This window comes from Rhinoderma darwinii, chromosome 12, assembly GCF_050947455.1.
Source record: "Rhinoderma darwinii isolate aRhiDar2 chromosome 12, aRhiDar2.hap1, whole genome shotgun sequence".
In the NCBI taxonomy this organism is placed as follows: domain Eukaryota; kingdom Metazoa; phylum Chordata; class Amphibia; order Anura; family Rhinodermatidae; genus Rhinoderma; species Rhinoderma darwinii.
Genome location: NC_134698.1, coordinates 76,878,274 through 77,364,972, shown reverse-complemented (window position 1 = coordinate 77,364,972; position 486,699 = coordinate 76,878,274). Strand labels below are relative to the sequence as shown.

Genomic DNA, 486,699 nt, shown 5'->3' with positions numbered 1-486,699 from the left:
GGGGTAATAATTGGGGTTAGTGTTAGCTTCTGAGCCTGCTAACATTAAGGCGGTAATAATAAAGTTTAAAAAAATACAAGGACATAGAAAAAATATTTTATTGAAATAAAAAAACACACACAACCCTCATTAACCATTTTATTGAGAATTAAAAAATCCTGTCATTGAAGTAGTCCTCAAATCCGACGTAGTCCAACGATCGAACCTGTAAAAAAAACACACAAAAGCAAAACAATTATTATTCTTACCTTTCCTGGGTCCAGCGCTGGAGCCGCAATGTCCGCGAGCTGGGACCTATATCTAATCCTATCATGTGTGATACTGTCTGCGGAGCTGTGTATCTAATCCAATCATGTGTGATAATGTCTGCTATAGATATACGATGCTGTCTCCTATACACACACACACACACACACACACACACACACACACACACACACACACACACACACACACACACACACACACACACATACATACACACATTTTTTAGTGGGTATATGCATTGGGGCTATTTCCCCTGACATTTTATGTCCTTAGTGACGCCCCTGGCTGCTAGTGCTGCATTGTTGGGTCACTTAGGAGACCCAGTGATGCAGCTGAAAGCTGCAGGTCGTCGGCCATGAGAAGTTTGCAGTGGGTGCCCAATAAGAACTTTTGCATCGGGGGCCCATGAGCCTTTAGCTACGATCCTGCTGACAATCATGATCTACAGACATCGATGTTAAACACGTTCATGGTTCATAAAATCCTATAGCCACATGTAAACAATCTGGCGGTGGGTGACACGCCAACTGATGGAACATCACAGCCAGTGGTCATGTGATCTTGTCCAGTTACTACAGAGCTATTGGGTTATGTGGACACGTTCTGTTTTATTTACTTACTGAGATATTGTCATTTTTCTGTTTTGTTGCGGCGACCATTTTTGCAAAAGTCACAAGGGGGCCATGGAGGGAATGGATTCTACATACAGCATTGAAGAATATCGGTAGATAATAAAATTATAATAACTTTATACATTTACTGTAGTTTTAAAGAAACTTAACAGTAGATAAAAATGAAGCAGCATGTAGACATTATAATTTGCTTAAACTGGATGTGAGCTCTGGGTGGTTGGGGGAAGAAGGGGGGATTCACTTTCCTGGAAAAGGGATCACTGTTTTAGAACGCAGACTGACTAAAATAGGCTTTGTGACCTTAATAGACTTTACTTACTTACTTGAGGAAGCCTTGAATTCTAATTCCACAGCAAACCGATTAGAACACAATGCTGGGACTCCCTTGAGGGTTTAACGGCAGAAGTAAAAGTTAAGAAAGATACATTTGCTATCCACTTTATATTTCAGGAATACACCATGGGGTTGCTAAATAATCTGTCTGCTGTGTGATAGCACAACGAATGTTTCATGCAAACTCCAGATGAAAATGTACTAAACGAATACGTGGGGAGTATTTTCCCCGGCCATATTGAGAAATCCTGACAAGGTATCTACCAACCAGAGCAGATACAGAACATTGTAATTAAGAAATGTGAACCAGAATGGTGCAGTCAGAGAATGGTCTGGCATGAAAGCTTAAAACAATACATGCAAGATCTTCTGGTAATGACTTCCATCTTAAGAACGCACAGAAAACACCATAGTGCCCAACCCCTTGGAGAGAGTATGTGAAGCAGCTGGATATTGTCTGCAAAACCTATCCAGCCCGCTTCAAGAATACATGTAGTGATCTTACAAGAGGCCCATTGACAAATACCTTGGAACGGGAACAAAATGTAGAAGAAAAAAAAGCCCCTTTGCGGCTCTGCTGCAATTTGTAGGGAGACGCTTGCATATTTCTAAAAGAGGGTGACTAGAGGGTAACTAAATCAGCATGAGGAATGAAGCTTGTCAGGGTTAGTCAGAAATATGAGTAAAGATTAGTCCTAACACCCACTCAGGTATCCAATAACCTTTTTACACCATCCATTGCTGTATGACCCACATCTGTGACCTGCTGAGTAATACTGCAAATGTTCAGTGGGATGTTATTTAAAGAAATATTGATAGTATCTTCAGGTTACTAGTTTGTTGGCATTTATGAAACTTGGAACCAAGACATTATGTCTAGTATTGTGCTACATATATTACTATATACTCACATTACCACAGATCAGGCTCCACTGCCAATCTTTTGGCACTGTATGGACCTCAATTCAGAAACCAGCTTACAGATCAACAAAAGCAATAAACTTTTCACCAAGGCTTTATTTACACTGCACATTATAGGGGTTTTTCTTTCTAAAACAGAATGTCCGTTAGATATACTATCAATTCCTGATCCATTGGGGTCCCAGCATTCACTTGAATGGGGCTGCGTTGCAAAGCCCAACACATCCGTAGATCAAGAAATTAAGCCAAAGCGAGCACAGATTCCTGAGCATTGGTGGGGGTCCAATTGCTGAGATTATAGTGCCAACAATGTATATGGTGGAGAAATTCTGAGGCTGGCCATCTCACAGATAATCTGTTTTGGAGGCAGGATATCCAGCAATATAAACAGGATGTAATAATTCACTAAAATCAAGTTGACGCTTCATAGGTATGAGTGCCTCCAGAGAGCCGGGTATGGATATTTCTGTCCAAACCACTTTTTCCGCAGACGTCTTTTGGGGCTGGGATTGGGAAAACCAGTTCTTGAAATACTCAAATGCTGGTACGTGAAAAATGGCAGTTTTTCACGTCCGAGTTGCATTTGTGCGGGTCCTGTTTCCACTGATTCCCATAGACTTGAGTCTATCGAGGGATCAATGAAAACAGAACAAAATAGGACATGTTCTATTTTTTCAACGAAACCCTTCGCACGGTCCGTAGAAACAAGTCATGTGAACGGCCCCATTGAAATAAATGTGTCGGTGTGACGGCCACACGGAGGTATACTACGGTCGTCTGAATTCGGTCTTCGGCTGTGTTCACGTCAGAGAAATAGGCCTGAGATAGATGTAAGGCTTCAAAAAAATGCCACTGTAGAGTCATATAGTGACATACGTCGCCCACTGGACACAAGGTTTAAAAAAAAAATTTAAAATTGTACCGCAAGGTATTTTTTTTTTTTTTTGCATTGGCTCACTGTAGAGGAAAGAGTAGTCTGCTTTGATTTCATATACAATAGAAATTAGTATGCCATACATACCATTCAGCGGGTGGCGAAAAACTATTTTGGCCTCCGTAGGGTGAATAGGGGCTATGGCTACTTTGGCATGTGCGCCTTGAGCTTCCCTTGCGCATACGCAAAAGTTTTCACTAGACGTGATGTGAACAGAGCCTTATCAGTACCCAAATAATGCCATGTGTTTTAAATGGCACCTGTTTTCTCATGGAACCAGCAGCAGTGGTCTACTAAAAAAAACAAGACAAAGCACATGAATTAGCTCATTATGGGTCATGTCCAAATATAGCCACTCTTTAATTACTGTCAGATTTTTTCCTTTGTGTTTATTCCTCATGGTAGACTATAAAATATTCCCCTGTACTCCCATATATTATAAGAAAATGGCATGCTGAGTTTAAATATTACAACAGATTGTATTCTCCATTCCCTTAGTGGCTGTAAAATAAGTGTCAGTTGTACACGCTGCTCCTATGTTGATTCATCCTCTTCTCTCGCAGCCTCTGCTATATACACTAGAACAATGTTAAAAAATATACTGACATTGCTTCCAAAGTGTTCAGCTGGGGGGAATGTTCTTTATATCAATTTTCAAATCTCCTGCTCGCAGGAAAGATTATCTCTCAGACAAAACAGTCTGTGAGTGACTTGTGTGGGCGAACACAGGTGGGTGTTCTGCTCCTTCTATGTTACAAAGGAATACACAACTTTATATTTGATTTCTCAAACTTCCATACGCGGCCCAAATTCTTCTTTCGAAGAAAGTGCCCAAAATATCTGCATGTAACCCACAATTGGAAAATGGACCATTTTTGTCTCGTTTCTCAGCCGTCTCCTTAGGTACCCCTAATGGTCTGTGTTTTAAGAACTAAAAATATTTTTGTAGATTTATGTCCTATACAGATAAATGAAGTCACATGATACATGATAATTCCTAATTTTGGAAAATAAATACTGAGCCAATCCTACTCTACTGCTTCCAGCAAGGATTGGGCACTTCTGCTGTCCTGCATTTTTGGCTACATGCACACGTTGCGTACTTTGATGAAGAAAATCTGCATCCAAACCGCAGGTAATTCTGCAGGTAAAATCCACACTTAATGGTGCTTTTTTTACGCGTTTTTGGGTGCGGTTTTTACGTTTTTGATGCGGAAATATGTGCGGTTTTATGCGTGCATTCTTTTTTTTATAAACTAGTCAGCTACAATTCTGAGGCGGAAACGCAAGATAAATTGACATGCTGCGGATTTTCAAATATGCACCACACGTGAGTTTACATGTGGAAAAATTCCTCAAGTGTAGATGAGATAACTTCAAATCTCAGTTACTTTGCTGGTACTGTATTACGCTGCGGATTTGTCACAGGAAAATATGGGCAGCAAATCCGCACGTAATATGCATCTTGTGCATTTGCCCTTTAAAGGACAAGTGGTGTACATGTCTACAGGCAAACATACTTATTTGGCCACTTGGTTGTTTTTCATTTCAAATCCCAATGCCACAAAGGGATACTTACCATTATTAGGCTGCATTCACACAGGACAGAAAATCTGCAGCGGATAACAGTCCCAGCCATGTGGAGGAGATTTGAACAAATCTCGTCCACATGCGGCTTGAACATTTTCCAGACGAACATCAGAGAATGATGAACTAAACCAAAGATTGAATAAGAAGTAGAATGAGGTGTCCTTAATTGTTATGCTTGTGGAATAATTGTGTCCATACAACTCTTGGGGGCAGATTTATCAAAATTGTCTAAGGGTATGTTCAGACAGAGCGGATATGCTGCGTAAAACCACACAGCGTATCCGCCCTGGTTGCCCAAGGGCATTCTGTCCAGAAAACTGCACGAAATTCCGGTGAATTTTTTCGGCCGTAATGTCCGCTGCGAAAAACTACACGTAAGATTTTTAAACAAAATGTCATTCTTACCTGTATCTATGGCAACGTGACCCTCTGCCGTCCTGCAGCCCAGCCTCCTGGGATGACGTTTCATCCTATGTGACCGCTGCAGCAGTCACATGGGATGAAACGAGATCTCAGGAGGCCGGCCGGGACAAAGAAGTACAGAATTCTGGGTAAGTATAAGTCTTTTTCCGCTGCAAAACCCGGCTTAACAGTAAAATTGTCCTTGTTGCCCATAGCACAACTTTCAGTTTTGCAGAGTGGCTTAAAGAGGCTCTCTCACCAGTTTATAAATGCCCTATCCCCTACCTAATCTGTAATGTAGATAACAACAGTGGTTTTTAGTTTGAAAAACGATCATTTTTGAGCAAGTTATGAACAATTTTAGATTTATGCTAATTAGTTTCTTTATGCCCAACTGGGCGTTTTTTAACTTTTAGTCCAAGTGGGTGTTGTAAAGAGAAGTGTATGACGCTGGCCAATCCGCGTTATACACTTCTATCCATTCATGTCCATCTGTATTCACAGCACAGCGTGATCTCGCGAGATCACGGTGTGCTGTCACATACACCCACAGTAACTTTACCCAAGTGTCTTGAGAGTGAATAGACATTGCATCCAGCCAGGATGCGATGTCTATTCGCACTCCCGACACTTCTGTAAAGTTACTCTGGGACTTACTCACACAGCAAGATCAAACTGTGCTGTGTGAGTACAGATGGACATGAATGACAGCATAGCATGATCCCGCAAGATCACGCTGTGCTGTGGGATTAAGTCCCAGAGTAACTTTCCCAAAGTGTCGGGAGTGTGAATAGACATCGCATCCTGGCTGGAGGCAATGTCTATTCACTCTCCAGACACTTCGGGAAAGTTACTGTGGGTGTATGTGACAGCACAGCGTGATCTCATGAGATCATGCTGTGCTGTGAATACAGATGGACATAAATGGAGAAAAGTGTATGACGCTGATTGGTCGCTGATTGGTCAGCGTCATACACTTCTGTTTACAACGCCCCCTTGGTCAAAAGTAAAAAAACGCCCAGTTGGACATAAAGAAACTAATTGGCATAAATATAAAATTGTTCATAACTTGCTCAAAAATTATAATTTTTCAAAATAAAAACCACTGTTATCTACATTACAGCGCTGATCAGATTATGTGGGAGATAGGGCACTTATAATGTGGTGACAGAGCCCCTTAGTGACCAGCCGATTTTAGGCCCTAATGACCAAGCTATTTTATTCGTTTTTCTATAGTCTCATTCAAAGAGCTATATCTTTTTTTATTTTTTCGTCTACATAACTGTATGAGGACTTGTTTTTTGCGGGATTAGTTGTACTTTTTGATAGCACCATTTTAGGGTACATCTAATTTTTTTTATTAACTTTTTTTGGGGGGATTATAAAAAAAAACTGAAATTCCACCATTGTTCTATGCGTTTTATAAATAACATGTTACCTTTATTCTATGGGTCGGTACGATTACGGCGATACCACATATGTAGAGGTATTTTATGTTTTACGACTTTTGCCCAATAAAAACACTTTTGAACTAAAATTATTTGTTTTTGCATCGTTGCTTTCCAAGAGCCGTAACTTTTTTATTTTTCCATCAATGTAGTGATTTTTTTGGGCTTGTTTTCTGGGGGGCAATGGAAAAAAATTGCAATTTCGCCATTGTTTTTTGCGTTTTTTTTTACGGTGTTCACCTTGCGGTTTAAATTATATATTAACTTTATTAATGGAGTCATTACGGTCGCGGCGATACCATATATGTGTACTTCTATTTATTTTTTACACTTTTACTAAATAAAACCACTTTTTATGGAAAAAAATGGTTTTATTTATTTTTTTACTGTCATTTTTATTAATTTTTATTTCACATTTATGACTTATTTAATTAGTCCCACTAGGGGACTTTACTGTGCGATCTTCAGATCGCTGCTATAATGCTTTGGTATACTTCGTATACCAGAGCATTATTGCCTGTCAGTGTAAATCTGACAGGCAATCTATTAGGACGTGCCTCTGGCGCTTCCTAATAGGCATATGTCCAGGGCAGACCTGGGGGCTTTTATCAAGCCCCCGGCTGCCATGACACCCCATCGGAGACCCGCGATTGGATTTGCGGGCCGCCGATGGGTGACAGAGGGAGCTCCCTCCCTCTGTAAACAAGTTAAATGCCGCGGTCACTATTGACGGCGGCATTTAACAGGTTAAACGGCGAAGTTTACTTAGATCGCGGGTGTTGGAGCAGGAGCCCAGCTGTTATCAGACAACAGAGCCCCGGCTCCTGCCTGCACGGGACACCCGTGCAGGACTTACGACTAGGCTCACGTGAAAAGGTGTCAGCCTAGCCTAAGGCCCCTTAGTGACCAACGTGAAAAGGCGTATTGGTGGTCACTAAGGGGTTAAGTAATAAAAGCCAAGCTCTGATTGGTTGTTATGGGCAAGTAAGACTGTTTTACTGTCAGTCATTTTTTATAAATCTGCTCATTGGTTCTCTAGACATGCCACTGGAATATCACGGGCAGGAGCATGCAATTTGTAATACAGTTGGCAGGGATACTGGTCTCCAATGATCTCATGTATCGTCAGTATCCTAACTTATAATTATTCTTCTCCCACCTGACAAATGCATGTGACATTATTTTTACTACAGCCTGTGCCATATTTGGAGGACAGGCTGTCATTTTTATTCACATCCTTTTCCTGGATCTGTCTGTCCCACATAGAAGCAGCAATTTGTTTTCCCCAAAAAAATGTCTCACGCTTATTTATCTTGATTGTATAATACAAGTCTCATAAACAAGCACAGCAGAATATATACAAAGATATCCAATGTAAACACTATAAAAATATATTCCTACAACTTTACTATCCCAACTAATTAGCCCTTTACTTGATGGAAATCGGTTCAGTCACTGATCAGGAAATTACCAGTGTCCTGTCTAGAGCACTTACCAAAGGATTTTATATGAGTAGAATGAGTTACACAACTGCGTCAGGGTCCCATTCTGGCGTTCCGCCGTTTGCATCACGAATAATTTCAATGGTGACGGATCCGGTGCAAATGGTTTCCGTTTGACTCCATTGTAAAAGAGTTCCATTGTTTTGACGGAATGAATAGTTCATTCGACTACGGTATTCAGTCAAAAAAACTGAACCCTTTCACAGCACTAACAAACGGAAACCATTAGCAAAGTATCCGCCACCATTGAGATCAATGGTGATGCAAACGGAAGCTATGGTTTCCGTTTGCCTTTTTTGTTGAGGGGTTCCCGCGACGGAAAGCCTGAACGAAAAGACAACGCTGATGTGAACACAGCCTTCGGCACAAATGTACTCTATGCAGAGGCATCTGACCCAATTGTCAGGGTGTTTATAGTAATGAAATAATGTATTCTGGTCTGCGGCTCTTCTTTTCAGTCTCTGCAGCATATATAATATAGGCAGGTATAGTGCTATCATGTGGGTGCTCAATGTAAATCCACCGGCTGGTGGTAGATTGTAGTCCAATACAGCAGGATCCACCGGGCCAATAGCAGTTTGTGTAAGTTGAAACCATTGACCAACAACTAGGGGCATTTGCATAAGTTTCATGTATGCAGTGGGAAAAAGTTTGGGTAACGTTGTTTTTGCTGAACCAAAACCAGGAGGATCCTAAACAGAAGAAAAGTGTATTGAAAAGATACACAGACTCTATAAACAGACCCAATACTATAACTACTGTACTCCGTGTGCCTCAAATGAGTCTGTGAAAAAAACAATATCATGGCATGCTGTAAAGTATGCCGTATTACAGAAGTATTATTTCTATAGGAGAATTGTATGCCGTACAAAGACACCGTACAGCGGCACATAGAGTGCAGTGCCTACAGTTCTGCAAATATAATGGCGCAAAAAGGAAAAAAGAATAAACTGGACTGTGTGAACATGGCCAATGCTGCCATTACATATTTTGTAATGTCGGGGTAGGGAGACAGACAGGTGAGCCCTAATTTACCCGCCACTCAGTGCCTGCCTACTTGCACGGCCCGTCCTAGGCAACGGCGTACAACTGGGCGACGGTCCCTACCCTCAATAAGTGCATGACAGACAAACAGACAAGGGTACACAGAAGCTAAGGGAAATGGGGCACTTGCCCACGGCAACACCGTGAGCAACAAGAGTAGTGAACGAGCCGAGTCAAACCAGTAGTGTACGAGGTACCTAACGCATAGCAGGAGCGTAGTCCGTAAAGCCAGGGTCAATTTGAAGCAGAGGTCAATAGTACTAGCAGGAACAGCAGAGCCAGGAAACAAGACAGAATCACAGGCAAAGGAAGAGCAGGAAATGAAGGTATAAATAGACCGAGGGCGGGAGCTGGAACCATCTGGCCAGGCTGTGATAGGTTCTCCCACTCCTCTGCCTACCAGTCTGAGTGGTAGCACATCGAGTCACTCTATCAGACCTAGGAGCAGATGCAGACTGATTAACCACGGGCGTCGACACAGAAGCTGTGCCTGGCAGATCCTTTACAGTACCTCCCCCTTTTATGATGGGCCACTGGACCCTTCCTAGGTGGACCTGGCTTATTGGGGAACCGAAGATGGAACCTCCTGAGCAATACCCCAGTGTGAACATCCCGGGCGGGTACCCAAGTCCTCTCCTCAGGCCCGTATCCTCTCCAATGGACCAGGTACTGGAGGGAGCTTTGGACCATCCTGCTGTCCACAATCTTGGCAACCTCGAATTCTACCCCTTCAGGGGTGAGAACAGGGACCGGAGGTTTCCTTGAGGTAGCCAAGGACGGGGAACAGCGTTTCAGGAGGGAGGCATGAAACACGTCGCGTATTTGAAAAGACGGGGGTAACTCCAGCCGGAAGGAGACAGGGTTAAGGACCTCAATGACCTTGTACGGCCCTATATACCGGGGAGCAAATTTTTTGAAGACAGCCACTCCAGATCCTCGACCACAAACAAGGGGTTAGCAGAACGTCTTCTATCTGCCTGAGTCTTTTGTATACTCTGGGACGCCTCTAGGTTCTTCTGAACCTGGGCCCAGACTGTGCACAGTTCCCGATGAACTACATCTACCTCGGGATTGTTGGAACCACCAGGTGAAACGGAGAACCGTGGATTAAACCCAAAATTACAGAAAAAGGGGGAGACCCCTGATGAATTACTGACCCGGTTATTAAGGGAAAATTCGCCGAGGGGAATGAAGGAGACCCAATAATATTGACAGTCAGAGATAAAACACCTTAAATATTGTTCTAGAGACTGATTAGTCCTCTCATCAGTCTACCAGCCTGAGTGGTAGCAGATCGAGTCACTCTATCAGACCTAGGAGCAGATGCAGACTGATTAACCACGGGCGTCGACACAGAAGCTGTGTCTGACAGATCCTTTACAGTTATGTAATGTCGGGGTAGGGAGACAGACAGGTGAGCCCTAATCTACCCGCCACTCAGTCCCTGCCTACTTGCACGGCCCGTCCTAGGCGACGGCGTACAACTGGGCGACGGTCCCTACGCTCACTAAGTGCACGACAGACAAGGGTACACAGAAGCTAAGGGAAATGGGGCAGTTGCCCACGGCAACACCGTGAGCAACAAGAGTAGTGAACGAGCCGAGTCAAACCAGGAGTATACGAGGTACCGAACGCAGAGCAGGAGCGTAGTCAGTAAAGCCAGGGTCAATTTGAAGCAGAGGTCAATAGTACTAGCAGGAACAGCAGAGCCAGGAAACAAGACAGAATCACAGGCAAAGGAAGAGCAGGAAATAAAGGTATAAATAGACCGAGGGCGGGAGCTAGAACCATCTGGCCAGGCTGTGATAGGTTCTCCCATGTATACAGAGCAGCTGTATCTCGTGCGAAGACCTGAATCCGTCCGTTCCACGGAACTGACGTGTTCAGTGAAATTGGGTCCTGATCCACCTGTAAATGATAGCGTTATGAAATTAGATGTCATCGATAGCAGCTCGATCCTGCGTATCTGACCCACTTATACTGAACCCTTCAGTCCCGCGGACCTGACGGACACAGGTTTCAGCACCAGATACAGCTGCTCTGTATATAGTATGCAAAGCAGCTGTATCTCAAAAAGTAAAAATATTTTTCCATAAATTGTATTTTGAATGTTGCACCAAACACTATTTAAAAAGGATAAAACTATTTCAAAGGTGTAGACAGCCTTTAAGACCGACTCTTTTCTGCAGCCTGAATAAAGATGTAATTAATAGTTTTTACTTCTAATTCTTTTTCTCTGCTTTATATTCCTCTCTGTTTTCATTTACTTTTCCAGTGGCCTCTTTTCCTATCCACTTTATGCATTAATGATATTTCATGTTTCTAGGAAGACAGAAATATGAAAAAATCCTGTGTTATGCTTTCTGAACAGCTGGGGAATTTCTATGTGACTAAAAGTATTACATCAAGTACCAAGCAGGGTTTAGTTTGGTTGCCACTGTATTTGTTATTTTAACCTTAAACAATGTGCACTAGGTGCACCTTCATAATGTAGACATATAAATTATTCCACATGTTCGCATGGAAGATTGTCATTTATATAGGACTGGCAAAAGGAGAAGGAAAAAAAAATCTTAAATTAAGCCCTTGTGTTGCTGTAATGGCCAAAATAACAATGTTGAATTTATTAAACTCGCCACACACAGAAAATGGTCTAGCATGTATTCATGTTACACAAGAGACTTGTCTGAACAGTATTCGAAGCAGAGAAAATTGTAGTGAGCAATATAGCCGGTGTGAGATGAAATGTACAATGTTTGTATCTTTATCCCTTATATTTCTACAATTGTATAGTATTCCCTATCTGAAGAAGATGTATTAGTATCATTCAATAATGCTAGACTGGATTAAATTCTATTTATTCCTCAGCTGAGATCGAGACTAGTTATGTATGGGGCTTTGCAGCCTCTGAATGTAAACAAGAGTGTTCTCGTTAACTGACAATATCATGAAAATGCTGAGGAATTAAAGCAAAAAGTATTTTAGGAACTTGTTTAGGAATACCGACGTATATCTCCGATGGAAGGCAGCGACGTATCCCACTCTATAGGTATATAGTATGATACGTCGCCCAAACTCCCTGGGCACAGCGCTACTTTAACAACTGAGCCTGGGGAAGCCCCTGACATCACTATCCACATATGGACAGTAACGTTAGGGGCTTTGTAATGCTAGAATCCCCGGCCAGAACGTCGGCAACGCTCTGGCCGGGGATTCCACTCCTGGAGGACGCTCTGATGTCACTGTCCCTATATGGATAGTGATATTAGGGGCTTTGAGTTTACGGAACCCCTGGCCAGAGCGTCGGTAATGCTCTGGAAGGGGATTCTGCCCCTAGAAGGAGCCCGTGACATCACTGTCCATGTATGGACTGTAACGTCAGGGGCTTCTCCAATACTGGATTCCCCGGCAAGAGTGCTACCAATGCTCTGATTGGGGACTGCATAGTTGAAAGCCCGTCATCACTGTTGGAGTGACGTCACGGGCTTCCCAGGGGCCAGAATACCCGGGTCAAGCGATACCTGATGCACTTCCCGGGGATTCCGGCCCTGGGAAAGCTCCCCAAGGTATACTAATTTTTGCGGGATCCCTCAGGATAGAATAGCTTAGTATACTACATTTTTATCCTAAAAAAAAAAAATGTATACGAGCCCTATGGAGGCCACAGGGATACTCTTTTGGACTCCATCGAGCTAACGGAGCCCTATAGACACATTTAACGTGTGCGTAGCGAGATTTCCCAACGTTCACTCTAAACGTAGGGCCATACGTGATGTGAACAGGCCTTAAGAGAATGGAGCCATGCCACAATTCCCTGAACAACCTGTGGCTGGGAGCGCCGCTGTGCAGTGAGAAACTTTGAAGGGGACGCAGCATTAAAGCATGCATGACTGCTGCTTCATACAACTCCTCACCGCAGATGTGGCAGAGGGGAGGGACTGGGGGCTGGTTTCCCCCATTCTAGCTATTGCTGGGTATCTCAGTGGTTGACCCAAACGATTTAACATTTCTCACCTATCCCATTCATAGGTGATAAATCTTAGCAACTGGAATACCCCTTTAAGTAATGGATATGGATGGGCTAAGACAAAATGTGGTTGTTTTTTTCTGTCTACCTTAAATTCTTGAGACACGTTCTCATTCTGCCTTCATCTAAGAACTAAATACAAAAAAAAAATATTTGTAGTTTATGATTGAAATTCAAACTGCTTGCTGATCATGTGACATGTGAGTATGTTGGAAATATCTTTTAGCATGGATTTATAAGCTGGTTAAACCTCTTTCTCATAATGATTAAGGGTGAGTCACAGAATAAACCCAGGGTCACTGCTAAACATGTGTGTTGTGTGTTTGGGTGTCTTTAGAGTGAGAACAGGACTCTTGACAATCCATTACCTAATATTCATACTCTGAGTGAGGACACACAAACGACTGGGTGCAAGTAGAAACTTTTATTAAGTCAAGTGCCTAAGAGAAGGCAACAGGTCATCTCTGAAAATGAAGAACAGGTCATACAAAAGTTATAACATTTTTATGCAATGAATCAAACCCTGAGCCATGAGACGTTTTATTATTCAAATGTAAATTTGTTGATGTAAATAGCCAGAATCAAATGCATTTTTTCCTATTATAGTTTACCGCTCCTGCCACCCAGCAGCTTCCCTTTGTACTTCTGTCTGACACATGTTGCTGAGATATTTGAATACGTTTTCAGAAATGCCTAAACAATAAGATGGAGCGACATTCCTGCAGAGCACAGAACATACTAGACAGGAATGGGGCAATCTTACAATCTGTGTGTATGGGGGCAGCCAGACTGACCTTTGTTCCCCCATGAGGGACATGCTACCAGACACTTTTAGCAGGACTTCTCCTTCCCTACGGCAGTATGCATGTATGCTTAGCTGATCCTAGCGAGTATATTGGCTAGTAACAAAGCCACTATTAGACTATCCCTGTTAGATAAGGGTAAAGCTTTCTACATCTACAAATATAAACTTGAAACTGTGGGTCGATAGTAATACCATCGTTAAATAAGGTTTAACTTTTAGCTGTAAATAAAACTAAACGGCTGTAGCAGCTTGGAACTATACCGTAACATTAAAGCATACCTTCCAACAGTCCAATTTTTCATGGAAATGTCCCACAAACAGAACCAAAAAGAAGTAACGCTTTTGCCTATTTGCATAAGTGAGCAGGTTTTGGGTGTTCCTGTGGCAGAATGAGGTGTTGTTTAAAATCAGAATACATGTAAAATACTGTATTAGGGTAGATTTAAACTAAAGTATGTCTAAATGCATTTTTCATGGACCATACTCCAATGATGCTGTGCCCTGCGTGGGTCTTACACAGTTAGGGTATGTGCACAAGACCAATTTTCAGGCGTAATGGAGGCGTTTTACACCCCGAATTACGCCTGAAAAGACGGTTCCAATACGTCGGCAAACATCTGCCCATTGCTTGCAATGGGTCTTACGATGTTCTGTGCAGACGAGCTGTCATTTTACGCGTCGCTGTCAAAATACGGCGTGTAAAATTACAGCCTCATCAAAAGAAGTGCAGGACACTTCTTGGGACGTTTTTTGGAGCCATTTTTCATTGACTCCAATGTAAACCAGCTCCAATTACGTCCGTAAAAGATGCCACAAAAAACGCATGCACTTGTAAAAACGTCTGAAATTCAGGAGCTGTTTTCTCCTGAAAACAGCTCCGTAATTTCAGTCGTGTTTGGCGTTGTCGTGTGCACATACCCTTAAGACGAGACGATTACTTGCCTGAATGTTTATATTTCCACCATCCTCACTTACTTTTCATTTAGTTTCCTGGTGAAAAACCTCGTGGTTCAGATTATGCAGTATAAGATTCATGTCTAGGTTGGGAAACTTTTCACGTGAAGTTTTAATTTATACAGCTTTCTTCTGCCATTTAGCTGTTACACTGCCGTACATTTAAACAATATGTTTTTCATTAAAGGGGTTTTCCCACTTAGCACATGTATCACCTATCCAAAGAATTGGTGATAAATGTGTGATCGCTAGGACCTCTACCAATAACTAGAATGGGGGTCCCAACATTGCATGATCGCAGTGAAAAGGATTTTGAATAGAGCGGGTGTCGCGCATGTACACTGCCCTTCCATTCAATGTCTATGTGGCTGACAGGAGCAGCCGAGCACTGCACCCGACTGTCTCAGTCAGCCCCATAGACATTGAATGGAGAAGCAAAGCACATGTGCGACTACTGCTCCATTCAAAATCCTCCTCACTGTGATTGTGCAGTGATGAGGAACGGGGGTCAGAGACCCACATTCTAGAAATCAGTGGGGCCCTCAACAAATATACATTTATTACCTATCCTGGAGATAGGTGATAAATGTGGGGAAATCCCTTTAAATAGCTTTAACACCACATTTTCCAATCTTTCAATGCAGCTAATTAATGGACAGTTACACAAAGTATCACGGCCTTTTGTTAAAATGATTGCACTTTGAGAACATTTGGCCAGATGAACATATGTGATCTGGGCGGAGACACTTGGAAACTTTCCATTATTCCTGAACATCATTCAAAGTGTATGTTCCTCATAAACCTCTCCATACCGCTCCCTCCTCCTGATATACTGCCCCAAGATTCCCTGCAGAGTAAAAACAGATTAAACACAATTTATTTTTGATGCAAGCACAAGCAGACAGAATAATACTAATTTGATAGGGGTCAAAGCACACTTTTCAGAAGCCGCACAGGAGAAACTTGCAAAACTAAACAACTCCAAAATGCAGATAGTTGCCTGAGATTCCTGCTTTTGGAGATTGTTGCTCTTAAAACTCCACATCTGCTTATATTTAAAATTAAAATATATAGGCATTCATGTTTTCGTCCACTTACAATGTTTTATTGCTGTATTTTTCTTCTTAAGTATCCAAAACATTACATTATTTCATTTCACGTGTTGATTTTTATGTGTCAGTATATTACACATCGCCCTTTCACCTTTAAGCATTGGTTATAATCCAACTTAAAGCTGAGCAAATATAAAACATCTGAGAAATTGTAGTAGTTTAATATCATTGGACTGAGATTGACCAACAGGCTCCAGGCTTGATACGATGGGGCTATTTCTGCAGGGAAACGGATCAGAAACCAAAAAGTTTTTCTCACGCTTCATAATGATTAAGAAAACTCATTTTCTTTATCAACAGGTGCCTTCCAAGCTCACAAACATTACTTTATTCTTTCGCACATCTTCTCCAAGCTGGTTGTATGCAGTGTGTTGTATCAGACACAGTGGATGTCATTCACATTGCTATAGCTAAGCGGACAAGTGAAAAGCTATGGAAATGTGAGACTGTTCAAACTAGTGTCATGGCTTCTGTTTTTACAGAATACATGATGGATATGATGAGTGATTCCATTGACTTATTTATAGGTGCATCAGGTTTTTATTTTTGTACTGGATAGAATAAGGGAGCATGCTACACTGTTTTGCGTGGAAAAAACGAAGTCTATGTTCACTTCTCGTAATTTGAATATTTTCGGCGTATGAGCCAAGAAAGCTCCTGGCACATACGCCAAATGTATCCATAGGGCTCTCTTGGCGTACTCAATGCCACGCGTTTTTCTATAAAGAGGGATACAGTAAAAAAAAAGTTTACCGGGCGGGATATGGAGTTTTTTATTTAGCAATGGTAGTCAATGGGCGACGTATCTCACTGTATGCCTAAACGATCCATAATTCTGTAACTGGAAAAACAAAATGTGTTGAACATGGATGTTAATGACAGACACTGGAGAGATAGTGGATATCCTTTCCTGGGAATTAATCCTGATGTGACCCATCTTTAGTCTTTCTATGTCGCCATACCATTATCACCTAAGAGTGGGTCCTGTGTTTCATCTTTTCCATCTTCAAAGGAAAAGTCAATTCATTATTCTAATTTCAGGTTGATGACATATGCCTCTTGTGACAGATAGTCTCTAATTGCCGAGAATTATCCCCTGTGTTTAAGGAACGATGACTGATGAGTCTAAGCAACTTATTTAACGTGCTAAATCAATGGAAATCTTTCTTCTTGACTCTGAAGATTTAGTTTATTAATAAGAAAAATGAGTATAGAGATGTAGGGGGCCATTTCACACTGACACCTCATCAAATCCAAAATACTACTCCTCTTGTATTGTGGAGCTAAAAGATTAGGTTTTATAAAGCAAACAATCTACTAAAAGCTGATGTTTTAGTTGCAACATGTTTGTTTTATTGTGAGCAATTTCAATGTTTCCTTTGACCTATGTATTTTGGTTGGTTTTACATCTTTTTTTGGAATAGTATAGTATAACACATCTACCCATTGCTCTATTCAATAGGGTTGAGGATGGAGCTCTCTGCAGTGTTTCAACACCAAACTTTGCAAATAGTTTTTTATGGACCTTGACTTTGTTCACGGGGTATTGTCATGTTGAGTCCAGATTTGGCCTTTACAAAACTGTTGCCACAACCACACAAGATGGATGCAGACTATTGTTTAGAACATCACTGCATGCTGTAGCGTTGAAGAGGACCTATCATTACCAATGGCGTAGTCATTCTGCTAAAAAAAAGAAAAACGTTAGCCCCTTATAGAGGGGTTGGCCACTTACTAATGTAATTTCTAAAACGCCCTACGTTGCTGTGTCTTTACACAGGCAATTGGAAATAACCCTATCGCTTACCCTTGCGCTTCATACCAGGGCCCCATTGTTCACCTTAGAACAGCTTGGTAAACAGTGGACGGCGTGATTATCCTGTAGTTTTCAAGATGGCATCGATCAAGTGAATTTAACGTTTGGGAAAAGGACAAATACCTACAGCGCTGTCTGTTATGATTTATTACAATATACTCTCTGAACGTTAACCAAACTCATTATTTGGCTTTAAAATAAAAATCTTTTTACTAGCTTTGCTATATCAAAACTCGACTATGGACCCCTGTTCCCAATATTATATACTGCACAATGAAAAGAGCAGGTACTTTTGTCAGGTCTCCTAGAACATCACAAAGTGCTCTTGTCTGAATCATATTTCAGACTTTGCCAAATCTGCAACACATCTGTTCTTTGTGTTTATCCATGTGCTTTTCATCAGTACAATAATCCCAACCCTATGGGCATTTCTGAAATAAAAGAATGCAGCGACCAAACCTTATCAATTGTTTCTCTACGGCCTCTTCTTTAGTGGAGGTACAAAGAGCCTTCCTTGGAAAATTGATATGGAGAGGGAAGAGATTAATCATCACGTTGGTTTGATTGTCTGTGAGCTATGCTTACGTGTTTTCCTCTACACACAGAGATACTGTGCACTTGCCTCTTGTCACAGGAAACACTAGAACAGTGCAAGAAAACAGAGCGGGAGGGAACTTGGCCAATGTTGGTACTCCCCAAATAAGCTCCTAAAAGATGCTTGACATTTTTTAACTATTAGAACATTTTACATTTGACCTGAAAACAGTGTCATTGACTCCTTGGTTTATTTTTCTTAACCATTGCACTGTTTCTGCTGATCTGTTATAGACTTAATTATTTTCTGCTTGCTTATGTAGTGGAAATTATTTGAAAAATGCACAGTATAAGTGAATGAAGCATAGCGACATGTCTTCCTGGGCTCAGATGGCCTTCAAGCTGTGTTTATATGATAAACTATATTTCAAATAGGTATCGTATGCACAGTGGCGTAACTAGGAAAGACTGGGCCCCATAGCAAGCTTTCGACTGGGCCCCCCATCCCCTAGGTGCCACACGCAGAACCCCTTATAGAAAGTGCCCCTTGTAGATTGTGCCATACAGCCCCCCTGTAGACAGTGTAACACCCCACTTGTAGATAGCGCTCCCACCTCCCCCTTGTAGACCGTGCCATACAGCCCCCCTGTAGATATCGCAATGAAGCCCCCTGTATATAGTGTCACACAGCCCTCTCCATTGTATATAGTGCCACACAGCACCCCTTAGTATAGCGCCACACACAGATCCCTGTAGATAGCGCCACACACAGATCCCTGTAGATAGCGCCACACACAGATCCCTGTAGATAGCGCCACACACAGATCCCTGTAGATAGCGCCACACAGATCACTGTAGATTGCGCCACACACAGCCCCCTGCAGATTGCGCCACACATAGCCCCCTGTATGCTGCGCCACACACAGACCCGTGTAGATTGCGCCACACAGCCCTATCCCCTTGTAAATAGTGCCATACAGCCCCCTACTAGATAGTGCCACACAGGCCCCCCTTAGTAGTGCCGCACAGCCCCCTCTTAGTAGTGCCAAACAGCACCTCTTGTAATATAGTGCTACACCGCTCGCCCCTTGTATATATTGGCACACATCCCCCCTCGTATGAAGTGCCACACAGCGCCCCTCTCTTGTATATAGTGCCACACATCCCCCACTTGTATAAAGTGCCCCACACAGCCCCTCCCTCGTATATATAGTGCCACACAGCCCCCTCCTTTATATATAGTGCCAGCCTGCCCCCTTGTATATAGTGCTACACAGTAATCCCCCCCGTATATTGCCACACAGCCCCCCCCCCCCCAAAAAAATATATTGTACTTACCTTGCCCCATTTCCACGACAGACAGAGCTCTGCACATCCCGAGGGCGAGACACTTGTGCAGGCCAGCGGGATGCAGTGACGTCATCATGCTGGCCTGCGCTGCAGCCTATAGTAGTATTAGTGAAAGTAGTATATAGGGCATGAGGGGGGCCCGTGCCGTACAGCCCATAAATGTTAGGGGCCGGGCGGCGCGGTCCCCGTAGTGACGTCGCTACCGCTGTAGCAGCCGTAACGGCTAATATCGGCGCCACTGGGCATTGGGGGGGGGCCATGTCGGCAGGCGGCACGGGCCCCCTCATGCCGAAGGCCCGTAGCAGCCACTATGGCTGCTACAATGGTAGTTAGGCCACTGGCTATGCACCAGGTCAAGGTGTGATAACTCGCGGGTGGGTTCCAACTAGGTCCACAATAGAAATCCAATATGCAAGAAGGGTCCAAGGCGCCGCCAGTTAAATTTTTTAATGCTTCATTGTGGAGTACAAAGGAACATAACAGTGACGTGTCGCACACAGGCCTTCATCAATCTGTATAGCTGTATGCTTATATAGCTTGAGGAGGGTGTGTATGCTGAAATGTTGCTCGAGCCACCTGTCTATTTGCCAGAGAAAAGAGCAGCAACAGGTGACAAATGCGGCTCCTGCTTTGGAGAACTCAGAGAGACCATGTATTAGATGGCTGCCAATTCATTTGAATGAGCGCAGTGCAACATCCAGGGCTGCACCGTCCATGAGGCGAGATCATTATCTCACCTCAGGCGGCGGCTTGCTGTCTCTCTGAGGGGGTGATGGCGCCACTGAAACCACTCGCCGCCACCCCCTCCTGCACTAATTGTACCTGCGTCTATAGAACGCAGGATCAATTACAGGCATAAGCGCTGAATGGCTGGGCAAGTTCCATTTGCCGGACCATTCAGCGACTTACAATGACGCTGATTGGCAGGGCAGAATGACTGCCCAGATTGTGCCCAACATATAGCCCTCCCCTCCTGTAGATAATGCGATGCACACTTTTTAAAGAAAAAAACAACTTTACATACTAACCTTGATCCCGTTCCCGCTCCGTCCTGTGTCAATGCAGACCAGCTCTCTTCTGAGCAGGTCTGCTGGGCTGAACGATGCAAGCAACACGATGACGTCATTGTGCCGCTTCCATTGTTGAAAGGCGCTGATTGGCGGGCAAGTCATTCTGCCCTGCCAATCAGCGCCTTTCAATGGTGCAAGTGGCGCGATGATGTCATCATGTTGCTTGCATCATTCAGCCCAGCTGACCTGCTCAGTAGAGAGCAGGTCTGCATTGACAGGACGGCGCGGGAACGGGATCAAGGTGAGTATGTAAAGTTGATAATTTTTCTTTAAAAAGTGTGCGTCGCATTATCTACAGGAGAGGAGGGGAGGGCTATATGTTGGGCACAATCTATATGTAAGGAACTATATACAGGGGGGCTATGTGAGCCACTATATACAGAGTGGCTATATGTAGGGCACTATTTTCAGGGGGGCTATATGTGGGGCACTATCTACAGGGGGATCTATGTGGGGCACTATCTATGGGGGGGCACTCTCTACAGGGGATCTATGGTGGGCACTCTACAGGGGATCTATGGTGGGCACTCTACAGGGGATCTATGGTGGGCACTCTACAGGGGATCTATGGGGGCACTCTCTACAGGGGATCTATGGGGGGCACTGTCTACAGTGGATCTATGGGGGGCACTGTCTACAGTGGATCTATGGGGGGCACGGTCTACAGGGGATCTATGGGGGGCACTGTCTACAGGGGATCTATGGGGGGCACTGGCTACAGAGGATCTATGGGGGGGCACTGTCTACAGGGGATCTATGGGGGGCACTGTCTACAGGGGATCTATTGGGGGCACGATCTACAGGGGATCTATGGGGGGCACTGTCTACAGGGGCTCTATGGGGGGCACTGTCTACAGGGGATCTATGGGGGGCACTGTCTACAGGGGATCTATGGGGGGCACTGTCTACACGGAGAACTGTGTGTGTGGGACACAGTTTATGGTGCTATTATAATCAGGGACAGGGTTTGGTGCTATTATAATTAGAGGTGCAGTGTATGGTGATATATTTAGGGGCGTATTGTGTGGCATCATGAGAATTTTATCTTCGTTTATAGGTGCAGAAACGTTTGAAAAGTGGGAAGCTGAAGACATCTGAGCAGCAAACTGCAGAAATGGGCCGTAGCCGAGAGAAGTCGTCATAGAGGTCTGGACCGGATGGAGAAGAAAAGAGAAAAAGAACAACTAGAATCTGATGTCACCTGTGAGTCACTTAATGTAAATGTTTATTCTGCCTCTAATCAGCAGTGTAGTCACTGAATGATCTACAGCCAGATGATACTTGGAATGATTTTTTTTTTTTGTGTGAAACAGCAACTCCCAGCATATCCTTACCATTTTTCGGACCATGCTGGGAGCTGTAGTTTTACACCTTACAAACTGATACGGCAGGGGTTGTACTAAATTTAGCAGAATTTGTGTTGGTGTTGTATTCATGTACTGAGCTTGATTCTGGTGCAGTATATATATGTACTGAGCTTGGTTCTGATGCTGTATATCTGTACTGAGCTTGGTTCTGGTATTGTATATATGTACTGAGCTTTGTTCTGGTGTTGTATATATGTACTGAGCTTGGTTCTGATACTGTATATATGTATGAGCTTTGTTCTGATGCTGTATATATGTACTGAGCTTGGTTCTGGTGTTGTATTTATTTACTGAGCATGGTTCTGGTGTTGTATTATGTACTGAGCTTGGTTCTGGAGTTGTATATATGTAATGAGCTTTGTTCTGGAGTTGTATGTATGAACTGAACTTTGTTCTGGTGCTGTATATATGTACTGAGGTTGGTTCTGGGGCTGTGTAGATGTACTGAGCTTGGTTCTGGTGTTGTATTTATGTACTGAGCATGGTTCTGGTGTTTTATATAGTTTTTTTCAGATGCAGCAAAATCTATCAAATTAACTTTTAAAACGGCGAACACTATATGCTAATCACTAATTAAAGGATCATGGGGCGGTGCCACTATCCTGAAGAGTCATATAGTTCTGCCTCCAAACCCAACTTTTCATGTTTGATTGAGATCCCCCTGGCTGTTATACATCACTACCAGTCTCCTCTAACTTTCTCGGGTGCGCCACTGCTTTGTACTACTTGGGCATGCACCATGCAGCGAGGTGTATTCTGCCCGGCTGCACCGCGCATGCCAGGGGATTACAAGGCAACGGCGCATCCGCAAGAGTTGGAGGAGGCTGCTAGTGATGTAGAACAGCCAGGGGGATGTTAATCAAAATCTGGGGCACCATTTAAATTTTCACCTCAGGCAGCAGAAAAGCTGGAAAATGCACTGGCAACATCACATTTGGGTGGCCTACTGATTGCCAGCGAGTTCTCATTTAGAGTAGTGATTGTGCCGATGGGGCAATTCCTTTAAGAGTGAATTTATCTCTTGTGCTTGGTATTCAAGGACCCTTGACAAGGGACCTATAAAAACTGATGATTTGGGAAGGCGAGTGGAAGTTAATAATATTTTAATAACTTTACCCAAAATAGTTTTTTGCCTTTGTCTGGAGATGGCCATTATCCCTTTTGTGAAATCCAGTGTACATGTACATTGGATATGCGCTCTGTCAATATGGTGCAGGCCCAGGAACTGAGCGTGTACCACACCTTGCCGATGCCAGCTGTTATATACAGCGGACACCCGCCTGCAACGGCTGGGATTGGCGATAACTCCTGGTACTAGCTGTTTAACCCCTCAGATGCCGCAGTCAATAGCAACCACGGTATCTGAATGGTTAGACAGAGGGGGGGGGGCCTCCTCTGTCCTCCGTTCAACCTCATGGCAGCTGAAGACCTCCAGGTCTACTTTCTGAAATCCTAGAATCCAACCAAGGACAACATCTGCATGGGGTTTATTATGTTCTCCGTGTGTTTGCGGGTACTCCAGTTTCGTTCCATACAGATAGGGAAGTTAGTGCTATGTAAGTAATAAATAAAAATAATAAATAATGGCTTCTAGTGCAATTACATTTGTTAGGCCCCATGCACACGACAGCAAAAAACCTCCGTTTTTGCGGTCCGCAAAAACAGAGCCATTCACTTTCATTGAACACTGACACCTTTCCGTAGCACTACGGAAGGGTGTCAGTGCCGTGGAAATGTTCCGGGAATTATGGAACATGTCCGTTCTTTCGCATTTTGCGGGCCGTGCTCCCATACTTTGTATGGGAGCACGGCCCGAAAATGCGGCTGTGAGTCAGCGCCCGTCCGTGCCCGCAATCTCGGGCTGCGATTGCGGGCACGGTCGTGTGCATGGGGCCTTAAAATGTAACTCACCTCACTTGGCTCTACCACTACCTTCTCCCTGCCGTTTACTGTGTATCTGCCGCTCGCGTTGCTGCAGCAAACTATGCTTTCAAGCAACATCCCTCTGGCAGGACATTTTCATTTTGCATTTCCAGACAATGGAGTCTCTTTGTTCCTCTCTTTGTTCCTCTTTGTGTCTTTAGCCTGGTCGTTGTCATTCCAGGTTGTTCCTGGCCTTGACCATTGCACTGGTCTTCATAGAAAGAAGAATATAGATCCCCTACAAAAAGTCATTTGTCAGAATGTAAGGAAAGCAACTTATACGGATGATACATGTCAGGATGAAAATACAGTACCATCTAACAAAAACGAAGGGTATGTTCACACGAGGGCGTCCGTTACGGCTGAAATTACGGTGATGTTTCAGCCTGAAAACATCCCCGTAATTTCAGCCGTACCGGCATGTGCAGGCGCTTGAACGCCGCGTCGATTACGGGCGTAATTAGCGCTGCTATTCATTGGAGTCAATGAATAACGGCTCCAATTACGGGCAAAGAAGTGACAGGTCACTTCTTTGACGCGGGCGTCTATTTACGCGCCGTCATTTGACAGCGGCGCGTAAATATACGCCTCGTGTGAACAGACAAACGTCTGCCCATTGCTTTCAATGGGCAGATGTTTGTCAGCGCTATTGAGGCGCTATTTTCAGACGTAATTCAGGGCAAAAACGCCCGAATTACGTCCGTAAATAGGCCGTGTGAACATACCCTAACAATACTTTACCATGTCATAAAAATGAATTAGGGTATGTGCACACGTAGTGACCAAAAACGTCTGAAAATCCAGAGCTGTTTTCAAGGGAAAACAGACCCTGCTTTTCAGACGTTTTTTGACCAACTCGCATTTTTCGCGGCGTTTTTCGCGGCGTTTTTCGCGGCGTTTTTTACGTCCGTTTTTGGAGCTGTTTTCATTGGAGTCTATGAGAAAACAGCTCCAAAAACGTCCAAAGAAGTGTCCTGCACTTCTTTTGACGAGGCTGTATTTTTACGAGTCGTCGTTTGACAGCTGTCAAACGACGACGCGTAAATAACAGGTCGTCTGCACAATACGTCGGCAAACCCATGCAAATGAATGGGCAGATGTTTGCCGACGTATTGTAGCCCTATTTTCAGACATAAAACGAGGCATAATACGCCTCGTTTACGTCTGAAAATAGGTCGTGTGAACCCAGCCTAAGTTACAATGGTATTGTGTGATGTCAATGCAGTAACACACAGATCAGCAAGGAGGAAACACCTAGATAACATATCACTATGCTAAACAATCTACTTATCTGCTACTGATGTCCGATGGGTTAACGGGCACGCCATACTCAGGATGTGTTACTTTTACAGGCACGGCATGGTATTTCCCAAGTCAGGTTCTTACCTGGCAGATCTCCAAATGTTGGAGAGCAGACACATGGCGACGGGAATTATTGCTTTGCAGGGATCAAAATTTATTTTTGTTGGAATGGGTTAACTCTCAGAGGATCTGTGCACTGTTAAATCATTAAATAAACAGTCCCCCCTTCAAGGTTATTGAAGGGACAATAAAGCTGGAAACGGTGATCAAATAATTTTCTTCCCTTTCAGACTTTGTTTTTCAACAGGAACCTGCTCCAATTTTAGAATTTGATATAATGGTAGCTTCCCAGATAAATTGGTTTGACTACTGATATTCCAGGAACTAGATGCTTAGAGGGGTTAGCTAGTTTACAATATTTCAGCTAAAACATCATAAAATGTAAAGTTAGACAACTTACTAAATTATCTTGTGTTTCATTTTTCACGCAAATGACGTGCGCTAGATGAAAATAATAGAAGCCCATCGTCCATATGACAACAAATACGTTTGTCCACTGCTTCCTGTTCAAGTTTTGTTACTCATCTTGTCCAAAGTGTACATCATATACTGATCTTCACAAGTGTCTGCATATGTACATAGGCGGACGAGAGACTGTGGATAAAGCGTCATATGGTTATGTTGCGTCACTCCAAAGGGTTGTAACCTTATATGGAAGACCAGGCCATGGGTTTCCATTGTTTACATCTGGCGCACCTCTTCTGCGATCAGCCCAAAAACTAAAACACAGGGTGATTTAGTAAGTTGTCTAACTTTGCATTTTATGATGTTTTAGCTGAATTTTTTGGTAACCGGCCAACCCCTTTAATCCATTTGCGACTTCCAGCTGTGTTTTTACAGAGGGTCATAGCGGGTTCTACTTATTTAATCTATTTAATAGGTTTTGATGTAATCATTGGCCATCACTCTGCCGTTTCTTGCTGGCAGGCACAATTATTCATGATACTTGGCCACATGGTCACAGGTGTACATTGCAGTGATCAGTTAATCACTGTGTAGCACGTTAAAGGGGTCATGTACGATACTGATCAAAGCTCAACTCGTGAGTACAACTGCCCCCAGACCTGGCTCTTTTCAATGAATGAGAGGAGTCGCAGAGGAGAGTGATGTATGTGGCAATTTTTCAGAACCCTAATGGGCATTTTGCCCTGGTGATAAGCTGTGCTAAGACTGCTGTGCCATAGCCGTCACAAACCTATGATGTCGCCACAGTGCCTTCCTATTTTTCTGTATGAACTTCCCCATAGCAAACAATGGCAGATAACATACAACAATTGTCAGATTGAAAGGGCATGCCATTCATTGCTTCCTGAGGTTTTGTTTGTAGCTGTGACCAGCTAAAAACCTCCTGCATCCATAAGTATATACTTAATTCGGGCAAATGACCGTGATCGGCTGCAGGAAGCTAGAAGTTGTCAAATATCTAATATTACTATTCCGGTTTAGTTACTTCAATGCTGATCGACACTGGAACTGGCCCCACTCTTGGATATGGTTGGGATTCCAGCCACATGACCATAATAACCTAAAGAATGGATTAACAAGTTATTTATTGTGAACAATAAACCTTTTCTGTATCCGCCCCACAAAAAAATTGAGCAACATCAATGAAAATATTATATGGCTGCCGAAAAAGGGGGAGGTAAAAAACAAGATCATTTAGGCCCAAACAGGCTTGGTCATTGAGGAGTTAGAAAACGTGAGGCGTCAATACGCATAGTTTATTGGACATATAAATAACTTTACATTATACAAAGCATAAGCTCTATTTACTGAAACGAGAACACCTCTTTAATGTTGCTAAAACAGGAATCCAGTCCATGAACTTTTATTGCCTCTATTACTGTGATTTATTACTAGCTGGCATACGTTTAACCAAACTGGCCCAGCTCCAATTCATCAGAAGCTGATGAGGGGTGTCATTTTGTCAGCATGTTCGATTAATAACTAAGTGATGGATTTACCGTCCGTAGCTGAGAAGATACTTAAAAAATCACAACCAATATGGCTGTACTCCCTGTTGTCACTTTTGTAAAAACAGCCACAACAAATCAGAAAAATAATATGTCTGTATATAAAACATAATTACTAAGCTTTTGCTGCTGCTCTGACTTCTAATAAGACAATGTTTACATTTTGGATAGAATTGCTTTTTGAAGAGGTTGTCCAGATATGTCATCAATATGAGATCGGGAGGGGCCTGACTCCTGGTAACCCCGCAATCAGCTGCAGCCCCTTTAGTGTTTACCAGGCAAAGCGCCGTAGACATTGGTAGTGGCTGTGCATGGGATTGCATCTCAGTCCCATTCACTACAATGGGACTGGAACTGCAATACCAGTCAAAGCCGCTCCAGATGTGTAGAGCGCTCCGCCTATAAACTGGAAAAAAGGCTGCATCGATGACCTCCACGGCCCCTTCAGTCAGCTGATCAGCGGGGGTCCTGAGAGTTTGACCCCCACTGATCTCATATTGACTACCTATCCTAAGGATAGGCCATCAATTAAAAATGTCTGGACAACTCCTTTAAATTTTAAGTTCCGCTCTTATTTTATTTCTATCTCAGTTGAAGTTTGTCTTTAATCCTTGTATTTGGTTCCCAATTGTAAAGCTCTGTTCATGACGGAGCTATGACAGCTATACTGGATATATTTTTACGCGGATTCTGACAAACCTCATTCACTTATAATGGGGTAGCTCCACAGACTGCGCTATTCTTGCAGTCAATAATTTGTGACTGGGTGACTTGGCTAAACTCTTTGGTCCTAATCCTCATCTATGTTCACTCTAGTTTTCCCCTAATATTAGTCCTAAGAGACAGTAACATATTTGAACACCCATGAGAACAGTGCATGTACATCTAACTGAAAGACATAACATACACATCTGTCAATCTTTATTAGGATATCAGTCACTTGTGGGGTCTGGAGGAAAGCAAAAAGTAAAAAGAGAACGGTCAGTAGAATGATGCTTGTTGATCTAAATAAGTTGTGAAATACCCAATACATACATTACATACATCAATACACAAGTCAAGAGTTTGTTAGCAAATACATGAACCAAGTGGAAATGGACTCTTGGGGGGTCAAGCTAAAATCAGTGGCAAGTCAACAGTTTAAAAGCAGAGTGTCTGCCTAAAAACTTCCCAACGAGTTTCATGCCTTAGGCTGTGTTCACATCAGCGTTGCTTTCCGTTGGGAGGGTTTTGTCTGAGCTCTCCGTTGGGGGAACCCATCAATGGAAAGGCAAATGGAAACCTTAGCTTCTGTTTGCACCACCATTGTTCTCAATGGTGACGGATACTTTGCTAATGGTTTCCATTTGTCACCGTTTTTAAAGGGTTCCGTTTTTTTACGAAATCAATAGCACAGTTTACTGCGCTTTTGATTCCATCAAAAAAACTGAACCCTTTCACAACGGTAACAAACGGAAACCATTGGCAAAGTATCTGTCGCCATTGAGATGAATGGGGATGCAAACAGAAGCTAAGGTTTCTGTTTGCCTTTCCTTTGAGGAGTTCCCCCGACGGAAAGCTCTGACGTAACCTCACAACGGAAAGGAATGCTGATGTCACCTTTCCCTAACTGGGGTAGGGGAATATAACAACAGGTTTATGCCAGTTTTCTGGCGTAAAATAGGTTGCAAATTTTGGCACACACCATAGTTGCGCTAAAACTTGCAACTCTATTTTCGCCCTTAATGGAGAAGAAAAGAGGGTAAATTTTAAGCGAAGGGGGCACAGCCTCCATTGGAACAACAGATATATCATAATTTACACTAGAAACTGGCTGCTGCAAATCTACACTTGTTCTTAGCAGGTGTAGATTTGAATTTCTTTGCGCGGACAGCCAAAGCTGTGTCAAATATATTAAGAGGTGGGCACATCTTAATATATCTGGCGCATCTTATGCCAATGTAAATTTCTTTAAGGCCAGCCTCCCACGTAGCGTAAACGCTGCAGAATTTCCACAACGGAATTCTGTGTGGAAATTCCGCAGCATTTACAGTAGCATTTAAGTGGATGAGATTTTGAAAATCTCATTCCCACGCTGCAGAAAAATGCTGCCTTTCTGGGGATGCAAAACCCGCAACAAATAGCCAAGTGTTGTGACTTTTGTGGCGGATTCAACGCGATTCCGCCGCAAAAAACGCAACTTCAGAAAATTAAAAATTATACTTACCCAGAACTCCCTGCTTCTTCCTCCAGTCTGGCCTCCTGGGATGACGTTTTATATCATGCAGCATCCTCCAGAAAGGCCAGACAGGACGGCAGAGGAGGGACGCGTCACCATGACAACGGCCGGCGCAAGTATGAACTTTTTTTTTCTACAACTTGGTGCGTTTTCCGGACGGAATGTGCTGCGCTGCATAGTTTTACACAGTGCATCTGACCCATGGGCAACCGGCCTTAGTCTGGTGTTTGATACGCCAGTCTTAATATATTTCCCCCATTGTATACTTGGCTCTAGGTATTTATCAGCCTAGGTCCATGGTCATGTGTGGACGTCTCCCTTGGATACTAGACTAGGGTTGCACGATGCATCGAAATATTGATATTATTTCGATGCTGTGCACTCTCAAACGGTTCAATACCGTTAATTCGTGTATTTCAATACTAGGCTGTGCGGCCAGTAGCAGCAGCAGCAAGATGTGAAGCGGCCGACGTTGCACCTATGAGCGGCAGCACCAGCCCTGGCAACAGAGAACATGGCGGGCGCACTGCAAAACACCCCCATGTTCTGTCTTTAGTGCCGCTCATTAGTGCAGTGCCGGCCGCATCACATCATGCTGACCGCACGTGCACAACAAATCTAATGGTGGACATCAGAGAAACCTCTGATCTCCGTTGCGATTCCCTTGAATGTTGCGATCAAAGCTGACCGCATCATTCAAGGGAAAAATCAGGAGGGGGATACCTCTTTGATCACGTCAGGTGGAATCCCTGTGATGTGATCGAGGGACATACCACATATTGGCAGACCGTTCAAGGTCCATTGAAGGAACCCAGGGCTGTCAGACCATATTTCCTGTTAGGGCATAATTAGGTATGTCCTAACAACTGCCTGTGTACCATTCGTACACAGGATAATGTACTTGCATATACATATATGCCAGTACATAAAAGTTTAAAAATAGAAAAGTAAAAAAATAAATAAAGTAATGTTAAATTTAAAAAATTAAAAAAATATACATACATATTTTTTACAATAAACATTAAAATAAGTCTCAATACATAAAATATACACACGTCACAGCCGTAATAACCTGTACAACAAGTTTATAGCGTCATTTATGATGTGTACGCTGTAAAAAAAGAAACGAAAAACTGCTTTCTTTCACTTACTAATGTGAGGCCCAAGGTATTATGAATTTTGAACCTCTATGTGCCTCACATTAATAGTAATTAAGCCCCTCATGTACCTCACACATTAAACCAATGTTGTCCACTATGACACTGAGAAACATAATGGGGTTAATTACTATTAAAGTGAGGCACATTGAGGTTTAAAATTCCTCACACCACGTCAGATCAGATCAGAAAATGGAAGAATCGTTTTGGTATTGAGATTCGCAATACTACACGAAGTATCGGTATCGAAGTTCAAATTCTGGTATCGTGACAACCCTATACTAGACAACTAGTTCAGCCCCAGAGTAAAGAAAACAAGTGTGACAAAAATTAAAACTAGTCCAAGGGAGATGGAGGAGTTACCCATAGTAACCCCACCTCAGCTCTAATTTTTCAGAGGCTTTTTAGAAACTAAATCGGCAACCGAACTGGTTGCTATGGGCAAATCTTCGTTTTTCCAGTATTCTGATGAATCTCTCCCCCTGTGGAAATATTTTATCTTTATGATTGCTGTGTATAAGGCTTTATGTACTAGAACTTAGCCCTCCCCTTTTAATATCCTTGTCGGCTGGTGTTTCTTACCCCAGACATATTTTATTGTGCGTTTTGATTGCGGGTGTTCCAATGTCATCAAATTGCAATAAATGGAGATTCAGATAACAAATATACTGCACACCGTACTTAAGATGTTATATGAATATTCATTTCCTCTATTACAGACCTAAAGATTAAGAACTGGAAATATTCATTCAGTCAAAAACATAAAAACAGGGAAGGGGATTAAATGAAATCCTGCTTACATTGATCTATCTCGTATGATGACCCTTCGGCAATGAACTCTTTGTGCTGGAACCTAGAGTAGATGAAAAAGTAGACTTAAAAGTAGGTATTGTACTTGTCGAGATTATCATCAGTGGACAACGGCCAATACATCAAGTCAGTTAAGGAACACAAAGGGGGCCCAACATCGTGGCAATATATCAAGGATTAAGAATTAAGATCCAAGATCCATCACTAGATCTGTTAAAATTACATTTACTAATCTTCAACATGCTGGAGCAGCCCAGAGAGTCAGGCCGTCCCCAGGAGGAAAATAAAAACATTAACTATCCTATAAGATAAAATGATATACAATAGCAAATTTTGCAGTCAGATGGCAGATGTTTTAGGTCGTTCAAATGGACAAGATAAGCGAAAACATGCAGTAAAACAGCTCCTAAAATGAACAACTTTCTTGAGTGGATTCCTAGATCAGATATAAAAAATTAGGCAAAAAATAGATGCTACCCGGGGAATAATAATAGATGCTACCGGGAGAAACATAAGGAGCTAAAATAGAACAATAAGCAAAAATAATATAATAACCAAATACTCTTGAGAAACTAGTTAGAATTTGCAAAGGAAAATGTTTTTTCATCATTATCACCATTACGCGTTGCAGAACCATTGTTGCCATTTTGCAGCAGTTAAACAAAATCTATCACAAGGACACAAGGGAAACTCTCCACGGTATATAGTAAGAGTATATCTGGTGACAACCTGCATAAAGGATCATTGATCCATCCATTTCTCCAAAAACTGTAATATGAGAAGCTTCACTACGGCCCTTCCAGTACCTTACGCAGTTGGGCAGATCCTTTGCTCAGGGGTGTGACAATACCAGGCAAACGCCTCCGTTACGTCTGAAAATAGGTCGTGTGAACCCAGCCTAATATGTACAGACAGATCGACACAACTGTGCACTAATATTGTACTACGTGCAAACAATGTACACAGAATGTAATGGCAGGATTGGTTGTCTAGTGCCGCTCCCCCTATTTCCACCAATACTTCCTGGTCATGTGACTAGCTGAAAACACTGATGCACAAGTGTACGAATGCTAAAATTTGGATTATTTTAGAACATGACCCCTAGATTTCCTACATCAAACTGGCTATCACATTCCTTTACCCCCCAAATTGAGTGAACTGGCTTTTTAATCCGTTGTAAAGCGTCAAATCCAGAGACTCACTGCGTGCAGGGACTTGTTGCCCGACGAAGGCTGGAAAGGCACAAAAATCTACTCTGATGTTACACTATTCCACATAGAATTCCACGTATGGTAAATTCACAGTTTTGAGTTACTACCCTTGGCAGACATGTTTTAAGGATTGCTTAAATAAGCAGCACTGAAACCAGATGTCATTCGCTAAGAATATTTGAATGACCCAAAAATTTGCTGTCTGAGTATTTTTTTTCCTCTCTAACTTTATAAAAACATGAGATTCTTTGGATTTATATCATATTAAACAGCTGTGAAACAGTGCTAACATCTGTTTGTACCTATAGGGAACTGACCCAATGGTTTGTTCCCTCTTAATCACCCAGCAACAAGGCAGGCTCTCCTGGATATTTTATTGTTTTTCTTTGAATTTCTCCTGTACTTCAAAGCTTCTACAGTCTTGTAAGCTATTAGGGGATACAGAGCAAATAAGTCATTCATTACAACAGCAGATTATTGGAGTTTTTTTGTCAGTCCACGAACATAAAAATATTATCAAGTGCTGTGACACCCTGAGAAAAGTTCCCTTTCCGTGCCCAATGCTAAGAAAAGGGTCAAAATTGAAAAATGTTTTATTTTATTTTTTTTAAACAAAAAAAAAAAACAACTTCAAAGGTTTACTGTGGGGTTCATAGCGTAGGGAGTGAATGTGGACACAGGATTTTTATTTTCTCTTCTGAAAATAGATAACCATGTATCAATGCCTTGAAACAATAATAATGTGATTGGACAAAGCTGGAGGAACTAGGTGATTTATTGAGCAGAAAGGAGAAAATATATTCACACAACCGTCACAAGCGAAAAACCTCAGGGTAAGGGCTGACCCTTTTTGTCGTAAATCTTCTTGGTGAACTTGAAACATAAGGATATCTTATGTTTTCCAGCCGATAAGTGATGAGAAACTATCATAATAGTGGAAATTTTTATTTGGTGAATTAAGAAAACAGATAATTTTCTTCGAAAAATTAGCCAGTCTTTCCTACAGGCTCAATGACAAACTTTTTCAGAACCAACAGGTAGGTGAAATGTAAAAGTACATTAAAAAAACATAATTCAAACCTAAATCAACAAACTAAAGTAAAGTATACAGTTGATATGATTTATGAGATGCCTTCACATGACTTAAGACTTATGGGAACACATTCAATGAACCGTAGACACAATCTCATGTTGGCTCTGAACTTTTTAAATAAAACAAATTTTCAATCCCTTTGAACGTTATTACCTTGTACCTAGAACACTTTGTTATAGGCAGAAATGTGCAGAGTACAAATCACTTGTTCAACAATCTGGGTCTCAGAACTCGGCGCATTACTGCCACTTTGATTTGATTCTATATGTATCCAGCAGATGATGTAAGTAATTACATCATGCACAGTCCTGCTTGTAGATTACTTTAAAGGGCCCAGAGAGAATTCATGATGTTTCCCCTTTGGTGTTGGCTGTGCCAGAGATCACAAAACATGCAGCTGTGTGCTGGCCTTTAGGTGAGGCGATGGAAACTCTCTTGAGAGCCAAATGGTACCATGACTAAGAATCTTCCATTTATATGGGATGACATTGTTCTAACACCGTCATGAGCGTGAACCTTTAACTACAGAGAATATTCTTTCAAAAGTTAAAAACAAGAAAAGCGGCAGATTTTCTGAAACAATGTATTAATCTATATAATTTCCAACCGGAATTGCATTTGATACAGTACAATGTAGTTGTGGGTAGATGAGGACTCTACAGGGTACATTTATCAGTACTGCGGAGTCTCAAAGGAGTTTTAAGAATTTTTTTTTAATAACACTCATGAATTGCATAATGTAAAGTTCTGTAACTTTCTAATATAGTTTGTTTCACTTCTTTGCCGTTTTTAAGATCTATAGTTGCGGTCAGAGAATTAAAACTTTCTTGTTTACATTCAGAGGCTGAAAACCCATCCTATGGTACTCTTAAGTGGCTTCATGGGTCAACCGCTTTATCACACCCACAGCAAACAGATTTTTTTTTCCCGGCAGAACTTGCCATCGACTATACATTTTCCCTGGTTAAGCTGTGTAAAGTGAAGTATTACATTCAGCCATTCAAATTAATGGCCAAACATGTAATATATGGATGGTTTGAGTCCATAAGAGCAAGAACCAGCTTTTTGTAAGCGGGTGACGCATCTTCAGCAGGGGATCCCCGTGTATTATGTCCATATGCCCTAATAAGGCATAATAGACAGGGGTTTTCTTTGTCAGGTAAACCCCTTTAAACAAGCTATGCACTATTGCCATTTGGACATGATCAGCACAGATTTTCCGTCTCTGGAAGTTAAGAAAAAAGTTTCCATTCACTGACCGCAAGTAGAGATCTTGAAATGGTCAGTAATTTTGTCGTGGCCATAGAAGTTGACACTCCCACCCCAGGACTAGATCTAAACAGGAAAGCTTTATATTTCTCCCTTTTGCACCAATGTCACAAGGGAAAACTGACCATAAATTTCAATGTGTGAACGCGGCCTGTGGCTCGAATGAGAGAGGGGGTATTTGTTGAACACGGATATATTACAGGTGCAGCTGGAGACAAACACGCACTTCATAGAGATACAGTAGTATCTTTATTATGGAGCATGTTATACTGGTGAAATTACAAAACTTCTATGCCTCTTCCATAAAGGATCGCGCATAACATCATGCTCACGGTCAACCCTACAATCTGCTCATTTATATATTGATTTCATCCTGTAAACTAGAAAGCGGGTATTATGCCTTTTGTCTCATGTATTTTGTGAGAGACTACTGTCGAACTATGCTTTGTTTACGTTCTGTGCCGCGTGGTCCATCCTGATAAAGTGGCAACCACTCTATGCGCCATCTTGTGGTGCCCAGAGATCTTGTCGTTCAACTTTTTCCCCACACAGAAGAGATTGGGAAGGGGGATGTGTTCATTTGGAGCTTTTCCCAGTTGCATTACGAACCTAATTTAGGGAAATTTTTTTTTTTATTTCCCACTTCTATATTTGAACATGGATATAGATCTTTGGATGGAATTGCTCTATAATGCGAGTTTCGTATTTTGTCTTGAGGAAGGTCCACACTCGGCAGAGCTGCACAGGCTGGATGTGTTTGAAACACTTCATATACACGTTGAGAATTGCTCATTCACTCAAAAAACCATATGGCCCAGTGTAATAATACTTAATGAAACCATAACCCTCCAAGGATTGCTCTCATAGTCTCCCAAACCTCCCTGTTTTTAATGCAGTAACATTAAGCTTGAGTTGGTTTAGACCACTAAGTAATAACAACCCGGGAGGTGGTAATGGCATCATATCTGGTGTAGTCAAACAGCCCACAGGGTATAGAGTTTACTGTGTCACAGAGCTGCATTCCTGGCCTGGTCGTACTGTTTGCAGGTCTCTCTAGTAGCGACTAAAGTATTTCTATCAAAATGCGTTTATTTATTTAGAGGAATTGTTTGTTTTACTGCCAGGGAAAATGGCAAAGTGTGCAGGAGGTTTATTTTCACATGGTGTAAAACAGACTGAAATGTAGTCCATATAATCCCGTTAAAGTGAAGGTTGACCAGAACACCAGCTCTAAAGCGGGAAAGCTGAGAATATATTATTTATTTTACGTCTGCTTTTATTATGCCAGCTGCACTGAAATGACTGGCATATAAAGTTCTGTACAAATAATTTTATATATCATTGTAAACACTAGTGGGCAAGTAGCAGATAAGAAGCCGCTTTACTAAACATCTACTCTGTGTATCGTGCGTTCGTTTTAGGTTTACTCCATGAATAACATGCAGTGTAATATATTATTCCTATAGATAGGATACAGGTTTCTTTTTTTAATCCAAATGTTCTAAAATATATATATATATAGTTGTTGTTTTTTTGTTGTTTTTTACAGTATATGGTAAATACGGATACATGGACTGTGGATAAGTAACTTGTACTCAGACATCCCTAACATAGTTTGCCCTATGGCATTAGGTCATGAGGGAAGGAAGATTTGCTGTAAGAAGCCATAACGTCATGTAGGATCACAGCGCTCCAACTTTCCACTGTAATAAAGTTGCTACACCTTACTGTGCTAACACACCAGTCACATCAGAGATCTGTAATTATTTGAGCTATATTAACGCCTAAATTCCATGGGCATCTTGAGTCTTAAAGGGATTTTTCCCTTCAAAACAAAGCAGTCTTGCCAAACAGCTGATGGCGGGTCTGGCTACACAGTGACCAGTTACAATCAGCTGGGCTGGGTCTGCTAATGCTACATTCAGATAAGCATGTGCCATTTGCGTGTGCAAAAAAAACGCAGAGTTTTTCCTACATTTCTTGTCTTTGTGCTTTGCGTTTTTCACATCCGTGCAAGCATTTTTTTAAAATCGTGTTTTGCCATGGCATCAGGGGCCTAACAATGGCCCTCACATCTGCCATGCCCCATGCCATAATTGTACAACAGTTCGCAAAAACGACCAGCTTACTGTAGTATACTAATAGACTGTGCGTCTTTTTTAGTTCTAGTTGATGAACATCCATTGCAAAAAACACGGGAGTTTATCATGTGAATCCAGCCTGAAGTGGTAAAAAAATAAATCCTGTTTTATGCAGTAACACAAATGAATGCCTCTTTAGAAATAAAATGTCACTATTTACACCCTGCTGTGCACGTACCCATGATTGTATCTCACCTAGAGAGTAGGGTTATCCCCAGCAAGCATTGCCCTTGTTAGTGATGTCCAGCCTTTGGGTTGCTTCACATGCAGTATTTTTAGGAAAATTTTCACTTTTTTTGTGGCGCTTTCCTGGTGTTTTTGCATCAAAAATCGCTGTGGCCAGATGTTTGCTTGAAGTCAAGAGAATTGAACAAACAGTGTGTTGTTTTTTTTGTAGCGTTTCTTTTTATAAAGTTGCAGCATGCCCGGCTTGTTTTTTCCCCAGGATTTAGTGGTGTTTTCTCCCTCAGACTTTCATAAGGATTTTTGCCTCTTCAAAAAATGCATGTGTCAATGTGTGTCGGGTTGTTTTTTTAAAAGACGTGTTTAGTTGTGTTTTTCAGAATAAATCATGTGTTGCAAAGAGGAATCTTTGCATCACCTAAACTTTGAACCACATGATTCGCAATGTGAAAAAATTACCTAAAAAAAACGCCATAAATGCATCTACCATTTTACCTAAAAATGTAGACGGGGATTATTTGTATTTTCTAACCATAGGTATGTATAGGAGCTGTATGCACCAAACAGTAGCAGACTTGCTTGAACTTGATGGACATGTCTTTTTTCAACCGTACTATGGAACTTGAAAAATAGCTTATTTTTTTATTTTAGATACATTTGTATTATAAACTCTACATTACAAAACAGGGTTTTTTTTTTTGTTTTTTTTTACAGAATAACATTCCTATAGCAATGATATCTATATATTTTTTTAATCGGAATATTAGATTAGCTACGGTAGTAGTAGTATGTAAATGGTGGTTGTAAGGTGCTCCCCATTATAAGGACGGTCTATAATTTGCTGACATAAGAACAATTTTTCATGTTCCTTTCCAACCATAATATCTGTACATGAAAATGCGGAGATCAGACCGCCATCCCCACGGCAGTTCGGTGATTTGCAGTGTCTGCAGACAGGTAGTCCATATGCAAGGATTCTAACAGACGATGTTCAATATTTATCACCGCTCTGTAGAAAATAAATTCTGTGGACATCCGCACACATCACACAGATTCCAGTCCATGTTCTCTTACGTATGTATTATCTGAGGAATTACTGGGGCGATATATTCGACTGAAACTGAACTGACATGGAATGTTTGGTCAGGAAAAGTTTAAACCAACCAGCAAGAACATCGTGTTTTTCTGAACTGAACTTTGTGCCACATGGAAGTGTTTTTTATCCTTTAGGTATGTCATCACCCTTGAAAAATTACAAGTTCAATGCAGCTTTTGGTAGGAGTTCCTGTTATTTTATGAGTACATAGTGTTAGCTGCCATGTATTAGAAAGTTGCTAACGGAAGTTGAAGAGAACACTTGACAATATACAGATGACCTTTCCTGTGATCTTTGATGTTATTGAGAAAAAAAAGTTAATGGGATTATTTGAAAACAGAAATTTGGCTGCTCGGGTCTGCCAACACCTGACACAAGCACAATGCACAAAGACACATGTTTAGAGCAAATAAATCACTGAGGATTTCTTATACTTATCAGCCTCATGTCCTGTACACCTGCTCTACAGGGAGAGTTCATAAAGGAAACAATCTGCGCTATTACCTCATGTAAATAGCAATAATAACCATTTGTAAACCAAGTTTATGTCCTCCCTTGAACACCTTTTGTTTTAATCTATATAGGTCCAAAAATCTTAAAGAGGTTGGATCTCCGCTTGTCTGTTACAGAGCTCCAGACCCCCTTCATAGAATTAAAGGGGTTATCCGGGAAGTGAACATTTTTTAGTAGCGCTGCACATGAAATAAACCAAAAAAGCAATACTTACCTATCCTTTCCCCCGGCGATCCAGTGCCGAGGTTGCACCGGCGCTCCCGGTGGTTGTTTACATGCACATTGCATGTGACCGCTGCAGCTAATCAGAGGGCTCAGCGGCCATGTTGTATTTCTGGCATTATGCCAGAAATACGATTCATCATCACAAAGGCCCTGATGAGCCCTCTGGCTGTAGCAGTTACATGCTATGTGCATGTAAACAACCACCGAGGGTGCCGCTGGAGCCTCAGTGTTGGATCGCCAAGGGCAAGGATAGGTTAGTATTGCTTTCTTGGATTATTTCATTTGCAGCCCCTACTAAAAAAAATTTACTCCCCAGTTAACCCCTTTAAATAATAAAATTCTGTCTGCCTGCAGCCATCCTTGAGGTGAGATTACTGAATATGAGTTATACATTGCACTCCATAAATCTGTATGCCCTAAACTCCTAAAATACCCCGAAGGGTGGCTGCAGGCAGCCAGAATTTTAATGTTTAAAGCAGATCTGTCATATATTTATGCTGCCCTGTCTGAGGGCAGCATAAAGAAGTGACAGACACGCTGATTTCAGTGTTTTGCACGGCTTGAGTCCAGTGATATTCATAGATTCATACTCTTCCCCACCCGCAAGAGCCGCTGATTGACACATTTCTCCATATGTAAAGTTAGAATGCAGTCACACCATGCAGATTTTGTTGCAGAAGTTCCTTTAATCACCAGCCTGTGTGAACATACCCTTATAGTTCAAATATACTAGGTGTAGTTTCCCTGTAATGTGTAGCTCCGCTTTTAACAAATTACACATAATAATAATAACTTTTCAAATACTTAAAGGGTATGTCCATGTTTCCCACCAAATTATCTTTTGTACTATGCATCTAGAATAAAAGATACAACTTTGCAAAAGGGCTACATTAGCAAAAATACGTTCTACCGTTTTGTGTCTACTGCTCCTATGCAGACACGTGTCTCCATAGTCACAGACAACAAACAAACCCTGTGTGTATTCTGATCCTGTAGTCACATTGCATTCATCTGTCCCCTACTTCTTGGTAACATACATTCAGACGGTTAGTAAGAAGCATGGGTCAGATGAAAGGGAGAAATTCATGACTGCAGGATCAGACTACATAGGGGTTATTTGTAGTCTGTAACCATGAAGTCACATAGATTAACATAGGAGATGTATACAAAAAATGGTAGGAAAGTGTTTATCAAGACTATTTGCAAAGTTGTTGCATTTTTTATGTTTAATGCATTGGAGCAGCAAAAATGTTTGCCAAGGTGGACATACTCTTCTTTATTTTATACTTATGAATTTATCCGTTTTTTTTCTACCATGAACATCCAGAGCTGCATTCAAAATTCTACTGGTTGTCCTTGAAAAGAGACTGGGATTTATCTACACTTAGAGTTCAGCTGTATCACAGCCAAGTCATGAGTCCCACATCTGCATGATTCTGAACTGAGCTTTGTATGGGAATATCGATAAAGCTTTTTGCACCTAAAAAGCTGTACTAGAAAAGCAGGAAAATGACTGGCAAATGTTACCAAGTTTTGATATATTCTCTAGAAAATAAGTGCTATCGCTCGAGTTTATATAAATGCATCCAATGTCTCAGGAGATGCCTTAAACATCGGCAGACATGGAGAGAGGAGTAGACTATAGCTTTGTATGTGAAATACCTAAATTCAGACAATAATACTCAATGCTGCTCATTTACAATGACAAATTAAAAAGAAAATCCATGTGTCTGTCATCGAGTCATAAATAGTCAGACTGTGAAAGCACAAGAATCTCATTATAAACTGCCGCTGACCTTCTCGGTCCTCATACTTAGGAGATTTTTAATGCTGCTAATTAAAATTAGTTCACACACAGTTTGGAGGTCAGTGCCAACCAGACATACCTAGACATGACTCTGGTTTTATTAACTGGTCTGGACAAACAGCTTCCAAAGAGCCCCGGAAATCTCTGTATTTTAAGGAACACTGACTGATGTTAACTCTCCAGACAAGTTTCCTGTGTTAATTCTCAGCACTCGCTTGACCGTGTCCGGGTGGGTACAAGTATCGGGGACATTTAATATGATGAGAGTTACCAGTAGCAGTAATTTTAGTGTAGACAGACACACAGGAGACAAGGCGAAGTGACCCCCTTATCCAACAGTGCAGGAAGCGATCTCTCTGTCTTCTCACTATGGTTTATAGAATTCCGTTTTTCACAGGGACACATCATTGTGTACATAGGATCCATGTGAAAATTCCCTTTACTGAGAATTCAGACTCTCCTAAGGTGAATATATCCGAGAACAAGATGCCCCTGCATTAGAAATAATATAAAGCGAAACCATTGATCTTGCATATAATGCACAGCGCCATTAAGATGTCTGTATGTTCAGTTCTGCGGTCGTCCTAAATCCGTTCAAGCTGTATGATTCCATAGTTCATTATGCATTTATGTTTTACTAGTTGCTTCGGGTATTATCCTTTCCCAGATCTTCATAAGACCCTTTCATATATTTGCAACCTTTGATCTCTCCTAAATTACCTTCCCTTTCTTCCTCCTTATTGTCAAATCTGTTCCATGCCCTGGAGGGAAAAACGTAGAACTTTTTTTTAAAGGACTTTAAGGATCATCTTGTTCATCACGGTATTCATGTCCGTTCCAAGGAACCCAGTGGAGTTAGGAATCTTTCCAATTTTGGATCTTAAAAAGGTCATAGGGACATCAAGACAAGGGAGAGAAAAAAGGAGATTCGACTAAATATAGAAACTCTCCCACAACCTTTAACCTTGTCTTTGGTGTAAGAACACAGGTCCACCTGACTTTACACTGGAATTTTAATAAAGTAGAAAAAAACAAAACAAACCTTTCTTACATAAAACCAGTATGTCCAATTGAACTTAACTGCCTTAGTGCCAATACCCAGCTCAGCAGAGCAACGTATGGTGTTGCAGGCATGTTTATCATAAGTATTCGGGTATGTTCACACGCACTATTTACGGACGTAATTCAAGCGTTTTACGCCTGGAATTACGGCCGAAAATACTGCTAGAAAGCGTCGGCAAACATCTGCCCATTCATTTGAATGGGTTTTACGATGTACTGTGCCGACGGTCATTTTTTTTACGTGCCGCTGTCAAAAGACGGCGCGTAAAAAAGACGTCTGCGTCAAAGAAGTGCCTGTCACTTCTTGGGACGTAATTGGAGCCCATTCCATTGACTCCATAGAAAAACAGCTCCAATTACGTCCGTAATGGACACTGCGAAAAACGCCTGCACTTGCCATTACGTCTGAAATTCAGGAGCTGTTAAAAACAGCTCCGTAATTTCAGCCGTAACGGACGTGCACGTGTGAGCATACCCTTATTGTATAAGATCTATCAGGACAAGGACAGGGATTTCTCAGCTCCTATGAGCTATGGACAGTATAGTTATCAGTGAGCAATGGCTGTAAGGAGTCCTATTACACAACTCTGGTGCAACCATTCCCTGAAAATGACCATACGTACTGACACAAGGGTGGGTGAAAAATACCAGATGACCATAGCATGGTGCTCTACACGTAACCATGTGACTGGCACCTTATAAAAGCCTTATCAACTAGAATACTAAGCAGCCCCCCTCATACATGGTAGGAGTGTGAGTGGATATTGATCAATATTTTGCACCTCCCTCATGTACCAGTGCGACTTGTCTGCATCTTGCTGGTATTTTAATCCACCCTTGTATCAATAAGTATGGATTTTTTGAGTGATGTGTTGTAATTTTTCAGTGATTTGCAACCATTCTCTGCAGCAAAGAAAATGGAAAGTAACCACCAAGAAAACGACAGTACTGGTCGTGCTGAACAAAATTTCCCAGCATGGCCTGTGAGCCCAGGACATAGTGAGGAGAGCAATGAGCCAATGATTTCTCCTGTTCTGCTCCCTGCTGCTGGCAGTAGGAATGTAATTGTTCCTACTCCTTTGTTTTCCACAGCTACCCTTCCCCTTTTTAAATGCACAACCGAAGGCCGCATATGTAAGTCATAACTTAAAGGGACATTCCATTTTAAGCAAATAAAGATTATTTATTGTAAAATTTATATATATTTTTTAATATACTTTGTGTATCAATTTCCCAGTTTTCAAGATCTCTTCTTATAGTCATTGAATGCGAGACTTCATGGTTTACTTTCATAGGATGAAAATCATGTTCTAGTCATGTGGAACTGTAATCGGACATGCACCTGTGTGTTCATCACATGAGTATGACAGATTTCCAGCCTATGTAAGTAAACCATATTGATTCCTATTCAATGACTAGAAGCAGAGATAGAGCTTTTCATTATTCAAGCTTTATTTGCTTAAACCGGGAAACCCCATAATCCAGCTTGGATGTGCCATAGAGCAAAGTGCAATGAGGGGAAACAAATCTCTTTGCCTAAGCAGAAGACTTGCTCAATCAGGAGAATGTGGTACCTTGTAGTGAAGCATCAGGGGATTTCACTTTTGGGAAAGCATTACATGTGCCCCATCCTCAGGTTGCGTTAATACATACATTTTGACTGCTTAACATAAACTGTTCAGGGGAACTGCTCCTTGTCTGACTTTCCCCCAACCTTAGGGTAGTATCGCCTTCTTACATCTTACTGCACAGCAGTAGCATCGACCAAGAAGTCACCGATTACGTGCAGTTTCCAAATGTACCAGCCAGAATAAAAACCTCATGAAGTCTGAGTTATGTGAAAGAAAGCGAAAAAAAGCGCTGAATTCTTGAGATCATAAATGGGTAATTAATCACAAATTCCGTTTACGGGCCGCTGGATTGTACATTTCCTTAGCACTGAAAATCTGGATACAGAACAAATCAAATGCCAAAAGGAAAATGAATAGTTCCTGGACACTGCCAGCAGACCAGTATTTAAATGGGATTATCGATTTGAGGGCTGAGACACGCTGCTCTGCGTTAACGCTCTCTACTTGTAGGACAATGAGGTGGCAAATAGTGTTTGGAGGAGTCTGCTTCGTACATGTATAAATGTACATACCCATAGAGAGGTCTGTTATCCTGCATCACCTGTCAAACACAAGGACACACACTCATACAGAACATACACAGATCTTTTGCTTCAATCCTCCTGACGCTTCATTTAACAATGTTTTAATAAACTTTGTGAATCGTGTTTCAAGATCTCTGCTTGCTGTCATTTAAAAGAAACATTCAGTTGCTCAAGCCTGTCCTGAATGGTATCCAAGTGGCAAAGATGCACAGGTCATTACCAGAGAGAGCTCTGAGGTGGATGATCAGGACGGTTTCAGCTTCTGGATGTTTACAAGAAGGTTTCCATTCAATCACTGCATTGTCTGAAAAAGAGGTTGATTTCCGTAATGCGGAACAACCAGAGTTTTATTGAATTCCGTTTTATTGCCACAATTGATTTAGCTTTGGATCCTTTTGGATGCGCAGTCAGATATAAAACGGTGATTAAGACGTGATTTCCCGGTCGGTCGGTCGGCTGGCCACGGAGCGACAGCCGCGAGCCACCCGCAAATCGTGGGCTGTGCCCGGCCGTAATAAGGCTTGCCCGTTCTTTCTGCGGTCCGGGCTCCGGGGCCATGCATGGACCGTGAAAACCACGGTCGTGTGCATGGCCCCATAGGAATGAATGGGGCCGCAATTCTCCCGTGGATTTTTGGGGGAATTGCGGCCACAAAAGCACGTTCGTGTGCATGGGGCTTTATAAAGCTATTTCGTATTCGTTGGACATAAGATTCCCAATGGAGTCGTCTTGAACTTTAGAAGCACCCATATCAGCACAACCGAACAAGGAGAGCAGCTAAGCTGTTATGCTTCGTTTTCAGCCAACCTTTTTAGATCATACTACCCCATGAAGCGCTTTGTTTAATTTTTTTCCCCCTAGCTATTGTGTCCATTAAATTACACGAAGCAGGCAAAGATCTTAAAATAAGAAACAGATACATAGTTAAAAAGTTGCAGAACAATAATTCACCTGTATTTACATCAAATAAATCCTATTTATTTGTTTTGACATTCTGGGTGGTTGTTGTTGTTTGTTAAATGCTGCAATAAGTAGCAACAATAACTAATGGGCAAGAGAAATCTACCAATGGAATATTTATTGGCTGCAAATTAGCTAACTATGGCAGAATCAAATTTAATTTTATTATGTCCCACCCATTGTCATCACCACTGTCAAGGATGCATCCCCACAATTTCAGCACTAGACACCATTAACTTTAACCCCTTGCGTACCTTCGCCGTAATAGTACGTCGCTGGCCGCATATGCCAGCGTACCTTCGCCGTACTATTACGTCGAAGGATCAAACTGTCACTATGTGAAATCACAAAGTGATAGCGACATGGCGGCAGCTGTCAGTGATAGCTGACCGCCTCTGTTGCCGTGCTGGGGACAGATCTGCATGCCCCGATGTCGGCGATTGCTGTGATTGGTCAGTCTTTAGAGACTGACCAATGACAGCTATCTATGACGTAGGAAACCGGAGAAAGCTCCTGTCAACGTCTCTGATCTCCTCATTTCTGTGAGAACTGTGAGGAGATCGGAGAGTGACAGAAATACAGTTGAAAAACAGTGGAAAAACAGCGTTTTTAGTGCCCATCTGCCCTTTATAGTGCCCATCTGCCCTTTATAGTTCCCATCTGCCCTTTATAGTGCCCATCATCCCTCAGAATATAACTAATAATATTCTTTAGTGCCCATTAGGGCCCAGCAGCCCTCTCCAGTGCCCACCAGCCATCTTTAGTGCCCACCAGCCATTTTAGTGCCCACCAGCAATCTTTAGTGCCCACCAGCCCCCTTTGCTGCTCATTATAGTGCCCATCAGTCCTCCCTAGTAACAATCAAACCTATATAATACTTTTCTTTAGTGCCCATCAGTATATTAGCCCCCTTTAGTGCCCATCAGCCCTCTTTACTGCCCTATCCTTTAGTTCTTCATAAAAAAAATATAAAAAAACAAAAAAAAAATACAAAAAAAGTTTTAGTAATTTAGTAGTAATTTTGTGTGCTACTTTTGCACGTCACAGTTTCCTTGCCAATACTGTTCAGGAATTTAGTTTTGCCCGTCAGGGTTAGTGCAGTGTTATTACACACCCATAATGTCTTGTCTATTTAGCGTGGAGGAGGCATATGCCATTTTATGTTCAGATACAGATACAGAAAGCGCCAGTGAGGGTGGATCTGAGTTTGTATTATCCTCCTCCAGTGATGATGAGGAACCCCCTCAGAAACGAAGCAGGGCTAGTGATCCGAATGAGCCCAGCACAAGTGACCCCAGCACCAGTGACCCCATATAGCTACCGCCTACCTCTTACACACCTGAAATTCCTGCGTTTACCTCTGCCCCTGGCATAAAAATAAATCCAACTGACTTTCAGGAAATAGATTTTTTTTAATGTTTTTTTTCGGATACTTTAGTTGACCTAATGGTTGTGCAAACAAATTTATATGCACAACAATTCTTAGGCAAAAATCCGACATCCCATTATGCCAGAACCCAAGCTTGGCACCCAACCAATGCAAATGAAATTGCAACCTTCTGGGGGCTCTTGCGCCACATGGGGCTTGTAAAAAAGCCAACCATCAAATCGTATTGGTCCACAGATATTTTGTACGATACACCTGTATTCCGTGCTGTGATGCCGCGAAAACGTTTTGAGGCCCTTTTAAAGTTTTTGCACTTTGCTGACAATGAGCAGTGCCCCCCCCGGATCATCCAAATTTTGATAGGCTGTTCAAAATTAGGCCCATCATCACATATTTTAATTTGGTTTTTGCAGAAGTTTATGTTCCTGAAAAAAACATAGCCATTGATGAATCTTTAGTCAATTTCAAAGGACGGCTTCATTTCCGACAATACTTGCCAAACAAAAGAGCCAGATATGGCATAAAAATATATAAACTGTCCGAGAGCCAGTCTGGATACACACACTCCTTTCGTGTGTACAAGGGGAAAGACAAACAGATTAGTCCCCCAGAGTGCCCCCCAGTTCTTGGCACAAACGGTAAAATAGTGTGGGACCTGCTGCATCCTCTGATGGATAAGGGGTACCACCTATACCTCGACAACTTCTATACCAGCGTTCCGCTTTTTAAGTGCCTTGTTGAAAGGAAAACAATGGCCTGTGGCACTGCTCGCAGGAATCTAAAATACCTCCCAAAGCCTTTTCTTGCTGAGAAACTGTCAGTTGGCGAAACCAGGGCACGATATGATGAAAATGTGCTCCTGGTAAAATTCAGGGACAAAAAAGAGGTCCTCATGCTCTCCACCATGCATGGCAACACCACAAGCCCAGTTTCAGTGCGTGGAACAAGCACCACTGTTTCAAAGCCTGTATGCATACAGGCCTACAACAAGCATATGGGAGGGGTGGATTTGGGAGATCAACTAATGAAGCCATACTGTGCCATGCGAAAGACGAAAGTATGGTACAAAAAACTGTCCGTATATTTAATTGAAATGACCCTCCTCAATTCTTTTATTTTGTACCGAAGTGCTGGCAATCGTTCTAGGTACCTCGAGTACCTTGAAAAAGTAATTAAAAAATTAATTTTTAAAGACCAAGAGGAAGGAGCGAGTAGCAGGGCTTCAGGAAGTGAGGCAAATAGAATTGTCCCTGGCCAGCACTTCCCCAGTGAAGTCCCCCCAACGAAAAAAAAGAGCCATCCACAAAAACGATGTCGCGTGTGTGTGAAGAGGGGTATCCGAAAGGATACAATATATCAATGCAGCACTTGCCCCTCCAAACCAGGGCTTTGCATGAAAGAATGTTTCAGAATTTACCATTCTTCAGTGGACTACTAATTTTTTTCATGCCATTTTCAGGATGTCCATATAAACTTCATCTTAAATTTTATGTCACCTTCATTTAAAAATTGTCCACTTGTGCACCAATTGGATATATAAAACAAAACAAAAAATCATTATACCCCTAGATGAATACCACCATGGTGGCCCAAAATCACCCAAGCAAAAACTAGGCCTTGAAGAGCCTCATGGTACACCTTCACTTCCGGGCCTCACCGTGTGCCTCAATACAAAAAGGTCCTATATAGGGTATCAATGAACACAGGAAAAAAAAAAGAATGAATTGTGAGTTCTTTTTTTTCTCATTGGTGCTTGATACATCCCCAAAATGTTTCATCAAACCCACGCGTTTGTAAAATAAATAAAAATTAAAATTCTACCAATTTTGTTTTAATTCCTAATCTGAAAAGTAAAATTTCTCACTATACCACTAGATGAATACCTTGAGCGGTGTCGTTTTCTTAATTGGGTCACATCTTGTGAGTTTCCTCTATATTGGTACCTCATGGGCTCTGAAAACACAATATGATGCCTGAAAAATATTCCAGCAGAATCTGTGATCAAAAACCAATTGGTGCTCCCTCCTTTCTGACCCTTGCCATGTGCCCATATAGCAGTTTACAGCCACATATGGGGTATTGCTGTAATCAAGAGAAAATGGGTAACAAATTGAGCAGTGCTCTTTCTCCTATTGCCCCTTGTATAAATGAAAAGTTTGGGGCTTAATCAACTTTTTATTGGAAAAAATGCAATTTTTCACTTTCACTGCCCAATGTTTATGACTTCTATGAAACATCTGTGGAGTCCAAATGCTCACTACACCCCTAAAACAAAATCCTCAATGGGTGTAGTTTCCAAAATGGGGTCACTTCTTGGGGGTTTCCACTGTACTAATACCTCAGGGGCTCTTCAAATGCAACATGGCGCCTGAAAACCATTCCAGCAAAATCTGCGCTCCAAAATCCAAATGGTGCTCCTTCCCTTCTGAGCAGAAGTTTATGACCACATATGGGGTATTTCCGTAATCAGGAGAAATTGCTTTACAAATGTTGGGGTGCTTTTTCTCCCTTTTTCCTTGTAAAAATGTGAAAATTCTATGTTTTTTCAGAAAAAAAGTATATTTTCATCTTCACAGACTAATTTCAATAAATGCAGCGAAAAACCTGTGGGGTCAAAATGCTAACTATACCGCTAGAAAAATTCCTTGAGGGGTATAGTTTCCAAAATGGGGTCACTTTTGGGGGGTTTCCACTGTTTAGGTCCCTCCAGGGCATTGCAAACATAACACGGCACCGAAAACCATTCCAGTAAAATCAGCACTCCAAAATCCAAATGGCGTTCCTTCCCTTCTGAGCCCTGCTGTGGGTCCAAACAACAGTTTATTACCACATATGGGGTATTGCCGTAATCGGGAGAAATTGCTTTACAAATGTTGGGGTGCTTTTTGTCCTTTATTCCTTGCAAAAATTCGAAATTTCTACGTTTTTCCAGAAAAAAAGTAGATTTTCATTTTCACAGACTAACTCCAATAAACATAGCAAAATACCTGTGGGGTCAAAATGCTAACTATACCCCTAGATAAATTCCCTGAGGGGTGTAGTTTAAAAAATACGGTCACTTTTGGGTGTTTCCACTGTTTTGACACCACAAGACCTTTTCAAACCTGACATAGTGCCTAAAATATATTCTAAAAAAAGCAGGCCCCAAAATCCACTAGGTGCTCCTTTGCTTCTGAGGCCTGTGTTTCAGTCAATTATCACACTAGGGCCACATGTGGGATATTTCTAAAAATCTGGGCAATAAATATTGAGTTGCGTTTCTCAAGTAAAACCTTCTGTGGTACAGAAAAAAATGTATTACAAATGAATTTTGTAAAAAAAAATGAAATTTTAAAATTTCAGCTCTACTTTCCTTCAATTCCTGTAAGACGCCTAAAGGGTTGAAACACTTTCTGAATGCTGTTTTGAATACTTTGAGGGGTGCAGTTTTCAAAATGGGGTGTTTTATGGGGGTTTCTAATATATAGGGCACTCAAAACCACTTCAGAACTGAACTGGCCCCTGTAAAAATAGCCTTTTGAAATTTTCTTGAAAATTTGAGAAATTGCTGCTAAAGTTCTAAGCCTTGTAACGTCGTAGAAAAATAAAAGGATGTTCAAAAAACGATGCAAACATAAAGTAGACATATGGGAAATGTGAAATAGTAACTATTTTGTGTGGTATTACTATCTGTTTTACAAGCAGATAGATTTAAAATGTGAAAAATCATAATTTCTTCATATTTTCTCTAAATTTTGGTGTTTTTCACAAATAAGCAATAAATTTATCGACAAAATTTTTTCACTAACCTAAAGTACAATATGTCACGAGAAAACTATCTCAGAATCAATTGGATAGGTAAAAGCATTCCGAAGTTATTACCACATAAAGTGACACATGTCAGATTTGAAAAAATGGGTCTGGTCCTCAAGGCCAAAATGAGCTGGGTACTCAAGGGGTTAATTCTGGGCTAGGAGCAAAATAACGCATCTCCGTTTACAGGATAGTAAAATAGAAAATAACATCACAATGGCAGATGTCACTTTGCACAAGAGAACAGAAATGATTTCTACCTTGTGTGTATATAACATTTTTTCCTGGGAAAAATTACGGAATCTGTGAATAAGACGCAGATGTGAATAAAGCCTTAGACAGTAAAACAGCGGCCACAGGTGAGACTTAAGTAATAAGGAGCCAAAACTAATAAAATCTTAATTTTGTGTGTCTTCATTTTGTGTGAAGATTGAGAAGGTTGAAAAAAGATACATGTCCATCAAGTCTACAGTGTTAACCCAGAGGAAGACAAAAAACCCCTATGAAGCAGTTGCCAATTGCATTATATTATTCTCCCTTCACACTAACGTTACTATCCGTTAGCTCTCTTCCGTCAGAGCAAGAGATGGTTCCGTTAGAATTACCATTGATTTCAATAGTAATTCTTTTGATGCAGTTGCATTCCGTTTGTCTCCGTTAACTAGGTTTCCATTATTTTTTTTTTCACGGAAACAAAAGTTCTGCAGACTACACTTTTTGCTTCCGTGAAAAAAAAACGGAAACCTAGCGAACGGAGACAAATAGAATGGAACTGAAACAAACGGAATGCAGCCGAAACAAAAGAACTACCACTGAAACGAATAGTAATTCTAACGGAACCGTTGCTTTCCGTTTTAAGCTTTTGATCATCTCTTCCTAAGACTGAAGAGAGGTAAACATATACTAACGCTAGTGTGAACTTAGCCTTAATGGGAAAATACCTTCCTGACTCCAATTATGGCAATCAGAATAAATCCCTGGCTATATGGCCCAACTCCAGTAATCTTTTACATATAACTTGTGATATTATATCTTAAGAAAGGCATCCAGACCTCTCTCTCTGTGTGTGTTCATTCCCAGATATTATTCTCTATTGTAGAAAAGAAGTGCTTCTCATCACACTATTGTGTCTGGATATAATGTTGGAGTGCCTCTACTTCCCTGCAGTCATCCCCTACTAGCTCCTTTACAGAGTACTGATCTGTAGGTGGTTTTTACAGTCTGTTGGACTTTATAGTCAGGATACTTTGTCAACTGATACAGGCATTGATTTTTTTCTGTACGCTCACTGTGTTTATAGTAACATTTTCACTTCCCTATATTTTCACGAAGACTGATACAAACCTGTGCAAGATACATCCAAAGGAGACCAGGTGGTTCTCCTTATGGGAAGAAGCAGATGAAAGTTTACAACTCTTTTGACTAGTATTATAAAACATTATAATAGCACTTATTGTAACAAAAAAGGCAAGAAGGTTCCAGCATCAATATCTTGAACAAAATGCGCCTTTTATTGTATAAGGCATAGAAAGGGTTAATTGCTCTTCCAGGGGTGGAGACCATTTGAAACAACTCGGGAATAGAGGCTTTCTGGATGTTTCTACTTGGCACCTGTGCACCTAATGGGTTAAACCGCCGACTAGATCTCATCCTTTTCTATTAAGATTGTTCTCTCTTACACAGTCCCTCACACTTATTGTTAGTTCCCTATGAAATTTGTAACATTGATATGTGTCTTTTTCTCTAATCAACTGCTTTTAACACACACCTGATTTTAGAACATGTGATTATTTCTCTGTTCATGATTGGCTGCATGTATATATATATATATATATATATATATATATATTGTAGCAGTGCAGCTACTGGACAGAGCAGATACTCAGGTTTTAAGCAACCAGGGAGCATGTACAGCAGAGAGGGTTTTCTCTGCTGTTGCTTGGGTGTAAAGACAACCTAACCAAAAACCTCACACCAAAGAATTGGCATGTAGTGGGGTCCCCTATAGCAATAGAACCTAAAAACGAACCAAATGGGACATATCCCTAAAAAGAATATTGTACTCAATATAAAAAGCACAAAAAATATCTTTATTAAATATAATGACAAAATGACACAATAATAGAAAAAGAGAAATAATACAGCATATACGGAGACATATACAGCAGGGTCAGATAGAAAAGACCATGACCAACAGAATCAACCATATACTAATGATCACTCACACGCTCAAATGATATCCAATAATAACACAAGCCCAGGGGTGTGTGATATAAATCCCACATGTAGCAGTAGCAATGCAAAGGTGGCCTGTATAATATCAAAGCCTATACAAATAGGAAAGGGCAGAGTAACATGTGGCAGCATACAAATAATGATAATACGTCAGAGCCAACACAAAAAAGGTTCAGCTAAATGGATATGCATGAAATAATGCGTACAAGGACAGTGCAGTATAACTAAATAAATATACGTATACTGCTAAGTAGGAGTTAGCACAAGAAAAGAGTGTAGCTGTTGACGTATATCAAGAGATAGTGTAGCTCAAATAGCCATAGAGCAATGCAGCTGCCATAGTTAAACAAAAGTCAGTACAGATTTAGCAAATGCACATACCTTGAGACATGTTGAGAGAGCGTGGAGGGTCAAAAGATCTGGGTGAACAAACGCCTCGACGCGCGTTTCGCCCGATAGACCGGCTTCGTCAGGAGGCTAATTTAAAATGATACTCCAGGGTTATAAATAGAGAACATAAAGTTAGGCTCACCTGTGATGAGCGCAAATCGGCGCTCGGAACACACGCCCAGTGACGCCCACATCACGGGACGCGCCGCGCGTCAGACGGCGCATGATGAAAAATCACCATAGCGACGTAGGACGCTAAGCGGCACTCCCGGATGTAGGCCACACTGCGCATGCGCAGCCGAGCGTCTGTGCGGACACCACAGGGGAGACAACAGCTGACAGGACTAACACAATGGCAGTTTAGGAGTGGGAAGTAACTAAGAGAATGGAATACATCCACCGGGATCTAGTAATAGAGGATAAATGCAGATAGAGCAAGATGTTGATGACAAATAAAAATAATAAGATATAATGAAAAAAATGAAAAAAACGAGGGGAAGTGCACATATGACAAGACTGTGCACAAAAGGAAAAAGTGAAAAAAGTGAAATAATAAGTGGACTAAAATCCCGTAAGTATGTGAAACAGGTGAAAAAAAGGGGGGGGCATAATAAAATATGATAAATAATGTAAAAAATGATATACATTAATATGGATGGGCAATTCCCAAACACATAAATATATATAATACAAAAAGTAAATAATAAAGTTGTGACAAGTGAATGCATATATATATATACAGTGAAGGAAATAAGTATTTGATCCCTTGCTGATTTTGTAAGTTTGCCCACTGTCAAAGACATGACAAGTCTAGAATTTTTAGGCTAGGTTAATTTTACCAGTGAGAGATAGATTATATTAAAAAAAAAACAGAAAATCACATAGTCAAAATTATATATATTTATTTGCATTGTGCACAGAGAAATAAGTATTTGATCCCTTTGGCAAGCAAGACTTAATACTTGGTGGCAAAACCCTTGTTGGCAAGCACAGCAGTCAGACGTTTTTTTTGTAGTTGATGATGAGGTTTGCACACATGTTAGATGGAATTTTGGCCCACTCCTCTTTGCAGATCATCTGTAAATCATTAAGATTTCGAGGCTGTCGCTTGGCAACTCGGATCTTCAGCTCCCTCCATAAGTTTTCGATGGGATTAAGGTCTGTAGACTGGCTAGGCCACTCCATGACCTTAATGTGCTCCTTTTTGAGCCACTCCTTTGTTGCCTTGGGTGTATGTTTCGGGTCATTGTCGTGCTGGAAGACCCAGCCACGAGCCATTTTTAATGTCCTGGTGGAGGGAAGTAGGTTGTCACTCAGGATTTGACGGTACATGGCTCCATCCATTCTCCCATTGATGCGGTGAAGTAGTCCTGTGCCCTTAGCAGAGAAACACCCCCAAAACATAATGTTTCCACCTCCATGCTTGAAAGTGGGGACGGTGTTCTTTGGGTCATAGGCAGCATTTCTCTTCCTCCAAACACGGCGAGTTGAGTTAATGCCAAAGAGCTCAATTTTAGTCTCATCTGACCACAGCACCTTCTCCCAATTACTCTCAGAATCATCCAGATGTTCATTTGCAAACTTCAGACGGGCCTGTACATGTGCCTTCTTGAGCAGGGGGACCTTGCGGGCACTGCAGGATTTTAATCCATTACGGCGTAATGTGTTACCAATGGTTTTCTTGGTGACTGTGGTCCCAGCTGCCTTGAGATCATTAACAAGTTCCCCCCCGTGTAGTTTTCGGCTGAGCTCTCACCTTCCTCAGGATCAAGGATACCCCACGAGGTGAGATTTTGCATGGAGCCCCAGATCGATGTCGATTGGCAGTCATTTTGTATGTCTTCCATTTTCTTACTATTGCACCAACAGTTGTCTCCTTCTCACCCAGCGTCTTACTTATGGTTTTGTAGCCCATTCCAGCCTTGTGCAGGTCTATGATCTTGTCCCTGACATCCTTAGAAAGCTCTTTGGTCTTGCCCATGTTGTAGAGGTTAGAGTCAGACTGATTCATTGAGTCTGTGGACAGGAGTCTTTTATACAGGTGACCATGTAAGACAGCTGTCTTTAATGCAGGCACCAAGTTGATTTGGAGCGTGTAACTGGTCTGGAAGAGGCTAAACTCTTAATGGTTGGTAGGGGATCAAATACTTATTTCTCTGTGCATAATGCAAATAAATATATATAATTTTGACTATGTGATTTTCTTTTTTTTTTTTTATATAATCTATCTCTCACTGGTAAAATTAACCTAGCCTAAAAATTCTAGACTGTTCATGTCTTTGACAGTGGGCAAACTTACAAAATCAGCAAGGGATCAAATACTTATTTCCTCCACTGTATATAAATAAATATACATAAAACAAACAGTGCATCAGGATATATGTTTAAAAATAAATCAATATACTCCATCCCATATGTCCCATTGTATACAACAGATGGAAAGTCGATAATGTGACACCCAAAATATAATAATACAATGGAATCCACAATATCGGCAATAAATACACACATATAGATACATTGGTGGATGTATATAATGCTGCAACAACAAACATACAAGAAAAAATAAATAAATAAATATATATATAAATAGAAATATATTCCTATATAGTTAGTTGAAAAACGCAGCAATTGCTCCAAAAATTTAGAAAAATACACACATTGACAGAAATAATACAACAAATACACAGTACATCAGGATTACAATATGTGTATAACTTCTCCACTTCTGATTTGCAATAAAGGCCATATGTGATCCTCGTAGATATATGGAGAAGTAGACCCACTCACTGGACAAGATAAACTGCAATATACAAAAGTAGATATAAAACACAAGAAAAAAACCCTAGAGAAGATAAAATTCACGCAAGGTTAAAAATTTACAAGAAAGGCCTAAAATTAGTGGCTTCGTTTAAGCCAGATGGAGCTACAGTATTAAGTAACGTGATCCACTTCATCTCTTTTCTCAATAACGCCACACGTACATCCCCACCTCTACAGCCCAAAGAGATCTTGTCAATTCCACGTACCTCAAAACCCTTAGGATTACAGGAGTGGAACTCGCGAAAATGCCGTGCAACAGGCTGGAGTTTGTCAATATCCACGACATTAAGTGCCGATTTAATCTTACTCACGTGTTCCAACACCCGCACCTTCAATTGCCTGGTAGTCATGCCAACATAAATAAGCCCACACGGACAGGTAGCAAAGTACACCACAGCTACGGTATTACACGTGATGTGGTAGACAATTTTATAATCTTTCCTTCCGCTTGAGCTATGAAAGTTAGAGGTACGTAGAATATATTTACAGGCAGAACAATGACCGCAATTAAACGAGCCCCAAGGAGGGCCTCTACTCCCAAACGGATTCGGGGGAGCACTAGGAATATAGTGACTCGCAGTCAGAAGGTCCTTAAGATTTTTAGACCGCCTCCAGGTAATGGAGGGATAACTGGGTAAGACCCCTGCCAAGTCGCGATCAGTGAGAAGGACCCGCCAGTGCTTTTGCAAAATATCACGGATCTCAGTCCAATGAGGATTGAAAGTAGTGATAAATCTGACATTCTGATCTAATTTGTGTCTCTTGGGTCTACTCACCAGAAGTCCATCGCGAGTTGAGTTTTTGGCTCTTAGATAGCCTTTCTTAATGACCCTCTGACTATACCCACGACTCTTGAATCTTGCTGTAAGATCCAAAGCTTGACGCTCAAAGTTGCTGTCACTGGAGCAGATACGCTTTGCCCTCAAAAACTGGCCCACAGGTATGGATGTTGTAACCTTCGGGTAGTGGGCAGACGTAGCATGGAGGAGGGCATTTGTGGAAGTTTTTTTCCTGAAAATATCGGTAGAAATAAAACCGCTATTATCTCTGCAAATCCTGATATCCAGAAAGTCAACGCAAGTTAAGCTAAACTGCCACGTCAATTTGATGTTGATATCATTCCTATTAAGGGAATCGAGGAAAGATTCCAGGCTAGACGTGGAGCCCTGCCAGATGAATAGAATATCATCTATATACCGTGACCACAGGAGCACTGAATCATGACCCGGAGTCTGTTGCACAGTCTCCCACTCCCACAGCCCCAGGAACAAATTAGCATATGAGGGCGCACAAGTGGCCCCCATTGCTGTGCCCTGGAGCTGTAGGAAGAGACGGTCCTTAAATACAAAAAAATTGTGTGTTAGTGCAAAGTCGAGAAGGCATAGAATAAACTCAACAAGATCCGGGTCATGATTGGTCATCTGTAAAAAATGTCTAGATGCTCGGATCCCGTGGTCATGGCATATAGATGTATACAGGGACTCCACGTCACATGTAACAAGAAACATGTCATCCTCAAGATACAGCCCATCAAGACGTTGTAACATATCCGTGGTATCCCTGAGCAAAATGACACAGATGTATGAATGTGAGGCCTTTCGTCAACTAGATATGAGCCATTGTTACCGTAGGTTACCATCGGATCCCACGCTAGCCTTTAAAGCAGAACTAGATAGTTTATTGCAACGAGGTGTGGATTCAAATATTATCAATTCTAAACTCAGAGATGGTCTTTGCGTAGACTTTCCCATTAAGCCCACTTTTTACTTACTGCCTAAAGTGCATAAAAATGTCATCTGCCCTCCCGGGCGCCCAATAGTGTCAGGGATTGGAGGCTTATGTGAGAACATCTGCAGATTCGTGGATTTTTATCTACAGAAATGTGTGGAAACCCTGCCGTCATATATCAGGGATACCACGGATATGTTACAACGTCTTGATGGGCTGTATCTTGAGGATGACATGTTTCTTGTTACATGTGACGTGGAGTCCCTGTATACATCTATATGCCATGACCACGGGATCCGAGCATCTAGACATTTTTTACAGATGACCAATCATGACCCGGATCTTGTTGAGTTTATTCTATGCCTTCTCGACTTTGCACTAACACACAATTTTTTTGTATTTAAGGACCGTCTCTTCCTACAGCTCCAGGGCACAGCAATGGGGGCCACTTGTGCGCCCTCATATGCTAATTTGTTCCTGGGGCTGTGGGAGTGGGAGACTGTGCAACAGACTCCGGGTCATGATTCAGTGCTCCTGTGGTCACGGTATATAGATGATATTCTATTCATCTGGCAGGGCTCCACGTCTAGCCTGGAATCTTTCCTCGATTCCCTTAATAGGAATGATATCAACATCAAATTGACGTGGCAGTTTAGCTTAACTTGCGTTGACTTTCTGGATATCAGGATTTGCAGAGATAATAGCGGTTTTATTTCTACCGATATTTTCAGGAAAAAAACTTCCACAAATGCCCTCCTCCATGCTACGTCTGCCCACTACCCGAAGGTTACAACATCCATACCTGTGGGCCAGTTTTTGAGGGCAAAGCGTATCTGCTCCAGTGACAGCAACTTTGAGCGTCAAGCTTTGGATCTTACAGCAAGATTCAAGAGTCGTGGGTATAGTCAGAGGGTCATTAAGAAAGGCTATCTAAGAGCCAAAAACTCAACTCGCGATGGACTTCTGGTGAGTAGACCCAAGAGACACAAATTAGATCAGAATGTCAGATTTATCACTACTTTCAATCCTCATTGGACTGAGATCCGTGATATTTTGCAAAAGCACTGGCGGGTCCTTCTCACTGATCGCGACTTGGCAGGGGTCTTACCCAGTTATCCCTCCATTACCTGGAGGCGGTCTAAAAATCTTAAGGACCTTCTGACTGCGAGTCACTATATTCCTAGTGCTCCCCCGAATCCGTTTGGGAGTAGAGGCCCTCCTTGGGGCTCGTTTAATTGCGGTCATTGTTCTGCCTGTAAATATATTCTACGTACCTCTAACTTTCATAGCTCAAGCGGAAGGAAAGATTATAAAATTGTCTACCACATCACGTGTAATACCGTAGCTGTGGTGTACTTTGCTACCTGTCCGTGTGGGCTTATTTATGTTGGCATGACTACCAGGCAATTGAAGGTGCGGGTGTTGGAACACGTGAGTAAGATTAAATCGGCACTTAATGTCGTGGATATTGACAAACTCCAGCCTGTTGCACGGCATTTTCGCGAGTTCCACTCCTGTAATCCTAAGGGTTTTGAGGTACGTGGAATTGACAAGATCTCTTTGGGCTGTAGAGGTGGGGATGTACGTGTGGCGTTATTGAGAAAAGAGATGAAGTGGATCACGTTACTTAATACTGTAGCTCCATCTGGCTTAAACGAAGCCACTAGTTTTAGGCCTTTCTTGTAAATTTTTAACCTTGCGTGAATTTTATCTTCTCTAGGTTTTTTTTCTTGTGTTTTATATCTACTTTTGTATATTGCAGTTTATCTTGTCCAGTGAGTGGGTCTACTTCTCCATATATCTACGAGGATCACATATGGCCTTTATTGCAAATCAGAAGTGGAGAAGTTATACACATATTGTAATCCTGATGTACTGTGTATTTGTTGTATTATTTCTGTCAATGTGTGTATTTTTCTAAATTTTTGGAGCAATTGCTGCGTTTTTCAACTAACTATATAGGAATATATTTCTATTTATATATATATATTAAAAAAAAAATTTATTTTTTTTAATATACATTGTGTAGTACTTTATATCTATTTCTTGTATGTTTGTTGTTGCAGCATTATATACATCCACCAATGTATCTATATGTGTGTATTTATTGCCGATTTTGTGGATTCCATTGTATTATTATATTTTGGGTGTCACATTATCGACTTTCCATCTGTTGTATACAATGGGACATATGGGATGGAGTATATTGATTTATTTTTAAACATATATCCTGATGCACTGTTTGTTTTATGTATATTTATTTATATATATATATATATATATATGCATTCACTTGTCACAACTTTATTATTTACTTTTTGTATTATATATATTTATGTGTTTGGGAATTGCCCATCCATATTAATGTATATCATTTTTTACATTATTTATCATATTTTATTATGCCCCCCCCCCCTTTTTTTCACCTGTTTCACATACTTACTGGATTTTAGACCACTTATTATTTCACTTTTTTCACTTTTTCCTTTTGTGCACAGTCTTGTCATATGTGCACTTCCCCCCGTTTTTTTCGTTTTTTTCATTATATCTTATTATTTTTATTTGTCATCAACATCTTGCTCTATCTGCATTTATCCTCTATTACTAGATCCCGGTGGATGTATTCCATTCTCTTAGTTACTTCCCACTCCTAAACTGCCATTGTGTTAGTCCTGTCAGCTGTTGTCTCCCCTGTGGTGTCCGCACAGACGCTCGGCTGCGCATGCGCAGTGTGGCCTACATCCGGGAGTGCCGCTTAGCGTCCTACGTCGCTATGGTGATTTTTCATCATGCGCCGTCTGACGCGCGGCGCGTCCCGTGATGTGGGCGTCACTGGGCGTGTGTTCCGAGCGCCGATTTGCGCTCATCACAGGTGAGCCTAACTTTATGTTCTCTATTTATAACCCTGGAGTATCATTTTAAATTAGCCTCCTGACGAAGCCGGTCTATCGGGCGAAACGCACGTCGAGGCGTTTGTTCACCCAGATCTTTTGACCCTCCACGCTCTCTCAACATGTCTCAAGGTATGTGCATTTGCTAAATCTGTACTGACTTTTGTTTAACTATGGCAGCTGCATTGCTCTATGGCTATTTGAGCTACACTATCTCTTGATATACGTCAACAGCTACACTCTTTTCTTGTGCTAACTCCTACTTAGCAGTATACGTATATTTATTTAGTTATACTGCACTGTCCTTGTACGCATTATTTCATGCATATCCATTTAGCTGAACCTTTTTTGTGTTGGCTCTGACGTATTATCATTATTTGTATGCTGCCACATGTTACTCTGCCCTTTCCTATTTGTATAGGCTTTGATATTATACAGGCCACCTTTGCATTGCTACTGCTACATGTGGGATTTATATCACACACCCCTGGGCTTGTGTTATTATTGGATATCATTTGAGCGTGTGAGTGATCAGTAGTATATGGTTGATTCTGTTGGTCATGGTCTTTTCTATCTGACCCTGCTGTATATGTCTCCGTATATGCTGTATTATTTCTCTTTTTCTATTATTGTGTCATTTTGTCATTATATTTAATAAAGATATTTTTTGTGCTTTTTATATTGAGTACAATATTCTTTTTAGGGATATGTCCCATTTGGTTCGTTTTTAGGTTCTGTTGCTTGGGTGTAAAGCCTGGAATAGGGCCTGGTTTGCTGGAGTGTGAAGGAGAAGGGCGGGCTTCCACTCCATACAGACAGTCCATGTCTTGGGCTGTCTGATGAGCTTAGTTAGGCTTCACCTGAGACGGCTCTTTAATTCAGTGGTGTGCAGTTCACACAGGGCTCTCAGTCTGGGGAGGACAGGCATGCTAGCCTGTGAGAGTCACCACCGCGTGAGGTAAAACTGTGAAGGTTTTGAGGTGCTGGGCACAAGGCTCAGTGTCTCGTAGTGAGGGACACTGAATGTGTTAGTTAGAGGCTGGACGGCCTAGGGTTTATTTTGTATGTTTATTGTTGTAACACTGACTGCTGTGGTGAAGACAGTAAAGCTAGCTGCGGCTGGTTTAAACCTTTTATTCAAGGAGTTGGAGTGAACTTTTTATGTGTGCCAACCATCTCACTCGGGAGATGGCGATCCTGTGAGCCAAGTGGTCCCCAGGTTGTCACAATATATATATATATATATATATATATATATATATATATATATGTAGCTAGCTTCCTGTGTGATTTGTTTGCTATGCTATGACTAAGGGCCACTTGGACCTAAAAACAGTCAGCTTCTGTTCTATGTGTTGTCCCTGATTTTATAAAACCTCAATAAAAGCCGCATTTTGTTCAAGATATTGATGCTGGAACCTTCTTGCATTTTTGCTACAGTTTGGTGCAGTCCTACACCCTCCGCGCATCTACTTGGTTGGTGAGCTGGATAAAAATTAACTGTTTCTGTTTTGTCAGCACTTATTGTAGGTATACAAATCCCAGAATTGTCTAACCTTAGCATATTGAGAGATTTTTAGCCAGTATCATCACGACGGTAGAGGTTTTTCAATGAGCATTTCTTGCTTATGGATCCAATTTGCAGTGTGCATATCAATATGAAAATTGTAAGATTAAAAGGAAACTATGAAACAGAGAAATGGACACCCACTGTGAGTTCCAAAAATCAGATATCATCAAGCGTGGATATACATGTTCCAGCAGAATTGTAGCTTCACAACAGATAGATATGGGTTGCCCAAGCATTTTATAAACTAACTTGACATACTGTCTTCCATCTAGGGCTACAGAGCCAACTACAGGGCACTCCCTGTAAAATTAATATTAATGAGTGTGGAATTATCATTTATGTTGCAATGGATAGATCAGGTTATGAATTCCTGGAAGGTCACTATTTTTGGCACTTTTTCCATTAGAATCTCCGTTTCCTCAGCACAGCGGGAAGTCGTCCTGTAGAGCAATGACTTCCGAACCTAGTGCCCAATCGCCAGAGTGTCACTGTGTGTCCCTTTCCCTGAGAACATATACATCTGTCATAAGTGCTGAATCATACACCAATCTAAATGTGCGAGGGTAAGTTTATCCTTGAGACCAGGACTTCAGAAATCCTTTGGGAGGTGACTGTGTCCAAAATATTAATTACATAAATAACAGCTTTCTAAGGAGTGAGAAATCCTAGCAGCTGAACACAGCAAGAGTGCAAAGAAAATAACAAAATCTCAGGTTTCATATGCACAGACCTCAAACCAGGAATCTACATACAAAGCAGACAGAGTTGCAGTTCCAATAATGGGGGGGGGGAAACTATTTAGAAGGTTAATGTCTTTATGCAACTTCATTTGTTGCATCTGGTAAAGGTGGCATTCTGCTGGCACAGTCCACAGTTGTGGAGATCTGGCGCATACTGCAGGTGGCCACTTCCTAGAGTGGCTCACATTGGCATTTGTCAAAGGGTGAAATAATGACATTGCTCTGGGATATAGCGCTGAATTGACTGAGGTTTTACAATTTGCTAACCTTTTTAAAGATGCAACATGCAATACTTCAGGCCATGAACTTTTAGAGTTGCTTGCCATCATGAGTTGAAGTGGAACTTTATATGGTCACACTAAGGCCTTATTTACACGAGCGTAAATAAGACTGAAATGGTTTTCTGGTCTAAAAAAATATATATGTCCTTAAAATATGCACATTTAAATGAATTTACTCATCTTGGCACTGCTGCTGCCCACCACGGCTTGTTCCCTCTTGTACATGATCAACATGTTACCTGACTGAGGCAACCAATCAGGGATCTACCACAATGCCATGACTATGGTCAGTACAGGAGGAAACGGGCATAGCTGGAACAGAGATTTGCGAAGAAAAGCAGACTGATTTATTTTTTTTCTCGATCAATCCACTTTAGCTTTTTTTATGCAATAGGATAGGAGCCCTCAAACACTATTATACTCTACTGTGCATGAGGTCACAGCATCTTCATCTATAGTAATGGTGTTTACAAGCAATCTGTTTCTATCCTGTATGTCAGCACAAGAGTGTCCATTGGTAATCCACCCACCCTGATCAGATGGCCTTGTTCTGTAAAGTCGCAGTCCTAACCACAGAGCACCCCTATATTCTCTTTTCAATAAAATTAAAATATACAGAGCAATATCTCTACATTTTCTCAGGCCAATTTTACAGAAGAATAATGGGCAAGGGAAATCTAACCAATGGAATATTTATTGGCTGCAAATTATCTGACTAACTATGGTAGAATCAAATTTCATTTTATTATGTCCCACCTATTGTCATCACCACTGTCAAGGATGATGCAGCCCCACAATATCCGCACTAGACACATTTAAAGAGGCTCTGTCACCAGATTTTGCAACCCCTATCTGCTATTGCAGCAGATAGGCGCTGCAATGTAGATTACAGTAACGTTTTTATTTTTAAAAAACGAGCATTTTTGGCCAAGTTATGACCATTTTTGTAGTTATGCAAATGAGGCTTGCAAAAGTCCAAGTGGGTGTGTTTAAAAGTAAAAGTCCAAGTGGGCGTGTATTATGTGCGTACATCGTGGCGTTTTTAATACTTTTACTAGCTGGGCGCTCTGATGAGAAGTATCATCCACTTCTCTTCAGAACGCCCAGCTTCTGCCTGATCACTGCTGTGACGTCACTCACAGGTCCTGCATCGTGTCAGACGAGCGAGGACACATCGGCACCTGAGGCTACAGTTGATTCTGCAGCAGCATCAGCGTTTGCAGGTAAGTAGCTACATTGACTTACCTGCTAACGCCGAGGCTGCTGCAGAATCAACTGAAGCCTCTGGTGCCGATGTGTCCGACACGATGCAGGACCTGTGATTGACGTCACAGATCTGCACTGTCAGAAGCTGGGCGTTCTGAAGAGAAGTGGATGATACTTCTCATCAGAGCGCCCAGCTAGTAAAAGTATTAAAAACGCCCCGATGTACGCACATAATACACGCCCACTTGGACTTTTACTTTTAAACACACCCACTTGGACTTTTGCAAGCCTCATTTGCATAACTACAAAAATGGTCATAACTTGGCCAAAAATGCTCGTTTTTTAAAAATAAAAACGTTACTGTAATCAACATTGCAGCGCCTATCTGCTGCAATAGCAGATAGGGGTTGCAAAATCTGGTGACAGAGCCTCTTTAACTCTAATTCTGGGCTAGGAGTAAAATAACGCATCACAGTTTACAGAATAGTAAAACAGAAAATGACATCACAATGGTGATGTCACTCTGCACAAGAGAACATAAATGGTTTCTACCCTCTGTGTATATAACAATTTTTCGTGGGAAAAATTATGGAATCTGTGACGGAGGCTCTCCTACGCAGATGTGAATAGAGCCTTAAATAGTAAAACAGCGGCCACAGATGAGACTGTCTTTTAAAGGCTGTGTAACTTTCTAATTAGTTTATATTAAAAATTATTTTAACTTTTTGAGATACAGCTGCTTTGTATCCTGTATACAGAGCAGTTGTATCGTGCGCTGAGACCTGAATCCGTCAGGTCAGCCGGACGACGGGTTCAGTGACAGCGAGCCTGTGTGTCTCTAACACGCAAGATCCACCCGTTATCAATCACATCTAAGTTATGAACTTATATGTGATAAATAACAGCTCAATCCAGCGTGTCAGGGACCCGCTGTCACTGAACCCTTCTCGCTGACTGTCTTTTAAAGGCTATGTATATCTTCGAAAGCAATTTTTTTAATTTTAATTAAAAGTCATCATGTGATTGTGGCACAAAGATAATGTTGGCCTCTGACAACACTTGATGGACAGTTCAGTACCTATAAGAAATACAAATGCAATGAACACAGAAGAGTTTGACCCCTGGTTTTTTAGCGAGTCTAAGGCTCTACCATTAGTCCCTTTACACCAATGTAGTAACTGTAAATATTACATTTCCTTACATAAACTTGAGTTACAAAATGCTTTTAGCTGATCGGAAGATTATTTACATTATCTATCGTTAAGCCTTGAACATATATGTTTGACTCCTCAGTCATGACTCAGGTTCAGTCAATATAACTTCATACCATTATATAAGCCAGTTGGTGTAATCCATAAATGTTAAGTGTACTCAAGGATCTATTGCTTAATTTTCCTTTAAGTAAGTACAGCAATAAAACCTAAAACATTCTGTGTGTCCTGTACTTGTCGGCGTGCCGGAGGTGTTTCTAATAAAGTTTGAAGTACAAACATCTAGCGATGATTCAACATGGCAATTAAGACAGACTGGTCTAACATGAGACGTGGCACAGACCATCAGGCTCAATTCTGAAGGCTTGGATGTTATTAACTGTTACATTTCCTATATCTATACTATACAGTGAATCCACTCCAAAAGATCACCCCCTAATCCAGACTAGACTTGCTGTGACAGATTTTTAGTTCCAGCATATACTATGCATACTGCCCATCATCTTTGAGAAGACCACCTCCCTGGAAATGTCAAACAATGGAAAATCACAGCACCAGATATATGATTATATGGGTGCAAGCCTCAACAGAACCTGATCCAAAGTCCTTTGATGTAATCCAAATAGAGAGACGAGACAGCGCATCCAAAAAAATTAGACATTTATTCACCCAAATATGCAAAGTTTCAATCCAATAGGACCTTTCTCAAGCATGTGAACACACACAATGTGATGAGTATATAAGAACTCAGTCATTAACAATCAGCAAATATAATTACCGTAAGTGATACAGTACAAAAAATACAGGTAATATGGTCATGATTCTAAATAGCAAACACTACATGACATAAGTATAGCGTAGTGATCATTATAAAGTGTTTAAAAAAAGACTGTTCAATATACAAGTTCTATTTAGTGGGTGTACAATACTTAAGTACCTAATAAAACCAGGTGAAGAGATGATTTTAAAAAACACAAATTTTCACTGTAATCCTATTTTGGACTGTTTTATTCACTCATATAAAATCTTTGATTATTTGTCATGTTTGTACTAAAGTTTACTATTAGCAGAGATTGCGCAGGATTTCCATACTTTGAGTACATGCCAGTCATGTCTCACTCTACTGTCTAAGACCGCATGCACGCGACCGTGCCCGTAATCACGGTCCATGATTACAGGCACGGCCGGCCGTGGACAATCGTCCGCATTTGCGGACCGTGCTCCCATTATAATGTATGGGAGCACGGTCCGTAAAATAAAAAAATAGGACACGTCCTATTTTTTTATGGAAGGTTTCTATGGCATGGACACCTTCCACTAAATATACGGTAAAAAAATAAAGCAGCACAGCACCGTAAAAAAAACACAATGCCAGTATTGCTGTTTTTTTGTTTATACTACTTTACAAAAATGGCAATAAAACGTGATTAGAAAGTCGAATGTACCCCAAAATGGTACCAATATAAAATACAAGTTGGCCCACCAAAAGTAAACCCTCATACAGCTAGGTCGGTCGAAAAATAAAAAAGTTATGGCTTTTAGAATATGGCAATACAAAAACACATACTTTTTAAGAAAGTGTTTTTATTGTGCAAAAGTAATAAAACATAAAAATTTGGTATCGCTGTAATCGTAACAACCTGCAAAATAAAGTTATTATGTTATTCATACCACACAGTAAGGCTTCGTTCGCATCTGCGTTGGGGTCCCGTTCTGACGTTCCGTCGGAGCTTTCCATCAGAACGGGACCCTGAACAGACACAAACTGACCCGAACGGAAACCAGAGGTGACGGATCCGGTGCCCATGGTTTCCGTTTGTGTCTATTGTGCACCGGACCCATAGTTTTGCCGGAAGCAAATTGACCCCAACAGACATTTGAACGAAGCCTTAATGGCGTAAATTTAAGATGCAATATAGAATGGTAAAATTTCTGGGTATCTTTTCCATTACCCACCAAAAAAAGTTTAATAGAAGTTAATAAATAAATTATATGTACCCCAAAATGGGCTTTTGAAGTGCGACACTGAAAAAACGAAAAAAAGAAAAATGGTTCCGTCATTAAGGCCCCAAATAGGCTGGTTACTAAAGGGTTAATTAATTTTGCTGGTGTAGATGCATATACACATTAAAGAGTACATTTAGGGTAAGGCCACACGGTGCGGTCACGGTGCGTTTATGTTGCGTTTTTAAACCGCAGCAAGTTATTTTTCAATAGAAGTCAATGGTGAAATTTGTGTTATGGACAGACGGCTGCTTTTATATTACAATGTGTTTTTTTGTGCAATTAACTGCATCTTCATAATGTCCGCGCTGCCAAAGTTGTTGCTGAACTGCTTGTGTTTTTGCTAACAGTTCTGAAAACTATGTCCATCAATTATTTCCTTTAAAAACACAACAGAACTGCAGCATTACATTATATATATATATATATACAGTATATATATATATTCCCCAAAAAATTAAGAGGCAGCACTCCAAGGAAATTGGTGAAAAAAAGTGGTGTGTTTATTCACCCCAGGCAGGCTGCCCTAGCCTCAACCTATGAGGCCTGCACCCACTGCTGTCGCTGTGCTGCTTTATTCTTTTTCTCATTATATATATATATATCTGTGTGTGTGTATATAGATATACACATGTCCGCCATCCTGTCCAAATACGCTGTTTCCTTATTGAAGTACCACACCCGGATTTTGACTTGTGGCAAGCGCCGACGATGCCTACATGAATCATTGACTCACGGGCAGAAATCTTGGCCCATGGTCCCTCTAATGGGCAGCTCTGACATTTCAAAGCAATATTGTCCAAACTCCACAGGGCGGATACCCAGGGTCCTGTACTCCAATATCAACAGAGCAATTTGTACTCGTTCTCACACAGTGAACCCCTTCATCCTGACACAGGGCTGAACTCTCGTCGACATCCTGCTTGATATGTGTACTTACATAGAATTTACTCTATGGTCCACCAATGCAGACATGTCAGATTTCAGCTCTGATTTCAATAAATAACAGGCAAAATTACTATAATTCCTCCAGCAATTATGAAATAATTTACATATTATGAGAATCAATCGCTGCAGTCTGCAGGGTCCTTATCCAACCATTTCAACAGCTAAGAACAGAGAATTGCTTTAGCTATACACCAGATTTTGAACAAATTGTTCTAAATAAATTTAGGAAATGTTTGTGACCTTGTTTAACCCCTTTATATATTCATGCAGCACATTATTTGATTTTAACGTTTAGTAAGAATTGGAGATGGGATACTGTTTTGGATAATAAGCTTATAACAATCTCTCATGGGTACAAGTAACTGAGTTCTTCGCAATAGGATATCACTGGTCATTTGTAAAGATACAAGCTTACCGAACAAATGTTGAAGTCCTATTATTATTATACAATTGTATTTGTTCTGAGGCTATTCATGACATGCAGCTCATCAATGAATTCGGAACCAGATATTTCACTAAGACGCTGAAACATCAGCAAGAATTGGTGACCTCAATATGCCTAGTGTTATATACATACCTTTTTTTTTCCTTGAGAACAGTGAAAGAAATACATGAGATGAAAAAAGTCTAGCATTGTGCTCAGCCTAGACTTGATACAATTGTAAACCAAATTGTGAAAACCAGACTAGGTAAAGCTTCGTTCACATATTGTCAATTTATGCTGCGGAATCCCTGGTCTTCTGTTGCGGGTATTCCCTATTGTATTCAATGGGGAGTTAAAACCTGCAACAAATCTTGTGATTTTTTTTGGGGGGGGGGGGGGCGCTTTGATTCCGATGCAAAAATCACAAATTAGAATTTTTTTAATTCATTTATTAAAAAATAATAAAGTTCATACTTACCCCCGGCCGTTGTCATAGTGATCCTGTGTCCTGAGCGCATCCTAGCCTCCATCAATAACATTTTATATCATGTGACTGCTGCAGCGGTCACATGGACTGCAGCTATACCCAGAGCAGAGGGATGCGTCGCTATGACAACGGAGAACGGGGTAAGTATGAACTTTTTGTTCTGGTAGTATTTCTAATTTGGTGCGTTTTTTTGAGCAGAATTCCCTGGGGCTTCCAGGAGGGATAGGCAGTGTACTTTTACGCAGTGTATCCGCCTTGTGTGCCCTTACCCATAAAGCAGATCTGTCATATATACACAATGCATTTGGAAAGTCTTCAGACCCTTTCACTATTTTCAAATTTTGTTATGTTGCGGCCTTGTGCTAAAATAAAAAATATCAAGTTTTCCCCCATCATTCTGCACTCAATACCCCATAATGACAAAGTGAAACATGGGAAAGATGAATGGAGCAAAGTACAGAGCCATTCCTAATGAAAACCTGATCTAGAGTGTTGTGACCTCAGACTGGGCCGCAGGTTCACCTTCCAACAAGATAATGACCCTAAACACAAAGACGAGACCACACAGGAGTGGCTTAGGGAACAACTCTGTGAATGTCCTTGAGTGGCCCAGCCAGACCCCTCACTTGAACCCAATCAAACGTCTCTGGAGAGACCTAAAAATGGCCGTCCACAGACGTCACCATCCAACCTGACAGAGCTTGAGAGGATCTACAGAGAAGAACTGCAGAAAATCCCCTAATCCAGGTGTGCAAACCTTGTGGCATCATACCCAAGAAGACTGGAGGCTGTTATCGCTGGCAAAGGTGCTTCAACTAAGTCCTGAGTAAAGGGTCTGAATATTTAGGTCAATGCAATACTTTAGTTTTTCCTTTTCAATAAATTAGCAAAGATTACTAACGTTCTGTTTTCACTCTCTAAGGCCCCATGCACACGACCGTGCCCGCAATCACGGCCCGCGATTGCGGGCACGGCCGGCCGCTGACTGACAGCCGCATTTTCGGGCCGTGCTCCCATACAAAGTATGGGAGCACGGCCCGCAAAATGCGAAAGAACGGACATGTTCCATAATTCCCGGAACATTTCCACGGCACTGACACCCTTCCGTAGTGCTACGGAAAGGTGTCAGTGTTCAATGAAAGTGAATGGCTCCGTTTTTTGCTGTCGTGTGCATGGGGCCTCATTATGGGGTATTGAGTGCAGATTGAGGGACAAAATCTCAAATTTTTTTTATTTCCGTACAAGGCCTCAACATAACAAAATGTGAAAAAATTGAAAGGGTCTGAAGACTTTCTGAATGTATTGTATGCTGCCCTGTCTGAGGGCAGCATAAAGAAGTGACAGACACGCTGATTTTATCGCTCTGTCACTTAGTCAGTAATTCACCGTAGTTTAGCAGAATTTAGATGTTATACTTGCGGCGCACTGGACGTGCTGCAGGCTTAAGTCCAATGACATTCATATATTCATGCTCCCCATCCCTACAGCCACTGATTTCAAAATTTCTCCCTATTACTGTGCATTGGGAGAAATGTCAGTCAGCGGCTGGAGCGCGAATACATGAATATCATTGGACTCAAGCCTGCAGCACGTCCGGTGACCCTATTCTCCTAAACTACGGCCAATTAATGACTGACAGAATGCTGAAATGAGCATGCCTGCCATTTCTTTTATGCTGCCCTTAGACAGGGCAGCATACATATATGTCAGATCCATTTAAGGGATTAATTATAAACTTATATAGTTTATAATTAAAATCTACATGGAATAAAAAAATAACACTTTCTAATATATACAATGTTACATTTTTCTCTTACTGCTTGCTCTGGGATTTTCATGATAGACATCCTGTAAGCGTCGGGTTCCGTTTCGGGTTTCCATTTATCTTTTCTGTCAGAGAAACCGATAAACAGAAAGCCGAACGGAAACTATAGCTTCCGTTTGCATTACCACCGACCAGTGGTGATTATCATATGCCCGAACCGCACATCATTTAAAAAAACCGCTAATAGGGAGGAGGGGTAGGCTGAGAGGAAATAGGGCCGCACTGTCTGCCCTGCTGCCTCTCTGAGGGGGCGGCGGCGCAACTGAAACCAGCCGCCACCCCCTCCTGCACTAATTGTGCCTGCGTCTATAGAACGCAGGTACAATTACATGCATAAGCGCTGAATGGCCGGGTACGTTCCGTGCCCGACAAATCAGCGCCTTACAATGACGCTGATTGGCAGGGCAGAATTAATTGTCCTGCCAATCAGCGCCTTTCAACTTGTTGAAAGGCGCTGATTGGCAGGGAAGTCATTCTGCGCTGCCAACCGATAGTAGCGGCGCAATGACATCGCATCGCTTCTGTTGTTGAAGGGCGCTGATTGACAGGGCATGTTCTGCAATGCCAATCAGCGCCTATCAGCGTCGCAAACAGCGTGATGGCGACATTGCGACGCTCAGCCCTAGCAGACCTGCTCAGAAGAGTGCAGGCCTGCATTGACACAGGACGGCACGGGAACGGGATCACGGTGAGTATGTAAAGTTTGTTGTTTTCTACTAAAAAGTATGGGTGGCATTATCTACAGGGGGGGCTAAATGTGGGGCACAATCTACAGGGCACGCTTTATGTGGGACACAATATACAGGGGGACAATATGTAGGGCACTATATACAGGGGGCGCTATATGTAGAGTGCTATCTTCAAGGGGCTATATGTATAGCCATATCAACAGGGGGGCACTATCTATGGGACTGCAATCTACAGGGGGCTCTATGGGGGCACTATCTACAGGGGCTCTATGGGGCATTATCTACAGGTAGCAGTGTGTGTGTGTGTGTGTGTGGGACACAGTGTATGGTGCTATTATAATCAGGGACACAGTGTATGGCGTTATTATAATTAGAGGTGCAGTGTATGGTACTATTATATATAGGGACGTATTGTGCGGCACCATGATAACTTTATCTTTGTTTATAGATGCAGAAATGTTTGGGTCGTGGCCGGGAGAAGTCATAGAGGTCTGGACCGGATGGAGAAGAAAAGAGAAAAAGAAGAACTAGAATCTGAAATGGAGTCACCTGTAAGTCACTTAATGTAAATGTTTATTCTGCCTTTAATCAGTACTGTTGTCACTATATGATCTGCAGCGAGATGATGGGTGGTATGATATTTTTTGGGGGGAAACAGCAACTCCCAGCATATCCTTACCATTGCTCGGGCCATGCTGTGAGCTGTAGTTTTATCCATACAAACCTATATGTCAGAGGTTGCACTAAATTGAGCTGTATTTGTGCTGGTGCTGTATATATGTACTGATTTTTGTTCTGGTGCTGTATTTTTGTACTGAGCTTGGTTCTGGTGTTGTATTTATGTACTGAGCTTGGTTCTGGTGTTGTATTTATGTAATGAGCTTGGTTCTGGGGCTGTATTTATGTACCGAGCTCGGTTCTGGTGTTGTATATATGTAGTGAGCTTGGCTCTGGTGTGTGTATATGTAGTTATATATATATATATATATATATATATAGTTATATGTACTGAGTTTGGTTCTGTTGTTGTATAAATGTGTTGAGCTTGGTTCTGGAGCTGTAATTATATAGGATATAATAACAAAATTGCAGGGCAGATGGAATTGATTTCAGTTAATTTTATATTTCATGGGAACCTGTCAGGTAGTTTTTACCCCTTGAACCGCCGCCATGCGGTAATACATGACCTGACAATATCTCCAAACATTCCCTTGTATGTTTTTTTTCAGATGCAGCAAAATCTATAAAATCAACTTTTAAGACGGCGCACAATATATGCTAATCACTGATTAAAGGGTCATGGGGCGGTGCCGCTATCCCGAACAGTCAAATAGTCCTGCCTCCAAACCCACCTTTCCATGCTTGACTGACATCCCCTGGCTGTTATACATCACTACCAGTCTCCTCCAACTTTCTCGAATGCGCCATTGCCTTGTACTACTTGGGCACGCACCGTGCAGTGAGGTGTACTCTACCGGGCTGTACCGTGCATGCTAGTACAATCTGTTTTCCCAACAGGGACATTTATGACATATCCAGAGGATATGTCATAAATGTCAGATAGATGCAGGTCCCACCTCTTGGGCCCGCACCTATCTCTAGAACGGGGCCCCTAAACACCCGTTCTACCTTTTTCTGCTCTCGCTGCCTCACGGCTACTTTTTGACTTCATGGTCTGGAGTTACAAAAACAGCGGAGCACGCTGAGCTACGCTGTTTCCGTAAGTCCCATAGAACTGAATGGTAGTTACAGAAACAGCGTAGCTCGCATGCTACGCTGCTTCCGTAACTGCCATTTACTACTGAGAGTTACGGAAAGTCCATGGTCAGGAAGTGGCCAAGAGGCAGCGATAGCGGAAAGAGGTAGAACAGGGTTTAGGGGGCCCAGGTCTAGAGATAGGTGCGAGTCCCACCTCTGGGAACTGCACCTATCTCCCCGGATCCAAAGGATATGTCATAAATTTCACTCACGGGAAAACCCCTTTAAAGTGTAACTAAACTTCTAAAAAACTTCTGACATGTCATAGTGAAATGTCAGATATTTTGATCGGTGGGGGTCCGAGCACTGAGACTCCCGTGGATCGCTAAAACAAAGTGGCAGAATCGCTCAGGTGACCGCTGTGCCGCCTTGTTTCTGATCTGCTTTTCTCGGAAAGCCGAGCAAGCTGTGTACGGATGTACACCACTCCGAGGAATGCCGATCAGAAGTGAAGCGGCGCAGCATTCAATCGTGCGCTTCTGCTGCTTCACATTAGCGTTCGGTGGGGGTCTCAGTGCTCAAACCCCCCACCGTTTAAAAGTTCTGACATATCACTATAACATGTTTAAAGTTTAGTTACACTTTAAAGAGAGGTGTTATCATTTTTTTTTTATTATTATTATTATTATTATTTTTCTTTAATAAAACAGTGTATCAGTGTGTTTGGTGCAACTTTCCAAATATTTTTTATTAAAAATTATTTTTACTTTTTAAGATGCAGCTGCTTTGTATCCTGAACACAGAGCAGCTGTATCTAGTGCTGAAACCTGTATCCGTCAGGTCAGTGGCACTGACGGGTACAGTGTCAGTGGGTTGGGGGGGTTGAATTGCGTGTGAGGGGGATAGAGGGGGCCCAAGTTGTGTCAACAGCCCAGGGCCCATGGTACACTTAATCCACCACTACCATTGACTTCAATGGTAATGCTTCCGTTTCAGTTGGTTTCCGTTCCGTAAAGTTTCCGTTTTTTAACGGCAACAATAGCGTAGGAAACTATTGTTTCAAAAAATGGAAACTTTACGTAACGGAAACAAACGAAAACCAACTGAAACGTTCGCATTATCATTGAAACTAATGGTAATGCAAACGGAGGCTATAGTTTCCGTTCCTTTGACAGAATAGATGAACGAAACTCCAAACGGAACCTGATGCTGATGTCAACAGGCCCTTATGAATGTGTTGTTATAAGAAGAGGTCACATGACAGGATGTTAATCTGTTAATGTTACCATGACTACCCCAGAGCAAGCATGATATTTACATTATTGTAGCAGCTTGAAGGAGAGAAAAAAGAAAGAAGTATTAGGTATATTAATGTCATTATTAAGCTTCTTTTTTTTTTTTTTTAAAGTACAATATCACTTGAAATAAGTGGGAATTGAGTTGTGCAAACAATGTTTCTCTACCATATAAAATTTCCATATAAAGATTTCCAATGCTAAACAGAAGCTCATAGATAAAAGTTATTAAGATTGTATGGAAACTACAGAAAGGTTACTGCCCTTTCTATTAGAGGATTCACCACTATTGTTTTAATAAAGCTAGAAAAAAAAATACCTATCAGGACCTTTTATAACATAAGACTTCCATCTAGAAAAAAAAATTGCAAGTTGCACAAAAAAAGCTAATGTTCCGAGGTCACAGGTGTGGCTTCATTGTTGGAATACCTGTGAGAATTTTCCAATTCCCATAATGTAATGAGAGACAATCGATTCTGAGGTTACCCTATTTGCCTTTACTTTTAAGCACAGAAGAAGTAACCTCTTGTCTGTTTAGATAGTACGGGATACTCATGTCCTTGTGTTTGTCACACTACAGGAAAGGTTTTGTGACTTGCCCGGCTCAATGCAAGATCAAAGCCTTGAACCACTCACAATAAAACAGGAGGGCTAGTCCCAAAGAATCAAAGACACAAAGGAAACGTTTAAAAGATAAGCATCAGTCTGAGATATGACATTTCATTGAGATCAGATCCGGTGCAAAAGTTCAATTCAAAGTTCATAAGGCAAAAAAAAAATACAAAGAGATTGACTTTAAGGCTTTGTCAGTCAGTAGATCAACCAATCTCTGTAGTAACCACCTTCTTATTTTGCTTTAAAGGAACAGTGTCATCACAAATTATTTTTTTATATGTTAAAGATGTTAGTGCTTTATTAAAAACGTTTATATTCATTTGTGTGTTTGTGTTTTACTTTTTCTTATTTTTACACTTTTTCTTCCCTATGGGGGCTGCCATTTTTTGTTCCATTTCTGTGTGTGTCGATTAACGACACATACAGACATGGAATACGGCAGCCACAGTCGCATAGGGACTGCGAACGGCTCCCGTCCCATTGACTGCAGTGTACGGCGTCTGTGTGGGAACTGCGCATGCGCCGCTCCCACACAGTCCTATTCGAAATTGGCGCCATCCGGCGCCATTTTCCTGTGGACCGGAAGTCGCGGCCGGACAGTAATATTACTACTTCCGGTCGCGGCTTCCGGATTTGTGCACTTGCACCAGCGGCAGCAAACGGAGCGGACGGGCCGGAGGGAGCCGCGGCGGCAGGAGCAGGTAAGAGATTTCAATGTATGTTCGTGTTTGTGTGTGTTTACTACTGTATGTAAACCTACTACACTGTGGGTTAGCTCAAAAAATGGCGACACACAGTGTAGGAGGTTACATCGTTCAAACCCCTCGTTTATCCCGGCACTAGCCAGGATAAAGGAGGGGGGGATGCTGAGAGCTCACTAGAGCGAGGGCTTTTAACCCAATGCTGCAATTTTGGGAACAGCTCCATCTAGTGACCAAAAATGGGTAGTATTATAAATTAGAAATAATTTATAATATTACATGGACTCGTGCAAAAAAATAAAAAAAATTTGAACAATGTTTAATCACCCACACACTAAATGTTTAATTTTTTAAAAAAAAACATGTTTTTCTGGCAACACATTCCCTTTAAGATCTTGATGGAGAACGGAACCGGCTGTACTCCGATAACTGCTTTCTAAATAATTTAGTCTGTATGTAAATTATTAAAAAACGAAAACCTATAAAATGCTTAATGCAATAGGGGTATAGAGGGTGCAGAGGTAGCAGTCCTGTCCGGGACCTACTGCCTAAGGGGCCTCAAAGCAGTTGTGCCCCTTTTTGCTGTTAAAGTTTCTGCGCTGGGGCCCAGAAGCTTCAAGTTACACCTCTAGACATAATCAGTGCATCGAGGGTTAAAAAAGTAAACAATCATTCCTGCCACATGGGATCTGTATTGAACATACTCCATATTCCTTGTAACTGGTTATCTCTGCAATGAAAACATTTAATAAAAAAAATTGCTGAGATGTTCATATTTCTAAATAGGTTGAATGAGAAGTCGTAATTTTTTTGAATCCCATACATTTTTAATATGCAGCAACTAATCTATAATGTAAGGCCTCGTGCCCACTTCCGTTTTTTTCGTCAGGGTGCTATCCATTTATTTAACTGATAGCACCCTGACACATTCATTTCAATGGGGCCATGCACACTTCCTTTGTTCTAACGGAACCGTGCGGCCGTTCCGTCAAAAGTAGTGCAGGTCCTACTCCTGCCCGTTTTTGACGGAACAGTCTCAGCCTTTGCATTGATTTGGTCTGTGAAACAACGGGCTGCACACAGAAGACATCCGTGTGCGGTCCGTGATTTACGGAACAGTCATTAGCGGCCGTTCAATGGCACACGGAAGTGTGCATGAGGCCTTAAAGGGAACCTGTCACCAGCATTTCACCTATTAAACCAGCAATACCTGGTGGTAGCGATTTCTATATAACGTATAATTGTCTTCTTAGTCGGCTCTGTAGCTTTAGTATTCAGCTTTTTAGTGTTCCCACACCGTATGCTAATGAGCAGAAAAGAGTCAGATCTTCTCTTGAAAAGAGTCATATCTTCATTCCTCAAGTCTTTCCGGGTTTACCACGCCTCCTTACTTTTGATTGACAGTTCCTCGCCTTCCCCCAGCACACAAAATCCCGCGCTTGTGCATTGATGTCCTCTTCTGGTGTGCGCGCACAAAGGGACACCGGATTATTACAATAAAAGGCGCAAAATGTTTGCAGACCGTTATTTACAGTCGGAGGAGGAGTTTAGGAGCGGGGATAGCGGCAATGAACTTTTTATAGCAGCGGCCAGTGAGGGATAAGTAAAGTTCAATAGGTGAAATGCTGGTGACAGGTTCCCTTTAATCTACTGAATCCATAGCTTCCTGCTCCTGTCTTAGGCTTCGTTCACATGTCCGTTCGGGCTCTATTCTGACTATATGATTTCAATGGTGACAGATCCGTTGCCAATGGTTTCAGTTTGTCTCAGTTGTGCAAGGGTTCCGTCGTTTTGACGGAATCAATACCGTAGTCGAATACGGTATTGCGTCTGTCAAAATGACAGAACCCTTGCACAACTGAGACAAACGGTAACCATTGGCACCAGATCCGTCACCATTGAAATCAATGGTGATAGAAACAGAAACCTATGGTTTCCGTTTGTGTCAGTCAGGGCTCTATTCTGACGGAAACCTCAGACGGAACGTCAGAATAGAGCCCGAACGGATATGTGAACGAAGCATTAACTGGAACGTTTATTGTGAAAAAAAAAAACGAATTTTAGGCTACGTTTAGATACTAGGGATTTTCCATCTGCATTTGAAGGCAAAAAAAATTTCTGTGTATTACAGTAGCAGCAAAGTGGTTGAGATTTTAACAAATCTCATGCACGCTGCAGAAAATTTCAGCGCACAAATTAACCTGTGGTGCTTCTTTTTTAATGGTTGCATATTTGCTGCTAATTTTTCCCTATTGAGTACAATGGGAAAGTAAAATTCTGCAAGAAATACCAACTGGCAGGCTACAGATCTTACAAGGGACACAACGTCATCCAGGAGGCCAGCTGTACAGTGACCATCTGGGAAGCAGTGATGTTTTGCTATGGTACGCCAGGGTAGGTCTCTGCAGCAGCAAATCCGGACAGAATTCCCTGCAGTATCTGGGTTTGATTTGCTGCAGAGTTTTCCAAAGCATATCCAACCTGTGTGAACATACCCTAAAGCTTATTCAGCCAGGCATTTTTAGGGTGCCACAAAACAGACTTGCTTACAATATTTACTAAGCTTTGATTTGTAACTAGACCTTATAAAAAAAAATTAAAAAAAAATCTGTAATGCGTTAATATGTCTTACTGATCTGATCAAAAATAGAGCTTTCCACTAATCAGAATTCTGTACTGCAATAAAAAACTGGTACATTGGTTAAAAAGCAGAGTAGCGCCTGACTATACATCCTCCACTTCTAAGTGTGCTTATATACGTAGTAACAAGACATCAAAACCTAGCGACACATAATGGGTTACAGCCTTCTTCCCATGGGCAATGTTTCATTTCTTCAGTAACTAGTTACAAGCAAGTGGAGTTTATTAGTATTGATTGAGTTTATGAACATTTTTAACACTAACTTTCTCTGTGAACCTCTATTATGGGCCCTTATGGTCATTCTCTACTTGGTACAGGTCCTATTCTGAAGACAATAACATCTGAAGTTGGATCACATGGTGCTGGGGGTTCGGCATTATTAACCTATCCAGATATAAAAAGTCTGACGTTTATATAGTGACGTAGCTCCATACATGGACTTTGGCTTCATCCTTTTATAGGATCATGGATCTCCTTGGTAGATTATATTATTTTACAGGAGTAGATACAATATCACTATTATATTATCTAATTACAAATTGTAAGACTGTAAACTTTGATGTATAGATTACATTATTCTCATGATTACATTATATATAAAGACCCATGCATGCCCACTGCGACTGAGACTCCTTCAAGAAGTTATATGGTGACCTATAAGGGGGTGACATTCCTATACTATATACTCTCTTGTGGCCCGGTTAAAAGATCCTAAATATAAAAAAGTGCACTACAAGACCCCATGCTATCGAGTGTGGTATGTGTGTGATCTGTGTGTATTTGCATGACATATCCAATTGCATGGTGCAGAGCTTAGTGGTGGTTAAGTGATGATAAAATAGAGAAAAAGTAAACAGTTTGAAAGGAACAGATGTACCTCCTACTGGAAAGTTTTAATTTAACTTTATGAAATCAGCGATCATTATACAGCTTCCAGTAAAAATATATTAAATGTAATGTAAAACGAAGGAAAGCTTTAAGCCACTGTGGTCTGGTGAGTGTTCCCACAAAGTTCTACCGCTGAAAATCTGTGTTTACTTTAATGCTTTACTTAACCAATTCCATTTATGACATCAGTCGGTGAGGCACAGACAGCAAAGTGCAGGCTTAGAAAAGCAGGCAAAATTCATTTGTCCTCCCCAATACTACATTTCGCCCGTGGCTACATCTCTGTTCGACAATTAAGCACTGTGACCTAATGTCTCTATTTACTAAAGGGATGCTGCATCGTCTTGTACCCCTCTGGCCTGTATACTGGTGTTTGTTTATTGGTCAGCATGAGGCCTGAGGGTCTTAAAAAAAATGTACGAGTTTTATCTAACATCAAAATTATGGTTGGTTTCAAACTTTGGCAATAACCAGTCGTGTATAAATATATAAGGGGTAATTAAAAATCAAAATGCTTAAACATGTTGTCCCATTGAAGGCCTATTTTATCTAAGGACTCACAGATTTGATGTCTTTTCCAAAATATGGGGCCCATGGATGAGCCACTTTGTGGACTGCAGAGACCAATTACCTACTCCGGCCTGAATTCTCCCGCCCCCCCTTCCTGTCCTTCCTCTCCCCACCCCAAGTTACAAAAACTTGTTTGACACTTTTCATGCGACTTGCGGTACATTTCTTGGAAATTACTGTATTCGTTTTTTGTGCATTGTTTATGAATATTAATGTACTGTTTGAAGATGGAAAAAATTCAATAAACATTTATGTTTGAAAAAAAACCAAAACTCGTTGTCCCATTGTCTTCTAAGGGCAACCCCAGATCGTATGGGCATCATTGAGGAAAGAACCCACTCTATTAGCCAGAGCGGACTTGGGACGTGCATATATTACATGGATGGCCATTCATTCGGCAAAATTAGATGATAAGTGCTATGATGGGACATCCCCTTTTATGCATTTATAGGGTGTCTTGATAATGCAATTCAGCAAAGCATGATGTGTTCCAGAGCAGGGGTGATCACAAATCAGGAAATACAAGTAGATATGAAATTCTTAAAAGCTTCCAGCAGCCAATAACAGGGTAGAACTATACAGTGGCGGCCACAAGCCACTTTAAAATCTCTGGATTCATGGTCAGATTTGAAATGGTCGCAAGTTCGCTAGCAACGTAAATATTGAGGTTGTGTAACCGTAATCCCCTGGGCGATGATGTGCAGCCCTAGACGCAACAGACTGCTTTGTATACTAATGGCATTTGAATTCTCCATGAAATGTGTTTTTTTTAATTAATATATTAGGCAGTTAATCATAATTATAATTTCCCTAATATTTTATATACAAACCAGAGGTACACTTTTAGGTGTTGCCTAGTTCGGAAAGGCCATCTTTATATGCTCTGTCAGGGAGTTAATATAGGGGGGGGGGTCCCCTGTTCAAGATTCTCGTCTCTTGGCCAGAGTGGAGAGCGGTTATAAAGAGTGTTTCTCGCTCTGGAGGACCTGACCTGTCCTGTATTACACACACAACACATTGATATAATTGGACACTGTGTAATGCTTTATTTCCCCTGTGGTGGCGCTGGAAGGAAATGAAACACTTACTGCCAGGTTCCCCCACAGAGTACAGCTAATCACTTGGGGGTCCCAGCAGTGGGACCATTTCTGATCACCTTTTTTTTTAAGTAACCTGTCTAACAAGTAGGGATTGTCCAAAGCGGACAAACTCCTTTAAACATAAAGAATTAGCTTGATAGACACAATTATGTGATTTGTGCATAAGCTTTATTGACGTCAGTAGAGAGCCTCAAAATTAGAGAGTCCCAACGCCTGAAACCACATTGATGTCCTGAAATATCATTTATCTTAGTACCTTTTTTGTATCATCTGACATATCATAAACGTTAAATTATCAATCTTAGGATATAAAGCATTTGAGCATACTCTTGCTCAGTTGATTTAACTGTACTTATTTTGGGGTCCGCAATAGACAGGCCAGGGACCACTGTTGCAGACAGATCGACATATATATATATATATATATAATACTCATCTACTTAAAAGATTGAGAATGCAGATGATTATTATACTGGATAATGAATTAATTGTCTGCCCAGCGTCAACTATGAATCCAAATTGTGCATAACCTGCAGGGGGAGTATGGTTTTATGTATGTGTTACTGTATATACATTTCACATACTATAAAACTACAGTTAAGTAAATATCCAGAAGTCAAGATCTACTGGAAAAAAAAACTCTGCGTGATGTGACTTATATTTCACAGTGACAGTCCGGATGATAACAGATACAGGGATACATTTCTCTACAGCCCACTATTGTGTCATTGAGCACCAAGGAAACAATCCTGCCCTGTTTTTTGTTTTATAGTTAAAGGCTACGTACACCTTTGTAAGCAATTTTCTTTTTTTTAAATGAAAGTATTTAGTGTTTTTAAGAAACTTTCAAATTCACTTTTACTAGAAGTTGTGTCTTAAAAAGTAAAAACATTTATGTATGCTGTATACATAGAAGTTGTATCGATCTTTCTCAGCCGATTTAGTCAGAACAGCTGAACTGACTGCTCGGCCAAGAGCGGGTCCTGGATGTCTGACACACGGCATCCAGCTAATATCGATCACATCTTAGGGCCTGTTCACATCACCGTTGACTGCGCTATTAATTCCGTCAGAAAAACGGAAACTTGCTGGAACGGTGACAAACGGAAACCATTAGCAGTGTTTCCATCACCATTGATATCAATGGTGAAGCAAACGGAAGCTGTGGTTTCTGTTTGACTTTCCATTGCGGGGTTCCATGACGGAACCCCGGAACGGAAATCGAACAGTGATGTGAACAGGCCCTAAGTTATAAACAAACATGTGATTGATATAATCTGGATCCTGCGTGTCAGACACACAAGTCCCACTCTTCGCTGAGCCGTCAGTTCAGCTGAACTGACGGAATCGGCTGAGAGAGAACGATACAGCTTCTATGTATACAGCATACGTAGAAGTTGTATCGTAAAAGTAAAAACATTTTTTAATAAAAGTGAATTTGAAAGTTGCTTAAAAACACAAAATACATTCATTTAATAACAAATAAAAATAAACATTTGCTTACAAAGTTGCATATAGCATAACGAGATCAGGGGGCTTAACAGAAGCCTGTAAAAATGAGTATACACTCCAACACATTAGTAGTGCAGTGTATTGTACCAGAGATCCAATAATGACTGGTTCAAGTCCCCTGGGGGGTGGGGGGACTAATAAACTGTGTAACAAAAAGTGAAATTAAGTTCTTAATGAAAAAAAACATAATTAAATAATATTAAAAGTTCAAAACCCCCCTTTTCCCATTTTTCCTCTAAAGTAATGTAAAAAATAAAAAAGTAAACAAATTTGGTATCGCTGCATCCATAAAAGTCTGAACTATTACAATATAGCATTATTTAACGCGCTTGGTGAACATCGTTAAAAATAAAAATTGAAACCGCCAAAATCGCTGTTTTTTGGTCAACTTAACGCTCCAAATTTTTTTTTTATAAAAAGTGATCAAAAAGTTGTATGTACCAAAAAAAATGGTACCGATAAAACTATAGCTCAACCCACAAAGAAATAAGCCTTCAAGCTGCTCAATCTACAGAAAAATAAAAAAATCATGGCTCTCAGAATGTGGCGACACAAAACAATTTTTATTTTTTTTAACAAAAACTTTTTTCTTTAAAAGTAGTAAAATATAAAAAGTCTACACACCCCTGTTAAAATGCCATGTTTTTGTCATGTAAAAAAAACAGTACAAGATGAATCATTTAAGAACTTTTCCCACCTTTAATGTGACCCATAATCTGTACAATTCCATTGAAAAACAAACCGAAATCATTTAGAGGGGAAAAATAAAAATAACAAAACTACAATAATGTGGTTGCATAAGTGTTCACACCCTCTTATAATTGGGGATGTGGTTGTGTTCAGAATTAGCCAATCACATTTAAAATCATGTTAAATAGTAGTCAGTACACAGCTGCCATTATTTAAAGTGATTCTGAGTAACCCCATATTCAGCTGTTCTATTAGGATTTATGTGACAGCAAAAGCCATGGCCCGTAAAAAGCTTAAAAGAAATCAAAGGGATCTGATTGTTGAAAGGCATCAGTCAGGAGAAGGGTACCAAAGAATTTCCAAGGCATTAGATATACCATGGAACACAGTGAAGACGGTCATCAAGACGTGGATTACATTTGGCACAACAGTAACATTACCAAGAACTGGACATCCCTCAAAACTTGAAGAAAAAACAAGACGAAAATTTGTCCGGGAGGCTACCAAGAGGCCTACAGCAACATTAAACGAGCTGCAGGACTTTCTGGCAGGTACTGGTTGTGTAGTGCATGTGACAACAATCTCCTGTATTCTTCATATAACAACACATCAAAGGGATCTGATTGTTGAAAGGCATCAGTCAGGAGAAGGGTACCAAATAATTTCCAAGGCATCAGATATACTAACTAGTGAAGACGGTCATCAAGACGTGGATTACATTTGGCACAACAGTCACATTACCAAAAACTGGACGTCTCTCAAAACTTGATGAAAAGACAAGACGAAGGCTACCAAGATGCCTACAGCAACATTAAAGGCGCTGCAGGACTTTCTGGCAGGTACTTGTTGTGTAGTGCATGTGACAACAATCTCCAGTATTCTTCATATCTCTGGGCTGTGGGGTAGGGTGGCAAGACGGAAGCCTTTTCTAACAAAGAAAAACATCCAAGCCCGGCTATGTTTTGCAAAGACCTACATAAAGTCTGCCAAAAGCATGTGGGAAAACGTGTTATGGTCTGATGAGACCAAGGTTGAACTTTTTGGCCATAATTTCAAAGGGTATGTTTGTCGCAAAGCCAACACTGCACATCACCAAAAGAACACCATACCCACAGTGAAACATGATGGAGGCAGCATTATGCTTTGGGGCTGGTTTTTCTGCAGCGGGAACTGGAGCTTTAGTCAAGGTGGAGGGAATTATGAATAGTTCCAAATATCAGTCCATATTGGCACAAAACCTGCAGGCCTCTGCTAAAAAGCTGAAGATAAGAGGAATTTCACCTTCCAGCACGACAACAACCAAAAGCATACCTCCAAATCAACAGAAGAATGGCTACACCAGAAGATGATCAAAGTTTTGGAATGGCCCAGCCAGAGCCCAGACCTGAATCTCATTGAGAATCTGTGGGGTGACCTGAAGAGGCTGTACACAGGTGATGCCCTCGCAATCTGACAGATTTGGAGCTTTTAAAAGGATGAGTGGGCAACAATTGCCAAGTCAAGATGTGCCACGCTGATAGACTTCTACCCCAAAAAACTGAATGCTGTCAAAGTCAAAGGGTAATTCAACAAAATATTAGTTTAAGGGTGTGTATATTTATGCAACTACAAAGATTTCAGTTTGTTTTTCAATACAATTGTACAGAATATAGGTGACATTACAGGTGGAAAAAGTTCTGAGATTCATTCAATTGTATTGACGCGCAGAATAAAGTTAAGTTGTCGTTTTTCCAATTTCAGCACGCAAAGAATTTTTTCCCAGTTTCCCAGTAAATTATATGGTACTTTAAATGCTACCAATAGAAACTATAACTCCCGCAAAAAATAAGCCCTCACACCACTCTATTGGCGGAAAAATAAAAAAGTTATGGCTCTTGGGAGACGGGGAGTAAAAAAGGAAAATAAAAAAATGGCTTAGTCCCGAAGGGGTTAAGGTTGCCTTTCCTAAGCTTGTATTGCTGAGTTCACATAGTGCCGTTTTGGTGCATTTTTAGCCAAAACCAGGAGTGCATGAAAAGACAATGATCTGGATCGAGTTTTCTGTGAACGCTACTTTTCCCGATAATTGGCCTGTGCAAAAGGGGCTTTAAGATCTCTACCCCCGACAATAAGCTGATTACGCATTATACCAGCTGCTTGGAACCCCATCACTCAGCTGTAATCTATAGGGAAACTTGACAGAAAGTAAACCTGCAGCACCAAGAAATGAACAAATATATGGTGCCCATAGAAATTCATAAGCTTTCTGTGTGATGCCAGGTCCTACCGGAGAGGGAGACGCTCTAAATGGGGGACACCTTCTAATAACACAGGATTCCCTAAAAGGGTAGTTGAAAATGTTTTTTTTCTAAACTAAAAATTTTATCCCGACACTGTTGAAATAAAAAAAAATTAAAAATTGATGAAGCCAAAATAGAAAACCGATCAGTGGTAAAACACATAATCAGGGTTGTATTTTTTAGGATTCATGTTAACAAATTACTCAGAGCTGGAATCGTTGATGATATATATTCAAGCAGATACCAGAGAGTTTGGACTGTTTAAGAATGTTTGTTTTGAGACATAGATTTAGTAACATGGGACACTATTATAGCCCAAAGTGACAGATTTATTGGAATCTTTGTGAAGAAAAAACGGTGGGAGGTGAAAAGCAGAAAGTTGATATGATTTATGGGATCACTGCTTGTTAACATCTAGTTCTAACCATTTTTCCTCAATTGCATTTGGCAACAGGACACTTGAAATGTCTTGGCTGATATTTAATAGTATGTACTAATTGTTTGGAACATTTGTCTGCAATGGTTCTCCAGGACACTATTTGTACAATTATGAAGATGTCATAGTAACTGACAGAAGGAGCTCAGTTGGAATAGCTAGAATCCTGGTGATCATATTGACTCATGTTGCAATGACCTTCACCAAGTATGGCGAGTATTAAACAAATATGGATTTCAGCCAGTACTTGAATATACGAGGGATTTTTGTGTATAGGACCAATACTTTCCAAGTCAAACCCCGTGGTGTGAAGATGAAATTGTCATGAGCCAAAGATAGTTCACAAACACATAAATGGGTATCATCACAATCATTTAGATTATAAGGCTGATTTTTTTGTTTATAGGAAATTGCAGGTAAAAGAAAAATGGATCTTTTTGGAGGCGCTGCTGTGTGGTATAAATGATGTGGAACGAAGTCCCGAGATATTTAATAGTTCAATTTTATTGACAGTGGCTACGCGTTTCGACGATGGACAATCGTCTTCATCAGGCCATGTAAAATTCGAGAAAGACACAACTTATATAATCTGTAGATACAAATTAACATAATTGAAAAAACCGCCAAATCTGACGGGGTCAAGGTGCGATCATGACGTCACTCCCGGTTTTTTAAAAAATAAAAAAAGTTCACATCGCCTGAATATAGTTGCATAATGTGTTTCAACATACAAGTTAGGTGTTTATTCATAAAATGGGATACAGTTAAAACAAGAAAAAGAAATAAGTGAAAAATAAATAAAACCAAATTTGGAAGAAATATCTTAGTTAGAACTGAACGAAGCCGGGACGCGGCCTCGTTGCCAGGACAACCAAGCAGAAAATGCAGCAATTGACCGAATTGATGGAACACTGCTTGCTGTGTGTACGGCATTGAACTCATTTGAAGGCTGCCTGGAGGTGTGTGTTAATTACATAAAGGAGTGCACTTAAATGCCGTGTCGGGCATAAGTTTTATTACATAGCTACGCTGATAAAAAATTATTTATTCTTAGATGAATCCATTTAGCGTGGTTAGCAACTTAGTAACGTCCTGATTGTAGTTAAAGTATGCGGCATATTTTTAGTTACAGAAATTGGCATCTTTTTTAGAAGATGTAAATTAATATGAGTAAGTCCGTAGTAGACGATGCCGGGACGCGGCCTCGTTACCAGGACGACCAGAGGAATACAAAAAGGAAAGGAACAAATGATAGAACAATGTTTGCCGTGGGTAAGGTATTAAAATTATTATTATTAAAAGGCATATATTGTTTAAATAAGAGAAGGCCATATAAGACATTATGTTAATTTGTATCTACAGATTATATAAGTTGTGTCTTTCTCGAATTTTACATGGCCTGATGAAGACGATTGTCCATCGTCGAAACGCGTAGCCACTGTCAATAAAATTGAACTATTAAATATCTCGGGACTTCGTTCCACATCATTTATACCACACAGCAGCGCCTCCAAAAAGATCCATTTTTCTTTTACCTGCAATTTCCTACCCAAGCGGTCCCATCTTGGATACCGACCCGGATCTGGCAGCAGCACTGTGGATATTATACGCTTTAATACCTCCGTCTTTCTGGTGAGCATATTCCTTTGCACTGTGTTCTCACCTCGATCTACTGATCTACACAAGGTGGCGCCGTCTTTTTTCTCTTATTTCGTTTAGGTTGGACTGCAACAAAGTGCCCCATTCGGGATCAGCACTCCAACATCAGGAATCTTTCCTGCATCGGCAGCCGCGTGGGTGGATTTATCCTTTTCTATTGGAATATCGCTGTGGATTCTTGATCCCGTTTTATTCACTTCCCTACAATCAACACTCATAATGTTGGATTTTACAGAAGAAAGGAACATCCTACGGGAAAACATGATCATGGAATTGATCGGAACTGACACCACGATGGGGGCACTCCAGACAGTGAGTAATGATGTTTCCCCCGAACTGACCAAACTGATGACCGATCTGTATCTGTCACTAGAAGATGCCCTTAAAAAGGAAGCTCTGCAGAGCATTGACTGCCGTTTTTTACAAATTTATATCAATGAAAATATCGCCCCAAGGGGTTTAAGGTTTTGCATTAACAATCCTTATCCCACTGATTTGCCTTTCAGCACTGACTGGAAGACTTTTTTAGACCAATGCCATCTAGGTCTCTTGGAAAGGCTTCTTAAAAAGCGCAATACACTCAGTGTTTCGTATAAATTGGAAATCACAACAATCAAAGAGAAACTCCTTAAATTCACTGAACATCGTGACTTTTTGAAACTTGAAACCTCTACGGGGAATAGAATAAATGCATATGAAAAAGATATTATTTTAAAAAAAGTGAAGAAACTCAAAAGAGATCGCGATGATTATACCCTAAATGATATGGGAGATTGGAAATCATCTGCACCGCACATATCCAAAACAGATAATGTCGCAACCAAATATAATACCCCACATAGAACCTCTTTAACACCTTTTGATAAATCCTCAAGGTTCAGGGCCCCCTTCAAGCCTCGGGCACCCATTGCCGAGGGGAACACTTTTAGTAGGTCCTTCAAGAATAGTTTAAGACTACATCAGAGACCAATTAACGACAGTCCCTCGACAAGAGTATCAAACAGTATTCTTGCTGAAAAACATCCCATACTCATTCCACTAATGGCAAATAAATCCCTTCTCCAACACCCAGAACAGGATTGCATTCCTACACAACCTGGTCCCTTACCTAACAAAGGACTAATTACCAAAATCCCACTGAATGCCTTTAGGGCATCAGACTTGGATTATCACCTTTCCAAGTTTTTTTCTGTACCAGAACCGATGGAAGTCCTGACCCTTCCTGACTCCCCCTCCTCTTCACTCAATGAGACCATGGAAGATAACATACCTTCCTTACTTCAATTATCAGTGCACAGCACACCCCAGTCCTCCCCTCCGGGCACATTTATCAGCCCCCGTAGGTGTCTTTCCATATCTCCACCTCTCATAGACAACCCCTTCAGCACGGATTTAGCAACATCCTCACTTGACATCACCTATGCAGCGACTTCTTTTTTGGGCCTTCCTTCAGAACTCACCAGACCCCCATTAACTCCCACAGTTACCAGCAACGACATTCTCCTACCATATTTAACGAGCCCCAAAGCTCAAACCATTACCCGTTTTTTTCCGAAAATACAGAAGATCTCCATAAAAAGAAAATTAAACACAGACCCAGAGGTCGGAGAGGAGGCAGGAAACGCAGCAAACCTATGCCCGAGATTGAACCCAAAGAAAAATCGAACAAAACAGTAAAAATATTCAATTTATCATCTTATACACTAAACATCCATGAGACAAATCTGCTCAACAAAGGATTGTCCTTTTGCCCGACATCCTCAACCAATGATTTTGACTTATTTATGGACCTCAACCGTTTTGTTAGAAAACTCACTCTCATCAGACACTTTGCTTTACAAAAACCTAGTTCATTACCTATTACATTAGAGGATCCACAGACACCTCTCCAAAAAGTAAAAGCCATTCCCGTTGAAGTCTACCCCAAATCCGAATTTTATCCTATCTATCACCAGGGTCCCCTCATTGAAACTTTTTCAACACTAGTGAGTAATGATTTTAGGACGTTAGAGACTCCCCATCTCTATCAAGATAATCTAACCTCGTACGAAAGAAAGGCCATTAAATCCCTGCAAAATAATGAAGACTTAGTCATTCGTCCTGCCGACAAAGGAGGTGGAATAGTTATCCAGAACAGAACCGATTATCTTGAGGAAACGAGTAGGATTTTAAATGACAACACTTTTTATTGTAAACTAGCGTCCAATCCCCTTCCTGCTTATATATTTAAATATACGTCCATGATCGAGAAAGCATTCCAGGAGGGCTTACTCACGAAAAAAGAAAAAAGCTTTTTACATGTACCCTTCCCCAACATACCTTTTATTTATCATCTCCCCAAAATCCACAAAACACTCACAGACCCCCCCGGACACCCTATCATTTCAGGAATCGGCTCATTAACCAGTAACCTCTCTCACTTTGTAGACTTACACCTCCAACCATTTGTACTCATGTTACCATCTTATCTTAAAGACTCCACTCAATTAATCAGTGACCTATTTAATCTCAAAATTGACGTTTCCACATCTAGTTTACATTTTTTAACAGCAGACGTATCCTCCTTGTACAGTAATATCCCACATAATAAAGGCATGCAGGTAACCAAATCATTCCTATCATCAAATGTCCTAATTCCTGATAACCAAATTTCCTTCCTAACCAATTGTATTGATTTTATTCTTCATCATAACACATTCACTTTTAATAACAGTTTTTACAATCAAATCAGAGGTTGTGCGATGGGTACCAGATTCGCACCAGCCTACGCAAATCTGTACATGGGGGCCTTTGAAGAGGAATATATCTTAGGGGAACATTTTTTAAAAAAAAACATTCTTTTATATAGGCGTTATATCGACGATCTGTTCTTCGTGTGGACAGGATCAAAAAACGAAGCTTCAAGTTTTATAAAACTTTTAAACACTAACATTTATGAGATTTCTTTTACCCACACTTTTTCTGACACCTCAATCGATTTCCTGGACCTAACCATTAGTTATGACACCTTGACCAAACATTTTATCACAAAAACCCATTTTAAATCCGTCGATGTAAACAGCTATATCGACTTCAAAAGTGCCCATTACCGCCCGTGGTTAACCAATGTACCCTTCGGTCAATTTAGAAGAGTACGTAAAAATTGTAGTACCAACGAAAATTTTAGAACAGAGTGCAATACTTTAGAGGGGAGATTTAGAGAGAAACATTTCCCTCCACAACTTATTAAAGATGCAAGAAAAAAAGCTTCACTACTATCCCAGGATTCCTGCCTAATCCCTGTACAAAGAAAACCAGTAGCCAATAAATATAACACCAATTTCATCACAACGTTTAACCAAGGTAACAAAACAATAAGGTCAATATTGCAGAAACACTGGCACATCATAAAAAGTGACCCTTACCTGAAAGATGCGATACCAGTCCATCCAAGTATCACCTTTCGTCGTTCACTAACTCTTAAAAACATTCTGGCCCCCAGCAGAATCCGAAAACCCAAAACGACAGCAGCAACATTTCTTTCCAGACCAAATGGCTCCTACAAATGTGGTCATCCACGATGCCTATGCTGCAATAGCATCAATAACAAGAAATACTCATACACATCAATAGTGACTAAGGAGTCCTTTCTAATCAAATCATCCCTAAGCTGCAGTAGTTCATATGTTATTTATCTATTGGAATGTTCATGCCCACTCCAATATGTAGGGAGAACGACACAACAACTCAGGTCCAGAATAAACAAACACAGATCTAACGTGAACACAGGTTATTTGAAACATAGTGTATCTCGTCACTTCACCCACTTACATAAATGCCAATTCAACGAAATTACAGTCACACCCATTGAAGAGATACATCACGACGTCCCCAACAGATTTATTAAACTGAAACAGAGGGAAAATTTTTGGATTTTCAAATTACAGACGTTACATCCAAGAGGTTTGAACGATATCTCCGAATCATCTTTGGATTAACCTACACTCCAAACAATTAAGGAAACATTTAAGGTTTAACGATCTCCTAGTTAACCCACATCATGTTTTGTCTCCATAATTTACTTTCCCTTATTCATCGTCCTTAAATATAAGTATATATATATATATATATATGTTTTCTTTTCAAAGTAGCAAAATTCCTGCATGTCTTTTATGGGTGTGTATATATATTTTACGTGTGTATATTTTTCATATATATGTATTTTTTATGTGTATATATATATATATTTTTTATAGATATATACCTTTATACTTACAGCTTACGTCGTTTTTTCTACCCCCGGATCCCACTATACAACTACCACTCTATCCCCTCCATATACAGTAGTGTCAAGTATGGGGTCCTCATACTAATTTACATTGCTGTTTCAAACAATTTGCATACTCCGATTATATACTGGACCGAACAGTGTTGCTAACCATGTTAAGGGCCATTTAGCGCAACCCTAGATGAATACCTATGTCTTATATGGCCTTCTCTTATTTAAACAATATATGCCTTTTAATAATAATAATTTTAATACCTTACCCACGGCAAACATTGTTCTATCATTTGTTCCTTTCCTTTTTGTATTCCTCTGGTCGTCCTGGTAACGAGGCCGCGTCCCGGCATCGTCTACTACGGACTTACTCATATTAATTTACATCTTCTAAAAAAGATGCCAATTTCTGTAACTAAAAATATGCCGCATACTTTAACTACAATCAGGACGTTACTAAGTTGCTAACCACGCTAAATGGATTCATCTAAGAATAAATAATTTTTTATCAGCGTAGCTATGTAATAAAACTTATGCCCGACACGGCATTTAAGTGCACTCCTTTATGTAATTAACACACACCTCCAGGCAGCCTTCAAATGAGTTCAATGCCGTACACACAGCAAGCAGTGTTCCATCAATTCGGTCAATTGCTGCATTTTCTGCTTGGTTGTCCTGGCAACGAGGCCGCGTCCCGGCTTCGTTCAGTTCTAACTAAGATATTTCTTCCAAATTTGGTTTTATTTATTTTTCACTTATTTCTTTTTCTTGTTTTAACTGTATCCCATTTTATGAATAAACACCTAACTTGTATGTTGAAACACATTATGCAACTATATTCAGGCGATGTGAACTTTTTTTATTTTTTAAAAAACCGGGAGTGACGTCATGATCGCACCTTGACCCCGTCAGATTTGGCGGTTTTTTCAATTATGTTAATTTGTATCTACAGATTATATAAGTTGTGTCTTTCTCGAATTTTACATGGCCTGATGAAGACGATTGTCCATCGTCGAAACGCGTAGCCACTGTCAATAAAATTGAACTATTAAATATCTCGGGACTTCGTTCCACATCATTTATACCACACAGCAGCGCCTCCAAAAAGATCCATTTTTCTTTTACCTGCAATTTCCTACCCAAGCGGTCCCATCTTGGATACCGACCCGGATCTGGCAGCAGCACTGTGGATATTATACGCTTTAATACCTCCGTCTTTCTGGTGAGCATATTCCTTTGCACTGTGTTCTCACCTCGATCTACTGATCTACACAAGGTGGCGCCGTCTTTTTTCTCTTTTTTGTTTATAGTCTATAAATTATATGGGGTGGGGGGACCTATGGTTCTATAGGCTTCTCTGATTCCACTGTATAGCGTTGAGAAGCTCCTATTGTTTTAGGTGTTTACTTATTATAACTACAGCTAGAATACATTATGTGCCCAACTCAATCTCTCTTTGAACGGATCAACAGAAAGGTACAGTCATATATACAATGGGGTGTAAGGATGACATTTTACAAAGGAAGAGTGTGTGTGATTTATTGCAATAGGTGACCAATTTATTTAGTGCATAATACATTTGCTGCAACTCACTAGCAAATTCAACATACATCTATTCCTTACATTCCTTATTTCCCACATCAGGACTGTCAGATATGTATTCTGTGCCAAAATATTGGTGTGGACATTGTTGCTAATTATTTGCCCCTATTAGTAAAACAGGTTGGAAATAGATTCATTAACACACGTTACACCATTTATTTATTTTTGGAGTGTTTCACTTGAAAAATGTTCTGCACTTGTCATTATATTTCATTCCAGATATTGTGAAACATATTATCAACCACTCCACACCACCCCCAATTATTCTGGAACCAAGTTCTTCTTCTAGAACTCCGATAATTTGCTACCGTTCTAGAACTGTTAGTGTGACATGTTGTAGCACCACTGTGCTATGAAATGCCAACTGTCAGTAGCTCTATGTGACAATGATCTATTCTGCTTAGAACCTATATTAAAGGGGACCACCCCCTTTCATATTGCTGATATCTGTGTGTCTGTCTTCCGGCACCCATGGAAAGCTGGAAGAAGCCTTCTCTGGAGCGGTCGCTGAAGGGGAAATGCGGACATGGCGGCCAGGGCCCACTCGGCTGCCGATTGCTGACGCTGCCGTCATGGCTCCTCCAGGAGTGGAATCCCCGGACAGAGTCTTGCCGGGGATTATGCTTCTAGACGGAGCCCCTGTCTAGGAGGCGGCGTAACTACTACTGTAGCAGCCATAGTGGCTGCCACAGGGCTCGTGGCATGGGAGAACCCGTGCCGCCCACAGTCACAGCACCCCCCATGCCCTGCGGCCCCGCTAGCAGCCGCAATCCTTAGGACGCAGATACTATTGAACGCTATAGCAGAACATGGAGGTATCTCCCCGCTCTGCCATTCACTACGCTACAGACTCCCAGGTAGAGTGCTAGTAGCTAAAAGCGCTCTGCCTGGGACTCCGACTCTGGGGAAGCCCCAGACATCACTATCCATATATGGACAGTGATGTCGGGAGCATAGCAGGAGTACCAGGCAGAGTGCTAGTAGTGCTCTGCCCGGGACTATGGCTCTGGGGTTGCCCCTGACAACACTGTCTCATGAAGCGGAATCCCCAGCCACAGCAATACTCTGGCCCTACCAGGGAGGGGAGATATGTGGCACTACCAAGAAGGGGGACTGTGTGGCACTACCAAGGGGGCGGCTGTGTGGCACTACCTGGGAGGAGGGGGATGTGTGGCACTACCTGGGAGACGGGGGCTGTGTGGCACTACCTGGGAGGAGGGGGCTGTGTGGCACTACCAGGGAGGAGGGGGCTGTGTGGCACTACCTAGGAGGGGGAGCTGTGTGGCACTACCAGGGAGGGGAGCTGTATGGCACTACCTGAGAGGGGGCTGTGTGGTACGGTCTACAGAGGGCACTCTATTTAGGGGGGGTACAAACTAGGGCCTAACTTCTATATGGGGGCATAAACAGGGCCTAATGTCCATAAGGGGGCACAAAGTGATGTTTTCTGCCATTTTACTGCCGTGAGTTCCCCCACAAAGGGGCCTACTAAGTCTGTGTCGCCACATAAACCTGGAGCCGGCCCTAATGGCCGCTGTTTAGTTGAATTGCCGTCCATGTAATACATGGACATCTCGAGTCTGCCAGAACAGGAGCCACTCTTACAAAGTCTCTCTCCTTTCTGGGTCATAAAGGGGGATCCAAGGAGGGGGAACCCATTTATGACATCCATATGCCTTTAGAATGAGAACACACGAAGTAGACAATCCCATGTGGCCAAAAAACAAAGCCCACACGTGGTGACAAATAGCTGCACAATTTCACTGTTAATTGTGCAGTCATTCACCACCTCATGCAGGCATGGTTTGGGCCGCATGCGACTGCTGCTCTGTATATTCTCCCCCTAAAAGGTCCACACATTCAATAAAAAATTATTTGGTTAAAAAAATATAAAAACGGCCCACATTCACGAACTCCGCGTGTCACTGTCCTGGGACTCCCATGAGACCCCATTCCCAGAACAAAGAGTGTCACCTCAGGCACGGTTTGCAGATATTAGTTATGTTGGCAAAACCTAAACCCAACCATCAGAATGAACAAATCTCAAACACGTTCTCTTTTACCATGTTGGTGATTGCTTGTCCGAGGAACCAGGCATTTAAGACCAAGCCATGGCAAGTTGCAATATGTAGTGTTTTCAGAGATTCTTATTATTTATCCTCTTATCATACCTGTTTTTAACCACTCTAGTTCTGTGAAGTTGTACCATTCTCAGAAAACCCTTTAAATTCAGGGGGGTTATAAGTTATATAGAAAAAAATCAATGAGACTATATTACATGCATACCCATTAGATAACTTCTAATTTGACGATCTCATTTGCAATGTCTACCTAACTAAATTTTAAATGAGAAAATTCAATTTTTAAATTGTGCATCATGTGATAGTGGCATGTTTTTCTTTTTGACCATACCATTTGATAGGATACCTGGAATTTTGTTACTAATTGTCTAACTATTGAGTATAACTATGCAGGATGATGGGTACGGAGAGCAATTGTAGCGTGTATAAAGGTAAAACGGAATAATTACCAAACTTGTTAATGCACCCAGCTCACCTCTCCTTCTATCAGTACCAACAAGTCCGTCTTCCTAGAATTCCTAGTAAATTAATGTACTGGTTGATTGCCAGTAATTTTAAAGAACTGTAATTTCCTAAGAAAGAAAGCCTAGAACATCAAGATAAAATATAAATCAATTGAGGATGCATTCCCAACAAGAGGATGTGTGGTCAACCTAAATGCATGCAGACTTTTTACCATTTCACATACTATTACTATATTTTGATGTATCTCGGTAGCTGTTTAATCACTGACCTCAGACTGTGGGATGCGTGTTTTCGGTATTTCAGAGGAACAGGAATGCTATACTTCAGGAAACTTTCTTATTGAGTACAGCTGCACCAGAAATCTGGGATAAGGTTGAGGACTGCATTTAGATATTTGTTAAGGCTGAGGTCAGACCAAAGACAAGCATAGGTCTATGCTGGGGAAAACTCAGACATCACATACAAAGAGATTGGAAGGCCTTGCTCACACTGTGCAGTTTTTTTTTTTTTTTTTATAAACCAAAACAAAATTATTGAATGAAAGACTTCTCTTTTTTTTAGATATGATAACGGTTGTGGCAGAAAACAAAAATCTAAGCCATGTAAAAACTGAACAAAGACTGCACTATGTGAACAAAGCTTTACAGATTTAAAGGGGTTTCCCATTAGAGACATTTATGACACATCCACAGGATGTCAAACATCAGATAGATGCGGGTCCCACCCTTATCTCTAGAACGGGGCCCCCTAAACCCCGTTCTACTGCTCTGTGTTGTGGCTGAGTCATGTGATTTCCGAACATGAAATACGCAAACCGTGTAGCTCGTTTCCGTAATTCATGGTCGGAAATCACACTCTTCAGCCACTAGAGCAGTAGAACGGGGGTTCAGGGGGCGGATCTATCTGACATTTATGACATATCCTGTGGCTATGTCACAAATGTCTTCAATGGGAAAACCCCTTTAAAGACGTTGTACAGGATTAGAAAGACATTACTACTTTCTTCCAAACACAATGCCACACCTGTCCACAGGTTGTGTGTGGTATTGAAGTTCACCATCATTCACTTCAATGGAGCTGAGCTGCAATAACACAACCCACGGACATGTGTGGGACTGTTTTTGGAAGAAAGCAGCCATGTTTTTCTAATCCTGGACTAACCCTAAAATTGAAAATCTAATTGTTCATTTAACTAGTACTTTAGTCTGCCATCAGCACACATCAACTGATGGGGAGAGGAGGGCTTTTTTTTTTTTTTTTTTTATAAAAAGGGGATTGTCGTGATGTGACAGGTCCTGTAAGGCCTCGTTCACATAGTTTTTTTGCAGTAGGAAAATTCTGCCACAAAATTCCGTTTGGGATTTTGAGGCAGATTTTCTCCTTCCTGCATGTCGTTTGGTCAGAGGCGTAAACGCGCGAAGATAGGGCATGTCCCTTCTATCTCCCACGAGGTGGTTTTACCGCTCGCGGGAGAAAACCGCCTCCGCCTCCCATTGAAATCAACAGGAGGCATTTTCGGCCAGTTTTTGACGAGTTTTGCGGAGCGGTTTCCGCTCCAAAAAGCTCGTCAAAATACTCTGTGTGAACAGGGCCTAACAGGTATGTTCATTATTGCAATAATTGTTTTTAATGTCTCCGATACATTAAATAGAACAAAAATGAAGACTCTCTTCTATCTGCCTCCTTTTCTGCGGTCTATAGATAGCAAGAAGAAGGGGCAGAGAGAATGGAATGGAGTAACTCGATTCCATGGCTACAGACTACAAACAATCCATGTGTAGTCTGATCCTGCAGATACATAGTCTTGATTAAAAATCTCCTACCACAGAGCTATCTATACATTTGAGCAATAAGGTTATAAACATTCATATATCCTATGTGGGATACACGGCAAAAATATTTATATGTTGTGCATGTACTAAATATACTTATGTCTAAGTGCTAAGGGATGCTTGTACTGCAGCTGATTGAGTACCAGAAAGGCCGGTTTCAGACAGCTGTAATTTGGCCGCATTTTAGCAACTGACCTGCAGCAAAAACACCCCCACAGTTAGGGTATGTTCACACGGCCTATTTACGGACGTAAATCGGGCGTTTTTGCCCCGAATTACGCCCGAAAATAGCGCCTCAATAGCGCTGACAAACATCTGCCCATTGAAAGCAATGGGCAGACGTTTGTCTGTTCACGCGAGGCGTATATTTACGCGCCGCTGTCAAATGACGGCGCGTAAATAGACGCCCGCATAGAAGTGACCTGTCACTTCTTTGGCCGTAATTGGAGCCGCTATTCATTGACTCCAATGAATAGCAGCGCTAATTACGGCCGTAATTGACGCGGCGTTCAAGCGCCTGCACATGCCGGTACGGCTGAAATTACGGGGATGTTTTCAGGCTGAAACATCCCCGTAATTTCAGCCGTTACGGACCCCCGCCGTGTGAACATACCCTTTATACTAAACTGAAGTTAAAGAACTCTATAGTGATCTTAGTTTCAGTTTTGCCTTGGTACCAGCACGCCACCCATTTCCCCAGGTGTAATGGCCGGAAGGAGGTGAAGGGAAAGTGAGCCCTAATCTACCCACCGCCCTGTCCCTGCCTACTTGCAACGACTCGCCCTAGGCGACGAGGTACAACTGGGCGGCGGTCCCTACGCTGTCTAAGTGCACAGGAAAACAAACAGGGAACATGCAAGGGAAGGGGCAGTAGCCACGGAACGCCACGAGGAAACGGAGCGGCGAACGGACAGTCAGGACCAGGACGAAGTGAGTACACCCGAGCGGGCAAGGAGACAGAAGCAAGCCAGGGGCAAAGCAAAGCAGGTCAAGCAGAACTGCAGCAAGGCAGAAGCACGGCAGAAGCAGGCTGGAGCAAGCAGCAGTGGGGCCAGGAATCCAAAAGAATTACAAGCACTGAGGGAGAGAACAGGGCAGGTAATAAAGGACAGGGGGCGGAGCTAACTCCGACAGACCAGGCCGCGATAGGCTCTCCCACTCCTGAGCCTGCCACCCTGGTTGGTGGGAGATGGTGTCAGTCGAACAGGTCTGGCCTCAGGTGTGGATTGATTAATCCCAGGAGTATACCTAGATGAAGTACCTGGCAGATCCCTAACAGTACTCCCCCTTTTATGAGGGGCCACCGGACCCTTACTAAGGGGACCCGGTTTAGTGGGGAAGAGAAGGTGGAACCTCCTGATCAATACCCCAGCGTGAACATCACGGGCAGGTACCCAAGTCCTCTCCTCCGGCCCGTATCCTCTCCAATGGACCAGGTACTGGAGGGAGCCCTGGACCATCCTACTGTCCATAATCTTGGCCACCTCGAATTCCACCCCCTCAGGGGTGAGAACGGGAACAGGAGGTATCCTCGAGGGGGACCAGGACGGGGAGCAGCGTTTAAGGAGGGAGGCATGGAAGACGTCATGTATGCGAAATGATGGGGGGAGCTCCAGACGGAAGGATACAGGGTTGAGGACTTCAATGATCTTATAAGGTCCAATAAATCGGGGAGCAAACTTCCTGGACGGGACCTTAAGGCGCAAGTTCCTGGACGACAACCAGACCAAATCCCCGACGACAAACCGGGGGTTAGCAGAACGTCTACTATCCGCCTGAATCTTTTGTGCGCTCTGGGACGCCTCTAGGTTCTTCTGAACCTGGGCCCAGACGGTGCACAGTTCCCGATGAACATCCTCTACCTCAGGATTATTGGAACAACCAGGGGAGACGGAGGAGAATCTTGGGTTAAACCCGAAATTACAGAAAAACGGGGAGACCCCTGACGAGTTACTGACCCGGTTATTCAAGGAAAATTCAGCAAGGGGAAGGAATGAGACCCAATCGAATTGACAGTCGGAGATGAAACACCTTAAATATTGTTCCAGGGATTGGTTGGTCCTTTCCGTTTGGCCATTAGTTTCGGGATGGAAGGCGGAGGAGAAGGACAGATCAATCTCCAACTTTTTACAAAAAGCTCTCCAAAATAAGGAAACAAATTGTACCCCTCTGTCAGAAACGATATTGACTGGGGCCCCATGGAGACGCAGGATGTGTTTCACAAACAAAGAAGCTAACGTCTTGGCGTTAGGTAGCTTCTTAAGGGGCACAAAGTGGCACATCTTGCTGAAGCGGTCGACTACCACCCACACCACCGACTTGCCCTGAGATGGAGGCAAATCGGTGATAAAATCCATGGAGATATGGGTCCAAGGTCTCTGGGGAATGGGCAAGGAACGTAGTAGGCCCGCAGGTCGGGACCTAGGGGTTTTGGACCTAGCGCAAACCTCACAAGCGGCGACGTAAGCCCTAACGTCTTTAGGCAACCCAGGCCACCAATAGTTTCTGGTAATGAGGTGTTTGGTGCCCAAGATGCCAGGATGACCAGATAGAGCGGAGTCATGGTTTTCCCTGAGTACCCTCAGCCGGTATTGCAGGGGAACAAACAGTTTGTCCCCAGGGACGTTCCCGGGTGCTGCACCCTGATCAGCCGCGATATCAGAAGCTAAATCAGAATCCGTGGCAGAGACGATTATACCAGGGGGTAAAATACAAGCAGGATCCTTCTCAGAAGGAGGATTGGCCATGAAACTACGTGACAGAGCATCAGCCTTAATATTCTTGGACCCAGCCCTATAGGTAACCAAGAAATTAAATCTGGTAAAGAATAGTGCCCACCGAGCTTGTCTAGGATTAAGCCTCCGGGCCGATTCTAGGAAAACCAGATTCTTGTGATCCGTAAGGACCGTTACCTGGTGTCTGGCCCCCTCCAGGAAGTGCCGCCACTCCTCAAAAGCCCATTTAATGGCTAGAAGTTCGCGGTTGCCAATATCATAGTTACTCTCCGTGGGCGAAAACTTCCTAGAGAAGTAAGCACAGGGGCGGAGATGGGTGAGGGAGCTGGTACCCTGGGACAAGACGGCCCCCACTCCCACCTCGGAAGCGTCAACCTCCACAATAAATGGCTCCTCTTGGTTGGGCTGAATCAGCACGGGGGCCGAGATAAAGCACTTCTTGAGGGTCTCAAAGGCCTGGACGGCCTCAGGGGGCCAATGGAGGACATCAGCACCCTTGCGGGTAAGGTCCGTAAGAGGCTTAGCGACGACCGAGAAGTTGGCAATAAATCTCCTGTAATAGTTGGCGAACCCTAAAAAACACTGTAACGCCTTAAGGGAGGCAGGTTGGACCCATTCCGCCACAGCCTGAACCTTGGCAGGGTCCATGCGGAATTCATGAGGAGTGAGGATTTGCCCTAAAAATGGTATCTCCTGTACCCCAAAGACACATTTTTCAGTCTTAGCAAACAGATTATTCTCCCGAAGGACCTGGAGCACCTTCCTGACATGCTCCACGTGGGAGGACCAGTCCTTGGAAAACACCAGTATGTCATCAAGGTACACAACAAGAAAATTACCCAGGTACTCTCTCAGGATTTCATTAATAAAATTCTGGAAGACAGCAGGGGCATTACACAACCCAAAGGGCATGACCAGGTATTCGAAATGACCCTCGGGTGTGTTGAACGCAGTTTTCCACTCATCCCCCTCTTTGATGCGGATAAGGTTATATGCCCCCCGTAGATCGAACTTAGAAAACCATTGGGCTCCCTGAACCTGATTAAAAAGATCCGGAATCAAAGGAAGTGGGTACTGGTTCCTTACGGTGACCTTATTCAGGTTACGATAATCAATGCACGGCCTAAGACCACCATCCTTCTTCCCCACGAAGAAGAAGCCAGCACCTACAGGAGAAGTCGAGGGGCGAATGAAACCCTTGGCCAGGCATTCTTGGATATATTCCCTCATAGCTTTACGTTCAGGACATGAAAGATTAAATATCCTCCCCTTAGGAAGCTTGGCACCAGGCACCAAATCGATAGCGCAATCGTAATCTCTATGGGGGGGCAACACCTCGGAGGCCTCCTTAGAAAACACATCGGCGAAGTCCTGAACAAACTCAGGAAGCGTGTTTACCTCCTCCCGGGGAGAAATAGAGTTAACAGAAAGACATGACATAAGACATTCATTACCCCATTTGGTGAGATCCCCAGTATTCCAATCAAACGTGGGATTATGCAACTGCAACCAGGGAAGGCCTAAAACCAGATCAGACGATAATCCCTGCATCACCAGTACAGAGCACTGCTCCAAATGCATGGAGCCAACAAGGAGTTCAAAAACAGGAGTATGCTGAGTAAAATAACCATTAGCAAGGGGAGTTGAGTCGATTCCTACTACAGGGATAGGATAAGGTAAATCAATACAAGGCATCTTTAGAGACATAGCAAATTCCGCAGACATGATATTAGCAGATGACCCTGAATCCACGAAAGCACTGCCCGTGGCAGCCCGGCCAGCAAACGAGACCTGAAAGGGAAGCAAAATTTTATTGCGTTTCACATTAACGGGAAATACCTGTGCGCCCAAGTGACCTCCCCGATGATCACTTAGGCGCGGAAGTTTTCCGGCTTCTTATTCTTGCGCCTGGGACAGGTGTTCAGTAGATGCTTGTCGTCCCCACAGTAGAAGCAGAGACCATTCATTCTGCGAAACTCCCTACGTTGTCGAGGGGACATGGAGGCCCCGAGTTGCATAGGTACCTCCGAGTCCTCCGTGGAGGGGCGAGGAGACGGGACCTCGGGGGGGATTGCAGAAAAGTCAGAGGGGAGCACACTGAAGCGTTCTAGCTGACGTTCCCTGAGACGTCGGTCAAGTCGTACTGCTAGGGCCATAACCTGGTCAAGGGAGTCAGACGAGGGGTAGCTAACCAGCAGATCCTTCAGGGCGTCAGATAATCCTAACCTAAACTGGCACCTTAGGGCCGGATCGTTCCACTGAGAAGCTACGCACCACTTCCTAAAATCAGAACAGTATTCCTCAACCGGTCTCCTACCCTGACGTAAGGTCACCAGCTGACTCTCGGCTAAGGCAGTCCTGTCAGTCTCGTCGTAAATGAGTCCGAGGGCAGAGAAAAAACGATCAACAGAGGAAAGTTCAGGGGCGTCAAGAGCCAAGGAGAAGGCCCACTCTTGGGGCCCTTCCTGGAGTCGGGATATGATGATACCCACCCGCTGGTTCTCGGAACCTGAGGAGTGGGGCTTTAGGCGGAAATACAGTCTGCAACTCTCCCGGAAGGAGAGAAACGTCTTACGGTCCCCTGAGAACCGGTCAGGTAACTTGAGGTCGGGTTCTAGAGGTAAGGTGAGGGGTACTACTAAAGCAGCGTCACCCTGATTGACCCTTTGGGCCAGGGCCTGGACCTGTAGGGAGAGGCCCTGCATCTGCTGGGCCAGGGTCTCAAGGAGGTCCATGATAGCGTCAGCGTAGGAGAAATGGTAGACTAGGTAAGGGCTTGTAATTATGTAATGGCCGGAAGGAGGTGAAGGGAAAGTGAGCCCTAATCTACCCACCGCCCTGTCCCTGCCTACTTGCAACGACTCGCCCTAGGCGACGAGGTACAACTGGGCGGCGGTCCCTACGCTGTCTAAGTGCACAGGAAAACAAACAGGGAACATGCAAGGGAAGGGGCAGTAGCCACGGAACGCCACGAGGAAACGGAGCGGCGAACGGACAGTCAGGACCAGGACGAAGTGAGTACACCCGAGCGGGCAAGGAGACAGAAGCAAGCCAGGGGCAAAGCAAAGCAGGTCAAGCAGAACTGCAGCAAGGCAGAAGCACGGCAGAAGCAGGCTGGAGCAAGCAGCAGTGGGGCCAGGAATCCAAAAGAATTACAAGCACTGAGGGAGAGAACAGGGCAGGTAATAAAGGACAGGGGGCGGAGCTAACTCCGACAGACCAGGCCGCGATAGGCTCTCCCACTCCTGAGCCTGCCACCCTGGTTGGTGGGAGATGGTGTCAGTCGAACAGGTCTGGCCTCAGGTGTGGATTGATTAATCCCAGGAGTATACCTAGATGAAGTACCTGGCAGATCCCTAACACCAGGTGTTTTTAATTAGCAGGAGACTGCATAAGGCTGGGTTCACATTGTGTGTTTTCGAAATGCTTTGTAAAAATGCAAGGGTATTTTTACAAAGTGTTTTAGCTGTAATCTGTTTTTTAATTTACTGGTTTTAGGTTTACAGCTGAAACACTTTGTAAAACGCATGGGTATTTAAAAAAAAAAATGAACCCAGCCTTAAAGAGGCTCTGTCACCAGATTTTCAAACCCCTATCTCCTATTGCAGCAGATCGGCGCTGCAATGTAGATTACAGTAAAGTTTTTTTGTTTTTTTTTTTTAAACGAGCATTTTTGGCCAAGTTATGACCATTTTTATATTTATGCAAATGAGCCTTTCTTATGTACAACTGGGCGTGTTTAAAGTTATGTCCAACTGGGCGTGTATTGTGTGTGTACATCTGGGCGTTTTTACTTGTTTTACTAGCTGGGCGTTGTGAATAGAAGTGTATGTTGGTGACGAATCAGCATCATCCACTTCTCTTCGTTATTACCACCCAGCTTCTGGCAGTGCACAGACACACAGCGTGTTCTCGAGAGATCACGCTGTGACGTCACTCACTTCCTCCCACAGGAACTTCATCGCGTCGGATGAGCGAGGACACGCTGTGTGTCTGTGCACTGCCAGAAGCTGGGTGGTAACGAAGAGAAGTGGATGATGCTGATTCGTCACCATCATACACTTCTATTCACAAGGCCCAGCTAGTAAAACAAGTAAAAACGCCCAGATGTACACACACAATACACGCCCAGTTGGACATAACTTTAAACACGCCCAGTTGTACATAAGGCTCATTTGCATAAATATAAAAATGGTCATAACTTGGCCAAAAATGCTTGTTTTTGAAAAAAACAAAACGTTACTGTTATCTACATTGCAGCGCCGATCTGCTGCAATAGGAGATAGGGGTTTGAAAATCTGGTGACAGAGCCTCTTTAAGCCAGGATCACACACACACACACACCATTTAGATGCAGTTTTTTATTGCCATTTTTGGCTCAGTTTTTTTCTGGCCAAACACAGAAGTGAACACAAAAGAAAGGAAATGCATTGGTCTTTTCTTTTTGCCTTACCTTTCTTATCGACCCACTTTTGGCTTTAGCTTAAAAAAAAAAAACTGAACCAAAAACTGTATCAAAACTTTGTGTGATCCTGGCCTTAGGGGTTTTACTTATCTGCTCTCAGTTTCACCCCATAGAAAGGTGAGCTCTTTTGATCTGTTCGCTTGGTTGTGGTGTTGTGTGGTGTTCTTTGTTGCTGTGGAGCTGTGCCTGTGGGGGGACGTGACCCAGAGCCAAGGTGGCTTAGCCTGGCATCAGGGGTGCTGTTGGGTTTCTGGCTTCCTCCCTCTGCAGGTGCTACATTGGTTGCCATGCAATACCGCACATGTCGGAGAAGGAACCCACTTAAAAGAGGTCGCTGTGAAGTGGCAAGTGGGTTTATAACAGTTTGATTAAAATGTAAAGCAGGTCATTTCTACTGTCCACACATCCTGGTTGCAGCACATTTGCCACTCAACTTTTTCCCCTAAAATTAGGAATGGATGGAAGACCTGGATGTTAGATCTGGCCGCAGTTTCGTATATGGAAAAAAATAATAATAATAACAACAAAGCTGAAGCTAAATATTGTTTTCTGATGTTGCTTTACACAAGGGCCTCCCAATTTTTTTCTATTGGAGCCTCACCAACCCGAAAATGGTGATGTCTGGGTCTCATCATCAGTGGTCTGAGTTCATGTTAAGGTTAAAAATACTGCTCAATTTACCTTTCATACGTCTTATGAACCCAGTATAACATTAGAATTATATATTTTTTTTAAATAGTCTTGTTGCTAAACCAGAGACTGAGGAAGCCACAGAAGGGAATGCATATTATCACTTCTGTAAAAATTGCCGCCCTAGGTGCAACAACTGGAGGGCACCTCACTGTTCGGGATGCCTGATTAGTTAGGCCTGCCTTACAGTTTGAGAAGCACACAAAAGGCCTTTAGCATCAACTATATTTTATAGAGAAGTTTTACATAAACCGCACTGCTTATTTACCGTGTACCCAGTGGGTGGTGCTGTTGTATTAATATCAATGGATCCCATTTAATGCCCCCCCAGAAGAAAAAAAAAATCATCATGTAACAAGACTTATTTTCTCTATAGATAATATGTTAACAATTTATCCATCATACAAGATTACATTTCCATATTTCTAAGCCAATATATGAAAAGTATAAGCATTGATCCTCACTGAGCGCACAATCCAGTATCTTGCCTCCAATAATGATGGTACCGGTCCATATAATGAAATAAGTTTGACAAGTTGCACAGATAAGTACTGCTCTGTATGAATGAAGAAAAGTTACTGGTGGAAATAATGAACGCCATTTTTCAGAAAACCTCTCTGGCGCTTCCTACATGATCAGATTATCTTTCACTTTCCAGGATTTCAAAACTTATTTGATAAAGCAGGAAGAACTAGCCCAAATCACCCTGATACAATTATATTTTCACACTAGTTTGCCGTGAATAGCCGCTAACAATAAGCAACAAACTGTAAATCTTTTCTGAGGGGTATAGGAGTAACTTGAAGCACCTGGGCTTCAGTGCAAAATCTATAACAGAGCCCCCAACTATCATGTGCCACTTATACTAGTGTCTTATATGGCAGAAGGACCTTTGGGTCCACTCAAGCATCAGGGCCTGATTTTCGGCACTAAAATTTGAGCCGTGCATTAGATATTTATATTGTACTCCTCAAGCGCATTATTATCAATGTTTATTATTTCTCAACCTGCATGATGTTCGAAAATACATAAGTACTACATACAGTAAAATTCCACAAACCGGGCAAGTTGTGGATTAGGCATGATTATTGTTTTCCTGGATTGAAGTGCTACTGTATAAATATTAGAATAGAAAAAGACATTAATGGGGTTGTCCAGTCCCTAAAAATTGATGGCCTATCCTCAGGATAGGACATCGATTTTTGATCAGTTGGGGTCAGACTGCCGGGATCCCTGCCGATCAGCTGTTTTGAAGGTGCTACAGCGCTCTTATGACCGCTGCTCCCCCCCTTCATTTCCCTTACTGCTCATACTGTGAATCACCAACACAGCAGTAGCAGCAGTTCACAGTATTACAGCCTTATTCTATTCACTTCAATGGGGGAAGGTTGTAATACTGTGAACCGCCATTACTGCTGTGTCGGCGATTCACAGTGTGAGCAGTAACATGAATGAAGGGGAAGCAGCGCTCATTCGAGCGGTTCGGACCCTTCAAAACAGTTGATCAGCGGGGGTCCCAGCAGTTGGACTCGTTCAAATATTAATGGTCTATCCTTGAGGATAGGCCATGAATTTTTAGGGACTGGACAACCCCTTTAAGAGTGATCTGAAAGGTTTCCCATTCCAGACCCAACATATCTCACGCACCTAACCCAATAGCGACAAACATTATCCATCCATGTTTGGAATTTAAAGGGGTTGTCCAGTCTTACAAAAAAATTAAAAAAAAATCTGCTTTATTCAAAAAGCAGCGCCACTCTGGTCCATGGGATGTGTCCGATATTGCAGCTCATCCCCATTCAAGTGGCCACAGAACTACTGTTACCCCATGCTGGATTATCAGGAACTCGGGACTAAAACATGTTGGATTATGAGCAGCATGCTGGATTAAAGGAATTCTACAGTAAACCATTTTACAACAACAGGTTAAAGTTCACATTATTTGTTCCGTACATTGCGAACTGCTGTAAAATGCAACGCTTTACTTACTACTCCTATGTTATAATGTTGCCTGTCGCTTCTGAAAAACACATCAGGTAACATTATCTGAAACTATAAAGCCTGGGATATGAGAGTCCAGTCAGAGTATTAACACTATCAAGCTGCCCTCCTGTCTCAGCGTGATGCATCACCAAAACCTTCCCAGTGATGGAAAAGTAAACATACTTTGGCTGAAAGAAAGAGAGGATTCCTGTCAGCGCAACGTGCTAATGTAACATTACTGCCTCTCCCCTGTGAGATTAAACGCCTTCTGGAGTTACTTTTCTCGCTTTCTCGTAAAGGTGCTCGTACAACTTCCACATGGATACATTAGCCAGAAACACCAGACAAGTATACTTCCAGTCACATAAATCTTCCAGCAATTACTAGGCCAGGTTCCACCCCCTCCTGAGATAATACGTTACATTGCATCACTGAATAAAAATGCATTTTTTTTTCCCCCTCTACAATAAATCTTTTCCAACATGCCTAAATAATGACAAATGGATTTACATAGCTGCTTCTGGTAACAAAGGTGCTTCAGACAGTTAAAGGTACCAGTAAGTACCACAGGAGATTAAGGGATTATCTATGATTCTTTAAGTCCTTTTAAAGTTTTCAGGACATTAAAGCATCATTTAATGTTCAAAAGCGTGGGGTCGGTGGGGCGGGGGTGGATCTCCCCACCCTAAAACTAAACATGCCAGCCAGGAAGGATGATGCCAGGTTCCAAAAACGAAGTTCCCTCCTGTTCTCAAAGATGATCTGACTTGTTGATGGACTGTGGTCTATCTCTGCTATTCCTGTTTACATGTACATTCATTTTGTAAATATTTCCAGCCTTGCTCCACCTGCAGATTCCTGTGGGGTCCAGAGAGGATGTTTACTCTTTTGGGACGACCATGTAATATATATGTGGTAAAGGGAACGATCCAGAGTAGGTAATAAGCAGAGATGAAGTTCTGGAGGACTACGGGAAGCCATAACTACACTAAATAAAACCAGTGATCCACGATACAAGTGAAGGTCAGAGACAATTCTAGGTGTCAGGTACAACAGTGGAGCCATCTCACCAATGGGCTCTGAAGGTGATGGCCAGACTCTCTTTACAAACACTTAAAACAAAAGGTTACAGGAGTTTGTGTATTATCCATCTCACATATGGGCCACAACAAGATGCAATGCGTCACAGAACTTTCATGAGAAGTACCCAGCAGATGAATACACTAGACGTGTTATTGACCTCTGAAGGGTCGGGGACAATTTTGGCCTTGAGGAACAGAACAAATTCTTGATTTTTCCTATTTGCATCCCGGCTTATAACTTTTTATTTTTTGGTCAACGTAGCTGGATCTGTTTTTTTGTGGGACGAGTTATACTTTATGTAGGTGCCATTTTATTCGCCTATTTACATTCTTGTTTAGCTTTATATAAATGTTTATTTTGTCAAAAATGTCGGAAAAAAGCAGTTCCGCTACAGCTTTTCTTGAATTTTTTTTTACAGCAAACACCGATCAACATAATTGATGCTATATTATTGTGCAGGTTGTTACGGTCTTGACGATACTAAAATGTGTATATTATTCTATGCTTTGGGCTTATATTTAATAAAGTTTATTTATTGTAATGTGCATTTATGTGTATTTTTTTAATTGACATCACTTTTATTATTAATTTTAACTATTTTTTTTTATTTTTTTAATCCCATTGGAGGATTTTTAATTTAGATTTTTTAAATATGAAATATGGTCAGACAGCCCTGGGGCGCTTCAATGTTCAATGCACCCTGATCTGTCTACATAGAAGATATGTCCCTCGATCGTGTCACAGATATTCCCTGTGATGCAATCAATTGCCCCCCCCCCCCTCACGCTTTACCTTTGAATGCTTTTATCAGCATTGATCGCGGCATTCGAGGGGTTAATGGCACAGATCAGAGGTTTTGTGGCTGTGTATTACAGCCATTGCCCCTCTCCCGATCCTACGGGCGCACCTGCTGTGCCCATGTGATCAGAATGACAAGTATGCTCGTCATGAGTGGCAGAATGTTGCCGCATCATGCCGAGCATACATGTCGTGCGTCGGCAAGCAGTTAAAGGAACACGGATACGGCTTTACACCTGGTGCAGGGCCTGCGGGTAGGCGGTGTATGACTTATAGATTCAGGCCTGCACTAGACATAACACTGTGTGTGACCTTTACTGGAGTGTTCCTTTTCCAGAAATTCTGTTAATAGCTGTGTTTCTAGCATATAAAAATACCACATCATATGCAACAATCCTTTCTGCCTTCTAGCTCTAAAATCCAGCCTGTACCTAACAAAACTTTCCTCCAAACCATGTTATTCATTATGTTCTATAAGTAAACGTATAGGAGGTATATGGGCCTCTGTTTAAGGCCAAGTATATAGTGACATAGGAAGTGTCTTTTATTCTGGGATGTTTTATACACTATTTTTACCCATGTGTTTCATATTGAAGACATTCCTCCACTGCTTAGGAAGTCCAGGTTTTATTTTACTGATCTGGATTTCTTGTAATGGGAACCACCAATATGAGCTGAAGATGTCAGGTTAATTGCTGCTATTTCGATCCAACAGTAATAATGAACAGGAGTGCTGATCCTACATTGTGCGGTTTTGGAGTTGAGATGGTTTCAGAGAGGGCCTGCAGATGCATCCAAATGTGTAATTATCGCTTGGCCTACAAAGATGTTTTTGGAGGTTTTAGGTCTAATAATAGAAGAGACGTAAAACAGTTGGCTACATTTAGCCATATTCATTACTGCATGCACAGTCATTTTTAGGTATAAGATCCTAAACAATAACTGAATGAGCAGTTCAAACGCTACAGAATTACAATGCGTGGGATTCCGCCTTCCACGGCTGACCTAGGATTATAGTCACTGCCAGATCCTGCCAGAGGATTTCACCCCCTGTTTCCAAATAACATTCAATAACTGAGATGTATGGGCTGCAATATGTACAGCGTTGACCACAAACTGCAGTCTGAATGTGTGTGACAGAGGTGTATGTGCAATCAGATTCATAGTATTAGAAGTGTTATCAAATATATTGGAATACACCGAAATGACTATATTTTATCAACAGACGTGGGTAGCACCACGGAGCAGAAAAATTTAAAGAGTCAGTCCAACAAATTAGAAAATTCCTTCTGCACGATCAGAACTATGAGGTTCATGTAATTTGCCACGTTTTTATATTATTTTGAAAATATTTGTAGCTTTTTTAGTAATTCCTTTTGCAAAACACACAACAAAAATATGAAATGTAAAAGCAAAATTCTTATTTATACTTCTTAACAGCAGGGGGCACTAAATTCAGTGAAAACATCAGACATGCTCTCTATTAGTACAGCTACTGCAAAACGTTGCAACCCTGACCCCGCTGCCCTCTCCCCTGCTGCTGACACTGCATCAGCTACGAGTACTGTTATTACTGAACACAACAGCGAACCAAATGTAAATGCATGAATTGAATGAGAACACGGTCATGGCGCAGAGACATATTAGAAAAATTTAGTTATACAGTAATGATCATGTTTTCTTATTTCTAACATTGTCTCAAAATTGGAAAGTTCCCCTGAAATATGAGAGAACTGTGTCATTTCTAGGTTAGAGGTCCCTCCCTGACAAGACTTTTGCCCCCTACTTCTCAGTCATTGTAAATGTTTTTGTGCAACCCCCAGTACATGTAGAATTGCTGTTATTTGTTTAACCCAGCATGCTGACCTCTTGGGTATGTGACAGCTAGAAAGATGGGGGCATGTCAGGTTACTTGTAACTACTGTAATGCAACTCTATCAGCAAACCTTTCATCTGTCAGTGTGGCTCTGCGTGTCTTAAAGGACCAGCAACAAGCATCCAGATGTAGCCAAGTTTATCTTGACTGATAACTTGCTGCAGTGTGAGATCACACAACAAAAGCCATTGAAAAAAGTCAAGTTAAAGTTTCTTGCCATTGTGTATTTAATGCATTAAGACTCCAGATAAAGATGGCTACATCTGTATATCAGAAATGGTTAACTTGCAAATTTCAAACCAGTGCCATATATAAAATCCCAGCATTTCTCATAAAATATTGTTGTACAATGAGGATAACTCTACCTAGCAGTTTCCCATCATCTCACGCATTCCTGGGGTCTAGTGCTGGACTTTTACTGTAACATCCTGATAATTGGGCAACAGTGCTAATCACAAAGTAATCTACATTTATGGACCAATCTCAACAATTATTATATGGACTATTCTGGAACAACCTGATTACTATCTGGAATATAATTATATATCCACAGCAGTGTAATGAGTGAACCTATAGTAAACTGTAGTCTGTATCTGTCTGCTCTTTGATCTGCTGAAGACAATAGTATAAATTAGTGATGCAATTCTACTGAACGAACAGGTAGCACTGAGCCGCAGATCAGGGGAGGGATGTTGGGGAATATAATGTAACAATACCTTTTGTCTCGATCGTGTAAGTTGAATAACTGAGAAACTGTCATTTAATTTCCACGGCGCCATGGTCGCAAGTACCACACTTTGTTCTGAGTGACGACTCTACGGCTAAACAGGAGACGGCCAGAGCGGAGGGGCGTGCAACTTGCAAGACTAAAGGCCTCATGCACACGGCTGTGCCCATAATCACGGTTCGCGATTACGGGCACGGGCGGCCGCGAACAGCTACCTGCATTTTCGGCTCGTGCTCCCATACAAAGTAAATATACGGGAAGGTGTTCGTGGTCAATAGAAATGAATGGGTCCATTATGGACTAATTCTACGGTCCTGTGCATGGGGCCTAAGAAAAAAGTTATAGTTACAATGTCCTCCCCCTTCCCCTATATCGCGCTGTCAGCAGTTTTAAGGCTTGCTTACAATTCATAAAATTTAAACCATAGAGTGCTAACTCGGTACATTTAAAAAAAAAAACAAAAAACAAGGATATTTCTAGGAGCAAACCTAGGACATTCCTGGAGATAACAGATAGTGGCTATGCTTTACGCTATGTGCTTATCTATATGAAATCCCTTTTAAGTAATTTACATTTAAAAAGTTGTTGTATGATTACAGATTACAGTGATCGTGTTGTGACAGAGTAAATCTATATATACATGCAAGGATATTTTCCAGCGTTTTGTAGCTCGATAAAATTTCGATGTAGTTTTGTCTTAATGCTTTTGTTGCTAATCTCCTGTCTCTATAAACTACAGGCTTGTTCACAGTAGTGTATATTATCTGAACCTACTGAGTGTATTAAACGACACACTAACTTCCATTGATGCCACTAATCTCATCATAAACTACACGTAAAATCTACTGTGTAGATCCAATGTTGTATTTTTTTTTTTCAGGAATAAATAATATAGCCAGATTAACAAAAGTACAATTTACATTGACTTCATGACTTAAAATATAAGGCTATGATATGAGGCTCATGTATCAAGCTTCATATAAAAAAATGTAGTAGAAAATGGCAAACAGTTTGAACATCATTTATCAGCATATTACTTTAGTGAACAGGGGGCATGGCTAAGCAGCGGCTATATGGCAACATATGAATGAAGGACATATATACAGCAGTTCTCTATGAGCGAACTATAGTATAAATGTACGACAGTCTAGTACAATCATTTCAAATTGCAACATATTCTACATATCATCCAGTATGTACAGTGAAGGAAATAAGTATTTGATCCCTTGCTGATTTTGTAAGTTTGCCCACTGTCAAAGACATGAACAGTCTAGAATTTTTAGGCTAGGTTAATTTTACCAGTGAGAGATAGATTATATTTTAAAAAAAAACAGAAAATCACATTGTCAAAATTATATATATTTATTTGCATTGTGCACAAAGAAATAAGTATTTGATCCCTTTGGCAAACAAGACTTAATACTTGGTGGCAAAACCCTTGTTGGCAAGCACAGCAGTCAGACGGTTTTTGTAGTTGATGATGAGGTTTGCACACATGTTAGTTGGAATTTTGGCCCACTCCTCTTTGCCGATCATCTGTAAATCATTAAGATTTCGAGGCTGTCGCTTGGCAACTCAGATCTTCAGCTCCCTCCATAAGTTTTCGATGGGATTAAGGTCTGGAGACTGGCTAGGCCACTCCATGACCTTAATGTGCTTCTTTTTGAGCCACTCCTTTGTTGCCTTGGCTGTATGTTTCGGGTCATTGTCGTGCTGGAAGACCCAGCCACGAGCCATTTTTAATGTCCTGGTGGAGGGAAGGAGGTTGTCACTCAGGATTTGACGGTACATGGCTCCATCGATGCGGTGAAGTAGTCCTGTGCCCTTAGCAGAGAAACACCCCCAAAACATAATGTTTCCACCTCCATGCTTGACAGTGGGCACGGTGTTCTTTGGGTCATAGGCAGCATTTCTCTTCCTCCAAACACGGCGAGTTGAGTTAATGCCAAAGAGCTAAATTTTAGTCTCATCTGACCACAGCACCTTCTCCCAATCACTCTTAGAATCATCCAGATGTTCATTTGCAAACTTCAGACGGGCCTGTACATGTGCCTTCTTGAGCAGGGGGACCTTGCGGGCACTGCAGGATTTTAATCTATTACGGCGTAATGTGTTACCAATGGTTTTCTTGGTGACTGTGGTCCCAGCTGCCTTGAGATCATTAACAAGTTCCCCCGTGTAGTTTTCGGCTGAGCTCTCACCTTCCTCAGTATCAAGGTTACCCCACGAGGTGAGATTTTGCATGGAGCCCCAGATCGATGTTGATTGACAGTCATTTTGTAGGTCTTCCATTTTCTTACTATTGCACCAACAGTTGTCTCCTTCTCACTCAGCGTCTTACTTATGGTTTTGTAGCCCATTCCAGCCTTGTGCAGGTCTATGATCTTGTCCCTGACATCCTTAGAAAGCTCTTTGGTCTTGCCCATGTTGTAGAGGTTAGAGTCAGACTGATCATTGAGTCTGTGGACAGGAGTCTTTTATACAGGTGACCATGTAAGAGCTGTCTATAATGCAGGCACCAAGTTGATTTGGAGCGTGTAACTGGTCTGGAGGAGGCTGAACTCTTAATGGTTGGTAGGGGATCAAATACTTATTTCTCTGTGCACAATGCAAATAAATATATATAATTTTGACTATGATTTTTTTTATTTTTCTTTATATAATCTATCTCTCACTGGTAAAATTAACCTAGCCTAAAAATTCTAGACTGTTCATGACTTTGACAGTGGGCAAACTTACAAAATCAGCAAGGGATCAAATACTTATTTCCTTCACTGTATGTATGATAATCCAAATCTGACTAAAAGTGATATTATTTTTGAATGTACACAGAAAATAAAAAAGGGCTTTACTATAAGGGAACCTTTCGAATGACAGGCCCCTATAACTTAATGCCTCTTTTCCCATAGGAACACAACCCAGCCACACTTGGCACACAAGCTCGAACACCACCAAAAATACTTCCCTTTGGGGTGGTGATACCATTGGCTGGCAGGGACCATGTGGCTGCATGCATTGCACCTCAACAATACCAACAATACCAGCGAGATTTACTAAAAAAGCAGTGTGACAACCCTTCTGGGAGCAGTTGTCAGCCAGCTTTGCCAAAAACAAATACTGCTAAATAGAATATTTAATGACTGGGTTGTAAACTCAAGCCTCCCTATTTTAATGGACCAATCCTAATTGAGACCTAATATGGATTATTCTTACTGAGAACGGGAGGGGGGGGGGGGTGGCCCATGAAAAGTATTAGAATGTCAAACAAACACGAGTTCTGCAACACAATGTAAAGAAAAAAAAGCATAAAGTTGTTTAACTATAGCCAATGAGAAACCCAACAAGTAATTTCTGTAGGTAATCAATCAATGGCAGCAGAAAACAGGTGGACGGAGCATAGAAAAAAGTGACATCCAAACTAGACGCTTCTTTCCTTTGATAAAACATGAATTATAAATCAAATAACTAAATCTTCACTGACCGAACGTTATTGCCAATGTTCTCATTTTGAACGCTGTGTTCAGCCAATTGGACAAAGTCTAAAAAATTCTACCACAAAAACGACATTAAGGTTTAGTTAATTCCCCCAAACTGTCTATGACCTTTGCCTCTTACGTAACCTCTGGCCTCAATTTTGCCAAAATTCATGAGATTTACGAGTGATTATATATGTCCTTGAAAATTCCTGAAAGTGTTAATATCCATTTTCAATTATGCGTTTTATCTCTTTAGTATCTGAAATTTTGAAGTAGTATCTTCTAGAATATGCTAACAGGAAAAAAAAAAAAGAAACAAAGTATTTCGGTATTTTATCTTAGTGTAAAGTATGTCCTTTAATGGTACATTGTCTGCTGTCATTGGGTTGTACACCAGCTTGCTAATGAGTTTTAAGTACATAGAGCAGAGGAATTTTAACCTATGATAAGATATCCATCAAAACAGATGGCACAGTGCCTGAAAAAACATACAAGAATTTACCTTAAAAAAGCAACTTTTTTAGCCACAGGCTGAACAAAAAGAAAATGCTCCCTGAGGCGGAGGGCAAGACCTGTTACACGTGTGCGGTGTCATCAGAAGCATAGATAACATCATCATGGGGGTATGTGGATGATGGTAAGCCAGCTTTGATGAACTGCACACACAATATCCAAACTATGGGCTTATTTCTCTGTGAATTGTATGCAGTATTTAGGTCGGTCTCAGCTATTTACACACAGGTCGTAATACAGGTATATAATATACTTAGCTGGTACACAAATTCTCAACAATTATTCACTTAGGTGAGCAATCAGCATTGTGAAGATGCAAGGCTTGAAACTATTTTAATCGAATGGGCCTTGTAAACGAGCGCCGATCAACTAGACAACTCGTTGATCGGAGCTTGTTTGCTTTTTTGAGAAGGAGTTATATATGGGGACGAGCGCTTGTTACTATGATCGCTCGTCCCAATACATTTCTATCATGTCGGCAGCACGTCTCCCTGTTTACACAGATGATGTGCTGCCAACCACGATAATATTTTCGGCATTTAAAACGATACGATCAGCCGATGAACGAGCGTTTTCTCGTTCATCGGCTGATCGTTGCCCTGTTTACACAGAACAATGATCGGGAAAATGCTTTCTGTGAACGCTCGTTTGCCCAATAATTGGCCCGTGTAAAAGGGCCTTTACATTCAAATTATTATTTTAAGAATTACGTATCTTACATGAATGACTGAAGGATCTTCCACAGACAACACCATAAATCTCCTCAGTAACGTTCTGTTCAGACTAGTGTCATGGCTTCTGTTCATAACCACCACGACAGATATGCCTGATCCGCTTTTGAACAGATAGCAACGAACCCCATTGACTTATATTGGGGTCCTTCAGGTTTCAGTTAGGGTTTCGGTATCTTTGATGGTAAGAATACTGCTGTAGATTTCACTTTTCTTGAGGAAAAAATCCTGAAATCCCTGGTGGAATTTGCATGTTATTTTTTACAGTTTATATATTTTTCTCTCTGAGAATGGCTGATCAAATGCGTCATACTCTGATAGCCTATAGAGAGAACAGATTGTTGGTAGATCCCACCAAAATGGTAGATCTGTTGACATAAATTTGATGTCTTTCGTTACCTTTTTTTTCCCCCAAGTCTTCTTTTATTTTTAAGACATTACCTTTAGGTTTAGGGTATGTTCACACGCTTAACCAAAAACGTCTAAAAATATGGAGCTGTTTTCAGGGGAAAACAGCTCCTGATTTTCAGATGTTTAAGCCACTTGCGATTTTCACGGCCGTTTTTGGTGCTGCTTTCTATAGAGTCAATGAAAAATGGCTCCAAAAACGTCCCAAGAAGTGACCTGCACTTCATTTTCGCAGCCGTTTTTTTACGCGGCCGTTTTTCAAAACGGGCGCGTAAAAAAATGGCCCATTGGAACAGAACGCAGTATTTCCCATTGAAATCAATGGCCAGATGTTTGGAGGCGTTCTGCTTCCGATTTTTCTGCCATTTTTCGGGTGTTGGCGGCCCGAAAAACAGCCGAAAATAGGCCGTGTGAACATACCCTTAGTGTCCACATAAACCACCTGAGTCTATCTAATTGGTGTCTATAAGCAGACATTATAGGCTGGGATGAGGCTGAGTGTTCTTCAGTGGGATGACTGATCCCTCCATTCTTAGATTTTCAGTTGCGAGTACCAGAAACATATAGAGATATTTGTGAATGATGGGAGTTGCTCATTTTATAACACTCTTTAAGTTTAGTGCCCCCCTTTAAATCTAAGTCCCCTCTTATTCTACAGGATATTCCAAAACATGGACTCTCCTTTAGAGACTGTTAGACAGAATTTAACCACACGGCACTTAAGAAGCCATGCCTACCTAACCCATCACTCATCTCAACCCTTTGAAGCTCAAATTGTAAATTTTTCCCTCCGTTATTCCCACTAACATGGCTGTCATCACTAATCTCTTAATGATGGACATTCTCTTGACCTTGTACTCACCATCTCTTTGCCAGCTCCCCATTCTCCATAGACTCTCCCTTTCTCATCACCGGATATCCCATTAGGTAATTAGATGCTGAAAGAGTCCGAATAAGTCTATCATTTAGACACAATTATAGATTATTGCTGGAAGTATCGGAGAAGACACAAGCTCATGTGAATGGATTCTAATAAACCTTGGTTCAGGCAACAAAACGCAAATGAAATACATTTCGTATTTTCATCAGATCTCAAATCATATGTCTCATATCTCACAAGGGTAATTGAAAGTCAAGATGTTATGAAGACAAAAAAAAATGCAATATTCCCTTCATAAGGGGGAGCAGCGATAATGTCCCTACGTGATACAGCTAAACCAAAAATACAACTCCTAGCTGCAAAAATTGGCTACGATGTATTTTCACACATCGACTGTGCCATCGCTGCTGAGCTGCATTGGATGCAGTTAAATCTCTATGAGGTCACCACTACTATCTGTAAAACAATACTGGAGTTTGGGTGCGTTCGCATCTATCCATTGCATCAGCAGCAGTTTTTTTGTCTCTCAAGTGATTACAACTGATGCAAAAACTGATGCAAAAATGTATCCGTTGCCATCAGGCTTTTTCATAATTTTTTACTACAAAACCATCGGTGGTCGTTAGTAGTCTTCAGTTTTTACCATCTTTCTTAAACATCAGTTTTTACCACAACGGTCCACCAAAAAGTCTAGGGTCTGAAAATGTGGCAATATTATCAGAGTGGTGCATAGTTTGTGATAGATTGGATACATGATACATATATGTTGTCTACTTGTCATTTCACAAAACTTCTGACGTGATCCTGGTATGTCAGGGCTCTCCTTCTCTGCTCTGGCGCTACACTGAAGTCTGACACACACAGGGAGCGGAATCCCTGGCTAGAGCGTCAGCAATGCTCTGCCTGGGGATTCCAGTCCAGGAGGACCCGCGAAGTCACTGTCCATATGTGAACAGGGACGTCAGGGGCTCCCTCTAGTAACGGAATATCATTATTCTCCCACGCGGTGCTGCCGAAAAGTTCATCCGGTGAGCAATGCATTAAGATAGGATATGGCCCTGGACCTCCCAGAGAGCCGGTCACAAAAACGCTGCAGGTAACGTTTTTGGATCCAGCTCCTGCACATGTCTGGCAGAACAACTTACGTCCCATGTGCCAGAACAGATCCCATAGAAAGCTTTGGGATCAGTTCTAGCGTCAGTTTCCCTCCGGCTTTTCTGAAACACGCTGGAGGGAAACGGACAGGGACGAATGATATCTGAACTGCCTACACTTTAAACTTGTGATAATTAATTTTCTCATTGTATACTCTACAAGATGATCATAGATACTAGATAACACTATCATTACCAAAACTTTTATAGTGTAATAAAAATGGAAAAGGTGCGGATCTTATGAGGCGCTGCTACATAGCTGATAGAAAGAGGCACGGGAATAAGCCAGTGATTGATTTTTAAAATAAATATCTATTTAATAGGATAAGAAATTAACAATAGTGGCTACGCGTTTCAACGCCGAACCAGCGTCTTCCTCAGGCCATATACATCACATACAGTACAGTTTCTTATATACCATAGGATATTTAAATTCAAAGAGAAAAAGGCAGACAAAAAGAAAAAAAGGTCAAAGTGCGACCGTGACGTCATAAACATACAGAAAACGGCACTTATGTTGAAATTTAAAACATGACAATTCACATAAAACAGAGCAATATATAAGATTTCAATTGTAAGAATGTATATTAGATACAAATGTATGGTTAAAAGGTTAGATAAAAAATAGTTAACATTTCCAACTGACTGACAAATATGCATTGTATGAATAAATAAGATTGTATACATGAAACAAAAAACAAGAAAACCAAAACATGTTTAGTAAATAATAAATGACTTACTTTTAAAAAGGGACGTGGAAATTAAATGCATCGAAGAAAGTTTCAGCTACTGGGATGCCAGTGGTTGCCAGGTAAACCAAGCGACGCCGAGACGCGTCCCTGGAGTCAAGGCAACCGCGCTAGCTACGGAAGCCGAGAGGGATCAAAGAGAAGAGGCGAAGTGACGCAGAAGGCTATGGATGGGTAAGTCACATCAAAAAGTGTGTATATAAATCAACAAATAATATAATTTTCCTCAATGGTGTATATTACGGTTTGATTAAGTGAAATACGTCTGTGTAAAGTAAAATACATGTACGCAATGGCTTAGGCAGAGATATAGTTGGATTGTATTTACACATAGATTTCAGATGTTTTAGTGTTATAAATAGGGCAAATAAATACACAGTAACTCCTAAATTCAGCTAGAAAATGTTTATGAGGGTTAAAACAAAATACGTTTTTGTATTATTGCGCGAGTTAAATGGATCAATAGTATGCATTTAAAAAGAACGTATGTATGTTAATCCAGTGATGATTCTGAAATGTCATTCAGGCCCCCTGGATGTAATGTTTGGAGCCTAAAAATCCAGTAGTTCTCCCGCTGTTTTAGTTTACAAAATCTTTTAGGAACATCAGAATGAATATGTTCATATACATCATGTTAATTATATCAGATTGTCGGTTATGTGCATAAGCAAAATGCCGAGTTAATTTCTTATCCTATTAAATAGATATTTATTTTAAAAATCAATCCCTGGCTTATTCCCGTGCCTCTTTCTATCAGCTACATAGCAGCGCCTTATAAGATCCGCACCTTTTCCATTTTTTGTACATTTTGTTTAGCGGTGACCGTACGGTTAACCGGTTTGGATCTTGGCAGCAGCACTTTGGGACTTTCATCGTGAACATGCAATACTGTTCATACACAGTATCTAGGTGAGCATGGTATGTTATGACCTGTAAATTGCCTAACTTAATTGACCTGCACTATGTGGCGCCGTGCTTTTTGCTCTTATTTCCACTTTATAGTGTACTGGATCAGTTATTATTTGTTATTTATTTATACAAGACCAAAGTATAATGAATAGTTTGAATATATCTGCCCCGGATGAACAGAATTTACAATCTAATTTCTCCACCTCAGATAGATATTGAGTAATCAGACTATCTGCCATTTTGATTGGATAAGGACCGTTATGAAATGGTACAATGGCCATTTGTGGTTCTCAAATGATCCTCTGAAGTTCAAAAAATGTTTGGTCATGTATTCTCAATGTTATAGTATATGACGCTATATAAAGAACATAGGTACCAATTACCGACAGTTAACATATGCTGGGTACTTCTGCACATGATGCCACCTCATTTGCACCCAGTTTCCTATAATGTTTCTGCATGTGCACCTATATTCTGGTTAAGAGAAGATGATAACTTCTTGGAAACCACATTTTTCCGAGTAACCGGCACTATTACCCTGCAGCGTCACCTACGGGTAAACCTGTCTCAGCCTGCAGAAGGCGTACAGGCACATATACCTGTGCACATATATGGCCATGGTATGCTGCAATGGCATCACTAAAATATGGATGAGTCACACTTAGAAGAGGCGTACACTCTAGAAAGGCTTTGTTGTCGAACCAATAATTGGACGGCTTTAGCCTTGTAATTACTGACAAGTAAAGGAAAAAAAATGAGACACTAATGACTGGAATTTGTGTACATAACCAGAAACTTGTGAGCATCTATGTTTTTATTTGTACTGCTAGCCCCAGAGGCAAGGTGTAAAAAGATGTTACTCACAGACATTGTCCAGATCAATATTTATGGGCTGGAAGCAAAAAATCAGTCAATTAAAGCGATCACGTGGCTCGGCTGAAGGTTTATGGTACAAAATCTGAACTTTGTAGAAACATGTTGACTACAGACAATGGGGCTGAGGGGGTTAAACAGCCAAGGTAAATTACACATAGTTTGTTGTAAGGCCTCAGGGAACATCCTGTGTAAGTACAGTGTTATATATACTGCATTATAAGCCATTACCGTGCTCTGGTACAGGGCATGGAAAAACAGCTGACTCCATATATAAGCATATACGATCATTCCTTGGTAGGTTCGGTATAGGAATAAAATTACACCATACCACTTGAAAGAGATACATTTATTGCTGGTAAATTCCATTTAACTCTTTGAAACAAGTAAATCTTGTTATGTTTAATATGCTCAAATCCACTACAAAGACGGTAAGAAGAGTAAGAGCGGCCAAAAGTTTCTGTTACTTCCATAAACATGTCACAAAACTCAGATCCCGGGACCCTTTCTAATCCTGAGAACCAGTTGTGGTTTGTGGTCCTAGCTGTCAATTGAAATAAGATAGACAAGAAGACAGCACTTCCAAAAATGTAGAAAACCTTTAATCACCCATGCAACGTTTCAATCCCTCAGGACCTTTCTCAAGCATGTCCTGAGGGATTGAAACGTTGCATGGGTGATTTAAAGGTTTTCTACATTTTTGGAAGTGCTGTCTCCTTGTCTATCTTTCGCCTGATACTGAGGACCTTGGACCGGGTTCCGAAGACGCGTGCACCGTTCTGGCGGTTCGTTCTGGCGGTTCAGTGCTGTGGTAACTCTCTACTTTTGGCTAGCTGTCAATTGGTGATCATGTAGGTACAACCCACCTATTCATTGACAACGAAGATCAGACCATTTTGTTTTTGGGATCATTAATGGTCCTATAAATTGGAGTTTAATGACACATCCTAGAGTTGCTATATTGGAAAATTAATGGAAGACAATGCAGTTGGTAGTGTGAACACAAATTCTTGAAGAGACAATAACAGGATAGTCTATGAATATCAATGCTTTATACGACATTGGAAATGTCCCTAAAGAGTCCTACAAAGCCAGAGGCTCTAGGTCATTTTTTTTGCCACATAGGAATGACTTATTTCTGACCTGTTTTTAAATGGGTTGTCATGGATTAGAAAAACATGGCCGCTTTCTTCCAGAACATCGCAACACCCATGCATGAGTTGTGGCTGGTATTGCAGCTCAGCTCCATTGAAGAGGATAGAGCTGAGCTTCAATATAACACACAACCTGTGGACAGGTCAGGTGCTGTTCTTGGAAGAAAGCAGCTATGTTTTTCTAATCCATGACAACCCAGGATATGTATATTGTTTTTTGTGACCATCTGACTGAGCATACATAGACAATAATTGCAATGGATAACATGTTTGATTATCTTCCTAGAAAGTGATTAGTTGCTATGGCATATGTGGGTTCTAAGATTAAAAAATAAACGGTAAAAAGAGGAAACTTAAAGCAACAGGGAACAACGAGAAGTAATCTTCAGTGCTAGGGAGTGTGATCGCAGATAACCCATTAAAAGTAGTCATTGTGATAATTTCATAAATATTTTTCATCAGGACTGAAGATTACTCCCCATTCTTCTCTTCGTTGGGTTTCCATACTGTATTGCTATCTGATACTCTATATGGATTCACTAGCATAGGAAGAGCCGAAGCCGTGGATATCATTTTATGTTCCCTTGTAGCGTTGTCCCTACAGAAATAATACAAAGAAGCGAGTCTAAACATTATAAATCTTTGCAGTTGTCTTAACGGTCACCTGAGGATATCACCCCATGCAAGCAAATCTGTATCCTTGTGACTTTTCAGTGTAATATAAAAAATAAAAGTAATCAATGAATTTCCCACCTGTCTCTTGGCTCAATTGATCTCCATGATCTAAGGTCTCCCCCTCTACCGGAGCTTACGTACTTTCATAAACGTAATTCGGTCTCCATCCCAGAAGGGCATACAAACAGCAAATCTGAACTTGTCATCAATTACTCTGTTAAAATAAAATGAGATCTCTATGTCATCACTGCGTACAATGTTTTACAATGCATGAATCCAAAAGCAAACACAGAAACGTATTATCATCCTATGGGGGATGTTAACAAGAGCCAACATTTAACCTATACATACAAAAACACAAATGCTTTAGGCTTTATTGCCTTTGCCTACGTTTCCTCTGTACAGTTAGTGGTAAACTGCCTTCAAGTCACCGGAAATTATTATTTGAATCTGCAGATATACAGTAAATAAAACATTTCTATTTAACATTCTAAGAATTCTTTTCTTGTCCTCACTATTTTTTGCATTGAAAAGCAATACCACAAAACAAAAATACAGTCCGGAAAACCAGCACCGCAGCTGTACATAAGGCATTCGAGCTGACTCCGAGACACTAACTAAAAACAGATTTTAAGCTTGAATAGTCCTAAACTAATTGAAATCTTAGCAAAACGACACACCTGTGTTTGCATATCCCTCCCCTGTAAGCCTTGTCTTATGGCCAAGTCTTATTTGTTAGTTTCTATCAAAAGATATTTGTGTCGTTGCTGTTAAAGAGCACCTGTTCACGAGAACGCAGCTTTTTACATTCACTAAGATCCTTCAGGATCCCTACAAACGAAGCCTATACATTTATTAGGAATTGCAGACATTATTGAGAAAGCAGCCTAGCCATACACTATACACCACCTATTCCTCTACTAGGAACATGTGCGAGCACTCAGCATCCAACTATTCAATTTACCAAAGAATAAGTAAACTCTTAGTTTTGTATAAGGTTTTCCGTCAGAGAGAACGGCCACTGAGAAAATGTCCCTAAAGCTAAACTAGTGGCTACCATTGAACCTAATGAATGGCCATTTAACGTGCCAGTCAAGGAGGATGCTGGTGTACTTGGGGCTATGGGAAACTCTTGGCTAAGTTGAAAGAATGGGAGGACTCAAAGATGGGAACTGTATTATTGATCATGGGCACATACTATTTTTATTGAGTGAGTGCATTACTAGGACATAGGATGCCCTGATTTAAAAGGCGCCTGTCCATGTTATAGGTCTTCCTCAAACCAGTAGTCTCCAACCTGCGACACTCCAGCTGTTTTCAAAAACTACAACTCCCAGGGAGTTGTGTTCTTGCAATGGCTGGAATTTAACAGATTTGAGATCATTGCTTTAGACCCACATGCTAAAGAGGTTGTGCCACCAATAATAAACAATTAACTTGCAAGGACCTAAAGACAATCTTGAAGTAGCAGACCAATTATACAGGTTCCCAGAAAACTGGGCAAATGCATGATAAGCTGCATTGTGAATACGAATAGATTACTGGCATAGGGACAATAGTGTATGCAGATGACAGGTTTATGTTAAGCAAGATTATGCTCTGTTCACACTGCCGCTAGAGGCTCAGTTCAGAGCCTCTGTCAGTTGTCTCTGTAGATTGGTCAGAAACTATAGCGCTACATGCTACCCTTCGCGTCAAAATGACACCGTCTTTATCTCCTGTACAGCTACCGCATCTCTTCTTTGTCTTTTTGTGAAGGTTGCATGTTTTGTTTTATTTTATAAATTTTTGTATATTTTAGCAATGTTATCCAATAAAAATTATTTTTAAATTGCATGCCAAAAGGTTGTGTTTGGTCCTCAATAGGTTTTCTTATGTAGAAAATGTGTAGTAACCTCAAATAATAAGAAGCACAAAGACTTTACAATGTAAAAGTAAGAAACACATATAAACACTATGGGCGAGATTTATTAAGACTGGCGTTTCATATGCCAGTCTTAATAAACAATTCGTTAGCGTAAGACGCGACACATTTATTAGGAGGCGAATGCCCCTTAATAAATGTGCCGCATCTTTTGGCTGGCCATATGCCACAATTGTGGTGTAACGACCGCGGCCCCCCTCCTATTGGACATAAAATAAAAAATAATTCTGGTCACCTCACCTCTTAGCTTCACCCCACTGGGTCTCCTCAGGCTCCATCAGCATGCCGTAGGTCATACAAGGTCCCGATGCCAAGCAGCGTCTGGAGTACATATACGACGCAGAACTCAACACCCTGAGTGCTGCATCACATACCACGTCCTGAGGTTTCCCAGCGTCAGTACCCTGTTCGAACTGCATCATGCTGAGGGAGCCTGGGGGAATACAGGCCTCTACCTTGTTACTACCCACAAAATAAAAGTGACATCAGCTAGGAGAGTAGATTTCCGCTATAATGTATGCCAGTTTTCTTGCGTAAATTATAATAAATTTGTAAAAAGCCTCCTGCGTAAAATGCCAAAACTTGCAATCTTCGATGCAAATAGCGACTTTCCAACCTATTGTGACTTGGTTGATAAATTTCCCCCATGTACTTTTCTATTTTTCACGTTTTACCATAATGTTCCTTTAATGAAGCTCATTGTACCTTTTATAAAAATAGAAAAAAAGACAGTTTTAAGTTGAAACTAATATTGTAAACTTGCACACAAATATAGAATTAATTTGACTCATCCTATTATGGCTCATTCACACAAACGTGAATCTCGTCCATGTGACGGCCGTTAAAACAATGGCCGTCACACGGACCCATGTATTTCAATGGGGCCGTTCACACGACCATTGTTTCAACGGAGCGTGTGAACGGTCCGTTGAAAAATAGGACATGTCCTATTTTACTGCGTGTCACGCATCCCTCCATAGATTCTAGTCTGTGGGGGATCCGTGACAACGCGTCCCACACGGGACCACCTCGGACGTGGAAAACTGCAGTTTTTCACGCCTGAGGTGGGCTACGTTCGTGTGAATGTAGCCTTACTCTCTATCCTTCAGTGGCTTCAATTAACCATGCCATACATTTTAGTTACAGTCAGGTGCAGATGGTATATCATGTTCGATGGTTTATCAACCCTAAACATAATTGCATAAACAACACAAATAAGTATAATTAGGGCTTGTCCGGGATCTGGACGGGAATTATTTAGCTTTTTAATTTTCAGAACTGATAAAAGGTCATTAACACTACAGGCAAAGGCCCTGCTCACAAGACCAGAGACTGTGTTTGTAGCCATGGACATACTGGAAAATCTTTTTCTATTTATAAGCTAAAGACAATACTAGCGCTACATGCTGTAGTTGGGATGTGCCGACTGTTCTTTGAAGTTTTACAAATCGCCCAAAAATAAATTATTTGCCATGGTTTCCATGGCACCCACTAAACTGACTCACTGCGCCAAATAGAAGTTTAAAAAAATAGTCCCTGGCTTGCTAAACAAGTGATTTGTATATCAAGTGGAGTTAACAAACCGGAGTTAAAAAGAGGACATAAAGCCCCTGTAAGTACTCTTCTTTTACTTTAACAATTGTTCACTGTTTTTTTGTAACTGGGATAATGGATAGCAAGATTGGAGGTTTTCTTCAGTGCATAGTTTGCCATATGTATGCACGACTGGAGCCGGAGTTCCAGGGTGAATACCTCTGTGGCAGATGTGAGCATGTTGTTCGACCTGGAAGCTCGCATTAGAGATCTGGAGGAGCAAAATGCAACACCGAGGGCGATAGACAATCTTGAACGGAGCATGCTGCTGACTGAGCAAGCAGTTAGTGGGGAAGAACTGGAGGGTGAAGACATGGGTCAGCAGGATCAGGCAAGTAGATGGGTTAATGTAGTTAGGGGCAGTACAAAGGGGTCAAAGAAAAGGAAGGCGAATCCTATTTCTGATATTCCAAGCAAAATTGCCAAGTTGGGTGATGATGCGAGGGTGTCGGTCTCAGAAATGGCGCCCTAGTGGATACTGATTTCCCCAACAGCCGGGAGAACAGCCCAGCTAGTAGTCGGCGGAATGGAAATGCAGGTAAGGCACAATTGGTAGTTGTAGGGGATTCTATAATCAGGAAGACGGATAGAATAATTTGTCGCCAAGACCGCCTCAACCGAATGGTTTGCTGTCTCCCTGGTTCGGCATGTGGTGGAACGAGAGGATAAATTACTCGGAGGGGCTGGTGATAATCCAGCTGTCGTCGTCCATGTGGGTACCAACGACAGAATAAATGGTAGGTGGAGGAGCCTTAACAATAATTTTAAAGAACTAGGCTACAAGCTGAAGGATAGGACCTCAAAGGTTGTATTCTCAGGAATACTGCCTGTGCCATGCGCATCATAGGAAAGACAGAGGGAACTCCGGGAGTTAAATGTATGGCTTAAGTCTTGGTGTAGAGGAGAAAGTCTTTGGGTTCCTAGAGCACTGGGCTGACTTTTCAATGCAAACTGTAATCTGCAGATGATTCGCACCTAAATGGAAGGGGGTCCGCTGTGCTGGGGGAGATAATTCTAGCTGGGGTGGCGGAGTATTTAAACTAGGGCTGAGGAGGGAGGGGACAGACTATATTGGTGGGGGGAGAAACAGACTTTGGGGAGAGGACTAGACAACAGGACAAAACAGTTGTTACAAAACCACAATGAAAATAAAAATGCCCAAATAATGTCAAATAAGCACATTTCTGATACTGAGAGTGAAAAACTGAAAGGGAAGTTAAAGTGTATGTTCACAAATGCCAGAAGTCTAGCAAGCAAAATGGGGGAGCTCGAGGCCTTAATACTGGAAGCAAATATAGATATAGTTGGTGTTGCTGAAACATGGCCGGACTCTTCACACGACTGGGCTGTAAATCTACAGGGTTTTACACTTTTTCAGAAAGGCAGGACAAATAGGAAAGGCGGTGGTGTATGTCTGTATGTGAGAAGTGATATGAAGGCGGTGGTGTATGTCTGTATGTGAGAAGTGATATGAAGGCGGTGGTGTATGTCTGTATGTGCGAAGTGATATGAAGGCGGTGGTGTATGTCTGTATGTGAGAAGTGATATGAAGGCGAGTGTGAAAGAGACATTAGAGGGTGAAGATTGTGAGGAGGTTGAAACCTTGTGGGTTGAACTAGAAAGAGAGGTAAACACTGCCAAAAATTACTTTTGGTGTAATCTATAGACCCCCCAATATAACGGAGGAGATGGAAGGTCAGCTATATAAACAGATGGAGCGGGCTGCACAGGCAGGTACTGTAGTGATAATGGGAGATATTAATTACCGGGATATTAATTGGCGTCATGATTCGGCTTCAACTGCAAAGGGGAGACATTTATGAGCCAGTTTGTGGAAGACCCGATTAGAGGTGAAGCTCTGTTGGATCTGGTCATTTCTAATAATGCAGAACTTGTTGGGAATGTCAATATTCGTGAAAACCTTGGTAACAGTGATCACAATATAGTTACATGTTACCTATACTGTAAAAAACAAGCACAGGCTGGGAGGGCACAAACACTTAATTTTAAGAAGGCCAATTCCCTCAGAATGAGGGCTGCAATTCAGGATTTAGATCTAATGTCAAATAATGGTACAGATGATAAATGGGAGATTTTAAAATCTACTTTGGGTAATTATAGTGCAAAATTTATTCCTATAGGTAACAAGCATAAACGACTAAAATTAAACCCCACATGGCTTACACCTTCCGTAAAAAGGGCAATACATGACAAAAAAAGGGCATTTGAAAAATACAAATCTGAGGGTACATCTGTAGCCTTTTTAAATTATAAAGAGCATAATAAAATCTGTAAAAATGTAATAAAATTAGCAAAGATACAAAATGAAAGGCAGGTGGCCAAGGATAGTAAAACAAATCCCCAAAAATTCTTCAAGTATATAAATGCAAAAAAGCCAAGGTCTGAACATGTAGGTGGTGGTAATGGGGAGCTGGTCACAGGGGATCAAGAGAAGGCGAAGTTACTAAATGGGTTATTCAGCTCTGTATATACAACAGAAGAAAGAGCAGCTGATATAGCCAGTGCCAGTGCTGAGGAGTTGATGTAGCCGATGTCAGTGCTGAGGAGCTGATTTAGCCGTTGCCAATGCTGTCAATATATCAGTTGATATACTGAATTGGATGAATGTAGATATGGTCCAAGCTAAATAAAATAAAATAAATGTACACAAAGCCCCGGGACCAGATGGGTTACACCCTAGAGTTCTTAAAGAGCTTAGTTCAGTTATTTCTGTCCCCTCTTCATAATATTCAGAGATTCCCTAGTGACTGGTATAGTGCCAAGGGACTGGCGCAGGGCAAATGTGGTGCCTATTTTCAAAAAGGGCTCTAGGTTTTCCCCGGGTAATTCTACACCAGTAAACTTAACATCCATCGTGGGGAAAATGTTTGAGGGGCTATATACAGGATTATGTGACAAAAAAATAGTATTTTAAGTGACAGCCAGCACGGTTTTAGTAAGGACAGAAGTTGTCAAACCAACCTGATTTGTTTTTATGAAGAGGTGAGCAGAAGCCTAGACAGAGGGGCCGCTGTGGATATAGTGTTTTTGGACTTTGCAAAGGAATTTGACACTGTCCCTCATAGACGTCTAATGGGTAAATTAAGGACTATAGGTTTAGAAAGTATAGTTTGTAATTGGATTGAGAATTGGCTCAAGGACCGTATCCAGAGAGGTCAATGATTCCTACTCTGAATGGTCCCCGGTTATAAGTGGTGACCCCAGGGTTCAGTGCTGGGACCACTATCATTCAACTTATTTATTAATGATATAGAGGATGGGATTAATAGCACTATTTCTATTTTTGCAGATGACACCAAGCTATGTAATATAGTTCAGTCTATGGAAGATTTTCCTGAATTGCAGGCAGATTTAAACAAACTAAGTGTTTGGGCATCCAGTTGGCAAATTTTAATATAGCTAAATGTAAAGTTATGCATCTGGGTACCAACAACCTGCAGGCAACATATGTCCTAGGGGGAGCTACACTGGGGGAGTCACTTGTTGAGAAGGATCTGGGTGTACTTGTAGATCATAAACTAAATAACAGCATGCAATGTCAATCAGCTGCTTCAAAGACCAGCAAAATATAGTCGTGTATTAAAAGAGGCATGGACTCGCGGGACAGGGATGTAATATTACCAATTTACAAAGCATTAGTGAGGCCTCATCTATAATATGCAGTCCAGTTCTGGGCTCCAGTTCATAGAAAGGATGCCCTGGAGTTGGAAAAAATACAAAGAAGAGCAACGAAGCTAATAAGAGGCATGGAGACCCTAAGTTATGAGGAAAGATTAAAAGAATTAAACCTATTTAGCCTTGAAAAAAGACGACTAAGGGGGGACATGATTAATTTATATAAATATATTAATGGCACATACAAAAAATATGGTGAAATCCTGTTCCATGTAAAACCACCTCAAAAAACAAGGGGGCACTCCCTCCATCTGGAGAAAAAATGTTCAACCTGCAGAGGTGACAAGTCGTCTTTACTGTGAATTTATGGAATAGTCACCGCAGGAGCCGTCACAGCAGGGACAGGAGATGCAGCAAAGAAGGCAAAAATAGAACAAAAAAAATATTAAATCCTATGTGTAGAAATTTTAAACCTACCATTTTCCCATCTCTTGGTTGAACTTGATGGACATGAGTCTTTTTTTCGACCGTACTAACTATGTAAATATGTAGCTATGTAACACAGTCAGGAGGGGTCACATGCCAAATTACCTTGCAGCCGGACTGACTGACTGAGTTTTTATGGGCTCCTGACTATTCAAAAGGTCAGTAAGAAAGTGAAATGTCACCTACTAGTTCAGCTTTAATAGCGCATTGTTCAGCTGTCCTAACCAAATGGGAACCTGTCTTGATGTAACATAGAACGGGGGTCTTGTTTCTTATGATGCACCTCCAGGGCTGTATATGAGAGAGTCTCCTGCAGTGCAGTGTAATCGATCACAAAAAAATAAGACCCCCCCTCTAGCCAAATACTGACCAGCGTGATCCAGCAGCTCCCTGCTTCTTCCCCCCCCCGGCCACAGTGTTCTCTAGCAGCGACCCTGCTGGCAAGGTATATGTGGCTGGTATAAATAGTGGAGGTCTGGTGCTCTAATTGAGTTAACACCCCTCACTCATCCCTGGCCAAAGTGCTGGTTCGCAAAGGAGTGTTAAGGTCCTCTTACACAGCCCGCCGTGTAAACGAGCGCCGATCAACGAGACAGATCGTTGATCGGCGCTCGTTTGCTCCTTTCATGGGGAGCTAGTATGGGGACGAGTACTCGTTACTCCGATCGCTCGTTCCCATACATTATTGTAATGTCAGCAGCGAGATGAGGGAGATGAGCTGCCGCCAATGATAATGTTTTTAATTTTTAAAACGATACAATCAGCAGATGAACGAGCGTTTGCCCGATAATTGGGCCGTGTAAAAAGTCCTTTAAGTGATTCTCTTTGTTGAGCTATCGCTGCATAGGAAGTAATTACCTGGCCAGACGGTAAAAAATATTTTGTTAAAACTAATTACCCATTTTTTTATTTTATTTTTACACACAAACATTTTTGCATATACAGTTTCATTGTATTTGTAATTTTTTAAATAAAATAATTTTTACTTCTTTTAGTACTTTTGCAACTGGAAGTCCCAGACCACTGAGTCACACTAAAATAATTTACCTGTCCCTACATAAGCAAATATAACACATTCAGTATTGTAAATATTCATACCTAGGTCAGTTTTTTTTCATAGGTCTTTTAAGGTTTCTTATGGATGTTGTGTTGATGCCAAGATGCAAGATGTCTGTCACAATTCTGCGTCTTTGTAAATCATTAAGACAATGTTGTTAGATCTACAAATCAAAGTGATAAAAAAAAGGTTAGTAACATACAACACATTTCCATTTGTCAAAAATATACACGACTGACTTGATAAATGAGTTGAGACCACATTAGCTGTATGCATCCAGGAACCAAATAACCACGTTGATTTATTTGACCCCTTATTTGCTACAAGCCATCCACCTCGGCCAAGGATCATATCCAAATCACAATCCCATGGCTACCCAGAGTTCAGAAGTTTAAAACGTGTCAGGTGTGCGGCAATATATGCAGGACTGCCGACACCTGCATTATTAATGTGATGTTTCTCCACTGCGGGCAGCGAGAATGGCATGACCTCTGAAGTGCTTTACAAATATCGCTGCTATTTCCCTTGTATGAACACCACAGAAGACTGGGATGTTGTGGTCAGTACTGGATTCTCCAACACTCAACCACCTGTCCGGCATCCAAAATCAACCAAGAGACCAGCGGAAAATTTGTCAATAGCAAACTAACATTAGCTGAGGGCATGAGTCTGGTTAACTATTTTACTACTACAAACCGTTCACCACTACAGTAAAGAAAAAAAAACCACAACAATTATTAGGATAACTAAAAAAAATTTTTTCTCTCTTGTATATAATGAATAGCGGGTGATCCTACTCAGTGAAAGACAGCCTTCCCTGTAGGAGTGTGCATACAAAGATAGCGGTCAATCAATGAGAAGGAGCATCCACTGGACGTCTAAGCTCTGGCTATGTGATTTTCCGAAGAATAAGGCCAAGATAACATTTGTTGCAAAACATGGCCATAGTGTAAAAGCAGCATGATTGATACTTCAAAACTATATTCCTCATTTCTATAAAAGGGCCATTACAGAATGCTGCTCAAATAGGAGTCTAAATTAATCTCTGTTGATAAATAACAGCTCTATTTCTGATGTGCAATATGAAGTTTCAGAGACATCGGATAAGTGAAGGCCCTCTTAAAATTAAATATCTTGAACCCTACACTATTTATAGTAAAAACTTATAAAAAACTTATATTTGTTGGTAGATGAAATTGTCCTAAATGAGGAGGGTCCCAGTGCTTTCAAAACACCAGGATCCTTTAGCGCTGCTCAAATACGTTTTCAATTCAGGAAATCAGACTTAAAAAGTTATCATTAAAGGGGTTTTCCCACAAAGAACATTTATCACCTATTCACATGATAGCTGGTAAATGTGTGATCGCTGGGGGTCCCGACATTGGGACTCCCACAGATTAATAGGCCGTTTCCCACTTACTGCACGATGGCAGTGTGGTCTGGCATCTGCGCTGCTGCTCAATTCGAAGTCGAGAGCTGCACTTGGCTGTCTCCGTCAAAATCCTTCATTCAAAAAGTTCTAGTGATCAGTGGGGGTCCCAGTGATCACACATTTATCACCTATCGGGTGGATAAGTCATATATGTGCTTAGTGGGAAAACCCCTTTACACTCTTCAAACACAGTCTTTTTTTCTTTATCCTGAAGAAATACATTTTTACGAATATCATGTAAGAAAATATGTTAAATCTATGCAAACACAAATATTCACGTTAAATCCTATAAATAGTTAAGAAACTCAAGTCTAAGTTTGGGATAGCAAGCATTTCTAATCCTATGCAACATTTTGCAAATTCTAGCCACGTGGTTGAAGATTTGAGTATTTCAATTAACAGCCAAGTGCTCACGGAGTTATTCCTTTACTGTAGGTTTCTATTGGTGATTTCCATAGCGGTAATAAATATTCTAGCCTTGTATTAAAGTATAACTAAACTTACCAAACTTCTGACATGTTATACGTTTTGATCAGTGGGGGTCCGAACGCGGAGATTCCCACCGATCACTACTTAGAAGCGGCAGAAGCACACGGGTGAACGATGAGCCGCTTCATTTCTGACCAGCTTTTCTCGGGAAGGTGTACGGGCCCATAGACTTTCTATTGAGTCCGTACACCGTTACATCTGCTTTCACTTGAGCGTTTCTGCTGCTTCATTCTAGCGATTGGTGGGGGGGTCTCAGTACTCGGACCCAACTTCTGACATGTCACTAGTTTGATGAAAGTTTAGTTACACTTTAGGAGCCCCACTGGGGACAGTAAGTGATAACTTCTAAACAGCGCTGCAGAATATATTGGCGCTATATAAATAAAAAATAAATTATTGAAAGGTTATTGCCTGAAAGTCTGAATTCGATATTAGAGGTGACCATAGTGATAATGGAAGTGATCCACCCAATAATGAGCGGTCATCGTTTATTCTAAACGGACATTTTGATAATTAATGCATATTAAAAAAACATTATTATGGTTAGGGGATTTTTTCCAGCAGTTTTAGACCATAGATACTTGTTAGAAGAATCTCCCAAAATAAGCTCCGCTGTAATCTCTAAGAAACCCTGCAGCAAGTTTTCAATTCTCCTGCAGCGCCACCACACGAGAAATAAGGATTTACAGTTTCCATTTAAATCAATGGGCTGACTAGATGTTTGGAGGGTTGGGATGTTAATAAAAATACTTTATTAAAAAAAAATCAATGGGCTGTTCATGTAATGCATGTACGCGTCAGGTCCATTAGGGCAAGAGATCTTTGTAGCAGCTCTTCTATGATGAGGGACCCTCCTCTAATTTCTCAGAATTCCAAAGAAAACCCATTTTGAAATTACCCTAATTCAAACAAGTCCTTCACATTTTTTTATTCCTTATTTCGATTCTAGAGGTCATAGACTAGAAGTCATTAAAAAAAATAAATGTCAGCCTTTAACTTACAGGGCATTTATAAATGTTATTAGTAGACGCTGGACACCATGTTTGCTGATGTCCTATTTCCTCCATTGCAGAGAATGAAAAGAGTTTGTGGATATTAAGTTAACAGACAATTATCTCAGAAGCCGGGGTTATCGGACTTGTGCAGATCAGTTAAAATGTACGTAATTGCTCTGTCAAACAGCTGAAAAGCACTCGGCTTATTGCCACTTTAAAATGAAATTCTTTCTGCAAAATGGTTATGCCTGATATTCAAAGCATCAAAGACGAGGCAGCAGGTCACCAGTGCCTTAGGCAAGACAGCTAACCTTTAAAGTGAAGAATGAGCAGGGGTGGGAGGGTGAGGGGCTGGTCTGATAAAGAAGAGAAAAATCGTTTTTGAATAACTTCTGTAGAACTATTATAGGCAGGTATTTCTGAATCGCAAATTCGGAGGAACAGTAATGGGTTATATATGATTATCCGAGTCCTATATACGAAGGTGGTTCTTGACAAGTACTACAGTCCCAGAATCCTCTGCAAGTAATTTCTGCTACAATACGGCCAACAAAACTTTTTGTTTCCAAAATGCTGAATAGTGAGTTTTCCATAAAAACGAAACAAATAAATAATTTTTTTTACGCTCAGATTTGCTAGTATTTTTGTTTGGAGGATTTAGCTTTGGTTTCTTGTTTAACTCTTCAAACTCTATTGGATTATCTTATTTTATATATGTTGTGATATTGTAAAAATAATAGAGAAAATGTGATTTAAATATCTTTCACTCGGGAACGATTTTTCAATGTGCTCATTGTAGCCCCGTAAAGGTTTTTTTTACTCTTTGTGTCAGGGATCAAAAGCAATTAGTAAGTAGTGACCAAAAACATTCACTTTCTAAGACAGTAATCAGTAACTGATTACAATTAACGCTGGTAAGTGGGTCAGAGGAATGTCTATGAAGAGAACTAGTGGTCTCTTGGCTTTATCAACATTCGGGGTCAGAAGTTTCGTGTCACCATTTCCCTCTTCCGGCCTCCTTGTCTGACTTGTCTTTTTGCCCCCCACAGGAAAGATTCCACCAATAGTACATACAGCTCTACGTATATATCGAAGGCCCACACATTTCAGTTTACCTCTGAACGACCATTATAGTTTAATGGTTAAGGATCACCGTCACAATTCAGACATTTTATAAGCTGGATATAGACAGTTATCTAATGTTTATTTAATGTTTTAGGCTAATAGTGGTTAATACCACCCAATAGGGCCAATTTTGGCATGGTGATGCAGCAGATCTATGACTTTAGGGGCAATTGGCCAACCCTGATAAATTGGTCTAAAGAAGATAGCGCAATATTGAGTGGCCTAGCTGGACTTTATGACTGATAACTATTGTTTCCATTGAGATAGGCCAGCATCATACCGTCTCTACTGCCCCCTACTGCCTGTATTGCTTAAAACATGCATATGAGTTATTTTTTGGTAGTTGAAACGACTGAGCACCATCTTATATCTATAGCCAGCATTAGACATATTTTATTGTGGCTTAATTACTTAATTTTTTTCTTTTAAACCGGATGGACTGTATAAAACATTTAAGAACGGCATAAACCTTTTAGTCATTACATTATGTTAATATCACATGTAGTTATAACTAGGAGGTTCAAAAAGACAAAATCAAACTGACATGGACGTGCAAAGTCTCAGGAAATCATCATGTGACATTTAGGCCATGTTCACACAGTGCAGTTTTTAATGCATTTTTAAGCCAAAACCGGAATTGGATCCAAAACCGAAGTTCAGTATAAGTGCTCCATTTATACTTGAAAGCCCTTTAGGGTCTATTCCTAGTTTTGTCTAAAAGAATAAATCTACCACAGCATCAAGCAGCGCAGTGTGATTAAAGCCTTAGGAATATATAATAATAAACATTAAGAAGGACTTATCCGGTCCTAACATCCAATTTACATATATTACTTTCAGCCCACTCACTCCCAGTTTCGAACACTGTTTATTTTTTTTTTTTCGTTCTGCTTCCCTCCGTTCCTGAGTAATTATGCTCTGTACTTCAGACGCGCGATATGGTAATTCACTGTATTTAGCCAACGGGGCGTGAACTACAGTGAATCTCCCTGGGTGGAGCCATCTTCACTGTCTCTCATGCTGTCCAATCACGAGGCAGCTTAGGACAAATGTGTTTGAGTAGAAGTCTTCTGGCTGGACAAGGCTTGTCATAAGTTGCGTCACGCTGAAAACAGGAAGGGAGCAGGCTAAAGCTAATCTATGTAAACTGGATGTTAGGACCTGGGGACAGTTCCTCTTTACCACTTATGCCATGTACTGTAAGTATTTAAAAGTACAAAAATTAGATAAAATGTTTTTGAATATTACTGTTGGCTGTTACCAAAAGATTCCACAGTCGCATTAATCGGATTCACAGTTCTTGTAAATGGGGTCAAAGTTTCTTTTTATTACAAATTTTTTTTATTTTTATTTTTTTACATAAAACAAAAACAGGTACCAGGTTGGGATATGTGAAGTTAAATTAAGCAATAAATACTAAAGCAAAAAGGAACTTGAATGATTCTATTTTCTGTAGTGTCCTCATCAAAGTGAGTGGGAGGTCTGTACATTATTTACACACACACATTCGGATCATTAGAGTGACAATGCTAAAAGGGTCTAAACAAAACCCTGCAAAAATCATGCAGAATTCCTAGACCAAACATTTGCCGTCACAAACAAACACCACTGTCGACTCCTGAATGTAAACTAATAAAAGTCAGGAGCCGCTGCAGCTCTTCTTGTACTCGCTTTAAGGAATTTATTGCACAGGAAGGGTTTGGGTTCGGTTCAGGAGACACTGTCAGACAGTGGTGCATCATATACTATTTTTCTACTTTACTTCCTATGAGGCAAGCCAAAATGATGCATTGCAGTGGTCACATGTTGCGGTCATCGACAACCAACTTTTGCAATGTTCTCCATATTACATCGCATTAGGTTGCATGCTACAATTTTATTGCAGCAACCCTCTTGCTACAAAAAAAAAAATAGACACAGCAAAATACCATGCACTTGCGATAAAGTCATCAACTCTTTTACTCCCATTAACATGCCTGTTAAGCTTGTCTGTTAATATCGAGTGAAAGCAGCTGCCAGACAACCCTGGCACCATTTATTTCCTAAAAATAATAAGTTCAGCAGTGAAAATCAATAGTTGCTAAAATCTCTCCAAAGAGTGGACACCCATGAGTTTCTGGTAAACCCCATTAGATTGGACAAGAAGCATAAACCAAACACATTGGGCATAAAAAGATAATCCAGATTGACAATACTGAGTAAGACCTGCAATAATGCAAATGCCAAATGTAACTAAACTCATGGCAACAAAGGCAGGTTTAATGTATATAGAGCATACGTCCGTTTCTGAACTGACCTTACAACCCTTTTTACATTTACAGTACATGTTAAAAATAAGAATTTTTTTTTTTTTGCAAATCAAACATCACAAAACAAATTAGTCCTCAGGGAAAACGAAGTTCAATCTCTTTTAAACAATTTATTTAAGCTCTGTACAATTAAAAAGGCCCTTTCTGAAGGGAGCTACAAAAGCAGCATGAAGTCTTGTTGTCTTAGCCTGGGGCTCTGATCTGGTCCCTCCACCTGCACTCTCCGGGAAGTTGTGGCTTGGCAAACTTTCCACTGTTGAGTTTTTACTGGTTTTAACTAAGCCCCCTCCCTACTATCCCCTTCACCATATTCCTTTTCCTAAGCACTACAGAGCTTTCAATAATTAGAATACAAACCTTAATATATTTTACTGGGGATACCTGGATTCACTGACACGCAACTCTAAAATGACTGATTATGAAGGAGGAAGGAGGAAAATAAATACATTTATTTAAAAAATATTATATATATTTTATTTAAAAAAAATATGATTTCTGTTTTGTTCGCTGGTGAAGATGGAAACACAGATGAACACATCTGTCAATTGTAAATACAGTACTTGTCAAGTGTCTTGGCATTTTTATGTGATTTTTAACCTTCAAAAGACTTTTGGAAGCTTTGATGTTATAAAAGAAATTATTTTGCACAATACTCTCTGTAGACTCTTCAAATTAAAGGAAAAAAGTCACATGAATAGCTTTGAATTTGCAATATATAGCAGGAGGGTGGGAAGTGAGCTATGCTTGACATTAGCATAACAACTCAGGTGCTTCCGAGAGCTTTTTCAGATGACTTAAGTGTAAAACAAATAAAATAAAGAAAAATATTTAACACAGGTTAGGGAGTGAAGCAGTTTAGTTAACCAGTGGCTGGGAATCCGAGTCCTACTGTGACCTCCAGACTGCTCTGTTAATTTACATTCGTTTAGGGAGATGGATTTAAGCCACACTGCCAATAAATATTAACACTATAAAAAGATATTTATAGAAAAAAATACTCTATTCCCATATAAATTCATCCTAATGTACATTTATAAACAACTGTACAAAGAAGTAGCTTATGTTTTTTGTAATATTTTTTGTTGAAAATAATGACTTATTTTATTTTTTTTCTTTTAATATGTTGTTATAAATATATTTTGTCAAAATATATGATCATATTGTCAAAACAATCTTGCACGTAAAAGACATAAATAAGGTCAAGGTGAAAGTTCGGTTTTTAAAGAAGTCCATCTGATAAGTCTGTTTTTGAGTTTAACGGCATCCGCATCCCTCTACCACCATCTCCTGATAGTTTTTAAGGACAACTTTGTCATACTCATCCAAATAGAGCATGGAAATGGCGCTAAGGTCTGTGGGAACACAGCATGCTTTGGGAATGCTTGAGTTTACAGAGTTAACCAAAGTCTGCACAATGGCATGGTTGGTTGTGTTCAGGTGGTCAGCCAGGGGAAACGGGCAATCACCATGGCAGTAAAAAGCCTGATATCCAGGTGGTGCCACAATCCAATCATTCCAGCCAACATCGCTGAAATCCACGTACAGAGAATGCCTTCGGCAATTTTTGTTTTTTTTCCGGGCTCTCTGCTGTTTTGGACTTCTTTTAGACCTCCTGGTCAGTGCATGTCCCCTGCCATCATGGCTAAATGTGATTAGAAGTGGCCTCATCTGTGACCAGCCTGCATTCTCTTGAGGTAATAACGATCGGCTAATCCTGACATGCTTCCCCTGAAAACTTTTAGTCTGGTTGAGATGAATGACCTCAACAGCAAGCCCATGGTTAATTCCCTTGTCTTGGGTCCACCTCATAATTGCAGGACTAACATCAAAATTTTCCCATCGAGTCACATTGTGATGGATTAGTCTGGTGTCCAGTAGCCTGGTAATCATCTGTCCGTTTTCCATCAGAGGCTTCATAACTTCATATATATTTATTCTGTGATAGCCTTCTTCCCACGCTGGGCCATGTTCAATTTGTTCTCTATAGAGTCTTAGCTCAGCTGCAGAAATCACCTCATTCTCAGGAATGCTGCTGAGATTGAAGTAAAAGCGGATGCCGGTGTTTTCTGCTGTGCCTGGTACGTTCTCCAAATGTTCTAGCAGAATAAAAAAACAAATGAAAGAGGACAATAAATACTTGTAGGATACACGTTAAGACAACAAATCTACATCTAGGCTCGATAGTAGCATGGACTCAAGGACACATTGCTTCTGTTTAAGAACAGGAGAAGAACACAACCATGTTTTTGGTCGATGTTTAGCCCTTTATGATGCAAACACCGCAAGACCTTCTAGTTCCATGTTCAAAATCACTTGGCAGCTGAGATCACATACAAGGGTTTTTTTTTTAACCTGAAGTGTATAGCTTGGGATATCCAGTGATTTTGAAAACATAGAGCATGCCTTGTTGATCATATTACAGAAGGGGGGGAAAGCAAATTCCAGCACAGAAATGATGCTGTGGATTAATAACTCAGATTTACTTTGGGAGAGAAACATCCGCTAGGAAACATTTGGGTCGGATTACAAGGCTTCATTGAACAAATCTTACAAACACACGGCTGTAGCGTTAAATACACTAAGTGTATTTTAAGTATTAAAACTTCTGGAAAAAACAGGGAGTTACGCCTTTGCCTTTGATGAGTGGGGATACATAAAGCGGCTTATAAAATTCTCAAACGGACCTGTGTCATAAATTTAACATAAAAAAGCATTTATTTCTATTTTCTTGCTCTTGCAGGGCCAGCTTAATTTGCTGTTTGTAGAACATGCAATTAACTTGTTTGCTGCAAATTCTCAAGTTGAGAAATGATCCTGAACATATATAGCAATATATAATATAACTGCTTAAACATTGATGTTCTACTGAGCCCAGGGCAGTCAACATGGAGAAATAAGATTTATTCTTCTTTAGCCTAAAAAAGGCTTGTGGCACTCCAGTCACTGTGGAATTACAAGTCCCAGACGAGATAATGTGACTTGTAGTTCCTCAAGAACTAAGGAGTGCCAGCTTGCCGTTCTCAAATACTATCCACAATACATTTCGATAAATGTGTAATTACAGTAAATCTATGTGGTGTCCTTTTTCTTTACATAATAGCAATGAATGAACAATCAACATTTCAGTTGTTTCCAACATATAATAAGCTTAACTGGCTTAGAAGAACATTAATGTATATACTTTGGATTTTTAATGTTAAATTCTTCTCTCCCACAGACACAGGTGTTTTATTTTCAGTCCAGACTGCTTGGCACTACACTGGCCAACATACTTTGCAGTTATGTACAAAGAGCTTTCTGCAGGTGTTTGGAATGCAGCACAGATTTTTCTTTTTAACTTAAAGCGCTATACTGCCAAATCACCATCCCCAGATACTGTAAAGGGCTGCTATAGCCTTGGAGCAGACTCCTGCCTCATAATCACTAGAAGATACAATGATAACAAAGGAGTGATCAGGAAAGCCAGTTCTGGGATCACAACAACACAAAATAACACCATTTTCAATAAGTAACAGGTTGAACTTGATTGAACCTTAAACTTTTTTCAGTGACTTTCTAAGTAGAAGGTCCAATAAAAAAAAATGAAGGTGAATAACTAAACACATGGAAACTTGTAGTGTTCCACGGTTAATTTACAAAGCTAAATTAACACTACTGTGCAAATGTATAATGGAAATTAAGGGGGATGGTCAGCAATTCTATACAAACAGAGGACAATAGAAGGTGTTACCAAGATGTTACATTAGAATAGCTACCAACATGGGCATATATTATTGGAAGAGACAGATTTATAGAGTCAATATAATTTTTAGCCCCTCTAAGTCAAGTATAGTGCTTGGAGTTAATGGTACTGCTAGATTCTGCCATGTCACTGGATAATTAAAGGTCAGTCTGGGGGAAAGAAGGCAGGACTTGTACAAATAAGAGGTAGCGGGAGAATGGATAGACCACAGCACATGATCTTTACCGTGGTTGGAGATTCCCATTAGTCTCACTCCATGTTATACTCTAAGTGTAACACAAGGATGTTGGTTTCCTAATCAGTCAAAGCACAACTGATCCAACTTGGCAAAATATGTAATGGATTTTTAATATGGGTGGGGGGTGGTTTAATACTAGGTTGACACTCACCTTCATGGTGGAAGCTCCTCACTGTATTGGCACGACTGGTAGGTCTCTCAGGATATTCCAGACTGATCTCCTGAAGCTCGTCCTCTTCCTCCGCTGACTGTAGTCGGTACAAGTCCCGCATATATGCGGGCACCACCACTTCCTTACTAGGTTGTGGTCGCTTGTGGAGGCCAAACATCTGCAGTAGCGTTGCCTCAAAGTCCCGCAAGAGCTCATGGCTCTGAGCGGACCTCCTTCCACCCGCCTGGCCCTGAATCTCAGCCACTTTCTTCTTTCCGGTCTCAGGGATTAGACTAGCATGGCTAGTGCCTCCTAGCAGGACTTGGCATAATAAAATGACCATCAGCATTCGGTTACCAGGAATCATGGTGTCTCTGGGGTGCAGAACACAATACATACAAAATAAGTCGGAGGCTTGGAAATGGTAACTTCTAAATCAAGTGGTAAAAGACAAATAGCAGAAGAGGAGCAGCAATGCAGTTCACAGCGTCCTGAGGCAGGAGGAGGGCGTCCTATCATGTCGTGGTCTAACTTGTTTACTGGCAAATAGCTCATTATCAGATAGCCACCATCCTGCTAATCTGTGTGCGTCTCTGGGACTATCAGCACAATTATCTCAAGCTTGGCTTCTGGCAGAACAAACAGCTAGTCCAGGCAGTGCATTACAATCTCACTGTCTGTACATAGAAAGAAACCTGCAATCAACCAGCTATTACCAAATATTAATAGATGTTGCTTACCAGCCAAAAAAGCCCAAAGCATCGGAAGCCTCTGCTAGGGCATCCACAGATATCTGCAAGATGACAACAAAACAAGCATTGAACTCAATAGCAATGCCAACCCTCAACATATGGATACATCCCTGCCTGATGGAGCACTATACAGTCTTGGAATTCCATGCCACTACAACAGACTGAATTCTTTCTGTCAATGCAACCCCTCTTATCTCAACCAGTGCACTCAGGATCAGCTCTAGCCGGCACTGCACACCTCCCTGGGCTTTGCACTGCAATCTCCCTATAGCAGCTCACAACCGGGATGCACAACAGTCTCAACAGCTGATGTGCCTGCTCAACATCACACAACAGATCGGGAGCAATCACCTCCTCCTCTCTCACTTACAGCTGGGATCCAGTGGTGATCATCCCTTGCCATGTTATTAATGCAACACATCCCACTACAAGTGCAGCTCCTTGTTGATCATTAGGGTGATGCATGAAGTGGTGGCACAGGAGTAAGGTAGAGACAAGAACCAAAAAAAAAATAAAAAAAAAAAATATTAAAGTCTACTCACTGACAGAAAACAAGGCATAGAAAAACAGTCCATGATTCTTGAGAGCCAATCCTGGACAAAGCTGTTGAGAAAGCTCAGGGGCACGGAGGCAGTTTGCAGATCGGGATGATACTATGAGAATGGAGCTGGCTCCTAAAATGAATATAATGAGACTCCAGCCAGACAGTCTGTTTTTCTTCCAGCCCCCCTCCAGAGTCACGTGGTATAAATCACTCCGGGAACCTGTCAATCAAGTCTCCCTTTCCAGCCCACCGGGCGTCCTATATAAGAAAACTCAGCCCCCTGCTCCCGTGAACTTGCTGGGTAGTTGGGAAGGAGTCAGCGGTGGAATAAGCTGGTCCTGGTTTGCACAATGCCACCTTATTTTACATCTATTACAGTGCAATGATCGTAAAATGCGATTGTACTTGTGCGGGGAGAGGGGGCTCCGACGCATCATTGTTTACCAATTGTCCTCTGATTAGTCGGACTTGATACATAGAGTAAACACGGGAGACGCGCTGCATGTTTGACTGTAAACACGGGTTGTGCTGAGAGGAGAAAATAAAACACAAGATCCCCAGTAATGAAGGAGACGATTATTTCTGGCACGCAGAGACTGCAGTGAGCTGATCAGACCAGGCTGTTGAGGGTTAATTGACCAATTCAGGACATGAAAGGAGACAGCAGTCAGGGAAGGAGACAACACCTCATTCAGCTTGGCTATTAGCATTCTTATAGTATATCCCAAGCATTACACATCCCAGCCATTCTTACACAAAAGTCTGGGTACATCTCCACCCTAATGGCAGGACCCCCAACCACTGTAACACACACGGGAACAATTGACTGACTACTGAAGTGCTTTTTGAAAAGGGTAAAAAATAATAATTATATATGTGTGTATCTAATCCAATTTTCCATCCTTCTAGCCATCCAATCGTCCATCTAGCCATCCATCCAATCGTCCATCCACCTAACCGATTGTCCACCTACCTATCTATCTAATATCTATCTATCTCATATATCTATCTATCCATCTATCTCATATATCTATCTATCCATCTATCTCATATATCTATCTATCCATCTATCTCATATCTATCTATCTCATATCTATCTATCTCATCTATCTATCTCATATCTTATCTATCTATCTATCTCATATCTATCTATCTATCTCATATCTATCTATCTATCTCATATCTATCTATCTCATATCTATCTATCTATCTCATATCTATCTATCTCATATCTATCTATCTCATATCTATCTATCTATCTATCTCATATCTATCTCATATCTATCTATCTAATATCTATCTATCTATCTATCTAATATCTATCTATCTATCTCATATCTATCTATCTCCTATCTATCTATCTATCTATCTATCTATCTATCTATCTATCTATCTATCTATCTATCTATCTATCTATCTCCTATCTATCTATCTCCTATCTATCTCCTATCTATCTATCTATCTATCTATCTCCTATCTATCTATCTATCTATCTATCTATCTATCTATCTATCTATCTAGCTATCTCATATCTAGCTATCTCCTATCTATCTATCTCCTATCTATCTATCTCCTATCTATCTATCTATCTATCTATCTATCTATCTCCTATCTATCTATCTATCTCCTATCTATCTATCTCCTATCTATCTATCTATCTCCTATCTATCTATCTCCTATCTATCTATCTCCTATCTATCTATCTATCTATCTATCTATCTATCTATCTATCTATCTATCTATCTATCTATCTATCTATCTATCTATCTATCTATCTATCTATCTATCTATCTCATATCTATCTATCTATCTCATATCTATCTATCTCATATCTATCTATCTATCTCATATCTATCTATCTATCTATCTATCTATCTATCTCATATCTATCTCATATCTATCTCATATCTATCTCATATCTATCTCATATCTATCTATCTCATATCTATCTATCTCATATCTATCTATCTCATATCTATCTATCTCATATCTATCTATCTCATATCTATCTCATATCTATCTCATATCTATCTCATATCTATCTATCTATCTATCTATCTCCTATCTATCTCCTATCTATCTATCTCCTATCTATCTATCTCCTATCTATCTATCTATCTATCTATCTATCTATCTATCTATCTATCTATCTATCTATCTATCTATCTATCTATCTATCTATCTATCTATCTCCTATCTATCTATCTATCTATCTATCTATCTATCTATCTATCTATCTATCTATCTATCTATCTATCTATCTATCTATCTATCTATCTATCTATCTCCTATCTATCTATCTCCTATCTATCTATCTCCTATCTATCTATCTCCTATCTATCTCCTATCTATCTATCTCCTATCTATCTATCTATCTCCTATCTATCTATCTATCTCCTATCTATCTATCTATCTATCTATCTATCTATCTATCTATCTATCTATCTATCTATCTATCTATCTATCTATCTATCTATCTCCTATCTATCTATCCATCTCCTATCTATCTATCTCATCTCTATCTATCTATCTCATATCTATCTATCTATCTATCTATCTATCTATCTATCTATCTATCTATCTATCTATCTATCTATCTATCTCCTATCTATCTATCTCCTATCTATCTATCTCCTATCTATCTATCTCCTATCTATCTATCTCCTATCTATCTATCTCCTATCTATCTATCTCCTATCTATCTATCTCCTATCTATCTATCTCCTATCTATCTATCTCCTATCTATCTATCTCCTAATCTATCTATCTATCTATCTCCTATCTATCTATCTCCTATCTATCTATCTCCTATCTATCTATCTCCTATCTATCTATCTATCTATCTATCTATCTATCTATCTATCTATCTATCTATCTATCTATCTATCTATCTCATATCTATCTATCTCTCATATCTATCTATCTCATATCTATCTATCTCATATCTATCTCATATCTATCTCATATCTATCTATCTATCTCATATCTATCTATCTATCTATCTCATATCTATCTATCTATCTATCTCATATCTATCTTGTATCTATCTATCTATCTATCTATCTATCTATCTATCTATCTATCTATCTATCTATCTATCTATCTATCTATCTATCTATCTATCTATCTATCTATCTCGTATCTATCTCATATCTATCTATCTATCTATCTCATATCTATCTCATATCTATCTATCTATCTATCTCATATCTATCTATCTCATATCTATCTATCTCATATCTATCTATCTCTCTCATATCTATCTATCTATCTCATATCTATCTATCTATCTCATATCTATCTATCTCATATCTATCTATCTATCTCATATCTATCTATCTCATATATATCTATCTATCTATCTCATATCTATCTATCTCATATATATCTATCTATCTATCTCATATCTATCTATCTATCTATCTATCTATCTATCTATCTATCTATCTATCTATCTATCTATCTATCTAAAACACAAAAAAGGCCATACTTACTAGGTAGGTGGGTGAGTGAAAACCCGTTCCCATCAGGACGCAGACGGGTCAAAGAATGCTGCAGAAGGAGTGTGCATTAAATAGTGATCGCCCCTCCCACTAGTCTTGAGGGGAGTTGCGAACTAAGTGCTCAAAGGTGTGCGATAAATGAGTGTCAGTGTAGTGCTAGGGTGTGAATGGATGGTAAAAAATAAATATGTATGTATGAAAGTGTCAGAACTGTGTAATAATGTAATAAAAATAAATAAATAAATAAATGTGATGAATAGGGGTCAGTGCTGTGAATAGTACATGGGGTGTCAGTACTATGTGTAATACGTGGAGGGATAATGTGCTGGTCGTCCGGCATGGCGTATCTTGCCGAATAACAGCCTATTTGTAACGCCGCTAGTGTTAGCTAAAGCGGGCTGCTCTGCATTCCAAACCAAACGCCAGCACATCATGCCCTCCCAGCATATAAGACCCGGCTGCGTCCTGAAAAAAAGTGTAGTATACGTAGTAAGAAATATCCATGAAACATGGGGTATTAGTTGTTATTTTGGCCAAAATACGCAAAGCTCGCAACCCAACGTCAAGGGTCCCCAGTGCCTTGCGAGTCCCTAACCAGAACTTTTCGTTCCTAATTTAAAAACACAAACAGAAAAAATGGGACATAGATATCATCAAAAACACAAAAAAGGCCATACTTACTAGGTAGGTGGGTGAGTGAAAACCCGTTCCCATCAGGACGCAGATGGGTCAAAGAATGCTGCAGAAGGAGTGTGCATTAAATAGTGATCGCCCCTCCCACTAGTCTTGAGGGGAGTTGCGAACTAAGTGCTCAAAGGTGTGCGATAAATGAGTGTCAGTGTAGTGCTAGGGTGTGAATGGATGGTAAAAAATAAATATGTATGTATGAAAGTGTCAGAACTGTGTAATAATGTAATAAAAATAAATAAATAAATAAATGTGATGAATAGGGGTCAGTGCTGTGAATAGTACATGGGGTGTCAGTACTATGTGTAATACGTGGAGGGATAATGTGCTGGTCGTCAGGCATGGCGTATCTTGCCGAATAACAGCCTATTTGTAACGCCGCTAGTGTTAGCTAAAGCGGGCTGCTCTGCATTCCAAACCAAACGCCAGCACATCATGCCCTCCCAGCATATAAGACCCGGCTGCGTCCTGAAAAAAAGTGTAGTATACGTAGTAAGAAATATCCATGAAACATGGGGTATTAGTTGTTATTTTGGCCAAAATACGCAAAGCTCGCAACCCAACGTCAAGGGTCCCCAGTGCCTTGCGAGTCCCTAACCAGAACTTTTCGTTCCTAATTTAAAAACACAAACAGAAAAAATGGGACATAGATATCATCAAAAACACAAAAAAGGCCATACTTACTAGGTAGGTGGGTGAGTGAAAACCCGTTCCCATCAGGACGCAGATGGGTCAAAGAATGCTGCAGAAGGAGTGTGCATTAAATAGTGATCGCCCCTCCCACTAGTCTTGAGGGGAGTTGCGAACTAAGTGCTCAAAGGTGTGCGATAAATGAGTGTCAGTGTAGTGCTAGGGTGTGAATGGATGGTAAAAAATAAATATGTATGTATGAAAGTGTCAGAACTGTGTAATAATGTAATAAAAATAAATAAATAAATAAATGTGATGAATAGGGGTCAGTGCTGTGAATAGTACATGGGGTGTCAGTACTATGTGTAATACGTGGAGGGATAATGTGCTGGTCGTCAGGCATGGCGTATCTTGCCGAATAACAGCCTATTTGTAACGCCGCTAGTGTTAGCTAAAGCGGGCTGCTCTGCATTCCAAACCAAACGCCAGCACATCATGCCCTCCCAGCATATAAGACCCGGCTGCGTCCTGAAAAAAAGTGTAGTATACGTAGTAAGAAATATCCATGAAACATGGGGTATTAGTTGTTATTTTGGCCAAAATACGCAAAGCTCGCAACCCAACGTCAAGGGTCCCCAGTGCCTTGCGAGTCCCTAACCAGAACTTTTCGTTCCTAATTTAAAAACACAAACAGAAAAAATGGGACATAGATATCATCAAAAACACAAAAAAGGCCATACTTACTAGGTAGGTGGGTGAGTGAAAACCCGTTCCCATCAGGACGCAGACGGGTCAAAGAATGCTGCAGAAGGAGTGTGCATTAAATAGTGATCGCCCCTCCCACTAGTCTTGAGGGGAGTTGCGAACTAAGTGCTCAAAGGTGTTCCTAATTTAAAAACATAGATCTATCTATCTATCTATCTATCATCTCTCTATCTATCTATCTATCTAATATCTATCTATCTCTCATAACTATCTATCTATCTATCTCATATCTATCTATCTATCTATCTATCTATCTATCTCATATCTATCTATCTCTCATATCTATCTATCTCTCATATCTATCTATCTCTCATATCTATCTATCTCTCATATCTATCTATCTATCTATCTATCTATCTATCTATCTATCTATCTATCTATCTATCTATCTAATATCTCTCTATCTATCTAATATCTCTCTATCTATCTATCCCATATCTATCTATCTATCTATCTATCTATCTATCTATCTCATATCTATCTATCTATCTCATATCTATCTATCTCATATCTATCTATCTCATATCTATCTATCTCATATCTATCTATCTCATATCTATCTATCTATCTATCTCATATCTATCTATCTATCTATCTATCTATCTATCTATCTATCTCATATCTATCTATCTATCTATCTCATATCTATCTATCTATCTAATATCTCTCTATCTAATCTATCTATCTATCTCATATCTATCTCATATCTATCTCGTATCTATCTCGTATCTATCTCGTATCTATCTCGTATCTATCTCGTATCTATCTCGTATCTATCTATCTATCTCGTATCTATCTATCTATCTCGTATCTATCTATCTCGTATCTATCTATCTATCTCGTATCTATCTATCTCGTATCTATCTATCTCGTATCTATCTATCTCGTATCTATCTATCTCGTATCTATCTATCTCGTATCTATCTCTCTCTCTCTCATATCTATCTCTCTCTCATATCTATCTCTCTCTCTCTCATATCTATCTCTCTCTCTCTCATATCTATCTCTCTCTCTCTCTCTCATATCTATCTCTCTCTCTCTCATATCTATCTCTCTCTCTCTCATATCTATCTCATATCTATCTCGTATCTATCTCGTATCTATCTCGTATCTATCTCGTATCTATCTCGTATCTATCTATCTCGTATCTATCTATCTATCTCGTATCTATCTATCTATCTCGTATCTATCTATCTCGTATCTATCTATCTCGTATCTATCTATCTCGTATCTATCTATCTCGTATCTATCTATCTCGTATCTATCTATCTCGTATCTATCTATCTCTCATATCTATCTCTCTCTCTCATATCTATCTCTCTCTCAATTCAATTCAATTCAATTCAATTTTCAATTCAAAGAAGCTTTATTGGCAGGACCAAATACATATTAGCATTGCCAAAGCAAGTAAGAAGTAAGGGAATGAGGGATAGGGACTGAGGGATTGGGGGATAGGGACATATCTAGGGTCGGGGTTATACAAGTCCATGGCATATCATGTCTCTCTCAGTTTATGGCATGCAGTGACATATTGTGCCGCTGTGCCCACTGTGGTTTCCTCTTCACCCAGCAGGATGTAGAGTTTCTCTTGCTCTTCCATGGAGCTGAAGTCCGGTAAGAGATCAGAGAGTCTCCTGAAGTGAGTGTCCCTCACTGCTGAGTATTTGGAGCAGTGTAGCAGGAAGTGGGCCTCATCCTCCACGGCCTCCTGGTCGCACTGTTGGCACAGTCGGCTCTCCCTGGGCTTGTAGGTCTGTCTGTGGCGCCCGGATTCGATGAGCAGGTTGTGGGCGCTCAGTCTGTAGCGGCTCAGGATCTGTCTGTCTCTGGGGTTTGGCAGTTTCTCCAGATATGGCGCCAGTTTATATTCCCGCTGTAGACTCCGGTATATTGTCAGTTTCTGGGATGTCTTTATGTCGTTCCTCCAGTCACTGATATATTCCTCTTGGCCTTTGTTTATTGTCTTCTTGATTTCGGCTTTTGTGAGGCCGCGCTGGGTGACATTTTCTTCAGGCCGGGTCAGGGTGAGATGTTCTGGGGGGCCTGGTTTACCTGGGACCCCTTGGTGTAACAGGGCTTTATGGTGATAGGAACTTTGCCTGCTGCTGTGTAGATGGGCCCAGAATGATAGCGCCCTCTTCTGGATTGTGAGGTGTAGTGGGAATCTGCCCAGTTCTGCCCGACAGGCACTATTTGAGGTGCTCCGATGGACTTGGAGAAGGTGTTTGCAGAATTCTAGGTGGAAGATTTCTGTTGGGCTGGAATCCCACCTTGACCAGTCTGGGTATGTGTCCGGACCCCAGACTTCACTGGCATACAGGAGGATTGGGGAGATGATGGAGTCAAAGATTTTCAGCCAGACCGTCACTGGTGGTTTGAGATGATAGAGTTTTCGTCTGATGGCATAGAAGGTTTTGCACGCCTTGTCTTTCAGAATCTCTATGGCTTGTTTAAAGCTTCCTGATTGGTTGATTTCTAGGCCCAGGTAAGTGTACCTGTCGGTCGCTGTGATTGTGGCGTTATTTAGTGTGAAGGTCGGGTGCCTGGGGGATTTTGAGTTTCTCTTCTGGAACACCATGATGTTGGTTTTCTTGGCATTGATGGGTAGTGCCCACGTGGAGCTGAATTTTTCTAGGATTTGCAGGTTGTCTTGGAGACCTTTCTCGGTTGGTGATAGTAACAGAAGGTCATCTGCATACAGCAGGAATTTCACCTGGGTGTCATGGAGGGTGAGACCTGGTGCTGAGGAGGATTCCAGAGCTGTGGCCAGTTCATTGATGTAGATGTTGAAGAGCGTTGGACTGAGGCTGCAGCCTTGTCTGACTCCTCGGCTCTGCTGGAAATCAGCCGTTCTTCTCCCGTTCACCTTCACGCTGCATCTGTTCTCTGTGTAGGAGCTTCTGATGACGTCATAGGTTTTACCTCCTATTCCGCTCTCCAGCAGTTTCAGGAATAGGCCCGGGTGCCACACTGAGTCAAAGGCCTTCTTAAAGTCCACAAAACAGGCGTAAATCTTCCCATGCTTTGTATTGTGGACGTGGCTCTTGATGAGGCTGCGCAGGGTGTAGATGTGGTCAGTGGTGCGGTGGTTTGGCATGAACCCAGCTTGGCTTTGGTGGAGGACATTGTGCTGGGAGAGGAAGCTGAGGATTCTCTTATTCAGGATGCTGCTGAACAGTTTCCCCAGGTTGCTGCTGACACATATCCCTCGGTAGTTGGCCGGGTCGTACCTGTCCCCACTCTTGTGGATTGGTGTTATAAGGCCTTGGTTCCAGATTTGCGGGAAGTAGCCGGCACTCAGCACTATATTAAATAGTTTGACTATTGCGGCCTGTATTTCTGGCGGGCTGTGTTTTATCATTTCTGGTGAGATTCTGTCTAGGCCGCTGGATTTTTTACACCTTATGTCTGAGGTTCTCTCTGTTACTTCTTGCAGTGTTATTGGTGTATCCAGGGGGTTTTGAGAATCTTTAAGTGTTTCCTCCATCGCCTTCAATTTTGATATTATTTGTTTTTGTTCTTGGCTTTGTTCTTCTTTCGGGATATCTTTGTAGAGGTCCCTGAAATATTGGAGCCAGATGTTGCCATTTTGAATATGAAGGTTGTTTTTCTTGCAATTTTTGCCCATGTGTTTCCATAATTCCCAGAACGAGTTGTCATGGAGGGCATCTTGGAGTTGGGTAAGTTTGGTGGAGATGTGCCTTTGTTTTTTCTTTCGGAGGATGGTCTTGTATTGCCTCTGTATGTTGCTGTAGGCCTCCTTCAGACCGGTGTTGTTTGGGTCTCGGTGCTTCTTATTTGAGGCATTTCTTAGGGTCTTCCGTACTTCTTTGCACTCACGGTCAAACCAACCGTTAGGATGTATTTCTTGTGGCCTCTTGTAGTCACATCTTTTCAGGTCAGACTTCTCTGCCATGGTATAGAATATATTATTGAGGTCATTTACGGCCTGATTGACCCCTCCTGGGCTTGTCTCATACACCTTGTTGTAGAGGTTGTGAAGCATCTCCTGCACTTCTGGTCTGTTCATTGTCTCTTTATATTTTATAGTTGACGTTTTGGACCATTTATAAGATGGGGGCAGGTTGAAGAGGCCGGTTTGATGTGGTTTTTGTGCAGATGGTTTGGTTGTGGATTTGATGTATAGAAGTAATTGGTTGTGATCTCTCTCTCTCTCATATCTATCTCTCTCTCTCATATCTATCTCTCTCATATCTATCTCTCTCATATCTATCTCTCTCTCTCTCATATCTCTCTCTCTCTCTCTCATATCTCTCTCTCTCTCATATCTCTCTCTCTCTCTCTCTCTCTCATATATCTCTCTCTCTCATATCTATCTATGTATCTATCTATGTATCTATCTATGTATCTATCTATGTATCTATCTATGTATGTATCTATCTATCTATCTATCTCTCTATCTCTCTATATATCTCTCTCTCATATCTATCTAGCTCATATCTATCTTTATTCCAGGAAAGTCCCATTCGTATTTAACTGAACATAGATGTAGCATGTTTTAAAAAATAATGAACTGCTGTAATTATAAGCTTAGGCTAAGTTCACACTACTGTTACTATCAGTTCACCTCTCTTCTGTCAGAGGACGAGAGGATCGATACATTAAACGTAAAGCAACGGTTCTGTTAGAATTACCATTGATTTCAATGGTAATTCTTTTGTATCCGTTGCTTTCCGTTTGCTAGGTTTCCGTTTTTTTTAATGGAAACAAAAGTGCAGTCTGCAGAGCTTTTGTTTCCATTTACAAAAAAATGGAAACAAAGCGAACGGAGACAAATGGAAAGCAACTGATACAAAAGAATTAACATTGAAATCAATGGTAATTCTAACGGAACCGTTGCTTTCCGTTTAATGTATCGATCCTCTCTTCCTCTGACGGAAGAGAGGTAAACTGATAGTAATGCCAGTGTGAAAGAAGCCTTGATGCCCTCATGTGAAGGATCTCTCCCCTCATGTATCTAGTACACTGTATTTACATTTCTCCTGAACTTTACCAAGCATTGTTTTTATGCAGGTATTTGGTTTTATATTCCCAAACAGTTGCAAAGAAGATGATGGCGCTAGATATGATACTAATAACCTACTAAAATCATAAAATGAATTGGACAGGTTTAGAAATGCAGCTCAGGCGTTGGTATTGTGTAGTCGTGACTTATTCGACAATATGGAAAATCTGTAAATGACAATTTTCTGCCTGGTACGTTAGTAAACTCTGCGGGCACGTGATTTTGGGAAGACAACTTATCATATAAAAGGAATTTATATTGGATCATTTATTACATCAGTTGCCAGCATTAGAGACTCAGAACAGCCACTTGGCATCAGATCTGTGATAAGACGATGCTAGGCCATAGTTGTAGGTTGCTGTGCAGAACAGAAATAATATTTTCTCAATAGGTGCTGACCATATTAATTCAAGCATAAAATGTGCCCCCCATAACATTATCTATCAATTCAGTGTATGGGGAGTTTATAGCCCTTTGATGTAGGAGTTAGTGAGGTAGCACAGAACAAAGTTTACTGGAAATCTGGCATCCAGGGATAGCGGGGCCAGTCTGGAGATATAAGGCATTTGTTACATCAGACGTCCATGCTGTGACTTGTTTTTTACAATAACCTCTCAGATTAGAATTCTCTTTATATTTCTCACCTTACACTTTCTCCTCCTTTACCTCTCAACTCTACTCTAAAGAGTCAGTGACTCCTATCTCTGTGTATTCCCACTCCACTACCCCCATAACATGATCATTTTCAATTACTAGAAGGCAGTATAGTTCATGCAAGTTAATTAGAACTTCTGCAGCTTTTGATTTATCATATACTTGGAAAGCGCTAACATATTAGGTTTTATTAAGACAAGCGTATTTTATGTCTGTGTGCTGTCCGTTGAAATAACTGACAGCACACTGACCCATGCAAATCAATGGGCTATTCAAACGTGTGTTTTTTCATTCAGCCTGTGTCCGTTGCTAGGAACTCACTGCATGTCCTATTCTGGTCCTTTTTTTGTGCCCATTGAAGTCTATGGGTGCGTGAAAAACACGGACAGCACACATACGACATCCGTGTGCTGTCTGTGTTTTACGCATCAGTTGCTAAAAAAAACGCTGAGAACAAAAAAAACAGGAAGTGCAGAAACTCAGACGTGAAAAACTGATGCCACACGGAACTGAAATGCATAAAATACGGTCCGTTTTTTGCAGAAGCAAAACGGACACGCTCGTCTGAGTAAGGCCTTAGGCTACAGGTGGCCGGACACATTAGATGTACGACGGCCAAACCCAACGATTGGTGGTGTCCCAACTCTCAAATCGAATGTGTATGGTGGTGTCCCAACTCTCAGATGACGGGGGAAAGAAGGATTGAGCATGCTAGATTTCAACATGCCAATCCTTTGCTTTCATGGACATGAATGCTCGGCTCGGGAGGTAGAACTGTCGGCTGAACAAACATTCAGCCCACAGCTATCTAAGGCTCTGGTCACATCAAGTTTGAGCCCTATGGTTGGCGTATACGCTGGAAAAAGCTATCGACATACGCTCCAAATGTATCCATAGGGCTCCATTTCATTTGATGGAAGCTAAAATAGTGTGTTTTTGGCCCCTGTTGGTTGGTATACTTTTTTCAACATAGGGGCCTTTGGCCAACTTATTAATCTGTATGCCTATACAGTGAAATATGTCAGAGCGTTCCTTCAGATGTATGTTGGGCGACGACGGAAGGCTCAGACGTGATGTGAATAGGGCCTAAGGTGTATGGCAACCTTAACGCTAGACTATGTAGAGAAGTATTCGGCACACAGACAAATGTGATTAAAAAATTATTTTGTTTTATTATATTGTATTCAAATGCCATGGGCGGAGTGCGTGCATACGATTGGGTTGGGACCCTATTCGTGCACCTCCTATAAGTCTAGTGCATTCTGAACCAATACCGACCTTAACGCTAGACTATGCCAGAGGTGGGTCGTGTGGAATTTATGATGCAGCGGTTGCACAATCCGAATGCAACTTTTCCCTATGCCCATGTAAAATCATTCTCCGTGAGAAACTGCAAGAAACAAAGTTGTTGATGCCGTATAAGAGAAGTACTCTCCCCTGAAATAAATGCCTTCATAAAGGAAGCACATAGCAGAACATAAAATGCCAAATTGTCCATAACACACACCCATATAAACTCTCTGTGCTGCTGTAGAGGCTCCATATACAATACAATGTAGAGCGCTTGAGGCCTAACTTTGTGCACATACTTCAACTAATAGAATACTTGTCTCAGGCATTTCATCTAGGCCACACATGTCAAACATAAGGCCCGCGTGCCGAATCCAGCCCACCACCTCATTTCATGTGGCCCGCCAGGTCCGCTGCATGTAAAAACCTGAATCAGGTTTTTACATGCAGCGCCACAACAGCAGGACTTCTAGGTGCGCAAAAACAGGTGTTGTTTTTTTTGCTGTCCGTAGTATCCGGCAGGAAAAAAGCACCATCCGGGATTTAGTTCTCCCGTAACTCTGTACAAGGTGGGGCTGTGGGTTGCACTCTGTACAAGGAGGGGCTGTGGGTGGCACACTGTACAAGGAGGGGCTGTGGGTGGCACACTGTACAAGGAGGGGCTGTGGGGGGCACTTTTATTGTGTCGAGCACTGAGGGATCATTATTACCATCTGGGGCACTGTGGATTAATATAAATGTAACTATTCCTTAGGGCTATATTCAGACGAGTGTGTCCGATTTGCACGTGTAAAAAACAAATTTTTCCTACATTTCATGTCCGCACGCTTTGCGTATTGGCATCCGTATGCTTTGCGTGTGGCATGTGTTTTACACGTCCGTACAAGCACTTTTAAAAAAAAAAAATGATTTCTCTTATTTTCTATGTAACTGATGCGTGAAACATGGACAGCACACGGATGTTGTCCGTGTGCGGTCTGTGGTTTTCACGCACCCATAGACATCAATGGGCGATCAGGGGCGCAAAAACGCACTAATGTAGGACACGGAGTGAGTTTCACGCAACGGGCACATGCTGCGTGAAAACTCACGCTTGTCTCAATAGCCCCATTGAAATGAATCGGTCTGTGTGCGGTCCAATATTTCAGAGCACAGCACACGTACAAGTATTACGCTCGTCTGAATGAGCCCTAACAGTTAAGAGCTTTTACATTTATACAGTCTTACAGTTACAATCAGTCCTTTCAAGGCAAAGGATGATTTGGAACCATAAAGTGCAAGATTTGTTATAGCAAATTTTTATTTCTCACATTCTAGTGAAGTAATATATTATATATAAGCATTATCTTATAGTAACCATGTAAGACGTTTAGGATGGAATAACAAGTGCCGAAAATGTAATAAAGCTAGACAAATAAGCATAGAAGACAGTGTGCTCTATATAATGGCAGAGCTGTGGGCACACAGTAGACTATACAGCTTATAAAGGGGTTTAGTAAAATATCAAGTTTACAAAGAGAGGAAATAACATGAAATTTAATTTAAATGGTAACAATGTAAAAAGAAGCGCTATCCCCCAATAAACCAGTACAGTATATAATTTATAGAGGTCCACATATACTGGTTACCATGATCATCCTGCAGTGGATTGTAACATCTGTCATTTCTGTCAATTTTAAAGTAGTGGGGACGTTTTAACATGACTACAGATTTATAAAAGAGTGATGCGTGATGCTATGACTGACGTTGTACTACAACTATAACAGGATTCTTAAGTAGTTTACACAAAAAAAAAAAATATTTTCTTACACTACACATTGGCATAGTGGTTGCAGCACTGGGATCTTGGGCTTGAATCCAACCAGGAAAATTTGTGTGTGTGTTATTCTCATGGCTTTTCTGCTGGTACTATGATTTCCTTCCATGCTTCAAAAACATGGCTATGCTCATTGTCCTCCAATGAAGATTGTTTGATACTGCACGGAAATTAGATTGTGAGTCCAACTGGGGAAACTGCCATGAGTGCATTCTCTAAGCAGCGCAGTAAGGCCGGATTCACGCGAGCGTGTGTTTTTTTCTTGCATAAAAAAACGCTGCGCTTTGAGTGCGTTGCAGTTGCGTGTGTCATCAGTGGATGGTGCGTGGTTGCGTGATTTTCACGCATATGCCATCCTTATGACACGCGGTTTTGATGTTTAGAAATGAAGGAAGTGCTTTACTTTTTTCCTGCATTTCTTTATCTACTATTGCGCGAATCACGCGCGACACACGGAAGTGCTTCCGTGTGCCGTGCGTGATTTTCACGCAAGTCCTGCTGGAAAATGAAATTAGCATCTTCATAAAGCTTGTCAGCAGAGGGAAGCATGAAGTGCTCGAAAATTTCCTGGTTGACAGCTGCGTTGACTCTGGACTTAATATAACACAGTGGACCAACACCAGCAGATGACATGGCTCCCCAAACCATCACCGACTGTGGAAATTTCATACTTGACCGCAAGCAACTTGGAATGATGCCACGCCACTCTTCTTCTAGACTCTGGGACCGAGATTTCCAAATGAAATGCAAAATTTACTTTCATCAGAAAACAGGACTTTGGACCACTGTGTTATATCAAGTCCAGAGTCAGCGCAGCGTCTACCAGGAAATTTTCAAGCACTTCATGCTTTCTTCTGCTGCCGAGCTTTATGGAGATGCTGGTTTCATTTTCCAGCAGGACTTGGCACCTGCCCACACTGCCAAAAGTATCAATACCTGGTATAATAACCACAGTATTACTGCGCTTGATTGGCCAGCAAACTAGCCTGACCTAAACCCCATAGAGAATCTATGGGGTATTGTTAATAGCAAGATGAGACACCAGACTTTTATGAAGAGAAAAGTGTTGTATCTTGAGTTCTCTGCAGTGACAAATTCTGTGATGTATACCAAGGCTTCCAGTCTCCGTGACGTGCATCTGCATGGTGTGGGTAGGAATTAGACCAAGGAAAACAACCTATTGGGACATGTCGTCATCTTACAGCAATAATAGTCTATCATCTGGATTTGTGTATGATCACCAAGGCAACCTAATATATACAAAACACAAATGGAACAAAAAAAAAAAACAGGAATACTCTTCAAAGTAGCAGAGGAGTGCAACAAAACACTGACAAGTACAACACAACCTCACGGGTCTATGCTGAACTCTATACAGTGGGAGCTGCGACAGTTTTTTTTTTTAACCAGTTCAGAACTTTATTTTTAGTTGGCATCAATGTAAATTATTCCTCACCCAACATATAACAAGATGATGCCACTGCATTAACTGTAGAAAATCAAACCTCCATTTCAATAAAACAAGAAGCGTAAAAAAATATGCTAATTTTCCCTCATTTAACAGGGACATGAGTGTTTCCTGCATGGAAGAATTCAAACCAGACACATCGTGATTAGCAAACATGCAACAGGAGAACCTCAATCTGTGCACTAAAACTGATTTATAGGCCTGTGGGAGAGCTGAAATCTTACACTGGATGCTTTGCTAAGAACATCAAAAACACACACACGCTTCCTCTGAGTAATTAAGGACATTTCAGAGAGCAGACGGAAGTTTCAAAATCCAAGAAAATACGTGAAAACAGATCACAAGTAAAATAAATGCACTCATTAAGTTGAGGGGGGTGTAGGGTAAATACATGTCCATAAAACCAGGGCACAGGCGAGCTGTCGATCACTTACCATGCAGCCCCCTCCCCTATTATTAATCTTTCTTATTCACTTCTACAGATTACATGCAGCACAAAACACATACCCTACGTCCAGCAAGTGTCAAATGGGGTGGCATGCTCCATTCAATGTGGTGGAGGGAGGGCAGAACAGATAGGATTAAAATGAACATCCCAGCCAATCACATAGCAAGTCAGACAGTACAAAGCAGAACATTACAATGTAGCAACTTTTGGCTCCAACATTCTTTTAGCGCTGCCCATCAGCCTGTCCGTCTGATGACGTCACCTGGGAGCGTTCACCTGGTCCTCAGATGTACCCTGGTCTGCTCCAGCGGTCTGTATATCACATCCTAGCATAGGTGGAGGAGGCTAATCTTACACTTGCATTAAATCATCCTTGATATCATCAACATTCCATTTTATCCACGAATGTGTGGGAAGAAATTCTGGAAAATCCATCAAAAATATGAAATTTGTGCACAAAGGGATAGAACAGGTGCAACATGATGGGATTGGCTTTTTCTGGTTCACTTTACCAGATGTCACAGGGGGTTGTGCAATCCTCTGCTTACAAGGTGTCTAGGGCTTTGGATGCTATGAATCATTAACAAAAAAATTATATATCCTGAAGTCCTATTAGCCTGTGGATCTGAAACTACAACTGCAAAAACGTGCCGGTTTGGCTGTATTCAGGTTTAGTGATTATGTGCCAGATCATTAACTGTGTAAATGGGCAAAATTATAAAAGAGCAATGAGGTCACCCAGACCAGATTGACAGCTAATCCCACTGGGAACTGAGGGAAGAGAGGCATACAAGATGCCCAGATCAGGAAGGACCTTTACATATACCCGATTAGAATGTTATAATGAGGGGTCTCTACTTTATTAATCAGATCATTGCGACAATGCTGATTTTAATGGGCACTACATTTCCCCTGGATTTGCAAGCACCTGCAGCTTCTCCCAGCAATAATAGCGGCTGTTGGAGCAATCTGCACAGCATTGGAGGAGCTGACAGAAAACATTTTTCCTAAGGGAATTAATACATGATTTCTATCTTTTAAATTATGCTGAAAAATAAAAAGAAACTTTGGCTCAAATGGGAAAAATATACATGCGTTTGGATAAATGAAGAAATAAAAAAACACATTAAAGTTTTTTGCTCTGCGGACCCTTTCAAAACTTTTTTAAGGGGATGAAGTGCTAATCCAGCGCTGCGGTACCTTCACTCTCTAATCGGTGGGGATCTGACTGCCGAGACCCCTCATTCTTAAAATGATGGTATATCCTAGTGCCTGTACGATGGAATACCAAGCTATAGTTTGCCACTCTATGGTGCCTCAGTACAGTACTGTATTACATAGACCATCTTCTTGGTGCGTGCCCATGGAGTACAAGGCAATGAAAGTTGGAGGAGACTGGTAGTGATGTAGAACAGCCAGGAAGATGTCAATCAAGCATGGAAAGGTGGGTTTGGAGTCAGGATTGTGTGACTCTTCAGTATAGCAGCACCTCATCATGACACTTTAATGAGTAATTAAGATACAGCATGTGCCGTTCTTAAAGTTGAATTTATAGATTTTGTTGCCTCTGGAAAAAAACATACAGGGGAATGTTTGGAAATATTGTCAGGTCATGTATTACCGCATGGTGGCGGTTCAAGGGGTTAAAACTAGCTGACAGGTTCCCATTAAATATACAATGAATTGCAACAATCTGCATCCATCTGTCCTGCAATTTTGTTATTATAAATGCATCCTATATAAATACAGCACCAGAACAAAGCTCAGTTCCTATATGAAGCACCAGAACAAAGCTTAGTACATAATTACAGCACCAGAACAAACTCAGTACATATATACAGCACCAGAACCAACTTCGGTACATAAATACAGCACCAGAACAAAGCTCAATACATACATATATATATATATATATATATATATATATATATATATATATATATATACAGCACCAGAACCAAGCTCAGTACATATATACAGCACCAGAACAAAGCGAAGTACATAAATACAGCACCAGCGCAAATACAACTCAGTACAGAGATAGTTGGCAAATTCAGTGTAACCCCTGCCGTATAGGTTTGTATGGCGTAAAACGACAGCTTCCAGCATGGCCCGAAGAATGGTAAGGATATGCTGGGAGTTGCTGTTTTACGGAAAAAAATATCATACCACCCATCATCTCACTGCAGATCATACGGTACTGATTAGACTGCACTACTGATTAGAGGCAGAATAAACATTTACATTGAGTGGCTCACAGGTGACGTCTACTCAGATTCTAGTAGTTCTTTTTCTCTTTTCTTCTCCATCCGGTCCAGACCTCTATGATGACTTCTCCCGGCCACGGCCCATTTCTGCTCAGATGTCTTCAGCTTCTCACTATTCAAACATTTCCGCACCTATAAACCAAGATAAAATTGTCATGGTGCCACACATTACACCCCTAAATATAATAGCGCCATACACTGCACCTCTTATTATAAGAGACCCCTGTAGATAGTGCCCGCATAGAGCCCCTGTAGATAGTGCCCCCCATAGAGCCCCTGTAGATAGTGCCCCCCATAGAGCCCCTGTAGATAATGCCCCGCATAGAGCCCCCTGTAGACAGTGCTCCCCATACATAGAACGTCTTGTAGATAGTGCCTCCTGGGGATAGTGCCCTACATTGGTAGTGGGCTGATAGATCCACCTGTAGATAGTGCGTCACATACAGCCCCCTGTAGATACTGCCCCCCAGAGCCGCCTGTAGATAATGCCAATCACACTGGTAATTGAAATAAAAAACTTTACATAATCATCTGATCCCGTTCCTGTGCCGTCCTCTAGGAACGCAGGCCTTGTCTCTTCTGACCAAGTCTGCTGGTACTGAATCACGCAAGTGGCGTGATGACATCATAGCGCCACTTGTGTCATTTAAAGGAGCTGAATGGCAGAGCAACGAACTAATGTTCCTTGCTTTGCCAGTGCTAGTGACCCAAGTAATTGTATCTGCGTCCTATAGACACAGATACAATTATAGTGCAGGACGGTGTGGAGGCAGTTTAGTTTCAGAGGCACCGACCCCTAAGAGAAGCAGCAGGCCGCCACCTGAGCTTACCTCGCCTCTTGGATGGTGCGGCCCAGGGTGGTACCATGCATATCGGCAGGAGCGCCGCTCCACACAGTCCAAACTCCAGAGAAGCGTTTCAGTCCATAGCTCTCAGAACGCAGGTTTCCACAGGGCCCTACTCGGAATCCACTCGTCTGGTCTTCCCCTCTCTTTTTGTCTCTCTCTGCACCAAGACCGAGGAAACAATACAGCTTCCGGGACCACATGACTGGGTTTTGATCTGGCGGTACCGTGCAGAATTGAAAGGGCAAGCATATTAGTGAGTGCTTTCTTGTTATGTTAGGAAATTAATGCTCCGTAATTTTTTGCCGTCAGATAACCCCTTTCAAATTGACACAAACGAAGGTACGGTATGAGCCCATAGTACTCTATGGGTGATATATTACAGCTCTTTACAACTTGAAATTTGTATAGAAACTGTGCCTTAGGTCACTTTCACACGGCAGTATTTGGTTCAGTAATTCGCATCAGTATTTGGAAGCCAAAACCAGGAGTGGAAAATAAACAGAAAAAGTGTAATGGAAAGATTTGTACCACTTCCATGTTTTGGATCCACTCATGGTTTTGGCTTACAATTACTGATGAAAAATACTAATTAAAATACTGCCGTAAGAAAGTGGCCTTAAACTATGCCCTGGTGACAAAAGAGAATACTACAAACTTGTTAGGCTTTGTTAACATCTGCATCAAGGCAGGGCTGCGATTACTATAAAGGCACTTCCAGGCAGGTGACTATGGCAGCTGGAGTTAAAGGGCGGCACTTTAACCCATTTTATACATTAATCGCAGCTGCCGGAACACTTCTCTAGAAGCTCGGGAGCAGCTCATGCCTGGCCATGGAGAGTAAAAGGGGAGGCGGTGGTTGTCGCGTTTAGACGAGGGTTGGTTTAACTGCACTCAATGCGGGAGATTTACTAAGTTAAATGCTCCAGAATTCTGGCTCAATTTATGCAAAAAAAAACTAACACATGCTTTGCGACAGATTTATTATATGCCACTTGTTGCGTGTTTTAGACACCTCACTACACAGTTTTGCAAGATGCGGCAAATTTAACATACAGCTTGGTAATAAATCACTGAAAAAATTAACACGGTTTATGTCTGTGCGGTTTTTAAAGGGGAAATGTGCAAAATAAGTGTGCTTCACCAGTAAAAGCCGCACAGGCGGAAACCGCATCACTTTGCCTATAGCAACCAATCGCAGCACAGATTCAATTTTTAGTTTTAATGGGAATGTTGCAGAAATTTTCTGCAGCAATTCCGTTACGTGTGGACAAGCCCTAATAGGAGCTGAAGCTTCAGACAAGCTGACCGCCAGAATGTCCCACGTTTGCACTGCTGTGATCGCTGCTAAGGGTGAATACATACTTTGAAGAGAGAAAAATTTAAGGAAATTAAGGGTCAATTCAATTGTAAACAATGTTCTTGAGTACAAAACATGTTTATTGGCCTAAATACAGTAAATACATATACATTACAGACTAGCTTCTTTTGTTAATTTTAAAAAAAACTATTATTTGGGTGGTGTATTGAAATCAATGAGCAGTGAACATGGTCTTAGACTATATTTACACATCACGTTTTTTGCGGCGATTTTCGAAAAATTATGACAGAATGGTGTGCTTTCCCCACAATTTTTGCGAAAATCGCAACAAAAAGAGTTATGTGACCACACATACCATGACTACAGCGAAGTCGCAGCAAAAGGGAAGCATTTTTGCCGCACTTTAAATTTGATTGAATTTGGTGGTAATTGTGGCAATGAACTGATTTCACCGCACAATGCGACTAGACCCTAAGAAGATTGAATGACACTGTTAGACCCTACAAGGTGGGAGAGGCGGTCTCACTATGTCAATTTATTGAGAACGATACTTGCCTGCCAGAGGGACCCAGATGAGGAGGGTAGATATATATAATCTCTGTAATTGTGTGCATATAAGGTTCTTTTCACACTTCGTGTTTTCATGTTTTTCATTCTACGTGCTGTGGAAGCGGCCAGCACTTATGCCAAATGTATCCAGAGCCCCCATGCACCAAACGTATGCCGAAAGAGTGTCCTTTTGGCACTCACCAGGGCAGTAGGCGTCGGCATACTTTTTTTTTCACTGTATAGGAAAGAGTAGTCTCCTGTCCTTTCCTATACAGAGGCATACAAAAGAAAATATCTATACCGTGCGTAATATATATATATTTTTTTTACAATGGGTTTCTTTGGGGGCGACATATGCCATTGTATGCCTATGCAGTAGCTTACATCGCAACTTCCCATCAGAGGGAGATGTACTGCCAAAAACCATGATTTTATAGCCTGGATAAACTATTTGATCAGTCAACAAACAAGTGCTTGGCCAATAATCGGAGAAACAAGCGTTCTTAGGAATGTCCCGTGTAAATGTCCTTTAACCCTTAAAATGCAGTAATCAATCGTGATTTCAGCATTAAGGCAGTGAGGGGGCTAGCTGTGTACCCCGTTGATGGCTGATGGTTTTAAGGGTCAACCCAGAGCCAAGCAAAGGCCCCGAGGGCTGTCTAGGGACCATGTCTTTTAGCACATACGCTGATGATATTTTCCACTGCGGAAATGGTATAAATCCAAGGCAAAATCCAAATGCCTTTTAATCTCTATGGGGCTTGACAGACCCTCAGCCACTGGGTTTCCACTGGGATTCAACAGGTGTGGCACAGCCACTGATAAGTCAATCCGTTTTAGGCTAAGGCTACACAGCAACTGAAAATTTCTGTGGCAAAATGAAAAGTTGCAACAACTGCAAAAGTTCCCATCAGTGTTGTTTTGACATGCAGTCCTAGCCTAAATATTATTTGTGAAATAATTTGTGAATAATTTGTGAAATAACCTAAAATGGTGAAAAACACCCAGCAACAAGTGATCTGCTTTACTGTCGTATTCAGATGGGGTTATATGCTTTTGGACCCCAAATAATTGGACCCAGGCAGCAAAATGCTTGTCCGATGAAGTTATTTCTGCTATATAAAGGGGTTATCCGGTGAAATAAAATTAATTGCCTATCTTTAGATTAGGCAATCAACGTGTGATTCTCCGCAGCACTGCCGATCAGCTGTTTAAAGAGGCTGCAGCACAACATCCTCATATTCGTAGCGGCGGTGCACAGTATTGCAGCTTCCTCCCATTCTAGTGAATGGGAGAAAGCGGTGATACAGTGCACTACTGCTACGAATGTGACAGGCAGTGTTGTGCAGTATGGAGCTGTGTAAGCGATTAAGGTGAAAATAGCGTAGGCCACCAATTTTGTGTCACCGGATAACATCTTTAAAGAAAAAGTTCTATTAAATGGCCCCTAAACTGTTCTCATTCCTTCACATCTAACCTGTGGACGCTGCGCCCTTTCATTGAAACAGATTCACTGTGTTAGGTCTAGCGAAGGCCTGAGGGGGTGGAGCATGACACAGAGATGTTCTCTTTTTTAATCCGTGTCATGCTCCGCCCCCACCAATTTTTCCTAGTGCAGGAGGAAGGCCAAAGTAATATAAAATTAAAAAGGTGCTTTTTATTTGTCTTTTTGAAAGACTGACATTGTACTCTTTTTTTTTTTGCTTGATCTCTTTTTGATGGTAAAGTTTGTAAGTTTAATACAAAGTAGAACCAGCCATGAACATTAAGCCTATGTAGACTAGCCTTAAAGGGGTTGTCCACTACTGAACAACTGATGACCTATCCACCGGATAGGTCATCAGTTTATCATCGGTGCGGGTCCGACACCGTTAAGCAGCACGGGCTGCCTCCAGGCACCAAATGTTATGGCCCATTATGCGATGTACAGAGCCGGAAAGAGTTGGCTCTGTACATAGCATAGCAGTCTTCACTTGAATAGGTGCAGAGCTGCAATACGGCATGCACGCCCGGTGTCGTAGGCAGTCGGAGCGGCTTAATGGTGAGGGGTCCGGGTGTCCCGGTCATCAGTTGTCTAGTAGTGGACAACACTTTTAAAGGGGTTTTTCTATGAGGGACATTGATGACATATTTATGACATATCCTGTGGATGTCAGATAGATGCAAGTCCCACATCTGGGACCTGCACCAATCTGTAGAATGAGGCCCCCTAATCCCTGTTCTACCTTTTTCTGCTCTCGCAGCCTCCTGGCCACTTCCTGGTTGTATGGTCAGAAGTTATGAAAACAGCGTAGCTCGCTGAGCTACGCGGTTTCCGTAACTCCCATAGTAGTGAATGTCAGTTACAGAAGCATGTGAGCTACGCTGTTTCTGTAACTACCATTCGGTTTTATGGGTTTTACGGAAACAGCATAGCTCAGCAAGCTACGCTGTTTTCATAACTCCTGACCATCACCTGCTTCTGTCGCAACACAGAGTGCAGAACGGGGTTTAGGGGGCCCCGTTCTAGAGATAGGTGCGGGTCCCAGAGGTGGGACCCGAATCTATCTGACATTTATGACATATCCTGTGTATATAGTATACTGGTTATCCACAGCACTCACTTGGTCGGAATATCTCCACTCAATTTCAACGGGATGCAACTTCCAAGTCCAGTGATCCCTTCTGGACAATCAATTGATGCAAAAAAACTTGAGGACGGCATCCGTATGGCAAAGGTGTAAAAGTCTTTTATTAACACATTCCAAAAACAATTATTTTTTTTAATATCCTGTCGATATGTCATTAATGTCCCTCATGGGAAACCCCTTTAAGGCCCTTTTAGACTGGCCAATTATCGGGCAAATAAGTGATCACAGAAGGCTCATTCCCGATAATTGCCTTGCGTAAACAGGGCAGCGATCACCAGATGAACAATCAAACGCTCGTTCAACAGCTGATCGTATCATTTTAAATGCTCAAAATATTATCGTGGTCGGCAGCACATCTTGGTGTGTAAACAGGGAGGCGCGCTGCCAAACACTATAGAAATGTATGGGGACGAGCGATCGGAGCAACGACCGCTCGTCCCCATGCTAGCACCTTGTGAAAGGAGCAAACGCACGCCGATCAGCGAGCTGTCTCGTTGATCCGCCAAAATTGTCCGGTGTAAAAGTACCTTAAGTCTATGACTTCACATATCATATAGGTATTAGATAGAACTATACATAGATTCGAGGATAATGATATTATGTCAGACAGGAGCACATTAGTAACAATTCCATGTTGCACACATCACACATTTGTCACTTTGCAGGTATCCTGTATGACGTAGGCTCATACTTGAAAATTGGAAAATATTTGCAGGTGCAGAACTTTAGTTAGAAAAAAGAAAAAAAGGCATTAATCATCTTTGTCGCTGACGTGGACCATACGGTGGTCTTCTCAAAAGGTAAGGAAGTTATATGAAACTTAGATGAAGCCCTAAAGGGAAATGGGTTATTAGGTCAAGTAAGTGAGAGCTAAAATGTTCTTAAGGCAAACCAGACCTCACGGGGCTATTGTTACAATTATATAGCTATAATTGGTTTTGGTGAGGTCAGACAAGGACAAGCCAGATATGGCTGAATTGTAAATCTATATTAATGTTCATACATATCATACTGCCTCATTTTTTGTAAAGCAATGAAACAGGGACAACAAAAAAAGATATCTGGGACAGATAAGAAATATAACATCTATATTCTTACACGAATGACTATACTGGCCCTGAATAAATTAAACGAAATAATACACCTACAGAAAACCGTATGTAAAAATAGACAAAAACAGCAAGCGCCTATTTGTTTCATACATGTTTTGTTTGCCAAGTGACCACTATAATAGAGCAAAGCCCATATATCAGGAAATCCCCCATATAGGGGTCAAAATGTAATCAGCAAAGGGATACATGAACAGTTATCATTTTTGTAGGGACTGCAGAGATGGAGGACAGCTCAGTTTGACCCTATTCCATGGATGATGTAAATCTGCATATGGTTCGCCATTCTCCAATTTTCAGTAACTAGGGAGAGAAAAACTTGAGGGCCACGTTTAGTGAGAAAATGTTGGGCCATTCAGTCTTTTGAATAATGTCCTATCATCCATGTTATCTGCACATCCATCAGCCTGGATATAGCCTTTAATAATTTTCATTTCTTTGTAGTACAAAATTTGAAGTTAAAAATAAAAAAATAATAATTTAGATTTCTTCTTCTTATAGTAATCCCCTTTTGCTTGTTGAGCTTTTGTATTTCTATAGTTTTAATCCTTTGTACATAGCAAACTTTTTGACTATGAAACACAGTATCCACAGTGTGGTCTATTAATGGCCCTCAAGAAGATTTGATTTTGCAGCTATGTAAATATCTTCCATTAGTGGGGCGAGGGTCAGTTTATTAAGCATTAACTTTGGTTTTGCAGTGCTGACCTTTCATTCTTGTGGCTTGTCAATTTCCTAACGTGATTCGATCAATTCTTTATTTTATAATAATTAGTCCCAGGTATGGATGCATAGCCAGTGGCCTGAGCAGCTAGTGTTTCATCCCTTGAGTAATCCCAATGAATGAGGTGACTAATGTTTTGTCATGAACCAGCAAGGGGGAAAAAAGCATGTCTGAGCCCTGCGGTTTACCTATAATCAGTAGGGCCAGCTTGCTTAGTCATTCAAGTCTTCATGTTAACATTAGCTCTTGCTTTCAGTAGCTGTTACACAATTCACTTGCATTTCAGCCATTCCTTCGAGAGGTTTTAGTAAAAGCCGAGTAGCTAACACTCTTTTTCTGTCTCTCCTGGAGAGATTACAATGCTAATATGTAGTCTTTGTTACAGAGTGTTTACAAAACCTCGTGTTGGTATAATCCGGCTACAGGACCTTCAGATTGGAGTTACTGTAAATCTATCCCCCCAGGGAAGCACAATGTTATGACCGCAAATGCAGTGGTCTTACTAAACAATACCATCAATAGTAAAATTCAGGATCTAAAGGGAATATTATCTTATGTAAGGGTAAAAGGTTGTTTTGTTTGCATTTTACCATAACATTTAATGAGGCATATACAAAATGCACGGTGAAGAAAATATATATACAATTTCTACAAACCAACTTGGTGATAATAGCACATTACCCTTGCACAATATACTTTCTAGGTAATATTGAAAATTGGGCAGATCTAATTGTTCTACAAAATATTTGAACAATTTTGTCAAGTAGAGAAGAGAACTGTTACTATGAAATATAAGAATAAACCATCAATGACCAATTTTAAGGCTTTAGCAAGTCTTCTATATCAGTCATGGAGCAAGAGTTTACTTTTAATATCCTAAGGAGGAATATTAATTCTTATGCTACCTGACGTTCATTAAATTATTGTATGAGATGTCTTGAAAATGTCTTTTGTTATAGAATCACCAGTTGAGTAATTCCCAGGGTGGAAGTTTATGGAATTGGTAGGTGAGCGATTCCCCAAAGGCTGCTGGAGACTGTCAGGAGTGAGCGTGCAAATAAATCCGCAACCCCAAATCCGACACAACTCTGATCAACAGAATCTAAGGCTACTCTATGGTTTTCGCAAGAGCCCACCGTAAAACAGGTTGGACTTTGCAGCATAGAACCCAGGTCGTTTTAACAGAATTCGGTGTTGGATAAGAGGTGCAATGCAGGCAATACCAGAGCAGATAACGAGACAGTCCGAGGGTAAACAGAAAGTCCAAATCACAAATCTAGTGGATATCAGAGATTGCAGAGGTCAAAACCAGCCGGGATAAAAAAAAAAGTCCAAATCAGTAAGCAAAGGGCAATCCAGAGACAAGCCGAGGTCCAGTTCCAAAAGGTGCAAATAGTCAAAAGGTACAGGGTATAGTTGGTAGCTTGATCAAACACATGGAAACAAGGAAAATCACAAAGAAAACAGAACCAACCCAGATTTAAATACTCCACCCTTCAATCTGATAGGAAGACACAGAAGTGGAATAGGCTCAACAACTAAAACCAGAACCGCCCAGAAGCTAGACTAGTGGTCATGGTAATCTTAAAGGGACGGACGTTTCCGAACATCTTTATCGACACAACCCAATAAAGAATACTTTCCCAATAGGTCACCACTTCACACAAACGACATCACTGCTTTAGTCTCCAAATGTATTTCCAGTAACATGGAGACATTAGAGGTCACTAAGTTATGACATCATTACTCAGATAACAATGGAATTTACTATAGACAACTTAAAATATGAAAAACCAGATCAACATGGTCAACGGCAGGTGCCGGCCAATGTGACAGGGGCTTATAAACCGCACGACTATCACTTTCTATATTTCACAAATCACATGTAGTGAGTACTGACCTACCCAACATCTAGACAAAAGCGTTCAGGTTTCCTCTAAAGAAACAAACTCTCACATGGAATGTTTATATGTCTTTGTAGCCTTATGCTGACCCTACAACATAAACTCTTAAATAGGAGCCTAAAGTTTCATTTCAAATCAATAGCGTTAAAAGTAGGCAGGCGATATCAAAACAATCCACCATGATGAAAAATCTCTGTGTAATGGCACCAGATATTTTTCCTTTCCTTAATCTGAGGAATAGCAATAGTCTCAATAACTATTGGTGAGTCAACTACCAGTTTATGCTTAGCTCTTAAATGCCCCATGTATGGCTAGGTTAATAAACGGAAATTTAAACATGTGTAAAGTTTGCCTTAAAGAGGCTCTGTCACCAGATTAGCAAATCCCTATCTCCTATTGAATGTGATGGGCGCTGCAATGTAGATAACAGCAAAGTTGTTTTTGTTTTTTTGAAAAACGATCATTTTTGCCCAAGTTATGAGCAATTTTATATTTATGCAAATTAGCTTTTCAATGGACAACTGGGAGTGTTTTCTCGTTTTACCAACTGGGCGTGTTTTCTCGTTTTACCAACTGGTCGTGTATTGTGTTATTACCAACTGGGCGTTGTGAATAGAAGTGTATGACGCTGACAAATCAGCATCATACACTTCTAATCGTTCCCACCCAGCTTCTTTCACAGCAGACACAGCGTGACGTCACCCACATGTCCTTCAATCTTGTCGTCTGACAAAGAAGATACATCGGCTCCAGGCATCCAAAAGGTTAATATGCTAGTCTCTAGGGAGTTTGCTATGCTTACCTGCACATGGAGATGCTGCTGCAAATTCAACTGTACTCTCTGACGCCTGGAGCGGATGTGTCTTCTCTCTTCCGACGCCAAGGTTGAAGGACCTGTGGGTGACGTCACGCTGTTTGTCTGCAGTGAAAGAAGCTGGCTGGGAATGATGACGTCACCCACAGGTCCTTCAACCTTGGCGTCGGAAGAGAGAAGACGCATCAGCTCCAGGCGTCAGAGTAGAGTTGAATCTGCAGCAGCATCACCGTGTCAGGTAAGCATAGCAAACTCCCTAGAGACGAGCACATTAACCTTTTGGACGCCTGGAGCCGATGTATCTTCTTTGTCCGACGACAATGTTGAAGGACCTGTGGGTGACGTCACGCTGTATTTCTGAAGTGAAAGAAGCTGGGTGGGAACGATGAGAAGTGTATGATGCTGATTCGTCAGCGTCATACACTTCTATTCACAACGCCGAGTTGGTAAAAACACAATACACGCCCAGTTGGTAAAACGAGAAAACACGCCCAGTTGTCCATTGAAAAGCTAATTTGCATAAATATTAAATTGCTCATAACTTGGGCAAAAATTATCGTTTTAAAAAAAAACAAAAAACTTTGCAGTTATCTACATTGCAGCGCCGATCACATGAAATAGGATATAGGGATTTGATAATCTGGTGACAGAGCCTCTTTAAGGTGCCTATATACATTTGGCTGGACACTATTTTGGCAACATCAGTCTACGATCTAATGGTTTTAGGGACCACCGGACTCTCCACCAATGGAAGATGTTGGGGTAAATAAGGATTGGGCATGTTTGATTTCAACATACACGATTATTTGTTCCCACAGGTGATAAGCCGCTGCCAGAAGGGTCTAGTAGCAGCTCCCTGCTCCTCATCTTAAATAAACATTCACGCTCAGCAGGCATGCATGTTTACAGGGAAGTCAGGAGGAAAAACGGTTGGCTGACACTTATTTAATGTGTACGGCAGGCTTCAGACAGATTATTCAGTCCACACAACCGATACTGGCAACAATACAAACAATAATTTTCACTGGTTGATATCACTTATGTACATGCTTGTAGATGTTATTAATGGGGGTTCATGAGCTGAGGCACCCAATATTTTTGTTAAATGTTGGGGCTGCAGTGTTCTAGCCGTTGACTTTACTTCGAGATATGGAAATCTTCGTTTCTTTCTCCTCTGCATTCTTCTGGTTTTTTTTTTGTGGCACAAGATTGTTTTTTAATGGTACAATTTCATGTACCATATAATGTACTGAGAAACCTTTCAAACTTATTTTATGGGATAGAATTGAAAAAAACAAAAACTGCTTCCATCATAGTTTTTGGGTTTCGGTTTTACGGCGTTCACTGTGTGGTAAAAATTACAAATTAACTTTATTCTGAGGGTTAGTACAAATACATTTATATAGTTTGTTTTACTACTTTTATTAAAATAAAAACTATTTGTTAAAAAAAATAAAAAATAAATAAATATATGTATATATATATATATATATATATATATATATATGTATATGTGTGTGTCGCCACTTTCGGAGATCCATAAATTGTAAATTTTTCCAACGATACAGCTGTGTGATTGTTTTGTTTTATTCAGGGCAAGCTGACATTTTTATTTATACCATTTAGGGATACTTATGACTTTTTGATCACCTTTTATTCCATTTTTTCGGGATGCGAGGTGACCCATAAACAGCATTTCCCGCATTCACTCTATAAGATATTTTAATAGTTATGATTTGGTGAAACCAATTATGTTTGTTTATTTTTATTTGTTTACATTTTATAGAATATTTTTGTAACTTTTTTTTTTTTTTTTAGTCCCCCTGGGTAACTGTACCATAAGATCGTTAGATCGCTCATGCAATACTTTTGTCTAACCGCTCAGATGCTGCAGTCACTATTGACCATGGCATCTGAGGGGTTAAACGGCCAGGTTCGGAGTTACCTCCGATTCCGGCTGTTGCAGGGAGGTATCCGCTATATGAAACTATGCTCCTAAGGTATTGTAGTTACCAAAAATTCAGAAGTATTGGTCCCATCTTATGTAAAAATCCGGAGATTCTTGAAATGAATAGAGGGAGATTAATTGAGATTGAACACAACTTTCTGCAAGCCACAGTTCCAATTATTGTAGCTGAATACTGTACTGAGTCAATGCTCTAAAATAATTTCAGTCAGTGTTAAACCAGTAACTAGAATTGAACAGGGTAATGAAAGTTTTCCTTTCAGCTACTTATGTATCTGTCAACAATAAAGCTTGTGATTTTCAGATTCATATTCATTGGATAAATCCATGCAAACATCTGACTACCAAATTAAAAGTAAAGTACAATGGAAATGGTAAATTTTTACAATTACTCGCAAAGCGTAAATGAATGCCATACAGAGGTATTGTCCTTGTGCCACTGAGCATTTCAAAGCTTTCACACGCGAGCTGCAGCCACATTGTTGTACAACAATCCCCTCTAGTCACTTAAGGTAAGAAAGCCATTTAGCAGCTACCTAACCATAAGAAATGTTGTCATGGGATCTTGCAAGAGGGGCTGGTAAACATCTTAATCAGTATTGTCCTTTGGGAGGGATTGTTTACTAAAAACATCATTACTGCATGATTCCGTGTCAACAGAACTCTGTGTATTAGTTGCCATCTGCTGGATGTAGTTGCTGAATTTAGGGAATTTTTATACCTTCTCTCAAGATATACTGTAGGCTATTATCCTTACGATGAATAACTGTAATATTCAAGATTAGAGACAACTAGTAAGAAAATTTAGCAGTTAATATGTTATGTACGCCCGGAAGCCGCTCTTTGGCGAAAGTCAGGCTGTCTTAGTGGAACGGCTCGTGGATTTTAAATATTGTTACATGCTTTTTTAAAATAGTTACTGTTGTGAGTATGAATAAATCCCACCAAGAATCTTTGTAAACCGTTTGGGCTTTATTGCACTATGTCCGTTTGCATCTGTCTTGCACTGAAGTGAATGCGCTTTGTATAAGACCACTCCGGACTGGATGCTTAGAGCCGTTATCAAACCTTGGGGATTGACATCTCTTGCTGGAGTTGGAGATTTGGTGCAATCTTGTCCTTAACTTGAATACCGGTAGAGTGCAACGGTTGCTTTTATTATTTGTGACTAATTTAAGAAATTGGACCCTTTCTTTAGACTGTTGCTGCACGAGGTTATTATTGCGAGTGTATAGACTGATATTATCTTTATTTTGTGTTTCTAAAAGCAAAAAATGTGAGCACTGATAATTCTGATGGATTCACTAACACTGAATATAAATGGCAAGCTTGGCATATGGAAAGATGAGAAAGATTACCAAATTTGGTGACGTCACATCACAACTAGCTTATTTGACTAGACGTATACATTTAATGATATTACTTTCTATTTTGTAGTATAATATCTGCTATAGATGGTAACACACACGAACATCCAGGTTCCTACCTTGTTCCTTCTCCTTGCTGACTGGTGGTCCATTCCATATGACAGCAGGACTGACATTCCTGAAGTTCTAATTGATAGAGGATTGCTCCCTGTGGAGAGAAATGGAAATATAATTTTAAGAGCTGAAATTTGGCATTCTTGGAATTTGACACACTGCTACAGTGGATTTACAAGACATGACTTCTAGTCTGCAAAACCTGCTAGAATGTAGTGGATGGCAACAATAACAGTACAATAATACAAATAATACATTTTTGGTTAAAGGGTAACTAAACTTTTAACAAACTGCTAACATGGCCATAGTGACATGTCAGAAGTTTGGATTGGTGGGGGTCCGAGCACTGAGACCCCCACCAATCGCTAAAACAAAGGGGCAGAAGCGCTCGAGTGAGTGAAAGGGGCTGGAACAATGAGAAGTGTATGAGGCTGATTGCTCACTGATTGGTCAGCGTCATACACTCCTCTGTACAACGCCCAGTTGGTAAAAAGTAAAAACACGCCCAGTTGTCTATTAAGAAACGAATTAGCATAAATCTAAAATTGTTCATAACTTTGTCAAAAATGATTGTTTTTCAAAATAAAAACTACTGTTCTCTACATTACAGCGCCAATCAGATTATGTAGGAGATATGGCACTTATAATCTGGTGACAGAGCCTCTTTAAATAGGGTTGAGTAGCATAGACAGGCGCATAAACCTCTTTTCTGCTGATAGAGGGGGGTTTTAGGGGGGTCGGTCACCAGTGATTACACATTGATCCAGGAGTGGCCCCTAACAGAGGGCCCTTGTGCAAGAACAGTTTATGGGCCCTTTGATTTCCAATTGCCAATTTGATAACAGCGGGCTGTAAGCCATAAACAAGCTACTAATTCATGGCTCTCTAGAGAATCCCTCTACCAGTAATTGTCAGACATAGTGTAAATGGGAATGAGCGTAGTCCCTTACATGTGATATTATAGACAGTAGGAAACACTACTATGTAAGTAGTGGGCCCCTTTTGCCTGAACAGGTTGCACTTATGGTCAGAGGTGTAACTTGAAACTCCGGGGGCCCCAATGCAAAATCTATAACAGGGCCCCCACCTACCATATATAATTTATAATACTGGTGTCTTCTGATTCGGCTCAGGGGCTTTTGGGCCCCCTCAGGCTCCAGGGCCCGGGTGTGACTGCTACCTCTGCACCCCCTATAGTTACGCCCCTGCTTATGGTATATGTCCGCCCCTGCATTGATCAGTAGGGGTCTATCCTAGGCCATCATTGTATATTTTTGGAAAACACCTTTAAAGGATTTGCCAAGTCTCTAAAATTGATGGCCTAAGGATAGGCCATCAATAGCTGATGAGTCAGGGGCCTCAGGGTTCAGACTCCTGGGACCCCCACCGATCAGCTGTTTTGAAGGGGGTGAAGCGCTCGTAAAAACTGCTTCCCCAGCATTTCTACTTGCTCACTGTGAATCCCCAACACAGATGTAGTTGCGAATCACAGATATTGAAGTGAATGGGGGGATGAAGGCTGCAATACCTGTGGATCACACTACATCCGTGTCCCAGGAGTCGGACCCTGACCAATCAGCTATTGATGGCCTATCCTGAGGATAGGACATCAATTTTTAGGGACTGGACAACCCCTTTAACAGGTAGGAGTTTTTACATTTCTGGCTGAAATTGCTATTTAATAATTGTGGCAGAAACTGACATAGCCCTATAAAGGGGTTTTCTTCAATGTATGGAAATTGAAGATTTATGGGAACACATGGTGGAAATCACACATAACACGAATGCCAAGTATTTCTCTTTTATACCACGCCACATGTGCCTTTTTTAATCAGATATCATTAATATGATATAAACAGTTGGGTAGCTGTACTCTCATGCATTGATAATTTATTGGTTCACGGGCAATGGGTTCAGTTTTGATTAAATCCGAAATGAAGTATGATATGTACATGCTGTTGGTTTTGGACAGAACTGTCTTCTCACTTAAACATGCTAAGTTTATGTATGAAAAATCCCCAGTGGAAATTCTGGTGCCAAGAACTAAAACCTATAACATCTGTCAAAGAAAAAAATATCTGAAAAAGATGGCTAAATGCAATATTGTCCACTCATTCTGTATTCTGTTACAAGCTCTCAGCAAGCAAATGTCTTTGTTGATTATCGCTGATGTATTTCATAGCACAACACTACCCTTATTGGTTAAATCGAATTATGGATCTTGCTGTTCAGTATCTGAAGAGATACCACACCCGCAGCTAGCCTGCATTGACTTACAGAACAACTGAACCCGAGACGTGACATTCTTCCATATAGTTTTACCCTGCAGCTTTATGTGGAAGCGAGCTGTGATAGAGTATTTCCTATCTCTGCATTACAAAAACCTCCCAAAAAATCACTTCCAACAGCGTTCAGATGATGACTAAATAAACTATGATTGCACTTGATTGCAAATAAGATCCAGTTCTAGTAAAGGTCAGGCATTTTTTTTTTGCAAATTAGAACATAGGTAGTAAGGGCATACCCGGTGGCACAATATCCGTTATTAAGGTTACGTATAGATCCACTGTAGCCAAACTTTCAGAAATTTCAACTGTAATCTGATTCGTCACGATGGGCAATGCCACCATTTTTCCCATTAGCAGTCCAGATGCATCAATATAAATGTGTGGCAAACAAACTGGCGTGTGTTCACAGCTGAAATAATTTTTGAAATAATATCTATATGTGCAGATATGATTTAGGCCTCATGCACATGGCTAAGCTACAGATCTGTATTGTACGGATATGTAATTCAGCCCCCATAAAATTCTATAAGCCCATACATTGCCTCCTTATGCCTCTGATTTCGTATGGGATCTGTGAGGAAAAAAATGTGGCCATCGAATGCTGTATTATGAAGACATTCTCCCCTAGAAGTATTGTGTTTAGGTAAGAATACAGCGACATACAGAACTGTAGAGACTCCGTGTGCCACCGGACAAGCTGTGTACATGAGGCCTAAGATCGCTCAGGCGTGTAGGAACCACATGACTGATATATAGTAGGGAGAAACAATATAAAATTGGAAAAGATATCATTAGTTACTGAAGATTCATTTAATATTTAAGTTATTTATCAGAGTTTATTTTAAGAGATTTTGTCAATGCGCAATTGTGGTTTTGGTGAGGCTTGCAGGTAACCTGCGACAAAATCTACAATACAATGTTTGCAGATTTAATTGCGGATTTGGACTTTCCCATTGAAGTCAATGGGTAAAATCTGAAACAAATTCTGCATCAGATAAAGTCATTCTGCTGATTTCAAAATCTGTAATGCAGGTCAATTTAAACATGGAAAATTTCTGCAGCATGTAGATGAGATTTGTTTAAATCTGATATACATGCCTTGTACTTTATTGTGCTGAAGATTTTCCGGCGCAAATCTGCACGAAAAATCTGCAACATTTCCATCACGTCATAAAAGTGTCCCATACATGCACAGACATCAAAACGCTCATGAAACACCTGTCCTCCTCAGACATTTATATACACAGGGCATCCATTCATTCAGGGCAGTAAAGTACAGAGATTTTTCAACATGCTGTGAATTCTCTGTATACACTATCAAGTGCTTCCAATATTCACTCCCTATGTGACCTGATAAATACTTGTCTGGCTGTCAAGCGAGCTTAAAGGCAACCTACTAAAGGGAATTCATAAAAGGCCATTTGGGGTACAATAAAAATGTGAAATATACTTCTATGTTGAGATATGATACATTGAAGTTACAGGCCCAAAGCCTGAGGCTCCACTACTGAGAGATTCTGAAGATAGTATGTCCCCCTCTGATTTCTCGCGGGTGCAAAGTTGTTATGGAGATCTGGATATCTACATCAACAGCTACAACTGTGTATATGTGTAAGGCTCTGTGCACATCACATTTTTGTCCTATATTTAACTTATACGCCGGGAAAAGCTTCTGACGTATACATTCAACTTAGGCTGATGCCTTAACAGTGGCAGTCGTTACCATAGAGTTTAATTGTACCTGTTAGAATCATGTATACTTCATAAACTCTCATGACCCTGTTCAAGAATTATACGTTAAACAGATACCATTATAGTTATGAGTTACAGATGCCACTGTTAGGCATCCGTTTAACGCATTAGTCGCCCATAGAGTAGAATGTAATGTTTACGTCTTAAAAAGCCTATGATGTATACGTTAAACGTATACCTGTGATGTAGGCCATACAGTATCATGTTAAAAAAAAACATACTGCACGCAATACTTTTTTTTTTTTTTTACAAGATCCCTCAGGATGGAAGAGCATAGTCTACTACGCAATTCCATCCTTCAATTAAAAGAAAGGTATACTATTTAAAATCAACTGGTCGGAGGCCAAAAGAACGTTCATTTGACCTCTGTCGGGCTAATGGAGCCCTATCGACACGTTTATCGTGTACTTCGTTAGTTTTGTCAACATATACGCTAAAGTAGGGCCAAAACGTAATGTGCACAGAGCCTGAACATTAATATTAATGCTCATTTGATTTCACACAAGGTTTCCATGACAACCGTGCGCCTGAAAGAAATATTATCATTGTAGCCTCTCAGCCTCAGGCTTTTGGCCTTTAAATTAAATGTATCATATCTCAACACAGAAATATTTAATGTACACTAAAAAGTCCTTCTATGAATTTATTCTGGTAGGTCTCCTTCAAGTGAGCAGCCGCCATCTATGTCCTTACCTTAAAGAGGCTCTGTCACCAGATTCTCAAATCCCTATCTCCTATTGCATGTGATCGGCGCTGCAATGTAGATAACAGTAACGTTTTGTTTTTTAAAAAACGTTCATTTTTGGCCATTTATGTCGAACTGGTCGTGTATTGTGTTTTTAACTGGACGTGTTTACGTGTATGACGCTGACCAATCAGTGACCAGTCAGCGTCATACACTCATCATTTAGGCTGGGTTCACACGACCTATTTTCAGGCGTAAACGAGGCGTATTATGCCTCGTTTTACGTCTGAAAATAGGGCTACAATACGTTGGCAAACATCTGCCCATTCATTTGAATGGGTTTGCCGACGTATTGTGCAGACGACCTGTAATTTTCGCGTCGTCGTTTGACAGCTGACGTTTGACGTGTAAATTGACTGCCTCGGCAAAGAAGTGCAGGGCACTTCTTTGGCACGTAATTTGAGCTGTTCTTCATTGAACTCAATGAAGCACAGCTCAAGATTTACAAGCGTCTCAGACGGCTCGCAAAATGCGAGGAGGAGCATTTACGTGTGAAACGAGGCAGCTGTTAACAGTCTGTCTTTTCACACGTAAATGCCTCTCATCGTGTGAACATACCCTAACACAGCAGCGATGTGCAGCCACATAAACACAGATTAACGTTAATCGAGTGTCCTGATAATGAATACACATGAAATCCAGCCTGGACGTCATGTGTATTCAGAATCCTGATACTTCTGACTCTTTTCTTTGAGATTTCCAGCAAGGGAAACGAAATCTCGTTTACCTCTGTAATCTCGCGAGATTACGAGTGGCTTGCAGGAATCTCACAGAAAAGATTCAGAAGTGTCAGGATTCTGAATACACATGATGTCCAGGCTGGATTTCATGTGTATTCATTATCAGGATACTTGATTAACGTTAATCTCTGTGTATGTGGCTGCACATCGCTGCTGTGTAAATCAATGGAGATGAGTGTATGACGCTGACTGGTCACTGATTGGTCAGCGTCATACACGTAAACACGCCCAGTTAAAAACACAATACACGCCCAGTTGGACATAACGAAAAAAAAAACGCCCAATTGTCCATTTCAAAGCTCATTTGCATATATATAAAATAGCTCATAACTTGGCCAAAAATGAACGTTTTTAAAAAAAACTAAAAACTTTACTGTTATCTACATTGCAGCGCCGATCACATGCAATAGGAGATAGGGATTTGAGAATCTGGTGACAGAGCCTCTTTAAGTGTAAACCATAGATTTCATTAAAATATAGTAAATCCGCCCAGTGATTTTTAACCACAATATCCCTATTCTGCATCGGTTTGAAGTTTGACTAAATAGGGCTGTCTGGTGACTGGAGACTAAGGCTCTCGTCTGAGAAAACTGTAAAAGTTCTATCACCGTAATGGCAAGCAGTAGATGGCAGGTCAGATGACATCTGGGCAGATCACACAGACTGGTCCACTTTGATGTCAGCATGTACATTCCTGTCCATTTCAAACACTAATATGACTTTCAAAGCTTTTACTTTTTATTTTAATTTTTTTAAACACTGAAGGGTTAATTAATTACGTCATACATTTCTCAAAAATGGAAAGTGTTAAAGGGGATTTAAACTTTTTCATGAAACTTTATTTTCTTCCATTTAAAAATGCGCCTGACCTCAACAATCCAAGTGGGTAAGTTACGCCTCCTACCCCAGTCAACATCATATAGATTTACTGGTCCTGATTTGGACCATATGGGCATGTAACTCTAAATTGAAAAAGTTTAATTTTTTTTTTTAATTTCTTTGTTTAATGACCACTAGGTGCCACTAACAAGAATGAATAGATATTGCCCAGGGGTGGATTGATGGTAGGTAACATCTTCCCTATATATGGCTTCATCTTTGCCCGGTCATCTGATGAGCCAACCTATTTGGGCACCATATATCTACGCAGGAATTTGTTTAGGCATTTGCGCCAGTTTTGTGGTGCAAAAACGTTGCAAATTATGGCACGTCATATTTTCGCAATATTCTGCAACTTTTCTCTTTCTAAAAAGAGGGCGTCAGGGACGTAGCCAAAAAGTTTGACGGATTTAACATTTTTAAAGACAGGAGATGGTGCAAATTATAATTCAAATCCACGCAATCTATTATTTCATTTTCTATTTTTAGGACTGCCCGAGGCGAGCGCATTTCACTCTGATGAACTGCGGTTTAAGACAGGCCTATGAAACACCAGTCTTAATAAATTCCCCCTCTAGTCTTAGAGATGAATAAGGTAAAGCAGTTAAAAGGGTCGATTCATGAAGACAACCCCTGTCAATATGCCCCCTCCCTGCTATGAGCCATAACGGACAGCTGCTCTGAGACGAGTGGCTCCCGTTCTAGTGGGCTTGAACCATCATTGTATTACAAGGATGGCCATTCATCTGAAAGGCAAGCATGTAATACTACTATTCCCCTGCAGTGGCCGCCACAGGGCCAATGTTTGGCTAGTCGCGGCTTAAAACTGAGAAATCAGCTGTTTAACGGATGCCGGGAGCGAGACCCAGGACGGTCAGATGATAACCCCTTCTGGGGTGCGGCCCCTGATGTGATCTCTGATGAGACAACCCTCTTGAACGGAAAAAAAAAGTATGGCTATCCCAATATAGAAATTAGTCCATCAGTTTACAAGGAAATGTTATCATGAGGACATGAGACCCCGCAAACAGAGGAAGAAGCCTCTAAATGAGCGAGTGTTGTACCATAGCTCTTAAGTTGCTCATTGGTAGTAAACAGACAGCCTGAACATCCTACAGAATTGCTGCAATATTCACAGAATACACAGAGTCATTATCACAGTACTACCATACTGAAACACATTGTTGAGCGCTTTCCGAAAATTTTCATTATTTATATGTACAAAAATAAGGGATTGTGACCATGTTCCTGGAGGTAAATGCTGAAAATTCCCTGTTCCTGCCTTTGGCTGCAAAACAATCAACACAATTACTAGGTCTCTGTTTTTAAAATTAGAATGAGTAGTCACTGGCTAGGAATGCTACTTTTTTGTGCCTTTTCTAGGGGGGAGAGGAATGAAATAAGAAAGAAGAGTCGGAGAGGGTAAAATCGGAAAGTGTATAAATCTACATGGGGGGCACAAATGCATGGACGACAAAAAGTGGAAAAAATAATGATCTACATAACAATAAATGTCTGTAATATAAAATGGGAAATTTGATAGATTCAGGTAAAAATGTTTGCAATAATTTTTATTTGAAGCAAAAATCTGCTGATACTAGGTCATATGCCCAACAATTCTAATTAAAAATACTAACTGAAAACGAAAGCTCTGTTCCAATTGCTGGGGTTTTCTGTTCGGTCAGGGTTCTGGCGTTTTTGACATCAAGAATAGGGTAGTCTGCAGTGCTATACTTTACGTCAAAAACACCAGAATCCCAACAGACCTCATTCTAAGTCAATGTGATTCGTCAGGATTTGTTTAAAAACAGACTCATCATAATGGTCATGGCTCCGTTAACAACAGGAGACAAATTGGAAGATACATTTTTTTAAATTTTAGATTGGACTACAACCAAGGGTAAAGACCCAGTACAAAAAAAATTAAGAAGCCCTGGTGTAAACCACAAACAACCACATGCCCAAAGTATATTAACTACACACATATAGTGGAGGTATCAAAGTAGTCTGCTAAACCAATATTAAATTAAAACTCCGATTTAACTTCACTGTTGGCATAAAAAACAGGACCGGATCCTCCCGATGATTTTGTGATGCAGTCAGAGTAAGCAAGGATGAGGTATGACATCCCACTTTTCTCAAACTATAGCAGATGGGGAGGGCACAGAAGATGGACTCCCATGAACCTAAGCTATGAGCGACTAAATAGCCATAATGAGATGTCATGGTAGGAGATTGCTGCAAACAAGTCCCAACGTTGAATTTATCTATTTCCTTTAATGGGATTGTGATCAGTAGTATTGCAGTAATGTTGCCAATAAAGCTTTATTCACATCTGCGTTGGGCCTTCGTTCATGGATTCTGTCGGACCTTTACGTCAGGGGAACCCATGAACGGAAACCATAGGTTTCCGTTTGCATCACCATTGATTTCAATTGTGACGATCCGATGCAAATGGTTTCAGGTTGTCACCGTTGTGTAAGGGTTCCATCGTTTTGACGGAATCAATACCGTAGTCGACTGCGCTATTTATGTAGTCAAAACTACGGAACCCTTAAACAACGGTGACAAACGGAAACCAATTGCACGTAACCTATGGTTTTCGTTTGTTTCAGTTTCGATTCCGTTCATGGGTTCCCCTGATTTAAAGCTCAGACGGAACCCATGAAAGGAGTCCCAACGCAGATGTGAACGAAGCCTAACCTCAATGATGTCCCTTGTTCCTAGTGATTCCACAATATGCATTTCTGACCAAAAAATAGCTTCCTGTACTGTATTAAATAACTTTTGTGAATGACGATCTCTATGTATTACGTTCACCCAACATGAACAATTAAGAGACCTTTGATCAACTATCTAATAGACAACTAACTGCAAGCGTCAGCTGCTGATAGACTTCTATAGGTTATCATACGACTAAAACAAAATAACCAGAGTTTCCTATGATTATGATAGTGATATGAATAAGGCTGTGTTCAGTTCTGTTCTGTTGCATCTACACTATAATCAGCATATATGCCGGGAAAATGTCCCGATGTAAGCGTCAAACCCAACGTATGCAACTGTATTCTATACAGTTGCATACGTTGCTCAGTGATTCCCAGTCTGCTGTGCTTTTCAATACAGTGAAAAAAAGGTTTAGTGACGCATACCAAATAGACGCTCTTTTGCAATACGTCAGGCCCATAGAACTATGGATATTATCAGCGTATATGGTGGATGTACCCCACAAATGTGGTGTGAATATAGCATTTAAGGGGTTTTCTATGTTGGAAAATCGCTGGCAATTAATATACTACTTATAGAGGCTCTGTCACCATTATAAGTGGCCTATCTTGTACATAATGTGATCGGCGCTGTAATGTAGATTACAGCAGTGGTTTTTATTTAAAAAAACGATCATTTTTGACGGAGTTATGACCTATTTTAGCTTTATGCTAATGAGTTTCTCAATGGACAACTGGGCGTGTTTTACTTTTTGACCAAGTGGGCGTTGTGGAGAGAAGTGTATGACGCTGACTAATCAGTGACCAATCAGCGACCAATCAGCGTCTTACACTTCTCTCCATTCATTTACTCTGCACATAGCGATATAGCTATATCGCTATGTGCAGCCACATACACCAACACTAACATTACTGCAGTGTCCTGACTATGAATATACGTTCCCTCCAGCCAGGACGTGATGTGTATTCAGAATCCTGACACTTCTCTGCACGTCCTTGTGACTTACAGCATAGCAGGCGTAGTCTCGCGAGATTACGCTGTAAACTGTCATTTACAGCGAGATCTCGCTGTGCTGTGCTGTAAATCACAGAGACGTGCAGAGAAGTGGTCAGGATTCTGAATAAACATCACGTCCTGGCTGGAGGTAATATATATTCATTATCAGGACACTACTGCAGTAATGTTATAGTGTGTTTATGTGGCTGCACATAGCGATATAGCTATATCGCTATCTGCTGTGTAAATAAATGGAGAGGAGTGTATGTTGCTAATTGGTCACTGATTGGTCAGCGTCATACACTCCTCTCCACAACGCCCACTTGGTCATATAGTAAAAGACGCCCAGTTGTCCATTGAGAAACTCATTAGCATAAAGCTAAAATAGGTCATAACTCCGTCAAAAATGATCGTTTTTCTAAATAAAAAACACTGCTGTAATCTACATTACAGCGCCGATCACATCATGTACAATATAGGCCACTTATAATCTGGTGACAGAGCATCTTTAAAGCAAAGCGAAGGATGGTGGTTACTGTTCATCTTCCAGGGCAACATTTATGAGTTCTTGCCAGAAGTCCATGAATGAGAGTTTATTAAATGCAATTTACACATTGCATCTGAAAACATGTTTTTAGTGCTTACTGTTTCTTTCAAATCACATGAAGCCCTATCCATTTTTGTCGCGGCTGTTCCCCTTTACCTTCACTGGATGAAATTGCAGACCAATAAATTTGCATGTAAAAACCTTGACAGTAGTTATTACATTAGTACCAAAATGTTCCCCACACGATTGGGTGTGCAGGTGACTGCTGCACAAACATTACATTCAATAGAAATTGTATCAGCTCTGATGCTCGACTGCGATATAATTAGCTGGGTGAATCAGTCTGACCCAAGACAAAGTCACCTGCTGCCACTGGGTCAGCATTGGCATTGCGTATCCCAGCTACAACAAACTGAATTCTCCTTTAGCACTGGCCTAATATACAAAATCATGCAGATCGCCTATATAAAAAACAAAACAAAACAATAGTTGTATCCTAACTGGCTGAAGAGTGACCTGTTTGAACTGCACAAAGGTCTAAATAGGTATTGGATTTCTTGGGTTAAAAAGACCCCAAAACAATCCCTAAACAAAAATGTTTTCCCTGTTTTGGAATTGACCTATCTTATCACAATTATACCACCCAGCTCATTCTGACTGCTAATACCCAGAGATTGCTCTGTGAAGAGAATGAGAAAGCCTTAGGCAAAATCCTGGGTGTTCTAGTGGCTCAAATGCCATTTCTTGTAGAGTTAAAGATCTAGATGGATACAATTAGAGAGTGATAAGGTAATCAGTTACCCACTGACAATCCTGTTGTCATTTCACCAAAACTTGCCTTCAGGAAATACAGAATGTGTCCAGACATTTTTAAAGTAATCTCATGGTGCATAACGAAAGCTCGTTGATTTATCTTATAAGACAAATATGAGCCCTTCTGGCATATTTAAGATGCCTCGGATCAGGAATATGCTAACCTAAGATATATACACAAATTCTTCCACTGGCCACTGGAAATGAGACAAAACAAATGGTGAGGGGCAGAAGTTTATCATGTAGCAGAATGTTATGATTTACAGTTTTGGTCTGCCGACAATGTATGACATAGAGAATGCCTATAAATCTATGTTTTATTTAACCTCTTTCATGTCAAACTGCAAGTCAACTGCGGATCCGAGCAGAACACAGGAGATGTGCAGAATAAATCTGATCCGTGTTTTAATGTCACATTCCAGACAGTTAAAAAAAAAAAAAATCATCTCGTTTTAGTTTTCCATCTTTTTCAGTGTTTCCACCGGCTGATGTCACTGGCTGGCACATTCTTTCATCTCAACTAGAAAACTTCCCGTGGTCTTGGATGCCATGTGGAGATACACGTCCCGTGTATCCAGTGCTGTAAAATGTACGTCCGTGTAGCTCTCTGGATTTAATTATCATCTTGGAATGTTCAGCCTGCTTGCGGCTTTCTCCTATGAGTTCTTTTAAACACAGATACTGGGTTTTATTTTCATGTGTTACACAATCCCCACCATGGAATTTAGTGTTTGCACTTTGTTACATTGAAACCATACACATCCATATTCTATCCCAGCAAACCTAGTAATGGCAGAACACATGCCATAATTCAGAAGATCTTGAACTAGTGATTATAATGACCGGATTTATGATCAGTGAGTGAACAAATGTGCCTGCAGGAGGCTGTTCTTGCCTATGTTACGTGAATCTTTTCATATGTATTCATAGTATTCTCATCTATCTAATGGCACTTGAAAGATCGTACAAATAATAGTTCCACAATGCCATCCTGATGGTTACAAAGACGGTTTCTTAGTTTTAAATAAGGGCGTTATCCGTTCCCAACACATTGTCATGGGTTTCTTCAGATGTCCTGGCTTTATAGCTTATAGGCTATTTGCACTTTTTGCATTAATTTTATTTTTTCAAATTAGTAAATACCAAAGGGCAGAAAGTAATGAGTGACACATAAAGGGTTTATTTTTAGTCCTTAATGCACCTTGGTGAACATAGGTCTGCATGGGAACTGAATACTCAAAATTGTGGGAAAGTCTATCAAGACTCCTTGCTTTGACTAAGTTAGCTTAATTTTTTTTTAATATTAGATGTATTGGAGCTAGAAAAATGATGGCAGTGTACGGTACATGGCTTTTAAAATTTGCCTAAAAAATGTCATCTTGTGTACCTTGAGAAATCGTGTTTGATTTGGTGCAGATTTTCGGCCAGATATGGTGAGATTGGCTGTAGCTGTCATATGGGACGAAATCTTATTTCAGAAGGCCGGCAGCACTGAGAACAGTATTGGGAGCAGTGAGTATAATCTTTTTTTAATTTATTTTAAATTTGAAATAGGTTGCTTTTTTCCCCTCTACTTGCAGTTTTGCTGCGAATTCACAGCTTTTCTGCAGCAAAAATATGCTGCGGATTTTTACTTCCCCATTGAACTTAATGGGGAAAATTTGCCAACAAATATGCAACTATAGCGCAGCATACATTGACATGATACTGATTAAAAAAAATCTGCACTGAAAATCAATTTCTTCACGGAAATTTTCTGTAGCGTGTGGGGATTATTTAAATTTCATCCACTTTGCTTCTAATGTAATACGCTGCAGATTTTACAGTCGCAAATCTGATGGAAAATCTGCAGCAATTACGCTACGTCTGAACATAGCCCACCGTCATAATACAGTGCTGTATGGAGACACCACACAGCGGCACATGGCGTATATACCAGTTCATACTACAGAGTAAGACCTCATGCACACGACAGTAAAATCGCACGTAATTACCGGCACGGTCGTGTGCATGGAGCCTTAGGGATACTGTGTGCCATCATACAGTCTCTCTAAGCATGGCTCAGACACCAAACATATCCATAGGGCCCCATGCACCCTGCATATGCCAGAAGAGCGTCCCCAACCTGTATCTCAAATGGAAGGCCCCTATATTTTATTCAATCATTCATTGGTGATCTTCCCATTAAAAAGTGTTGCAGCGTCATATGGTCTGGTGCTTATCAGAAAACAAAAAATATGGGTAATTCTATTGTACATCTTCCTTTTAAGCTCGACTCGATTCATGACTTTAGTAACATCGAGTTCTCTACATGACATTAAAAGAATGACCTTCAAGAATATTGAAATAACTCTCAAACCTATAACCTGCTCGAAAACAACAAAAAACAAAGATTTGGCAAATAAACTACAAATGGTTGAAATATAAAATTACAGCACAATGTTCTTACAAGGACTTCCAATGTTTGGAAAGAAAAAAAACTAGACTCCTTTTCATACGTTAAAACCTTGTAACCACCACGACAATCCAAAATATATTATTATTATTTTTTTTGCTTTTAACTGTAAAGTTGATATACACTTGTAGAACAAAAAGTGTGCTAAATAACTTTGCTAATCAAGGTAATTTAAGACTTGCTAAGTCATTATACTAAATTTAGTTCTTGACGTGAGGTAAAACTAAACTATAGGGTGTAGTCTCCTTTGAACTAGTTGACATAAGTAAATACGAAATAATTTGAACCCCTGTAATCTAAAGTATTATAACGTTTTTGGTGGTGATTGAACTTTTAATGTTAACTTTAAATATTAATGACCGGGCCTCAAAAGGCCTTAAAGATCAGCTACATTTTTCCCTTTTTGCCTCTGCATTTCAGCAGCCGTAACTTTTTATTTTTTCATTGACGTGGCTGTATGAGGCCTTGTTTTATTCTGGAGAAATTTTATTTTTTTCTGAGTGGTTTTGGGGTAGAAATCATGGTGTAAGTTATATCGTATGATTTATTTTTACGGCGTGAATATAGGAAAAAGTGATTTTTAGCAATGTTACTTTTTTTTTTTATCGCTTTCACGCTACATAACCTGTTAAATTAATTCTTCAGGTTATTACGGTCGTGTAGATACCCAATATGTGTAGTTTCTTTTTTTAATGTAATGTATGGGCAATAAAATGTATTTTATGTAAAATAATGACTTGTTTGGGCATTTTTTTTTTGTTACAATTTTTTTTAAAATTCCATTGAGGGATAACTTTATTTATAACTTTATGTTTTACTTATAATGTATTCGCATACTCTTACATGCTAATAGATGAACTTTTGTGTCAATTTCGTTTTTACGGCATTCCCCGTGCGGTAAAAACAACATGTTAACTCTATCCTACGGGTCTATTTGATTTCAGCGATAGCAAATTTATATAGGCTTTTTTTATATGAACTAATTTTACATTAAAAAACAACAACAATTTGTTCCAAAACGAACTTTTATTTTCCACTGATGGAGTGGTGTGGGGGCTTGTTTTTTGCAAGATGAGCTGTCGTTTTTATTGTTACCATACGATTTTTTGGGTACCATCACTATTGACCGTGAAATCTAAGTCATTAAAAGGCTGGGGTCGGAGTTATCAACGATTCGGCCGTTGCAGTGACGTGTCGGCTGTAACATATAGCCAACACCCACGGAGTAAGAAGCGCGCTCAGCCCGTGAGTCTGATCCATACCCCCTTACGATGTATAGTTATGTCAAACGTTATTAAGGGTTAAATAAACCTGCTCTTATATTCCTTGTGCAGGACAAAAGTTACATCAGCAATTCTTTACTCCAGTCTGAAATGAAGCACAAATTAACTCGGACTTTTAGCGTCAGCTGTGGCGTTCTCCCTACTCGGTTAGGCAGCGTGTCAGCCCGTCCAAATCAGTGACATCACCATGAGGCTAGGACGCCATGGCTCTCCTCTGCTTCTGCAGCACGTTTCCAGCCGCAGAAGTGGAGTGGGGCCCATAATGTCACCCCTCCGGGACCTTAAAGGGACACCGCTCCAGTGTTGCAGTTTTTGTTTATTAGCAATGGTGGTGAATTTCCTTGCATTTCACTGTAGTATCCTGTGATTTTCCTGTTTTTAACACAGCTTTCTTCTGCACTCCGCTTGATCTGACTTATCCATGTACTGGCCTCTGGCCTGACCCTGACTTTGCCTCCTGATTCGGATCAGTGACACTGCCTGCCTTTTTCTATTTGAACACAAAATGGTTTACATCCACCATCTGCAGCCCGACAGTCTACTGGGGGCTTTCCTGATAAACTTTCTGGCAAAGTCCATACCTCCTTGTGGGGGTAAAGAATGGGCGGATTCCTTAGACTCCACACAACAGCTTAACCTGGGCCAACTCAATAACGGTCCCAGTCATTTAATGTTCCTGACAGTTGCCAAACTACTCCTGCGCTATACGCAACTCCTTTTTCAACTAGTCTACACGGTGCAACTGAAGTCCGTGCTACTCTGCTTCACCGTCCCTGAGATGTCCCGCTATGATGTGCGACTCTGCTTTACTGTCTTCTAGATGTCATTCAAGTTCCGACTACCATGGCCAGGGACTGGCATCTAGGTACGCTCTTGGGCTTATAGTTGAATATGGAGCGTTACAGATGCAAAGCGGATTACCCACATAAACCAATCTTGTCACAATGAACAACTGACAAAAAGCATGAGTCGAAAACCACTCAAATGTCTTTCAATCCGGTTTGTCTACCTTGTTATCTGAATAGATTGGACAAACTCAATCTTATTGGTGCAACAGTGGAAGTTTGTGCTCAGTAGGGATTCGTACTTTTTAAAAAAGAGAGCGTTGAAGTGCCGACATAGGGAGAGGACGACAGTGGTAGAGAAAACTGTTTGGATTCATGAAAGCAGTGGAGTGCTGAGATTTGCATAAGACTACCACCAAGCTTTATCGGGCGTTTTTTGCGCTATTATACTACTACATTAAGGCAGGGTTCCCACGGGACGGATACACGGTGTAAAAATCATGCAGCCTATTTGACCTGGGACCCGCAGTACATACCCTCCGTAAACCGCACCACATTGTTGTGCGTTTTTTCGGACGGACTTTCCTCTGAGGAAAGAAGCGGTGAAAAATGCTCATACATATGTAACCAGTTGTTTAGGCAATGCGACCAGCTTTTGCAGTCCGGTCCAGCCTCCTAGTATGACACTGCAGCCCATGTGACCACTGCAGCAGCGGTCACATGGGATGTAATGTCATGCCAGGAGACCGGCCCTCTGACGTCAACCAGGCTGGCCTCCTGGGATGACATATCATCCCATGTGACCACTGATTGGCTGCAGCGGTCATATGGGATGCAACGTCACCCCAGGAGGCAGGATTGCAGGAAAAGGAGGGCGTTCTGGGTAAGTATGATTTAATTTTTTTACGTAGTTGCAACTTTTGCAGCATAATCGCTGCGAAAACGCTGCAAAAGTCGCAACACTTGGCTTTTTGTTGCAGGTTTTGCATCCCCATTGAATCGAATGGGGAAAACCCGCAACAGAAAATCAACAAGCTGTGGAATAAAATTCCGCACCGCAGTTCAATTTATTAACGTTTACGCTGCATTTTGCATGAGATTTTGTGAATCTCATCCACTTTGCTGCTACTGTAAATAAATGCTGATGAATTTCCGCACACAATTCCATTGCGGAAATTCCACAGCGTTTACACTACGTGGGAAACCGTCCTTATTGTGGTACGTTTGTAGATTGGAACTAGATCCAAGATGCTTCATACAAATATGAAACCACTCTTATCCATTTATTTATAATTCAGTATTATAAATCGATAACCAGATAAGGTATACAGCTTAGTTCGCTGAACAACAGCTGAATGGACTTAATGGTTGTCACTTTTAGGCCTTATTCACACGAACGTATCTTACGTCCGTGATACGCGCGTGAAAATCATGTTAGGCAATGGGGGCGTTCATACTGTCCGTGATTTTCACGCAGAGTGTCTGCTGCGTAAAACTCATGACATCTCCTATACTTGGCCGTTTTTCGTGCAGCACGCACACATTGAAGTCAATGGGTGCGTGAAAATGGCACTTCCGTGTGCCGCGCGTGATTCGCGCTACAATTGTAAAATAAATTAATGAAAAAATAAAAGCACCTCCTGCTTTTATGTTTGTAAACATAAAAACAGAGCGTCATAACGATGACATATGCACAAAAATCACGCAGGCACACACCAAATACTGATGCCACACGGAAATGCTACGTGCGCAAAATGCAGCGTTTCTTGCGCGCGCAATACGCACACGCTCGTGTGAGTAAGGCCTTAAAGCCTAAAATATACTGAGCACTTGCCATCTCCCTACTGTTGTATTGTGGATTATTCAGCAGGTGGCGACAATGAGCACCAGAGAAAGCTCCTCCCATGATCAGGATGATATAAAATCAGTGGAGCAACTTTAAGAATGAAAAAAAATAAAGTTATTAGCAAAATCTTATTTTTATTTTTTTTAAATGCCTTTACCATGTAATTCAGAAATGACTATTGTACAATTGAGGTTAATGTAATTTACAGCTGGAATTACTTTGAGCGCCTTACTTTATGTTCATAGGGAATAAATATGCATAAGCCTGCTTGCTACGAAGATCAATGATTGGGAATGATCGTTCCATGCTTCAACATAGATCTACAGACATGTTTTTAATTTCTATTTCAGGGCTCAATAGTAATTAACTGAGCTTAACATGTTGGATCTTTAATGTATGAACAAGCTGAAATGCCACATGTGCATTCCCCAATCCACTCATATGGGCTCCGATTGATGACCCGTGTATACACAAGTGAAGTGTGTTTAGTATGTTTATTGACTTGTGTAGACAGTCAGCTATTTTGGTTTAGTTTTGTCTCCGTTCTGCAAGAGCATTGACTGTGGATGTAAATCATGCATTCCCCTAACATTTTCTAGGAGGACTGTACACAGCTGTGTGGAGATGGCTCACAAAAATACATATTTGCTAGCGCATTACAAAGTTTACTCTGGAATTTCACCTGCGTCCTTGGAAAAAATGTTCAAAGGGGAGATGGACACAAATTCCCACGAGAGCGATTATGTAATTAGAATTCTTAAAGAACAGCACTCAAATACCTCTCGTTTGTTTATTGGAAATGATGTTTTGTGGAAACTATGTTTCATAATGTGATACTGGTCATGTTCTCAGATCAATTCCTCCCTATTAAATAGTTTGTTGAATTTTTGAGTGTGGACTTCCAACTTATCCATTTCGAGTTGGAACTGACAGTGTGTTCAGTTTTGTGATGTTGTTTTGAATTGTTGTCTTATTAAATATTTCTGCAGGACGTGTTTCCATTTTCTTTAACACTAGACAGAATGTCACAGGGCTGCGGCTTGCAACAAGTTCAAGTTCTGGGTCACACTTAAAGCCTTCAAAATTCAAAACCTAAAAACGTACACCTCTTGCACACGACCGAGCCGTGAAAAACGGTCCGAGTGTCAGCTGGATTTTCCGACCCGACCGCGGTACAGGTGGACGGGACTCCTGGCATCGTAGACATTTTATGCTCTGCTTCCCGCGGAACTGCTGTTCCGTACTGTATCATTTTGTTCAGTTTGGAACAGCAGTTTAGTGGGGAGGTTTTTCACGGCCCAAACTCGGTCGTGTGTAAGAGGTGTTAGGTGTAACTGAATAGCCAAATTCATTACACAGGTCAGGAAGCACAGCTGAAATTATGCTAATGTTTGGTGGATTGCTCCCTATGTACAACTGCTTTAGTTGTCCTTTTGACTGCCCATGACATAGAGGAAAAAGTGTTTACTGGTGAATTAAATTTAACAAAGTAGTGGCTCAACAAGGTTAAAGGGTAATTAAACTTTCAAAAACCTTTTGACATGTCATAGTAACATGTCAGAAGTTTTGATTGGTGGGGGTCTGAGCAAAATGCAGCTAAAATGAAGTGGCAGAAGTACTCAGGTGAGTGTTGTGATGTTTCGTTTCTGATCAGCTTTCCTCAGGAAGCTGAGCGAGCGGTTTACGGGCTCAATAAAAAGTCTATGAGCACGTAAACCGCTGGCTTGGCTGAAGAGCCTCTTTTGTGTTGGTCTGGGATTAAAAATGATGCTTTCCCCAAATCACAAACATTCCCGATTTTTGTAGGGAACGCCTTAAAATAGAAGAATTTGGTTCACTTGTAGCTTCCATCTATATAAAGCAGCAGGGTTATACTACCATTTGTAATATATCTTATTTAACTATTTAAACTCCTTAGACCTCTTCAACTAATTGATCTATTTTCTGGCCAACTCCTCTGTAGTCAGGATCTGTTAGAAGCTACCCTTAGTATTCCCAATACACAGACAGGGAGAACGTAAAGACTAAAGTGACACATTACAGCCTAGACTAGTGATAGGGGGTAGGAGGAAGCGGGCTGCCTCAGAGTAGAAGAGAATGCTCTTACACAGCAGGAAGTGTTGGAAAGTGTGTTGTAGTATGCGCCACAATGCAGTTTGCCATAATAAACTGATCACAAAGCAAGAGGGGGGGGGGGGTATTTGCAACATGGATAATCCTGAGGAGCCACAAAAATTAGAAGTTAGGGTGACTTGAAACAAAAAAAATCAAGATATATATAAACTAGCAAAAAACAACATGCGTAGTCCGGGTGCCAAGCAAGTAATCCCGATCCTAGGGATTATATATACATGAGGAAGATCTTGCAGCACTGCAAGTTCAAAGTATGAAACTGTGGTTTATTTAGACAACATCAAAAAGGTGCACCGTTTCAATCCCACATTGGGATCTTTCTCAAGCATGTAGGCAGGCAAGAAATTCTATATTTGGAAGAAACACATATTCCTCAGCACATCCACAAAATATGGTATAAAAAGAGCTTTATTAGGTCATCTTTGAAAGATGACATAATAAAGCTCTTTTTATACCATATTTTGTGGATGTGCTGAGGAAAAATTTGTTTCTTCGAAAAGCTTTGTAATGTAACCGGTGGTAAGAAGAGCCAGAGAGAGGGACTCGATAGCCATGCCCCGGCTTACAGTTCTAAAGCTGGTCAAGAGATTTGAACCAGCCATACGCAAAACCGATTATTACTACTTTGCATGAGAGAATCTGACCTATTAATGGTCAACAATCTGGAAAAAGAGGCAGAAACCCATCATTTCGGCAGAAATTTCCCTCATATCTATAGCCAGCTTTAGGACATTAGAGTCAAAGAGTTGCATTCTGCAAGTGGTCACTTTAGACATTCGTAGGCAATATTTTTTTATCACATGCATAAAAGTGTCAGTGTTGCTGATCAAACAATCAAATCACTTCTTTACATTTTAAACCTACTCTAAGAAAATAAAAGCTGTAGTCTGATTGGCTGCTTTGGACAATATTGACCCTTCGTTAGAAACGGTTTTTATTTTTGAAACCCAATGTGTATTAGAAAAAAATTAGCACTCTAGAAATCACTTTCAGGTAAGTTTAAAAACCCTATAGTCCGGGGGGCATGGCCAGCTATGGGAGAGTGAGGACGTGCCTTCCTGAGCGCCTCCATCAGCTTGACGCCAATCAGCTAGCATCCAGCTCACAATATGGGAAAAGCTTCTAAAAAGATCAAGACCAGATCTTCTACCGTTCCCTCCTCTCCTCAGGGCGATATTGGGGCATTATTAGACAGGATGAACCCTGTACAGCCTCCGGCTTCTCTCCTGATGGAGGCCCAAATCTAGGATGGCCGCTCGGCTTCTCTTCCCTCCCTACCTCAACGCTCTGACAGCCCTACCACACAGCCTGCTGCCGTCTCATTGATAGCTCCGGTCTAACCGCCAGTATCAGTTTGCCTCTTACCTCACCCTCCGCTCGCGAAACCTCCCAGGTAATGCGGGCTGCCGCCATTCAAGATGGCCACCAAGATCATGCCGAGGCCGACCCTGGGACTTCAGACCCCTGGACAGCCTTTGCCGGCTGCATCACGAGTGCAGAGTGGCTGATGGCTCCGCATCCCTCGGCTCCTCTCGGCTGAAGCTCTCACCAGGACCGCGCATGTGGCATCACAAAATGGCCGTCTGCCTCCTGCATCGGGACCGCAAGTGAGTCCCCACGTGATGAATCCTCCGGAGACTGCACCTCCCAGCACCCCTTCTCTATGGCCTGGCAAGCCGTCCTTGATTGCTAGCAGGATCGGGACAGATGAGGCTGCCCCCTGTCTCAAAGGTGCCAGTACAAATAGACTTTACCTCTGCGGGTCACTCGCCAGCCATCGCCCTGCAACCCGCAGCTGGACACCCAGAACTGTGAGTACAGATGCCGTGAAGCTCACGCACCTCCTCTTCCATCTACAGGGCCGTCCAAAATGCCCATTGAAGTACCCCTTCAATTCCAACAAGGTCCTATAGAGCTAGGGGTATCCCCTACCTGGTCCTCTGGTTCCTCATGGGGCGACTCCCCACACCCACCTCTCCATTAGCCCAGCAAGAGTCTCCTCTTTCTCACTGGTCTTTACCCACATCAATACCTCCTAATCTGGATCTTTCCCAACATCTAGACGGCGGCCGTTTTCAGATGAAGTCAACCGGACTGTGTGTGGCGTGCCATATGCTGGGGAGAACAGACCGGCTACTCTCTCTGATATTCGCTTAAGGGTTCAAATGTTACCCACAACAGCTGATGTGTCCTCCTTTGTCAGATTGTGGACGAATGTAAACTGGAGTTCACCCAATTCCGAGCTGAACTTTCCTCACACTCTACAAGGGTGGACGATCTTGATCATAAATCGCAATGCTGACGCAGTCACCCTTGCATCTATGCAATCCACTATATAACAATACTTTTCTCAACTGTTCACTCTTCAACAGCACCTTAATGATATTGAAAACTGTAATCGACTGAATAATCCCTGTATCCGTGGACTATCTGAATCAGTCCCTACATCTGATCTCTACATTATCCAATATCTTCAATAACCTATTGGGCCGTCCAACAAATACCCATATTGAAATCAACCGAGCTCATTCGGCACTACGTCCGCCAAACCTAGATGAACGTCGACCACGAGATGTTATATAACGGATCCACTTTTATGCTATTAAGGACTCGATCTTACAAAAGACCAGACTGCAACCTACTATCTTATACCAAGGCACACAATTACTTATCCTGCCAGACCTATCTAGGCACACCTTGGCGCAAAGGTCAGCTCTTAAACTACTCCTGGAAGTACTTCGGGACCAGGACCTTTCCTACAGATGGGGTTTCCCTTTTGCCCTACTGGTTTGACGAGAAGGTAAAACATACGCTCTTCGATCACCAGATGATCTGCCTGACTTCCTTCAGGACTTAGACCTTCCCCACATTTCACTACAGGAATGGCCCTCGTTGTCCACCGTAGGCCGAGGCTCTCAAACGGGTCAACCGCCTCAGAATCCTAACAGGGGTCGCCCCCAAAGAGGTCCCAGAAGAAGGTCTAGACGCTGACAGGAACAAGACCCTCTACCACCCATGGAGACGGCACGTTCTGCATGATGATAAAAGCATGATGTCATTCACTAAGGCCAACATATACCTTGCAGGACCTATGCTGCAATCTCTATATATTTCCTGTCAGCAACTTGAAGTTCCTCCTGTGGTCTGGATGGATCTTGAATGACTACCCTGACTTTCTGCTATCAGTGATGTCTTTAATCTGTTTAACATTTGCTTTTTCCCCCTTATTTTGATTTGACATACTACGTTGCTAGCTGTTTATATTTACCATATCATATTTCAAGGGCGCACGGATGCCTCTGATGCGTATCTGTCACATCCCACCAATAGGTAAAGGATCTACCTGGAGCGCCATAGGTGTGTCTTGGTCCCTCACGCACTTGTACTTAGTCTGTGCGGCAGTTTCCCTTTCACTGCCTTTTTTGTGGTTTTCTGATGCTGTGATTTCTATTCCTAGATTTTCCCCTTTTCCATTCATGGTGACCCTGAACTCCTGCATTTCCCCTATACTCCGGAAGACTTCTACGAGCGGTTCAGTCTATACCCATGGCTGACATCACTATAGCCTCCTTCAATGCGAAGGTGCTGAATACACCGGAAAAGCAGGCGCAAATTCTACACCACCCTCACAAACGTAAGGCACACATTGCCTGTTTTCAAGAGACGCACTTTAAAGAGGGTCATGCTCCTACCATTAAACATAAATTTTACACACACTGGCACTTAAATAGCAACACACATTCCAGGCCTTGCGGAGTTGCCATTGCGCTCCAGAAATCCCTAACTCACCAGGTTGTCAGCGTTATGATGGACCCTGATAATCAATATATTATTTTTGTCCTAAATATTGGTAGACGCGAGTTCACTTTGATTAATGCATATGCTCCCAACCAAGGCCAGGTTTCCTTCCTCCTGCAACTTATAGACACTGCCCTTCCAATGACACGGGGGACTGTGTTGCTATGTGGTGCCTTTAATCTCACTTTGGATCTGACAGTGGACAATTCTACTGGCCGCTCCAGTATAGCTTACAGTTCTATCAAAAAAGTAAAATGCGCTCTCTTACAGCTTCAGCTCTGTGACACAAGGTGCCTTCACCATACTTCTGATAGAGATTACAGTTTTTACTCCCACCCACATGGTACCTACAGTCGCCTCGACTATATACTTCTCCAACACCATGCTCTCCACTGGGTGGCCTCCACGTCCATTGGTAATATTTTGTGGTCGGACCATGCCCCTGTATACTGCATCTTACTACTCCAAGATGGGGTTTGTAGCGCTGGAATGCTAAAAACAATTGAACATTTCACTTCTGACCATGCCCATGATACCATCTCTCCTGTGATGCAATGGGAAGCCCTTATATGTGTTCTCAGAGGGGTCCTCATAAAACACGAAGCTCGTCTTAAAAGAGAGAGGACCCACTCCTTCAAAAATGCTCTTAAAAAAATTAGCTCTCTTGAACTAGCTCAAAAATGCGCGCTCTCTGACTTGAGAGTTACAAAGTGCCTGCCAAGAGGCCAGGCGTTTACTTGACTTGGCCCAAAAGAGTGCCTTGCAGGTCTGCCGCAGCAAATTCTATGAGTTTGGTGACAAAAGTGGACGTATGTTAGCCAGAGCCCTAAAGAGTCAGATTGCACAATCTCATATACCAAACATTAAATCCCTGACTGGCCGTGTCATATGACACCCGAAATTGCGGACTTCTTTCATGATTTTTACTCTGGCCTCTAGAACCTTTGGCCTCCAACCCCCCCCCCCCCCCACACACACACACACCAGGTGCGAACCAGGACCCTTTCCCCTCCCCATTTACCCGTCTATCCAGAGAGACCTCTGAGGAGATGGAGCAGGATTTTACTACTTCCGAGATCGTTGCAGTCATAACAGATCTTCCGGGGGGAAAGAGTCCTGGACCAGATGGTTACACGGCCAATTTTTTTTAAATCGTTAGTTGACTGTCTGGTGCCCCTTCTGCTCCAGGTGTTCAATTCCATTTCACCTGCAGTTCCATTTCCATCTAACTCTACATTGGCACATGTCGCTGTCCTTCCCACACCAGGCAAAGACCCCCATTTGTGCTCCAGTTATGGACCCATCTCATTGCTCAATGTAGACCTCAAAATCGACGCTAAATTACTAGCTAACAGATTGAACAGGCATTTACCTAACCTAGTCCATCCGGATCAAGTGGGGTTCGTGCCTGGCCGGGAGGCACGTGATAATAAACTTAAAACTTGATATTATTCATCATGCACAAACACAGCATATTCCTCTCATGATTCTGTCCCTGGACGCCAAAAAGGTGTTCGATAGAATATCCTGGCCTGCTCTATTCCCCACTCGTCAACATATAGGACTGGGCCCCTACCTCACTAATAAAATACTAGCCCTCTATCAATCCTTCTCCGCCCAATTAAAAATTAATAGTTCCCTTTTTGCGCCATTTATAATGGCACTAGACAGGGATGTCACCATGTCCTCGTTATGGAACATCTTATGGCTTCCATTCGAGATAACTTGGATATTAAAGGCATTTCAATTGGTGGAGTGGAATAGAAGTGCTCAGCTTTGCTGGTTTATCTCACTAATCTGCATGTATCTCTTCCTTCATTGATGTCCGAGCTGTCCTGTTTTGGAACGTGGTCCAACTTTAAAATTAACCTTTCTAAATCAGAGGCTTTAAACGTTTCCCTTTCTACCTCAACAGTGTCGCTACTGTAACTTCCCCTTTTCCTGGCCTACTGGGGTTATAACCTATTTGGGAATACGAATAACAAAAGACCTCTCCCAATCGTTCACACACAACTTCGCCCCCCTTCTATCCAAATTCCGTATAGACCTCACATCTTGGAATAAAAAAAGAATTCTCCTGGTTTGGCCGTATTAATATCATAAAAATGTCACTTCTCCCTAGATTATTGTACCTCCTGCAGACCATCCCCATCTCTGTAACATCCTCCTTTTGGCTACATGTCTAATGATGCTTTGGGTCCTTCATTTGGCCATCAGGCCGACCTCGAATTGGTAGGTCAATTCTTACACGCACAAAAGATACTGGTGGGGTTGGTCTGTCGGATTGTCGTCTTTATTATGTTGCGCGACCAATGCGCGGGTTCTTGACTTTTTCCACAGTCGCCACTCAAAAACATGGGTTTGCTTATCTCAAAAATTATGCACCCGTGCTCCATCCACCCACCCGTGGACCTCGCCCAGGACTGATCCGACCCAAATTTCTTTTGTTGTCTCTCAGACTCTCCTGGCGCTCCATTCCGCGGGAGTAGGAGGCTCTCCTGTGGACCCATTAGGCCCACTGACCCCTGTCACTGACAACCCAGTCTGTCCTTCCTGGGTAGTTCGTCCAATAATCCCTTGTACTTTACCCAAGTCCTCTCTGACTCTTCCCTACTCCCATTAACCAAGATCCTCTCAACTGTGACACCCTCAACACGCAACCAGTTTGAATATAATCAATTAAAACAATTTTACAATGTAACGAAACGTCATGCCCATCTTCATCGCACATTAACAGATTTTAAACGCTTGTGTGTTTCCGCCACGTCCCCCACGCACACTATTTCTATATTGTATAAATTGCTTCTCTCCCAATGTTCACAACTCCTCCCATCATATTGCAAGGCTTGGGAGAAGAAACTAGACACACAATTTACTGACATGCAATGGAAAAGGTGTTTTTACCTTTCACAGAAGTCCTCAATTGCAGTGCGGGCTCAAGAGACTAGTTATAAAATCATCTCTAGATGGTATCGGGTCCCTACCTCTCTCCATAAATGGTACCCATCTGTACCGGTCAACTGCTGGTGTTGTGGTGCCAGGGGTGGGGGTGGTTCAATGTCCCAAATTTGGTGGAGCTGCCCCTCCCTGCAGAGTTTTTGGAATGCTGTACTTAGAATTATATCTGAGGTCACTGGGGTGGTAGTCCCCAGTTTCCCTGAAGCAGCTTTGTTGTTTATGTTCCCTATGCCTCTATCCACATACAAAAGATCTCTAATTACACACCTTCTACAGGCTGCTAAATCAGTAATCCCATGTAAATGGAAATCGGTGGATTCTCCCACTCTGGATGAGTGGTTTCAGGAGATCGCCATGATACAATGGATGGAACACCTAATGGCACAATCCTCAGCTGCCTCTGCACGATATATTTCAAAATGGTCCCATTGGACTACTTTCCTCTCTTCGCCCACATATCTTACTTTGGTCACTTGAGACTCGCCCTCCCTTTCGTGAGAGCCCGCACTGCACTGGGGAAGACATAGTTTTGTGACCTCATCCGCAATAATTATACACACGCCGTGAGACTAGCTGCTCACATCCTTTACTATCTTAATCCGGAGCTGGAATCGAGGTTCACCACGACCTCTACCCACCCTCAACCCTTTACCGCCCTTGTTTTGTCTCCCTTCTCGTTTTTTCCTTTCCCCTCCTTTTGTCTGTCTAGGTTTGGATCAGTGACCTGAGACTACATTTGTTTGCTGCCGATACACCTTTGCTGTGAAGGAAATTCAGCGGTTATTGTACTTCCTTTCCATATTCTTGTACTGCTCCTGTTTATTTACCATTACGCATTGATATTGTGTATTATCACTTTTCACAGGATATGGATCTCACCTCTTTTTAGGGGTTCTACCCCTACCGGTTTTACTTTTTTTTTTGAGTTCTCGCTTCCAATGTGTTTATATAGATGTTTGTTTTAAAATTAATAAAACTTTTGAATATGAAAAAAAAACCCTGTTGTCCAATTACATTCCTTTGCATTGTTATATTGGCATTGACATATTTTTTTTCCAAACTTCACATGCCACGTATAAAAACGAGTGCAGTTAAAAAAAAAAACAAGGGACTTCCGGTTCCGGCGCTGGGGATGCAGGACGCGAGTGACTGAGCTCCCGCTCCCGTCCAGCCTGTAAGCTCGCAATAGTCGCTACGGCGACGATAATCAGCGGGGAAGTCACCAGCCTTGCACAAGGCAACATCATCGGTGGTGCCTGTATGGACAGGTACCTCCTCAGAAGCGCGCAGAAGCCAGCCATGGAGGAATCAGCCGCGGCTGTGGTAAAGGGAGGTAAGATGGCGGCGCTTCCCGCCACTGCGACCCTGCTATACACACAGGAAGATGAGCTGCAGCACAATCAGTCCCAGCTTTCAAGCCCGGCAGAGCATGTACTGTCCGCTCTTCCAGTAGCCATTGACTATGTAACCCTGGCCCGTGAAGTAGCCAAACAGATAGCGCCAGACCTGCAAAAGGCGCTGGAAAAAACGGTGCAAGATTCTCTAAACCGCGTGCATGCGGAGCTGGCACAAGTCACTATCAGAGCTGATGAGTTAGAACAGCGTATGACGCTGCTGGAGGATGAAAATGAACGCCTGCAATCCAAACTCAAAGGGGTGCTGTCTGTTACTGCGCAGTTGGGGGACAAGGTGGAGGATCTGGAAAACCGCTCCAGGAGGAGCAACCTGCGACTGGTGGGGCTGAAAGAAGCGGTGATATCTGCTGATTTGCAACGAGTGTGTGAGAGGACATTGCCGGAAGCCTTAGGTCTCCCACGTCCATGCCGGGTGGAGAGGGCGCATAGAGTGGGGCCGGACCCCAGAAACCTCCCAGCAACAGCTGACCACAATTCACATCGTCCCAGACAAGTGATCTTCAAACTGTTGGATTATAATGACAAGGTGGCACTCATGAAAGCTTTCCGCAGCAGATCGCGTCCTTTGGAAATAATGGGCATGAAAGTGCTACTATTTGAGGATTTCTCGGCGGAGGTTGCAAAACGAAGGCGGGCTTTCAGCAAGATCTGCACCGTGCTGTTCCAAGCGAGAATACGCTTTAGCCTGCAGTACCCAGCCATCCTGCGGGTGTTTCAAGATAACGGGCGGAACAAGGTTTTCACCACTCCACAGGAAGCGGAGGACGCACTTGCGGAGCTTTGTGGGAACAGATCACAGCAAGAGGAGCGTCACAGTCCAGTACATAGTCCGCAGCGCCAGTCAAGAGAAGACAAAAGGAACCGGCTGAATATGGAGCGTACCTGGGCAGAAGCCTTAATGCCCACACCTGGAAGATCCCGGGGGGGTCGAGCCGGAAATAGAGGGGACTCTCCGAAGCCGCAGAGGCGAACACGGGACCGCACCCGATCCACGTCTCCTGATTGACGGACGAAGTCCTTTTTGGCGCATTTTATTTAAGCTATTGTGATGATGATTTTGTGGACGCTGTAGACCAATTGCAGATTCCGACCAGATACAGATAAGTTTACAGATAATCTGAAAGTTATTGAGGGGGATATTTTGCGGTCTTATACAGCACTATGTATCGGTCAATAGTTGACCTATTGTTACAATGTTATCAAGGTTGAAGTATATGCATTCTGATATTTCCCTGCTTTTTCACTGCAAGATATTTGTGAGGGAGTTAGATCAGGATCTGAGATTGTCCCTGGTGGGCGGGATTGAACGGGAGTCATACAATGCCTCCCCCACGAAAGGGATTAGTGTTATCTGTTACAATGGCAGACTGAGGGAAATTGTGGTAGGAGATAGGGGACACGGAGGTAGGGAAACCTTGAAGCGAAGCAAGGTTCATAGGGAAATGTGAGGATGCAATCCTAACGGACTCTAGGCTGTTAAAGTAATGATAAGGGAATGTACATAAGGGTGCGCAGGCGACAAAGAGGTACTGAGGGGGCAATGGCAGGTGTTACTTCCTCATGGAAGGAGCCATATAGGCAGGCTGGGGGGGGAGGGGGAGGGAGGGGCGCGTTCTGGCATAACAGAAAAAAGTGAAGTCACATACACCAGTGGGTATTAAGGGACTGCTAACCCTTGCCGCAGGTGATTTTATGATTTTGTTAGGTAAGGGATGGTTGGCCTTGTTGGTTCTGGCTTACAAGCCAGGGTTTGGTTATGATGTTAATGTTAATACATGGCTCTTGGGAAAAGACGGATCTGACTCCCTGGACTCCACACGACTTTTAGGCACTTTAGCTCATCTTAAACACGGTCCAATAACATGAAAATAGTTTCTTGGAACGTTAAAGGGCTGAGATCCCCACAGAAACGGACCAAACTTTTAAGGCACATGAAAAGATTGCATCCTGATGTGGCCCTATTGCAGGAAACTCACCTTACCGAGCCGGAGTTTAAATATTTGCAAAAGTTCTGGGTGGGTCAGGTTTTTGGCTCGTCGGCAAGGGAGCGTAAGGCGGGAGTTATAATTCTGGTACATAAAAACTTTGCTTATACGCTGGTGTCCCAGGAGCGGGATGACGAGGGCCGTTGGATCCATCTAGTGATGGAGCATGCAGGGGAAACCATCAGTATTTATAATGTGTATGGCCCAAATACGGTTAACACTGGTTTTTTTGGTCACTTGGAAACCCAACTCCAGCAGGATCGCACTAGGTTTTTGATTTTAGGGGGAGACCTTAACACTGTAAGGTCTTCAAAGGAGGATAGGAGCGCAGGGACTAGTTCGCAGAGAAATAGAGATAAGATCTTGCCCGACTTTTTAAGACACACGGCCCTAATAGATGCGTGGAGGAGTTTACACCCAGATGCGCGGGAATATACACATTTCTCTCATGTTCATCAGTCATGGTCGCGTATTGATTATTTGTTAGTGACGCAATGGCGCGTCGTTTACGTGAAGCGGCAATTGAAGATTTAGTTATTTCGGACCATGCTCCGGTTACCATTACATTGGCTGACACAGTAGCTAGAGGAACAGATTTTATCTGGAGGTTTCCCGCTTTTCTGGCAAAGGATGAGGGCTTTACACAGAAGCTTAAGGGGTGGTGGATGGAATTCGATGGGGATAATGTAGCGCATCGCTCGGAACCGTCATTGTATTGGCGTACAGCCAAGGCGGTAATAAGAGGGAAAATCATGCAATTTATGTCTAATCTTAAACGTAAGACGACCGAAGGACACAAGGCAGCGAGCGACAGATTACGACGTGCGTACACAGCATTCCTACATTCGCCATCAATGCTATTGGGGGAGGAATGGAAGGAAGCCAAGCGACAGTTTGATCAATGGTTAGACAAAAGAGAGAGTATTTACCGGTCCCAATTTGATGCTGATTTAATGCGTTTCGGCAATAAGGCGGGCAAATTATTAGCGCGGTTAGCAAAGGGGAGGTTTGCATCGGCACATATTTCAACACTTAAAGAATCAAACGGAACTCCTACCTCGGACCCAAAAAAAATCAATACCATATTAAGTAAATACTACCAAGCCCTTTACTCAGAAACACCCATAGATCTCCAAAAAGGGAGGGAATTTTTGGAGAAGGTGAAGTTGCCAGGGCTCACCCAGGAGCAGAATGGTCATTTGAGCGCGGAGATTACACTAGAGGAAGTTTGGAGCGCCATTAAAACATTATCTAACGGAAAGGCCCCGGGTCCGGATGGATTCACAGGGGAGTTTTTCAAATCTCAGAGAAGAAATCAGCCCTACCTTGGTGGCATATTATAATACTTTACTAGGAACGGGAGCTTTACCAGCAGAGGCCAAGGTAGCGCATATAAAGGTGTTACCCAAGAAGGGGAAGAATCCTCTTGACCCGGGGTCGTACCGCCCCATCTCGCTGATAGATCAAGATCAGAAATTGCTCACAAAAATTTTGGCCAATCGACTGGCTATGTATCTACCCATACTGGTGGGAAAATCTCAGGTAGGCTTTGTAAAGGGCAGGGCTGCAGTGACAAATTTACGCAAGGTATTGACGGTGCTAGAAACAGTCAGGCACGATCCCCAGCCAGGTACCAGGCCGGCACTTTTAGCGCTAGACGCAGAGAAAGCCTTTGATAACATACAATGGGAATGGCTGGGGATGGTGCTAGACAAAATGAACATTCAGGGAGATTTCCGGGTCTTCCTGAAGGGAGTCTACAATAGCCCGCAAGCACGCGTTCACTCCTCGGGGTTCCTATCAGATCCCTTCCAATTACATAAAGGAACACGACGGGGTTGCCCCTTGTCGCCCCTGCTATTCAATCTAGCATTGGAACCTATGGCCAGATTCTTGGAGGAATCGGATATGTTCAGAGGCATTCAAGTGGGATCTTGTGCAGTGAAATTAGCCCTGTTCGCTGATGATGTCATACTTTTTATGTCAAACCCTCAGGAGCATTTAGGGAAGGTTTTTCAATTTTTGCAGGAATTTGGGCAATGCTCGGGATACAAAGTCAATATAGCTAAGAGCGAACTGCTGGAGTTGGGCAGGCCATTGCCAAAGACCTTTTGGCAATCCTTGGGATGCAGGATATCACCGGTGGAACACTGCATTACCTATCTGGGTATCAAAATAGGGAGGGTACCAGACACTCTGTATGGCTTAGATTATCCCCCGTTAATTAAAAAAATACAAGCGGAACTCACTAGATGGGGCCAATTGCCGTTGTCCCTCTTGGGAAGATGTCATCTGATCAAGATGGTTAGTTTTCCTAGATTGCTATACCCCTTTCAAACGCTACCTCTCTTATTGAAGCATGTGGATGTCTCGAAATTGACGGCTTCATTCACTAAATTTATATGGGCAGGAAAAAGGCCGCGCATAGCACTCACCAAGTTCATGATGGGTAAACAAGAAGGGGGTGTGAACTTTCCGAATGTCAGGGGTTATAACGTGGTCTGTCTTATGCGTCATGTAGTAGATTGGCTTCATGAAACAAGCAATTATTCCAATTTAGATCTGGAAGGGGAGTATGCTTCACCTTGGAACCTGAAAGCTTTGTTACATTGTAGAATCGCTTCTCTTCCGTGCCGTCTCAAAACCTCCATTGTATTGAGAGATACAGTTCTAGCTTGGAAAGTGGTACGTAAGCAGTTTGGGTTACCCCACCTGGTATCGAAGTATATGCCGTTGAGCGGTCATCCGGAGTTTTTACCGGGAATGGACAAGGGGGACGGAATTGCCTCATGGGGGAGGGTAGGCATTGGTAGCGCAGGGGATCTTATGCATACAGAGGAAAAGAGGTGGTTAACTGGGGAGGAAATCACCGCTAAGCTCAGACACATAGTAGAGAGAGTCAATTTTTTGCAAGTACTTCAGGTACGAACATTTTGTACCTCCAGGCTCAGGGATTTGAGTAAGGAAGCTACTACGCACACTCTGGATGAGGTCATAGGTCCAACAACTGGGCGGGCGACCATTTCAGGAATGTATAGAGCATTGAGAGAGGGTTTTGTTCGTCCGCAATTAAGGATTAGTTTTAAAAGCTGGGAACGGTGGACTCAGGATCCAGATATAGGAGAGACCATACTGGGGGGTTGGGAGATGGTACGGAAGAGTGTGATAAATGAGAGCTGGAGGGAAACCTATTTCAAGTTGATGCATACAGCTATATATGGCTTTAATATCTTGCCCTCACAATCTTTCCCTGATCGCATTACAAGTTGTCCCAAGTGCAATACACCACTGACGAATTTGTGGCATGGAGTGTGGGGGTGTGTACATACGAAACGATTTTGGGGGATGGTACAGAAATATATTAAGGACCATTGGAAAACGAATCTCCCAATGACGCCTCAAGCGCTACTATTCCATCAGGCGCGGCCGCCAGAGGAAGAGGGTGCTCGAGGAGTAAGATCACCTCCCGTGTTGGTGCACACGATTTTACTGGTAGCTTTGAGATGCCTCCTGAGTCACTGGTTAGAGGCAGACACGCCGGGGTTAGAATTGATTGTGTCACGGCTGAAACAGTTATTGGTTCTTGAGAGGGTGGAGGTGGAAAGGCGGAAGGAAACAGGAACCAAGAAGCTATTTGATAAGTGGCAAGTATTTATAGAAACGCAATGTACAACAGCCGAAATAGCGGAAATTGTTAGGCCTTTCCAGTACACAAAATGGTACTGCACACAGCTCTTGGCAGGCGTTTTAGGGAGGATGCAACTGTGAACCAGCTGGGGGAGAAAGGATGAGTGGAAACTCATTGATGATCTAGGTGGTGTTGGAGTTGGGGGAGTCATGTTTGTTTGGTCCATCTGAAGATCGACAATTATGTCATTTTTCTATGTTGGTGTGTTTATATGTTATGTTGAATTTAATTTAAAAGTTAATCTCATGACAGTTGAGTGCTGCGCACTCATGATGTAACTCTTACGTGAAATGTTTGTAAGAAAATGTGAAAACTGACAATAAAAAGGATATTTAAAAAAAAAGAAAAAAAGAAACAACACAAAAAACCCAAAAACAGTAGTTCTACCCATGGCAACAAATCGGCGGTTTGTTTTATGTTTTAACCTTTCAGTTTCAAGACTGGTAGAAACCAATTAGAACCAAAGTTAATACATGTCCGCATAGTTGTTTTTCATCTGAACAACTCCTGTCTATATTAGGGCACATAGATATTATAAAGGGGAGTCAGGATCCCTTTCTATTAGAGTGTTGAGAACCATAGAAAAAGCCCCATGTCCTGAGCAAACAAATATTACAGCGATTCAACTGAATTAAGGCTATGTAATACTACAGTCTATCTGCAGTGGCTACATGCAGGTTCTCTCTGTGATATTAACTGACGAATGGGGGTGAGAGAAACTGGATCCGCAGTGATCAACTGATCGCAAGGGAGGTTTTATTCTGAGCAGGGGCTGTCCTGATCAGACAACCCCTTTACTTATTTTGCATTCTCTAAAGCTTTTCATACTTTGAGGATAGATGAATGAATATAGATACTGTATGTAACCAGTCATTTTTACAGGTTACTCTGTCCTTTTCATGCTACAAAAAACATCTATTACCCAGGACACCTGTGTCCTTTGAAGGTTATATGAAAGCCACGCCAGGTGAGGAAATCGGTTGGCTCCATGCCAACCAAACAAATATACTTATATTGTTGGTAAATGATACTTAAAGGTTGCAGGTTTGTTGAAACTTGTTTTGGCTAAGCAAGGTCATCATTATGTGAAGTTCTGTAAACGCCTCTTACTGTTCCTCGCATGCACATCAGACAGGTTATAAATGTTCTGAAGCCGTGAAAGGGACAAGAAGGTGAGTGAGGAGCAGGCTCCAGTAATTAGATGTGCTACTCGTGTATATAAGAAACTTTGCGCTTTCATTCATGTTTTTAGATTACTCTGTGCAATCGGCGGCGTAGACTTGTCTCCTCATTACACAAGCGCTCACAATCTTATGATCAGTTAATCGCAAAGAGGTTTTCCACATTTTCAAACTAAACAAGTTATGTCAGGACTTTTTCCATTTTTGACACCATTTACAATGACGGACTCTGCCCTTATTTTGGTTATCTCTGGTCCTAGATTGCTGGTGACATGGTGAAGATGTGTGATAAATATACCCCCACCTGTCCCTGGGCACCATCACGGATGATCCTAGGTGCTCTAAATGGCCAGTGTCTTTGGCGGGAACCTATAATTATTTTGGCAGATAAACAGATTGTTGGCATAATATAGTCCTGCCTGAGTCTATTTCTATTCTATGACATAATGGGGTCTTAAAGTGAATCTGTCACCAGGTTTATGCTGCCCTATCTATAACAATTTAAACTCCTAAATCTAAAAAAACACTGGGGCCAATGCACCATCAGTATTGCCTTATTCAGACGAGCGCGTGTCAAATCGTCCGTGAAAACCGTTCTTTACGACTGATTTGCACCCGTGTGGGACCCGTTTTTATGGATCCCTCATAGACTTGAGTCTATTCGGGGATCCGTGAAAACTGACAAAAATAGGATGTCCTATTTTTTCACAGGCTGTTCACACGGTCCGTTAAAACAACGGCTGTGTGAACAGCCCCATAGAAATACATGCAGCCGTGTGACGGCCGTAAAAAAAATGTCAATGCTCGTCTGAATAAGACATGTGTCTTTGGAGTGTGGAAGGAAACCCATGCAAACACAAGACGAACATGCAAACTACTGGTTGGATTTGAACCGGGAACCCAGTACTGGGCCTACCATGATGTCATTAAAAATTGATTTCCTCGCCAGCACTAGAACACTTAGACTTAAACGTTGGTTAACAATGCAAAAAATCTGCTGTGTGGAAACTAAATTATGTAATGAGCTTAGCTATAAAAGTTTTAAGAATTGTTCCAGAAGAAAGATGGATGCAATCACCACTTCAAAGGGCTATATAAAGGCAAGGGAGGGCAGTGTAACGATACCTGTTGGGTCAGTCATGCATGTTTCATGACCAAGAAATCATGGTTTAATACCCCGGCAATGCGGTTGCAAGTGCCATTGTCATCTCTGAATGACTGCTCTAGCATCCAATCAGAAGACCGCTAGAGCGGTCACTTTGAGCAGAGAGGAGGGGCTGGCAGAGTAGAATCAGGAGCACTTCAACATCAAGGGGCCGCCTCAGTGGCACTTGCGATCGCAGCGCTGGGGGAATTAAATTCTGATTTCATGGTCATGCAACTTGCATGACCAACACAACAGGTATCATTAGATTGCCCTCCCACCACCTCTATATAGCGCTTTCAGCCTCTAAACTGCTGACAGATTACCTTTAACATTTCATAGATACAGTATTGAGCAGCATACTGAACAGTATATAGAGTTGTATGTGTTGTATTACTTGACTACAAAAAGAAATGCTACATTTTAGAATAAATGTTAAATGGTTATTGACATCCTGTCAAAATGTAATCACATATTTTAATATATAGCTGAGGTAAAGAAATACTCAAAGCACATTTCAGCTAATAATTGGCTGGGAAAAAAAACGCAGCACCTTAGACATAGAAAAGCCTGTCATAATTGATTAAAAAACACTTTTGTTCTGAATTGATCGATGGGAATAGAGACTCCAGATTTCTGTTGTTCCTCAGGCTGTTCGCTTGTACCTCTTTGTACAGAATATTTCATTATATTGTCATAGTGGATACAGTTCAGCTTTTTAGTTTTGAACTTAAATTGAAAATCAGAAGGTTAAACCAAACTGTTAACTGTGTCTCTTCAGAACTGACACTTAATACAGGATATAAATCACTGTGGGGGCCTGTTATTCTTTCAGGAATGCAATTACATAGGTTCAAATAAAACATGAAAGAAAGCTACAAGTTTTAAAATGTACTACGTTCTGGAAAGCAGGCAAAAAGGAATGTCAAGCAGTTAAAATATGCTAACATCCACATGTGGTACATGAGAGGATTAGAAGAGCAGGTTTCTGTTATTTAATGACCAGGTACTAAACACTTTGACCAGGTCCTGAGCAGTCAAGGTACACTCTTTACCAACAAGCTTCTGTCCTCAGCAAAACCAGGTATGTCAGCTCCTGTCTTGATATTTAGCATCTCAAGATACTAAATGATGATTTAGACATTTTCAAACTCGTCTGATTTCCATTGGTTGGAAACGGGTGTAGCTGGAGTGGACTGTGCTTCCAGGCTAGGACTATATGAGAAACTCAGCTGATCTCAAACCGTTGTCAAAAGCAATCAGAGTAGAGGGGATCCGCCACTGGGCCCCATCACCTGAGTGGCACTGCCCAAACGCTCCGTGCTCACCTGGTTTACATAGATTAGTGGTGTGAATATCATTCATGTCAACTGAACTGTTAACCCCTTAATGACCGGCGTATAGTGTTTTTACGTCGGCCGTTCAGGGTAGTTCTTCTGAAGCGACGCGTTTCCACGTCGGCACTTCAGAAGAACTTTCCCCGCATCGTGCAGGCTGCTGCTGAAGCCCGGGCTGTTAGTAACAGCATCGGGCTTCAGGGCAACGATTGGAGACTACTAGCAGTGGTCTCCGACCATACTTAACCCCTCAGATGCTGTGCTGAATAGCGAGCGCCGCATCTGAATGATTTTAGAGGGAGTGGGCTCCCTCTCTCATCCCACTGGCATTCCCACGTGCATCGCGGGGTGCCGATGGGTTCTATGCAGCCTGGGGGCCTAACAAAGGCCCCCAGGTCTGCCTTTAGTGATTGCCTATTCGGCTATGCCAGAGGCATGACCTAGCAGGTGCCTGTCAGTTTTACACTGACCGGCAATAATACACTGCAATACCGAAGTATTGCAGTGTATTATAATAGCGATCAGAAGTCTGCACCGTAAAGACCCCCAGTGGGACTAAAAATAAAGTAAAAAAAGTTAAATAAAGTTTGAAATAAATATCCCAAGTAAACAAAAAAACAAAACACTTCTTCCCCTTACAAAATACTTTATGAAAAAAAGTAAAAACTTACTCCTATTTGGTATCGCCACGTTCGTAACGAACCCAACTATAAAATGATTACATTATTTAACCCGCACGGTGAATGCCGTAAAAAATATTATAAAAAACAACGCCAGAATTGCGGTTTTCTGTTCATCCTGCCTTCAAAAGAATTTGATAAACAGTGATCAAACCGTCACATTCACTCCAAAATGGTACCAATACAAACTACAAGTCGTCCCACAAAAAAAAAAAAGCCCTCATACAGCTGCATCGGTCAAAAAATAAAAAAAGTTACCCTTCGAGATCCTGCAGCGGATCAACCCTATTGCCTTTAAGCTTCGGCTGCCTCCTACCCTCAAGATCCCAAACTCCTTCCATTTCTCCCTCCTAGACCCGGTGGATTTGAACCGCTATACCAAGACTCCTAGCCCTTCGGTTGCCTCCAGCTGTCCTTCAGACACCTTCGAGGTTAAGGAGATCTTGGACACCAAGAGGGTAAGAGGAAGAAATTTTTATTTGGTGGATTGGAAGGGGTTTGGTCCTGAAGAGAGGTCCTAGGAGCCAGAGGAGAACCTCAATGCTCCTACCCTTCTGAAGAAGTTTCTCTCCCACTCTGACCCCAAGAGGAGGAGGCGTAAGAGGGGGGATACGGTCATGTCCATGGCCGCGGGCGTCAGGCTCACTCACCTCCTGACGGCCGCAGCCATGGGTCTGCGAGCGCTGGCCCCAGTCTCCTCCTAAGGAGACGCCAGCGCTCACTTACGCTTACCTTGGCCGGGTCCCGTAGGGTGCACGTGCACGCTTGTGCCCACTTTTAAAAGGGCCAGCACGCGCACCGGAGTTAAATGTCAAAATTAGCCCATGAGTACCCTGGACTATAAGAAGGGCCCAGCTCCTTCCCCCCATGCCTGAGCGTTGTTGTCGTACCCTAAGTTTGTTTAGAAAATGGTCTCCTAGTGTTTCCCAGTTCCCAGTGTTCCCCGTTCCTGTACCTGTATTCCGTGCTACCTGGTCAAGTGCTGTGCTGAGCTGTAGTCCTGCTGTATTCCATGCCTGTCCTGCTACTCCGCCTGACGTCTGCCTGCTGCCTAAGTTCCAGCCGAGCCTGTCATTGCTACTGTCCGAGCTGCCACAGGTATACGAACTATAGACTGTGAACTGCGCCCTGTTGGCCAGCTGCCATACCGTCAAGGCGGTATGGCCCAGTGGGTGCACGCACCCAACCTGACACCCCTGATCTACACACCATAACCATTTGGATATTAACAATGACCCTGTTATGCAAATAAACTCAGAAGCAGCATATTATAAACATGAATTACTTAATTTTTTCCTAGTATTTATATCGCTTATAGAATTCCAGCCCTTCTCTGACGGTATATGCATGGAAGAAGGCCTAAACATCTCTCAGTGCTGGACCTCATGATTAGCCACAGTCCCCCCTAAACCCACGACCAGAAAATTTGTGTTGCATTTTTTTTTTTTTACCTTAATTTGACCCACGGGTCAAACTTAGTATAATGAAGTTGTTATCTGTAAGTGGACAGGGTGTCACATTTGGATGCTTCGCTGCACTGCGTAACCTAAAAGTTACAAGGTGTTACTGCCTGACTAAGTTGCACTTGAAGATTGCAATGGTTCAGCGATTTACTGTCTAAACAAATCTCTGGTTACACAAAATGAATATTTCAAAGCAGTGAATTATTAAAGAACAAACCAGAATTGCACAATGTATTCTCTACATGAGTAAATAGTCTGTACACGGCATGAAATAAATTAAAACAAGCATATTGCTGTCATCTACAGCTGTCCACCCAGTAAACTGTGAGCCCAAGTATAGCCAACAAAGAGCATGTTTGCACCCGCCTGTAGCATACATCCAGTTTATATGAAATGTTCTACAAATGACTCACTAAATTACAAATCAAGTTCATCTAAAAATAAAGAAAGATGTATGTAAGACCAAACAATTACCATGTGATACAGAACACTACACAAACCATGGCCATATACATTCCTCGTCTGCTTGTGTATTAATAACACTCGGCCTGAGATATTCAAATAGAACTGACGTATGCTATAATTAATTTGGAGCTTAAAAGCTGGGCACACAACATCATCTGACAACATGGTGAGGATAGGGCCACAGATCATGCACCTGGGACGGTAGGAAGCGCTCATTATCAAACATCGATTATACATGTTGGAAAATTAACATGTGATGAAGTCAGTTTTTCCTTTTCTCATAGGCTGGGGAAGGAGGTCGCTCATGATCGTCCGGCAATTTCTTGCAGGAATTTCTAAATGGGGTTTGCAGACATTCGTGCACATGCTGCCGAAAGAGCCCCATTCGGATGTATGGAATGGTCTTTCAGACGCATAACTTTCCACTACAAATCTACTCCGGAAACGCTGCGGAATTTCCACAACGGAATTATGTGTGGAAATTCCATAGCATTTACACTAGCAGCAAAGTGGATGAAATTTAAAAAGTCTCATGCCCACGCTGCGGAAAAAAAATGCAGCGTAAATGTTAACAAATTTTCCTGCAGTGCGGAATTTAATTCCGCAGCATGTGAATTTATGTTTCATTTTTGTTGATTTTCTGTTGCGGTATTCCCCCGTTGAATTCAATGGGGATGCAAAACCCACAACAGAAAGCCGGGTGCTGCGACTTAAACGGCGTAATTTCAGCGATTACTCCGCAAAACAATGCAACTCCGGAAAACAAAAGAAAAATCACAACCAGAATGCCCTCCTTTGTCCTGCAGTCCGGACTCCTGGGATAACGTTTCATCCCATGTGACCGCTGCAGCAGTCACGTGGCCAGCAACGTCATCCTAAAGTATGAGCGCTTTATTCCGCAGCGGAAATTCTGTTCGAAAAACCGCACCACAATGTGGTTGTTTTTTTCGGACGGAATGTACTGCAGGTTCCAGGTCGGACACGCTACGTGATTTTTACGCAGCATATCCGACCCGTGGGAACCCGGCCTTAAGGTGCAACTCTACTGCTACTTGAACTAATCTAAAGAGGCTGTTGAAGCATTAGAAAAGTCTTGACGGTCAGTAATTTACTGTGACTTGTTAATTGATGAATTTTCCATAAATTGGCAATAGACATAGACTATGTTTAACAGTTCTTGAGTCAAGGGAATTCACTTGTGTCAGTCCACAGCCCAATGGGGACAGTATCTAATTTGTGTTACCATAAAGCGCCCCCCCCCCTCGAACACAAATAACATCATAATAACATTATTAGCCTTTCATGTATCGGAGTGATGTTTCTAGTTCTGAATAAAGTGGTAGCCCGTGTACCAATAGGTCCACCTGACAACATGGCTGCCTGCAACTCTAGATGGGCACTTTTCTATAATGTATAGTTTCATTTATCATCTTTTGTTCTGTCCTGGGGAGATGACAGAGATCTGGTACATAGAGCTGGGATAACTCATAGATTTCTGACATGGCTGGGAGGGAGTTTATAGTGTCATGTGGACTATTCCCTTAGGCTTGAAGAACTTCATAAGATCTATTGATCTCTGAGCAGAAAATGTGTGAAGTGTGTTAGGACAAGCTGCCGGCGTTTTATTGTTTGATGCATTTGTGCACATAATTACAATTATCTAGGGTGTGTTCACACAATTTCCACAGTGCTTTAAATTTCACAAGCCTTCATTCCTTATTTATTTCTTTTTACTGCTACTTTCCCTTAATTCCAATATTACTCAAATTATTTTTTTTTTTTGCTTCTTGTATTTCTTGTGGCAATGGTGAGAGGTGAGTGGTGACAGGCATCTGCTTTACACTGGTAGAAGTCTATAAGGCTCGATTTACACATTGCGTATTAGTTGCAGGTTCTGATGCAGATTTTTGAGCCAAAGCCAGAAGTGTTTTCAAAAGAAATGGGAAATATACAGAAAACATATACTTCTTCTTAATCCAGGACCCACTTCTGGCTTTAGCTCAATAATCTCCATCATAACCTGCAAAAAATCTGCATGAAATATGTGAGAATCAAGACTCGATGAAAACGCTACGGGGTCCATATGTGTATGTATACATGTTTATGTATCCTAATTTCCAAAGATGGTGGTTCCACGCATTCCATATGATCAGAATGTTACTATACGAGAAAGTTTACATAATTGAGGTAATAGGTGTGTAGATACTTATTTTCTCTGCTGAACTAATATGCAAACTGATGCATTTTACCAATTCCATATGATCCATTAAATGTCATCAATAGCATCTCTGAGGCTCCTCCGGGGAGGTAAAGAGCCTAAATGACCTCTTACACGGCTCGTCCTGTCGGCCAGACAGCTCTTTGATCGGCCCTCGTTTCCTCCTTTCACAAGGAGCTACGTATGGGGACGAGCGCTCGTTCTCACACATTATCATCATGTCGGCAGCGCATCTCTCTGTTTACACAGGTAGATGTGCTGCCGACAACGATAATATTTTTCATTTTTAAAACGATACGATCAGCAGATGAAAGAGCGTTTGCTCCATAATTGGCCAGTGTAAAAGGGCAGAGAAATATGTGGAAACTTAATGCAAGGAATTAAGATTTGTTGACCACTAATATTTTGTGACACTGGAGTGTTATGCAAATGTGAAAATGGGCCTAATTGTGTTAAGAAAATAATGATATATTTCTCTAAGTGCTCATTCAGACGAGCGTAATACTCGTCTGTGTGCAGTGCATTGAAATAACTCACTGCACCCGGACCCATTCATTTCAATGGGGCTGCGTGAAACTCACTGCACCCATTGAAGTCTCCGGGTGCGTGAAAACCACGGATAGCACATGGACGACATCCGTGTGCTGTCTGTGTTTTACGCATCGGTTACACAGAAAAGCAGAGAAATAAATAAAAAATAAAAAAATGTGCATGCACGGACGTGAAAAACACATGATACACGCAAAGCCCACTGTTGCGTACATTGACATGAAATGTCGGAAAAACGCTGCATTTAAGCGCACAAAGCGGACACGTTTGTCTGAATGTAGCCTAAAGTTCTTTAATTAGATGATATTTATAGATGCTAAATGTAAGATAGATAGATAGATAGATAGAGAGTTACAGGTTTCACAGTTCTCTGTTAGACTATATTCACACAGCGTGGATATACTGCGTAAAAGTATACCACGTATCCATCCTTGAAACCGCAGGGAATTCCAGATGATAAACTGCATCACATTTTGGTGCAGATTTACGGTTGGAATCTTGAAAAAATAAAAAGGTTAATATTTACCCCCAGTCGTTGTCATAGTGATGCGTCCCTTTGAGCCCGGCCTCCTGGGATGACGCAGCAGTCCCTGTGACCGTTGCAGCACTAACACTGGATGAAATGTCATCTCAGAACAGAAAAATGCATCGCTATGACAAAGCCCGGGCGTAAGTATTAACCTTTTAATTATATACAAAATTTCTGATTTGCGATTTTTGTAGCAGAATCCCCACTTTTTCGCCACAAAAACTGCAACATTTGCCTATTCCTTGCAGATTTTACTTCCCATGGAATTCAATGGAAAAAACCCACAACAGAACAGCAGCGATTCCGCAGCATAAATTGACATGCTGCGGATTAAAAAAACAAAGGTCAATATACGATTTTTTCCGCCAGGGTATTAGCCAGGGCAGAGAGAACTACTCTCAAGGACTCCGCACCGCCACAAATTGGATGGTTGCTCATTCGTTTCAATGGGTGGTATTATAATACTACAAGTCAGCAGCTGAACCTACGGCGTTCGGGTCAGCGCCATTGGAAAAAAAGGACATCCCACTATAATCACATGACAATGGAAAATGTGACTTGTAATAAAAGTAAAAAAAATTGCTGTATGTCTTTTATACATAACTCATTACAAATTCCTGTGTGTGATCACTCGTTTTAACCCTTTAGATTAGAGGGACAACAAATCAAAGGTTTTGCACAATACAGGTACGCATTGAGCTGCATCAGGGTACAAGTTTTTACTTGCTTATTTTTTCTTTGTTGGCTTAAGACAGGAAAACATGTAAATAATTTCCTAGCACACAAAATATTTCACATTCAAAATGTTATCTGAAATGCTAGTTTATTTTTCCTTCCCATTTCCCTAAGTCCTGCCTGCCAGGACAGCAACTCATTAGCATGAAATATGTCCTATCGAGAATGCCATGCCGAAACTTCACATGGAAACATAACAGAAGCACCATTTAAAAGAAAAATATTCCCTGATTATAAGTGAAGATTTATTTTCCATAAAACGTGGTATGAAACATATGGGTATGGTTTACGAAGTGTGTGCAACAGGCAATTCGTAACATTTACATATGCTTGGTAGATATTGGCACATTGAAAGAAGGTCTAACAGATAAAAGGCACACGTATCCAGCCAGGAAACAACGTTAAAGAGATCCTACACCTAAATTCAATATAAAAAAAATTGTTAACCCCTTAAAGACCAAGCCAATTTTGGACCTGAGGACCACTGAAATTTTTTAATTTTTGCCTCCCTGTCTTCTCTCAGCCATAATTTTTCTATCTTTAAGTTTACTTTGCTATTTGAGGCCTTGATTTTTGCGGGACGAGTTGGAGATTTTTTAGGAATAATTTTGGAGTGCATATAAGGAAGAGTTAAATATTTATGATATTTTTATAATTGCAAAATGAATGAAAAAAGCATTTTATTATTTTAGATCTCTGTTTACCATTCAGCGCAACTGTCATAATACATTTATGGAAGGGATTGTTAGAAATATGAGGATATCAAATATGTCTCTGTTTTTTCACTGTTAACTTTTATTTAATAAACTGTTAAAAATATTTTGCGTCATTTTTTGTTTATGTAAACTTTATTGAATAATTTTTTACTTTTTTATCTGATTAGACAACTTTTACTTTTTAAATATCTATTTTAGGGACTGTTCACATCTGTGTCGAAGGCTTTATTATGGTCCTCCATCACAGATTCCGTTACTTTTGTCGCACAAAATAGCGCAGCATACTGCAGTATTATGTCAGTTAACATGGCGGAAACTGTGTCGGAGACCCCACATAACCCATTAAAGTCAATGGGTTCCGCCGGGCACCGATTGTTTCGGTCATGCAACAGATCCCAAGCTTCCGGTTTATTAGTTGTTCTGCTCAGAGCAACGGAGATTTGAAGGCAGATGTGAACCCAGCCTTAAAACTATAGTGCAATGTCATAATTCTATATGACATTACAATACTACTTGTGCATATAAAATGCATAGGCATCTGTTAGGGCATACCTAAGATATGCACCAACATGCATTATTTTTTGGGCCTCTGTCCATTTAAAACCTTTAGACCTGGCAACCCCAAGGCAAGCAAGTGGAAAAGGGAGCCTCCTTCTTTTGTCAACACTGTGATCAGTATTTAAAAGGTTAAACATGGTTATCACATAAAAGTAACCAAATCTATTGGCTCGGTTATTATTCAATTGACTTGCAATTCTGAACTGAGTCAGTTGAGATAGTGGTCAACTAGATGCAGTAGGTATCAGGCCTGACAACTGACCTAAGATTATGGTCGTTAGGCAGGTAATCCCTAGCAACAAGATTGTCAGACATGACTAGTGTTCCGCTCAAACTGGATTGGCACTGTGCTGACAGCAGAGAAGTTGAAAGCAGCTTGGTACCAATCAATCCATGAACTATAGCGTACCTTCTATACAAGCAGCGTTCCCCAACCAGTATGGGGGAACCCCCTCCATGTGTCCCCCAAGCTCTATGCAGCTCCAAATCCTATAGTGCCCCAGAGAGGTCATAGCATTGCTAGAACTTGGTACCAGTTTCCAAACCATATCGCTGGCAGTTAACACTAGGAGCGTTTTGTCATAACTTTAATAGACTGTTTCCCTTTTTATATTCAGTGTAGCTCAACGTCACCTGTATTTTAAAGAGACTCATGACCTACAAAAGGTTGGGGACCTCGGCCAAATAGTATTCAGAAAGGCAAAATTGCCAAATAAAGTGATATCTCTCTCATATCTATTATCTATCTTCCTAATATTAAAGGGGTGGTCCCAGAATCAACTATTATTACCTATCTACAGGTTAGGTGATAATTGTCAATGCTAGGACCCTCACCAATCATGAGAACGGGTCCTAAGCCCCCTGTTCCTCCTCAATGCTCGACCACAGTGAGGAGGACATTGAATGTAGCAGCGGTCGAGAATGCACGCTGCCGCTCCATTCAAAGTCTATGAGAAACGGCTGTTTCTGTCAGTCCCATAGACATAGAGCTTGCATGCATGCTCGACCATGGGTCCATTCAAGCTGCTCCTCACTGCGGGGAGTGCTGTGAGGAAAATCTTTGACGTTCAGGACCCCTGTTCTCGTAATCAGTGGGGGTCCCATAGGTCAAACAATTTTTATCTATACCTTTCAATAAAATAAACATTTTTTGTTAAAATATATAAGCAAATTGATATCAGGAATAAAAACAGTTAGAGAACTATTGAAAAATTTTCCAGGCTCTTGTAGCCGGCTTTAAAATGTAGCGATCTGAATTAGGAATATAATGAAATGTCAAACATGCAACTCATAAAATTGTTAGTTTTTTTTAACATTTAGAACTGCATTTTCTGCTTTGTGAAGAACATGTGTTGTGAATTGTGTGTTTTATGTTTATGAAGTTATTGCTATATAATATCATATGACACATCACGTGTGCTTTATGTGCATATGGCATAGACTGTCTAATAAAACTGCATTCAGATTCCCAGCGTTGACTTCTATATGATGATGATTAATTCAATGACTGCAACATTAGGTAATACAAAATGGCTTGATTTATGTCCAGCATTTATTGAAGTTGAGGATGAAAAGGCAGCCACAATTTTCTTGGGTTTGACTCACTTTCCATGTCGAGCTGAAAAACAAAGCCTCACAAGCAAAACTTCCTGCTGAAAACCATCATATTCTGCTGCTCCATGTTTACAGTGCAGCACCTCTACAACCTAACAGCGCCAAACAATCGGTGACAGAGAAATACTGTCGTTTATGCTCTACCAAAGCAAGGGGTGCACAAATTTTCATTATTAAGCTGGAGCACTAACTGGTAATGTTCCATTTCTCTGTGCCTCTGAGCGACTAAGGAAAACCTAAAATAGAAGGCAGTGTGGTTTTCTGCCACTCTCGGTCTATATGGCCTTTACATTTAACTAAGGCTTCGTTCACATCTGTGGATATGTGAAACGAGGAAAGTTGTCTTATCAGGTTAGGCTTCGTTCACATTCGTAACGAATAGCGCAGTCGACTACAGTATTCACTCCGTCAAAACGAAGGAACCCTTACACAATGGTGACCAATGGAAACCATTTGCACCGGATCCGTCACCACTGAAATCAATGGTGATGCAAACGGAAACCTATGGTTTCCGATTGTTTCAGTTTGGATTCCGTTCATGGGTTCCCCTGATGGAAAGCTCAGAGGGAACCCGTGAACGGAGTCCCGACGCAGATGTGAACGAAGCCTAACCTGAGAAGACAACTTTTCTGGTGTCACATATCCGCATTTGAAATCTTAAAAAGTGACTTTTTAAAGATTTTGGATGGTCTTATGACATAGTTTCCACCATAAATATACGTCGCTTTCAAAAGTCAACTGGTTGTCCTTGGAAACAGACAGCGGTTTATTCATCCTGCTGTCAGACAAAACTATAGATACAAAACTAAACTATAAGCAAAGTTGCTTTCTTTTTTTTAGAAGAAGTAGAGCAATAAAAAAAAATTCTGTATATCACAAGAACAGTTTGCCATTTTTTTCAGGACAGCGTTGCACTTAAATAGATAATAAGCCAAAATTTGGAATTTTAAAATAAACCCCCCCATCTACTAAAGTGATCTTTCAATTCTTACACTCCCCCCTTTCTGGTTTAATACAAGGAGAACCAGAAAAACACTGGTTGCAAGTAAATTTTTAGCGACCATAGTGACTCCTTTGCCCAGAGTCGGCAGTTTACAATAGGGAGTTACCACATGTTGACTAAATTGCTAAATGGGATTCAAAACCATTTAAAATGTAACCTAACAGGTCAAACCATATTTGGTAACTGGGGGTCACCTGTTCGTGTATGGTAATTAAGCTTGAAGGGAACAAGGATTGGAGCCCATAAATCACTAGCGTACCTTTATGCATCTGGGGTTTAGTGTTCTAAACGTGCCACGGTCAAAAATGTGTTTTTCGGCAACAGTTAGTAAAGTAAATGACAACTCAATGAGAGGAAGGTGATTCACATTCAGCACTTGGAGCCGACGACAGTACACCTCGCTTCACTACGCAGACTCAGTGTACTGTCCTCTGCTTTATTAGCGCAATGTGCGTGCACCCAATGTCACTCCAGAGCTTATCTTGTTAATTTGTAAGTTACTTTACTAATTCCCAAACTAGCCATTTTCTATTTTTTTTAAAATGTTTTTATTGAAAATGTTCAACTTTTTCAGTCAGGGGTACAGAAGGAAAAAAACATTATATGATTATAGGTGTGTATCCTGACATGGATTGTTCTAGATACCACGATCAGGAAGAAGAGTTATGAATTTATTCCAAATTTGGAAGAACGGTTTTGCTCTTTTCTCTATCCAATCCATCCGGAAGAGATATGATAATTTATCAAGGAAAAGTCAAACAGTAGGTGGGGATGATGAAATCCAACAGTGTAATGGGCTTACGTGCTGCCGCAGAAATACACATTAAAAGCTTTTTCTCATGTCGGCGTGTTACGGCAACGTAGTGGCAAGGTAGTGGTTCCAAACCTAGTGATCGATTCCCTTTAACGTCTCCATTTGCACCATTTCTAGAGTTCAATTTAATTGGTAGCCCAACCAATGGTTTTACTAATATTTTCATACTGTTATTCTCCAACATAGATTTGCTTCTCTATTTTAGGGGAAAATGATCATACACTACCCTGCTGATAAATATAGTTCCCCAAGTTTCTATTCTGGATAAATTTAAGAACGCAAACATTTTGTAGGTCGCAGAGGTTAGGGCACATAGCTCGTTCAGTGTACTCCGTAAAAAGCGTTTTTTGTCCTTTCCCCTACACAGGGGCGGACATACCGCATGTGCAGCCGGTGCAGCTGCACAAGGGCCCCGCGTGGGAAGGGGGCCCGTTCAGTGGCGTAACTACCACAGTAGCAGCCGTAGCAGCTGCTACGGGGCCCGCGGCATGGGGGGGCCCGTGTCGCCCTGACAGGCACATTACATTTTATGTACCAGGCCTGGCGGCACGGGCCCCCTCATGCCTAGTAGCATCACAACACTAGGCATGAGGGGAGGGAGGGGGCGGGGGCCCGGTGATAGCCGCCACACTGCACTACCAATCGGGAGGGAGGGGGCGGGTGCCCGGGCCCGGTGATAGCCGCTACACTGCACTGCCAATCTGGCACAGATGAATAGGACAGGACGGCGATGCTGGTGGTAGGAGGAGCGCTCAGGCAGGGGAGAGGACAGGGGGCGGTGCGACGTAAGACTTCGGGCGGCTGGACAGTACAGTCAGGACTGCCGGAGAACTCATAGGATGAGCGGAGGACAGACACAGGACGAGTGGAGGACGTGCAGACTGCAGAGGACAGGTAGATGAAGTTAAAAAGTTCATGTCAGAAGGGAGAAGTTTTTATGTAGAAAAATCTGCCTCATAATTCCTTCCGGAATTTTGAGGCATATTTTGACCTGCCGGTAGAACACTTCCCGCGTTTTTCATTGCGTTTTTTTGTGGCGTTTTTCGGCCATCGGGCCGTGGGCAGGGAAACGCAGCAAAAAACGCATTTTCTGCCTGCCATTGTTGTCAATGGGAAGTCAGAGACAGAAACGCCCGAAGAAAGGGCATTGCGCTTCTTTTTCCCGCATGCGGTTTTTACTGCTCGCAGGAAAAATTTCATGGATTTCAATGGGAGGCACTTTCTGACGTTTTTCGCGAAAAAAACCTCAGTGTGAACTCCCCCTAACACAGGGGCGTAACTACTGCTATAGCAGCCGTAGCGGCTGCTACGGGGCCGCGGCATGAGGGGGCCCGCGTCACCTGCCGGCACGGGCCCCCACCTTGGCCGGAATCTCCGCTAGCTGCCGCTATGGCTGCTACAGCGCGATGCCACGGAACACTACGGCAGAGCAGGGAGTATCTCCCCGCTCTGCCATTAAACATAAGACATGTATCCCCTATCCACAGGATAGGGGATACGTGTGTGATCGCTGGCATTGATAGGGAGAACGGGGGACCGAAAGTCCCCTGAAGTTCTCCATCACAAACCTCGGACTTCCGGGGTCTGTGTCGGCAGCTCCGTAGAAATGAATGGAGCGCCGGTCACACTTGAGCTGCGCAGACACCGGAAGTCAGAGGTGAGTGATGGAGAACTTCGGGGGACTTTCGGTCCCCCGCTCTCCCTATCAATGCCAGCGATCACACATGTATCCCCTATCCTGTGGATAGGGGATACATGTCTTTTGTCTTTTCACACTGTAGGTCGCATTTTTTTGAGTGATTGGGGGTGTATGGCGTTCCCTACAGGGGGGGGGCTGTATAGCGTTCCCTACAGGGGGGGGCTGTAAGGCGTTCCCTACAGGGGGGGCTGTATAGCGTTCCCTACAGGGGGGGCTGTATAGCGTTCCCTACAGGGGGGTCTGTATGGCGTTCCCTAAAGGGGGGTCTGTATGGCGTTCCCTACAGGGGGGGGCTGTATGACTTTCCCTACAGACCCCCCCTGTAGGGAACGCCATACAGAACCCCTGTAGATAACGCCATACAGACCCCACTGTAGATAACGCCATAAAGTCCCCCCTGTAGATAACACCATACAGCCCCCTGTAGATAACGCCATACAGCCCCCCTGTAGATAACGCCATACAGCCCCCTCTGTAGATAGCGCCATACAGTCCCCCCTGTAGATAGCGCCATACAGTCCCCCCTGTAGATAGCGCCATACAGTCCCCCCTGTAGATAGCGCCATACAGTCCCCCCTGTAGATAGCGCCATACAGTCCCCCCTGTAGATAGCGCCATACAGACCCCCCTGTAGATAGCGCCATACAGACCCCTCTGTAGATAGCGCCATACAGTCCCCCCTGTAGATAACGCCATACAGCCCCCTCTGTTGATAGCGCCATACAGTCCCCCCTGTAGATAACGCCATACAGCCCCCTCTGTAGATATCTTGAGATTCAGTCCTGCTTGATAGGTAACAGTGCAGTAAGCTAAGCATGATAAGATCATCTAAATTATTGCATCTCAGTTGCATGAGTGCTTTGTGTTATATTCAATGATTCAATTTAACCTAAGTCTCTAAATGTGGGCAAAGAAAATAAAAAAACTATACTCACCTCCTCCCTCGCCTCCGTTCACCCGCCGCAGCCCCCATCCTCCTGTCTCGGTCTGTGTTACAAGTGTACAAGGCTGCACTGGTGACGCGCTGCCGATGGCACGTGACCGCTGCTGCCAATAACTCCTCATTGGTGTGCTGCTGAGGACAGTAGTTCCACAGCAAATCGCTGTTGAGGGCATTGATTGGCTGCAGCGGTCATGTGCCATCGACCGCGCGTCACCACAGCAGCTTTGTAAACACAGAAAGGGATAGGGGCTGCGGAGGGGGAACGGAGGCGCCGGAGGAGGTGAGTATAGGTTTTTCATTTTCTTTGCCCACATTTAGGGACTTAGTTTAGATAAGAATTTAACCCGGAAAAAAATGTGTTACTTGTGTTCTAAACTGGTAATAAAATGTACAATATAAATCTTCCTTCATAATTTTTATTAGTAAGGTTTATTTTTATATGCATATATATGTTTAGGTAACTTTGTCGGTATTGGGGGGGGGGCGGGGGGGCCCTGGCACATTATCTGCACAGGGGCCTTTTGCAGTCTGTGTCCGCCACTGCCCCTACAGAACCGTCGGAGGTACAAGTTGGGACATGTATATGTCCGACGGAGGCCTGTGATGTATGTCGTTTACAAGTTAAAAAAGGCTTACTGCACAGCATTTGTTTTTTACAGGATTCGGTTGTATGCGATAGATTAGTCTGCTACGCTATTCCATACCATTTTCTTTTTTTTGTGGTATACTAACACATACCAGTCTAACTGAGAAAAAGAACACTCTTTTGGACTTTGTCTAGCAATGGAAGCCTAAGGACACGTTTAGCATGTACACTTTCCTGGTGTACATGTTAAACATAGATGAAAAGCGCGATGTCAACTAGGCCTTGCAGTGACATTAGTACTACTCCCCAAGGATTAAGAATAATAAGCGTGTCTGATACATTTAGATACTTGTCCTCTTTTTATTTGAATTCCTACCAGCTTGGGGGCAATTACCTCCAGGCTGCAAAATCCAGGCAAGCTAAAACACTGGCTTCACGCATGGGTCTAATGAGTCGCCGGATACACCATGGACTTGATAAGCTATATTCAGCTGGAGTTGTCATCCTCCTTCACAGCGCTGGATAAGAACAGAAGAATACAGCTGCCACAAAGTATTGTGAGGTCTTTTAAACATAAACTCCAGTGATATCCTCCCATCACAAGGTCATAAAACTGATTTATTATAAATACATTTCTCATTTGTTTACAGTTGAAATGTTTTGGTTCTGGGTAATTAGCACATTAGCCATCTCTCATAGTGAGTGCTTTCAGGTGTTGAGAGGAGTGACCAGCCAACTTAAATTAGATGCAAAGCATTTAAAAGACTAATGGCCTCCTTAAGTTAACCCCTTTGCCCTTCCGACAACATTTTTATATAGCACACCCTGATATACGATGCTCAGTGATTTGATTGCTATTATTCATAGACTTAAGATAAGTAGGGGGGAAACGCTGGCTCATTGTGATACAAGACCAAACTAAAGCAGGCTTTACATTGCGCATTTTTTTTAAAAAACCGCATGTGTTTTTTTAAATCCTGCGCATTTTTATATAGTGTTTCAGCTGTAAGCCTCTGACCATTAAATTAAAATACAGATTACAGCTGAAACATTTAAAAACCGCATGCTTTATTTCAGATATGTTTCTTAAAGCAGAATATAAAAACGCAACAAAAACGCGCAATGGGAACCCAGCCTAAGAGTTTTCGATATCATCAAATCATTAAAATTTTACCGACTAGTTCAGTACAATCCACTATTCTGATGGATCCCATTTAAGGGTTTGTGCACACGTAACGGAATTGCTGCAGAAAATTTCTGAAACAATTCCGTTAAAACTAGCAAACTTCCTGCTGCAGAAAAAAAATGCACCATTTCCTGCGTTTTTTTACTGTAGGAAATGGTGCATATTTTGCTACGTTTTTCGAAATGGTGGGAGATGGTGACATCTCCTCTGAAAAACGCAGCAATTCAGTGAACTTTCCGCAGCAGGAGTTGACATGCAGCGGTACGAGAAATACACACAGCAGGTCAATTTCTGGTCGGAATTTTTATGCAGCATGTGTGCTGCTACTGTATTCTTCTGCTTATTTTCCGTCCGCAATTCCGGGTGGAAAATATGCAGCAATTCCGCTACGTGTGGACGAGTCCTAAAGCAAACAATAAGTAAACTAAACTTACATTGTCATAGTTCTGCACATCAGACACAATTATATTTCCATATGATATATATTACAATGCATCCAACAACAAACCCCATCATCCAGCCAAACACACTGATAACCAAGTGTAATGTTAACCTCCAGGTTTAACATTTCCAACTTGGCTTAGTATACAATGCTATGTAACGCAGCCTTAGGCCGGATTCACACGAGCGTGTGCGTTTTGCGGCCACAAAAAACGCTGCATTTTGCGCGTGCAAAAGGTACATAACAGCTCCGTGTGTCATCAGCGTATGATGCGTGATTTTCGTGTGCTTCCGTGTGCTGCATGTGATTTTCACGCACCCATTGACTTCAATGGGTGCGTGATGCACGAAGAAACGCACAAATATAGCTGTGGGGCGGCGGGGGGATCCATGTCTCATATTTGGTGGAGTTGCCCCTCCCTGCAAAGCTTATGGGACACAACTCTTAAAATCATATTGGAAGTCTCGGGGGTCTCGGTCCCTAGCTCCCCCGAGGCGGCCCTTTTATTTATGTTCCCTATGCCACTACCCATCTATAAGCGCTCCCTGATTAGGCACCTTCTTCAGGCTGCTAAAGCGATCATTTCCCGCAAGTGGAGGGCGGTAGCTCTCGGGTTTTCCCATGGTGTCAGTTTTTATTCTAGCAACGATTAAGTCACTGTCGTTTCTAATTTTTATTTTTTATTTTATTTTCCTAATTTTTATTTTTAATGTTACAGATGATCGTTTTCGAACTTGCTGTGATCTAACATTTAATGACCTCCTGAGACCATAACAACTTCCTTATTTGATCTCTAGACAGTTTATTCTAGGGGATTTACTCAACCATTTTTCAACAATGGACATGCAGAAAATCATGGGGATATGATATTAATATGTGTAAATATTTAAATATGCATTATTAGTGTAAATTTGCATAGTTGGGTGTCAATATCAGTTTCCTGTATCCGCAGGAATTATTCAAGTGTGCTTTTTACACTATTTTATTATATTATTCAAATGGATTTCTTCTATTAGTTTTCTCACCTTATGATTATTGTCATACACACACATACACCTACACACGTACACCCTTCACTTACCTTATTTTATCTCTTTATCTTTGCACGCATACACACACATACGTTTTATATTCCTAATTTTACACCATCTACATATCCTGATTTTTAGTTCAATTATGTACCTATTTAGCATTCTTTAGTCACTATCACTTATCTAGTAGTACATACACTTTCACATCACATTCATCATTGGTGCGTGAAACAGTGCCATCATAATTTTGGATAACACACTTTTTCACGTTTTCTTGGGTCTTGACTATAATGTATTAAATTATTGTATTCATATATGTTGTTATTTTCTGAATGTATTGTGTGTACATATTATACATGAATCTTGATATACATTTTTTGTACATATGAGTGGGCGCACATATATGTATATATCACACCACATATATATATATATATATATATATATATATAGATTTTTTAACACATATAACAGTTGTTATACATTCTTTATAGGTCACATAACCACTAGTTTTTATATTTATATTTCTGGTTCATGTATGTGTGTGTATATATATATATATATTTTTATATTTTCATGTATATATTTGGGTATGCGCTCACATGGCCCCCCCTTTTTAACAACTTGTACTTGTATATCTCGATTTAAACCAAACTGTAATATTGGAATTATGTGGATCTATCTGATTGCATCTGCCTATGTTTGGTCTGAGAGAAAATATATGGAAATTTCTTTGGATTTGTGCACATACGCATACATGCAATATCCTTTTATATTTTCTTATTTGTTTATACTATGGAATTGCGGTAGGGAAAGCAGTAGGGACAGTCGAACAAAGAATGAATAAATTGTAACCAATGCAATATTTATATTTATTTTATTATTATGTTTTCATTCATTTTTCCAATTCTGTTACATATATTCTTTACACACATTCTTTTATTATATATATTTTTTATTTTTTACTTTTTATTATTTTTTATTTATTTATTTATTTTTTTTTTTTTTTTTTTTTTTTTTTTTAATTCATATTTATTTTTATTTATATTTATTTTTATTTTCATATTTATTCTTATTAACATTCATTTTTATTATATTTTTCACATATTGTATATATATTTTTGCATTCATTTCATCTATTTATTCAATTTGTTTTATTTAAATTTATATATTTTGTTTTTCTGTGCCATACATACTGTGATTAAATTCATCCAAACATTTCATTATTATTCTGGCACTTGCAATCTGATATATGTATACTCTGTTTCCCCTATGATGTTCGTTGCTCTATCTTTGTTCAGTGCGCATGCGCGGCCTGGCGGTCTGGGATTTCGCTGCCGCGGCCGGAATAACATGGAGGCGTGGCTCTCGTCCTCCTGGGTCCAGGGTCGTGCCTGGGATGCTGATACGCCGGAACTTCTTTTCCGGCTGTCTGTGTCCCTGGCCGGACTGGGTCGCGGGACACCAGATCCTCGTCTCTGCTCCGTTTCCGGCGGATGATACACCGGACTGTCGGGCCGCGACACATCATGTGTCAACAATGATTTTAAGCAGCCACAGCTGCTCCCCTGCTGTTTTATTGGCTTTTGTTGGTTTAAATGTGGTCTTTTCACTTTCTGACACCACCCCCAGACGAAGGCTCGAGGGCCGAAACGCGCGTCGGGGTTGATGCCAGACAGTGCCAACTGTGACATGGGTAAGACGTTTTGCTTCATTTCAGCTATTTCAGCCGTTCCTTCTATGCATGTATTCCTTTGATGGTTATACATGTGCGAGTGGACTGTTGCTCTCTCCAACTCCTGCATCTGGCTGTGATTAATATCACCGCCTGGTGTGATCCTCACCCATTACACTGGGTGCAGGACTGTGTGCACTATAGCTACACTCATATTTATTTATTTATATATTTATTTATTCATTTATTTATTTATTTCATTTATTCATTCATTTATGAATTAGGAATTGCTCATTTCTTCCCCTTGTCACTTTGTTATTTAATGTATTACAACTCTAACATTGCCTACATCACTGTCTGGCATCCTTTTCACACTGTGGCCATCATCTTTAACTTTTAAATGTCTTCTGTTATCTGTTCTAATAAAATTTGTCATTTTTAACCAAACCTTGGTGTGTCGGACTCCGTTTCTAGGTTTATAATTCATTTAGAGTGTATCCCCACCGTTACCATCATGCTCATTTAGGGCTTGTAAGTCCCGCCCCCCGCCCTTTTTTCTTTGTCCCTTTATCTTATATGCATACAATAGATATTCATCTTATTAATGTTTAACCTTTGGGACTTGGGTTTGGCTGGCGCTGCTCTTTTGGTGCTCTCCATATAGGTATAGTACCTTCTTCAGGCTGCTAAAGCGATCATTTCCCGCAAGTGGAGGGCGGTAGCTCCTCCACTTTTGGATGACTGGTTTCAGGAGATTGCCTTGATACAGCGTATGGAACGCTTCCTGGCTCAATCCCCGGCTGCCTCTGCACTATATACAAATACGTGGTCTCCGTGGCTTCAGTTTCTCTCCTCTTCCACCTACCGCACTGTAGTGGCTTGAGGCCGAGCGTCCATCCCTTTCCACGTGATTGCATCTGAGAGGGGACTGCGTGCGAGTGTGAAGGAGATTGCTGGTTTGCTCGGCTCGCTCATGTATTTATTATGTGCATAGCGGCCTTTTCTTACTTTTAGGTATCCATGATTATCCAGAGCTGGAGCCCAGGCTCGCCACAACCCACCCTGGTCTCTTCCCTGCCTTGTTTGTCTCCTATACTATTCTTTCCCTTTCTTTCTTGTGTCTACTCTGAGTGCTTCTTGCTCCCTGTGATGGTGCTCCCATGCTTGGCCATAGTATTTCAGGTTATACAGGACGTTGAGTTATTGCACATTGTTTTGTTCTCCTCACCATTCCCTTTTCAGTCATGCTCCTTCCCATTATGATGCGCAGATGGCTGTGGTGGTGGGGGCTCTTCATGGGTTGTGATGTTTACCCCTTTTGTTTGGGCTGCGCCCTATTTGTCATGTTTTTATTATGGGGACACATTTTCTCTGTATGTTTTTGTACGTGTTTGTATTAAAACTAATAAAAAACTTTGAATTGGAAAAAAATAAAAATGCTGGAGTGTCGACCAAACAACATTGGACAATCAATAAACTAGGAAACACAGGTGCATCCTGTGCAGTTGCCTTTCCGTAGGTTGGGACACCAAGTGTGAATTGGCTGTGCAAAGTGCCAATGTCCAGCCAATCATGGCCAGCGGCAGCCCCTTCAGTAGGGGCAGGTGATGCACCACATGGGTCACACACCCCTAAGGCCGGTCCTGAACTCAGGCATTTTCTGTGACCTAAGTTAACATTTAGGGTATGTGCACACGACAACGCCAAAAACGTCTGAAATTACGGAGCTGTTTTCGGGAGAAAACAGCTCCTGAATTTCAGACGTTTTTACAAGTGCTCGCGTTTTTCGCTGCGTATTTTACGGACGTAATTGGAGCTGTTCTTCATTGGAGTCAATGAAAAACGGCTCCAATTACGTCCCAAGAAGTGTTTTGCACTTCTTTGACGCGGCCGTAATTTTACGCGCCATCTTTTGGCAGCGACGCGTAAAATGACAGCTCGTCTGCACAGAACATCGTAAGACCCATTGCAAGCAATGGACAGATGTTTGCCGACGTATTGGAGCCGTCTTTTCAGGCTTAATTCGAGGCGTAAAACGCCTCCATTACGCCTGAAAATTGGTAGTGTGCACATAGCCTTATATTATCATAGAACAGCAATAAAGAAAACAACAATGTTTATACAAATGCATAAAAACTGGCCACATTTGCAGTTCACAGTGGAGAGAGGTTGTTGGTGAAGTAACTACTCAGTCTCTCGGACAGCATGCTCAACTACTTACTATCTGCTAATATGCGTAGGAGCAATTCAAGCTGCTGCTAATTCTTGACAAGACTTGGTCAGGTAACAAATATCTCAGACATGTGAGTAATGTGAGGGAGACTCGCATAACACTGTACACAGTAAAAGATCATAAACAATCATAAAACTATATAATGCCAACTCTCGTCTATTTAGAGCATAGCTTAAAAAAACCAAAAACAAAGTATTTACTTTAATAGTTCACAATAAATAAAATACATTCATGCCTTCAACAATCCCATTGACTAACAACTAATGGGACATCAAAGATCCTAGGCCGCTGAGATCTTAGAATTCCACTATCAGTACATGAGTATTGTGCACCTACGGACATTGGAAGTACTTGATATCTCCCCATAAAGCCGGATATCGAGCCATTGAATTGGACATCATATGTTCCGTCAATTTATTTGAGGATGGTACTTGACAAACCAGCAATTTCAGTAAACTCCAAAGAAACCATTATAGGCATGGGTTTGTCAAAGACAGACTATCTGCTAAGGATCCTCTCACACGGCCTAACATGGGCCATGTAAAGGAGCGTCGATGAACGAGACCGCTCGTTGATCGGCACTTGTTTGCTCCTTTCACAAGAAGCTATGTGTGGGAACGAGCGATCGTTACTACGATCAGTTGTCGCCATACATTTTTATACAGGGAGACATTTACACAGTGAGATGTGCTGCCGACCAAGATAATATTTATTGCAGCTTAAACTATACAATCGGCCAATGAAGGAGCATTTGCACGTTTAATCGACTGATCGTTGCCCTGTTTACACAGGTCAATGATTGGGAACGAGCGTTCTGTGAACGCTCGTTTTCCCGGTAATTGGCCCGTGTAAAAGGACATGAAATGACAAGCAAATCAATAATTTCCCATATGGGTAGTGCAAATGATCTTTTTTTTTTTATAGACAAATGGTTTTGAAAGAAGTAGGAAAATATCAGTATGATTACATTAATTTAGACTATTGAGAAATCTATATATTAAAAGTTAATTAAATAAAAGCTCAATTACTTGTTTTCCATGTGCACAGAAACAAATTATACACTTTCATTCAACAGACAGCTATGTCTCCCAACTCCATAAGCATGTACATTTGTATCAAGAGGGATAAGCTTCTGCCAAGACACTCTGGCGCTGCTTATCTAGCAGGATTGGGCATGTTGCAATAATGCTTGATCCATTGCTACTTCTAATAGAAGATATTGGGAACAGTCGGACTATCCCATAAGAGTTAGATTATCAGTGGATCATACTGAAATTAATCTAATGTGCATGGCCAGATTTATACATTGGTTCTCAACAACCTATTGTGAAAACTTTTAAATGTCTAAAACTAATTTAAAAAATCTTGTAAAACTAGCCAGGTCATCTAATCAGTTTGCTAGAAAGCAAGCCAAAACTTCAGGAATGTGACACTTCTTAATAGATACTGTAACTTGCTGTAATTCCCAAATGCAGTATCCCACCGCAAACCTAAATCACTATTCTATTTTTCCCACAGGACGCTGGTCTTTTCTCTTGCATTTACATGCTGCATTTCTTTCTTAAGCAAACAGTTGGCTACTCTAAAAGTAAGATCCTAAACCCTATAATTAGTGAATCAAATGGAACGGGTAACCAATAGGATGTGTGCACACAGTTTATATATAATTGTGTGGAATATTGGTCGCTCGTTCCTTAAATATGGCTTAGCCAAGGTTCTCTGAGGACAGACACGAGGGTACTGAAGTTTTACACACCTTAAAAGGGTCAGGCCCAAAAGGCCGTGTAAAACATTCATCATCTATCTAACTAAAGTTTACTTTCCAGCACAAGCCTACTCTACTCTGTTTTATAGCCATATTGTTTTTGGAGACGATCGGACATTTGCACGTATTTGTAATGCTCACATATGTAGCCATAAATCCATATTTTACTGCTAACTTGTGTTCCCCCTTGCAATAAATATCAACCAACAATCTAGTCTTGCAGGGAAAGACAATGGGCCATAAAATTATTTAAGTGCTTCTAAAATGATGTTTCCTGCTTAAAAGATTTAGCTCTTAATAATTCTTCTTGTGATCATTAAAATAAATTGTCTTTGTTACTTGTGAGACAGATCTGGTTAGATATATATGTACAAAGAATACAAAGCATTTCTAATTTTCAAACAATGGTTCTCTTGAGTTTCTGCATTCTAACTCCATGATCGCAATGTGGAAATAATGAAGAAACAACAAAAAAAAAGTAAATGCTAAAGCACAAGGTGAAATAAGGATTACTATTTGGGATAAATATGATAGGCTTTTCTGCACCAACACAAAAGCAACTTCAAATCGACCACATCAATAGTGCCCACAGTTACCAATTTGAATGCAAGTGCAATTGATCTCTTAAATTATTGCATGCTCAAGAGCAGCTTGTAGAAAGCTGCGGCTTCTAACAAGCAACCAAGTGAATGGAAAACACCAGGGAAGGAAACCGGTATAAAAGTGGAGGTTTTCTTGAAAGTGTTCCACAAATAGTGCAAATCACTAATTAAGGCTGTGTTCACATCAGCGTTGGTTTCCGTTGAGGGGTTCCGTCGGACCTTTCTGTTGGAGGAACCCATCAATGGAAAGGCAAACGGGAACCATAGGTCACCGTTGTGTAAGGTTTCCGTTTGTTTTGACGGAATCAATAGCGCAGTCAACTCCTGTGATTCCTGGGGGTCCCAGCGATGAGGAGAACAGTGGACCTATAGTACCCCGAAGTGCTTCATAAGAATGGAGCACTGGTGTGCATGCTCGACCAGTGCTCCATTCATTTCTATGGACCTGTCGGAGACAGCGGTCCCGGAAGTCCCATAGAAGTGAATCTAGCGCTGGCCGAGCATGCGCTCTAGCGCTCAATTTTCATGGAGCACTTTGGGGAACTTTCGGTCCCCTGGTCTCCTCATCGCCCCCCATTCTTCTCATCGACCCCCAGCGATCACACATGTATCCCGTATCCTGTGGATAGGGAATACGAGTATTTTGTGGGAAAATTCCTTTAAGTTATGTGTAAAAAAAAAAAGAAAACTGAAAATCACACTGTAGCCACTGCCCTGTTTTATATACTGCTGTGTAAAGACCTACTACAAAGCCCCATGTTCTGTGTGAGGCTAGTGGGCACCTGTAAACCCCATGATATACTGGATTACAAAAAGGGAACAAGAGGATGCTTGACAGGCTGCAGATGAAAGACTATGTAAAAGACATCTGTAAAGAGGAGGATCTGGATATACCCAGCGCCTTTAAGGGCCACTCTTAATAAATTTAACCTTTTATCAATACCTCGAGACTCCGGTCCATATCCTTCTCACCACATAGCAGCGCCATCAAAAGATCCACTTTTTTACCTGCACTTGTCTCTACCTAAGCGGTCCCATCTTGGACACCGACTCGGATCTGGCAGCAGCACTGTGGATATTATACGCTTTAAAACCTCCGTATTCTGGTGAGCATACTCTTGTCATTGTTTCCTCACCCTGACCTACTGATCTACACAAGGTGGCGCCGTTCTTTTGTTCTTTATAAAGGAGAACAAGGGTAGTCCACACAGTCTAGCTCCACAATGGACGCTGCATGGATGCTTATCAAGTGCAACATGATGTTAGTAGCTTGAGATGGGCTAATCCTAAGATGAGAGGCTTGAAAAATTAAGGCTGGATACGCACGTGACAGAAATTTTGAGGATTTTCAGCGTGGAAAATCTGCAGCAGATTACAGTTTTAGCCATGTGGATGAGATCCGCTGCAGGAACGCTGCAGAAAATATACAGCATATCTGTCCAGTGCGAATCCGGCCTAACACACAAGGACACAAATCTATTAGCAAGGTGATCTATTCCAAGGCTTTAGGGTTAAATATTATATTGAGATAGGTGATGGCACCCCATTGGTGATGTCCTAATGGGCATCAGACATAGCAATCGCAAGCCAGGTGCTTGTGGTATCAATACAGGATGGTTGTCCATACTAACTAACATGAGAATGCAAATCTGAGATGTTTCTCTGTTTGTCTTCTATTTCCTCTAACTTTTCCCATTTCCTTTCTTCACTCTTCCACACTTTTTTGTGCCTATAGACTTGGTTATATATTAAATCTCCAGATTTAAACGTGGTTGTTCATAAATTACTATTTTGCTATTCTCTAATCAAACAAAGTGACAGGTTATACAGTTTACTGTCAACAAAGTCCTTTTTCATGTCAGTTTTACCCATTTTTTTTTTCCTTCCTAAGCGCATTAACTTATATTTATCAGTGTTAAACCTCATTTGCCACTTCTCTGCCCATGCATCCAACTTCTCCAGATCCATTTGTAAAAGAATACTGTCCTTCTTTGTGTTAATTACTTTACAAAGTTTAGTATCATCTGTAAAAACTGATATTTTTGCAATCCCTCTACAAGTTCATAAATAAATATATTAAAGACCATAGGGCCCAATACTGACCCCTGTGATACTAGTAACAGTGACCCAATCTGAGGATGTACCATTAATACCCACCCCGTTTTCTATCACTGAGTCAGTTACTTACACACATTTTCCCCCAGTCCAGCATTCTCAATTTATGCACCAAACTTTTATGCAGTACAGTATCAAATGCTTTGGAAAAATCAATATATCTGACATCCCGTCTAGACATTACCTCCTCATAGAAGCTGATCAGATTAGTTTGACAGAACCGATCCCTCATAAACCCATGCTGAAAGAGTTATACGTTTATTTTTACTGAGATACTCCAGGATAGTATCTTTTTGACCCAGTTTTAAATATTGGCACCACATTTGTAATGTGCCAGTCTTGTGTAACAGACGCGGTCATTATAGAATGATTTAATATCAGAAGTAATGTTTATCACTGTTCTTAATTCCTTTAGAACTCAGGGGTGTATGTCATCCGGACCCGGTGATTTGTATATTTTAATCTTTTTAGTTACAAAAGGTATTTATTGGTATAAAGTGAAGTAGAAAACGTAAAGACATAGAATTGTGTATCCCCAATGAAAAGGGTAAAAGGTACATGGGAGCGGCGATTATTTTAATCTTTTTAAGGCAACTGCACATTTTCCGGGGTTAGACAGGTGACCTTAAATGGCGAGTTTACTTTATCCCTTTGCATTTCCCCAGACATTTAATTTTCATCTGTGAACACCATTGTGACAGGTTTCCGTTGTTTTGACTCGACTGCGTTGTTTAGTCGGCTGCGCTATTGGTTCTGTCAAAATAACGGAACCCCGTCACAACGGTGAGGGAAACGGAAGCGAAGGTTTCCGTTTGCCTTTTTGTTGAGGGATTAACCCGACGGAAACCTCAGATGGAACCCCTCAACGGAAGGGCATCACTGATGTGAACAGACCCTTAGCTATGATGCATAAGTTGTTTGCACTTACATTTCTGGCAGGCTGAGCACTATATTTATGAAGCCGCTGTTCCACGTTTTTTCTGATAAATATGAATGTCAGAAAAAGTGGATGGGGCAACTCCGATTTGTTATTTTGAATGTGTTTGTTATAATAGTAAAGCAGGCCAGAAAACAGCAGGACTTGCTGGCATAAACCTTATGCCTATGACCAGCTTTACTCTACCAGAATTAAAGGAAATACTGCATCACTTTGAGTAGGTGGATTTTTATAAAACATCTATATTTAATATCCGGTGCATTAATTTTTTACACCGTGTGATAGAAGAAGCAGTGGCTCTATTCAGGGTCTTAGTTTGGACACTTCTTGCATTAGGGGGAAATAGCTCAAGTCAAGATGATCATGGATCTAATTGACAAGTCTAGTGAAGCAATACCCAAAAAATGTAGAGATGAAAACAACATAACACAGTCATTGTTAATCATATGTGACTGCTCACCTTAAAAAGGTCAAAAGTGTCTGCCAAGAATGGAGCAGGAAGGCACAGTCCCTAATTTGCTTTGAACAAAAATACCTTCATTAAAAAGCTGCTGTTCCTTATGACACTTGCCTGACATATTTACATTTTTTTTTACACTAATCCCTTATCTCCCAGAGGGGCTGATTAACACTCCATAATAAGTCAAGTATATAGGTTTATGGTACTGTAACCCAATCAGTTAATCGGCTGATTTCCTTTCTATGTTCTATTACTTTTAGGATAAGAAGGATTAAGAGGCAGAAGACGGGGAACAGAGAATGGACATCTTATACTATATTATATATACACATACATACACACAAAACTAGGAGCAAGTAAGAAAAAAAAAAGAGACAGAACTTACAAATAAAGACAAGAGTCATATAAGAGAACAAAACTGCCCATGTATATTCAACCCTAAATGACCAATGGACATAATAAGATTTATCACCGGGGAACCAATAACTTAGATACAATGGTGGAGTGAATGCATTCATAAGAGCACAATAAGTCACTACATAGCCAAAAGTACGTGGACATCATGACTGGACGTCATGTTAAAAAAGGAATACAACCACAGCAACATCAGCATTAGAACAGGTTGTACTGAAGCACTCAGTGACTTTCCATGTGGCACTGTCATAAGTTGCTACCTTTCCAACTAGTCACATTTCTACCTTGCTTGTTCTGTTATAGTGAAGCGTAAACATCCAAGAACAGCACCAGCTAAATAGCAAAGCAGTAGCCCACAGAACGGCACCATTTGGTTCTAAACTCGCAACAGAGTTCCAACCTGAATCTTGAATCCAGGTCCGCACATGTATCATTTGTTACAAGATTAGGAATTGGTTGTTTTTTTTATAGAAGAAATCTCTGATGAGCATGCATAATGAAAAATATCAGCTGAAGTGCCAATATAGGACACAATTGGCAGCAGTGGAAATGTTCTCTGGAGTTAGACCCATGCTTCACTATCAGTTGATATACTGAATTGGATGAATGTAGATATGGTCCAAGCTAAATTAAATAAAATAAATGTGCACAAGGCTCCGGGACCAGATGGGTTACACCCTAGAATTCTTAAAGAGCTTAGTTCAGTTATTTCTGTCCCCCTTTTCATAATATTCAGAGAATCTCTAGTGACTGGTATAGTGCCTAGGGACTGGCGCAGGGCAAATGTGGTGCCTATTTTCAAAAAGGGCTCTAGGTCTTCCCCGGGTAATTATAGACCAGTAAGCTTAACATCAATTGTGGGGAAAATGTTTGAGGGGCTATTGAGGGACTATATACAGGATTATGTGACAATAAATAGCATTATAAGTGACAGCCAGCACGGTTTTACTAAGGACAGAAGTTGTCAAACTAACCTAATCTGTTTTTATGAAGAGGTGAGCAGAAGTCTAGACAGAGGGGCCGCTGTGGATTTAGTGTTTTTGGACTTTGCAAAGGCATTTGACACTGTCCCCCATAGACGCCTAATGGGTAAATTAAGGACTATAGGTTTAGAAAATATAGTTTGTAATTGGATTGAGAATTGGCTCAAGGACCGTATCCAGAGGGTTGTGGTCAATGATTCCTTCTCTGAATGGTCCCCGGTTATAAGTGGTGTACCCCAGGGTTCAGTGCTGGGACCACTATTATTCAACTTATTTATTAATGATATAGAGGAAGGGATTAATAGCACTATTTCTATTTTTGCAGATGACACCAAGCTATGTAATATAGTTCAGACTATGGAAGACGTTCATGAATTACAGGCAGATTTAAACAAACTAAGTGTTTGGGCGTCCACTTGGCAAATGAAGTTTAATGTAGATAAATGTAAAGTTATGCATCTTGGTACCAACAACCTGCATGCATCATATGTCCTAGGGGGCGCTACACTGGCGGATTCACTTGTTGAGAAGGATCTGGGTGTACTTGTAAATCATAAACTCAATAACAGCATGCAGTGTCAATCAGCTGCTTCAAAGGCCAGCAAGATATTGTCGTGTATTAAAAGAGGCATGGACTCGCGGGACAGAGATGTAATATTGCCACTTTACAAAGCATTAGTGAGGCCTCATCTAGAATATGCAGTTCAGTTCTGGGCTCCAGTTCATAGAAAGGATGCCCTGGAGTTGGAAAAAATACAAAGAAGAGCAACGAAGCTAATAAGGGGCATGGAGAATTTAAGTTATGAGGAAAGATTGAAAGAATTAAACCTATTTAGCCTTGAAAAAAGAAGACTAAGGGGGGACATGATTAACTTATATAAATATATTAATGGCACATACAAAAAATATGGTGAAATCCTGTTCCTTGTAAAACCCCCTCAAAAAACAAGGGGGCACTCCCTCCGTCTGGAGAAAAAAAGGTTCAAGCTGCAGAGGCGACAAGGCTTCTTTACAGTGAGAACTGTGAATTTATGGAATAGCCTACCGCAGGAGCTGGTCACAGCAGGGACAGTAGATGGCTTTAAAAAAGGGTTAGATAATTTCCTAGAACAAAAAAATATTAGCTCCTATGTGTAGAAATTTTTCCTTCCCTTTTCCCTTCCCTTGGTTGAACTTGATGGACATGTGTCTTTTTTCAGCCGTACTAACTATGTAACTATGTAACTATGTAACCTGATAGACATACCTGGCCAGATGCCAGGAGAATGCCTCCTGCCAAAAATTGTAGTGCCAACCATAAAGTTTGGTAAAGGAAGAAAAATGGCCTGAGTGTGTTTTAGGTTTTGAGTTGGGCCTTTCAAATCCAGATTATAATAAAATGATAGAACATTTTGTGATCCAACTTTGTAGGTAGAGTTTGAGGAATGCCATTTCCATTTTCAGCATGACAATCTCCCTATACAGAAAACAAGATCCATAAATAAATGATAAATGTGCATAACATCCGATGCCAGAGGTAGCCGGAACAGCTCATCGGTGTGGGGTCTGGGTGTTGGACCCCCACCGATCATATTCTGATGAACTATCCTGTGGATAAGTCATCAGTATGAAAAACCACCCCCTGCCCAGACAACCCCTTTAAGTTAGAACTCAACTGCTGCACCAGACTGAATTTAAAACTATGAAACACCTTAGGAATAAATTGGAATATCAAATATGAGCAAGGCATTACCTTATATTAACTTCTGACCTTACTAATGTTATTGTTGCTGAATTGAAAGGAACCCCTGAAGTCATTATGTCTATTTTACAATGGTGGACATTTCTGGGGTTATTAAGCCCAATTGGATAGATCATATATAGCTGTATAGAGAGCCCCAAATAACTGTGATACCAAATAACAAAACTTTCTAGCTGAGCTGAATTGCAGGACCACTCTTACCCCACTCACATGTGGCCAAACTGGACTGACATTCAACCTTTTAGTAACGAAACCCAATCATCCTGTGTACAATAAACACTAAAAACAGAAAATATAATTAGATGACTTTCAGAGAGCTACAGATTTTCCTAAAATTATCCTGAAATTATGTCTACAAAATATTTCCATAAGAAAGGAGTTGTATGAGAAAACATCGGAGCATCTCAAGAAGCTAGTCTTCCAGTTTTCACATAATGGAGAACAATAAGAGCTAAAAATGTAAACATAATGAGAAAAAAAAAAAAACCTGAATCAAATACTTGCCACTCCAATGTCCTCCAAGAGAGGATCAGATTCTGCTTTCCAGATGGGTTAAGAAGAAAACTATGCAGATTTTTATATCTGTGCTGGATTACTTCTTTATGTGGCCACATTGAATTTAGTGGTTTTAGAAAATATCTCCAGAGGAGGAAGACTGAAGAAATGTAAATTATGAAGCTGCCATTGAGTTAAAACCAGTAACCTTTAAATAAAATAATAAATGCTTTTGAAGTAATCTGTGCCAAATCAGGGCCATAAAACATGTTTTGCTATGTGTTTGGCAAGTTACCTTGAGAAACTAATATAACTGTCTCAAACTCAGTCATCCTTATTTCACGAGAAAAAAAAAGAAAAAATTGACACTTTTGAAAAGGCAAATTTCTGAGGATTAGCAAGTCTAGGCCACGGTCTGTAACTTGAGCGAGGAGTTATGAGGAACAGGAAAATTATAATCATGAGAACACCTGCTGAACATTTCTGGTGGTGAAGATAAGTGTTCACACCAATTCCACATAAGGCATGTATGCACGAGGGCAAAGTGGCGAACGCTGTCGGAGACCACCCAGATCAAGGGTAATTAAAACCTTGTTCTCACAGCTCACTCTGAAAGTCCCACTCTTGTATTCATGAAGGATTGCCCCGCACAGACCTCCCAAAACAGGTAATGATTTAAAATATCAGTACTGCCAGTGCAATGTGTTATTTTATGGCATGGGAATGTGGACTTTTTGGCCTTTGCAAAAGCAATATTTTAGTGCTGAGACCTCCCTGTCATTATTCCACACACCCTACCATGTTGTTTAGCTGTCAGTGAAAACGTAGCTCTGATACATCTTTGTTTTAGGGCTTATTCAGACGAACGTGATATACGTCCGTGCAACGTGCGTGATTTTCGCGCGCATCACAAGGACCTATGTTAGTCTATGGGGCCGTGCAGACAGTCCGTGATTTTCACGCAGCGTGTGTCCGCTGCGTAAAACTCACGACATGTCCTATATTTGTGCGTTGTTCGCGCATCACGCACCCATTGAAGTCAATGGGTGCGTGAAAATCACACGCAGCACACGGAAGCACTTCCGTGTGACGCGTGTGATTCCCGCAACAGAAGTAAAAACGATGAATGAAAACAGAAAAGCACCACGTACTTTTCTGTTTACAAACATACAGAGTGTCATAATGATGGCGGCTGCGCGAAAATCACGCAGCCACGCATCATACGCTGCTGACACACGGAGCTGTTAAGTAACTTTTGCGCGCGCAAAACGCACACGCTCGTGTAAATCCGGCCTTAGAGGCATGTTTTTTCTTTGTGCTCATTGGACAGCTTGTTGATGAAATCTATTGTTTTTTGTTCATGTATGAAAAGTTACAAATAGTACCAAAAAATAGACAGCTGACCACAGTAACACATATCAAAAGTTGATTTTACATAAGTATTTAGAGTTAATAGCTTTACATGTAAACGTGTTAATAGGGCAAACGTTCCACTACGAACAATTCATTTGGTAAACCACATTCATGCAATGATATTTCACTACAACTGGAAGGATTGTCCCCTGGGCACAAGAAAAGTTGCTTGGGAGTGTTATTAGAGTTCAAAACTTGCTAGGCATGAAGTAAAGGTGGTATTCAGTAATCTGCCCAAAACCCTTTGGTGCTCCGCAAAGATATCTGTAATTTAGAATTTGTAAATGCTACATCAGAAATTGCAGTGGTTGCATTGAATTGAATGTTAAATGGGGTTGTACAGGATTAGAAAAACATGGCTGCTTTCTTCCAAAAACAGTGCCACACCAGTCCATAGATTATATCTGGTTTTGCAGCTCAGCTTTTTTTTTTAGGTCAATTGAGCGGAGCTGCAATATCGGGCACACCCCATGGACAGGTGTGGCACAGTCTTTGCAAGAAAGCAGCCATGTTTTTCTGGTCCTGTACAACCCTTTAAGGCACAACCAAGGTGTTCAGTGCCTTATTCATACTAGGAGAGTGTGGACATTTTCTAAATAGGAATTTCACTGCATATTAAAAATGCATCAAGATAGGTCGATCGATAGATAGGAGATGAATAGATAAAATGAAAAAAATGTCATACCTAATTTGAATTTAAACTTCAAAGATTATAAATGTAATAGATAAAAAAAAAAAAAAAAAAGTGTCCCATAAAACAATAATCCAGTGAAAACAGACAGGATCCCGCTATATATTATAATATTATACAAACACAGTAGGCAGAAACAGATTTATGCATAGGTCAAAGACATTTCTGTTTGCCTTTCTAGAACTCATGGCCCTTAATAGTGTAGAAAGTGTCTGTTTCAGACAAAGGGAATACATTTCAATAGAGGGGGCTGCACTTCTACAGTCGTAAATCTGTCTGGGTGGATACTTTATTGCATTTTTATAACTGTATAAGAAATTAATGATGTGACAGCAAAATCTCAACCAGCCCTATTCTGTCAGTCGGTTGCATATCTTTATTTATATATGAAATATTACCTGATAAGTAAATTTAGAGGCTTGGGTCTTGTTTCTAAGCAGAAAGCACCCGCAATTAAATCCAAAATAATCCCTTAAAAATGAAAGTGTTAAACCTTACAGCTAATACTATATTTTTATTATCAATGTAAAAACAAACACATATAGCTTATAAACTGAGCTAAGAAAAGGCCAAGGTCTGGGAAATTATTTTTCACTTCACGTGTGGGGGAAACATGTCAAGGATATCGGCGAAGGAATATATCTATTTTTCATTTAGAAATTGTCTACAACAGGGATGCCAAACTTTCTCTGGTTTGAGGGCCACATTGTCAGAATCTACTACTCTCAAAGGCCACAATAAAACAAAGGGGTATTCCTAGATTAGATATCTATGGTATAGTGACAGTATATACCATAAATGTCTGATAGGTGGGAATTTCACAACTGGGACTCCCAATTAGCAGGAGAATGGGAGTCTTCTGTCCTCCTGTTTGGCACTACAGGAAGAAGTAGATGGGGTGGCCATGCATTCCAGCTTCACTGTGCCCCCCTGTAGTTCCAGCCATACAGTGCCCCCCACTAGTACTTACCTGAACCTAATATGCACACCGCTCCTCTTGACTCTGACGAAAAATTAAACATGTAAGAACCCAACAGAGGGCGCTCACATTTATCTTCCAAGACCTGCAGTGGTATCTATGATCAGTGCAAGGAAGAGAGAACAGCTGCCAACCAATGATGGCACAGTTCTCTATATCGGAAGAATGTGGCTGTCTTTTGACAGCTGTGTCTTTCGGAACCTGTGTCCCAATAGTTGGGGGTTCCACACAAAATGGAATGGTGAGCTGCAGATTGTGCACCCCTTGTCTAGAATATTGTTGGTACAAATATCTGTTCCTTTGGCCTCTATATTTCAGGAACATATTGGAAGGTGTATCAAAACTAGTGCAAAGGAAAAGTGGTGGTCGCTGCTTTCATTTTCCAAAGTCTCTGAAAAATAAGAGGTGGATCTGTTTGTTTGCCATTGGCAACTACTCTACTTTTCCTTTGCACCAGTTTTGATATATCTCCTCCATAATCTCTAGGTCTGGATCAGGGCACTTTTCTATGGTACAGAGAAACAAAACATTCTAACTAAGCTGAAAAAATGGATGACTTTAACGTCAGGGGTTCTCACTGCTGGGTAGAGGTAAGCAAATTGTTTTGACGATTCATTATTCTAGGTTATACAATGTGCTAAATCAGTTCACCTATTTTTCTCACACATTCACCAGAAGCAAATATCAAATCTTGTAAATGGATTTGCCCAATGCATCCTAATGGCCGGTTAATACCAAACCGATTTATAAAATTCAAATTAGCTCATCTTGTGTTCGACTTAGTTTTTTTTCTTTACTATATGCTATTTTCTAACAAAACAGTCCTAGGCCCCCTTTAAAAGGGTCCTGATCTGGATTATGCGATCACCAGAAGCAAACCGAATATAGAAGTAGCTCATTTGGTTTACAGGACATTACGCTCAGAAAGTGAGCACAAAACATGATCAATTGGTTAGCGCATTTTAAATCACCCCTGATTCATCTCTGGAGCTTTTATTGACATCATTGCTTCTCTTCTGCAGCTGCAGAACTTTTTGCAGATTTGCGAAAATGCTGAATACACTCACCGGTAATTAGATTTTTGGGAAACCATGAAGCTCCGGGAGAGAGGGTCTGCCTCCAAGGGCAGGAAATCTGCAGGTCTAAAAAGGTAGAACCTCCCATCATGTCTAGGAGAGGTCTACCCATTTAATTTAAGTTGTTTTTTTTTGTTTCTTGATGCACCCTGGTGCAACACATACCAATTTACCAAGCATTAAAGATAAAGGAGGGAATGAAGGTGTGCTATCGTGGGTTTCAGAAAACCAAATTATGGCACTAAAAAAAGATGGATGGTGAAGACAAGGTAGCAGCTTTGCAGAAAAGAGTCAACTGAGGTGTCTGCTTTCCTAGGCCCAGGTCATAGCCAAAGTCCTAGTAGAAAGGGCCCTCAATCCTTATGGAATGGATTCTCGTAGGGAATTATAGGCTAATCAAAAAGCGTGCCAGATTCACATCGCCACAGTATTCTTGCTGGCATGCTTACGCTTATTGTGCCCCTGAAATTGGATGAACATGGAGCTTAACTTTCTCCAAACCCTTAGTAGTCTGCACATACTGAAGAAGGCACCACCTAATGTCTGGGTTCGGCTTAATAATCACCCTATTTATAAGGAAGGTAGTTTATAGAAGATTGATGGAAATTGTCTGTAATTCGCCTACCCTTCTTGCTGACGAAAAACATTTTGAGGGTCAGAATCTTAGTGGCTCCAAGGGCCAGGAAGTAAGGGCATTGGGGACTACAAGTACCATGCAGGCATCTGGATATCCTTAACAAGGGGAGTACTTAAGAGAATGCTTGAAGAGGATCTGTCACCAGATAAGTGCCCTATCTCCTACATAATCTGATCGGTGCTGTAATGTAGATTACAACAGTGGTTTTTATTTTGAAAATCGATCATTTTTTAGCAAGTTATGAGCAATTTTAGATTTATGCTAATTTGTTCTTTAATGACCAACTGGGCGTTGTACAGAGGAGTGTATGACGCTGACCAATCAGTGACCAATCAGTGTCATACACTTCTCATTGTTCCAGCCCAGCTTCTTTAACTGCACAATCACACTGTAACAATGGGATGGAACAATGAGAAGTGTATGATGCTGATTGGTCACGGCTTGGTCAGTGTCATACACTCCTCTGTACAACGCCCAGTTGGTAAAAAGCAAAAACACGCCCAGTTGGTCATTAAAAAACTAATTAGCATAAATCTAAAATTGCTCATAACTTGCTAAAAAATGATCGATTTTCAAAATAAAAACCACTGTTGTAATCTAAATTACAGCACCGATCAGATTATGTAGGAGATAGGGCACTTATGATCTGGTGACGGAGCCTCTTTAAGAGAATGCTTGAAGAGGATCTGTCACTAGTTTATTAATGTCCAATCTCATAGCTAATCTAATAGGCGCTGTCACACTAATAATGCTAGTGAAAATTGTGTAAAAAAAAAAAAAAAAGTGTATTATTTTAAAAGTTATGAGCTTTTTTTCTTCAAAATATGCTAAATATGCAAATGAGCCTATACTAGACAAGTGGGTGTCAACACCAGCGATTCTCCTAAGGTGGAGCTCCTCCCAGCCTCGGACGCTGTCCTATCAGCATGAAGCTGCTTCACACAGTGTGAGAGACTGAGGCTGGAGGGAAGGGGGATCACTTCAAATAGCCATATCTCCAGCTGTGGACCCAGGGCCACCATCAGGAATTTCTGGGCCCCATACAGCCAAGGAGTCTGGGCTCCCCTACATTACCTAGAGTTGGACAACGGAAAGTGGTGCGCACACATTTGTACGTTATGTGCGTTAACGGATTTTCGTACTAACGTCAATTACAGTGATCTAAACCATGGGTCAGGCACATGACCGGTTAATGCCCTGGATTTTGTTCAATTCAGCCTAAACGTATCCCACTGTATGGCATACAGTGGGATATGTCGCCCGGGGAATGGCCCTGGGGAAACTCCTGAAGTCACTGTCCATATATGGCCAGTGACGTTAGTAGAATTCCCAGGGCTGGAGTCCCTGAGCGGAGCTTCTACTAGTGCTCTGCCCAGGGACTGATGTTTCTGATGTCCATATATGGACAATGATGTCAGGAGCTTCCCCAGGGCCAAAGTCCAAGGGCAGATTGTGATGCATTGGGAGTACATCATTGGGAAGCTCCTGACATTACTGTCCATATAGTGTTGTCAGGAGCGATATACGTTTTTTTCTTTTGCGGGATCTCTCAGGATGGAATAGCATAGACTACTACGTTATTTCATCCTTCAAAAAAAGGTAAACCCCATTCACCTAAGTTATATTGTAATTTGTAGTGAATTTTCAGTGCGCAATCCGCACCAAAAATAGGAGAGTTTACGCTATGTGCCAATTTAAAAGCAAATTGTTCTTCTATTACTCTTCCAACCTACATGTATTTGGTCTTGTTTTGTTGGTCTTGTTTTCCTGTTATTTATTTATCTATCTCATTTAGATTGATATATAGTATAATTTTATGCTGGGGCTACACGGCGACTTTGGCCGCGACACAGGTCCAGGTCACTATGTTTCATAGCCAACATGGCAAGTAATGACAGTGAATGTCGTCGCGGTAATTTTACTTGTGATGTAGGCTACTGGACAAAGTGATTTTTGGCCATGGGACCTGTGTCATGGCCAAAGCCGTCGTGTAGCTCCAGCTTAAAAACTATACTATATATCAATATAAATTAGATAGATAGATTAATAGTCATGCATCTCACTAATCACATGTCATGGGGACTATTTAAGGGTCGTTTAAGGGAACACATAGACACACAGCCCCCTGAGGAAGCACTTGTGGCGAAACGCGCGTCGGGGTCTATGTGGAGAGCGGACATTATCAACTAGTTTGCTGACCATGGGTAAGGCTGGTGTCATGCTTATTGTTTTGTAAATACACTGTCACTTTACTTCATCCTCCTTTGTGTTTACATGCGTAATAGACTTATTGCACATTCACTAGGTTGGAAAAATGTTTCCTTGTGCGGGGAGGTATACACCACTCTATACAAACAACTGCATGCTACTTCGCTATCCCATGTAAATGTACCAGCAACAATATTTATTACTATTTCCGCCATTTCTTACTAGAGTCTTATCTTTTTGTATTTTTACATTGTATGTGATATATGTTGAATAAAGGTTAAACAATTTTTATATATGAACTGGCTTCAACTGCTCTATTTTCTCGTGTTTGGATCATTTCATGGAGCTGCCTAGGTGACATGGGGGGATGTTTGTATTATAAACAGTGTCCAGCCCCTATTACAAATGTATGTGGAGTCTTTATATTGATTCAGATAGATTAATAGATAGATATTTTGGGGGCGGAAAGTGTTTTATTATTACTATTACTGTTCTCCCTCTCCTGACAGCCTGCGAGGGGGGGGGGGAGCTGAAACGAGGGGGGAGCCGTGAGGGGCGGGGGCCTTTTTTTTCAGCCATGTGGCAGGGCCCCTGATGGCAGTACCACTAGTACTGCCCTGATGGCGGCCCTGTGTGGACCACTTAAAACAGCGGTTCTGGTGGCAGATTCTAATCTTTCATATGGCACAAGGATTTCAGTGAAACAACCGGAGATATCACCAGTTGAAAACACAGTCTGTAATGGAAGCTGTATGCTATAGATCACGCTGTGTTGCTGGGCTGTGAAGAGGAGAATTGTTTGACACCGATTGGACAACGTCATACAGAAAATATTACACCGCTCAGAGAGAAAAGAAAGGGTAACCTCCCATTTGGCAAGTATAGCCAAATTAGCATATTTAGGAAAATAAACATAACTTTGTAATTTTTTTTCAAAAACGTTTATTATTTGCACTGTAGTTATCCGCACCATAGGAGATAGGCAATTAATAAACTAGCGACAGATCCTCTTTAACAAAACCGAGTCGCCCATGGATGATCTGCTATCTTGGCATAAAACCTTGAGTCCTTTCTCTAGACCTGAAGGAATCTGATGAACTGGTACATGAAGGATATTAAAATGATCTAAACTTCAGGTCCTCTAGACTCTAAAATAAATATTAGCAATTATATTCTTATTCTTTTAAAGTGTGGAAGTCACCTTTTCTGTGAAACCCTTTTCTAGCAACAAATGAGGAGGTAAACCAGATAAGGAAGAAACTGCTTACCGCAAAACACCTCGGCATCCTCCTTTCGATGCCCAGGAAGACCCGCCTAGCATCACTTACTCGCTCCCTGTAGAAAACATGCTCTGTGAGTGAGAACAACCGGCAAAAATTTCCTGCTGCCACCACTTTTGCATCCTCCCCAAGGTCACTGAACCTCAGATGCAGGACCAACTCACTGATTGTTAAGAACCAGCATTATTTAGCAGTAGGGTGAAAGAATGGCCGCGCAGGGGTGCGTGTTGTTGCGACTTGGCAGGTCGGTACTTTTGGACATATTTCCCCATTAGCACCCAGAGCAGAGAAAATAAAAAATCGTTCTAAGGAGAAACTGCCCCCAGTGCACAGCTCCAGGCTGGTAACCTTGACACCCACAGGTCTCCTTCTCCAAGGAACCACTGATGCGTGGTGGGAGGTTACATCTTTTTAGAAATGCAGGGTTCCTGTTCTTGGAGATGAACCCTTCCGCCTAGTGCCGTCATGGGTGAAGGGAAAAACGAAGGTCAGTACAAACATATGTTGTCAGTCCTTGCCGAATACGGCAGAGCGCCATGGCTTCTGTTAACGCAGATGTAAAAAGAGCCTTAGTTAAAAAAAAAAATAAGGAGAATTATAAAAAAAATCCATAGATCAAAATAGCTTTATGCCTAATAAAGCACAAAAGACAAGCACCAAACTATATATATTTAGATGATCTGCTATTAAAAATATATATTGCGAAAGGTTTAAACACAGAGAGACAAAATTACTTTTGCAGTTTCAACCATTTAAACAAGCTCCTTAGCCACTTCCCTTTCAATTCCATTTTAATGATGAAATAATAGAACTTATAAGCTAATACTACCCTTAGCAGGCTGCACAAGGTGTCATAATGAAAATAAGGCATTTTTATTGATGTGTTTTTATGGAGATGACAGGAAGGTCTGCAATAGCTTGTTCCACACCCGATCCCATTGGAGACATCACAACGTGCCGGAAATGAAGACATCTTCAATGCACGACGAGAGAGCATTGAGTAATGATGTGCAACAGACTGAAAATATTTAAACACTTTACCATGAATTTCCATAGCAAATAAAGTATACACATGGCAAAGCAGAATCATTTTTTTTTTTTTTCTTTTCCACAGTTGTTTTTTTTCTTCACAAAAATATTTGTATGAAGTGTCACAACTCATTGAGGGACTTATGGCGGGAATGTTCTAAACACATACAACCCACAACTGTTGCTTCATCTATTCATTGCCACTGGGGAAGGGGAGGTATTTGCAAAGTATTATTCACTTACTTGTATGCCATAGGGTTAAAGGGATATTCTCAATATTACAAAAAAAAAATCCTATTTTCCAACTGTGCATTGTGGTGCAATGGGCCACACCACAACTGCAAAAAAATAAATAAACCAACAACCCTTGTGCATAACTTTTACGTTAACGCATATGGTTTAGCCATGATCGGCAGACACAGATATTTTTGTGAATGGGAGATATGGGAAGAACCCAGAGCGCTCATTTGGCTGTTGCCTTATTTTCTACTGATTTTAATAGCTACTGTGCACGCACAGCCACTTTGCCTGCCCAGGGACAGGATTCCCCTGTTCTTGGGATCCCATTGGACACATTCACTGATCAGGATTTTATGGCATATTCAGTCGAAACTTCACAAGTCTGTGATCACAAGTATTTTAGCTTACTGGTTACATTTACAATAGAATGGTAAGCTGAACATGTTCTGGAAATTCCAATAGTCAACGTGGAGTCCGGTATGCAGTCAAAATAGTCCCAAATTCAATTACAATTGGAAAATAGGTCTGTAGTTTTCAAAGTCCAGACATAGAATAAAAAGCATTAGTGCTGAGGATGTGCCAGGAAGAATGAGTTGGTGAGACCAGTGGACTACGCCAAAGGACACAACTGTGGAAGTTATAGTTTCCTACATTCAGATTAATACTAAAAAGGAGCGGTGTTCATTTTATATTCTATGTAATAAGCATATTTATGTGGCAGTCAGCTGATAATCATCTTTTTCCTAAAAGTTCAGTTGCTTGAAGTAAATAATCATGCTGTCCTTGCCTAATAGCAATCACCTCAATATACACTGACTTTCTGCTATACTTCAAGAGGCTCTGTCACCAGATTATAAGTGCCCTATCTCCTACATAATCTGATTGGCGCTGTAATGTAGAGAACAGTGGTTTTTATTTTGAAAACTATCATTTTTGAGCAAGTTATGAGCAATTTTAGATTTATGCTAATTAGTTTCTTAATGACCAACTGGGCGTGTTTTTACTTTTTACCAACTGGGCGTTGTGAAGAGAAGTGTATGACGCTGACCAATAACTGACCAATCAGCTTCATACATTTCTCATTGTTCCAGTCCAGCTTCTTTCACTGCACAGCGTGATTGTGAACAGTGTGATTGTGCAGTGAAAGAAGCTGGGCTGGAACAATGAGAAGTGTATGATGCTGATTGGTCAGTTATTGGTCAGCGTCATACACTTCTCTTCACAACGCCCAGTTGGTAAAAAGTAAAAACACGCCCAGTTGGTCATTAAGAAATGAATTAGCATAAATCTAAAATTGCTCATAACTTGCTAAAAAATAATAGTTTTTCAAAATAAAAACCACTGTTGTTATCTACATTACAGCGCCAATCAGATTATGTAGGAGATAGGGCACTTATAATCTGGTGACGGAGCCTCTTTAAACACAGCACTTGAACAAGCAGTGCAGCAGTATAAAGCATGAGGAAAGGAAGAGCAGAAGCCTGAGCCGCTGATGAGAAAGAAGGTGAATTCCTTTGCAGCTTAAGGCTCATTTACACGGGCCAATAATTGTCCATACTAACGTTCTTATGAAAGCTTGTTCACAATCATTGGCTTGTCTAAACAGGGCAACGATCAGTTGACACGAGCAATCACTTGTTTGTTGGCAGATCAGATCATTTGTGAAGCCCATAAAATCATATTTTTCGGCAGGAAATCTCCCTGTATAAATAGGGGACGTGCTGCGATAATAATGCAAACTGATGGGGATTGAACAATCCTAAAAATTGATTATAGTTCGTTCCAATACAGAAAGCATCGGCCCATGTTAAAGGGCCTGTTAATGAGCGATGATTGACTTGTTATATCGTCGATCAACCATTATTATGGGCATGTGAACCAGCATTAAGATATCCATGCAGCGAAGCTTGAGTTACTGATCATAGCTGTGCCGTAATAGAGCAGAGATAAATAGCAGCCAACACTGAAGGACATACATTTATTAGGTGTGCATTATACATGATGACAAACTCACAAGTCACAATTGGGGCACATTGACATTTGATATCCCAGAACAATGGCACTTGATGTCCACTACAGTAAGGGTCCTTTACACTGGCCAATATGAGACATGAAAACTAATCCCGATCAATGAGACAGCTTGTTGATCGGTCCTCGTTTGCTCTTTAACAAGGCGCAAGGATTGGCTATGCATGGGGACGGGTGATCTTTCGTCCCCATACATTTCCATCATGTCGGCAGCACTTCTCCCTGTCTACATAGGGAGATGTGCTGCCGACAACGATAATATTTCATGCTGCATAAACGAGCAGATCAGTTAATGAACCAGCTTTTGCTCGTTCATCGGCTGATCATTGCCCTGTTTTACACAAGGCAATGATCGGGAACAAGCACTCATATAAACGTTAGTTTGCCAGATCATTGGCCTGTGTAAAAGGGCTTTAAAGCACAATATCAACAATTTCTAATGAGTTGCCTTTCTTAAAGTAATTTTTTCTGTACTTGGTTCAAGGTCAAGATAAACAACATAGTCCAGTCCCCTTCCATATTCCCCAGTCACGCAGCTTAGTTTTGCCACGTATCTACAGATTCAGCTACAGTATGCATTAAAAGGATGAATACAATGAAGCAGCATACCACACATATACGTTCTGGAATGGGTGCAGTTCTCTTTTTGACACACATTTTCCCCTCTACCGAACGTTAAAATGACTTAAAAATGGCATCCGTAATTTATCTTCTTGTTTACACCATGTTCCATAGCTTTACAGTTTGTGTAAAAAATATATCAAGACAAATATTAATATCACCAGCTTGGGCTTTTCCCATACATAAGTAAAGAAAAAAAGTTTCCTTTCCTTGTGGTTTAAAATGAAGTGATTCATTACTCATTACTTGCTACACTCAGCCATTCCCCAGCTAAGCATTGCAGGAATGTGGATGTCAATTAATTCATAAATTGTGGAAAATGAGAGGCAAAGAGGTCTCTTGGTATAAACAATAATACATAACCCTGAAAGTGTTCACATCATACGATTTAATGCTCCAACTTCTTCTCATGACATGACCTTTAAGAAGAAAAAAAGGAGCTATGAATTCCGTAGTCTTGCTAGTAATCTTAGCGGGCAGCCACTTGGGTTCTAGACATGGTTAGTTGGTAGCATGACTATTTCCTTATGTATTTAAAACAGAACTTTGTGATCTTTCTGTTGGGTGTAGAAGTTTATGGTAGCAAGAACAAAAAGAGACTAAATAGCTTTAGATCGGTGTTTTTCATATGATCAGAACTTTTTTGGTGAGTTTCACTGGATCTGTGTCTGGAGGAGAATAAACTAGATCGAGGTTTACTATAGGGAAAATATTATTTATCAAGAAAACAAGGGGAGAGCGGAGATTCACAGTTTTGTCATAAAAGATTCTGTTGGCAGAAATGTATGTATTTACATGTGTTTGTTGTCGCTGTCTTTTTGTTGCAGTAGCAACGTTTTCTAGCGAGATGGCATTTCTTTTTTTTGCACATTGTTGTTCTAGAACTTGTGTTTATCCCAATTATACGTCCCAGATAGCGTTTGAAGGAACCCAGAGTTACAGAGTCAGCGTCAAAAGTCATATTTAAGTCTAATTGGCGAGCTGATCGTTTTTTTGTGCTATAGTCTCACCTATAACTTCGGGTGACACAGCAGCCCAAATTACAAGGGAAAACAGATGTGTGCTGATATTATCTAATAAATTCTGATACAGTGATGGGCAACCAGTGATCATGTCCCGAGTAAAGGGGGTTTTACACAGGACGATAATCTGGCAGACGAGCGTTAATAGAACATAAATGGTTAATAGATCATCTGCTGGTCGGATCGTTTTAAAAAAGTGAAATATTATCGTTGTCGGCAGCACATGTGTAAAGATGGAGACGCGCTGCCGACATGATAATAATGGATGGGGACGAGCGATCGGAGTAACGACCGCTCGTCCCCATCCATAGCTCAGTGTGACAGGAGCAAACGAGCGCCGATCAACAATGTCTCGTTGATTTGCGCTCACTGCACAGGCCGCTATTCGGCCTGAGTAAAAGGGCCTTAATATAACTACAAATTATACAAGAAATAAAACGGCCATTTAATAGATTAAGAGAACTGATTAAAACCAGCTTTTGCCCCCTCTCTGTACAGCTAACGTCCACAAGCATGAAGCCATTTTTGGAGGGAATTGTAAAATAAAAATAAAAAAAAGCAGCAAAAATCGGAGCCTGATATTCGAATGTGACAACATGTCACTAAGAATTTGTAACATACTTACACTAAATAACCTGATGTAATATGAGAAGATGGTCACTGCCAGAGTGGTTAATATAATAAGTTACCCAAACTCTAATACAGCGAGTTGTGAGGTCAGTTTTGCAAGCCCCACCAGAATAGGTATTTCAGATTAAGGCAAAGGGAATTCTAAGCCGGTGGTGGAATGCTTTATTTGACTTCTCTGTGGCTGTAGAAGGACCATCTCTGGCTCAATTAGGATTTTCAAAACACTGTGACACTCAAGAGGGTGAAATGTCAAGTGGTGGTATTAAAAAAATGTTCACATTAAAACACATATTTTAACAAGCAGGTAATGAGTTTCTAAACACAAGACCGCCAGGTTCCTGCTCTAGTAACAGATTCACAACCTGTATGACCTTGAGAAGGCCAGTGAGAGAACAACTGCTCCCATGATTGTAAAGCAAGCCTTTATTCAGGGTTTGAACGCATACGTTATTGCCGAGTGTTGAGCTATTTTCTATACTAGTTATGGAATCTGGATTTACTAAGATGTTTTCCATTAATATTGGACCAAGCGCCTGTAGTAGGAAAATTAGGCTAATTTTTCAATCAATTCGGAAGTATACACCAAGAGTATTCCTTGACATACTCAAATGTTCCCATAAGCCCCTTTTACAATGGGTGTCAATATATGCCATACAGTGGCATGTGTCGGAGGTGTATATGTCGTGCCTGAAAAAGGACATGTAAACTGAGAATTAGGCCTCATTCAGAAGATACGGACGTGAAACAAAGCACTATGCGGACTACAAATTGTCCATATGTACATGCGTTTTAAGTTCAGTATTTTGTCAGTTTAATTTTGTTACATATATACATTCGTATTTATTCAGCATTTTCATTTGTTTATGGCTTCCTGGCTTCTCTTCTAAAACTCCTCCCTGACATTATTTGATAAAGAAATACTGCAAAAAAAAACGGCACCAAAAACGGTGGCATTTTTTTTTTCCGCAGTATTTCTTCGTCAAATAATGTCAGGGAGGGGTTTTAGAAACCAGTAATTAATGAAGGCTGGGAAACCCTATAAATAGTAAGACTAATAACCAATGTGCTAATGAAACAATTATGATCATACTAACAAAACAGAGGCGTAGCTAGGTTCTCCAGCACCCGGGGCAAAGATTCTGTTTGGCGCCCCCCAACCTCTTTCCCGACATCTCCTTCCCCCTCGCCATGTTTGTTTTCTCTACCAATCAATGACGTGTCATTTCTTTTCCACATTTTTTTTTATGTAACTCGAGCATAAAACCATTTGTACATTTTACAAGCAATATAGTTCTATATACAACACCAGAACCAAGCTCATTACATATATGCAGCACCAGAACAAAGCTCATTACATATATACAGCACCAGAACAAAGCTCAGTACACATATACAGTGCCAAAACCAAGCTCAGTACATATATACAACACCAGAACCAAGCTCATTACATATATACAGTGCCAGAACAAAGCTCATTTCATATATATATATATATATATATATATATATATATATATATATATACACATATATATATATATATATATATATATACATATATATACACTACCGTTCAAAAGTTTGCGGTCACCCAGACAATTTTGTGTTTTCCATGAAAACTCACACTTATATTTATCAAATGAGTTGCAAAATGACTAGAAAATATAGTCAAGACATTGACAAGGTGAGAAATAATGATTTTTATTTGAAATAATAATTTTCTCCTTCAAACTTTGCTTTGGTCTTGGAATGCTCCATTTGCAGCAATTACAGCATTGCAGACCTTTGGCATTCTAGCTGTTAATTTGCTGAGGTAATCAGGAGAAATTTCACCCCATGCTTCCAGAAGGCTCTCCCACAAGTTGGATTGGCTTGATCGGCACTTCTTGCGTACCATACGGTCAAGCTGCTCGCACAACAGCTCTATGGGGTTGAGATCTGGTGACTGCGCTGGCCACTCCATTACAGATAGAATACCAGCTGCCTGCTTCTTCCCTAAATTGTTCTTGCATCATTTGGAGGTGTGCTTTGGGTCATTGTCCTGTTGTAGGATGAAATTGGCTCCAATCAAGCGCTGTCCACAGGGTATGGCATGGCGTGGCAAAATGGAGTGATAGCCTTCCTTATTCAAAATCCCTTTTACCTTGTACAAATCTCCCACTTTACCAGCACCAAAGCAACCCCAGACCATCACATTACCTCCACCATGCTTGACAGATGGCGTCAGGCACTCTTCCAGCATCTTTTCAGTTGTTCTGCATCTCACAAATGTTCTTCTGTGTGATCCAAACACCTCAAACTTCGATTCGTCTGTCCATAACACTTTTTTCCAATTTTCCTGTCCAATGTCTGTGTGCTTTTGCCCATATTAATCTTTTCCTTTTATTAGCCAGTCTCAGATATGGCTTTTTCTTTGCCATTCTGCCCTGAAGGCCAGCATCCCGAAGTCACCTCTTCACTGTAGACGTTGACACAGGCGTTTTGCGGGTACTATTTAATGAAGCTGTCCGTTGAGGACCTGTGAGGCGTCTATTTCTCAAACTAGAGACTCTAATGTACTTGTCTTGTTGCGCAGTTGTGCTGCGGGGCCTCCCACTTCTATTTCTACTCTGGTTAGAGCCTGTTTGTGCTGTCCTCTGAAGGGAGTAGTACACACTGTTGTAGGAAATCTTCAGTTTCTTGGCAATTTCTCGCATGGAATAGCCTTCATTTCTAAGAACAAGAATAGACTGTCGAGTTTCACATGAAAGCTCTCTTTTTCTAGCCAATTTGAGAGTTTAATCGAATCCACAAATGTAGTGCTCCAGATTCTCAACTAGCTCAAAGGAAGGTCAGTTTTATAGCTCCTCTAGCAAAACTGTTTACAGCGGTGCTAACATAATTGCACAAGGGTTTTCAAGTGTTTTCTAATCATCCATGTAAGCCATCTAAAACACAATGTACCATTAGAACACTGGGGTGATAGTTGCTGGAAATGGGCCTCTATACACCTATGTAGATATTTCATTAAAAACCAGACGTTTGCAGCTAGAATAGTCATTTAGCACATTAACAATGTATAGAGTGTATTTCTGATTAATTGAATGTTATCTTCATTGAAAAATACTGTGCTTTTCTTTCAAAAATAAGGAAATTTCTAAGTGACCCTAAACTTTTGAACGGTAGTGTGTATACACACACACACACACACACACACACACACACACAACCTCAGTACATGAATACAACACCAGAACAAAGCTCAGTACAAATACATTTCAGTACAGAGATCATTTGCAAAATCAGGTTAGCAGCTACCAGTATGACCTGAATAATGGTAATCATATACTGGGAGTTGCTTATACCCCAAAAAATAGTACCCTCCACCATCTGTATAGATAATACAGTAATAATTAGGCTTCGTTCTCATCCGCGTCGTGGTTCCGTTCATGGGTTCCGTCAGACCTTTCCATCAGGGGAACCCACTAACGGAAACCAAACGGAAACCATAGCTTTCCGTTACCATTTCAATGGTAACGCTTCCCTTGCTAATGGTTTCTTTTTGTCTCCGTTTCACAAGGTTTCCGTTTTATTGCCAGTATCACTAGAGTAGTCGACTGTATCCACCTGTAATCTATCACATCTTACTTAGATGTGATGTATTACAGGTGGATCCAGTGTGTCAGAGACACACAGGACCCGCTGACACTGAACCCATCAGTCCCACAGACCTGACAAGTTCAGGATTCAGCGTAAGATACAGCTGCTCTGTATACAGGATACAGAGGAGCTGTATCTCAAAAAGTAAAGATTTTTTAATAAAAACGATTATAAAGTTGCACAAAACACACTGACTGACATTTTAAAAAAATCCCTTTCAAAGGTGTACATAACCTTTAATGCAAACAATCACATCGTAACAACCATCGTCCAGTACAACACGCAGCACACGCAGTTTTACCAAAAGTCGGTGCAGTTTTTAAATGATTGTTAATGTCTGAAAAAAACTCCATGGACATTAACAATCATTTGAAAACTGCGCTGACTCGTGGGAATGCAGCATGTTGACGTGGTTTTCAGCTGTATCGTTGTAAGACAGCAGCTACTATATGTATATACTGTATGGGTATGTTCACACAGGGCAGATAGTCTGTGTAAAAGCACTGCCCTGTAGTGCAGTTTTTTGGCCAGGAATGGCCGCTGCGGAAAACTGAGCAGAAAAAAAAATGGATACTTACCATGGCGACGCTTCCCTCCTACATCCTGCAGCCCTGGGATGATGTTTCATCCCATGTGACCACTGCAGCCTGCGATTGAATGCAGCGGTCACATGGGATGAAACGTTGTCCGAGGAGGCCGGCCCGGAAAAAGAAACATAATTCTAGGTAAGTATAACATTAAAATTTTCCTGAGTTGTGTTTTTTGCAGCGGAATCGAATTAAACACAACATCTGCTATTTGTTGCGAGTTTTACTTCCCCATTTAATTAAATGGGGAAAACCCGAAACAAATAAGCATTTACGCAAATACAATGAACATGCTGCGGATTAAAAAAACAGACCGCAGGTCAATTACTGAGCCTTTTTCCCGCACATCGTGTTGGTGAGATTTGTTCAAATCACACCAACTCTGTTGCTGCTGCATTTGGGCTTGTCCACACGTATCAGAATTGCTGCATATTTAAATACGCAGCAGAATACAGTAGCAGCAAAGTGGGTGATACTCCTCAAATCCCATCCAGACGTTGCGTAAAATTTCTGACCAGAAATGTACCTGCAGGGCGCATTTTTCGTACCGCAGCATGTCAATTCCTGCTGCGGAAAGTGGACTGAATTGCTGCGTTTTTCAGAGATGTCACCATCCCCAAGCATTGTGAAAAACGCAGCAAAATCCGCACCATTTTATGCAGCAAAAAACGCAAGAAATGGTGCTGTTTTTCCACAGCAGAATTTCTGCTAGTTGCTGCAGAAATTTTCTGTAGCAATTCCAATACATGTGGAGAAGCCCTTATACTGCGGATTTAGGGTTTGTCTACACACACAACAGAATTGCTGCATAAAATTTCTGCAGCAATTCCGTTGAAAGTCATAGGCACACATGAACACGTACACATCACACACTATATATACACACACACGAACACATCACACACTATATATACACATCACATACACTATATATACACACATTAACACATCACACACACGCATTAACACATCACACACTATATATACACACACACGTGAACACATCACATACACTATATATACACACATGAACACATCACACACGAACACATCACACACTATATATATATATACACACAAGAACACATCACACACTATATATACACATCACATACACTATATATACACACATTAACACATCACACACTATATACACACGCATTAACACATCACACACTATATATACACACACGTGAACACATCACATACACTATATATACACACATGAACACATCACACACTATATATATACACACAAGAACACATCACACACTATATATACACATCACATACACTATATATACACACACATTAACACATCACACACTATATACACACGCATTAACACATCACACACTATATATACACACACGTGAACACATCACATACACTATATATACACACATGAACACACGAACACATCACACACTATATATATATATATACACACACACACACAAGAACACATCACACACTATATATACACATGTACACATCACACACTATATATACACACATGTACACATCACACACTATATATACACATGTACATATCACATACACTATATATACACACATGAACACGTACACATCACAAACCATAAAAAGTAATTAAAACCAATATGCTTCAATCAATGTTGACCACAGATCATGATTTTTTTTTGTACATTTCATGGTAGCACAATAGTCCGCATACCAAACCATCATTCTCTACACGGTTGACTTTATATTTAAATCAAGGCTAGCACACGTCATGTGTCCTTCAATATCTATTTTAATTTAGGTGACATCTGATGAAAGAGAAATCCTTCTAAAGAGTGTCATTGTGTATATGTACCAATACATCGAGCCACATTGTATCTGTAAGAGGCTGGCATACTACTATAGTGGTTTTGGATATTCCATCGTGTGACAATGACTATCAGCTAACCAGAAAGTTAAGCCAACAATGACCGTTATAATGCACGTTTACAGAGTCAACACATCCGTTGCTAGAGAGGAGAGGACTTGTTTTAATGCTTTGTCTGTTGGAATAGCTGGAGATGTCCCTCTTATTATCGGTGATGCCGTCTCACACTCTCCCAGCTTCCAGATGCTCAAGTGGTCTTTCGAGCAGGCACTTATTAAAAAGATTAAGTCAGGCTGGTATGCTTAATGAAGGACGAAAGGGTTTTTATCGCTTCGGAAGTAATGCTAGTAGTTATCTAAAGCAGTGAATATGGTATCATACACTTTATCTCCGAGTGTCTTGTTCCTTCCAGTAGTAGGAACAGAACGGATTCTTAATAAACACAGACAAGCCTTAGCCAACATTTTTTTTCTGCCTGGCGAGGGGCCATTCTCCAGCATAAGCATGTAATCATCCCAAAAATGTATAATCTGGGGAAACGTACAAGTATTTTCTTGAAATATTGTTTGTAAAGAGCTAATTTATAATAGCGATTGTTTTTGTTAGGGTCTCTCTGAGTGTATGAATAACAAGAACCTGCTGTTCCGCTGCCAGCATATTTAATCAACAGGGCCTTGTGTGGACCATAACTGATATGTCTCGTCGAACAATGGATGCCTTTTTCCCAGTAACCGTACGGCATGATAGAAGAGCAGTCTGCTATTTAATCTGCCATTGTCCCATTTGACAGATATTGTTACTGTCAATGCACCACATCACAACATACATGATATCGGATTTACAAGCCTGTAATGCCCTTTCTTTACATTTATCTGACAGCACCAGTTATTGAGGACAATAACGCAACTATAGCCTCTTTGTTACTCTGTGAATAAATTCTGGTTACGTTTCAATATGCTCTAAATAGGTAGGCACATATCAAAGACAATATGCCTAGACACATCTGCTGGGTGGGGGAGATCTGCGGGCTGTAAACCTATCCTGAAATTATACTCTCCAATAAAAGGACAGAATTTGTGGCCACTTGACTTTTTAACGCAATAAGGTTTTTCCGGGCTTCACTGACTATCTGTTTCCCCACAAGGACAGGATATAAAGCCCCGGAAGCCCAATTAGCATGGATGAGTCCTCTACATAAAACTTTAATTACAAACTTATGTTAAAGGCCGTAGAGATCATTTTAGTAGTTTACTTGTTCATCTTGGATTTTTTTTTTTATATAACTTTTTGTGCCTCCAAAATCGTACAGAAAAACAAAACCAGAAAACGTTGACATCAGTCTAATAATCCAGCACCATTCTGTCCCCACATGTGCCGCCAACTGGAATTGCAATGTGAATATCTTTAGACCTGGGATTCTCAAACTTGCTATTGTGGCCCCACCAGCCGAAACATTGTGCTCCCTGTGCCTCACCAATGGTCAAAGTCATAGCCAAAATTAAAAATTTTACAAAATGTATCTTTCATGTGAAATAAATCACAAAAGGAGTGAATAATGTTGGTGCAGCCAGAGCAAGTCCTGTGCCGTATGTGATCACTTTTGTAAAAACTGCCTCCTCAGCTGCGCCTCACCAACAACAGGGGGCGCCTCACAGTTTGAGCAGCACAGGCTTAGACCACATGCACAAACCGTGTGTTTTATCGGCTGCCGTGCGGGCTGAAATCCGTAGCAAAACCTGCATGTGTTTTTTGCGGATTTCAACAGCAATGGTTGAAATCCACTGCAAATCCAGGGAGACGGCAAAACTGCTATGGATGTGAAATCGGTGCTAGTCCCCAATGTGGGGATATGGTCTAAATATAGAAAGTTGCCGCTTATATACAGAGACCAAGCTTGGTCTTGTGCCTCTACCTAACCATGAATGACCACTGTATATAATGACATGCTATATAGAATCTACATACATTATAAAATGTTTTCTTGTATAGAAATGTAATGTTAACTGGCAGAATTACATGTTTGAGCATTTAGGGGGTCAGTACACCATCTGCTTAAACTACGGCTTTCCTATGTAACTGATTGGACTACGTGCCCCAAGCTACGGTAGCCTGCTTGTGATTATCATAAAGAACGCATATTTTGTGCCTGTACTGAATAATTGAGTCTGCACAGAACAGCCTTGTGGGATGCATGTGGCCCCTGGTCAAAAGTTGGTCATGTATGTTACATAGTGCATCTTCATACAGAGTAGAGCAATTCTAACAACAACTTCTCAGGTTCAGCATGAAAACAAGAAACTAAAGTGAGAAGGGTTATCGTTTTACGGTATTTAAAATTTTGCATTATTACAGTTAAATATGAGCAAACCCAAAATTTGGCTTGATTTTGCACCGCAAAATCAACCGTCAACATGTATAAAAGCAAATAAAAGTAAATAAGGTACGCCCAATGCAGATTAAAAAAAAACACAAAAAAAAAATAACAGACCTGACACGTATCAGATTCATCAGAGTGCTTTGCGAGGGGCACCAATATAGGACACGCAGTGAGTTTTACACAACGGACACACGCTGCGTGAAAACTCCTGCATGTGTGAACGGCCCCATTGAAATCAATGGGTCCGTGTGCTGCGCGTGATTTCCCTGCGCAGCACATGGATGTTATTCACATTCGTCTGAATGAGCCCTTAGTACGGTTGTGTACATGAAGGCCTAAAAGTCATTCTAAAAATTGCATTACAGATTTTTATTTTATTTTTAAATCAATGCTGACTGCATCCACGCTTTGTTTTTATTTAGTGGAAACGTTCTTTATTTGTTTTTTAATTTGGAAACCTGGCTTAAAGAAATACATTACCTTTTTCTTTTGGTGCACACACATATCTCATCTTTAAAAATAACCAATCACCTGGGGTATTTTAGGGCTGTCTAAGAACTTTGTTCACTTTCTGTGCCACAAACTTAATCGTGTGTTTCCATATTAAATCTATGAGATGGTAATTATGGGGTAGAACGGCCAACAACTGGCAGAAAATGTAACACGTTTTGAAACGCGAGAAATCTTTAGAGCTGCAGCTACTGGAAAAAACAATGAAAGCACATTTCAAATATTGTTTAACCGGTTCCCGACCGCCGGCTGTATATAAACGTCCGGCGGTCAAGGTCCTTAAAACCCGCGCCATAGAGTATTTATGGCGCGGGTTTTAGCTTGCTGACCAGCTGAATGTCGTATCTTCGGCAGTCAGTGACTGCCGGGGACCCTAAGGAGAAGATATCTTCTCCGATTTACTTTACACAGTCCTGAATGAGCGCGGTGTATAGAATAGAGGCAGTGGAAAGATAAAGTGTAAAAGATGAAAAAAATAAAGTCCCCTAAAGGTCTATTCTGACCTTTGAGGGACAGACCATAATAATAAAAAAAATAAAAAACTTAAAATAAAGTGCAAAAAAATAATAATAATTACACATAAAATACCCGCCCAAAATAAACATCCCCCCCTGCCAATCATTGTCGAAACGCTGGCACAGACCCAATTACCCTAAAATAGACCTGTAATATATCAACATTGACCGTAAACAATGACAATCACAAATAAAAGGTCTATTTTAGGGTAAAACTAAATTATTACCAGAAAAAATAGCTGAAATGTAAAAAAGCATTTTTTTTTACTATTATTTTCAAATCTTAAACCTAGAAATTTTAAAATAGCAAAAAAATGTGGATAAAAACGACAAAAAAAAGAAACCCGCATTGTCTAAAAAATAAAAAAAAAACATTGCAAAAATCACATCGCTATCCCAACAAATAAAAAAAATAGTTACAGCCGTTTACCTAACGCGTGCTAAAAATGGCTAAACTGTGTCTGGTCCTGAAGGCTCAAAATAGCGCGGTCCTGAAGAGGTTAAATGCCTCGTAACTTTCAGACTAGTAAAATAAATACTTCCCTAGTGTTAGATGTGTCTCCATGGTTACAGATAAACTACCTGCATAGGAGCTGTATACACAAAACTGTAGAAGATTTTTAATCAAAGCCATGGTATGAAGCAATAAGAAAAAAATGGTTAGAACATTATATTGTCAGCAGAAAAAAAATATAGGCGCCATCTTGTCCAAGATTAGAAAAACATGGCTGTTTTCTTCAATAAACAGTTCCATACCTGTCCACAGATTGTGTGTGGTATTGCAGCTCAGTCCCATTCACAGAGCTGCAATACCAGATATAACCCATGGATGGATGTGGCGCTGTTTTGGAAGAAAGCTACCCTGTTTTTCCAGTTCTGAACAACAATTTTAAGTATTGGGATCCAAATCTAATTATGAGGTGAACAACCTGGCATTAAACAACTGAATGTCTAATTTCCTAACAGGTAGACCTTATATAAGAGAGCCGAGTGTGATATTTTTTTATGAAATCTCCTCTTTTGAAATGAACCATACAACCATATAGTAAACAATAAAATCAGAGTAACATTGTTCAACCTGGTTGTACATAACCATGTGTTACATGATAAAAATAACTGGCTGGTAAGTATGTGACTTGTATGTCAAGCTTAACACATATGGGAATATTTTGGGCATTTTTTTAGCCATGATTACAGGGCAGAAGAGTAAAACAAGAGAGATTTGGAGTTCTTTATAAATCCTAGAAACGCAAAAATGTCTCTAAATTCACATGCGGAGACAGTTATTAAAGGGGGGCATAGGACATCAAAGCACTTCTCAGAAGAACAGTATCTGTTCTTAACGATTTAATATCTCAGGGAAATCTTATCTCCAGGAGGACCATGCCGTAAACACATTTCAAGAACACTTACAGAGCAATTTTTCAAGCTGAATGTATTATTTTACCAAGAGATAGTGTCCTGTCCTCAGGTTAACTCGATCAAGATTTATAAATTACATCAGATATAACCTTTTATTCTGTCTTTATTATAAACGTACAACGCTTGATAGCGACTATTTATACTGTATTTGGCATCTGCTAGATATGTTTAATGCTCTGTGCAAAGAATTATACAGAATACAAAAATAGAAAAAATATGTGAGTGTTACATACTGTACCACACCCTCAAATCTTCATAGTTTTATTTCCAGTAGTAATTTTCCAACAGTAAAAGCTGAGAACATCGATCTCTGAAATGGTGTGCTGTGGCTCATTCAATAATTGCCAAAACAGGATATGTCATAAATGTCAGATAGATGCAGGTCCCACGTCTGGGACCTACACCTAGCTCTAGAACGGGGCCGCCTAAACCCTGTTCTAGCTTTTTGTGCTCACGCTGCCTCCTGCTTACATGGTCAGGAGTTACGGAAACCGCGTAACTCACTGAGATACGTTGTTTCCGTTACTCCCATAGTAGTGAATGTCAGATACGGAAGCAACATAGCACGCGAGCTACGTTGTTTCTGTAACTACTAGTCAGTTATATGGTAGTTACAGAAACAGTGTAGCTCAGTGTGTTATGCTGTTTCCGTAACTCCCGACCAAGCAATCAATAAGTGGCCGGGAGTCAGCGTGAGCACATAAAAGATAGAATGGGGTTTAGGGGGCCCCGATCTAGAGATAGGTGTGGGTCCCAGAGGTGTGACCCGAATCTATCTGACATTTATGACAAATTTATGACATATCCACAGGATGTCGCTGATGGAAAAACCCCTTTAAAAGAAAATCGATCACCGGACCATCACAAGGTCGTGACTGCGACTCCTTTCGGCCCACAAAATCACCCGTTGAATGACGTTATAAACAGCAGCTCATAAATGTTCTATGTAAAGTGATGACTGAATCACTTTAAGTGTAATGAAACATACTGATAATTTAAAAGGCTTTATATGAAATAGCCTCAGTGGGTTACTTTGAGTATGAGGGTTGTTAGACACTGTAGACAGGGATGTATATGTGTGTTTATCATTTCAATTTATGTATAGCACTATGGTATATGTTATGTGTCTTTATTTAAAGAGGTTATCCAGGATATTAAAACGGATGGCCTATCCTTAGTATAGGCCATCAATGTTAGATCGGTGGGGGTCCGACTATTGGCACCCCTGCCGATCAGTTGTTTGAAGGAACTGCGGCATTAGAAGGAGCGCTGCAGCTTCTTTATTGCTTACATGGTTTCATTCCTGTTCATACTTTCACATGCCTTTACTGTCGTAACGGCTGCACGAGGTATTGCATCATTGTCCCATTCAAGTGACTGGGACAATTGTAAAAAAATGTTATTGACAGTAGAACAATTTTAATGTCTATGACCAGTCTGGGAAAATATTGACGTAATACAATAGCTTTAAATTTACAATAAAAACATAAGAGTTTACTACATTTAAATTATATAAAATTAAATTAAAATGTACAAAAGTAAAATATCCATAAAGGTCTATTAAAAAATATTTAAAAAAAAAACACAAAAAAAAACCTACCACGACGAAAGAGTTATAAAAGTAGTAGTTCCGCTGCATAGTGTACTTTCAAACTTTTCTGGAAGCAGGGAGGCCAACATAATTACTCAGCACCGGATTTCTCTTCACGTTGAGATAGACATGTACCCAATCAACAGGGAAGACATTCATTAGTAAACTAACTTGGTGATGAATTGTAATGTCCTAACAAACGTCCGCTGTTACAAAACGCTGGAGATTCTACAAACAATAAAAGACTAAACGTAGCACACCGATGACTGACAGAAAAAAACAAATTTAAAATAGAAACTTTTATTTTATTTTCCTTTTTTTTTTCTCTTTTCGTTCACAAATACACAATACACGTTGCTTCCTTCTACGTTAACAAGGAGTTATCTTTCGGATGAAGAATGTCCTTGTAATGATGCACTTAACACTCAACTGTTGTTTGACCTGTCCTGCTAATGTGTTTGTGGAAGAGGTTAATTAACAGTAGATAGCTGCATCCTAATTTTTCCAACCAGTTCGCTCATAAAAGGAAAATTTCAGCGTATATTGAAGGAAACAATTAGGCTGCACAAATACTGATCTCATTGAACCACAGCTGACTTTTATCATGTCAAAGAACAACTAAACACAGGAGTAATAAAGAAACAATGTACCAGTGGCCACCACTGAGCTGACTGGCAATAAAGATGAATAACTTCCTACTTGAAGATTACAGATTAAAGCTCTTTAATACCACGGTTGGCTATGTAAAGACAGCGAGAGGGCAATGCCTCTGAAAAACATGCTCTGTCTGTTTGGATAGAGTTTTATGGACAATTGAGAGCGAAGTTTAATGCGACACTGGTTAAGCCTGTTACTTTGAAATTGTAAAGCTAAATGCTGGTGAGTTCAAAATCACAGCACAGCAAATGATTGTATATATACACACACAAGCCAAAAGACAAGGGAACGCTGGTAAGATCCTATAGAAAGCCTACATGTTGGAGGTTATTAGAACATACAATAAGAATGGCCTGTCCCGTTTCCATTTATTTATTTTCATCCAGGAAACGCATGCCTAAAATCCATTACAATACCTTAGTTATGAAGGGTACTATACTGGCTAATAACCCATGATAACAAAGAAAATATAATTACAACAATCCTCATAGCACATTATGGCCCAGTTCACACAGAATTTTGATGTAGAAACCGCGTCTGAATCAGCGCCAAAATACGTCAGAAATCGCCTCCCATTGAAATGGGAGGAAAAGGCATTTTCTTTCTTTCCCGGGCCGCTTGAGGGGAAAAAAGCAGCATGTCCTTTCTTGCTGCGGTTCCGCCTCTGACTTTCCATTAAAATCAATGGGAGACAGAAAAAGCATTTTCCGCACTCGGTCCCCAATTGCGAAAAACGCTGCGAAAAAGCGCAGGCAGGTTTAAAATCTGCCTCAAAATTCCTGCCATTTTTTTATGCCTGAAAAATACTCTGTGTGAACTAGGCCTATATTAGCATTTTATATGTAGATAAAGTATTTTTCTAGTTTTAAGACTCAATCTTTTACTTAAAGAAATTCTTACTACATGTTACTGTGTCTACAGCTGGATTTAGAGAGTGTTTTTCTCGCCTTCTTTTGGATAAACTGGGGTTTGTTAGTATAAAAGTTTTACCTTGATGGACTTTTTCAACCCACTAAGGCCCCATTCACAACACTTTTTTGCCGCAGTGTATTTGTTAAACGTAGGTTGTGACGGATGCTTAATAATGGCATCCTTTACCCATAGACTATTATTGGATACATTTAACATATACATCATGAACTTTCATGACCCCTTCATGACATATACGCTAAACGGATGCCATAATAGCCTATGGGTGATGGATGGCACTGTTAAGCATCCTTCACCCATAGGCTATTATGACATCCGTTTAACGTATACATCATGAAAAGTCATTGAAAAGTTCATGATGTATACGTTTAACGTATACCTGTGACGTATGCCATAAAGGCATGGCTCCCGCATTTTTTTCCCCAGGATCCCATTGTATAGAATACCGCAGTCTCATACTAAGAAAAAAAAACAAAAAACAAACAAACAGTGTACCAGTGTATAACAGCTGTCAGCTCCAATCCCCTCCTCCTCAGGAGACGCCAGCGCCCGCTTCTACTCACCTCAGCCGGATCCCCTAGGGCACGATCATGCCCGCTCTTAAAGGGGCAGCGCGCGTACCGGACTTTTGATTAACTTTGACCCGTGAGTACCCTGGACTATAAGAGGGGTCCAGCCCACTGCTTTCATGCCTGAGCGTTGTTGAGGTTTCCTAGTTTGTGAATGTGATGGCCTCCTAGTGTGTTCCTGTTTCCTGTACCTGTTCCAGTTCCTTGCATTCCATCCTGGTCGAGCATTGTGCTGTGCCAAAAGTCATGTCGTGCTGTATTCCACGTCTGACCTGCTTCACCTCGCCTGACATCTACCTGCTGCCTAGTTCAAGCCAAGCCTGCCCTGCTGCTGTCTGAGCTGCCACAGGTACCTATACGAACTATAGACATTCACCTGCGCCCTGTTGGCCAGCTGGCTTACCGCCAAGGCGGTACGGCCCAGTGGGTCCACAGACCCTTCGTGACAACAGCCCAACGGAGTCCAAAACCAAACTCTCTTGCGCTCCGTTGGTTTAATGTAACCTTATGACCACGTTAAGTGTACACACCGGGAGCTTTTCTGGCATACACACTAGATGTACAACACAAATATGACGTGAAAGGGCCTAACTATGTTACAAAGATTTTATTCCTACATGGGAGGTAGTTGTGGACCATACTAGATGCCTTCTTAAGAACATTCAGTCTTTTAATGACACACAAGTATTTGGAAAACAGGTTTATACCTTTTGACATCTTCAACTGGCCACTTATTCACGGTCTGAACGAAGAATGTTGAGTTGCAGATTATAGTGGAGAACAGTCAATGTTTTAAAGCTAAAATGAAGCCATTTTATTCAGTGGTTAAATGGGCATGGTTACCAACTTATCCTTCTAATAAACATATGCAAATTTAATGGGTTCCATGGCTGACTCCATCAAGGTAAAATCTAGACTAGACACGTTCATTAAGCTATAGATCCTGTTTTATGTATAAATGCCAGTGATTAGGGGGATACATGATCAACTAAGCTGAAGGGATTTAATGGAACGGTCACATGCAGATGGTGTGGACATGTAAGATAAGGCCACACATTAGATCATGATTAAAGGGCAACTAAACCTTTAAAAAACGTCTGACATGCCGTAGTGACATTTCATCAGTTTTGATCGGTGGGGGTCTGTGCACCAAGACCCCCACCGATTTCTAAAACGATACGGCAAAAGCGCTCAGGTGATCACTGTGCGTCTTCGTTTCTGATTGGCTTTCCTCGGGAAGCCGAGCGGGCGGTGTACCGACTCAGACTTTCTATTGAGCACACTGCTCCGAAGAAAGACGATCAGAAACGAAGCGGCACATCGCTCACCCGAGTGCTCGGACCCCCATCAATAAAAACTTCTGACACGTCAAACGCCTTTTAAAAGTTTAGTGACCCTTTAAGTACTGTCGTTTCTCTTCAATCAATAATTAGGAAAACAAATTGTCACGATCCGAGGGTATGTGGACCCTCTAGGCCGTACCGCCGTAGCAGAGTAGCAGCTGGCCAAACAGTCTATACAAAGTCCTAGTACAAGAGTACATTTGATAGTCCAGACAGTAGCAGAGGCTTAGGCACAGATGAAACTTGAAGGTAGAGGACACCAGACGTGATGTAAGACAGCAGGCATGACAGTTGGCACAACATGACTCCAACACACTAAGGCTCAGGAACAAACAGCATGGGATACAGGGTACAGGTAGCATGGCACGGGAACAGGATAACACTAAGGAACCATTTGCTAAGCCATGGGAATACACAACACTCAGACAAGGAGTGAAAGGGCAGAGCCCTTTTTATAGTCCAGGGTGATCATGGGCTAATTGGTAATATTTTACATGTGTGCGCTGGCCCATTAAGGCCGGGCGCGAGCACCATATGGGACACAGCAGAGCGGAGCTGAAGTGAATGCTGGCTTCTCCTAGGAAGGAGATGCCAGCACTCACAATTCCATGGCCGCGGCCGTCGAGGGATAAATCGGACCGACGGTCCGCGGCCGTTACACAAATCCCCTGGAACTTGGATCAAAATGCATCATGACTCAATATAGTTACAAAAAGGCGAGTGGTAATTTGTATTAAGGCATTTATTACAGCCATAGTTTATATAATGGCTTTTTTTCTTTTTTACTTTATGTGACTTTTGTAAAATGAATAGCAGTTTTTTTTGCAAGTGTCAAATTAGTTGCAAACTATAACAGGTTGGAGGATACTAAATTGAGTCATAGGCTCCTTATTCCCATCTGCGAGTCGCATTACCATCATCTAGAGAGTAGTCTCTTTAACAAGACGGTCAAGAACCAAACAGATCTAATGAACAGCTAATTAGAAGAGACCCTCCATTAGCAGGCCATGTTTCATGCAAATCCATTAGCACCTTAGTTCTCTCATCGGAAGCTTTACATTCCCCGTCATTGCCCCAGGGACTGAAAAACATGGTGCTAATTTGTTGTTCCAAGTATCCGAACTTCAGGAATAGTCCCACTCTTATGTTCTGGATTATTTCACATTCCTGCAAATTAGTCTTATCCGTTCTGAGAACAATTTAGGAAAAGAAATCTCTTTTGGCATCCCGCATATAAAATAACAAGCCTATAGACAGAAGGAACAGTTCAGCTAATCAGCAATAAATAACTAGAAATCTCCCTCGAAAAGAAAGTATTCCTCTGTTCTACTTGATTATTAATAACAATTCTAAAAGCCAACCTTTTTATTTTACTAGCATTTCCCAAAGGAGCAAAATAGTTGTCCCTTTTATTCCTTTGTAAGAGAACTTGACTGAAGATCTCCAAACTTGTTTAAGGATAAGGTAAGTAAATGATACTATTGTTCGGCTGGAAAGAAAAAGGCAGTTTATCTAAGGGGGAAAAAAAGAGAAATAGAGAGAGGTAAAGTCACCCCAACACAGCTCAAATGAACTGAAATGGATCAAAGTAAATGGAGACATCTAAAAGCTTTTGTAAGTTGAAAGCGGCTATCTGTTGCAGGTCTTGCCTCATTAACTGCTGATAGAGACACAGGCTTTGGCCTTCTGAAATACCTAACACCCTGTGTCTATAACAAGATGAACTCTGGGGTAGAGCTGATTACTATTCCTTTCGTGTGTTTTTTTTTTCCTTTTCTTTTTTTTGTGCGTAGAAGCCTTGACCTCAACCTCTGTTTCTCCTCCCTACCAGAGAGACGCAGCTCAGATAGCCTGCCAAAACTCTAGCACAGGTCTTGGAAATGAACACAAGTTCAAAGACAACAAAGGGATAGAAACGTCACTTTTCTTGGGTTTGGCATGTTGCTTGCTCTTTTCACAGGCGTAAGTGAAGACTGGGGCTCTTAAAGATTACAGCAGAAAAGCCTGTTTCCAGCGGGAGTGGCAACAGGATTTTACAGCCAAGTACAGTGCCCTTTTAAAGTTAACATATATCCTTTATAAACATACATTTTATGGTCATTGGATCCCTGTAGTAATTATTGCATTTAGCAAACATGATTTTCTGTGTCTTCAAAGAGGAAATCATTAATACAATACATTCCACACTGTGCCAGGGATCTCCACTGATGGAAATCTCCGAGTGGCACTATAATCCCTATGTTTATATAGCATTTCAGAAAAATATTTTGGCTAGATTTTCCCTTTAGGGTCCTTTTACACCAGCCAATATGGGCCGTAAAAATAAGTGCCGATCAACGAGACAGCTTGCTGATTGGCGCTCGTTTGTTCCTTTCACAAGAAGCTATGATCAGTAATGTATGGGGACGAGCTATCATTACTAGGATCGCTCGTCCCCATGCATTTCCATCATGTCGGCAGCACATTTTCCAGTTTACAACGATATTAATTTATTGCTGCATAAACTGATCAGACGATGAATGAGCATTCATACCTCCTGTTTATACAGGGCAATGATCGGGAACGAGCTGATCAATGATCTATGGGTTATACATATTTGCAACTATCAGCACATTTACTCGTACAACGACTCAAATTTATGATACTACAGTTCTGCTGATATTGGCACTACGCAAACTATGACAAGGAACAATTATTTTATTTATGTTACTTATATAGTGCCAACACACATACATATATATATATATATATATATATATATATATATATATATATATATATATTCCATGCATATTGGATGTATTTGAACCCAGGACCCCAGCGCTGCAGTGCTAACCACAGAGCCACCGTTTCTCAACCATAGACTAACAAGCAACCTTACATCATACTATTAACAATTGCATAAAAATCTGGCCAAGGGTGTATATCCAGTGAGCAACTCTTACATAGCATTGATCTAGTTGGTATATTTTTGTAGAGATTTGTGTAAGCGAATTAACATTAGTAATACTAGTTATTTTATAACGCATCATATTTGGTTTATATTGAGATTGAAGATGCAGTTTCTTCATTTAGAACTTCAGGTGGCAAACCAGAATTGTAATTTTTCTCACTTGAATAGAATTATAGAATTATATTTTAAACGCACCTAACACAATTTAAACAAAGCCCTGACGTCATTTTAAATCCTACCTAATCCAGTGCCTACTGTGTGAAAGCCGCTGCAGAAGGTATAGGAAGAAATCCAGTGCTAAGAAAATCACATGACACTTTTTTGGACAGCAAAGGTGGCAGGAATAATATTCTCCCTAGACAGATCTTTGTATGGGATACGCTTACAAGCATTCCTCCATGTTCTTTTTCACTCCCCATATTCTTCTATATGCTTGTCCTTTTCCTATTACTTCTCCCTGTGTTTCCCTCTCTCCTAAACAGGCTGCATGTGTGTTTCTAAAGACTCCATCTGGCCTAGCTTTAAGAACGGCAATAATTACAAGCCGATGATGGACATGGAAAAAAAGACCCGCTGAGCAAGCTCATAAAGGGATACAGGCTGGGACAGCAGGGAAATTACAGACTAAAAAGCATTTTAACTCAAACATTTAGAGTTCTTAATCACAGTCTTTAAATGTTGATAAACACTGATGTATTTTATAGACCAGTGCTCATGACCAGAATACCGGGTTCTTGGGGTTCTATTTCTGGATTGATGTTGAAATAATTGTATCACCCAAGAAATTGTCCACAACAAAAATGGATAATAAAATGCTTTATGCAATAAACAATGGAGGGGAAATCCACTATCAGCTCTGTGAATTGAAGCAAATGGGATAATGTAATTTTTAGCATTTCGGAGGAATTAAAATTCTCAGAAATCGTTCTTTTTTAGCTGTAATGTTTTCCTGAAGTGATTACACATCATCTTCTTAAACTGTTATAGGTTTATAATTGGATTGCTACTAATGAGTCCAAAGTTCCGGATCATGCCCTTCTAAATTCACCATCTGAGCGCATTAAGCGTATGTTATTAGAAAAAAAAAAAAAAAAGTGTCAGATTTTTTCCCCACCCAAAAAAACAGCATCACTCTTAATCATGGGTTACATAGTTACATAGTTACATAGTTACATAGTTAGTACGGCTGAAAAAAGACACATGTCCATCAAGTTCAACCAAGGGAAGGGAAAAGGGAAGGAAAAATTTCTACACATAGGAGCTAATATTTTTTTGTTCTAGGAAATTATCTAACCCTTTTTTAAAGCCATCTACTGTCCCTGCTGTGACCAGCTCCTGCGGTAGGCTATTCCATAAATTCACAGTTCTCACTGTAAAGAAGCCTTGTCGCCTCTGCAGCTTGAACCTTTTTTTCTCCAGACGGAGGGAGTGCCCCCTTGTTTTTTTAGGGGGTTTTACAAGGAACAGGATTTCACCATATTTTTTGTATGTGCCATTAATATATTTATATAAGTTAATCATGTCCCCCCTTAGTCTTCTTTTTTCAAGGCTAAATAGGTTTAATTCTTTCAATCTTTCCTCATAACTTAAATTCTCCATGCCCCTTATTAGCTTCGTTGCTCTTCTTTGTATTTTTTCCAACTCCAGGGCATCCTTTCTATGAACTGGAGCCCAGAACTGAACTGCATATTCTAGATGAGGCCTCACTAATGCTTTGTAAAGTGGCATTATTACATCCCTGTCCCGCGAGTCCATGCCTCTTTTAATACACGACAATATCCTGCTGGCCTTTGAAGCAGCTGATTGACACTGCATGCTGTTATTGAGTTTATGATTTACAAGTACACCCAGATCCTTCTCAACAAGTGAATCCGCCAGTGTAGCGCCCCCTAGGACATATGATGCATGCAGGTTGTTGGTACCAAGATGCATAACTTTACATTTATCTACATTAAACTTCATTTGCCAAGTGGACGCCCAAACACTTAGTTTGTTTAAATCTGCCTGTAATTCATGAACATCTTCCATAGTCTGAACTATATTACATAGCTTGGTGTCATCTGCAAAAATAGAAATAGTGCTATTAATCCCTTCCTCTATATCATTAATAAATAAGTTGAATAATAGTGGTCCCAGCACTGAACCCTGGGGTACACCACTTATAACCGGGGACCATTCAGAGAAGGAATCATTGACCACAACCCTCTGGATACGGTCCTTGAGCCAATTCTCAATCCAATTACAAACTATATTTTCTAAACCTATAGTCCTTAATTTACCCATTAGGCGTCTATGGGGGACAGTGTCAAATGCCTTTGCAAAGTCTAAAAACACTAAATCCACATTGCGTCTGGTATTGTAGCATCCCCTTGAATGGAGCTAAGGCTTCGTTCACATCTGTGTCAGGGCTCCGTTCATGGGTTCCGTCTGAGTTTGCCACCATTGTTTAGGGGTTCCTTTGTTTTGACAGAACGAATAGCTCAGTCGACTACGGTATTGATTCAGTCAAAACGACGGAACCCTTAAACAACGATGACAAACGGAAACCATTTGCACCGGATCCGTCACCATTGAAATCAATGGTGATGCAAACGGAAACCTATGGTTTCCGCTTGTTTCAGTCAGGGTTCCGTTCACGGGTTGCCCTGACGGAAAGCTCAGATGGAACCCATGAAGAGAGGCCTGACGCAGATGTGAACGAAGCCCAAGTTGTAATAATAGACACAGCCAATGGACAAGATAGGCCCACATTCTGGAAGAAAAAAAAACAAAACGAAAGAAAACAATACTCTTTGTAATCCCATACTACATTTTTAATCTAAAAAAGGGACTAGAAAAATCCAAATGAGCCATTAGACAATTAGCCAATGAGCCATTAGACATTAGAATTAGCAGCTCCTAATGTACAAAATTCTGTCCAGCTTCTTAAAGGGCCCAAATTACAACACCCAAAAACTTCATGTAAAACATTTATCCAATCATTGACTACATCATTAGTCACTATGCACAAAAAAATTCAATCTTCCCCCTATAAAACATATTAAAGTACCTTCAGACAACATGAATAGATCTCTAAATCTAGAACTCTAACTAGAAAATAACAAAAAATAAGGTTTTGCACTAATCCAAATGCAAACTACATTATTAAAAGCTTTGAGTTCTGTCATTGGTAAATTTTATGTATATAATGTACATTGGATTTTTACTTTCAAGGGTTGATCTCAACATTGCTTATCCCTTTTTCCCCCTAAATACAAAGGAGTATGCAGCTCATACAGACGATCATTGCCATTGAGAATTTTTTATTTATTTATTTTTCATTGACCATGAGACAAGAGTTTAGCAACATTTAATTTAAGCTAATGACTAATAAAAAGGGGTCACATGTAAGAAAACATTAAAATGTATAAACCCTCCTGCCCAGATATGACCCTTACACACATCCCCTGACATTTATTAACACAGCCAGCTCTTTTTACCATACAGGCCGGAATTGTTCCCAACAAAAGAAGCATGAATCGTTGAGAACCATATATTAAAATGCAAGACAATTTGGCTAGTTTTTCATTAGGTCGCTGAGTGAAAAGAGCAAGCTCGTCTTTTTCCCAAGGTGCTCGGATAACCAAGATATATATGAGCCCACGCAGTCCTTTCTAGCACCAATAAACCGACCACCAGGAGGATTGTACCTTCCCCAGACTTTTTATACTGTCACTTGTGTCTTTTGTTTACATGGGAATCAAGAATCACTTGATATATTTTTTTTTTTTAAACACTCCCCCTCATCATTACCTTTAGCCTTGTTCACGTCTCTCCCCCACCAAACAGCTTTGAGTAACCTTCTCATGGTACGCTGACTGCCAAGCCAAGATACTGTCCAGAAGAAACTCCAATCTTATCCAAATACAAACTGCTGATAAATTGTTCTAAACAAAGGGCTCGGCTCAGAGGCAGGTCTTAATTTTATACCACGGGGGTCACCAATACAGTTTTACTTAAAGGGAACCTGTCAACAGCATTTCACCTATTAAACCAGCAATACCTGGTGGTAGTGGGTGAAAAACCATTTCTATATAACCTATAATTGTCCGTATGCTAATGAGCCTAAAAGAGTCATATCTTCGTTTGAAAAAGTCAAATCTTCGTTTAAAAAGAGTCAAATCTTCATTCCTCAAGTCTGTCCGAGTTTACCACGCCTTCTTACTTTTGATTGACAGCTCCCCGCATTCCCCCAGCACACAAAATCCCGTGCTTGTGCATTGATGTCCTCTTCTGGTGTGTGCACAAAGGGACACCGGATTATTACGATAAAAGGCGCAAAATGTTTGCAGACCGTTATTTACAGTCGGAGGAGGAGTTTAGGAGCGGGGATAACGGCAATGAACTTTTGATAGCAGCGGGCAGTGAGGGATATGTAAAGTTCAATAGGTGAAATGCTGGTGACAGGTTCCCTTTAAAGATAATGTTTAACTTTATTCTGCCAAATCTGTTAAGATTCTTGTGGAAACAATTGTTAAAACAATGTACATATTTCTAGAAAAAATAAACTTTCTACAATACAATTGTTCAGCTCTTGCAATCAATTCTACAATTCTGTGACCATCATAGATACACATTGCAAGTAAGATAAAAATCTAAAGTATATATTTTTTTTCTCGCTGACCAGTTTTCTAATGGTAAATAATAGTTATTTTGTTACTATAGCGGCTAGCGGCACAGATTAGAACAATAAATGCTCACTGATTTTATTAAAAGGGGTTGTCTGACTATATTAACCATTCTGGTTAGTATAGGAGTCCCGAGCAGGAAACCTCTTCTATACAATGTCCATATGCTCTATCAGAGGCCAGGACAGCTAGAGCCACTCCTTGTTAGCGGACCTCTGCTCTGGCTTGTAGAGGGGTCCCCGAGCAGGAGACCCCTTCTCTATGATGTCTGTATGCTCTAATAAGAGCATAGAGAAATGGAAGAACAATCTCTTAACTATCTTTGGTAGAGAAAAATGCATAGGACGTAATGTTTTATAGATAATGCAGCTGGTACATTCTCCTTTTATTCTGAAATGGCCAAAATAATGAATCTCCTCATCAATTTCATGTTTTACAACAAAATGTTCCTGTCTCAGAAATATCAAACTAGTTCCATGTAATTACTATTTACATTTTCTAATCAAATTAATGGCTGTTGCATTAAAGCAGTACTTTAGTAGGACACAATTTCTGTCAAAAAACATCTGAGGAACCAAATTCAAATAACACAAACACCCCTTTTTGGTTCTGAATTAAAAAAGGGGGATGAAAAATATAAAGTTTACATATTTTTTTTAAACCACATGAGTAAATTTGTTTGTATTAACATGGAAATGACATCGCAGAGGAATGATCTCTAAAAGAACATGTATGTTAGCCATGTCCACTTCACAATGGCCATACCCAAATATTACTACTCCAAAGGTAACAAGTTCTTTGTTTCTTTTTGAAATGCTGCCAAATGTAAGCCGCAAATTCACATTGACGTGCCAATAAGTGTACCATGTGAAGCTGGGTTTCCACAGGTTTTTTGTATTGCAGTGTTGTTGCAGATTTGATGCGCTTCTTAATTGCTTTTGTTTTACCGCAGTTTTGCAATGTGTTTTTCAGCGGTGCGGCAATTACATGTGAAGCGCATGGTTTCAATGTGCTTTACCTGTAATAGCTGAATGGCCGAAAATCGCAGTATATTGCATGCGCTTTTTAAAGCAATTAAAGGCTATGTACACCTTCTAAAAAAAATGTTGTATTTTCTTAAAAATGTCTATCAGTGTGTTTGGTGCAACTTTCTAATTACTTTTTATTAAAAAATATTTTTACTTTTTGAGATACAGCTGCTTTGTATCCTGTATACAGAGCAGCTGTATCTAGTGTTGAAACCTGTATCTGTCGGGTTAGCAGGACTGATGGGTTGAGTGACAGCGGGTCCTGTGTGTCTCTGACAGTTCCAAACTTAGATGTGATAGATAACAGGTGGATCCTGCGTGCCCCGCTGTCACTGATACAGGTTTCAGCGTTAGATACACTACTGTTCAAAAGTTTAGGGTCACTTAGAAATTTCCTTATTTTTGCAAGAAAAGCACAGTTTTTTTCAATGAAGATAACATTAAATTAATCAGAAATACACTCTATACATTGTTAATGTGCTAAATGTCTATTCTAGCTGCAAACGTCTGGTTTTTAATGCAATATCTACATAGGTGTATAGAGGCCCATTTCCAGCAACCATCACTCCAGTGTTCTAATGGTACTTTGTGTTTGCTAACTGTGTTAGAAGGCTAATGGATGATTAGAAAACACTTGAAAACCCTTGTGCAATTATGTTAGCACCGCTGTAAACAGTTTTGCTGTTTAGAGGAGCTATAAAACTGACCTTCCTTTGAGCTAGTTGAGAATCTGGAGCATTACATTTGTGGGTTCGATTAAACTCTCAAAATGGCTAGAAAAAGAGAGCTTTCATGTGAAACTTGACAGTCTATTCTTGTTCTTAGAAATGAAGGCTATTCCATGCGAGAAATTGCCAAGAAACTGAAGATTTCCTACAACGGTGTGTACTACTCCCTTCAGAGGACAGCACAAACAGGCTCTAACCAGAGTAGAAAGAGAAGTGGGAGGCCCCGCTGCACAACTGAGCAACAAGACAAGTACATTAGAGTCTCTAGTTTGAGAAATAGACGCCTCACAGGTCCTCAACTGGCAGCTTCATTAAATAGTACCCGCAAAATACCAGTGTCAACGTCTACAGTGAAGAGGTGACTCCGGGATGCTGGCCTTCAGGGCAGAGTGGCAAAGAAAAAGCCATATCTGAGACTGGCTAATAAAAGGAAAAGATTAATATGGGCAAAAGCACACAGACATTGGACAGAGGAAGATTGGAAAAAAGTGTTATGGACAGACGAATCGAAGTTTGAGGTGTTTGGATCACACAGAAGAAAATTTGTGAGACGCAGAACAACTGAAAAGATGCTGGAAGAGTGCCTGACACCATCTGTCAAGCATGGTGGAGGTAATGTGATGGTCTGGGGTTGCTTTGGTGCTGGTAAAGTGGGAGATTTGACCAAGGTAAAAGGGATTTTTAATAAGGAAGGCTATCACTCCATTTTGCAACGCCATGCCATACCCTGTGGACAGCGCTTGATTGGAGCCAATTTCATCCTACAACAGGACAATGACCCAAAGCACACCTCCAAATTATGCAAGAACTATTTAGGGAAGAAGCAGGCAGCTGGTATTCTACCTGTAATGGAGTGGCCAGCGCAGTCACCAGATCTCAACCCCATATAGCTGTTGTGGGAGCAGCTTGACCGTATGGTACGCAAGAAGTGCCCATCAAGCCAATCCAACTTGTGGGAGGGGCTTCTGGAAGCATGGGGTGAAATTTCTCCCGATTACCTCAGCAAATTAACAGCTAGAATGCCAAAGGTCTGCAATGCTGTAATTGCTGCAAATGGAGCATTCTTTGACAAAAGCAAAATTTGGAGAAAATAATTATTTCAAATAAAAATCATTATTTCTAACCTTGTCAATGTCTTGACTATATTTTCTAGTCATTTTGCAACTCATTTGATAAATATAAGTGTGAGTTTTCATGGAAAACACAAAATTGTCTGGGTAACCCCAAACTTTTAAACGGTAGTGTACATCTGCTCTGTATACAGGATACAAAGCAGCTGTATCTCAAAGAGCAAAATTATTTCTAATAAAAAAAAATTAGAGAGTTGCACCAAACACACTGACAGACATTTTTATTAAAAAATAAATAAATAATGATTTCAAAGATGTACATAGCCTTTAATAAGCGCATCAAAACTGCAACACTGCAATAAAAATGCTGTAAACCCCCCCCCCCCCAACAGCAATTAAAACACCATATGGAATCCCAGCCTTTTACTTTCTTGCACTTTATAACAAAAGCTTCTATTCTATTTAGCCAAACCTGAATTGAAGATTGAACAATTTTTTTAAATTTTGTTTTGTGTGTATTACAGGTGTACTGCTGCTTCCAAATCCTTTGTGCCAAGAAGAATATAAATTGAGGCACTGCTGTGATATGACCTAAATGTGATATTATTTGGAAGGGTTCAATGAAAATTGCAGTGTCATAGCAGGACACGAACAGAATAAGAGGAGAAACATCAGGTCAAGGAGCAAGGAAATGAGCGCATTCCTCTCACCCATGCAGTGTTAATATATTCCTCAATGCTTCAGACAATGTATTCCCTCATATCAGTCTTGTCATGTCCGTGAAAATCTTACAATCTATTTTCTCCAGGTTTGACCCACATACATTTTGTCTGTGCTCTATTTGCATTTATATTTCCTACTTAAAGCAGATCTGTCACCTCAACATGCTGCCCTAGGTAAAAGTAGTATATTACAGGGACAAGACAGCTCTATTAGCCAAAAATTACACAAAAAAAACGAATATTGTGACTAATATTGTGAGCTGATAGGAGTGATTACAGAATACAAAAGACTCCTAGCACAGAATGTTGGACCTAAAACTAAATGATGTTCATAGTTGGAAGTACATTTTAAACCTTTTTTTGGTCACTGGTTTTTAATGCTGATCTCAGTGGAAATGTTTAAGCCTCCTGAATTTTGCCAAGATCCAGTTGCTTAAGGCCATTTCACACAGGTCAACGATCGGCAAACAGGCGTCCATATGTACGCTCATTCCCGATCATTGCCCTGTGTAATTACACGACAATAAAATGGTTGATAGTCGGCAGTACGTCTCCCTGAGTAAACAGAGAGATGTGCTGCCGACAGGATGGAAATGCATGGTTGACAAACAATCATAGTAACGATCGCTCGTCCCCAATACAGAACCAATCATTGCTCCTTGTGAAAGGAACGCCGATCAACGAGCTGTCTCGATCAGTGCTCATTTTCATGGCTCATATCAGGCAATGTAAAAGGACCATTAAAAGACAATGTTCCCCTGATCAGCGGTTATCTTTGTACTCATGTTCTGCTTTAAAGTTGTATTCATATGCTGTGCTTAAAGGCCCTTTTACACCGGCCGATAATCGGCCGATCAACGAAACATCGTTGATCGGCGCTCGTTTGCTCCTGTCAGAAGGAGCTATGGATGGGGACGAGCGGACGTTACTCTGATCGCTTGTCCCCATACGTTATCATCTCGGCAGCGCTTCTCCCTGTTTACAGGGAGATGTTCTGCCGACAAAGATAATATTTTACTTTTTTAACACGATACGATCAGCTCGTTCATCTGCTGATCGCTGCCCTCTTTAGACAGGGCAATTATCAGCAATGAGGGTTCTATGAACTCTTGTGAACCCGATAATTGACCAGTGTAAAACCCCCTTAAGGCTATGTTCACATCTGCATCAGGGCTCCGTTCCGACGGCGCTTTCCGTCAGAATTGAGCCCTGACTGACAGAAACGGAAACCATAGGTTTCCGCTTACTTCACCGTTGATTTCATTGGTGACGGATCCGGTGCCAATGGTTTACATTTCTCTCAGTTGTGCAATGGTTCCGTCGTTTTGATGGAATCAATACCGTAGTCGACTACGCTATGCATTCCGTCAAAATGACGGAACCCTTGCACAACTGAGACAAACGGAAACTATTGGCACCAGATCCATCACCAATGGTGATGGAAACAGAAACCTATGGTTTCCATTTGTGTCAGTCAGGGGTCTGTTCTGACGGAAAGCTCAGACGGAACCTGTTAGGGATCTGCCAGGTACTACGTCTAGGTATACTCCTGGGATTAATCAATCCACACCTGAGGCCAGACCTGTTCGACTGACACCCTCTCCCACCAACCAGGGTGGCAGGCTCAGGAGTGGGAGAGCCTATCGCGGCCTGGTCAGTCGGAGTTAGCTCCGCCCCCTGTCCTTTATTACCTGCTGTGTTCTCCTCCTCAGTGCTTGTAATTCTTTTGGATTCCTGGCCCCACTGCTGCTTGCTCCAGCCTGCTTCTGCCGTGCTTCTGCCTTGCTGCTGTTCTGCTTACCTGCTTTGCTTTGCATCCGGCTTGCTTCCTCCTCCGTGCTCACTTGGGTATACTCCACCTTATCCTGGTCCTGACTACTCATTCACCGCTCCGTTTCCTCGCAGCGTTCTGTGGGCTACTGCCCCTTCCCTTGCGTGTTCCCTGTTTGTTTTCCCGTGCACCTAGACAGCGTAGGGACCGCCGCCCAGTTGTACCCCGTCGCCTAGGGCGGGTCGTTGCAAGTAGGCAGGGACAGGGCGGTGGGTAGATTAGGGCTCACTTTCCCTTCACCTCCTTCCTGCCATTACAGAACGGAGCCCTGACACAGATGTGACCGAAGCCTAAGGCCTTCCTGGTAGTAAAATACGACACTGATAGCTGGTTCGTTTCATGCATTTAGCTTGTAATAAGGGAGTTTTCATATTTCCAGACGAGCAGCTATAACTTCTTCCTTTTGTTGACTTCTTAAAAGTAATGGCAACATATTTTCATCCAGCTTCTCGAACGCAGCTACATTTACAAACAATTTGGGGTCTGCCCTCTTGTTAGTAGATATGCCTGTTAAGACTTGATTATAGCAGAGCGGTCAATACAAGAGCCATCTGCTTAACATAACTTGTTCCTTAACAAAAAAGACCACTTAATCCAGTCTCCATGTTGTAGCCACCAGATTAGTCTAATCGATAATTAAATGTAGCATCTCAACAATAACAGGTGGACAGTTTCAAAACAAAACTGGTAGAATGTTTTTCTTTTGTGATAATTAAATCATATATATTACCATTAAATATAATCAAAAGCAAGTGGTTGACTAATAACATTTCCTGTGACCCACAGGCATGATGAAGATCAGAGATTTTCAAAAATTGTGCAAATTTTTTTTCTCAGCAATTTTCTTTAATTGACATCAGATGGTTAAGTGTAGCATTTTTTGTGGTGATATAATTAGAAAGAAATATTAAATGCAATGTTGTTAAGACTGCCTTGGCTATTTAATATTTAGTTTCCTCTATTTTTTAACTTCTAAATATCATCTTACAGAATACCTTATCCAACACCCCTCCTGGGTTTCCGGGCCGTATGTCAGATAATACATCTTATCTGCGCCTCTTTAGCTATACAATTATGTACACTGAGTCATTGTTCCCACTTGTATGTGAAGAATGTAAGCTCTATCTGTTGCTGTACTTTTGTGCTATGGGTTGCTGTTTTACCTAGTAGCACATTGTAATTTTTAAGGGAAATATATATTACATTTATATATTGTAAAAAGTTAACATTTACCTACAATACTGGGAGATTTTGGAGAAAACAAAATATCATATGCTGCAAAACAAAATATCATATGTTGCAAAACAAAAAACCAAACATCGACCCATATCCCTGATAAACGTCGATGCGAAACTTCTCTCTAAAATCATAGCAAATAGATTAGCGGATATAATGCCGCACCTCATAGCTCCTGAGCAGGTGGGGTTCATTAAGGGGAGATCGGCGGTCACCAATATTAGAACGGTATTGGCGGTGCTAGACAGGGTGCAGCACAGTCCAGGACAGGGGGAACACCCAGCACTGCTTTTGCTGGATGCTGAAAAAGCATTCGACAACGTTAGATGGAAGTGGCTGGATGCGGTTTTGGACAGAGTAGGGATTACCGGGGCTTTTCGAAACCTACTGCGACACATTTATAAGTCCCCTAATGCTAGGATCTGCACCACAGGGTTTCTATCTCAGCCGTTTCGCTTATATAAAGGCACAAGACAAGGCTGCCCGCTGTCTCCATTGCTGCTTAATCTGGCATTGGAGCCACTGGCAAGACATTTGAAATCTTCAGAGGTATTCAGAGGCATCTCGGTGGGGGAAATGGAGGTTAAGGAAACACTGTTCGCAGATGACATACTTTTATTCCTAGCAAACCCCTCACGGGACGTTCCACGGGTATTTCAGACGCTAAGTGACTTTGGGGAATATTCAGGATATAAAATTAATTATTCAAAGTGCCAACTGCTAGATTTGGGACCGAAGGAGGGTAGTCATGGTCGACTATTGGATGCTCTAGATGTGGAGATAGTGCGGTCACAGATCACGTATTTGGGCATCAAGGTGGGGCGAGCACCTAGCTCCCTATATGATCTAAATTATCCCCCTTTGATACGGGACATACAGGCGGATCTTCTGAGGTGGCACGGACTGCCCCTTTCACTCCTGGGAAGGTGTGCCTTGGTCAAAATGTCGGGATTTGCAAAACTACTATACCCCTTACAAACCATTCCATTACTAATCAAACACGGGGATATCAATACACTAAATTCGTCCTTCACTAAATTCATATGGTGGGGAAGAAAACCGAGAATAGCACTGGCAAAACTTATGTTAAGAAAAGAAGAGGGGGGCATTAACTTCCCTAACATACGGGGATACAACCTGGCATGCTTGAGCAGACACTTGCTGGATTGGCAACATGGCACCGGATGCCATTCCAACATCAACCTAGAAAGGCAGCTAGCAAAACCATGGGATCTTATGGCTTTAGTGCATACAGCATTTGCGTCCCTGCCCACTAACATTAAGAGATCGGCCCTACTACGGGATACCATTATCACATGGAAAGTATTGCGTAAGCATTATGGTCTTCCATATCGCATTTCAAAACACATGCCTATATGGAGACATCCAGATTTGTGGGCGGGAAGGCATAGTCAGCTACTCCAGAGATGGAGAGAGAGAGGGATAGCGACTCTGGGTGACATGTTCCAGGAACAGGAAGGGAGATGGCTGACCCTGCAGGAAATACAGACAAAGTACAATTTTGACCATCCCCAACATCTACAATATTATCAAATATTATCTTCATGCAAAGCAAAACTGGCGGACATATCCGACGAGACCCACCCCAACCTGTTTGACTCATGGTTCCTAAGCACACACCACAGGTCCATATCGCAACTGTATAACACCCTAAAGCCAGTGCTATTAAAGGTGACACCAGCTCAGGCATTTATGAAATGGGAAAAGCTATTTGGCTTGCCTAATATTGCCAAACATGTGGAAATGGGGTTGGTGGATCTCAGAAAACATATAACAAGCGAGAAATGGAGAGAAACCCACTTAAAAATCCTCCATCATGCCATATATGCGTTCACCTTGCCCCCTTCCATAACTAAACCAGATAGAAAGACTTCATGCCCGAGGTGTGGATCACCTCGCACAGACATGTACCATGGGTTTTGGGCATGCACCAAAATACAGCCATTTTGGAAAGAAATGACATCTTTAGTGCAACAAATAAGCAAATTTAAGGGGCTCCTGGGGCCAATGGAAGTTCTTTTACATGTCCAGCATGATGGAGGGTCAGATGACACAGAAGTAACCCACTTGCCCCCCATTACACATGCGGCATTGATGGTGGCAAAACGATGCATACTCCAGAAATGGTTGGTACCAGATATCCCGCAATCAAGTGAGGTTGTACAGGGGATGAAAAGCCTATTCTATTTAGATAGAATGGATGTTCTAAAACACAAAGATGCACAAGGGGGGAGATTTTTTGGGAAATGGAAACTATTCATAACAGAGCATTTCTCGGGGGAGGAGATATGCAAAATGATCGATCCATTCACGGGATCACCTTGGTACCTGATAGAGGATCTTAAGGGCACCTTAGGAGTGTTGAGAACACGTAGAACATAATATCTATAACTTTGAAATGATATCTAGGCCAACTCGGTTAGGAATGTAGCTTCATGTGGCTCCAGTTTAGGTTATTCATGTTTATACGTATATTAAATAAGTTTTGTATGCATTGTTTCTCAGGGATATTCATTGTTAACGCTGTTCACCAAATGTTATGGAAATTTCTGTAATGACCTTCAATAACTGTCACATAATGATGTAAACAACTATGAGCTTAGTGTCATTGTAGGAATGTGTTTTTCATACCATCAACAATAGGTGACTATATTCCTGTAACAGTTTATTGCATATCATGTTATGTGAAAAATTTTCAGAAAATCAATAAAAATATGTTTTAAAAAAAAAAAAAAAAACCAAACATTTATCCCCATAGATAAAAACTACACACGCCAAATTTTTCAGTTTATAGAAGCCCGTCTAAGCTGTTAGGGCTCGGAAAACAAACTTGTTGATGGTTTCTGATAACCAGCAGAATTGTAAATGCAGCTCTGGAGTATAATACAGGCTGTAACTCAGTATCAGTGGAAGAGAAAAAATGCAATGTATTTGCAAAATGACAACTGCTGTTCAAAAGTGAACAGACTCTGTAAATAATTGTCTTGCAATAAGACTAAATTTGAGAACGTTCAGAATGAACCTCACAGAACATTAAACACTTCGTTCACATGCTCGAAAAATCATTGCAGAAATCCTACAATTCAACGTTTGACCAGTGGTCAAATTACGGCTTTTAAATCACTTCACCACCTATACGCAACATTATCAGTAATTACACAAGAAGGTAAAATACCTTTAGAGTGGATGTACAGATCTGCACTGTGCAAAACCAAAGCTGTCATACACAAGATAAAAGTCGTCCGAGCCTGAAGACATTTACCAACCATCTAATACGTATGAGGGGCCTCGCGATCGCCCCCTAAGTGCAGATGCCGGGGAAAAGCGGGATCAGGCATGCTGAATTTCGAAATGCCGAATCCTTTGTTCCCGTGGGAGATGAGCAACTTTCAGGGGGGTCTGGCAGTGGTGGTCTGAACAAGCATTGTACATGGCTTGCTTAAAAGATGTAAGTATATTCTTTAGGTTCACTGTCCAAGGAGGAGATGGTCTCTCTTGCTTAGGACGCATTTGACTTATAGCAAGGTCAATCTGTGGAGGATCCATTGGGATGGAGGTAATATTTTGTTATTGGATTTATTCCTGTAACTATTTATTTTTTCATTTTAGTTTTGGGCAAGTGTAGCCTTAAAGGTGTTGACAAAGGATTGCTTTTTATGCCAGTGTGTTTTCAGCTCAGCAAGCATGCTCTAATTTTCAGGAGCAATTTAATTGCTTTTAATTAAATGCCGTCTTTAAAATGCTAAGAGAGGGGTGTTTATACTCGGACAGGTCATTTTAGTTAACTTGGGAAAATGCTAATGAGATTGATTAAAAGGCCGCAGTGTGATGGATTGCTGAAATAACGTTTTATGGAAAATCTTTTTAATGTTTATTTCCCACTGTAGCCGGAATCTAAAAAGCGGTTTTAACATGCCCCCCCATATAAACCCCTACAGTACCTCTTCATTGAAAGAAATGTAAAGCTTATGGTTCGCCAAAGAGGGAGCACTGCAAACAGCGTCAAATGCCAGTATGTGCCATTATCAAGCAATTACAGTCACATATTAAAAACCTGTTTGGATCCATGACCTGGCATTATTGTAGTGCACTTCCGGTATACACATTGGCCTTACAATCACTTTTCCTAAGCCAGATCTACCTATCCTTATCCTATCCTAAGCTTATAGAAAATTATAAACATTTCTAAGAAATATTGCAGTTTTACACTATCCACTGGAGCGATCACACACACAATAGGTTGACATTTCTTTTTTTTCTGCATCTCACTTTCAGCTTTGGGGTCTAGACTGGGACATAGCCAGCAGAGTCATCTCATTATCATTAGAGGGTGGGGGATGTAATGACAGCCCTATTCTATTGCAGGAGGCCTAGAGAAGGTAGGAAACAAAACTATATACTATACACCAGTGGTCTCAAACTCGGCCGGGTAAGTGGGCCGCATATAGAAAAAATGGGAAGTTGACGGGCCGCATTACTTTCAAATTTGATACAATACAAAATTATTGTTAATCAATTAGTTATTTGAACTACTATAACACTATATTACTATAATAATAATACTACATTACTATAATAATAGCGCTAGGTTTAAAATTTGAGATATTTCTCCACGTGCTTATTTCAACAATCCAGCTTTCCAGTTTAAGTGTCGCTAAATGCAGTCCGGCGGCTCAGTTAGCACACGTTAAGATTGGGCAGCCCCTTTTTAGATAGTGCTGCAGTGCCCTCTGTGGATGCTGCCGCAGTGCCCCCTGTGGATGCTGCCGCAGTGCCCTCTGTGGATAATGCAACACACCCCTAGATAAGGCCACAGTGCCCTCTGTAGATAAGGCCACAGTGCCCTCTGTAGATAATGCAACACACCCCTAGATAATGCCAGTGTCCTCTTCAGATACTGTCACACACCCACTTGTAGATAACGCCACAGTGCCCTCTGTAGAGGCTGCCACAGTGCCCTCTGTAGAGGCTGCCACAGTGCCCTCTGTAGAGGCTGCCACATTGCCCTCTGTAGAGGCTGCCCCAGTGCCCTCTGTAGAGGCTGCCCCAGTGCCCTCTGTAGAGGCTGCCCCAGTGCCCTCTGTAGAGACTGCCCCAGTGCCCTCTGTAGAGGCTGCCCCAGTGCCCTCTGTAGAGGCTGCCCCAGTGATGTCAGGGGCTTGCTTAGAGCTGGAGTCCCAGGCAGAGCGCTAGTAGGCTCTTCCTGGGACTCCAGCTGTGCTCCTGACATCACTGGGGCTCCTGCTCTGGGGAAGCCCCTGACATCATTGTCAATGTATGGACAGCGATGTCAGAGGCTTCCCCAGAGTCCCGGAGCAGAGCCGATAATAGCGCTCTGCCCGGGACTCCGCTCTGGGGAAGACCCTGACACACTGTCCATATATGGGCAGCGATGTCAGGGAATTCCACAGAGTCCAGGAGCAGAGCCGACACCAGCGCTCTGCTCGGGACTCCGGCTCTGGGGAAGCCCCAGACATCGCTGTTCATATGTGGACAGCGATGTCAGGGAATTCCACAGAGTCCAGGAGCAGAGCCGACACCAGCGCTCTGCTCTGCTCTGGGCAAGACCCTGACACACTGTCCATATATGGGCAGCGATGTCAGGGAATTCCACAGAGTCCCGGAGCAGAGCCTGTACTAGCGCTCTGCTCGGGACTCCGGCTCTGGGGAAGCCCCAGACATCGCTGTTCATATGTGGACAGCAATGTCAGGTTATTCCAGAGTCTCGGAGCAGAGCCGATACTAGCGGCTGTGTCCCGCGGGCCGCAGATGACAGCCCCAGGGGCCGCATGCGGCCCGCGTGCTTGAGACCCCTGCTATACACACACCGATAAGGCTCTCTATCCAGCTCCTCTGCCAATACATGGTGTCTGAGGGAGAGGCAGTACTCCATCTACACAAGGAGAATGTATTAGGCTATTGCCACACTAATTGCAGCTGCTATTCGGCAATCTGCAGACAATGCAGGAAGGATGTGTGTGCCACCAATATGGCTGCGCGTGTAACTTTGTTTTTTTAAAGTAGCTGCACAATGAAAAAAAAAAAAAAGAAACATTTATTTTCTACATACTTACATTTAATTAATGAATATCGGGTTAATAATTGGTTGAACTCGATGCACATATTTTTTTTTCAACTTTAAGGAGTATTTAAAGTTTTAGGTGACTATTCAGAATAAGCTGTCATATGTGTGTACTTGAGGAATAACCTTATTTTTTAGCTATTATGTTTTTTAATTTGTTTTAGCAGTTTTCCCCTCTGCAGGTTCTCTCGCTCTACTTCCCAGTTTTTTTCTGGGCTAGTAGGTGAAGCCTAGTAGTAGGGCTAATAGGTGAAGCCTAACTGCTATCCTATCTTCTATACATTAACCACAGAGAAGAGGAGAATCCTGACCTCCTATCTCTATGACATATAAAGAAGCAGCAGCAGCATGAAGGACATTATACAGCAGTAATGAGCAGTGTAGTTGTGAATCCAACATTGAGTGAGATAGAACACTTACTAGGAAGTTTCATTAGCGTCTTTGTCTCTCTACCTCTCTCTCACTCTGCTCCTCCCCCTCTATAGACTTCTATGGGCAGGCGTAACATGATCCCTTAAGAAAGCTGATCGTCTGTTTCCTCGTGAGGAGACGGAAAAAGCAATCCATTCAAAGTAAACAGTTAGGAGGGGTGCTGAAAAAAGAAAGGTGCATTTTTCTTTAATAAGATATATTACAACGTTTTTTTTATATTTGCTTGGACAGTGAATTTATGCAAAGTTTGTTTAAAAGTTAGTGCCCATTTAAGCATTATGTTACTGAACTAAACTTACATGATGCATTTCCTTTAAGATAATAAAGAAATCCTATTTTAGACAAGTGGCAAAGAAACTATAGGCGTATAAAGAGGGTGGCACAGTATGTGAGTTTAGACCACTATTTTAAAGTGGACTGATGCATGTCAGCAAAACTTTTCCATTAACAAGAAGAAGCAAGTTATTAATAGGAGGAGATACTTCTTAGGGTATGTGCACACAACCTCTCTTCAGACGTAATGGAGGCGTTTTACTCCTCAAATTAGGCCTGAAAAGACGGCTCCAATACGTCGGCAAACATCTGCCCATTGCTTGCAATGGGTCTTACGATGTTCTGTGCAGACGAGCTGTCATTTTACGCATCGTTGTAAAAAATTACGGCCGCGTCAAAGAAGTGCAGGCCGTTTTTCATGGACTCCAATAAAAACCAGCTCCAATTACGTCCGTAAAAGACGCCGCGAAAAACGCGTGCACTTGTAAAAACGTCTGAAATTCTGGAGCGGTTTTCAGACGTATTTGGAGTTTGCGTGTGCACATACCCTTGTAAGAAGGGTAGACCTTTAAAATGGGGATTTTAGTCTTGTTTTGTTTATCACCACTTGTATTAAGATGAAATGAATTTAGCACAAGGCTCAGTAGCACAGTCAAGGCTCTGCACTGGCATGCTTGCGGATTCCTGGATCCACTGGTGGTTTTCCTAACCCCTTTTGATCTTTAAGACCTTGCTTAGGAAATGACATTCCCCCTGCCTGTACTCTAAGATACATTAAGCAGAGTGAGTGCTGTGCACTGTCACTACTTCCTTTACGTTGCATTGAAAGGGAACTAATGAGAGAGGCATTTAAGACAGGTTGTTTGCATGTTAACCCCTACTGAGATGTAGAGCCCAGGGCTACGCACGGCCTAAACAAAACTGTTTCAAGTAACAGAACAATTTCATGATTTAGGAAGCACTGGGGACCCAATGTTTCAATATATAAATAAGTCCACGTGTTCATAAAGAGCACACTGGCTAGCATTTACTGGGGCCACTTACTCCTACTAAAAATATATTGGTAGGTTAATTGACTGCCCACAGAATCATATGGTGCATTTGTTTATGAACTTGGCCAGGAAATTAGATTGTAAGCTTCATTGTGACATGAATTAAGGTGAATGGTTTAAATTTTTTATGCAGCACTATGGAATATGTAGGCACTAAATAAAATTGCCAGCATTGTCCACAACAAAGGGGAGAGGAGAAAATATGCATTTAAAAATAGAATCAAGTACGGTACACAGAATTGTTCTAATATTTTGGAATAATCATTGCTCATTGAACTGATCTTTTCATTTTTCTCAGAAAAATAAATAAAGATTGCACCCTCAATGCACCAGCAGAATGGGGTCAGAGTTTCCTTAGTTTCACCATGTGTGTCTTCCATGCAGTCTATAGTTACTTACTTTACACCTGTGTGACCTGCTTATTGTGATCTAACAGGAATCAAAAGGTTGTCCAAACTGGACAAACCCTTTAAGGCCTGGTTATGCAAAGGAAAGTAAACTTCCATACATCAAATTTTATGTATTTATAATGAATACATAAATCGTGAATCGTTGTTCAGAAAGTATTGAAAAAATAAAGAATTGCAGTTTGCGTCATAACAGGATTTCCTACAGCAAACATAATCATGTATTTTCTGGTGCATAAACATTCCATAAATGAATTGCAATGTATTTTTCTACTCCATCTGTAGTCATATGCATTGGTGTAAGAGATTTGTATACGATGTGTTACATTACTACACAAAGTTGTGCGTTTTCCCGGGCTCTGTGGGAAAAGAGACGGGGACATATCTATGGATGGAGCGTCAGCCCTCTTGTTTGTATAGACCTGCCTCGGACCTGCTTATTTTCCTCTCTTTCTCTCACCCTGACAGAGCCCCTGGCCACATTCAGGCAGTAATGAGAATAGCCACAGAATGTCTTGCACTTTATCTTGCTGTGGAAAAAGCACCTTTTGAACTGCCATCTGCAGATTGTGTTGATGCACTGACTTGTTAACTGTACCATGCTGTGAAGGAAATGGCATGATTTAGATCAAGTGCTCTGGACGGCTGTTCATAAAAAACACTTGAGCCAAGCTGTTGCAGCTCAGGATGTGCCCTGGGGAGAGGGGTTTCGTTTGGGGTCATGCTCTTGCCTTGTATGAGGGTAGATGTAGAGCTCTGAAATCATGGTATTTGACTGGAGCAGGAGGGAGGGGGAGAGACATTATGAAACCATAGAAGCAAAACTGCCAAATTAACTTCTCACCCTTTCAATCACACTCAAGAGGATAAAAGGCCGAACATTTCTGCTCAGAAACAGGCTCAGTTTATACCAAACAAGTTATTTTTCTAATTTATCATTCTAGACGGCCATCCATCCCAACTAACAAGTATCAAGTCAGCCTTAGCTACTGCAAGATTCCTGCTTATAAGCTTTCCACAATGCAAATAAACACAGGAATTAAATCACTCCCCTCCCCCCTTACCACAATGCCTTAAGAAAAAAAAAAAAAAAAAGTAGTAACATTTAAGTGTTTCTTCCAGGACCTTCAATTTTGTTACACTTTTCGCAGGATTTTTTTTTTTTATACAGGACATTGAACCAGTGGGTCACTAGGGGCGAATACAAAACATTTCTCTGAATATGTGCTATAAGTAAGCAAAAGTATTGAATGCTTAGTTTGTATGGGACTTAAAGGGGTTATGTGGGGACCAAAATTTATTAGCACTGTAGTCTCTGCAGTATATGAGTACACTCGCTAATATACATTCCGGTCCCCGTCACGCTGATTCTGAGATTTTCATAGATTTTTATAGCGATGCCGGGGGACCGGAAGTCTAGTTGCACAGCCTTAAACTCTTTATAGATGGTATTATACTCCTCAAAAATTAGCAAAATTGTATTGAGTAGTAGATGACAAATATTGGAGATACCAGAGAGCCGGGGCAGGCATGAATCACATATGTGGGAGGATACTGTTGTGAACAAATTGTTGAAAGCTGTTGGACATTTAATATCAGTTATTTTTGGAAATAATATTACTTTATCCTCTTTACAATCTATTGATCTCCACTTATTTCCTCATCGCTTTAAGGCCCTATGACACCGGCCAATTTTGGCAGATGCAGCTAGAGCCGATCAACGAGTCAGATCCTCGTTTGCTCCTTTCACAAGGAGCTATTATCAGTAATGTTACTACGATCGCTTGTCCTCATACATTATTATCATGTTGACAGCATGTCTTCCTGTTTACACAGGGAGATGTGCTGCTGACAACGATAGTTTCTGCAGCAGAAACTACACAATCAGCCGATGAATGAGCATTTGCTCGTTCATCGGCTCGTTTGCCGGATCATAGGCTTGTGTGAAGGGCCTTAAAATTGTCGGGCAAACAAAAGTTTACGGAACACTCGTTCCCGATCATTGCTCTGTGTAAACAGGGCTACGGTCAGCCGATGAAAGAGCAAACGCTCGTTCATCAGCTGTTTGTATAGTTTATGCAGCTTAAAATATTATCATTGCCGACCTGATAGAAATGTATGGGGACGAGTGATCATACTAACGAGCGCCTGTCCCCATACATAGCTCCTTGTGAAAGGAGCAAACGAGCGCCGATGAACGATCTCGTTGATCAGTGCTCGTTTACCCAGCCCAAGTCGGGCGGTGTAAGATGACCCTTAGTCATCTGCCGGGATTCATTACAATACTAATTAATATAGATCATTGATCCTGTAAGAATGGAACCCATAATATTAGTGTGAATAGAGTCTAAGGTGGTGATAAATGTGTTTCCGCAGCTTTAACATGCAGTAAAAGGCCTTTATATAATGCTTTTAAAAGAATATTTCCTTTGTCAAAGAAAAGAGACAAAAAACACTTATGTTTGATTTGTTTCCTTCAGAAGATTTTACTTTACAAAGACATATTGGCTTAAAAGTTCCTAAAGGAAATTTTGCAACATTGAGGAATAATCTGGATGACTCAGTGCACATGAATGATTGGAAGGTGTTGTGGAGATCACTATCAGTTAAAATTGTTTCCAAGTACGACCACATTTAAGGATATAACCAGACTTATTAAAAAAAAAGTATTTTTCCAGCTATTGTTATCTTTATTGTTATTTTTGACATAACTATCTGTACTTCTTACCGAAAACAAGACTGTGTGTCTGTAGCTTCCTATGTCTGTGGTATGTAAATTGTATAATGTACATTTCTGCTAAGTCTAAGAAAGATTAGTAGCTTTAATGGTGTCAATTAGTGGAATAAGCCAAGACTATGAATTCCTAAGCAAGAGTTTTAATAACATTTTCAAATGAAAAGCAGATATGTAGTTAAGTGTTCTTAACGAAAAGGGGGGGGGGAGATATACGAGTAGCTCTGGCTTTAATTTATATAGTATTCTACATCTGGAATGTTTTATAATTAAAACTAACTGTTCAGCTACAACTTCCACCTGTCAAATGATGAAAAGATGAATACACTAATAGGTTATTAAATATCTTAGCATGATATACTTTGCTCTGCTTTTGTGGGTAGAAACAGGCTTTTAGACAGGAGGCTAAAAGGTCTTTCATTATTACTAATAACACACTTTCATTAGTAACATGAAACCTTCATTAAGTGGCCGGGGCTTTTTGAAATTATTGCCAGCATTAGAGAAGGGTTTGAGGTGTAGTTTTCCTAAATGAACACTAGGTTGTGTACATTTCAGGCTCTGTTAACTTCTGCGTTCGGGTCTTCCTATGTTCTGCTCCATCATAGGAGCAAAAAAACTAAAAACCAGAGCCGCCAAATCCATCGCATGACGGAAACCATTGGCGCCCGAAAAAACTCATTCACTTAAATGGGTTGCCGTCATGGTGTGCACTATTATGGCGCGCAAAAAACATCAAAATCTGCAAAGGAGGCCCCTAACGGAGCCTCCGACGCAGATGTGAACAGAGCCCAATACAATAGAGTACGAAAGAGAACACAGATATTTCTCCTCTACGTGCTACAAAAGGTGGTACAGTAACCGGTATTAAAATAATTTACATTGAGTGGCCTCCTTATTAGAGACACCCATCTAGTAGCGCGTTGAACCTCCTTTGGCGTTCAGAATCGCAGCAATTCGTCTTGGCATAGATTCCACTAGGTGTTGAAACTGTTCTGCAATATTGGCCCACGCAGACAGGATAGCTGCTCGCAGTTGCCGCTAAAGTGTCCTTTTAAAATACGGTAAACAGATGCCATGAAAGGATGAACTTGGTCGGCCACAATACTTGGTGATCCAATTTTTGTGCTCTGTTGCCCACTGGAGTCTTGCTTTTCTGTTGCCCTCAGACACCAATGCTTGACTGTGCACCACCTGTTAGTCATAACGACTCTTGACAGCCTCATCCCATTGAAGTGAATGGGAGAAGGCTGTAATATTATGAACCACCGCTACAAGTGTGGCGAAGATTCACAGTGTGAGCAGTAAAGGAAAGTATGAGCACTGTGTCCCCTTCAAAACAGCGGATTGGTGGGGGAGACGAGAGTTGGACCCTGACCGATGAGATATTGATGGCCTGTCCTAAGGATTGGCCATCAATTTCTTAGTACTGGGCAATTCCTTTTATACATTATGCCCATAAAGACTCTTTTTGGATGGTTGGAAATTGGCAGATGCCATGAGGGAGGGAAATCCAGAAAAGTAGGAGACACAATTGTCACGAAGCGGGGTGTGGAGTTCAGCAAGGATACCTGAGGCAATGTAGACAGTAGCGAGGCAGGCACGTCCTGGACCAGGCGGCGGGAAGACGTCAGCTGAGGCGTAGCAAATCAAGCGTAAACTGTAGCACAGCACAGCACGGCACTAGAACTGGGTAACACGGAAACAGGATACGGGATACAGGAACAAGGTACACTGGGAAACTGGAAGACACTGGGAGACCATTAGCACGACAAATTATGGGTAACAAACAACGCTCTGGCAAAGAGCAAGAGGGCAGAACCATTTTTATAGCCCAGGGAATCCTGGGCTAGATTGCAGACTTCCTGCAAAATGCGCGCACTGGCCCTTTAAGACCGTGCACGCGCCCGCCGGAGATAGTCTCGATGTCCGGAAGTGAACGCCGGCGCCTCACAGGAGGACGACGCTGCATGCAGGTAAGATGTCCATGGCCACGGCCTTCGAGGTTTAAGTCAGAACGATGGGCTGTAGCCATAGACGTTACAGTATCCCCCCTCTTACGCCCCCTCTTCTTGGGACCAGAGCGGCAGAGAAACTTTCTCACGAGGACAGGAGCATCGATGTTCTCCTCTGGCTCCCAAGACCTCTCTTCTGGGCCGAATCCCCTCCAATCCACTAAATAAAATGTCCTTCCTCCCACCTTCTTGGTGGCCAGAATCTCCTTTACTTCGAAAGTCCCCGATGAGCCGCCAGGGACTACTGCGGAACTAGGAGTCCTGGAGTAGCGGTTTAGGACCCCGGTTTTCAGCAGGGAGATGTGGAAGGAGTTCGGAATCCTGAGGGTAGGGGGGAGCCGCAGCTTGTAGGATACCGAGTTGATCTGTAGCAGGATTTCGAAGGGTCCGAGGAACCTAGGGGCAAATTTGCACGACGGCACCTTCAGCCGGATATTCCCAGAAGACAACCAGACTTTTGTCCCTGGAAGGAACTGCGGAGGCGCCCGTCTTCTTGTATCTGCCTTTGTCTTCATGCGGTCCACCGCCAACAGGATAGACGATCGGGTCTGTTGCCAAATCTGTAGAAAGTCCCTGAAGGTCGAGTCGGCTGCAGGAACCTGGGACATAGTAGAAACAGGAAGAGGTATACGAGGATGCTGACCAAGGCGAGGATGCTAGACAAGGCGTCGGCCCTCACATTCTTGTCGGCAGGTCGGTAGTGGAGTTCGAACTGGAACCGAACAAAGAACAACGACCACCTGGCTTGACGAGGATTCAACCGCTGGGCCGTCTGTAGGTAGGTCAAATTCTTGTGATCCGTGAAGATCAGGATAGGATGAACCGCGCCCTCCAGTAGATGTCTCCACTCCTGCAGAGCCAGCTTGATGGCCATTAACTCCCGATCCCCAATCGTGTAGTTGAACTCTGCGGGGAAAACCCCTTAGAATAGTAGCCACATACCACAGCCTTGCCTTTCGATCCCTTCTGGAACAACAGTGCACGAGCACCAACAAAAGAAGCGTCCACCTGTAACGAAAACTGTAGGGATACATCAGGATGGTACAGAATGGAGGCAGACGTGAAGGCTTTTTTTTAAGGATTCAAATGCGGCTTCAGCCTCCGGAGTCCACATTTTGGCATTCATACCCTTCTTAATGAGGGTGCAGATAGGAGCAGTCAAAGATGAGAAGTTGGGGATGAACAGCCGGTAGAAGTTGGCAAATCCTAGGAAGCGTTGTATGGCTCTTAAGCCTTGGGGGCGTGGCCACTCCAGGACAGCCTTTACCTTCTGGGGGTCCATCTTGAGGCCCTGATCGGAGATAATATAGCCCAGGAAGGATAGAGACTTCTTCTCAAACACACACTTCTCCAGCTTGGCATAAAGGTGATTCTCTCTTAGACGGAGCAACACCTGGCGGACATGATTTTGATGAGTTACTGGATCTGGGGAAAAAATCTAAATGTCATCGAGATACACCACAACACAAACATAAAGGAGATCACAAAAAATGTAACTGACAAATTCTTGAAATACTGCGGGGGCGTTACACAGGCCGAAGGGCATAACTAAGTATTCGTAGTTCCCATCACGAGTATTAAAGGCAGTTTTCCATTCGTCACCTCGACGAATCCGGATCAGATTGTAGGCCCCCCGCAGGTCCAGTTTAGAAAAAAAATTTGCCCCCCCCGTATGCGATCAAACAGTTCAGAAATCAAAGGCAGAGGGTACCTGTTCTTCACCGTGATCTGGTTTAGGCCTCGGTAGTCAATGCAAGGTTGTAGTGATCAATCTTTTTTCTTAACACAGAAGAACCCCGCTCCGACCGGGGATGAGGATTTACGAATGAAACCCCTCTCCAGGTTCTCCTTAATGTAGGCCGACATGGACTGGGTCTCTGGCAAGGAGAGAGGGTACACTCTACCACGAGGAGGAGACGATTTAGGAACCAGGTCGATCGGACAATCATATGCCCGGTGTGGCGGCAAGGTCTCAGCCTCCTTTTTGTTGAAGACATCAGAGAACATGGAGAAACAAGAAGGCAACCCTGTCAAAGACTGAAGAGGGGCAGGCTGTGGCGACTGGATATGGCCCAGATAGCGGTCAGGACACTTCAGGCCCCACTGGAGAACCTCTCCAGAGTTCCAATCCAGGACGGGGGCATGCAGACGGAGCCAAGACAAACCCAGCAGCACGGGGTTGACTGACTTGGAGAGGATGAACAGGGAGAGGAGTTCAGCATGAAGGGCTCCCACTTGGAGTCTCAACGGCTTGGTTACGGACACCACTGGGTGAGGCAATGGCAGTCCATCCATCTTTCAAGCGGGATAGTAGGCAACTGAAGATCCACAAGGTCCTGGCAGATGAAGTTGGCTGCAGAGCCGGAGTCCAGATAGGCAGAGACCGGATGGGACCTCTCGCCAGCAATGATGGTTACGGGAATGAATAGTTTGGAAGAGAGTTCTTGATTCAATGTGTTGACGCCCAGGGTTGTCTCTCCAACCAAACCTAGGCACTGGGGTTTTTTGGCTTCTGAGGGCACAGCTGCACAACATGGCCAGCGAGGCTGCAATATAAGAAAAGTCCAGAGGTGCGCCTGCGCGGTTTCTCCTGGACCCATAATTTTAGTCGGTCTACTTGCATCGGGACCTCGGGGAAAGAAATAGAAGCAGGCAAGAGGGGTTGCTGGAAGTTGGGCGCCAGTCTAGGGCACCGACGTTGATGAACCTCGTGAGATCTCTCCATCAGCCTTATGTCTACCCGAGTGGCAAGCAGAATCAAGTCGTCCAAGGCAGGAGGCAGGTCTCGAGCGGCCAGTTCGTCCTTGATCTCGGACGACAGGCCATGCCAAAAGGATGCCACCAAGGCCTCATTGTTCCAGGATAGCACTTCTGCCAGAGTCCGGAACTGGATCGTATACTCGCCCATGGAGGTGACCTCTTGGCGTAGGTTGAAGATGGCAGTGGCTGCCGATGAGACTCGCCCTGGCTCTTCAAAAACAGTTCAGAATATTCGCACAAACCCCTGGAAATCTTGGGTCTCGGGTCCCTGACGTTACCAGATAGGATTAGCCCCTGCCAGGGCCTTGCCAGTCAGGAGGGATATGATGTATGCGATCTTGGCTCCGTCCGACGGAAATGCTCGGGAGTGCAGGGTAAAATTAATGTGGAATAACAGGAGAATCGGCTTGAGGGGCTTGCATAGAGGCAGGAAGAGAAGCAACTAGCGTCCCTAACTGCTACGCCATAGAGTCCACTGCCACAAGGAGGTGATCCTGCCTACCTCGGAGATCCAGCAGGTCCGCCTGAATGGCTTGGGAGGGTGCCAAGCCTTTGAATTGACCAGCGGAGTCCATGGCCAGAGTGTACTGTCACGTAGCGGGGTCTGGACCCACTTGGCCGTACCGCATAGCGGGACGGCAGCTGGCCAAACAGGTAAAGTACAGAGTTCAATAGTTCAGCGAGGCTACCGGAGGCAACGTAGACAGTAGCGAGGCAGGCACGTCCTGGACCAGGCGGCGGGAAGACGTCATGTGAGGCGTAGCAAATCAAGCGTAGACTGTAGCACAGCACGGCAACAGCACAGCACAACACTAGAACTGGGAAACATGGGAACAGGATACGGGATACAGGAACAAGGTACACTGGGAAACTGGAAGACACTGGGAGACCATTAGCACGACAAACTATGGGTAACAAACAATGCTCTGGCAAAGAGCAAGAGGGCAGAGCCCTTTTTATAGCCCAGGGCATCCTGGGCTAGATTGCAGACTTCCTGCAAAATGCGCGCACTGGCCCCTTAAGAACGTGCGCGGGCGAGCGCGCCCGCCAGAGATAGTCTCGATGTCCGGAAGTGAGTGCCGGCGCCTCACAGGAGGACGACGCTGCATGCAGGTAAGATGTCCATGGCCACGGCCGTCGAGGTTTAAGTCAGAACGACGGGCCGTGGCTATAGACGTTACATCAACATAAATTCAGGATAGGAGCATGATGAAAACGACTGTCTAAACAGGACTATTAGAGTGGAGGCTTGGTGCGACCATGTATTAAATGATCACAGATTCCTTTGAGTGGGCATGGTGTAATACTACATTTCCCGGGTAATGTTGCGGTTTTCATACGACAAGATGTTTTCCAGATAGGTAAATCCCTGGTCATGGGAGATTCAAAGGGTTGCTTGTACATTGATATTAATGGAGAAAGGGTAGCCAGAGTTGAATAAGGCTTTATAAGGTAGGTTAAAGGATTATGAATTTTATTCCCTGCATAACGGTAGCCAGTGGAGAGACTGACCCAGAACAGTAGCATTTGAAGAATATGAGTAGTAGTGGGGGTCTCCACGACTAACATCCAAAGGATAAGGCCAACAACGTTTGATCAGTGGGCATCCGATCCAGGGGACCCCACCAATCAACACAATAAAGGGGCCGCGGCGCTGCACCCTCTTCCTTTTCACACTGGCACTGCGGCTCGCCTGTATTGATGGTTGGGCCATCCCCGTTGATGAAACATTGAAGCCTTTTCTAAGAATAGGGCAACAATGTTTAAAGCCCCAGAGAATCCATTTAAAGTTTCAAAACCAGTATGCCTGACAAATATGCATCATTAGGGGAAATATGGAAAGGGGTAAATTCACTGTGATATAGGTGTAGTTAGAGCAAGGGACCAAGTAGCAGGACTTTGAGGCACAGCGAGAAAGGGAAAAAAGATTCTATTGTTCACTTGACAATAGAAAACACACGGAAATAAGAGGAGACCCAAAAAAGTGCCGGATCATGGACATCTAAGGAAATTATAATCTAGATTTAAAAAGGTGATTTGAGAGAGTGAAAACATTTTTATTTTGCTCTCAATTTCCACAAAACATGGCCAGCTCAGCTCAACGTCCTCATAAATAATTATTGGTGTGGTATTTAGGTCTATAATTTAACGCATGCGAGCAAAAATATAGGAGATTAGATTAATCATTATTAGTTTTCTTTAGGCATAAATCTTCTGCAGAGAAATACTGCATGATATTTACAATTCTGTCAGGTGCTCTTTCGCAAAAGACTGCAAACTATTAATAAACTCACAACGAGCTTTATATCGATTATTTGTGCATCTATGGTAATGAGACCGGCAAAAAGTTTTTTTTGTACAAAAGATATTTTTTCCCATTCCACTGCAAGGCCCCATACACACGACTGTAGTTTTCATCCGTAATTACGAGTCCATTCATTTCTATTGGTCACAGACATCTTTCAGTATATTTAAGGGTGTGCGTCCATGCCTTAGAAATGATCCGCAAATTATAAAACATGTCCTATTTTTGTCCGCAATTGCGACACAAACTCCCCATAGAAGTCTATGGGCGCTCCCGTAATTGCGGACGGCTACAGATGTGGATCCATAGCCATCCGTAATTGTGGGAGCGTTGCTATGCGACGCCAGGAGATTACCCAAGATTCCTCCCTGGTTGTTTTTTTTTGCGGATCCGTAAATACGGATGCACTATGGACCGTATTTGCAGACAGAATGCCACATACAGTGGATATAAAAAGTCTACACACCCCTGTTAAAATGCCAAGATTTTGTCATGTTACAAAATCAGTCCAAGATGAATCATCTCAGACCTTTTTCCCCATTTAATGTCACCTATAATCTGTACAATTGTATTGAAAAAAAAAATGAAATCTTTTAGGGTGCAAAAATAAAAATAAAGAACAAAAATAATGTGGTTGCATAAATGTAATTATAAGTGGCCTATCTTGTACATGATGTGATTGGCGCTATGACCTATATTAGCTTTATGCTAATGTTTTTCTTAATGGACAACTGGGCGCGTTTTACTTTTTGGCCAAGTGGGCGTTGTACAGAGGAGTGTATGACGCTGACCAATCAGCTTACACATCATGTACAAGATAGGGCACTTATAATGTGGTGACAGAGCCTCTTTAAACTAATAGTTTGTTGAATTACCCTTTGACTTTATGACAGCATTCAGTCTTTTTGGGTAGAAGTCTATCAGCATGGCACATCTTGACTTTGCAATTATTGCCAACTCTTCCTTGCAAAAGCGGCTCAAATCTGTCAGATTGAGAGGGCATCTCCTGTGTACAGCCCTCTTCAGGTCACCCCACAGATTCTCAATGGGATTCAATGACCATTCCAAAACTTTGATCTTCTTCTGGTGAAGCCATTCTTTTATTGATTCGGATGTATGGTTTGGGTCGTTGTCGTGCTGAAAGGTGAAATCCCTGTACATCTTCAGCTTTTTAGCAGAGGCCTGCAGGTTTTGTGCCAATATTGCCTGATATTTGTAACTGTTCATAATTCCCTCCACCTTGACTAAAGCCCCAGTTCCAGCTGCAGAAAAACAGCCCCAAAGCATAATGCTGCCTCCACCCTGCTTCATAACGCTGCCTCCACCATGCTTCACTGTGGGGATGGTGTTCTTTTGGTCATGTGCAGTGTTGGCTTTGTGACAAACATACCTTTTGGAATTATGGCCAAGAAGTTCAACCTTGGTCTGATCAGACCATAACACGTTTTCCCACATGCTTTTGGCAGGCTTAATGTAGGCCTTTGAAAAACATAGCCGGGCTTGGATGTTTTTCTTTGTTAGAAAAGGCTTCCGTCTTGCCACCCTACCCCACAGCCCAGAGATATGAAGAATACTGGAGATTGTTGTCACATGCACTACACAACCAGTACCTGCCAGAAAGTCCTGCAGCGCCTTTAATGTTGCTGTAGGCATCTTGGTAGCCTTCGTCTTGTCTTTTCATCAAGTTTTGAGAGACGTCCAGTTTTTGGTAATGTGACTGTTGTGCCAAATGTAATCCACGTCTTGATGACCGTCTTCACTAGTTAGTATATCTGATGCCTTGGAAATTATTTGGTACCCTTCTCCTGACTGATGCCTTTCAACAATCAGATCCCTTTGATGTGTTGTAAGCTCTTTACGGAACATGACTTTTGCTGTCACATGCAACAGAAAATGTCAGGAAAATCCTAATAGAACAGCTGAACTTTATATGGGGTTACTCAGAATCACTTTAAATAATGGCAGCTGTGTACTGACTACTATTTAACATGATTTTATATGTGGTTGGCTAATTCTGAACACAACCACATCCCCAATTATAAGAGGGTGTACACATTTATGCAACCACATTATTGTAGTTTTGTTAATTTTATTTTTCCCCTCTAAATGATTTTGGTTTGTTTTTCAATGGAATTGTACAGATTATGGTCATCAAAGGTGGAAAAAGTTCTGAAACTATTCATCTTGTATATATTTTATGACATGACAAAAACCTCGGTTTTTTACAGTGGTGTGTAGACTTTTATATCCACTGTATGCGGATGAGTTGATGATGACTTGCAGATGACTACAGATCCGTAATTTGCGGACAGTAAAAACCATTAGGATTGTGTGCATGAGGCCTTAGGCCCCATGCACATGACCATGCCCGTAATCACGGACCGTGATAACTGGCACAGCCGACTGTCACCCACAATTGCGGGCCGTGCGCCTATTATAAAATATGGGAGCACGGTCCGTAAAATAAAAAAATATGACAATAGGAACTTTTTACGGCCCGGACACCTTCCCGTAATTATACGGGAAAGTGTCTGTCGGCCATAGAAATAAATGGGTCTGTAATTACGGATAAAATCTACAGTCGTGTGCATGGGGTCTTACACTAACAATTTGGACTCTTTTATCAGGTCCATGACATAAAATCAAATTTAAAATCCATTTTCATTTCAGATTGTAATGCAACAAAACATGAAACACACCAAGGTGGTGCAAATTTTCACAACGCACTGTAAATGGCAAATCAGTCGATAAATTCATATGTGGGCAGAGAAAAGAAGAAATATTGGAGAGATGAAGTGTCTGATGCTGCATTCAAGTAAACTTCTGGTACTTATTTAAAAATGTGTCCATATAGGTTCATGTATCTTTAGTATATATCTACCACCATCACCAGATCTTTTACTCATGACACATCCATAAAACTCGAGCTGCTAAAAAGAAAAAAATGTCAAGTTCAAAAGCCAAGTGCATCTTTGCCTGTCTTCCTGGCTTTGTAAATACTTGCATGACAGTTTACTGCTGTATTTTTTTATTTGCTTACAAAAAAAAGAGGTTTGTAAGACAGATGTATAGGGCACAAAGGTTCACTAAAGTATACAATTATTTAAAGATGTTGCTCCACACGAGTGGCTCATGGACTGCAGGCTCATACTTTAAATTCAGATGTTCCAGATGATGGTATGATCACTATTCGAACAGCTCATCTGTTGTGGAGATAAAGTGGATAGGTCACTTGAACATCACGTTAGGGAGGTCAGCTCTCTTATACATCTTTTTAGATTAAAGGGAGGATCTAATCGAAGCACAATGGAAAGGGGAACCATTTCCTAATATTTCCTCTCTCCTTTGTGCTGTGATTGGATCCTCCTTTTGATCTCAAAATACGCATGGGAGAGTGGATCTTCTGAACGTGATGTGCAAGGGTCTAACTTAGATTTCAAAATTTAGCTTTTTACATACATACAACAGTGCAGCAAAGAAGGTTCAAAACTGCACAAGGATGAAGATATATTACATGTGATACATAAAATAACTTAAAGGGGTTGTCCAGGCCCTAAAAATTAATGACCTATCCTCAGGATAGGCCATCAATATCTGATTGGTCGGAATCAGACTCCCGGTACCCCTACCAATCAGCTATTTTGAGGGGGCCGCAGCGCTAGTAGAAGCGCTACTTCCCATTCATTCCTTATCTGCTCGTGTGAATCGCCGATACACTTGTAGCGGCGGTACACCGTATTTCAGCCTTCTCCCATTCACTTTAATGGGAGAAGGCTGTAATACTGTGAACCACCGCTGAGGATAAGCCATCAATTTTTAGGGACTGGACAACCTCTTTAAACCAAGTAGGTTGGGATCCAAAATAATCTCAAAGATTTATTGCAAGACTACACGAATTTACAATAAATTTCAGGGGAAACGAAAAAGGCAAGAGCACACATAAGCGGACGGGAGTCGTATTCCAATTAACATCAAGTATCATCTCAAGTCAGGATGGCCAGGTCGTGTTTGACAATTCAAGGCTGTAACTGCACTAGCTATTCTTTTTCGCCTATTAATAAAAGAGTTCTTTAATCTAGTACCTACCTCTACACACACTTACTGTTTGAAGAAAAAAAATATATATATTATTTCATCCATACTAATAGATTGTAAGCTCTAGTGATCAGGGTCCTCACTCCACTTGCTTGAATTGTTAATTAGTTTTGTCGCTATGCAATGTTAGATTTTGTCTGTACATGTTCCCCCTGAATTGTAAAGTGCTGCAGAAAATGTTTGCGCTATATAAAGATTATTATAATTATGCTGTATAAAAAAATTAATATACTTGATAATTTATAGTGAATCAGCTTAGAACTTCATCTGGCAGTTCATTTAGGCAAACATGCTGAAGTGATGGCAGCACAGAATCACAGCAAGTTATATCTGTCAGGCAACAATTTTCACAGAAAATGATCACGCTTTAAAGAGAACTTTGCAATAGCTGCGTCAACGTGCAACTTTACTTTCAGTTGATGCAGGACCAAAATTACTTTAGCAGGCCGTTTTAAGAGACTAGGAATTCTAGAATATGGGTTGAAGACAAGTGGGTAGAAATAGTGACTTTAGGTTCCAAGTTTCACAATCACTGCATTTATAGCCTGGCATTAATCGATTATAATAACAAGCAATAATTAGAACACAACAAGCTGAATATACTTGGAGATACAAGATATGTGGGATGCATGTGGTTCCTTAGTTGTTACTTTAGAGAAGCGAAGCTTTACTGCCATCTTTTCGGCGCTGGTCAGAGATCTCTGTTAAAGGAGTTCTCCACTTTAGACAATCCCTATTTGTTAGAAGGGTCCCTCGAGAAATAAGCTGATCACAAATTGTACTCCTGCTGGAACTCCCAGCAATCAGCTGTTATCTGTGTAGAAAGCTGGAAGCAAGTGTTACGTTTCTGCCTGCAGTGCCACCACAGGGGGAATTAAGCATTACACAGTGCGAATCGAATCGATAGTCTGTGTAATACTAGACTGGCCCTCCGAGGCGAGAGACGCTTTTTGTAGTCTCTCTCCATTCTGGCCAAGCGATAAGGATCATGAACAGTGGACCCCATATTCCCCAATAGGGTATATGAGAATAGGTTTTCTAAACACAATCCCTAGGCTCATTAACCCCACCATTGTTATGTTCCTAAAAGACAAAGACATATCAGAAGGGAAGTTGAAGTGGAATTTGTAGGTTGGGTTAACTTGTTGTGTTTTACTACGAATTGCGATATGGTTATTGGTAGCACGGTTTTTACAGGTGAAACATGTTCTTGACCTCACGGCACACTCCCGCAATGTGTGAACCCAGCCTTATAGTTATATCTCCTTGTTTATAAATAATCAAATTAAGATAAATACACCTAAAGGGGCGGTCCCAAAACGACAATTATCACCTATCCGCAGGATAGTTTATAATTGTGTGATTGCTATAACTCCCATGATGGCAAAAACGGGGTCCCGAACATCCTGTTCCTTCTCACTCGTCGACCGGAGTGAGGAGGGCATTGAATGGACCTGACTATCGAACATACCCTCTGCCGCTCTATTAAAAATCTATAGTAATGACGGAAAGAGTTGAGTAGAGCGCTCGGCTGTTTCCGTCAGTCTTTGAGAACTGAATGGAGCATTGGCCAATGGTTCATTCAAGCTCCTTCTCACTGCGGGTTGTGCAGTTGGAAGTATCAAGGAGGTTCAGGACCTCCGTTCTCGCGAACTGTAGGGCCACCAGCGATCCGACAATTATCACCTATTCTGGGAATAGGTGATAATTGTGGATTCTCAGACAACCCCTTTAATGAAACACACCAACCTGCTCTACAGACTCTGCATTCCAGTCCTCCTGGAATATACTTTGTAAGAATGGTAATATTCTTTTTCACAGAGGGTGTTACACAGTTGCACAATTGAAACCAGGTAAAGAAAACTGAAAATTTTTTTCCACATGAGGATTATATTAAGATAATATCTTTTCTGTCAATCAAGAATTTTCTTAACGCAAGAAAAATCACTGACCAAGCTCACAACTGCTCCTAATTTAGATGTAAATATCACTGATGAAACATTGTAGAACATGCTGTTATCAATAAAAAGTGATTTCCCCCAAGATTCCATCCTCATATACTCAGAAACGTGCTATTCACTTGATACAATCACATACTTTCTACATTTGGAGAGAGATACACTGGGGAATCACCTGACCTTACTGCCAAGGACACAAAACTCCCTGAGATTGGCGCTCCCATCTCCTCTGAAGAGAAATATTCCAGGGCTCTTATCACTGAACTGGAAGGGCTGTTTATTATAAAATGTGAACATCCCTGAAAAAGAAAAAAAGAACAGTTTTATTTATAGTAAGATTTGCTTATCTTGCTCCCCACTGTGTTTTATTAGTAGCAAATAAGGAGCCCTTATTTAGCTTGTATGAAATATCTGCAAATATTGGATGCAGACACCTTTTAATCTCGGTATTGCCAACACAAAATAAATACATGAGAAACTTTGAAATTTGAGATTAAGGTGATTGTTGCAAGTAATAAACCACTCGAAAACAATCTGCAGACCAAGAGTTCGGTTGTGGTAAATACGTCTGTGGAAAATTCAGTAAAACAGAGTTTCGAAACAGTGAGATGAAGCAGAGACTCAGTATTAGCTGCTTTGTGTGGGTTGAGAAACAGGACTGGTTAAAGCCTGCCACGTATGATAGATAGATAGATAGATAGATAGATAGATAGATAGATAGATAGATAGATAGATAGATAGATAGATAGATAGATAGATAGATAGATAGATAGATAGATAGATAGATAGATAGATATTGTAGTAGATCAGACAAATAATATCTGTAGAGTGGCAGATGTTAAGAGTCAGTAGAATTTTTTTTTTGTAAAACTAAGGCCTTATGGACACGACCGTAGCGGTGTGCACGGTCCGTGTTTACGGCATAGACGGCCTGAGGAGGGTCATCTGCGGGCCGTTAGCAATCACGGATCGTGCACACACAAGATGTGAATTGACTTCAAGGAGTTCAGACTGCAATTGTGGTCCGTAAATTGACATGTCCTATTGCACGGACCATGGAAATCACGGTCGTGTGAATTGGCCCGTAGGATATAATGTGCCCTTTACTATCCGCAATTGCCGATAATTGACCGATAATGGGCATTGCATGTGTTGTAAATTGGCATAAGAGAACATAAATATTATATTAGAATTTCTATGCCATTCACAATTAGGTGAGAAATGTACAAAACATTTATAAATCAACTATTAAGGGAACTCAGGTCAAATGTATAGTTATTTTTAACATATATAAGCAGACATTATGGCTCTTATGATCCATACATGTAATGGACACCACAAATGAACTACGTTTCATTTCATTTTTTTATGTATGTTTTATGTAAAGGCGTGTAGACTGTCTATTTCAAAAGTAAAGGGCAGGGCCCCTTGATGGTCACTCCTTACTATTAGCAAGAGAAATGAGGTGCTGCAAAGTTTGGGCTCTTGATCTCCATTGATTTGAATGTTAGTCATGTAACGCTTAACCCTTAGAATAGACTGACAACACAGAACACAGCCTTTAAATGACTCATCATTGGTAAGTTCATCCCCTCAAGATCCCCAAATACTACCCCATTGCAATCAAATGTATGCAATGAATGGGAAAGGGTGTCTCATAGATGAGAAGAGTGCAGAGACAGTAGACTAAGTGACCCATCTAAGTCCTTTCAACCCTAAGTGGTACTGCTCTCAAAAGGCTGTGCAGCAGATTATAGATATTACACACTCGGTGGTCCTGATGTCAAAAATAGAACATGTATCGCTGAATGCTGAGCACGTCTTCCAGTTTAACCTCTCATTGATCTGACATTTTGTACACACTCTTTGTTAATAATGTGTTACTCTGGAGAGTGGCTTCCTTCCTGCACGTGCGCCACATGCCTTGCTGGTAATTATCACCTTGACATATGCATTATACAGTACATCAAAAATTATTATTTTAATGGATACGCATTGGGGCCCCTACCCAGCTGTGTTTATTTGTGTTTTCTTCGGCATAATATTTCTAAGAAACTGCAACAACCAAATAAGCCCGGAGGAAAATTCCAGCTCTTTGTGCTTGTGGAAAGCTCCCCCTTCCCACCCATGAAAATGGCCACAGAAACTTTTTCAGACCAGTCCTTGAAGATGCTATAAATAAAGTTTCCCTCCCCGAAAACAAAGCACAAACTGTAAGTTTGACCTAAAATGGGGCTATTTTTGAGCGATCCCTTCAAGATAAAATGTGTATGCCAAATACGAGTACTTTGCGAGTACTTTCAACTGTATTTTAATTTATTTCAAGAGGCTCTACACCTCCCCTTGTCAACATAGTGCCAATCCAACATTGAGCGGTCATATCAGACAGTCTGGTTACTATGTATATGCTGCCAAACAACTACAGTCTTATCAATAGGGTCATGCAGCACATCCTTAGCAACCAGCCTGTCTCAAATAACTAAGTTTTTCAGCCCAAGGCAGAATTGCCACTGGACAGAGGGCAGAGACAAAGCAATGAGGTTGGATATGCTTTTCTCCATCTCTTACTAATCTATTAACCTCATTTAAAAAATATAAATAAAATAAACGTAGACTTTAAGCCCCTTTAGAGAACTGTCAAACTTTCTCTGCCAAATTCATTCAGTTATATATTCCCTGTTATAACACAGCCCTAATACTAGTGAACCTGGCTCCCATGTTTATGGCCAGTGTTCTCGGTGGAGTGGAGGAGTTGTAGGCTTCCCTCTAGTGCTGCTCTGCCTAGAAAAGTTACCAGCACTGCTACACAAGGGCTCCAGAACACAAATTGAAATACTAGGTTATTAGATAAGAAATATTTCTATTACACAGTAAATATTTGTCACACATTTAACTGAACACTTTTATATATTTTATGTAGCATGGATGTTTGCAGTTATTCTTATCGATTAACAGACTTTGCCTTTCATTTGTTGCCCTCTGACTTAGGCTTATGGACATCAATCCATTACATTTTCAACCATGTTGTTATATTGTTGACCTGCTAAACTCATATCATTTTAATCCACAAATAAAAATACAAACATATGTAGATTACACTTTGGTAAGAATTACAGAATTTTTTTTGTGGTCCACAGCATCCTCGACATCCTTGCAATATGTTTAAAGTACAATTTACCATGTAATTTACTATGCAATGCATCTTTTAATACTGAATGTGAATATGAATTTTCCAAGTCTTTCAGATCCATACTTCTGTCAATAGGGAGAAGTATTATAGTAATTATGGTGTGATAAAGAATCGTCCTAGCTTGTCAGGCCAATAGGTAGCAACCATTTTCCTAACTTAGAAGTATGCTCAGGATAGTTGTCACTTTCCTTCCCCCTCTCCTCTTGGTACACTAGCTCAGGCAGGATTCAATGATGAATACATGCAAAAGTTTGCAAAAAGTTATAAATCTGTGCTTGATCTTGTGGTATGATAACCAGGATATTCAGAATAAACAAAGAGGAATTCAGCAAAATAGTTGCAAAATATATGCACAATTAAATTTACAAATGTTTTCTACCTTAATAATGTTCACCCCTTTACGACCGCCCGTCTTTTGACGGCAGGCGGTGCAGGTGCTTCGTCTACAACTATGTATTTTGGCGTCGCTGTAGAAGAGGCTGATGAGCGCTCCTGATCTTAGAGAAGCCTGCTGAATACAGCTGGGGTTGGAAAACATTTGGACCCCAGCTGTTTAACCCTTTGATCGCCACGGTGCGTGACCGCGGCAAGATCAAAGGGATCTCCCCTCTTTGATCGGGTCACTGGAAACCCAGTGACGTGATCAAAGGGCAGGTAATCCCTTTGCAGTCAGCCCTGGGGTCCTAGAAAGGACCCCAGGGTTGTCTGTTTAGTTTGCCTGATGTTAGGGCATACTATATGCTGCCCTAACAGCAGCCTGTGTCAAAGTGACACAGTATAATGTATTAGCATACAAGAGTATGCTAATACACTACAAGTAAAAAATAAAAGTTATAAATAAAGTTATCCCTTAATGGGATTAACCCCTCCCTCTTTAGCCACTTTTGACCTTCCTGACCGAGCCTCATTTTTCAAATCTGACATGTGTCACTTTATGTGGTAATAACTCCGGAATGCTTTCACCTATCCAAGCGATTCTGAGATTGTTTTCTCGTGACACATTGGACTTTAAGTTACTGGCAAAATTTGCTCGATATGTTCAGTATTTAATTGTGAAAAACACCAAAATTTAGCGAAAAATTGCAAAAATTAGCATTTTTTTCAATTTAAATGTATCTGCTTGTAAGACAGGCAGTTATACCACACAAAATTGTTGCTAATTAACATCCCCCATATGTCTACTTTAGATTGGCATCGTTTTTTGAACATCCTTTAATTTTTCTATGACGTTACAAGGCTTAGAACTTTAGCAGCAATTTCTCACATTTTCAAGAAAATTTCAAAAGGCCATTTTTACAGGGGCCAGTTCAGTTGTGAAGTGGCTTTGAGGGCCTTATATATTAGAAACCCCCAAAAAGTCACCCCATTTTAAAAACTGCACCCCTCAAAGTATTCAAAACAGCATTTAGAAAATGTCTTAACCCTTTACACATGTCACAGGAATTAAAGCAAAGTAGAGGTGAAATGTACAAATTTCATATTTTTTTGCAGAAATAAATTTTTAGTACAATTTTTTTTATAACACAGAAGGTTTTACCAGAGAAATGCAACTCAATATTTGTTGCCCAGTTTCTGCAGTTTTAGGAAATATCCCACATGTGGCCGTAGCGTGCTACTGGACTGAAGCACCGGCCTCAGAAGCAAAGGAACACCTAGTGGATTTTGGGTCCTTATTTTTGTTAGAATAAATTTTAGGCACCATGTCAGGTTTGAAGGGCTCTTGCGGTGCCAAAACAGTCAAAATCCCCCAAAAGTGACCCCATCTGGGAAACTACACACCTCAAGGAAATTATCTAGGGGTACAGTGAGCATTTTGACCGCACAGGTTTTTTACAGAAATTATTGGAAGTAGGCCGTGAAAATTAAAATCAACATTTCTTCAAAGAAAATGTAGGTTTAGCTAATTTTTTCTCATTTCCACAAGGACTGAAGGAGAAAAAGCACCGTAAAATTTGTAAACCAATCTCTCCCGAGTAAAACAATACCCCACATGTGGTAATAAACGGTTGTTTGGAGACACGGCAGGGCTGAGAAGGGAAAGAGCGCTATTTGGCTTCTGGAGCTCAAGTTTAGCAGGAATGGTTTGCGGAGGCCAGGTCACATTTCCGAAGTCCCTGAGGAGACAAAACAGTGGAAACCCCCCACAAGTGACCCCATTTTGGAGACTACACCCATTGAGGAAATTATCTAGGGGTATAGTGAGCGATTTGACCCCACAGGTTTTTTGCAGAAATTATTGGAAGTAGGCCCTGAAAATAAAAATCAACATTTTTTCAAAGAAAATGTAGGTTTAGCTTATTTTTACTCATTTCCACAAGGACTGAAGGAGAAAAAGCACCACAAAATGTGTAAACCAATTTCTCCCGAGTAAAACAATGCCCCACATGTGGTAATAAACGGCTGTTTGGAGACACGGCTTGGCTTAGAAGGGAAAGAGCGCTATTTGGCTTTTGGAGATCACATTGAGCAGGAATGGTTTGCGGCGGCCATGTCACATTTGCTAAGCCCCTGAGGGGAAAAAACAATGAAAACGCCCAAAAAGTGACACCATTTAGGAAACTACACCTCTTGAGGAAATCATCTAAGGGCGTAGTGAGCATTTTGACCCCACAGATGTTTCATAGAATTTATTAGAATTGGGCAGTGAAAATAAAAACAATCCTTTTTCTTCAATAAGACGTAGCTTTAGCGCAAATTTTTTAATTTTCGCAACAAATAAAGGAAAAAAAAGAACCCAATATTTGTAAAGCAATTTCTACCGAGTACGGCAATACCCCATATGTGGTCATAAACTGCTGTTTGGGCACACGGCAGGACTCAGAAGGGAAGGACCGCCATTTGGAGTGCAGATGTTGCTGGATTGGTTTCTGGGCGCCTGTGGGCCCAAAACAGTGGAAACCCCCCAGAAGTGACCCAATTTTGGAAACTACACCCCTCAATGCATTTACCTAGGGGTGTAGTGAGCATGTTAACCCTGCAGGTGTTTTGTAGAAATTAGTGTGAACTCGATTTTGCAGAGTGAAAATGGGATTTTTTCCACAGATATGTGGACAATATGTGGTGCCCGGCTTGTGCCACCATAAGAAGACAGCTCTCTAATTATTATGCTGGGTTTCCTGGCTTTAGAAACACCCTACATGTGGCCCTAATCTCTTGCCTGGACAGTCGACCAGGCTCAGGAGTGAAAGGGTACCATGTAAAATTGAGGCCTAATTTGGCGATTTACAAAGTATTGGTTCACAACTGCAGAGGCTCAGATGTGAAATAATAAAAATAAACCCCTGGGAAGTGACCCCATTATGGAAACTGCACCCCTCAAGGCATTTATTAAGGGGTGTAGTGAGCATTTTCACCCCACAGGTCTTTTCCATAAATGAATGCGCTGTGCATGGTGCAAATTAAAAATTTATATTTTTCCCTAGATATGCCATTCAGTGGCAAATATGTCGTGCCCAGCTTATGCCACTGGAGACACACACCCCAAAAATTGCTAAAATGTTCTCCCGGGTATGACGGTGCCATATATGTGGAAGGAAACTGCTGTTTGGGCACGCTGTAGGGTTCAGATGGGAGGAAATGCCATTTGGCTTTTGGAGCGTGGATTTTGCTTGGTAGTAGTTTTGTTTGGAGTCTTACTGGTGTTTCCGTTTATAATGTAGGGCATATGTAAGCCGGGCGGAGTATATAAGGGGCATAGTCAGGTGGTATAATAATGGGGTAAAAAAACACAATAAAATAATCCATAGATGTGTGTTACGCTGTGAAGCAATCCTTTCTGCACAGGCCGGTGTCGCACTGATATATGGCGTCCTTTATTATCCCCCTTTTGATCCACACTCCGCGCCTTTGTAGTTTGGGGAATTTTGCTAGGAAGTGTTCTCCTGGTATAATACGGGCACCGTCGCTTCCAGCGGATATGTTTGGGCCCTCCCTTTCCTGGTTCCCTAATTTTAGGTCCTTGATAAATCGCCTCTTCAAACAGAAGAAATGTTCCCCTCGGGCACAACTGCATATTTTTTTATTTCCTGACTTATTGGAGCCATAACTAATTTTATTTTTCATAGACGTAGCGGTATGAGGGCTGGTTTGTTGCGGGACGAGCTGTAGTTATTATTGGTACCATTTTGGGGTACATGCAACTTTTTGATCACCTTTTATCCTATTTTTTGGGATGCCAGGTAAACAAAAAAACGCAATTCTGGCACAGCTTTTTTCGTTTTTTTTTTATACAGCGTTCACCACGCATTATAAACTACATGTTAACTTTATTCTGCGGGTCAGTACGATTCCGGCGATACCTCATTTATAGCACTTTTTTATGTTTTACAACTTTTTGCACAATAAAATTACTTTTGTAAAAAGAATGTATTTTTTTCTGTCGCCAAGTTGTGAGAACCATAACTTTTTTATTTTTTTGTCGATGGAGGTGTATGAGGGTTTGTTTTTTGCGGGACGAGCTATAGTTTTTATAGGTACCATTTTTGGATACGTGCGACTTTTTGATCACTTTTTATTCTAATATTTGTAGGGCAAAGTGACTAAAAAACAGAAACTATGGTAATGTTTTTTACGTTTTTTTTTTACGCTGTTCACCGCGTGCAATAAATAATATAATATTTTGATACCTCAGGTCGTTACGGTCGCGGCGATACCAAATACATATGGTTTATTATTATTTTTCAATAATAAAGGACTTGATAAGAGTAAAAGGGGGATTGTGTTTTATTTGATTACTTGAAACTTTTATTGTTTTCAAACTTTTATTATTTGCACTTTTTTTTACACTTTTTTATACTTTTTCTCAAGTCCCACTAGGGGACTTGAAGGTCCAACGGTCAGATTTATTTTTTTTCTAATACATTGCACTACCTATGTAGTGCAATGTATTAGATCTGTCAGTCATTCACTGACAGCAAGCCGATTAGGCTTCGCCTCCCGGCGGGGCCTAAATCGGCTTCCGTAATGGCAGAGCAGGAGACCATTGTGTCTCCTGTTGCCATAACAGCAGTCGCCAGTCCTTATTGCCTGTCAGGGCTGGCTATCTGCTAGTAACCGCTACGATGCAGCAATCGCTTTCGATTGCTGCTTCGAAGGGGTTAATGGCAGGGATCGGAGCTAGCTCCGGTTCCTGCCGTTACAGGTGGATGTCAGCTGTACAGTACAGCTGACTTCCACCGCTGATGACGCCGGATCAGCTCCTGACCCGGCGCCATCTTGCCAGCAGCTACGGAAGCCGATCAGGCTCCGCCGCCGGGCGGATCTTGACCGGCTTCGGTGCTAGGCAGACCGGGAGGCCAGTATTAGGCCTCCGGTTGCCATTGCAGCCACCGGAACCCCGGCAATTTCATTACTGGGGTTCCGATGAGCTGCAAACACCTTAAGTGCAGCGATCGCGTTTGAGCGCTGCACTTAAGGGGTTAATGGCGGGGATCTAAGCTAATTTCGGTCCCCGCCGTTACAGCCGGATGTCAGCTGTAAGATACAGCTGAGATCCGGTGATGATGGCACCGGCTCAGCTTCTGAGCCGGTCCCAAACATTCGGTGTACATGTACGGCAAGATGCGGGAAGTCAATGCTTTCCATGACGTACATGTACGCCAAATGTCGGGAAGGGGTTAAACAAAAAGTAACAAATAAATAAATAAAAAAGGCCAAAACAAAAAGTCATTGTTTTGCATAAAATATATTTTATTGCCCCTACACTAAATAAAAACAAAAAACCTATACATATTAGGTATCTAAACGACCGTAATAACCTGAAGAATTAATCTAACGGGTTATTTAGCGTGAAACATGAACGGGATAAAAAACAAAAATTATGCCAAGAATCGCTTTTTCCTATATTCACGCCATAAATAGAATTTTTTTTCTACCTACAAACTGAAAAAAAAAATAATACAATTTCTCCTGCATAAAACAAGACCTCATACGGCTACGTCAATGAAAAAATAAAAAAGTTACGGCCGCTGAAATGCAGAGGGGTAAAAACTGAAAAATGTAGCTGGTCATTAAGACCTTTTCAGGCCTGGTCATTAAGGGGTTAACATAAATTGTGACTGGTAGATGCAATAATCCGCTCTTGTCCAGACTTCTCCTTCAGCCGTCCTTGGCGTTAGTAAGGAAAATATTAATATTGTCGACGTGTGTGACAAATATTCCACACAGTAGCAGCATGGGAAAGAGATTAGCGTGTAATTCCCATCCTGCTATTTATCTAATGTAATTTAGTAAATATTTTGCAGCTAAATATTAGGCCTGAACAGTATATGCAAACTATAAATAGGGAGACTGTAGTTAAAACACGAGTGCTACAAACATCAATATATCAGATGACTTGCTCCATTATTCCTGTATCCCTTCTGTAAGCTGAGAACCACAAACTGGGATGAAACATCATCAGTCTCCTCTGGAGCAGTTATGTGCAGCTGGACTGGAGGCCGAATAGGAGGAAAGTTTGTCTTGTGTTAAAAGTTTAGCTCGAAAGAATTTTGTGCACTATCAAATAGTTTTTTCAATTAAGCTGTGATTTTGGCACGTGGCAATACAAGTTAATGTTCTGTCAACGTTTTAATTATGAACAAAAATGACACATTTAGGCCACATGCACGCAATGTGTAGTACATGTGGATTTACCGCGCTGATTTTCCTGTGGCAAATCCACAGCGTAATACAATACCAGCAAAGTAAATGAGATTTCTACTAATCTTACACGTTGCAGAATTTTTCCGCACATAAATTGACCTGTATTTTAAAAATCGCAGCATGTCCATTTATCTGGCGTTTCCTCCTCAGAATTGTATCCGACAAGTTTTTACAAAAACTCCCCAAAATCTGCAGCATAAAACCGCAGAAATTTCCACATGAGAATGTAAAAACGCAAAAAAAATTCCGTATTAAGTGTAAAATTTATCTGCGGAATTAACGGTTTTCGCCTACAGTTTTTTCTGAGAATTTTCTGCATCAATTTACGCACTCTATGCATGTAGCCTTAAAGTAGACGCACGTTTATTTTTTATTCTAATATAACAAATATGTTGTGCTAATTAATGTCACAATATATCTTTATAGGGGTCGGAGTTCCATTTTTCTGTATCATAGCTCTAAGGGTCCTCTTATACGGCCCGACATGGGCCGTGTAAACGAGTAAAGGTCGACGGTCAATGTAGAAAAATAGAAAAAATTGTTACAACAAATTCGCTCACCGCGTTTCCACTGCGTTATTTCATGCGATTGATTAATTCCACATCCAAGTGTTACAGGTGCTTGAAGATACTCCCAGAAAAATCATGAGTCGACATCAGGTATACAAGGCAATAGAACTGGACAATAAATGGTGTATCCAGCACTCTGTGTAAAAAATATGGCTTTATTTGGTCATTTTAAAACAGAGAGATTAAAATTAAAATCTAGACCTTGCTTACGCGTTTCAGCTATGTTATTGTCCACTTCTATTGCCGTGTAAACGAGCGCCGATCAACGAGACAGCTCATTGATTGGTGCTCGTTTGCTATGTATGGGGACGAGCGCTCGTTACTACGATAACTCGTCTCCATACATTTCCATCATGTGGGCAGCACATCTCCATGTTTACACAGGAAGATCTGCTGCCGACAACGATAATATAAACAAGGATGCAGCTTGTAAAACCTACATCAACCTGTAATCGCAGACCATAGATTGCATCCTCAAGTAGAATATTTTTCTTGATTTCATAATGAGATATTCTTGCTTCTCTAACACTCTACAATAAATATGAATTTTTAAGTACTAGATATTTCTTTCCCACATTTATTTTATCCTGCTACCATGGCCATGGGTTCTATCTGGTAAAGATATCTTATTCCTCAACCAAAATTTAAATGTTCTGTCTAATACAAACCCTGCACTGTTCCCCTGTCAGCAGAAGCAAGAAATTGCTGTGATTAGACCATATTATCTCTGTACGCTCCACACACCTGATGGCTTTTTCCAGTCTTAAAACATTGGTGATTTTCTGCTTTCTCATCTCCTCCAAATGATCAAATGTCATCGTTACAGCAGTTACAATTCTTCAAATATTTTGTTATTGTACAGACAAAATGAAACACAATCTTATCTTTGTACAAAGAAAATCAAAATCTTCCTAAAATAATAAAATAAGAAAAAATGTGTATATACATATTTACTCTTTTTCTTAAAGCATCTGTCACTATTTTTGCGAGGGTAGATTCATGCGTATTATTTATGTTGTGTTTCAGTCGATGCAGTAATTTGCTACATTTGTCAAATGTTACCTTTTTAAAGTTGAGACTAAAAACGTATGATTTTTACGGCATTCAATTCCATGGTCTGTCCTGTGGAACTCACGCCGATCAAGTAAATTGGGCTGTGCTGCAGTTCCCTGCACAGCCGGAGTACAGGATCGCCACTATCCAGGGAAAATAATTTTAAGGAGCTGTAGCACTAAACTAGCGCTGCAACGCCTTCATTCTGAGGATCATGGAGGTCCCGGAAGTTGGATCCCCACCAATCAACAAGCAATTGCATATACATCCTTGCTTTGGCTCAAACAACTGAATCAAAAACTGCACCAAAAATGTGTGAATATAGCCTAAAGGAAACTGCAGCATCTGATTGTGGCAAAGCAATGACACAAAGAAGAGAAAAATAGAGGCCAACGCTCGTAGTGAAGTGGAGAGAAACATTAAGGGTATGTTCCCACGCTGTGGTGGACACATGTGGACGATGCCAAGCCTACATGAGGTGGCCAATGGGCGTCGTGTCACCCGTATGCGACCACCGCGACGTGTGAATGTACCACATCCTTTGTGTCGTTTTTAACCTAATAAAACTGTGTTATAGACACAACACTATTGTACATAGAGAGGATATTCACTGCTGGTGCATGCCCTCAGGTTTGAAGTGAGCAGAGTGTCTGTAATCGTGAGTGGAGTACCAGGGATCATTGGCACTGCAGAGTATTTTTTTAAATGACGAGAGAGGAGTTATCTAAATTGCTTTTATGGAATTCACACACTTACATACTTTCTTTACTAAATATCACCAAGTGACCATAGAAAATAGCTTGTTTAAGGAGGACCCGTCACCTCTCCTGACATGTCTGTTTTAGTAAATAATTGTATTCCCCATGAAATATCAATTCTGGAACATCTTTTCCTAGAATTCTACGTTGTGCCGTTCCTCTGTTAAACCTCCTGTATGAACAAATTGACAACTGGGTGTTACTAGTTGGGGGTGTGTCCCTACAGAGACTGACACTGTCCAATCAGGGCTGACAGAGTGAGACTGCAGGGACACGCCCCTTTGACAAGGGGAAGGGTAACACCCAGTTGTCAATTTATTTATACATTTCTAACAGGAATAACAGAGGAACGGCACAACACACAGTTCTAAGAAAATATGCTGCAGAATTGTTATTTCAAGGGGAATACAAGTCTTTAATAAAAATTACATTTCAGGAGATGTGACCGCTCCTCTTTTAAAGTCATTATCCCAATACATATCTGTTACTTTAATGATAGTTTTCTGTCTACATCACACTTGGTCACGGCAATTTACTGAGCTATCTGTTTCCGCTTGATGAAGTTTAAATTTATATGATTATTTTTCAATAAGACCAGCACTTCCTACAAAGAGGAAATCATTTACAATCCTACACTGCTCTACAGATGAGTAATGATGATATGAACAGCAAAGCTAGAGTATTTTAATATGTTAACCCACTTCATGCCTGATGGTAACAAACTTTTTTGACTAGACAAGTTTCTGGATACTTCGGGTTACACCACATTAACATTTGACTTCTTTACATACATAATTTTTACTTTGGGTTTTCTTTTGATTTCTATACTTATACTGCCCATTTAATTATTAGGGGAAACCAAGGAAAGAAAGAATTTTAGTTTGTTTAGACTAATACTATTCTCAGGATTTTCAGTAAAATGTTTTCTCCAAATTATCCAGCAAAGGCTCTGGATCTAAACAGCAAAGTTTCAATTTACTGACAGCAAACCGACATCTTGAAAATGCTTTATAAATATATAGTTTTCCAGCAAACATATTAAAACATTGTAGTCAGTTCATAAATTAAAACAACGAGGGGGGGGGGAGACTTAGTAAAACTGGTGCAAAGGAAAAGTGGAGTAGTTCCGCACCGTAGGTCAGTTTATTAACGTTTATGCTGTGTGTTTTTTCCGCAACGTGGGCATGAGATTTTCTTAGTCTCATCCACTTTGCCGCTAATGTAAATTCGGCAGAAATTCCGCAGCGTTTATGCTACGTCGGTGCCCAGCCTTACAGTTGATCAGGGGAGCTCTGGCAGTGCAGAACTTTGATAAAATGGTTTTCAAGATAGCTTCCTATAGTGATGCAACATCAACAAATCACTTTGTTCAGTATGGCGCATGAATGTTTCCAGAAATGCAGTGATTTTGCTAAAGTCTTAAGAAAATTGTTTAAAATCAGAAAACTTGATATACAAACTAAATAATAGATTAAGGGGGAAATGTAACAACCGTCTATGTCGGTTTTCTGGCGTAGAAAAGCCACAAAAGCATCTTTTTACATTGCCTTTGCCACTTTTGTGAAAAAGTTTTCGCAAATGGGTGTGGTCACTGCAGCCTAACAAATTTATTTTAATTTACGTTAGAATCTATGCAAGCTAATCTGGTAAATGGGCATAAATTATAGTGGAAAAATACCTCAGCTCCCAAACTGCCGTAGATTTCACTCTGTAGGTCATAGAAAAGGTAGGGGCCCGTACTGGGCAGTTAAATAAATATTATAAAAAGGCGACCTCAGCATGCTGGGACTCATACAAGAAACTAACATCAGGCAGCGTCAGGACTTTGTATGTGATTCAGCACTGATGACATTAAGCGCTGCTCAATGTCAGGACCTTGTATGAAACGCAGCATGCTGAGTGAGCCTAATGGTTCCCGGAGAGGAGAAGAGGAGCGGTGATGCGTTCACCTCTTAAAAAAAAATGTAATCTTACTCCAACTTTCTTTATATTAAGACTGGCGCATGAAACACCAGTCTTAATAAATCCCCCCCTAAATGTCTTCTCTTGAAATTGGCACTAGAACATAAATTATAATCTCTGAACAAAATAGAGGATTTGTTGCAGATTTTCCACAGCAAAATCCACAGATTTCACCCCTTCTACACTGAAAAGAGAGAAATGCACCTTCAACATCTGGAACAGAATAAGCATTACGTGGATTTTAAAATCTGATTTCAGTGCTGAAAATGTTCTGCAGCATGTGAATGAGATTTGTATTCACCTACCTTGTCTTCATCTATGAGACAAATGAACCTCTCCCATCGCGGATGACACTCCGATCGGCAGCGCTAGAGAAATACCCGTCCTTTTCTCCTATCTTTTCCATTTCAGCATTGAGGCTTTTTGCCAAGCTCTCAAATCGGGTCTCAGGCTGCAACCGAACGAAATACCACCATAACCTCGAGGTATCCTGGATTCTGCTCCACTGGATGTTATGCTCCCAGCATAACCGCACAAGGTCAGCATAACTTGAACCTAGTACACACCTAATTTATATACTGTTTCATGCACTATTGTGCGCTTTGCTGTTTTTTTCTGTCATTTGATCCTTTTCTCTGACACACAAATGAAAGTGAGGAGACATAGCAGAAGATACAGGGGAAGATATATCAATGTATTTATGACAGTTTTCTCCACTCGAAACAGTGGAGAAGTTTGTGGGAAGTTTGTTTGGCTATCATAGTGATCAAGTCATTGGGACTTCTACCAATCAGGCTTTGCGTGCACCACTAGCTGCAGATTGAATGTAAATGAATTTCCATACTGCACCAAGACCTTTCCATGTGGGTGTTAAAGGGGTATTCCCATCTTAAATATTTATAGCATATCTATGGGATATGCCATAAATGTCAGATAGATACAGGTCCCAGTTCAAGTACCCGCACTTCTCTCGAGAATGAGGGTCAACCGACACTTGCACCGCCTGGTGAGGTGGAAGTTACAAGCCGCATCCAGGTAGAGAATGGAGAAATGCGCGTGACTCTATCCATTGATTCCTATGGGAGTTGCATAAACAACTAAGCAGCCACCTAGTGGTTGGTTAAACAAGTTAATTCCTGGCCCCCTTTAAACTGGTATTTTTGGTGCATTAGAGTGTCAGTGCAGTAGTCAAAACCGCACATTTATAAATTGAGGTCTATGGATAGAAAATGGCCAAAAAAAAGGTTCACATTTGGGAACATGATTTATTTTGTAAGCCAAAAATGCCACAAATGAAAAAGCATTAGGGCAGATTTATCAGTATCTTTACTCCAGTTTTATAGGTGGAAATAAAATTGAAAAATATGGCGTCGTGCTGAATGCCATATTTAGGAGGTCTTTACACCACTTTTTCCAACACAAACAAATGTGACAGAAAAAGTGGGCGAGGCTTCAGAGGCGAATTTAAATGCAAATTATGGTCTATATGCACTTTTCTAATTAGGCCCAACCTGATTTTATTCTATGACACTGGCAGATTCATCAACAGGCCATTCGCCCCATTGATGAAAATGCTGCATGCTCGATCGTGGAGAGACAAGCATATACACAGTCGAGTCACATTATTCTGTGCACCTCCTACTTTTGACGTTGGCAGCGCTTAGACCGTGAAGGAAATGATGTGTCGTGGACTGGCTTGGTGGGTATATAAAGGTGTGCGATAGGCTGTCAGAACACACATATCACTCATTGTTGCCATGGGTAAAAGGGGCAATTTATCAGAGTTGCAAAAAGGGATGGTTATCGGCTTTCGGGACAAGGGTGGCAGTATTTCTCAAACAGCGCAGTTTGTAAACTGTTCACGTGCTGCTGTGGTTAAAGTGTATCGCGAGTGTACAAATGACACCATTGGGAATAACCGAAGTGGAAATTGCGGAGCACCAAGTGGCATTAATGTGAGAGGTGAACGTCGGCTACGAAGGTGCGCGAGGGCCGTACGACACGCTACGTTGGTGCAGCTCACCGTGAAGATCAAACGGGGGGCTACCAGACGTGTGTCCTAAACAACAGTTCAGCGAACCCTGCTGCCTATGGGGCTCAGAAGCAAATGAATGGTCACTGCTCCTATGCTAACAAGCAAAAAAAGGCTTCAATTCGCACGGCATTATTAGAATTGGACCACCGAAGGGTTGCCTTCTCTGATGAGTCACGTTTTCTGCTTCATCGTATGGATGGACGTTGTCTTGTCAGCCGAGAAACATCAGAGAACAAACACCCGGCAACCCTTCCTGGAAGAACACAAGCTGGTGGTGGCAGCGTTATGATATGGGGAATTTTTCCATCGCATTCTCTGGGCCCACTCGTCCATGTGGAAGGCACTCTGAACCAATTTGGGTATGAATCCATCGTTGCAAATCATACATGCTGTTTGTCTTCCCTGGGGCAGATGGAATCTTCCAGCAAGACAATGCGACATGTCACCCGGCTAGAAATGCCCGACAGTGGTTGAAAGAGCACGACCAAGACTTTCAAGAACTTCCCTGGCCCCCAAATTCACCAAACTTGAACTCCCTTGATCGTCCTGTTCACTCTAATCTATGGATCCTCCCCCACACACCCTCCAAATGTGGGATGCACTGCAGTCAGCACGGCGCCAGATACCCGAGACCACCGACCAGCACTGTGACTCCCAGCCCGTCCAGCTGCTGTTCATGCTGCACATGACTGTTACTCTGGATATTAGCTGGTGGTCATAATAATGTAATTTGACTGTGTACATAGCGGTTGTATTGAGAAATCCTGCCAATGCGTGTAGAGAACTTCATAGTCTCCTATTGACTACTAGCAAACATCTGGTTTTTAGCAATCAAACATAGGCTGAGGAAATACCTCTGAAAATGCTACAAAAATCTGGTCTAAATGCGGTGAGTGAATCCTGCATTGGTAAAGGGGAGTTTAGTTAACCCTACCTTCCCTTGTTTAACTACCTCAATATTTTTTCAACCAACATATTTCCCAAAGCTGTCAATTAATGAACCCCAAATTAATCATGGGGGCACCCTTGTTCGACATAAACAGAGGTCACATTTAAGTGACAAGTTTGTCTTTTGTGGGTTATAAGGCTGCATCCGAAGGTCGATGAGGCATGACATATTTATTTTACTAAATGGAAGTCAAGATCAACAGAGGTGGTATTATGAGAAGACAATGTTCCTTAGATGAAACAGTTATTTAATTCCACCTGAAATGTAATGTTGCTCTTACACAGTGCAATAATTTATTTAGAAAATACATTCTGCACTTTCAAGTGGTACAAATTAAAAAAAGAAGATCTTTTTTTGGTAATTTAAAACAATCCTTTGCTCCACTTGAAAGTACAGAAATCACATCAGTTTTATCTTTGTCTAGAAAAGTCAGAAGCATAAATCTCAGAGGAGATCTGCAACCCGTTTGTTCTAGCAATCGAGGGGGTCTGTGCCCTGTGACCCCCACCGATCGTTACAATTAAAGGTTTTAGAACTCCTCGGATGTGACTCCAGAAGATGTTTTATAGCGACTGTGTGAGAGTCACTTTGCGTTTGATGTCCAATATGGGGATAGCGGTAGTCTCAGAGGCTCCTTACACAGTAGGATGCCTGTAATAAGACATCACCACAGTGTAAATGAATTGAGTCGGAAATGGAGGTAAGTATTTATTTTTCATTTTGGCCAGGATGACTTACTAAAGATGGCCATACACGAAAAGATAACTATTGGTCAAGAAGAGGTTTTGGCCATCGGTTATAATACATAATTGCCACATTATCATATCCACATTCAGCTCTTGAACAGCTTATTATAGGGGCTGGGTTAAAGATTTAGTGAAATTTTGCTAATTTATTATAGCTCTTTTCTTTTTCTTTTTAAGCTTAAACATCCACAAAACAGTTGCGTCCATTGTTGTCAAAATAAAAAAATAATTATTATCCTTTATAACGTTTCATCATCAGAGTACTCAACATTTGTAACTATTGCATATTGTCATTATATGTGAACACTATTGGAGGAGGAATGCAACTAAGGAGTAGAAAGTGGAGGAATGTATTATATTAACAGCATGTAACCAATCCGTCCAAATCATTGGAAGAATTACTGGAGAGAGAACACCAAGACACTTCCAAGGTCAACCGTGTGTCATGTTCATACATCAGTACAATGGCAGCACTACTGCCCCTCTGTGCCAAGACATTTTTCAGCTAAATCACAAAAAACTTATAAGAAATATTTGGAATATATTCAGGTCAGAGCATAATAATAATAACCATGCTGAAAGTGGTGTCAAAATTACATTTTCTAAAAGGCCAAATGCTAGGAAATAAAGTACAGCTGATGTGCTTTAACTAAAGACAATTAACTTGGAAATCCGAACATGCTGCAAGAAGATATTTTAATATACACAAAATATTGCGAAGGGAGATCAGCTTTGGTGGGAGATTTCAGTTGTATTACAAGTTCTGTGCATTTTTAATTATTACAATGTTTCTACAGAAAATGTATTTAAAACCTGTCTAACAACAATAAAATAATAAAAATGGACAAACTAGTGAGAAGTCAGAATGATTATTCTGCATTCTCTACTGTATAAACCTTGTTAAAACGTCAAGCACTCAGGATTATTATTTGCCTGATCAATTCATTTAAGACAGGGATCCATTGGTGATTTTGACCAATCACTAATGAGAATAGTCACTTCAACTGGCCATAACGCGTATGGCGGCGTCCCGACTCTCCCCCGACGGCAGATTTCAGTGGAGAGATGGGTCAGACATACTAAATTCTAACATGCCCGATCCTTTTGTTCGTTAGTAGATAAGTCGCTGCCAGAGGCTTTCTCCCTATTGAAAACACATGCACACTCGAGCCAAGCATGCATGTGTATGGGGGAATCGTTCGGTTGACCGCTATCCAAAGTGTATGGCCAGCTTTAGCTAAATATAGAGCTAAAGCTGGCCATACACTTTAGATATATATTAACCAATATTAGGCGATCAATTGCAAGTTATTTTAGTATCACAATTATGCAACTAAAATCGCATGTGTAGCTTAGGTGGAATAACCAACAATAGAAGATATCAAAACCTTTTTTTTTAATTTTTCATATATACTGTAACAAACATCTCTTTAGACAGGTTTCTTTTCATTTGTACCATGTTAATACTACATAGGTGTATACCCATGCATCTATACCTTCTGATGAGCAGTTAGGCCTCATGCACACGACCGTATTATTGTCCACCCGTAAATACTGTCGTAAATACGGGTCCTTGGTCACACGTATTCGACCCGTATTGCACCAGTATTTACGGACCTGTGCCCGTAAATACGGGTCGGGTGTCACCCGTATTTGCAGGCACGTTTTTGGCTGCAAAATTGCACTGGACTAAATCGGCAGCCCTTCTCCCTCTCAGTGCAGGATAGAGAGAAGGGACAGCCCTTTCCGTAATAAAAGTAAAAGAAATTCATACTTACCCGGCCGTTGTCTTGGTGACACGTCCCTCTCTTGACATCCAGCCCGCTCTCCCTGGATGACGCGGCAGTCCATGTGACCGCTGCAGCCTGTGATTGGCTGCAGCGGTCACATGGGCTGTAACGTCATCCCAGGAGACCGGACTGGAGGAAGAAGCAGGAAGTTCTGGGTAAGTATGAACGTCTTTTTTTTTTTTTACAGCTTTATCTATATTGTGATCGGAATTCACTGTCATGGGTGCTGAAACAGTTACTGCCGATCGTTTAACTCTTTCAGCACCCTGGACAGTGACTATTTACTGACGTCGCCTAACAACGCTCCCGTAATTACGGGTGCACACACGTAGTCACCCGTAATTACGGGAGCCCCATAGACTTCTATGGGCTGCCCATGCCGTAATTACGGCCTGAAATAGGACATGTTCTAACTTTTTCAACGGCACGGGCACCTTCCCGTAAGCATACGGGGAGGTACCCGTGGCCAATAGAAGTCCATGGGCCCGTAAGATCGGGCCGTAATTACGGGAGTTTTTACGGTCGTGTGCATGGGGCCTTAAGACTGGAGACTTTTGCTGAGTTTTATTAGAATAGTCCACAGTCGTCTAAAACCTACGGGTGCGTTTAGAAAGCCATACAGGTAGAAGAGTGAGACACAGCATATCCAGCCAGCACCTCTTGACCAAACACCGAAATTCTACACTATGAATATATAAAGAAGAGAATATGGCAACCGAAGAGGATGGAAGATCCACAGAATCCACAAAGAACACTTAGGGTATGTACACACAGGTCTGATTTTCTGTTAAAAACTCTGTAGCAAATCCAACCCAGATACCACAGGGTATTCCAGTCGAAAGTGTGCCCAAATGGAGTGTGACTTAGTGCGGACTTTCGGACAGATTTGCCGCTGCGGACACCGGATGAGAGGATTAAAAAAAAAGTCCAAACTCGCCTCCCCCGGTCTCCCATAGTGATGCGTCACTCCTCCCAGGGCTGGTATCTGTGATGCCAGACTCCTGGAATTACGTTTTCTCCAATGTGACCATTGCAGCCTGTGATTGGCTGGCAGTACTGGGACCAGAAAAGGGAATGGTGAAGCGTCTCTATGTAAAAGCCAGGGGACGGGAGTATGGACTTTGAACCATAGAAAACAAATGCACAGGCCAAGCTCGGTTATCCTTCAACTTCAATATACTTTCAAATAAACTGAAAGATTACAATGATTAGATGTAAACTCTGCAACATTACGAACTCTTAATATAGTGTCTATAATTAAATTTTTACATGTGCATGCCAGCATCACTTTCCACGTGTTTTTCCTTTACACTATATATGTAGTATTAGAGTTTCTGCAATTTTTTTTATTTTGCAGGTCAGATTGCATGAATTCATTACTGCACCCTGCAGGATATTGTGTAATTTAAAACAAAAGACAATCCATTTCTACGCATTTTTTTTCTACACAAACCTCCATCAAGATCACGTCTAACCCCATCAAGCATGTGCACATGATGTGATTAGTTACAAGGCATACATACACAAACAAAGGTTTGCATTCTATTGAATTAAGTCCTGTTATTTCAGGGAATTATCTGCATAGACCAGAAAGGCGAATTCTTCTTATGGAAAAGGAGTGAGTGAGTGAGTGTGTGTGTGTGTGTGTGTGTGTGTGTGTGTGTGTGTGTGTGTGTGTGTGTGTGTGTGTGTGTGTGTGATATATATATATATATGCGAAATGTGTCATCAGACTATGCTGCCCTATAAAAGAACAGGCAAATACACAGAAGCCAGCCATCAATCCCTACCAAGAGGGATGGAGATGGCAGAGAGCCGTGAGGGGAGCGTTCCCCTCATGAATACACCAGAATCATAACTAGGAGTCCAGCTTATGCTTTGAGCTTTCCGAATAGCCAAATGGCGCAATACTTTTTTGGGTGTTGTTTTAGCTAACAGATGGACCTGTGCTCATACATAGGGCAGCATATTCTCATAAGAGATCCACTTTAAACGTTTAACAAGTTCACAAATGTGGAACCTTATAGGACTGTGTATTTGATCTACCCCCTGTGTCCGGATTACATCATAGGGCTGACCTGACTAATAATTAAAAGTTTATGCTAATTGTTTAAACTGGTAAGAAGTCTCAGTGCTCAGACAGCATGGCAAGAATAGTCTTTACAAGGTATTTACCTAATGGTGATTTGTTTGTAATCTGTTCATTAGCACAAGAAACATGTCCTGCAGCATCTCAATTGCAAATATTATTCATTGGTGGTATGGGGGCAACTGTTTTGCCTGGGGGACTAGATCTAGATAATTAGGGTATGTGCACACACACTAATTACGTCCGTAATTGACGGACGTATTTCGGCCGCAAGTCCCGGACCGAACACAGTGCAGGGAGGCGGGCTCCTAGCATCATACTTATGTACGATGCTAGGAGTCCCTGCCTCTCCGTGGAACTACTGTCCCGTACTGAAAACATGATTACAGTACGGGACAGTTGTCCTGCAGAGAGGCAGGGACTCCTAGCGTCGTACATAAGTATGATGCTAGGAGCCCGGCTCCCTGCACTGTGTTCGGTCCGGGACTTGCGGCCGAAATACGTCCGTCAACTACGGACGTAATTAGTGTGTGTGCACATACCCTTAGACAAGATAGCTGCTTAAGCAATGAAAAACTTATCAGTAAGCATTCAAATGGGCAGCTGTGCTGATCAGACTTTTAATCCTTTCACTACTGCAGCTCACAAAAAAGGTCATCATTTGATATGAAAGAAATGCCTAGTCAGAAGTCATTAACCCCTATTTTAAACCTTAATGACCAAGCTATTTATTAAGTTTTTCCATCGTCACATTCCAAGAGCTATAACTTTATTTTTGCATCGACATAGCTGTATAAGGTCTTGTTTTTTGCGGTACAAGTTATTTTTTTTAATAGCACCATTTTGGGGGACATATAACTAATTGATTAACTTTTATTAACTTTTTTTGTTGAAGGGAATAGAATAAAAAACAGAAATTTTCCCACTCTTTTTTGCGTACTAAATCTACGCCATTTAACGTGTGGTATAAATAAGACAATAACTTTATTCAGCGGGTTGTTACGATTGCAATGATACCAAATTTGTATAGATTTTGTATGTTTTACTACTTTTACACAGTAAAAACACATTTTTTTATAAAATTATTTGTTTTTGTGTCTCAATATTTGAAGAGCAATAACTTTTTTATTTTTCGCCGATGCAGTTGTATGAGGACTTTTGTTTTTGCGGGACGACTTGTAGTTTTTATTGGTACCATTTTGGAGTAGATGCGACTTTTTGATCACTTTTTATCAATTTATTTTTTTTACAGAAAACAGCAATTTTCCATTGTTTTTTATAATATTTTTTACGGCAATCACAGTGCTGGTTAAATAAAGTAATAGCTTTATAGTCGGGGTCATTACGGACACGGCAATACCAAATATGTGTAACTTTTTTTACTTTATTTCTTTTTTTTTAATAGTAAAGCATTTTGTAAGGGGAAAAAGTGGGTTTTTAATTTTTTTCACATTTTTTTTACTAACTTTATTAAACTTTTTTTTTTTTTTTACTTTTTTACTAGTCCTTCTAGGGGACTACTTTTCTATTGCAGTGTATTACTGCCTGTCCATTTAAAACAGACAGGCATCTGCTAGGCCATGCCTCTGGCAGACCTGGGGGCCTTTATTAGGCCCCCGGCTGCCATCGGAGACACAGACACTCAGCGATCTTATCAGTCAGTGGGATGAGAGGGAGCTCACTCCCTCTCTCCAAAACAACTCAGATGCAGCGCTCGCTATTGAGCGCCGCATCTGAGGGGTTAAACGGGTGAGATTGATTTGGATATCGATCTCACCCGTTTGAGCAGGGATGCCCCCAGCCCTCAGCTACCTCTGGTAGCTGAGAGCAGGGAGATTTAACGGCTCGCTGCTCTGTTTATTTATTCTGATGCAGCGCCGTGAAAAGGCGTATGCATCAGAATAAAGCCCATTAGTGGCTGCCGGGAAAAGGCGTATTGGCGGTCACGAACGGGTTAAAGAAGAGTAATTATCAAATATCATGATCTAAGGCCCCATGCCTTAGATAATTGTGGACCGTAATTACAGACCATTTCATTACTATTGACTACGAACACCTTCCTCTATATTTACGGGAGGGTGCCCGAGCCGTAGAAAGCCCCCCGCAAAAGATAGGACACGTCCTATATTTAGCTTTTTACTGACCGTGCTCCCATACTGTATACGGGAGCACGGGCCAAAAACGCGGGTGGCTGCCATCGGCTGTGATTACGGGCATGGCCGTGTGCATGAGGCCTTTGTAACGGCTTTTTCACATTGAATGTTGTCCACAACCACCACTGGCCATTAGTGTTGTGAAACATCATGAAATGTAGATATGAACAAGCTGCTCAACGTTTTTGTGTAACGCCCAAAAAGTTTGAATGGAGCGGCAGCGCATACTTAACTGGCGCTCTACTGAAACTGCACCTCAAAATGGTCATGCTTGTGAGGTGGAATGGGGGTCTCAACACTACTTCTAGAGATCAGTAGGAGTCCCATCGGTGGGGCCTCCAGAAGTCAAACATGTATCACCTATCCTGTGGATAGGTGATAAAAGTTTTTGGAGGAAAGACCCCTTTAACGGACTCCTACTGGCCTTCTTTCGACTTAAGCTTAGTATGCGGTTCTGCATAAAGATAGGAGCAGCGCAAAAGCATATCAATCTCTTGACTGCTACGGACTTCACAGTCTGCCATAAGTGAAGACACTACATTAATATAATCTATGCACTCAATAAAGGCTGTTCATATATGAAAATTCTCCCTGTTCCAACATAAACATTAACAATGTATTACTTAGAGTCAAAATGATATGCTATTAATTCACTTACTTCACAATTACTGAACTGCAAATATTTTTAAAATTTGATAGCATTGATGGGTAGAAAATGGTCTAGAATCTAGGACTAAAGTTGGCCATACATTATTGAGTCGAGACCGTCGTTTTCTCAACGTCTTGTCGTTCATGGTCGGTCTATGTACGTTGTCATTCTGGAAGACTATGCTAAAGTTAAAATGAGAAATCGCAGATCGATCTCTGCCTTTATCTGTTGCCTGGTCTGGGCTTCTATTGATGGGATGCAGATCTCTCGTTTGGCCTGCACAACTTTCCAATGACTGCACCCAACAGCCGAAAAAAATCCATTGCAGCAGATCAACTTTCCACAGATATCTGCCTTCGGTCAGCGCTTGTCACACTCATTCATGTCACGAAAAGGTGCAGAAAATGGTTTTAAGTGTGACTAAACTTTCAAAAAACTTTTGACATGTCATAGTGACATGTCAGAAGTTTTGATCTGCGCAGATAGGAAAAGAAGCGGCACAGTGCTCACCCGAGCGATTTCGGACTCTTCATTTTAGCAATCGTGGGGGTCTCCGTGGTTGTACTCCCACCGATCAAAACTTCTGACAGGTCACTACAACCTTTTCGGCCATCCAAAATATTTAGTTTGGCCAGGTTAAAAAAAAAAAAGAAGGTATAATCTAATCACCTTTGTAGTAAGGCCCATATCTGTTGCAAAGCCATTTCTAAAGGGTGCCATTAACTCCCATGATGGGATACACAGTGGTCTCATTTTAATTCTTACAGTCACCAAACATTGACACAATTGAAATTAAAACAAGCCATTGTGTTAAGCTGTAGATAATTCCATACAGTCTGTCCAGTTAATACAGATTAGTAAACAATGTCCATTATTAAACTGCAGCAGGAGACATGAATACTCTAGAGCCTTCAAGTAACGACTAGTATTGATTTCTATTTACAAAGAAAGGGCAAACACAATCCCCAGGAATGTTACTGACAACTATCGGCAGTGCTCATTACAACAGCTAATTGTTGGACTGTGGTAATTAAACTCAGAGAAGTCTGCCAATAATATTTTTAGAATCCCTGTGGAAGTGTTTTTGACCCACCTAAAACATTTATTTACTGCTCAACACATTATATTCAATCTGAACTAAGCCAAAACAACAATACAACTTCTTGTAGATACATTGTTTGCAATGTATCCCTCGACCTTTCAGCTGACGTAAATGCCATTGACATTATGAAGAGCCAAAGACAAGTGGTGGAGATCCGGAGTAAATGTCACCCAAGGAGTCAAGAAGTACTAATATGCAGTATTGTTGGAAGTTAAAATCATTTACTTCCTGCTCCCCACTAACTAAAAGTGTGCAAAACTACCAGCCATTTACAGGGGTTTGCCCATCAGGTACATTTATGGCATAGCCACAGCAGAAATTATCTGCTTTTTTTCCCCCACAGTACCACTCTTGTCTATAGGCTGTGTCTGATATTGCAGCACAGCTACATTATTGTGAACACCAGACACAGCCTAAGGACTAGAGTTGCGTTTTTTCAGGAAGTAAAATAATAAGTTGATGGAGCCTACCGTAAAAAAAACCGGAGGCACTTCCACATAAAAATGTTGTATTACACAGTGACCGTTCAAATGTAGCAGCTTTCTCTGTCCTTAATAAAGGAGGGGGCCATGGCTGCGGGTTCAGGATGCATAGGTCGTCCGGTTCAATTAATGTATCAGATGTGCGTTTATGTTCTTTTTGCACTTATTGTGGAAACATATACTGGCCTGCAAGCCGATGTTTGTGCTGCAGATGTTTGCACTATCGTGTTTTGTGTTGTGGAAACCGGAAAATAAAAGAATTTATAAAAAAAAATAAAGGCGGGGATCCCGAACATAGGTCATATGAACATAGGTTGTCCAGATAAGACAAACCCTAAAAAGGGACAGTAAACCCAAAGTCTACCTCTATTCCATTTACTGTGCATGTGCATTTAATCAATAGTTGTCAGCAGCCACTTCAGGCTGGACAAAGGGTTTTGTTTGCTTCAATGGATTGACTGAACAGAAGCCTACAAAAACGTCTGCCGTCCTAATCACTACTTGAAATCCCATATCTTCAATTCTACTTCCGGGAACATTAAAATAATTATATATGGATCACACACTAGTTTTATATAAACTTTATATGTCACTGCTGAGACCAGTGATTGGCTGCATGAACGGCACGTCATCACTGCAGGACAAGTCATCACAGACCAGCGGGGGCGCCAGGAGCATCGCGCTGGAGCGGCAGGGGATTTAATAGGTTAGTTATGTTTGGTTTATTATTTTATCACATTTCCTTCAGCCAGTTTGCTTTCCTACTCTTCGGACAACCCCTTTTACAATGGACCTGTCCGCTGAATATGCTGCCCTGGGTAAGGGCAGCATAGTACAGTGACAGGTCCATCCTTCCATTAGCCAAAATGGCATAAAAGAATCATACAGTGTCATTTGACTTATGGGAGCGATCAAAGACAAACATTAAAGTCATAGTTATGAGTCTGATGTATTCGTAGACTGTCTCCTCCCACCCTCCTCACAGTGATTGACTGGCTGCTGTGTATGCACATACACAGCAATCAGCTGTCAATCACCGCTAAGAGGGCAGCATATTTAGCTGATAGACCACCTTCAACTGTATATAACAGGTCTGGAAAACCTTACAACCTGCATATAGCAGAACAATTTTAATTAAATAATTAAAAACAAAAAAAAATATCTGAATTTGTCAGCCAGAAAGTTATGGTTGTAAATCAGCAAAAGAGAGAGCTGTATCTATTAGACCATTAGCTCCCTGGCTTAATGAATGACCCAACATATTCCTGTTCATTCTGTAACTGTATATATGAACAGATATAGAGCATCCTATGCCGTCTTGTACCATGGAAGATGTAAACTTTACACTAGACCAAAAGGGAAATAAAATATAAAAATGAATGCCTTGCAATTGTAACATCAACAGCCTTTCAGGATTACTCACTGTTACTGCTACCTGTATCCCGTGCTACCGTTGTTCCTGTGCCTTAGAAAGTTGGAGTCATGTTGTGCCAATGGTCCTGCCTGCCGTGTTACACCACGCCTGGTGTCTACTGCCAAGGTCTGAGCCTAGCCGTTACTACTGTCTGAACTACTACAGATACCCTTGTGCTTGGACTATATAGACATTGACTTGGTACACTGTTTGGCCAGCTGCTATCCCGCTACGGCAGTACGGCCCAGTGGGTCCACATACCCACAGACCGTGACAGTACGCTCAGGCCATGGACTCCACTGGTCAAACCAAGACCATGACGACATCACAAGTCATGTGGGCAGATAGGGTAGACCTCCGGTCACGACAGGACCAACTCTTCCAGGCGGTGAACATAATTGCACATCGGCTGGATACACAAGCTGCAGCCATGGCAGCTGCTCCTATTGCTCCTGCTGTTCCTCCTATTATACCTCCTGGAATCACCGATTCCCGATTCTCTCTGCCACTACCTCCTCGCTATGACGGAGACGCGAGGACCTGCAGGGGATTTCTGAACCAATGTCAGATCCACTTCAGTCTACATGCCAGAGCATTTCCTTCCAATGGCACAAGGCTCGCATTCATAGTCTCTCTTCTTACTGGCAAGGCCCTGGCATGGGCGAACCCCATCTGGGAACGTCAGGGAATTAGTGTTTTCTACAGACTTTCCGCACTGTATTTGAGGAACCTGCATGAGTCTCTTCAGCAGCTGCATCCCTGCTGACCCTTCGCCAAGGAGACACCTCTGTTGGCGAGTACGCCATTCAATTCTGTACCCTGGCGGCAGAGCTGACCTGGAACAACGAAGCCTTGGTGGCTACCTTCTGGCAGCGTTTATCCTCCGATAGCAAAGACGAGCTAAGCTGGCTGCTCAAGATCTGCCTTCTACCCTAGATGACCTCATTTTTCTAGCCACCCGGATTGACATGAGGATTAAGGAACGGTTTTAAGAGGTTATCCAGGCCAGAAGACTTCCTAGGCTGGCTCCTACATTCCAGCAACCCCTGCAGCCTTCATCAGCGCTTCCACCGAAGGAGCCTATACAAGTAGACCGCCTGAAGCCATCTGTCCAAGAGAAACACCGCAGACGCACTTCAGGACTCTGTCTGTATTGCGGCTTCGGAGGCCATTTTGTGTGTCTGTGTCCCCAAAAGCCAAAAAGACTCCAGCGCCTAGGATTGGTTGGAGAGACAACTCTAGGTGGAAAAGAACTAAACAATAAATTGTCCATTCCCATGACCATAGCGTCCGGTGAGAAGATGCAACGGGTCTCTGCTTACCTGGACTCCGGGTCCGCGGCAAACTTTACCGAACAGGACCTTGTGGATCAGCCTCAGTTGACGACTGTTCTCTTGGAGACACCACTGGCTGTTGCCTCGGTGAATGGACTTCCTTTGCCCGACCCCATGGTGTCTGAGACCAAGCCACTGAAGCTCCAAGTGAGAGCTCTTCATACCGAGCAGATTACGTTCCTCATTGTAGCATCCATGGTCGCGGACCGTCTGGATTACTCATCCCCGGCGTCCGCGGCCATGGATCATATCGTGTCTGATCAAGGTTCGGATCGTCGGGATTACTCAGCCCCCCCACAAGCCGCGGCCATGGATCTGTGAGCGCTGGCCCGCATCTCCTCCCCAGGAGACGCCATCGCTCACATCCGCTTCGGTCCGCTGTGTCACGTAGGGTGCGCGCACATGGGAGTGATCATTAATTAGCCCATGATCACCATGGACTTTAAGAATGGCCCTGTCCCTTCGCTCATTGCCTGAGCATTGTTGTGTTTTCCTATGTTAGTCTTGCAAATGGTCTCTTAATGTTATCTTGTTCCGTTGTTCCCATGCCATGCTACCTGTATCCCGTGCTATTTGTTTCTGTCCCTTAAACTTGTTGGAGTAGTGTTGTGCCACCGGTTCCACCTGCTGTGTTACACCACGTCTGGTGTCTGCGGTCAAGGTCTCATCTGTGCCTAGCCGTTGCTACTGTCTGAACCACTACAGGTACCCTTGTGCTTGGACTATTTATATATTGACTTGGTACTCTGTTGGCCAGCTGCTATCCTGCTACGGTGGTATGGCCCAGTGGGTCCACATACCCACAGATCGTAACACTCATCTTGCCCAATGCCGTTAATCCGGTGTTGCTGGGTCTGCCTTGGCTCCGGCTTCATGCCCTGGTTCTGGACTGGAATTCCAAAGAAGTTCTCCAATGGGGGTCCAAATGTCTCCACCGCTGCCTGTCACAGATTCAGCCTGTCCAGCCTCCACTGCCTCAGTCGTTGGCAGGATTACCTCCTCATTACTCTGTTTGCGGATGTCTTCAGCAAGAAGGAGGCTGAGACGCTGCCTCCACACCGGGCTTATGACAGCCCTATTGAACTGGTTCATAACGCATCCCCTCCTCGTGGACGGGTATACCCCCTCTCCTTGCCAGAGACTCAGTCCATGCCGACCTATATCAAGGAGAATCTGGAGAGGGGTTTTATATGAAAAATCTTCCTCACCGGCAGGTGCAGGGGTTCTTCTTTGTAAAGAAGAAAGACGGGTCTCTTCGACCCTGCATTGACTACCGCGGTCTCAACCAGATCACAGACCCGAGATCTCATTGCCCGTCATTTCTGGTGGCCCACGATGCTCAAAGAAATTATGGACTTTGTTGGAAGCACACACAGTGCAGGACGAGAAAAGGTTGCTCACTCCAAGCCTGCTGGTCCGCTCCAACCTCTGCCTGTGCCCAATGCTCACTGGCAGCATATAGCAATGGACTTGGTCACTGACCTTCCTTCCTCTGCAGGAGGTCTGGGTGGTGGTGGACCGGTTCTCAAAGATGGCTCATTTTATCCCGCAGACCGTCCTACCTTCTGCACCTCGGCTGGCGAATCTCTTCATCCAGCAAATCTTGCGTTTGCATGGTTTGTCTCTTCATAGCGTGTCTGATCAAGGTTCGGACCGTCGGGATTACTCAGTCCCCCCCCACATGCCGCGGCCATGGATCTGTGAGCGCTGGCCCACATCTCCCCAGGAGAAGCCAGCGCTCATTTCCGCTCCGTTCTGCTGTGTCCAGTAGGGTGCGCACGCTCGTGCCCAGCATTAAAGGGCCACCGCGCGCACATGAAAATAATACATTTACCCATGATCACCCTGGACTATAAAAAGGGCTCTGCCCTTTTCTCATTGCCTGAGCGTTGTTGTGTTTACCCGTGTTAGTCTTGCAAATGGTCCCTTAGTGTTATCTTGTTCCCAGTGTTCCCGTATCCTGTGCTATCGTTGTTCCTGTGCCTTAGAAAGTTGGAGTCGTGTTGTGCCATCAGTCACAGCTGCTGTGTTACACCACGCCTGGTGTCTGCTGCCAAGTTCCCGTCTGAGGCTAGCCGTTACTACTGTCTGAACCACTACAGGTACCCTTGTGCTTAGACTATATAGACATTGACTTGGTACACTGTTTGGCAAGCTGCTATCCCGCTACGGCCCAGTGGGTCCACATACCCACAGATCGTGACAGTAATGTATTGTGGACGCTGACTTTTTAATCCATCATCGAATATAAATGGAGAACAGGACATGATATAACTAAAGATCACTAAAAGTAAAAAAAAAGTACACCAGCTTAAATAAAATCGTTGCAAATCCTTCATTTTTTTTCTTGGTTTGTATAAAATAATCTCTATGCACCCACACATTAAAACCTTAGGGAAGAGATGGCTGTAGAAGGGGTTGCTGTTATACAATAAAGTCTCTAAATTGTGAGGTACTGTACCTGTATGCCACTATCTTACAGTAGTCCTCTAACTATCAGGGAAATTTAATATGACACACACCATAAACACATGGAAATCGATGACAACTGCCTAGTGTTCGGTTCTCTGGGAATTTTAAACGGATATACTTCTTTTTGTCTTGCTGTGGATTTGCTTGAATTAGCCATATCTTCTGTATTCATTTACCTTATAACACTATAACACTGATGTGCCCTTATCTTTTCTAAAGAGCTGATGCCCAGAGACAAAAAACAGGTTTAGTTCAATTCCCAAGACAGTCCAGTGTTTATAAAATTGAAACAGCCAAAGGATCCGGCATCTTTTCAGCCCTTTGGCGATATGAAAAGTTCCGGTATCCTCTTATCTTGCACGCTGTGCTATTTGTGTTCACAAGTTGCAGGTTCTGAAAGTGAAGACAGGACGGAGGAGATAAGAAAAGAACAAAACCACGTGGACAGGATATAAAATAAACAGGATACTAGTTTCTGTGCCATTAAAGGAGTAGAGTCCCTATTCAGAAACACAATCTTCTTCTGCTTTAGCAATGTAGAATATGTTGGCTTATTTTCAGGACATTTTCCACCCTTTGTAAAATATCAATGATATTGTTTATAGCAAGCACATGCCAAGACCTAACATTTGGTCTCATTGTTTAAAATATATCCTATTTGCCAAACCAACTTATTCTACACCCAGGACTTTATGTATGTAAAATTATGTAAGTTGTTCTTTAGCAGTAGACGGCAAATTATTACGGATCCGTAATTACGGATAATCATTGGACCCATTAATTTCTATTATCCACGGACACCTTTCCGTATATTTACGGATGTGTGTCCGGGCCGTAGAAATTATCTGCAAAATATAGACAATGTCCTATTCATGTCGGCAATGGCGGCATGGACTCGCCCATGGAAGTCTATGGGTGTGCGCAAAATTGCAGATGGCTATGGATGTGCAGCCATAGTCGTCCGTAATTGTGGAAGCGCTGCTAAGCGACAGCAAGGGATTCCCCAAGAAAATGGCGCCGGTGCAATCATGTGACCTTTTCAAGGGGTTGGGACATGTTGGTGACATCATTTGTAGCCTTCCTTTTTTGCGGATCCGTAAATGCAGATGCACTACGGACCGTATTTGCGGACAGCGTGCAAGATGTGCGGCTGACTTTTGGATGACTACGGATCCGTATTTGTGGCCAGTAAAAAGCAATACAGTCGTATGCATGAGGCCTTACTTAGGTTAAAAAAGACATGTCCATCAAGTTAGACTCTTCTGAAATCAATTATACATCATTCATTGCTAGAATAATTATAACGCTCATTGCCATAAGATAAACAGTTATCCCTTTTTTTACTTCAGTCATAGTATCTGCCATTACTACCTCTTGGGGAAGGGCATTCCATAGTTTAACTACTCTAACTGTAAAGAACCCTTTTTCCCATATTTATGTCTGAAACACTTTTCCTCTACACGTAAAGAATGTTGTACAGTTCTTGGAATTAACAAATCATGTGTGAGTTCTATGTAGTGACCACACATATATTTATATAATAAATGAGATTACCTCCAAAAGGCCTCATTCACACAGGCATATTTAGGTCAGTATTTGTAAGCCAAAACCTGTAGTGGCACCCACACATAGAGAAATTATAATGGAAGAGTTGTGCCTCTTCTGTGTTTTAGACCTACTCTTGATTTTGGCTTACAAAAACGGACTCAAAATACTTACCTAAATACGCAAGTGTGAATGAGGCCTAAAGCGCCTTTTTTCCAAGCTGAAGAAACCCTAATTTTTCTAGCCTCTCATTGTAAGAGAAACCTCCCATCTCATTTTATTGTCTAGTTGTCCGTCTTTGAACCCTCTCTAGCTCTCCTGTCATGCAGTAAACGTCAGCGAAGCAAACGTATTTATGTAAAGTGTAATGGGGGTTTTACACTGGGAGATTATCGGGCAGACAAGCGTTCATATAATGCTCGTTGCCGATAATGGCCCTGTAAACAGGGCAGCGATCAGCAGATGAACGAGCAAACGCTTGATTATCTGCCGGTCATATCGTTTTAAAAAACTAAAATATTATTGTTGTCGGCAGCACATCTCCCTGTGTAAACAGGGAGACGCGCTGCCGACATAATAATGATAATGTATGGGGACGAGCGATCGGAGTAACGACCGCTCGTCCCCATCCATAGCTCCGTGTGACAAGAGCAAACGAGCGCCGATCAACAATGTCTCGTTGATTGGCGCTCGCTGCACCGACCGATTATCGGTCGGTGTAAAAGGGCCTTAAAAGGAATGTGTCACTATAAAATTTTTTTTTTTTTTTTTTCGTTAAACAATTATTATTTAAGTGATTACACATTGTTTTTATTTTTTTCACACATCAGGAAATATTATAAATTAGATTCTAATTTATAACATTTCCATGTGCTGGTCATTAGAGGGAGCAGTTCCCAAAATTGCAGCATGGTCAATGTGGTAAAGCAACCTCATTGCTTTATGCTGCAAATTTGGGGTAGACACACTCGCTCTAGTGTCCTCACACAATCCCCCCTCCCTTATTCTGGCTAGTGCCAGGAGAAGGAGGGGGTTGAATCTTCAAACCTCCTACACTGTGCCCCGCCATTTTCTGAGCGAATGCACAGTGTGGGAGGATTAGATACAGGGCTCAGCAGACAGTACAACACGAACATACTCGAACATAATACACACATCACATACACAAACATAACTTACCTGCTCCTGCCGCCTCCGCTCCTATTCCTTGCATCTTCGCTTCCTTGAACATATGGCCGGAAGCCGCGGCCGGAAGTCGTCATCTTACTGTCCGGCAGCGGCTTCCGGTCCACATGAAAATGGTGCCGGATTTCGCTCTGCTAACGAGCTTCGTTTTGGTCTGTGTGGGAGCGGCGCATGCACCGTTCCCACACAGATGGCGTACGCTGCCGTGAATGGAACGGCTCCCGTTCGCATTCTCTATGGGGATGTATGTGCCGTATTCCATCTCTGATTGTGTCGTTAATCGACACATACAGAGATGAAAAAAAAAACGGCAGCCCCCATAGAGAAGTAAAAGTAAGAAAAAAAAAAAAAAAAGTAGAACACAAGAACACAAATAAATAAAATTTCTTTTAATATCATACTAAAAGCAATATTATATATATATATATATATATATATATATATATATATATATATAAAAATAAAAATTTAATGACACCTTCCCTTTAAGTACTTAAAAAGGATCTGTCACTAGTTTAGTGATGCCCAATCTCCGAGCTAATCTAATAGGCACTGTCACACTGACAATGCTAGTGAAAATTGTGTCCCAAAACTTTTATTATTTTAAAAGTTAATAAGTTATAAGCTTTTTACTAAATATACAAATGAGGCTATACTAGACAAATCGGTGTCAACACCAGCGATTCTCCTGAGGTGTAGCCTCCTCACAGCCTCTGACACTGTGCTATCAGCATGAAGCTGTTTCACACAGTGTGTGAGACTGAGGCTGGAAGGAAGGGCTATCACTATGGCTATCAGCGATATCACTTAAAATAGCCGTATCTGCAGCTGTGAGAGCAAACACACATTTTTAAGCGGTTGTCCAGAATTAGAAAAATACGGCTGCTTGCTTTTAGAAATAGGGCCACACCTATCCATGGGTTGTGCCTGGTACTGCAGCTCAGCTCTATTGAAATGAATTGGGACTGAACTCCAATACCACACATGACACGTGACTTTCTTGATTGGAGGAATATAAGGCAACAGACAATCTGTGCCTACAGGGTCCAGAGACATAAATCCGTTACGGTTTATCCTACACGGTATACTTATTGAGCATTATAAACTCTATGGAAGAGACACGTCACATACATTTTCTACATACAATATTTTCTGCAACTTTTTAAGGCGATCAGTGCTCAGACAACTAGGCAAACCAGCCTGGTGCAGAAAAGAATCCAAGCTCTACTTGATGTGCAACATAAATGCATAACAGTTGCTGAAATAGCTGCAGGTTACAGATTATTTTGAAGCCAATACACTGTCTCCACTAATAGAGCTCAGTCAGGCAAACATCCATACTCCTTCCTTATGTGTTATGAAATCCAGCATCCAACACAAGGTAACACAGGGATTTGGTATTGCAGAACGGACACTTTTACCGCAGAAGTCACAGGTACACTGTTAGGGAGTAGAAATCTATGAGATTCCAATACGTACATGAAAGGTTTTTTTCTGCTACATTTTTGTGAAAACCTTTGCCTTTAACAGGTAAAGACCCTAGGAGTTTTTACATGTGGTACCTCACACGTGTCAGTTTTGGGTTGCATTATTGAATTCTCTAATTTAAGGCATTTTTCCCTCCCAACAACATTCTTTGAAATATCAAGGGGTTTGACTGCTAAAGTGCATATGCAATAGTGCCATAATCTCTCTTTAATTCTAGATTACAACAGCACATTATAATTCACTGGTAAATTGTGCCTATGACATATTGCTCTGTGTGTTTGTGCAGGTGCTGTATGATAACCTCCACATTAATTCAGGGATTAAAAAGCAAAATCATTAGGAATGACCTCAGCATTATACTTGCATGCGTTTCACAAATTAAAATGCCCTTAATTAAACTAAAGTAATAGCTCTGGCCTCCCGCGTGGAGAGCATTTTTAGTTTTACAATAAAGGACCGTGACAGCCTCTTCCTATTAAACTATATTACATCATCACTATCAAAGAGCAAAGGAAATTAATTTTGTTTTTAAACTTCTTGGCATCACTGGGTTTCTTTACTTCACCAAACATCTGTTGTTTTTCTATACATGTCACTTGTGAAGTTTCCCCGATGACATTATTCTCACTTGGTCATGCTGTGATGTTTGCGAGTGAAGAAATGTATGCTACCAGTAGGGAATAGTTTCTGCTCACATGCGGTAACCGCAAAAGCCAATGTTATCCTTTTGTCAAGACTACTTCAATAAAAAAACATTATGTAACCTGAAACAGTGATACGCAGAAAACTCCTCATGATATGGGCTATATGCTTCATTTAGGTTATGAGTGGTGCACTTTGGAGTATACCGAACCCTTATCTTCAGAGGCTAAACTTGAAGCTCCCGTGCCATGATGCAAAATCTACAACAGGACCTCCCAACTATCATGTAATTTCTTGCACTGTTGTTCTTCTATGTGACAGAGGGGCCATTGGGCTCCCTTCGATTCAAGATCCCTGGTGTGACTGCAACCTCTGCATCCCCTATAGTTACACACCTGCTTATCTTCCTAACATCAAGGTGCATTTGGTTGTCATGGCAACACAAGCACCCAAACTAATGGAAGAAGTTTGTGCCTTAGTTTTTACATGTCATGACATCAGAAGAACGATAACTGGGCAGCAGGTGCAAGCCACATAAAAAATACAAAGTAGGGAGCAGCAGTGCAACACTTTATGAGCGATTACTTGTTTTTTTTCTCTGTCAATCTGCTGTAGAGTCCCTAAAGTAAGCTGTATATTTTCCCCAATGAACCACAGAGAAACATGCATTCTTCGCCAGGGCTTCTCAAGATTTTCCTACAGGAGACTCTCAGGCAATAACATAGTGATGCCTGGGCCTTCTCACCAGTGGTGAAAAATTACAAATATTGCTCAATCTATATTTTATTTTTCTTCTCAACCCAGAATAAAATTAAAATAAACTTGGGTTCACACTGCGTTTTTTTGTTTTGGTAGATACACTCCAATGTCTCTCCATTGGAGTTAATCAACCAAAAAGAAAAAAAAAAAAAACACGTTAAAAATGCAACAAAAACGCACAGTGCAAACCCAGCCTAAGAATATAAGGAAACAGTCATGTTGTTAAGTCATCTATTGTTGCAGCCAGAGAAAGGAGTGATGATTTAGCAAATGGATTGCGTTCGAAAGACTGTCTATTACACGTCACAATAACCGCTAAAGATTTTTGCTGTTTACTCGTTACTGCAAACGTTGCTTGCAACAAAACCAACGTCCAACAAAAACCCCATTGAATCTCTGATCTGCTCACTACTGGAAGATTTCTGATTAGACGAGCAGATGTGGCCGATCCATGGAAACCCAACGATTTTTCGTTTGTCATCCGATCGTTGCACGCTATTACACACAGCTCCATCGAATAGGGCCTTTATTAACAACTGGTGCACTTTATTTTGAGAAACACCACTCTCTACAGACATCAATAGGAGATGTAAGATCCTGTAGTCTAAGACCCTATTCACATCTGCGTCAGTGCATTTTGTTGTTCTGCTCTGTCAGAGGATCAGGACAAGGGAATGCGGGACGCAATGATTCCATTGCAACACTGACACCGCCGGCTACCGCTGGAAACCCATTGCCTTTAATGGGTTCCGTCTGCTTTCTGTCAGGGTGTCTGTCGATTTACCGGAAAGAATAGTGCAACATGCTGCGTTATTGTTTCCGGTAATTTCTGCCGGATCTGCAAAGGAGGCCCCTAACAGAGCCTCCAACGCAGATGTGAACAGCCCCTCAGAACTATCAGGAAAGCAGCAGAATTTTGAATGCGGCATTGGATGTAAATAGAGTAGAAGATATGTTAGAACTAAAGATCAGTAAAAGACGAGTAAAGAAAAGTATTTATAAAAATACCTAGTTATATGTCGACTTAACAAGTAAAATGTGTCCATAAAATAGAGGTTTTTTTTCTTTGCTTTAAATCATACTCGTGTTATTTATGGTTCCAGAGTCTTCCTTAAGAAATCCTGAGAAACATTTCACATTTGCAGCCAGTCACCTAGAAGCAGTTCATTCTCAGATGGATTCCTTGTGAAAAAATAACAAAACTGTCAAGTGAAAATAACCCCTTTTGGTCTCTGGCTGAAATTTATGATTGCCGCACCAGTACTTTGTTTTAACAGATGGGACTTTATCAGCAAATTATGTGGGCGCTTCACCAACTTCCCAGAGCAATGGAGGAGTGCTTCTGTTTACTTGGGCTCTTATCTTTACGCTCAAAATTGCATCTGAACCACAAATATGTCGGTTTTGCCAGCATAATAGGCAAAATAACTGGTCTGCGTATTATTATACCTATATTTTTAGGAGGGTCTGCAGCTGTAGGTACGACATTTTTTTACACTAGGCAAAGGCTGACAGAACAATACATATAGAGTTTAAGTATTCTGCATTAGTATAAATGGGGTACGTGTTAAAAACTGCTGTAATTTAAGCTTACACCTAGAAAGGTTAATTGAGAACCAAGACAGATAATAATGTTCTTGTGCTGAACCTCAAAAGAAAATCTGGTAGAGGTTCCTAATAGATGCAAGTTAAATGCGCTAATGCTTTCAGGAATGCCTGCATACTTCTTACAACATTTTTCCTTTACTACACAGGGTTTTATTTTCTTAAATCATTTGGACTCCAGAAAGAAATGTGGTTTCTTCTCACACTTCTACATTTTCCATGAGGTGGCACAGGGAGCCGTTCTACCATTGAAGTATACTGTAAGTGGAAAGAGGACCCTCCACTGAGAATTTGCAGTTGCTGTCATTTATGATGTTTTGGAAAAGGAAAGGAGATTTATCTCTAGCTGCTATTTAGTAGAGTGGTGTAGTCACTGGGGTTTGAGAACTAGGGAGTATCAAGGGGAAGTTCGCACGTAGCGTAAATACTGCAGATTTTTCCGCAATTAATTTTGTTACGGAAAATCTGCAGCATAATACAGTAGCAGCAGAGTGGATGAAATTTGAACAAGTCCCATCCACACGCTACGTAAATGATAAAACGGATAAAACTGTTAGAAATTGCGCAGAAAGATGTAGGAATGCGCGTGCGTTCATTGCACCGAAATGCTAATTTGCATAAACTTAAGAGTGTTTTTAATGCAAAGCAAGCACCCTGGGGTACAAGGAAAACACATATAAAATAAGGTTAGCATGAACTAGATTAGCATACTGCTAGTTCAAAACGAAGTTCTGGTGACAGACTCCCTTTAAAAAGGGAATCTGTCTTCAGTTTTGACCCCTAAAAACAGATGACCGCGATATAAAGAGGACATGGAGAGCAGCATAGCCACACTTGTGGTGACGGTCAATCAGGCTGCATGACTGAGAAATCTACGTTTTAATGACCCCAATGCCGCGATTGCAAGAGCCACATGTGTAGTGTTCTGGGTTCGCTTTACAGAACGTTTCCCAGCCCCTCCTCTCTGCTGAGTGACGGCTCTAGCGTCCAATCAGGCGGCCACTTGCAATCGCAGCCCCTCATCTGTTAGACAAAGCAAAGCGAACTTTCGCGCTGTAGTAGTGTTTCTTAACCTTTTCTAATTAAGAAAAATTTGATCCAAGTACCTCCAAAGCTACGTTCTGTTGCGCCCAGCTGCGAGCATATTACACTACAATGTTACAATCAGTGCAAATTTATGCATGAATCAATCATACACTTAACGCTGACACACACACACCCCCCCCCCCCTGCCCAATAGAAGCGGTTGATCCGATTTTTTGCTTAGTTTATGTATAACATAGAAAATTATCCAATTTTCTATTATACATGTATTTATAATCCAGTCACATACCTTTCTTATAACAGTGCGGTAGATATTGTATATAGCTCAGAGTTTAGCCTCTTAATAACCAGACTATTTTAGACCTTAATGACCAAGCTATTTTTAAAATTTTTCCATTGTCTCATTCAAAGACCTATAACTTTTTCATTTTTGAGTCGACATTGCTGTATAAGGTCTTGTTTTTTGCGGGACAAGTTTTAATTTTTAATAGCACGATTTTGGGGTACATAGAATTTATTAACTTTTATGAACTTTTTTTGGGGGGGGAATAGAAAAAAACCAGCAATTTTGTCACACTTTTTTGCGTCCTAAATTTACACTGTTTACCATGTGGTATCAATAAACACAATAACTTTATTCAGCGGGTTGTTGCGATTGCAACGATACCAAATTTATATTGATTTTGTATGTTTTACTACTTTTACACAGTAAAAACACTTTTTTTTTAAATTATTTGTTTTTGTGTCTCCATATTTGAAGAGCCATAACTTTGTAATTTTTTCACCGATGCAGTTGTATGAGGACTTTTTTTGCGGGACCACTTGTAGTTTTTATTGGTACCATTTTGGAGTAGATGAGACTTTTTGATCACTTTTTATCAAATTTTTTTTTTAAGGCTGGATTCAAAGAAAACAGATATTTTTGCATTGTTTTTTATTTTATTTCTTACGACTTTCACCGTACGGGTTAAATGATGTAATAACTTTATAGTTGGGGTCGTTACGGAAGCGGCAATACCAAATATGTGTAACTTTTTTACTTTATTTTGCTTTTTAATAATAAAGCCGTTTGTAAGGGGAAAAAGTGGGTTTTTAATTCTTTTTTTTTTACTTTTTATGAAACTTTTTTTTAAACTTTTTTTGCTAGTCCCACATGGGTGCCTTCACTATGCGACCCTCCGATCACATTTATAATACATTGAAATACTTCTGTATTGCAGTGTATTAGTGCCTGTCCATGTAAAACAGCATGACCTAGCAGGGATACACTACAGGCAGACCTGGGGGCCTCTATAAGGCCCCCCGGCTGCAATAGAATTCACCGGCACAGATCGCCGGGTGCCGGTAGGATGAGAGGGAGCTCACTCCCTCTCTCCAAAAACACTCAGATGTGGTGCTCGCTATTGAGCACCGCATCAGACGGGTTAAAGAGCAGGGAGATTTAACAGCTCCCTGCTCTGTTTATTTATTCCGATGCAGATCCGTAAAAAGGCTATTGCATCCGAATAAAGCCCGTTAGTGGCTGCCGTAAAAAAAACTATGGGGCGGTCACTAACGGGTTAGTTCTGTGTAATGCATCTATTATCTAACTGAATGGAATAAACATTGCATCAGTCATGTGACCCACCACCTACACATCATGTGACCATTGGCATTTAGGTAACACTGTCCAGGTACCTTACAGGTGAACAGTCATTTATCGAGGAGCAGAGGTTATAAAATATTTCCACCTACAGTGACTATTTAGCATCAGGTCGGTCAGAGTCTGTGCAGGAGCAGCTCTTACATTCTTTTTAACAGATACCTTTTATTATTTCAGTGCAATAAAGTTATGTGTGCAGATTTTTTAGCATTATATTAGAAAACTGTATTATTTCCTATTCTAGAAATAATTTTTAAAAAATTAAATAAAAAAACAACAACCCCTTTAAAAGGGACACCCTGTCAAAATTTGCAAAGTTGTTATGGTGGGACATCCCTTTCAATGCGGTCACCCACCATCCACCCTTCGAACAATTAATGCCACCATATGCAATACAATTAATCCTCATTAAATGCCATAAATGTTTGATCGTTGGGGGCATGACCACTGGGACCCCATGATTGTCAGAATAGGGGTCAAATGACACTTCTCTCATACATTTCCATGGAGATTCCTAATAAAGTCAATAAGGAATGATGGAAACACTTTCACCCTGTTTCTGTCATTCCTCACTCATTACTGGTTTAAGAGACTAGCGAAGGAAATCGATCGACCCCCGTTATAACAATCCTGGAGGTCCCAGAGATTCTTGCCACTCAGACATTTATGCCATATCCAATGAATGTGCCATAAATGTCTATGGTAGAAATAACGTATCAAATACTATTTGACCAACCAATATGGGAACCACCACGCCTTTATCGTTTGCGGAGGTCTCTCCATCTCCAAACAAAATTCATAAAAATGTATGGTAGGCAAACTGCTTTCAATGCTTTTCTTCTTTATAATAGTCATATGGCAAACTTACAACGCAAGTGAAAAAGTGATCACATCATTGCGTTCCAAGACAAAGTATGGTGGTTTACCAAAAGTGCATGAAGCTCATGACCTAGATCGGCATGGAGTTGCTACCTGAGAGGATGAAGCATCAGCACACCTGTGGCAAGTTTTGGGGGACCTCACCCTTTCTCAAGCATGCGCACTGCATCCAGAATATAGTCAATATAGTCACGTCACGTCTATACCCTATAAAGTAAAAATAATAAAAACATCATAGAATCAGTTACTATAAATATACAATAGACTTAGTCTACAGATCATTACCATATACGATATAGAACAAGCAATCATAGGATTCCTATATAAGTAGATCATTATATAAAGCTTTTTATTAATGACAAACAACATAGTTGCAAGATAGACATTTAAAATGTAAATGCATATCTTTAGAAAAACATATTACGCGGAAAAATATTACAAAAAAACGCTGCGTTACATGCTTCGTTCACACCTTTCGTGCTAAGTGACTGTAATAAATGGATCCAATACACTTTCCAGACAGATCTCTGTTTGTTCATCGTCTGTGACATCTACCTCCTCTATTACACATCATTTTATTTCACATACTCTATGTCTGGCTTCAAAGAAATGTCGGGCTACAGTAGTTTCCCCGATTTTTTTTTTGTTTTTCATTCTCTTTTTCTGCACTTATCTGTGTGTTCTTATCAAGCATTTTTTTGTGCATAAGATCTCATCGCTGATGTTTCTCCAGACAAATTTTCACTACTCATGTCCTACAAACACATTTAAACGCGAGATTGATACGATTCTTCAAGAGGCTTCTGAAGCTGGTATGATAAGAGGATTTAAAGAAAGTGCTAATCAATAAATACCCACGGGTCCCAGTTTTATATTTATTGCCCAAAGTGCCTAAGGACTTAAAGAACCCACCAGCGACCAATTCTCTTGAGGGTAAATTCAATCCTACAGCCAATGGCAATTTATCTGATAGCTTTCTGAAGATTGCCACCCAATTACCGAATAGTCTGAAAGAGACTTGATATTTTTTGAAAAGGACTGAAAAGGTTGATATGACTGATGTAACATTTCTATGTACTTTTGATGCCAAAAGTTTATATACGGGCATCCCGTACTGATGGAATGACACCTGTTCGACAAAAATGATGTGAAGATTATTCCACTTTAACAAATGAAAATATTGGTGTCTTGATGACATTGCTGGACCTGATTCTAACGAAAAACATTTTTGGGATTTGGAACAGCTTTTTTTTGCAGTTGCAGGGGACTTCCTCTGGGTTTTCTGCAGCTTCCAGTTTTGCTAATATTTTGTGTGTCTAAATTTGAGTTACAAAATGTAGTGACTAGCCAGTTTACTAGATATTTTAGGGTTTGGCTGCATTACGTAGACAATATTTTCCTCTTGTGTTGCGGCACAGAAGAGGAGAGAATAATTTTAACCAGTACCTAAATAGTCGGCATGAATAATTGGATTTCTCGGTAGAAAATAGGTGGAGAAAATTCATTTTCTGGATGTAGAAATTTTGAGCAAAATTGATAAACTATTCACTACATTATACTGAAACGAGACTGATCGAAATAATTTACTAGGACACCTCAGTTACTATGTCCACCAAACTTTTAAGTGTATTCCTAAAAGTCAGTTCACTAGAATACATAGAATATATTCAGAAGATAGTGACACTATCAAACTCTAATATGAAGATATTGATAAAAATGAAAAAAACAAAACACTGAAGGGTTATTTGGAAGAAGAGTTTAAAATATAGGGAATGAAGTTAAGAATAAATCTTCTGAGGCACATAACAAGAGAGTGTAAGATAATAGGCCCACTTTTATTTCCACCTATGTCTAACATGCTATTTTGGTTAAACATACCATTAGCAAGTATTGGAATTTATTCTGAAATATATGGCCAGCTTTACACATGTTGAAACGTTAAGGATCAATGACATGATCTCTTTTGCACTTGCATAGTAAGTTTGCTATATGTATATCATAAAGAAATTCAGCATTAAAACCCTTTTGCCGACCCTACTTTTTTATGGTAGAAATATTCTTTTTATGCCTCATAAAAATAAGTTTTATGGCTTACTCGGCTGCTGCGGTTTTGTCACTTTTTGTGCAGCAGTTTTGCATACACACCTCAGTACACATGGATACACACCTATACCGACAAAAGTAGGCACACATCTTGGCGTAGGGAGCCATTTTCTTCACCCGGCTCTGAAACAAAGCTGTACAGCTTACCCTCGCCGTCTCCACACATTGCAGCAGAACCACAATAAAACCTTGGTATTTGCGGATAGACTGACTCAACACGGTCTCTCTTCTGCGTACCCCCTGGACCTGTGTCTGCGTACCCTTTACGGCACATGTACCACAGGCTTAGAACCACAGCTCTAGAGGTCCCAACATGTTAATGCATTATGCAAACAACCTTTTGATTTCAAACAGGCACTGGATAGTGATTCATGCTGTGTAAAACCAAACACCAAAATAGATTTATTCTTTCAGAAAATTTGTGCCCCTATAGTGATCTCTCACATTAATAAATAAGAAGCAGCAATGCGGTGTGACCTTAACGTTATTGCTGGAAACATATTGAATATAAACAAGATTTAGACATGGTTATGGCAGTAAACTTGTCACATTGCCCAATCCATGCAGTACTCTTGTACATAATCTGTATCAAGTTATCTACGCTGCATTTTTTAAAGGTGCGCAATGCACTGACCCAACTGTAAACCTATTGTGTTGATACATATAGCTTCAGTAACCTACATCAAATTACTTCATGCCACCTTGTGATTAGTAAAGGGAGATATAAAAAAACAAAAACAAAGTACAGGGTTATGTATATCAATTTATGTACACTATACTTTGGCAACCACAAACCCAGGTGTGGAATTACCAGGCTTTTCGGGTTGCCTAAAATCAGCAAAATGCAAATTAAAAAAATAACTAGATATGTTCAAGAGCCATGACCTCACCAGAACATCCAATACATAATTTTGTGTAGGCTATGTATACCTGTGAGAATTAAAAAAAATAAAAATAATAATAGTGTGTTTGGTGCAACTTTGTAATCACTTTTTATTAAAAATGATTTTTACTTTTTCAGATACAGCTGCTTTGTATCCTGTATAGACAGCAGCTGTATCGTGCACTGAAACCTGTATCTGTCAGGTCAACAGCACTGACGGGCTCAGCGACAGCGGGTCCTGTGTGTCTCTGACACGCAAGATCGAGCTGTTCTCAATCACATCGAAGTTCATAGTTTAGAAAACCGGATGCCGGTACTGAGAACAAACCGCATAGCTTTGTTATCAGTAAACCAAACCAAAAGACCAGACATATATCAGCACACTAACGGAGAACACCTTCAATAGCATATAAATCCCATAAGGATTACAGCTCAAAATCTCCTTTTCAAAACATAGAAATCTTTATTAAATACACATAGTTTAGAAACACAAATATATTATGGATGGATTATCCTGAAAATCACATGAAGCATGCGATGGTCAGTGTATAGTGACTAGCGTGAAAATCGAATGCCATGTCAATAAATTAAAAAGAGTAAGCGCAGACTATCCTACACATGTAAGGGGGATACAGAAGTACTATACCCTTAAAGCGTCTCTGTCACCACATTATAAGTGGCCTATCTTGTACATAATATGATCGGCGCTGTAATGTAGATTACAGCAGCATTTTTATTTAGAAAAACGATAATTTTTTATGGAGTTATGACCTATATTAGGTTTATGCTAATGAGTTTCTTAACGAACAACTGGGCGTGTTTTACTTTTTGGCCAAGTGGGCGTTGTACAGAGGAGTGTATGACGCTGACTAATCAGTGACCATTCAGCATCATACACTTCTCTCCATTCATTTACACTGCAGATAGCGATATAGCTATATCGTTATGTGCATCCACATAAACACACTATAACGTTACTGCAGTGTCCTGACAATGAATATACATTACCTCCAGCCAGGACGTGATGTGTATTCAGACTCCTAACACTTCGCTAATACAATCCCGACACTACAGCACAGCAAGCGTAATCTCGCGAGATTACACTGTAAACTGTCATTTGAAACGAGATTACGCTTGCTGTGCTGTAGTGTCGGGATTGTGTTAGCGAAGTGCCAGGATTCTGAATAGACATCACGTCCTGGCTGGAGGTAATATACAGTGAAGGAAATAAGTATTTGATCCCTTGCTGATTTGGTACGTTTGCCCACTGTCAAAGACATGAACAGTCTAGAATTTTTAGGCTAAGTTAATTTTACCAGTGAGAGATAGATTATATTTAAAAAAAAACTGAAAATCACATTGTCAAAATTATATATATTTATTTGCATTGTGCACAGAGAAATAAGTATTTGATCCCCTACCAACCATTAAGAGTTCAGCCTCCTCCAGACCAGTTACACGCTCCAAATCAACTTGGTGCCTGCATTAAAGACAGCTCTTACATGGTCACCTGTATAAAAGACTCCTGTCCACAGACTCAATGAATCAGTCTGACTCTAACCTCTACAACATGGGCAAGACCAAAGAGCTTTCTAAGGATGTCAGGGACAAGATCATAGACCTGCACAAGGCTGGAATGGGCTACAAAACCATAAGTAAGACGCTGGGTGAGAAGGAGACAACTGTTGGTGCAATAGTAAGAAAATGGAAGACATACAAAATGACTGTCAATCGACATCGATCTGGGGCTCCATGCAAAATCTCACCTCGTGGGGTATCCTTGATCCTGAGGAAGGTCAGAGCTCAGCCGAAAACTACACTGGGGGGAACTTGTTAATGATCTCAAGGCAGCTGGAACCACAGTCACCAAGAAAACCATTGGTAACACATTACGCCGTTATGGATTCAAATCCTGCAGTGCCCGCAAGGTTCCCCTGCTCAAGAAGGCACATGTACAGGCCCGTCTGAAGTTTGCAAATGAACATCTGGATGATTCTGAGAGTGATTGGGAGAAGGTGCTGTGGTCAGATGAGACTAAAATTGAGCTCTTTGGCATTAACTCAACTCGCCGTGTTTGGAGGAAGAGAAATGCTGCCTATGACCCAAAGAACACCGTCCCCACTGTCAAGCATGGAGGTGGAAACATTATGTTTTGGGGGTGTTTCTCTGCTAAGGGCACAGGACTACTTCACCGCATCAATGGGAGAATGGATGGAGCCATGTACCATCAAATCCTGAGTGACAACCTCCTTCCCTCCACCAGGACATTAAAACTGGCTCGTGGCTGGGTCTTCCAGCACGACAATGACCCGAAACATACGGCCAAGGCAACAAAGGAGTGGCTCAAAAAGAAGCAGATTAAGGTCATGGAGTGGCCTAGCCAGTCTCCAGACCTTAATCCCATCAAAAACTTATGGAGGGAGCTGAAGATCCGAGTTGCCAAGCGAAAGCCTCGAAATCTTAATGATTTACAGATGATCTGCAAAGAGGAGTGGGCCAAAATTCCATCTAACATGTGTGCAAATCTCATCATCAACTACAAAAAACGTCTGACTGCTGTGCTTGCCAACAAGGGTTTTGCCACCAAGTATTAAGTCTTGTTTGCCAAAGGGATCAAATACTTATTTCTCTGTGCACAATGCAAATAAATATATATATAATTTTGACAATGTGATTTTCTGTTTTTTTTTTTTATATAATCTATCTCTCACTGGTAAAATTAACCTAGCCTAAAAATTCTAGACTGTTCATGTCTTTGACAGTGGGCAAACTTACAAAATCAGCAAGGGATCAAATACTTATTTCCTTCACTGTATATTCATTGTCAGGACACTACAGTAACGTTATAGTGTGTTTATGTGGCTGCACATAGCGATATAGCTGTATCGCTATCTGCAGTGTAAATGAATGGAGAGAAGTGTATGATGCTGATTGGTTACTGATTGGTCAACGTCATACACTCCTCTGTACAGCGCCCACTTTCCAAAAAGTAAAACACACCCAGTTGTTCGTTAAGAAATTTATTAGCATAAAGCTAATATAGGTCATAACTCAGTCAAAAATTATTGTTTTTCTAAATAAAAAACACTGCTGTAATCTACATTACAGCGCCGATCAGATTATGTACAATATAGGGCACTTATAATCTGTTGACAGAGACTCTAAGTCTAATCCAGCCATATTGTAAATACTGGTTACAAACCGGTAGATTAGCAAGATGGCAGCACTGCCAGGGAACAAAGTAACAGATCAAAAACGTGAAAATATCACCAGAATAGTATAAATTTACCCTGACAGCGAGACGCTGATCCTAGGCCATGCTCCAGTGCCCCAACGCACGTTTTGCCTTAGCTTCGTTTGCAATTTTGGTTAGTATTTTGCTTAAGTATTTAGAAGCCAAAACCAGGAGTGAAAAACAAACAGAAAAAGTGTAATGGAAAGATATGTACCACTTCCATGTTTTGATTAAAAACACAGAAAAGGCCATACTCACAAATTAGGCAGGTAAAACCTGTTCCTGTTAGGAACGGGTTTTTACCTGCCTAATTTGTGAGTATGGCCTTTTCTGTGTTTTTAATTATATTCTATGTCCAATTTTTGTGTACAACTTCCATGTTTTGGACCCAAAACTGGTTTTGGTTTCCAAATACTGATGCCAAATACGGATTCCATATCATCAGGCAAGCAAATCTGGACGGTTATCTTCAGACTAAGGATGCATTCACACGTTGAGATCATATCACAAAAAGCTCAATATAACGTGTGAATGTGCCCCTAAGAAGTATATATACCCGCACACAATAATAGTGTACACAATCACTAATGCAGTATCACAAGTAACATACTACGCTACCTTAGGCCCCATGCACACGAACGTGCTTTTGCGGGCGCAATTCCCCCAAAAATCCACAGGACAATTGCGGCCCTATTCATTCCTATGGGCCCATGCACACGACCGTGGTTTTCACGGTCTGTGCATGGCCCAGGAGCCTGGACCGCAGAAAGAACGGACATGTCTTATTACGGCCGTGTTCTGCGGTCCAGGCTCATAGGAAATAATGGACGTGGCCATGTGCACGGCCCGCGATTGGCGGGGGCGGCTTGCGGGTGACACTCCGCGGCCGGCCGATCCAAAAATCACAGCCGTGCACATGTCTACGGTCGTGTGAATGAGGCCTTAGAGTTGACATGGGTAAAATCCCTCTTTAACATGCCAAAAGCGCATGTTAATCGCAGAGAGTCCAGTTGGATAAGCAGCTGCCAGAAATCTTTGGCCCTGCTTATTTTGGAGGAAACAGTAGCAAAAATCAATGCTGTCTGATCTATGTTCCTCCGAGCAGCAGACTTCGGGCATGAGCCTGCTAGTCCCCATAAACATTAGACTGTTGGCATATTCTGCCTACAATCAAGGAATTTGCCAACTAGTCTATGGACAGCTAGTCTATATTTATCATCCTCTTTGGAGGACTAATATCAATATACTGCTTTGCTTTCAAATTATTCATTGGTTTTGTGAAGACATGGAAGATAATGCTGACAGACAGACAAGTGGGTGACACAGAGGTTAGACGTGTAGGGATCAAATGATCCTGTTACGTCTCAAGCTTGTCCCAACCTGACCAATCACTATTTAACCTAATCCAAAAATAATTATAAGACTTATGTTCGCATTAAGCAGCATTCAGAATTTGCTTAATGTAAATTATAGGCAGCAATGCTTAAGATCCCGGCCATATAAACTTTGACAGTCGGTTTAACTCCGGCTAGCATTTTGAAAAATAGGTGTATAAATTTAAACGGTCCTCTAGGTAAGCGAGGGACATTTTTTTTCCTACAGTTAGCTGAAATCGGAATAATTGAGTCAGATCACAGCTGCACAAAGCTTTGTATTTAAGATGCTTTGATTGATCTGCAATCTGGTCGCATTTCACAACAGACATCATAGCCTCTCGAGGGCTCATGCTTTGTTTTATTTACTTCATCTGTGTATACATCTTCTATTTATTCAAAGCACATGCTCAGTAACAGACACTTGAATTCTCCAAAGCTGATGAAAAATCTAAATAATTGAAGAAAGACATGTAAAAGAGGCCCCGCTGAAGGTCTTAAAATTTTTTATTGAAAATTATAAAATGTTCAGTAATCTTGACACCATCTAGTGGCGCACATTTAAGCAACATTGTAAGAAAATGGAAGGTATTGTTAGGCCCTGTTCACATCTGCGTCAGAGGCTCATGCAGAATGCAGCACTATTCTGTCCAGCCAAAAGACGGAACCTATGACGGAAACCATTAAAGTCAATGAGGGGAATATATCAAAAAGGTTTACGCCAGTTTTCTGGCGTAAAAAAGTTGCAGATATTGGTGCACGACAGAGTTGTGCTAAAATTTGCAACTTTTTCATTTTCGCCACTTTCCAAAAATGGTGCGAAAAGAGATTGGGCTTTAACCGAAGAGGGCAGAACCTCTGCCAAAATGTCAAACTTATTATAAATTTACGCCAGAAAAGTGGCGTAAATTATAGCAGAAATCTACACCAGCTTCTAGCCAAGAAAATTAAAACATTAAAGGGTAACTAAACGTTTGACAAACTTCTGACATGTCATAGTGACATGTCAGAAGTTTTGATTGGTGGGGGTCCGAGCACTGAGACCCCCACCAATCCCTAAAACGAAGTGTCAGAAGCCCTCGTGTGAGAGCTCAGCCGCTTTGTTTCTGTTCGACTTTTTCCTGAAATCAATGTATTGGAATACGGGCTCAATAGAAAGTCTATGAGCCCATACTCCGATACAACGGCTTTCCGGAAAAAGCCAAACAGAAACGAAGCAGTTGAGCATTCACACGAGCGCTTCTGCCGCTTCATTTTAGCGATTGGTGGGGGTCTCAGTGCTCGGACCCCCACAATTCAAACCTTTTGACATATCACTGTGACATGTCAGAAGTTTGTCAAATGTTTAGTTACACTTTAAACATTTATGAAAGATACATACTACAATTACCACATCCTCTTTCAGCCTTTTGCCTTTTGAAGTTCATACAGTAATCTCTGTAAACCCTAAATTCTACAACTTCAGGGGTGTTACTTTGTGGGTGGGGGATAGTTCGCTGTGTGGGCATGTGCCCTTAGTGCCAAACAACAACTTTGGCTTTGTCATTGTATTTAGATACAGTGCAGCCAACTGAATCTCTGACCCAGTTGAGGAAAAGCCTAAGTACAACTCCAAATCAGTGTCTTGAGGCCAGCAAAATTGACATTAGCAATATACTGCTGCATATCTGGGTTCCAATAGTCACATGATAAAACAGTGTTGTCTGTAGCATTGCTGCCTTGCAGAAATGAAGAGAGTCCCATCATTGTAAAAAAAAATTTTTAAGTACCTCACAAGAAAACTGGTCATTAGCAAGATATTAAGATATTGAAAAATGTAAACAAAGGCAAACTGATGGAGGCCAGGAAAGCTACCCAGGTAGAGTATATACAGTATTTCCAGCTACTTAAATTCTTGAGGAACAGTCAGATCCAGGAAAAAAAAAAATTAAGCTTTCTGGTTAAGGAACGTGTACCAAGTGAATGGCATGGCCTGGTGGTTAGAAGTGGAGTTTCAAGAGGCTCTGTCACCAGATTTTGCAACCCCTATGTATCATCCACTTCTCTTCAGAACGCCCAGCTTCTGGCAGTGCAGATCTGTGACGTCACTCACAGGTCCTGCATCGTGTCGGCCACATCGGCACCAGAGGCTACAGTTGATTCTGCAGCAGCATCAGCATTTGCAGGTAAGTAGCTACATCGATTTACCTGCAAACGCCGATGCTGCTGCAGAATCATCTGTAGCCTCTGGTGCCGATGTGTCCTCGCTCGTCTGATACGATGCAGGACCTGGGGAAGTGACGTCACAGCGTGATCTCTCGAGAACACGGCTGTGTCTGCACTGCCAGAAGCTGGGCGTTCTGAAGAGAAGTGGATGATACTTCTCATCAGAACGCCCAGCTAGTAAAAGTAGTAAAAACGCCCCGATGTACGCACATAATACATGCCCAGTTGTACTTTTACTTTTAAACACGCCCAGTTGTACTTTTGCAAGCCTCATTTGCATAAATACAAAAATGGTCATAACTTGGCCAAAAATGCTCGTTTTTTAAAAATAAAAACGTTACTGTAATCTACATTGCAGCGCCTATCTGCTGCAATAGCAGATAGGGGTTGCAAAATCTGGTGACAGAGCCTCTTTAACTAAACCAAAAAGTATGTAAAATATTCACATACTTCTCAGTAGGCCTCCTGTACTAAAACAACATAGGTGAAAACCTTGAGCCATTCAGACATCTGATTTATATCTCCTGTAGAAACAGAGCGTAATTGCTGATTACCTGCTGTAACTCAGTTTAATTTTACAGTGCGAATAAATAAACCCTAAAATTTGGGCCCTTTTTTCCAATGCTCTGCAAAGATTAATTTCTCAAATGTGACATGCAACAGTGAAATCCGTCACCGACCTAATGCAGGAATAGATCTCCAAACTTGAAGCGTAAGTACAATATTAATGAACCTACAGCCTTCAATCAGTACCACTGCAACTTGTAGAAGTCCTTTAAACCCTTACATGACCCTAGACTTTAATGGATGCTTTGCAGTACCCCCCTCCCAGCATCAGAAGGCTCATTGCCTATTTCCCTAAATGGGCCACTAGCCAAAGCCCTCAAATCATTTGCTGACAATGCAATCTATTTTAAAAGCACAATGCTAAACATTCTCCACCATTACAAGCACTTTTTACAGCCCAATTTCCTCTGAAAGTTTTAAGGGGGAAAAAACCCCAGTAAACGTAGAGAGTATTGCTGGGTTTCATTTAGTAACACAGTTGTAAATAAAAATTATGGACTTCTAAATAATAATCATGCCGTAATAAGATCTTCTTTACCTGAGGTGCTTGTGAATAAGTTTTTCTTCTTGGCAGGACCTCAAATTATTAAGATAAAGCTAAAATCTGGTGCATAAACTTATTTAGCTAGTTCCCAAGCGAGTAACTAAGTTTGGTTGCAATTGTTTTACAGCACCCAAGTAAATCCATAGTACATTATTATTTTTAATTTAGTTTTATTGGATTTTAAGAATTTAGAATGACATCATTACAATCTAAAACAGCATGGGAAATAATTTTTAGGGTGGGAGTTGTATTGTTTCAAAGGTCATAAGGCTGCAGTTATTTAAGAAAATATAAATAATAATCATGGATTTAAAGGATGGCTTACGGCACTGCAATATTATAATACGCTAATTTAGTGAACAGATGGACGAAGATAAAATTCTAAAACTATAAGTACAAGAACTCACATTTATTTTTCAGTCTACACCTGATTTTGGCTTAAAGAGACTCTGTCACCACATTATAAGTGCCCTGTCTCCTATATAAGGAGGTCGGTGCTGTAATGTAGGTGACAGCAGTGCTTTTTATTTAAAAAAAACGATCAATTTTCACAAAGTTAGGAGCGATTTAAGTTTATGCTAATGAGCTTTCTTAATGCCCAAGTGGGTGTACTTTTACTTTCGACCAAGTGGGCGTTGTACAGAGGAGTGCATGACGCTGACCAATCGGCATCATGCACTCCTCTCCATTCATTTACACTGCACTAGCGATATAGATATATCACTATGTGCAGCCTCATACACAAACCCTAACATTACTACAGTGTCCGGATAATGAATACACATGAAATCCAGCCTGGACGTCATGTGTACTCAGAATCCTGACACTTCGTATCCGTTGCTGGAATCTCACAGAAAAGAGTCAGAAGTGTCAGGATTCTGAGTACACATGACGTCCAGGCTGGATTTGATGTGTATTCATTATCAGGACACTAGTAATGTTAGGGCTTGTGTATGAGGCTGCACATAGCGATATATCTATATCTCTAGTGCAGTGTAAATGAATGGAGAGGAGTGCATGATGCCGATTGGTCAGCGTCATGCACTCCTCTGTACAACGCCCACTTGGTCGAAAGTAAAAGTACGCCCACTTGGGCATTAAGAAAGCTCATTAGCATAAATTTAAATCGCTCCTAACTTTGTGAAAAAAGATAGTTTTTTTTAAATAAAAAGCATTACTGTCACCTAAATTACAGCGCCGATCTCCTTATGTAGGAAATAGGGCACTTATAATGTGTGGTGACAGAGTCTCTTTAAATTGCACAAGTTAAAAAGCTACATCTAAAATTGCACCAAATTTGCTTAATTAATCATCTTCTCATATTTGTCTCAAAAAGTAAAGAGGTGAGAAAAGTTGGCGTGGTCAATCTGTTAATGTACTTTTAGGCTCATTATTAAAAGGTTAAAGAAAATGACAAATGGTTGGTGCAGGCTGCTCATAGCAGATGGATAAAGAAATGCACCAGATGTACTAAGAGGTGCGTGCCTTAAAATAAACGAATTGCAATTCTCGGCAATTATCCTCTCTAATGTAATTTATGCAAATTCACAATTATTAATAAACGTGGGCCAATGTGTTTTAAAGAGGACCTGTCTACTCTCCCGACACGTCTGTTTTAGTAAATACCTGTATTCCCCATGAAAAAAAAAACAAACTATTCTGGAACATCTTTTTTTTTAGAACTCAGCATTGGGCCGTCCTGTTTTTCCTCTTGGAAATGTATAAATAAATTGACGATTGACGTTAACATTTCCCTGGTCAGTGGGGCAGTGTCATACTGTGTAGGGACACCCCCTTTTGACAAGATGAATGGTTACCACCAGAGGCGTAACTTGAAGCTCCTGGGCCCCAATGCAAAATATATAACAGAGCCCCCACCTACCATATATCACTTGTAATACTACCATCTTCTTTTGCAGCTAAGGGTCTTTTGGGTCCCCTCATGCTCCAGGGCCCGGCTTTGACTGCTACCTCTACACCCCCTATAGCTACGCCCTTTGTTACCCCCAGTTTTCAATTTATTTATACTTTTTCAGATAAAAAAACAGCTGTACTGTGTCTGCTAAAAAAGAAGTACAGAAGTAAAGACAGTGTGGGGTTTCATTACATTGAGGAATTGCCTCCATGAAGTAAATAAAGCAGAATACACAATAAATGGAAAATAATTAAAATGAAGAAATTGAATTAAACAAAAAAACAAAAACAAAAAAAACACTAGTAAGGCTTCGTTCACATCTGCGTCAGGATTCATGGGTTCTGTCAGACCTTTCCGTCAGGGAAACCAATGAACGGAAACCATAGCTTCCATTTGCATTACCCTTGATTTCAATGGTAATGCTTTTGTTGCAAATGGTTTCCGTTTGTCTCCGTTCCGTAAGGTTTCCGTTTTGTTTTTTTAGTGGAATCAGTAGTGTAGTCGACTCTAAGCTCTACTCTAGAAGGAAGAAAATAGGTGAATACCCTGTAAGTCAAAGTCCGAACCTTTAGGGTAAGTCCACACGTAGCGTAAATAATGTGGATTTTCTGCAATGGATTTCATTGTGGAAAATCCGCAACATAATACATTAACAGCAGAGTGGATTAGATTTAAACAAATCTCATCCACACTCTGGGTGAAAAATCTGCCGAAAAATTTTCAGAAATTGACCTGCGGTGCGTTTTTTTTAATCCACAGTATGTCAATTTATTTTGCTGAATTGCTGTTTTTCCCCATTGAATTCAATGGGGAGATAAAACCTGCAACAAATAGCAGACGTTGCAGCAGAAAAGCTGCAATTTCCACCTTAAAAAAAATAAATTGCGTCAATGGCCATACTAAGTTGAATGTGCCTGCTCTCGTCAGATCGCAGAAGTTACACAGCTTAAGGCCTCGCTAGTACCAGAGTGGGAGACTGTCTGGGAATCCGTGGTGCGGTTGACTTTAAAAAAGAAATAAAAAAAAGCTATACATATCCTTATCTCTGTGCTTCTGCTTCCAGGCCGGCCTCCAGGGATGACTATTCATCCCACGTGACTGCTGCCGCCAATCACAGGTTTCAGCGGTCACATGGGATGAAACGTCATCCCAGGAGGCCGGCCTACAGGACGTCAGAGGGACGCGTCGCCAAGGCTGAGGGTAAGTAGGCTTTTTTTTTTTTACCTTGTTTTCCGCAGAGAACATTCCGGAAGAACATCTGCACCACAATTTGGTGCAGTTTTTCGGCCGGAATTCCCTGCGAGCTCCAGGGCAAATTTACATGTGTACCTTTACGCAGCGTATACGCCCTGTGTGAACATACCCTTAGAGAGGCTCGCAACATGTCTCAACCAAACCAGAGACACCCGTCTGTAGACAGCACTGTTTCGGATTTGTTGCTCCTCATCAGTACAGAGTAGGTTTCTGGTTGGCTGAATGAGAGGCCTTCGGTGCAATACTTGGAAGGTACGGATTCTCCTTGCGAAGATCCGGATTGCAGAGAATTGCCCTTAAGACTTCTTTCAGTTGGATCTCCAAAAAGAGAATCAGTATCTTTACCGAACATGAAAAGTTGTGTAATCTCCAGTACAGGCATTACATATACTGGTAGAATGTAGAAAATGGAGTTTGCAACAAATGAATAGTTGACACATATTTTCCGGTCTCTAGCTAGCTGATTGCTCGCTCACAGACTTCAACAAACAACTTGCACACGAGATGAAGACCGTATGTAAGCAGAACTCGGGTCTTTGATAAATTGATCCCTTTGTGCTTCCGCTAATTGCGCCACATTTCTGCATGCAAGAATGTTTCTGTTTCTATGAGTAAATATGTAACGTTCAATCACTTGTGTGTGTTTTTATGTAAACTTATATGAGAAAAGTGTTAAACTCAAACATATGACTTCCCATGTAATATACCCACAGTCCGTATGAATGGCTCCATGTAAATAGCTGTCAATAAACACATCTGTTGGAAATGTATTCATTGAATGCCAAGGTCAAAGGTCCAAACTGTTTATTGCCTCATAAACTCAAAAGTAAGTCAATTTATTGTTGAAAGTTGCAGTGGAAGACCGGCATATGAAACATGTATTACCCCCTACACTTGAAGCTAGGATCTGTTCTGCATGTTGTGTGTATTTCTTGTACTTATAATGTACATTAGAAAGGTCTGTTTTAGGCCATCTTTCAAGTCCTTTTAACCAATGCATTCCCATATAATATTTATCATCCAAAATGGAGGCTCTTACAGAAAAGGATATTTCTATATATTTGTAGATATACAATGGCAGTAAATAAGCGCCACTGAAGAACGTACAATCACTATAAAAAATAATTTAAAACCTAAAACAGCATGACTTATGTAAAAGATATAACATGCCATGTAACATGATTGCAGTAATTTTCCGGTCTGCATCTGCCAATACAATTAAATCCATTCCTGTCTCAGTGACCACAGAGTCTAGTATCCCAAGAGACCCACAATTCCTATAGAGGCCGGGGGGGAGAACAGGTCAGGTAGTCTCCAACCATTAAGTCTGCAGAAGTTATGGTAGATGGCTGCCAGTCCTGCACTAAGGGTCCTCTTATACGGCCCAACGTGGGCCGTGTAAACGAGCGCCGATCAATGAGACAGCTCGTTTGCTCCTTTCACAAGAAACTATGTATGGGGACGAGCGCTCGTTACTACGATCGCTCGTCCCCATACATTTCCATCATGTCGGCAGCGCATCTCCCTGTTTACACAAGGAGATGTGCTGCCGACAATGATAATATTTTATGCATAAATGATACATATCAGCTGATGAACGATTGTTTGCTCACTCATTGGCTAATCGGGAACAAGCGTTCTTTGCCTTAAGTTGGGAGGACATGTGCTTGAACTAAGGAATTTGGAAAGGGTGGTAATGTGCATAGAGCTAAGGGTTATGTTACACTGGTAAAAGGGAGTTTTGTGTGGAAATTAGGCTTTAATGTTCCTCATTATTCTGGTACGACCACAAAGCAATATTGAAATGACCTCACAAGGTATTCTTCCAGATGGAGAAATTAGTAGAAGTCATAAAGGGGATTGACTGTAGATATAATTGAGGAATTGATGCAGTTCTATGCAATGTTATACTAGGCCACTGCAATGTTAGTAGCGTTGAGTTGAGATCAATACGTCTCTTGGATAATTAGGTTATACAGCAAGAATGACTTAGAAAAAAATAAAAAAGAGGAAATTGCTCCATTATGTTCAACCTCTTCTAACTTCTGCTGAATTGTTGATCCAGAGGAAGAAACATAAAACTTCTAATGAGGCTGCTACCAAATTAAAGGGTAGTCCTTTCCTAAACTAAAAGGTCGTACAACAGCCTATTAACAGTCTAAAGGCTATAAAACAGGAAGCAATTTACAATGAGCATTCAAAAGAGACACAACCTCTTTAAGGATTTTTTTCTCTCCTTTCCTTAGTATTGGTGCAGGATAAGCACACATTTCTACCTTAATGGACAAGTATTCCTTCCAAAACCTGTTGTGGTAACTTTAGGATTTTCAATCTATCAGGGCAATTATGCCATTCATTGTAACATTAATTCCCTTCCCATTACAAAATGGTGGTATATGTCACAGGTGTTTTCGCTGAATATAAAATAAGACGTAGTTCACGTCTTGTTTTTACATTGAGTTCGGTTTATAACACTTGGAAGGCTAAGGCGTAAGAGTGTAAACATAGGTACCTGAAATATGCCGGGAGAGCCTTTTGTCATATATTCTATGGTCTTGTTCACATGGCGTGTTTTCGACGCGTTTTTTTCTTATTCAAAATTTTATTGGTTTCAATATAAACAAGTACAAAAACAGTTGGAAAAAAGGTGTCCCCATAATAAAAAGAAGATGACAAATAAGGGCACAGCCCAAACCGGAGGGTGAACATCCCAACCCATGAGAAGCACAAAATATGAAAGCAGTCTGAGTAATCATAATGGAAAGGGGCATTACTTAAAAAAAGGAACTAGAAATACAATAATTCAGCTTCCTATACATACTAAAATGCAGTGGCAATAATAGGTGAGCGCAATCACAGGAAGCAAATGACCACTCAAAATAGACACAAGAAGGGAAGGAAAAGATAGAACGGGAAACAAACAAGGGCAAAGGAGAGACAAGGAGAGTTCATGGTGAAACTGGACTCCAGTTCCGGATTATCATGGGTAAATAAGATGCAGCTATGTACCTGGAAGAGACGTGGGTGGAGCAAGCAAACCCCCACGCACCCGCATGTAGTCCTCTCGCAGATGAAGTCTCATGTGAAAGGATGGGTATTGTGTCTCAAGTCACTGCAGTACGGTATGTGGAAGAAGAGAGGAACGTAAGCCATTGAGACCAAGTGTCCTGGTATCGTGTAGAAGAAGTCGGGGAATGAGCCAGGTGGTGTTCCATTCGCTGTATTAATGCTTTTGACGCGTTTTAACGTGCTGAAAATTGCGCCAAAAACTCACATCAATGGGAAAGCGTATTGTAGTGCATACGATGCATTGGTTTTTTTTACGTGTCAAAAACGCGCACAAAATGCATCAAAAAAGGTGACAAAAACGCCTGAATTTTAAAAAACTAGTGTTTTTGACACGTTTACACGTCTGTTTTTTTCAGCCGCCGTGTGAACAAGGCCTGTAAGTATGCCTTGGTATACTGTTATTTTCACTATATTGAAAAGCGTAGTCTACTATAATTTTCAATACAAAGGGATCCCGCAAAAAAACAGACCGAGCAAAATTGCGGCACGTACAACTGTATGGCAATCAGTTGCATAAGTCAGGAGATTTTTCTGGGTGTATACAGCAAACGTAAAGCAAAAAATAAGGTGCGAAGAGAGCTTAGCGATGCAGGTTCACAGGCACATTACAGTGGATACTATGGGAGCACTGTCTGTAGTGTGCATGTACCCAATGTTAAAGTGTACACCCCTTTATAGATTTTACACTCTTTTAGTTTATAAATGAGAGGTAAATGTAAACATTTTGAGAGTCACACAAACTGACAAGTTCCACTGATGCCCTATTAGTAACAAAGGCTAGAAATCGGACAGGTGATTCATCCTAAGTAAAGAGATATAATGCTTGAAATACACATAGCTCTGAGGGTAAAGTGATTTTATTGTGATTGATTGTGCACAGATACCAAATGAAATGCTGCTCTAAGCCAGTAAATACCTGCTGGATGTTCTAATGAGTCCAGGGAATTAAGTGCACCAGCCATTAATATTAGTCTTTTTGTGTCTGTGTGCCAAGGGCATTTTAGGTTATTCAAATTGTAGTTTGCTATCATGGTTACACAGAGAAATGCAAGAATTCTTATGAGCTAAAAGTATTAGCAGATAGCCATTCAGTATTCCCCATGATGAACATTAAAAACACTGCGCACACACAGATTTCCTTATAGGATTTTTTTGCCTCGCTATTAAGTTTTATGGCATGCCAATTATAAATGTCATGAAATCGTGATTGGTGAGCGTATGAATTGTTTCTATGGCCTCGTCCACATCTGTGTTGGAGGCTCCATTAGGGGCCTCCATCACAGATCTGACCGAGATTACCGGAAACAATAGCGCAGCATACTGCGCTATTATTTTCGGTAAAACCCTCGGAAATCCCAAATAAAGACATTAAAATTAATAGGTTCCGCCAGCCGCCGGTGGTGTCACGGAACCGTCGCTTCCGGTTTTCCCTTGCTCTGCTCTTCTGAGGGAGCAGAACAACGGAAACCCACGACGCAGGTGTGAACATAGCTTAGGCTGTGGTGACAATAGTATATTTTGGACTGAGTCTGACTGATGAAACAAATTCAGAACTATTATCTCAGGTGGCCATTTAAACACACACACATTTTGCGAAAATGGGAACCATTTAACCCTTTCAGGACCAAGGGTCATCGATGCCTCAATGACCAGCCCCATTTTTTTCAAAAAATGTGTCATTTTATGTGGTAATAACTCTGGAATGCTTTTGCCTATCCAAGCGATTCAGAGATTGTTTTCTCGTGACATTATTGTACTTTATGTTAGTGGAAACATTTGGTCAATAAATTCATAGCATATTTGTGAAAAACAACAAAATTTTAAGAAAATGTGCAAAAATTTGAATTTTTCTAATTTTAAATGTAATCTACTTGTAAAACAGATAGGAATACTACACAAAATTGTTGCTAATTAACATCCCCCATATGTCTACTTTATATTTGCATTTTTTTTTAACTTTATTTTATTTTTCTAGGACGTTACAAGGCTTAGAACTTTAGCAGCAATTTCTCACATTTTGAAGAAAATTTCAAAAGGCTATTTTGTCAAGGACCAGTTCAGTTCTGAAGTGGCTTTGAGGGTCTTATGTACTAGATAGACCCGCAAAGTAGAGGTGAAATTCACAAATTAAATTTTTTTTGCCGAAATTCATTTGTAATACATTTTTTTCTGGAACACAGAAGGTTTTAACAGAGAAATGCAACTCAATATTTATTTCCCAGATTCTGCAGTTTTTAGAAATATCCCACATGTGGCTCTGTTGTGATAATGGACTGAAGCACCGGCCTCAGAAGCAAAGGAGCACCTAGAGGATTTTGGGGGTCTCCTTTTTGTAGAATATATTTTAGGCACCATGTCCGGTTTGAAGAGGTCTCGTGGTGCCAAAACAGTGGAATCTCCACAAAAGTGGTTTTGGAAACTACACACCTCAAGGAATTTATCTAGGGGCATAGTTAGCATCTTGACCCGACATGGTCTTTTGCTATATTTATTGGAATATGTCTGTGAAAATGAAAATCTACTTTTTTTCTGAAAAAATATAAAACAAATGTAATTTTTACAAGGAATAAAGAATAAAAAGCACCCCAAAACTAGTAAAGCTATTTCTCACGATTACGGCAATACCCCATATGTGGTAATAAACCGCTGTTTGAACCCACGGCAGAGCTCAGAAGGGAAGGAGCGCCATTTGGCTTTTGGAGCGCAGATTTTGCTTGGTAATAGTTTGGGGTTTTGCTGGTATTTCAGTTTATAATGTGGTGGCATATGTAACCTGGGCAGAGTACATCAGGGCATAATAAGAGGGTATAATAAGGGGGTAAATAAATAATTCATAGATGTGTGGCCGGTGTCGCACTGATAAATGGTGCCCAATCTTATCCGCTTTTGGACACTGCACAATTTCTGTCGCTATATTCTGAGCACCAGAACTTTTTTTAATTTTTTTCTCCACCGGAGACGTGCGAGGGCTTATTTGTACAATCTGTAGTTTTTATTGGTACCATTTTAGGGTACATGTGATTTTTTGATCACTTTTTATTTGATTTTTTTTTTGGCAAGCAATGTGACAAAAAAAAAACCACACACTTTGACAATGTTTTTTGTCCTTTTTTTTTTTTTAGAGTAATCACTGTGAGCTATATATGACATTTTACTTTAGTCTGCAGGTCTGTATAATTACGACGATATCATATGTATATATATTTTTTTTAATAAAGTAAGGGTTTGTTTTTTGTGGGACGGGTTGTAGTTTTTATTGGTATTATTTTGGGGTACATGCAAATTTTTGATCACTTTTTATTCTATATTTTGGGAGGGGTGACCGCCCAAAAAATTGTGACGCTAGTATTGTTTTTTAATTATTTTTTGCGTGGTTCATCGTGTGGGAAAAATAATATTATAGTTTTATAGTTGGGGTCATTACGAACGCGGTGATACCAAATATGTGTACTTTAACGGTTTATTTTTTTCCTATAATAAAGACTTATTATAGGAAAAAAAGCATTTTTTGTTTTTACACTTTTATAAAACATTTTTATTACATATTTTTTTTTTACTTGAAGACCTGCAGCACTGATTGCTGCTATAATACATTACACTACCTAGGTAGTGTAACGTATTATAAACGATCAGTGTGACGTTGACAGTCACACTGACAGGAAGCCTATGAGGACCAGCTGGTCCTCATAGGCTTCCGTGAATGACAGACAGGTGGCCGTTGTATGGCCTCCGGTTTTGTCATGCAACCGACGACAGCACCCGCAATCGGTCCTCGGGAAAGTTTGTTGTAGCAACAAACTTTCCCTGCGATCACATGATCGGGACCTGAACCAATCAGGTCCCGATCATGTCTCTGGGACCAGAGGCAGGGGTTAGCAGCGCAATCCGTGAGTCAGCACTACTCTGAGATGCCCGGATTGCGTTTTTAACACCCACTGTGAATTCACGTCGGCGCTGCACCGAGCCCTGCAAGCGCCAACGTGAATTTACTGTGGGCGGTCAGGAAGCAGTTAATAACAGTGATCATATTCTCTGCAGCCGAACCAATCGGTTCGGTTGCCTGGGACACGGACACAGCCGGCGTCCAAGCTTTTCACAGCGCTATGCCGGCTGGAACAGAGATCTGTATATACACGTCCTGGCAGCACGGGGTATGTGCGAAAAGGATGTCTATGTACAGATTGTCGGCATGAAAGGGTTAATAGGACAATTTTTTTCTCATCAATTGCCGTATGCACAATGATGTACGTCACACTTGAATAAGATTTACACAGCCGCAGCCCCGCTCTAACAACATTTATGTATTACTATACTAAGCTGTGCAGCCGCATAGCTTAGCATCGAAATACATGAAATAACGGTATTGAACCGTTTCAGGGTGCACGGGATCGAAACAGTATCGAAGTTTCAATGCATCATGCATCCCTAGTCTCAAGTAGAAAACAGATGCAACAGTCTGCCCAGACTTGTCAGTCCTCACCAGTCTACAGAAAATCCAGAAAAAAAACAATGGACGTCAGCATCACTTTTAAAGGGGTTTGTTCAGGGAAATAAAATTGGATGGCGTTTCCTCAGGATAGGCCATCAATATCCGAGCGGTGGGGGTCCCACTTTTGGCACCACCGTTGAATAGCTGTTTGAAGGGGCCAAAGCGCACCATCGAGCACTGCCTCCACTACATTACTTACACAGCTCAGCACAACGCCGTCATATTTGTAGCGGCAGTACACAGTATTAGTGAATAGTGAACTGTAGTAAGCTGCAACACTGTGCACTGCTGTCACATGCTGCAAATCTAAAGCGGATTTCTCCCATTCTACGTTGAAAAGAGTGAAGTCTGTGCTGAAAATTTTCTGCAGCATGTGGATGAGATTTGTTCAAATCTCATCCACATGGCTGGTACTGTAATCCGCTGCAGATTTTCCCATGCAAATCCGCATGGTAAATTAGCAGCATTTCTGTCTCATGTGCAGGGGGGCCCTAAGGGTGAAATCTGCAGCAAATCTGCATGCAACACATGCAGATTTTTTTTCCACCTTGTCTGGACTAAGGAGCAAGCTGAGGTATGTTCTCTTACTACATGGTATGAAACGTATTAGCTGGCTTACAACATTGTGAAAAATGTAAAAATTATACACAGAAAACTGTAAACTGACCTCTAGCCAAAGAACGCATTAATTATATAGCAAAAAAAGAAGATAATGTTTCACTCAGCTGGATACTTTGTAGTTAGCACAAATGTAATATAAAGCGATCCAGCGTTTGTCAAGTGTCTGTCTGGTTTTTCAGTTTTCATTAACGTTCTAATTAAAGCCACATTTTCAGCTATATTACCTATAACAAGAAAGGAATGAACTTGTCAAGGTCAGGTCTTTCGTGCAGTTAATAGTGTAGATCAGTAGCCCACAAGGTTTAGGAGTTGGTTAAGAAAAAGGAATAGGCTGGAATGCCATAGTACAACTCATTTTCAGATACTTTATGAGGTTACTAGAACTGGGGCGAGAAGAGCTACTGAATCAATATGTAATTCTGTACAGGGCATGATTTCCATGTGTGTCTGTCATCCAATATGAAGAACAAAATGCGGCTAAGTCGGTTTTTAATTTGTTTTTAAAAAAGGCATCTTACCAGCTAAAAATGTTTAAGGGGTTGTTCGGACATTTCTATTGATGGCCTATCAATATCAGATCGGTGGGGGTCCGACTCCTGACGTGGCCTTTTCCCAGTTTACAGGCAAAGCACCGTACACATCCAGAGCAGCTGTGCCTGGGATTTCAGTTCCGGTCCCATCCCAGGCACAGCCTCTACCGATGTGTACGGCGCTGAAGAGGCCGTGGCAATGAACGCCGAGGAGCCAGGAATCGGACCCTCCCCCCATCTGATATTGATGATCTATCCTGACCTTAGGCTATCAATAAAAAATTTCTGGACAACCCCCTTTAATGCATGATGCAGAGCAAAAAATAAACTTCTGTAAATGAGGTTTGTTCAGGAGGAAAGCAATTATTTTGGCTCTCTTGTGACACAAGGTTGATACAACAGCTTGGGCAGTTATAAAATTATGTCAGAAGATGCCCAGGCTATTCCAGCTAGATGGCAGTAGCAAGTGGCAGTGCTCATGTATATATTGCTATTTGAATAATTGAGCTATAATGATTCTGAGTAAACCTTAACTCTGAAAAAAAAAAAGGGAGCACAGATTTAGTCATTTCTATATAAATAAATAAAATATTAAAATTAACTGATTATTCTTCATATAGCACTAATATATTAAGCAGCACTTTACAATTTAGAGGGTACATATACAGACAAAAACATAAATGACATAGTGGCATACGTAATTAACAATTCAAAACGTGAGGGCCCTGCTCGCAGGAGCTTACAATCTATGGAGGTAATAGGGGGTGAGAAAAAATTAAAAAAGTGCTTGTTTTGTACAATGGTCCAGCCATGTTTTTTAAAAATCGTATAACACACATAAAAATGCATGAGCCGGCCACAAGCCAGTATCTGTATATGACAGACATGATTTGCATTAGGGTGCAATGGGTGTGGGGGTTACTGTAGCATGAAGAGATCAGGTATTGAGAAATAATGTAGTATGGGGAGGTAAAGCAAAGCAGTCAGATTAGGGAATCTGATAGGATTTTTTGAAAATATGTGTTTTCCGGGCACGCTTAAAACTTTGGCGGTTGGGAATTAATCCGATTGTCCAGGGTAGTGCATTCTAGAGAACTGGTGCAGCAGGAGAAAAGTCCCGGAGACGGGAATGGGATTTTCGAATTATGGAGGATGTTAATCTTGGAACGTTGGCAGAAAGTGGCGCAATGGTAGGGTGGTAGACAGAGATGAGGGAGGAGATGAAAGTAGGTGCAGACTGTGGAGAGCTTTGTAGGTGAGAAAAAGTAGTTAAAATTGTATTCTAAAGTGAAAGGGCAACCAGTGCAGTGACTTGCACAGGGTGGAGGCATTGGTGTAGCGGTTGGTCAAAATGATGAGCCTGGCTGCTGCATTCAGGAGGATTAGTGAGAGGAGAGCTTAGTGCAGGGAAGACCGATCAGTAAATACAGTATTCAAGAATAGGTTCACTTATAAAACACTATTGTTGATGTTAAAAGTACTGGATCAAAAGCGAATAACATGAATGTGAACAAAGCCTTTGCCATAACATGCAAGACTAGGGCTACATCGAAACTTTCCTGGAGCGATTTAACGCTAAAAATCACTACTGCATTACAGTAGCAGCAAAGTAGATGAGATTTAACAAATCTCATCGACACGCTGCAGAAGAAATCTGCAAAAAACACGCATGGAAATTGACCTGCGGAATTTGCAGTATTTACGCTACGTTTGCAGGGGCCATAGAGCTGACCATAGACATAAAATAAATATTGCCCAAATCGCACATATGTTTCATTCAATTATCAGCCGTTAATAGGACACACAATTTTGGAAAAATGACAATCTGTCAAAATTATGATCTGTCGTTTCAGGTTTTTTTCTTTTGGTCTGGTAGTCGGTTAAAACCTGTAGTTTATGTTTGTTGGCATTGGAAACGGACTAAAACCTTGTCACCAGCCAGTTCCAACAGTCTAGCCGAGTTTCTAAAATACAGTAGTTACTTTATTAATTGCTGCATAGTTTCTGGTTTAAAGACTACACTTTCTGGAAGGAAAACCACCAGAGCAAGTTGTGTGTAGACATTGAGCCGGCAAGGAATGGTGGGAGATTTCCGCTCTGGAATATAATTTAGGCTGTACCTCAGACGGATACTATTTTTATGCACACCAATTCTATATGTAAAACATAAATTGATGCCCAAAGGTGGACATGCTACTTTCAGCAAGCACTTGATATCTTGAAGATCTAAAACAGAACAGTATGTTGCACCATGATTCTGGCACTTCTACCTTTCTGAACTGGTAATGATTTAATCAAGTAATTTGTAATGTTGCAACAGGTATTACAATTGGGACTTCAAAGCGGATATTACCCAGTGCTGCCCTGAGCCTGTGTGTTGACATGAACTCTGGGCTATGTAATAATTTAAAACAGCAGCACAAGGGCCACAAGCAGACCCAAATGCCAACAATCACATCATCACACAAAAGTCTCATGTTACATATCTAATCCAACAAAGCAGGTTGTAAAATCATAAGTGGCGCTTACTGCTGAAATTCCCATTGTATCTGCTGGTTCCTGGTCTCCATTGGGACAACGCTGCTCACAGCTATCCTCTGATCATAGCCCTCCCACTGCGTCACACAGAATACAGACCACAAAAAGCAACCGTGCTATAAAAATAAGCAGTATTTACTCATTGCACATAGAGCAGCAGCTAAGGCTCTGTACACACTGGCAACATGGCTTCTGTTTTAAAAGTATTCATGACAGATATGATTCATTACGAACCCCCTTCCGTTGACCAATAGTGAGCCCATCACATTTCTTTCTTTATACTATATAGGAAACGGAAACTTGACAGAAAAGAACTAACGTAGGTGTGAACAGAGCCTAAATGATACCATGTCTAGTTATATGGTAGCCCAGGAAGCCAGCATCCTCAACATGAAAGGGATAAAAAAAGGCATGCCCATAATGTAATATGGAGAAGTACAGGAAACCTGGTCTTTTGCCGAGTTTTTTGACGCGGAAACCGCGTCGCAAAACTCGGCAGAAACGGCCCGAGAGCGCCTCCCATTGATTTCAATGGGAGGCGTCGGCGTCTTTTTCCCGCGAGCAGTAAAACTGCCTCGCGGGAAAAAGAAGCGACATGCTCTATCTTCGGGCGCTTCCGCCTCCGACCTCCCATTGACTTCAATGGGAGGCAGGAGAAAGCGTGTTTTATGCCCGCGGCGCTCAATGGCCGCGGGCGAAAAACGGCGCGATAATTGCTATTCACACGGAGTATTTTGGGGGAGGAATATCTGCCTCCAAATTCCGTTTGGAGCTTTGAGGCAGATATTCCTCCCCCAAAATACTCCGTGTGAACATAGCCTTAGGGCTTGTCCACACGTAATGGAATTGCTGCATATTTTCAATCTGGAATTGCAGACGGAAAATACGCAGCAGAATACAGTAGCAGCAAAGTGGGTGAGATTTAACAAATCTCATCCACAGGCTGCGTAAAAAATTTACAACCAGAAATTTACCTGCGGGGCATATTTTTCGTACCGCAGCATGTCAATTCCTGCTGCAGAAAGTGGACTGAATTGCTGCGTTTTTCCAGGAGATGTCACCATCTCCCAGCATTGCGAAAAACACAGCAAAATACGCACCATTTTCTGCAGTAAAAAAACGCAGGAAATGGTGTGGTATTTATGTGAATAGTAGCAGAGTTGCAGTACTGCAGCACGACCGCTATACAGTGTATGGAGCCATCTGCTTCCGGCGCCGGCCAATGCATAGCATCCGGTGCCCAGAGGCAGCCGAAACAGCTGATCGGTGTGGGGTCCTGTGGATATGTCATCACTATGAAAAACTGCCCCATGCCCAGACAACCCCTTTAAGGGAGAATCAGCCACCGGGGATTAAAGGAAAAAACTTTCCTTTTGCTAAAGTGCAACAGAATGAAAACTACCACACAGTCAGCATTTACTGTTTATAAGAAAAAGTGGATATTTGTAGACTATTGCAAAATTAATCGACTATATGAATCTATTTAAGAATGCATTTAAAAACAGATGAAATATAACGAAAACGTGGACAGTAAGCATGGATATGTGATTGGCATATATGTCAGCCCCGAAGTGCGACAAACACAACCCTAATATGGAAAATAATAGATCATACTACCCTGTAACAAGGAAGTCAATATGTAGGGCAAAAATGGTCTTGTGAATGAGGCCTAACAGCTACAATAAAACAAAACAATTCCAACTTAATTTGGTCATAAATCACATAGTTGTCCTCTTCCCATCCTGTACTATCATGTCAGCTCATGATTCTGTGCATAATAGTCTGAATTTTATTTGGCAGGTATGTGTCTTTTTTTTTTCTAAGAATGACTAAGCCAGTCAGAGTGTCACCATTAATTGTCACTATCTCTATCTCTTTACTGCCCCGGATTGCACCACCTTGGAGCCACTGGTAACTAACACTGGCCTGTGATGGGGAAGCACACTTTGCATTTGTAAGCAGATTTGATTCGCAAAGATGTTTATCAAGAGACGTCTAGGGCCAGTAAACTTCCGCTTAGTCACAATGACCAAATGCTTGTAGGGTTAGTCACCAAAAAGGAATGGTCATTCCACACCCTGGGGAATTTTCAGAGTGAGAACCAGAAAAAAACTCTAGACTTTCAATTTAACTGTATTCACACAGCAACAAAAAAAAATATTGAAAAAAATTATATGTATTTATCTCACACTCCAATAATGTTTTGCCCTTTATAAAGTTAGTCATATTAGATATAGTTTAATATAATCTTATGTGTATGGGGGCAGTCCGAGTATATTCCCTAGATCAGGCATGTTGGTTTTTATCATGCCCGACCCTTAGTTCCACCAGGAGATAAGTGTTTGCCAAAGGTATCATACATATATAATAAACATGAACACTCTGCCAATTGAGAAGCCAGGGAAGATTGTTGTCAGACATATTTTACGTGTTTGGCCATACAGATTAAGTAACGGTCTCCCGATTCCCCCATAAACATGCAGGCTCGGCTGACACAGGACATAGACCCCGAATCAAACAAGAAAGATCTTAAAAAGTGCAGCTTGTGCTAAAAGATCACCGCCCATCCTTTTAGTTGATTTCACTGTCTAGCCTTAGGGATCATTCAGACAAGTGTGATTCTCGTCCGTGTGTTGTGCGTTGAAACAACGCACAGCACACGGACCCATTGATTTCAATGGGGTTATTCACAAACGCATGAGTTTTCACGCAGGGAGTGTCCGTTGCGTGAAACTCACTACATGTCCTATATTGGTGCGTTTTCACTCACCTACTTGCCCATTGAAGTCAATGGGTGCGTGAAAACCACGCATAGTACACGGACGCGCATCAATTACATTGAAAAAAAAAAACTGCTTGCAAGTGGGTGAAAAACACATGCCACTTGCAAAGCACACTGATGCAAAAACGCAACGCATATGGTCAGATTTACGCATGTTTTTACGCGCGTAAATCTGTCATGCCCTTGTGAATGTAGTCTTAGGGTCCCTCTTACACTGCCCGACGTGGGCCATATAAACGAGCGACGATCAATGAGACAACCCGTTGATAGGCGCTTATTTGTCCTTTCACAGGGAGCTATGTATGGGGAATATGGCTCGTCCCCATACATTTCAAGTATGTCGGGAGAACATTTCCCTGTTTACACAGGGAGATGTGCTGCCGACAACGATAATATTTTTTTGCTCGTTCATCAGCTGATCGTTGCTCTGTTTACAAAGGGCAATGATCAGGAACGAGCGTTCTGTGAACACTCGTTTGCCCGATAATTGGCCAGTGTAAAAGAGCCTTTAGTTACCGGAGGTCATACCTGTGGTATCACTTAAAGAGGCTCTGTCACCAGATTTTGCAACCCCTATCTGCTATTGCAGCAGATAGGCGCTGCAATGTAGATTACAGTAACGTTTTTATTTTTAAAAAACGAGCATTTTTGGCCAAGTTATGGCCATTTTTGTATTTATGCAAATGAGGCTCGCAAAAGTACAACTGGGCGTGTTGAAAAGTAAAAGTACAACTGGACGTGTATTATGTGCGTACATCGGGGCGTTTTTACTACTTTTACTAGCTGGGCGTTCTGATGAGAAGTATCATCCACTTCTCTTCAGAACGCCCAGCTTCTGGCAGTGCAGCACTGTGACGTCACTCACAGGTCCTGCATCGTGTCGGCCACATCGGCACCAGAGGCTACAGTTGATTCTGCAGCAGCATCAGCGTTTGCAGGTAAGTAGCTACATCGATTTACCTGAAAACGCCGATGCTGCTGCAGAATCATCTGTAGCCTCTGGTGCCGATGTGTCCTCGCTCGTCTGACACGATGCAGGACCTGGGGAAGTGACGTCACAGCGTGATCTCTCGAGAACACGGCTGTGTCTGCGCTGCCAGAAGCTGGGCGTTCTGAAGAGAAGTGGATGATACTTCTCATCAGAACGCCCAGCTAGTAAAAGTAGTAAACACGCCCCGATGTACGCACATAATACACGCCCAGTTGTACTTTTACTTTTCAACACGCCCAGTTGTACTTTTGCAAGCCTCATTTGCATAAATACAAAAATGGTCATAACTTGGCCAAAAATGCTCGTTTTTTAAAAATAAAAACGTTACTGTAATCTACATTGCAGCGCCTATCTGCTGCAATAGCAGATAGGGGTTGCAAAATCTGGTGACAGAGCCTCTTTAAGGCCCTTTTACACTGGCCGATTATCGGGCAGACAAGTGTTCATAGAACGCTCGTTCCCAATAATTGCCCTGTGTAAACAGGGATGCGATCAGCAGATGAATGAGCAAACATTCGCTCATCTGCTGAACGTATAGTTTTAAAAAAGTGAAATATTATCTTTGTCGGCAGTGCATCTCCCTGTGTAAACACGGAGACGCACTGCCGACATGATAATAATGTATGGGGACGAGCGATCGGAGTAGCGACCGTTGATCGGCGCTCGCTGCACCGGCCGAATATTGCCAGGTAAAAAAGGCCCTTTACCAGCCTGTGTCTGACCAAACTTGGATGAGGTTTATATGCAACACATCAATCACCACTATATAATCAAAAGAGTATATTGGTCATAGACAACCCAAATTTTTATTGGCAATGACTTTAATACTTGAATACTGAACTTGCTATTATTCAGGACAGATTTTAAGTCTTTGTATGTAAATAAGAAGGTTTTCCTTTACGGACAGCAGGAAGAGATCTTGAAAATGGTGAGGAAGTGAAACAATATGTACAGGCAGAGTTTACACAGTGTTTGCAGTGTACATTCGATGTATTCAACAAAATTATACACAGGTCCCCATTGACCCAACGTATGCAAAAGAGTATCTACAAACCTTTTTTTTTTTTTTTAATTGTATTGAATAATGTAGTCAACTACTCTATTCAATACAGAAGCATCCCGTAAAAAAAAAAAAAAATAAAGTATACCACACAGTATATTTGACACTGAGATAAACAATACTGAAGTGTCAGGTACCGCTTAAATAGCTCCCCCTACAAAAAATGACAAACATGTTCGGTTGTTTGAGGATTCAACAGCGGGCACATGATGTTTGGATTAAAGGGGAATTCCTAATGCACACATTTATGGCATATCCATAGGATGTGCCATAAATGTGTGATAATTGTGGGTCCCACTTATAGGACCCGCACCTAAGTGGAAAGCAGGGAGTCTCTCGACCCCCGTCCCGCCTGGTGATGTGTGACCCACAACTGGTACACATTTATGATATATCCTGTGGATATGCCATAAATGTGTTAGTTGGGAATATCCCTTTAGGCTTCCTTCACAAAGGTTTTTTCCAGCTTTTTTTTGTTTAAAAGACACAAGTTGTTTTCTCTCTTAATGGTACATGCATTTTTTTTATGGCTTTTATGTAACGTTTCTGCAAAATATTGTTTTAGTACCTGTGTTTTTACATGCACTTTTTTGTGTGGCATTTTTCACATTGTAAATCATGTGATTGAAAGATCATCTTATTAAGAAACACCTCTAAAAAATGTAAAGAAATTCGCACATGCACTTTTTTTGATCAGGCAAAAATCAGGAAAAACATCCACAAACTGGCTGAAAAACCGCCAAACCAACCTCATGTTGCGATTACAAAAAATACTACAAACACCCCACCCAAAAAAAAAAAGAACAAAAAACACGCACCATTTGTAGTGCATTTAATATTTCCTTATAGACTTCCAGCTAACTTCTGGCTGCAGCATTCTTTTGCCCCAAAAAAAAAAGCCTGGAAAAATGTCACAAAAAGAGTGGAGGTTTTCCTAAAAAAATAAAACGCTGTGTGTGAAGGCACTCTTAAAACAAGAAAGTCTTGTTCAATCTATTGATATCAGAGGGCTCCCTTAAGTTGGTCGTGGACATAAAGTATTACAAGCACTCTTTTTTTATTGTAACAAAAATTATGATTTCCACCCAATAGAATCATATCCCATTGCCTAACAAGTTTACTGGACATAGTTAAAAATGTTTCTCAGTCGAACAATGATCGTTGAAATGCCCTCCCTGCAGATTCAATTGGTTAAGGGGGTTTTATACTGGGTGATTATCGGGCAGACGAGTGATCATAGAATTCCTCGTGTAAACAGGGCAGTGGTCAGGAAATTAACGAGCAAACGCTCAATCATCTGCTGGTTGTATCTTTTTAAAAAACTAAAATATTATTGTTGTCGGCAGCACATCTCCCTGTGTAAACAGGAAGATTCGCTGCAGACATGTTAATAATGTATGGGGACGAGCGATCGGAATAACGACCGCTCGTCCCCATCCATAGCTCCATGTGACAGGAGCAAATGAGCGCAGATCAACGATGTCTCGTTGATCGGCGCTCGCTGCACCGGCCAATTATCGGCCGGTGTAAAAGGGCCTTTCATTTGCTCTGTATGGGAAAGTGTCCAGTAAATATATCCCTTCCATGGAGAACATACATTGTCATTTGACCCTGAAGGAAGCACATGTAAACAAACAATGCCTCCCTTGCCGTGGTACCTAAGAGGACAATGTTAGGGGACTACATTTTAAAGGTCCTTTTACAACGGCCAATTATCGGGCAAACAAGCGTTAGGGCAATTATCGGGAACGAGCATTCTGTTGTGTAAATAGGGCAATGATCAGCCAATCGGAGTAACGAGCGCTCGTTCCCATACATGGCCAATTTAAAACTGTTTAAACATTGAGAACACAAAATACTTTTCTATTTCTTTCTTTAGTAAGTTCTATTAAAGATATCCTAGAAATAAAGTGTAAGCCAATTAAAAAAGTGTTGTTTCAGTCATTGCAAGTCCAACAAATCCCTCTATAAAATATGTTTACAGTGCTCAAACCCAAGAACATAAGCTGGATCCAGTCACTCATTGTGAAAAAAATCAATTCTGGCTTAGGGAGATCATGTTCTACAAACAGAGTGAAATGGCTGAGTACACTAATGGGCTTGTTGTAGAGCAGTCCATTCTTAGAGCAGTGACACTAATAGGCGAATCACAGCAAGGGAGTAATAAGTACAGTTTACAGGGCTTAGCCCTTTCAGACAGATGGTTGATATTAAGGATATTGCATTTTTATTGTCAGATTTTTCTATTGCACAGTCATTCGGGATTAAGATAACCATCAAATAATATTGGAATGTTTTTATACAGAGTCCATCAGATATTTAGCACTATAAATGCAGGGCAATAATTCTATGTGACTGCCATGTGGTCTTTGGGTGCCAGAGGGAAGATTAACAATCTTTACAGGTTGTAAAGGGTTAAGAAGTATACCCATTATACATATTTCTAATTTCCATTTGATTTAGGGAACATATCCATTTCCTGAACAAAACCATACACAGAGCAATGAGCAGGATTCTTAGGTACTACAAGACTAGACTACAAATGGTGTATTGTACTACAGAACCAATAATGACATGATCATCGCGAATATGGCTGAAGTAACCAGTTATAGGGAACCCTTAGGGCTCATTCACACGAGCGTGAATCCCGTCCGTGTGCTATGCGTTGAAACAATGCACAGCACACAACCCCATTGATTTCAATGGGGCTATTCACACATGCGTGAGTTTTCACGCAGCCAGTGTCCATTGCGTGAAACTCACTGCATGTCCTATATTTGTGCGTTTGGTGAAGTCAATGGGTGCGTGAAAAACCCGGACTGGACACGGATGAACATCCGTGCGCTGTCCGTGCTTTACCCATCAATTACATAAAAATAAAAAAAAGTGCTTGCGAGTGCGTGAAAAAACACATCACTTGCAAAGCACACAGATTTAACGCACGTTTTTTTACGAGCGTAAATACGTCAGGCTTGTGTTTATGTAGCCTTACAATTACACTCAAGTAATAAAAGTTCTTATCACATGGATATATTACTTATAATGCACAGTACATTTCATGATCACTACAATAACTGTAACTTCATATGATAAACAGGTTGCAAGTGCAAAACAAAAACATAGGATTAAAAAGTAACCATGGTCATGTAAGTGCATAAAATTAAATGAATCAAGAAAACCGTATATATACAAATTAAAGACACTATAGTTTCCGCTAAAACCACAGACAATTAAAGTCAATGGATTCGGTCAGCCGCCGGGGGTGTCCATGGTGCAACAGAAACGGCTCTCCCAGTTATTCCCTTCCCCTGAAGTACCTGCCTTCTAGGTATAAGTCTGGGGGCCTCATGGCTCCATGTGCCTCAAGACTCCTTGAGACACTGTACAGGATATGTGTCAGGTCAGGTCCACACAGGACGGAAATGCTGCGGGATTCTTCATTTGGAAAATCTGCAGTGGATTATAGTCCCAGCCATGTGGATGAGATTTGAACAAATGTCATCCACAAGCTGCAGAACTTTTCCACACGGACATCAGCGCATGCTGCAAATCTTCAAATCCGAAGCATACTCGTTCTGTTCTGCATGTTCACTGCGAATTTCAGCCTTTTTAATGGAGTGGAATCTGCATCTAAAAACCGACAACAAATTCTCCATGTAACACTTGTGGATTTTGCAGCAGATTTGTTGCGGAAAATTCAGCAATGTGTGTGGGTACCCTAATGGATCAATCTGATGCTAAAATAAAAACATCAGCAAACAATGCTAAAAAGATGGAAAGGAGTGTGAAGGTGGACGAAAAATGTTTTTTTTGTTTAATTACATCTTCTGGAACATTGTTTCTCAATGTATCTAAGCAAAGTACCTCCTTACTCAAATTACATCAAAGTACCCCAAAGGCTATGATCATATACAGTGCTGGAGTCTTAAAAGCACAGAATGACTGTGTGCTTTTGTCCGTTTGTGTTTCCCTTTGTCGTCTTGTGTTTATGTAACTTCGTGTTAAAATTTACACTAAACCGTGTCATTATTGCTCGTTTTTTGGGACTGGTTTCCCTAAATATTGCACTATCTTTTGCTGTGAATATGGTACTGTTAATTACCACTAGATTTTATTATTTTCTTTCCATTACTATGCTGGTTGGGAGGCTACCTCCTACCATTGTTTATATGTCTTTGTAACATTTTATACAGTTTGAATTCATTATATTGCACTGCGTGCAAACTTTTGCAATTTCGTGAGATGTTTATCTGCTCTGTTATATTTTCTAATAACACTTTTCGATAAAGTTAAAAAAAGCAGCACAGAATGAGGAAAGTGCTGCGAGTACCCCTTAGAGACATGGTTTGTACCCCCTGGGGTACAAGTACCACCGTTTAAGAACCAATGTTCTAGATTATGTACTTTGTAGTTCTGTACTACTATACAGAAGATGTACAGTAGGTAAAGCAATGGCTGACAGGACCGTGTTTTTGTGTGCATTTATGCACAAATCCAAAAGTATTCTACACTGTACTATCCTCTTCAATTAACTTTAAACCTCCTGAACTTCATCTATGTTTATCAATCAAAATGGTCCTTTTTATATATGCAATTGAGATGCCACTTCTCTTAGCGCTATCAGAATGCTTTATAGATCAGCTTTGGCTACATGCGGTTAGCTGATTGGGCCAACAGAATAATCAACTGTTAGGGTATGTGCAAACGACAACGCCAAATACGTCTGAAATTACAGAGCTGTTTTCAGGAGAAAACAGCTCCAGAATTTCAGACGTTTTTACAAGTGCACGTGTTTTTCGCGGCGTCTTTTACGGACGTAATTGGAGCTGGTATTCATTAAAGTCAATGAAAAACGGCTCCAATTACGTCCCAAGAAGTGTCCTGCACTTCTTTGACACGGCCGTAATTTTACGCGCCGTCTTCTGACAGCGACGCGTAAAATGACAGCTCGTCTGCACAGAACATCGTAAGACCCATTGCAAGCAATGGACAGATGTTTGCCGACGTATTGGAGCCGTCTTTTCAGGCGTAATTCAAGGCGTAAAACGCCTCCATTACGTCGAAAAGAGGTCGTGTGCACATACCCTTAATGTCATTGGTCAAAGCCCTTACCAAATAATACGAATCCTTTACCCCATAGAATATACTACTACACTTATAAAAAGGACAGATGCTTCTCATGTTGGCCACAGACGCTCAGATTTTTCAATTAATAGGTTTTCTCCGGGTTTTTTTTTTTTACTAATAGCTGCAAATGTCATGAAATGAAGAAAAAACAATACTCACCTAATCTTTCCCCAGCAATCCAGCGCACACGCTATGGTGGCCCTCCCGGTAATTCATATGACCGCTTCAGCCAATCATCAGAGGGCTTATGTGTTGTATTTCTAGCATGATGCAAGAAATAAGATTAATCACGGCTGAGCACTCTGATTTGCTGCAACAGTCACGTACTGCATGCATGTAAACCATAACTGGGAGGGCCGCCAGAGAATTAGCTCTGGATCGCCAGGGGAAAGGATAGGTCAGTGCTTTTTTTTTTTTTTTTTATTATTTCAGGAAATTTGCAGTTAGAAGTAAAAGATTTTAAGAAACCGGATAACCTCTTTAAGACCATTCGTGATAGTTTTTACCGATAATCTTTGTCTATGTTGACAAAATGTCCAATATGAAATATCTTCAATTATAACATATCTAGATATATGAAAAGACACCGAAAAAGGCCATACTTACAAATGGACACAGCCAGGTCAGAAACGCTGATGAAGGCGAGTGAGCAGGTGCTTTAAATAATAATAGCCACTCCCACTAGTCTTGAGGGGAGTGGTGTGTGGTGCATGGGATGTGTAGTAAGAAATAATAAATGAATAGTGTATGTGCAAGTGTAATAATGTAAGTGAAATATAGGGGGCAGTAATGAGTAAAGTGCCTAAAAAATAAATGAATAATGGGATGCAAGTGTGTGAAACATGGAGGGATAGTGTGTAAGTCATGAGGCGCAACGTGACTAGCCAGGTAGAAGCCTATTTGTGACGCCTTGATAATTCATAGAGCGGGCTACCCTGCTTGCTAGGCCAAACAACAACACACCATGCTCTCCCAGCATCAAAGACCTGGCTGTGTCCAAAAGAAGCGAATATAAGTAATAATGAAAAATACCTGGGGTATTAGTGATCATTTTGGCCAAAAGGACGCAAGCTCGCAATCCACGACAAGGATACCCAGACTTGCGAGTCCCTAACTGGAGCGAAAAGCTCCTGATGTACAGACAAAACTGATAAAAACAAGGACATTTATGAAAAGACACCGAAAAAGGCCATACTTACAAATGGACACAGCCAGGTCAGAAACGCTGATGAAGGCGAGTGAGCAGGTGCTTTAAATAATAATAGCCACTCCCACTAGTCTTGAGGGGAGTGGTATGTGGTGCATGGGATGTGTAGTAAGAAATAATAAATGAATACTCCAGGTATTTTTCATTATTACTTATATTCGCTTCTTTTGGACACAGCCAGGTCTTTGATGCTGGGAGAGCATGGTGTGTTGTTGTTTGGCCTAGCAAGCAGGGTAGCCCGCTCTATGAATTATCAAGGCGTCACAAATAGGCTTCTACCTGGCTAGTCACGTTGCGCCTCATGACTTACACACTATCCCTCCATGTTTCACACACTTGCATCCCATTATTCATTTATTTTTTAGGCACTTTACTCATTACTGCCCCCTATATTTCACTTACATTATTACACTTGCACATACACTATTCATTTATTATTTCTTACTACACATCCCATGCACCACATACCACTCCCCTCAAGACTAGTGGGAGTGGCTATTATTATTTAAAGCACCTGCTCACTCGCCTTCATCAGCGTTTCTGACCTGGCTGTGTCCATTTGTAAGTATGGCCTTTTTCGGTGTCTTTTCATAAATGTCCTTGTTTTTATCAGTTTTGTCTGTATATCTAGATATATGTCTGATCTATTTCTGTGTCTATGGCTAGAATTATCACTCTGCAGCAGCTGGAATGGGAAGGTCTACTTGTGCTGTACATGTGGTGAATATAGCTTTATATACACACACACACACACACACACACACACACACACACACACATTAAAAAGGTATGTGTACTCTACTTATAATATAAGCATTAAAACCCACTCAATAGCCAGTGGTAAACTCTGATCCTCAAGATAAACTACAAAGAAATGAGAACAGTCAGAAAAAGGAAGCACAACTTGAAAAAGAGAATATTCATTACTAACCAACACAAACAGACCCACTACACTGGTAAAGGCTGCCCTGCCAAATTAATCATTTACTTAATTAAAACAGAACAGAGTTCCTTCCAACTACTGTTTGTTTATTGTTAGTGTTAAGAACAAACAGAAAAGGAAGAGAAAAAAAAATGACAGCATATTTTTATGGTATTTGAGTAACGTCCCGGGTAAGACGCACGTGCAGTGGCTTTGAGAGGTGGCCACCCAGGCTGTGGCCTTCTGTATTATTCAGCATTAAAAAAATATCCTTTCATATCCAGGAAAAACAGATACAGGAAGCCTAGAGCAGGAAATGTCAAACATTTCATCTGCACTGCCAGTTGTGTGACTGGACTCTTTCTGCGGCTTTTAATGCGAAGTACCAAAACAAAAGACTGGGGGCCAGTATGTTCAGCAACACAGTACTAATGGGGTTGTAAAGAATTATTTATGTGTGAATCATTCCTACAGACATCCACGCAGCTATAAAGAATAAACGTATAGCTCCACTTTGCAGCTGTGCAAAAAGATAACGATTTAATAATGTGATCTTTAAAGAAAGATCTGAAAAGAAAGTGTAAAGGCCCCTATGTTTCCTTCAAACTTACAGTAGCCTGTAGTCTACAAATGGGACAGAGACTAAAGACTTACAGATCATAAAACAGCATGTAGCAGGAAAGCCACATGTACTCTGAGTACCCCAGTCATACAGTTAGGGTTGCCACCATTTCCACCCAAAAATAGCATCCAGGCTCAGGGTGTATAACAAAACCAGGAAGCATAAATACACCCCAACATGGGTAAAATGTAGGTGTTGTTTTGGGGGCATGACTCCACACGGACACACGGAGTGTGATTTGCCAATTAGGACTGGGAACCTCAGACAGACGATGACTCACTGTAAGGGTCCTCTTACACGGCCCGACATGGACACGGCTTTCACAAGAAGCAATGCATGGGGACGAGTGATCATTGCTGCGATTGGTCACCCCACACATTTCTATCATGTTGGCAGAAAATCTCCCTGTTTATACACAGAGACGTGCTGCCGACAATGATTCTATTTCACGCTGCATAAACTATATGATCAGCCGATGAACGAGCGTTTGCTCGTTCATTGGCTGATCGTTGCCCTGGGCACTGATCGGGAATGAGCACTCATATGAACACTCGTTTGCCCGATAATTGGTCCATGTAAAAGGGCCTTAAGTCAGTATCCTACCCCCCTCCCCAACCACTGCTCTTGACTCGGAGGGCTGTGCACATACGTCTGGCTACTGAATGTGATAGTCTCCAGCTCTCTGCTGTGTTGCCACTGCAACCCCCCCCCCCCCGGCCACTAATTCGACACTTGACCTAGTACTGATGCTGCTGGCGTTCCTAGGACTGAGCGACCTGGCAAAGGTGGAGCATTCGATCCAAATAGGAAGTCATCTGTCTGTTGATACATGCACTGTTTCATTCTGCAAAAATACTAATATTTTATTTCACCAGCCTTCTAGTGTACATACCGGCTGAGCCGGTGGTTAACCAGCATGATGCAACCCTACATAGGCAGGCAAATGTCTGTTCTCACTCTGCTACACTGTTGGACCATAAAACTGAAAGCAGAATTTCCCAAAAAGTTAATTCTCTTCATGATATTTTGATCAACTTTGATTTTTAAAGCCGCTTGATGGCTGGCCACACATAGTCTGATTACCCCCGAGGAAGGACAGCTTCAGTGGTTCTGATCCCGATACAAATGGGATGCACGATTTAAGCGATACATAAATATTTTAGGCAAAGCATATCTATGTATCTAATATAAATCAATGGATAGCAATCATTAATTAGAAAGACACCTAGATGTAGTAGAATCCTATCATTTCAACAATCTAAATTTAAAACTCACCATTTATACAGAACGGAGATGTTAATCACTAATATAAATACACTCTATGGGGAAGATGTATTAAAGTGGTGCAAAGAAAAAGTGGAATAGTTGTCCATGGCAACTAACCAGATCGATGCTTTCATTTTCCAAAGGGTCTATGAAAAATTAGAGGTAAAATCTGATTGGTTGCCACGGGCAACTACTCCTCTTTTCCTTTGCACCAGTTTTAAAATATATCTCTTCTTGTATCTTCGCTGGACCATTAAGCATTGTGGAAAGTATTTGCCCAATATAGATGTGTTCACCCAGGGACATTACAACAATTTCATCCAAAACAAAGAATCAAAAAATTGTGCATCTTTAGTGCAAAAATACACACAGGTTTTCGCTTGTCCCCAGAACACTTTTCAATTGAAAAACACAAGCAGTACCACAAATACAGACATATGGGATTCAATTTTATTTTTTACCCATGCACACGATTGTATTTTTGCGGCCCCAATTCACCCGCAAATCTGCGGGTGAATTACGGCTCCAACCACTTCAAAGGGCTCATGCACACGACCGTGGTTTCCACAGTCCGTGCATTGCCCAGGAGCCTGGACCAAGCTCGTTGAAATTAATGCACGCGGCCATGTGCACGGCCCGCGATTTGCCGTGCACAACATTACGGTCATGTGCATGAGGCCTAAGGCAATAACATGAAGTAGAGAATTTGCACAGTGCACTGCCACATTGTGCGAATTCATGATTTGCCACTATTTTAGGTCTATTGAGTCAAATGCGACGCAAATGTCATATGGGAACCCAGTCTATTAAAATCACCTTTAGGAAAGAATTGGTTAGTTCATTCTAGAATTTTAAATTGCTTGCTCTTTGACCCTTCTGATGTAGAGTGGATTGTGATTTCACACCATTGTCTCGCTGCCTAGCCCAGATGTGCTATAGATCAAACTGATCAGATCCAAGGCTTCTTCTGTGACAGCAGTTTGGTCAGTTACAAATGCAGCAAAGCAACCAGCAGTTCTTTTTTGGAATGTAGTGGTAGACATAACAGATCCCATATTGGCCTGAAGATAGATTGACTCATCCGTCCACAGAACACTGTTCCGAAATTCTTGATTATTAGCCATGTGCATTTTGGCAAACCAATACTAAATGTTCCTATTAATAAGAACCGTACTGCTCAGCCACTATCCCATATTTATGCATTATTTTCATTATTGACTCATGTGCAACAAAGACCATATTTGAAGGCATAGAGGCCGCGGCAGCATGACGAGAATGGAGGCTGTATTTTATTTCCCTTTCTTTAAAAAGCAGTTCTGGAAAACTGTATAAAAACTGCAATTTTTGTTATGATACAGCTTTCTAGCATTTTTCTGCCCTACTAAAGTCAATGGGAAAAACGCCACAAAGACAAAAGTACACAACAGATCCTAAGAAAAAATTTTGAAATGAAAAACCATGCATAAGATTTTTACAAATATCTTATTTTTGCAACGTTTTGCTGCTTGCGGTTCTTCTGCTATAAATCAACACTGCCAAAGCAGAAAACACAGCAAAATGCCTGGTATGCCTCATTTTGCTAAAGGAGAGAATTCGGATAATTGAATATTGGCCTACAATTTCTCTGTTGGACAGTTCCCATTTTGGTTCGGAAATGTGATACAGGCCAAGAAATGATTTTGGATAACTTTCCAGATCTTAACAAATTTAAAAAAGAATAAAAAAAAACTTTTTTCGTAGCAGCCTAAAAACCATCACTACTATAGTAAGACACAAGTGTACTGCCAAAGACAAGGAACACCCCTACCTAAAGAATGACTATAGGTTCACAATAGGAATAATGAATGCTTCCCTTTCTTCACTCCACTGTCATCCAGATGTTAAATCTCCACATAAATTCTGTTTTCTGCTATGACAGATTTCTTCAATGTCACAGTGAGGGTGCAGTCAAAATGCTGCAATTTCCTGAATGGAAAGCCAAATTACCAGTGTGAAATTATCTTTAAAATGAGCAAGGTTGTCACAAGTCAAGGGTCGAAACCATCATACACAAACTGCTGACCCAAAATATCTATTTCATTGGGTAAGGTTAATTATTATTTCCACACCCGAAGGTTGTTTTGCTCGCCGTTATATATTTTTTCCACCTTAACCGTGCGCTGTGTTTGGCATTGTAGCTCAATTGCAGCTTGGGTCTATTCACTTGGTTGATGCTGTAATAACAGACAGTGAGTGAACAAAGATGGCGATGTGTGTGTTATAAGCTGCAGGAGTCATGGCGTTCTACCTGTCATTGTTACTACTTCTTTCTAGTGGTCCCAGTGCTCAGATCCGTACTGATTGATGTCTGTAAGATCAACTGTAGATTCGCATCATCACTCGACTTCACTGTTGCACAATAGTTAAAATTGACTGCCACTTTGGCAAGACTTACAGCAGTCGTGCAACTCGAGCAGATGTGAATTAGAATGAATGGAGTAGCATAGCGGTCGAATGACTTTTCCCATTCACTTCTGATGCTGCGTTACGCAAGGTAAAATAAATCATGCAGCTTGAACCATATGAAAATTGATACACTTGATATGGGTCATACTTGGATCGCATTGCTAAAGTGGTCTTACTTGGTGAACATGTACTCCAGTTTTTGACTAGGTTCACATATTTGGGAAGAAATATTCAGACTAGCGTGCAGCTCCATTATTCACTAGCCAGGATTTGCAGTGTAGAGTGCGTGTCATATTCCATAACAGGGTGCGCACACCTGCCTGAGACAACAAAATAATGGTTCTACCTGGTTTTATGCACTCCTACATCTCTAAAAAGTAAAGTGGAGACAACTTTCGCAACGCATAATGTGATAATGTACAGCAAATAAAATAAATATTACTTCGTCATTGACCGCACAAATGACTTCATCATATCTCATGTTGTCAGAGAATCACCTGGAAATTACCAAGTTTTGATTCATGCACCAATTTTAACAACGTTGATTCAATAGAATAGCTTTGGTGCCACCTTGTGTTCAAACATTATACTGTGAACGCTCAAGATTGTCAGTCATCAAAACTTTTTTTTTAATAATGTTTATAATCCACAACACTATGTCAGGGCTATTACCATTAAATAATTTACAATGCAATAATACATTTCAATGCAGCTTCCCAAAAAACCCATTTCAACCTGTCCAGCCATCTTGGAATTAATTTCTTAGCAGCCTTTTCACTGAATAGGATTGGTAAAGACACTCTCTAAACAAGTCTACAATTAGTTAAGTACTAAAATATCATGAATAATTATGTAGGTCATTGTTACTATTCCCACAGACTTATTTTTTTAAAATTCAGAGTCTGCAAATAGGCATCTGTAATGCAGATCCTTATCTCACTTACAGTGCGTACATGTCCATATTTGATCAGTTTTTGTAACAGCAATATAGGCGAAAATTTAAATACAGTTGAAAAACTACGGGGCGTGGCCAGCAGTCGATGGCGCCGGTCGCATAAACTGAGAGCTCCGCGCCCTGCCACGCAGATCCAGCAGCCTACAGCGGGGAAAGGTGCCTCATATGGGGAAAAAAAGACCCCAAGGGTCTAGACTCACCCCTGCAGCACAGCACCAGGTCGCCGCCGCTCCACCAACGATCGACGGCTACTTTCTTCGGCGACAAGCCACGCCGCTCCCTCAGCCGCAGCCATCTTGGACAGCCTCGTGTCAGAAGGAAGGGGAGATGTCCGAGCAGGGAGAGGAGACAGTGCCCCACGTACAGGGTAAGCTGAATAGCCGGATGGCTAAAGTTCACCCTCCCAGCTCCCCTAAGCTGTCCTCCACCTCGTCCTGTGAACAGCAGGGAAGGGGGTCCCCTATCCCAGGAGCAATGGAGGCCAGGCCACGAGGAGCATCAGCTCAGTTAGAGGCCCCAGTACACCTGCTTGAACCACCAATGTCACAGCCCTCAGCACAAATGGCCCTACAGATTTGGCCTGCACCTAAACCTCAACGGCCCACGATCCAGCAGCCGGGGAGGAGAGACGATCTGGGGGATACACCATCTTTGACCCCCTATGCCCAGGCCCCGGTATATGCCTCAGATTCTGACCTGGAGGATTCAGCCTCACTTCCTTCAGATGTGCCCCCTATGTGGAGGGAATGTTTCTCACAGTTGCCCACTAAAGAGGACTTTAAGAGTATGATACAAGAAGTGAAGGCAGCTTTTCGTTCAGAATTGGCGGGGGTGTCGCAGCATATACAGCAGATTGCTACGAGGGTGGAGGCTCTAGAAGATGACCACGATGCCACTAGGCGCCATGTCTCTGTGATACAGTCTTCAGTGTCCTCCCAGCTGGCGTCCATTAGAGATATGCAACTGCATCTAGAGGATTTGGATAACAGAGGTCGCCGTCATAATATAAGGATAAGGGGCATACCGGAGCCCTCGGGGTCTGAAGATCTTCCCATCGTGTTAGAGACTATCTTTAACGACCTTTTGGGTGCACCCCCGTCTAATCGGATACCGCTTGACAGAGCGCATAGAGCACTGAAACCAAAATCCATTACATCTCAGCCCAGAGATATCATCTGCTGTGTCCAGGATTTCCGCACTAAGGAGGACATTATGCTTAAAGCCCGTCAGCGTAAAGACCTGGAGTATGCCGGTGTGCCGATTCAGTTATTCCCGGATCTCTCCTGGATTACGTTACAGAAAAGACGTCTGCTTCGTCCGCTTCTCGCAGCCCTACGGGACCACAATATTATTTATCGATGGGGGTTTCCGTTCTCCCTTACAGCCCGAAGAGATGGTGTTTCTGCAACCCTGAGGTACCCAGGGGATTTGCCTCATTTCTGTGACTCCCTTGGTATACCAACGCCCAAGATGCAGAATTGGGAGACTCCTTTGCCGCCTTCGTCTCCACCTCCAGTCTGGCAGCCGGTCCGAAATAAGCGGAGGACCTCTCCAAGACGACAGTCTAACCGAAGTTCACCAAGACCTGATTTGAATTGATGGACGCTGCGCAGATACACGGCACCTCCGTAATATATGTGAAGGAGCCTGGTCACCCATACCAGCTGCTCCCTTCGCCAGTTGCACTATCCTAGGCTAAAAATGCATTTAGGATTATATTTCTGATTTTATGTTGCTTCTCTTTAATTCGTTAACGTAAATTGTGGCAGGGCGCGATTGCCCGGGATACACTTGGCTCTTTCACCCCCTTTTTGTTTTTTCTCGGCCTGTACGTATTTATACGTACTTTTGTACTAGGTTCCTCGACTGTTGAGACCCGACCTCCTTTTTTGATAGGGGTAATTTGTTTTGCAGTTCTCCCTCTGTTTTTAGAGAGAGTTGCAAAGGGTAATATTGTATTACCAGTTTTCTTTTGCTTTAATATCACCCGCCCCAGGGTATAGTATTCTCCCTGGTAGTATTTTCTGAGTGTGTTTGAAATTCATTGATCTCATGCATTTCTCTTTGTTCTCACTGCAGATATGTGTATTGTCTCCCTGGTACGTCTTTACCCCAGTGTCTTTCCCTCCCCTCCTACTTTCATCCGAAATAACACTTGAGACGACAGTGAATCCTCCAAGAACCTCCAAGGTAGAAGGACGCCGTAGAACACTGCTTGCTTTGAAACCGACATGGGACTGGCCCCGACATAACTGTGAGCTGTATACATCCGCACTTTCCACATCATTCTTTGCTCTTTCATACATCTTTGACCATGGTTAAATTTGTCACACTTAATGTCAAGGGTCTCAACTCCAATGTGAAGAGACGCTTGCTTCTCAGGGAGTTGAAATCGCTTGGAGCGGAAGTTGCTTTTCTGCAGGAAACACACTTAGATTCATCCGGAACTTTCCAATTTGCCCGAGGGGCGTATCCTGCTGTGTACTCTGCCTCGTCAGGTCGCAAAAGGGAGGGGGTGGCCATTTTGATAGCAGCTTCCTGCCCCATACAAGTTCACACCTCACATCTAGATCCGAAAGGCAGATATGTTATAATAGAGGGGACCTTGCTTGGACAGCCCATTGTTTTATGTAACGTTTACTCTCCTAATACCGCACAGATTCCATTCCTACGTAGACTCCTTTCTAAACTCCAGAAGCTTCCTAGGGGGGCATGGCTGGTGGGAGGAGATTTTAATGTCCCGTTCTCCACGTCCATGGATAGGGTCTCTCTTACACACGCTACTCCGACGCCCACCCTTACAGGACTTTCTACACGTTTTAGGCAACTAATTAGAGAGCACCAGCTCTATGATTTGTGGCGAGTGGATCACCCAGGTGATAGGTCCTATACCTTCTTCTCCCATACGCACAGCACTCATACACGCTTAGATTACTTTTTTGGTAATGTCCCTGCCCTCCGTGCGCTCCAGGGGGCGAATATAGACCCCATCTCTTGGTCAGATCACGCACCAGTTTCTGTGTCCCTACAGATAGGGAAACCAAATACGAGAGTATGTCATTGGCGCTTAAACGAAACTTTGATTAAGTCCCCTTCTCTTAGGGACAGCCTGGCCGGACATATGCGGGAATTTTATGCACTTAATGAGGGATCGGTTCCTTCAGTATCCACTCTTTGGGAGGCGCATAAGGCGGTGATGAGAGGGCAATGCATAGTAATGGGATCTAGATTGAAAAGAGACTCTCGGGCCAAGCGGGTGGCTCTCCATCGGACAATTACTAAGTTGGAGAGAGAAATGGGGATTAAACCGGCGGTCCCGACACTACGGAAATTGATAGAGGCTAGAGCACAACTCAAGGACTTAGCTATGAAGGGGGTAGAAAAGTCATTACTATACACAAAAAGGAAATATTACGACAAAGGTAATAAGGCGCACTCGCTTCTGGCCAGACTATTGCGGGATCAGGCGACTGTTCGTACTCCACAGGCGGTTCGGGATAAGGCGGGCATACTCCAGCATCACCCAGACACGATAGCCACACTTTTTCATGACTATTATAAATCCTTATACCACCTGCCAAATACCTTACCACCTGATCCGGCTCGTCGGAGGGAAACGCTGCAAGCATATCTCTCTTCCTGTGCTCTCCCTAAACTGAAAGATGAGGAGCTTTCATCCCTGAATGCCCCGATCTCTGCGGAGGAATTGTTTGATATATTGAAGGACCTCCCTAGTGGTAAGGCCCCTGGACCAGATGGCTTTACATATGGGTATTATAAGACCTTTGCAGAGATCTTGGTTCCACGGATGGCTTCGTTATTTAATGAATTCCTACAGGGTTCTCCCATCCCTCAAACATTCCTGCATTCTCATATCACGCTGATCCCTAAACCGGGTAGAGACCACGCAGAGTGCTCCAGTTACAGACCCATAGCCCTTCTGAATTCGGATCTAAAAATTTTCACCCGTCTTCTAGCTAATAGACTCAATGTTTGGCTCCCTTCTTTGATTCACAAAGACCAAGTGGGCTTTGTGCCTCTTAGGCAAGGAGGAGACAACACACGAAGGGCCCTTGACCTCATTGATGCCCTCCAAAAGCAAAAGGAATCGGCGATCCTTCTTAGTCTAGATGCAGAGAAGGCGTTTGACCGCTTGGGATGGCCATTTATGTTCGAAACTCTAAATTCATTTGGGATTTCGGGCCCTTATTTGACAGCACTGCGTGGTCTCTACTCCAAACCGACAGCGGCAATTAAACTCCCACACTCCACCTCCCCTCCGTTTCAAATCTGGAATGGTACACGTCAGGGGTGTCCCCTATCCCCACTTTTATTTGTGCTATGCATAGAACCTTTAGCAGCTCAAATACGGAAATCCAGGGATATAGCGGGGGTCCAGATACAAGATAAAGAGTTTAAGGTTTCCCTGTTTGCAGATGACGTCCTCTTGACTATCACTAAACCTCATACCTCCCTCCCTAACCTTACTACAGTTCTCCGTAGGTATGGGAGGCTGTCAGGATATAAAACTAATACATCTAAAACGGAAGCGCTCCCTCTTAATGTCCCACACCAGGAGCTCCAGCTACTCAAACACAACTACACCTACAACTGGAAGGAAACCTCCCTGACTTATTTAGGAGTTCAACTCACTCCCTCCTATACGTCGGTTTACAAGGCTAATTTCCCCTCTCTGTTTGTAGAGCTACGTCAGCTAATGGCCAGGTGGGATCCTCTTCCCATGTCATTTTTTGGGCGCATAGCAGCGGTCAAAATGACCTTGCTCCCTAAATTACTGTACTACTTTGAGACTTTGCCGGTAGCAGTACCTATGAAGGAATTGCGGGCCATGCAGTCTTCTATCCTCAGGTTCATATGGCATTCCGGCAGACATCGAATTCCGAAATCAGTTTTATTATCGGGTCGATCTGCGGGTGGGCTATCGGTCCCTGATGTGGTGAAGTACTACTGGGCGGCACACCTCCGTCGCATACCCAGCTGGGTGTCTTTAAGGGCGTACAATAAATGGACCGAAATAGAGAAGCTATGGATGGCCCCGGTCCACCCAAATTCCCTGTTATGGGGTGACCCACTGGTAATGCCGACTGCATCTTTATTGGGTCCCATGAGATTTCAAAGGGAGGTGTGGGAAACCTGTAAAAACCGCTTCCATTTGGCATCGGGTTGCCCGCCCTTGACTTCGGTACTCTACACTCCCACTATTCCGGGGGGCACTACCTCCCGAATAGTCCGATTGTGGACGGGAATTGAGGTATTTCACCTGGCTGATATGGTTGATCCCCACACGCAAGAGCTTCACCCGTTTTCATACTTTCAAAAACATCATAATATTCCCTCCGCTGCGTTCTTTCACTATCTTCAGGTTAGACATTACATGCAGCAAACTTTTAGATCCACGCGGGTTACTGCACCTACAAGCTTCGAAAGGTTATGTCGGTATGCTACCACCACTAGGGGGCTTATCTCAGCCATTTATGCATTATTGCTATCCCCGGAGGGTTCCCCTCCGCCTGGGCATAGATACATGTTGAAGTGGGAGGCCTTACTGAATAAATCCATCCCGCTCTCATTGTGGCAGATTATTTGGTCGCAAGCAGCTAAAACCTCCATCTGCACTGCATATAAGGAAAACCAATATAAAATCCTTATGTTTTGGTACCATACCCCTGCCTTTTTGCATAGCTTCAATCCGGGTATTCCGTCGGATTGCTGGCGATGTAGAGGTCAGAGAGGTGATCTGTTCCATATTTTCTGGAGCTGTTCACTGGTACAACAGTATTGGTTGGAAGTTAAGAACTTGGCATTGGCGGTGTTGCAGCAGGATATTCCCTTAGACCCTCTTCATTACCTCCTAAATGTTCCCCCTAGGTCTTTGGGGAAATCACCAGCTCGACTCTTTCGACACTTTCTCACAGCCGCTAAGACGTTGATAGCGTGGAAATGGAGACAGACAACCCCTCCCTCCCACATCGACTTAGTAACTAGAATTAGGGAAATACGTACAATGGAGCATATGACGGCCTCTATTGACAATGAACTGGACAGGTTCAAAGTGGTGTGGGACCCGTGGGACAAGTATTGGATACAGGGAACTCAAGATTAGGTGGTAGGTGGAGCTCCGACTATCCCCCCCCCCTCACCCCCTTAAACCCCTGTGTTTTTTCCCAGATGTTTTGTCTGTCTATTGAAAGTTACTGTCTTACTATGTGAATTGCATGGCCCTTCATGCTGCTCTAAGTTATATGTATATTTTTGAAAAATGTTCAATAAAAACACAGTTGAAACCAGTTGAAAAACTACTAAAACAAAACAAAGGTCTACTTTTTATCTCCAGAAACAGAGCCACTCCCAACCTGACACCAAGAGCCGGTGGGCGGGAGCCCAAAGAGAGTTGCTTCTTATACACACTGAGCAGACTAAGAAACGAGTACTAGGTACTGAAGCATCTGTATTTGAGTTTGGGGATAGGAACGGTAAACTCCTGGTATATCTATCGCGCTGTACTATGCCTAAGGAGATAAATAAGATCTTTTGTGATTTTTATTCTGCGCTAAATAGTTCAAAATGTTATGGTCCAGTAAGTACTGTAGAGCGTTTTTTACACTCCATTCCTTTGTGGTGTCTGTCAGCTGCTCAGGCCATTGAGTTAGATAGCCCAATTATAATTGAAGAAATAGAGAAATTCAGTCCTTGCCTTTGGGTAAAACTCCGGGACTTGATGGATTGGGTTGGTGAGCGGTATAGGGCCAATAGTGATATTTTGATTCCGAGACTTCGGGACGGCTATTCTAGTGCTCTTGAGTTGGGTGGTTTACCGGCATCTATGCGGGAGGCACTTATTGAATAAATCCCCAGGCTGCGTGCCACTGCCACTTCGGACAGAGGCTGTAGCCTGGTGGACAGCGCACGCTCTGCTAAAGGTCACTACGGTCCCCTCATACTCACCTAGGACTCCACTATGGAATAATCCTTGGTTGCCTCATCTTGAATCACTGCCGGGAGCGGTGATGTGGTAGGGGCAGGGGTCAAATTCCTGGGTCAGGTATGTAATGCAGATTTTGGCTTTGTATCTTTTTCTGAACTTCTGGATAGATATAACATTTCAGGGACATGTTTTTTCATTATCTCCAGCTACGGCATGCCTGGTGTACCCAATTTGGCTCTACGTCGCCTCAGGTGGGTTTCTCTGGACTAGAGGACCTTATTGGTGCTCCAGACCTCTCAAAGGTCCTCACTCAATTGTACACCTTCATTACATCCCTGGGTACTAGACCATTTGATAAGGCATTTCTGCGATGGAGGGATGATGTCCCTAACTTGACAGAGGAGGACTGGCGGGTGGTGGAATCCTCCATTTTTGATTCAGTGGTGAGTGCAAGGGACTTTCTAATACAGTCTCGGTTTTTGCATAGGATTTATTACACGCCAGTTAGGCTTCAGAGGATGGGAGCATTGACTTCAGATAGTTGTTTTCGCTGCCAGTCGGAAGTGGGTACCTTTATACATTGTGTGTGAATGTGTCCCAGAGTTGCCCCCTTTAGGTCGGAGGTAGTGGAATTTCTTCATACCCATTATGAGTTTCCGCGACTTCTCACCCCTCTCGGGCATTATGGATGAATTTATACAAAACCACTACATTCTTTCGCTTTGTTCTTTTTTGTGCCCAGATGATCATAATTATGGCTTGGAAGAGCACAGAAAGTCTGAATTTAACCCCTTAGTGACCACCAATACGCCTTTTCACGTGAGTCACTAATGGGCTTTAGGCTAGGCTGACGCCTTTTCACGTCAGCCTAGTCTAAGTCCTGCACGGGTCTCCCGTGCAGGCAGGAGCTGGGGCTCTGCTGTCTAATGACAGCTGAGCTCCTGCTCCAACGCCCGCGATCGAAGTTTACTAGCGGCCCGCGAATGAAATCGCGGGTCTCCGATGGGGTGTCATGGCAGCCGGGGGCTTGATAAAAGCCCCCAGGTCTGCCCTGGACATATGCCTGTTAGGACGCGCCGGAGGCACGTCCTAACAGATTGCCTGTCAGATTTACACTGACAGGCAATAATGCTCTGGTATACGAAGTATACCAAAGCATTATAGCAGCGATTGGAACATCGCACAGTAAAGTCCCCTAGTGGGACTAATAAAATAAGTCATCAAAGTGAAATAAAGATTATTAATAAAAAGTACAGTAAAAAAATAAATAAAATCATTTTTTTCCATAAAAAGTGGTTTTATTTAGTAAAAGTGTAAAAAAAAAAAAAAAGTACACATATGTGATATCGCCGCGACCGTAATGACTCCATTAATAAAGTTAATATGTCATTTAAACCGCAAGGTGAACACCGTAAAAAAAAACGCAAAAAACCATGGCGAAATTGCTATTTTTTTCCATTGCCCCCCAAAAAAGTAATAATAAAAATGAATCAATAAGTCCCATGCACCCCAAAACAGTACCATTCAAAACTACGTCTTGTCCCGCAGAAAACAAGCCCAAAAAATCCCTACATTGATGGAAAAATTAAAAAATGACGGCTCTTGGAAAGCGATGATGCAAAAACAAATAATTTTAGTTCAAAAGTGTTTTTATTGTGCAAAAGTCATAAAACATAAAAAAACCTCTACATATGTGGTATCGCCGTAATCGTACCGACTGATAGAATAAAGGTGACATGTTAATTACGTCGCACAGTGAACGGCGTCAATTTAAAAACGCATAGAACAATGGCGGAATTTCAGGTTTTTGTTATAATCCCCCACAAAAAGGTTAATAAAAGTTAATATAAAAATTATATGTACCCAAAAATGGTGCTATTAAAAAGCACAACTAATCCCGCAAAAAACAAGTCCTCATACAGCTATGTAGACTAAAAAATAAAAACGTTATAGCTCTTTGAATGCGACTATAGAAAAACGAATAAAATAGCTTGGTCATTAAGGCCTAAAATGGGCTGGTCACTAAGGGGTTAATACACTGGCAGCAATTAGTAAATAAATATGTACCCATGTATAAAAAGCTATGCCTTAGCCGGAAATTTCCAGATAAATTCGGGAAGATTTGGTCCAGGTGGTTGGAGACTCTAGAAACTGCGGTTTAATTGTGACTTGAGAGTAGCAAGATGGGGGGGGGGGGTTAGAGCACAAGGATGACTGTGTGTGAATGTTAGTTCTGATCCAGTTAGGCTCTGGGGGATGGTAATTTTACATATCCTGTATATGTTATATAATGAATCTGCTCTAGATTGAAAATTCTCTATGATACTAATGCCTGTCTAAATGTCTTTTGTTTTGTATTGATTGTATATTGGTACAACAAAAGTTTTGAAAATAAAGCCGTTTAAAAAAAGAACAAAAAGAAAAACAGAGCCACTTTGGTCTATAGTTTATAATTGGTATTGCAGTTTGAGGTATAGAATGCTCGTTGCCGATAATTGCCCAGTGTAAACAGGGCAGCGATCAGCAGATGAATGTGCAAATGCTCAATCATCTGCTGATCATATAATTTTAAAAAAAGTTACATATTATTGTTGTCGGCAGCACATCTCCCTGTGAACAGGGAGACGCGCTGCCAACATGATAATAATGGATGGGTACGAGTGATTGGAATAACGACCTCTCGTCCCCATACATAGCTCCTTGTGAAAGAGCAAATGAGCGCCGATCAACGTATAAAAGGGCCTTTATACTCATTCAATTGAATAATAGACATAGCCCATGGACAAGAGTAGACTTTTTCCCTAATCTCAGTATAACCCTTTAATAGGAAAATATGGACATAATACTGAACGGTATTTCATGTCCATATTAAAGGGAGCGCATTTCATGCGCATATTGAATTCAATGGACAATCCATGTAATGTACAGACGCACCATGCCCTCCAGTAGGTTGCACATGCAACATTACTCCAGCAATCTCTCGATGCTTTTGAAGCGGTCTTGTGACAAAAGTTTGGATGAAGTCCTAACCTCAAGTTTGAAGAACATGTGTGAAGCCATAATGAAAACAAAACTCATAAAATATTATGAAAGTAATGAAAAAGGCACAATAGACCCCTAAAACGTCGGGTCTCATTTATCATAACGGTCTAACAGATTGGTTGCTATAGGCAACATGGCCAGTTAATCACAATGCAGGTTTAATTTTTTCTGAGTAGTTTAAGAAATTAAACCTGTGCTCTGTTGTCCATAGCGACCAAGGCTAGTTTTTTAAAGTTCCAATCAGGCATTATGCATAATGGTGTCATTTATGAAAAGGCTTCTCTGTAAACTTGACCCAAAGTGAGTACGCTGGTTCGCAACATTGTATTCGTACATAGTAAATGAAAACACAATATAATTAAATAAACACTAAAAAGTAACAAAAAAAAATTTAATTACCGTAAAAATCATGAATATCAGTCCACTCCATACACATGGTAGAAACTAAAACACAAAAACAGTAGAAGAGACTTCAGGAATATATACAGTATAATAATGTACAAGTTTTGTAAGCATTGTGAACACAGTGTAAAAGTTAAGAGATACTATACTTAAAGACATGTCAGTTCGCCTGTGTGGTGTAGTATAGAAGTTTTGTCAGCTCTCCTGTGTGGTGTAGTATAGACGAGCTGTCAGCTCTCCTGTGTGGTGTAGTATAGACGAGCTGTCAGCTCTCCTGTGTGGTGTAGTATAGACAAGCTATCAGCTCGCCTGTGTGGTGTAGTATAGAGGAGCTGTCAGCTCTCCTGTGTGGTGTAGTATAGACGAGCTGTCAGCTCTCCTGTGTGGTGTAGTATAGACGAGCTGTCAGCTCTCCTGTGTGGTGTAGTATAGAGGATCTGTCAGCTCTCCTGTGTGGTGTAGTATAGAGGATCTGTCAGCTCTCCTGTGTGGTGTAGTATAGAGGATCTGTCAGCTCTCCTGTGTGGTGTAGTATAGAGGATCTGTCAGCTCTCCTGTGTGGTGTAGTATAGAGGATCTGTCAGCTCTCCTGTGTGGTGTAGTATAGACGAGCGGTCAGCTCTCCTGTGTGGTGTAGTATAGACGAGCGGTCAGCTCTCCTGTGTGGTGTAGTATAGACGGGCTGTCAGCTCTCCTGTGTGGTGTAGTATAGACGAGCTGTCAGCTCTCCTGTGTGGTGTAGTATAGAGGAGCTGTCAGCTCTCCTGTGTGGTGTAGTATAGAGGAGCTGTCAGCTCTCCTGTGTGGTGTAGTATAGAGGAGCTGTCAGCTCTCCTGTGTGGTGTAGTATAGAGGAGCTGTCAGCTCTCCTGTGTGGTGTAGTATAGAGGAGCTGTCAGCTCTCCTGTGTGGTGTAGTATAGAGGAGCTGTCAGCTCTCCTGTGTGGTGTAGTATAGAGGAGCGGTCAGTTCTCGTGTGGTGTAGTATAGAGGAGCTGTCAGCTCTCCTATGTGGTGTAGTATAGAGGAGCTGTCGGCTCTCCCGTGTGGTGTAGTATAGAGGATCTGTCAGCTCTCCTGTGTGGTGTAGTATAGCGGATCTGTCAGCTCTCCTGTGTGGTGTAGTATAGACGAGCAGTCAGCTCTCCTGTGTGGTGTAGTATAGACGAGTAGTCAGCGCTGAATTGTGGTGTAGTATAGAGGAGCTGTCAGTTCTCCCGTTTATAGGATTAAGTGAAGTTTATGTCCCAGATTGAACAAGTGATGATTATGTCCCCCCAAGGGGGGCATAATCTTTGCTTGATCCAACAAGTCTTGTTTTAGCCATAAAATAAAATACCATCACGGTCGTTTCCCGGATAGCGAAATATGGGTCTTTGGGATTGTGGACACGGAAACAAAGCCAGCTATTGGTTGTTCCAGATAGATGTGCTGAAACCCCCCTTCCTATAATTCAACGTGTGGGGCGCCCAGGTTCGATGTGGCACAGTGACTCCTGGGCTGCCTACAATAATATTCAATCGGCACTGTTGTCCAAGGGGAACATAATCGTTGCTTAATCCGACGAGTCTTGTTTGAGTCATAAAATAAAATACACCATTGCGGATCGCAAAATATGGATCTTTGGGATTGTGGACACGACAACAACGCCAGCTATTGGGTATATGGAAGTTGTTCCTGATAGAAGTACTGAAAACCCTCTTCCTATAATTCGACGGTGCACAGTGATTCCAGGGCTGCCTACAACAATATCCAACCGGCACCGAATTTGAGTCATGAACATGTCAATCAGTGATCCCAATTTTCGATTAGTTTCTCCAACTTGACGCCACACGCACCATATACAGCCTTAGTGTATGTTCACACGGCTTATTTTCGGCTGTTTTTCCACGTAAAAAAACGCCCGTGATAAAGAAGTGCATGTCACTTCTTGAGCCATTTTTCATTGACTCTATAGAAAAACAGCTCCAAAAACGGCCAAGTGAAAAACGCGAGTTGCTACAAAAATGGCTCCGTATTTTCAGACTTTTTTTGCAAAGCGTGTAAACCTACCCTTCCTGGAATAAATGTAAGGCTCGTACCAAGACTAATAGGGGTTTTCTTCGTGATTTTCTACCTACATATCTTGCAGAATTTATTTGGAGAGATCGGTTCGGCAAAGACGCATTTAAGGGCCTATTCACATCAGCGTTGGTTTCCCATTTATAGGTTATGTTGCAGCTTTCTGTCGGGGGAACCCATAGACGGAAATCTAAAAGCAAACTAAAGCTTCCGTTTGCATTACTATTGATTTCAATGGGAATGCTTCAGTTTGCCTTGGTTTCCGTTTGTTTCTGTTCCGTAAGGTTTCCGTTTTTTGCGGAAACAATAGTGGACGACTACGCTATTGTTTCCACTAAAAAAATGGAAACCTTACAAAACGGAACCTAACGGAAACCATTTGCAACAGAAGCATTACCATTGAAATCAATGGTAAGGCAAACAGAAGATATGGTTTCCATTTGCCGTTCCTCCGATGGAAAGGTATAACGAAGCACATGAACGTAAGGCTGGGTTCACACACCCTATTTACGGACGTAATTCGGGCATTTTAACCCCGAAATATGGCTGTCAAAAGACGGCGCGTAAAAATGACGCCCGCGTTAAAGAAGTGCCTGTCACTTCTTGAGACATAATTGGACACAGCCAAAAAATGGCTGCAACATGCCATTACGTCTGAAATTCAGGAGCGGTTTTCTCCTGAAAACAGCTCCGTAATTTCAGCCGTAATGGAGGCTAAGGGTGACGCTAACATGAGCACACCCTAAGGCTACATTCACATGAACGTGGCCAACCTCGGATGTGAAAAACTGCCGTCTTTCACATCCGAGGAGCATCCGTGCGGGACACATTATCATACATCCCCCATAGACTAGAGTCTATAGAGTGATGCGTGATACGCAGGAAAATAGGACATGCCCTATTTTTTTTCACAGAGCCGTCACACCCTCCATTGAAACAACAGTCGTGTGTACGGCCCCATTGAAATACATGATTCCGTGTGACGGCCGTTGTTTTAACGGCCGTCACACAGACGAGATACACACTCGTCTGTATGAGCCCTTAGGGCTAGTTCACACTGAGTTTTGTGGTGCGGTTTTTGAAGCGGAAACCACGTTGGAAACCGCTCAAAAAAAGCCTTCTATTGACTTCAATGGGAGGTGAAGGTGTTTTTTTTTCCATGAGCAAAAAAAAAACTGCTTGGGGAAAAAAGAAGCGACATGCCCTTTCTTCAGGCGTCTCTGACCTTCCATTGACATCAATGGGAGGCAGAGAAAGCCGTTTTGCTGCGTTTTTTTGCCCGCGGCGCTCAATTGCTGCGGCTAAAAAACACTGCAAAGAGAGTGCAGGCAGGTTAAAATCTGCCTCAAAATTCCTGAAGGACCAAACACTTTGTTCTGTATATTGCAGAGCAGTTTCCGGTTTAGGATTATGCAATGTGATTATGTTTATAAATAAATTGTTAGCACTAAAAATATTGACAGGGGACATATACTTTATTTGTGTTAACAACATTTGTGTCAAGTAAAGTTTATGTCCTAGGGGGACATAATCTTCACATAGGGTATGTTCACACAGTTTTTTTGCATGCAGAAAATTCAGCCTCAGAATTCCGTCTCGAGGCAGATTTTGATCTGCCTGTACGCCGTTTGCCGCGTTTTTCGTCATTCAGCGCCGCTGGCAAAAACGCCACAAAAAACATCCCATTGATGTCAATGGGAGGTCAGAGACGTAAATGCCCCCGCCTCATTGAAATCAATGGGAGGTGGTTTAGACTGTTTTCCAACGCGGTTTCCGCGTCCAAAAAAAATGCAGTGTGAACTGGCCCAAAAGGTCTGGGCTACGAGTAAACGTTTTGCAGCGCAAGCGATTAAGTTTAACTATGAAGTGACTGCTGCTATCCAAGACAGTACATGCAACTCTATGTATTCCTTCGGCTACAACTCAATAGTTAAAATCAATCAGTTGCGAAGCAAAAAGTCTCAGTGTAGCCCATGCCTTAGGGTAAGTTTACATTTCTGACCATGCCGGTTTACAGTGAAAAAGAGTAGAGAGCGCACGGTCGAAAACCGCGCTAATTTGAGGTAAAACCTCATACAGTTCTTGATGCAAGTTTTCACCACTTGTAGTGCGGCTGTCCGAACTCTCCGCGGTTCAAGTAAACCCGACTTAACTTACCAATCAGCCCTATGGTGATCTAAGTTGATCCACAGAGAGTCCAGGTTTTACAGCCGTAATACAGACGTGGAAATACAGTTACATGGCCACCATCGGAATGAAATCTAGGGCCCTGTTCACACAGAGCTTTTTGCAGGCAGAAAAATCTGCCTCAAAATTCCAGATTTTGCTCTGCCTGCACGTCGTTTGCCGCATTTTTCACCCACGGCCATTGAGCACCGCAAGCAAAAACGCAGCGAAAAGCGCTTTCTCTGCCTCCCATTGAGGTCAATGGGTGTTCAGAGACATAAACGCCCAAAAATAGGGCATGTCGCTTTTTCCCGCGAGCCAGTTTTACCTCTCGTGGGGAAAAAAAAAAAAAAAGCCTCTGCCTCCCATTGAAATCAATGGGAGGCGTTTTCGGCCGTTTTCCGCATCAAAAAACCTCTGTGTGAACAGGGCCTAGTATTTTACCCATAAGACAGATTCAGGGTGTGCGCCGAGAGGATAAATCTGGCACACAGAGGAGGGGGGAGAGACTGACGCACCGTATGAATATTAATGCGGTTCTCCATTAATAATAATAATAATAATAATAATAATAATAAATGTCCTCTGCTCGCTCATTCACTTCAATGATTGTGGGGAAAGCAATAGAAAAAACACACAAAAACAACACTCAACTGAATAAAACTAACGTGTATAGGTGTGTGTGTGTAATATATATATAAAAAAATGGACGGTCCTCTGGCCATTCCTGACACTCTAAACACACCTTACACACAACACAGCAGCAGCTCAACTCTCGAACCACCTACACACAGCTGACGAGCAAACTTGCGCAGTTACCTCAGATCGACGTGCCTTCTGCGTCATGACGTTTCTGCAGCCAACCAATCAAAAGACGCCTTAGCGGCTCCGTATGCTCCACTGAGTACATAAACGCCATATTAACTACTGGCTCCACCACTGCAGTCTTTACAGATAGGCTGTAATAGTGTTAGACAATGGTTAAATGTGGCCGTAAGGGTAATAAATAGTAGTGGCCTCGATGTAGGAGCAGATGTTTTTACGTTTTGTTTATGAGGGAAGTCCTTCGCATGCCCTTATCTGGAACGGCTGTCTGAGGCAGGGAGGTGATTGGACGAGGGAAGCAGCGGGAAATTGAACGACATGTCAATTACATCACGTGATTTGCTGCCTTGATCCGTTTGCCGTAAGCCGCGTTCCTCTTGTTTGCTGTGCGAGTACCAGCGTCTGTTGGTTTCTACTCAGATAACGGTGCTTGATTAGTATATTGTTTGCTGATTCGTGGCTGTCGGTTTTGTCAGTGCCTTCTGATGTCTTAGAGAGACGCTTGTACGTGTAGGTCGCTTGTTCCCTGTTATCAGCCATTTCTGGGGTTGACTAATATTCTTCATTGAGATGACTGACACCCCCACCCCCCATCACTAATTTATCTGTAAGTCTGATGACCTACAGAAACCTTTATTTAAGGGAACCAGCTTTGTCTTGCAGCAACCGCTTGTGTGAGTAGGAAATGAGAACAGGTTTATAGTTTCTTGATGTAAACATGAGTTTCCATTCACTGACTGCAAACGGGGATCTTGAAAGATCAGAGTGCAAATTACATTAGAATGTTACCTGTGACCCTTTCCACGCATACGTGTTCCAGGGCGGACAGCTGTTGCAAAAAATAGCTCTCGCTTTTCAGCACCTATTAAATATATGCTGCATCCGTTCCTCTACGCCCTGAAGATACGGCCCCACGTAGCGACGGCCGTTTGCAGTGGGCAGGTTCTCAAACAGCTTGTTCAGGTAAACACCAATTTTACCCGCAAAACCGTGCCGCTATTAACAGTCAATCGTTATGGCTGCATGATTTTGTGTGTAAAACTGCTGTTTACCTGCAAAATTGTGCAGCCGAAATACAAGCCGGTACCAAATCTGCAGAGAAAACGCGCATAAATTGACCTGCGGTATCGACTTCCCCTATTAAGTTCAATAAGAAAGTCAAAACCTGTAATTTTTGCTGCAAAAAAACTGTGACTCTGCAGTAAAAATAAAGTAGGAAAAAAAAAGGTCATACTTACCTTCCTGGCGTAGTCATAGCGACAGCTCCTTGTTCCCCGGATGTTCTCCACACTGCTGGTATTACCTATAATCCCATGTGACTGCTACAGCCAATCAGGCTGCAGTGGTCACATAGGATGCAGCATCACCGTAGGACACGGTAACACAGAGAACATACGTGGCAACACCAGAAAGGTAAGTATGACATTTTCTAATTTTATTTTTTTTCTAATCGTCTATGATTCCCTGCAGCGGCGAATATATAGCCAATATAAATCTGCACCCAATTGCAGGGACTTTAAGACTGAATTCCCTGCGGGTTCTGTGTCGGATTTGCTGCAGAGATTTCCGCATCAAATCCGCCCTGTGAGAACAATACCGCAAAAGAACGGTCTTCCAAATGAGTCAATTCCCATTTTTAATTGGGGACGGCTGGAATATTTTAAGGGGGTTTTCTTATTACAGATGTTGATGGAATATTGCTAGGTGTCCAAATGGCGTATGGAATGGTAAAGGACATAATGTAGTGGCAGACGCTATACCTCTGTCTGCTATTGGCTTTCACTGGAGGATGCATGGTTGGCGGTTGACTATAATGGGCCAACCATGCTGCCTCTGCAGAAAGCGAGTGGAGAGAAGAAGTGTCACAGCGTTTTCCTAGCGTGGCTGCCACTTTCTTCTAGCAATTGGCGGGGGTTACAACGCTCGTACCCCTGCCGATCCTAGAGATATGCCATCAATGTCTGTCCTGACATTAATGGGGTTGTCCCACAAATAACATTCATCACCTATAAATGTATGATCGCTGCGGGACTGACCCAGGTCCGATCACGAGGGTCCGCTATATTCATTCTCTATGATACTGACGGAAATAGCCGAGTCTGACTCGCAGTGATCATACATTCATCTATTTAGAATGCTATTACATTTTGGGGTTTAGTTTGCTTTTCAGTGTCCTCCATTCTCCATTTATGTATGCTGTAAGTAATCATTTTAATTTAGTTGTCATTACAGAATGTAAAGTGTTGTCTCTTGAGATTGGCAGAATGAACAAAAATGAATTTGACTCTTCAGATGAGGAAACATCAGAAAAAGAACAAACACCCTTTGAATTGTCTTGGTAAGTCCATTATTGCCTTACAAATTGCCATGGTCCTACCACTACTGTGGTTACTCTTAGAATCATTTGGTGGTAGTGTTTGAAATTTTTAGCTGTGAGAGGACTTTTATATAGCATTTCCATTCCAATATAAAGTCGAACTAAAGCGGATGTGTCAGCTCTCCTATGTGGTGTAGTATAGAGGAGCTGTCAGCTCTCCTGTGTGGTGTAGTATAGAGGACCTGTCAGCTCTCCTGTGTGGTGTAGTATAGAGGATCTGTCAGCTCTCCTGTGTGGTGTAGTATAGAGGACCTGTCAGCTCTCCTGTGTGGTGTGGTGTAGTATAAGGGAGCTGTCAGCTCTCCTGTGTGGTGTAGTATAGAGGAGCTGTCAGCTCTCCTGTGTGGTGTAGTATAGAGGACCTGTCAGCTCTCCTGTGTGGTGTAGTATAGAGGATCTGTCAGCTCTCCTGTGTGGTGTAGTATAGAGGAGCTGTCAGCTCTCCTGTGTGGTGTATTATAGAGGACCTGTCGGCTCTCCTGTGTGGTGTAGTATAGAGGAGCTGTCAGCTCTCCTGTGTGGTGTATTATAGAGGATCTGTCAGCTCTCCTGTGTGGTGTAGTATAGAGGAGCGGTCAGCTCTCCTGTGTGGTGTAGTATAGAGGAGTTGTCGGATCTCCTGTGTGGTGCAGTATGGAGGAGCTGTCGGCTCTCCTGTGTGGTGCAGTATGGAGGAGCCGTCGGCTCTCCTGTGTGGTGCAGTATAGAGGAGCGGTCAGCTCTCCTGTGTGGTGTAGTATAGAGGAGTTGTCGGATCTCCTGTGTGGTGTAGTATAGAGGAGCGGTCAGCTCTCCTGTGTGGTGTAGTATAGAGGAGGTGTCAGTTCTCCTGTGTGGTGTAGTATAGAGGAGCTGTCAGTTCTCCTGTGTGGTGTAGTATAGAGGAGCTGTCAGCTCTCCTGTGTGGTGTAGTATAGAGGAGGTGTCAGTTCTCCTGTGTGGTGTAGTATAGAGGAGCTGTCAGTTCTCCTGTGTGGTGTAGTATAGAGGAGCTGTCAGCTCTCCTGTGTGGTGTAGTATAGAGGAGAGGTCAGCTCTCCTGTGTGGTGTAGTATAGAGGAGAGGTCAGCTCTCCTGTGTGGTGTAGTATGGAGGAGTTGTCGGATCTCCTGTGTGGTGCAGTATGGAGGATCCGTCGGCTCTCCTGTGTGGTGCAGTATGGAGGAGCCGTCGGCTCTCCTGTGTGGTGCAGTATAGAGGAGCGGTCAGCTCTCCTGTGTGGTGTAGTATAGAGGAGTTGTCGGATCTCCTGTGTGGTGTAGTATAGAGGAGCTGTCGGCTCTCCTGTGTGGTGCAGTATGGAGGATCCGTCGGCTCTCCTGTGTGGTGCAGTATAGAGGATCCGTCGGCTCTCCTGTGTGGTGCAGTATAGAGGAGCCGTCGGCTCTCCTGTGTGGTGCAGTATAGAGGAGCCGTCGGCTCTCCTGTGTGGTGCAGTATAGAGGAGCCGTCGGCTCTCCTGTGTGGTGTAGTATAGAGGATCCGTCGGCTCTCCTGTGTGGTGTAGTATAGAGGATCCGTCGGCTCTCCTGTTTGTTGTAGTATAGAGGATCCGTCGGCTCTCCTGTGTGGTGCAGTATAGAGGATCCGTCGGCTCTCCTGTGTGGTGCAGTATAGAGGATCCGTCGGCTCTCCTGTGTGGTGCAGTATAGAGGATCCGTCGGCTCTCCTGTGTGGTGTAGTATAGAGGATCCGTCGGCTCTCCTGTGTGGTGTAGTATAGAGGATCCGTCGGCTCTCCTGTGTGGTGTAGTATGGAGGATCCGTCGGCTCTCCTGTGTGGTGTGGTGTAGTATGGAGGATCCGTCGGCTCTCCTGTGTGGTGTAGTATGGAGGATCCGTCGGCTCTCCTGTGTGGTGTAGTATGGAGGATCCGTCGGCTCTCCTGTGTGGTGTAGTATGGAGGATCCGTCGGCTCTCCTGTGTGGTGTAGTATGGAGGATCCGTCGGCTCTCCTGTGTGGTGTAGTATGGAGGATCCGTCGGCTCTCCTGTGTGGTGTAGTATGGAGGATCCGTCGGCTCTCCTGTGTGGTGTAGTATGGAGGATCCGTCGGCTCTCCTGTGTGGTGTAGTATGGAGGATCCGTCGGCTCTCCTGTGTGGTGTAGTATGGAGGATCCGTCGGCTCTCCTGTGTGGTGCAGTATGGAGGATCCGTCGGCTCTCCTGTGTGGTGCAGTATGGAGGATCCGTCGGCTCTCCTGTGTGGTGCAGTATGGAGGATCCGTCGGCTCTCCTGTGTGGTGCAGTATGGAGGATCCGTCGGCTCTCCTGTCGGCTCTCCTGTGTGGTGCAGTATGGAGGATCCGTCGGCTCTGCTGTGAGGTGCAGTATGGAGGAGCCGTCGGCTCTCCTGTGTGGTGCAGTATGGAGGAGCCGTCGGCTCTCCTGTGTGGTGCAGTATGGAGGAGCCGTCGGCCCTCCTGTGTGGTGCAGTATGGAGGAGCCGTCGGCCCTCCTGTGTGGTGCAGTATGGAGGAGCCGTCGGCCCTCCTGTGTGGTGCAGTATGGAGGAGCCGTCGGCCCTCCTGTGTGGTGCAGTATGGAGGAGCCGTCGGCCCTCCTGTGTGGTGCAGTATGGAGGAGCCGTCGGCCCTCCTGTGTGGTGCAGTATGGAGGAGCCGTCGGCCCTCCTGTGTGGTGCAGTATGGAGGAGCCGTCGGCCCTCCTGTGTGGTGCAGTATGGAGGAGCCGTCGGCCCTCCTGTGTGGTGCAGTATGGAGGAGCCGTCGGCCCTCCTGTGTGGTGCAGTATGGAGGAGCCGTCGGCCCTCCTGTGTGGTGCAGTATGGAGGAGCCGTCGGCCCTCCTGTGTGGTGCAGTATGGAGGAGCCGTCGGCCCTCCTGTGTGGTGCAGTATGGAGGAGCCGTCGGCCCTCCTGTGTGGTGCAGTATGGAGGAGCCGTCGGCCCTCCTGTGTGGTGCAGTATGGAGGAGCCGTCGGCCCTCCTGTGTGGTGCAGTATGGAGGAGCCGTCGGCCCTCCTGTGTGGTGCAGTATGGAGGAGCCGTCGGCCCTCCTGTGTGGTGCAGTATGGAGGAGCCGTCGGCCCTCCTGTGTGGTGCAGTATGGAGGAGCCGTCGGCCCTCCTGTGTGGTGCAGTATGGAGGAGCCGTCGGCCCTCCTGTGTGGTGCAGTATGGAGGAGCCGTCGGCCCTCCTGTGTGGTGCAGTATGGAGGAGCCGTCGGCCCTCCTGTGTGGTGCAGTATGGAGGAGCCGTCGGCCCTCCTGTGTGGTGCAGTATGGAGGAGCCGTCGGCCCTCCTGTGTGGTGCAGTATGGAGGAGCCGTCGGCCCTCCTGTGTGGTGCAGTATGGAGGAGCCGTCGGCCCTCCTGTGTGGTGCAGTATGGAGGAGCCGTCGGCCCTCCTGTGTGGTGCAGTATGGAGGAGCCGTCGGCCCTCCTGTGTGGTGCAGTATGGAGGAGCCGTCGGCCCTCCTGTGTGGTGCAGTATGGAGGAGCCGTCGGCCCTCCTGTGTGGTGCAGTATGGAGGAGCCGTCGGCCCTCCTGTGTGGTGCAGTATAGAGGAGCCGTCGGCCCTCCTGTGTGGTGCAGTATAGAGGAGCCGTCGGCCCTCCTGTGTGGTGCAGTATAGAGGAGCCGTCGGCCCTCCTGTGTGGTGCAGTATAGAGGAGCCGTCGGCCCTCCTGTGTGGTGCAGTATAGAGGAGCCGTCGGCCCTCCTGTGTGGTGCAGTATAGAGGAGCCGTCGGCCCTCCTGTGTGGTGCAGTATAGAGGAGCCGTCGGCCCTCCTGTGTGGTGCAGTATAGAGGAGCCGTCGGCCCTCCTGTGTGGTGCAGTATAGAGGAGCCGTCGGCCCTCCTGTGTGGTGCAGTATAGAGGAGCCGTCGGCCCTCCTGTGTGGTGCAGTATAGAGGAGCCGTCGGCCCTCCTGTGTGGTGCAGTATAGAGGAGCCGTCGGCCCTCCTGTGTGGTGCAGTATAGAGGAGCCGTCGGCCCTCCTGTGTGGTGCAGTATAGAGGAGCCGTCGGCCCTCCTGTGTGGTGCAGTATAGAGGAGCCGTCGGCCCTCCTGTGTGGTGCAGTATAGAGGAGCCGTCGGCCCTCCTGTGTGGTGCAGTATAGAGGAGCCGTCGGCCCTCCTGTGTGGTGCAGTATAGAGGAGCCGTCGGCCCTCCTGTGTGGTGCAGTATAGAGGAGCCGTCGGCCCTCCTGTGTGGTGCAGTATAGAGGAGCCGTCGGCCCTCCTGTGTGGTGCAGTATAGAGGAGCTGTCGGCCCTCCTGTGTGGTGTAGTATAGAGGAGCTGTCGGCCCTCCTGTGTGGTGTAGTATAGAGGAGCTGTCGGCCCTCCTGACGTGTTTTAGTAAATACTTGCGTTCCGCATAAAAGAACAATATTATGATCATCCATGTCTATATAAAACATTGTTTTAATATGTTTTGCTCACTAAATGCTTTTGCTTTCTCCTGTAGGCTCAGCCTAGAGCCAGTACATTATGCTCATATATTAGGAATCAGCGCTCTTCCAGGTATGTATCTTGTATCTATTGCAAAACTGTACAAGTTCATAAATGTAAGGCTCTATTCGCATTGGCAGTCCTCCCTTCTTCTGAAGGGTTCCGTTGCTTTTTAATGACAAGGATAGGGCAGGCCGCCTAAAATAAAGAATACCTGACTGTTTTATATATGCAAAAAATTAATCTGTCATGGCTCTGTTATTAACAGAATCCATCATTCTAGTGTGAACAGAGCCTTATTAGAGTCACACCTTTTGAGTTCTTAATAACAAGCAGTTAAATGCTTTGGATGACAAATGAGTATCCCAAAAATGAACATTTAGAAATTCCCCCTTTGTGATTCCAGGGTGCAAGTTTAAAAACATCCGGAGGAACCTTCTTCAAAATGTAGGTAAGTACACGATGGGACGTTGCACAAAATATTTATTCTTTTAAAGTGTGTAGTTTAGAAAGTATCACACAAATGCAGCAGAACATTTGAGCAGGTTGTGGATTTTATAATTGTGAGAAGTGAAATCCAGTAAATTTTAGAAAACCCTTTTTTTTGATTTGCAGGATATCAGAAAATATATATATGCAGTCTCGAAAAAGTTATCACTAAGGGTATGTTCACACGGCTTATTTTCGGCCGTTTTTCGCTCCGTAAACTGCCGAAAAATCGGAAGCAGAACGCCTCCAAACATCTGTCCATTGATTTCAATGGGTAAAACGGCGTTTTGTTCCGATGGGCCGTTTTTTGTTTTTTTTACGCGGCCGTACAAAAAGGCAGCGAAAATCGCGAGTGGCTTAAAAAAGTCTGAAAATCAGGACCCGTTTTCCCTTGAATACATACAGCTCCATATTTTCAGATGTTTTTGGGTTTCCATGTGAACATACCCGAACAGGTCGCAACCCTGGAAAGCAGTATTTTTCAAGACTGAGAATATAAAAATTTTCATATTTTTGTTTTTTACTTCATGCGCTGTAAAAAAGTTTTTTGAACTCTTGGACACATCACAATAGTGCAAAGCTATAATTGTGCAGCTTTAACGTCTCAATAGCAATTTCGGTAGAAGTCGTCGTTTTGGGAACAAACCGTAGCCACCGATTGCAGCAAAACTCTAAATACGTGCCGTTTGTGCAACGTGGTTAGTGCAAAGCCTTCTGCAGAACCAATGCTGCTTTGTATGAACGTAGCCCAAAACCCTGGTTTCACCTTTTGCATATATTATTTTTCTCATCTTAGAGGAAATAAAGAGACATGAAATCCAGGATGTGTTTATATTCTGCACCATGTGGGAGCTCTCATTTTATCGTGTTCCCACTCTAATACAAGAATATCACAAGCAGGGCTTTGTGGTACATCATTACCCTTTCCTTGACGGAGGTGTTCCAGAACTTGACACCTGCCAAAAAATATTGGGAGACCTTCAGACCTGCATGGACAACAGCAGGAAGGCTTTAATACAGTATGTACCAGACTCCTAAGAGGAAACATTGTGGGAGATTTATTAACTTTGGTAAGGAAAAAGCTTATTCTTTTCCATCTGCCCCCTACTTCCTACTAACCTACCGATTTTGTTAATTAGCAAGTAGTGGGCAGATGGAAGGAAGTTCACTTTTTTTTTTTTCCACACGGGCCAACAATCAGGTGAATGAGCCTTTGTACGAATGCTCCTTCTCGATCGTTGCCCTGTGTAAACATGGCAGCGATCAGCCGATGAACAAGCAATCGCTTGTTCGTCGGCTGATCAAATCTTTTATGCATCCAGTAAAATTGGCGCTCGCTGGCAGCACATTTCCCTATGTAAATAGTGGATGTGCTGCCGACCCGATGCAAAATGTATGGGGACGAATGATCGTATTGATGGAGTAGATAAGCGCCAATCGACATGTTGTACTGTCAATCGGTGTCATTTAACAGGCAGAGTGTCTGCATGGGTTTAAAGAGCTTATGACTGCTGGAGCAGATTACACAAGGTTTGTAGTCCGTAACCATGGAAACACATAGGTATGCTAGGGAGTTACATACACAAAATGATAGGATACTTTTTAATTTAACTATTTCTAAAGGTGCTTAATTTTCTATTTTATGTGAATTGGTGTAATAAAACCAGGTGTACATACCCTTTATTGGCTGCTCCGCTTTGCCCTAGTTTTGACAAATTTTGCCCAAACAGTCATTGTATTTTTCTAATACAATAACCTGTGCCATTGCCTCAGTCTGTATAGAGTAAATGTACAATTCTTGTAATCTTTTTCAAACAGTAGTAGGGAATCTGATTGAATTTAGCACAGTCTGTAATGCTGTTCAGCTCCCTGCACCCACATTTCATTCTATCTAAAATCTCTCGCTAGTGGAGGACGTTGGTTGGCTTTTTTCAGTATACAGGCGCTGTGTTAACCTAATTAGTCTGCAGCCCAGATGATCTCAATTTTGCTTTATCATCTCCTCTACGATTCTTCTTTTTGGATAAAAAATATTTTCCCGATTTATAGACTCTCTCATATGAATCTCTACCTGCGAATGTATTATATATATATTTTTTAAAAGGATCCGTGAATTTAGAAGCTGCTTAAAAGGAGCTTTTATTATCACACACATTTCTGGCGGCTCTGTAAGATAAAGTAGTGATCAGACAGATTTTTTTCTAATAGTATTTTTATAGAAGAGCACCATGTTCAGCTTCTCCCCTGCCTGAAATGGCTGATAAGTGAACTATATGAACTATAGATTGTATTCACTTGCACTGCCAGTGTAATGAAGATAGGCTTTAGAGCAAATAACCAATCTAATGTTTCCATTTCTCCATACTGACTGTTTCTCTTTTCTTGCAGTTGTTATGGTGGCTTGGGCCGCTCGGGTCTTAGTAAGTGCTATGCCTGACAATGTTGCCTAAAAGGTGTTTTCCAGGATTAGAAAAACATGGCTGCTTTCTTCCAAAAACAGAGCCACATTTATCCAGATGCATGTGCTGCAATACAAGAGACAACCCATGGACAGATGTGGCGCTGTTCTGGGAAAAATGTAGTCATGTTTTTCTAATCTTGAACATCCCCTAACAAAATCAACCCCTTTATAAAATGCTAGTTATTAATATTAAAATAACTTTTTTGCAAACAAGCCCACACCATCTGTAAGTTGTTACCGGACATGTAGTAGCATCCTCTGACCTAGGCATTGGGGATGTCATTTTTATATTAGGGAAAGTGTCCCTTACCTTCCAGCAGTTTGTAGTTCCCCTTTCCTTGCCTGCAGACTATCTGTAAATTGTTAGTCACCAGAAAATCAGCCTAAAGTTATACAGAAAATAGAAGGGGAGGAGTGGGATGCAGCTGCATTATCTGTGTCTGAGACGGCATGCTGCGAGAGGGGAGACGTCAGATTGGTTCAGAGCAGAGAACTAGCATCCTATCAGGAAGACCCTGTCCACACAGCAGGCAGAATGAGAAAAAAAAAAAAAAAAGTTTAGACTCCTTGCTAAACTACAGGAGTAATTTTTAACTCCATTGGTACTCTCCATTATGCACTTGTAATAAATTATTATTTAAACCCAAAGTAGTTAATCTGGTTTGTCCTTGTTCAGTTGCAGCATGTCTGTTACTTAGGCTGGATGACAAAATTACACCAGAGGAAGCAATAAATTTGGTTCGGGGTGCACGTGGTCCTGCAGCTGTACAAACCATTAAGGTAAAATTATTTTATACTGTAATTCAAGCATTGTGCCATCTTCATACCCAGCTCTTCTCACACTTATGTCTATCCTAGTGAATTTGGAATTTTTCTAGATTGCTCTATAACTGAATGTATGTGAAAACATGACTGCATCCTCCAAAAACAGATCCGCACTTGTCCACAGGTTGTGTGTGGTATTGCAGCTCAGGCCCATTCACTTCAATAGAGGTGAGCTGCAATACCAGACACAACCATAGACTGGAGCAGCCAGGTTTCTTTTAATCCTGGACAACCTCCTTTTAAACACCTATGACCTAAGGTCTTTATTTTAGTTGAAGTTGAAATTGTAAATACACACTGTGCAGATGAGATTTGTTCCTTTTGTATACTGGGGTGGAAAAAAGCTTTTAGATCTTACATTTCGATGTTGTTTTGTACCAGTTCCGAGTTGTACGGAGTCATAATATCCACCCGTAGACGTCCATTCCCTTTTTGATATCATACAGAAAAAAATATTCTGACATTGGATGCCCTGTTACAGAGATAGGCCCCATGCACACGACCGTTGAAAACCTCCGTAATTGCGGTGCGCAAAAATGGACCCATTCACTTCCATTGAACGCGGACACCTTTTCCGTAGCGCTACGGATGGGTGTCCGTGCCGCAGAAATGTTCCGAAAATGATAGAACATGTCCGTTATTTTGCGGGCCGTGCGCCCATACTTTGTATGGGAGCACAACCCGAAAATGCAAGTGGCGGCCGGCCGTGCCCGCAATCGCGGGCACGGTCGTGTGCATGGGGCCATAGTCTTCCCTAGAGAGACAATGCTTCTGAGGACCGTATCTCCACCACACAGTGGTATATGGGACTCTGCATGGAGCCTAATAAGCATAAATGCGGATGTCAACAGATCATTCTCACAGATTATAAAGATTTAGCTAGTGACATCAGGGATGTAAGTAGTTAACTCTGCAGCTAATCAGAACTTGTTGTCAACTCAAATGTTTTTCCGGCATCTGAATTGCAGAGATTTTTGGTCTCTTTGGTTCTGGTGATTTGTGCATGTAAACATAGGCATAAGTGTCATGTGTGAACTCTGCACATTGTGAACTTTTATTTTTAGGTGGCGCGTGTCTTTATCTCGTGGCTCTTTTTGGTACAGACATTTAGCCACAACTATGTATTTGACACAATGTCACTCTTTCATGCAATATTGCAGCTCCCATCCGTGTAATATATTGTAATATATGGGGCGGGTTGGGGTATGTATAACATGACTTTATTTGTGTAAGTAGAAAGTGTGAAAGCTGATGCAGAAGCTAAAGGGTTAATTAACTAATAATCCAGCTTGCTAAATGGTCTAAATCATAGTTTTCTGTTCTTCCAGCAATATAATTTTGTTAACGAATTCCGTGAAAACGTGTCCCGCTGTCATCCATCTGAAGAAACCAGACTATTCCTGTCTAGGTGACGGCACCACAAATATTCCCCAATTTCTTCACTTCCTATCGTACCCTGTATCGGGGATGAAAACAGTCGTCCCTGTTTTTTTTTTTTTCTTGTATATAACTATTGGGTGTTCCCATTTCTGCTTGTCAGTTCCTGCAGAAATAAACTCATCCTTAAGAAAATGTAAAAATTGTAACTGAGGTTGTGGTTAAAATGTAAACAGTTAATAAATATTTTCAAAAATAAAGTTACCGTCGCCCAACTATTACAATTGTCTACTCACAATATCAACTATCCCAGCGCTCTACTCTCCTTTCTATCAGCCTCTTGTTCTTGCTGGAGGCAAAACCAGATCCGATCACCTTATGGATCAAATACAATTTTAATTGATACTACAAAAAATGTGCAAACACAGGATGTAAATAAAGTTGTTGAACATGTTACATGTTCAGGTCTCTCCTTTTAATGGTATATTATATTGCATTGTTGTATTGTTCGGAACTAGAAAAAAGGCATTTGGGGTGTTATGTCTTGGAAACGTGAGGCATGCATCTAAAGCAATATAAATAATAAGACATAATGAAATTAGCTATACAAGTCAGGTGTTTCACAGCAGCCACAAAATAGAAAAGGTGTTTAGAAGGGAGGAAAATAATCACACGGGTAGAACTGTATCCATTGTGACAGAGGAAACCTAAGGGTATGTGCACACACTAATTACGTCCGTAATTGACGGACGTATTTCGGCCGCAAGTAGTGGACTGAACACAGTGCAGGGAGCCGGGCTCCTAGCATCATACTTATGTACGATGCTAGGAGTCCCTGCCTCTCCGTGGAACTACTGTCCCGTACTGAAAACATGATTACAGTACGGGACAGTTGTCCTGCAGAGAGGCAGGGACTCCTAGCGTCGTACATAAGTATCATGCTAGGAGCCCGGCTCCCTGCACTGTGTTCGGTCCGGGACTTGCGGCCGAAATACGTCCGTGAATTACGGACGTAATTAGTGTGTGTGCACATACCCTAAACAAGCAAGTCCAACCACACCGATGCTTGGTGTAAGGTCAGCATGGGTACAACGAATGACATGATAGAAATCAATGATGTCTTCACACATTGCAGAATTTGGTGAAGAAAATCCACAGATAATTCCGCAGGTAAAATCTGCACATAATAATGCATTTTTTTGATGCAGAAATAGATGCATTTTTAGGGCTTGTCCACACGTAGCAGAATTGCTGCGTATTTTTCTATCCGGAATTGCGGACTGAAAACACACAGCAGAATACAGTAGCAGCAAAGTGGGTGAGATTTAACAAATCTCATCCACACGCTGCATAAAAAATGTGATCAGAAATTGAGCTGCGGTGCGTATCTTTCATACCAATATCAATTCCTGTTGCGGAAAGTGACTGAATTGCTGCGTTTTTCAGAGGAAATGTCACCATCTCCCATCAAGAAAAAATGCAGCAAAATCGGCACCATTTTCTACAGTGAAAAACGCAGAAAACTGTGTGGACAAGCCCTTATGCTGCAAATTTGTGCGATTGTTTGTTTTTTTTAAACTAGTCTGATGCAATTCGCAAGTGGAAAAGATACACCGACATGCTGCGGATTTTAAAATACGCAGCATGTCCATCTACATGCAGAAAACCCCCCACAACATCTAGTTTTCATTTCTGGTACTGTATTACGCTGCGGATTAGCCCCACATGGCAAATCTGCATGTAATATGCACTGTGTGCATTTTGCCCTAAATGGGCTGTCTCTTGAAGATGACTCCTTTTCAGGTCAAAGCTTGGAGTGGGGTGGAAACTGTAGTCAGCCATACAATTCTTCAATAGAAATGAATGTCGGACTACGTAAGGGTCTATTCAGATATTGGTGTTGTATCATGTGTTTTTCGGTAACATTGTAGAAATCACAGGGAAATTGTAAAAAAAAGGGGACTAGCGTGAACAGACCAGGCTGTGTCTCATATGGGTGGTGGGGGTCTCAAACGGGATCACTACTCCTCTTATAGGGCATATGTGGGAAAACCCCTTTAGAGTGCAACGGCTCCTTATCAGTAGGTAATAATAATAATCCATTAGCATGTAACAACCTGTTCATTATCTTCTATATAATACAATATTCTGATGAGGATAAAGCTTAGATACCTGGAATGGCAATGCCTGTTGGCATTGTGCTGCAAAAATCTCTAGGTCAGGATGAAAAGTATGTTATTTTTGACAGCAATATATTTGGGGGAGGGATGTTATACAATTTCGGCTTCCTGAGCCTACCGGAAAACGACTCACAACATTAAAAGCCACTGCCAAGCAGTTATTCTTTCCAACTTTCCTCAAGGTATCAATTGACTGTTTAATGCCATGTATGAATAACAATCAGAAACAGTAATTCTGTGTGGCCCCCTGTAGGATCAATAGTGGCACAAGCCGCTTTACATAGTAAATTGCAAAGCTACGCCCCTATGTGGATATTAACCACCATAAGCGAGTAGTAGAATCCAAAAACCCATATACCGCTGGAGTGGTTTTTTTTAAAAATGTATAGGGACCCTATAGCTTCTTACGAAAGGGGCATCTTCTTACTCCCAACTTAAAAGAACCACTCATTGAGCATTAAACTGAAGCCAATTCCGTACGCAGCGCATTTGCAGCTGAGTCAAGTTGATATCAGTGCCAGATATCACATGAGCAAAAAAAAATAATGGAAAAAGGTTTTAAAAAAAAAAAAAAGTATTTAGAGGAAACAGGCAAATTGAAAGAGTGAGACCATACAAACAGTTTCCCAGTTTCTTTGTAAAACATGAAAAGAATCTTCCCGCCGACACAAAACGTGACTGGCTGTTAAAAATCGGGAAGCCGTGTTTCCCCCTCACACACATATATATGCAGTCTAGGGAACCCATTGGCCGCTGCGGTAGGATCTTGTCGGATCAAATGCCTATAGTGTTTACAGCTTTGCATGCAATTATGTTCAACCAGCGTCTTCTGAGGGGTTTCTTAGGAGCTCACCAAAACGTAGATCATGCTGCAAGGAAAAGTGAAAAAGGAAGATGTAAAACTGGTTATCCTTAGTACTGGAAATCAGAACAGAAAATAAGACTTATGGTAATGTGAGAATTTATTTATTGTAAACCTAATGGTAAGCTCGCACAGGGTTTTTTTTTTGTCTGGCAGAAAATAAATCTGCCTCAATTCTTCTATATTTGTTCCTATCTCATCCACTCTGCTGCTACTGTAATACGCTGCGCATTTTCCGCAATTAAATCAATCGCGGGAAATCCGCAGTGTTAATGCCTAGTGTTCCTACCCATAATCTTTAAGAAAGTTTTTTTTTTTAATGGGGAAAAAAAATAAATGCTGAGAAATATTAAATGCAATAGTGTTTTTTGTTGCTGCTCTTCTACACTTCGGGTTCTGTTCGGCTTTTTCCGGAAAGCCGATGTATCGGAGTACGGGCTCATAGACTTTCTATTGAGCCCGTACAACGCTACATTGATTTTCGGAAAAAGCAGCACAGAAACGAAGCAGCTGAGCGGTCACATGAGCACTTCTGCCGCTACGTTTTAGCGATTGGTGGAGGTCTCGGCGCTCGCACCCCCACCAATCAAAGCTTCTGACATGTCTGTGACGTGTCAGAAGTTTGTTGAACGTTTAGTTACCCATTTTATAATCCAGCTCATAATGGTGGGGTCTCTAATAGGGCATATGCGCAGAGGTCCTCATGGTAAGACCACCCCTTTCAGTTTCTATAATGGTCATATACTCATTCATTAGCAGTATGTGTTCCCATGTGGATCACAATCAAATGCCACATAAGTGAGGAAAGATCTATACAGGACAGTGGAGCACAAGCTCAGCACTAACCACAGATACAAAAACAACTTACCCATAAAGATAGTAGAAAAATGAGAGTAGGTAAAAAGCTAGTTTACACCATCCCTCCTTTTGACAATATGCTAGAATGTCTGCGTTCATAATGGTTGTGGGGTCGTAAAGACCCGGGCCGCTCATTACAGGCCTGCTCATGTACCTGCAAACAACAGAGAGCATTACTGGACTATAATAGCGTCACGTTACTGCCCGCCAATGTTACTTATATAATCACTTTAAAAGAAATAAATGTGTTTCAAATAATTTAACATTTAAGAGACTAAAGCTGTAATACTCATACCTGGATTTGCCTTCAACACCTGTCCACGGGTTGTGTGGGATATTGCAGCTCAGTTCCATTCACTTCAATGTAGCGGAGTTACAATATCAGACAGTCTATGGACAGGTGTGGCGCTGCTTTTGGAGGAATGAAACAGTTTTTCTAATCCTGGACAACCCTCTAAGTCCTGGGGAACACCTTCAAATACATTTATTGGGGATTTTTTTGTGTCCTCTCTCTAATATACCGTCACTAGCAGAATTGTACAGCAAACAGACGAGATCTGTAAGAAGATTAAATTCCCCTGCTCTTTAGTTCGTCAATGGTCCTCAGGGACTGATAAAGAGAATTCAGTGTTTTTTTCTGCCCTTCACAGGTGCATATTGTGGTAATAAGAGTATATCTGGCAATAGAAGATAAGCGGTCCCATATATGAGTTTGTGTAACCTCCACTCTCACATTCTATTCACAGTGCGCGTTTGGCGTATACACCAGGAAAATCTCCAGACATGTATGCGAAACGTATGGCCTGACGTATGGAAACGCTGGCGTGACCCCCGAATAGTGGCGTGAACAGAAGTCCCCCTCATATGCTAAGCTCATTAGAAAGTCACATCACAAGTTAATATTGGGTCATTAACATTTTATTGGGACCTCTGAATCTTAAGGGTACGGTCCTACATAGCGGTGTCCACACAAGACCGAAACCTTACGGTGCCAATGGCGGAGCGATTTTGCCGGGTATTACCAACCAAATCGTGCTGCCATTGGCTACCGCAAGTGAGCGTGTTTTCGGCCGCATGCAGTCAGCGATAGGTGGGACCATACCCTAAATTATCTTGTACTCCAGTCACACCTAGAGCTGCATTAAGATTTCTGCTGACCACTAAGATCCCATACATGTTGCAGGCAAGTAAAGTCACTAAAAAGGCTTGGCCAAGAAGCCTCATAAGGTTTTCACCTCACAGCTTTCTGATGCAATTCCCAGGGGAATAGGGGCATAGTATATATATTTTTTCTAAACCAGACTACATTAGTGTAAAAGACAAATCCTCTGCAGGATCAGGTATTCTTATCCCCTGCGAAAGAACAATAGCAGAAAAAGATCATACGAAGATGAACTTGTTCCTGAACTGGGCAGGAGCAGCCATCTTTTGGCCAGCACTTGCAGTAAAAATTATGGAGATCTGCTTGTGTCATCCAAAGACATGGTAAGGCCCCACGCACTCGGCCGTGCCCGTAATCACGGGCCATGATTGCGGATAGTGGCCCATGCTCCCATATAGAGTATGCGTACGGCCCATAAAACGCAAAAGATGGGACATGTTCTATCTTCTGCCGTGCGCTTCTACCTCCCAGACACCTTCCTGTAAATAAACGGGAAGGTGTCCGTGGGCCATAGAAGTGAATGGGTCCGCAATTACGGATGATTTTTACGGTAGTCTTAGTGTTGCTGTATATTCAGCAGGGCCAAATATTTTCTAATTTGGGTTTCTGGTGGACTCCCTCTTGTAAGGGTCTGCAACCTGTGGCTCTACAGCTATTGAGGAACTACAATACCCAGTATGCCCCAAGAGTCTCCCTAGATTTCCAACAGCTGGAGGGCCCCAAGTTGCAAGCCACTGCCCTATTAAATCATTCCTGTTCTGTTGGAGTATCCCTTTAAATGCTACAATTCCCACGGTAGTTTCTTTTTTGCAGTGCGCTACTAATCCAAATGAAAAATGTACGTAAAGTAGGAATGTTCAGACATTAATACAAAATGATAAAAAAAAGCATATTACCTCCAAATATGGTACGCCAAAAGAGGCATGTTTAAACCGAGAGTTAACCACTCCGCAGCACATAGAAACATGACACAGAAGAACGCATGGATGAGATACTCGGGAAGCACAAGCTGCAAGAGAAAGACAGGAGAACATTTACATCAGTCCCACAGACGTATAGGAATCCACTCAGACAATTGAGAAGCCCCCCCGCTCTTATGCACACAAGCTCCTTTTCCCATCACACGTTGCTTTGACATGCAGGTCATTTAAAGTGAATTTCGATGTGTGGTAGAGACTAAAAACACCACCGCCTCCAGCATCAAAAGAGCAGTGGTGTTCAGTAGTGTCCCCCAAATCCTATTGAAGCTGGTTGAGGGCTTCATTATAGGGATTCTCAACTTTGTACAATTCCTACTTTTTAGAAGGGTCCCTTGACAATAAGCTGATCACAAAGTGCTGGGACCCCCAGCGATCAGCTGTAATCTGTGGGAAAAACAGTAAGTCTTCAATATCCCTGCAGCGCCACCACAGGGGAAATGAAGCATTACATAGTGTCCATTCATATCAATGCGTTCTCTGTGTAATACAGGACAGGTCCTCCAGAGAGAGTCGCTCTTTGTTACTGCTCTCCACTCTGGCTAAGATAGGAGGATCCTGAAACAGGGACCCCCCCCTCTATTAACTCAGAATTCCCTAATGGTGTGATGGAAAGTTTAGTTCTCTTGACATCATGCAAATCTCAAAATGCAGTGGTGTTTTTAGTTCTCTTCTAACATCTGTCACAGTCAAGATACTTACAAGTGGAGTTTTTAGATTCACTGTATAATGAAAAGTTCAGAAACTTTCTTATATACTTTGTGTTTGAATTTTACACCATTTCAATAACACTGCTTGCAGTTAGGAAATCGTATCTAAACAATACTCCGGGAGTTATATACATGTACGTACATCCAATGCATCAGTGCAGGTAAAACGTATCAGCCTGGACTCGCACATGAATGTCAAGACTGAATACAATAGGAGCAAACGCTCAGCGGTGAGAAGTGTGAGGTTTGTACAACTTTTCAGCCTCTGGATGTAAATGGAAAATGTTCCTGTCGACAGCAAGCAGAGATATTGAACAAAATGAAACAAATAGGGAAAATTAACATTCCTACGCCGCTTTCTTGGCATAGAAAACGGCCCATAAGTTGCAAAAATTTGTAGTTTGTCGCAGCCCGTTGCATTCCCTAGAATTTACGCCAAAACCTAGCATAAATGATAGCGAAAATCTATGCTAGCTACTAGATGGTGTAATTTAATGGCGCAAAAACGGCCAAATAGGTGACACATTTGTCAAGAGGTCTGTGCCTAGGTTTGTCGTGCTCGCTTATTAAGACTGGCGCAGTCTTATTAGACCCCCCAGGTATATTAAAATAGCTGCAGAACTCTTCATCATACAATGATTAAACGGGCATTTCCATATAGTGTATAGATATGCCACTAATGCCTGACGGTCCACCTCTAGGACCCAGGCCTATCTGGAAAACAGCGATCCCGCAATGCCCATTCGCCAATTTAGAGTGGCCGTCTCCCAATTGAACAAAATGCATGGACCCCTCACCCAGCAACATGCATTTTAGTTTGCAATGATGCAGTAAGTCTTGCCCGCTGATCACAGGCGTGGTCGAAGCCTTAGTGCAGTTCATGAGGAGATAAGGGGCTTGTGTATAAGGTTATTAATAACCGTATAATATACACTTGTGTCCGGCACAGATATTTGCTGACACTACATGCTACGGTTCGTTACTGCCGGCTGCTTACAGCTCATAATAAACCAAAACCGTGGAGGAGGACAAACAATTTTACTAATTTTTCCCACAATGCTGGAATAAACGTGATTGTGCCTGAAGCTGCAAACATTATAAAGAAGAGCATTATATGTAAATGTAGAATGAATCTCTATAAAAATTCAGTCACTTTTTAGCTAGACCGTAACACAGAATCACTACAAAATGTTATACTCCAGAGCTGCATTCACAATTCTGCAGGCTTCAGAGCTGAAATCCACCACTGAAATTCCCTACTTGTTCAACGTCTTTACACCAGATACTGTACAGTAATCTGATAGGGGAGAAAAAGCTCCCCCCCCCCCCCTGCATTATAGGAGCTCAGCTAAGAGGTTAGGACGGTGTCTGATGACAAGGTTGTTTCCAGCGACGACCTGCAGAGTTGTGAATCTGCTCTAATGTAGATCATTCAATGCTCCCTCCATGCGGCAGACTTGTAGAGGTGTGCAAGTTAGGGGCAAACCACAGCGATTGCAGTGCACCATTGCATCGACTTGTATAGGGAATATGATCGCCATTGCTCTCCTTACAAAGTGCAGACTGACATAGTGACCCCACAAACTGCTTCTGCCTCCAGCACTTTAAACCTCGGGATTACTCCTGGGTACACGGATAACTACCAGAAGACGAATAGTATTTGTTAGCAATGTATGAAGCGACAATGCAACCTCTCGGGTGTTAGATTATCAGATATTCCACAATACTGGACAGTCACAAGAAAAAATAAAATGTCTTCTGTGCTGGAAATATACTTTCTGGACTATTGAATGCCAAATTAAAGGGAAAAAATAAAATAAAAAATAAATATATATATGCAGCTAGAACAGTCTAGTAAAATCAGCAGTAAATGATTGCAGCTGCTGATACTGGGACCTGTAATACAAGAACAGCTGGGGAGGCAGAAATGGCTTAATCCTGCTGTAGTGGCTGCATAATCTCTACAGATACAGCAGCTGAGCTGGGACTTGGTTTAAACAGGCAGGTCATCAACCGGATCAACCTCATGTAAGCGCACAGCAGAGATCTCCCTGTCTTTAACCTATGGAAAACTGTGGCGCTCCCTGACCCTTCATGTATAAACCGCCATCCGCTAGGACTGCACCCGAGAAGGACAGACCACAATCCCTCAATCGTGCACTTTCCTGTGTTCATATCACACACGGCTTTCCATGCATATTAATAACCTCACAGTGAATAATAAGATGGCAAAGTAAATGCACAAGTGACGTCAAGTCGTTTTATAATGAGAGCGACAATGAGGAGCGGTCTGAAGAAACAGTGACAAGCCTTCCGTAGAATCTAACGTCCTTGCTTTCCACGCAGGGCAGCGATAGAGCATTGTATGCACGGAGGAAGCCGCAGGGACGGCGTTTTTATAACAAAGTTGATAGTGACATGTCAGAAGTTTTGATTAGTGGGGGTCCGAGCACTGAGACCTCCACCAATCGCTAAAACGAAGCGGCAGAAGCGCTCGTGTGAGCGCTCAGCCGCTTAGTTTCTGTTTGGTTTTTTTCCAGATGTCAACGTAGCGGAGTACAGGCTCAATAAGAAAGTCTATGAGTCCGTACTCAGATACATCGGTTTTCAGGAAAAAGCCGAACAGAAACTAAGCGACTGAGCGCCTACACGAGCATTTCTGCCGCTTCGTTTTAGCGATTGGTGGGAGTCTCAGTGCTCGGACCTCCACCAATCAAAACTTCTGACATGTCACTATGACGTGACAGAAGTTTGTTGAACGTTTAGTTACCCTTTAATATCATGTCAGAAAAAAAACTGTTGCAGATTTGCCAGGGAATCGGTGGCAGATATCCGAGACTGACCCTTGGATTTCTGCTACAGATTTGCAGTTGGACATGTCCGGGATCTGCTCGCAGATTAGCCTCTATAACTCCCATAGAAGTGAATGGAGAGAGCCGCGCACATCATTCACCTCCCAGCTGTGGAAATGTCCATCACACATTTATGGCATTTCCTCTGAAATGCCTATGATAGGAGTGAGGGTCCTTTTACACCGGCCAATATGGACCGTAAAACGAGACAGCTCTTTGACCGGCACTCATTGATTGGTCACGTATGGGGACGAGCGACCGTTACTACAATCGATCGTCCCCATGCATTTCCATCATGCCGGCAGCACATCTCTCTGTTTACACAAGGAGACGTGCTGCCGACACGATGATATTTCATGCTGCATAAACGATACGATCAGCCGATCAACCAGCGTTTGCTCGTTCATCGTCCGGTCATTGCCCTGTTTACACATCATATGAACACTCGTTTGCCCAATCACTGGTACGTGTAAAAAGGCCTTAACCAGACGTCGCATTTATTTTTTTAACCTGGGAATGGAACCTAAACAGAAAAAAATATAGGTAAAGAAAGGCTCTGCAGGATCCAATTCTGGTTTTGGCTTACAAAATACAGGCAAAATCTGCAGCAAATCCGCACTGTGGGAACCCCAGCCTTAAAATCATTGTATACTTAAAGAGGCTCTGTCACCAGATTTTGCAACCCCTATCTCCTATTGCATGTGATCGGCGCTGCAATGTAGATAAGAGTAACGTGTTTTGTTTTTTTTTTAAAAACGAGCATTTTTGGCCAAGTTATGACCATTTTTATATTTATGCAAATGAGGCTTTCTAAAGTCCAAGTGGGCGTGTTTAAAGTAAAAGTACGACTGGCCGTGTATTATGTGCGTACATCGGGGCGTTTTTACTACTTTTACTAGCTGGGCGTTGTGAATGGGAGTGTATGATGGTGACGAATCAGCATCATCCACTTCTCTTCGTTACCACCCAGCTTCTGGCAGTGCACAGACACACAGCGTGTTCTCCAGAGATCACGCTGTGACGTCACTTCCTGCCCCAGGTCCTGCATCGTGTCAGACGAGCGAGGACACATCGGCACCAGAGGCTACAGTTGATTCTGCAGCAGCATCAGCAGGTAAGTAGCTACATCGACTTACCTGCAAACGCCGATGCTGCTGCAGAATCAACTGTAGCCTCTGGTGCCGATGTGTCCTCGCTCGTCTGACACGATGCAGGACCTGGGGCAGGAAGTGACGTCACAGCGTGATCTCTGGAGAACACGCTGTGTGTCTGTGCACTGCCAGAAGCTGGGTGGTAACGAAGAGAAGTGGATGATGCTGATTAGTCAGCATCATACACTTCTAGTCACAACGCCCAGCTAGTAAAAGAAGTAAAAATGCCCCGATGTACGCACATAATACACGCCCAGTTGTACTTTTACTTTAAACACGCCCAGTTGTACTTTAGAAAGCCTTATTTGCATAAATATAAAAATGGTCATAACTTGGCCAAAAATGCTCGTTTAAAAAAAAACAAAAAAACACGTTACTCTTATCTCCATTGCAGCGCCGATCTGCTGCAATACGAGATAGGGGTTGCAAAATCTGGTGACAGAGCCTCTTTAAGCATTCTGCAACTTTCTCATATACTTTGTTTTTCAATTCCTCACCATTTTCCAAGATCTCTGCTTCCTGTCAGGGGATGACACATCCAGAGTAATAACCTGTCCTGATCATGACCTTTACCCTCTGCCGCCGAGCGATTGACAGCTTATTCCTGTATGAGTTTGGAGGAGCTGTCCATCGTTGTGTTTGGGTATTTAAAGCAGGACTGGCGAGCCCCTTCTCCGAGTCCCTGCAGCTTTTTACATGAAAATCCTAAATCAAAATTAGAAAGCTTTGATTCAGCGTCTCCCTCTCTATCCTACGCTGCCCTCCGATGGGAGACCTGACCGATCCACTTTTAAGAAGCAGATTATTAAATATTGGGTAAATATAATGTCAGGCGTATGGGAATCTATTGGTATTTTGAATGTTCTATTTCAATAATCTCTCTTTATCTGGCGATCACTGGAAATATATTGTATCAGGGGGGTCAATTTAATATTCAGGGAGAACCATGAAGGCAGATAACAGTTTTCCTAAGAAGCCAGCAGGCAAAATCAAGTTCTTCCATATGAGAAGATGAACAGATTATATGTAAATGTGAGGATGTGGATGGATCAGGCATGATAAAAGGGAAGGAAATAATAAATGGCGGGGGGGGGGGGGGGTATTCATACAAACAAATGTTCCTAAAAACAGATGTGGGAATTGAAGAGTGAAGGGTCTGTACACACCTTGAGTGCAATTTTCACTCTTTTAATCTTTTTCAGCTTTTCAAATGTCTTTTGATTGCGACAAAGTAAAAAGCAGATTGAAAGAATATTAGTGTAACAGCCGGGAGATTATAGCCAGATAACGTACGACACAACAGCAGAATACAAACGAGTCCGACTTAAAGGGACCGTCCACCTTAGCAGTGTGTCGGTTTTAAGCGCAAAAATTATGGATTTCCTAGTACTAAGTGGTTGTTCAAACCGGACCCTCCCCACTTTAACGTGCATGTTGAGCTCAATCCAACGTGTACGTTTCAATAAAGCAGGAGATAAGCAGCTGCTAGATAACCTGAAAACGCTTATCTTCAAGGTAGGGGTGGTTAAAATCCAACCAGACGGTCAGACAGCCATAAGTGTCCGTTCCATCTACCGCCACCTTTATCTATAGTGTTATGCTCTTATACATTATTCAGACGAGCGGATTTTAATCTCGTTGTTTTAACGGACCATGTGAACCGCCCGTGAAAAAAATAGGAGATGTCCTATTTTTGTCCGTATCCATGGATCCCTCATTTCTCAAGTTTGAGGGATCCATGAAAACGGGTCCCGCACGGGTGCAAATCGGCAGTGAAAAAACTGCCGTTTCTCACGCCCGATTTGACATGCGCTCATTTGAATAAGGCATTAATCAGAGCAGATAATTTGACCACTCTTCTAAAGGTCCTATTACATGGCCCGATATATGGGCCGTGAAAAAGTGCGTCGATCAACGAGACAGCTTGTTGCTCAGTGCTTATTCGATTCGCTTCTTTCACAAGGAGCAATGCTTGGTTACGTATGGGGACGAGGGCTTGTTACTCCGATCGCTCATCCCCATCATGTTGGCAGCGCGTCTCGAACAGATCAGCTGATGAACGATCGTTTCATCGTTGCCCTGTGTACACAGGGCAATGATCGGGAACGATCGTTCATATGAACGTACTTTTGCTCGATCAGTGGCCCATATAAAAGGCCCTTAAAGGGGTATTCCGGTTACGAGTTACCCCCTATCCATAGGGTAAGGGGTAACTTGCTGATCGGTGGGTGTTCCGACGAGCTCAGGCCCCCACAGTTTACTAAAAAAAAAAAAAAGGGGTCCCAGCCCCTAGTTTGAACAGAGCGGTAGGTCGCTTATGCGCACTGCCGCTCTATTCATTGTCTATGGCGGTGCCGGAAAAAGCCGAACACCGCACTCTGCTATCTCCGGCGCTCCCATAGAGAACGAATGGAGCGGCAGTGCGCATAAGCGACCTACCGCTCTGTTCAAACTAGGGGTTGGGACTCCCGTTCGCAAACGGTGGGGGGTCCGAGCTGACGGACACCGACAGATCAGCAAGTGACCACTTACCCTATGGATAGGGGGTAACTTGTTGTAACCGGAATACCCCTTAAGCTTTAACTTCACCCCACACCATGTAAAAAAGAAAAAAGGCCTGATACTGGATCACTTGTCATCTAAACTCTCATCATCCAAAAGTAGAACAGACGTTAGAAACTCGACGCTGCTAAGTAGGACAGTTCCTTGGTCGCGACCACAACGCCCCATCCTTGTAAAGTACGATGCAGATGTCACAGACACCGACAACCACCGATACAACAAGAACGGAGAGCGACAAATGAGAAAATGACGTCATTCGTAACTTACAGGATTCAGCGTGTTGCATTGGTCTATAGGATTTTTGTAGTCGGTTTTCAATTCATCAAATGCGATTATCTGGGGAGAGAAAAAAAAATGAATGTGCAGAAAATATAATCATCTCTTCCCTCGTGTTGGAAATATTATTTTCTCACCATATACTTTGTGGGGGCTGCAAATTCATAGGGTTCTAAAACAACGCGCAACTATTCCGCAGCATAAGTTGCCGTGCCATGGATTTAAACATCCGAACCGCAGGTCAATTTCTGCACCAACATTTTCTGTAGCGTGTGGATCAGATTTGTTGTAAAATCTACAGCAATTCCGCTACGTGTTAACATGGCCTAAGGGTCAGTTCACACTGAGTTTTGAGATACGTTTTTTGACGCGGAAACCGCGCCAAAAAACATTTGAAAATGTCTCCCATTGATTTCAATGGGAGGCGGAGGCGTTTTTTCCCCGCGAAGGGAAAAACCGTCTCGCGGAAAAAAGAAGCGACATTCCCCATCTTCGGGCGTTTACGTCACTGACCTCATTGACATCAATGGGAGGCAGAGAAAGCGTATTTCGTGGCACTCGATGGGTGCGAGCGGAAAACGCCTCGGCAAACGGCGTGCAAGCAGATCAAAATCTGCCTCAAAATTTCAAACAGAATTTTGAGGCAGAATTTTCTGCCTGAAAAAAACCTCTGTGTGAACATACCCTAAGGGTACCCAGACAAGTTGCAAATTTGTTGCAGGTTTTCCACACAGGTTATGTTTGGATTTTGCTGCGGATTTAACCCCTTCTATATTTTGTGCTTGCTGCAGAAACAACTCCATTCAGATGAATGGAACTGATTAATTTGCAGAAATTTCTGCAACAAATTCTGCAGTGTGTGCAGGGGGCCAAAAGGATGACATCCGGGGTGAACATCCAGAACAGAATAGTTGGTTGGACTTGTACCAAAACGATCGCATTTGGAGCAACACTAATCTGCCGTGGAGAGATGCGGGGGTGGCGCACGCTGGGCGGTACAGTTGCCAGGACAATTTGAATAAGAACCCAGTATTTTCTGGGAATCGTACAGTTGTACCACCAAGCGTGCACTAGCGTCTCTCCACATCAGATCGGGTGGGAGATCAGAACAGATGGGGCACTAACACAACTCATACGTGGGCAATGCAGTTACGCTCAACATCCACTAGAGGGACAAATTGTAAACAATACGTTACATAAAATAGAGCAAGGAAGATATGAAAAAAGGGACACACGAAAAGTCGCCGGGGTCAGTTCTACCTCACAGGAGAGGGATGAACATCTAATCCAGACACCGACTCCCCCCCCCCCCCCAGTAAAAAAACACTATTGGTGTCCATTGCCCTTCCATTTGTCACACTCATTGGTTATTGGCACGTCCAACAGCTGATCACCCCTCCCCCACAACAATCAATGAATTAATCAACTGAAGAGACAACTAAGGGGGCAAAACGCCCATAACGACGGACACCCCAAAACTGTGGGGATATTATTGGCAGATGGATTTGTTGTTGTTTTTTATGCCTCGGTTTAGAATTGTATTTCTTATTTACAATATTTTAGCTCCATTCCCTCTGAGGTCCAGGGTACAAATCCGACCCAGGGCAGCACCCGCATGGCGCTCGTATGTTCTCCATGTACTTACACGGGTTTACTGCCATACTCCAAAAACCTATAGGTTAACGGCTTCCTATAAAATTGGCCCTAGTGAAGCGTATGAGACGGGGAGATTAGATAGTGGGGGCAGGGACTGACGTGAGGGACTGCAGAATATGGCGCCGCTCTATACATTTCGTCCCAGATCCGACTTCTCTGCCTCTCCTGGGGGTCTTGTAAGGGAAATAGACTTAAAATGATCCTATAAAATGATCACGAAAAGTTCTGCAACTTTCTAATATACTTTGTGTTGGTTACTAATGTTCAAGATCTCTGCTTACGGTCAGTAAATAGGAATATTCTTGTTTACCTCCAGAGACCGGAAGCCAATGCAGACCTGACGGCTTGCTACAATTATACCCAGTTTTTGTGAGATGAAGAGTTGGACCACAGAGCATTGTCTAGACTGGGTATAATTGTAACAAACCCTCAGCTGTTTGAAGGATCAGCTCTGTGCTGGGGTTTTTATAGCCTCTGGCTGTAAACGAGAATGTTTCTATTCATTGTCAGCAAGCAGATACTGGAAACAGGGACTCAAATTATTTTGGAAAGTCACAGGACTCTTCATTATCTAATAAGTGGATGATTGACTACATGCCCCATCAGGGCTGGATCAGCATTGGATGCTGGGACCTGTAGTTCCACAAGGACAGAAACGGCAGGACTATAGGACATGACACACAGGGGATAGTGTGAACCTTGCTCTAGGAGGAGCCGCCACTGACAGGAAGGGAAGAGGGGGGAGAAGCCAGCTCAGCAGCGCCGTCACCCTCCACTCCCAAGTCCACACCCCGTCCGGGATACGTACGTGCCAAATAGCGAAGAATATGAGCGCGGCGGTGAGCAGCAGAGCCAGCATATAACAAAAGGCCGCGAACGTGAACGCCATGTTCAGTCCGGGGAGCGCAGGAGAAGGCGGCCGCCGCTGGGGCTGCTGGGAATAATCATTCACCGGCCGCTCGGCCTGGCGGGAGCGTGCACGTAGCTTTAACGTCAATCGGACTCGCGCACGACGCCCCCAAAAGCGCCGGAGGCGCGCACGCTGAGATCAGATGAGTGACAGCTCGGGATCTACCAAGTGAAGGTGGAAGAGGGGGAAATCCTGGAGTGACATCTCATCTCTAATTTAAATTTAATTAACAAATACTTGCCAACAGTCCCGAATTTACAGAGACAAATTCTACATTCAATTGTATCTGCGTCCTCAGGACGTAGATACAATTGAATACTATGGCAGAGCAGGAAACTATCCGCTTCCTGCTCTGCCATTTACTCCTCCTGGAGCGCCGGAATCCTCGGCCAAAGCGTTGCCGATGCCCTGACCGGGGAGTCCGCTCATAGTCGGAGCTCCTGACTTCACTGTCCATATAAGGGCAGTGACGTCAGGGCAGGGCACCTCCTGCAGCGGAATCCCGGGCCAAAGCATTGCCGATGCTCTGGCCTCGAATTCCGCTCATAGACGGAGCCCCTGACCATATATGGACACTAGACAGTACCAGACTATACTAGCGTTCTGCTCCGAGACTCCTGCTCCGGGGAAGCCTGACATCATTGTCCATATATGGACAGTGATGTCAGGAGCAGAGCTGGATACCCAGGCAGAGTGCTATTAGCGCTCTGCCCGGGACTCCTGCTCAGGGGTTGACCCTGACATCACATTCCGGTCCAGGAGGATCCCCTGACCTCAGGGTCTATGGACAGTGACTTCAGGGGCTCCTCCAGCAGAGGAATCCCCGGCCAAAGCATGGCATCTACAGGGGGGCTGTGCGGCTCTATCTAGAGGGGGCTGTGCGGCACTATCTACAGGAGGGCCGTGTGGCATTATCTACAGCGGGCACTGTGGAATTGTCTACAGGAAGCAGTGCGTGACAGTAACTACAGGGAGCAGTGTGTGGTATTATCTACTGGGGGCAGTGTGGAGCACCATCTATAATGGGCACTGAGTGTGGCACGATCTACACTGTTTTTACGCTGCCAGTAATGGTCAGCACATATCACCTAGCCCTAGTGTTAAGTGAGACATCACCTGCCTGTAAACAACCAGACAGAGATACCGGCTACCATAGTTGTCAGCCAAACCAGTGCAGACATTTTTGTTTGTTTATATGCAGAAATTCTGGAAAGCCACCCCCCCATCAGATACATCACGCCCCCACACAACACACCCACCAAAGATGCCACACCCTACATGTCCCTGGAAAAAACTCAAATGTTGGCAACTATGTATTAACCCCTTAAAGATGCAGCTTTTTTTTTTTTTTAGGGACTTGACACAGCAATTTTCTTTGTTTTTTCATCACCGAGTTCTGAGAGCCATAACTTTTTCAATTTTTTCCGTCGACGTATCCGTATGAGCTTCTATTCTGCGGGACGAGTTGTACTTTTTTTAATGGAACCATTTCCGCGTACAGATAATTTATTGAAAAACTTTTTCATTAATTTTTTTGGGGAGGGAATAGGGGGGGAAGCAATCTTGACATTTTTTGGGGATTTGTTTAAACGGTGTTCATCGTGCGGTATAAATATCACGTTATCTTTATTCTGTGTGTCGTTACGATTACGGCGATACCGAATTTATATATATTTTTTAAATGTCTTACTACTTTTGCACGATAAAGGGGGCGTTTACAACAGTATTTCTGTTGCGGTTAGGCTATGTTCACACAGGGCGGATATGCTGCGTAAAAGGTACACAGCGTATTTGCCCGATTGCCCACAGGGAATTCCAGCCGAAAAACTGTAGCAAATTGTGATGCAGTTTTTCACCTGGAACGTCCGCTGCGGAAATCCTGCAATGAAAAAGAAACAAACAAAAACCGGCTATGCTTACCCTGGCGACGTGCCCCTACGACGTCCTGCAGCCCAGGGATGACGTTTCATACCTTGTGACCAGTGCAGCAAGTGATTGGTTGAAGCGGTCACTTGGTATGAAACTAAAAGTTTCATATCAAGGAGGTCGGATGAAGAAGCACAGACTTCTGGGTAAGTAGAAGCTTTTACATTTTTTTTTTCTGATTCGTAATTTGTGTGTCGGAATCACAGGTTTTCCACTGCAAAAATCGCAACTTCTGTTATTTGTTGCGGGTTTTACCTCCTATTGAATTCAATGGGGAAAACCTGCAACACAAAACGCAGCAATTGCACAAATACAATTGACATGCTGCGGATTAAAACCCACCACAGGTCAAATTCTGCTCATCACTTCCGCAGCGTGTGGATGAGATTTGTTCAAATCTCATCCACTCTGCTGCTACTGTATTATGCAGAGGATTTTCCGCAACCGGCGGTGCGTATTTTTCGTTCCACAGCAGGTCAATTCCTGCTGCAGATAGTGGACTAAATTGCTGCGTTTTTTCAAAGGAGAGGTCACCATCCCCCAACATTGAGAAAAACGCAGCAAAATCCACACTATTTTCTGCAGCAATTATGTTACTTGTGGACAAGGCCTTTAGGCCTCATTTACACGAGCGTATTATACGTGCGTGCGACGCGCGTGCTTTTCACGCGTGTCGTACGCACCTATAATAGTCTATGGGGCTGTTTAGACGATGCGTGAATTTTGCGCAGCGTGAGTGCGTTGCGTAAAACTCACGACATGTTCTATATTCTTGCGTTTTTCACGCAACACGCACCCATTGACTTCAATGGGTGCGTGAAAACAACGCATGCCACACTGACGGTCCTGCGTTGCATGCGCGAAAATCACGCAAGAGCTGTCAAAAGGATGAATGTAAACAGAAAAGCACCACGTGCTTTTCTGGTTACAAACATCCAAACGGAGTGTCAAATTAGAGATGAGCGCACCGAACTTCACCGGGTTCGGCCGAACTCGTTTTAACCGAACCCGGCAAAAAATGTTCGGGTACGCGACGTCAGGAGACAGTCACTGCCCACGGTGCTGAAAGACTTAAACTGTTTCAGCACCATGGACAGTGACTTTCGATCACAATATACATATACGTGTAAAAAAAAAAAAGAAGTTCTGACTTACCGATAACTCCCGGCATCTTCCTCCAGTCCGACCTCCCGGGATGACAATTCAGGCCAAGTGACAGCTGCAGCCAATCACAGGCCAAGCACAGGCTGCAGCCAATCACAGGCCAAGCACAGGCTGCAGCCAATCACAGGCTGCAGCGGTCTCATGGCCTGCCGCGTCATCCTGGGAGGTGGGGCCGGATGACAAGAGAGGGACGCGTCACCAAGGCAACGGCCGGGAGACCGGACTGGAGGAAGCAGGCAGTTCATGGTGTGAACGTCTTTTTTTATTCACAGGTTGGTGTAGATTGTGATCGGCATTCACTGTCGAGGGTGCTGAAAGAGTTCCTGCCGATCAGTTAGCTCTTTCAGCACCTTGGACAGTGACGGGCGTCGACTACCTCATCTCTATGATGGCGGCTGCGCGAAAATCACGCAGCCGCGCATCATACACGGATGACACACGGAGCTGTCAATTGCCTTTTGCGTGCGCAAAACGCACACGCTCGTGTAAATGAGGCCTTAGACAGGCCTATAACATTCCCTAATATGACTCCTTTCCATGGCCCTCCTTTTAGATGAGTCATCAGAATAAGATTCCATCACACTCCTTCTCTTCATGTCCATCATACACAGATACTGGCTGGTGACCGGCTCACGTAGCTTCAGGGTATGTTCACACTGCCTATTTTCAGACGTAATTCGGGCATTTTACGCCTCGAATTACGCCTGAAAAAAACGCCCCTAATACGCCTACAAACATCTGCCCATTGCTTTCGATGGGAATTACGGTGTTCTGTTCCCACGAGCCTTAATTTTATGCATCGCTGTCAAAATACGGCGCGTAAAATCACGGCTCGTCAAAAGAAGTGCAGGTCACTTCTTGGGACGATTTTGAAGCAGTTTTTCATAGACTTGAAAAAAGCTCCAAAAACGGCCGTGAAAACAGCTCCGTATTTTCAGACCTTTTTTGTTAAGCGTGTGAACAGACCCTTATGTTACCACCCCATGTGTATAAAAAAAAAATAGCTAGAACATTGTACAAAACAAACACTGTTAGGCCGGATTTACACGAGCACTTAACAGCTCCGTGTGTCAGCCCCGTATGATGCGTGGCTGCGTGATTTTCGCGCAGCCGCCATCATTATGACACTCTTTATGTTTGTAAACAGAAAAGCACGTGGTGCTTTTCTGTTTTCATTCAGTTTTGACTGCTGTTGCGCGAATCACGCACGTCCCACGGAAGTGCTTCCGTGCGCTGCGCGTGATTTTCACACCCCCATTGACTTCAATGGGTGTGTGATGCGCGAAAAGCGCACAACTATAGGACATGTCGTGCGTTTCACGCAGCGGACATACGCTGCGTGAAAATCACGGACTGCCTGAACAGCCCCATAGACTAACATAGGTCCATGCAAAGCGCGTGAAAACCACGCGCGTTGCACAGATGTATTACACGTTCGTGTAAATAAGCCCTTAGTGTATGTTCACACGAGGGCGTCCGTTACGGCTGAAATTACGGGGATGTTTCAGCCTGAAAACATCCCCGTAATTTCAGCCGTACCGGCATGTGCAGGCGCTTGAACGCCGCGTCAATTACGGCCGTAATTAGCGCTGCTATTCATTGGAGTCAATGAATAACGGCTCCAATTACGGCCAAAGTAGTGACAGGTCACTTCTTTGACGCGGGCGTCTATTTACGCGCCGTCATTTGACAGCGGCGCGTAAATATACGCCTCGTGTGAACAGACAAACGTCAGCCCATTGCTTTCAATGGGCAGATGTTTGTCAGCGCTATTTTCAGACGTAATTCGGGGCAAAAACGCCCGAATTACGTCCGTAAATAGGCCGTGTGAACATACCCTTACACTTTGTCTCCCTTATTTCCTCATAGATTGTAAGCTCTTGCGAGCAGGGTCCTCACTCCTCTGTTTGAATTGTAAATTAACTTTGTCACTATGTAATGTCTGATATTGTTTGTTTCATGTTCCCTCTAAATTATCAAGTGCTGCGTCATATGTTGGCGCTATATAAATAAAGATTATTATTAGGATGACCTTGCATGACCATTAATTTCAACAGGACACATCAGAATGCCGCTTCTCTCCTGTACAGCAACCATTCAGTGCCAGGTTCGCCCCCTGCTGCTATCTGCAGGAACTTCAGCAACCAGCTACTTGGAGGAGAAAAAAAAAAAAATAAAAATAAAAGTGGTTCTACATGATTAGAAAAAACATGTTTGCCTTCTTCCTTAAACAGCGCCACACCTGCCCAAGTGGTTGTGTCTGGTATTGCAGCTCAGCTCCATAAAAGTAAATAGGGCTGAGCTGCACTACCACAAACCACATGTGTATAGGAGTGGCACTGTTTTTAGAATAAAGCAACCATATTTTTCTAATCCTGGGACAACCCCTTTAAACAATGCAGTCAATAATCTGGCTCATTAGGACACTACAATTCTTTTTTGAAGCTCCTCTTCTTCAAGGCTGCAGTCCCGACACCACATCGCGTGAGGTCCTGTATCTGCGCCGGCTCTGGTCGTAAATAAAGATTTACACAATCTGCCGATTTCAAAATGTATTTATTTGCCAAGAGAAAGAAAGAATGCACGAAACGCCGTCACTAGTAAAACACAGAGGCCAAATATTCAATAACTGTGAACAGGCAGTTTATAACAAACAGCAATGATTTTCATCACATACAAAAGGCAAAAAAACCAAAACAAAATCTATCCACACGTTAGAATGTATTCACCAAATCAGGGTAAGAAATAAAACTGTGTCCGATGTGCTTTATATACAGAAAATACCGGAATATAGCGGCCGAGAAGGCGCCAAGATCTTATACCAGGTGATGCTCAATACTGGAAACCTGCGCACAAAAATCCAGTAATCATATATAATAATCAACACTGAGCCCCCAGCAAACTTCATTTTTCTTTTTTATACAAGTGATCGCCTGGGTCTACAATGTATGAGAACAGCGGCGCCATCAGCAGGTAGTAGGGGGCATTGTCCCAAATTATATTCATTGATACGGACTAAGGCCTCGTTCACATCTGTGCTGGGGTCCCGTTCTGACGCTCCGTCTGAGCTTTCAGTCAGAACAGGTCCCTGAACAGACACAAACAGAAAGCAGAGGTTTCCGGTTCCATCACCATTGATTTCAATGGTGACGGAATCGGTGCCCATGGTTTGCGTTTGCCTCTGTTGTGCACCGGACCCGTCGTTTTGCCGGAAGCAATAGCTTAAGTCGACTAACTCAGCTTTCCATTTGTGTCTGTTCAGGGACCAGTTATGACGGAAAGTCAGAATGGGACCCCAACGCAGATGTGAACAGGAAAATTTAGCAAATTTTTATTTTTCTTAACACATAATTTGGTTTTGTTTGACTTAAAAACAGTGGTTTCTAACCTGTGACTCACCAGCAGTAGCAAGACTACTACTCTCACCATGCTGGGAGTTGTAGTTTTTCGACCATTTTTCTAGAATGTCGCTGGAACGAAAGCGGTTTGTAAAACATGAATTTAACCCCCCCATTTCCGTGTGCAGAGTGCGCATTACACCAGTCAGTAGCGCAGAATACTATACACGCTTAAGTGCCCACGAACAACACGACACGCACGGTTGAGCAGAAGCATATCGATCACGGACTCACAGAAGCGCCCGTTTTGTGCGCGCATCCAGTAAAAAACCTATTCCCACCATAGGAACCAGTTTAGTCCACAGAAGGGTTTATTGCAGGAATGTAAAAAAAAAATAAAAAAATATGACCCAACGCAGATATCTAGGGGTAGGGAATACGACCTTCATGAACCAATGTGGTGGCATGATCACATGGGCTAAGAGTATTTATTACCCAGGTAACATGTATAGTTTGGGATCACACATGCTGGCGGCTGTGCAGTCCCCCATCTGAAATGCGTGACCCTGGACTTTATACATTTCTTTAAATCCTGGAACGTTAGCAAATACTCAAGACTTAATAACCATTTGGCACCATATTTGGGGAGGGGGGGGGGGGCATTGTGGGAATACCGATGCAGAAAAAAAAAAAAAAGAAATTCTGGAATGCCTATAGGTAAATGCAGGTTTAGTCTCATGCTGCATCACATATTATTACTGATAGTTAGAACACTTGTTCCCGAGCAAAAACTAAAAAAAAACCATAAAATTATCTTAGTACTAGCTGGTGTTCAAATTTACATTACAACGTCCAGTCCTGTAGGGACCGACCTAAGAACGGAGAATCCTACAGACCGGATATATATATCTCTATCAGCAGCATTGTAAGGATGACCAAATTTAGACTATTCTCGGTATGTGGGGGGACGTCTGACAGTTCTCCAAAAAGAAAGATGGGACAGGTTGCATTTTTAACATAGAGATAAGCAGCGCCAGTTACTTATCCCTATCTTTCAATAGACTCGAATTGGGCAGAAATGTGTGCAGGAGGTTACCGGCGTGATACGCATTCACTGCACATCCAGGGTGCCTCCTCCTAAACCAGGGAATCCGCACGACCAGCTATGCCGCTTCTCCATAGAATTTATAACACAGATGTCCAGCATGTGGGCATTTACGGTGTGCCAGACATTTGCAGTGAATGGGCGTCAAGGACCTCCTGGACATTAGCATATCCTGCCTGTGTCCCTGCTCTGAGAATAGGACAACGCAGATAGGGCAGCCTTCAGTGCTCACGTTCCACAGTATCGTGTACTCATGGAAGAGAAATATACAAATAGCGTTGACCGCTAGCAACAAAATACGCATCAGAGGCGCCGCTAAAAAGAGACTTGACAAATGTAGCAGTGGAATTATTGGTCCCATCTCCAAAAAGTAAAAAGCAGTTTCTCCTAAATATAATTTCTTAAGCTTTTATCTTGCTAAAAATTCTATCCAGCTACTTCTTATGTTTCTGGGAAAGCTGGGTGACCGGAGTGGTCACCCAGCTTTACTAAAGTCCTAAGAGGCAAGCCCATCTAGTTGTGCAATGATATATACTTAACTATCCCTGGGTGATAAACAGTATGGCTCCCACTAGAGGTATGGGGTAAGTCACCCAGCTTTGCTAGAGCCCTGAATGGCAAATCTTCATTAAGTACCTAGAAAAGCTGAATGCCGAAACATGTACAAAAATGTCTGACCGGTCCTTGTCGTATTATATCAAGTTCCAATTTACTGGGGATTTAAGTGTAACTAAAGTTTCAAAATACTTTTTAAATGTCATAGTGACATATCAGAAGTTTTAATCGGTGGGGGTCCGAACACTGAGAACCCCACGATCGCTATAATGAAGCGGCATTTAGTTACCCCTTAAGGGGACGCCGCTCCGAGAGGATATCCTGCAATTTAAAGGATTTTTCCAGTTTTATCAATCAAAAGGTTATTCGATGAAATATACTTTGTATATCAAATCCTCAAGATCTGTGCTTGCTGTCATTTAATAGGCACCTGCATTGTTCACTTCCATTGATACAAATCGGTCCTGGTCATGTGGTAAACACACAGGTGCACGGCTCGTTACAGTAGAGTTATAAGGGTACACATAGCGTAAACACTGCGGAATTCCCGCACAGAAAAATTACGTTGGAAACTCTGCAGAATATTATAGTAGCAGTAAAGCGGATACGATTTGAATAAATCTCATCCACACGCCGCGGAAAAAACCTGCAGAACACAAGCCTAGAAATGGCGCAATCTGCATTATGTCAATTTCTCTTGCGAAAACGCGGTGGACGTTCCACGTGGAAAATCCTATCAGAAATTCTGCAGCGTTCACGCTACGTGTGGCCCTACCCGAATTGTTTTGTCTTGTAAAGATCCCAGAATCTGTGTATCCATCACATGATCAGGACAGATTTGTATCGATTGGGAGTAAAGAGCAAAGATTCCTATTAAAATGACAGCAAGCAGAGATATTAAAAACTGCAAGAAATTGATAGAGAGAGTATATTTGGGAGATTGTATCAGAAGAACCGGAATACCCCTTTAACGCAGCCAGAGGTCACAGTACATGGATATGCCCCTTGTGCAGAGTTATTACATGAGCCGAGGACGGTATAAAGTGTAATAATAATAATAATCTTCTAAGTAAATCCAGAACGCTTGTTGTCCAGTGTGGTCAGGATAAGATATTCCAGTACTTACGTCTCTCACTGCACGTAGTTGCGCCTCTAGGCAGTGAAAGAGTTAAGCAGTTTAGTGTTGCATGATATCGGTTTTCTGCTAAGTTTATTTTAAGAAAGAAAATTTTTAAAAAACCCTCGCACGTCTTCGCAGCACAGACACTTGGGGAGCGGGCGGACATCTCGTCTAAATGAGAATTAAGAAGTATCAAGAGGATAAACTTCAGCTCCTTTACATAGAAAAACACAGATTAGTGGAAAAATCCCAGCTTCTCGACCAGCCACTCCTCAGTCAGGTCCTCAGTGTTTCTAATCTCAAACACCTTGAAAAGAAGAAGAAAAAGAAATAAAAACCAAGTAGTCTTTATATAGTTAGTACGGTTGAAAAAAATAAAATAAGACACCTGTCCATCAAATACAAACCAAGGGAAGAGAAAAATATCTACACATTGACACAGGAGCCGATATATTTTTTCGTTCTAGGAAATGATCTTTGCCTTTTTTGCAGCATCTCCTGTCCCTGCTGTGACGGCTCCTGCGGTGACTATTCCATAGATTCACCGCTCTTACAGTAAAGAAGGCTTCTCGCCTCTGCAGGTTGAACATTTTTTCTCCAGACGGAGGGAGCGCCCCCTTGTTTTTTGAGGGGGTTTTACATGGAACAGGATCTCACAATATTTTTTGTATGTGCCATTAATATATTTATATAAGTTAATCATGTCCCCCCCTTAGTTGTCTTTTTTCAAGGCTAAATAGGTTTAGTTATTTTAATCTTTCCTCATAACTTAAATTCTCCAGCCCCTTATTAGCTTCGTTGCTCTTCTTTGTATTTTTTCATCCTTTCTATGAACTGGAGCCCAGAACTGAACTGCATATTCTAGATGAGGCCTCACTAATGCTTTGTAAATTGGTAATATTACATCCCTGTCCCGTGAGTCCATGCCTCTGTTAATACACGACAATATCCTGCTGGCTTTAGAAGCAGCTGATTGACATTGTGCTGTTATTTAGTTTATGCTTTACAAGTTCACCCAGATCCTTCTCAACAAGTGACTCCCCCAGTGTAGCGCCCCCTAGGACATATGATGCATGCAGGTTGTTGGTACCCAGATGCATAACTTTACATTTATCTACATTAAACTTCATCTGCCAAGTGGACGCCCAAACACTTAGTTTGTTTAGTTTGTTTAAATCTGCCTGCAATTCATGAACATCTTCCATAGTCTGAACTATATTACATAGCTTGGTGTCATCTGCAAAAATAGAAATAGTGCTATTAATCCCATCCTCTATATCATTAATAAATAAGTTGAATAATAGTGGTCCCAGCACTGAACCCTGGGGTCACCACTTATAACCGGGGACCATTCAGAGTAGGAATCATTGACCACAACTCTCTGGATACGGTCCTTGAGCCAATTCTCAATCCAATTACAAACTATATTTTCTAAACCTATAGTCCTTAATTTACCCATTAGGCGTCTATGGGGGACAGTGTCAAATGCCTTTGCAAAGTCCAAAAACACTAAATCCACAGCGGCCCCTCTGTCTAGGCTTCTGCTCACCCCTCATATAATCATTATATCCACAGCGGCCCCTCTGTCTAGGCTTCTGCTCACCTCTTCATAAAAACAAATCAGGTTGGTCTGAAAACTTCTGTCCTTAGTAAAACCATGCTGGCTGTCACTTATAATACTATTTATTGTCACATAATTCTGTATATAGTCCCTCAAACATTTCCCCACAATAGATGCTAAGCTTACTAGTTTATAATTACCCGGCGAAGACCTAGAACCCTTTTTGAAAATAGGCACCACATTTGCCCTGCGCCAGTCCCTTGGCACTATACCAGTCACTAGAGAATCTCTGAATATTATGAAGAGGGGGACAGAAATAACTGAACTAAGCTCCTTAAGAACTCTAGGGTGTAACCCATCTGGTCCCGGGGCCTTGTGTACATTTTATTTAACTTAGCTTGGACCATCTCTACATTCATCCAATTCAGTATATCAACTGATATATTAACAGCACTGGCTACATCAGCTGCTCTTTCTTCTGTTGTATATACAGAGCTAAAAAACCTAATAATAAAAATACAGTTTTGTGTCTACAGCTCCTATTCGTCTCCATGTTTACACAGTTTCTACATCAACATTTTAGCACGAATACAGATTTAGGCCTCATGCAAACGGCCGTGCTTTTGTGGCCACGATTTTCCACATAAATGGTGGACCCATTCATTTGTGGCCCGGTGCACACAACCGTGGTTTTACAGATCTGTGCTAGGGGCGCAAATCCGGACAGCAAAAACTCAGGACAAGTCATTTTACGCTCCGGATTCGCAGGTTCACTAATACCAGTGAATTGTTACAGATCAGTGAATCCGGATGACACACAACCAAGGTTTTTTGTGGTCCGCAATGGACCCGTGGTTTTGCGGATCGTGTGCATGAGGCCTTAGGGTCTGTTCACACTTTTGTTCATAATAAAAGCCACAAAGCTACACTGGATCCAACTTACGATCAAAACTGCGGGCAACCAGCAGACTCTATTGAATAAGGGTGGATTCACACGGCAGTGTTCGGTCTACGAGTTACGGGCTGCATCTCCCGGACCAATCACAGTTCAGGGAGCCGGACTCTTAGCATCATAGTCATCCATGAAAACAGGATTCCAGTACGGGACAGTATACCCACAGGGAGGCAGGGACACCTGGCGTCATACATAACTATGATGCTAGGAACTCCGGCTCCCTGAACTGCACCCGTTCCGGAAAATGTGGCCCACATACTGTCTGTATGTCATGGACTAAACATAGCGGTGTGAATCCAGCCTTACAATGTCCTTTGGGGTTCCGTCGTTTTGAGGGGGGGGGGGGGGGGGGAGCGCTGCACGCAACATCATTCCTACCATCAAATCTGATGGAATACGTGACTGGATGTGAACGGCGCCTCCGATGGAAATGTAAACACAGCCTTAGGCCTTATTTACGCGAACGCGTCTATTTTGCGCGCGTAAAAAAAGGCCGCGTTTTCCCTGCATTGCAGTTCTGTGTGACATCTGTGTACGGCGTGCATCTGTTTTTTACGTATCTCACTTGTTTTTTAAGTCAGCAAATAAAAACCTGAAGGAGGTGTATTTCTTTTTCTCATCAATTCTTTAGGAACGTTTGCGTGAATCACGGACAGGACACAGATGTGCGTCTGCGTGCGGTCCACGATTTTCACGCACCCATTGACTTCAATGGGTGAGAGAGGCGCAAAAAACGCACAAGAAAAAGACATGCAGTGAGTTTCACGCAGCGGATACATGAAAGCTGCGTGAAAAATGTCTGAATGGACCCATTGAATTTCATAGCTCCGCGTGACGTCCGTTATTTTAACGCACGTAACACGGACGTGAAATACGCTTGTGTGAATAAGGCCTTACTGAAAAAAAGCTTACCTTTGTGAGTTCCGCTGTCTGAACAAGTTTATTTTTGCTCCCAGCATACATCATCTGCTGTTCTGGTTTACACCCTAGAAATGCAAGCGATTCAAATTTGATTAATCAGAATAACGAAAAAAAATAAAAAATGATATAGAAACATGCTTCACATCTGACCCTACCCGTCCATGGCTCTGGGGTTGATAAAATGGTTTTAAAAAATAAATTTAGAGGTAGAACCACCCCCCCCCCTCCCCTAAATAGCAGAATCAATGGGGTGTTACTGTTACGTCTGCTACCGCTCTACTACTGTAACAATGGTGTCAGGCAGTCACTTACGATATGGTCAGCCATATTCAGACCAGATATCCTTTCTTTAATAGGATCACGCGTTTGTGACGGAGCCGCTAGTGAGATCAAGGCGGTAGTCATAGCGACGGATGTCACCATAACTTTCAGACTACTGCCGAATGACAGTCGTTTTAAGTTACTGAATATGTAGATTTTATCTAGATGTAACCTGTGAATTTAACTATTCGAGTCCTGCTTCACTTTTCACAGTTCCTGGTCGGTCAAATACACCAAATTCTACTCAAGAGAAGCTACGCATAGAAATCTAAGGCCTAGTTCACACAGTTTTTTGGGCACCCTTTTTGACAAGGAAACCACGTCGGAAACTGTGCCAAAAAGCACCCGAAATCACCTCCCGCAAATGGAAAAAACTCTTGGGGAAAAAGAAGCGACATGCGCTTTTTTTCCCACGTTTCCGTCTCGGACTTCCTATTGAAGTCAATGGGAGGCAGAGAAAGCGTTTTTCGGTGCGTTTTATGCCCGCGGCAAAAAAACGGCACAAAAACCGCGGCAAAGAAAGTGCAGGCAGGTCAAAAACTGCCTCAAAATTCCTGAAGGAATTTTGAGCCAGATTTTTCTGCCTGCAAAAAAAAACTGTGTAGACTCCAGGCCAGGAATGTCGTCCTTGGCAGCAAGACCTGCACCTCATCCCCCGCCACCTGCAGCTGGATGTGCGCAATGACGAGGAGCTGAACAAAAGCTGTTGGGTGGGATGACCAAGAAAACAGAGAAGCGCGTAAGCGCCGCTTATTTGAGGACACGCTAAAAGAATGGACGAACTTACCTACAGGACTGGAGAAAATAAAACACAATGGATAAGACACTCTCCCGTCATCATGCTGGTACTTATAACTGTACACTATGAATGTTAGAGGACGTCAAGGAAACGGTGTAGAATACATACAAGAATAAAAGACCACAGAATTCTAGATTAATATATATATATATATATATATATATATATATATATATATATAGCCTAGAGTTACATAGAAGCAATAATTGAGCCTCTCGTGATGCTCCAAAGTTGAAGTTCAGTGCAAACGTGGTGCGAGTTGTTGCGGTCGCACAATGTGCATTCGTCCGGATCCTATTGTTGTGCAACAAAAGTCGCAGCGCATCCCTAGACTTCTGGTCGGAAGCATTTTTATTACAATTGGATTTTGGATCAGCCTTATACTTCCCGTCAGTGCCCCCAATGTAGCCACAGCCTTAAGCCCCTGTTACACCGGCTGGGTGCAGCGAGCGCCGATCAACGAGACATCATTGATCGGCGCTCATTTGCTCCTGCCACGCAGAGATATGGATGAGGAGTCGTTACTCCGATCGCTCGTCCCCATCCATTATTATCATGTCGGCAGCGCGTCTCCCTGTTTACACACCAAGATGTGCTGCAGACAACCAGAATATTTCACTTTTTTAAACGATCAGACCAGCAGATGATTGAGCAGTTGCTTGTTCATCTGCTGATCGCTGCCCTGTTCACACAGCGCAATTATCAGCAAGGAGCGTACTATGAATACTTGTCTGCCCGATAATCGCCCAGCATAAAACCCCCTTAACTCTACCGCACTGCTCCCCCTGCTGGCAGTCAGGAAGTCACAGGTGACCAGAGATGGTCATCTGTAGCTTTCTCTTCCTGCACTGCAGAAAGAACACAACAAGTCTTCGGACAGACACTACATCCTCCCTGTTAGGGAGTTAATAGAGGGGGGGGGGTCCTGTTTAGGTTCCTCATCTCTTAACCAAAGTGTAAAGTGGTTATAAAGAGCGTCTCTCGCTCTGGAGGACCTGTCCTGAATTATACCGACAACCTATTGATACGAATGACCACTGTGTAATGCTTCATTTCCCCTGTGGTGGTGCTGTAAGGAAATGAAACACTTCCTTTCAGGTTTCCTCACAGATTTCAGTTGATCACTGGGGGTCCCAGGAAGGGGACACTTTATGATCAGCTTATTGTCAAGGGACCCTTCTAACAAGTAGGTATTGTCTAAAGCGGAGAATCCCTTTAATGTGAATTTAGAGGGGTTTTCTATCCTTAGGCCATCAATATAAGATCGGTGGTAATCAGACTCCTGACACCCTCGGTGATCAGCTGACTGAAAGGTGCAACGGCGTTCATCGCTGCGACTTCTTCAGTGTTTACCAGGCACAGCGCCGTACACTTCCGTAGCGGCATCGCCTAAGATGGCTGCTCAGTCCCTCTTGATTTGGAACAGAACTGCAATCCTCCTAGGCACAGCGCTACGGAAGCGTACTGACCAGTAGGGGTGCCGGGAGTCGGACCCCCACCGATCTTATATTGATGGCCTATCCTGCAAGCGTCCTGATCATCTTTTAGGCAGCGTTGCGGGTATGAATTAGATAACTTCACAGCACTAAGAACGCCGGTCATTGGCCACATATGAAGGATATCTGGGCTGCCTCTCTGGAAGTTCATCCTTGAGTTCATCTGGAGAAATACCCTGTTCACAGAGAGAAGATGAAGAAACAGCAATTAATAGGGCAGGACCTCTGAGAGCAGTAATTACAGAGCTGGAGAAGCCTCGGGGACTCTCCTGGAAAGTGACAATAATTTAATCATAGTTGTATTTCCATATCAGCCGGGAGCGGTGAACGCACCGGAGAGGGAGTCGCTCTGCCCAGGCACGTCTTATATTAGGACACTGCGGTAATATTCATTTGTATTGCAGTTTGCCATTACAGCAGTGGTTTCCAACTTGTGGCTCTCCAGCTGTAACAAAACTACAACTTCCAGCATGCCCCGACACCCGCAGGCTGGGAGTTGTAGTTTTGCGACAGCTGGAAAGCCACAGGTTGGAGACACCACTGCATTAGGGGATTTCAAATGGTTATACGTTGGGTCTGGAATGAATTTATTTCTATAATGTACAGAACAAAGATCTAAAATTACTGACCTCGTGTTCTTCTTCTAGGACAACCAGACGTCGGTCTTTATCTATTTTCACTTGCGAAGAAGAAGAAAAAAAATATATATATTGAATATCATAATTGGCAATTAATATCGGAATATCTTAAAGGGTAACTAAACTTTCCAATGTCTATGACGTGTCAGAAGTTCTGATCAGTGGGGGTCAGAGTACGGAGATCGCCACCGATCGCTAAAACTAAGCGGCAGTAGGACTCGGGTGAGCGCTGAGCCGATTAGTTTCTGATCAGAGCCGAGCAGTTGGTGTACGGTCTCAGACTTTCTATTGAGCCCGTACACCAAAGCGGCTCAGCTCTCACCTGAGCGGTTCTGCCGCTTTGTTTTAGCGATCAGTGGGGGTCTCAATGCTCAGACCCCCACTGAAAAACTTTTGACATGTCACTATGATTAAAGGGCTTGTCAACTATACCTTAAAAAAGGGGTATCACTAGGATATGCATTAACATTATGATCGGCGGGGGTCCGACCGCAGGGACCTCCACCAATCCCAAGAATGTCCCCATAGCTTTATCCCTGCACTGTGGGGCTTGCGCTCACCCGTTATGCAGGGAACTGCAGTCCGACTGTCAGGACCCCACTGATCAGGAGGTGATGGCAGATCACGAGGACACGCCGTCACTTCATCTGAAGATACATCCCACTGCTTCCCTCGCTTCTACTGCACCGCTTGTGTAAGTGTCAGTATTCACTGTAGTTCTGCCATTCTGTTCATGAACCAGGTTGAATTAAACCATAGGTCAGCGCTGTGCAATTCAAATTATATTAGAATAGGTTTCTATAGACCTCAATGCGGCATTTAAAGGGCTATCACTGTGCAATTACCGGTCCTGTTAGAAGCCAAGTAAACAGCAGCGGTATTTTTATAATCTATAACGTAATAATAAAAGCAGAGCGTACTAAACTATTATCTCTTCTCCTGATACATACAGAACAGCCCACGGTATCACCATGGCAGCTGCAGACAAACCGAAAACCAGATTCTCCCAGGTTTACACCGATGCCTCGTACAATCAGAAGATTTATACTTGTATTAATGCCGTAGGGTTTGTCACCCAACTTTTCCAGAACCCTGAAGGGCAAATCGGCTTAGTTATACAAAGAAACTACTATCACTCTCGCATAACTGGTCAGGGTTACCATTGTGGATTCTTCGGACCCTGGCTGACAACTCTGAGGCCATAGTAGTGGTCACCCAGCTTTCCCTAAAAACAGATCTAACCGGGTTGGGAAATGGCTCAATAGTCGATTATAAGACTCCACACAATATATTAGTAGATTTACTGGGGACTTTATTATAGTACGGTAACTATTTCCTAGACTTTATTAAAGGAATACTTCAAGCAAAACTATCACTGTGTAATGCTGATGCAGGCGCGGGGGCGGAGCATGACACAGGGACTCAAAGAACACCAAAGAGACAATCCCTGTGTCATGCTCCGCCCATTAGACTCTCCACTAGGAATAACAGAGTGCCCCTTCAAGGGCCTTTTCACAAGACCGTATTATACGTCCGTGTGATGGCCGCTAAAACAACGACCATCACACGGACACATGCATTTCAATGGGGCTGTTCACACGGCCGTTGTTTTAACAGACCGTGTGAAGAGTCCATGGAAAAATAGGACAGGTCCTATTTTCTTCCGTTTTCACGGATCCCTCACGGGTGCCCCTTCGAGTGAAAAACTGCCGTTTTTTACGTCCGTCGTGTGAATGTAGCCTTAGAATCGCTGACAACTTTATTTCTCGACCCTTGAATTAACATGTATTCGCTCTACTAACCACCCAGTCCTGAGCGCAAGTAAAGTGCAGAGCTGTATCCACGGACGACAAGTGGAAAGACTAATGAGGCGTCGCAAAATCTGGCACCGACCAACATTTCTGCATCTACAACTTATTTCCTAGTAAATAAAGTAGAATTTCTTTAACCCCTTCCCGCTACAGCCATTTTTCATTTTTTCCTCCGCACCTTCCAAAAGCCATAACTTTTTCATTTTTCCATCTATGAGCCATATGTGGCTTGTTTTTTGCGTTACGAGTTGTCGTTTTTCAGGGCACCATTTATTGTACTATATAATGTACTGGGAAAGTAGAAAAAAAAACAAAAAAAAAACTGCAATACCGTGCAATAAAAACCTTCATGTTTACTTAATTCTGCGGGTCAATATGATCACGGCAAGATCAACATTTTTATATTTTTTTAATGTCTCGCAAGGAAAAAACAATTTGTTAAAAATAAAATGTGTTTTGCGTCGCCAAATTCTGAGAGCCATAACTTATTTTTCCGTTGATTGAGCGGTATGAGGGAGTTTTTTTTCCCCCGGACGAGCTGTGTTTTTGTATTGGTAGCAATGACTTACATGCGAGTTTTGAATCACTTTTTATTCCATTTTTTGGAAAAAGATGAGGTGACCAAAAAACAGCGATTCAGTCGTTTACATCCGTTTTGTTTTTTTATGGTGTTCACTATGCTAGTAACTAGTAATAGTGCTGACTTTTATGGATGCGGCGATACCAATTATGCTTATTTTTTTTTCTACAATGCTTTAGGGGAAAAAAGGGAAGTTCTTCGAACTTTGAATATTTTTTTTTTTTTTTAAATAGTTTTTTATATACTAATCTATTGCAGTAGATTGTGATTCTGCCAGGGCTTAATAGTACAAAGGTGGCAGATCAGGGGGATACCACTCCCCCCCCTCATTCTAATCGCTTAGCTGCTGCAGTCGCTATTGACTGCGGCATCTAAGAGGTTAAATTAGCAGGATCCCGCTCGTTGGAGTGAAGTGTCGGCCAGGGGTTAAAATCCTACATCCAGTCATTCAAACATTCTGATGGTCCGGCACAGAACTCCAAGTACGATCACACGATACATTGTGAACGTTTTCTCATCTAAGGCCTCATGCACATCACGTCATTTTTATCCGTAATTGCGGATAAAAATACTGATCCATTCATTTCTTTGGGCCATGGACACATTCCCGTGTATTTACAGGTAAGTGTCGGGACCGTAGAAACGACCCGCAAAAAAATAGAATTTTTTTGCATTTACGGACCGTGCTCCTATACTTTATAATGAGAGCACGGCCTGCAGGGTGATAGTCCGTGGCCCATCCGTGCCGTAATCACGAGCCGTGTACGCGGCTACGGCCATGTGCTATGGTCCGAAATATGTCCCTAATTCTGTGTGTATTCATTTTATAATAGATTTTTACCAGTTGAGCAGCGGTAGCCAATTGGATAGCAGGGAAGAGTGTATCCGGTTTTCTGAGAAGAGCTATGACCATCTTAGATGACAGAAGGGGCCCGGGAATCTGTGGATCAGCGACACAAGCAGCTAAGCGGGGGGAACCAGGTAAGTAAACTCTTCACCCCCCCCAGCAAACTTTACATTTTTACCTAAAACTGAAGGGTCGCTTTAACTAAATGAACTACATCAAGAATTTGTATAGGATTAGAAAAACATGGCTGCTTTCTTCCTGAACCAGCGCCCCACCTGTTCATGGGTTATGACTAGTATTGCTCCATTGAAGCAATTAGGGCTGAGATGTAATACCACTCTCAACCTGTGGAAAAGTGTGGCGCTGTTTTTGGAAGAAAGCAGTCATGTTTTTCTAATACTTTACAATCCCTTTAAGGCTATGTACACACAGAGTTTTTGACGCAGAAGCTGCGCCGCAAAACTCGTAAAAAACGGCCCTAAAATGCCTCCCATTGATTTCAATGGGAGGCGGTATTCTCCCGCGAGTGGTAAAACCGCCTCGCGGGAGAAAGAAGGGACATGCCCTATCTTCAGGCGTTTACGCCTCTGACCTCCCATTGACTTCAATCGGAGGCAGAGAAAGCGTATTTCGCGGCATCTTATGCCCGCGTGGCAGGGAGAGGAAAGTCTGCCTCAAACTTCCAAACGGAATTTTGAAGCAGAAATTCCGCCTGCAAAAAACTCTGTGTGAACAAAGCCTTAAGGGGTTTTCCCCTCGGACATTTACGGCACATCCATTTACACGCTCTTAACCCTTTAACTGGTACGCGGTAGCCGTTAAGGGGGAAGTATGGAGTAGGTTCACGGGCTGAGCTCGCTCTATACACAGCCGACACCTCACTGCAATGGGCGGAATCAAAGATCACAATCACGTCCGCGGCATTTAAATTGTTAGGGTATGTTCACACGATGAGAGGCATTTACGTGTGAAAAGACAGACTGTTAACAGCTGCCTCGTTTCACACGTAAATGTTCCTCCTCGTAATTTACGAGGCGTCTGAGACGCTCTTAAATCTTGAGCTGTGCTTCATTGAGTTCAATGAACAGCTCAAATTACGTGGCAAAGAAGTGTCCTGCATATAATGTATAGAAGTGCCCCGCATATAATGTATAGAAGTGCCCCGCATATAATGTATATGTGTCCTGCATATAATGTATATAAGTGTCCTGCATATAATGTATATAAGTGTCCTGCATATAATGTATAGAAGTGCCCCGCATATAATGTATATAAGTGTCCTGCATATAATGTATATAAGTGTCCTGCATATAATGTATATAAGTGTCCTGCATATAATGTATATAAGTGTCCTGCATATAATCTATATAAGTGTCCCGCATATAATGTATATAAGTGTCCCGCATATAATGTATATAAGTGTCCTGCATATAATGTATATAAGTGTCCTGCACTTCTTTGCCGAGGCAGTCAATTTACGCATCGTCGTTTGACAGCTGTCAAACGACGACGCGTAAATAACAGGTCGTCTGCACAGTACGTCGGTAAACCCATGCAAATGAATGGGCAGATGTTTGCCGACGTCTTGTAGCCCTATTTTCAGACGTAAAACGAGGCATAATACGCCTCGTTTACGCCTGAAAATAGGTTGTGTGAACCCAGCCTTAGACTCAGGGGGGCGCCCCCTCAAACACACCATCGTGACCCCCCGTGGCACAATTGGCTGTTTACAGTGGTTGTTATGGCAGCCTGGGGGCCTGATAAATGCCCCCAGGTCCGCCATCTTTGTACTCCTTTGAAGCCCTGCCGTCAGAATCATGATATCGTGCAATACATTGATATTGCAGTATATCATGCAAGCGATCCAACAAATCGCTGCTTCAAGTCCCCTAAAAAAAGTTGAAAAAAGTTAAAAAAAAAAAAAGATACTCTTCCCATTTTTTCCCTATAGCAATGTTAAAAAAATTAATTATAAAAGTTAACATAAGTGGTATCGCCGCGTTCGTAAAACTCCGATCACAATATAGCGTTATTTAACCGGCTCGGTGAGCGACGTAAAAACAATTTTTGCCAATTTTACCCAACAAATATTTTTTTCTCAGATTCCCAGTAGTTTATGCGGTACAATAAATGGTGCCATGAAAAAACTACAACTTGCCCCACAAAAAAAAAGACCTCATATGACTATGTCGACAAAGGAACAGAAAAGTTATGGCTTTTGGAAGGCGGGGAGGAAAAAACGAAAATGAAAAAAACCTCAAATTGGCCCGGTGTTTAAGGGGTTAATAATAAATATTTACTGACTGATAATTGCTGCATTGCTGGTCTCCTTGCGGAATCGAAATTTCTTCAGCTTCTCCACAAGTTGCTCGTCCACTTCACATACAACCAGGGACTCACTCTAAATACAGAAAGGAAACATAAGCCATGAATCACAATTCCTGAATGTATTACAATAACTGCAATCTGATAAATTGATTGGTAACCCCATCATATCAGCTACTTGTACTTAGGGCTTATTCACACAGACGCATGTATTTCAATGGGACTGTTCACATGACCGTTGTTTCTGCGGACCGCGTGAAGGATCTGTTAAAAAAAAAATAGAACGAGTCCTATTTTCTTCAGTTTTCACAGATCCCTCCATAGACTCAAGTCTATGGGGATCCGTGAATAACGGAACCCTCACGGGTGAAACCCTAATGTGAAAAACTGCCGTTTTTCACATCTGAGTTTCCCAACGTTCGTGTGAATAAGCCCTGCTAGAATTAAAGCGGGATTCCCATCTCAGTCGTAATATATATATATATGCACCTCTGTAAACCCACCTATTGTGACAACAGGAATGTCCTCCTGACTCCTGTTTGCAGATGCAAATTGGCTGCATGTTGCATGAATTTTAATGGAGAGGTGGCCAAGGGCTCTCACCAGTGAATCTATGAGCGTACAAAGATATACGGTAATCTACAAATTCATTTACGTCATTTCGTAAGCACCTTGTATTAGTTATCCTGTACTGATCCTGAGTTACATTATGTATTATACTCCAGAGCTGCACTCACTATGAAGCTGGATTGCTATTGAAAACAGTTAACAAGCTTGTTGTCAGACACACCCCTAACAGCTTAGCTGAGCTCCTATAACGCAGGGATACAGTTGCGTTTTAGGGAACCACTCCTTCATAGTACACCACACAGGAGAGCCGACAGCTCCTCTATACTACACCACACAGGAGAGCCGACAGCTCCTCTATACTACACCACACAGGAGAGCCGACAGCTCCTCTATACTACACCACACAGGAGAGCCGACAGCTCCTCTATACTACACCACACAGGAGAGCCGACAGCTCCTCTATACTACACCACACAGGAGAGCCGACAGCTCCTCTAGACTACACCACACAGGAGAGCCGACAGCTCCTCTAGACTACACCACACAGCAGAGCCGACAGCTCCTCTAGACTACACCACACAGCAGAGCCGACAGCTCCTCTATACTACACCACACAGGAGAGCCGACAGCTCCTCTATACTACACCACACAGGAGAGCCGACAGCTCCTCTATACTACACCACACAGGAGAGCCGACAGCTCCTCTATACTACTCCACACAGGAGAGCTGACAGAGCCTCTATACTACACCACACAGGAGAGCCGACAGCTCCTATACTACACCACACAGGAGAGCCGACAGCTCCTCTATACTACACCACACAGGAGAGCCGACAGCTCCTCTATACTACACCACACAGGAGAGCCGACAGCTCCTCTATACTACACCACACAGGAGAGCCGACAGCTCCTCTATACTACACCACACAGGAGAGCCGACAGCTCCTCTATACTACACCACACAGGAGAGCCGACAGCTCCTCTATACTACTCCACACAGGAGAGCTGACAGCTCCTCTATACTACACCACACAGGAGAGCTGACAGCTCCTCTATACTACACCACACAGGAGAGCTGACAGCTCCTCTATACTACACCACACAGGAGAGCTGACAGCTCCTCTATACTACACCACACAGGAGAGCGGACAGCTCCTCTATACTACACCACACAGGGGAGCTGACAGCTCCTCTATACTACACCACACAGGAGAGCTGACTGCTCCTCTATACTGCACCACACAGGGGAGCTGACAGCTCCTCTATACTACACCACACAGGAGAGCTGACAGCTCCTCTATACTACACCACACAGGAGAACTGACCGATCCTCTATACTACACCACACAGGAGAACTGACAGATCCTCTATACTACACCACACAGGAGAACTGACAGATCCTCTATACTACACCACACAGGAGAGCTGACAGCTCCTCTATACTACAGCACACAGGAGAACTGACAGCTCCTATATACTACACCACACAGGAGAGCGGACAGCTCCTCTATACTACACCACACAGAACTGACAGCTCCTCTATACTACACCACACAGGAGAGCTGACAGCTCCTCTATACTACACCACACAGGAGAGCTGACAGCTCCTCTATACTACACCACACAGGAGAGCTGACAGCTCCTCTATACTACACCACACAGGAGAGATGACAGCTCCTCTATACTACACCACACAGGAGAGCCGACAGCTCCTCTATACTACACCACACAGGAGAGCCGACAGCTCCTCTATACTACACCACACAGGAGAACTGACAGCTCCTATATACTACACCACACAGGAGAGCGGACAGCTCCTCTATACTACACCACACAGGAGAACTGACAGCTCCTCTATACTACACCACACAGGAGAGCTGACAGCTCCTCTATACTACACCACACAGGAGAGCTGACAGCTCCTCTATACTACACCACACAGGAGAGCTGACAGCTCCTCTATACTACACCACACAGGAGAGCTGACAGCTCCTCTATACTACACCACACAGGAGAGCTGACAGCTCCTCTATACTACACCACACAGGAGAGCTGACAGCTCCTCTATACTACACCACACAGGAGAACTGACAGCTCCTCTATACTACACCACACAGGAGAGCTGACAGCTCCTCTATACTACACCACACAGGAGAACTGACAGCTCCTCTATACTACACCACACAGGAGAGCTGACAGCTCCTCTATACTACACCACACAGGAGAGCTGACAGCTCCTCTATACTACACCACACAGGAGAACTGACAGATCCTCTATACTACACCACACAGGAGAGCTGACAGCTCCTCTATACTACACAGGAGAGCTGACAGGTCCTCTATACTACACCACACAGGAGAGCCGACAGCTCCTCTATACTACACCACACAGGAGAGCTGACAGATCCTCTATACTACACCACACAGGAGAGCTGACAGCTCCTCTATACTACACAGGAGAGCTGACAGGTCCTCTATAAAGAGGCTCTGTCACCACATTATAAGTGCCCTGTCTCCTACATAAGGAGATCGGCGCTGTAATGTAGGTGACAGTAATGCTTTTTATTTAAAAAAAACGATCTATTTTCACAACGTTAGGAGCGATTTTGGTTTATGCTAATGAGCTTCCTTAATGCCCAAGTGGGCGTATTTTTACTTTTGACCAAGTGGGCGTTGTACAGAGGAGTGCATGACGCTGACCAATCAGCGTCATGCACTCCTCTCCATTCATTTAGACAGCAGAATCGCGTTCTTACTAGAACATGATCTGCAGCCACATACACAGCGATTCTGCTTGATTAACGTTAATCCAGTGTCCTGATAATGAATACACATGAAATCCAGCCTGGACGTCATGTGTACTCAGAATCCTGACACTTCGTATCCGTTGCTGGAATCTCACAAAAAAAGAGTCAGAAGTGTCAGGATTCTGAGTACACATGACGTCCAGGCTGGATTTCATGTGTATTCATTATCAGGACACTGTAGTAATGTTAGGGTTTGTGTATGAGGCTGCACATAGTGATATAACTATATCGCTAGTGCAGTGTAAATGAATGGAGAGGAGTGCATGATGCCGATTGGTCAGCGTCATGCACTCCTCTGTACAACGCCCACTTGGTCGAAAGTAAAAATACGCCCACTTGGGCATTAAGAAAGCTCATTAGCATAAACCAAAATCGCTCCTAACGTTGTGAAAAGATTGTTTTTCTAAATAAAAAGCATTACTGTCACCTACATTACAGCGCCGATCTCCTTATATAGGAGACAGGGCACTTATAATGTGGTGACAGAGACTCTTTAAACCTCCATGTAGAAAAATATTAAAAGTTCACAGACAGCCAGTCATTCAGCTGACTAACCCCACAAGCATATCACAGTGTATCATCCTTTAAACAGAATCGGTCCGCTCTCCTGAAAGGTCCATTTTTGTAAATACTTATTTCCTTACTGCCCCATAAAATATAAATTCTTGAGGATCCTTTTTAAGAACGCTGCTGTGCCGTTCCTCTGTTATTACTACTGGAACTTTAGTAATAAATTGAAAACTGGGTGTTACCATTCTCCTTCTCAAAGAGGGCATTTCCCTACACAATCTCACTGTGTCAACACTGATTGGACAGCGTCAGTCTGTGTCCCTGGGACACACCACCCCCCCCCCACTGGTAACATCCAGTCGTCAATTTATGCATACATTTCTAGGAGGAATAACAGAGGAACAGTACAATGCAGAGTTCTATGAAAAAGATGCTCCAGAACGATTATAACAAGTACTTCTTAAAACAGACTTTAGGAGTAGCGATCGATGACAGCACCAATCACACCCACCAAATAAGTTAAGTTTAAAAGGATATTTTAATTTAAAAGCCTGTCACATAGCAAATCCAAGCGCTGTATATCTCCACAGCCGGACAATCAACCGTTTGTTAAAATTGTCACTGCAATTGTCAAAACGACAACTACTCAATGTCTATTACCAAAATCAAATGAAAACTACAAGACTTCCATAGAGAGCAATTACAACAGCGCCGCCTGCAGTCTGGCAGCTGGTACTACACTATATCTGACATGCATAACTTCCCCCCTTGTTTATGCTGGATGAGCCAGGAGCCGCCCTGCCTTTACTGTCAGGAGGGAAAGCGGATGTCGAGCAAGTTTTCAGCCCTCAGGCTGCGTTTCCTGTGCAGGGAATCTCCCAGGAATGGGAGGGGGAGGCTCAGGCGGCCGCATAATCTGTCAATCACAGCCGCTTCTCCTCCATTACAGGTATCACCATTGCCCCGGTTGCCCACTTACCATGTCCGCTCCACAGCTTACAACACTGCGCGGTAAAACCTCTGGCTCTGCCTGGACTTCTGAACCACCACCCGGTAAGAGGAGAAAAAAAGCTAAATGTCACGTGACTTTGGAAAAAAGACCAGTCAGAAAGCAGAACCTGCAATAATGGGCGTGGTCAAGCAAAACTGACAGAACCAGAGCGAGCTGCCATATTGGTTATGGGCAAGCTTGTATTTTCATAACCATAATCCGATTTGCCGTACACAGTCGTTATAGTTTTACTACATAACCTATAAATGTATTGCTTAGTGGTCTGCCTAGAAATTACGACTTAGCTTATTTCCTATTTTTTTCCTGGTTATAAAACTCCAGGCCCCAAAACAAACATGGCCGAAAATCATTCCATGACATTAGGTCATATGTTCGTTACGTCGCGTACAATTGACCAATCAGTGAGGCAGGAAGGATGACAGGTAGTTGCTACGGCGGTTCAGATGGGAAAAAATAGTAGCGTAGGCGTTTTTTCTCCTGTTATGCTGTGAATAAAACAGGGCTGCCGGGTGCTGCTATGCCAGCGATAATCCTGGCTACGTTATATGAATATTCTCCTCTCTTCTACATTACAGTGGTGTCTATCTGCTTCGTAGTCACTTGCGGGATAGTACTCGGATGGTGAGTGACCAATGAACGCTTTGTTATGGGTTTCCCGTCGGTTTCCTTTATTTCTACTTTCCAGTTGCTCATCCAAGACACACACACAGGGGAGGAGATGTATCAAAAACACTAAAAGGGAACGGCGAGCAGTTGCCTATAGCAACCAATCAGATTCCAGCTTTCATTTTTTTTAAGCCCTTTGGAAAATGAAAGCAGCAATCTCATTGGTTGCTATGGACAACTGCTCCACTTTATCTTTGCTCTACTTGTTGATAAATCTCCTCCACCAGTAATGCAGCTGACACTAATGTAACAATTTCCTGTAATATAACTAGTGTTGTAATTCTTTTTTGCAATCCAAATGCTTATTGGTAGAGACAAATTCATTTATATCGTGGGCAGCCTTGTGCCTTCACATCGCCAATCAAAATGAACTTTTCTCGGCTAACTTTAAAACGAATGACATGATAGCTCCATTTGACGCTAACAACCAAGAATAGTTTTCCGACCGGCAGAACAGATTTCCACCAGTCGGTGCGGATTCAATTTGTAGACAAAACAATTATCATTAACGTCGAATATCTGTGTTCGGGCCTGTTCACATCGGCGTTAATGTTTTCGTTGCCGTGCTCCATAAGAGAAGCAGAACAGAAATACCAGAAGCGCCGGTCCGCTGTATGACGAACACCGTCGGCGCCCGACAGAACCAATTGACACTAGTAGGTTATACCTGGTTTCCATCATGGTGTCTGTCATTTTACCAGAAACAATAACGCAGCATGCGGCACTTTTGTTTCCAGTATTTTGGGCCGGATCTGTGACGGAGACCCCTAACTAAGCTTCCAACACAGATGTGAACAGGCCCTTAGATGTCCGGCCAACGTTCACTCAGCAGATGTCGGGTGGGGGGAGTATCTGGTATGTCGGATTTCAACCCACCCGATTCATTGTTTTCATGGGAGATAAGTCGCCGCCTGAAGTGTCTGGCTGCGGTTTATTCCCCTCCCCATTGAGAATACATGTACGCTCAGCCGACTCGAGCGAGCATGTGTATATGGAGGTCAGGAGAAATGGCTGTCGGCCGATTGAGTGTTCGGCCAGCACCTATTGCAGGTGTATAGCCACATTTAGGCTACTTTTTACAACTGTGCAACACACGGTGCGATAGCTTTGAAAACGGAGCCACATGACGCGATTTCCAAGCAATTGCAGTCATGTGACTTTGTTTTTTTTCCTTTTAAAGAGCACACCGCACATATAACAATGTGAGAAATCCATCAGGCTGGGTTCACACTGTGCGTTTCTAGCATGCCCTTCTTTGTTTTGGTTGATAAACTCGCCTGTAAGTTCATCAACCAAAACAAAAAAAGGCATATAAAAAAAAACCTCACAATGTGAACCCAGCCGTACTAAATTCCATTCACTAAAATGGCATCATGGCGTTCATAACGGCAGCAAAATCGCAAAAAATGCAGCGCTTATGAGCTTGCCCTAACCGCGCCCTCATAGGTTTATAGAAAAAAACGTAGAACATAAAATTACTCCGATATCCTTGTTTTTAATAGGCTTCTAGCGAGGTGCCAGATAATCCGGATCAGATGCCGGAATAAAGGAATTTTCTTGTATAAGGTTCGCCTAAAGTTTTTCGTTCTTGTTGCAGGCGCGGCCTCGACGTCCCTGTTATACTGAGAAACTCAGATGAGACTAATTCCAATACGTTCATTTGTAAGAAGCAGATGAAGGAAGTGAAGAATCCCTTTGGCTTGGAAATCCGTAATCCAGATGCAGCCACTATAGAGCGTAAGTGATTCAACACGACGCAGACAGGCGGTCGGGGGTGTTCAAAAGAAAATGGTATTGTAATGTGCCGACCATGTCATTTGAGGAAGGGCCGGATACTCTGGAGCGAGGTCCGCTATTTGTAGCACCTTCTAACGGCATGGAATACCAAGCAAGGAACCCTCCCCCCCCCCCCCAAGTACTTTTATATACCCTATTAAAGGGCTTGTCTCGTCTCCACAACCCCTTTCCATATGCCCTATTAGTGTATATAGACATCATAGTTGGGGGGGGTCCCTTTGCTCGGAATCCCCCTCAATGATCCAGAGCTGAGAACCGCTAACAAACAGCAGCTCTCATTCTGGCGGACACAGTCATTTCACTGGCCACATGTAAGGCCTTGTTCGCACGGTGTGTATTTGCCGCGTTTTTGCAGCGTCTTACGTGTCGAAAAACGCTTCAAAACTCATGCTGTAAGCTTATCAATGGGAAAACACTGTGTAGTGCATACAACACTTTTTTTTTTTTTTACGCTCGAGTGTTTAAAAAAACGTGTCGTGTAAAAGAAGAAGTCAGGTCAATTCTTGGCGCGTAAAACGCACCGAAAATGTGCCTAATTCCCATAGTCAAAGGGAGTTCTAATTACGCGCCCAAAAAACGCAGCATAAAAACGCGTTAAAAAGGCCTGTGCTTTAAACGGCAATTTGCAAAAACGCTAGCCTTTTTGATGAGTTTGCGCGTCGTTTTTTTTTTAGCGCCGTGTGAACAAGGCCAAACACTGCGTTGCTCTTGTAGTGAACGCTGCAGGGTAAATGAGCAGCCGATGGCAACTTCCCCCAAAGTGAACGGTTTGTCAAGGGTTGATGAGCAGCGGCGGCTTTCATATTAAATGAGCTGTTTGTGATGAAACCCCCCCTTTAAAGAATAATTCCACAATTTTTTATATCATTTTTACCACTAGGTGGAGCTGTGTCTACAATTTTTCCTGCATAAAGCAACAAAGGGTTTTCCAGTTTCAATAAAGTTTAATGCAAAGCGGTTTAACTTTCTAACATACTTTGTCTTTTTAGTTTTTTGTATATTTTAAATATCTGTTTGCTGTCAGTGAATAGGAACATTCTATTTTAAATCCAGAGGCTTAAAACCTCTACAGACCTAATATTTCTCACAGCTGAGGGTTTGCTTATAGTCCTATCCGATCTAGACAGTCCTCTGGGCTAATTACAACAGGGGCACAAATCTCTCTCCTGTCCTGATAGTTTGCTGCAATGTATCAGTGCAGGTAAAATGTATCAGCTTGAGCCATACTGTTTAGCTTACAAAGGATTGCTTAGACGGGATACTGGATAATTGTAGCAAATGCACAGCTGTGAATAGGACTAGATCTCTATGAGTTGTCGACCTCTGTATGTGAACAAGAACATTCCCATTCACTCATAGCAAGCAGAGATCTTGAAAATAATGTGGAATTGAAACACAAGTATATTAGAAAGTTGCAAAACATTTTAATTGCACAACGAATAAGCTTTATTTGCATGAAACTGGAAAATCCTTTTTTTTGTCCCGCAATGAAGCAATGGGATGTGGCTGGAGGGTGACAGCACCAAATCTCCATTGTCATTCACATTTAGTTGTTCGTGCACCGGCTGCTCTGGCGAGGGTGAGGGTGACAGGGACCCGACGCTTTGATCACACCGTTCCTATTCGTGATATATCATACCGGGGGAGGGGCAGCTGGACATCTATATTTTATTCTGTGCATTATCTTTACACAGAGGGTGTTACGTTGAGACCGCACTGCCTGGAGAAGTGTATCCTGTCCTGTTATTGGGGGTGCAGCGTACAAAAAGTGCAGGAGGCGCTGCAGAAACATGTCTACTGCTCTCAGATACAGACTCCTGGAGTATTGGAGGACGCCCTGTATGGTGAATACCTTTACAAGGAGCAGCATGTGTATCCTTTCCCAGCTATTAATGCTTAACATACATGTTCACAAATATACAGTATCGATTTTTTTTTTCGTTTGGGAAGTTTCACTTAGATGGGTAAGGCCTTGTTCACACCATTTTATAGAAAAAGTTCAAGGGCTTCCTCGGTACTATAATATTAATGGCATATCTTTAGGATAGGCCATCAATGTATGATCAGTGGGGTACCGCCTTCCTGAACCCCTGGTAACAGCAGGATGATGGGTCCGCAGTGCTCACTCAGGTCCCATGCACACGAACGTAGTTTTCATCCGTAATTTCGGATCCATTCATTTCTATTGGCCACGGACACATTTCAGTATATTTATGGATAGGTGCCCGGGCCGTAGAAATGATCTTCAAAATATAGAACGTGTCCTGTTTTTGTCCACTATTGCGGCACGGACTCGTCCATAGAAGTCTATCCGCAAGATGTGTATCCGTAGCCATCGGATCCGTATTTGCGGACTGTAAAAACCCTAACGGTCGTGTGCATGAGGCCTCATTCTGCTGATTGGCGAGGGTAAACTCTAAGGATAGGCCATCAATATTTAACTCCCGGAAAACCCCTTTAAAAAAGCCTCCCGTTTTTTTTTTTTTTATTGCAGTTTCCACTCGTACACTGGTGTTTCAGTGGGGTGCTGTGTGCAAAAATACTTACCGATCCCCGCGTCTTGTCTTTTTCGGGTCCAGAAGATCTATGTGAGCCGTCTTCAGCCTGATAATGAGCGCTGATCACAGCCGAAGGAGCAGAGTGCTCGGCTGAGCGTTCCTGCACCTTTCAGCAACGGTGGGGGTCTCAGCAACCGAACCCCACCGATCCAAACTTTTCATATGCCAGACCCCCCCCCCCCTAAGATGATAGCTGATCTCCTATAATGCAGAGGGGAGTTCTCAAAATGCAAGCACTGAGCAGATACTAAACAAGAAGGGAATGATGGGAGATTACAGCTCTAAAACCTGCAGAATTGCGACTGCAGCTCTGGAGTATAATACGGAGTCCTGATCAGTACAAAATAAATAATATAATAATGTAATTTACTTCTAAGATAAATGGGTTTTACAGATGCTGAATTTTTGAAGATTATAACCCCTAATCGTGATCATTACTGTGATTTATGTATCATTAAGCATTTCTGTATTGTGTGTAAGTTCTTCTTGTTATGCAGGATGACCGTCGACCCTGCACCCCCTCCCCTACTGACCTGTCTAATTATGACCGCTCTGCAGATCTTTCATTCTATTTAGAAACCAGGAAGCTCAGGATGAACAGAATTCAGTGGAGTATAATGTTACATGGAAGTGGACACTTGTAAAAATTAACCTTATGCTAATATACCCTGAAATGTTAATCAATGCAATAATTATTCTGTTACTTTGTCGTGACATATTAAGATCCCTGCTATTCTACAATTTGGCCACTAAGTGGCACTGTTAGGAAGCTAACTGAGCAATATCTATACATAAGGCAATTATAGCGGCAGGGAAGATAATTCTTAGAATGGCGTGACCTGTAACTGTGTGATTTATAACATATACCTCCATACATTTTATCTAAATGAAGCTTAGTCATTGTATAATGAAAAGTTCAACAACTTTCTAATATTTTATGTATTGCAATTCCTCTACATTTTCATGATCTCTGCTTGCGGTCAGTAAAAGGGAACGTTGTCATTCATATCTTGAACTAGTAAACCTGTAATATTTCTCACAGCTGAGGGATTTGTTACACTTGTATCCAGTCTACACCATCCTCTGAATTCCAAGCGGGTAAATTTTTTTTATCTACGCTGATACATTGTAGCAAACTATCAGGACAGGAGAGATATTTCTGCTGCTGATGGTTTTTAGATCTCAGAGCGTTGTTTAAATGGATAGAACTGTAGCAAATCCTCCGCTGTGAGAAATATTAGGTATTAGAGAGATTCGCTGGATTTAGGGGATGAATCCATAAAGAACTAATATGCTACAATCGTATCCAGTCTAGGCAATCTTGAAAATGGTGAGGAACTGAAACACAAAGTCTATTAGAATGTTGCATGGTATACATGTCTGATCGGCAGGGATCCGAACACTTGGACCCACACCGATTCCAAAAATGGGGGTGCCCAGGCCTCTGTTACCAGTGTTGAGGTGGCTGCTCATGTCATGAATGGCCATAGTGAGGAAACTAGGATGTGCGGCTTTGTCCAAGCCCGTGGTTCTCCGTCCTCTTGTCTGACGCCATTAATATGTATTTCTGGGTTTTGCACGTTAAATGTGTCCTTCGTTCTTCATTAGGGTTTAACAGCATTACAGAACAGCACTAAAGACCTTGAGCGAACCTCCGTCCCCTGCACCGGCTCCCGTAGGTTGAGTCCTAATAGCATTTGCAGTCTCATTATTTGGTTTATTCCCTGGTCGATGACGGCTGAGAGTGTGAGCCTGACTCAGCAGTGACTGGGAGGAACGCCAGCTCATTCAGGGAGAAACTGGACAAAGGAAAGATCCTAACGCACATCCTTTCCTGGTATAAATGGTTGAATGCATATATATAGATATACAGATGTAGCCAAGTTTATCTTGACTGATAACTTGCTGCAGCGTGATAATCGCACAACAAAACCATTGAAAAAGTCAAGTTAAAGTTTCTTGCCACTGTGTATTTAATGTTTAGGGAGTCAAGATAAAGATGGCTACATCTGTGTGTGTGTGTGTGTGTGTGTGTGTGTATGTATGTGTGTGTGTATATATATATATATATATATATATATATTTATTTCATACAAGCTAACAAAAGCCGCCATAAAGATGCGGATAATTTAGACCATGTGACCATTTGTGCCGACATTTGGTGTCTAGGTATCAAAATCCATCTTTCCATTCTAACCAGGAGACTTCTGGTATGGCTGTGATAAAGATTTGTAAAACGCGTCATTATATTCTCTGTCACATGCTGGATGTTTTTCAAAAAAGAGTTCGATCTTTAAAGCGTTTTTCCTGTTTTATGTAAAAAAAAGATCAAATGGGTTTTCCACAATTACGGTAACTAAATGGCTCCAAAGCTGCCTGACACCGCAAAATATCAAACATGGCCGTATATTCACCTTTTAAAATATGCACCCCCCCCCCCCACTGTCCAATCCCGCGTGGCTGCCTCTGTACACCCCGGCTATGAAATGACGTGTCACAAGAGTGTGGCGACTAATCATGAGCATGTGATTGGCCATCACGCTGTTGTGACATGTCCTATGGGCGACACATTATTATGCAGCCAGGTAAACAGAAGTAGCCGCATAGGAGATCGAAGCATCTTTTAAAAGGTGAATATATGGCCATTACTGTTTAAGGCAATTTTGCATTCATTTAGGGAATCCTTGTACATTAAAAAGCCATGGAATTTGCTCATATACTATGTATTTCAATCCCTCACCATTTACAAGATCTCTGCTTGCTGCCAGGGATTGCAGATATTCATGTTTTATATCCGCGTGGGTTTCCTACAATTGTATCCAGTCTAGACAAGATGTAGGTACAATATATCAGCTGATTGTCTAGACTGGATACAATTGTAGGAAACCCTCAGCTGTGAGAAGTGTTAGGTTTCCAGCCTCTGGATGTAGACAATGAATAAGAGCAAGCAGAGATCTTGAAATGATTAAGGAATTGAAACACAATGTAAGTTAGAAAATTGCAAAACTTTTCATCACACAGTGATTCACCTTTATTTGCAGAATACCCAGAGGCGTAACATGACGCTCCTGGGCCCTTTTCAAAATCTATAAGAGGGCACCCCCCCCCCCCATCAACGATCACTTGTCCCTTATAACTTATAACACCACCATTTTCTTACGTGCCAGAAGGATCTTTAGGCACCAGGACACTTCTCCCCCTATGTTGTTAAAACTGGAAAACCCCTTTAAAGAGGTCTGACCTGGTGACAAGTTCCCTTTATGGAAACTTTATTCTCAGTTTATATTAAATTGCACTTTATTGCAAGCAAGGGTCTTAGGTTTTCGGGGTTTTACGGATTATCAGAGCCCCTTTTTTTGCTACTTGGTAATGGTTTAGCTCATCTTAAATCCTTTGGCATGCCTAAAGCGATGAATTTAGATGACTTTCCCCTGAAAATCCTGAGCTAAACCTCAACGTCACACTAGGGGAAAAAAACTTGGGTGCAGCCTCAGCCACCAGAAATGAATGGACTACTTCAGCCTCTCAGCAATGCAACAAAGTAACCGCTGTTTTATTGTATCAGCAATGTGGTGCAGTGAATAAGAGCCCCGTCTTAGTCACCGTCTGCCTCTTGTATCGTGAACGCAGCGTTTTCCTCAACACTCATTCAGCATCCAGAAACAAAGCAAGGAAGAAATATTAATTCAGCTGCCAGAGGACAAGAAGACAGATTTTGGCCCGGTGCCTCGGACTCGTTATCCTCTCGTAGCCCTGCTGACCATATCTGATGTGGATGAGCGGGAGTTCTACCCTATTGTAAGGCTGCACTACTGCATGACGAGCCGTTCACACCCACATGTGATGGATGACTATGTATGTGCTCCCTGCTCTGACTATGATTTTTTTTTCTTTTACTGGATGAAGATCAGTTGCGATTTGTTGCTCTCAGATCACATTTCAACATGGTGGTATATAGGGAAGCCCCGGGCTCAGCGTTAATTATTTGCATATGTCCAAAACTGATTATAGAAAGTCCCTGTCTTTCCTAGTCACACTTGTTGTGATACCGCACCTGTTGTCTGGACACAACCGCAGCGGCCGAAATTTTGCTTCAGAAACCTGTACAGACCTAATACTTCACACAGCTGAGCATTTGCTACAATGGTATCCAGTCTACACAATCATCTGTGAGCTAAACTGTCTGGATTCCAGACGGATACATTTTATCTGCACTGATACATTGTAGCAGACTATCAGAACAGGAAAGAGAATTGTGCTGTGTATAGTTCACAGAGGATTGTCTAGACCGGAACCAATTGTAACAAAATCTCAGGTGGGAGAAGAATTAGGCCTGTATGGGTTTTCAGCCTGAAATGGTAAACCTGAATGGTTTCATGCACTGACAGCAAGCAGAGATATTGACAAATCAAACAAAATGTATGCGAAAGTTGCAGAACTTTTTAAATACAAGGAAAGGTTTATGTATATGTAACTAGGAAAACTGCAACAACTCCTTTTCTATACGCCCCGGGAGGCCGGCCCTCTGACGTCACCCAGGCCAGCCTCCCGGGATGATGTTTCATCCCATGTGACCGCCGCTACAGATTGTGATTAGCTGCAGTGGTCGCATGGGATGAAACGTCATCCCAGGAGGCTGCGCTTTTTTGCGGCAGAATCGCTGTGAACCCGCCGCAAAAAACCAACAAATTCCGTTGCGGAAAAACTGCAGTATTTATGCAACGTGTGAACTGACTCCTATAGTGAAGACTGACACAAGGGTCTATTGCTTAGAGGTACAATCCATGGATTGAGTTGGATGACATCGAGGGTGGTCGCCCATCACGCATTACCCATGTAAGAGAACATGACATGACTATTACGTACCGTCACAATTACCGTGATACTTTCCGAGCTGGGGATTTGCTTGCCGTAGGTAAAGATTGCGAAAAGTTGCAGCCAACTGTTCCCCGTGATCCTCCGCTGTGTGTGATTTTAGCAGAAGGGAACGATCCTTCTCACCTCTTATTATTGAACTTGTGTTCCTGAAATCTGAGCGGTAGGAGATAAATGTGGAATTTGGCATTGTGCTGACACGGATATTTCACTAATCGGCAGCAGGAGCTTCGGTAGAGCCGCGCGTCTATTAAATACCACGTGGAGGTGATTTCCAGCTGCCCTTGTTTTGCTGACTGGTATATTCCATGTTTTCCACTTACAGGGTCTTTGTAAACTTTTGCCAGTAAATTAAGTATTTTATTCAAGCCTAAACCCGTCCGGACTCATTAGCTGCGATGCTTCAATCTCATGGTAAATGTTGTGGCTCTCGCATAGGGGCCACACATTATATGCAGGCTACGCTATCTTTAAAGGGATTGACTTAAAGGGTGTTTCCATCGGCCCATAGACATTGATTAGAACAGCACGACGCACCCGTGACCACCACTCCATTCAAATCCTTACTGCTTTGAATAGTAGCGGGGGGCTCGGGACCCCCATTCTAGTGATCTGTATCAATCCCCGTGGTGGGACCCCTAGCGATCAGACGCTTATCACCTATCCCATGTCCATTTTTGCACAACCCGTTCAAAGCTTAATCATTGTATAATAAAAAGTTCTGCAACTTTCTAATATACTTTGTGTTTTCATTTATCACCGTTTTCAAGATCTCGGCTTGCTGTCGTTGAATGGGAACATTCTGGTTTATACTCAAACTATCTTTCAAGATCTCTGCTAGGTGTCAGTGAATGGAAACGTTCTTCATCACATTCAGAGGCTGAGAACTGTCTCAGTTGCAGTTAGATACGTTCTGGGAGCAAAACACAACCTCAGCACAGATCTTTTTCCTGTCCGCCAGGATGTTATACTGGCACGTAGATAAGGTGGTATCTTAATTCTGCCTATAGACTACCATAGCATCCGTCACTTTTCAAAGGGTGCACTATAAGAGACAATTTAAAGTAACGCTGAAGTCTTCTGCTTACAGGTGTCCATGCTCACCGTCCTTCATATTCCAGACAGAAGTTACAGGATGCCCTGCAGGATAATGTATCAGTATCTGATGACTGACAAAGGTCAATTCTATGACCTTAAGGTAAATATTTTTCAGGAACTTGTGACATTTTTGTGTTGTCAGCCTATGAAATGAGCCGTTCATTCAAATGTTGATTAACTGCAATACCAGACACATCCCATGGACAAGAGGGGCGCTGTTTCTGGAAAAAAAATATTCTATTTCTGGAAAGATTAGGATTATATTTGGAGGTCATGCTTTATGCTCGTTATTCCTGATTGGGTTTATGTATTTTTTTTCTAGCAACTTTATATGTCTGCGAGCGATAACCAGGCAACAGAGTCAACAGAGATGGTCATTGATGACTCCAACGATAAAGAACTGCTGGAGAAGTTGGGAATATCAGAAGAGGAGCTGCAAGAAAACGGTGCCAAGGACTGTGTTGTTTGTCAGAATGACCCTGTAAATTGGGTTTTGTTACCGTGTCGACACGTGTGCCTGTGTGATGGGTGCTTGATGCGCTTTCAGCACTGCCCAATATGCCGGCAGTTTGTTCAGGAAACCTTCCCTTTACATAGCAGCGCACCGCCAATGGAGAAATGAACTGGAGCTATGATATAACTACAACAAGATGACATGCACTGCTTCAATCAAGATACAGCGCACACCCCGTCATGGCCCCTGGAGGTTTAGGGGGCCGATCAGTGGGTACTATTGATCTATTAGATATCTATCTGTTTGGTAATAGTTATTCCTTAAAATGAATGCTCAGCCTTGAAAATCATTAGATAGTTCCAAAATTCTGTGAAGATTATTTTCTTAATATATTTTTATAGTGACTGCAGATCCGTTTTTCTCAGCTCTGAATCCTTTATATAGCACTAAAATTCTAGCTGCTTGCAGTGGCCACTAGGGGGAGCTGAGGAGCTTATTGCATAGTGTTTATTGTAACGCCAGTGGCGGGCACCGTTCATGCCAGCGGTCCCCATCGCCGCTTCTCTTGCACCCTGCCCCTCCTCCAGGCCGACGGCTTGTGTTCTCCGCTCACGGTCACACTGTTCTTAGTGCACGCGCTTCGGCCGCCTCTTAATGGTCCTGCGCAGTCGAAATTTAAAAATGTCCCTGTTGTCCCCCAGGACTATTTAAGGCACTTTCACTGTCGCCCAGGTGCCTGAGCAATATTAGAAATAACGTAGTGTTATCCAGCGAAGGTTCCTGTGTGCATCTGATCCTGTCTGCTATTGCTATCAGTTTGTATCCAGTTGTCCGTTACCAGCCTGTATCCAGTCTGCTGTCGTTATCAGTTATCTGTCTGTATCCCGCTACCCGCCGTTGTCCAGCTACCCGCCTGTGTCCAGCTGCCCACCTGTGTCCAACTACCCACCTGTGTCCAACTACCTGGCTGTGTCTAGCTACCTGCTACCTGGCTGTGTCTAGCTACCCGCTACCTGGCTGTGTCTAGCTACCCGCTACCTGGCTGTGTCCAGCTACCCGCTACCTGGCTGTGTCCAGCTACCCGCTACCTGGCTGTGTCCAGCTACCCGCTACCTGGCTGTGTCCAGCTACCTGGCTGTGTCCAGCTACCCGCTACCTGGCTGTGTCCAGCTACCCGCCTGTGTCCAGCTACCCGCCTGTGTCCAGCTACCCGCTACCTGGCTGTGTCCCGATACCCGCTACCTGGCTGTGTCCAGCTACCCGCTACCTGCCTGTGTCCAGCTACCCGCTACCTGCCTGTGTCCAGCTACCCGCTACCTGCCTGTGTCCAGCTACCCGCTACCTGCCTGTGTCCAGCTACCCGCTACCTGCCTGTGTCCAGCTACCCGCTACCTGCCTGTGTCCAGCTAACCGCTATCCACATGTGACCAGTGGCCTGTGATCCGTGATCACTTTCCATCCTTAAAGGTACCATCTGCCAGTGCCTGTTTCTTGTCTGTTTAGCCAGCAGCTACTCCGCCGGGACCACCTCAAGTGGTAGCGACCTGGTAGCCTTTCCACAGCGTAGACCAGATCCCTGTATGGGGTTTGAAGGGTGAAGACTGGGGAGGCTACTTCGATAACGCCCTTAGAGGTGGCCCTAAGCCAAACCAGTGGAGTATCGCAGTGGGTCCATAAACCTGTTGGTCATAACGTTTATATATTGCACTCAATAATAAAGTAGTATGCAGTAAGCTCCCTCTAGTGGTGCCTGCAGGCAGTTTAAATTTTATTATTTAGTTCTATATCTGCAGGGGATTTGGAGCCCTGTATCAGGAAAAACAGAGCCCAGACCGCTAGGAAGATATATTAAGAAATTAATCTGTACTGAATAACTCTCCCATCTCTTATCCCATTGTCACTGCATCAACAAAGGCTCCGGTAAAGTCCACAAATTGTCAGGAATCGGGATGTAAAAAAATTAGATTTCGCCACCAATACAGAGCTTATTACCCATCTTTCCTAGTCTCATAAATGGATATCCGCTCACTTATGTATAGAGGCACCTACGGCTCCTGTACCGCTGCATCACTTGGCATATTTGCCCTGAGAGTCTGGGAAATCATGTGATCACTCCTGTGGGAGTCATAAGAATTTTTTAATAACAGAAAAGGACGACTCCTGAACTTATTTAATGGGGACTCGGGGAGAAGCAAAGATATAAAATGAAGCTCCTGGACCCCAATGCAAAATATGTTATAGGGCCCCACAACTATCACAGTAATGTAAAATACTGGTCTCCTCATGGGGCAGAAGGACCCAAGCTCCAATGCAGTGACCCCTGCCACCCCCTATATGTAGCTACGCCCCTGAGGGGAAGTGTTTAATATTCACAAGATTTCGTTTTTAAAATGACTCCCTCCAAAGCCGATTGAGTAACTAATGGTTAGTTCAGTCGCATCGATTGGACAGGAGAGCGTCACAATGTCACTAACCATATTTATTTTTTTATGATTTTATTCTAATTTATTTCTTCCATGTTGTAGCTGAATTTTACAAGTTTTTTTCTAAGTCCAGGAATCGTTTCTTGATGTAGGTTCTCCCGCTGCGGTGGTCTCCAGCCAGTGGTCCTCCAGCTAATGCAGATCTACTACTCACTCTCATGCTGTGAGTTGTAGTTCTTCAACAGTTGGGAGACCCAGAGGTTGGAGGTCGCTGCTCTGCCGGGGTACATTGAAGCTTATGCTATATGTTAGATTGTAAGCTCCTGTGTGTAAGGATAGATACAAAGTAATACATTCCCTGTGCTTCAAACAGTGATTCAAATAAAAAAATTACTAAGAATATAACTTAAAAAAACTTTCTTGCCATTCACATAAAAAAACTAAAACTTTTGTTTTTACTTACTTATGAATAATATCAATAAATTCCTTTTACTATCTTTTTTACTATTATTTTCTTTATGTAAATAAAGCTTAAGGGTCAGTTCACACTGCGTTTTTTGACGCGGAAACTGCATCGGAAAACGTGCCAAAAAACAGCCAAAAATGCCTCCCATTGATTTCAATGGGAGGCGGAGGCGTTTTTTTCCCGCGAGTGGAAAAACCGTCTTGCGGGAAAAAGAAGCGACATGCCCTATCTTCGGGTGTTTACGTCTCTGACCTCCCATTGAGATCAATGGGAGGCAGAGAAAGCGTATTTCGCTGCGTTTTTTGCCTGCGGCGCTCAATGGCCGAGGGCGGAAAACGCAGCGAAAATCTGCTTAAATTCTGATTTTCTGCCTGCAAAAAAACTCTGTGTGAACCCAGCTTAATCGTTTTTTCACAATTTTTAAGATCTCTGCTTGCTTTCATTAAATGGGAACGTTTTTGTTTCCATACAGAGACTGAACAGGTCCTGTACAGAACTAGAATTGATAGTTTGCTACAATTGTATCCAGTCTAGGCAATCTTCTACAAGCTACAGACATCTTCGTAGCAACTCTTTCTCCTATTCTATTAGTTCGCTGCAATGTATCAGTGCAGGTAAAAATAAGCCTGACTTCTTAGCTTATATTCGATTTTGCCTAGATTGCATAAAATTGTATTAAACCCCTAAGCTCTGGAAGTATTAGCTCTGTTCAGATTTACAGCCTCTGGATATAACAAGAATGTTTCCATGCACTAAAAGCAAGCAGAGATTTTGAAAATCATGAATTAAAACACAAAGGGTATTAGAAAGTTGCAGAACTTTTAAGATTAATTTACATAAAAAAAAAAAAAAACTTTAATTGTTGCTCTATGGAGGTAATATTAACTGGAAACAGCTCCACTTAGTGGTCAAATTATATAGAAAAAAACGTTCCATTGTTCTTTAATCTATGTTTTTATTTTTTTTCACAGCATACTTTCCTGTGAACATTTTAGAAGTCCTTGATGCCACGCCCTACACTTGTCATGCCCCTCCTCCAGAACATGTAGCTCCGCCTTTTAAAGTGCAACGCACTACCTCTTTCAACAACTGACTGGTAGAAATGGCATTGAAGTAGACTCCTGACCTTACATGGGTCACTATAGATAATGGCTTCTGTGTGCACATAGCTTATCTTTATTATTTAACCCCCGCTGAGCCTTGATATTTCAGATGATTGACCATAACTTATTGAAGGTAATTAAATATAATTTAAGCAGATGATCGACCAGCAGGTTGTGTGAGCCAAGCGGGATTTCCCCCTCCGCTGTCTAGGGAGATATTGAGTTGCTTTATGTGAGCAGCGAAACTATTTAAAACTGAAATTATCTTAAATTAATTTTGTAATTTGTTTTTCTCATAAAACACAGCGGCGCATTGTGCTCTATTGTAACTTCTCCAGGACAAGCGGCATCTGTTGGCACCGGTATCATTCAGCCCCGAGTTACCATTATGATACATTACAGTAAAGCCTGTAATGCGGGGTTGATGGCGCTTAGTCAATTTTACTTCCATATAGCAACATTTAAACTAACTCTGTCGGACTACTAACCTCATCCTCTGCTGAATGCTGGAAGTAATGGCCAAAGATGCAGCGATAGACCGGGGTAATCGTACGACGTCCATAGCCGCTACTGCAGAGTTCGGGAGGAGCGACTTTGGGAAATATTAGGTTGCCTGCTTTCCCGCTGACACTTCCAAATTTTGGCAGAGGATGAGGCTAGTAGTTTGTGATACTGTTTCACTTTAAAGGAGTTTTCGAGTGTATGAAGCCACTGGGGTATTCCGTTTGCAACACGTTTTTACCTATCCACTGGGTAGGTGATAACTGCTGGACCGGTGGGGGTCCCAGGACCACAATACAGGGGTCCCACATTTCCTGTCTCCCCCCCCCCCCCCCCCACGTCAACACCACGGCCAGGAGGTGTTGAATGGATCGGTGTTTAAAGATGCAGCTCCATTCAGAGTCTATAGCACTGATAGAAACTCCCGAGCGCTCAGGCTGGCAGTTCAGGGTAACAGGGACATTGAATCCCAGTTCTGGCAAATCGATGGGGGTCCCAGTGGTCAGACCATCACCGATCTAGAAGATATTACCTATCCAGTGGATAGGTGATAACGACGTAACCAGAATACCTCTTTAATCATTGAATAATGAAACGCTCTGCAACTTTTCATATACTTTGTGTTTTACAATTTTCAATAAATTTGCTTGCTGTTAGTGAATGGGAACAGTCTTGTTTTACACTCAGAGGCTAAAAACCTGCACAGACCTATTACTTCTCAAAGCTGAGTGTTTGCTACAGTTTTATTCAGTTTTCGGGAAAGCTCAATACATCATAAATAATAAAAAATCTCTCCCCTGTCCTGTTTGGTACAATGTATCAGTGCAGGTAAAATGTATCAGTACCGCACTATTTAGCTCCCTTAGTACTGTATTATAGACTGAATACAAATGTAGCAAACCCACAGCTTTGGGAAGTATTATATCTTAACAAGATTGTTCTATTTACCAACAGCAATCAGAGATCTTGAAAATGCTATAAAAACTCAAATGTTACAGAACTTTTCATTCTATAATGAATACGACTAAACAATGTTAGGATTATGGAATAGGTGATGGATGCAGAAAGTGCATCAGGTGTCCTATTGGTTCCGCTCGGGCAAACGTCCGCCTGAAGAATGCCGGTGTGACCCCATCCGAAATTAGAGGTGGTATTAGCTGTGTTCATAGTCGCTGTGTGTTTTGTGGTTTATTAGGAGGACAAGGCTGAGGATAAAATATTAGCTGACCTGAGTTACTTTTGGAAATGATCTGACTTCCTAATGCCTTTGTGAACCACAGCCATGAATAGGGGTCTTTATTCTGCGGAGGGCTCCATACCATGTCAGCATTTGGTTCACACTTGTGCCAGCTCCGGAGAGGAGAAATGTAACAGCTGCGCCTATGCCATCCGGCTCCATGCAGATCATTCTTGCACTGATGTAAACTTTACAAGGGACGTCCACTTCACATACATCCACTTGTGTCTTAGGGCACATTCAGACGTGGCAGAATCGCTGGTGAATTCCGCTGCGAACAGTCCACAGTGGAAATCTGCAGCAGCCGTTTTTTTCATAGGTTTCTATACATTTTTAGGTAACTTAGGTCAGACTTTGCGGAATTTAGGCTGCGGCACATTGTTTTCCCTCTGCAGCATTCACATTATGTTGCGGAGAAGCAGCGTATTTTCACTGCGGATTTCAGCTTTTGCAATGCAGTGATATCCGCAACATCTGAATTACCTGTCAAATATGAAAATGTTTCTGCAACAACATTTTCAGTGGAAAAATTCTGCCACGTCTGACCATGCCCTTATAGTGTTCAGATCCGACTTAGGTTTCTTCGCTTTACGCTAGATTCACATGGGCGTTGCGCATCTCGGAGGTGAAAAACAGCCGTTTTTTCACTTCCGAGGTGCATCCGTGCTCTGCACTGCGGGACGCGATATCACGCATCCCACATAGACTAGAGTCTATGGGGGGGATGCGTGAAAAAATAGGACACTATTTTCTCACGGACCCTTCGCACAGTCCGTTGAAACAACGGCTACATTAAATTATATAGGTCCGTGTGAATAAGGCCTTATAATGCTGCCCTAGTTTGAAGAACGTTCTGTCCGCCCATGTGATTCTGTTAATGAGGACAGGGCGGCATGTGGCATTGGCATGATGCAATGAATGCACTGGAGATCAGTGGAGGGGCAGGGATTTCTACAGGACCGAACGACCATCTAATGTGTATGGAGGTGTCCCGACCCTCAGCAGATGTCGGCAGAAAGAAGGTTTTTTTCAACATGTCCGATCCTTTGTTCTCACGGGAGATAAGCGGTGTCTGGCATCAGCTTATTCCCTTCTCCCCAGTGAGTACACATTCAAGCTCCTCCGACAGCTATCTAAGGTGTATGGCCACCTTTAGGCCTCATTCACACATTGCAGAATTGGTCCATATTTTGCATCAGTATTTGTAAGCCAAATCCAGGACTGGATCCTGAACACATGATGGAAATATGTATATTTATTTACATCTACTCCTGATTGTAGCTGCAAAATACTCACCAAATCTGCAGTGTATGAACGAGGCCTTAGTGGAAGGTGCAGCGTCCCCAGCAGTGCAGAGTATTTTAGGAAAGTAGCCCATTGAACTTGCAGAAAGCTGATTGTTAGAGAGGGCAAAGCAGCATTGAAAATAGGTAAAGTCATACCTTGTGGGGGAGGAATAGAGACAAGAGAGGGGTCAGAGGATTAGATGGGGGACAGGTTGCAGACAGACGTGTTCTATCTCCAACTTTTTACTTTTGAGGATTTATGTGAAAATAGGCAATACTCAGATAATACGATGAAGACGACAAATTTACTGTCGTGTCAGAGAATTAGGGTCCATGCACATGGCATTGTCACGTGCACAGACCCTGTATGCATGCAGAGTCCCTATGGGTTCATATTATGGACTTGTAGTCACTCAGGGTGCCGCCATAAAGTGCCATCATAAGGTACAGTATTCTCCTGTAAAATCGATGCTTGGGTGACTTCCTAACCGTAGAATTATATTTGTGATTGGATTAGATTGTAATCTTGACTGATGCATGTAGTAAATGTTGTACTGATAAAGTTCTGCAGTTCTATCATGGGCCACTAGAGGGAGTATGAAGAATGCACTTGAACTATTCAG

At 41.9% G+C, this 486,699-nt stretch overlaps 5 protein-coding genes and 1 pseudogene across 23 annotated transcripts; 3 read left to right on the top strand and 3 right to left on the bottom strand.

The window, feature by feature from the left end:
- Positions 1 to 140,219: 140,219 nt before the first annotated feature.
- BMP4 (bone morphogenetic protein 4) lies at positions 140,220 to 413,131 on the bottom strand. Of its 6 annotated transcripts, XM_075844155.1 has the most exons (7): positions 413,070 to 413,113; positions 408,095 to 408,139; positions 355,098 to 355,211; positions 313,007 to 313,125; positions 176,474 to 176,562; positions 143,276 to 143,649; positions 140,220 to 141,240 (listed from the first exon to the last, which is right to left on the bottom strand). In XM_075844155.1, exons 4-7 carry the CDS (start codon positions 313,121 to 313,123, stop codon positions 140,399 to 140,401), a joined length of 1,422 nt encoding a protein of 473 aa, XP_075700270.1. In that variant the 5' UTR covers positions 313,124 to 313,125; positions 355,098 to 355,211; positions 408,095 to 408,139; positions 413,070 to 413,113; the 3' UTR covers positions 140,220 to 140,398. The 6 variants fall into 6 exon arrangements, with proteins under 6 accessions (XP_075700270.1, XP_075700269.1, XP_075700272.1 ...); XM_075844154.1 differs by lacking the exon at positions 355,098 to 355,211 and having other exon boundaries at positions 413,070 to 413,131; XM_075844157.1 differs by lacking the exons at positions 355,098 to 355,211; positions 408,095 to 408,139; positions 413,070 to 413,113 and adding an exon at positions 295,216 to 295,387 and having other exon boundaries at positions 313,007 to 313,096.
- LOC142665343 (5S ribosomal RNA) lies at positions 368,716 to 368,834 on the top strand (annotated as a pseudogene).
- Positions 413,132 to 413,254: 123 nt separating the features above from the next.
- On the top strand, positions 413,255 to 425,355 carry CDKN3 (cyclin dependent kinase inhibitor 3). 9 transcript variants are annotated; one of them, XM_075844168.1, is made up of 8 exons: positions 413,255 to 413,575; positions 415,382 to 415,487; positions 419,960 to 420,015; positions 420,350 to 420,394; positions 421,229 to 421,451; positions 422,821 to 422,852; positions 423,570 to 423,673; positions 425,047 to 425,355. In XM_075844168.1, the coding sequence occupies exons 2-8, from the start codon at positions 415,414 to 415,416 to the stop codon at positions 425,128 to 425,130; spliced, it is 618 nt and encodes a 205-aa protein (XP_075700283.1). In that variant the 5' UTR covers positions 413,255 to 413,575; positions 415,382 to 415,413; the 3' UTR covers positions 425,131 to 425,355. The 9 variants fall into 9 exon arrangements, with proteins under 9 accessions (XP_075700283.1, XP_075700279.1, XP_075700278.1 ...); XM_075844164.1 differs by having other exon boundaries at positions 413,257 to 413,510; positions 415,370 to 415,487; XM_075844163.1 differs by having other exon boundaries at positions 413,495 to 413,575; positions 415,370 to 415,487.
- A 1,975-nt stretch (positions 425,356 to 427,330) lies between these two features.
- Positions 427,331 to 441,334, bottom strand: CNIH1 (cornichon family member 1). 2 transcript variants are annotated; one of them, XM_075844147.1, is made up of 6 exons: positions 441,150 to 441,334; positions 438,677 to 438,745; positions 437,014 to 437,061; positions 431,054 to 431,166; positions 429,006 to 429,149; positions 427,331 to 428,144 (listed from the first exon to the last, which is right to left on the bottom strand). In XM_075844147.1, exons 1-6 carry the CDS (start codon positions 441,228 to 441,230, stop codon positions 428,117 to 428,119), a joined length of 483 nt encoding a protein of 160 aa, XP_075700262.1. In that variant the 5' UTR covers positions 441,231 to 441,334; the 3' UTR covers positions 427,331 to 428,116. The 2 variants fall into 2 exon arrangements, with proteins under 2 accessions (XP_075700262.1, XP_075700263.1); XM_075844148.1 differs by lacking the exon at positions 437,014 to 437,061 and having other exon boundaries at positions 441,150 to 441,332.
- Positions 441,335 to 446,878: 5,544 nt separating this feature from the next.
- Positions 446,879 to 467,710, bottom strand: GMFB (glia maturation factor beta). The gene is made up of 7 exons (XM_075844146.1): positions 467,580 to 467,710; positions 462,693 to 462,789; positions 457,142 to 457,191; positions 456,639 to 456,688; positions 455,005 to 455,087; positions 453,888 to 453,961; positions 446,879 to 450,766 (listed from the first exon to the last, which is right to left on the bottom strand). Exons 1-7 carry the CDS (start codon positions 467,580 to 467,582, stop codon positions 450,695 to 450,697), a joined length of 429 nt encoding a protein of 142 aa, XP_075700261.1. The 5' UTR covers positions 467,583 to 467,710; the 3' UTR covers positions 446,879 to 450,694.
- A 68-nt stretch (positions 467,711 to 467,778) lies between these two features.
- On the top strand, positions 467,779 to 483,282 carry CGRRF1 (cell growth regulator with ring finger domain 1). 5 transcript variants are annotated; one of them, XM_075844144.1, is made up of 7 exons: positions 467,779 to 468,233; positions 469,876 to 470,015; positions 471,770 to 471,947; positions 476,287 to 476,488; positions 478,599 to 478,706; positions 478,929 to 479,052; positions 482,921 to 483,282. In XM_075844144.1, exons 1-7 carry the CDS (start codon positions 468,130 to 468,132, stop codon positions 483,040 to 483,042), a joined length of 978 nt encoding a protein of 325 aa, XP_075700259.1. In that variant the 5' UTR covers positions 467,779 to 468,129; the 3' UTR covers positions 483,043 to 483,282. The 5 variants fall into 5 exon arrangements, 3 of the variants coding, with proteins under 3 accessions (XP_075700259.1, XP_075700258.1, XP_075700260.1); XR_012851384.1 differs by having other exon boundaries at positions 467,790 to 468,233; positions 478,929 to 479,333; positions 482,921 to 483,010; XR_012851385.1 differs by having other exon boundaries at positions 467,790 to 468,233; positions 478,929 to 479,329; positions 482,921 to 483,006.
- The last annotated feature ends 3,417 nt before the right edge of the window (positions 483,283 to 486,699 follow it).

Excerpts from the sequence above, each read along its gene's own strand:
- BMP4 (XM_075844154.1), bottom strand. The coding sequence starts at position 408,131 with ATGTGTATGGAGTGGACTGATATTCATGATTTTTACG. Across the intron at positions 176,563-313,006 it reads TTTGTGTCCTTGGCAGTAAG|GGAGCAATCCTCTATCAATT; the intron begins GTCAGGTGATTC and ends TTCTCTCCACAG. Across the intron at positions 141,241-143,275 it reads GAGGAGCTTCCACCATGAAG|AACATTTGGAGAACGTACCA; the intron begins GTGAGTGTCAAC and ends TTATTCTGCTAG.
- CDKN3 (XM_075844160.1), top strand. The coding sequence starts at position 413,766 with ATGACCTACAGAAACCTTTATTTAAGGGAACCAGCTTTGTCTTGCAGC. Across the intron at positions 415,488-419,959 it reads ACACCCTTTGAATTGTCTTG|GCTCAGCCTAGAGCCAGTAC; the intron begins GTAAGTCCATTA and ends TTTCTCCTGTAG. Across the intron at positions 422,853-423,569 it reads CTTGGGCCGCTCGGGTCTTA|TTGCAGCATGTCTGTTACTT; the intron begins GTAAGTGCTATG and ends GTCCTTGTTCAG.
- CNIH1 (XM_075844147.1), bottom strand. The coding sequence starts at position 441,230 with ATGGCGTTCACGTTCGCGGCCTTTTGTTATATGCTGGCTCTGCTGCTC. Across the intron at positions 437,062-438,676 it reads AATGCAACACGCTGAATCCT|ACATTTGAAAAGCTGAAAAA; the intron begins GTAAGTTACGAA and ends CGCAATCAAAAG. Across the intron at positions 431,167-437,013 it reads GAGTGAAAATTGCACTCAAG|CTTGTGCTTCCCGAGTATCT; the intron begins GTGTGTACAGAC and ends TTTCTCTTGCAG.
- GMFB (XM_075844146.1), bottom strand. Across the intron at positions 457,192-462,692 it reads CAGCAATGCAGCAATTATCA|TGAAAATAGATAAAGACCGA; the intron begins GTCAGTAAATAT and ends CTTCTTCGCAAG. Across the intron at positions 450,767-453,887 it reads AGACAGCGGAACTCACAAAG|GTGTTTGAGATTAGAAACAC; the intron begins GTAAGCTTTTTT and ends CTTCTTTTCAAG.
- CGRRF1 (XM_075844143.1), top strand. The coding sequence starts at position 468,130 with ATGCCAGCGATAATCCTGGCTACGTTATATGAATATTCTCCTCTCTTC. Across the intron at positions 468,234-469,875 it reads TGCGGGATAGTACTCGGATG|GCGCGGCCTCGACGTCCCTG; the intron begins GTGAGTGACCAA and ends TTCTTGTTGCAG. Across the intron at positions 470,016-471,769 it reads AGATGCAGCCACTATAGAGC|AGGGTGTTACGTTGAGACCG; the intron begins GTAAGTGATTCA and ends ATCTTTACACAG.